This window comes from Pongo pygmaeus, chromosome 16, assembly GCF_028885625.2.
Source record: "Pongo pygmaeus isolate AG05252 chromosome 16, NHGRI_mPonPyg2-v2.0_pri, whole genome shotgun sequence".
In the NCBI taxonomy this organism is placed as follows: domain Eukaryota; kingdom Metazoa; phylum Chordata; class Mammalia; order Primates; family Hominidae; genus Pongo; species Pongo pygmaeus.
The window spans coordinates 88,587,431-89,017,234 of record NC_072389.2 but is presented as its reverse complement, the minus strand read 5'-3'; the positions used below and the strand labels follow the sequence as shown (position 1 = coordinate 89,017,234).

Sequence of the window (429,804 nt, the reverse complement as noted above, 5' to 3'; positions counted from 1 at the left end):
AGTTGGTTGAGTCCCCAATAACGTCCTCTTAGGCTCAGTGAACCAGCCCCTGGCCTTGCCTACAGTACACACTAGTCACATGCTTTGGCCCACTGGAGTCTACAGTCCTATTATGGGAAGGGGCAGGTATTATTTCCCATTTGAAAAGAAGGAGGCTCATTGACTGACTTACCTAGGATCAAACGACCACATACAGGCACACCTCAGAAATACTGTAGGTTCTGTTCCTGGCTACTTACTGCAATAAAGCAAATGTTGCAATAAAACAAGTCACACAAATTTTGGGGGTTTCCCAGTGTATAGAAAAGTTGTGTTTACACGTAGACACGAGGAGGGGAACAACACACACTGGGGCCTGTTGCTGGGGGAGGGGAGGAGGGAGAGCATCAGGAACATAGCTAATGCGTGTCGGGCTTAATACCTAGGTGATGGGTTGGTAGGTGCAGCAAATCACAGTGGCACAAATTTACCTATGTAACAAACCTGCACATCCTGCACATGTACCCTGGAACTTAAGAAGAGTTGTGTTTACACTATGCTGTAGTGTATTAAATGTGTAGGAGCATATGTCTTAAAAAGCAAAGTACACACCTTAATTTAAAATACTTTACTACTAAAAAATGCTAATGATTATCTGAGCCTTCAGCAAGTGGTAATATTTTTGCTGCTGGAAGTTCTTGATATTGATGGCCACTGACTGATCAGGGTGGGGTTGCTGAAGGTTGGGGTGTCTGTGACAATTTCTTAAAATAAGACAACACTGAAGTTTGCTGTATGGGTTGACTCTTCCTTTCACAAAAGATTTCTCTGTGACATGCAATGTTGCTTGATAGCATTTTACACACAGAACTTCTTTCAAAATTTGAGTCAGTCCTCTCATCCTACCACTGCTTTATCGATTAAGTTTATGTAATATTCTAAATCCTTTGTTGCCATTACAATAATGTTCACAGCATCTTCACCAAGAGTAGATTCTATCTCAAGAAATCATTTTCTTTGTTCAACTGTAAGAAGCAATTCCTCATCTATTCAAGCTTTTTTATGAGATTGCAGGAATTCAGTCACATCTTCAGTCTCCACTTCTAATTCTAGTTCTCCTGTTATTTCCACCACATCTGCAATTACTTTCTCCACTGAAGTCTTAAGCCCTTCAAAGTCATCCAAGAGGGTTGAAATCAACTTCTTCTAAACTCCTGTTAATGTTGATATTTTGACTTCCTCCCATGAATCACAAATGTTCTTAAAGGCATCTAGAATACTGAGTCCTTTCCAGAAGGTTTTCACTTTACTTTGCCCAGATCCATCAATAGAATCACTATCTATGGTAGCTGTAGCCTTACAAGATGTATTTCTTGAGGAATAGACTTGAAAATAGAAATTACTCCTTGATCCATAGGCTGAAGAATGGATGTTATGTTAGTAAGCATGAAAACAACATTCATCTCCTTGCATATCTCTATTAGAGCTCCTGGATGACAAGGTGCATTGCTAGCAGAGATATTGTGAAAGGAATCTTTTTCTCTGAACAGTAGATCTCAACAGTAGGCTTAAAATATTTAGTAAGCCATGCTATAAACAGACATACTGTCATCCAGGCTTTGTTCCATTTATAGAGCACAAGCAGAGCAGATTTAGCATCATTCTTAAGGACCCTAAAATTTTTGGAATGGTCAGTGCACATTGGCGTCAATTTAAAGTCACTAATTGTATTAATGCCTAACAGGGTAATCTGTCCTTTGAAGCTTTGAAGCCAGAGATTGACTTCTCTAACTAGGAAAGTCACAGATGACATCTTCCAATGTAAGGCTATAGTCTACATTGAAAATCTGTTGTTTAGTGTAGCCAACTTCATCAATAATCTTAGCTAGATCTTCTGGATAACTTACTTCTCCATCAGCACCTGCTGCTTCACCTTGCACATTTATGTTATGGAGGTGGCTTCTTAAACCTCATGAACCCACCCCTGCTAGCCTCAGACTTTTCTTAACGCAGCTTTCTCACCTCTCTCAACTCTGGATTAGGCTTTGGCTTCAGGTAATGCAGCTGGTTGATCATCAGACCACTCAAACTTTCTTCATATCAGCAAGAAATCTGCTTCACTTTCTTATTATTCATGTATTCACTGGAGCAACACTTTTAATTTCCGTCAAAGACTTTTCCTTTGCATTCACGACTTAGCTAACTGAGGCAAGAGGCCTAACTTTCAGCATACCCTGGCTTTCAATAAGCCTCCCTCACTAAGCTTAATCATTCCTAGCTTCTGATTTAGAGTGAGAGACCTGTGACTCTTCTTTCACTTGAACACTTAGAGGCCATTGTAGGGTTACTAATTGGCCTAATTTCAATATTGTTGTATCTCAGAAAATAGGGAAGCCTGAGGGGGGAATGGCCAGGCAGTGGAGCAGTCAAAACACACACAACATTTATCAGTCAGGTTCACCATCTTATATAGGCATTGTTTGTGGTGCCCCAAAACAGTTAAAATAGTAACATCAAAGATCACTGATCACAGATTAACATAACCGATATGATAATGAAAAAGTTTAATATATCGTAAGAATTACCAAAGTGTGACAGAGACAGAAAGCACATGCTGTTGGAAAAATAACGCCGATAAAAATAGGGTTACCGCAAACCTTCAAAGAGTTTACAGACCTTTCTAAAAATCACAATACCTGTGAAGTGCAATGAAAAGAGGTATCCCTGTTGTGGCAGAGGCAGAGTTTGAAATCAGATTGCTGTACCTCACTGCACACTTAAGTGTTCACCCAAGTCACTTGGAAAGGCACTGCTGATCACTGACTTTTTTAACAAATGCCCGGAAGCCAGACTGATCACCTAAATCAGGTAACCTAAGCCAGGTTTCCCAGTCTTCTGATTCCATGGTACATCACTAAATTCACAACAATATGTTTTCCCTCCAGCCAGCTACACGCACACACACACACACACACCCACCCACCCACCCCACTTCTCCAGAACAGTTGTACATTCAATGTCTGTAATCAAATAACGATAATAATAATGGCTAACTCTTGTGTGCTTACTATGTGCCAGGTGCTGTTCCAAACATTTTACCTGAATAAACCCATTTAATTCTCATTAACAATCCTCTGAGGCAGACCTTATGGCCGTTTTTCAGATAAGGGAACAGAGATGCCATAACACTGAGTAACTTGTCCACAGTCATACAGTTAATCAAGTGGCAGAGCTAGGATTCTAATCCAGTCTCCCTCCCATGCCCACAGTCTTTGCCTTTCTGCTTTACTACATCCCACAGTGTGTCTGTTCATGTATATTCACAAAACAGCCCTTTTCCATCCTCCATCAGCTTTCATTCTCTAGACGTCACATTAGGAATTTACCAAAGGGCATGAGAAATGCAGACTATTCTCAATGCCCATAATATGCTTAGCTGTCTTGTTTGGTTAATACATAGTAAGTGAAGTTTATTGGGAGCTATAGATTAAACTTTAATGATAACAACAAAAATGTTCAGCAATTTACATCGGATTACTGACATGGAATTGAAATGAGACTTGTGTCTGTTGACAGATAGCTGCCAAGGAGAAGATGCAAGGATCATGACCTGGCAGTGAGTGGAAATGGAAGTGTTTGTATGTACAGTGTTTCTTCCCTGGCTTGTGGCCTCAGCTATATAGGGCAGGATGTTGTCTCTACAGAGTCTGCATCCAGATAGTGTCTCACACATGCTCAGGGAAAAATTGGGCCAGTTGCAACATGGCAGTAGCCACTGTCTTCCCTTCACCCGGCTCTACCACTCCTAATTCCATTATACCCTTGCACATCACTTCTGGCATCGTCTCTCCTACTGGCCTCCTCTCCCTTCTGTTGGGCATGGACTGATGGTGCCCACAGGGCATTTCTCCTGAGGCAATGGAGACTTTGACACATCAAAGCGACACCATATTCTGTTGGAAAGTGCAGAACGCCCCTCCTGCTGCCTGCATTGCTTCCTGGAGATGGGATCCCAAAGCAAGTTTGCTTATCCTCTGCTATTTCCCCCAGACTAATAACAAATAATTCTATCAGTTCTGCCTTAAAAATGTCCTCAATATAGGTTTCAAGTGTGAGTCCAGATAGAAGCTAGACTAGAAAATGAATATGGGTGGTAGATACCACCAAACCTTAACCTTTCTCTCATAAGATTGTGCTACTGTTTCAATTATGTATTGCCACATAATGCTGTGTAAAACGCCACCCCCCAAACACTGACTTAACATATAATACATATTTACTCAGCTCACAAGTCTGCAAGTTGTTGATGTAGTCTGGGTAGCTCTTCAGGTCTCAGCTGGGCTCACTCACTGGACGAGGGGATAGTTGGCTGTTGGTTGGGGCTGCACAGGTCTGGAGGTTGGCTGGGGTGACTCAGTTCTGCTCCACATTCTCCCTCCAGCAGGCTAGCCTGGGCATGGTCTCATGGCGAAGGCAGAGCCACAAGAGCACAGGTGGAAAGGCCAAAATGCTTTCTCAAGTCCCTGTTTACATCCAGCCTGCTACCATCTCACAGGCTGGGCCCAGCATCGGAGTGGGAGGGTTTTTCAGCATTACATGGTAAAGGGTAAAGAAGTAGGGACTTTAATATATCGCAGTTCTGATATGAATAGGCATTAGCTATTCTTCTATCAAGCTTATTGCTCTGGTTTCCTCTTCCTTGAGGATATGTTCTTTTCTTCTGAGGTTCCTGTCCCTCAAACAAATAGGCTTTTTTTTTTTTTTTTTTTGTGAGATGGAGTTTTGATCTTGTCATCAAGGCTGGAGTACAATGGCACAGTCTTGGTTCACTGCAACCTCCACCTCCTGGGTTCAAGCAATTCTTCTGCCTCAGCCTCCCGAGTAGCTGGGATTACAGGTGCCCACCACCACACCCGGCTAATTTTTTGTATTTTAGTGGAGACGGGGTTTCACCATGTTGGCCAGGCTGGTCTCGAACTCCTGACCTCAGGTGATCCACCCGCCTCGGCCTCCCAAAGTGCTGGGATTACAGGCCAAATAGGCTCTTGACAGACACATCTTCCAACTCTACATATGTTGCCGGATGTGTTTGGCCCTCAGTATGGGCACTGCTTAGCTTCAAACTGGTATCTAATCTCTCACCTTTGCACCCCCTTCTTCAATTCTCCCCTCTTGTTTTGCTATACAGGCAAATAGATTGGGTCCTGGTAGACTCATCCAGTGTCTGTCCTTATGAGACTATGCCTGGCCCCAGTGTATAACTGGATTTCATTCGAATCTCCCCCTACGGCACTGAGCAGGGCTAGCTACAGATCTGACCAATGAGCAACACCAGGGTTCAGCTCAAGGGGCTGATAGGGAGAGTGTGATCCTTCTTGACGCAGGTGAAAGCACAAAAAGCAGGAAGCGGGGATAAAAACCTATTCATATGAGAAACAACAAGAGACGAGCTAACGGAGACAAATATTAACATCAAGGTGAGTTGCAGAGGGCAGAAGCAGGACCATTAAAGAGATGTCAGAGCATAGAGTCAGGGGACTGATTGAGGACAAGTACAATAAAGTGGGTCTAGTAGAAAGAAGCACTGGTGTTTTAAGATGCTGAATTACTGGGCCTTTGACATAAAGATTCCTCTCTGCTTCAGAGGTAAGCCAAGGGCAGGGGTCTAGGAATAAAATATCTGGGATATTAAGGCTCCCTGGGAGTCCAGGACTTTGAGACCAGGCTGGGCAACATTGTGAGATCCCATCCCTACAAAAAAGTTAAAAATTAGCCAGGCATGGTGGTGTGCAAGCAACAGTTGTTCTAACTTCTGGGATTGCTCTGGGACCAAGGAACCCTGGGAACCTTTGGACTTGGAGTGATTCAGGCCTGAAGTGTTCCTTTTAGGAGCCGCTTTTCATCTCCCACTCCACCTGAAGGAAGGATTTGTTATGTTCACTTCCACAAGAAGAGAGCACCAGGCCGGGCGCGGTGGCTTACGCCTGTAATCCTAGCACTTTGGGAGGCTGAGGTGGGTGGATTGTGAGGTCAGGAGTTCAAGACCAGCCTGGCCAAGATGGTGAAACCCCATCTCTACTAAAAATACAAAAATTAGCTGGGCATGGTGGCACACGCCTGTAATCCCAGCTACTTGGGAGGCTGAGGCAGCACATTGCCAGAGAAGCCGTGTTATTTACTTTATACGCGTTTTCTTGTTTAATGTTCCTACTAACACTGTAAGTCAGGTTGCAATGTTTCTATTTGCAGGTGAAGAAATTGAGGCTTAGAGATGTTAAGCAACTTGATGAATATCAGAACTGTGCTCTAAAGGCCGTGCTATTTCTGTACCACTTTATCTCTCTGTCATATTTACCTTTTTATAGTGTCTGTCCTGCATGTAACTTCTACTTTACCCACTGTAGAGGGAAACTATCAGCCACATTGTACATTGTGGCCCTACCCCACTGGCCACAGCTAATTGGACCAAGGACATGCAGCCAAACCAGAGAAGGCTAATCAAATTCTTCCCCAGGAATTTAGAATTTTCCATTTGTTGTTGTGGTTATATAATCATTCCAAGTTTGATTCCAGCATTTTTTCCCTCTGTTCTCTTTTACCTAACTACCTAAATTTCAATTTTATATTTTTTTATAGCTTATCTACTGTTATTTTTTATTTTAAGTCATTTTATTGGGATTTTATCCATTTTTTTCTCCTCTTTAGGTATATGTAATGACTAATTTTAGCCTTTATTTCTATCATTTAAAATTTATTTTTCTTAAATTTTAAACTTATTTCTGTTGGAATTAATTTTTGTTTGTTTGTTTGTTTGTTTTTTGAGATGGAGTCTTGCTCTGTCACCCAGGCTGGAGTGCAGTGGCATGATCTTGGCACACTGCAACCTCTGCTTCCTGGGTTCAAACGATTCTCCTGTCTCAGCCTCCCGAGTAGCTGGGATTACTGGCGCCCACCACCACACCCGGCTAATTTTTATATTTTTAGTAGGGACGGGGTTTCGCCATGTTGGCCAGGCTGGTTTTGAACTCCTGACCTCAGGTGATCTGCCCGTGTTGGCCTCCCAAAGTGCTGGGATTACAGGCATGAGCTATTGCACCCAACCAATATTTTGTTTTTAAACACTGTGTGACTTTCACTTTTTTTCTTACCATTAAGAGGTCCCAGATTTTTCTCCTAAAGAGCTCCATTACCACAAGACTCCTGCTTCTCCCCATCTGCCACTAACTCTATCCCGGAGCACAAGAAGTAACAATCTGATTCAGTGGTTCAGAGAGAACATCACGTGCCAACCAGTCATTTCCTCTCCTCTTCTTCTCTAGCTATAGAGCTCATGTTCTGAATCACTCCTGACCATGCCATGACTTTAGTGATAAAGATTCTGCTCTGTGGGTGAAGCCAGGGGTGGTCTGAAGCCTTTTATGACTGGGTGGGTAAGTCTGCCTGTTTCTGAGGTTCAGAACACAGAAGCCCTTTTGCCTAGAGATCTGAGTCACATTTTCCAGTATTGGCTTCTCCAGGAATAAGATGATATTTTAGTTTCCAGATTTCTTATCTTTTGCCCTACTTCTCAGTTGGTTCTTAATTGGGGCCTTGTTAAATGCTAACAACTGTCATGTTTGTGCAGAAACTTTGACAATGAAGTAGGAGGGAGTTCAGGGATTAGAGTAGCACTTGGTAGAGGCTCACAGTGGAACTAGGGCATGTGTTTTTGGACATTTGCATGTGGCACTTGTCTCTTTGTCTTTGACAGCTTTCTGTAATTTCCATTAAGGCCCACTTTGGAATAGCTTCTGTGTTCAGCTGTCAAACATGATACAAGTTGAGCAATTTTTACTCCCTCTATTGTGTTTTGTCAGTTAGGCCCATCAACCATTAGGGTATTTTTCTCTTCTGGATGATAAACAGTGATTTTCATCCAGGTCTAAGACAGGTTGATCCAGAAATATCATGACCTTTCTGTATCAGCATTCCCTCTGTGGCTCTAATTCTCCCACATACTAATTATACGTATCAGTCCTGAAGATGCAGATTATAGCTTTACCTATAGAAATGTGGTAGACTTTATTATCAGATAAAAAGAAAAGGGGCTGGGCGCGGTGGCTCACGCCTTGTAATCCCAGCACTTTGGGAGGCCGAGGAGGGCGGATCACGAGGTCAGCAGATAGAGACCATCCTGGCTAACATGGTGAAACCCCATCTCTACTAAAAATACAAAAAATTAGCCGGGCGTGGTGGCAGGCACCTGTAGTCCCAGCTACTCGGGAGGCTGAGGCAAGAGAATGGTGTGAACCCGGGAGGCAGAGCTTGCAGTGAGCCGAGATTGCGCCACTGCAGTCCAGACTAGGCAACAGAGCAAGACGCCATCTCAAAAAAAAAAAAAAAAAAAAAAAAAAAGGGATGTTCTACTTAACTAGTAAAAAGGCTGTATTTCATATGTCCTAGTGTTGGAAATTAGGGTGACCTAAAAATTATTCAAGGGTCTAAAGTAGAGACAGAAGCATTGCAGAATAGTTTAAATGGTTTAGATGAGTGGTTCTCAGATCTTCCTGTTCATTAGAATCTAGACAACTTTTTTTTATGGTATGTCTGGTCCTAACCCCTACATTTTGATTGAAGTTACTGGGGATAGGCTAGGGCCTTGGGCCTTGATATGTTTTTAAAGCCCCCCAAATGATCCTAAGGTACATCCATGATTGAGAAAAAGTCTTTAGATAAACAGAGAATGGTGCCTTAGGCAATACTGGGCGATAAAATAGGGAAGTACTGACTGTGAGTGTCTTGTTCCAATAAAGCCACCCCTCTTTTTCATCTGAGTTCTAAACAAACTGAGGCATAAAACAAGGGTTAGAACAAATGACAGTCAATATATGAGCTGAGCTGTAAAATGTTGTTATACTATGCTACTTAGGATGAGAGCCTATAGAATCTACTAAATGAACCCCAAAGTAATCAGATATACCTACCTATTCCAAAAATAGCTGAACTACCACAACCTCCTGCTACAGGGACAGAGCCTATAACATTGAGCTTACTACAGGGTTCAGGGCACTCAAACACACATTTTCTGCAGGCTGCCCAGCTTCTAAGTGGGAGAGGGGGCTATGATACACATGCCCAGTTTCTAAGCCAACTCACAGGTCAGGTAATTCCATCCACCTATCCAACTAGCCAGAAATGTTTAGAGAAAATCCCTCCTTATAGAAACTAGAAGAATGGGAAGAGGTATTTCTCTAATTCTAGAGAATGAAGATGAGGAACATATAACACTTCAGAGAAGACTCAAGTTTTCAGAGGCCAAAATATACCTATATGAAAGGGAAAAAAGAATATATATAAGACATATTCTTTATAACGGCTTTTTAAGTTTACATCAATGTGATAAAGCAAGAAAAACAATACATGGAGTAATGACTATAAAGCAAGAAATAGGCTGAGCGTGGTGGCTCACACCTGTAATCCCAGCACTTTGGGAAGCCAACGTAGGTGGATCACATGAGGTCAGGAGTCCGAGACCAGCCTGGCCAACATGGTGAAACCGTATTTCTACTAAAGATACAAAAATTAGCTATGCATGGTGGCAGGTGCCTGTAGTCCCAGCTACTCAGGAGGCTGAGGCAGGAGAATTGCTTGAACCTCGGAGGTGGAGAATACAGTGAACCGACATCACGCCATTCACTGCCCTCTACCCTGGGTGACAGAGCGAGACTCAGTCTCAAAAACAAAAACAAAACAAAACAAAAGCAAGAAATAAAACTGTGTTTATGTGCAGAAAGCAAGAGAGAATATGTAGAAAATCCCAAGAATCTGTAAAAAAAAAACAAACCAAAAACTAATAGAACTTATCAGCAAATTTACCAAGGTCATGGGATAGAAAGTCAACATACAAAAATCAATTATGTTTCTATGTACCAGGAACAATGATTAAATATAGCATTTAATATTAAAACTATAAAAAGCAGTGCCATTTACAATGCCTTCAGAAAGTACAAAATACTTATAAAGTATTTTAACAAAAGATATGCAAGACTTTTATACTGAAAACTACAAAACATTGTATGTAAAAAATAAAGACCTAAATAATGGAGATATACTATATATTGTTAAACTATCCATTCTTGCTAAATTGATATATACATTCAATGTAATTCAAATAAAAATCCCAACAGGGCTTTTTGTCAAAATTGACCAGCTTATTCTAAAATTATACAGAAATCCCAAAGTCCTAGAATAGCCAAAACAAAGAGAAGAACAGTTAGACAACTTACACTATCTGATGTGTAAAACAGAGTCATCAAATCAGTGTGGAATTAGCATTATGTTACATAGTTCAGTGGAACCAAAGAGTCTAGAAATAGACTTACATGTAAAAGCACAGTCAATTTATTTCCAACAAAGGTACTGAGATAATTCAGTGGGGAAATAAAAGTTGTTTTCTGCAAACTAAAAATAAACCTTGACCTTTACTTCACACCATACATAAAAATTATTTCAAAATGTATCATAGCCTAGGTGCAGTGGCTAATGTCTGTAAACCCAGCACTTTGGGAGTCCAAGGCAGGAGGATCACTTCAGGCCAGGAGTTCAAGACCAGGTTGGCCAATACAGTGAGATCCCATCCCTACAAAAAAGTTAAAAATTATCCAGGTATGGTGGCATGCACCTATAGTACTAGCTACTTAGGAGGCTCAGGTGGGAGGATCACTTGAGCCCAAGAGTTTGAGGCTGCAGTGAGCTATAATCACAACACTACACTCCAGCCTGGATGCCAGAGCAAGACTCTGTCTCAAATAAATAAATAAATAAATAAATAAAGTATCATAGACCTAGACATACAGGCTAAAACCTTAAAGCTTTTGGAAGAAAATATAGGTGATATGGTTTGGCTGTGTCCCCAGCCAAATCTCATGTTAAACTGTAGCTCCCATAATTTCCACATGTCATGGGAGGGACCCAGTGGGAGGTAATTGAATCATAGGGGTGGGTCTTTCCCGTGCTCTTCACATGAAGTAAATAAGTCTCACAAGATCTGATGGTTTTATAAAAAGAAGTTCCCCTGCACATGCTCTCTGGCCTGTCACCATGTAAGACATGACTTTGCTCCTGATTTGTGTTCCGCCATGATTGTGAGGCCTTCCCAGCCATGTGGAACTGTGAGTCAATTAAACCTCTTTCCTTTATAAATTGCCCAGTCTCAGGTATGTCTTTATTAGCATGTGAGAATGGACTAATACGATAGGAAAATATCTTCATAATTTCTTAGGCCATAAAAAGCACTAACCCCAAAAGAAAAAATTGATCAATTGGACTTCATTAAAATTAAACATTTCTGCTCCTCTAAAGAAAGATACATTAGAAAAATAAAAAGATAGACTGGAAAAAACATTCATAATACATATGTGACTATATTAGTCTGTTCTCATGCTGCTGTAAAGAACTGCCCAAGACTGGGTAATTTATAAAGGAAAGAGGTTTAATTGACTCACAGTTCCTGAGGGCTGGGGAGGCCTCAGGAAACTTACACTCATGGCAGAAGGGGAAGCAACATGTCCTTCTTCACATGGCTGCAGGAAGAACTATGAGCAAAGCGGGGGAAAACCCCTTATAAAAAGTCAGATCCTGTGAGAACTCACCATCATGAGACTAGCATGAGGGTAACTGCCTCCATGATTCAATTACCTCCTACCTGGTCCCTCCCAAGACATGTGGGCAGTATGGGAACTACAATTCAAGATGAGATTTAGGTGGGGTCATAGCCAAACCATACCATTCTGCCCCTGGCCGCCTCCCAAATCTCAAGTCTTTACAGCTCAAAACACAATCATGCCCTTCCAACAGTCCCCCAAAGTCTTAAGGCATTCCAGCATTAACTCAAAAGTCCAAGTCCAAAGTCTCATCTGAGACAAGGCAAGTCCCTTTCACCTATGATCCTGCAAAATAAAAAAACAAGTTAGTTACTTCCTAGTAACTAATGGGTATAGGCATTGGGTAAATACACCTGTTCCAAATGGGATAAATAGGCCAAAACAAAGGGGCTACAGGACCCATGCAAGTCCAAAATCCAACAGGGCAGTCATTAAACCTTAAAGTTCCAAAATGATCTCATTTGATTCCATGTCTCACATCCAAATCACACTGATGCAAGAGGTGGGCCCCCACAGCCTTGGGCAGCTCCATCCCTGTGGCTTTTCAGGGTATAGCACCCCTCCTGGCTACTTTCACAGTTGGCATTGAGTGTCTGCAGCTTTTCCAGGTGCATGGTGCAAGCTGTCAGTGGATTCTGGAGTCTGGAGAATGGTGGTCTTCTTCTCACAGTTCCACTAGGCAGTGCCTCAGTGGGGACTCTGTGTGGGGGCTCAAGCTCCACATTTCACTTCTGCCCTGCCCTAGCAGAGGTTCTCCATGAGAGCCCCATCCCTGCAGCATACTTCTGCCTGGACAGCCAGGGGTTTCCATACATCCTCTGAAATCTAGGTGGAGGTTCCCAAACCTCAACTCTTGACTTCTGTGCACCCCAGGCCCAACACCATGTATAAGCCACCAAGGGTTGGGGCTTGCACCCTCTGAAGCAACACCCTGAGCTGTACCTTGGCACCCTTTAGCCACAGCTGGAGCTGAAGCAGCTGGAACTCAGGGCATCACGTCCTGAGGCTGCATAGAGCTGGGGGGGCCCTGGGCCTAGCCCATGAAACCATTTCTCCCTCCTAGGCCTCTGGGCCTGTGATGGGCCTGTGGTGGGAGGGGCTGCCATGAAGGTCTCTGACATGCCCTGGAGACATTTTCCCCATTGTCTTGGTGATTAACATTCGGCTCCTTATTGCTTATACAAATTTCTGAAGGTGGCTTAAATTTCTCCCCAGAAAATGGATTTTTCTTTTCTATTGTGTTGTCAGGCTGCAAAGTTTCCAAACTTTTATGCTCTGCTTCCTCTTGAACGCTTTGCCACTTAGAAATTTCTTCCACTAGATACACTAAATCATCTCTCTGAAGTTCAAAGTTCCACAGATCTCTAGGGCAGGGGTAAAATGCCACCAGTCTCTTTGCTAAAGCATAGCAAGAATCACCTTTATTTCAGTGCCCAAAAAGTTCCTCATCTCCAAGACCACCTCAGCCTGGACTTCACTGTCCATATCACTATCAGCATTTTGGTCAAAGCCATTCAACAAGTCTCTAGGAAGTTCCAAACTTTCCCACATTTTCCTGTCATCTTCTGAACCCTCCAAACTGTTTCAACCTCTGCCTGTTACCCAGTTCCAAAATTGCTTCCACATTGTTTGGTATCTTTATAGAAGCACCCCACTCTCTGCAATGCAATTTAATGTATTAGTCTGTTCTCACACTGCTATAAAGAACTGCCTGAGACTGGATAATTTATAAAGGAAAGTGGTTTAGTTGACTCACATTTCCACAGGGCTGGCAAGGCCACAGGAAACTCACAATCATGGTGGAAGGGGAAGCAAACCTGTCCTTCAAATGGTGACAGGAAGGAGAAGTATGAGTGAAGGTGGGGGAAAAGCCCCTTATAAAACCATCAGGTCTTGTGAGAACTCAATGTCATAAGAAAAGCATGAGGGTAAGCACCCCCATGATTCAATTACCTCCCACTGGGTCCCATGACATGTAGGGATTATGGGAACTACAATTCAAGATGAGATTTGTGTGGGGACACAGACAAACCATATCAGTGACAATAGACTTCTGTACCAAATTTATACAGAATTCTCATAATAAGCAATTTAAAATGGTCAAAAGATTTGGAGAGACACTTCACAAAAGAAGATATAAATGTTCACTAAGCACATGAAAAAGTGTGCAACATCATTAATCATCATCAGAAAAATGCAAATTAAAATCACAAGTTAACCCTCACACCTACCAAAATGGCAAAAATGGAAAAGATTTACCATACCAAGTATTGGATAGGAAATGGAGTAACTGAAACTTTCATACACTGCTGGCAATGTAAAATGACACAATGTAAATGGATATGAAAAGGAAGATAGGAAAACCGATGCAAAATACTCAAAGCATTATTGGCAGTTTTAAGGTGATTTGGTATTATAGAAAATGCAAATATCACTCTGGGTTATGAGAGAACATAGTAAGAAATTAGTAGGATTAGGATGCTAAGCGATTGTAACTGAGTATCCCCATTTTCCTAAGAGAAACAGAATTAATGTTTTAAAAATTATTATTTTTCTTCTTTTCTCTTTCCTCCTTTTCCCCTGTTCCTCACTTCCTACTTATCTCTTTATAAATGCAAATATGACCCTTTACTGTCCCTTCATCAAACACTCCCTACAGGGCAAGTTATCTAATGATGTGCTTAGAAGCTCCAGAGTAGAAACCTCTTCCACCAGGAGATTGCCTCTAGAGACAACAGTCAACTTACAAACCATAGTATGCCCGCCATGAAACTCTCTCCCACCTGGAGAATATCTGGAGACAAGGGTCACCTTTACAATCTAGTTCTGCTGCAAAGGTGCCAGTTCAACCACCCAGTGGCACCAAAGCAAGTCATGGAGGCCCCCACCTGCTTGCCGTTTCCTCTGTAAGCCATTCATACCAAGTCCCCCCTTTAAAAGCCCCTGCTTTGTGCCTTAGAAGCAAGGTGTTTCCCTTAAGGCAGGAAGCCTGTATTTCTCCCCCTAACCTAGCTTTGGAATAAAAAGTTACTTTCTTTATACTAGATCTTACTCTTGCTAATTGGACTCTGCAAATGGTAAGCTACTGAACCTGTGTTTCCATTACAGGATGACTCAAACTAGAGGGGAGACAGGCAGGTCTGGGCTAGATGTGGGACTGAGAAAAACCTATGGCCTATGTATATTAGCAAGGATGAAAGTTAAGTTGCTGTAACAAGAAGGTTCAATAATATTCCTACTAAAAGATACAGAACTTCATTTTTCTCTCCTGATACAAGCAATCCAGATATGAGGGCTAAACTGCTTCATGTAGTCATTCAGGCTCTTAGGTTCCTTTCTTCTTACTATTCTCTAAGCTGTTATCATCATCTGCATGGTCAAAGTTGGGTTGCTGTCATATCAACATTTCAGCTAGGGAGAAGAGGAGCAAGTTTATGTACATTCAATGAATTATGCATCATATTTGGAAACAGAATCATCATTTCTACTCACAGTTCATTGGCAAGAACTTAGTTACATCACTACACCTAAATGCAAGTGAGTCTGGGAAATCTAGTCTTACTGGGAAAACAGGTAACCGGCTCAAACTCTATTTCTTTAGAAAAAAGGAATAACAGATTTTGGGGGGCCCCTTGCAGTCTCTGCCAGACTTTAGATAAAATTCAGAAAGAGAAAGGCAGACTGTCTCTACTGACTGAATAATGGAGGCTGTTGGCAGTCCTAGAACTTTTACTTTTGTAAATTTTACTTCTGTCTTTCTGTAGGTGACTCCACCAGGCTAAATTTGGAGAAATACATTGGAAACACAAATATGTTGAAATATGTATTTATCTGTGAACTGAGAGAAGATAGGGTTAGCCTATAGTTCAGAATAAGAGACAGATATATAGCTCATGCCTAGCTACATGCCTATAGTTTAGAATAAAGAATAGATGATATAGATAGATAGATAGATAGATAGATGACAGATAGATAGATAGATAGATGATAGATAGATAGATAGATAGATAGATAGATAGACAGATCAGATCAGAGCAGCCCCAAGGGAAATGCAAGGGCAATGGCCAAGATAGAGAGATAGACAGACTTGGGTTGATAAAATTTTAGAAACTCCAGGAAACCAAAGGCAACCAAACATGATTAGATGAGACCAGAGCCCTCTTGAGAGGTCAAATGATGACATTATTCACATTGTAAAGCCACAAGCTCTGCCACCAGGATTGCCTGCAACAGGAGAAAGCAGAATTTATAGAAATGGTTAAGACTCCCACTAAAAGAAAAAATATCCTGGTAAGAGTTATTCTGTCACCAGGACAATTGCAGGACAATTGGAACTCTGAACACAGGCAGGCCTGTAACCTTTAGTAGCGATACTCTCCAGAATCAGGGCAGTCAACTTTTGCTCCAAGAGCTGGTCAATAATCTGGGTCTACAGCTGTAGATATTGGTCTAGGGCTTCATCTAGCATGAGTAGATGCTGAACCTTCCACAAGATACCCAGGGAAAAGGTCACAGGTGGCATTTTTGCCTGGTTCCTGGCACTACTGGACAGTTTGACTTCCAACAAACTGTCAGAAAGAAAACTGCACTGTGTGCTCCTGCCTTAAGGCTCTCACAGTTTTACATCCAAAAGTTTGTTGTACAACTTTAATCAAATAATCTTTTTTTTTCAGTCTCTAGAAAGAGTCACGCAAATTTTATCTTTTTTGTAAAATATATCCATGACTTTTTTTTTTTTTTTTTGAGACAAAGTTTTACTCTTGTTGCCCAGGCTGGATGGAGTGCAGTGGTGCGATCTCGGCTCACTGCAAACTCCGCCTCCTGGGTTCAAGCGATTCTTCTGCCTCAGACTCCCGAGTAGCTGGGATTACTGGTGTGCACCACCATGCTTAGCTAATTTTTTGTACTTTTAGTAGAGATGGGGTTTCATCATGTTGGCCAGGCTGGTCTAGAACTCCTGACCTCAGGTGATCCACCCGCCTTAGCCTCCCAAAGTGCAGGGATTGTAGGCATTAGCCACCGCACCCAGCCAAAATATATCCATGACTTTTTAGATGTCAAAACAATTTTTAAAATTAAAATAGCTTTATTTTTCTAATTATAAAAGTAATACAGGCATATTTTAGAAAAATATGCATGTAAAATCATAAGAAGAAAGTGAAAATCACCTTTAATCCCACAACCTCAAAATAATTACTATTATCAACATTTTCATTATATTCTTCCAGTTTTGTCCTTGCATAATTATATCTATTTTATGTATTTATATATATATTCATTCACACAAATGAGACTTCCATATCAGAATTTTATCTTTCTATATTAATAACTGTAGACCTAAGTCTTATGGTTTATTGGCTACATGGTATTTTATTGTATGTCTATATCATAACTTATCTAACTAACCTCCTACTGTTACACATTTCCAGTTTTCTTACATTATAGCAAACCGGTAACAATCATCTATATATATAACTTCAATTATTTCCTTATGATACATTTCTAGAAATAGAAAAAAATGGGTCAAAATGACAAACATATTGAACTTAGATAAATTTAAATGTGTATATTAATTAACCTCTTCCATATTATACTTGAACTTCCTGATGGTTACATCAGTTTATATTTCTTATATCAATGTGTGGATATTCATTTGCTTCTAGTCTTATTAATTCTGGGTAAAAATAATTATTGAAATTTGTCCATCTGACAGGTAAAAAGATATACCCCTATTGTTTAATTTGCATTTCTTTGCTTACTAGTGACGTTGATCTTTTCATATAGTTATTGGCAATTTTTAGTTCTTACTATATTCGTTGCCTAATTTTCTATTAGCATTTACCTCTGATTAATGAGTTATGTATTACTATCTTTGGTCCCTTGTCTATTATGTGAATTTAAAATATATTCTCCAGTTTGCCAGTTGCCTTTGTGTGTGTGTGTGTGCACAGGTGTGTGTGTTGTTTGCCTGTTATACCAATATTTTAAAAATGCATATAATCAAATTGATCATTCATTTCCTTCCTATTTTCTTTATTTTATTTTATTTTATTATTATTATACTTTAAGTTTTAGGGTACGTGTGCACAACGTGCAGGTTAGTTACATATGTATACATGTGCCATGCTGGTGTACTGCACCCATTAGCTCGTCATTTAGCATTAGGTATATCTCCTAATGCTATCCCTCCCCTCTCCCCCCACCCCACAACAGTCCCCAGAGTGTGATGTTCCCGTTCCTGTGTCCATGTGTTCTCATTGTTCAATTCCCACCTATGAGTGAGAATATGCGGTGTTTGGTTTTTTGTTCTTGCGATAGTTTACTGAGAATGATGATTTCCAATTTCATCCATGTCCCTACAAAGGACATGAACCCATCATTTTTTATGGCTGCATAGTATTCCATGGTGTATATGTGCCACATTTTCTTAATCCAGCCTATCATCGTTGGACATTTGGGTTGGTTCCAAGTCTTTGCTATTGTGAATAGTGCCACAATAAGCATACGTGTGCATGTGTCTTTATAGCAGTACGATTTATAGTCCTTTGGGTATATACCCAGTAATGGGATGGCTGGGTCAAATGGTATTTCTAGTTCTAGATCCCTTCCTTTCTATTTTCTAGCATTATTCTCAACTCTAATATTATAAAATCAACTCTAATATTATAAAATCAGTGAAGCTTTCTACTTCACTTTTTTTCTTTTTGCACACTAATCCTTAACTCATTTGGAATTTATTTTATAGAAATGAAGGAAGTTGATATGCAACATTTCTCACTAAATATCTAGCCAATAATTTACACTTTTTTTCACTGAATTAAAATGTTACCTTTAACACACACTGATTTTTCAAATATATTTAGATATAATTGCTTACTCTTTCTGTTTCATTATGTATTTTTTCCTCCCATTCCCTTTATTATTAGTAGCATTGTTGCTTTGGTAATAACACAATACAAGATCTATTCTTTTAGCAATTTTAAGTGTGCAACACAATATTGTTAACTATAGGCACTACGCTACAGAGTAGATCTCCAGAACTTACTCATCTTGCATAACTGAAAGTTCGCAGACTTTAACCATCACCTCTCTAGTTCTCCCTTCCACAAGCCCCTGCCAATTACCATTCTACTCTCTGCTTTTATGAATTTGACTATTTTAGATTCTACATATAAGTGAGATCATATAGTATTTGTCTTTTGGTGTCTGGCTTATTTCACTTAACATAATGTTAAGTGAACATTAAGTTAACATAATCCACCCATAGATTTCCTTCTTTTTATGGCTGAATACTATTCCAGTATATGCCATATACCATAGTGTCCTTATCCATTCATCTGTTGATGGACATTTAGGTTGTTTCCATATCTTGGCTATTGTGCATAATGTTGTGATGAACCTGGGAGTGCAGGCATCTCTTTGACATACAGATTTCATATCCTTTGAATGGATATGAAATGGAATTGCTGAATCATATGAGTTTTATTTTTAATTTTGGAGGGAACTTCCATACTGTTTTCCATAGTGGCTGTACTAATTTACGTTCCCAATAAGAGTGTAAAAGAGTTCCTTTTTCTTCACATCCTTGTCAACTTTTGTTATCTCGTTTTTTGTTTTTTTTTTTAAGAGAGCTGTGGCATGATCATTATTTTTAATTGCACTGTCACTGCATAGCCATCCTAATAGGTGTGAGGTGATATCACATTGTGGTTTTGATTTGCATTCCTGATGATTAGTGTTGCTGAGCACCTTTTCTTGTACATTTTGGCCATTTGCATATCTTCTTTGGAAAAATGTCTATTCATGTCCTTTGCCCACTTAAAAATCAGATTATTTTTCTGCTTTTAAGTTATATGAATTCCTTATATATTTTAGGTGTTGACCCCTTATCCAATATATGGTTTGCAAGTATTTTCTCCCAAATCATATGTTTTTCATTTTTTTCTTTTGTGCAAATGTTTTTTAGTTTGATGTAATCTCACTTGTTTGTTTTTGCTTTTGTTATCTGTACTTTTGGTGTCATAGCCAAAAAATTCTTGCCAAGACCAATGTCAAGGAACTTTTTCCTATGTTTTCTTTCATGGTTTTAGATCTTACATTTAATTCTTTAATCTATTTTGAGTTGATTTTTATGTATAGTGTAAGATTAGGGTCCAATTTCATTCTTTTGCTTGTAGATGTACAGTTTTCTCAGCACCATTTGTTAAAGAGACTATCCTTTTCCCATTGTGTATTCTTGGTGCCCTTGTCAGAAATTAGTTGGCCATATATGTGTGGGTTTAATTCTGAATTCTCTATTTTGTTTCAGCTTTCTTCTTCTTACTGAAGATTTTTTGGCTATTTGGGGTCTTTTGTGGTTCCATATGAATTTTAGGAGTCTTTTTATATTTCTGTGAAAAATTCTATTGGAATTTTGATAGAGGTTGCACTGAATTTGTAGATCACTTTGGATAATACAGACATTTTAACAATATTGATTTTTCTAATCCATGAATATGGGTTATCTTTCCATTTATTTGTGTCGACTTTAATTTCTTTCATCAATGTTTTATAGTTTTCAGTGTAGAGATATTTCACCTCCTTAGTTAAATCTATGCCTAAGTATTTTATTCATTTTGATATTATTGCAAATGGAATTGTTTTCTTAATTTCTTTTTTTTGATAGATCATCAGTAGTGTATATTATGCAACTGATTTTTGTGTGTTGATTTTATATTTCTCTACTGAATTAATTTATTAGTTCTAACAGTGTGTGTAGTCTATGTATAAAATTATGTCATCAGCAAACAAAAACAATTTTACTTCTTATTTTCCAATTTAAATGTCTTTTATTTCTTTTTCTTGCCTAATTGCTTTGGCTGGGACTACCAGTACTATGTTAAATAGAAGTGGTGAGAGTGGGCATTCTTGTCTTCTTCCTGATCTTAGAGGAAAAGTTTTCAGCTTTTCACTGTTGAGTATAATGTTAGCTTTGGACTTATCATGTATGATTTTTATTACCATATATGATGTGGCACATTCTTTCTATACCTAATTTATTGAGAGTCTTTATCATTAAAGAATACTGAATTTTGTTAAAATTTTTCTGCATCTACTGAGATGATCATATGATTTTTATCCTTCAATATGTTGAGGCTGTGAGGGCTGTTAGGGTTCTCAGCTGCACCTCTGGGTCCAGTGGCCAGGGGCCAGGGCCAGTGGTGTGCACATGCTATGCTATGACAGCTGGCTGCAGGCACATCTATGACAGCCGAGGCCAGTTGCAGGCTCACCTCATGCACTGTGGCAAGAACTGGGGTAAGAGGAAGGGCCTGGGACCAACTATGAGTGCATAGATGGCAGGGTGGGCTGGCAGATTGCACATGCATAAGTGTAGCAGCCAAGTGCAAGCTGGTGAAAGGAGTTAGAGGCTGTCTGTATGTGTGTAGAAGGGTGCATCTGGGAGGCACACTGGATATGTATGTGCACGTACAGCTGCAAGGGCCAGCTATGGGTACAAACATAGTAATGAGGGAAGAAGCCAGGGGGCAGGGCCAACTGTTTATGCATGTACAGCTGTGGAGCCAGGGCTGACAACATGCAATAAACTGGCTGCAGTGGTTAGCCTAGGGTACACATGGCAATGGGATAGGGTCCTGTGCTGGGGGGCCTTGGAGCTGTTTGCAGGCACACATGTAGTAGCTGTGCTGTGTCCCAGAGCCAAATCACCCATGGAGGCAGCAGCTAGAGTGGTTCTGGGCACCTACAGAATGCAAAGGCCACTAGGGTGAGACCCTGGGCTAGGGGGATCATGGCAGGAGCAGCTCAGGTGGTTTCAGGGAGGAGTGATGGAGAGAGGTGGTGGGTCAAGCACCCAGAGACTGCCAAGGCTTTTGTGCTGGATATCCAGATGGAGCCACTGCAGCAGCAACAGTCTTGTGGCTCTAGGTGGCAGCTCAGGTGGCTTCACGGAGGTGAGAAGGAAAGGAGCGGTGGGTCAGCCATCCACAAACTGCCAAGACTGCTGGGCTTGGTCCCTTGGCCAGGGCAATTGCAGCAATATATGATATATCACATTGATTGATTTGCATATGTTGAACCATTCCACTTGATCATGGTGTATGATTCTTTTAATGGGCAGTTGAATTCAGTTTGCTCGGATTTTGTTGAGGATTTTTGCATCTGTATTAATTAGGAATATTGGCCCATGCTCTCCTTTTGTTGTAGTGTCCTTGGCTGGCTTCGGTAGCAAGGTAATGCTGGCCTCATTGAATGAGTTTGGATGTGTTCCTTCATTTTTAATATTTTAGAAGAGTTTGAGAAGAGTGGGAATTAATTCTTTAAAAATGATTGGTAACATTGAAACAATCTGGTCTCGGGCTTTTGTTTTTTTGGAAGTTTTTGATTACTGATAAAACCTATTTACTCATTACTGGTCTGTCTATATTTTCTCTTTCTTCATGGTTCATTCTTGGTAGGTGTATATTTCTAGGAATTTATCTATTTCTTTTAGGTTATCCAATTTGCTGTCATATAATTGTTCATCATAGTCTCTTATGATCCTTTGTATTTCTGTAATTTCAATAATAATGTCTCCTCCTTCATGTATAATTTTGTTTGGGTCGTCTCTTTCTTAACTTAGTTAAAGTTTGTCAATTTTGTTTATCTTTTCAAAAAACCAGCTTTTAGTTTTTTTCTTTGTGATTACCATGAGGTTTGCATAAAACATATTATAGTTATAATGGTCTATTTTAGTTGAAAACTTAACTTTGCACAGAAAATCCCTACACTTTTATTCCCCCAAATTTTATGTTATTAGAGTCACAATTTACAGCTTTTTACATTGTGTAACCATTAACAAATCACTGCATATTTTAATATTTTTGTCTTTTAACCTTATATTAGAGTTAAAAGTGATTTATGCACCACCATTACAATATTAGAATATTCTGAATTTGACTCTAAACTTACCCGTGAATTTTATACCTTTATATGTTTTCACAGTGCTGATTAGTGTCCTTTTGTCTCAACTTGAAGAGGTCTTTTTAACATTTCTTATAAAGCAGACCTATTTGTGATAAACTCTCTCAGCCTTTGCTTGTCTAAGAAAGTCTATCTCTTCTTCATTTTTGAAGGACAATTTTGCCAGGTGTAGTATTCTTGGTTTGCAGTTTTTTCTTTCAGCACTTTGAAAATACCATCCCACTGTCCCGACCTGCTGAGAATCTGCTTATCATCTTAATGGGGCGGGAGGCGGTTCTCTTCTATGTGATGTCACTTTTCTCTTGCTGCTTTCAAAATTCTCAGTTTGTCTTTGAATTTTGACAATCCGATCATAATGTGTCTCAGTGAAGATTTCCTGATGCTCAACTATTTGGGGTTCTTTGGGTCTCATAGATATGGATATTCATTTTCCTCTCCAGATTTGGAGGAAATTCTGTCATCTTTTTTTTTCTTTGGTGGGGGAAGATGGAGTCTCACTCTGTCACCCAGGCTGGAGTGCAGTGGCGCGATCTCAACTCACTGGAACCTCCGCCTCCTAGGTTCAAGCAATTCTCATGCCTCAGCCTCCCAAGTAGCTGGGACAACAGGTGTACACCACCATGCCCAGCTAATTTTTTGTATTTTAGTAGAGATGGAGTTTCATTGTGTTGCCCAGGCTGGTCTCAAACGCCTGAGCTCAGGCAATCTGCCCACCTTGGCCTCCCAAAGTGCTAGGATTACAGGCATGAGCCACCGCGCCCAGCCCCTTTTCTTTAAATAAGCTTTCCACTCCTTTCTTCTGCCCTGATCCTTCTAGAATTCCTGTAATGCACATATTGATTCACTTGATAATGCCCTATACATTCTGTCGGTTTTCCTAAGTCTATTTCTTTCTTTTTGTTCCTTGAACTGCATAATTTAAAATGATCTGTCCTAGAGTTTGCTGATTCTTTCTTCTGCTTGACTGAGTCTACTATTGAAGCTTTCTATTGAAATTTTCACACATTTTATTCCTAAGCTCCAGAATTTATGTTTGGTTCTTTTTTTATGATTCCTATCTTATTGTTGAACTTCTCATTTTGTTCATGTACTGTTTTCCTGATTTCATTTAGTTGTTTCTCTGTATACTTTTGTAGATCACTGGGCTTAAGATGATCATTTTCAATTTTTGTAAGGCAATTCATAGATCTACATTTCTCTGGGGTCAGCCACTGAAGCTTTATTTTGTTCCTTTGGTGGTATCATATTTCCTTGATTCTTCATATTCATTGAAGCTTTGCATTGCTATCTTTGCATTTGAAGAAGCAGTCATGTCTTCCAGTCTTTACTTCACCAGTGAGCCTGGCTAAAGATCTTGGGTGTCTCTTAGATCTTTTTTTTTATGGCTATACCCACACTGCTCCTCTTGTTCCCTCTTAGAGGACAAGCCTTAGGATGGTGTATCTTCTCTTGATCCTGCAGAACTACATTTTGTATTGAAATTCTCCTGTTTATTTTCCTTAGGGCAGTGTCCTGAAATATCAAGATTGTGGCGATTCACCCAAGCCAGTGAAATTGAGATGATTGCTAAAATCCACACCTGCTGTTGAGATCCTTGTGCTGTCTGTGAGAACTCATGCAGGTGGTGCACAGGGATGCATATGGTGCCATCCCATAGGGAGCTGCATGAGGTGCTCAGGAAGTGTGTTGGCTGGTTCAGGGGAGTCCTCGAGTGGGTCATCCTGGAGCGGTCTTGGGAGGGCTGCTTGATAGAGTTTATGTGTTAGTTCACAAGATCCATAACTGGCCGTTGAAAACTGTGTGCCAGTTGTTCTGCACTTCCTCCCCTTCTCCCGGCTTCTAGCGGTCCATAGACAATTCAGTCATGCTGATCCCCTCAGTGTTCTAGGCGGGGCAGATAGAAGTGGGCCTCCTAGGCAGCATTTTGCAAGGACGGGGAAGCCGAGCACTGACTTCATTCTCCCTTTCCCCTATGGAAGAAGTCATGGGCCAAGGGGGCCTCTCTTGGCATCAAGCTGTGCCACTTTGGGGGAGCAGTGATGCAGATAAAGTGAAACTGTTCTTATCCTTTTAAATGTGTTTATGCACAGATTCTTTGCTCCACCAGGGTGCTGGGACCTCAGCTAGGCTCTGGGGCTCCCATAAAGTTATTCTCATCTGTGGGCGGTTGCCAAACCCTGTATTCTGTTGGGGAATGAGAGCTGGAACCTCCTATTCTCCCATCTTGCTAACATCACTCTCTCAAGTCTTCTTAAAGCTGTCTTTTCACATTCTTCTCTGCAAAATCCCAGTTATCACAGCAACTGTTCCTCTGATCTTCTGATCTCTCAAACTCTACAAACTGCTTTCATCTGCCTGGCTGTTTCTCTTTTTTTCTGGTCTCCTAGATCCTTTCTTCTTTAGGTGATTTCATATATTTTTTAAGTAAGAAATTAATCTGATTCACTCTAATCCCAAGAGAAGAATCATGGCTGATTGAATAACTAAATAATCATTCTATCTTTAAAGGCAGAAGGAGAAAGCAATATTGCAAACCTGTATTAGTTACTCTCTCTATTTATATACTTGTTACATTATTTATTTCCAGAGTGCTCTCCCTACCTTCCTGGTAGAGTCAAAGAAGGACACTCACAGTGCACAGCTCTCTTCTGTCATCATGAGAGAGACACTGCTGCCAGAGCAATGACCAGGGCTGTATCTCATCAATCCTCCCTGAGTTGCAGTTCTAGGGATGATCATCTTCCCCAGTTTCCAGCATTCATATGGAATTTTTTAATCTTATCTATTTGATAATTTCAGTGGGGAATGGCTGGTTTGAGTAAAATGTTAATGCTGAGATCATCCTCTGGGATCAGAAGTCTCCACGTGACCTGAAATTTCATGTCAGTATCAGTTTTTTTAAAATTTCTTTTCCATTTTCCTTATTTAGGCTTTGCAGAACACTGGATAGTTTGTTCTCAATTTTCCTGGCCCCATATATGTATTTGGGGATACTTTTTTCATAAAGTCTTTTGATTTCTTTCTTAGTCTTTAAAAACAACAATAAAAATACACTGCTCTGGAACACATTTGATGAAACAGCATTTACCAATTTCATGGGAAATGCCGAGTAAGTCCCACTCTTGCTTTGATGGTTAACCAGAGACCCAGGCTCAGATTAAATATCAAATTTGCCTTGGAGGAATCAGGGGCTTCTGGATGTATCTTTAAAATTGAAGTTCACAATGGAAGAGCAAAAGAACAGAGCTGGGAAAACTTCCTTCAAGCCAGAGCCACTGAGCCATATGAGCAAATGGTGAAGACCCAGGCTGAAATCAAAAGTGGCTCACAATGATTGCATCTTGATTTTGGTTTCTGAGAAAGAGAAATAAACGTTGATATTGTCACTGTTTAGGGGGAATTATACACATATTACTTGCACATTATATAACATTTAGAAATTCCTTTCCTGGTAGACATATGAATAGATGACAGATGAAGGTAGCTAGCTATTTTTACCCACACCATGAACTTCCATGGTTTCATGCATCAACCATATGTGCTGATGAGTCATCAATATACATCTCCAGCCCAGGCATCTTCCTAGTTCTAGATCTAAAGGCATTTCCAATTCAAAATGCCCCAAGTGAAGCCATCATCTCTGTGTGCCCCCTCCTACCTAACACATGCCTTCTCCTATGTACCGTATATCAGTGAATGACACCAAGCTGCCCATTTCACATGTCAGAAATCAAGAAGTCAGCCTTAACTTGTCCTAGTGCCCTACTCTTTAAATCATTCACCACATCTTATCAATTCTACCTTTCTAGCAACTCTCAAATCCATCTATTTTCTTGTACTCCCACTGTATCTCATGCCAGCTTAGGCTATCATGAGCTCTTGCTTATATTACTAGAAACACAGCCAGAGTAATCATTCCAAAGGGCAAGTCTTATTATGTCATTGCTCTGCCAAATATTATCCTAAGCAACCCTTTGCTCTTAAAGTTTGAAACCCGATAGCATGGTATACGTGGCCTTCAAAACTTGGCCTCTGCCTACCTCTGTCTACTTATCTTTCTTTCTTTCTTTCTTTTTTTTTTTTTTTTTTTTTTGAGACAGAGTCTCGCTCTGTCGCCCAGGCTGGGGTGTAGTGGTGTGATCTTGGCTCTGCTTCCCCAGCTCAAGTGATTCTCATGTCTCAGCCTCCCAAGTAGCTGGGACTACAGGTGCATACCACCATGCCTGGCTAATTTTTGTATTTTTGTAGAGATGGGGTTTCATCATGTTGCCCAGGCTGGTCTCGAACTCCTGGACTCAAGTGATCTGCCTGCCTTGGCCTTCCAAAGTGCTGGGATTACAGGCATGAGCCACCGTGTCTGGCCTGTCTACTTACCTTTTGCCAATTCCATTTTCACTTTGTGATTCAAATGCATTAGTATAGACTAGGTTTATGCTGCAGTAACAAATAAAAATTTCAGATGCTTAACAGATAAAGTTAACGTCTTATGCATGTGAAATCTGGCATAGGTTGGCTGACTGCCCATGGTAGCTCTCCTTCATGGGGTGGTTCAGGGAGCCAGGATCCTTTGATCTTGTGGCTCTGCATGCCAACACACAGCCTCTGTGTTAACTGCCCAAGGGGAAGAGAGAGCCTGGAGAATCCACAGTGAGCTTTTCATTGCCTCAACCAGAAAGTGATACGGATCACTTCCATTTTTATTTTATTGGCTAGAATGACTCAATGGCTCTGCCTAACTGCAAGAGGACTGGGAATTGTAACTTTCCTAAAGCATCTGGGAAGGAGCCATACCAAAGAGATTTGGTGAACACTTTGCTTTGCCTCTGCCACACTAAACACAACGGTATGAATACCAGGAGGTGACAGTCACTGGGGCCCTGCTAGAATACCTGTAGATACCTGTAAATACTGGGGCCCTGTAGATATCCTACAATATTCCCTCAATTCCTTATTAGGCTGAAGGTGTGTGTACACAAACCCATATACGGGAACAATATGAAAGTGAGCAGATAGGATTTGTTCTAGAACAAATTCATTCTTTCCTAGACATACCCCAACTCCCAGCCATTTATTTTGCTTTATTTATTTTTTTTTGAGACAGGATTTTACTCCCATCACCCAGGCTGGAGTGCAATGGTGCAATCTTGGCTCACTGTAACCTCCGTCTCCCAGGCTCAAGCAATTCTCCTGCCTCTGCCTCCCAAGTAGTTGGGACTACAGGTGTGCACCACCACACCCAGCTAATTTTTTTTTTTTTTTTGTAAAGACAGGGTTTCGCCATGTTCCCCAGGCTGGTCTCAAACTCCTGAGCTCAAGTAATCCTTCAGCTTTGACCTCCCAAAGTTTTGGAATTACAGGTGTGAGCCACCGAGCCTGGCCCATTTATATTATTTTAAAACATGTATTTGGGATTGTAGATTGTTTTGACTGGAGAAAAATCACAGAAGGAGAATACAATTTATAATGATAAAATCCTGTGCTTGTACTTAAACTTTAGTTCTCAATTGAAATATTTTCCTAAGAAACGTCTAATACCCTCACAACTGAATTAGTTGCTGTTTTACCCAGTGCATTTATAGCTTCCTGCCCTTAAACCTCTGAGAACATTTATCACACTGTATCTCATTCGCTTCTGCAGGGCAGGTGCTATCTCTTGTCATGTCATTGTATTCCCAAGACTTTGCACATGTCTGACACAAGGTAGATTGTCAATAAATATATACGGCATTATACTGTGTTGAATTGAATTGTTCTTTAGGTCTAAAGCTGACCAGATGCAAATGGTGGGGTCTGAAGAAAGTTGGTTCTTCACTCATCCATAGAACATTTTTGCCGGAGTCTGGGAAAAGAAGGGATAGAAATGCTTAATTGGCTATCAAAACCCTCCCAAAGTTAATGTGTTTTGCAAAACTTAATACATAGAAATGTTTTTATTGAACTTATATTTGAAAAAATACTTTTCAAGTATTCCTTTGTGATGTTTCCAACCCAAATATTGCCAAGCGGAGAGCGTAAGGAACAAATAGGAAAGCAGACTAAACAGGCGAGTCTCATTTTGCGGTGCACAGGGAGTGACATGCAAGGCGGCACCAGAGAAAATGCTTTCGTGCGCGACTCTTCTTGCCGATTTGTCAGAAAACCGATATCACATTTTTAAACAATAACGGGTGCTGTCTTTAGAGGAATAAGGTTTCTTACTTTACACTCTGCTCTTTTGCTCCAATTAATTCTGGAATAAAATCCTGGTGATCTAGAGTTGTCAGAGATGATGTTCTAGATGTGAGTTTTTGGGTAAACCAAGGTGAATATCTACAGGAATATGTATAGCTTGGTTTTTGTTTTCCTTTTCTTCAATTTAACTCTTTTGCGTGTGAGTATTTTTCTAAAACATAACATGTACTTTCACACATTCATAAACAGAATCTAATGGACAAACGGGTTCATAACCTGGTTTCGCGAGTATGAACACAGTACTGTGCCTTCTTCTCAGGCTCCTCTGAGGTGAACTAAGCTGCACCAAACAATGGTGATTTTTGACTTTTTGGGTGCCTTTTATGTTTTTCTGTAGCACTTTTATCCTGTCAGTATGCCTCTTAGCAGGCATTCTGTCCCTTTCTAATTTTTGGCTTCTGATTTACTCTTGAAAATCAGATTAACAAACTTGTTAAAACTGTGTGCAAAGTAAGAATCAGTAGTCTTGAGTGAGACCTAAGTGTCTGCTAACATGCAATATGCTCAAATCTGTGACATTGGTTGGATGCTGAGAGGTGTTTTCTATTACTAACCTGGTTGTAGTGAAACTAGGAGAGGCCCCCAGGTTGAGTTCTAGATTTGCAAGGCATTGCTGTAATACACAAGCAAAGTAGAAAAACAACCTCACAAATTACACCAGAAGGAACTTTTTTTTGGGGGGGGGGGGATGGAGTCTCTCCCCGTCGCCCAGGCTGGAGTGCAGTGGCACGATCTTGGCTCACTGCAACCTCCACTTCCTGGGTTCAAGTGATTCATTCTCCTGCCTCAGCCTCCTGAGTAGCTGGGTTTACAGGCACCTGCCACCACACCTGGCTAATTTTTGTGTTTTTAGTAGAGATGGGGTTTCACCATGTTGGTCAGGCTGGTCTCGAACTCCTGACCTTGTGATCCGCCCGCCTCAGCCTCCCAAAGTGCTGGAATTATAGGTGTGAGCCACCATGCCTGGCCAAAACTTTCCAATTTTTACAGTTTCACAATATAAAGGAGAAAGTCGATGCTCAGAGAGGCAAAATGGCCTGCCTAGAAGCCCTCAATCTGTGGCCACGCCCACACTGGAACTGGATTTCCCAACTATAGTTCCAGTACTCTCTACACTTGCCTTGCACCTCTAAGGGGCAGATAAGGGTCTTGTGAAGGGCAGAGTGAGATGAGTCCCAAGGCACTAGCCAACCCATTCTCCCCAGAGTATTTGTGTTTTGCTCATGTTCCACAGTGGAATCTACCTAGAGATGGGCAGGTGTACACAACGCATGCTTATCAGCACCTTCCTAGCCCTGAAGGCCAGAGGGGAATTGGCCTCGGATTTGGGGTCTGGAGAGTTTGCTGGTCCTGGGAAGGCTCAACAATTCCCAACGCTATCCTTCACAGAACTTTAAGGGACTCTAGCTCCTCCTGCCCCACCCTAAAGACTGGGGACTTTCTAGAAAGATATCATTCAACACCACCTTCGCCCTCCTGACAGAGATTCTGATAGGCTCAGACCTCCAGTGCTGCAGCAGTACTAATTCCTAAGCTCCTGACTTGAAATCACAGACCTGGCACCTCTAAGACTCCTGAAGACCTGGGGATCTAAGTGCAGGCTGAGGGGAAAAACCAAAAGTGAGGCTCTGCCAAAGCACACAGAGCCCCTCACTCAGCAGAAACACTTCCTGTCACTATGCTTCCCTCCCAAGGGCTGTTCTTGCTTATGAGCAACTGGATGAAGACTTGAACAAATTTTATGAAGCAAATTTCTATTCAAAAGAAGGACCCACTCTGGTCAGAAAACCATCAGTGCTAGCTGAGCATATTTCCTGTGTGGGACTAGGGATACGTCCTGAAAACGAGGCATGGTAGATGCCGTTGGAGAGGATGCCCTGTCCAATTTCTTTACCAGCAGGCACACCTATCCCCAGCACATATTTGGTGCAGCAGCTAAAGGCTTACAGCTGATACATTCCTGGAGCATTGTCCTTGGCCACAGGGAGCCACCTTGGTGGTTATACCACCATATACCGCCACCCAGCTCCAGTGGAGGCAGTGACTTACCAGCACCCGGGTCAGCAGTTGGTCCTGGTGCTTCAAGTCAGGGCAAATCTATGGTGTGGTTTCTGTTCCAGGATCCCCGAGGATCACATGAAGGTTAGACTTGACCTCAGTCACAGCTTGCTCTAGTCTTGCCCCTTACCTATCCTGCTTCCCTCACTCCTTTATAGGTTTTTCCTGAAGAACACTCACTAGCTAATTTTGTGCCCCCAAGGCACCATGTTCACCTAACATCCAGATGTGTTCTTTTTTTTTTTTTTTTGAGATAGAGTCTCGTTCTATTGCCCAGGCTGGAGTGCAGTGGTGTGATCTCAGCTCACTACAACCTCCGCCTCCCAGTTCAAGTGATTCTCCTGCTTCAGCCTCCCGAGTAGCTGGGACTACATGTGCACACCACCATGTCTGGCTAATTTTTGTATTTTTTAGCAGAGATGGGGTTTCACCATGTTGGCCAGGCTGGGTTCAAACTCCTGACTTCAAATGATCCGCCCGCCTCGGCCTCCCAAAGTGTTGGGATTACAGACATAAGCCACTGCACCTGGCCCCAGATGTGTTATCTCTTAGTGGCCTTGGCTGAGAGTGTATCTTTGGTGTCTGCTGCAGTCAATGGTATCTTCTATTGAAGTACTTGCCTCCAAGTACTCTTTTTCTCCAAGCCTCCAACACAGCCTTCTTGAGTGCGCTTCCCAAGCCCACTTCACAACTCTGTAACCAGAAAGAGCATTTCTGTTTCAAGAACAAATTAAGGCTGGTGCCCGAATTGATATTCCTTGTCTCTAAGGGTAAAACCTAAACACACCCCAACACCACCATCATTAATAGTTCCTTTCCTGGTCTTCAATGTGTATCTCTCATGTGAATGTTGTACAGTGTGCTTGTTGGGTTGGGGTCAACAGGCAAAGCTGGGAGTGCGGGTGGGAATCTCTGAAATTCATCTAGGAAGAAGCAGGTCCTGAGACAGGTAGTGAAAACCAGGAAGCCAAGAAGATGGATCTTAGGGAGGAAATGGAACTCAGTTTCCTCGACCCTTCAGAGTCTAAATGCATTGCCATTGTCCCCAGGTGGTGGGTGTTCTCACAGGGAGGGAGTCCAGGAGGTAGGCAGGGAGGGGCCTGAACCTCCCCAGATAGTGATTGGGTAGGTGGCCACACTCAACAGCCAAATCAGCCAGATTAGCTGCTTTGGGGTTTATTCATTCCTGTTCTTCCCATTTTCTGATCTCCCACCACACCATGCCTTTGGCAATGTCTTATTTAAACATTTGGGCCAAGCCTCAGGTGAGGGAGTAAGGATGGGAGGGAAGTGTGGGTGAGTGATTGAGGGAAGAGATGACTGAGGGGTGGTGAGGCCATGATTCTGTGCACAACATCTGTGAAGTCCAGCTAGCACCCCCAGTGGAGGCTGTCCTCTGCAGCTCTTTGTTGTCCTAACTTTCAGTACCTTGGCCACTCACACAGGTTTGCTTGACCTGCTAGGGTTAACTGGAAGGCAGAAGTTCTATAAAGGTATTGGTGATGTTTTCTCTACTACTTTTTGCTACTGGAACACCTGCTCTTTGAGGGGGCTGGCCTCCTGCTAGATGGAACCTGTGGGAGAGAAAGGCTCAGTCCTGCTCTTAGTACTTGGTGTGGGGCACTACTTGGAGGCTGGCTCAGGAATCAGATTGCCCAAGGGAGATGAGACAGGAAGTCCTGCTGAGCCATTAATACCTTAAAGCAGAGCAGTGCATCTCAAATGTTCCCAGCAAAGTACCCCAACTCCAGAGGCATTCTCAGTGCCTTCTTGAGTTGCAGACACCAGGAGCTCTGCTTAATGCAGCCGCCACTGCACAAGCATAATATTTCTTTGAATTCTCCATTTCATCTTGCATATTCATGTGACTTATTTGCATTTGACTCCATGATATGGCGGGGCTGGTTTTAGAATATGAATGATGAGGAGTGGTATTGTCTAGTTGCTAAGAACATGTGGTATTTAAACCTTTCCACTTCAGTTTCCTCATTTGCAAAATGGGAATAAAAATAATATCTACCCCATAGGCTATTGCGATGACGGGATGACTCGGTACAAGCAAAGTATCTGGAACAGTGCCTGCCACATCCTAAGTGTTTTGAAATGTTAATGTGGCTATTCCTTTACTGATACTCTGATATGAGAAGCACAAAAAACCAGTTCTCATTATTTGCAGATTCCTTATTGTGAATTCAGCTACTGGGTAAAATTTGTCATCTCCGTTAAATTAAGTTTAGCCTAAAGCTGCCTTCTTACATATTTTAAGTTCGGCCTAAAGGTCTCTCTGTACACAGTGAACTGTAACCTAATGATGTGTAAACAGACTGTAACCTACTCTTGAAGCAGTCACAGTTTTGGCCAATCACAGGCGGTCAACTGTTCAAACCACGTTTAAATAAGGCAAATGCCGAGCTGTAACCAATCCAGCTGTTTCTGTACCTCATTTCCGTTTTCTGTCCATCATATTCAGTTTTCTGTCCATAAATATTATCTGACCATATGGAAGCCCCAGAGTTGCTCTGAATCTATTTTGTTTTGGGGCTGAGGGGGGCTGCCCAATTTTCAAATTGTTCTTTGCTTAATTCACCTCTGTTACATTTGTCTAAAGTTTTTATTTTAACACCTCATAATCAATAGCTGCAGCACTTTCAAAGTCATTGAACCAGTGCTGAATATTTTGAGTCTCTTGAGACACATGTTGGAAGCTAAGCTCCAACCAGTCAACCCTCTGTCTTCTTCCTTCAGCTTTCACACTGTAAATGAGTGGCCCAAAACTTCTCTTCATTGCCATGTTTTCACATTTTTTTGTCTTTTTTGTTGATGATTTTGCTGTTTAAAGCACCCCCCAGGCACAGTGCTGAAGTGAAGTCTAGCGTTCCTAAGTGGAAGAAGGCTGGGATGTGCGTTGCAGAGAAAATATATAAGTTAGATAAGCTTCATTCAGGCATGAGTTACAGCACTGTAGGCTGTGAGCTCAGTGTTCAGGAGTCAACAATAGATGTTAAGTAAGGCGTCTTTAAACAGAAACATGCATAAAATAAGGCAATGTGTTGACTGATTGACAAAAATATTGTGAGCTTGCAGGAACCCAACTCTATATTTCCCCTAGGAACAATGGCTCCATATTCACAAATTCGTTGTTCTGTGACTTTATAGACCACAACTACAGTGAATAAAGAGGATCGATTGTCCATAGATGAGTTAGTTCTAGTTTAGCCCAGCCCTTCCTACCCTTCACTGGCTACTCTTCCCTCCCGTCTCCACACTGACCTGTCCTCTGCTCACTTGCCACAAGTCCAGTCATTTTACATAGAGTGGAGAGACAGTCTTGAAGATCCTCTTCTTGGTCAGAGGAAGTCACCAGAGTAAGTAAGGGAAGAATGAGTGAGGAAAGCAGGCAGGGCCAACTGCTCTTGGCAAAGCTCTAACAGTAACTGGAACGCAGCAATCACAGAGAAGGCAGGACAACAACTTTAGGGGTGAACAGTCCAGGCTCTAGAGAGAGGCAGATAGGGGTTCCAGTCCTGGCTTCTCCACTCATGGTGGGCAAATTATCCTCCCAGCCTCAGATTTATCCTAGGTGAAATGGGATAATGCTTGAACTACTGCCGCTGTGAAGATCAGATAGACACAAATAGCTTGGTACTCGACAGACACCCAAGGAAATGATGACTGTGGTAGGACTTAGGTGGGGGCATAATGCAGGCTTTAAGATCAATCTCCTGGCCCTTGGCTTATCCTGCTGGGACTAGGACAAGGACAGGGACAAACATTTCCTTTTACTTCTCTTCAGCTCTAGAAGTACACAGGCAACACACCCCAGTCTCTTGTCCGCGACACTCTTCCCCCTAACCCCAAATCCCAGGTTTGGCACCTGTGGAGCTCTCAGTTCCCCAAGCCCGGCTCAGACAAGGGGGCGCCAGGTACCCAGTTAAGAAGCGCTCCTGCAAGATCCTCGTAGTCCCTGGCTGCCAAAGGTCCCAGGCCTCTGGGCGGTGAGCGCTCCACAGTCCACGGTCCCTTGTGTGGCGTCTATGCTGTGCGGAGGAGGCGCAGGCCCGGAGAGGGCCATTGGTCTCCACTATGGTCCTGCCTGGCCAGGAGTGCCTATGGCTCTTAGGCACGAGCCAGCGGTTCCGGGCAAACCTCTGTGTGGCTGCTGGGCCTCACTTTGCAGAGCTGGCGCCCGGGTCTGGGCGAGGTGGGTGGAGGCTATGGGAGGTGGGGCCGGGGGTGGGCTTGGGGGGAGCGACGGCATCCCTGCTTCGGCTCCGGCTGAGGCGGGGCGGCGAGGCTGGCTTGCGGCGCAGCGGCCGCCTTTCCCCAGCGCGCCTGCCGGCGGCGGCGGTGGCGGCGTCGGCAATCCCGGCTCTTGGCACAACGCCTGGCGGCCGGCCCAAGGCGAGGAGTGGCTTCCAGGAAGCGGGCGGAGGAGAGTTCCAGCCGAGTCTCGCCGTCGCCGCGGCCCCGCGCGCTCCGAGCGGCCCGGGCCCGGCCCCACACCGGGTCTCTTCGCGCCCCCGGCGCCTCCGGCTCAAGCCGAGGGCGCGGTGCCGGCGCGCAGGCTGACGGGCGCCTGGGCGCGCCGTGCACTTGCCGGGCGGTGCAGGTGGCGGCGCGCGCCCTCCGCCTCTGGGCCGGGGCCAGCGCAGCGCTCTGCGCGCCCGGAGGGGGCGGGAGAGGCGGGGCAGCCCCCGTCCCAGCCCCATTTAACTTCGCGGCGGCGGCGGCGACTGCGGCGCCGCGGGCTGGAGGCCGGCGTCGGGGAAGGTCTTGGTGCCGGATTCCGCACGAGGTGTTGACGGGCGGCTTCTGCCAGCTTCTTCCCAGCCCAGCGCGCGCCTAGCCCGCGCGGCCCCGGGGCTGCACGTCCCAGATACTTCTGCGGCGCAAGGTGGGTGCACCGAGCTCGGCGCAGGGCGGCCCCTCAGGGGTCGGGGGAAGGCGCTCCCCAGGGGGAGTAAGACTTGGAGCAGTGGCCTCTCTAAGCAAGTTGGGGGTCTCCAAGCAGAGTCGGGGCGTGCCACGCGGGCCCCAGGGGGCCTCAGGACTGGGATGCTCCTCACTGCTGGGCACCTCGGGTCGGGCGCGCTCCGTGGCGTCCCGGAAGGTTGAGGGAGAGTCTTTCGGGGGCAGTTCGCGGGCTGAGGGGCGTTCTTGATTATGGGGGAACTCCACAGGGTTGGAGTTTTTCAGGATTGGGAGTTACTAAGCAGAAACCTCGCGCGTCCGAAGGTCCGGCCGGTTGGCCACTGGGTAGCGAGCGCCCAGAACGCCGGAGGTTGAGGCGACGCGCGATCTTGGAAAGTGGGCGTGGGGGTGACCGGGACGCGGCGGAGGCACTGGAGGAGCGACTTCGAGGCAGCGGGTAGTCGGGGGAGTGTGCACTCGGAAGGCTGGTGCGAGCGGGCGAGGGTGGCGCAGAGTCCCAGGGCCCCGCACTGGCCGCCTCCCTTCAGCCAGGAGTCGCCGCCTCAGGTCGGAAACAGCAGCACATTTGCGGATCGCATTAGACCAGGCCCTTAATGCCTTCTCCAGATGGAGAGAAGCCACCGACCCGCCCCCGGACACCAGCTCCGCCAAGGCGCCCGCGAGGCGAAGCGGGAGTCGAGTGTGACCTCGGCTTTTCCAGTCTCAGCTCATACTGATTTCCCTGTAAATTGACAGGAAAAGTAAGGGAAAAAGTCCCCGCTTCCCTCCTGGTTTCAGCTGACCTCTGCTGGCTCGCCCTCACCTACTTTTAGGAGATTGTGTTAGGCTGGCTCAGGGGCTGTGTCCTCCAAACCTCCCTGAACTTAGCTCTCAGGGGTCTCTCTGGTTGTGGGTCCCGGACCTCGAGGGCGCATCTAGTGAGGAAAGCCTTGAACTATCAGAAGATCTGCGTTTCAGCCCTAAAAATGTCACTATCTTGCTTTGTGACCTTAGGCAGTTCCTTTCCCTCTCTGGGCGGCTTTGTTGTCTTATACTCATTTTTGCCGCGAGCAGCAGAAGCTGGCCGAAACCTTGGCTCTGTGCTGGCTTCCTGAGTCAAATGCCAATAGCGACACCCTGCTGCTGACAGATAGGCTGGGAGGTGGCTGGGGCAGGGATATCTCAGCTTCTGAAGAGCTGGAGGTATGAGTTGCCCACTGGAGACAGGTCCAGCCCTCGCCTGGCTTTGATGTGGACCTTCTAAAGGGAGCCCAGTTAGCCTGCACCCTGCAGTAGGCAGCCGCAACCTGGGCCAACACAAACCTTTCCAAAACAGTATCTGGGCTTCAGGGTCCCTCCATCTAATGGGTCTCTTAAGTCATGGTTTACTGCCATGGGGGCCAGAACTGGTTGGTAATGAACTCTTTCCTCGTTTGTAGGCTACAACTGAGACCTGGAGGAGACCAGACCCCATGGCTTCCTGGACGAGCCCCTGGTGGCTGCTGATAGGGATGGTCTTCATGCACTCTACCCTCCTGCAGGTAAGGTCATAGGGAGGGGAAGGGAAATGGTGGACATCCCTCTGTTTACTCAGAGGCATTATTGTAGACCACCTAAGATGTGGCATGATTAGTGTTAATCCTACACCAGAGAACCAAACTCTCTTTCCTATCTCCAGCCAATGGTATTTCTGGTTGGTTTAGTTGTAAGGATTATCCAGATCCCTTGGGTCCCCTCTGAATCCTGAGTAGGGCCTTAATAGCACTGTGGATACCATACACCGGTGATGACCTGGGGCTGTGATGGACCCTGTCATTTCAGACTAGAATGGCTATCTGCATGTGCCCAGTAGAGGCTGGATTGCTGGAGACCAGGAAACAGTTAATGGGCAGAGCCAGGTTCTGGCCCTAGCTAAGCTGCTAAATAAATATTCTGAGTTTACATCTATCATCACATATCCCACTGTTTTATCCCACAGTCCTCTCTTTAGACTTGTGCTGTCTTTTCCAACCAACTTGAGAGGACCCGGCTCATGAATTGCATCCTTATTTGCCTATAGGACAGACTCAAACAAAGGAATGAGGCTAGCATTGCCTAAGAGACAATAGGGAGTAATGGAGACAGTGGCAAAGTGCAGAACGCATGCTCCATCTATTAAGAGCAGCCTCTACTCAATTCCATCTGATCGTTGCTAAGTGGAGACACAAGCCCAGGATTTCCAGATCTTATTTATCAGGATAGCTGGATCATCTAGATTTCTTACAAAATTTCCCAGTTTTTAAAGTATTGAAAGGCAGATAAATGTGTTTGCAGCCTGGATTCAGCCAAGCAGTTTGCAGCCCCAGATCTGAAGGCAGGGCACATCTTAGTATTGTGTCCCAAGGGCTGCTGCTAGCTGCATACAGTGTCTTATGAATTAGAACAAGGCAATCCCTCCCTGCAGACATAGCTTCTCAAATACATGGCTTGGTGGCCTGTGTACCCTCAGGGTCTAGGAAGGGCTTAAATGTCTGTTAAATAAACATGCATCCATGAATGAAGATATATACCCTGGGATAAATTAATCAGACTTCTCTGCCTCTTGTTTCACTTTCTTGGACTCAGTGCCTCTAAAGCCTCTTTCGGCTCCAATGCCATGTGAATTCTGTGATGCACAAAGAACTGGTCAGCAAGGTACATCTTCTCCCCATTATCCCATTTTATCGATGCTATCCCATAATCATATTAATAGAGCTCTTTTGTTAGAACAAAAGTTAAGTCTTTTCAGGATGTTGTTAGGGTTCTCTGGCCAGCGAGATGACTGTTGAGGTAAAAGGGTGGAGACTTACGTTTCTGTCTCATCAGCGGATCTGAAACAGGCTTTGAGAGCTTCAGAGATTTGTTCCTGGTCAAATGGGGCTGAGGCTTCAAGGCACAGTGTTTCATTTTGCCTTCTTTCACCTTATAAAATTTAAATATGCTTTGAGGCAGTCTGTTGACCTTTGGCCAAGGGCAGTGTTTGCCCAGCTTGAATCACTCACTGACCTCTTTTGGATTTTTCCATATCTGTGTGCCTGTGGCAGTGCTGTTTCCATGTATCGAGGCAGTGTGCATAGAAGGTCATAAAAGGAGATTTCAGACCAGCAGTCTTCATCATTCGCGCCACCCACTGTTCGGATCCCAGCTCTACCACTTCATTACTGTGTCATGCAAACGTCTCTGCATCGCATCTCAGTTTTCACATCTATACAGAGGAGATAATATTAGTATAGACCTTAGAATTGTTTGGAAGAGGTAATCCATTGTGAAGTGGAAAAAAGTGAAAAACCAAACCAAACAGTGTCTGGCACGTAGTAAGTGTACAATAAATGTCAGCATTCTGCTGTTGCTGCTGCTTGTCAGCATTAGAAGCTTGAAGCAAGGGCAGTGCCTGTATTTTCTGGTGTAGAGCCTGTAGGGGGCACTCAAGAGGTATCAGCTGTGGAGGGCCTGATCTTCAGGGAGTGTGGGTGGGCGTGGCTAGGTCTGTCTCACCAGAGGCCCTGAGAAAAGGTTCTAATGAAGGGTGGTAGGTCAGCGCTGTGTCCCTGTCCATGGGTTGGACGCTCTGTTTTTTTCGTAGGGTCAGCCTGAGTTTGACTCAAAGCCGCCCTTTCTGAAGTTACCTTGTGATTTTGGTGTTTGGGTAGGGTTTAAGGTGTTCCCTAGCATCTACCCTTGCTTCGTATGTGCTGCCACCAGGTGGTTGTTAGAAAACTACTAGATGCGTGAGGCTGAGCTGTGAGGAGCAAGGGATGTGCCAACTAATTAATAACAAATAGAGTTACTTTTCTTTTCTTTTCTTTTCTTTTTTTTTTTTTTTGAAACATGATTTCATGCTGTTGCTCAGGCTAGAATGCAGTGGCATGATCTCGGCTCACTGCAACCTCTGTCTCCTGGGTTCAAGCAGTTCTTGTGCCTCAGCCTTTGAGTAGCTGGGACTACAGGTGCACGCTACCACATCCAGCTAATTTTTGTATTGTCAGTAGAGATGAGGTTTTGCCATGTTGGCCAAGCTGGTCTCGAACTCCTGACCTCAAGTGATCCGCCCACCTCAGCCTCCCAAGTAATCTCCGCAGTGCTGGGATTACAGATGTGAGCCACTGCGCCCGTCCACAAATATATTTTCTGTATTGAATCAGCTAAAATGTAAACTCTTGTATTCACTGCCCACAAATAATTGTGATAGATTGTAGAACAAGGTATGAGGCTGGCAGTTCCTTGTTTTTGTAACTCGTTCTTGACCATTCCTGGAGGAGCTCACTGTTCCCTTCATCCAGGCAGCTGGAGCGGCCTCCCTTCTTCCTGTCTCACAGGCCCTGGAAGCTTCCTGTTGCTCCAGGCTTCTCCTTAGGGATCTGATTTTCCCAGAGAAGACAGCAGCTGCTGTTCCTACTCTCTCTTCCAGCCTGGAGTATTTGAAAGCTTTTCAAACTTTATCCAGCCTGGAGTATTTGAGAGCTTTCCAAACTTTATCTAGCCTGGAGTATTTGAGAGCTTTCCAAACTTTATCCTGAACACCTTGAAGATGAGTCCTGTGTTGACTGTGCCCTGAATTACAACTTGCCCACCCCCCCTTTTTTTTCTCTTGCCCATGAGAAGAATAAACAACCTTATCTGTTCACTAATTTAATTGGCATAGGATGGCTTCCTAGCTCTCTGGCCAAGTGCCTTTAGAAACTGTTTTAACATTGGTCATGTGGCTTGCGATTATCTCTTTAAACAACCATGTCAAGATGGCTTCATGTGTATCTGAATGACCCTCCACCATGTTTTCCCCTCGGGAGGTGCTGTGCTGTTTAGATTCTCTGGCAGATTCTGTCCTCTCCCATTTCCTGTGACTCTGGATGGAATAGCCTTTTCAGAAGAATGACTTGATCTTTGACCGTCTCCACTGCCAAGTTCATAGATATCTACTGGAACAGATCCCTCGAGGCCACAGTTTTGAAAGGCAGGAGACATTTGGATGAAGAAGTCCTGGGGGGTCTTATAAGTCTGTGGTGACCTCCTCTGCAGGGAGGATTTTGAAAATTTCAAAACACAACTTGTAAAATAAGCAATATCTGGGTTGGCTCTGATCCTGTCCCCTGGGTCTTGTTGGTGCGTAAGTATAGGACAGAATTATTTAACTTTTTTTCCTGATCCTGAGGCTGGAGGCTAGTGTAGAAGGCTGATCTTGCAGAGGGCTTTGAGGTAGGGTGGGAATGGAAGTCCAGGTGGCCTTGGGTAGATGCCCTTTGAGCTCCTGTTGCCTTCATCATAATATTTGGTGGAGCTCCAGGCTGAGAGTGTGGATGTCCTTGGGATATGTGGTAGGTTGCCTAATGACCCCCAGATATGTCCATGTTCTAATCCCTGGAACTCATAAATGTTCCCTTACATGGCAAAAAGGACTTGGCAGATGTGATTAAGAGTATTGAATTGGGGAGACTATCCTGGATTATGCACAACAGTCCTTATAAGAGACCACAGGAGAGTCAGAGGCAGAGGAAGTAGAAGATGCTACCATGGAAGCCGGAGACTGGGAGAATGTAGCCAGGAGCTAATGCATGCCAGCAACCTCTAGAAGTTGGAAGAGATAAGGAATGGATTTTCTGCTCAAGTCTTCAGATGTAACTGGCTGTAGTGACACCTTGATTTTAGTCCTGTAAAAACGCATTTCAGATTTCTGACCTTTAGAACTGTAAAAGAATAAACTTGTGTTGTTTTAGGACCTAAATTTGTGGTAATTTGTTACAGCACCAAGAGGAAACTAATACAGGATGTCAAGGGTGGGCTTTGAGTCTTGACCTCCTTGCTGCCACCAATACAGGCATCCTTTCTCCACCTCCAGTAACCCAGGTGCAATCATAGGTGCTGAGAGAGGCTGGCAAAGTCACATAATTGACATGAGGACAAAAGAAGTGCCATTTGAGTGTTGGTGGCTTAGTCCAGGCCTCTTATTCACCTTCTACAACAATCTCACACTCCATGGCAATTTCACCATCCAAGTTCCCCCAATTACCCCTGCTATTGCTATCACCCTTGATCATGTCAATCATGGGCAGTGAGGATGGAATCCTAAGGAAGGCAGTCCTGGGTCAGGGTTCAGGGAACTTTCTCTGTGGGTAAATCAGCTCAAGGTAGCCCTGACTCTGACATGGCACATAATTCCTTTTAGGTCAGCCTAGATTTGGCTGGGTTTGGCCCCTTGACAAGTCATAATCTTGTGTCTGAGTGTTGCCCCATGCTGGGTGATCTGGGAGAGTTGGGGCCTCTGAAAGACACAGATTTATTGAGAAGTCTCATTTCAGTAAGGTATAAATATGGAGCCAATCACTGGTCCAGCCATGCCTTGTGAAATCGCCTTTTCCCATCCCTTGATGGGATGTTAGGAAGATCCAATTTTGGTTATTCAAAGTTCAGTTCATTTAAAGTTTTGATTCTCAACTTGATTTAAATCTCGTCTCCCTTTCCTCTAGTCTGGGGTTGACACGTGGCTTCAGGTACCTGAAGTTGCACAGGGCTCTTTTCCCTCTACCATGGAATGGTAAGGGTGTGGTGGGCACTGGTTCTGAGATACTTCTTCCTTTTATTTCTTCTGGATCCAGCTTTCCAAGGGTAGGAAACAAGGAAAGGGGAAGGGGATAAGGGCTATCAACTCTTTACTTAACTGGATACCTCTCTCTGGTAGTTGTCACTGCCGCTCCAGTTCTCCCCTCAACCCTTTGCCCTCTGGATAGCAAATGTGAGTTCTTTGGAGGGCTCCACAGGACACTTCCTGCAGCAGGTAGTCCAGCTTCAGCTTGCCACTTGCTGCCAGAGTCTTCTCACCTAGCAGGCAGCCTTATTGGATGGAGTGTTGGCTGGAGAGCTCAAACCCAGCTCCCTTTGGTGTAGTCTACCTGACCCATAGGAAATGCATGTTTCTTACTGTGCCAGACAGTGGGAAGACGGAATGCTCCAATGCTGCCTCCTCTCTCTGTCCTGCCAACTCCCTTCAGTTCTCCTTTCCTTGTTCTGATAGACCCAGGGAGAGATCAGCAGACCCACGGTCTAAGCAGATGTCCATCTGTAGAGTGGGCGGACATTCTCTCCTTGCAGCCGCCCCCAATCTCTATGAGTGTTTCTCGTTTTCTTCATTTTCATTTCTAATGGCTGTGTTCCATTGTACTTATGGATATACCATAACGGCATAAGTGGCATTATGTGTTATTTAAACCCATTATTTCTTTATTGAATATTTGGGTTGCTTCCTGGATGGTTTGTTCACTCGTGTTTACCATCAGACACCTGAAATGAACATCTTATGCTCACATCTTTGCTCACTTGTTTGAGTATTTCCTTAGAATAATCCTTTCTTAGTGTACTGTGCTTTGCTACACACTTGATACACATTGTGGCCTTCCCCGTTTCACCCTGTTTCAGTTCTGTGTAGAGCTTTTCCAGCACTCTGGGTTTTATGTTTTATGTCATAAATGTACTTCCCATGACCTTGTCCCCCAAGTGATTTTGGATCAATATTCTAGTCTGTGTTGATACTGGTGATGGAGTCTGAGCAGGAAGATCTTGGGTCATACTGGATGCAGACTCCACTTTATTACCAAGTTGCCCTGAAAATCTGCAAGACAGAGTTGTTGGCTAGATCCAGTGGGAATCTGGTGGGAGAATGAATGGGAGCTCTCTCCTTGTGTGTTGCCTGTGATCCCTGCACTCCTTATTCTCTTTCTACCTCTCTGACCTTTCCATCTCACTCTCCTTCTTTGGCTCCTCTCTGGCTTTTAAAAAATGCTCCTCAATTCCAGAGCTCTGCCTTTGTCCTCCACTCTCTCCCTCCACATGCTCTCCCAGGCAGCCTCCATCTTTCCAGGGGCTCCTGCCTGGGGGTTATCACGTGGAGACCCAGGTCTCATGATGATGTAGTCTCTCAAATGTAAACTTTTGAGGTTTTCTTCAAATAGAATTATATATACCGAAAAGATAAAAAGTTGTCCATTATTTTACATTAACTGTTAAATGTAAACATTAAAAATAAACACAATCTTCATAACTCTGTTTTGGCTTTTCTTGTTTCTTTCTTTTTCTTTTTTTTTTTTAACTCAAGGGCCCCTCCAAAATGGAAGAGGTTCAGCACCTCAGAGAGGCTTCTGTTTGCCTCTTCAATGAGCTGCAGACCAATATATCCATGAGCTACCGTGCACCAGAATGTTCCTTGGTGGTGTCAAGCACAAATGCTTCTCAAACCAAAGTCCTTACCTCTCACCACGCTCTCTCGCTGTGCCTAGATTCTCCATCACCCAGCCATTTGAGCCAGATCCTGGCATCACTGTAGATGCCTTCTTCTTTATTCCACCTGCCCTGTACCCATTCAGCCACTAACTCTCATTTGTCCCATCTCAGAAATGTCTTTTAAATGTTTCCTCCTCTCAGTTTCCATTGATGCTGTGTGTTTGAAGAGTAGGGACATGGCAGCATGGAGTATGAGAGAAGGATGAACAAAGATAGTCTGTGTCTGGGCACAGTGGCTCATGCCTGTGATCCGAGCACCTTGGGAGACCAAGGCAGGAGGATTAGTTGAGGCCAGAAGCTTGAGATCAGGTTGGAAAACATAGCAAGACCTCATTCCTACCAAAGATGTAAAAAATTAGCTGGTTATGATAGCTGTGCTTGTAGTCCCAGCTACTTGGGAGGCTGAGGTGGGAGGGTCGCTTAAGCCCAGGCAGTTTGTGGCTACCCTGGGAACGACCTTGAAGAGCATGTAAAGGACTTTACTCAGTTAGTAACATGGAGTTCTGTGGTTGCTAATCAGGAGGTGGTGGAGGCACCATTGTGACACCATTGGACCACTGGGGACACACTTCAGCAAAACATAATTGGGAGACCTCTTCCAGGCGGGCAATGATGAGACCTTAAACTCAGTTTTCAAGAGCAAACTGGGTGGAGAGTTAGCTGTAGACAAGAGGATATGAACGTGGGGATGATGTTCGAACCTGAAGGAGTGGAACTTGGTAAGTGATTACATGGGCTTGAGAGAGAGAGGGAGGAACCAAAATTCCTTCAGGTTCCGAACAAGTGTTAGGGACACATGAGGGTGGAAATTCACCCTGATCTTGGGAAATAATTGGTTACATTTGAAGGAGTAGTTTGGGAGACTACATGGAGTCTCACCTTCGGGGGGAAGGTGAGGCACTGAATAAAGGAAGTGTATACTACTCTTTGAGAGAGAAACAGGGTCATTAGAGAGGTTTTCCTTAGCAGAGTGTATTCAGTATATTCATACTCTAAAAGGAGAACAGCCAGGAGAAAGGGAGAGAATGAAGATAGAAGAGGAAAAAACCAATTACATGTAATTGTTTCATAACAGAAAAAACTTAGGCAGTGTTCCTCCATTGCATTACTAATGTATCTTAAAGCACCAAAGCTAACATCTTATGGAAACCACATTTCAAGGTTTATGATTGTGATTGCTTTCAGTTTATTTTTACAAAGATGCTAATTTCCATAAATAGCATGGAAGCATAAAGCAGTTTCCTCTCCAAGTATTTCATGCAATTACTTTCTGGAATTTGTCAGCACTGAACAGCTCCGGCCAACGTATGCTATAAATTATTGTGGTCAAATACTCAGAAATGCTTTTATTGTCCAAGCCTTCATTTACAAATAAACGGCATTTTATTTTGAAAATAATTTAAAAGCAGAAGAGTAACTATTTTACTAATAAAAGAATATTTACAGTATTAAAGGACTCTAAATTCTCTTTACTCTCTTTTGAAATTACCTTTTTTTAAAATTTAAAAACAGCACATATTCATTATAAAAATGTAGAAAACACAGGAAGGGACAATGATGAAAATAAGCATCACCTTTAATTCTACTAATTGTTAGGATTTTGTTGTATAGATTTCTGATATTCTTCTTAGAATATTAACAAATATGTATCTTTTAAAGAGTGACTATATTCCATTTTGATAACTATTTTAAAAAATTTAACATTATGAGGAATATTTTTTACATGTCATTAAATATTTTCCTATAATAATATTAAATGTATTCCTGCTGTTACATCATTTGGATGTGTCATGCTTTATTAACCAATTCTTCACTACTGAGCATTGAAATGTATTCAAAGAAATGTTTGTTAAGACATATAATTTTTGGGTCAAGAAGTTTGTGAAATTTTAAGACCTTTAATGTATACTACAAATTGTCTTTTAGAAAATTCCATTAATGTCTATGCTTACTTGGCAATAGTTGGCACTATAAAATTAAGGAAATTTTATTAGTAAGAGGTTATTAAAAATACTTTGGACCATTTGTATTACTGCTTTTTTGTGTATTGTCTCCTTAAGGCATTAGAAATGGAATAACAGGACTGGGCACAATGGCCACACCTGTACTCCCAGCACTTTAGGAGGCTGAGGTGGAAGGGTTGCTTGACCCCAGGAGTTCAAGACCAGTCTGCACAATATAGGGAGACCCCCAACCCTGCAACAGATAAAGATAAATTATCTGGGCATGGTGGTGTGTGTGCCTGTGGTGCCAGCTACTTGAGAGGCTGAAGCAAGAGGATCACTTGAATTCTGGAGGTTGAGGCTGCAGTGAGCTCTGATTGTGCCACTGCACTCCAGCCTGGGTGACAGAGCAAGACCCTGTCTCAAAAAAAAATAATAAATAAAAGAAATAGAAAAATAAATTTTCATCTTCATATGTATGCCCATTTTTCTATGAGAATCTTACTAATTTGTAAGTACTCCTCATATACAAAGGGTATTAATTTTTTATCTTATGTTGCAAATAATTTTCCCATTTTGTCATTTACATTTTATTTTTGTTTATGTTTTGGATATACTGCCATTAAAAAATTTTAAGTAGTCTACTCTAGAAGTCTCTTAATTTTTTAACTCTCTACTTTTGTCATGCTTAGAAGGAACTTCATGTTGTGAGAAAATATATGGATATCTATATTATCACCTAGTCTTATATTTCTTTTTAAATATTTAAATCTTTATTTTAGAATATATGTAGTCAGTTAATCTTTCAGTCTTTTCCTGTGCTGATTCATACTTTTAAAGTTATTGTACCTTTGTAATGTGTTGGTGTCCACTAAGGCAAGACCTCCCTTCATTATTACAGTTTTGACTAGTCCAGGTCTTTAAATTTTTGGTCACATTCCAGGAACAAAAAGTTCTCTTGTCTTAAATGGCATATGGTATAATGCAGGAGTAACAAAAGTTCCTTCTCTCAAAACTTTGTAAAACAAACAACAACAAAAAGAACAGTTTATCTCTAATGAAGCAAGGAAATGGTGCCGGCTTCCAAACACAAACTATGAAGGTTTTTTTTTTTGAGTACTGTGAAGTCTGGATGTAGGGGAGGGAGGATCCTGAAGACTGACCTGTGTTTCCTTGGATTCTGAGCAGGACAGAGATTTCTGTAAGGATGTCCTATGTAATAAAGTTTTGTAAGAACGGTGAAATTGGTGGCCCTGAGTGGGACTTGGAAAAAGCAGGTATTATCCCCAAAAAGGCCCAGTTTGACACCAAAAATGACAAGGTACATAAAATTGAAAGGGAACCCTTATTGACCAAAAATTGTATTGTCCACGTGTACAAAACAGCCTCCTACAGAGGGAGATTGGTGCAGATGAAATGGGATGAAGGGGTTGGTGGGTGGAAGAGCAACCCTTTCCATAACAAAGAGCCTGTAGGTTAGGAGCTCTCTTTTTTTTTTTTTATGGTTATTGCCTACTTTTTTTTTAAATTTTTTTTCTTTTTATTATTATTATTATTATTATTATTATTATTATTATACTTTAGGCTCTATGGTACATGTGCGCAACGTGCAGGTAAGTTACATATGTGTACATGTGCCATGCTGGTGCGCTTGAGATCCCTGATGACTTTTGAATGCTGAAAATGAAGAGAAGATAGGACTCCAGAGAAAAGAAAATAACATATTTAGTGATAGGATTAACCAAACACCAAAGCATGGTGGAAGTTAGGGACTACTCTATTCATTCTCTGTCTCATACCCCATGTCCTCTTTATGCTGCTCTTCAGCTAGAAACAACAAAAATAAGTGCCATGGAATAAGCAATTGGGAACATGCTAGACAAAATATGCACCCAACAAGATGAAATGTAAAAAACAAAAATATACAAATGGTGATAGAAAAATGATGACAAAGGAGGCCCAACATATGCATAGTTAATATTTTTGAAAAAGAACAGAAAATGTTCAACAATATAATTAAGGAAAACTCTTCTCACTCTTTTTCTTCAGGTCATTGTAAATATTGATTCTGTTTTTTTGGTATTGAATATTACTGAAGAGAAGTCTGTGGTCAATCTGATATTTTCTCTGGTTTTTTTTTCTCACTTTGACACTATACCTACATGATTTCTTCCTTATTCTGAAGTGTCATATCAGGATATGATATAAACAATTTTTATGTAAATTATTTTTTATCTGTGTGTGTGCGTTTGTGTTTCAGGAACTTTAAAAAATAGGGTCATCAAATATGTAATGTTTTCATTTTTATTTTTGCCATTCTTTTCCTAAGCTCACTTTTTCTGTTGTCTTGAAATGTTTCCTTTAAACTCGTATTTCTACCTGAGCTTTTAAAAAGGGAGATCAAGTTGTCCATAATATATTTTTGACTTTTTTTTTGAGTAGTTTATTTAGTAATACGTGTTCTTTGACTACATTTTGGTTTTGTTTCTTGCTATTTTTAAAAATTTGTGTGCATCAATCTTGTGAACATTCTGTTCTGATGGGTATTCTCTTCCTAATGGGGCTCTGCTCTGTGTGTCTCTCATTCTCCTTGGACCAAGAGACTAACCAGAACGTATTTTTTCTCTTGGTAATGATAGAGATACAAAAAACCCAAATGCACATGAGTCTTTTAAGCTTCTGCTTATGTCATTTCTGCTAACATCCCACTGGCCAAAGCAGCTCACACAGCTGAAGCCATAGTGAGGGAATAGGGAAGCATCCTTACCTAATATGAGGCCAGAGGGCAGAGCAAATTATACAGCCTTGTCCGATGTTATTAGGGCAGGGGAGTGCGCTCCTCCCATGGAGATTTTCTGTATCTCTGTGTGTTGGAGGAGTGAGTATTTATTTATTTTTTTTAGACAGAATCTTACTTGCCTGCCCAGGCTGGAGTGCAGTGGCGCAGTCTTGGCTCACTGCAACCTCCGCCTCCTGGGTTCAAGCAATTCTCCTGCCTTAGCCACCCCAGTAGCTGGGATTACAGTTGTGTGCCACTACACGTGGCTAATTTTTGTATTTTTAGTAGAGATGGGGTTTCACCATATTGGCCAGGCTGGTCTCGAACTCCTGACCTTGTGATCTGCCCACATCGGCCTCCCAAAGTACTGAGATTACAGGCGTGAGCCACTGCACCTGGCCAGGAGTGAGTTTTTTGTTTTGAGACGGAGTCTCACTCTGTCACCCAGGCTGGAGTGCTGTGGCGCGATCTCGGCTCACTGCAAGCTCCGCCTCCCGGGTTCACTCCATTCTCCTGCCTCAGCCTCCTGAGTAGCTGGGACTACAGGCATGCGCCACCACGCCCGGCTAATTTTTTTGTATTTTTAGTAGAGACGGGGGGTTTCACCGTGTTAGCCAGGATGGTCTCAATCTCCTGACCTCGTGATCGGCCTGCCTCGGCCTCCCAAAGTGCTGGGATTACAGGTGTGAGACACTGCGCCTGGCCAGGAGTGAGTATTTTTGAAAAATAATCTACTCTACTGTTGTGGCAGGCTTTTCTTTAAGGCCACCTAGTTCCAGAGAGCATGCTTTAATCACTGCACTCTCACAACCCTCGTAAATGAAATTATGACTTTGGGAGGAGTTGACACAAATCAGGTCTCCATGATCTGCCACAGCCTTACTTCATGAAATAGATGTTTATACAACATAGGGGCTCAGCATGGTGGCTCACGCTTGTAATCCCAGCACTTTGGGAGGCCAAGGTGGGCAGATCACCTGAGGTCGGGAGTTCGAGACCAGCCTGGCCAACATGGTGAAATCTCATCTCTACTAAAAATACAAAAATTAGCCAAGCTTGGTGGTGCACGCCTGTAGTCCCAGCTACTTGGGAGGCTGAGGCAGGAGAATTATTTGAACCTGGGAGGCAGAGGTTGCAGTGAGCTGAGATTGCACCACTGTACTCCAGCCTGGGTGACAGTGGGAGACTCTGTCTCCAAAAAAAAAAAAAGAAAAAAAAAAGAAAATGAAAGATGTTCATAAATTATAGGAAGAGGTTTTGATTCTTTATTTACTATCTCACTCATAATCCTAACCCTAACCCTAGACCGAAGTCTATAGCAGTAGAAATCCAGAAAATAATTCCTCTTAATCCCCTAGGTCAGTGGTGTTATTTGAATTTTTTGACTGTGACTCACAGGAAGAAATGCATTTTATATTATGACCACACACACACACACACACACACACACACACACACACACACACACACATATGCACACGTATGTTTTTCATATTACTTAAAAGTTTTGGGAAACAATACTTATCCTATTTGTTTTTCTTTTCCATGCTATTTCATTTCATTCTATTCCAATTGATTCCATGAAAAAATGGCTAAGACCTAATCAATTCATTTTATAATCCACTAATGGAATGTATTCACTGTGTGAAAAAATACTGCTCTGGTTAATAGACACCATTCTCTGTCTACCTGTGTGTGTATTGAGGTTGGTATCTGGTAACTGAGACACTTAGCACAACTGCCTGATTCTGGTCAACTGATGTCTATTGTAACTCTGCTCTCCTGGGATGGTATCTCCTGGGCTAAACCAACTAGTGCCAATGGTGTGCAGATAAAACTATAATTTCTAGCATGCTTAGTTATTAGCGTTCTTCAGAGCTATCTAGATGTTCATATTCTTTAACTCCTTTGACCTAGTAACATGAGGAATCATAGTAATAGGTTTCTGAATATTGAATCATCCTTGTGTTCCTGGCATTAACTGTACTTGGCCATGATATATTGTTTTTTTTTAATATTCAGCTGGATTTGGTTTGCAAATATTTTATTGAAAATTACTACATCTGTATTCATAAGAGATGTTGGTTTGTACTATATTTTTCAGGTTCTTATATCAAGATTTTCAGTAACCTCATAAAATACATTGGGTACTTTTCATAATTTTCCTTTCCTGGGTCTGTTTAAATTGCACAGAAATAACCTGTTCCTTGAAGGCTGGAAAGAACTTGCCAATAAAATAAAGAGGGCTCAGAACTTTTTGGGGGTAGTACTTCTTTGACGTCCTGTTTACTTTTTATACAATTGTTGGTGTGTTCGAGATTTCTCCAGATTCTTTAATCCAATTTGATCAATATAAAATACAAGAAGATAATTTGTATTTTCCTAGAAGCCTTCTGGACAGCAAAGGCAAATATTTTATACTATTTCAAAATATTTTCAAGTTATTTTGCAGTGATATTTTGATTTATTCTCTCTTCAGAGAATGTGGGTTTTATTTAGTCTCATTTTTTGAAATGTTTAAGGTGCTCAATTTTATGTGTGTCCCAAGGATATTTGATAGTTGGACATTTTGTAAATTTTCACAGGTTTTTGACAATAAATTATATTATCTGCATTGAAGAATATTGTTCTGCTGTCCCTGACTCTTCTTTACTAGTTCTCTCCCTCTGCTTTTCTACTCCCATACTAATTCCCCTTTAGCTCTAGTGGGGAGCAATCTAACTCTTGTTTTCTTGTCTCCTATTGATCTGTGTCCTCAGGAGCTCTGCCAACAAATGCTTGCCTAGCTGTTTTTGTAAGCAAAGATACTTCTCTCCTTAAGAGGAATAATGGGCGTAGCTGTTGGGTAAGATTAAATTCCGCTTTCCAATTTGCTGATTTTGCCTCTGGGTTTCTTTTTAGTTTTTACAATATTATCAATAAAGGATATTTAACGCCTTTGTGCAACAAGCATTTCTCTTTATTACTAAGTTGTACCATTAGTAGCCTGGGAGAGTGTCTTGCGACCTATGCTCACTCGCATTTGATGTCACTAATAAAATGTTAACTCCATAGAAGCCTGGACATTTTAAACGCTGTCACCCTTAAATCCAAATAGAAGTGACCACCCTGGGAATCAGAGTAGAGAATTCTGAGGGTTGGTATAGCTCATTTAGGAGTACATTTTAAGCTATGTTATAAAACGGATACTGTGAGTCTATAGTTTGTGAAAAGAGTGACCCATATATGTTAGAATGCAAAAATAAGGTGTCAGTGAAGCAGGGGTGTAAATCATAAGCAAAGCTTGCTGGTACTCCAGGGGGTCTGGAAGATAGGACTCAAAGTGTGTTTGGAAAGGAGAAAGCACTATTGGCATCTTTTGCTAAGGTGAAGGCAGGGCCTGTGAAGAGGCTCTTCCTGCCTGGATGGGTATTCTCTGTGAAGCTGAGGGATGACTGCCCATTTGCTGGGTGTGCAGATTGTAGATCGTAGCGGAAAGAAGCCAGCCTATTCATGTGAGGGACATGCCTGCCCTTCTGGAGGAAAGTTGCCCATTTGTTGGCAGTCATTTGTAGTCATTATTCCTCCAGTTAAGAGAGAAGAGAAAAGAGGTGTGGGATGGGCAGATGAAACAAGTCCAACGCCCTTTACTGTTCAACCCAAATTCCTTTCAAAGCAAACACTTCACACTTAGAATGCAGAGCCTCCTTTCCAAGGAACAAGGATAAATGGGACATTTGCAACATTGCTCCCCTGTGCCATGACTCTCCAAGGGAAACAGACCTTCCCAGAGCCCAGTCAGGCCTTTGCTGGGGGCCTGAGCAGCGGCCTTACTTCTTAGGACAGGCTTTGTGGGCTTGCATCTTGGAGGTAGACCGGTGGCTTTGAGCTGACCTGGGAGCTCTCCTTCCTGTCCCTGGGAGGTCCAGCATGTGGCAAGCATCATTGTTCACAGCTCCAGAGGCGGAGCACTATGCTGCACGCTCTGTAAACACTTTCTGGGATGCATTAGCAGCTTCCATTGTCAGAGCCAGGAAAGCATTTTGGTGCATGGAGCAAAGAAGGAATGCATGGAGTGGCAGGCGGCCATGATCTGGCGGGCTCTGTTCAGGCTGTGTTTGTGAGAGGGCTGTTCACCTAGGTGGTGCCTTCTATGCACCTGGCTGATGACTGCTGATGTCTGGTGGGTCCTTAGCAGTGTGCTTAGCAACCAGACACTTTAAAAGATAACAAAGCTTTTGGGGAGAGGGAGAGAAACCCAACCTACACCATGGAATGAACTAGCCACTGTTTATTATAGTGTTAATTGATAAAACGAATAGACAGGCACACATACATAATTGTACGACACAGAGAAACATAGATAATGTACTGATTGCTATCCTTAGTTTTTCCCCAGTAGAGCATTGGTGAGTCCCTAGAGTGTGACAGGCCAAGGTGGTGTCTCAGTCTTTGTTGGCATCATTGCTGGGTTTTTTTTCTATGCTGTCTGCTGACCCTCTCTGATGCCCTTCCCAGGACACAGAGTGCATTGAGTAAGCCTTGGTTCCCAAGATGCTTCATTGGCCAGCCCTGGGGTAGTGTCCTAGATGTTAACAGTTTTTTTCCACTCTAGGAATAACCAAGGGAAACTTGTCCTTCAAAAGACACATGGCACTCAGGACATAGGCATCTTTTTTAAGCTGTCATGTGGAAGTACTCACTGACCTCAGAGCTCTGTTTTGTAACATAGGATTAGCACATAATTCTGAGGTGCAATTAATGAATCCATTGACTAACAATCCCTGATAAGGTCGAGAAAGAAAGCTATCTTAAGAGAAACTAATATGAGACTAGGGTTGGCAGGAGAAGTGCAAGTGGAGTCCTCATCTGTATTCAGCATTTAGAATTCATGGCTTCTTTCCTGCTTTCTGTTTGTAAGGTTGTTGTATACTGAGGACTTTTAGCTTCTTTAATGTGAAATGTGTGGTTTGTAAATATTTTCTCCCAGTATGTAGCTTGATTCTTTTACCCTCTTACAGGCTTTTATTTTTATTTTTATGTTTTTTTTTGCAGAGGAAAAGTTATAAATTTTGGTGAAGTTCTATTTATCAAATTTTTTCACTTATAGATCATGGTTCTTGATGTCATGGCTAAGAATGCTTTGCCTACCCTAAGTCCTGAAGATTTTCTCCTATGTTTTCTTCTAAATATTTTATAGTTTTACATTTTCTATTTAAATTAATGATCCATTTTGAATTAATTTGTTCATACAGTGTGAGGTTCAGGTCACAACTTAGGTTATATAGTGTGAGGTTAAGGTCAAGACTCACTTTTGCCTATGATGTCCAATTGCACCATCGTCATTTCTTGAAAAGACATTCATCCTCCATTACATTACTTTTGCTCCTTTGTCAAAAATTAGTTGAGGGTATTTGTTTGGGTCTATTTTCAGATTCTTCATTTTGTTCCATTGATCTATGTATCTATCTGTCCTACAGTGTCACACTATCTTGATTACTGTAGCTTTATAGTAAGTCTTAAAGTAGAGTGATTCCTCTTTATTATTCTTTATCAAAATTATTTTAACTGTTCTAGATTCTTTACATTTCCATATAAGTTTTGCTTGTCTATATATGCACATATATATATACACACACATATATATACACATATATATACACACACACACACAAACATATATATATATATATATACAAAAAAAATCTTGCTGGAATTTTGATAGGAATTGTGTTAAACCTATAGGTCGGTTTTGGGGGAGGATAAACATTTTTACTGTGTTGAGTCTTCCCAATCCATGAATATGGTCTGTCTCTTCATTATGTAGCTGTTTCTTGACTTCTATCATAATGTTTTGTAAAATTCTGAACAATCCTTGTTGGATTTATAATTACATATTCTATATTTTTTTGGAGTGATGATAAATGGTGTTGGGTTTTTCATTTCATTACCCATCTGTTGGTTGCTAATACACAGAAATACAATTGATTTTTGTGTATTGATCTTGTATCTTGCAACCTTTCTGAAATCATATACTGGTTCTAGGAAGGGTTCTTTTTTAGATTTCTTGGGATTCTCTACATAGACAAAGGGATATAAGACCTAAAATTAACAACCAATACTATGTGCTGCCTTGATATCTGGTGAAACTAGAAGGTCCTTGAATGGCTTAATGTTAAGTTTCTCTCCCTAATCCATTCCCATGGATAAGGTCCATGGAAGAATTTTTTTAAAATCATGAATAGGTGTTTAATTATGTGAAATGCCCTTTTCCGCATCAGTTTATATGATCACGTGATTTATCTTTTTTTTTTTTTTAATGCTGTTGATTTGATGTATTACATTGATTTTCAGGTATTGAACCAGCCTTGCATCCCTGAAATAAACTCTGCTTGGTCATGGCCTATCATTCTTTTTATATATATTGCTGAATTCTATTTACTAATATTTTGTTGAGAATTTTTGCATCTAAATTCATGAGAGATATTCACATGCTGTTTTCTTTCTTTTTTTTTTTTGTCCTGTCATTGTCTGGTTTTAGTACTATCTTCATAAAATGAGTTGGAGAGTGTTCTCTCTTTTGTTTCCTGAAGAGACTGGTGTTCTTTACATGTTTGGTATAATTCTCCAGTGAAACTTGGATATTTCCTTTTTGACAGATTTTAAACTGTAAACTCAATTTCCTTAACAGTTATATAGTATTATTCAGATTATCTATTTTATATTGAGTGAATTTTGGTATTTTTTGTTTTTCAAGGAATGGGTCTATTTCAAATTGTTGAATTTTTCTGTGTAGAATTGTTTGTTGCATTTCCTTGTTATCCTTTTAATGGTTGCAGGATCTGTAGTGATACCCATTTCATTCCTGATATTTGAAGTTTGCATTTTTTCTTTTTTATTCTTTGTAATATTGCTTACTTTTTTCTTTGTCAGCTTATTGTTTTGTTGATCTTTAAAAAGAATTAGGTTTTTGTTTTATACATTTCCTCTGTTGTTTTTCTGTTTTCTATTTCAGTGATTTTTGCTCTTTATTATTTTCTTCCTTCTGGTCACTTTTTTTTTCCTTCTGTTTTCCATTTTCTTGGGGGTGGGATTAGATTATTGATTTGAGATCTTTTCTTTTTTTTCTAATGCAAGCATTTAGTGCTATAAATTTCTCTCTCTGTAACTGATTTTGCCATACCACAAAATTTGATATGTTTTACTTTCATTTTCATTCTTATTAAGCAATATTTTTAAGCTTTCCTTTGTGCTGTGTTCTCAATGTTTGTGTCCATCCACCTCCAAATTCATATGTTAAAATCCTACCCTCTGGCCAGGCGCGGTGGCTCACACCTGTAATCCTAGCACTTTGGGAGGCTGAGGCGGGCAGATCATGAGGTCAGGAGATGGAGACCATCCTGGCTAACATGGTGAAACCCCGTCTCTATTAAAAATACAAAAAATTAGCCGGGCGTGGTGGTGGGCGCCTGTAGTCCCAGCTACTTGGGAGGCTGAGGCAGGAGAATGGCGTGAACCCGGGAGGGGGAGCTTGCAGTGAGCAGAGATTGCGCCGCTGCACTCCAGCCTGGGCGACAGAGTGAGACTCCATCTCAACAACAACAACAACAATAAAATCCTACCCTCCAAGGTTATGGTATTAGGAAGTGGGAGGTGATCAACTCATGAGGGCAAGCCCTCCTGAATGAGATCAATGCCCTTATAAAATAGGCCAAAGGGAGCTTGTTTGCCCCTTCTTCCACGTGAAAACACAGTGAGAAGACACATCTATGAACCAGAGAGTAGGCCCTCACCAGATGGACTTGGTGTCACCATGTCTTGGACAATGTCACCATGACATTGCTGTCACCATGCTCTTGGACCTCCCACTCTCCAGAACTGTGAGAAATACATTTCTGTTTTTTTATAAGCTATCCAGTTTGTGATATTTTGTTAAAGCATCCCAAATGGACTAAGACATTTTGAGAATTTCTCCTTGACTCATGGATTATTTAGAAACATGTTATTTACTTTCCCAGTGTTTGGAAATTTTCCTGTTACCTTTCTGTTACTGATTTCTAGTTTTATTCCATTGTGGTCAAATAATAGATTCTGTCTGATTTTAATCCTTTTAAATTCACTGAAGTTTGTTTTGTGTCCAGTAATATGGTCTATTTTGGTGAATGTTCCATGGGCACTCTTGAAAAAAATGTGTATTCTGCTGTTGTTGGGTGGAGTGTTCTTTAGATGTCAATTAGATTTTGTTGGTTGATGGAGTTGTTTAGTTCTTCTATAATCTTGCTGATTTTCTATCTAGTTATTCAACCAATTGCTGAGAGAGAGGTGATGAAATCCTCAAGTATAGTTTCATTGAGTATAATTTTTCTTTCAGTTTTATCAGTTTTTGCTTCAAATATTTTGAAAATTTGTTGTTTGGTGCATACATATTTAGAATTCCTATGTCTTCTTGGTGGTAGAACTTTGCTGTATGTCCCCGATATTTCTTTACTCTGAAGTTTACTTTATCTAATATGAATGTAGCCATTTCTTTTAAAAATTACTGTGAAATATATTATTAGCATAGTATATGTGTTTTCTTTGTTTACTTTGAACCTGCCTACATTATCATGTTTGAGGTGAGTTTCTTATAGAGAGCATATAGTTGAGTCATGTTTTTAAAAAAATTCATTCTGCCCATCTCTATCTGGTATATCAGTGTATTTGCTGTAATTTGACTATTTACATGAAAAGTAATTAAACTAAATAATACTTAAATTTTCCAGTTTTAAACTTATTTTGTCTTTAGTCTCACTTTTTTTTATTCTGCTGTTTCCTTTTTCTTGCCTTCCCGTGGGTTACTTGAATTTTTTTTTTTAAGATTGGATGTTGATTTTTCTATGGGAGTTTTCACTTTCTCTCTCTCTCTCTCTGTCTGTCTCTTTCTCTTTCTCTCCCTCCCTCTCCCCTTCCTGCTTTATCTTATTAAAGTCTAATGATACCAACTTTACCACCTCACTTAGTGTAGAAACCTTACCTCTATTTGGGTCCCCTTATTCTTTACCGTTTTGAATATAGCTGTCTTAATATGTCCTCAATATAGTTTGAGCACCACATCAGATGACATAATTTTTGTTTCAGCTGTCAAATACATTTAAAAAACTCATAAGGAGAAGCATATTCTATTATCTTTACCCCTATTTTTACCCATTAATTGTTGTTTCTTCCTTCCAAGAGTTTTGAAGCCATCTTCTGTTATTTTATCCTTTCTTTTTGGAACACTTCTTTTATCTCTTCTTTAATGGTAGGCCTTCTGGTGACAAATTCTTAGTTTTGCTTCATTTGAGAATGTCTTGATTCTAGAAGGATATTTTTGCTGGATGTAGAATTGTAGGCTAAGAGTTCTGTCTCTTTTTTAGCACTTGAAACACGTTGTGCTACTGCCTTCTGTCTCTATGGTTTCAGATGAGAAATTTAATGTTATTCAAATTGTTTTTTTCCTGTAAGTAATGCATTGTTTCTCTCTAGCTGATTTTTAGATTTTTGTTTGTCCTTAGATTTGAAATGTTTAATAGTGATATATCTTCTTGTAGTTCTTTGGGTTTATGCTATTTAGAATTCAGATTATTGAATCTTTAGTTTTAGGCTTTTCCCCCAAATTGGGAAAATTTTAGCCATTATTTCTTCAAGTATTATTTTTTGGCAATATATATATTGTATATATAAAATATAAATTTATAAATTTATATATTTATATATTTTATATAATATAAAATATAATATATATTATATATAAATATATAAATATATAAAATATAAATATATTATGACCATGTTATTGGACACAAAACAAACTTCAGTGAATTTAAAAGGAAATATATATTTTATATATATATATTTCTTCTCCTTTTTGTTCTGTGATAGTGAAAGTATTATATCCTTTGTTATTCTCCCATAGGCCTCGGATGTTCTGTTTATTTTATTTTCAGTATATTTTCTTTCTGTTGTTCATATTAGGTAATTTCTCTTGATTTTTGTTGAAGTATACTGATCTGTCATCTCAGTGTGCTAAAAACCTCTATCCAGTGAGGTTTTAAAAATTTTTTAAATTTAAGATGTTGCATTTTCAGTTCTGTAATTTCTATTTGGGTTTTAAAACATATCTTCTATTTCTTTTATGAGATTTTCTATTTTTTGTTTGTTTCAAGAGTGCTCATAATTGCTCATAGAAACATTTTTAAGATGGCTGCTTTAACATCATTGGCAGATAATTTGAACATCTGAGTTCATTTCAGTGTAGGTATCTGTTGATTGTCTTTTCTCATTTAAGTTATTTTCCTAATTCGTAGTATAAAAAGTGATTTTTAAATTATATCCTAAACATTTTGAGTATTATGAGACTCTGGATCTTATTTGATTCAATTTAAATCTATCTTCTATTTCAGCAGAAAGTGATCTTGTTTAGATCTAGTGTGTAGGTCCCTGCCTCCTTTTGTAGGCCATAATTATAAGAGTTTAATTTTTAGTGCCCTGCAATGCTACTCTGGTCTGCTTCATTCACATGCAGTGGTATTCCACACAGTAATTCAGTTCTCAAACCTTTTGCATTGTTAATTCTGGTCAGTTTCATGTGTGAGTTGGTTAGGGGTCTGCCTAGAGCTTTATGTACAGTTTTAAGGATTTCCTTTTCTCCAGCTCCCTTCTCTCCAAGTTGTGCCTCCCCAGCCCCCACTCTATTTGTGAGGGAGAGGAGCACCACCTGCCACCACTGGGTAAGGGTGGAATTCCAGGCTTCTCACTTCATCTCAGCAGATATTGTCCTGCAGTGGGTAAGGGGAGTGTCACTCTGTGTTACCCATTATTACCAGGATTAAGGTGGGAGTCCAAAATCCTGACTTGGTCTTTGCTGACACCATGCCACCGTTGGTGGGAGGGTAGCATGTCCAAGAGTGTCCACTACCACTTATTAGGGTGTAGAAATTCAGACTTTTCACTCTTTGCGGGGCAGGAGTTGGGGAAGGCATCCATGGTGTTTGGCTGATGTAAGGGGGTTATTGTCAAAAAGATGTTTATTGTGCTGGGCTGTCTCCTAGTCCTTTGACTGGAGAGAGCAGGCTTTTCTTTTCCTTTTTGTCTCTGCTTGTTGGCATTTATGAGTTGCATTGTTCTCTAGCACATAGTCCAGAACATATGGAATGTGAAAGGAAAACCCAGTGAACCACTATATTGTTCCTTAAGTTCTGAGGTTCCTAGCCAGTCTTTTCTCTTCTTTTTACTTTTCAGAGGCTCTTCTTATGATTGTTTGTGTGATTATGTCCAGGGTGTTTAGTTGTATTTGAGTGATGGGCAAGCAGGACATGAGTGTACACCATTTTGTCCATAATCCAAGATTATTTTTTATAATCTTTGATAATTTCGATACTTTTACTAAGATATGACTAGGTCCTGATTTTTGATTGGCACACTTTAGTTTTTTTTTTTTTTTTTTGACTTAGGAATGTTTTCTTCTAGTATGTCTTTAAATATTTTTTCTTCTCTTTTAGTTTTTCTGTTCCCTTCTTTAAGAACATCAATTTTCCATATGTAGATATTGTACTCTTTAATCATCTTTTATAATTTTTGTGTTTTCCTTTTTATCCCTAATTCTCACACTGATCTGCTACTTAACTGACTCTTAATTTTCTGTAATGTAATTTCTGCTCTGTACCTTTTCTGGTGCTTTAAGACATTATTTCCTTTCATTATTTTTTTATACCAGCTCTTTTTTAAATTTCAAATTATTGTCTTAATAAGATATTGTTCATGGTATTATTCATGTCTTATTTTTCAAAGGTCATGTTTTCTTTAATTTCCTTAAGAGTTCAAAGCAAATGTTATCCAAAATTTAGTTTATTTTCTAGAATAAAATTTTAAGAAATTTTCTCTTACAGATTATGTTATTATTATTTTAATACTACAGATTCTCGTAGTTTTCAAGTTGGCTTTATTCCTGTTTACATATTCTTGAATAAGCATTTGCAATAGCCCTATCACTATTTGCAGTATTCCCCAAACTTGGGAGGCACACTTTTCCTTGGATCTGATACCAGCTAGAATAGGCTAGATCATGCTTCAGTAACAAATAATCAAAATATTTTAGTGACATAATACAGAAAGGATTTTTTCTTGTTCATTTACATATCTATCACATTTCTCCTCAGTGCTGTTGCCATCTGAAACGTTGCAGATTTCCATGTCAGAGGAGAATAGAAAATGTGGCAAATTGGGTGCTTGATCTTAAAGACTTCTGAATAGAGGTGACACGTCATTTATATTTTGTTAGTTAAAATAAGTCATGTGGACATACTCAACTTCAAAGGGGTGGGGTCATGCACTTCTATCATGGACCCAGGAGGAAAACTGAAAATATTTAGTGAGCAGCACTAATGGCTACCATAGATCTGCCATTGTTTGCTTTTGTGCCCTAGAAATTCATCTTTAAGATGATCAAGAATGGATTCGAGATTAATGTTAGGCAAATATTTGCCAGCCTAGACATATCAGTAGTTCTGGTTGACATTTCTCTGATTGGTTAGTGCCTGTGGATTAAATAGTTTGAATAGCACTCTAAAAGGGCTGGCTGTGGAAGCTGGGGTCATGGACAGCCCTAACTACAGACTCACTTTGGATGTGGTCCACTTGCTTTCCCAATTTCCGTAACTGCTGTCGGTGCATGGTAAGAGAAAGAGAGAGACCTCAAGTGAAGGTGTTCCCATCTCCCCTGTGCCCTGTCATGGTCTTCAGCTGCTAACCCTCCATATCAAGGATACTTCTAGAATTTTATTTATTTACTCCCCATAACATTGCTCCTCTTTTCCTAAGAATGGACATTTAAAAGTCTGTCCTTAGTGACTTCTTTTTTTATTTGATCCTACCTGTACTTGATCTAGCAAAAACACCTTAAAATTTGTGTCGTATAGTTGGCATTGTTTCCAATTTCAGAACTATTTTTGATATTCTCTTGTTCTGTTTTTCTTCGGTTGTTTTGGACAATTTCTGGATAGAAACGCTTGGGTATCTTAGTTACCTGAATGCTGGCGTCTTGACTCTGTGACCCTGGGAGAGGGCTCTTGGCTGTATGTAGCAGGCTTCTCTGTATTCTCTCTGGCATAATTTATGGTTGGCCAGTTGGCTTAGAGACTCAGGGATGGGATAAAGAGAACATCAGAGATCATGGAGCCTGAGACAGACCTGCCCAAGGTTAATAGGACAAGTGAGGGTCAGAACTAATAGCAGATCTACACCTATAGCTCACCAGATGTCTTGTTCTGGAAAACCTGTATGGTATCCAGACCAGAAGGTAGCAGGTAGGGAACTCTACTTGTCACACTACCTTAGATGCATTTACCTTTGCTCTTTCTCTGTCTTATGTCACTCTTTCACCATCCCATTCTTCTATTCCATCTCTTTTTATCCTTTTTCTCTGAGATATGTTAGGTCTGCCAGAAGAGCCTACCAATGTCACTCGTCCTTGCTGTTGGCACAAATGGCTGAGTAGACTGATGACTAGTATATTGGAAGAGGAACTAAGTTGGTGTCTCATGGGAGAACATTGGTGTTAAAGGGTAGGGAGATTCAGTGTTTGTTTATTGTACAAGGAAGCATGATAGTGCCGTAGTCTAAATAATACTAATTGGTGTTTCCCTTGGCTTGGCCTGAGTCACACTGTTTTCCTTAAATTTTCCATTAGAGAGCAGATGTCATCTAATGACCTTCCTACAAATGTTTGCTTTCTTAGAAGTGAGCTATGTTTATTTCTTCAGTTACAAAAATGTGTTGTTTATAACTCGTAAAGAAATGTGACTCTATTCAGATTTGCCTCTCGTCAACTTTTCTCCCTGGGTGATTACTCAGCCTATTGTCTGGTGGACTAAACTGCCTAGTGGTGAGAAAGACATCCCAGGCAGGCCATCAAAGCTTGCCTGATGTTTTTCAGAGGTTTAAGAGTACAAGGAAATTCACTTGGAAATATTTGGACTTTGGCCACAAATTCAATTTAAGGCATTGGCTCAACAAAACTGGTCATTCCTTTGAGCCAAGATGAAACTAGCATTAGTGGGGAGAGTGAAAGATGGTTGATACTTGCTCAGACCTTCTGTGTGCAGCCATCAAAATAGGTATTGCTGAGTTTTTACTTTGCCCTTGCATGTGGCTTGTTGTTTCCTCCAAATAGTGTGGCCGATTGTATATTCAGGCTGTAGTCAAACTGACCTTGCACTGCTCCACGCTTTCCTCTTCTTATTTTCCCCTCCTCTCAGTCCTTCCTCCCTGCCCCTCTGTTGTTAATCCTAGCTATCCTTCAACACTCAAGACAATCACAAAGTCTTTCCCAATCCTCCCACTGGCATACATCTCCCCGTTTTTGTATCCCACCATGTAATTATTTCTACACATGTCTTTTCTCCTTCGTTGGACTTCCCATTTGACTTTTCTTCCCCATTCCTTGAGGTCTATGTCTATTTTACCTTCGGGCCCCTCACACAATCTAGAGCAGATCCTGGGACATAATGAGGACTCATTTGAGCATATGGTATCTGTCTGGAAGAAGTCCACATCAAATTGAGGAGGTAAGTAGGCAACAGGACCTAAGTGACAGGGAACAGTTCCTGGCAGCCTTGTTGCATCTGGAATCCCTGTCCATCCAGTACTGTACCCAGCGCCTCCTTCACACCCTCATTCTCTAAGGTCAGTAGCGCTCCATTCCATGGCCCTTTCCACACTTGTCTCATACTTTCAAAACCTGAGCTTCTCATATAGGAGCTGCTATTGTTTTCTCATACAGCTGTGTTTTTCCCTAAGACATCCTAAAGATCTGGCTTAGCCTTTGACAGCCTGACACTTAATCATTTTGTTTTTGTTTTCTCATTCTGCTTTTAGTAAAAACATTTATGTTTTCTCCCTTGCATAATAGTATTTTAGGCCATACATATGTCCCCAGCTAAAAACTTCACGTTGGTATTCCAACCTTAGAGCTTCATAGTAGATTTGAAACTTGAAGCAAAGATTACTTGATTACAACCTATCAAGGATAACATTAATTTATCTTTTGAGCATCCTTGCTTATATCTCATAGATATTATAAGTTTTTGGAGATTTCTGCTTGGTTTCTTAATAATTAAATGGATTAAATAAGTAATACAGACACACACATTTACCACCTCCCAGTTTACAAAATAAAACTTTGTCAACACAAAACCCTAGACACATTTTCCTTTTTCTCTCCCTTTTGTCTTCAGAGGAAATGACCATTCTGAATTTTAAGTTTATAATTCGTTTCCTTTTCTTTATACTTTTGCTACATATTTCTAAACAAAATATACATTATTTTTTTTTTCTTTTTTTCTTTTATTATTATTATTATTATTATTATTATACTTTAGGTTTTATGGTACATGTGCGCAATGTGCAGGTAAGTTACATATGTATACATGTGCCATGCTGGTTTTGTACTTTTAAAACTTTATATAAATGGCTAGGACCTGAAGTTCCAGCCACTTGGGAGGCTGAGGGAGGAGGATCACTTGAGGCCAGGAGTTTGAGGCTGTAGTGTGCTATAGTTGTGCCTGTGAATAGCCACTGCACTCCAGCCTGGGTAACATAGCAAGACCCCATCTCTAGGGAAAAAAAAACCCAAAAAACCCACTTTATATAAGTACAATTATACTGTGAGTATTCTGTAACTTTCTTCAATTACTGGGCATTATGTTAGTGAGATTATTCATGTTGTTAAATATAGTTTTAATTCATTTATTTTCACTGTTGTGTAGTATCTCACTGTATAGAGACATCAGAATTCTTTATTTATTCTCTTGTTGTACATTTAGTTGTTTTCAATTTAGTTTTTTACAAACAATTCTATATATCTTCTTTATATACGTTCATTTTTCTAAGGTCTATACCTAGGAGTGGAATTGCTGGGGGAAATGATACGCCCATCTTGAGGTTTACTAGCTATTGGAAAAATTATTATGTAAAATATGGCAACAATGTGTAGTTTAACTGAACAATTAAGAATCCTTGTTGTATCATATTATCTTCCGTACTTGATATTGTCAGGCTTTTTCATTTTTGCCAGTTCATAGTTATAAAATGGTATCTCTTCAGTATTATAATTTATATTGCCCTGATTACTAGTGAAATACCCATCTTTTCATGTTTACTGGCGTTTGCCTTTCTACTTCTGTGAATTGCTTATTCTTTTGCCCTTAAGGGTTTTTTTTGTTTTTGTTTTTTCCTTCTTTTAGTTTATTTGTACACATCATTTATGTATTCTGGATACAAATTCTTTGTTGGTTATATACCTTTTCTCCGTCTTTGGCCTGTATTTTTTTATCTTTAATGGTGAACAAAAATGTTTATTTGTATTTATTGTAGTTTCTCTCTAGAAATATAAGCTCTTGGACAGCAGGGCTTTTGGTCTCTTTTGTTCGGTGACGTATCCTAGGTGCCTGGGGCGGTGTGTGACAACTGTCAGATGTTCAGAAATACTTGTTGAATTACTGAATGGAAGGATGGTTACTGATCTTGTCTCTTATAGTTTGCCTTTTTGTGTGTCTTTTTAAAGAAATCCCTTCTTTGATTTCGCAAAGATTTCCTCTTATATTTTCTTCTAAATGTTTAACTTCATTTATTTTTTGCCCAAAGGAAAATTATTTTATATCCTGTATGGCTCTGGGAAGAGGAAATGAATGAGTTTTCCAATGGGGTCTGCCACATTCTAACTGTGATATTAGACAGCTCTCTTTACCTCTAGAACCTCATTTCTTTCCCTCTTTTTCAAACGGAGATGGTATTAACTTCCTTGTGCAGGGTTGATGTGAGATTAATTTAGATAAACTATGCCAAGCATCTAGTAGGTAGATGCCTGGCATGTCATAGTCATTTAATAAGGTAGCTGTTTCTTCTTTCTCTTTTATCTTCCCTGAGGACAGCAAAATGAAAGTGAGGCCCCAGGAATATGAAACTGCCTTTCCCTATGACTTCCCTCGGTACGTGGAGAAACCCCGCGATGGGCTCTTTCCAGCCTCTTGCTGGCAGCTAGCTCGTCTTCCCTCCTCCTTCCTCCTGGTCTGGCCTCTTCTCCACAGCCTGGGTTTCTTCCCTGAGCCAAGTAGCAGACGCCTCTCTTTTACAACCTGTCACAGACCTCTGAGTAGATGCAGGCAAGCAGCTACACCATTTTTCCTTCTGAACACTTAAAGACGCTTTTCATCAAAACTGAGCTGTTTTTAAAGAAGGGTATAGACCAGTTTTCTCACAAGCAGCTTTGTGATTCATCTGCATTTCACTTACTCCTGAACATAACCAATCACATTGGTCAGTGTTTTACTGTGGGCAGCGACTTGCTGTGGGAGGGGACAAACAGATTTGTGGTATCGATGAGCTATCATCTAAGTGTCAGAAATAGATGTAGTCACACTTTGAATTATGCTTGAGTTGCAGCTGCTAAAAATGGAAGAAGCTTCATGTCTTGGGTTATGCACAACATTTCAGTTAGAACATTTGTGCTGTTTTATGGCTTCCTGCTCAGGAATCAAATGATTTAGTTGTTCAGTTTCATTGTGGGATTCTTCTGTGTTGTGTTCTTGCAGTAAGGTCTTTTCACAGTGGTTTGAGGTTGGTGGCAGAGCTAATAATTGATGTGTGGGTGGGATCCCTTCTTAGGTATGGAGTCTGCAATGCCATGAGGTCTTGATTATTCTTTTGTGAAGCCCCTTTAGGTATCATCTCCTTAGTCTTGAACCAAAGACTGCATCTTGGTGAGTAAAATGTATTGGAAACACTTGCCTGACTTAAATCAGTGCCTTTCCTTCTCCTCAGAACTTTTAGGGAAGTAACAACTACTCCAGGATCCTATATAGCAGCACTGTTCAATAAAAATGTAATGCAAACCACATATATAACTGTACATTTTCTAGTAGCTGTATTAAAATAAGCTAAAAGGGGGGTTCAGTGGCTCACACCTGTAATTCCAGTGCTTTGAGGGGCTGAGGTGGGAGGACAGCTTGAGTTGAGGAGTTCGAGATGAGCCTGGGCAACACAGCAGGACCCTGTGTCTACAAACAAACAAACAAACAAACAGTTAGCTGGCATGGTGGAGGTCTCTGTTGTCCTGGCTAGTTAGGAGGCTGAGGTGGGGGCGTCCCTTGAGCCCAGGAGTTTGAAGTTGCAGTGAGCTATGATTGTACCACTGCACTTCAGCCTGGGCCACAGAGTGAAACACTATCTCTAAAATAAAATAAAATAAAATTAAGTTGAAAGTAACAAGTGAAAATTAATTTTAGTAACATATTTCATTTAACTTAATATATCCAAATATTATTTCAACATGTAATCAATATGAAAATTCTAAATGAGATATTTTACATTACTTTTTGTCCTACTAAGTCTTTTGAAATCAAGTACTTATTTTACATTTTCAGCCCATCTCAATTCAGACTAGGTGCATTCAGAATGTGCGATAGCCACGTGTGTCTACTGGCTACTCTACTGAACAGTGCAGCTCTTAGGACTTCCTTGGAAGAGGTGGGATCAGTATATCTTGCCCTATCTTCTTCCTTCCATCACTCAGACCACAGCTAGCTGTGATGTCCTCTGTCCTCTTTTGCTTGTAAGGACATAACCCATGTAGAGTTTAATCTTTACATAGCCTACAGCTATCCCCCTCCCCGTTAACATACTAATAAGCTACATATGATTTCAAAATATCCTTCAATATTACTTCTTAGATTGTGTATGTGAAAGAATATGAAAGCAGCACACCTAGGGGGCCTAGCAGCCAGAAGGAGGAATAACAGGCCATATATCCAGAACAGACGGCTCTTATTGAAACAGTACTGATGGCGGGGATGGAGGAAAACTGGAACAGCCACCAACTAAGAAGAGTATGTAAGGGGATTCCACTACAGCCCAATGCCACTTTCTTAAACTAAAAATCAAATGAGATTTTCCAAGCAAAAATTCAGTGGATGAGTTGAAGGAAAGCCAAGTGGAGGAAATACCATCTAACACAGTGGAATACCACAAAGTGTAAAGCATGAGGGAAAAGCTAAGAGACTTGGAGAAGAGTTTTAGAAGCCTTAATGTTCAAACAATAGAAGCAGCAGGAGGAAAGGAATGGATGGAGAAGAGGCAATAACGAAACAACTGTTAGAAAGTTTCCTTGAATGAAGGAGGACTTGTATCTCAAAGGGTGCACTCTCTGGCTTACAGTCAGGACTGATGAGAAAAGACACATACTGAGACATGTACTTAATCTGTAAAATTTCTAACTTCTAAGGAGGAAGATGAAAAGATTTCTAGAGTTGCCACATTATATTATTTAAACTTTCCAGTTTTCAACCAAACGTTATGAGGCACACAATGAAACAGCAAAGTGTGGCCCATAACATGAAAAGAAAGCAGTAATAAAAACTGTCTTTTAGGAAGCCAGATGTTGGACGTATTAGACAGATACTTTAAATCAGCCATTACAAATATGTTCAAAAACTCCAGATGAAAGAAAAGTAACTCATAATGGGAAAACAATCTGATTGATAACAGACTCTTTTTTTTTTTTGCAATTCTTAATTCTAGAAAATAGTGAAATTATATATATTTATATATTTTTAACCTTTACGTTCTTTTATTCCTATGGAATTGTTTTAGGTGCATTGAGGGAGGATCTGTGTTTACTCATTTTCCTCCTTATTTATCTATTGAGCTGAAGAATTTGTTAAATAATTCACCACTTTCTCATTGATACAAAAAAAACTAGTGTTAAATATACACACGCATACACACACACACACACACGCGCCTGATTTAAAACAAACTTAATTAATTTTTTTTGAGACAAGGTCTTGCTCTGTCGCCAGGCTAGAGTGCAGTGACATGATCTTGGCTCACTGCAGCTTCCACCTCCTGGGCTCAGGCGATCCTCCCATCTCAGCCTCCCAGGTAGCTGGGACTACAGGTGTGTGCCACCACAGCAGGCTAATTTTTTTGTTTTTGTTTTTGCATTTTTTGTAGAAACGGGGTTTCACCATGTTGCCCAGGCTGGTCTCGAACTCCTGAGCTCAAGTGATCCACCCGTCTTGGCCTCCCAAGGTGTTGGGATTACAGGTGTGAGCCACTGCGCCTGGCCTAAAACTTATTTTATTATAAAATATATATACAAAAGAATTCATATAACGTGATGTTTAAAGGAAGATGGCCATATAAATTTGTGTAGTGCTCAACTGCACAATAATACGTAAGATGGCTCAGTAATAATGACATAGTGAACATGTAGGTACCTACCGTGGAGCTTAGGAAATGGGACATTATCAATACCTGTGAAGCTTCTTGTATGACTTTTCCTTACTCTCTCCTACTCTCGGCTCAGATGTAAGCACAGCAAAGGTGAATTTTGTTTTTATACTTCCTTATCTTTATAGTTTACCATTTGAGTATGTATCCCTAAATAATATATCATTTGTTGCTGTCACTGTTTTGGATTTTATACAAATGAAATCATACCTTGTCTATTCTGCTGAGTATTATAGTTTTAAATTTCATCTCTGTTGACCTGTGAAGCTGAGCTCACTCATTTTTACTGCTCTATTGTATTCCAGTGTATAAATACACCATGATTTATTGATTCATTCTACTGTTGATGGTTTATTTTTGTACAATGTTAGATTTATTTTGTCTATCTTTTATTTAGAAATTTGCCTTCATTTTAGAGTGACACTGATGAGTGATTTTTTTCTTTTATTATTCTTATTTGGTTTTGTTTTCAAAATCATAATAAACTTATAAGATGAATTATTGGGTGTTCCTTTCTTTTACTATTCTTTGAAAGAGTTTTTTTAAAAGATGAGAATTATTTATACTTTGAATGTTGTGTAGAGCACACGTTTTGTCGGGCACACCTCTAAAACCTTGTGGTTGTATTGTTTTCTTTATGGGAAGAATGTAAAAAACAGATTCCATTTCTTTATTGATTAAAGGACTACTGAGATTTTCCTCTTCTATTTGGAGTCAGTTTTGGTTAATTACATAGTTTGTCTGAAACTTTGCCACTTGTCCCGATATTTCAAATATATTAGGATAATTTTTTCTTGAGTTCTGAGATATGTTATTTTGTTCTGGTTCATTTTCCTCTCAATCCTCGTTGCCCCATCATTTGTCTCCTGGAATATTACGGTGGCCTCACTAGTTTCCCTCCCTTCTGTATCACTTACCCTCCCATCCATTCTTCATAATAATAATTTCACTTCTCTACTTAATATCTCTCCAGTGCTTCCTCAGGATGAACACGGACTTCATGGTCTGCCTTCTAGACCCCCTTCAGGGTCCAGCCCGTGCCTACCTCTCCAACTTCTCTTCTCCCAACTTCCCCCACGTTCCGGAATCCAGCTCTGCAGAGCTACACACCGTTCATGCATCTTGGACTGTTGCCCCCAGTCTCCTGTCCTTGCCTGTGTTGTTCATTATGCCCCTGTTGTTCTAGAAGGTCTGTTCCTCTGTCCTCTCCATTTTTCTGGCTAATTCCTACTTGTTCTTTACATCTCAGCTTTGTGGTCATTGCCTCTGTAATGCCATGTGTGACACTTATGCTTCTGTGCCCCCCTAGCACTCTGTTCTTCCCTGTCTTGGATAGTCCTTGTCACATAGCTTCAGAATTGCCTATTTGCTTGTCTGTTTCTCATTCCACACCCAATCCCAGACAGTGAGTTCCATGGGAGCATGGAGTGTCTTGTTCCATCTCTCATGGCTAGCACCAGACAAGACGCATGCTTGTACAGTACTAAGCCTTACATTAAAACCTTGCCTTTAGAACTTTGTGATTACAACAATCATAATATCATACATTTGTACAGCTTCTTACAGTTTAAAGAACACTATCATATACATTATTTTAGGAAACTGAAGCCTTGGGAGCACAAATATGCCTTGTCAAAATATGCAAGCTGCCTCCTCTCACCAGTAGCAGTGGGATGAAGAAATAAGCTAGTGTTCAATGTTGATTCTTTTATCGTGAAGTTATTCTACATTTTCCTTTTATCACTGAGCTAAGTGTAGCTCCATCTGAGGGCTCTTTGAGTCAGTGATGGGGCACTGTGCAGTTTTTCTCTCCCGCGCCTCCTTTTGATTTAAGAAAATGCAATGATTCTCATGACAAAGGATACCAGGGTTTTATTTTTTGACTGCTGGGTATTTTTCTCCTCAGGGAACTTTTTTTCTAAATTCACATCAATGGTATTACTTTGGTAATTAAAAAATATACAGTAGAGAGACAAAATTACTACACCTTCATCCTCCTGCCTGGCTTTCCTTCCGCTGTGGAGAATTTTGGAGTTCATCTAACATGATGCCCGCCTTTAGCAGTATGGAGAGTAAGACCTGGAGACCTGAAAGGTCGTATCAGGAGCCATATGGTCACTTTCTTGCAGAGGTGGGTTGGGCGCTTGGGCTCCCAACTGCAAGTCTGGCTCCCTTTCGAAATTTGAGCAGCCATCACCAATCTGTTATAACAGATGTCCAGTGTCTCCAAGTTTGTCTAGTTCGTGTGATTTTCCAAATATCTGCTACCAATGAGTCCAATGTTTATTCAAACCCAAAACCAAGTTACATTTTATTTTCTTCATTTATTTATTTGTTTTGAGATGGAGTTTCATTGTTGCCTAGGCTGGAGTGCAATGGTGCGATCTTGGCTCATTGCAACCTCCACCTCCCAGGTTCAAGCGATTCTCCTGCCTCAGCCTCCCGAGTAGCTGGGATTACAGGCGCCTGCCACCATGCCCAGCTAATTTTTGTATTTTTAGTAGAGACGGGTTTCACCACGTTGGTCATGCTGGTCTCGAACTCCTGACCTCAAGTGATCTGCCCGCTTTGGCCTCCCAAAGTGCTGGGATTACAGGTGTGAACCATGGCGCCCAGCCTCCAAGTGACATTTTGATGTCAAATAAATATAGAATGGTATGATGATGTTTTAAACAACCAAAAGAAAAGTATTCATAATTCCATATATTAAGAAATTTAAAGTATACCTTAAAATATGCCAACTTAAAGTCAGAAACCTATATCGCACCCAACACACCGCTTGGATCAGAGACTGTAGTTTGTGTTCTTCTTTTTTTTTTCTTTTAACAAAAGATAGTATGTTTGTAACAGTTTTTTTTTTCTTGCTGATTTATGACTCCAATATGGCTTTGTTACCATTGTATTGCAGGGGTTGATGTTAGCATCTTAATATTGTAAAAGCATCACCTTTTGTTTTTAAGAAGTCTTTAATATGTTCTGCTAACCCCCAAGGATTTTTTTTTTTTTTTGTGGTTTATAGAAATGAGAGTGATGCCATTTTATATACATTGAACAAAGACACCCTGACTCTAAATCTCTGTCTTCCTATCGTCTTGCTTGTTTAAGAGTTTTGAGGCTAGGCACGGTGGCTCACACCTGTAATCCCAGCACTTCGGGAGGCCGAGGTGGGTGGATCACGAGGTCAGGAGATCGAGACCATCCTAGCTAACACGGTGAAACCCTGTCTGTACTGAAAAATACAAAAAATTAGCTGGGCGTGGCGGCAGGCGCCTGTAGCCCCAGCTACTGGGGAGGCTGAGGCAGGAGAATGGCATGAACCCAAGAGGCGGAGTTTGCAGTGAGCTGAGATCGCGCCACTGCACTCCAGCCTGGGCGACAGAGCGAGACTCCATCTCAAAAAAGAAAAAAAAGAGTTTTGAAAGCCATGAGCATCCAAACAGCAAGTCTGGCAGCTCCACTGATGTGTTCGCACTGAACACTTCCTGCCCTGAAAAGCTTAGAAAAACAAACCAGCTTATGATGAATATAAATGTTTTTCGGAGTATGTGCAAACAGCACATTTCTGTCTTTTTCTTCTCTTGGAAGGCTGCATTTTGAAAGCCTGCATGATTTCAGCCACACAGACGAGCTGTTTCCTGAAAGAAATAAAGCTGTAGGGGTGAGAAAGACCTTGAATAAACATGAATATGTCCCCGACGTGTTTCTGGACTTTGTCAGGTTGGGTGGTGTCTCATTGCCAAATTGGGAAGAGCTGGTAGCGCTTTTTTTTCTTTCTTTCTTCTTTTTTATTTTTTTTGCTACTGAATTAACACAAATGCATGTGAGAATATACACAGATTTGTCTGATACTCAATAATGGTCTCTGAGGTTGGCAACAAGAACATCATATCTGCATAATTAATCAGTTGTTGACATGTGGATGTTTTCTGCATACGTTGGTTGCACTGGTGTTATAAGGTGTGAGCATTGTTGGGCTATGTCTCACTGGGCAGAAGCATGGCCAGGAGAACAGCCAGGGACAGCAGAATGGCAGAGGTCCCCACTGGTCCAGGAGGCAGGAGGTGCTTGGGGAGCAGCCATGCTCAGGCCTGGCCAGGCTGGAGCTGGAGGGCTGTGGAGGCAGAGAGGTACTTGGACCAAGGAGGAAAGGGTCACTCTACTGCCTTGGGTAGAGGCAGATGGACTCCAGAGTCCTGCAGGTCCCAGCCAGGTTCCTAGAGAGTGTAGACCCTTTGAAATCTCTAAGGAAGATGGCGAGATCCAACTTGGCAGTTTAGATAATCAGAAAAAAAAAAAGTGATTCTTTAAGGAACCTAGAACTACTCTGGTCTGCCCTGAACACTCTATTTAAAGCTGCAATTTATACCCCATCCCCAGCACTTTGGATTTCCTTTTCCCGTATGACATAGTATACAATTTACTTCTCTATTATGTTTATTTCTGCTTCCCCAAGTTAGAATATGAACTCCTTGGGAAAAGTGATTCTTGTCTGTTTTGTTGACTGTTGAACTCTCAGTATCAAAAACAGTACTTGGCACATAGTAGGTGCTTAATAAACATATGCTGAGTGATTGAATGGGCCCTGTGAACCCCAAGAATTAACCTAACACTCCATGCTTTTGAGATTCTCCCCCCGCAACCATTTGGGTAAAATAAAGTATTTATTTGTACTTAATTTAAAAGACAAAGATGCCTTTTCTCTGCCAGAGAGATAATGATGAGTGTTAGTGGTGAAGAGGCTGTGGGAAAATACGTGCTTCACTTGAGGATCAAAGTGCAGATTCCACTGCCTAGATGGGGCCCTGAGAGCATGTTCTTCTTCAACACGGAATTCCTGTCAGGGCCTGGAAGCGATTTTTGGGAAAGACCAAGATCCACCAGAAAACACCTCACTTCTGCACCGCGCTTTTTCTGGTGGCTCTCAAAAACAGCACTTCCTCTCACCAACAGTGACTCATGCCCCTCGAATAACAAATAACCAGCATTCTCTTCTCTCCTGAGTGCTTTGGTGGGAACGGTGTCACCCCTCACCGAGTGGCTAGACCAGGAGGAGGGGGAGGCTGGCGGAGAGTGAGGTAGGGAGTTTACAATTTATCAAGATTTGAGACAAACACCTCGTTTTTTTCTCTAGCAATGGAGCCCTGTTCATAGAATACTATTTTCAGTTTTTTTCCTGGGGAACTTTAAAGTAGACTTATTTCCATATGACATTTTGCTAATTGAGGCTGTTTCCAATAGGTCAGCTTACTTCAAGGTCTTGAAAAATGGACTCAAGTAAAATTTTTGGGGGGCGGGCTCTAGGGAAAGAGGATCTGCATTGTGTATATTGGCAGGGGAAGGCTTTCTTTCCGCTCCCCATTCGGAGGAATAGTCGAGTTTTTAAATAACCCCTTGTGAAATGTCAGCATGCTACTCAGCCAGAGCCTTTGGGCCTTCTGTGGTGCAGAGAATATTCAGACAGCAGGCATGCAGGCTCTGCGGGGAGAGGGCCAACCTGGGCTGGCTTTCCTAGGAAAGATGTTAGTTACTGAAGGTCTTCCATGTGTAAAGCCCAGTGCTGAGCACTAAAGAATGTTCAGATATGTAGAGAAGTCATACAACTCCATGTTTAGGTTTTCTCCTTTTGGAGAACTGAAAGGTGGAATGTGTTCTAGCAAGATCTTTTCACTGATTACTCTGGTCCCTGCTTGCCAATGCTAATTAGGGATGTGAGAGTCAGTGTGTGTGCTGTGTGGTGTATATGTATTTGGTGTATTTGTGGCGTGTGCATGCATGTAGTGTGTGGGGTGTGTGTGTGGTATGAGTGGTATGTGTGCATGTGTGGTGTGTGTGTGGGGGTATATTTGTGGTGTAGGTATGTATGTGTGTGTATGCATGTAGTATGTGATGTGCATGATATGTACATGATACATTTGTGGTGTGTGTATGTGTGTAGTGTGTGGTATATGTGTGTGTATGTGTGGTGTGTGATGTGTATGGATGGTGTGTGTGGGATATGTTTGGTGTGTTTGTGTGTATGTAGTGTGTGGTATGTGGTGTGTGCATTGTATGTGTTAGGTATGTAGTGTGTGGTGTGTGAGTACATCTGGTGTTTGGTGTATGTGTGGTATATTTGTGTGTGTGTGTATATAGTGTGTGGTGTGTGTGGGGGTATGTTTGTGGTGTTTGTGTATATGTGTAATGTGTGGTATGTGTGTATGTGCGTGTGTGTGGTATGTGGTGTATGTATGTAGTATGTTACATGTGTTTGTGTATGTGCGTTGTGTGTGTATGGTATGTTTGTGGTATGTATATGTATAATGTGTGGTTATGTTTTTGTGTATGTGTGTTTATGTAGTGTGTGGTATGTATTTTTTCTGTGTGTGTGGTATGTGTGCAGTGTGTGTGTGTGTGTGTGTGTGTGTGTGTGTGTGGTGGTGGGGTCTTTGAGAAGGGGAGGGAAGGAGAGAGAGGGAGAGAGAAAATTCCAGAGAAAATGCATGTTTTGTGGCAGAAGGAGGAGTGGTGCTATGAAAATTCCAGTTTGCTAAAGAGATTCTTCCTGTGATAGATTTAAACTCGGGGAAGAAGCCTGTGCATGTAAACAGCTCATTCTGAGTAAGGGAGGCACTCGCAAGGCCCTGCCCACCTCACTGACCTAGCAGGGGTGGAGAAGGGCCTGGGGCTCATATTTCTTTTGAAAATGTGACCCAGAGTGAAGCTGAAGTTCAAAACTACATGGTATTTTGGCTGAGGTGTATCCAGACTTTATTCAAATGTTAGGTCTTTCAAATGAACAATATTAGAAGAACATATAATTAATTGATGGTAAATAGAGAAAAAGAATCTTAAATCCCTAGAAACAATTTTTTTTTATCTTAGAAAAGAAATGTGAAAAGTCCTTTTCTTTTAACCCTCCCTTCCAATCCTGCCAAAGTAAATGTATTTTATATTTCATCAGGAAGGTTTTGGACACTTAAGACTGAAAAGTCTCATAATGACTGCATTCTACTTGAAAAACCAAAATGATCCGGAAGGTTTATTTTTTAACTTTTGTTTCAGGTTCAAGGAACCAAATGTACATCATGGTTTTTTTTGAAGAAAAATGTGTTTGGTGCATTGAGTTTAAGTACTGCTGGTTAACTTGACTTTCCCTCATGGGCCTTGGAAGCTACAAACTGTAAAGTCCCATGTGCCATCCAGGCCAGGGGGAACAGCCCCCTGAGGCCCCAGAGGAATACAGAGAATGTATCCCTTGCAGACTGTGGCTGGCGTTGAGCCTGGGGATTCTCCTGATTTGCCTGGAAGGTACACTTCCTGACTCATGGAATATTGACATTTAAAGGGACCTTTCACTTGTAGGAGTGATCCTAACTTCCCCTTCAAATACTAAAGTCTTCCTGGCCGCTCTTGGTTTGTCATCCAGGCTGGGGTGTGGTGACATGATCATGGCTCACTGCAGTGCGGCCTTCACCTCCTGCCCTCAAGTGATTCTCCTGCCTTGGCTTCCCTAAGTGCTGGGATTACAGGCATGAGTCACTGTGCCCTGCTTTGGTTGCTGTTAATAGAGACAGGCCTACCTGTGCATTAATATTCCTGACAGTGACCTTACATGGTGTCTGGCTAAGCGCTGGTGTCATGGGAAGAGTCCAGCAATAATGGCTCAGGGCTTTGTCTTCTTGGCATTTAGCCTTTGCCCAACCTGTTAAAATCTGTTGGAATCTCAGTTCTTCCATCTAGCATCTTACCTTCTTATGTTGTCTGTCAGTGTAGATTTGAAGCATCTGACAGTATATTCCTTGAATCCTTAGTGGCCAAGATGACGACATGGCAAATGAGGAACTATAATTGGGTAAATTTGCCATCAGCCTGGATAGGTAGAGGGCTCAGGCCTCAGCCCTATTCCTGTTCAGTGTTTGTAGCAGTGACAAGGATGCAGATTGTGAGCATGCCCCACAAATTTGGGCTGACGTGAAACAGGGGGAGAGTGCCGCCTATCCCGATAAATGGAGTCCAGATCTAAAACAGTCTTGAGATGCCAAATCTAAAGAGAAAGTGAATGGCAGGAAAGCCTGCAGTTGGGCTCTCAATCCAGAGTGCAGTGACATGGCTTAGCAACGGCATGTGGGAGAAAGACTAGGTCCCTTCACTGACCCCGGTTCTGTAGACGTTAGCGGTGTGATATTTGGCTGTGTTTGTGCTCTGGAGAGAGATGGGTGTGAGAGCTCACACCAGGTCAGGAGAAGTGTTCAGACTGGCTTGTTTAATTGCAATGGGAATCACATTGTGTTTGTTTTAACTGGTGACTGCTTAACTTTTGAGGCACATTGGATTCTGCTCTTGACTCTAGGAATACCCTCTTCTCCCCTGCTTCTCTCTCTTCCCATTATATCAATCTGAGAAATAGGAAAAAACAAAAAACAAAAAACTAAAGTGCTTTTTCATACTCTCTATTTTCCACTCAACACAGCACTAGTGTGGAGGTATTTCTGTACACAGCAAGCTATTCTTCACTGGACACCACTGGGTATCCTCTATTTCAATTCAATTCTGATACTATCTACTTAGAAGTAGCATCAGACCCCACAGGTTAAGGGCTCCATCCCACAAGACTGCCCCCTACTTCAGACGCCAGTATCAAGCAGTAGGTTGAGTATAAGTTATCATTTATACTTCTGACAAACAAGCTATAAATTGAGCCTCTCCTTGGGTTTGACTAATTTGCCAGAGCAGCTTGGAGAGCTAAATGAAACACTTTACTTAACATTTTCTAGCTTATAAAGGGATACAATAAAGGATAAAGATGAATGCCCAGATGAAGAGATACATAGGGTGAGGTCTGGAAGGAGGTCCCAAGTGCAGGAGTTGGGATGTGCCACCTCCAGGCACACAGATATGTTCACCAACTCAGAAACTCCCTGAACCCAATCCTTTTGAGTTTTCATGGAGGCTTCATTACCCAGGCATGGTTGATGACCTCATTGGCCATTGGTATCAGCTCAACTTTCAGCACCTCTCCCTTCACCAGAGGTTGGGGGTGAGGACTGAAAGTTCCAACCCTCTAATCACATGATTGGCTCCCCTGGCAACCAGCCCCCATCCTGAGGCTATCCAGGGGTCCACCAAGAGTCACCTCATTAGAACAAAAGATGCTTCTAGCACCCAGGAAATTCCAGGGAATTTAGGGGCTGAGTCAGATGCCCCTGTCACTCAGGAAATCACAAAGCCTTAGGAGCTCTGTGTCAGGAACTGCAGTCAAAGACCAAATAGTAGAACAAAAGATTCTCCTATGGCCCCTATTGCTCACAAAATTACAAGGATTTTAGGAGCTCTATGTCAAGAACCTTAGAGGCCACATATATATTTCTATTATATCATAATATCACAATCAAGCAGAACTTTCACCCAGCTTTCATAGTTATTCTTGACCCTTTGCAGTGTATAGATCAAGGTCTAGAATACTCAGCTCTTGTCCTTGAATAGCCATCCTGTATACACTTCCTCCTGCTCAAGTCAAATCCTTCAGCTGGATGGGGATGTGGAGACACAGCTGTATCCCCAAGTCTCATATTCATAGTCCCTGGAGGTGCTGTCTGGATTCCTCCTGACCTGGTCCCTGGTGACTCAGCAGCTGCGGACAGTGGCTGGTGGAGATGATGCATTTTGGCAGCTTCTCTCCTAGGCCTGGCTCAGTGCCCTGGGAAGATCGCACACTTCCTGATCCAGGCTTGTTCCTCCTGCTTTCCCTCCAACTTTTGCTACTTAAGGGCCCTGACCTCTTTGGTCACCCCATCTTGTGAGGGGCCACATGCCACTGAGTCTTCCTGATATTTAGGAAGTCAACTTCCATCTGGCCGGAAATGTCCAACGCATGTTTGGTATGATGCTTTCTTTCTGAAGCCGTGTGTGAACTCAGCCATTTCTCCTAAGGGAAGGCCCAATTTTTCTAAGAAAAACTGCACCATAACTACCCTTGTCAAAGTCAACGTTGACTTCCCTGTTGCTAGATCCAAGGGATACTTCTCTGGCCTCATCTTCCTCAATTTCTTAGCAGCATTCAAGACACTTGACTGTTCTCTTTGATGCTAAATCTTCCCATGACCTAATATAGGGTTTTTTCCTTTTTATTCTACTCTAATTGATGTTCATTTTTAGTCTCTTCTGCTTGCTCCTCCTCTTCTACTTAATTTCAAATATTAGAATTGAGGGTGTCAGGCAAAGCCCTCTTGCCTGCCAAACTCTTTCTCTAGGGAGTGGCTTTTCTGGTATAATGGATGTGAATATATGTAAATATACATACATACATACATACATACATACATATATACATACATACATATATACATACATACATACATTATGAAAATGTAAGTGATGACTTCCAAATCCCTATCTCCAGCGTCAGATTTCCTTTCTGAGCTCTGGACTTGCATATTGAATGGCAAACTCACGCTCTTTACATGGATGTTTTATGGACACCTCCAACTTAACATGACTCAAACAGAACTATTGACTATCCTCACCAACAAATCAGTTTCTTTCTCAGGGCTATCCATCCATTACAATTCCTTTACAGCCATTGCTCAAGCCAGAAACCCAGAAGTCACCTTTGATTCCTCCCTTTTCCTCCCTCATCAGAAAGCTTTGTTGGTTCTACTTCTAATCCATGCACCTCTCCCCTTCTCTACTGCCATCATCCCAGTCCAAGGAACCATCCCTTCTCACCTGAGTTAGTACCAACAGCCTTCCAACTAGTCTTTATGATTCCACTTTGCCTCCTTCTAGCTCAGTCTCCACAAAGCAGTCAGTGTTGTTTAAATACTCTTCTATTGTTGTCCGTCTCCTTACCATAAGGCTTTAAATGTCTTGGGTGGCTTTTCCCTTCCTTCTTTATCCATTTCGTGCCACTCTTACTTGTCTGCACTGAATCCAGCCACACTCTAGTTGTTCCAGTTGACTGACTTCCTTTCCACTTTGGAGCTTTTGTACTTGCTCTTCTTTTGCCAGTAATACTCATCCTTAGCTTTTTCCATAACTGGCTCCTCCTGTTTGAGGTATCATCTGAAATCTTATCTTCCTATGGATGCCTTTTTTGGCCATCTTATCTAAAATTGAACAGTCCTCTCCCAATATTATTCTCATATCACCTTGTTTATTTCCTTTAGAACTTAGAATGTTAGTTTTCTTATTTATGTATTCGTTTACTTATTTTACTATGTATCGCCACCTCTAGGATGTAACCTCCATGAAAATAGGAACCTGATCTTTGTTGTTCCTCATTGTATCTATCGCACTGAGAACTGTGCCAGGCATATACTAGGTGCTCAATAAATATGTGTTGAATGCATGGTCAACTAAATATAAGCATCACACTGGAAGGTCCACTATATGCGGGAAGCTGTTTTAAGGTGGCGATCTTTGACTGCTTCCACTCTGGTAAATGGATCTGTCCAGGTATTGGCACATGGCTGCTAACAGGTTCCAGCCCTGGTTGTAAGCCTGCGTCTGTTCCTCAAACTCACTGACCTCCTTTCTATTTTAGGGATTTTGCACTTGCTCTTTTTTTGTGTGCCAGGAATAGTCACTGTCAGATTTGGTGATTGGTAAGTCTCCTAACTCTCAGAGCTATAGTTTACTCATTTTTAAAATAAGGAGTTTGACTTAGATGACTTCTAAGATCTCTTTAGGTATTTAAAATGATGATTCTGGCTGGGTGCAGTGGCTCATTCCTGTAATCCCAGCACTTTGGGAGGCCAAGATGGGCAGGTCACCTGAGGTCAGGTGTTCGAGACCAGCCTGGCCAACATGGTGAAACCCCGTCTCTACTAAAAATACAAAAATTATCCAGGCATGGTGGTGGGCACCTGTAATCCCAGCTACTAGGAAGGCTGAGGCAGGAGAATTGCTTGAACCTGTGAGGCGGAGATTGCAGTGAGCTGAAACCACGTCACTCAATTCCAGCCTGGGTGACAGAGCAAGACTCCGTCTAAAAAAAATTAAAGTAAAAAAAAATAAGGTGATGATTGAAGCCAGTAAGAGCAATTAACAATAGTGGTGCTAAATCTCTCACATAAATGAAATTTAATAAGAAAATCTTTAAATTATTTTAACAGCCCAGTGCTATCTAAGCCATGTAGTCTAGTGGAGTTAACTCTTCTATATTCCTTGACAGAATGATGTTGATTTCCCTTTCTAAAACACAGTATTCAGAGGGATGTTTTGGCATAAACTGTAGTTCCTGCTGCAGTTTGAGAATGAGTCCATTGGAGCAGCAGAGGTGTCAGAGGAATATGTTTATTCCCTGCTCCTCCTGTTTGCAGAGAGCAATTTTCTTAGAGTAACACCTGTGGCCTCTTACTTTATTTCTGACTCATTTCTTCCCAAGCAGGGAGAGTGAGGTAGCCAGTCGGGGGTATAGTCACAGATCCATGTATTTTTGACTGGATGGGGCTGAGCACTGCAGATTCTGCCTCCTTTATTACTTTCCTCCTTGAAGCAATCAAGGCAGTGATCCTGGTAAACCCTCTGCCTCCTCAATCTTCCCTTGGACAGGCTCTCCCTGCAGGCGGGTGATAGTGTGATGGTAGCAAGTCCATTGGGTCATCATATCCCAGCCATATTCCCCCAAAGAGGGTGTCCTTTCTGACCCCCTCAGACTCCAACCATTGTGATTTATGTCCAGTGATTCAGATGCCAGGTAATATGGTTTGGTTCTGTGTCCCCACCCAAATCTCATCTTCAACTGTGCTCCCATAATTCCCACATGCTGTGGGAGAGACCCGGTGGGAGATAATTTGAATCATGGGGGAGGTTCCCCCATACTGTTCTCATGGCAGTGAATAAGTCTCACAAGATCTGATGGCTTTATCAATGGTTTCCACTTTTGCATCTCTTCATTTTCTCTTGCCGCCATCATGTAAGAAGTGCCTTTTGCCTCCTGCCATGATTCTGAGGCCTCCCCAGCCATGTGGAACTGTAAGTCCAATTAAACCTCTTTTTCTTCCCAGTCTCGGGTATGTCATTACCAGCAGCATGAAATTGGACTAATTCAGTAAATTGGCACCAGTAGAATGGGGTGCTGCTGAAAAGATACCTGAAAATATGGAAGCAACTTTGGAACTGGGTAACAAGCAGAGGTTGGAACAGTTTGGAGGGCTCAGAAGAAGACAGGAAAATGTGGGAAAGTTTGGAACTCCCTAGATACTTGTTGATTGCCTTTACCAAAATGCTGATAATGATATGAATGAAAAGGTCCAGGCTGAGGTGGTCTCAGATAGAGATGAGGAACTTCTTGGGAACTGGAGCAAAGGTGACTCTTGTTATGTTTTGGCAAAGAGACTGGTGGCATTTTGCCCCTGGCCTAGAGATTTGTGGAACTTTGAACTTGAGAGAGAAGATTTAGGGTACCCAGTGCAAGAAATTTCTAAGCAGCAAAGCATTCAAGAGGTGACTTGGATACTGTTAAAGGCATTCAGTTTAAAAAGGAAAACAGAACATAAAAGTTCAGAAAATTTGCAGCCTGACTGTGCAATAGAAAAGAAAAACTCATTTTCTGGGGAGAAATTCAAGCTGGCTGCAGAAATTTCCATGAGTAGTAAGGAGCCTAATGCTAATTCCCAGAACTATGGGGAAAATGTCTCCAGGGCATGTCAGAGACCTTCATGGCAGCCCCTCCCATTACAGGCCTGGAGGCCCAGGAGGAAGAAGTGGTTTTGTGGGCTGGGCCCTGGGTCCCTTTGCTTTGTGCAGCCTAGGGACCTGGTGCCCTGTGTCCCAGCTGCTCCAGCTATGGCTGAAAGGGGCCAATGTAGAGCTCGGGCTGTGGCTTCAGAGGGTGGAAGCCCGAAGTCTTGGCATCTTCCATGTGATGTTGAGCCTGCAACAGAAGTCAAGAATTGAGGTTTGGGAACCTCTGCCCAGATTTCAGAGGATGTATAGAAACACCTGAATGCCCAGGCAAAAGTTTGCTGCAGGGGCGGGGCCCTCATGAAGAACCTGTGCTATAGCAGTGCGGAAGGGAAATGTGGGGTCGGAGCTCCCATACAGAGTTCCTACTGGGGCACTGCCTAGTGGAGCTGTGAGAAGAGGGCTACTGTCCTCCAGACCCCAGAATGGTAGATCCACTGACAGCTTGGACCATGTTCCTCGAAGAGCCATAGACATTCAACGCTTGCCCATGAAAACAGCTGGGAGAGAGGCCATACCCTGAAAAGCCACAAGGGTGGAGCTGCCCAAGACCATGAGAGCCCACCTCTTGCCTCAGCGTGACCTGGATATGAGACCTGGAGTCAAAGGAGATCATTTTGGAGCTTTAAAATTTGACTGCCCCACTAGATTTTGGACTTGCATGTGCCCTGTAACCCCTTTGTTTTGGCCAATTTCTCCCATTTGGAATGGCTGTATTTACCCAATACCTATACCCTCATTGTATCTAGGAAGTAACTAGCTTGCTTTTGAATTTACAGGCTCATAGGCAGAAGTGACATGCCTTGTCTCAAATGAGACTTTGGACTATGGACTTTTTGGTTAATGCTGAAATTAGTTAAGACTTTGGGGGACTGTTGGGAAGGCATGATAGGTTTTGAAATGTGAGGACATGAGATTTGGAGGGGCTAGGGGTGGAATGATATGGTTTGGCTCTGTGTCCCCACTCAAATCTCATCTTGAATTGTACTCCTATAATTCCCATGTGTTGTGGGAGGGACCCGGTGGGAGATAATTTGAATCATGGGGGCAGTTTCCCCCATACTGTTCTCGTGATAGTGAATAAGTCTCACGAGATCTGATGGTTTTATCAGGGGTTTCCACTTTTGCATCCCTCTCATTTTCTCTTGTGGCCGTTATGTCAGAAGTGCCTTTCACCTCCTGCCATGATACTGAGGCCTCCCCAGCCATGTGGAACCCTAAGTCCAATTAAACCTCTTTTTCTTCCCAGTCTCGGGTATGTAGTTATCAGCAGCATGAAGACGGACTGGGGTATGAGCTTTCCATGAACTAAACACAGTCTACAATATACATGTTTATTTAAGCTTGGATTTTTAAACAAAGCATTATGAAGAAAAAGTCTCAAAGGAAATACACCAAAACAATTAAAAGTGGTTATTACAGGTTGAAAAGATTATGGGTGATTTTATTTTCTTCTGTGCTCATTTATATGTTCTAAAGTTTCTACAATGAAGTGCATTTTTGTTGTAGTATGGGAGAAAATTTTTGTTTCCCACTCCTTTGCCAAAAAAAAAAAAAAAAAAAAGAAAAAACGGAAGAAAGGAAGAAGAAAAGAAAATCCTAAAAACAATAGATGTGCAACAACAAGACAAAGTTAACTACTCTGTGGCTGAATTGCTGGAAGATGGGGAGCAGAGGTAGCGGGGAAGGGGAGAGAGGCAGGTGTCAGAGAATAAATGCCACGGCTGTCAATTTGATTTGGGCCACTGTGATATCCTGGCCTAACAGTGCCCTGACACACCTGGTGTGCCTCACCTTGGTCTTTGCCAAGGGAGGGCACTTCCCTTTTTGTTTCTTGGTACAGCTTTTAATGGTGGATTCTCCTGGAATGGCCTTCTTGGACTTTACTTGTCAGGGGGCCCTTACTGGAGCCTTATTTGTGACCAAATGATCTTGTTTTTCAGACCACAGCTGAGAAATCTCCTGGAGCCTATTTCCTTCCCGAGTTTGCACTCTCTCCTCAGGGAAGTTTTCTGGAAGACACAACAGGGGAGCAGTTCCTCACTTATCGCTATGATGACCAGGTAAGAACATTGGACAAGGATCTACCTTTGGCTTTGCTGTTTGCCAGTGGTCAGGAAACAGTGTCTCTAAAAGACCTTCAAAGTTAACTATATTTTCCTCTTTGCAATACAAGTACAACAGACCCTTGACACCCTCGAAGGATCCCAGAGCATCTGGATTGCCCATGTTTGCATATAATTTCCTATACAATGTGCAGTTCTTTCTCTGCATTTGCATAAAAGTCATTTTTTCTTATTTTCATCAGAAATATATGATGGATTTGTTCATCTTAGCTATCACCACATTGATGATTCAATTATGAAATTATCCAAAATTCTGTTTTCTGTTTACATGTTACTTCTTTGCCGTCAGCTTTTACTTCATTTCTTTTACCAGCACCAATGTTGCATGCTTTTTTTCCCCAAGATTACTTTTCAGAAAGGAAGGAACACAGTGTATATGCCTGTGTGTGCATATGTCTGTGAGTGTGTGTGTGTGTGTGTTGAAATCATTTTAGGAAGGCTAACTAGAGAAGAAGGCCTTGCTTGGCTGACATGTGTAAGCTGAGCACTGGAAGTTGTTATTCCCTTCCATCCTCAATTCACCTTGATGCCGTAATAGCATTTAAGATTATCCATCTTTGAAATCACTCACAACTTGGTGAAACAGAGAGTTTCAACTTTGCCTAATGCAAAGCTGGTAAAGCCTGAATTTATGGGGCAGTTGAGCAAACCAGGGTGGACTTTAAGATGATGTAGGGCCTGGGTGGATCTGGCAGACCTCAGCACCTATAGGGCCCAAGTGAAGGTGAGGAGCTGGGGCAAGATCAACTTCCCATGGTATATGATAGAGTGGAGGGAGATGGCCCAGTGACTGAGGCCAGCTGTGCTGTCCTCAACTGTATAGCCAAAGGCCAGTGCGTCCTGGTTTAATTTAGGTAAAGCCTAGTCAGGGTGCAAAAGACAGTACTCAAAAGGAACAGCTCTGAGAAATTCAGTCTGCCAACATGGGTAGATCCAAGATGTGACCACAGGGAGTAGGACCCAGTTCTGGGGGCTGGCTGGAGCTAGGCAGAGTGCTGGAGGTGGGCTGGGAGAAGGATTAAAGTCTTGCAGAGCGTCAGTGGCTGATGCAGGATGGAGATTAGAGCATAGAGGGCAGGTAGAGGAATCTGTTGCTCAGTCCTCTATCTCCCAGCTCAGGGGGAGACTCTGCACACTCTCCATCCTTGAGGCTGCTGCTCAGTGACCTACCCTTGGTGGGCTTAATTCCAGAGCTGGGACTGGGGTGAAGGTCAGGGCTGTGACCCACCAGACCCCTGTGGGCAGGAAGCCACACTGGTCATTGGGGCAGGAGTGGGATGAGACCAATTTCTTACTGAAAATGTCAACATTCAATCATATTTTCAAGTTACTTTAAAAGTGAGTGAGTGCATTACTAGTCATTGTGGGGAGCAGGGATGGGCTGGGAAATAATTCTATATTTGCATTGTAGAGCCCAAACATTTGGGCCTGGTTGCTAATAGGGGCTAAAACATCATTAAGTCACTTTCTGCCTTCCCCCTTCCCTTGATGGATTTTGAGAGGGTCTATAATTTATAGCTCCTTTTAATCCAGAAGTCAATAATCCAACAGGTTTTCATATGAGAACTTCAGAGGAACTAATTGAGAGGGCCATAAAGGATAAAAGCGGGTGTCTGGAAAATACCAAGCTATGCATTTTATAATTAAAGAGTGGTTAATGCCTTCTCGAGGTTCCACAGATACTTTATATTTAACATAATAACAATATAAAAGCTGGGAAAAGGGGAAAACAAGCCCCTTTAGTCTTTTCAAAAGGTCTAAAGCAGATCTGAAAAGTGTGTGGCATGCTGTGGAAATTTCATCGTAGGACATAGTGTTCCAGAAAGCCTCAGTGACTAGCATATGAAAACACTCTGTGTTGCCCCCACTGTGTATTTCTTTTAGGAGAAAGGAATAATTTGAGACTATAACAAGCCAATAATAGCACCCACTTTCCTCTACTAAAGGCACAGAAAATAGGCGCTGGGACTAAACTAGGTATATCTGTTGAATGAACCTCAGGAATTTAATCAGCTAGAGACTGTTAACCCACCACCCAAATCCTGATTCTCTTTCCTCTTTTTTCTTTTCTTTTTTATGAGATTGGGTCTTGTTCTGTCACCCAGGCTGGAGTGCAGAGGCATGATCACAGCTCACTGCAGCCTCAACCTCCCCACCCACACTTATGTGATCCTCCTGCCTCAGCCCCCGCCCCCCACCCCAAGTAGCTGGGACTATAGGCATTAGGCATGCACCACCACCCCTAGATAATTTTTTTTTCCTCTGTATTTTGTAGAAATGAGGTTTTGCTATGTTGACCAGGTTGGCCTCAAACTCCTGGGCTCAAGCGATCTACTCTCCTTGGCCTCCCAAAGTGTTGGGATATTACAGGTGTGAGCCACTGTGCCTGGCCAATCCTCTTTTTTCTTAATGCTGAACATGCTTCTCGGGCACTGGGGAAAGGATAAAACCAATCAAATACTATCAAACTTTAAAAAAATCCCCTGATCCTTCAGCATATGACAAAACATTAAGATCAATTAAGAACAAAGTCTCTAGAGTCAGACTGCTTTGGGTTTGAATTTGATTTGTCAGTTCTGCCATTTAATTTGCTGTTTTACTTTGGACAAGTTACTTTACTTCCCTGTCCCTTAATTTTCTCATCTGTGAAATGGAGATTTGGATGGTATCTACCTTATGTAGGCGTTGCAAGGACTTGAAGCAGATAATTCATATGTCTCCCTGCACGGGGCCTGGTACATATAAGCATTTAATTTAGCTATTGTTATTACTAAGAATGTTGTTTGCAAACACTCAATTCAAAGAATCTCAGATATGCTTATGCTAAAGGAAAGGAAGAAGTTTATTCTTACTTTACATTAGGAGATCTCATGCAATATTTTCAATTAATTTTTTATTGAGCTGTAACATATGTAAGTAAAACGCACACATATCTGAAGTATAGAGCTTGATGAATTTTTAAGTATTTTTACACCTGTGTAGTTGCTACCTAGATCAAGAAAATGAACATTTCTAGCACCCTAGGAGGCTCCTTGAACCTCTTTCCAATCAATATCCCGCATTCAAGAAGTAACCACCATTCAGAGTTTTATCAGTATTACAGATTCATTTTGCCTGCTTTTAATTTTATTTTTGATTTTATATAAATGGAATCATACACCACATACTCGTTTGTGTCTGGCTTCTTTCACACATCATTATGTCTGAGAGATTCAACCCAGTTGCTGGATCCAACATAATATAGGGTTTAATGTCTAGCAGCCAGTTGTACTCTTTGGAACAAATTGTCTCATGTTGGAACAAATTGCAGCATACTGGGTGGCATGCAGCATTGCTCTTGAACAGAAATTCCCAGGTTGTCCCTAAAAGGTTTTCAGAGCAGTCTCTCCAAAGATTTCATACCTGGGGAAATGGTGGGGACAGTTTTCCAGTGTAGCCTTTGTTATATGCCAGCAGCCACCGGCATTCCACAGCCAGAAATACGTACAGGGTCTGTGTGAGTGGCTGCCAGGGCAGAACCTGTGTCAGGTGGCATGGGTACCTACTTGTGGAATCTCCATATATATATGCCAGGGGTGCTGTCCTGCTGTCACAGTGGCCTGAAGCCAGAGTGACAAAGTACTTATGCAATTGAGGCTGCAGCCTAGTTTCTAATGCTGTTGGGTCAGATGTGGGTTTACTAGGATCTTCTTACCTATAAAGTACTCATTTGATAAAATGGGACGCAAATGGATGGTGTGTAGATATTTGCTGTCTTGGACGAACCTCACAGGACTTTTTAAAGTATTTTATCCTGGCCACATTTCATGAAGACCTTCAGGTCATTCTTCAAATGTCTCCTGGGTTAGATGCCTGGAAAACTAATAACCCTGAGGCCAGTAATGCATAGCTGTGATGTAGGCTGCATTTAATGGGAGGCTTTTATGCCATACGGAGGGCCGCGGCAGCTTCTAGTGAAGAAGGCGGTCTGAAGCCAACTGAGTAACAATGTGGTTTAGTGCAAACAGGTCTAGTCAGGCAGCCTGGTCTTGCTTCTACCACTAATCAGCTTATAATTTAACAGAACTATTTCACGTTTTGGACTTTGGATTCTTTATTTCTTTTAAAAAACAAAGTGACTGGATTTCATGATCTGAACTCTTTCCACTCTAAAATAGTCTGAAACTACAAATAGAATATTCCACGTTGCAGAGTGTTAATGGGATCATTCTGATTATTGAGGCAGTCTTGCCAGCAATTCGGTAAACTATTACTTAGAGAATTATACAGTTTTACAGCTGGTGGAGACTTTGACCCAAATGCCTCATTCTACAAGTCAAGAAAACAGAGACACCAAATGTACAAATGACTTACTCAAGGACACCCGTGGTTATTTGAAAAACTAAGACCATTACACTCTAAACCCAAGGCTCTCCTGCTCTGAGATATATCCAGGAGCTTCTCTCAGAAGAACCACCTAGAAAATTATCTCCTCTCCTAAAAATCCTGATTCCACTGTTTACAGTTAGTAGAGCTTTGGGGATCTTAATAGACCCCAGAGATTAAGATTAAGATGAATGGATGCCTTATCAGCTCATTCTCATCTCCTTCAGGAATTTGGAATTAGCTATGTGGAGAGCATTCATAAGCATATTTATTCCTTTCCAGTTTTTAATAGAAACCATAATTTTTTTTGAAGCTTGAGTGAAACATTAACTGAAATTAAAATGGCACTGACTTTCTATTGGATGGGCACATTCTTAGAATGAAGGTGTTCTAGCACTTGGTTGCATCAGGTACATGAAGTAGCTAGAATGTATTAGTTTGGGACGACTGGCTAAGAAGGCTGTGGTTTCAGTTACTAGCCAGCCTGTCTCTGGGGTAGATTCTTTGGTCATTCCTCATAGTGGTTTTGGAGTTTTGTCCTACAGAGGACCTGTTCATAGGCAAACAGCTGGATATTGGTCAGCTGCACATGGTTCTTTTCATCATTGAGTAAGTCAGTTTTTGGAGATCTGCTCTTTCTCTGCCTAGATCACCTTCTGGGAAAGGGGGATAGTGTGGTTGTTTTCCATCCTTACCTTGCTTCAACTCACTGAAGATTTAAACTTGGAGCTTTATTATGGACACCGATTTAAAAGCCTGTGACAAGCACAGTGTTTCTCAGTTAGAGGTCATTTATTTTTTAAGGAGTTAGGAAAAGTTGTCTTTTGCATAAATATTCTTTTATTTCTCTTTATTTTTAGCATTTGTTAGGCATGGCGGAAGGTGGAAGGTGTGTCCTCCCAGACTGGGTGGATTTGCTGTAATGTGCTTCCTCCTCACTGGCAGCCATCGTAGGATAAAGGACATTAAGCCCGAGCAGTAGGTGACTTAGAAATTGGGCCTCATGCACACTTTCCTATGTTTTATGAATTCTTTATGTGTGTACCTGTTAGTATTAATATAGGGTATTAAAATAATGCTGACCTTGCCACTTTTAGTCTACTAGGCACCAAAAGGCAGGAAAAAAGGTTAATACCTTGGATTCCAAGCATGTAGGACAAGTAGTGGGTTCTGATTTTCCTAAAATTAACCAAGGATAATCCCACTAATGCAAGCTTGAAGCCATTTAGAGGAGAACTACCTTGATCTCATGTTGGAGAGGTCCTTTTATACCTATTTATACCAGGCCATCCCTTCTCCCTTATAAACTTCCTGCTCCGCTGCCCTTGACTAATTTAGCATTTGCTGTGTCTCTTCCTGACCAGATTTAAGAGGATTCGAGATTTTTTTCCAGACTTAAAAATGCTTTTGCGTGTACTCTAATCTACCATTGCTTTCAGTGACCACTTGGTTTTCAAATTCTTACTGTCTCTTGCTGCTTTCTGCTACTCATTTTTAACCTTTAAAATCTAACTTCTTTTATGTCCTCCAACCTCCCTCCCCCCACCACCTTCAACAGGAATCCTTTTTAAGAATTTCAGTTACTTTCTTAAAGTCACACCTATATTCTGGTATGAATCAGCCTATATTTGTAAAAGTCTGTGTTGGTACAATTCCATGTTTGTAAAGTCCTAAGGCCTTAATGACATCATAGGTGAAGTCATAGTTGACTCTTCTCTTTCCTTCCTGGGATGTCATTGGCTGCCTATTTGTATGATTCCTTGTTTCAGTATGCCTCTCTAAATTGTATTTTCTTTACCGTTTCCATCCCCAGGGAGGCACAGGGCTGGATGTGCAGCCTTGGTAGCATCTGGAATTGTATTAATAGCATGTCAGAGTTGAAAGAAAGTATAGGATTCTGGCTTTTCAGGTGAGGAATCTGAGCCCCGGAGAGGAACAGTGTCTTGTCCAAGATCACACAGCCAGGCAGTAGCAAAGCCAAGTGCCCGTTCTTTGCCCTTAAGCTCAGTTAAGACATTTTTACATCTAATCTGTGGGCAGGAAAAGTATGAGAGAAATGTTTGAATGAATTTTTAATACTAATAATAACAATAATATATTAATAATGAAGTCTTTGTGTAGTCTTATTTCTAAACTTCTTTTAAATGCCTTTTTTCTTATACTATTATGATAAACATAATTTTCCTTTTCCTCGTTTAACTATTGATTTATGCATTCTTTCTAAAGAGGAGAAATCTATTTGCTGTGAGTACATCTTTCTCAAAGTAACTTCTTCCGAACTTTTCATGAATATCTTGGCCAGGAGTTTCAATGTGGTTAAACTATTGGCAGCCCTCAGAAATATCACTTGACGTTTCCAAGTTATTTATGTAATCGTTTTTAGTTGGAAAGTATATACCAACTTCTGAAACTTCTGGTAAAAGAAGACGGACATAGCCCATGGGTCTACTGGGTATTTTCATCTTCTTCACTGATCAAAATGAGCAACTTATATGTTCTCCACATAGGAGAGTTTCTGTGTTGTTTCTGGCCTGTGTGTATAATATTTTTAAGCAGCAAGCCATTTGAGTTTGAATAGTTCATTCCTTTGTTAGTGAGTAATCTCAGTCAAATGTAGTTATGCTGCTTAAATATTCCAAGATTTAGCGATCTAACAAGAAAGCAAGCTCATGGTCTGTTAAGAGAAGACAAGAACAAATTAATTGGAATAACTTGTACTGTGTTCCCAGTTCATGCGTGTAGCAAATGCATGAATATTGCACATGCAACTGTACATGCTGTTCTGATTGACTGTGTCACACATGAACTCTGAATTTCATTATCATTGAGCTTTTTCACAAATCATAAAAGCATAAAAGAACTGTGTGAGTAGAGATTTAATATCTAGCTTTTGAAGGACGCAGACATTTTCCTCTTTCAGTGTCATCTTCCTAGACTCATATTTGGGGTACTGGGTGATTTTTATCACTTATACCGTACGGGTTAAGGGGTGGGTATAGGGTGGGGATGTTCAAGACAGACCCAAATGGATGTTTCCTTAAAAGTCCCTCACTACACTTAAGAACACTGAGAGACAAGTTCTGTTCTGACAGGGCCCTTGCTGCTTACCGTCAGATCATCCTTTCTCTTTGAGATCAGATCAGTCCCTACTCACAGATCCTCAAAGCCTTCAAGTGCTTTGAGACAAGGTTGTTTTGAGCAACTCAGTTCTGTCACTCACAATCCCTGGATGAAAGAAAGCAAGTAGACTTTCCTCTCCACCATCTCCTCTCTTCAGTGGCCCTTTATGCCTTGCTTTTCTGTTCTTCCTCCTGTTTTATCCTTTGTTTATTGATTCCCCCTTCCCAGTGCTTTCTGTCATCCCCTCATGGTCAACAGGACCCCAAGTCCTGACTTCCAACTTTCTGCTGCAACTGAAAACTGGCCTTGGCCAGGCTCACTGCCTTCCTTGCAGGCCTCACCAGTGGAGGCTGCTCATACCTCACACCCCAAGCACTACATGGCTAAGGTGGGGGGTTGACCTTCTTTGAGTCCCTACTGCTACTTCCTGGCTAGTGCTCTTCCCTCATCTCAGTGCTCCTCCTTTTTGGAGGCTCATGTCATCTGTCTAAACCACTGATCAGAGCATTCACCAAAACCTTTATGACCTGATAATGATTTACTTCCTTCCAAGGTCCTGCCATGATCTGGGGAGTGTTCAAGAATTAACACTTGGAGCAATTTCTGTTGAGCCTCCTGTCCCTGGGGTCAGCAATGATAGCTCAGGGCAGTGACTGATGGCCCTTAAAATTGCCTGTTCCAAGAAACCATTTCAATTACATTTGTCATTCTGCAAGCTTCAATCTAACCCTGTCATTTCTGGATCTCTCTGGCTCCAGTGACCTTCACAGACCTTCCACTTCGGTCACCCATTCTAATTGTCCAAACTGGACCATGTTCAAACTACTCTGCCTTAGAAATATTAAATCCTGCAGCCTCTCTCTAATCTCAGACCCTTCTCCTTCACCTCCTCCTATGCATGCTCCTACTACATGCATTCCTTTTGATCTCTAAGAGACATCTAATTCTCTTATCTCTCTACTTCTCCCAGGTGATCAGCCACCTTTCAGCATCTCTAGGTTTCCTACCTGTGTGGCCTCTCCTATCAGTGTCATCCTTCACCTTCTATGCATGATTTTCCTGGCCCACTAGCCTAGTGGAACTTTCTGTTGGGTTCTCTACAACTTGGTGTCTTTCCCTGTCTTATACTCAGATGTCCTTCTGAGCTCTGCTAAAGAAGATCAATCAGCCATGAAATACAGCCTCATGTAGTGGGGGAACCCTCAATGTCACCTTTGGTCATCTCTAATTCTTTATTTTGACCGCATTCATCAACCCCCTTTTACTAAACATCTCTGGTACTGAATGTGTGTTTTTCTTAAATGAGTGCCAGATTTCTGTTCTGTTGTAGTCTGTCCTCCTCAGGCATAGTGAAGGGAGTAGATTTTATTGGCGTTTGTGATCTTGAGAAAATGCAGGAAACTGGGCTTGCAGGTTTGCTATAAGAATGGGGAGTAATGGCAGGTGGAGGACTGAATGGGAACATCTTTTTTTTTTCTCTCTCTTATTACAGCATAAAACAAAGACAGCTACAAAACAAAGGTAAGTTAATTTTCTGGCCAGCAAAGAAGGGCCATGCCAGGCAAGAAAAGACTTCGCCGATTCTCTGCAAGCTGAATTTTGAAGGACCGGATGTAGAAGCGTAATGGAATTTATTCCCTATCACAAGGGATTTGAGGCATTATGTTTTGATTGGCTTATTTGGAAATGTTTCCTTTTGTTTGGCCAATTCTAGCCTACGTCAAAAAAGTGTAGGCGCAGTTTGCAAAGAGGTTCCTGGTGGGTAAAGGCTCTATGGGGCTTGAGTCTCTCAGTGGACACCTTTGTCTGCTCATGCTTGGAGTTTTAACACTCTGGAGTGTATTTCTTGGTTCTGGACTTTGGGGAGCTGAGACATGTTGAGGGCTCTTCCAGATGATCGGGAAAATGGCACTGACATATGGATACCTGAGGCCAGGCAGATAAATATCTTGAAAGTATCTGTTGTGTTATTCTCTGTGTTTAGTTACCTTTGGTAATACTCTTAATCTGCTTTTTATGTACACCTTTTTAGGGTGGCCAACTGTCCTGGCTTTCCTGGCACTTAAACAGTCCCAATTTCCACCCCACCTTCCAGCTTGGACTTTAATGTCCACTCTTGGGCTGGAGTTCTCCAACAAAACTGGTAGCCTGAGATCAGGATCCTGCTAGCTGTTGTGCTTGGTGGGACATCCCAAGGGCAAGTGGGGGCACAGGTGTATAGCTGTTAGGGATGCCCACTGGAATACTCTGTCTGCGTTGCTGTCCAGCACATTTCTAGGCGAGGTGTTATTGATGAAGCTTGTATGTTTCCTTTCCCTTCATGTAGCTCTTCAACTGCAGCCTTTGCATAAATTGTCCTGTTTGCTTGGAACATCCCCTCTGCTTTGTATACACTGTTCCTCCCCCTGCCATCCCTGTCTAAGCCTTGTATATCTGTCAGCTCAGTTGTTACTTCCTCAAAGAAGTAAGGCCACCTTCACTTACACTTGCAGGTGAGATTAGGTCCACCTGCTTGCTTCCTAGGCCTCCTGCTTTCCTTTCTTTTTCTCTCTTCCTTCCTTCCTTCCCTCCCTCTCTCTTTCTCTCTTTTTCTTTCTCTCCTTCTTTTCCTTCCTTCCTTCCTTTCTTACTTTCTTTTCTTTCTTTCTTTTCTTTCTTTTTTCTTTCTCTCTCTCTCTCTCTCTCTCTCTTTCTCTCTCTCTCCCCCCCCCATCCGTCCTTCCTTCCTTCCTTCTCTTTCTCTCTCTCTCTTTCCTTCCTTCCATCCTTCCCATCTGTCCGTCCATCCGTCCGTGCTTCCTTCCTTCCTTCTTTCCTTTCTCATCCTGGAATTTTTTTTTTTTCTTATAGCATTTTGACCTCCTGGCCCACTGTAACCTTCATGGGTTGCAGTGGGAGGGAGGAGGGAGTGAGGAGGGAAGAGAAGGTGGGTGTGGTCAAACAGTGCACTCAGTTTGGATTTCTCATGCTAGTCTGGGTGACTTACTTATCCAAACAACAAACCCTGTGGGGATGCTGCATCATGAACTGTTTCAAGAAAACACAGTGCAGTATGTGAGGCTTGGAGCAATTTCTGCTGAGCCTCTTGTCACTGGGGTCAGCAGTGATAGCTCAGGACAGTGACTGATAGCCCTTAATATTGCCTCTTCCAGGAAACCATTTCAATTACGTTCATCATTCTGCACGTGCACACATGCATGATTACTTCGGACAGGTTTCTGTTTCTAAAAGCTAATAATACATGGCTACATACGTGAATACATTTGGATTATGTGGAAATTAACATATATAACATACACCTCCCTTCCCAGAGCTGGATTGAACGATTGGGTACTTTCTCCAAGTCTTCTCTCATCCCCTTTGAGATTCTCTTGTTAATTCCTTCTCCTCTGCACCCAGCACTGCACATTTCCTCCTCTGTCTTTTCCACCAGGCTTTGAGCCCCTAGGGGCAGGGACTATGTCTTCTCATCACTGTAGCTCCAGATTGTACTCTGCAGCTTGGCACATAGTAAATGCACAACGAGCATATGTTTGTTGAAGATTATATCCCTTGTCACAAACCTTACATGGGTCCTTGTTTCCTCCTCTGAAATAGGCCAACTGCTGACCGGTATTAAAGCCCCTGCACAGCTTGGCCCCGGGTTACCTGTCTTCCCTTATCCCCCATTTCTCTCTGTGTGCCCTGTGCTCTGGCCAGACTGGACTCCATGCCTTCCCTCTTCTGATATTTTCCTGTGCCAAGGGCGTGCAAAGCTCTTTATTGAATGTCTGTGTTTTCTGCGATGTCCAGCTTAGTGCCATCTCTTCCAGGTAGTTTTCAGTGAAGTCCTCAGCCTAACAGCGTTTCTTCCTGCTCTTTGAAATAGTCACTCATGTTTGCTTATGGCCCTAAGGATTCATCTGGGTTTGTAATTATTGACATGGATGTCTTATCCTGTTGGAGTCAGAACAATCTAGAGCAAGTCTTCATGACTTTTCTGCAATTCCCATGGACGTGGAATAGCTAGATCTACTTCCAGGAGTGACAAGACTTGAAGAAATTCTAATTGAATTTTTATTTCTGAGTTTGCTTTAAGAAATAAAATAAATTCTTAGGCCGGGCACGGTGGCTCATGCCTGTAATCTCAGCACTTTGGGAGGCCAAGGTGGGAGGTTCACCTGAGGTCAGGAGTTTGAGACCAGCCTGGCCAACATAGTGAAACCCTGTCTCTACTAAAAACACACACACACACACACACACACAAATTAGCTAGGCATGGTGGCAGGCGCCTGTAATCGCAGCTACTCAGGAGGTTGAGGTAGAATTACTTGAACATGGGAGGCGGAGGTTTGCAGTGAGCCGAGAGCGTGCCATTGCATTCCAGCCTGGGCAACAAGAGCAAAACTCCGTCTCAAAAAAAAAAAAAAAAAAAAAAAAAAAAAGAAAAGAAAGAAAGAAAATAAATTCTTAAAAAAGTTAATTATTCTTTGTGATAATAAAGAGCCTATCTTTATTTCTTCTCTCTGTGTGTGTGTGTGTTGTGTGTGTGTTTGTAATTATTTCTATTTTTCACTCTGTTCCTACAACTATGAGGAAGTAATAGTCTGTCTTCCAAATACTGTTAGTCCAAAGGCTTGTTTGGAGAATCAGACTGTTCTTTGTTTTGGACCCTGGCTGCTTGCTTCCAATTCTCAACTCTTTCCACGTGGCAGACCACCAACAAGGAATAATATTCCTAGTCCATTTGGATGAATCCTTCTCTTAATCCCTTCCCTCTGGGATTTAATGCTAACAGTGTTTTTAAAATTTACATTTCAAAATGATTGAGTAAATTTTTCTCTATAATTGGGAAAAGGCAAGATTTTTAACTAAGAATTTTGCTTTTGCATTAGGTTTACACTGCATTAATAAGACATACATTTATCAAATAGAGCTATGATATACTGTAAATATACATTAAATAAAGCTATGCTCTATTTAAAAACCTAATTCTGAACACATGGTTCTCATGAAAAATTATAATACCTTGAGTGGAGATTATCAACTCATCTGAGCTGATAATAGCAGTAGTTTAAAGGAGTAGTCATTCATTCCATCAATCCCTCAACAAATGTTGATTGACTCTCTGTAATGTGGCATCATGCTGGGTGTATGATACTGTGATGTGACATAGAATTGTATCCAAAGTAATTCCTGCAATTTCAATCTTGAAACTAAAGAAGAGGAGCTTTTTCTTTTTGAAGGCTAAGATTACAGTTGCCCTTTATTAAGCAACCTGCATGTATAAGAACTGTATGAGATATGCCATGTGCCTTATAATTACAGTTTACTCTTCTGCTCCTCTGTGTTTGCTTCAGCAGCACATATATTAAAATTAACAATACAGAGAAGATTAGCATGGCCTCTGTACAAGGATGGTATGAAATTTGTGATGAGTTTTAAAAAAGGCCAGTTAGTTGTAAGGGAAGGGAGAAAAGAAGGTGAGGGAGAAGCGACAGAAGCTAAGCTTCTCTGTATATACCTATCTTATACATTTACCTTTGGGATCATGCAACTATTTTATATATTTGTAAAGTAAAATTAGATTTTAAAAGAACAATCCCTAAGAATAAAAAATAAAATAATAAAAGCAAAAAAACCTATGATTCCCATTGGTGGTGGTAACCACATAGAGAAGAATTATTCTAATTGACTTTAATACACATGAATTTCACTGAAGGTCAGTATATCCAAGGATAAAATAACTAAAAATGAGATTTAAAACTTTTTGCAGTGACCTTATTGTTGATGGTAGCATTGGATTTGCTGTTATGAGACTGCTGTGTAGGTGATGTGAGACAAAGCAAATGAACAATACAAATGTGATCATTTGGTTTTTTATTCTGGTAATCTTGTAAATCCATATTCTTGATATGGGAAAAAGGAGACAGGGAAAAAAGATAGAAGAAATTAAGTGAAAACTCTATAGTCCTGAAATTGAATTGTAAGTATCTGTAAAAACTCCTGAGGTCTTTTATCTTAAACAAAACAAAACCAGGACATATTTTGCAGATCCCTTCACTGAAAAGACATAATAACAATGAGCAAATGGCCAACTTAATAGCAATGATCTAGCTAGCGCCCAGGTCATGGTCTTTCAACACCATGTCCCATTTAAAAGGAACCAGGATTCCATGGCAAAATTACTTATTCTGGGTCTGGAGGTAAAAATATGCAAAATTAGCCTGGAACATTATGTAGTTAACAGGTAGCAAGGAAGCTGTCAAGACTACTAGAGTCTCATCAGAAGGACTCAGGAATCAGCTTGTCAACAGTTTTATGAGCAGAAATTGGGACAATTTGAGGCCAGGTGTGGTGGCTCACACCTGCAATCCCAGAATTTTGAAATGCTGAGGCGGGCAGATCACTTGAGTTCAGGAGTTTGAGACCAGCCTGGCCAACATGGTGAAACCTCATCTCTACTAAAAATACAAAAATTAGCCAGGTGTGGTGGTGCGTGACTATATAATCCCAGCTACACAAGAATTGCTTGAACCCGGGAGGCAGAGGTTGCCGCGAGCTGAGATCCTGCCACTGCATTCTAGCCTGGGTGACAGAGTGAGACTCTGTCTCAAAAAAAAAAAAAGTTGGGACAAAATTTGAGCATCAATAAAAGCAAAAACTGCAAAGGACTTAAGCATGTCAACTATGTTTATATCCCTAAGTTAATAATAATACTAAAATGCATTAGTCAGTGTTGGCGGGTGCTCAGGAATCAACTCATTACATTGAAAACAAATAGAAGGAAAAAACCCAAATATTCATTCTGCCTTTTCTATATGAACGATATCACTGGATAACCAAACAGTAGATGAGGAGAATTTGTCTTTACAGAAATATTTCAGTCAATAAATAAAGAAGGGATGATAGAATGAGAATGTCATCATTTTGCAACCCTAATGAACTGATATATGCATTGAATATCCAAGCCAATAAAGTCGCAAAAAGAGAGACAGCCAAACAGTATACATCTCTTGATGGAAGAGTCCGGTACTACCCGTGTAGGATTCTTGCCTTCTATGGTGCTTCTCGACCTCCCCAAAATTGAGGCTCTAAATCTAACTACCCATTTATGAGAATTACAGTGTACAAGGAAACACATTAAACTAAATAATGGGTTTGCAACCACCAAAATCCAGACAGTGGGAAACTTTACAGGACAAACAATTCAGTTTCTTCAACAAATAAATTGCAAAGGAAAAAGAAAACTAGATACAGAACCAAAAAGATTAAGTGAGACTTAAAAGATATATCCACCAATTGCAATGCGTGGCCCTTGTTTGGATCTTTGTTTAAATGAACAAATAAACAGACAAAAAACCTACGACAACACTATTTATGACATTTATAAGAAAATTGGAAAATTACTATTTTGTTGTCAACTCCTAATTTCTAAGGCATGAAAATGGTATTGTGAATATGCTAAAAAGTATATTTTATGAATTCATATGAAAATATTTACTGATTAAGTGATGTTTTTTATAATGGGAGTGGGTGAGTAGTAGAATAAGATTGGACTTGGGTTGCTGATTGTGGGGCTGGCCTATGGGTACTTGGGGTTCATTAGACTTTTCTGTCTATCTTTATGTATGTTTGAAATCTTGCATAGTAAAAGGTAAAAGATAAAAGTAACAACAACAAAACAGCATCAACAAATCAAAAATGAAACTCAACTTTGCAGTGAATTGGATAGCATCATTCCATATTATTAGTAAGGAAGTTGTGGCTTGGAGGAGCTAACAGCCTCACCAGGACACAATCAGTCCATGGCAAAGCCAATTTCATACCTAGGTCTTTTTCAAGAGAAAAAATGTTTGGCCTGGTGCGGTGGCTTATACCTGTAATCCCAGTACTTTGGGAGGCCGAGGCGAGCAGATCACTTGAGGCTAGGAGCTTGAGACCAGCCTGACCAACATGGCAAAACCCCATCTCTACTAAAAATACAAAAATTGCTGGACGTGGTGGCTTATGCCTATAATCCCAGCTACTCAGGAGGCTGAGGCAGGAGAATCACTTGAGTCCGGGAGGCAGAGGTTGCAGTGAGCCGATATCATACCACAGCACTCCAGCCTGGGTGACAGAGAGAGACTCTGTCTCATTTTAAAAAATAAATAAATAAAGAGAGAAAACATGTTCACTTTTTTGCCATACTACATTGCATACCTAAAATTAAATAATGCAACTTCAAAAATATCAAATTCAGTAGAAAAAATTAATTAGCAGACAAGCATTTTACAATTAAACGTTTCTTCCACAGATATTTCTTAAATGTTTGGTCCCTGACCTCATTGCCACATTAAAATAAGATATATAATCATATTCAATTAAGTTCAAACTTATGTGTGCAATAATTTAAAGTTTAATTTATGAGTATTCCATGAGGCTTTGTAAAAGCATCCCCGTGATACTTCACACATTCTGACACCAGAACATATTTGAGAAGTATTGATTTAGTGGTTGGTGACAAAAGGTTTTTAGAATTTTCAGCACACACAAAGGTTAGAATGTGTCAGTGGGCATTACACTCTGAATAGCCATGTTAAGTACTAAAATATTTTAATGACAGAAAGTATGCCCTGCTGTTGGCGGTGAAACTGTGTTACCATTAGCATATTTTACAAGTTGAGTCTATTTTGTGTTCTAACTTGAAGCAGCTTTATTTCCTGCCCCATTACAGGATAGTGCTTTTATAATATAAAATAAATGTCCCCAATTCAACTCATTTTAAGACATGGATTTATAATGCCATGAACTTGGGGCAAACCTTTAAAATGTTTTAAAGCATATTTTTTCTTAGTTTTAAACCTTGAATTATTCCACTCATGGTTTTTATGTTAAAAAATATTTCATTAAACTTGCCAATTTTTATTGTAAAATACTTGAATAAGAAGTCTAAAAAATAAATGCACAAAGCATTTTGTTCTTCTCCGGGTTCAGATGATGAGTATGGGAAATCTTTTTTCTGTGCAGCTTAGTTAGCAATTTTTTATGTTTTTTTTTTTGTTATATTTTATTTAGAAGCAGCGTATATACTTTTTAAGTTAGCAAAATTGGCCCTACCTGGGATTGGAACAGTTTGGCAGAACTATAGGAAGTTACCCTGAAGTTCCATTTTCTCTGCCAGATGTGATTTTGCCACGACTTGGTATCTGTCTGTTAGGCCTAACTCTTGCCACATGGCACAGGAAACCTTATTTTAAACAACCAGAGTTCATCAGCAATCTTATTAAATATCTGGCATGTTTTATCATTCATGAGCATTGATTAGTGTTGGACCTCACAGTCACATTGTCCCATCTGCACACAGGGAGAACTCTGACGCTTCAGACTCAGAAGCCTCTTAGTAAAGGATTTGTGTGAGCAAAGTATCTTTCCCAGAGGGTCTCTGAGAGCCCCTTGTTTAACTCCTACTCAGTTATAATCCAATTCTACATAGATTAACATCTTTAAGGAAGTATAAGCAGTATATCACGGAGCCTAGTACATGTTCCGTAGTTTGAGAGAAGGGGACCTCCAATTCTCTAAACACTCTTAGATGTTGCCTTCTTCTGAAGTAGATTTACAACAAGAAACCTAGGAAACACAAGACACTAGCATATTTATGTGTTTTGTTTGTTTGTTTGTTTTTGGGATGAAGTCTTGCCCTGTTGCCCAAGCTGGAGTGCAGTGGCTCCATCTTGGCTCACTGCAACCTCTGCCTCCTGGGTTCAAGCGATTCTCCTACTTCAGCCTCCTGAGTAGCTGGGACTACAGGTGTGCACCACCATGCCCAGCTAATTTTTTTATTTTTAGTAGAGATGGGGTTTCACCATGTTGGCCAGGCTGGTCTCGAACTCCTGACCTCATGATCCGTCTGCCTTGGCCTCTCAAAGTGCTGGGATTACAGGCGTGAGCACCCAGCCACAGATTTATGTTTTTAAGAGGACATTGCCTTTATGAAACTGACTTAAACTCATGAGGCAGGACAGACTGAGATGAGCGAAGACGAAAAAAGATGAAAGGCATAGTTTCCAAATGAAATCGAGAGGCAGGAGGTGCTGGATTCAGCAGAGAATCAGATTAGTGAAAACAAATTCAGAAAAGTTCAGTTACAGAGGATAAGGACAGGGAAATAAAATCAACGAGGAGACTGTAGCTATGTTGGGCAGATCTCAGACATCCAATATAGTACTCACAAAAGAGAGAAGACATCAAACGGAAGAGAGGAAATTCAGTCAGTGCTATAAGACAGCTTTGATTTACTAAAAGCTTTTGTGAAAAAAATTCAAAGCTATCATTAAATATGTGTCAGTTGTAAGATGTATTGCATTTTGATTTCAAACAATGGAAAAAGATAGGAAGCAGCAAGTTAGAATTTAGGAAATGTAGAAACAGAAAAAATTATGATACAGAAATTGTTATAGGCCGTATCCTCTGAGCCTAAGTAATTCAAATAAACATTAAGTGAAGAGGTTTGAATCAAAACCTATAAACATTACAAATTTTAAAACACTCTTCTGAAGAAATTATTCATGCAAGAGGAAATGAAAAATATAATTACACATTATGTAGAAGATAACAAAAACAAGAGTATTCATTTCAGAAATTATCATGTAACTACAGTCTATACTGAGAGGACCTCACATTCTTTCAATAAATGTAAACATTTAATATATTCAGTAAGTGATATTGGAACAGTTGGTTAATTTAGAAAAAGTTAATTTAAATTGTTAACATATGTAATAGTAAATTCCAGATGGATTGAAGAGTTAAATAAAAAATTTAAGCATAAAAACATAAAAATACCATGAAAGTAAATACTTCTCAAATTTCTGATGGAGAAGCTTCAAATGAATGGAAAGTAAAATGTATTGATGGATTTAACTACATAGAAGGCTTAAAATGAATACTTGTTGAAAAACATTCAAATGAGAAGTTAAAGTAAGATAACATGTAATACAAGTTTTATAAAATACTGTGTAAAAGACTTTTCAAATAGACAAAAAAGAGATAGTAGATGAATAGGTAAAGGAAAATACTTTACAGTTCTAATAGAAAAGCAAGTTACTGGTTAATAATCATATGGAAAGATTCAACTTTATTTCTAATCAATGAAATATAAACCCAAGCAATGACTAAAAAGCACTCCCTCACCTCCAGCAATTACTTTCAAAAAAAGAAGTTTGCAAACCCAGTGCTAGTGATGGTGATGGGCAGAGATCAAGTTTATATTGTGCTGTTGAATACTGCTAAGTGCAGTGCTTTCGATAAGCAGTTTTGCAACATGTATTAAGAACCTCAGAAGTATCTTTAGTTTTTGACTCAGCAAATGTTGTTTCAGGGAATTTCCCAAGGGAATATTCTAAGTAAAAAGAATGCTTCCTGCAAAAATACATTGATATTATTATTTATAATACTTGACAACCATAAACAATCTAAATGTTAAACCATAAGGGAATGGCCAAGTAAATTATGGGATTTCTGAGATGGAATATTACTAATTTTTATTATGCTTATACTTTTGAAATAGCAGGAAATGCTAACATGATATCCTTAAGTTAAAAGATCATGTCACAGAATCACATAGCAAATCTATAATTTTATTTATATGTGAACAGAAAGATAAACCTCATGAAAAAGCAAAAATAACAGTGGTTATCACTGGGTTGTGGAATTAAGAGTGTTTTAAATTTTCTTTTAAATGTATTCTCCAGGCTTACTACAAATGAGCATATAATACGTTGATCATTAAAATATGATTAAAATATTCTTTCTAAATAGTGATGAAGAAACACTTGGGAGGGGATTAACAATAGTTAATTAACAAGATATTTTGAAGGTTGGTGGTGGCAATTTTAATACAAAGAAAGGATTTGGGGAGTGGACATCCAAGGCTCAATACTTGTTTAATAGTGTCCACTTTTTTCTACTCCTGGTTCTGATTTCCCTTCTTGTTTTTTTTTAATTTTTAAATTTTATTTATTCATTTATTTTTATTTTATTTTTTATTTTTTGAGACAGAGTCTCACTCTGTTGCCAGGCTGGAGTGCAATGGTGCAGTCTCGGCTCAGTGCAGTCTCTGCCTCTCGGGTTCAAGTGATTCTCCCGTCACAGCCTCCCGAGTAGCTGGGATTACAGGCACACACCACCACACACAGCTAATTTTTGTATTTTTAGTAGAGACAGAGATTTCACCATGTTGCCCAGGATGGTCTCGATCTCCTGACCTCTTGATCCGCCTGCCTCGGCCTCCCAAAGTGCTGGGGTTACAGGTGTGAGCCACCGTGCCCGGCCTATTCATTTATTTTTAACATTTGTGGGTACCTAGTAGGTGTATATATTTATGGGGTATGTGAGATATTTTGAATCAGGCATGGAATACACAATAATCAAATCAGGGTAAATGGGGTATCCATCACCTCAGGCATTTATCCTTTCTTTGTGTTCAATCAAATTATACTCTCAGTTATTTTAAAATGTATAGTAAATTATTGTTGACTGTAGTCACCCTGTTGTGCTACCAGATACTGGATCTTATTCATTTTATCTAACTATATTTTTGTACCCATTAGCCATCCCCGCTTCCCCCACCGCCACTATCCTTCCTAGCCACTGGTAACCACCATTCTACTGTGGATCTGCATGAGTTCAAATGTTTTAATTTTTTTTAGCTTCCACAAATAACTGAGAACATGTGAAGTTTGTCTTTCTGTACCTGGTTTATTTCACTTAACATAATGACCTCCAGTTTCATCCATGTCATTGCAAATGACAGAATCTCATTCTTTTTTTATGGCTGAAGAGTACTCCATCGTGTATATGCATCACATTTTTTTTTTAATCCATTCATCTGTTCATGGACCCTTATGTTGCTTCCAATTCTTAGCGATTGTGAATAGTGCTGCAAAAAACATGGGAGGGCAGATATCTCTTTGATATACTGATTTCCTTTCTTTTGGGTATATACCTAGGAGTGGGACTGCTGGAACATATGATAGTTCTAGTTTTAGTTTTTTGAGGAACCTCCATACTGTTCTCCATAGTGGTTGTGCTAATTTACATTCCCACCAACAGTGTATGAGGGTTCCTCTTTCTGCACATTCTTGCCATCATTCATTATTGCTTGTCCTTTGGATAAAAGTCATTTTAACTGGAGTGAGATGATATCTCATTGTAGTTTCGATTTACATTTCTCTGAAGATCAGTAATGCTGAGTACCTTTTCATATGCCTGTTTGGACTCAAGCAGTCCTCTCATCTCATCCTCTTGAGTAGGTGGGACCACAGGCTTTTTAACTTGATGTGATCCCACTTGTCTTCTTTTGCTTTGGTTGCCTGCACTTGTCGGGTATTACTCAAGAAATCTTTGCCCAGTCCAATGTCCTGGAGAATTTCCCCAGTGTTTTCTTTTAGTAGTTTCATAGTTTGAGGTCTTAGACTTAAGAATTTAATGCATTTTGATTTGAGTTTTGTGTATGGCAAGAGATGGGTATCTAGTTTTATTCTTCTGCATATGGACATCCAATATTCCCAGCATCATTTATTGAAGAGACTCTCCTTTCCCCAGTGTACGTTCTTGGCAGCTTTGTTGAAAATGAGTTCACTGTAGAAGTATGCATTTATATCTGGGTTCTCTATTCCTTTGGTCTATATGTCTGTTTTTTATGGCAGTACCATGATGTTTTGGTTACTACAGCTCTGTAGTATAATTTGAAGTCAGGTAATGTGATTCCTCCAGTTTTCTTATTTTGGTCAGGATAGCTTTGGCTATTCTGGGTCTTTTGTGGTTCCACATAAATTTTAGTATTATTTTTTCTCTTTCTGTGAAGAATGTCATTGATATTTTGATATGGATTGTATTTAATCTGTAGATGACTTTTGGTATTATGGACATTTTAACGATATTAAACAATATGTTTTTTATTTTTTGATTCTTCCAACCCATGAATATGGAATATCTTTTCATTTTTTTGGTGTGTCCTCTTCAATTTCTTCCATCAACATTTCGTAGTTTTCATTGTAGAAATCTTTCATTTCTTTGGTTAAGTTTATTTCTAGGTATTTTATTTGTAGGTATTGTGAATGGGACTGCTTTCTTGATTTCTTTTTCAGATAATTTGCTATTGGCATATGGAAATGCTACTGATTTTTGTATGCTGACTTTGTGTCCTGCAACTTTACTGGATTTGTCAGTTCTAATAGTTTTTTTGTGTGGTATCTTTAGTTTTTTCCAAGTATAAGATCATATCATCTGAAAACATGGATAATTTTACTTCTTCCTTTCCAATTTGGATGCCCTTTATTTATTTCTCTGTCTGATTGCTCTAGCTAGGAATTCCAGCACTATGTTGAATAACAGTGGTGAAACTGAGCATCCTTGTCTTGTTGCTGATCTTAGAGGAAAGGCTTGCAATTTTCCCTTATGCGGTATGATACCAGCTGTGGGTCTGTTATATATGGCTTTCATTATGTTGATGTGTGTTCCTTCTATATCTAGTTTTTTGAGTTTTATTTTTATCATGAAGGAATGTTGAATTTTATTAAATGCTTTTCCAGCGTCAATTGAAATGATCATATGGTTTTTGTCCTTCATTCTGTTGATATGATGTATCACATTGATTTGCATATGTTAAACCATCCTTGCATCCCTGGGATAAATCCCACTAGGTCATGATGAATAATCTTTCTAATTTATTGTTGATTTCAGTTTGATAGTATTTTGTTGAGGATTTTTGCATCAGTGTCAATCAGGGATATTGGCCTGTAGTTTTCTTTTTTCTTTTTTTTTGATGTGCCTTTGGTTTTAGTATCAGGGTAATACTGGCCTCAGAGAATGAATCTGGAAGTATTCACTCCTCGATTTTTGAGAATAGTTTGAGTAGGGTTAGTATTAGTTCTTGTTTAAATGTTTAGTAGAATTCAGTAGTGAAGCCATTGGGTCTTGGGCTTTTCTTTGTTAGGAGCCTTTTAATTATGGCTTCAATCACATTACTTGTTATTGGTCTGTTCAGGTCTTGAATTTCTTCCTGGTTCAATCTTGGTAGGTTGTATGTGTCTAGGAATTTATCCATTTTTTTTTCTAGATTTTTCAATGTATTGGTATATAGTTGCTGGTAATAGCCACTAATTATCCTTCAGATTTCTTTGGTGTCTCTTATAATGTCTCCTTTTTCATCTCTGATTTCGTTTGAGTCTTTTCTTTTTTCTTCTTATTCTGGCTAAGGGTTTGTTCATTTTGTTTATCTTTTCAAAAATCAACTTTTTGTTTCATTGATTTTTTTTGTATTTTTTGTGTTAATTTCATTTTTTTGTGCTCTGATGTTTATTATTTCATTTCTTCTGCTAATTTTGGGTTTTGTTTTCTCTTGTTTTTCTAGTTCTTTAAGATCCATCATTAGGTTGTTTATTTAGAGCTTTTCCAGTTTTTGTTTTGGTGTTTATTGCTGTAAATTTCTTAGTACTACTTTCGCTGTATTACATCAGTTTTGGTATGTTGTGTTTCCATTTTCATTTTTAATTTCCTTCTTAATTTCTTCATTGACCCACTGGTCATTCAGAAGCATATTGTTTAATTTCCATGTGTTTGCATAGTTTTCAAAATTCCTCTTGTTATTGATTTCTAGTTCCATTCCATTGTGGTCAGAGAAGATACTTGATATGATTTCAATTTAAATTTTTTTTAAAGACTTGTTTTTGGCCTAACATGTGGTCTGTCCTTGAGAACGAGCCATGTGTTGAGGAGAAGAAAGTGTATTCTGTAGCCATTTGATGAAATGTTCTGTAAATATCTGTTAGGTTCATTTGGTCTATAGTGCAGATTAAGTCCAGTGTTTCTTTGCTTATTTTCTTCTAGATGATCTATCCAATGCTGGAAGTGGGGTGCTGAAGTCTCCAGCTATTATTATATTGGAATCTGTGTCTCTCTTTAGCTATAATACTATTTGCTTTATTTATCTGTGTGATCTAGTGTTGGGTGCATACATATTTATAATTGTTATATCCTCTTGGTGTCTTGACCTCTTTATCATTATATAATGACTTTCTTTGTCTCTTTTTTATAGGTTTTGTCTTGAAATATATTTTGTTTACGTACAGCTATCCCTGCTCTTTCTTGGTTTCCATTGACATGGAATATCTTTTTTCATCCCTTTTTTTCAGTCTATGTGTGTCTTTATAGGTGCAGTGTGTTTTTCTAGGCAACACATCATCGAGTATTTTTTTTTTTTTTCATTTAGCCACTCTATGTCTTTTGATTGGACAGTTTAGTCCACTTACATTCAATGTTATTATTTATAAGTATGGACTTTTGCCATTTTGTTATTTGTTTTCTGGTCTTCTCCTCGTTCCCCCCGCCCCCTTCCTGTTTTCTTTCTAGTGAGGGTGATTTTCTCTGGTGGTATGTTATAATTTCTTGCTTTAATTTTTATATATCTGTTGTATGCTTTTTGATTTGAGGTTACCATGAGGCTTACAAATACTATCTGGTAACCCATTATTTTAAACTGATGACAACTTAACACTGATTGCATAAACAAACTAACAAGCAAAGAGAAAACCAATATAAATTCTACACTTAAACTACATCCTCCTGCTTTTAAACTTTTTGTTTCTATTTACATCTTATTATACTGTCTATGTCCTGAAAAGTTGTAGTTATTATTTTTGATAGGTTCATCTTTTAATCTTTCTACTCAAGATTTGAGTAGTTTATGTGCCACAATTACAGTGTTATAATATTCTGTGTTTTTCTGTGTAGCTGCTATTACTGGTGAGTTTTGTACCTTCAGATGATTTCTTATTGCTCATTAAAGTCTTTTTCTTTCAGGTTAAAGAATGCCCTTTAGCGTTTCTTGCAGAACAAGTCTGGTGTTGATGAAATCTCTCAGTTTTTGTTTGTCTGGGAAAGTCCTTATTTCTCCTTCATGTTTAAAGGGTGTTTTTGCTGGATATACTATTCTAGGATAAAGGGTTTTTTTTCTCCTTCAGCAGTTTACATATGTCATGTTACTCTCTCCTGGCCTGTAAATTTTCCACTGAGGAGTCTGCTGCCAGATGTATTGGGGCTCCATTGTATGCTGTCTCTTTCTCTTGCTGCCTTTAGGAACCTTTCTTTATTCTTAACCTTTGGGAGTTTGATTATTAAATGCTTTGTGGTAGTCTTCTTTGGGTTAAATCTGCTTTGTGTTCTATAAGCTTCTTGTACTTGAATATTGGTATTTTTTCTGTAGGTTTGGGAAATTCTCTGTTATTATCCTTTTGAGTAAACTTCCTACCCCAATCTTTCTCTCTACCTTCTCTTTAACACTAATAACTCTTAGATGTCCCCTGTTGAGGCTATTTTTTGATCCCATAGGCATATGTCATTATTTTTTATTTTTTTTCTTTGTCTCCTCTGACTGTGTATTTTCAAATAGCCTGTCTTCAGGCTCACTAATTCTTTCCTCTGCTTGATCATTTCTGCTGTTAAGAGATTCTGATGCATTCTTCTATTTGTCAATTGCATTTTTCAGCTCCAGAACTTCTGCTTGATTATTTTAAAATATGTCAATCTCTTTGTTAGTTTTATCTGATAGAATTCTGAATTCCTTCTCTGTGTTATTTTGGATTTCATTGAGCTTCCTCAAAACAGCTATTTTGAATTCTCTGTTTGAAAGGTCACATATCTCTGTCACTCCAGAATTGGTCACCGGTGCCTTATTTAGTTTGTTTGATAAGGTCATGTTTTCCTGGATGGTCTTGATGCTTGTGGATGTTTGTCAGTATCTGGGCATTGAAGAGTTGGATATTTATTGTAGCCTTCTCAGTTTGGGCTTGTTTGTACCCATCCTTATTGGGAAGGCTTTCTAAGTATTTGATGGGACTTGAGTATTGTGATCTAAGTCTTTGGTCACTGCAGCCATACTTGCTTTAATGGGCACCCCAAGCCCAATAACCCTGTGGCTCTAGCAGACTTGTAGAAGTACCACCTTGGCAAAATCCACTAGGTATAAAAACCATACCTCTATGGATCTCAGTTTGAAAAAGACCACTCAGCGTGATGATTCAGGGACAGAAATGTCAGAGAACAGGCAAGAAAGTGGAGTGCTATCTGACCTGAAGGGCCTATTTTTATCTTTAAGAGATGCATAACATCTAAAAACTGAAATTAAAAACCTGATGCTTAAGAAGAAACATGGAACATTATAGAAGGCACTGGATCACTCAAGAATATTGATTGCCCAGAGAAGGTGCTAGTGGATGAGGCCAGGAGCACTGACTTCCTAGGGTACACCAAACCAATGGATTTTACAGGTGGAGGAACTACAGGAATAAACTCTGCAGGGCTGAATCTGAAAGAAAATTCCAAACCTGGGATGGTGAACCAGTAAGGGCTAAAGCTAGAGGATCCTCCCTGGAGTGGTGCTAAGGTTGCTCTGCATGGAAAGAGGTAAAAAACGGAGGTCAGATGCTGGAATGGAGAATAGTGTAAAAGAAGCCAAGTACAGTTTCATACCAAAGCAAAACCAGCCTCAAGAACTCAAAAAGTATAATGGTTAGGAGCATTTAGAATCACAACAATTTTTTTTTTTGCTATTGAGTTGTGTGAATTTCTTATATTTTTTGGACATTAATCCTTTCTCAGATATATGGTTTGCAAATATTTTGCCCTAATATGTAGGTTGCCTTTTCATTCTGTTGATTGTTTTCTTTGCCATGAAGAAGCTTTTTAGTTTAATGAAGTCTCACTTGTTTATTTTCACTTTTGTTGCCTGAGGTTTTGGTGTCATATTTGAAAAATTCTTGCCAAGGCTAATATCAAAAAGCTTTCCCGTCTGTTTTCTTCTAAGAGTTTTATGGTGGTTTTAGGTCTTACATTTAAGTCTTTAAGGCATTTTGAGTTGATTTTTGGGTATGGTGTAAGATAAGGGTTCAATTTCATTCTTTCAAATATGGCTTTTCAGTTTTCCAAACACTATTTATTGAAGAGACTATCCTTTTCCCATTGTGTATTCTTGGCCCCCTTGTTGAAAATTAGTTGACCATATATGTGTGGGTTTATTTATGGACTCACTCTTTAGTTTCATTGGTTTATGTGTTTGTTTTTATGCTGGTACCATGCTGTTTTGATTACTATATCTTTGTAATACAATTTGAAATCAGGAAGTATAGTAGGAAGTGTGATGCTTCCAACTAACTGGATTAAAAAATGGGCAAATGACATTTCTCAAAAGAAGACATAGAAGTGGCCAGCAGGTATATAATAAGGTGCTCAGGATCACTAATCATCAGGAAAATGCAAATAAAAACCACAATGACAAAACATCTCATATCTATTAGGATGTCTGTTATCAAATAGACAAGAGATAATAGTGTTGGTGAGAGTGTGAAGAAAAGGAACTCTTATATGCTGTTGGTGGGAATGTAAATTAGTGCAGCTATTTTAGAAAACAGTATGGAGGTTCTTCAAAAGTTTAAAAATAGAATTACCATATAATCTAACACTCATGATTCTAGGTACGTATCCAAAGGAAATAAAATCGTTGTCTTTAAGAGATATCTGCACTCCCGTGTTCATTGCAGTGTTATACTCAATAGCCAAGATATGGCAATAACTTAAGTGTCCATTGATAGATGAATGGATAAAGAAAATGTGATATACTTACATATATATAACTATATTATTCTTTACAAATTATTATGAATATTATTCAGCCTTAAAAAAGAAGGAAATCCTGCCTTTTGCAACAACATGAATGGAACTGGAGGACATTATGCTAAGTGGAGTAAGCCAGACACAGAAATAAAAATACTGCATGATCTCACTTATACGTGAAATCTAAAGATTATATAGCAACAGAGAGTAGAACTATGGTTACCAGGGCCTGGAATGGAGAGGAGATGTTGGTTAAAGGGTACAAGTTGCAGTTATATAGGATAAATGACTATAGTTAATAATGCTGTATTATATACCGGAAATTTGCTATAAGAGTAAATTTCACCACACATACACAAAAGTAACCATGTGAGGAGATGGATATGTTAATTTGCTTGACTATAGTAATCATTTCACTATGTACATGTATATCAAAACATGTTGTACCTCTTACATATGTACAGCTTTTACTAAAAGAATCACAACAAACCCATTGCTTTGATAGTAATTGGTGTTCCCAAAAATGATTCTGAGTAGTCAGAAGGGGTTAAATTATTTTCTAGGTACCTTATTTCCAGACTGTAATGTGTGTTTTCCATTTAAAAAGAGTTAAGCTAAAAATAATACACTAAAGGGCATCCTTTATTACCTAAAAAATAACTAAGTGTCCTAATTCTGTCAGATAAGTGAGTCAACACTGTATGTTTTATCTGCCTAACAGATGCATCCTTTGTCAGTTCAAAACATACACGAGTAAAAGTGGGATTTAAAGGAACAGCTTGGAATGAATGGTATTTCTTAAAATTTTGATTTTCCCAGAAAATTCAATTCTGGTCAAATAATGATGGGCAATAATATACACCAGGGATATTGCTTTCACATTTATTAATGAATTTGGATTACAAGAAATACTCTAGAACTCTATTAGAAACTATATAAACAATGTTCAGCTCTGTCTTAACTAGTTGATTGCATTCCATAAAACCATTATTTTTATTCTGTTAACATTTCGTGGAAATGGAATTTATTGAATTTGCCTCATTTATGCTAGATTATCTTTCTACCTCATACACAGAGTTGAATTTTCATCAGAAAGTCACACATACCTGTTTATCTTTTTTTTGTGTTAAAGGGGTATGTTTCTTTAGAAACCACCAGCTTAGGATATGGTGTCATTCCGAATGTGATTCCTGTCAGACTACAGTGGGCACAGGTAATGGATATTGTCATAAATGACATTTGGTTCATTAGAATCTGTCAAAACGGGCTGGGTAAATTATGGCTGTTGGAAAGAGCACAATACTGCATTGTATTGGGGAAACACACTTGTAAGGAATTCCTGAGCTGGTATTTATTACAACCTGCCACATCATTTCCATTTTCTGCATTTCATTAAATTTACCGTCTGGCTGTAATCACAAGAGTGAAATGGAAAATGTAATGTAAAATATCTCCTTAAACCCTCCTAAACAAAAATGAACTGAATCATCCATTCAATCAAGACAAGTTGAACACCTACTATACACCAACCCTCTGCAATAAAGTGAGGAACAAGACAGTTTCTGTTTTCAACTAGGCCAGAGCCCAGCAGGGGAAATGAATGGACAAAACTAATCCTAATGTAATACTATCGTAGAGGTGTTGACAGAGACGATAGAAGTGGAGAGGAAGGTTCTCTTCCTGGGGGTGAGAGACTTAGTCATGGGTGTCTACAAATTAGGTACTGACCCTGTCGGGTAGAGACTGTGAGTCACAGTGATTGGAATTCTGGGGCTGGTGCTAAGTTAATTGTCCTTTGGCATTTTTGTGGGCTGCGCGCATTACATGGGTGGAATTTAATGTCATTTTAACTCACCAGAGAAAGTTTGTGGGTCTAGAGGTTTGGAAAATAACTCGCTCTGTAATATGCTGCATTTTAGTGCAAATCTTTCAAATGATCGCACCGTATTTACTAATCTTTGATGGAAGCTATCTCATTGTCTGAAGAAAATGGTGTTGATTAAATTTACAGGGAAATGACTTTATTTAAAAATCTCCTCTAGTTTGTTGACAGCACTTATGTTTCATAAAATAGGGGGCATGATCCTGAATTTCATATGAATAAAAAATTATTAATTTTGACATCTACTTTGAATGCCTTAGATAATTTATTTGGCTTAGTGCCCAGTAAAAGCATGGAAGTGACTTGGACATCAACCACAAAATGGCCCAGGGACCCCTTCCCACTGGATAGACATCTGGAGTGGCGTATAAGGAATAGACAATGCAGGCGGACATTTAATTAAAGATTGGTATTCAGACAGGAGGGAAGCGTGGTGAGTCTCTCAGCATAAACGGAATAGTGAGTCTCTGAGACAAAAGTTATTTTTTGTGTTTTATAATGATGCTTTGCAGCTTGAAACATTTTAACTATAAAATATAGACTATGAACTCATAATGGCATTAAGTCCAGATAGTAATTTTTATGGCAACAATTTATGATGTATTTTTGTGGGTTTTTTAAAGGGGAAAAGTCTTTAACATTTAACTTTTGCAATTTAAAAAATCCCTCTCTTGAGCCTTCAGAACCACAGTGAACACAAAAATTGTAAGGATTTTATTGAGTTACCTATTATGTGAATCTGGATTTGTAGACATTATTTCCATAGTTAATGACACTGGCAAGAATCATGATCTAAAACAAAAACATGTTAACTTTTTTGTTTTAAATTTTCATCCACGAGTTGTCACTGTGTTGCTATTGGCGTTACCAGGACACAGCTAGGAAAGCCAGGGTTGGAAGTGCGGGTTCCCTGTGTTTGCAGATGTTCATGTAGGAGTTCCTTGACCAAATAGCTGTAGCTATTCAGCATCCCAGCACTTGTGTGCCTGCTTTGTGATGAGCTGCCCTGCTCACTCACACCTGCCAGTTCAGGTATGGGTGTAGCCCTTTCTGGGAGGGGTGATGCTCAGCAAGTAGTCTTAAAGGCACAAAGGAATTAGAACATTTCTCTCCAAACCATAAACCGTTGTGGAGCCTAAGGAGAATGAATTTCCTTTTTAGACCCCAGAGGACATTATGCCCAGACTGCCCCCAGGGGTCACTCTCAACTTGGGAATGATTTTTGCAGATGGTGGAAGCATATATTCTCTGGATTCTCCTCTGCTAGTGGGGAGGGCTAGTGGGGAGGGCTGGGATTCTCATGTTTGATATGGCATCTTGAGATGGTCATCCAGCCTCTCTTTGAACACTGACAGAAAGTAGGGAATCTGAACCTCCAATACTAGTTTTCAGATATGATTATACTATTGTCTGAGCGCCACCTGTAGTTATAATAGTTCATCTAATGGATAGTAAAACTCTATCAGGCAGCCTCACTATGCAAATCTTATAGAATAAGAGTATTTATTTTTTAAAATTAAATCTAATATTAAACAAAGCAGTCTATCAGAAGAAAGAAAATTTAACCAGAAATCAAATAAACCAGAAGTAGGTGACAAAGAGAAGAATAAAAGTATCTGATAAAGCCAGGAATAAGACTAAAATAAAAATACACACCATAGAGCTCTCCATACTGACTACAGGGGCACAGATTTGATCTGAGCTTTCTAGCAGCCAACTGGGAGAGAGAAACAATCAGTTGCATAAGTCACAGGTTCATAAGATAATAAACTAACAGTGTTTCTCAGGAGCAACACAACTGTTCCTTATTTTAACAAGGAAAAAGTTACTGATTTCAGTAAGAAAGTAGCCTTAGCCCACAAAGATGAGGAACTTGACTTTGAAAAGGAAATATTTCAGTGTTGGGTCTCTTTAATCTTCTTACCAGATTCATAGCCTGAATAATTATTTTCCAGAAGCTGCTCCCATGAAGAATTTCCTTTTAAGTATTTATAAGGTTATCTTGGGGGATCAGTGGGTGATTTTTAATACACTAAAGCATACAATTTTTTGGCTTGTTTTGGTAATCTCTCTAACTTCAAGGTTTTTTGTTTTGTTTTGTTTTGGTTTTTGTTTTTGCCACTGAGCAATTTTTGTCAAGTCAGCTACCATCAGGATCAAACAGTACAGTAAACTGGGTTTGGATATCCATTAACTTCTGGTGACAAAAGAGGAAGCCCCACATTTAACACACGTAAAATAAAATTTTAAGGAGTTTTTGGCTAGAAAGAGGCTACCAATAAAGTTTGAAAATGCCCCAGTCTCTGCTACTTGAATCCAATTACATGACAGAAGAGATTTGGGGAAGATAAGCCTGCAGTGAAAACAAGGGAGAAATAATCCTGTTTGCTCTGCAGTAACCATTCTAAGGACAGGAGAAAAAAAAAGAAGTTGACTAAACTTAATATACTCAATATTGCCAAGATACCAATTAGCAACATAAGTACAAATTTTCCTCAGGTTCATCCAATATACCACCCTGTGTAATAAGCTAGTGTTCATAAACAGGGGAAAGTGGTTCTTCTATTCCTCAGCAGTCCTGGTGGGATTACACTGGATTTTTCTGTTAATTCTGGCCTTTAGCCCCTTTCCAATATTAACTGTGCCATGGAGTATAGAATATTCAATGATTAAATAATTATAATTTAAAAATTAGACCATGTCAAAGAAAATAAAATATTAGGCATTTTTAAGAATTTAAGACAAGACACGGACTTTGGATCAAGATGACAGCTAATAATTTTGCATCTACTTCATCGCATATGGCAAATCTCATGAAATGACCTCAAAGTTGTATAAAGAACAATATCTCTGTGATAGCCCTGGAAAAGAAGACAAAGTTGTACCAACAAACTAAAAACTCTGGGAAATTCCTAATGGTTAAAAAGTGGGCAGTTTATATACATGGATAAATAGGATTATAGGAAACTAGCCCACATATATTCAGAAGGAATTCTGTGGTGGAAGCCATTCTGAGAAGTCCCAAGGACTGAATCAGCAATTAAAAAGGAAGTGAGGGGAGAGAAATTGGCATGTGGCCCTGTTGGAGCTGAGCAGTGCATGACAATTGTATTCTTTCCTAGGTAGGTACTGGGTAAGTGGAACACAAGGGCCAGAGAATAATTCATGCTCCAGGTAGCCAGAGACCTCTAGGAGAGATGGGAAGCCCCCAATCTAGAAGATGCATTACCAACATATTCTACCAGACCATAGTCCTCCCACTTCTCCAAGACCACCACAGGCTATAGTAAACAGTTTTGTCAAACAAACGGATACTTAAGTACAAAGAGAAGAAGACAACCAAGACACAATACCCACCCTGGAAGAGGAGGACCAAACATAACAGAAGAGTTAACACCCAGAGAAACAGAGCTACCAAAGGAAACAGAAGAATATTTTAAAGTATAGCTGATTACTATCCTTAGGTAATGTTGAGGAAACTATTACATTATGGAAAAGAAACAATTAGATATTTTGTACACTATAAATTTGATCCTGAAATCATAGATTGGCTGATAAGCAGAATGGAAATAGGTATAGGTCATGTTAGTGAATTGGAAAATTCAGCACAGTGTAAAAAGGCTTAGAAATGGGAAGTGTGGGGGAAAATAGAGAAAATTCTAAGATATATCTAGGAGTAGAAAGATGATACAAGGGAATAGAATAGAAGGAAGACTATAGTTGATATGGTTAGGCTTTGTGTCTCTTCCCAAATCTCATCCTGAATTGTAATCCCCAGGTGTTGAAGGAGGAATCTGGTGGGAGGTGATTGGATCAGGGGAGCGGTTTCCCCCATGCTGGTCTCATGATAGTGAGTTCTCACGAGATCTGATGGTTTTATTAGTGTTTGGCAAGTTCCTCCTTTGCTCACTCTTCTCTCTCGCCTGCCGCCACATATGACATGCCTGCTTCTCTTTCTGCCATGCTTATAAGTTTCCTGAGACCTCCTCAGCCATGCAGAACTATGAGTCAATTAAAACTCTTCTCTTTATAAGTTGCCCAGTCTTGGGCAGTTCTTTATAGCAGTGTGAGAATGGAATAATACAATAACCAAACAATTGAAGAAAACCTTGCAGACCTGGAGAAATACACAAATCTTCAGATGAAAAGAGTCCAGAGAGTATCAATTGGGATGAAAACACAAACATATGCATACCCCGATAGATTGTGTTAAAATTTAAGAATGTTAAGAATTAGGAGAAATATCCAGAAAACACTCATGTTACAAAAAGCAAATTATTCTCTTTTGTTTATGACAATAGAATTGGTGTCAGACTTTCTGCTAGTAATACTTTGTATTAGAAGACAGAGACACTATTAAGGCCTGAGAAAAATGAATTTTAATTTATAATACTGAACTCACCTACACTGGCTGTGTTTCAACTATGAGAGTAAAATAAAAATATCTGTTCAAGTACTACAAGATTATTACCCAAGACTGTCTCCGAAATAATTAATCCAGAGTATACCTAGCAAAGCAATAATAACAACAAAAACAAGAATCTAACAAGAGGAAAACATGAGGTGCAAGAAAGATGGATGAACAAAGAAACTGGTAAAACTTGGAGTTAAGTTCAATTTTAAATTTAGAAAAAAATGGACCAGGTAATATGTCAGATAGTTCAAAATTCAGAATGTATAAAGGAATATTTATAAATCTTTCTCACCCACTTTCCCCAATCAGTAGGTTTCTCCTCAGAGGAAGCCAATGTTATTAATTCTTGGGTCTCCTTTTAGAGATATTTTATGTGTATATAAGCAAATTAGCATCTATATGCATGTATGTCACTTACACTTTTTAAATTAGATGGCAGTATACCATATTTTGAACCTTCTAAAATTCTGTGAAGATTTGTCAAGGCTCTGTTTCTTTTGTTTGTTTGTGGCAAGGATATAGATACTTATTACTCTAGACACAGAGAAGAAATTTGTTTAATTTATTTAATTATAAAGTTGTTAAGTTTTATTAAATATGTATGTTAGAAGAATGAAATAAGAGGCCAGGCATGGTGGCTCATGCCTTTAATCCCAGCACTTTGGGAGGCTGAGGTGGGTGGATCACTTGAGGTCAGGAGTTTGAGACCAGCCTGGCCAACATGGTGAAACCCCATCTCTATTAAAAATACAAAAAGATTAGCCAGGCATGGTGGCAGGCACTTGTAATCCCAGCTACTTGGGAGGCCGAGGCAAGAGAATCTCTTGAACCTAGGAGGTGGAGGTTCCACTGGGCCGAGATTCTGCCACTGCATTCCAGCCTGGGTGATGGAGCGAGACTACGTATCAAAAACCAAAAAAAAGAAGAATGAAATCAGTTATTATTTCCAGTCTACAAGAAAAAAATAAAATAAAATGAAATAAAGAAAATATGATCATTTCAACAAAATGCAGGATTAAAAAACAAGAAACCAGACAAAAAATGTGATAAAAGGAAAACAAAATAAAATAGCAGAAAAATCTAAATACCCCAAATTACAGTAAATGTATATGAGTTAAATATCTTCATAAACCTGTAGACTCTGAGATATGTTTAAAAAACAATAGCTAAATGCTTTTTATAAGGGGATACATAAAATCATGCAGAAGGATGGAAAATAAATGGATGGTAAAACATGGATCATGCAAATGTAAACTAAAAGAAAGATTATATAGCAATATTAGTATTAGAAAAATAGAATTTAGGGCCAAAGATATTAATCTGGATAAAAGATTCTTGCATTTCTTACAGGTTGAGCACCCTGAAACTTTTTGTACATTGACATGATGCCACAATGGAAAATTCCATACCTGATGTCATGTGAACGGTCACAGTTAAAACACAGTCAAAACTTTGTTTTATTCACAAAATTATTTAAAATAGTGTAAAAAATTACATTCAGCCTATGTTTATATGATGTATATGAAACATAAATGAATTTCATGTTTAGAATTGGGTGCCATCCCCAAGATATCTTTTTATGTATATGAAACTATTTCAAAATCCAAAAAAAATCTGAAATCCAAAATAGTTCTGGTCCCAAGCATTCTGGATAAGGGATACTCAACCTGTACTATTAAAAAATAGTCATGGATTGCATCTCCCCTGCACTTCTTGGTAGTCTGTTAGTGGGAGATCCTTGTCACCATCCCTTCACCTCCTCCAGTGCCAAGGAGCCCTGCAAGTCCCCATCATGCATGAGTACATCTCCATCCACATTTGCTGGGCTGGTGTCCAGATTGGCAATGCCTGCTGGGAGTTCTACTGCCTGGAACACAGCATCCAGCCTGATGACCAGATACCAGTGACAAGACCAGTGGGAGAGAGGACGCATCCTTCAACACCTTCTTCAGTGAGATAGGTACTGGCAAGCATGAGCCCAGGGCAGTGTTTGTAGACCTGGAACCCATGGCTATTGACAGAGTTCACACTGACACCTATTGCCAGTTCTTGAACCCTGAGCATTGCATCACAGGTAAGGAATAGCTATGCCAGTAACTATGCCGGTGGCCACTACACCATTGGCAAGGAGATCATTGACCTCGTCTTGGACTGAATTTGCAAGCTGGCTGACCAGTGCACAGGGCTTTAGGGTTTCTTGATTTTCCACAGATAATACATGCTCATTTTAGACACTCGTGGAACACTTACAAATATTGATTGGGTATTAGTACACAAAAAACTCAATAAATCCCAAAAAGCAGAAATCATGTGGTTTATTTTCTCCAAACTTAGTGCAATAAAATTATACATTTACCACGAAAAAGTACTCAAATCACACCAAATCTATCCATTTGGAATTTAAAAACACCTTTTTTTGGGTTGATGAGGAATCCAAATTAAAATTACCAATTATTTGGAAATGAAAGATGTAAGAGAACTGCATATCAAAACTCATTGGATTTTGCTAAAGCAGTATTAAGAGAAAACTTTATGACCTTAAAGACAGGGAAAATTGAAAATAAAAATAAACACATTCAACTAAAAAGTATAAAAGACAGCAAAATAACACAAAGGGAAATAAAGATAAGAATAAAAAAGATGCAATAGAGTAACAGCCACAAAACCACAGTATACCTCATCAGTATAGCAAAAAGCTCTTCCTTTGAGAAGACCAATACAGTATAACATCTTTTGACAAGTCTGACACAAATAATAAAAAGACACAAATAAATATCAGACTAATTCTATAGATTCACATGATATAAAAAGGATTCTAAATTATGAGCAGTTACTTTGTATAAATTTATAACAATTGAATAATTAGATAGAATGAATACTTCTAAATAAAATCTAAATTCCTAAAAAATACAGAAAAACTGTATAAACCAATATATGTAGAAAAAGTTGAAAAGGCAGACAGCTGTTTATTCCTTAGAAAGACACCAGGCCAACATATTTTCTTATGTGAATTCTAACAAGCATTTAAGAGGACATGTATTTCCTATGTAATATTAGCTTTTCTGGAACATAGAAAGAGATAGAAAGCTTTCCAGGAGACTGGTGTAAATACGAATACTGAAACATCAAAGATAGCACAGAAAAATAAAATTATACTCCAGTCTCATGGACCAAATACTAAAACTCTAAATATACATTAATAGATAGCAATAAGTTAATATTATATTAATTATAATACACTAAATATTATATTAATAAATATTAATAGATGGAATCCCACAGGGTGTTTTTTTCTTTTTAGGTTACTGCATCTTCACCAAGTGTGGTTTTTTTCCTAGGAATGAAAGAATGGTTTAAACTTCAGTCATTAACATTAAAAAGTCAGTCATTAACAGATTGTGGAATTATCTCAACAGCTGTCGTGAAGGCATGTGATGAAATTCAACATAGAACACTACTAAATTTTTTTAATGCTTGAGGACTATAAGGAAAAAGTTTCCTAATGAATATCATCCACTAACACCATACTTAGTATTGAAACATTTCATTGAAATGAGGAAAGACATATGAAATTATAAGAAATAAGTGGTATTAAGACTGTAAAGGAGGATACAAAACTGTAATTATTTGAAGAAATTATGATCAATCTAAACATTTAAGGAAACCAACTCAAAAACCATTGGAACTATAAGGTGAGATCAGCAAGGTGGATATAGATCAGAATATATTTGGCTGGGTATGGTGGCTCATGCCTGTAATCCCAGCACTTTGGGAGGCTGAAGCGAGAGGATCACTTCCATCTAGGAGTTTGAGACCAGCCTGGGCAACATAGCTGGACTCCTTATCTACAAAAAATAATCAAAAATTAGCTAGACTACTTGGGAGGCTGACGTGGGAGGATCGCTTGAGTTTGAGGCTGCAGTGAGCCATGATCATGCCACTGCATTCAGCTTGGATGACAGAGTGAGACCCTGTCTCGAAATATGTATATATTCAATACAGTTAGTATAATAAATGTATATTGAACCTTCTGCTTTCTAAGTAGAAACTATGTCTTCTTTTAAAAAACCCTTGGGAAAGTTCAAAAAAAATTACTATATATTAATTCACAAGGAAAAGTCAGTAAATTTCTCATATAGGAGATATATACTACAATTTTATCTTAATGCAAAAAAGTTAGAAATGTGTAACCAAAGTAGCAATTAAATAAATCTAGCCACTTGTAAATTGAAATAAACCTGTCTCCTAAGCCAACAGTATTGAATCAAAGGAAAAATAAAATGTGTGATTATAAATTATTCAGAAAACCATGAAAATGAAAAATTTTCAAACAGCTTTATGTTAAACCTTGGCTTAAGTTGACTACAGCCTAAGCTTTAATTGGAGAAAACTTCCTATTAAAGAATGAATAGAAATGAACTAAACTTCCAACTTATGACATTAGAAAAACAAAGTATACCTAAAGGAATTCAGAAGAAAAAAATTAATATAAACAAAAGCAGAAATTCAGTTAATTAGAAGAGTTAAAGCTTTCAGAAGGCTAAATTTAAACCTAGTCATTTGGGAACAACAGTAACAAAATGGACAAACTTCTAATTAGTTCTACCAAGAAAGAAATGAGGAAATACAGGTTCACAAAATTAGGAATGACCAAGTGGAATAAAAGATAAAAATAATGAAGTAATTTTTGGACAGCATGGTTTTGTAGTTTGTAATCATTTGTGCTTTTCTTGTCTGGAAGCTAGTAAGATTAGTTCTAAATCTTTCTGTTTCAGAAATTTTGCCTGACTGTGTTTATGGGAGAGTTTCTTTCCAGTGATTTTGCCTAAAATGGGGTCACCTTCTTCGGTCTGTGTTTGTAGATCTGACTTCAGCTTGGAAAAGTTTCTCACTATTACAATTGGAAACACTGGCTATGTATTATAATGAAAATTGTTCTTTGATCTCCACATCTGTTATTTTCTCTCTCATTGTTTTAATTTCATTATACTTTCCATCAGCATTTGCAGAGAAGCTTTAATATTTGCCCGTTTCTGTGTGATTCAGATTTTTGAATTTTCTGTTCTGTTATTGCTTATATCTAGTACTTACATTCCTGTGGTATTGTAACTGCCCCTACCTCCTAACTTTACTACACTAGCTCCCTCTTGGCAAGAGTCTGTGACCTCATCATTCCATTTTTATCCCTTCTATCATTCTGTCCATTTGCCTTGCATTTAAAAGAGCAAAATCAGGAACCTGTCTAACATTTACTTTTTCTGATTTGAATAAATGCTTTAAAAAGTGTGCTTTTCCTTGCCTTTTGAGGAGTATACCATTTTGTTTTCCCTGCACAAAAGCATCAAGGTTTGTTACAAGTTTGACATTTTTGACTGTCTGATTTCTCTGCCAGCCATGGCTGGGGAGGGGAGGCAAGTAGCCACAGGGTAGAAGAGTAACTAGAGTCTAACACTGTGCCCAAAGATATGAGAACAGACAACAGTTGTATGAGGAGATTGGATGAAGATATTTAAAGGGCTGTATTTCAATCTAGTGTAATAATGGATGTTTATACCAATAATGGAGTCAACAAGAAAAGATTTCCTTAACTCATCTATCTTTTTAATTTTTAATTTTTTTTTTTTTTGAGATGACATCTGTTGCCCAGGCGGAGTGCAGTGGTGTAATCTCGGCTCACTGCAAGCTCTGCCTCTTGGGTTCACGCCTTTCTCCTGCCTCAGCCTCCTGAGTAGCTGAGACTACAGGTGCGTGCCACCACTCCCAGCTAATTTTTTGTATTTTTAGTAGAGATGGGGTTTCACTGTGCTAGCCAGGCTGGTCTCGATCTCCTGACCTCGTGATCTGCCCGCCTCGGCCTCTCAAAGTGCTGGGATTACAGATGTGAGCCACTGCGCCTGGCCATATCTTTATTATTTTAGAAAGAGGCAAATTTTCTTCATGTGGGAAGTTCATTTATATAGCATACATAATTCTAATAGTTCCAGAAAAAGCAGGGCTTTGCTATATAGAGGAAGATTAAAACCACGCACATGACTTAATATTTGCCAAAGACACCAAAAAATATTTTTGTTCTAATTTACATACTTCAGATTCCATGATTTTCTCATTCTCACTCTGTGTCCAGTAGAATTTTCTATCTCCATTAGCTAAAATGAGCAAGAATTGCCATATGGACACTCAAGTACATGTTGTCTCTGAGCATTAATTTTCTTTAAAAAATTAATTAATTTTAATTGGCAAAAATTGTATATATTCATCACGTACAACATGATGTTTTGAAATATGCATACACTGTGGACTGGCAAAGCTAATTAGCATATGTATTACTTCACATACTTATCATTGTTTTTATGGTGGGAACACTTAAAATCTCTTATCAATTTTCAAGTATCCAATACATCATTATTAAGTATAGTTACCTGTGTTGTACCATAGAGCTCTTGAATTTATTTTACCTATCTAACTTAAATTTTGTATCCTTTGGCCAAATCTCCCTACTACCCTCCTCACAAATGAGCATTAATTTTCAGTCAGTGGTTTGTCAGCAGGACTGTCGTGTTTGGGGTGTCTTACATATGCCTTTCTGGAGAAGCCATTTGTGTAATGTCAAAAGAGTGTGTTTGTTTATTATATTGATAGGGACAGAAAGCAGGGAAATTCTGGGCATAAGAGGGCGGGTCCCTGGCGAAGTCCCCACCCTCAAGCCTGGAACCGCAGCCCAAAGTGAGAACATGCATTCCTGTTTTCCTCCTCGAATGTTTGCCTTTTCCAAAACCACCCATGGCCTGCCCTGCCCCACATCCTGGGCCCCTAAAAACCCCAGGCTCAGCTGGCAGAGAGCAGAGAAGAGGAGAAGCAGCTGGATGTCAGAGAGAAGCAGCTTGACTTCGGATGGACGGCTTGACGACGTTGCTTCAGAGAGGAGTCCAGATGGGGAAGTATCACCTTCCTGCTCCATCCCCTTTCCAGCTCCCTTTCCTGACGAGAGACGCTTTCATCGGCAATGAAATCCTCTGTATTCACCACTCCAGCTCATTCATGCAACCTGGTTTTTCCTGGATGCCGGACAAGAGCTTGGGTGTCATTTGTGCGGATGCTAAAGGCTGTCATGCTGACCCTCTGTCCTCACTAGTGGAGGGCAACCACCTCACATGAAAAGGCAGAGAGCCCACTGAGTGGCTTAACACTTAAGCTGGCAAAGCTAAAAGAGCACGGACTGTAACACTCCTTCTGGGGCTTCAGGGGTCATAGGTACTTCCTCCTAGATGCTGCTGTAGAGTCTGAGTGGAGTATTTCTCCTGCCAGCACCAAAAGGCACTTGCCCTGGCTCCTTTACCTGCTCACCTTTGTGCTTCCTTCCATGAGGGGTTGAGCGCAATAGGTTCCAGAGAGTGCAGTCCACCCCTGCCAGCACCCAAGCGACTGGCTAGTTCTAGCACCCATGCACTCAAGTTCCCACTCGAGAAGGGGTCAAAGAAAATTTTCTGTTTGAAGATGAAGCTATCTACATTAATTCAATGAAGCGAAAAGTACATAGAGTGACACTTGGTTTATCTAGTGCCATTGGGCAAAATGTGTTATGAATAAATGCAATCTCATAACTGCCTGTTGTCATGGAAAGAGGCTGTCTTTGGAACCAGACAAAGCTGTGTCAGGTACGTTATCAAGTGACTTTCACATAATGTCGTCTTTAATTCCACAACAACCCTCTATCAGTTATTAGTGTCAGCTGCAAGGAACATAATGCCATACCAAAGGCTATTTTAACAAATAGGCCTGGGACAGTGACTTAATGATGCTCTCAAAATCCAGGCTCCTTTCCTTCTGTTCTTTGTACTCAGTGGGTTGGCTGTTCCTCTTATGGTTGCAAAATGGCAGTGCAGCTTCAAGCACCACATTGAAGTCCAAGGAAGAAAGAAGGAGAGAAGAGGTATAGAATTGCCTATGTCCCTTGGTCTTATTAATCAAGAATGCAATGTTTGCCCAGAAGCACCAACAGAAAATGACCAGTTTTCCCATCCTCCCTTGCAGTCTGAGTGGCCATGTGAACCAGTTCTGGTCAATGACACATAACTGGTTCACATGGCCACTCAGACTGCAAGGGAGGCTGGGAAAGTGTGAACACTGTAGTCTTGTTGACTTATGATTCACCACCTGGGATTCTGTTAGCAAAAAAGAAAGGAGGGTGTGGATATTGGGTGTTAACTATTAGTGTCTGTCACAAATCCTCTATTTGCTTTATCTATGAAAATGTTCGTATTTAAATACATAACTGGATCAAAATCACCAGCTCTTGAATGACAGAGTTAATACATCAACTGCGGTCTATTGCTCATGTTCCTGATGAGTTTGCAGTTAACTGGGAACCTTTTGGGTAATGTTAATGATATTTACAATGATAGTTACATGATGAAGCTAGTCTGTTGTGAAAACAGTATACTTCAGGTGGGAAGTAGTTTCTGATTTTTTAAAAAGTGAAGTCAGCCAGGCATGGTGGCTCACACCTGTAATCCCAGTGCTTTAGGAGGCTGAAGCGAGAGGATTGCTTGAGCCCAGGAGTTGAGGCTGCAGTGAGCCATGATTGTACCACTGTACTCCAGCCTGAGTGACAAAGTGAGACCTTGTCTCTTAAAAAAAATGAAATTTTCTTACTTATCAAACTGATGGAATAAATACTTTTCAGTTTGTACTAATGTAAGGCAATAATGTAATATATGGCAATAATATAAGGCAAAGCTTTGCTATGGATTTTCTATGGGGAGTGCGAAGAAAAGGATTAGAACTTAGAACTTTCATATACTTTACCTCTATGTGGACATCGAGAAAAATGCCAAGACTAAGAGAAGTGATGGGTTAGATGGGGTTTAAGAGAAGGCTGCCCAGATGATATGGTGTGGGTGTCACTTGGAAATTAGGTTAGATAAGGAAGTGTTGGGCTGCCCTCTTGCTGCAAGTCTCTGAAATCCTAGTTAGCCGAGAGCCAGTTCTGGCCATTTCTGAGGTTTGCTGCCTCCCTGATCCTACACTTACATCCTGTTCCTGTTTTGCTTTCCTCTGCTGCTCATCTTTCACTTTCTCTTTCCTCACTTGGAAAGAGTGTTGAAACAACGTTTCATTATTTGGCACCCCAAGGCAGTAGTAGTGTCCCCACTTTGGTCAGTTTCTGCTCTGGCAGGAGAAATGGTTTCAGTAAGTTTTTCCATTTCCTATTTGTTAGATTTCCTCTCAGGTACCCGTCCAGATCTGTCCACAAGTGTGAGAGAAGGCTTGGACGCTGTTCCTCTCACCATTTCAGAGCAGTAGTGGAAGTGACCGTGTGCCCTGGCTGAAGGACATTCTCCAAGGTCAGCTTTTAAGTGTTCCCCTGGAGAACGAGAGGATTTACCTTTCCTTTTCAGACCATGTTCACTGTCGTGAAATTCAAAATTTGGCCCTAACTGTTCATCATAGGTCCTTGTTTACTTTTTGTTTACTTCGTAAGAGTGGCTGTGATCCAGTTTTGTTTTAATTAAGACAAACCGATGTCTCCCAAACATCCATTGCTCTCTGTGAGAAAGAAACAAAAGGAACAGTTTTGCTTGGCTGTTTAAGGATGGAGAAGCGGATCTTATTTCAGAACATGGGTCATCCTAGATGGACGAGGGCAGCTCAGGGTGGAGCAGCCATGAGATCTGGCAGGTCCAGACTCCCTGGCACCAGAGTGGCAGCTCTCAGCAAGTGTCTGCTTGGCGTCTCCTGCAGTCTTGTTGGCATGGAAGAGAGACCTTGTACAACATTCCTCATATGTCATTCCCCTTAAAGAAAACATTTCTTCTCCTTTCTGTCTTCACCTCCAATCCCATGTTTGAGAATACAAATCAAACTTATTCTCGTTCATTCTAAAGGGAGTAGCACATCAAAAGGACACTGCTCCTTTCTTCAGTGCCTCTTACAAGGAGCCTGTGGGGATAGCAGCACTCTGCCCTTAGGGAACTATAGTCTAGCAGGGAAAGAAGAATGACATATTAGTTGAAATGGATTGTCAGTTCAAGATTGGTTACATCTTCATTATCAACATTGTCATCCTTCATTGATCACTCACTGTGTAGCAGTGTCATGATGCTAGTTCTTAGGGATACAGAGTAGGCAGGCTGGGCATGGTGGCTCATGCCCTGTAATCCCTAAACTCTGGGAGGCCAAGGTGGGAGGATTCCTTGAGCTCAGGAGTTTGAGACTAGCCTGGGAAACATGGCGAAACCCTGTCTTCACAAAAAAAATACACAAAAAGTAGCCAGGCATGGTGGTATGCACTTGTAGTCCCAGCTAGTTGGAGGCTGAAGTGGGAGAATCACTTTACTCTGGGTGGTCAAGGCTGCAACGAACTGAGATTGTGCCAATGCACAACAGCGTGGGTGACAGAGCAAGACCCTATCTCAAAAAAAAAAAAAAAAAAATACCACACACACAAAGAAGCAAGGAAGGGAAGAAAAGAAAGAAGAAAGAAACACAGCATGCATTTGTGACTTCACATACCTAAGAAGGAATTATTGGTATGAGGTGGTTCATATTAATGTAAAATAAGTGAACTGATCTATATGTGCCACAGGACTTGTAAAGAGGAGTGGCCTGGGGAGTAGACCTTGAAAGAGAGTGGGAGCCGGTATTTGGGGGCTGGGAGTGTCACATGCTGGGTTTTCCAGGGAGCAGACTCGGAGAGGAGTTTAACATGCAAGATGGTTACTTGGGAGTTTCCTTGGGATTGACACTTATGGAAGGAAGAGAATGAAGCAGGATGAGCAGCGGGAGGTGTCAAACTGAAATGCAGACCCAAAGAAAGCCTTGGCACACCCCACAAGAAACTCTGGAACAAGAATAGCATTTAGAGTTGTCCTAAGTTGGACTGAGCTGGCCAGGCCTTTAGACCCCTGCTTTGGTGAGTCACTGAATGTGTCCACAGGTGTGAGAGAAGGACTGGATGCTGTGCCTCTCTCAGTGTTGCAGGGCAGTAGTGGAAGTGACTCTGGCTGAAGGACATTCTCCAAGGTTAGCTTTTAATTTTTCCCTGGCCAGGGATGTGACCCTCAGAGAGATGCCTTCCTGCAACTAAGTCAACCGCCGAAAAGACTGATGGCTAAAGGCTGTTTGATAGTACACTCTTGCAGCTAAGGCAACAAGAGCTTTATTGATGGGGATTCTGGGCAGCTGTCAACATGTCACCATAGGAAGAATGGCATAAGCAAATGCATGCAGAACAGTTCTGATGAGCTGTGATGGACAGAACAATTGGACTGCAGTGGCTGTTACATTTGGAAGTGCGGCAGGATGTGACGTTACAGTGTTGATAGGACGCAGGTGGAGGGTCCTGACTGCCCAGCTAAGGACTCTGAACTTTGTCCTGTGGACATTAGGAAAACACTAGATGGTCTGAGCAGTGGGGAGGTGTTACTAAGGTGTGAAATTATGTTTTAAAGGGATACATCTGGCCTAGATGTAGAGGATGAATAGTAGTGGCAGGAGGTCCAAGGCAGGAAGATGGCCATAGACTAGTAATTAATGAAAGCAAATAGGATGGGTCTTGGAAAGAGTCCTGGGTTGCAAGGTGAAATAACTGAGTTCTCATTCAAGCTCTTTGTCATTGACTTGACTGTGTAGGTCTTCCTCTTGGACCTCAATTTTGCCATCTGTAAAAATGATAAGCTCAGAAGTCCCTTTCCAGATGTAACACTTTGTGGTTCTACCTTAAAGTGATCTGTTCGTTTGTGTTCCTTCAACTGTGTGCTCATTGAAAGATGTTGAAGACTAGTGTAGTGTGAAACCAGACTTCTGGAAACTTTATTTTGGATATTTGTTTATTAACTGATTCCTCCACTCTTACGGCCTTGTAAATCTCCGTATTTACACACAAAATTTGAAGCCAATAGATTATGGATTCAAGCTGAACCAGAGTCATGTATTAGCTATTACAAGCCTAAGGATTTTGTTTCTTAATCAATTACAGTATATCTGGTAACTCAACACAGCTACTTAGAATACAGAATTAGCTTTCCGTATTGCACAGGGATGGAATGTCTTCACCTAAGCTTCTACTTAAATAGTAATGAAAACAGGATTAACACTGGCAGTAAAGAAATGAACCAGTTTGAGCCCATACTTGTTGAGGACTTAAGTAAATTATATTTCTTTTTCCCTTGTAAGTTTTGCATCATAGCTTGGTGTCGTGCCCATAACCAGCAGATAATTTAGGGAAAAACAAAAATAAGATAACAAATGAAAAAGATAAATTCACTGATCAGAACTCTGGTCCCCTTCTTTTTCAAAATGGTTCACAGACAGATTTTTGCATGGAGGAGACTTTTTTATTGAGACGGAGTGTTGCACTGTTGCCAGGCTAGAATGCAGTGGCATGATCTCGGCTCTCTGCAACCTCCGCCTCCTGGGTTCAAGCGATTCTCCTGCCTCAGCCTCCCAAATAGCTGGGACTACAGGCACGTGCCACCACGCCCAGCTAATTTTTGTATTTTCAGTAGAGACGGGGTTTCACCATGTTGGCTAGGATGGTCTCAATCTCTTGACCTCGTGATCCGCCTGCCTCAGCCTCCCAAAGTGCTGGCATTACAGGCATGAGCCACTGCGCCTGGCTGGGGGAGACATTTTAATTCATTGATTCATTGACTCAAAACAAGACTTTTCCTTCATTTATTACTGAAAGTATTAACTCTATGCATTTGTTTGTTCATTAACTAAATTATTAATTCATGCATTCATTTAGTACATATTATTAAGTCCCTCTTGTATGTCAGGTACAATGCTAATTGCTAGAGACACACTGGTAGGTAAAACAAGATCAAATCCCAAATTTTATGGAGCTTGTAGTCTAGTTCGAGATGGACATTAATCCGTTAGTCACATGGTTCATTCTGTAATTACAGACTGAAGTCAGGTAAGGCTTCTCTGAGGAAAATTGAGCTGAAATTTGAAGAATGAAAACTCAGTGGACTAAGTTAACAATGTGAGGATGAATTGTAGCTTTGAGTCAATGATGAATATAATTTCAACATTATTAAAATTTTGGCATTTTATATTATTATGGAGAAAAAGAAAAACCAGTATACTGACTTAACCAAGTGTTGGAGGTCATTTTCTAGGTTAGAAGCAGAGCCCAAATTAATAGTGACCTGGAAATTAAGTCTCAAATGATAGGGGGATGGACATAATTCTTCATAGAGCCTTGTTGCCTACTCTGGATCAACAATATTTGGAAGCTCATGGTCCAAGTAAGTCAAGCATAAGAGGTGCAACACCAAATACAAATCTGTGGGTGTTGGTGCTTTTTTTCTGATGTAAATTTTTTCCAATGTGTTTGTGTCCTTTCCAAGAAGGTGGGCAGCTGTGCCAGGAAATTCGATGTATATGGTATGGAGATATGGTGACTGGAATGAACAGAAAACTGCATATAGAAACCTTAACCCTTTGATGCAGCATCTTTAATAAATGCAGAGGAGATACTGCAGAGGTGACATCCTCTTTATGGCATTACTTTCATCTTGACTCACTACCTGCTCCTCATTCATCCCCTAACCCCAGGTGTGAAAAAATTTCCCACAGTGTTCAAGTGAGGAGTAAAAAGTTTTCCACCCAAAGAGAATCCACCAACAATAGTTTGGGGGGCAAATACCAGCCTAGAATAGATTGCTGTTTGACAAGGAGTAAAAATCAATAGTACCGTGAGAAATGTGAAAAGATTCTGCATCGTAACAACAACCTATGCCCTAAAGCGGTAAAGAGAGAATTTATAGAAGGCAATTTATTATGAGAAACAATACATTTTAAATACCATTTGCTTTGGCTACTGATGCAATTGAAGAAAATATTAAGTGTTATGAAAACAAAATGAAAAGAGAATGAAGAGCAAAATTGGCTCTGTGGAAAATCAAATCAGTGGTATAGAAGACAAAAGTGCTAAAAAGAGAAGATGCTCTGTTTGGTTTATATTCATTCTTCTGTTATTTGTAGTTTATTCCTTTATCATTTTCACATTTTTTGGTATAGCCTTAGCATTTTCTTTATTTTTTGATACTTTGCTGTAATAGACCAAAATTGCTTAAATTTATTCTCTATGGTGATTTTGAAAGTTTGAATTCTATTTAAAAAAAATCCCATACTGGATATTACTAAAATTTATAAAATATATGATTAAATCTAATAAATGATTAATTTAATGTGTAGTTCTATTTTACATCCATATGTAAAGTGAATGTGCATGTATGTTTATGCATACACACACACACACATACACACACGCACAAATTTTCTTTCCCAAGAAAGTCTTTGGCTTTACTTTCAACTTTGTGACCTTATTTCCAAATTACTTATATCTTTCTAATGTCTATTATAACTTTCTGTAATTATGGAAATTTCCTATATTTGCAATATCTAATACAGTAACCAGTAGTCACATGTGCATAACAAGTGCTTGAAATGTGGCAAGTGTAAATTTAAGGTCATATTAAGAAAATAGAAAACAATATAACTTAGATGACACAGCTCTATAGAAGTTACTGTATTTCTTTGATAACTCTATTTACAACCCACTGAAGTTTACACAAACATTTCTTCTCTTTTCCTCTGCCAAAATTATAGAGACTGCTCATATGCTCGCCTTTAGGTTTGTTCAACTCTCTCATCCATCAAAATTCAGCTCAATTGACACCTTCCCTGAGAATTATGCCCTGACTTCACAGGCTGAGGAGTCATTGTCCTTCCTTGTTCTTTCAGTGTGTATTGCCTGCTTGCAATCATGAGTTTTCGTTTATCTTCCAGTGAGATTAACCTTTTTGAGGGCAGCTACTAAATAGGGCTTGGTGAATGCTGTTGAGTCAGTAAGTGACATCTAACTTTGCTTAACCTGCAAAACCCTGGCTACCTTTCTGAAGACTTGATGGTCTGAATGGTTAGGGTTCTGAACCATGCAGCAGTCATCTACGTGAGGCCGTTATTACCTAACCAGGAACACTCACCTACCATTTTTAGTCAAGGAATTGGGATTTTGCTGTCAGCTTTTCAACTTTTTTGTGCTACTGATCTCAGGTGTGCAGAATTCTCTGTCGCAGTTTTCTCTTTTCACCTAGGGCAACACAACCCCTGCAGGTGGTCCAGAGCATGCAGACCACCAACCAATCCCAGAAGGAGAGGTATGAGATAGAAACAATGCACTGGCTTCTTTCATTAGTTACTTTGGTAGCTGTCAAATAATATTTCTTGTGGGAGTTTATTTAAAGCCTATGCCCCTAAAATGTGGTCTGGGTAATATTCTTGATGAGTCATTGGCACAACCCTGTGTTTTTCTATGTGAAATGGCTAACCATGGATGGAAGTAAATCACTAAGAAAAGTCGAAAAAGAATTTTTTTAAACACTTGATATCATTAAACTTGAAAAACTGTGCTTATTTTTTTTTCTTGGAAAGAGAAGCCCACTGTAGATTGTCAAATATAAATGCTTTGATTATGGTTTGGGGTATGTTGAAATTAAGAGCTTTGTATGGTTATCTTGTGGTTGTAAATGGAGAGCAAGAAAATATATAAAGTGATCTATAGGAACCTGCTTGGAAGGGATGAAAAACATTACATCCATGTAGAGTACTATTTTCCTCTAATGTGATAAACCAAAGTGAAGTAGTTTGCATTGTTATAACTTTATCTGAAGGTTGAAGATTTTAATAACGTGGTTGTCATAATGATTTAGAAAGGATTTTTATCTTCATAAGTCATCATGAGAGTAAAGAGGTTTGGTTGTGTGGACACACGTCCTCTAGAAAGAACAGGTTTCTCCACCTCACCACTGTTGACGTTTTAGGTCAGATAATTCTTTGTGGTGGGGACTGTCCTGGGCACTGTATGTCAGGCCTCCACCCATTAATGCCAGTAGCACCTCCCTCTACTCAGTTGCAACAACCATAAATGTCTCCAGGCATCTCAAAATGTTCCCTGGGGGGCAAAACTGTCTGACAGAAAAGCACCATTCTAGAACATTTGTTGAAATATGTGAGGCTGTAAGTTAATAATCTGTAGCATCTGACTGCAGGCCTTGTTCGATCTGCCTTGGGATGCCCTGAGGCAGTTTCCATAAATATTGCTCGCAGGAATGCCAGCCACCAAGACAGGCTTCTTGGCAAGCATTCACTGGAGAGACCTGGATTTGGGCCTTAGGTTTTGAAGGCACAGCGAGATGACTTCTTTACACCCAGGTTGGATTGATTTATTTGTCAGAATAATTAACATTTTAAAAATGTTAGATGTTGTTTTAAAAATCCAGCAGTTTGGAAGAGGTACAAAGAAAACTACAAAGCACCCTACATCCTAATTTCTAGAAATAACTAGTGTTCATATGTGGTAAATAGCATTCTAAGCATTTTCATACACATACACAAATAGGGTTTTGGATAAGATAAATACATAGACATAGTGCTATAGAAATGCCATTACATGATGCATGCCATTTTAAATTAAAAATATTTAGTTTTATGTGAATTTAATAGATGATAAGGAAATGAAATAAAACTGAAGGATTTGCTAAATTGAGATGAATGTTTGATCACAGCAGAATAAATTATTTCCTTAAAGATACCTCTAAGTATATCACAAAAGGTGAGGAGATTGGCGTTACTATGTTTTAAAATTTCATATTTAAATTTTAGTAAATGGTACTTGATTTCCCTACAACTTTCTTCCATTCACCTTCCAGAGTTATATTAGTTATGTTATTATGTATGCTAATTTCATATCGTATATGTTCCACACCCTAATTTTCCTGTTATTTATTCGAAGTTTAATGTTTAAATGGATTAAATGCTCACCACCATTCCTTTTACAGGACTTTTATAATCCTGTTGTAAAAATTTTGAATCATTTCCTAGCTGGTTGGATTTCATCATCAACTTTTTAAAGAAAGGCTGTATTTACTGAGTTTTTCCATTTTTTTTTTTTTAACATTTGAACACCTTGGTGTTGCTTGTACTCTTTTAAAAAATTATTGTGGTAAAATACATATTGTTTAACATTTACCATTGTAACCATTTTTAAGTGTACAGTTTAGTGGCATCAAGTACATTCACATTGTTGTGCAACCATCACCACCATCCATTTTTAGAACTTTATTTCCTCTTGCAAAACTGAACCTACTGTACCCATTAAATAATAACCCCCTATTCTCTCCTCCCCCAGTCCCTGACAACTACCATTCTACTTTCTGTCTCTGAATTTGACTACCCTAGGCACTTCATAAGTGGAATCATACAATATATATCCTTTTGTGTCTGTCTTATTTCACTTAGCATAATGTCTTTAAAGTTCATCCATGTTGTAGCCTGTGCCCGAATTTCATTCTTTTCTGAAGCTAAATAATATTCCACTGCATGTATATACTATATTTTGCTTCTCTACTTATTTGTCAGTGGACATTTGGGTTGTCTTCTCCTTTAAGATTTTATGAATACAGCTGTTATAACAGAGTGGTACAAACATTTGTTTGAGTCCCTGCTTTCAATTTTTTTTTTTTTTTAGACATTCTTACTCTGTTGCCCAGGCTGGAGTGCAGTGGCATGATCTCAGCTCACTACAACCTCCACCTTCCGCCTTCCAGGTTCAAGTGATTCTTGTGCCTCAGCCTCCTGAGTAGCTGGGACTACAGGCACCTGCCACCACATCTGGCTAATTTTTGTATTTCTAGTGGAGACAGGGTTTTGCCATGTTGGCCAGGCTGCTCTCGAACTCCTGACCTCAGGTGATTCACCTGCCTTGGCCTCCCAAAGTGCTGGGATTACAGGCGTGAGCCACTGCATCTGGCCCCCTGCTTTGAATACTTTTGGGTATATACACAGCAGTGGAATTGCTGGATCATATGATAATACATCAGACTTTTTGAGGAACTACCGTAATGTTTTCCATAGTGGCTGTACCATTTTACATTCCCACCAGCAATGAACACATGTTCTAATTTCTTCACATCCTCACTGTATTAGTCTGTTTTCACACTGCTGAAAAAGACATACCCAAAACTGGGTAATTTATAAAGGAAAGAGGCTTAATTGGCTCACAGTTCCACATGTCTGGGGAGGCCTCATACTCATGGCAGAAGACAAAGGAAGAGCAAAGGGACATCTTACATGGTGGCCGGCAAAGAGATTATTTGTGCAGGGGAACTCCCTTTTATAAAACCATCAGATGTTGTGAGACTTATTCACTATAATGAGAACAGCAAAAGAAAGACTAGCCCTCATTATTAAATTACCTCCCACTAGGTCCCTCCAATGACACATGGGAATTATGGGAGCTGCAATTTGAGATTTGGGTGGGGACACAGCCAAACCATATCATTTCGCCCCTGCCCCCCAAATCTCATGTCCTCACATTTCAAAACCAATCATGCCTTCCCAACAGTCCCCCAAGTCTTAACTCATTTCAGCATTAACTCAAAAGTCTACAGTCTAAAGTCTCATCTGAGACAAGGCAAGTCACTTCTGCCTATGAGCCTGTAAAATCAAAAGCAAGTTAGTTACTCCCAAGATACAACGGGGGTACAGGAATTGGGTAAATACACCATTCCAAATAGGAGGAATTGGCCCAAACAAAGGGGCTACAGGGCCCATACATGTCTGAAATCCAGTGGGGCAGTCAAATCTTAAAGCCCCAAAATGATCTCCTTTGACTCCATCTCTCACATCCAGGTCACGCTGATGCAAGAGGTGGGCTCCCATGGTCTTGGGCAGCTCTGTCCCTGTGGCTTTGCAGGGTATAGCCCCTCTCCTGGCTGCTTTCACAGGCTGGCATTGAGTGTTTGCAGCTTTTCCAGGCACACGGTGCAGGCGGTCAATAGATCTACCATTCTGGAGTCTGGAAGAAGGTGGCCCTCTTCTCACAGCTCCACTAGGCAGTGCCCCAGTGGTGACTCTGTGTGGGACCCGCACCCCAAATTTCCCTTCTTCACGGACCTAGCAGAGGTTCTCCATGAGGGCTCCGCCCCTGCCGCAAACTTTTGCATGGACATCCAGGTATTTCCATACATCCTCTGAAATCTAGGTGGAGGTTCCCAAAGCTCAATTCTTGACTTCTGTGCACCCACAGGCTCAACACCACATGGTAGTTGCCAAGGCTTGGGGCTTTCACCCTCTGAAGCCATGGCCCGAGTTGTACCTTGGCCCCTTTTAGCCACAGCTGGAGTGGCTGAGATGCAAGGCACCAAGTCCCTAGGCTGCACACAGCAGGGGGGCCCTGGGCCCTGGCCCATGAAACCATGTGTTCCTCCTATGCCTCTGGGCCTGTGATGGGAGGTGCAGCTGCAAAGGTCTCTGACATGCCCTGAAGACATTTTCTCCATTGTCTTGGTGATTAACATTTGGCTCCTTGTTGCTTATGCAAATTTCTGCAGCTGGCTTGAATTTTTCCTCAGAAAATGGGTTTTTCTTTTCTATCACATCTCAGGCTGCAAATTTTCTGAACTTTTATGCTCTGTTTTCATTTTAAAACTGAATGCTTTTAACAGCACCCAAGTAACCTCTTGAATGCTTTGCTGCTTAGAAATTTCTTCCACCGGATACCCTGAATCATCTCCCTCAAGTTCAAAGTTCCACAAATCTCTAGGGCAGGTAAAAAATGATGCCAGTCTCTTTGCTAAGGCATAGCAAAAGTCACTTTGCTGTAGTTCCCAACAAGTTCCTCATCTCTATCTGAGACCATGTCAGCCTAGATTTCATTGTCCATATCATTATCGGCATTTTGGTCAAAGCCATTCAACAAGTCTCTAGGAAGTTCCAAACTTTCCTATCTTCTTCTGAGCCCTCCAAACTGTTCCATTCTCTGCCTATTACTCAGTTCCAAAGTTGCATCCACATTTTCAGGTATCTTTACAGCAGCACCCCACTCTACCAGTACCAATTTACTGTATTAGTCCGTTTTCATGCTGCTGATAAAGCCATACCTGAGACTGGGTAATTTATAAATAAAAAAGGTTTAATTGACTCACAGTTCCACATGGCTGGGGAGGCCTTACAATCCAGGTGGAAGAGGAAGGAAGAGCAAAGGGACATCTTACATGGTGGCAGGCAAAGAGAGAATGTGTGCAGGGAAACTCCCCTTTATAAAACTGTCAGATGTTGTGAGACTTATTCACTGTCATGAGAAGAGCCCAAGAAAGACCTGCCCTCATGATTAAATTACCTTCCACCAGTTCCCTCCCACAACACATGGGAATTATGGGAGTTACAATTCAAGATTTGGATGGGGACACAGCCAAACCATATCACTCACTAACAGTTAACTTTTTTCCTGTTTGTTTTGTAATAGTCATCCTAATGGGTATGAAGTGGTATCTCCTTTACATTTCCCTAATGGGTATAAAGTGGTATTTCATTTGCATTTCCCTAATGATTAGTGATATTGAACACCTTTTCATCTGCTTATTGACCATTTATATATCTTCTTTGGATAAATATCTATTCATGTCTTTTGCCCAATTTTTAACTGGGCTATTTCTTTTTTTTGTTGCTGAATTGTAAGAGTTCATTATATATTCTGGATATTAACCCCTTGTCGGATATATTATTTTCAAATATTTTTCCCATTCTGTGGATTACCTTTTCACTCTGTTAATAATGTCCTCTCATGCACAAAGGTTTTAATATTGATGAGGTGCTTTTATTCTTGAATAGGGCTTAGGTAGTTGTAATATTCTTGGGTGATTTTTTTCTTGTGGGATTTTGTAGGCACTGCTTCCTTGTGTTCTGGCATTAGATGTTGCTGTGGAGAAGGAAGACCTTTCCCTTTGCAGGTCACTTGCTTTCACTGCTTGAACGTCTCAGAAATTCTTCTGATCCACATCTTTCCTTTTTTTGTTTTAATTAGAAAAATAGAGAAATAGAAAAGTTCAGAGACTAGTATAATAAACTCCTGTGTACCCACACCCAGAAGTAACTCATGTTAATACTTTATCATTTTTGAATGACATTTTTTTTTTGAGATGGAGTCTTGCTCTGTCGCCCAGGCTGGAGTGCAGTGACTCGACCTCCACTCACTGTAAGCTCTGCTTCCTGGGTTCACGCCATTCTCCTGCCTCAGCCTCCCGAGTAGCTGGGACTACAGGTGCCCACCACCATGCCCAGCTAATTTTTTGTATTTTTAGTAGAGACGGGGTTTCACCATGTTAGCTGGGATGGTATTGGTCTCCTGACCTCATGATCTGCCTGCCTTGGCCTCCCAAAGTGCTGGGATTACAGGCGTGAGCCACTACGCCTGGCCAACAGTATTTTTTTAAATCAATGTTTTGACATGCACATAGTTTAGTAAGTTTCTTGGGTTGGGTTCTGAGAAGAAGACCTGAGATGAAGATTCGTATCCAAGTGATTTATTCCAGTGGAACCCAAAAAGGAAGTGAGAGAAGTGGAAGACAGGAAGGAGCACAGCAAAGTTGGGATTTGGGGTGAATCTCAGCCATTGCCTATCCAGTGGCAGCTCTGGAGGGTAAATTACTCAGAAGAGTTTGTCCTGCCTTAGGGCAGCTTGGCCTACATCTAAATTTTGAAATATATTAACATAAAGATGTTTTTCATCCTCTTACCATTTTAGGGCCTACAGAATCTGCAGTGATATTCCACATTTCATTCCTAAAATTGATTTTTAGTGACTTTTCTCTCTTATTCTTTCATAGTCTTGCCAAGGAATTTAATTTTATTAATCTTTTTTAATTTGTTGATCCTCTTGCTTATATTTTTGTTTTCCATTTCATAATTGCCGTTCTCATCCTTATTATTTTCTTTCTTCTACTTTCTTTGGGTTGTATGTGTTGTCATTTTTCTATGTCTTGAAATAGTTTAAGATCATTGATTTTTTCATCTTTCTTCTTTTCAAATATGTGCATTTAAAACTACAGATCCCCTTCCAAGCATAGCTTTAGCTGCTTTACTCAAGTTTTGGTATGTAATATATTCATCTTCATTCATTAGGAGTATTTTCTAATTTTCATTGTGATTAATTTTTAACCTATGGAATGTGTTTGGACATTTTCTAGTTTTAAACTTGCTTTTTTGCTTTGTTGTCAGAGAAAAACCTTGTATTATTTCAATCTTTGAATTTTTGAGACTTTTCTATGTGGCTCAGATCATGATAAATGTTTATAAACATTTCATAAATACAAAAAACATATATTCTGAGATGGTTAGTTGTAGCTTTCTATACAGTTACATAGTTTCAATTTGTAATTTAATTGTTTCCATATTCTATATCATTACTTATTTTTTTCACCTGCTCGATAAGTTAATGATAGTTGTGTTAAAACCTCCCACCATCATTATGGATTTTTCTATTTCTTCTTACAGTTCTGTCAGTTTTTGCTTTATATATTTTGTGGTTATGTTGTTAGGTACTTCCACTTTTAGAATTTGTTCCATCCTAGTGAAATCAAACTTCCAACAGTATGTAGCATCTCTGTCTTAAAGTCTACTTTGTCTAATTAGTGTGACTAAGCCAGATTTATTTTGGTTAGTAGTCTTATGGTAAGTATTTTTTTCAATCTTTTATTTTTAATCTTTCTGTTCATTATATTTAAGGAAAGTCTCTTTTAAACAGAATATAACTGAGTTTTTAAATGTTATCCTGACAGTCTGTATTTTAATTGTGATTTATTCTATTTGGGTTTAATGTAATTGATATATGTGCATTTAAATCTTCCATTTTACTATGAGCTTTTAAAATTTATCCATCTGCCTACATTCCTTTTTCTCTCCATTTTTGCCTTCTTTTGGATTGAGTGAATGTGTTTTCTTATTATATCTTTTCCTATATACATTAATTTGGAAGTCATACACTCTTTTCCGTTTTTTTTAGTGGTAACTCTAGAGCTTAAAACATCTATCCTTGACTTCTCAAAGTCGAATATTAATTGATTCTTTTATCTTCTTCACGGATGATACAAGAACCTGAGGATACTTTAAGGCCATTTATCTTTCTTCTGACTCATAGGCTGTCATTGTCAGGTATGTTAATTCCATATAAATATTTAAAACTCCGCAATCCATTATAGTTCCTGTTTTACACGTTGCTTTTCTTTTAATTTACCTGCGTTTACCATTCTTATTTTTGCTCTTCATTTCTTTCATCATCTCCAAGCTTCCTTTAATCTTAAAAACACCATTTAATATTTTCTTTAAGACTGGTCTGCTGAAGATGAATTCTCTTTTGTCTGACAATCTCTTTCTTTTACTTTAATTTCCTGGAGGACATTTTTGCTTTTGTAGTTGTCCTCAACGGCATGGTTGATCTGTATTATCTAGCCCACCATTCCTCTCCATCAGACTTTTAAATTTGGCAACCTACAGTTATCTCTTTTTAATCTTACCTGATGTTGTGTTATATATGCTTCATGATGACTAACCCAAGAGCATAGATAATATCCTATTAAATCTTCCATCATGTAAAGTATCTTTATGTTTAAGAATTTATTTTTAACAAAAATAAAGTCAGTATGAAACAAAGCTCTCATTGTATTTGAATGTTGTATGTCTCTTGCTGCAATCTGAGAGGACCTGGTTATGATTCTTAGAAAAGAAAAGAACAAGCTACTTGCCTAGTAGGTATAAACACTGATTGCATTAATAGGGAAAAATAACCTAGATATTGTCAGGCATGATATTGGTTTGTATGGGGGTTGTCACTGGAGATGTGGCCCATGTGATTCCTCAGATGGTCTCCTGCAGGGCCCATGGTTTCTTGTGTGTTAGTGCTGGCATAGGTACATTCCAGAATATGATTCTTTTTTTTTTTTGAGATGGAGTCTCGCTCTGTCACCAGGCTGGAGTGCAGTGGTGTGATCTTGGCTCACTGCACCCTCCACCTCCTGGGTTCAAGTGATTCTCCTGCCTCAGCCTGCTGAGTAGCTGGGACTACTGGTGTGAGCCCCTGCACCTAGTCAGAATATGATTCTTAAATACACTAATACCTTATGTCTGAAATACTGCAAAGTCCACATGTGGAAAGGGAGTAGAGTTTAGACACTGGGCATCATGGAATGACTTATATTCTGCTTCTATGGACACACTCTGATCTTAGCATGCAGTAAAGACAACTATCTTAGTCAATTTGTGCTGCTATAATGAAATACTTGAGACTGGGTAATTTGTACAGAACAAAAATGTATTCTCTCATGTTCTGGAAGCTGGGAAGTCTGAGTTCAAGGCACCGGCAGGTTTGGTGTCTGGTGAGGGCTGTTCTCTCTCCTTCCAAGATGGTGCCTTGTTGCCATGTCCTCTAGAGGGCATGAATGGTATGTCCTCACTCAGTGGGAGGGCAGAAGAGAGGGAACTAACTCTCTCAAGCTCCTTATAAGGGCCCCTAAGGGCTCCACCCTCATAACTTAATCACCTCCTAAAGGCCCCACCTCTTAATACTATCACATTGGTGATCAACTTGCAACATAAAAATTTCCAGGGACACATTCAGACTATAGCAAAAACCAAATGCGCTTTGTTTTATTTTTCAGCTACATGTTGTATGTATGTTTCTTACTTCTGGAAAATAATGCCATTCTATAGCAATACTGTGAAGAATCTTATATCAGTTATAAATACACATGTCTTTTGATTTACTTCTTTTTTTTTTTTGAGATGGAGTCTCACTCTGTCACCCAGGCTGGAGTGCAGTGATGCAGTCTCGGCTCACTGCAGCCTCTGTCTCCCAGGTTCAAGCGATTCTCATGCCTCAGCCTCCTGAGTAACTGGGACTACAAGTGCACACCATTACATTTGACTAATTTTTGTATTTTTTTTAGTAGAGATGGGGTTTCACCATGTTGGCCAGGCTGGTCTCAAACTCTTGACCTCCAGTGATCCACCCACCTCAGCCCCATGAAGTGCTGGGATTACAGGCATGAGCCACCACACCCGGACTTGATTTACTTTCAAGCTGACAGTCATTTGTCACCAACAAGCCCCCAGTTTGATCTACAGAGGCCAGGAAGATAATACGAATCCTCACAGTGGCTGGATGGGGACTGGGCATATTAGAGGTCACATGCCCTTTAAAAATCGGATGGCCACACTTAGTTTTAATTATTGCCATGCTGTGATGTGAATTTTATTTTATTTTCCTGAGAAGTCAGAAATCTAGATTTTTTTTTTTTTTTTTTGAGACAGGGTCTCACTCTAGGCCTCAGAAATCTATATTTTTATGTGAAATCTTCGTATATTTAAACCTTAACAAATAATTCTTTTTTTTTTTTTGAGACAGACTCTCGCTCTGTCACCCAGGCTGGAGTGCAATGGCGCGATCTCGGCTCACTGCAAGCTCTGCCTCCCGGGTTCACGCCATTCTCCGGCCTCAGCCTCCCGAGTAAGTGGGACTACAGGTGCCCACCACCACGCCTGGCTAATTTTTTTGTATATTTAGTAGAGACGGGGTTTCACCATGTTAGCCAGGATGATCTCAATCTCCTGACCTCATGATCCGCCCACCTTGGCCTCCCAAAGTGCTGGGATTACAGGCATGAGCCACCGCACCCGGCCTAAGAAATAATTCTTTTTAGGGGCTTGTTTGGCAGAATATACAATCATTATTAAATAACTCAGACCTGCAGGCCAGATTCCTCCCAGAGACCAACAGCTTGCCCCCTTTTATCTTAACCATTATCAGGTAAACTGCTCTCATTCTGTACACACAGGTGCTGAGAATCCTACCTCAAGGGTGGGCTTGAGGATGCTTGGGAAGCCTGAGTGAAATTGGCATTTGCCACAAATCATTTAATACAGAAGCCTGGGAGTCATCCTAACATCTCCTTTCTTCTTGCATCTGGTCAGCTGCCAGCTCCTATTGATTTTAGCACCTTTGAACTTTGCATCTATGCTCTCCTCCTCCAGACACTGGTAAATCTAGTCTAAGCTCTTGTCTCTTGCATGTCAGTGGCCTTCTAGCTATGCTCTCTGATGTGAGGCGTTGCTCCTCAATCCTTACCCACACTCCTCAATCCTTACCCACACTCCTGCCAGAGTAAGTTTTCCAAAATACAATCTGCCTAAGTCACTCCTCTGCTTAAAAATATTCCAGTGAGTCAATAAATTACTGTGCTGGAAAGCTTCTCTTTGCCCTCCAGATCCACTCCCCACCCTTCCCTGCCCCGCGCTCCACCCAATGGGAAGCTGACCTGCATGGACAGCATCAGTGGTCTCCCTTGCTCTCTGGCTCCTGGTTGGGTTTGGCCAATAACGAGCACTGCAGGGCGGCTGGAGAGAGGGAGGACAGAAGTGTGTTTGTTTACTTCCCCAGCTCTCTCTTTGTGGGTTGCTGTGGGTTCTGATTCTCAACCGAAGGCCTTAGCTCCTCTCAGGCAGCCCTGTATACACAGCCCCTGCCTGCCCTTGCCCCATCTAGCGTGCAGGGCCAAGGCAGATAATGAGAATCGTCAGATCCACAGAATCTGGCTGGCACCAGCCCCAGGGTGCTGCACCAGGCTTCATGGTTTCCCTGTACCCTGTCCACTACCTTGGTAAATAGCGTGTTTTTAAAATGCTTTCCAAGCAGGATGGCAAGTGTGTTAGTGTCTGAAATAATGAAAAATGTTGTGTGCTCAGCATATGGGATATGTGGTGCTAGCAGGAGCCACCAGAGATGAAGCTGGACAAAGGGTAGGATAGGGCACAAACAGCCTAGAGGGGCAGAATGTGTGTCCTGAGGAATTAGTGAAGGGCTTTAAAGGTGGTAAAATAATTAGGAGCACATTGACTAGGAAAGTGTCAACCAAGTCCTAGAGGCCATCAACTGTCAGGATAGTGAGTTTTGGAGCTGCAGAAGGTAGAATGGACTGGAGAAGGGAGACGTAAAACACAGAGGTATGGAGCATTTCTCGACAGTATCTAGCACACAGCTTTAGATATATGGGTGTTTAATATATCCTGGTCAGACTGAATTGTTGAGTCTGTGTGACAGCTTGAGTGACATTTTAATGCCGTTTACCCAATTCATATTTTAAAATCTCTTTTGTTAAAGACCTCAAGGTAGTATTAACCTGAAAGAATGTATTTACTGTTAACTAAATCTGGGTCGTTTGAGATCCCCTTAAATAACCTTTGTGGTAACATTGGAATGAACATTTATTTGATGTCTGGGAAGTAATATCCCAGTGGAACTCATTTTATTTTGGGTTGTTTTTAATATGGAGCTGTTAATATAGCATTTCCAATAAGTGACCTTATACGTGAAATCTGTGTTTAATTACTAACGTTTTAGCAAGACTAGTAGAACTGTACTATTCGTTATAAGTCATAGATTTAAGAACTTGTCAGGAAAATATTTTATGATTTGATTTATGCCTGGGGATCCAAGAAAGGCAAGCAGTACTTGAGTCTTTATGAGATGGTGAACATACTTATTCCTACAATATTTTTGGCTTTTACCAGCCCTATTATATAATGAGTAAACAATATCTTTTTTGGAATTTTTCATCCAAAATATTCCCTAGCTAGAGCTTTACTTAGGAAAATATGATTTCCTAAGAGATCTTTAAGCCTGATAATTTGAACCAAACAACACAAAGTGCATACTGCTTCTTTGGAAGTGTTTTCATAGCTTTCCTTTTAGTGTTTTCCTTTTCCCTTTAAAAAAAAAAAAAGAACTTTTATTGGGTGTTTTATTGTGCAAACTATACATGTTTGTCGTATAACATTAGAAATTATAGATGATCATAAAAGAAGAAAGTAAAAAGTGTTTGTAATTCCATCGCAATTAGAAAACAGAGGTGAGCACAAAATAAGGACTCACATGTATCCTATCATATGGAAGAAGGTGATAGGGATACCTGAGGTGCTGCCCATGCTTCCAGCAGGGTTGGTATGTTCAGCGGAAAGTCTATCCCAGCTCTCCTAACCAAGGTACAAATTGCTCCTGTTTCAGGGTCTCCTTCCCCTGGGCCCCTTGTGTCTGTTGCTCTTGACAACCAAGGATTGCCATTGCCTCACCACAGCCCTTGTCCCTCTCACCTGATGCTCATTGATTTGTGAGCTACTTGAGGGCCAGATCCACACTTGTATTCCCAGGGCACTGAGCACAGAGCCTTGAACTTAGCAAGCTCTTGGTACAGTTTGTGTGAGAAAATGAACAAATGCATGTGAGTTCATGAACATCAGTCAGGAATGCGAATTCCTCATGAAAGAACCTAGATAAAATGAAATACTTTTGAAAAGCAGAAGTGTAGCTCTGCTTGCAATATAGAGGGGGAGAAAAGTAAACGACTTCATAGAGATATCGAAAGAATGTTGTGGTCAAGCAGATCCCAGCAGCAGATGTATTTGATCCAAGAGGCGAAATGCTAACTGTGAGTGATGATAGCTGGGCTGCTGTATTTGACTGGATTCCTGGTCGTGAAAGGAAGTGGAGCATCAGTGGGGAAAACACACAGATGTCCATAAGGAAAATGCAGGCTTTGTCTGGGGTAAGACAGAAAGGGCTTCTGCCAGGGCCCCTTCTTTAAGAAGAAAATAACTTTTATTGGATGTTTTATTGTAAAATTATACATGTTCATTGTATCACATTAGAAATTATAGATGGTGGCTGGGCGTAGTGGTTCATGCCTGTAATCGCAGCACTTTGGGAGGCCTAGGCGGGCGGATCACCTGAGGTCAGGAGTTCAAGACCAGCATGGCCAACATGGTGAAACCCTGTCTTTACGGAAATACAAAAATTGGCCGGACGTGGTGGCGAGTGCCTGTAATCCCAGCTACTTGAGAGGCTGAGGTGGGAGAATCGCTTGAACCCAGGAGGCAGAGGTTGCAGTGAGCCAAGATTGTGCCACTGCACTCCAGCCTGGGTAACAGAGTAAGACTTCGTCTCAAAAAGAAAAATAAACGAAATTATAGATGAGCCTTGGACACACATGGTTCTCAAAGCCACAGTTGTTCACCTGCAAAATGGGGACGGTGATATCTATCTTAAAGGGCTTGTTGAGAAGGTTAGAGAGAAGGTGGGAAAAGTACTGGCAGGCAGTACTCACGCTGTGCATTAGTAATGATTAACAGTGCTTGCATTATGTAGGACAAGGTTGTTCAGGTCTTCTTCCATGCTCTGCCTCAGATTCTGGCCCCAGACAGGGTCACAGAGTGACATGATATTGATTGAAGCACACTTGGATTGGGTCCAAATAACAACTGACCATATAAAATAATAACAACATGGAATTTAAATGATTACTTGAGACAACCTAAAGAGATGTTTGAACAGGGGGAATTGGGAGAAGCTATACTCAACTGACAAACACAGACATTCACCTGGGTTACAATCAGGCCAAAGAGCCAGCTGATATCAGTCAGCTGTATTTTATTGTCATTAACCTTCAGAGCGGGGGTTAACCAATGTGGAGCTGCTACATACCTCTTCTCTCAGGAGGTTTACCACCACCGTGCTGCCCAAGAATACAGGTTCCACCCTGCCGGATCCAGTTCCTTCTGATGGCTGATTTCTTCCCTCCCCACAAACCTTTCTGCCTCCTGACATTTGATGACGGTAATTGGTATTATTTCATATTTTTGTTGTAACATTAAACTGTGTTCACAGATTCCAAGTCTGATTAGTTGGCTGCTTACTTGGCATTATGGTCGGCTTACTAGTTTAAAAAGCAGAAATATGCATTAATGGAATGCTGTAAGATTAGAGAGCTATGTCCCGCACGTTTATCAGGGACTTGGGTGAAGACACAGAAGCTGCAGAGCTGAGCACAGTGGCTCGTAGATAGGGTGACAGGATCAGGGTTCAAACAGATCTCAACAGGCTGGTATTCTGGGCCAAAACCAACAAGAGGAAATTCAGTAGTGATGAATGTTAAGTCTTGCATAAGTACAAATGGGAGAGAGCTGGCTCTCCCATCATTGTTTTGAAAAAGACATTATTTTTGAAGAGGAAAAACAATTGCTTACCCTTATTGAGATACTCACCACCTGCATGCGTGGAGATGCTGCCTGTACTTTATATGTGTTATTTTATTTAAATCTTGTTTGGGTAAAGATTATCATCTCTATTTCATAGATGAGTTTTACAAAGTTTAAGAAACTCAGAGTCAAACAGCTTTTAACTATTATGTGATGCTGTCTCCAGAGCAGATTCCAACAAATGGGCTGGCTGAAAAACGAAGGAATGGAGGGAGGGAGAGAAGAAGGAAACTTAGGTTTTATCTGAAGAAACCTGGATCATAGGTGCAATGTATAGTCTGTGTTCTTAGATTCAGTGTTGTATTCTGGACACTACATTTTAAGACTTAAAATGTGCAAATTTCGATGTGTGCCAAGAGAGAACATAGTTGCAAAGGATCTGGGAACGTAGAAGAAACTAGGAGGCTTTCAGAAAGCTTGAGAAGGGCTCTTCTGTAGAAGAGGATCAAGGCTCTGTCCACTGCTCTAGAGGCTTGGAAGCTCCAGGGAAGCAGGTTCTGTTTCACTGCAAGGAAGACGATGCAAACGTACGTTTTCAGCAATGGCCCAGGTGGCGCTTCATTCTGCTTCAGTGGAGTTATTTCTGAATGTCTGTGTTATCATTACGCTGCTAGGATGAAAGGGAAGAAAGCAGAACTGGGTGGAAATCTGGGATATTATTGCTATTACTCTCCAGAGAAATAATACATTAAAAAGGCAGAAGGGCTGGCTGCTGGAGATGGCATTGGGGTTTCAAAACAAAATCCAACCATCTTCCTGGCTGGGGAGAGGAGACAAACTCAAGGACCCCTCTTGAGGTGCCATTCATGCTCTACTTTCTTAGAGGGAAAATATCTTACCTATCCAATCAGAGAAGCCAAATGCTTGCCCTTATAACATGCCTATTTTAGTTATTTTAGAATCAAGATTCTTTTTTTTTTTTTTTTGTAAGTTAAGGTAGAGAAGTTATGGAAAGAAACCTGATTCGAACTATGAAGTGAACAGATGGAATAGTGGGAATAAAAGCAAATTAAAACAGTATTGCAAAAACTCTCAACTTTCATTTAAAAATATATATGATGATGTTTTTCAACTTTTCACATTCAATCTTTTGGTATATCAAGTGACAAAATGAAAAATCAATTTCAGCTGTGTATATTTTAAACATTTACCTAAATGATTTGGACTTACCCAACCTAAAAGTCCAGATGAATGTATTAAACTGCTTATTGTATATTTTGTGAATTAAAACTTTATTTTTTTATTATGTTATAGACAGGACACAGTTATGTTTGATGACGTTTACTATAGAAAATTGAACTGAACAGTGGTCTAATTAGAACAGTAAATAGTATGGGTTTAATTATCCCCTATTCCTGATGACAGATTTGATCAGTCACCAGATATTTATCCTTTCCTTTCACTTGACTGTTACTGAAATATTGCCTCTAGTAGGACTGCTTACTGTGCTATAAATAGGTAGCTTGGCAAGAAGCCATAAAGCCCATTGACCGGTGAGACTTGAGTGAAAATTATTGGAAAACCCCCTCTTTGCTTCCAGTCATTATTTCTTCATTTCACTTTTGAAGGTCTTTTCCACAGATCCCTCTTTTAATTTAATTTTTTTTTTTTTTTTGGTTAGATGAGGTAACTTGCCTAAGGGCTTAAGGAAACCTGTGCAATATCTAGTTGAGTCACATGCTGCAGTTTATTAGTATGTCACAGTTTCTTTCATAAACTTTGCTGTTCTCCAGCTTAGAACTTACCTATTAAATTCTGTCTGTCTTGAACTTTTCTGTACACCAAGAATATGTGGTTTTTGTTTGTTTGCTTCCTTGTTTTTAATTAAGGTATGGTGTGTTTTATTAAGAAAAGACTACAAAATGCAGAGAAACAGCAACAACAACAAAAATATGTTAAAGTCACCCAAATCCCTCACATGTAGAGGTAGCAATGGTAACATTTTAATTAACCTCTCACTCCTCTCCCTATGCATGTACAAAGTTTACATGTATGAAAAATGATATAGGTTTAATATGATTATCTAATGATTGTCTTTTTCCCCACCCCAATATTTTTTAAATAGAAATTTCAAAAACCATGAAAGTTCAAATAGTAATAAAACTGGCATTTAACAATTTATCATATTCTGGGGGGGACTAAGGAAAATTAAACATTCAGTTGAAGTTCATTTCCTGTCTTTTCCCAACAACATTCGTTCCTAGTCCTACTTCCTCCATTCTTAGAGCTAATTTGGTATGTTTCCAGCCTATATACCTCCAGCCTACATACGCGTTCTTTTACTGGTATATTTTGCATATATACGCCTATGCCTATAGCTTTATCTGTAGAGAAGAGATAGAAAATGATATATGTGTTTTTATTTTAATGTAATTAAACCTATCAGTCTTTTCCTTTATAATTTCTACTTTTATTGCTATATCTAGGATAGTCTTTCCTATACAACTATTGGTATAGGTATATCCAAGATTAATCTATTAATCTATAATATTTCTAATATTTTATGGTTTCAGTATTTTAACATACATTTCTAATAGATCTGGAATTTATTTTGGTATATTCTATGAAGAAGTTACCTATGATTTTTAAAAACACAAAACATGCTGGGCACGGTGGCTCATGCCTGTAATCCGAGGACTTTGGGAGGCTGAGGCGGGCGGATCACGAGATCAGGTGATCGAGACTGTCCTGGCTAACATGGTGAAACCCCATCTCTACTAAAAATACAAAAAATTAGCTGGGTGTGGTGGCAGGCACCTGTAGTCCCAGCTACTTGGGAGGCTGGGCCAGGAGAACTGCTTGAACCCACCCGGGAGACGGAGGTGGCAGTGAGCTGAGATCACATTACTGCACTCCAGCCTGGGTGACAAAGTGAGCCTCCATCTCAAAAACAAAACAAAACAAAACAAACAAAAAGCCCACAAAACATTTGTCACATTGATTTGTGGTGCTATACTGTGTCCTATTCTTGATGTATTTCTGGACTCTTTTTTTTTTCATTTTAATTCGTCCATTTGTTTATTGCTGTGCCAATTCTCTAGTCTTAATTGAGACAATTTCCCTCTCATTTTACTTCTTTTAGAGTTCTTTTAATTGTGTTTAAAAAAACTCGTAACACGAGATCTACCCTTTTAATGAATTTAGAAGCATATAGTACAGTATTGGTAATTATAAGTACAATGTTGAAAAGTGGATCTCTAGAACTTTTTAATTTTGCATGGTTGAAACTTTATACCCATTGGACAGTAACTCTTCATTTCCTCATCACCCCAGTCCCTGGCAACCACTATTGTACTTTCTGCTTCAATGAGTCGGTCTATGTTAGATACCTCATATAGATGGAACCATGCAGTATTTGTCTTTTGTGACTGGCTTGTTTCACATAGCCTAATGTCCTCAAGATTCATCCATATTGTGGCATGTGATAGGCTTTCCTTCTTTTTAATGGCTCCATAGCATTTCATTGTGTGTATACCACATGTTGTTTATCCATTCATCTGTTGATGGACATTTGGGTTGCTTCCATGTCTTGGCTATTGCAAACAATGGGTGTGCAGATATCTCTTTGAGATCCTGATTTCAATTCTTTTGGATAAATACCAAGAAGTTGGATTGCTGGATCATATAGTAATTCTATAGTAATTCTATCTTCCTTCACAATTTTTTAGCTTTTTTTTTTTTTTTTTTTTTGAGACAGAGTCTCGCTCTGTCACCCAGCCTGGAGTGCAGTGGCACGATCTCAGCTGTCACCTCTGCCTCCCAGGTTCAAGCAATACTGGTGCCTCAGCCTCCCGAGTACCTGGGACTACAGGCATGTGACACCATGCCCAGCTAGTTTTTTTGTATTTTAGTAGAGATGGGGTTTTGCCATGTTGCCCAGGCTGGTCTCGAACTCCTGAGCTCAGGAAATCTACCCACCTCGACCTCCCAAAGTGCTAGGATTATAGACATGAGCCACCACGCCCGGCCTCCCTTGGCTCTTATAGGTATTTATGCCACTAGATGAACTTTAGAATCATTTGTTTTGTTTCAAAAAATTTTTCTTTGGGGATTTTGATGGGACTTTCTGTAAACTTACAGATAAACTTGGAGAGAAGTAGCATTTTACAGTATTGAGTCTACTCATTCAGGACTATGGTTGTTTCTTCATTTATTCAAGTATATTTTAGACCCCTTAGTAAAGTTTTGTAACTTAATAATGAGCTTTATTTCTTTTCAGGTCTATACCTATATCTATCTATGTACTTTTTACTTGTAATTCCCCTTCTTCTCTGTAGTATTCTGAATTAAGTCAATGGTAGAAAGTCTAGGAGACCAGTTAAACCAAGGTGTACTCATAATTGACTCTTCCCTATTTTCTTGGATTCAAAACCTTTATAACTTGGCCAACTATCTTCATATGACTTTGTTTTCTAGGAATGGAGGTCCTCTCAGGAGGTTCCACAAATCCTTATGCAAGGTTTCTTGGGAGTTACCGCCAGTCTGCCTGACACACAAGCAAGTCAGAATTTCACCCATGAGCACTTCTTTTTTTTTTTTTTTTTTTTTTTTTTCTGAGACAGAGTCTTGCTCTGCTGCCCAGGCTGGAGTGCAGTGGCGCAATCTTGGCTTACTTCAACCTCTGCCTCCCGGGTTCAAGTGATTCTCCTGCTTTAGCCTCCTGAGTAGCTGGGATTACAGGCACGCACCATCACACCCGGCTAATTTTTGTATTTTTAGTAGATGGGGTTTAGGCTCAAGCAGGGTCCCTGCTATGTAAGTTAGAAAACAGAATAATGTAATTGATATTTAGCCAATTTATTTAAATTTAGGAATGATAAAATTTCAGATATGATACAGAGCTTAAAAGCCATCTCGACAAAACCTTAAGGTGGAAAGGCATGCGTGTGTCAACTGATTTTCATATAAACCTGTCTTTTTTTAATGCAGTCATTCCAAAGCAAAACATTTTTGGGTAACATTGGTCTTTGTGAAGAGTTAGAAGATGACTCTGGATTTGGGAGGCTGAGGCAGGCAGATCACCTGAGGTTAGGAGTTCAAGACCAACCTGGCCAACATGGCAAAACCCTGTCTCTACTAAAAATACAAAAGTTAGTCAGGTATGGTGGTGGGCGCCTGTAATCCCAGCTACTCAGGAGGCTGAGGCAGGAGAATTGCTTGAACCCAGGAGGTGGAGGTTGCAGCGAGCCGAGATTGCGCCATTGCACTCCTGGGCAATAAGATCGAAACTCTGTCTCAATTAAAAAAAAAAAGGTGACTCTGGAATAACTGGGGAAGATTTGGGATATTTCTACCACATTTGCCTATAATTTATTGTGGTTTTTTTGTTTGTTTGTTTCTTTGCTTTTTAACATCTAGACCTCAAGAAACACTCGTTCAGATGAAGACAAAGATGGCAACTGGGATGCTTGGGGCGACTGGAGTGACTGCTCCCGGACCTGTGGGGGAGGAGCGTCATATTCTCTGCGGAGATGTTTGACTGGAAGGTCAGTGGTGGCTTCACTTGCTCCTGCATTTGGAATGTGCCAGTGCCTCTGGATGGGTGGAGAGGAGAGATAACTTTATTTGGCTTTGGAATGTACTGTGATGATGGTGTAACATTTGCTTTGTCTAAATGTTAGTCAACCTAGGTTAACATATTTAAGCAGCAATGGTCCCGTTTTCGTGGGTGTGGCCATGTTGCACACAGGACCCAGGAGCACTGGACACTTTGGGCTTTGAGGAAAGGAAATCCTGGCACTTTAAGTCACTGGCTTAAAGTTGTCAAGAGTTGGAGCAAGAGGTCAAGTCTTCTGAGTTCTGCCCTTGGGTTGCTGCAACTTAATCCAGTTCTTGTTCATCTATTCTGAGCAACCCATTGATTAGGAACATGATGCAAGTTCTGTTTTCACATTTTAGATATGTTTATGTTAAATAATATTTGCAAAAATGTAAAATCAGCTTATTTTTAAAAATCTGTAGATTTGTAATAAGCCTGTGCTTATCATTGTTTTTGAGACACTTCAAGGTAATTCTTTATGGGACAGTTTAATTCCCAGTCAAAGATTTTGCATCAGCTCTTAGGTAAGAGAGAGCCCCAGATTGATGGAATCTGACGTGCTAGTCTTGTACAAAAGAAGATTCCAAGATTATATCAGTCATCTTCAGATTTGGGATATTGTTAGGCAAAAGAGTAAATTGGCCTTTGCCGATTAGCTTCAAGATACAGAGTAGAAATGCAGGGAGAGCATATTTTGGCTGGAGTTTGGATTTCGTTGAGGTCGCTGTTCTACCATACATTAAACAGTGACCAAGTATGTCCTCCAGTTTCCTTGAGACAATGCAGAGCAGGGCAGATGAGAGATTGTACATGTGGCCTTTGAGAAGAAAGAATCACTGGTCTACTCCAGGAAGGCCTGGGAAGGTTGCTGGAGGTACTGTAGTAGCATTCCCCCAGGGTGAGTTCTAACGCAGAGCATGGAAGCTTCAGTAAAGCATTGGAGAACTAAATCCAGGGATTATTCTTGCAAAGAGAAAGTGTTATGCCTGCTTCCCCATATTTCCACCTTGGTGAGCAGATATAGGCCCTGGTATTCTGTGTCATGCTCTGTGGAAGAATGATGGGGTATCATGTTGTATTGGGATATATTTATTCTGCCAAGGAGGCTGCAATAGGTGAGCTACACCCCGTGGGCAAGGGGAGGAGGCTTTTTTTTTTTTGGAGACGGAGTCTCACTCTTGCCCAGACTGGAGTGCAGTGGCAGGATCTGGGCTTACTGAAACCTCCACCTCCCAGGTTCATGCAATTCTCCTGCCTCAGCCTCCCAAGTAGCTGGGATTACAGGTGCCTGCAACCATGCCTGGCTAATTTTTGTATTTTTAATAGAGACGGGGTTTCACCATATTGGGCAGGCTGGTCTTGAACTCCTGACCTGAATGATCCATCTGCCTCGGCCTCCCAAAGTGCTGGGATTACAGGCGTGAGCCACCATGCCCGGCCAGGGGGCTTCTTATGTCAAGGGTGAGTTCTTTCCCACTGCTGGCCAGCCACATGGGGGAGAAGTTTCCAGCCTGGAAATGAGTGGGGAAGGGAGAATTTTGGCATCTCTTTCTAAACTTCAAGTCTGAGAAGTCTGAATAATTTGCAATTAGTGGTAGGGTTAGAGTGGGAAAGGAGTGGGATTTATTTGCATTGGTCTTTTTTTTTGTTTTTTCCTAGTACATACTTGCATTTGTTAAAGAGAATTTAGAGGAATATATTAAAGACCATGAATAACCACTTTCATCCTATTGTCATACAACTAAAATGTTCACATATTTATTTATTATTTGGTTCATTTTTAAAATTTCTTTGATTTTGCTTGGAACGTAATTTTGCCAAGTGATATATCTCCAGAAGGCTGAAGGTAGGGAAGAGCAGTTGCTTAACTTCTTCCATCTTTTCTACTCGTACTCAGAAGGGGAGACTTGGGCAAGAGGAGAGGAAAGGGAGGCAGGAGAGTTCTTGGCTTTATTGTTGAGAGCAGGTATTGGTGTTCTCTGTTTGGCAAGTGTCTTAAGCTGACTGTTGTGAGCACTTTGATGGATTTTCTGAGAAATTGCCTTTGCCCTCCCAAATTCCTTGGGATTTCTTGCCTCCAATTCCCTTGAAATGTGCTATTCACAACACTTTGGCTTGGTAATATTGCTCTTTCCTCAGCTTTGAGACTGCTAGACATGCCTCCAGCTTCTCCCTATTTACATGTGCTAACCCCTCTGTGGCCATCTTGGTAAGTTCCTAAGACAACCACATGCTGGCACTCATGCACGTGCCCACATCTGGTTCACAGGAAACCCTCATGTAAACTTTGCTAAACAAACTCTTCAAGTCCAGGGAGCCAGTGCTGCAACACCTACTCTGCTTACATGGGCTGCTGCAGCTGTTCTCTCAGCCCTTAAATTTCTGAGGTGTGAATTAAACACCAACCAACTGTTGGTGACACATATTGAACTCTTCAAGTGGTATCCTTAAAATTTCTTCCTCTTGATTTGGGGTTAGCAGACTGAAGCGCTCATCCCTTCTCCTTGATGGTGCAGAATGAGAGGTAGGCTCACAGCATACCTTTCTCAATGAAATCCTCTGAAGTTCTTCCTGTAAGTCTCTGGCTCCAGATCCTTTTAATTCCCTTGATGTGGGTAAGGAGTTTAACTCCAGTGAATTAAGCTAACACATATCCTGCCTTCAGGGTTCTTATATCTAAGGAGACAAACAATAAACAAGTAAACAATCAAATTATATATAATTTAAAAATTGTGTCACTGACCAGGCACAGTGGCTCACGCCTGTAATCCCAGCATTTGGGGAGGCTGAGGCGTGTGGATCACCTGAGATCAGGAGTTCGAGACCAGCCTGACCAACATGGAGAAAGCCCATCTCTACTAAAAATACAAAATTAGCTGGACATGGTGGCACATGCCTGTAATTCCAGCTACTCAGGAGGCTGAGGCAGGAGAATTGCTTGAACTCGGGAGGTGGAGGTTTCAGTGAGCTGAGATTGCGCCATTGCACTCCAGTCTGGGCAATAAGGGTGAAACTCCATCTCAAAAAAAAAAAAAATTGTGTTAAGAAAATCCATAAAATGGTCAGGGAAGCCCTCTGTGCTAGGGCATGTTTATGCTGAGATATTACTGCTAAGAAGAAATCAATTATGTGATGGAAAGGGTTATGAGACCAAAAAAGTTCAGATAGTGGGAGCAGCATATGTAAATATCCTGAAGCAGGAAATGAAAACAGCCTTTTATGCCTGGAGAACAATTAGATGAGAGTGAACAGAATGGGCAGTCCCCTGCTGACTGCCACTGCAGACAGAGCCTTAGTGGGCACAGAGTCAGCCAGCATCCCACCCTGGGCTAACACTGTGCAGAGAACAGTGGATCCTGCCCCACCCTGAGCAACCACTCCTACTTGTGGGGCACACAGAAGGCACTCAGACCTGCCTCTGCCAGTGCCCCGCCCCTGAGCCAACACTACCTCCAGCATGACTGAACACACAGTCACCAACAGGGGCCTCCTGCCCACCCCCAGCTGCGCTGCCTCCGCCACTGTGGTGAATGCCTACAGAGAGGCAGGACCCCTAGCACCTGGTAGCACTCCACCGTAGCTGCCACTACCACTGCTGCTGATATGTACAAATGAGGATGGATCCCGCTGTCATCGTGCTATGAAATGCTTTGGCTGACATCAGCCATCAGAGTGTGATGACCGGCAGTTCAAAAACATTTTGGCCCCTGCAGTGCAGTGGATTCCTAACATCAAGGAGCCAGAGAACAAAGTTGGGGTCCAATACAAGTACCCCAGAATTAGGACATCCAGTCCAGGTATTGGGAGCTGAGTGTTGGCCCCCTAAAATCTTTCATAAATGAAGCCAGTTGGCTGAATCCACCTTATACTAGAATCAAGCCCTCAAGGTCATTAAAAAAATAGGATAAAAGAAACAACATTATTCAAAAAGTCAGCAACCTCAAGGATTAAAGGAAGATAAGCCCACAAAGATGAGAAAGAATCAGCACAAGAACCCTGACAACTCAAAAAGCCAGAGCGCCTTCTTTCCAACAGATGACCACCTTGCCTCTCCAGCAAGTGTTCTGGACCAGGTTGAGATGGATGAAGTGACAGAAACAGAGTTCAGAATATGGACAGAAATGAAGATCCTTGAGCTATAGCAGTATGTTGAAACCCAGTCCAAGGAAGCTGAAAACCATTATAAAACAATACTGGAACTGGCAGACCAAATAGCCAATATAGAAGAGTATGTAACTGAACTGAGAGAGCTGAAAAACACCGTACAAGAATTTCATAATGCAATCACAAGTATTAATAGCAGAACAGACCAAGTGGAGGAAAGAATCTAAGAGCTTGAAGACTGGCTTTCTGAAATAAGACAGTCAGACAAGAATAGAGAAAAAAGAATGAAAGGAATGAACAAAACTTCTGAGAAATATGAGATTATGTAAAGAGACCAAATCTATGACTTACTGATGTCCCTGAAAAAGAGGGGGATAATGGAACCAACTTGGAAAACATATTTCAGGATATCATCCATGAGAACTTCATGGATGAAGCCAACTAGCTAGACAGGCCAACATTCAAATTCAGGAAATGCAGAGAACCCCAGTAAAATACTTCTCAAGAAGATCATCCCAAGAGACATAGCCATTAGGTCCTCCAAGGTTGAAACGAGAAAAAATGTTAAAGACAGATAGAAAGGTCAGGTCACCTACAAAGGGAAGTCCATTGACTAACACCAGACTTCTCAGCTGAAACCTTACAAGCAAGAAGAGATTCTGGGCCAGTATTCAACATTCTTAAAATAAATTCCAACCCAGAATTTCATATCCAGCCAAATTAAGCTTCATAAGTGAATGATAAATATGATCCTTTTCAGACAAGCAAATGCTGAGATAATTTGTTACCATCAGATCTGCCTTATAAGAGCACCTGAAGGAAGCACTAAATATGGAAAGACCATTACCAGCCACTACAAAAACATACTGAAGAACACAGACCAGTGACACTATAAAGCAACCACATAAACAAGTCTGTAAAACAACCAGCTAACATCACAATGACAGGATCAAATCCACACATATCAATACTAACTTTGAATGTAAGTGGGCTAAATGCCCCAATTAAAAGACACAGAGTTGCAAGCTGGATAAAGAACCAAGACCCATTGGTATGCTTGTCTTCAAGAGACCCATCTCACATGCAGTGACATACATAGGCTCAAATAAAGGGATGGAGAAAAATCTACCAAAAAAAATGGAAAACAGAAAAAAAGCAGAGGTTGCAATCCTAGTTTCACACAAAACAGACTTTAAACCAGAAAAATTTAAAAAGACGAAGGGTATTACTTAATGGTAAAGGGTTCAATTCAACAAGAAGACTGAACTATCCTAAATATATATGCACCCAACACAGCAGCACCCAGATTCATAAAGCAAGTTCTTAGAGACCTTCAAAGAGATTTAGACTCCCTCACAGTAATAATAAAAGACTTTAACACCCCACTGACAATACTAGACAGATCATCAAGACAGAAAATTAACAAAGATATTCAGGACCTGAACTCAGCACTGGATCAAATGAACCTGATAGACATCTACAGAACTCTCTACCCCAAAACAACAGAATACACATTCTTCTCATCACCACATGGCACTTACTCTAAAATTGATCACACAATTGAAAGTAAAACACTCCTCAGCAAATGTAAAAGAACTGAAATCATAAAAAACAATCTCAGCTGGGTACAGTGGCTCATGCCTGTAATCCCAGAGCTTTGGGAGGCCGAGGTGGGAGGATCATGAGGTCAGGAGATCGAGACCATCCTGGCTAACACGATGAAACGCTGTCTCTACTAAAAATACAAAAAATTAGCCGGGCGTGGTGGCAAGTGCCTGTAGTCCCAGCTACTCTGGAGGCTGAGGCAGGAGAATGACGTGAACCTGGGAGGCAGAGCTTGCAGTGAGCCGGGATCGCACCACTGCACTGCAGCCTGGGCGACAGAGCAAGACTCCATCTCAAACAAAAAAAAAAAACCAAAAAAATCTCTCAGACCACAGCACAATCAAATTAGAAAACAAGACTAAAAAAATCACTTAAAACCATACAATCACATGGAAATTGAATAACTTGCTTCTGAATGACTTTGGGGTAAATAATGAATTTAGGGTAGAAATCAAGAAGTTATTTGAAACTAATGAGAACAAAGATACAACATGCCAGAATTTCTGGGACACAGCTAAGGCAATGTTAAGAGGGAAATTTATAGCACTAAATGCCCACATCAAAAAGTTAGAAAGATCCCAATTTAACAATGTAACATCACAACTAAAAGAACTAGAGAACCAAGAGCAAACCAATCCCAAAGCTAGCAGAGACAAGAAATAAATCAGAGCTGAACTGAAGGAGATTGAGAGACAAAAAACCATTCAAAAGATCAATGAGCCAGGTGTGGTGGCTCACGCCTGTAATCCTAGCGCTTTGGGAGGCTGAGGCAGGTGGATCCCCTGAGGTCAGGAATTCAAGACCAGCCTGACCAACATGGTGAAACCCTGTCTCTATTAAAAATACAAAAATTAGCTGGCCATGGTGGCAGGCACCTGTAATCCCAGCTACTTGGGAGGCTGAGGCAGGAGAATCACTTGAATCCAGGAGGCAGAGGTTGCAGTGAGCCAAGATCCTGCCATTGCACTGCAGCCTGGCCGACAAGAGTGAAACTCCATTAAAAAAAAAAAAACTTCTCAATAAAGTAGGTATTCAAGGAATATACATCAAAATAATAAGAGCCATCTATGACAAACCCACAGTCAACATCATACCGAATGGGTGAAAGCTGGAAGCATTCCCCTTGAAAACCAGCACAAGACAAGGATGCCCTCTCTCACTACTCCTATTCAACATAGTGCTGGAAATTTTGGATGAGGCAATCAGACAAGAGAAAGAAATAAAGACCATTTAAATAGGAAGAGAGGAAGTTAAACTATCCCTGTTGGCAGATGACATATCCTATATCTGGAAAACCCCATAGTCTCAGTCCAAAAGCTCCCTAAGCTGATAACTTCAGCAAAGTCTCAGGATACAAAATCAATGTGCAAAAATCATTAACATTCTTATACACCAACAGTCAAGCCAAGAGCCAAATCAGGAACACAGTCCCATTGACAGTTGTCACACACACAAAATAAAATACCTGGGAATACAGCTAACCAGGGAGGTAGAATATTTCTACAAGGATAACTACAAAACACCACTTGATGAAATCAGAGGTGACACAAGCAAATGGAATAACATCCTATGCTCATGGATAGAAAGATTCAATATTGTTAAAATGGCCATACTGCCCAAAGCGATTTATAGATTCAATGCTATTTCTATTCAAGTAACATTGAAATTCTTTACAGAACTAGAAAAAAAAACTATTTTAACATCCATATGGAACCAAAAAACAGCCTGAATAGCCAAGGCAATCCTAAACAAAAAGAACGAAGCCAGAGGCATCATGCCGCCTGACTTACAACTATACTTCAGGGCACTTCAGTGCTACAGTAACCAAAACATCATGATACTGGTGCAAAGACAGACACATAAACTAATGGAACAAAATAGAGAACATAGAAATAAGGCCACACACCTACAACTTCTGATCTCGACAAACCTGACAAAAAACAAGCAATGGAGAAAGGATTTCTTATCCAATAATTGGTGCTGGGATAAATGGGTAGCGATATGCAGAAGATTGAAACTGGATCAATTCTATACATTGTATACAAAAATTAACTCAAGATGGATTAAAGACTTAAATGTAAAACCCAATACTATACAAACCCTGGAAGACAATACCATTATGGACATTGGAATGGGCAAAGATTACATACTGAAGACACCAAAAGCAGTTGCAATAAAAGCAAAAATTGAAAAATGAGATCTAATTAAACCAGTAAGTTTCTGCACAGCAAAGGAAACTATCGATAGAGTGAACAGACAGCCTATAGAATGGGAGAAAAATTTTGCAAACTATGTATCTGACAAAGGAACTTAAATTTACAAGAAAAAAACAAACAACTCCATTAAAAAGTGGGCAAAGGACATGAACAGACATTTTTCAAGAGAAGACATGTGGCCAAAAGTCATACAAAAAAAAAGCTCATAATTGATCATTAGAGAAATAAAAATCAAAACCACAATGCAATAACATGTCACACCATTCAGACTGCCTGTTACTAAAAAGTCAATAAGTAACAGATGCTGGTGAGATTGTGGAGAAAAAGGAACATTTATACACTGTTGGTGGGAGTGTAAATTAGTTCAACCTTTGTGGAAGACAGTGTAGTGACTGTTCAGAGACCTAAAAACAGAAATAACCATTAGACCCAAAAATCCCATTACTGGGTATATATGCAAAGTAATATAAATCATTTGATTATAAAGACACTTGCATGTATGTGTTCATTGCAGCACTATTCACAATAGCAAAGACATGGAATCAACCTAAATTCCCATCACTTGTAGACTGGGGTCAGGCGTGGTGGCTCATGCCTGTAATCCCAACACTTTGGGAGGCTGAGGTGGTTGGATCACTTGAGGTCAGGAGTTCCAGACCAGCCTGGCCAACATGGTGAAACCACATCTCTACTAAAAATACAAAAGTTAGCCGGGCATGGTGGCGGGTGCCTGTAATTCCAGCTACTCAGGAGGCTCAAGCAGGAGAATCTCTTGAACACGGGAGGTGGAGGTTGCAGTGAGTGGAGATCGTGCCACTGTACTCCAGCCTTGGCGACAGAGTGAGACTCCTCCTCCTCAAAAAAAAAAAAATTGTAAACTGGATAAAGAAAATGTGGTACATATGCACCTGGAATACTATGCAGCCATAAAAAATGAGATCATGTCTTATGCAGGAACATGGATGAAGCTGGAGGCCATTATCTTTAGCAAACCAATGCAGGAACAGAAAACCAAATACCACATGTTATCACTTAAAAGTGGAAGCTAAACTATGAGAACACATGGACACATACAGGGGAACAACATTCACTGGGACATATTGGAGGGTGGAAGGTGAGAGGAGGTAGAGGATCAGGAAAAATAACTAATGAGTACTAGACTTAATACTTGGGTGACAAAATAATCTGTCCAACAAACCCCCATGAGAAAAGTTTACCTATATAACAAGCCTGCACATGTACCTCTGAACTTAAAATAAAAGTTAAATTATAAAAGAAAGAGCAATGGGTAGTGCATATTATATATATATACACATATATATGTATATATATATATACACATATATATGTGTATATATATATACATATATGTATATATATATATACACACACACTTTTATATATATATATACTGTTTTATATATATATACTGTTTTATAGATATGTATATATATACTGTTTAGCGCAATATGTTTTCTGGAGTTTAAATGTATGTAGAACTTTAAAAACATAAAAACAATAATATAAAATTCAGAAGAGAGTAAAATTAATTTAAAGTGTTCAAATGTCCTTGAATTGTTCAGAAAAATGTAAAATAGACAATTTACCTCAACTTTTAAAAGTCTGGGATGCACATTAAATTTCTAAGGTTACCATTAAAAGCAAAATAAAACAATGTATAACTATTCAGATATCACAAGGGCAAATAGAATCATGCTAAAATACTTGATTGATCCAAAAGGGTTCAAGAAAGGAGAGAAAAAAGAACATAGTGCAATTGTGACAAATTGTAAAACGGTAGATTTGAACCCCAGAATACATATTTTACATTAGATGTAAATGGACTAATTACTTCGGTTAAAAGACAAAAGATTGTTAGACTATAAGACAAAATTTTTGTGGTTTACTAGAGTCAAACCTTAAATACAAGGATACCGAAAGACTGAAAATAAAAGCATGGAAAAAAGCTATAATGTGAACCAAAATGAAAAGAAAACTGGTGTACCTGTACTAATATCAGACAAAGTAGAATTTAAAGGAAGGAGCATTAGCAGAAATAGAGGAATCATGAAAATATAATATATTAAAACATGGGGATACATCTAAATTCACCCTTATACGGAAGTTTAATAGCCCTGAATACTCATATTAGAAAAGAAAAATTGGTTGAAAAAAAACAGTGGTGCAAGCTGCCATTTAAGAAGTTAAAAAAAAAAAGGAAGAGCAAATTTTAAAAGTATCTGCATATATACTCTGTGTGTGTGTGTGTGTGTGTGTGTGTGTGTGTGTGTCTCCACATTCCTTTACTTCAAATATCAGGGATCTGGATTAGAGTCAAAGTTTGATCAAGTCCCTTGTTAATTCAGTTATGGCTGCCTGTGGGAAAAATGCCCTTCTTCTGCCTAAAGAGTTGCTGCTTTAGACCTATTGCAGCTTTATGTTATTATGGAGACTGAATAGGAAGCTGCAGTTGAAGGCATTCACAAGAAGAAACATTGCCTTTGTGTCAATGAATCTCGTTTTTTATTATTTTGTGGCTTTCCTTCATTTGGAGATAGTTTCTGGAGTGTCTGCATTTTATTTCATCTCTCCAGAATACCCTATCCCATGTAGGCACTGAGTGTTTTACAGGGACCCTCATTGAGTGAGACCTTATGTGCCCTTACACTTTTGTCTTAGACTAACTGCCCCCATGCCATTGATTGGCAGGAATTGGCTATATCATCTGTCACTCTAATGTAGTGGGAATTGGTGGATTCTCCTGTGGATCTCTTTTTTACTTCAAAGGCAGACTTCTCCTTTATGTACAGTGAATAGTTTATGTACTCTCTTTTAATTCAGTCTTGCTTATCCTGTGTATAGCAATAATCACCTAAAGTTTCTGCCTTGTGTGTAACTTCTGTGAATTTCCGGGTACGATACAGAGTTATTCACTTATTAACATACTATCATTTCAATGGGAATTTGTAAGGGGGAAGTTCAATATATATGCTCAGATTACCATCTCTATTTAAAATCTTTCCTCCTCTCTCCATTTTCCTTAATTTTTCCCTGAAATTTTACCTCTGCTAATTTGGAAATTATACACATATCTCATTTTTTATTTTACTGATGATTAAATATATACTTAAAAACCACATTTTAATAATTATTTTATAACTATCTCTGTCATTAGTAATTTCTTTTGATTTCTCCTTATGTAAAATGATGACTACTTAGGCTTTTTTTTTCTTTATTCCCATTTCTTGAGTTTATTATTAGAATTTGGGATTTTATCTTCAGTTTATTGGCAGTTTTTTTCTTTATATCTTTTCTTTCATAGTAATAAATCAAAGCATGGTTGAAAATTGTGTGTGTGTACACATTATTGCAACACTCATTGTCTATCTTAATTGTGTGTGTGTGTGCACACAAGCAGCATTATTTCAATACTGATTGTCAATTGCTGCTTTGAGTCCCCATTTCTTCCTTTGAGCGTTCAGTTCTTCAGGTTGAATGATAGCTTTGTTGGCAGAGATATATTTTGAGCTGTGCTTCTGGAATTTTAGTGTGCATATGAATCACCTAGGGATCTTGTTAAAATATAAACTTTGATTCAGTAGATCTGGAATGAGGCCCAAGAGCTTTCATTTCCAACAGATTCCCAGGTGATGTCAGTGCTGCCTGTCCATGGACCACACTTCAAGCAGCAAAATTTTATAGACTTTTTAATTTCAGGAAAAAGTTGTAGGTCTTATACTTTATGAGTTCTTATATATCTGAAAATGACTTTTTCTTGCTTTCACACATAAACAGTGAATGGCTTATTTGAGTATAAAATTCCTAAGATACAACCTTTTCCTTTTAAGACTTGGTAGTTCCTTTTCCATAAAACTTAGTATACGGTGTTGCTTATAGACCTCCCAGGCCAGCTGGTTTTTTTGTAGATAACCTATTTTTTAGATAACCTGTCTGCCCATAGGAGTCTTTATTTTTTCCCTTAAGTTCAAGAGTTTTACAAGGCCATGTCTAGCTGTCAGTGTCATAATATTTACTTTACCCTGGCACATGGTGACCAACATTTTGGTACAGATTTAGATCCTTCTCTATGATAGGAAGATTTTTCTTCTATTATATTATTCACTGTTGGTTCTTACCCATTTGCTCTGGCTTTTTCTTCATGAATAACAGTAACTTCTGTCTGTCTTTCACATTTATCATGTTCTCTTTAATTACTTTCCTCTTTTTTTTTCTTTTTCTGTGCACGTAGGGGTGATTTTCAAGCTGTCACTTGAACTTTTTTTCTTTTTTTGAGACAGTGTCGCTCTGTCACCCAGGCTTGAGTGCAGTGGTGCGATCTGAGCTCACTGCAACCTCTGCCTCCTAGATTCAAGTGATTCTTCTGCCTCAGCCTCCCACGTAACTGCAGTTACAGACGTGTGCCACCACACCTGGCTGATTTTTGTTTTTAGTAGAGATGGGGTTTCACCATGTTGGCCAGGCTGGTCTCAAGCTCCTGACTTCAAGTGATCTGCCCACCTAAGCCTCCCAGAGTGCTGGGATTACAGGTGTGCACCACCACACCCACCTAATTTTTGTATTTTTAGCAGAGATGGGGTTTCACCATGTTGACCAGGCTGGTCTCAAATTCCTGACCTCGAGTGATCCACAGTCCTCAGACTTCCAAAGTGTTGGGATTACAAGTGTGAGCCACCACGCCTGGTTTGAACTTTTTTTCTGATCTATTAACTTCTAGTGGAGTTCTTTGTTTATTTTTATGGGTACATAGGTGTATATATTTATGTGAGATATTTTGATGCAGTAATACAATGCATAATAATCACAGCAGGGTAAATGGGGTATTCGTCCCTTTAAGGATTTATCACTTCTTTGTGTTATATACATTCCAATTATACTCTTTTAGTTATTTTAAAATGTACAATAAATGGTTGTTGACTGTAATCACCCTATTGTACTATCAAATACTAGATCTTATTCATTCTATTGAACTATATTTTTGTACCCAACCTAGTGATGTTTTAAATACTGCTATGGCATTATTTATTACCTAATATTCTTTCCTTCACTTCAAACCTGCCCCTTTTATGTGTCTGTTGTTTTAACCACCTGCGTCTTATCCTGTATTTTTTTGTCTATTTTTAGTGTGATGTCTGGCTAATTCCTACTTATTCTTCAAGGTCATGCTCTTTTAGGGAGCCTATCTTGACTGGTTAAACTTTGGTCTTCCTGTTTTGTGCTTCCTTGCATCCATTATAGTACTAAAATTGTTGGCAAATTAGGACTTCTTTTTGAGAAGGGAGAATGACTTCATCATTCCAAGATCTGACATAGTTTCTCACATGTGATGAGGACCCAGATAGCATTTATTGAAGGAAAAAATAAATGAGTGTGTGCTCACTATCGCCTTGCATCTTTTGCCAATGCTCTTCTTTCCGCCTAAATCATCCTTTTCTCCTTGTTCTGGTTGACACATGATTGATCATAAAAATGCCTTTTGAGTCCTCATTTCTTCCTTTTGCATTCATTGGCAATTCTCACTCTTTACTAGGACAGGGGCGACTCTTCTAGTGTTTCCGTAGGATCTCATGAATACCGTTCTGAGAGTGTTTATTCCACTGTATTGTTTTATTTTTCTGTTTCCACAATTGAGACAAAATTTTAGGTGGCATAGATGGTGTAATTCATCTCCTTATGCTGTGCCCACATTATTATTGATGTATGGTATAAATTGAATACACTTTATTCCATAAATTAATAGAGAAATGAAGTAATGAATTTCTGGGTTGATAAAAAAACTGCATGACTATAGTGTGGGTCTGTGGGATAGGTAAGGATGGGTAATTCTATGAAGAATATTGAAAGCTATTATGGGGAGTATGGACTTTTAACAAATATTTAAAAACATCATTTTTTTCAACAATGTACAGGTGTATAGTTTAAAGAGCCAAATGACTCATGTAGGCTTGAGGTGAAAAACAACAGCCTCTTGATTCCCTTCCTCTCATTTCCTCACCCACCAGGAGCAACTGCTGTTAACAATTCTATCTGATTCTCTTGGTGTTTTATCCACATTTCTAAATAACATGTTTATGTTGCTGCTTCTTGATCTTTCAGTTGTAGGCAGTACTCATTCGAGTCATACTATAGAAAATGAAGATTTAACAATTTTTCACACCTCCTGCTCCTTTCTCTCTCCCCCTCCCCCTCCTCTTTCTCCTTTCTCAACCTCTCCCTCCAGTCTGTCTTCCAGTCCCATACCCCAGAGTTTTATATAACTTTGACTGGGCCAATATGCAGTGTTTAAATTATTATGAAGGTATATTATTATTAATGTCTTTGTTAAAATATTATGAACGTATATTATTATAATAAAGACAGTATTAAATTATATCTCTATACTATTCACAGCTATGTCATGTAATATACTGCAATTATTTTTCCTTTCCTGAGTTTTTTTTCCACTAGAGTCAATAATTACCTTGCTTTTTTATTTGCTTGTTTTCTTAGTTTTTACATGCTTATCACTAATTCAGAAAAATGTCATCATTCTAATTTTCACTTCACTAATTTCATTCACTTTTCTAATTTTCATTCACTTTAATTTTCTTTTAGATCCTTCTTCTGGAGAATTCTTAATCTTTAGCTGAGCTACTTGCTGTCTAACAAGAAATTCAGGAGGCTTCTTGGAATCTCATTTTTCTGTCATCCTGGGAGGGTCATTTACCTTTTTCCTGTGTTAGATCTCCTGTTTCCTAATCACCTTCCTTCTTCCTCCTCATTTTTATGGATACATTCTCCAGAAGCTTCCTGTTTATCTGGAAGGATCTTTATTTTCTTCTCAAACTTGAATGATGATTTTTCCATGTATATAGTTATGTAGAAATGATTTTCCCTCAGAAATTTGAAGGCTTTGCTCCATATTCTAACATCAAGTAGTGTTACTGAGAAATCTAAAGGCATCTGGATTTCCTGCTCTTTGTTCCTCCTCTCTGGATGCATGTAGAAACATACATTTTCCCCCAGTGTTCTGAAATTTCCTAACGTTATGCCTTGGTGTGGGTCTATTTTCATTTGTTGTATTGGACACTCAGAGCATCCTTCACTATAAAAACTCATTCTCTTCTTTCCTGAAATATTTCCTTGATGATTTCTTCTATTCATTTTCCTCTATTTTCTTTTCTTTCTTTCTTTCTTTTTTTTTTTTTTTTTTTTTTTTTTTGAGATGGAGTCTTGCTCTCGTCACCCACGCTGGAGTGCAGTGGCTTGATCTCGGCTCACTGCAGCCTCCGCCTCCTGGGTTGAAGCAACTGTCCTGCCTCAGCCTGCCAAGTAGCTGTGACTACAGGCACGTGCCACCATGCCTGGCTAATTTTTGTATTTTTTAGTAGAGATGGGGTTTCACCATGTTGGCCAGGCTGGTCTTGAACTCCTGACCTCAGGTGATCTGCCCGCCTCAGCCTCCCAAAGTGTTGGGATTACAGGTGTGAGCCACTGCACCCAGCTGTGTTCCTCTATTTTCTTATGTTGAAACTCCCATTATTCAGATATTAGATCTTCCAGTTTTCTCTTTGTTCATTTGCCCTGCCTTCCAGGAGATTTATCTAAATTTATTTTTTCACTCTCTTTACTATTTTATCTCTTTCTATACATATATTTTTTCCTGAGTTATTTTTTGTTCCTTGAATTTTTAGGAATAGAATTCTGTCCCTGATTCCCAGATGCAGTATCTTCTGTTTCATCTCTGAGAGTATGAATAGACATTTGGGAGGAACATTTTCTTCACCTTGCATAGTCTCAGTTCCTCCCAAATTGCTGTTTTCTTTAAAAAAATTTTTTTTTGTCATTGTATTTAAGGTTAGAGGTCTTTCTAAGATTTCTGGTGATCCTTGTTTGTTTATTCAAGTTTAAGGAAAGGAGCTATGAGCTTAACCTGAGGGAGATGTGGCCAGTACATCTCATTGCCTGATGATGTCTTTAGGTATTCTATTTTGAAATGCTTTGATTTCCCAGAGAAGGCCCTTCTGAGTCCAATATTTTAGGAACCAAGTGAGGCAGAAAGCTGGGATCTCAGCATTAAATACATTAATTTGTATTTAATCCCTGTTTTCAGTAGAGTACTCTTGCCCTTAATTGTACCCAGTTATCTCTTGGTCCAGAAGATTGCTGTTTTACCCTCTTTAGATAATAACACACAGTCATGCCAAAGTAAGGGAGGTCAGATGGAAGTTTAATCTCTTTTTAAACAGACTTTCAATCAGTCTTACTGTTTGACCTCAACTTTATCCTGCTTTCAAAAGTATCTGATTTACCACTTCTGAAGTCTTTTGTGAGTTCTGCAGAGCTAATTGAGTTGCTTCTAGGAATTCCCCACTGCCATCTTAGGATTTACCTTTTTTTGGGGCTGAGAAATCAAAAGATATCCTTAATATGAAATAAGTAATTTAAGTAACACCATAATTATTATGGAAAATTGAATTTATAATATAAAAACTCTCTCCCCTCAATCCTAAGGCCTAGATGATTTCACTGGCAAATTCTACCAAGCATTTAAAGGAGAATTTACGCCAATTCCTTATAATTTCTTCCAGAAAACAGAAGAGAAGGAATACTTTCCAATTCATTTGATGAATCTAGTATGACTTGGATACCAAACCATACAAAGACTATACAAAGAAGAAAACAACAAACCAATATATCTCATGGATATAGAAGTAAAAATTATTAATACAATCCTGTCAAAAGTATTAAGAAATATATAGAAGGAATTATACAGCATAACCAAATGGGGTTTGTTAGAGGAATGTAAGGCTGTTTTAGTATTTGAAAGTCAATCAATGTAATCCAGCTAATTAATAGACTAAGGAAGAAAAAATATATAGGATCTTATCAATTGATACAGAAAAAATATTTGACAAAGTCACCAATTCATGAAGAACTCTCAGAAAAATAGAAACATATCAACTTGATAAAAAATTTAAGATCCTTTAACTAATATTGTATATTATAATTGATGATGAAAGACTGAATGCTTTCCCCCTAAGGTATAGAATAAGATAGGGGTATCTGTCTCACCACTCTTACCATAGGAGAAGAAAAACAAAACTGTCTTTGTTTGCAGATGACATTTTTGTCTACGTAGAAAATCCCAAGGAATCTACAAGGTAACTTCTAAAACTAAAAAGTGAGTCCGGCAAGGTCCTGGATACAAAATAAAAATACAGAAATTGATTGTATTTCTCTTACTAGTGATGAGCCCATAGATAACAAAATTTAAAAATACAATGCCATTAATAATCATCAAAAAAGTTAAATGCTAAGGTGTAAATCTAACAGAACATGTATAGGACTTGTATGCCTAATACTGCAACGTGCTAATGAAAGAGAAACCCTAATAAAATACCTAGGAATACATTTAGCCAAGGAGGTGAAAGATCTCTACAATGAAAGCTATAAAACACCGGTGAAAGAAATGGAAGAAGACACAAATAAATGGAACAATATTCCACATTCATAGATTGGAAAAAATAATATTAAAATGTTGGTACTACCCAAAGTGATCTACAGATTCAGTGTAATCTCCATCAAAATCTCAATGACATTCTTCACAGAAATAGAAAAAACAATCCTAAAATTTGTATAGAACCATAAAAGACCCCAAATAAATTAAGCAATCTTGATCAAAAAGAACAAATCTGGAGGCATTATACTACCTGACTTCAAAATATGCTACAAAGCTGTAGTAAGCAAAACACAATGGCAATGGCATAAAAACAGACAAGCTGTCCGATGGAACAGAATACAGAGCGCCGAAATAAGTCCATACATTTACAGCCAACTGATTTTTTACAAAGGTGTCAAGAACACGGGGAAAGGACAGTAGTCTCTTCAATAAATGGTGTTGGGAAAACTAGATAACCACATGAAGAAGAATGAAATTATTTTATACCATATAGAAAAGTCAACTAAGGCCGGGCGCAGTGGCTCACGCCTGTAATCCCAACACTTTGGGAGGCCAAGGCGGGCAGATCACGAGGTCAGGAGATCGAGACCATCCTGGCTAATATGGTGAAACCCCGTCTCTACTAAAAAATTTACAAGAAATTAGCTGGGCATGGTGGTGGGCCCCTGTAGTCCCAGCTACTTGGGAGGCTGAGGCAGGAGAATGGCAAGAACATGGGAGGCGGAGCTTACAGTGAGCTGAGATGTGCTACTGCACTCCAGCCTGGGCGACAGAGTGAGACTCTGTCTCAAAAAAAAAAAAAAGAAAAAAGAAAAAGAAAAACCAACTAAAAATAGATTAAAGATTAAAATGTAAGAAATTTAACATCCAGAAGAAACGTAGGAGAAAAGCTCTATGACATTTGTCTGGGAAATGATTATTTTACACATGACCCCAAAAACACAGAAAAATGTGGACAAATGGGATTACATCAGACTAAAATGCTTCTGTACAACAAAGGAAACAATCAACAGAGTAAAGAGATAACCTACAGAATGGGAGAAAGTATTTGCAAGCTATACATCTGCCATGGGATTAATATCCAAAATATATGACAAACTCAGTAGCAAGAAAAAAAATAACCTGATTAAAAAATGGGCAAAGGACCCAAATAGACATTTCTTAAAATATATACAATGGCCAAAAGATACATGAAAAAATGCTCAACATCAGTAATTATCAGGGAAATGCAACCTAAACCACAATGAGATATAATCTCACACCTATTAGGATGACTATTAAAAAGACAAAAGACAACAAGTATTGGGAAGGATGCAGAGAAAAGGGAACCCTTGCACCCTGTTGGCTAGAATGTAAATTGGTACAGCTGCTATGAAAAACAGCATAAGGTTCCTCAAGATATTAAAAATAGAGATATCAGTTGGGCTTATGCCTGTAATCCCAGCACTTTGGGAGGCTGAGGTGGGTGGAGCAGCTGAGGTCAGGAGTTTGAGACCAGCCTGGCCAACATGGCAAAACCCTGTCTCTACTAAAGATACAAAATTAGCCAGGCATGGTGGTGCATGCCTGTAATCCCAGCTACTCAGGAGGCTGAGGCAGGAGAATCGCTTGAACCTGGGAGGCAGAGGTTGCAGTGAGTCGAGACTGTGTCACTGCACACCATGCACACCAGCCTGGGCAGCAGAATGAGACTCTGTCTCAAAAAAAAAAAAAAAAAAGATATTATGTGATCCAGCAGTCTCACTACTGGATATATATCCAAAGGAAATGAAATCAAGATATCAAAGAGATATCTGCACTTCCATGTTTGTTGCAGTGTTTTCACAATAGCCAAGATATGGAAACAACTAAGTGTCTATCAGTGAATGAATGGATAAAGAAAATGGTATATATATTGTGCATATATTATATGCACAATATATATTATGTGCATATATTATATGCACAATATATATTATATGCACAATATAATGCTATTCAGCCATGAAAAATGAAGGAAGTCCTATTATTCGTGGCAATGTGGATGAACATGGAAGACAGTATTTAAGTGATGTAAGTTAGGCACAGGAAGGCAAATACATAATCTCACTCATATGTAGACGCTAAAAAAGTTGATCTCATAGAAAAAGAGAGTAGAAAGGCAGTTGCTAGGGGTTAGGGTGGTTGAGGAGGGGAGTTGGGGACATGTTGGTGGAAGGATACAAAATTTCAGTTAGGTAAGAGGAATAAGTTTAACAGATGTATTGTGCAACAGTGTCATTATAGTTAATATATTGTATTATTGAAAATTGCTGAGACTCGATGTTAAGTATTATCACCAAAAAAAAAAAACTCTGTGAGATAATGGATACGTTAGTTTGATTTAGTCATTCCACAATGTATAGATACTTTAAAACATCACATATTGTACACGATAAATACATACAATTTTATCTGTTGGTATTTTGTTGTTGTTGTTGTTGTTTGAGACAAAGTCTCGCTTTGTTGCCCAGGCTGGAGTGCAGTGGTGCGATCTCTGCTCACTGCAACCTCTGCCTCCCAGGTTCAAGTGATTCTCCTGCCTCTACCTCCCGAGTAGCTGGGATTACAGGCATGCGCCACTATGCCGGGCTAATTTTTGTACTTTTAGTAGAGATGGGGTTTCACCATGTTGGAGAGGCTGGTCTTGAATTCCTGACCTCAAGTGATCTGCCTGCCTCGGCCTCCCAAAGTGCTGGGATTATGGGTGTGTATCTGTTGAGTTTTAAAAGATATTTTAAAGAATCGAGTGGGAGGAATCAGCTTACTTAATATCAAGATTTACTATATGGCTGCAGTAATGAGAGCAGTGGTATTGGCAGAGAAATAAACAAATGAGATCAACGGGAGAAAATATTTGAAAATCACCTAACAAAGGACTAGTATCTCTATTAAGAACTCTCAAATATCAACAATTAAAAATCAAACATTCTAATTAGAAAATGAACAAAGGACACGAATGGATATTTTACCCAAGAGAATACATAGATGGCAAATAAGCACACAAAAATATGTTCAACACTACTGGCTATTAAGGAAATGCAAATTAAAACTGCAGTAAGATATCATTACCTACCTATCAGAATAGCTTTCAAAAAGTTCACAACATGAAATACTGGCAAGGATGCAGAGAAAGAGTGTTACTCATACATTGGTTCTGAGAATGTAAAATGATATAGCCATTCTGGAAAATAGGCAGTTTCTTTTAAAAAATAAACATGCAACTACCATACAACTCAGCAATTGCACTCCTGGGCATTTTTCTCGATAAATGAAGACTTAGGTTCACAATACAACCTGTACATGAATGTTTATGCCAGTTTTACTCACAGTGGCCAAAAGGTGGAAACAATCCCAACGCCCTTTAGTGGGTGAATCATTAAACAAATGGTGTTACATCCATATCAGGGAATGCTACACAGCAGTAAATGGAAATGAACCATTGATAAACACAACAATCTGGATGAATCTCCAGAGAATTACAATGAAGTTACAAAAAGCCAATATCTAAAGCTTACATACTGTATTTCACTTATGTAATATTCTTGAAATGACAGCAATTATAGAAATGGAGAATAGTAGTTTCCAGGTGTTAAGGAAGAGGATAGCGTGGGAGGGGAGGAGATGCAGCTATAAAAGGCAACTTGCAGGATTCTTGTGATGATAGAAATGTTCTGTACATTACCTGTATTAATATCAGTCTCCTACTTGTATTCTTGTAGTAGAGTTTTGCAAGATGTTACCTTTGAGGGATCCATGGGGTCTCTTTTTATTATTTTCCTACAAATACATGTGATTTACAATTATTATTATTATTATTTGAGATGGAGTCTCGCTCCGTTGTCCAGGCTTGAGTGCAGTGGCACAATCTCGGCTCACTGCAACCTCTGCCTCCTGGATTCAAGCAATTCTCCCACCTCAGCCTCCCAAGTAGCTGGGATTACAGGTGCACGCCACCATGCCTGGCTAATTTTTTGTATTTTTAGTGGAGACTGGATGTCACCATGTTGGCCAGGCTGGTCTCGAACTCCTGACCTCAAGTGATCCACCTGCCTTGTCCTCCCAAAGTGCTGGGATTACAGGTGTGAACCACCATGCCCAGCCGATTTACAATTATTTTAAATAGAAGATTTAGTTTAATTAAAAAAAAACTACAAATGCCAGGCAAAATAGGACATACATTTAAAACAACAACAACAGCAACAACAACAACAACAACAAAACTAAAGTTGAACCTACAAGAAATTAAGGGAAATCCATGGGGCCAAAAAGCAAAGAGTAAACTGAATGCCAAACTAGTAAGTGCATAACTGATTCTGTACCTGCCCTGGTGATGGAGATGGGATTTGATCATCTCAAAAACTCAGGCTGTTGAGTTTTAATTCCTTCATAATCACAGATCAAGTCTTGAGTGTATGCGAGTTCACACCATGGGAACTGCAACCCTAAGATAAAGGCAAGACCCTTGAGGTCCAGACACTTAACAGAAGGACTAGGGGAAAAATGTCCACACACCAGCATAGGGAATTTAAATATCTTAGTCTTAATTCCATATGAAAAAAAAATTCCACGTTGGAACAATGGACCTGTTCTCTCAAAATTTGGAAGTGCATGTGTATTGGCCTATACATACTATATATATTACATTGAATACATATATCCTATATGATTGTGGAAACATATAGGTGGGAAATTAATATGAAAAGTGATCTTGTAGCCTGTGATATCCTTAAGGTATGGCAGCAATGAAAGATCTGAGACTCAGGCCACCAACCGGCTGCATAGGATTCCTGTCAATAGAGCCCTGCTAATGACAAACTTGCAATCTTAAAATATGTAACACACAAGGAAATACTTGCGAGATGTAAGCACCAGCAGGCACAGCATTGATGATATAAGAGAGAAAAGCCATACAATTATCTATATTGATGCAAAAGTAGCAGTTAATAAAATGAATACTTATTCTCAATTGAAAAATATTAGCAAACTAGGAATAAAGGTATACTCTCTTAATGTGCAGTAGATAATCTTGATAGTAAAAATGTTACCACATTCTCCTTAACTTTAGGTGTGAGATAAGAATGCCCACTGTCATTGTTTGTATTCATTATTGTATTTGAGGTTCTAGTCAGTGCAGTAAGGCTAGAAAAAAAATGAAATAGAAGGATAACTCTCATTATTCAGAGACTACTAAATTGTGCAGATAGAAAAATCCAAGAGTACTTGTACATAAAATAATAAAACTAATAAAATAATTCAATAAAGATTACTGGAAGCAAATTAATACACAAATGACTGTGCTCCTACACAGTACCAAAAACTAAGTAGAAAGCAAAATTTCAAAAGGCAGTACTAGCAAAATACATGGTATGTTGTAATAAATTCAATAAAAAATATTTAAGACCTTTATGGAAGATTTAGACGCTTACCTAAATAAAAGGAGAGATATAATATGTTCATAGATAGGAAATCTCAACAACATAAACATGCCAGTTTTCCCCATGTTAATCTATAAGCATAATTTCAATTCTGAGTATCATATAGGAGTGCAAAGAAATGAAAATAATTTTGAAAAAGAACAAAATAGGGGACTTGCCTGGACAATTGAAATGTTTCTTTTAACTATACTAATGGCATAGGCAGGAATAGCAAGTGTGGCAAAATTGAGAGCCCAGAAACAGATATATGCGTATGTGGAAGTTTGGTATATATTGAAAGTGGCCCTGTAAATCAGTACAGGAAAGAGGGATAGTCAATACATGGTGCTCAGATATGATTATTGATAGTCAAAGGAAAACATTAGAACATATCAATTCATGTAAAGAATAAATTCCAAGTGCATTAATCTCTACTTGTGAAAAGCAATGTCTGGAAACATTTAGAAAGAAATATAGAAGAATATCTTTGTGATTTCTAGAGAGTGAAATATTCCCTAACTAAGATACAAAAAGTTTGAGTTACAAAGGAAAATACGGATAAATTCAAGCATAATAAAAAATATACATCTGTATCACAACAGTATAAACCTAAGGAAAAGCCATAGAGTGGAATAAAATCTTGACAATGAATATAACCCATAAATAACTAGTATTTGAAATATTAAGTAACTTTTACTTACCAATAAAATAGAAGCAAAAAGAGCCTAGTAGAAAAGTGGGCAAAGAATATGAACAGGAAATTCATAGAAGGTGAATCTGCATAGTAAAAAACAAATGAGAATAATAATTTCACTGACAAAAGACTGCAAAAGTATATGAAATGAGGCTGGGTGTGGTGGCTTACACCTGTAATCCCAGCACTTTGGGAGGCTGTGATGGGCGGATCACTTGAGGTCAGGAGTTTCAGACCAGCATGACGAAACCCCATTTCTAAAAATACGAAAATTAGCCTGGCGTGGTAGCACATGCCTGTAATCCCAGCTACTCGGAAGCTGAGACATAAGAATCGCTTGAGCCCAGGAGGCAGAGGTAGCAGTGAGCCGAGATTGCACCACTGCACTCCAGCCTGGGTGAGAGAGCAAAACTCTGTCTACCCCAAAAAGAAAAAAAAAAGAATATGAAATGACATATTTCACATTCTTCATATTGGGAAAAAAAGTTTTAAAATGTCAAATATTGACCTAGATGTATAAAAATAAGAACCTTCCTGTACTGGTAATGAGGGTGAAAATTGGTATGTCCGTGTTAGACAGCAATTTGTCAATATCTGGTAATAGTGATGCTGTAAACACCCAGAAGAGAACAACCCCGCTCAGGTGTATATCCCAGAGAAATGTGTAAATATGCCTAATATGGTGATATAAGATTGCTCATTGCAGAACTGTGGGTGCAGTTTAAAATTTGAAACCAACTTCCAGATGAAGATTTGGAACAATCTTCATCAACATTTAGGAAAATTGATCAATGGAGATTAAAGAGAATTGATAAATAAATTTTGGTATATTTATAAATGGGATTCCTACAGATCTCTAGACGTGAATGAATTAGAGTTACATCTGTTAACATGGATATTCTCAAAAACAGTTTTCAGAGAAAGAAAAAAAAACTGCAGAAGGTTTTTTGTACAATATGATTCCATGTACTCAAGTTACCTCTCCTATTTCTGATGTAGTATTTGCTTAACCTTTTCATTTCTTAGGACTAATATAGCATTCTTTAGTCTATCTCTACACAAACCTTAGCCTCCATTCTGAAAGTTGCTTGTAGGCCTGAGAATCTCCAAATTTGCCTGCTCCCTGAGCTCATCTAATTTAAACAGGTATCTCAGGGTAGAAAACATCCTAAATCAAATGTGTATGTATGTATTTGTGCATATATGTGCATAAATTGAGACAATAATAGTTTTGTGGTGTTTCAGAAGTAAGACAAGTGCATGTCATTGCATGTGCTCTCCCAGCTTCGTTCCTGGCATGGGGTCAGGCCTGTGGCACACCCACTTTTTCCATGTCTAAGAAACAGGGACAGGCTGGGCGCGGTGCCTCATGCCTGTAATCCCAGCACTTTGGGAGGCCGAGGTGGGCGGATCACAAGGTCAGGAGTTTGAGACCAGCCTGACCAACATGGTGAAATCCCGTCTCTACTAAAAATACAAAAATTAGCCGGGCGTGGTAGTGCATGCCTGTAATCCCAGCTACTCAGGAGGCTGAGGCAGGAGAATCGCTTGAAACTGGGAGGCGGAGGTTGCAGTGAGCCGAGATCGCACCATTGCACTCCAGCCTGAGCGACGGAGTGGGACTGCGTCTCAAAAAAAAAAAAAAAAAAAAGGACAATAACACCACTTTTTGGCTATAATGAAATTAGATTAATTGAAAAGCATGGTAGCAGGTTCTTTAATAATTCACTCATTCCTGCTCCCCACATTTTAGGCAGCTGCAAACCTTAATCATTCCTGACCCGTTCCCATATTAAGAACTTTCACTGTCATTTTGGAAGTACTCTGAGATTTTTAAGACAGAAACCTACTTCCCTTGGAACGCTTATCAGGTCTCTTTATCCTTGAACTGCCTTAGAGACTTATTAAGTCTTCATAAATATTGAATGCTTGTGGTCAGTTTTTCTTGGAAGAGGAATATGGAGGTGATTACATATAAAACCAAACTGAAAGCCATCCCAAAGCTTTAGAAAGCATTTCAGTGCCTTCCCTTTTTATCAGTGTGCTCCTTCAAATTCATGATTTAGGGCATTCATGATTTAGGAAAATAGAAAATGTAGCTATTTTCCTCATATATTTCTTGAGGATAAAGTTATTTCAGAATTTGATTACTTTAAATAGTTCTTTCGCACTGCACACCATATGCCAGCCAGAATGTCTCTTTCTCTTGCAGAAGTGTGTAACTTGATATTCTAGTTAAGTGCCAATCATGGGAAACACAGGTTTAAGTTAACTACTATTTTAAAAATTAATATATTTTTATTCTTCAAAACACATACTTCTCAGGCTTTATGATACCATTATTTGAGTCAATATATCATCAAATGAATATAATAAATTATAGTGCTATGAACTCCAGGGAAATTTTATTAATGTTTTTAATATATCCTCATGTGGAATCAACATATGTTTTTTATATATTCATAAATTTATGACTTCAAAACTCTTCAATACAGGGTGTTACAAATGTTGTAATGGATAGAAAATACATAATTGTGAAATGATGTTCTTGAATTTTCAAATACTCCTGATAACCATTAGCTCTTGCATATGCTAATTACAATGAAATTAAAAACTTGTAAGTAATGTTTCTGCAGCTTAGTTGCTTTGGCCCAAAGGAATTATTCCAGAATAAGCTGGCAGGTTCCTGCTTGGGGAATTAGGATTCCAATGTCCTTAACTTTAAAATAACTTGCATTTCATTTTATGCCTGTTTCATAAAGTAGTCATTCATTTTCATACTAAATTGTAACCAAAGCAAGCCACATCAGTAGAGGTCAGTCACTGGATTTACTGTGTATTAGGTTGTACAAAGTAAAATAGAATGTTAAAAATGGTTGCCAGGTGGTTGGGTTTAAAAATAAAAACCTTGCTACTGACTTATAAAGGAAACCGAGAAGTAATCTCCCTGAATCTTTATGTCCATATCCTGGTACATAGTAGGTTCACCATCAGACATTGTTGAAGGAAGAATGAGTCCAAAATGGTGCATTATGTTTTGAAAATTCGTGACGTAAAATGCTCTCTTTTTCACATCACCATGCTGCAATTGTAGTGGGATTTGTAGTAGAGTTGTACATACTTTTTAGGTTATATTTTCAGGCTCAACACTCAAGATGCAAATCAGTGACTCCTGGAAACTCAGCTTACAATTAGGACACAGCAGGTGGCAATGGAGTGTAGACCATTGCTATACACATGGTCTACACTGAAGGCCTGAGACACAGCCATAAGATACCTTTGATATATTCTTTCCTTACCTTTTAGTTTAAGTTTCTTTTAACAAGAACAGTTTTTAATATAAATAGCTAAAATTAAGCAACTACTAAAAATGCATCTGAAAAATTATTTCTGAAAATGTTTAAAGAAAATGCCATTTTTATTAAGTTTCAACAATTTTTGTATTCCAGTATTCCCATCAATTCAAATATATTTTTTTAAACTGTGACTCTCTAATTTGCTTGTTCCCTTGAAATTAGCATCAAAAGCTTTTTACAGCTGCAAGTCAGCATGGTACAAAAGGCTTTTTGGTTATCACTTCCCTAATCTGTTAGCAACTTCCCTCAACTGGGGCTTTTCCAAAATAAGAGAGTAATTTCAGTTACTTCTTCACTTTTCCTATTATTTATTTTCTTCTTTTCTTCATACATAAAAAGCAAAGTGAAGTAGGCCGTGTAAGTGAATGACCTTATCCATAGGTATAGCTGTTGTTTCCCAGTAGAATGGAGTCATTTCCCCTTGATCAAGAGAAAGACTTTTCTACACCAATATATTTTTTTCTACCAGCCTCCCGGTTTGGTGCTGCTTGAATGTTTAAAATTTGATGTACTCTTAGCAAGATTTTAATAAATTTAAGAATCAAATACCTATAACAAAATTTTAAAAACAGAAATATGCAGTGTTACAAAATATTAAGACACAGCCAACCCATTGTGATAATCTGGGAAGATGTTCTGAACCACAAATCAAGAAAGCACATCTACCTAAATATGATTTAACTACAAATTAGGTAACGCTTTTGGAGGCAGCTATAATGCTGTTCTTTTCACTCCAAAATGTCCTTCTCCCAAAGCCTTCTAAATCTAATTAGGGATTGTACCACCTCAAAAACACAAGATGTGAGGAGACAAGGGGTACAAGTTGCAGTTGGAACAGAAAGTTTAAGGTGACGATGATATGAAATGGAAATGGAGGAGGGAGAGTTTGAGAAAAACTGCAAAGGAAAAAGAGTGGAAGTTAATGTTAAAAATGTACTGGACACAATAAAATGCAAAATAACCACTACAGAAAATTAAAATCAGTAGTGTGGAGGAATATCTGTAGAAGATTTCTTATAAGCACAAGAAAATGTCAACGAAATGAGATATATAAGATGGAACAATGAAGAAATAATAGATGCAGAGAGAGGGAGCTCCAGCCTCAGAATTATAGGCATTTATGGAAGAAGAGCAGTAATCAAAATCATAATCTGAGAATAATCAGCAGCATTGTAAATAAAGACTTTGAGTATTCCATTCAAAGAGGCTCACCATTTTCAGTAAAGACTGATGAAACACACTACTGGATACATCCTGATTATAACTTAACTTTTATATCAAATACTAACACAACAAAACAAAAGTAGTATAAGCTTTCAGGCAGAAACATAAAACACACAAGCAAAGGAATAATCAGATTTCTCCTCTGCCAGGTCTCAATGTCAAGGGTCAATGAAGTGTGTTTACAGCTTTGAGGAAAAAGAAGTAATACCATATCATGCAGCATTGCCTTTCCTGTATGAAATGCAAAGATTTAATCATATGCCAGCCATGCATCCAACTAATTAAATAATACTTAGCTAGCCAAGAGTTAAAAACTCATACATGAAAAATTCATATTATGAAAGGACTAGGATTTGTTTTAAAATACTTCTAAATATGTATTGTATGTAAGGACAAAAATGAAAACCTAAAGATGTTTACCTAATAATTTTTATATAAAAAAGAATGGACTCAGAAATCCCACTTCTAGATATTTACCCAAGAGAACTGAAAAATTTTGTTAACATAAAACCTGCGTGTGAATGTTTATAGCATTTTTTCATACTTACCCAAAACTAAAAACAAGTATCTAGCTGGTGAATGAATAAACAAACAGTTGTACATATGTGCAATAGAATGCCAGTCAGCAATTAAAAAGGTGCAAACTATAGATACCTGCAACCACAAGAATGATTTTCAAATATATTATGCTAAAAAGAATTAGTCTTAAAAAGCTACATATGGTGTGATTCCTTTTGTGTAACATTTTGGAAATGGCAAATTGTAGGGACAAAACCAACCAGTGTTTGCCAGGAGCTGAGGGTGGGGGAAGAGGCTGACTATACAGGGGCAACCTGAGAGCATTTTTGGGGTGATGGAACTGTTCCAAATATTGGTTGTGGTAGTGGTTACACAATTGTATGGGTTTGTCAAAACTCTTAAAATCGTATACATCCCAAATAGAATTTTAATATATGTCAGTTTTTAAGTAGGGAAAAAGAGAAGCGATGTAATCACGAAAGGTAATGTCGGCATAGCAATGTGAACATACTTAAACACTGAACCACACACTTAAAAGTGGTTAGGATGGTAAATTTTATGTTATGTGTATTTTGTCACAATTTTAAAAAATTTAAATTCAAAGCTACCAAAATAATGTTTGTATAATGGACTATGATGTAATCATTAAAATAATTTTTCCAAAGAATTATCAATGAAATGAGAAAATGCTTATAATATTAGATTAAAACAAATACTGGGATGAATTGACAGTATGATTTTCAATCCTGTAAATGGCAGAAACAATGGAGGATTAAATGACAAAAGAATAAAGTTCTTGGTGATAGGATTTTGAGTGACTACCTCTATACTTCTTGGCACATTACTAGTTTCCACTTATTCCTTTTGTAATCAAGAAAAATGGAAGCATCAGAAAGCATATGCAATGAGTTTTACATTGCTGACTCTATCAATCATTTCATAAAGGCTCATATTTAAATCATACTGGCAAAAAAATGACCTATCCACTTTAAAATTATTTTTGTTCCCATGGAAATAAATATTTTAATAACAATTAAAATAGTATCTATTGACTTTTAATTCAAAATGATTATTTAAGCCTGTGTTTAGCTTTCCTGGCTCCAAATTTGCCATTGAATTCACCAGGAAAACATAAAGGGAAAAAATATGTAACTCCATTGAAAAATTGGGAAAAGTGCCATGAAGAGATCAGATATTTTTAAGGAGTTTATGTAAAATATAGACAGACAAGCACTGGACTGAGGAAAGTACCCATTGGATGGAATTACAGACTCCCAAAGGAAAACTCTGCCTGGAAAATGAGTGGCAGGGTCGTAGAGCTAGTGGCTGTAGGGGAAGATAGGTTATGTGGTGGTCATCCCTGGAAAATTCTCAAACTTACCAGTATTAGCATCCCAAGAATGCTGTTCCAACATGACTTGGTAGAATCCCATTTGGTAAGGTCAATGGTTGAAATAAAATAGGCTGACTGCAGTAGCTCACACCTGTAATCCCAGCACTTTGGGAGGCTGGAGCAGGTGGATTGCTTGAGGCCAGGAGTGTGAAACCAGCCTAGCCAACATGGTGTAACCCCGTCTCCACTAAAAATACAAAAATTAGCCAGGCACGGGGGTGTGTGCCTGCAATCCCAGCTACTCTGGAGGCTGAGGCTGGAGAATTGCTTGAACCTGGGAGACGGAGGTTGCAGTGAGCCGAGATCAAGCCATTGCACTCCAGCCTGGGCGACAGAGTGAGACTCTGTCTCAAAACAAAGGAAGCATTACTTCAAGCAAATTTCTAACAGAGACTGTTGTACTAATTAAAGGAAGACAGCGAGTGCCCTGCTAACCTGAGTTGCTTCAGTAAGGGAAGAGAAGTGTCCTAATGGAGACATGCTACACAAATGCTTCTACATGTAGCTTTTCCCTTTTCATTATAGAAAAGAATACACATATTCACACATGAGACACACACATATTGTACATTAATCGTAGTGGTTATATGGACCCTTGGGTAAGAATTGCATGTGAGTACTACTATTAACTAAAGAATTCATTCTTTATTTAATATGACACTTCCACAAGACTTTTTGGCCCCCAATCCTTGAAAATTAGTTTCTTAGAATTAAACTTTGAATCTTTGGGGTAATGTGCACTAGTAAAAGTTTTACAGGGAACCAATGCCTTGTATTTGCTTTTTTTTTTTTTTTAATGCTTGCCTCTTCTATGAAATCATTATTTCTTCTTTCTTCTTTCTTTTTTCCTTTAGGAATTGTGAAGGGCAGAACATTCGGTACAAGACATGCAGCAATGATGTAAGTCCTAAAATAAGATTATTTTATCCAATACAATATGTTCTTGTTTTAAGTTACAATATTCTAATGTGTACTCTAAAACTAATGGTCTCTTAATACCCTTTGTGGAAAACTTAAGTGTTTCTTTAATTAACAACAGATTTTGTGTATCAAATATCTTCCATTTATACTACCTTTTAAGGCCATATCACATTCATGATCTAATTTGGTAAGTATTTAATAATTTCTAAAGTCGTAGAAATAATATCTGCAAGCTCCTTCAAAGTTCAGAATGCTTTTATGTTCATTATCTTACCTGACTTTCACCCTGTCTCTGGGCAGGTGAGGTGTGGCTATTTCTCTTTTGCGAGTGAGAGGACTGAGGCTGAGCGAGGTAAAATTATTTTCTGAAGGTCACATAGGAAGAGTAGACTTACTTGAACTGGTCTGTTGTTATTTCTACCTCAGTGTCATGGAATACTATAGGTGACCCATCAGCAAATCACACAGAAATATACAAAACCCTACTCTTATTTTACATCAGTCAACACTAAAAATAAAAATTCAAATATCTTGCTTTAGAAATTTGAAAATAAGGCCAGGCGCATTGGCTCATGCCTGTAATCCTAGCGCTTTGGGAGGCCAAGGCAGGTGGATCACTTTAGGTTAAAAGTTCGAGACCAACCTGGCCAATGTGGTGAAACCCCATCTCTACTAAAAATACAAACTTAGCTGGGCTTGGTGATGTGTGCCTGTAGTCCCAGCTACTTTGGAGGCTGAGGAAGGAGAATTGCTTGAACCCAGGAGGTGAAGGTTGCAGTGAGCCAAGATCGCGCCACTGCACTCCAGCCTGGGCGACAGAGTGAGACTCTGTCTTAAAAAAAAAAAAAAAAAAAAAAAAGAAAGAAAGAAAAAATAAACACCAGAAAGAATCCATTCTATTTTCCATTCAAAACATTTCCTGGTTATCAGTAAGAGGCTAACTAGAGGTACTTGGCACTTGCCTCCTCATACACAAAAAGACCAAAACAACAAATAAACAACTACAATTAGACTAGAGTGTCTGAGGGAGAGCACTGGAGTATAGCAAGGGAATAGCAGAATGCCTGTGGCACACAGTAACTCAAGATAGTAGCATAGGGGGGAGGGCGAAGTACTCTGCCTCTACTACTCCATCTCCCCTGTAAGGTAAGCAGGGACCCCCCAGTAGCCCCTATTACCACTGCAGACACATGTAGTCCTTGCTACAGGAGAATGCAGCAGTCCTCACAGGCCCTGAGCCCAGTTTGGGGGAGCTGCCTGGAGTTCCCACAGCTGCATTGCTTCACAGTAGGAGCTCACATTGTGCACTGCCCACCTCCCATGACCCAGGCTGCTATGGCACAGTGCCACCTTGAAACTGGAGCCACTGCTAGAGTGTGCTCTACTCTGGGGAACAGTAACCACTGATCTTTCCATCCCTGAAGCTCCACTGTCATTCTTACATGCTCACACAGATGACTGCAGCACCACAACCCCAGCTATTTAGAACCTAGGCCCAGTGAAATGGTGGTGACTCTTGCATCCAAGTCCACATGGCACCCTTCCCTGCAAGGAACAGGTCCTGCACAGTTGTGCATGTACCTCCAGCTTAAGAACCAGCCTGGTGGCCCTTTCTCTGGCAAAGCTGTACCACTACTGCCCTAAACTCCTGCAGCCTAGGCCATTGAGGCACTCACAGATATTACTACATGGATTACAGCTGATGAAACTGTATGGAGACCCAACTACTGTGTCCACCCAGAACCAATGTGAATTGACACTACGCAACTGACACCCTAGGACACATCTTTAGGAAAAAGTCTTTCCTTATAAAAGCTACTCTGTAAAATTGGAAGTAAAAACGGATTCAGCAGATGCACAGATATCAAAGTAGATACACAAGCCTGGGTGTGGTGGCTCATGCCTGTAATCCCAGCACTTTGGGAGGCTGGGGTGGGCAGGTAACTTGAAGTCAGGAGTTTAAGACAAGCCTGGCCAACATGGTAAAACCCTGTCTCTACGAAAAATACAAAAATCAGCCAGGTGTGGTGGCACACACCTGTAATCCCAGCTACTTGGGAGGTGAGGCAGGAGAATCGCTTGAACCTGAGAGGTGGAGGTTGCAGTGAGCTGAGATCACACCACTGCACTGCAGCCTGGGTGACAGAACCAGATTCCATCTCAAACAAGCAAAAACAAAACAAAGCAGATATACAAGAAACTTGAGAAAGCAAAGAAACATGACACCTTCAAAGGAATATAATTCTTCAGTAACAAACTCCAAAGAAAAGGAAACTTACAAAATGCCTGAAAAAGAATTCAAAGTAGTGATCTTAGGGAAACTTGTGAGATACAGAAGAATACAGATAAAAAATTTAATGAAATCATTTGAATTTACAATAGCTGTATTTACAGTAGCTACAAAAAAGTAAGATACTCAGGAATAAATTTAACCAAGAAGGTAAAAGATCTTTACATTAAAAATTATAAAACATTAATGGCCAGGCATGGTGGCTCATGCCTGTAATCCCAGAACTTCGGGAGGTTGAGGCAGGTGGATCACGAGGTCAGGAATTCAAGACCAGCCTGGCCAACATAGTGAAACCCCATCTCTACTAAAAATACAAAAAATTAGCTGAGTGTGGTGGCGGGCACTTGTAATCCCAGCTACTTGGGAGGCTGAGGCAGGAGAATCACTCGAACCCGGGAGGTGGGGGTTGCAGTGAGCTGAGATTGCACCATTGCACTCCAGCCTGAGCGACAGTGCGAGACTCCATCTCAATAAATAAATTAATTAAATAAAACATTAATGAAATAAAGAGAATGCAAAAAGAAGTGTTCATGGATTGAAAAAATTCATATTGTTAAAATGTCCTTACTATCCAAAGTGATATACAGATTTAATACAATCCCTATTAAAATTCTAGTGACATTCGTCACAGAAAAAAAGAAATCCTAAAACTTGTATAGAATCATAAAAAGACTCGGAACACCCAAAGAAATCTTGATTAAAAACAAACACACAAAAATCAAAACTGGAGGCATCACACTACCTGACTTCAAAATATACGACAAAGTGATAGTAACTAAAACAGCATGGCATTGGTGTAAAACTACACATAGATCAAAGGTACAGAATAGAAAGTCCAAAAATAAGTCCACATATCTACAGCCAACTGATTTTCAAAAAGGGTGCCAAGAATACACACTAGGGAAAGGACAGGGTCTTCAATAAATGGTGCTGGGAAAATTGGATATCTATATGCAGAAGAATAAAACTGGACCCCTATCTCTCACCATGTACAAAATCCAACTAAAAATGAAGTAAAGACTTAAATATAAGACTTGAAAATATGAAACTGATAGGAGAAAACAGAGGAAATACTTCATGACATTGGACTGGGTAAGGATTTTTAAAATATGACCTCAAAAGCACAGACAATAAAAGCAAAAATAGACAAATGGGATTATATTAAACTAAAAAGTTTATGTACATCAAAGGAAACAATCAAGAGTAAAGAGACAACCTATAGAATGGGAGAAAATATTTGCAAACTAGACAGCTGGACAAGGAAATAATATCTAGAATATATAAGGAATTCAAACAACTCAATAGCAAAAAAAACCCAAAACAAATAATTTGATTTAAAAATGGGCAAAAGGCCTTAATGGACATTTCTCAATAAAAGACATAAATACCAACCCAGGTGTATGAAAAAATGCTTAACATCACTAATCATCAGAGAAATACAAATCAAAACCACTATATCACCTCATTCCACTTAAAATGATTATTATCACAAAGACAAAAGACACAAGTGTTTCTGAGGATGTGGAGAAAAGGGAACCCTTATATGCTATTAGTGGGAATGTAAATTAGTTCAGCATTTGTGGAAAATAGTATGGAGTTCCTCAAAACTTTAAAATAGAACTACCATATGATCCAGCAATCCCATTGCTGATTATATATTCAGAGGAAATGAAATCAGTATATCACAGAGACATCCTCACTCACTTGTTTATTGTAGCACTATTCACAATAGCCAAGGTGTGGAATCAAGTGTCCAACAATGAATGAATGGATAAAGAAAATGTGGTATATATACACAATGAAATACTATGCAGCCATAAAAAGAAGGAAATGTTGTCATTTGTGACATGGATGAATCTAGAGGATATTATATTAAGTGAAATAATCCAGGCACAGAAAGACAAATACCACATAATCTCATTCATATGTGGAATCCAAAAAAAAAAAAAACTTGATATCATAAAAGTAGGCAATAGAACAGTGGTTACCAGAGACTGGGGAGGGCATGGGGCAGGTGGCAGGTAGAGATTGGGAGAGGTTAGTCAAGAAAGTTACGACTAGGAAGGAAGGATGATTTTTGGTGTCCTATTGTACAGTGGAGTAACTATAGTAAACAGCAAGACATTGTATGTTTCAATTTAGCCAGAAGAGAGGATCTCGAATGTTCCCACCACAAAGAAATGATAAATTTTTGAGGTGGTGAACATGCTAATTACCCTAATTTGTTCATTATATAATGTATACATGTATTGAAACATCATGTTGTACCCCATAAATATGTGTAATTTGTGGAGCCCTAAGGAGTTGAAAGAAAACTGAAAAATGGGCTTAGCTGGTAGAAACAGAAATAGGGGGTAGAGAGGAACAAATGTTCTGAGAAATAGGGTCAACTGCAAATGGCTCACTAGCACCCAAGCATCCTGTTACAAGTATCCAAATCACAGCCCACCTGCACCAAGCATCCTGCCTGCAAACATTCAGCCCAAGTAGCAGACCTAAAAAACTCCCTTCCAGTCCCTGCCTCTTTGTAGACAGCAGACAGCCTTCCCTCTGCTGTATTGCCCATTGCTCGCTGGCAGAGTATCTCCCCTTTTCTTTAATAAATCTGCCTTTCCAGACTCGTTACTGTCTTGGTAAATTCCTTTACTATGTGTCAGCCCCAGGCAATCACTAACCATGACATTTTATGTGTTTATTAAAAGTTTTAAAAACATTTCCCTCATTGGTGGTATAGACCTAAATTAAAATGACAGGAATTAAAAGGAGATTCTGAAAATCTGGAGATCTCATTTTAAATGAGATTGATTTATTTTTATCCACTTTTCTCAATTGGCTGTAACTAATTTATTTTAAAAGATAAATTACTGGGGCTTTGTCTGTCTTTCTCCCTTTTCTGTCCCAAGCCAGTGTGAGACATCAGTCCTGGGTAAGGGTTTCTAATCTACGGATCAAGCTTTTTCTTGGTGGGTAGGCGCCCAAGTTCTATGGGAGTAGAAAGCCGGCAGTCTTTAGCAACACCTTTTGACTGAGAACTCAAGCCATATTTGCAGTCCATTTCTATCAGCGATGAAGCTGACATTTCTATCTGTATCTCTCCACTGGTTCCAAACTTGAATGGGAAAAAATGGATGCTTATTTACTGGGACACTCAAACTCAAATATCTCTTAGCCAGAAGTAACCAGATTTTTATCAACCGAGTCCTCGGAGGGATTTTGGAGCACTATGCAACTGCTTGGCATCTCTGGTGATTTGAATTGAATCACACTTGATGTTGAGCGACACACCTGCTTGTGAATGCTGAATTAACTGAGCTGGAAGTCCAGATGGGGCATGTAGGAGGGAGAGAGAGAGAGGGACTGAACACAAAGGCACGTATGTCAATGCCAACGTAGTCTAGCCTTCCTTTTAAACAAGCATGTGGGTGTATTAGCAACCTCAGAGTTTTATCCATGAGGCTTTTAGATCTACCACCTTTTTCATGGGTGCATTAGTTGTTTTTATTGCTGCAGTAACATATTACTATAAATATAGTGGCTTAAAACAAGACAAATGTATTATCTTACAGTTCTGAAGGCCCAAAGTCTGACACAGGTCTTACTGGGCTAAAATTAACATATAGGCGGGGCTACGTCATTCTGGAGGCCTAGGGAAAAATTAATTTCCTTTTTTTCCCAGCTTCTAGAGGCCACCCACATTCCTTGGCTTGTGATTCCTTCTTCAGTCTTCAAAGCCAGCAATGTTGCATCTGTTTGAACACTTTTCTTTTTCTTTTTTTTTTCTTTTGAGAGTGAGTCTCACTCTATCACCCAGGCTGGAGTGCAGTGGCACGATCTCAGCTCACTGCAACCTCTGCCTCCCGGGTTCAAGCAATTCTCCTGCCTCAGCCTCCTGAGCAGCTGGGATTACAGATGCTAACCAGAATGCCCAGCTAATTTTTGCATTTTTAGTAGAAACAGGGTTTCATCATATTGGCCAGGCTGGTCTCGAACTCATGACCTCAAGTGATCTGCCCGCTTCGGCCTCCCAAAGTGCTGGGATTACAGGCATGAGGCACCGCACCCGGCCTGAACATTTTTCTGTAGTCATATCTTCCTGTGACCACAGCTGGTCATTGCTCTCCCACCTGGATAATCCTAGATGATTTCTCTGTCTCGTGGTCTCTAACTTTAGTTATATGTGCAAAGATCCCTTTGCCATGTAAGGTAACATAGTCGCAGGTTCCAGGGGTTAGGTCATGGACATCTTGTGGGCCAAGGTGGTGCATTATTTTGCCCAACACAATGGGATAGCTAAAGTTTTCTTTGGTCTGACAATTTCCTTGTAGTCATTCAAGAACAAATTTCAAAACAGTATGATTTCCAGCAATAATTTGTGAAACTATTTAAAACAATTCATTTTAAACCCCAGATCAAGGTGTTACATTTTGGGATATCATTCTAGAGTTTCTCTGTGTGTGTATCACTCTGCTCTAGCTAATTCCAAAAAGGAACCTATTATCAACGCAAGTGTTAGAGTATTATGCCACATAGTACAGACATAAAATGTAATCTGCTAAAATTATGCACATGAGGTGCAATGGTTAGGACTTTGCTATACTCGAGTGAAAATATGATGCCCCTGAAGCTCTCTGGGCCTTGGGGGTTACCTGTGGTCTTTAATTTACGGTCCCTCTGGGAGAATGTGGCAGAAATTTTTCTTGGCTGGTAAGAAATAGATGCTTGGGGTAGGGTAGGAAGGAGGTGGAGAAGCAAATGCTGCCCTTTTTAGTTCTCAGAGTTGGAATCTTTAGAGAGTCCTAAGAGAGGTTTCAGAAGAATGTAGCATCAGTTGCTATGCTTGTCATTGCAAACTCAGAATTTCCAACAAAATTCCTTATTTGGAAAATAAGGGAAGGTTGTGGCAGTGGAAGTGTCCAGAGCATCCCTTTGTCTCCACGTGCCACAGTATCTGCAGCTGTGCATGCCCAAGCTGTGTTGCAAACCAGAGGTGCATAAATGCAGCCCCAGCTTCAGTGTTGATAATCTGTAAGAGTCCATTCCTGCACAGGAGAGATTATGCAAGTATATTCCTGAATACACTATAGAAACATTGCAAACATGTTGAGTGCCATAAGTGGATGTAACCACAATGAACTTGGAGTATGAATATGGTTATATCTTTTTTTCCATATAATTAATTGAACTGCTTCCTGCTTTATTAATTGGAGGCTCAAAATATCCACCTCACCATAGCAGGAGTGGGGACCAGTCTGCAACCCACCCCACCTCAAGTGGAGAGAGGACCAAGTTCTGATGAGCATCCCCCTGCTGTTACTTCTCCCTGCCTTCTCACTGCCATTCAATGCCTTACTGAAGACTGGCCACACTAGTTCAGTGGTTAGTGGAGTTCATGTTACCTGGAAATGGGGATGGTCATTCACTCTTTTGAAGGAAGTTGCCTTTAGTGATTTTAAGATGAGGAGTTCTTTTGACGGAGACTTGCCCCCGATTCAAACATGCCTACACCTATACTTCCAGGACTGTAAAAGCCCTGTATTAAGGGACGGCAGGGTCTTTTCATTCCCATCCAAGAGATGTCATCATCAATGGCCAAACTCAGTCTCTATCAGAGTAGTCTGCTGTATGGAGAAGGAGGTGTTTCTGTCAGTGAGCCTTGGAAATCTAACACTGGATCATATTCCAGAGATTGCTAAAAGTTCTATTTCTCCATGGGAATGCCTGAAGGCTCAGGCTCTCAGCCTTAAGACCATGGGTTGTTGTCTATATGTGTTGACTTCCTCACACTTAACTGAAATAATAATAATAATAGCTCATACTTATTAAGTACTTCCTGAATGCTAGGCATTATTCTAAGTGCCATTTCATGAATAAATTAATGTAATCCTCACACTAACCCTGAGAAGTATGTGCTATTTTTATTTCCATATTTACAGAGGAGATTTAAGTAAGCTGCCCAAGGTCACAGAACTGAATTTAACCTCACACAGTCAGGTTTTGGTAGTGCACTCCTAACAACTCTACTACACTATACAAGAGTATGGAAAGGCTGTAACGTTTGTCAGATAATAAAATGATGCTGCAGACAGCAGTAGCTAAAGCATGGTGGCTTTTAGCAACACATGAGCACAAGAATTGCTGTGGTATTGGAGGGACATTATACTTCCAGATACCATTGTAGAAAATCTAACTCTGGAACAGTAGGTCAGACCTTCTAAATAATTGGTTGGCAAGGGCCAGAGATCAGAGAAGAGCAGGGAATTAACTGAAAGAGACGCAACTGAAGGGAGTCAGAGAAAGGAAATCCTCCATGGCTACTGGTTTTCTACTACTCCAGCAGCCTGGGGTGGATCCCTAGCATAGGGGAGGATTCGACTTAATGAGGACAGACTCTGACAGTTGCATTTCAGAATTCTGCCCACCTCAGCAGAAGACACTAAAGAAAAAAAAAAATTCAGGCACTCAAGAAAAGATCAAATGTTTTTTGTTATGAAGTCTAGTTGTAACAGGGACATGCATTCACAGCACATAGATGAAGATGAAGAAATTCCACTCCTGGTGTGCAGGAGATCATGCCTCAAATGGCAGGAGCGGGAGGCATATCCAGGCCACGAGGACCACACCACCGTCCCTGAGAATTCAGACTTTGGTTCAGTGGCTCTCCTTGGGTTCACTCTGTCAGGGGAGATGGGGATTTGGGCTTTGGGCCTGAAAAATTCTGGAACAGAACATGCCTGGGTACAGTGCCATGGCTCCTGGGTGACTGCTGTCTTCAGACATAACCTGCTGATCAGCACTTAGCATATATCCTTATAGCCAGAGACTGGCCCCTGAGCCCTAGATAAAGAATTATCTTTATCAGGGGTATTTTGGAGCAAATGGAGAATTCCTAAGAGAAGTCATGCATGTCAGCAGGGAGGTCTAATACCTGAATTCACTGATGAGTCATGTTTTTATACCAGGGTTTATAGGATTAAAGGCAGTGCTGGAAGAGGCAAAGGGAAAATAATTTTAAGATAAGTATATCATAATTTGGTAAGGATGTTTTTGTAGCATGAACACATTTTCCTATGAGCACAGAGGGAGGCCTGGTGTACTTGCAGAGGGGGCTCCCAGGCCTCCTTCTTGACTTTACGGAAGGGACATTTGATGTGACCATTGCAGGATCCCTCATACCATGGATCCTATGAATGGCTAGAATCTGACAATTTTCCATTCAGTATTTCTCTTGAAGATGTTCTTTTCTTTTCCTTGTCGTTACTCCTACTCTGGGCAAGAGTCACCCCCTCTCGTGTCTGTCTCCAGACCTCCAGGCCATCTTGCAATTCTACTGTTCCTAAAATGCCATCTTTTATATTTTAGTCCCCTCCGTGGATCCTTATTGGTTTTAAATCTCCTCGCTCGCATTCAAGGACCTTCTTATCTTCAGGTTAGATTTATCTCTTATTTAAACTCCCAACTTTCACCCTTTCTGGACAAGGCTGCACACTGCTCCTTATAGATAACGAATTTATTTCTGCTGTTTCTCTTTTGTTATGTCATTTCCCGAATCTTGTCCTGTTTACATCACACCATCCTTTAAATCCATCTGAGATTTCACTTTTCCACAATTCCTTATTTGCCAACTCTAGCTTACAGTGGCCACCAACAATTTATTTTTATGCTAGAAATGTTGTCATTTGTTATATGAAAGAATCACAAAATTTAGCTCATAGTACAACTTGGATGTGAAGTTAAAATAAAATTTTAAAATTTGCTTGTAGCAACAATATTATTTCTCCTGAGTCCCTGCTTGCTGGTTATTGGGAGAGGGGATTGGGAGGGGGATTGCCTAAATGTCTGATCCACATGAAAGCTTGGTCCAGTCCTATTATATAAGTAATCTCAGGTAATGGCCTGTCTCTCTGGCATAAAAATACTCAGTTTATTAGATAATCTTTCATTCCTGGCTTCTATACATAAGTTGCCCCCAGGTTTTACATATCCCCATGGTTTTAGGAGGGGAAGGAGACCTTGTTTTCAAGATGGTTTGGGAAATGGGTGCCTTTTGTCATTTGTTGGCTGTGGCAGCCGCCTCCTTCTTCCTTTCTCTTCCTTCACCTCTTCTCCATCCTCCTCTTGTCTCTTCCTCCTATCCTTCTCCTCTTTCTTCTTTTCTGAGCTTCCCAGACTGGCTACCTGCACTGACTGACACTTCCTTTTTTTACTTCTATCAGGTTAAGTCAAGTCTTGCTGATATGGAATCTATTCTTATTAACTTCGTCTAATCGATTGTACAATTTAACTCTTGGATAACAATTCTGTGTCCTTCATTGCATTCCTACTTAAAGTCTACAAATACCAGTGATAACACTTGTTCAGTGTGTTTCATGCATGTAGAAGCTACATCTCCAAAAAGATAACAAGCTGATTGAATGACAGTGGTGGATTATATTTTTTGTGTGTGTTCTCCCTAGCACGTGACCTAGGGCAAAGCCCATCAAGTATATTTCATAAATAAGTGTTGTCTTCAACTTAACTGATATGAAAAAAATGCTTCTCAGGGAAAGGAAAGCAGAAGAATGTTTGGCATTTTGCTCCCTAAATGTCAAATAGACTGTTAAGACACAAGAATCCCTAGCTTGTCTTGAGCTGGGACATGGGACCTAGCTGAGCCAGATTAGGCAAGCTTAGTGTTGACACTGGAAGAATGTGAAATGAATGAAAGCATTTAATGTAAGTAGTCAGTGTCCCCCACGTTTACTAGAAAGCAGTATTCTATAATAGAGTGCTTGTTACTTTGAGAATCAGTCTTGGCTTTGTCATATCCTAGTGTGTGTCTTTGGACTAGTGGCTAAAAACTTTCCAAGTCACAGTTTTCTCCATTTATAGAGTGAGGGTAATAATCCTGACCTACCTAGTTCAAAGGGTGGTGGTAAAAAGAGAATGTCAGTGATTACCCCTGGGAAACTAACAAGCATGATCCGGATATCAGGCTGCCTTAATCAGATAGCATCATATGCTAAGAACAGAAGTCCACTTAGATTAGCTCAGGACAAAGGGGATTCACTGGATGGATATGTAGGTTTTTAAGAGAATTTAAGCATAAGCAGGCCTTGAGGGCCTGGAGCCAGAAATCAGAAAATGAGGAACACAGGTTACTTATTCCTATTTAAATGCATAGTTTACTGTCTTTCCTCCTCCTTTCTTGCCGAATTCATTCTTCTTTGCTGTGGGAACTGGCTTGCTTCACTTCAACATGAATCTTATAAAAGAAATGGCCAGTCCAACCCCCGATTGATATGAGTTCTTAGCACACTTAGCTCCAGCTCTTTTGTTGCAATTCCAAATTTCTGGGAAAGATTGACCTGGTGTGGACCAGATGTTTCCCTCTGGATAGTCAGCTGTGGCCAAGGGGGCTGGTCACATGTACAAATCTGGCCACCCTGAGGCTGACATCCTAAGGTGTCTTCCACTAATTAACTCTTGTTAATTTTGTGAAACTTCATTGGTTTATGGAATTTAAGGGAGTCAAGGGTCAGCCAGCCAGCACATTCAGTCCCTAGAGAATGCTTGCCATTGAGCCTAATGCAAAGAAGTTGCTTGCATCCTGCTCTCTTAGACACTTTCCTCTGGTTGGTTTCAAAGAGTGAGATACAGAGAAAACTAGCCGTGGCTGGAGGAAGAGGAGGTGATGTAATTTTGTAACTGATGATCCTTCCTATGGCCAGATGGAGGATACAGTCCTCATTTCAACAGAGAAAAGTCATCTGGCTTGGCACAATGGTTCATGCTTGTAATCCCAGCACTTTGGGAGGCCAAGGCAGGCAGATTGCCTGAGCCTAGGAGTTTGAGACCAGCGTGGGCAACAAGGCAAAACTGTCTCTACAAAAAATTAGCTGGGGGTAGTGGCACGTGCCTGTAGTCCCAGCTACCTGGGAGGCTGAGGTGGGAGGATCACCTGAGCTCTGGAGGTCGAGGCTGCAGTGAGCTGTGATCATGCCACTGCTTTCCATCCTGGGTGACAGAGTAAGAACATGACTAAAGAAAAAGTCATCCAGTTTTAGTGTTCTTCAGTTTGACTTGCTTCTATGAGTGTAACCTGGTTTAATTTTGCTAAGACAACAAAAATATGGATGCAATATAGGATTTTGGAATGTTTCACGGCAAAATAATACAACTAATCTCAGAAGAATGTTTGTTAATTATATTCTGTTTATTCCCTATCTACTTCCAAAAAGGATTTAAGGAAGTTTATAAAGGCCAAAAGTGTGAACAATAAAATACAAACGTCAAGTAGCAAAAAGAGGAAAATCGTATTTAAAAATCCTGGCTGATAATTTATCAATATCTATTTGTGGAAAAAAATAAAGTTAGATTTCTAACTTAAACCATTCATCTAAATAAATTCCAAATATAACAAATAGTTAAATATGACTGCTAATCTATAAAGGAACTAGGAAAATACATTTAAGTATTTATCTGTTCTCAGAGCAGAGTGGGAAAGCATTTCTAAGCCCATTAATAAAGAAAGAAACCTTAACGGGATATATTAATAGAGCTGACTACATGAAAATGTAAAACTTTTTGACTTTACAAAGTACCAAAAACAAAATGAAATGGGGAAAATATTTCCAACAGAAATGACAGAGTTGATAATTTCACTATGAATTTTAATAGTTTCATCTGCTGAAAATAACAAAAAGACAAAAATGCCAATGGATAAAGGATATAAAACAAGACATTTTTGAAGAATTAATACAAAAAGCAAATATACATGAAAACATATTAAACAATAAAAAGAAAATGCGAGCTGGATTACTGGCTCACACCTGTAATCCCAACATTCTGGGAGGCTGAGGTGGGTGAATCACTTGAGGTCAGAAGTTTGAGACCAGCCTGGCCAACATGGTGAAACCCCATCTCTATTAAAAATACAAAAAAAATTAGCTGGGCATGGTGGCAGGCACCTATAATCCCAGCTACTCGAGAGGCTGAGACAGGAGAATCACTTGAACCTGGGAGGTCCAGCCTAGGTGACAAAGCAAGACTCTATTTCAAAAAGAAAATGCAAATGAAAACAATGAAGTTATATTTTATACTTCTGATTGGAAAAAAAAACTAGAAAATTATAATGGAGGGCAATTTTGCAATATTTTGAACAGTCTATAAAATGTGCATAACCTTGGACTCAGAAATTTTATTTCCAGAAAGAAGTCCTTGGTAAATAATCAAGATTTGTGTGAAGATTTAGGTACAAAAGATCTATGTTATTTATTCTTTCGTTGAGTAGAAACTATTTTCCAAAGTTTTTAGAATGAATATTTATTACCTTTATAATACAAAAAATGAACTAAAATACTTTATGGTGTGTGTGTGTTTTTTTTTTTTTTGCGACAGAGTCTCGCTCTGTCACTCAGGCTGGAGTGCAGTGGCACAGTCTTGGCTCACTGCAGCCTCCACCTCCCAGGTTCAAGCAATTCTCCTGCCTCAGCCTCATGAATAGCTGGGACTACAGGCATGCGCCACCACATCCAGCTAATTCTTGTATTTTTCTCAGAGACGGGGTTTCACCATTTTGGCCAGGCTGGTCTGGAGCTCCTGACCTCAGGTGATCCGCCCGCCTCAGCCACCCAAAGTGCTGGGATTACAGACGTGAGCCACCGCGCCTGGCGGCTATATTGCTTTTTTGTATCTGTTTTCTTTAATTACGAAGTTTGCATATCAAAAGCAGATTTTTGATGAGTAAAGTAATACTTTTCTCAACTAGTATCTTGCTTTGGAAATATCTGGTGGGCGGAATCAGTAATTTAGTAAAAAGACCAATGAGTCATCAATATTTGTACAAACACTTTTTATTATGAGAGCAACTGAAGGCATTTACTTAGAATTTATTTGCTTTTGTTGTAGACAGAATTTGAACAAGCTATGTTTTCTGCCATCCATCCTACAGCCAGTTGAAGGCAGGTACTTGGTACCAGTGAAGATATGGGAGGGAGCCTGACAGGGGAGGAAAGACAGATGAATTAAAAACAACAATGACAGGCTGGGCACTGTGGCTCACGCCTTTAATCCCAGCACTTTGGGAGGCCGACACAGGTGGATCATGAGGTCGGAGAGCCAGACCATCCTGGCCAACATGGTGAAACCCCATCTCTACTAAAAATACAAAAATCAGCTGGGCGTGGTGTTGTGCGCCTGTAGTCCCAGCTACTCAGGGGGGCTGAGGCAGGAGAATCACTTGAACCTGGGAGGCAGAGATTGCAGTGAGCCGAGCCACTGCACTCCAGCCTGGCAACAGAGCGACACTCCGTCTCAAAAAATAAAAATAATAAAAATAAATAAAAATAAAAAAAAAATGACCAAGAAACAACCACAAGTGCTCACAGAGCACAGCAGTTTTGGGCTAATAATCCTTCACATTGAAATGGCTCCTGAAGGCATGGATAACAATTAAATTTTGATGAAGACCTTGAATCCTTGAATCACCTGGAAAAATTAAAAGCATTTGGTTTCCCTTGTTTTGAAAGGAAGGAGATTAGATAATGCATTTGAAAATTTATATTCAAGATGGTTAAAATAGGGCAAAGTTTGGCATTTAAGTCTTGTAAGCGCTAATTATCTGGAAAAAATACCTGGGTGGGTGAGTGATCAGAATAATGAGATAATGTCCTGTATAAATAATTATTGCAGCGATCTCTGTGGAATTTCATAGCATACATTCAACTTTGAATCAAAAAAAAAAAAAAAAAAAGGGAATTAGGTGACTCCCAGAGAGAGGCAAGTGGGGTGTGGTCTCATGAGATTCTGGTGAACTGATTTCATCTTCTGTTGGCCTCTCTCACTGGGTGATGTTCATGTGGCCTTCTCCCTCTGCCCCCAGGACTGCCCTCCAGATGCAGAAGATTTCAGAGCCCAGCAGTGCTCAGCCTACAATGATGTCCAGTATCAGGGGCGTTACTATGAGTGGCTTCCACGATATAATGATCCTGCTGCCCCGTGTGCACTCAAGTGTCATGCACGAGGACAAAATTTGGTGGTGGAGCTGGCACCTAAGGTACTGGATGGAACTCGTTGCAACACGGACTCCTTGGACATGTGTATCAGTGGCATCTGTCAGGTAAGCACACTTGTCTCCCAAGCCCCTGCTTCGGGGATGTGCCACGCCTACTGTCAATAAACAGAACCCTTCTGTATTTTTGTTCATGCAGATGAAAATATTGCTATTGGCCAGGTACGGTGGCTTACACCTATAATCCCAGTTTTGTATTTTTGTACACCAAAGTGATACAAATTGTATTTGTATCCCAATTTTGTATTTTTGGTACAGATGAGGTTTCATTATGTTGGCCAGGCTGATCTCAAACTCCCTGACCTCAGCTGATTTGCCTGCCTCAGCCTCTCAAAGTGCTGGGATTACAGGCATGAGCCACCGCGCCCGGCCATAGATTAGTGATTCTGTAACTTGAACAAGCATCAGAGTCACCTGGAGGGCTTGTGATAACAGAGTGTTGGGCTCATCCCCCGGAGTTTTCTGATTCAGTACGTAAAAGGGATGGGGCCCAAAGATTTGCATTTCTAACAAGTTCCCTGGAGATACTGAAGCTGTGGGTCTGGGGAATACACTTTGAGAACCACTGTTTTGGAAGAGTAATACTGGAGAGTCTCTTATTAAATTAAGCTTTCTTACTAAAATTAATTCATTGTTTTGGATCTTTGGGCACAATGATTTATTTACTGAAAACTAACATGAATGCATTCCAGCAGATTTTTCAGAGTGGTCTCTGCAGAGCTGTGACAAATGTGACTGAGACATAAACCCCAGTGGCTTTTAATGAGTGTTAAGGATTCAAGGCACTTTAGTCTGGGTATGGTGGCTCACCATGTAATCCCAGCACTTTGGTAGGCCGAGGTGGGTGGATCACTTGAGGTCAGGAGATCAAGACCAGCCTGGCAACATGGTGAAACCCATCTCCACTAAAAATACAAAAATTAGCTGGGTGTGATGGTGTGTGCCTGTAATTCCAGCTACTAGGGAGGCTGAGGCAGGAGAATCACTTGAACCCAGGAGGTGGAGGTTGCAGTGAGCCAAGATCACGCCACTGCACTCCAGCCTGGGTGACAGAGCGAGACTGTCTCAAAAAGAAAAAAAAAAAATTAAAAAGACACTATGACAGGTTGTGAGACAGGAATGGCAGGGAAATTATAGGATTCTGCATCTATTCTTTTGACTTCTGAAAAATATTTTTAAAAAATAATGAATGTATCTAGTATTTCACCTACCCTATTCTGCTCATAACAAAAACAGTAGTAACAACAGCAGATGAGCAACCTGACCACCTACTAAGTGTGGGGCACTACCAGGAGCTTCAGACTTAAAGTGCTCAAAGGTGAACCTTCGTCCTGCTTTTCAAACTAACTTCAACTTTGTTCATCCCTTTATCTAGAAAATGGCTTCTAGTTGCTTATCCCAAAACTTTGACATCATTCTTGCTTTTCTTTCAACGCACACATTTGATCCATTGCCATGTCGTGTCAATTTTCCCTCCAAAGATTACTTTTAATTTAGCATATCTTTCCATCTTTAGTGCCTTTCTTGTAGACTAAGTCCTTATTAGCTAATCTAAACTGCATTAACAGCTTTCTGTTCTGTTCTCCCAGCTCCCACCATGATTCTCTCCATTCTGTTCTTCATACAGCAGCCAAAGTGATTATGTTAAAAGATAATTCAGAGCTTGTCATTCTTGCATTCCCCAAAGCCCTTCAATGGCTTGTCCTTGCATTAGTGATGAAATTGAGGATTCTTGTCTGTCTCCTTTAGGCTCTTCCTACACTATCCACCTCCCTGCCCTTTTAAAACAGACTCAATTTCTTTCTTCTTCTTCTTTTTTTTTTTTAAGAGACAGGGTCTCATCTGTCACCCAGGTTGGAATACAGCAACATGATCATGCCTCATTGCAGACTCATCCTCCTGGGCTCAATTGATCCTCCTGCCTCAGCCTCTCACGTAGCTGGGACTACAGGCATGTGCCATCACACTCAGCCAGTTTTTTGTTTGATTTTTGTAGAGATGGGGGTCTCGCTATGTTGCTCAGGCTGGCCTTGAGCCTCCCAAAATACTGGCATTATAGGCATGAGCCACCATACCTGGCCTGACTCCATTTTTTAGAGCAATTTTAGATTCACAGCAAAATTTAGTGGAAGGTGGAATTTTCCCATAGGACCCCCCTGCTTCCTTAAATGCACAGCCTCCCCTGCTATCAACATTCCCCACTAAAGTTGTACAGTTATTACAGTTGATGTACCTACATTGACACATCATAATCACCCAAAGTTCATAGTTTACATCCGTGCTCACTCTTGGTATTGTAAATTCTATGAGTTTGGACAAATGTATAATGACACGTATCCACTATTATAGTATAATGCAGAGTAGTTTCACTGACCTAAAAATCCTCTATGCTTTGCTCTTTCATCCCTCTCTCCTCGCTAACCCCTGGCAGCCATGGATCTTTTTACCGTCTCCATAGTTTTGCCTTTTTCGGAATGTCATAGAGTTGGAGTCATATAGTATGTAGCCTTTTCGGATTGGATTCTTTCGTGTAGTAATATATTATACATTTAAGTTTCCTCAGTGTCTTTTCATGGCTTGATAGCTCATTTCCTTTTTTTTAATTTAAAAAATTTAAGATAAAAAATTAATTAATGGAATGCTTCACAAATTTGCATGTCATCCTGGCACAGGGGCCATGCTAATCATCTCTATATCATTCCAGTTTTAATATATGTGCTGCCAAAGCGAGCACAATAGCTCATTTCCTTTTAACACTGAATAATATTCCATTGTCTGGATGTACCACAGTTTATTTATCCATTCACCTACTGAAGGACACTTTGGTTGCTTTCTACTTTTGGCAACCAAAAGTAGACTTTTGACAAAAAGTCAAAGCTTACCATGTAATTCTTCCATTTTATAAACTGTCTATTTTTCCCCTTTATTGCCATCAGTTAAGTTTTGGGCTCTTTGACCAAATGATAATAGTAATCCTTCTCAGTGGGATTGTGCTTTTGTTTTCCAAGTTCTTGACAATGATCATGCATTGCTTTTATAATTAAAATGAATTGTTATTAAAAGCAATTTAGGTTGGGCGCATTGGCTTCTGCCTATAATCACAACACTTTGGGAGGCCAAGACAGGAGGATTCCTTAAGCCTAGGAGTTTGAGACCAGCCTGGGCAACATGGGGAAACCTCGTTTCTACAAAAACTTTTTAAAAATTAGCTGGGTGTGTTGGCGCAAGCCTATGGTCCTAGCTACTTGCTACTCAGGAACCTGAGGCAAGAGATTCGCTTGAGTCCAGATGGTCGAGGCTGCACTGAACTATGATTGTACCACTGTACTCCAGCCTATGATAGGGCGAGACCCTGTTTCTAAAAAATATAAATAAATAAAAGAAATTTAGTCTGGCCTCCAGGAGCGCTCTCTGGATAAGGTGATGTTTGGACACTAAGGTTTTGAAAAGTTGAGTAAAAGTTAGATAAACCAAGGTGAGGAAGAGAATGACAAGCAGAAGGGACAGGAATGTAACAGCAGGTGCAGATGTGTTTAAGGGTCCAGGAGTACATTCTGTAGATTTGAGGTGAGAATACCCATGGAATAGTGCTAGGAGATGAGGCTACCAGTGGAGGTGGGAAACCAATCATTAACTTATTCTGAAAGTTGAGAGAGGAGCTGTTTCATAATTTTATAAAGAATTTGGGCTTGTCTTTAGAAAGGTCATTTCAGTGGCAAAGTGGCAGATTATTTGCAGAGGACAGGATCTAGCCAAACAGTAGAAGGTCAAGTATGGGATAACAAGAGCTTAAAATAAGGCAAGAGGTAGGATGAATTAAATGGAGACAAATTCTAAAGATTAAGGATGCATTTTTTTTTGAGATAGGGTCTTGCTCTGTTGTCCCAGGCTGGAGTGTAATGGTGTGGTTACAGCTCACTATATCCTTGAGCTCCTGGGCTCAAGTAATCCTCCCAATTTAGTCTGCACTCCACCCCCAAGTAGCTGGGACTACGGGAATGTTCCACCATGCTAGGATAATTTTTATTTTTTACATTTTTTGTAGAGATCAGGTCTCACTATGTTGTCCAGGCTGATCTCCAACTCCTGGCTTCAAGCAACCTTCCTACCTTGGCCCCCCACAACACTGGGGTTATAGACATGAGCCACTGAGCCTGGCCCTGGAAACAGATTTTTTTTTTTTTTTAATCAAACCATGCTTTATAGCATAGGTACAATTTTTTATTTCTTTTTTTATAGTACTTTTTTAAAAATTATACTTTAAGTTCTAGGGTACATGTGCACAACATGCAGGTTTGTTACGTATATATACATGCGCCATGTTGGCATGCTGCACCGATTAACTCGTCATTTACATTAGGTATACCTCCTAATGCTATCCCTCCCCACTCCCCCACCCCACAACAGGCCCTGGTGTGTGATGTTCCCCTTCCTGTGTCCAAGTGTTCTCATTGTTCAATTCCCACCTATGAGTGAGAACACACAGTGTTTGTTTTTTTGTCCTTATGATAGTTTGCTGAGAATGATGGTTTCCAGCTTCATCCATGTACCTACAAAGGACATGATCACATCCTTTTTTATGGCTGCATAGTATTCCATGGTGTATATGTGCCACATTTTCTTAATCCAGTCTATCATTGATGGACATTTGGGTTGGTTCCAAGTCTTTGCTTTTGTGAATAGTGCCACAATAAACATACGTGTGCATGCGTCTTTATAGCAGCCTGATTTATAATCCTTTGGGTATATACCCAGTAATAGAATGGCTGGGTCAAATGGTATTTCTAGTTCTAGATCCTTGAGGAATCGCCACACTGTCTTCCACAATGGCTGAACCAGTTTACAGTCCCACCAACAGTGTAAAAGTGTTCCTGTTTCTCCACATCCTCTCCATCACCTGTTGTTTCCTGACTTTTTAATGATCGCCATTCTAACTGGTATGAGATGGTATCTCATTGTGGTTTTGATTTGCATTTCTCTGATGGCCAGTGATGAGCATTTTTTCATGTGTCTGTTGGCTGCATAAATGTCTTCTTTTGAGAAGTGTCTGTTCATATCTTTTGCCCACTTTTTGATTGGGTTGTTTGTTTTTTTCTTGTAAGTTTGTTTGAGTTCTTTGTAGATTCTGGGTATTAGCCCTTTGTCAGATGAGTAGATTGCAAAAATTTTCTCCCATTCTGTAGGTTGCCTGTTCACTCTGATGGTAGTTTCTTTTGCTGTGCAGAAGCTCTTTAGTTTAATTAGATCCCATTTGTCAATTTTGGCTTTTGTTGCCATTGCTTTTGGTGTTTTAGACATGAAGTCCTTGCCCATGCTTATGTCCTGAATGGTATTGCCCAGGTTTTCTTCTAGGGTTTTTATGGTTTTAGGTCTAACGTTTAAGTCTTTAATCCATCTCTAATTAATTTTTGGATAAGGTGTAAGGAAGGGATCCAGTTTCAGTTTTCTACATATGGCTAGCCAGTTTTCCCAGCACCATTTATTCAATAGGGAATCCTTTCCCCATTTCTTGTTTTTGTCAGGTTTGTCAAAGATCAGATGGTTGTAGATGTGTGGTATTATTTCTGAGGGCTCTGTTCTGTTCCATTGGTCTATATCTGTGTTTTGGTACCAGTACCATGCTTCTTTGGTTACTGTAGCCTTGTAGTATAGTTTGAAGTCAAGTAGCTTGATGCCTCCAGCTTTGTTCTTTTGGCTTAGGATTGACTTGGCAATGCAGGCTCTTTTTTGGTTCCATATGAAATTTAAAGTAGTTTTTCCAATTCTGTGAAGAAAGTCATTGGTAGCTTGATGGCGTGGCATTGAATCTATAAATTACCTTGGGCAGTATGGCCATTTTCACGATATTGATTCTTCCTATCCATGAGCATGGAATGTTTTTCCATTTGTTGTGTCCTCTTTTATTTCGTTGAGCAGTGGTTTGTAGTTCTCCTTGAAGAGGTCCTTCACATCCCTTGTAAGTAGGATTCCTAGGTATTTTATTCTCTTTGAAGCACTTGTGAATGGGAGTTCACTCATGATTTGGCTCTCTGTTAGTCTGTTATTGGTGTATAAGAATGCTTGTGATTTTTTGCACATTGATTTTGTATCCTGAGACTTTGCTGAAGTTGCCTATCAGCTTAAGGAGATTTTGGGCTGAGACAATGGGGTTTTCTAAATATACAATCATGTCATCTGCAAACAGGGACAATTTGACTTCCTCGTTTCCTAATCGAATACCCTTTATTTCTTTCTCCTGCATGATTCCTCTGGCCAGAACTTCCAACACCATGTTGAATAGGAGTGGTGAGAGAGGGCATCCCTGTCTTGTGCCAGTTTTCAAAGGGAATGCTTCCAGTTTTTGCCCATTCAGTATGATATTGGCTGTGGGTTTGTCATAGATAGCTCTTATTACTTTGAGATACGTCCCATCAATACCTAATTTATTGAGAGTTTTTAACATGAAGGGTTGTTGAATTTTGTCAAAGGCCTTTTCTGCATCTATTGAGATAATCATGTGGTTTTTGTCTTTGGTTCTGTTTATATGCTGGATTACGTTTATTGATTTGCGTATGTTGAACCAGCCTTGCATCCCAGGGATGAAGCCCACTTGATCATGGTGGATAAGCTTTTTGATGTGCTGCTGGATTCGGTTTGCCAGTATTTTATTGAGCATTTTTGCATCGATGTTCATCAGGGCTATTGGTCTAAAATTCTCTTATTTTGTTGTGTCTCTGCCTGGCTTTGGTGTCAGGATGATGCTGGCCTCATAAAATGAGTTAGGGAAGATTCCCTCTTTTTCTATTGATTGGAATAGTTTCAGAAGGAATGGTACCAGCTTCTCCTTGTACCTCTGGTAGAATTCGGCTGTGAATCTGTCTGGTCGTGGACTTTTTTTGGTTGGTAAGCTATTAATTATTGCCTCAATTTCAGAGCCTGTTATTGGTCTATTCAGGGATTCAGCTTTTTCCTTGTTTAGTCTTGGGAGGGTGTATGTGTCGAGGAATTTATCCATTTCTTCTAGATTTTCTAGTTTATTTGCGTAGAGGTGTTTATAGTATTCTCTGATGGTAGTTTGTATTTCTGTGGGATCGGTGGTGATATCCCCTTTATCATTTTTTATGGCGCCTATTTGATTCTTCTCTCTTCTTTATTTGTCTTGCTAGCAGTCTATCAATTTTGTTGATCTTTTCAAATAGACAGCTCCTGGATTCATTGATTTTTGAAGGGTTTTTTGTGTCTCTATTTCCTTCAGTTCTGCTCTGATTTTAGTTATTTCTTGCCTTCTGCTAGCTTTTGAATGTGTTTGCTCTTGCTTCTCTAGTTCTTTTAATTGTGATGTTAGGGTGTCAATTTTAGATCTTTCCTGCTTTCTGTTGTGGGCATTTAGTGCTATAAATTTCCCTCTACACACTGCTTTAAATGTGTCCCAGAGATTCTGGTATGTTGTGTCTTTGTTCTCGTTGGTTTCAAAGAACATCTTTATTTCTGCCTGCATTTCGTCATGTACCCAGTAGTCATTCAGGAAGCAGGTTGTTCAGTTTCCATGTAGTTGAGCGGTTTTGAGTGAGTTTCTTAATCTTGAGTTCTAGTTTGATTGCACTGTGGTCTGAGAGACAGTTTGTTATAATTTCTGTTCTTTTACATTTGCTGAGGAGTGCTTTACTTCCAACTATGTGGTCAATTTTGGAATAAGTGCAATATGGTGCTGAGAAGAATGTATATTCTGTTGATTTGGGGTGGAGAGGAAACAGATCTTTTATGGCTGGATGTTTGGTTGGATGTGGGGAACGAGAGAATGATATTTAGATTTCTGATATCATGGTTAAGTAGATAGATAGTGAGACCATTCATCAAGACAAAATATTGGGTGAGAACCAGCGGCATGGGGCAAGGGTGATGAGCTGGGTGTGCCTGTGAATATCTAAGTTGATATATGAATTTAGAGGTTAGGAGAGAAATCTAGACTAGAAATATACATCTGGGGCTGGCACATGGTTAAATCTAATGATCTAATGTCATTGGCGACTGAGTAAGAAGGACAGGTTATACTCTCAAGTACAGAGTCCTGGTGCCCATAATTGAAGGAACAAGCACAGGGAGAGGTGCCCCTGATGGGGACTGAACAGAATAGCTTTCTATATAGTAGCGAGACCATGAAAAACAGAAGATAAGGGTGGGTGAGCATTTAAGAAGTCAGGTTAGCAGTGGCACATACTTCAGAGAAGTCAAGAGCAGTAAGAACTGAAATCCACCCACTTCATTTTGACTAAAGATCACTGGCAACAGCTGGCGCAGCCTCAGTGCTGATGTTGGACTAGGCGCTGGCAGGGGATGCAGGATGTATTAGTTTCCTGTGGCAGCTGTGACGAATTACCACAAATTTGGTGGCTTAAAACAACAGAAGTTTATTCTCTCACACTTCTAGACGCCAGAAGTTTAAAATCAGGGTATCAGCAGGGTTGGTTCTTGGCTGGAGGCTCTGAGGGAGAATCCATTCCTTGCCTCTCTTCCAGCTTCTGGTGCTGGAATTTGGGCTTGTCTTTAGAAAGAGCCCATTTGCAGGAGCCCAGACTGGGAGCAGCAGGTGGGCAGGATGGAGGGAAAAGAGGAGGGTGGGTGACTTTAAAACGTAAGCTTCATTAACTTTCTGGTAAATCCATGAATGAACAACAATATATGTTGCCAAGTGGGTGGGTGGGTGGAGTATTGATTTAGACGTAGAAATATACAACTAATGAAGTAAAGTTTGGGCTAATCAAAAGAGTTGATAGGCAGAAACAAAGGGGACAGATTTTTGTGCCAATGATTTTTGGTGTTCCTTGCTTGTGGAAGCATCACTCTAATCTCTGCCTTCATCTGCACCTTACCTCCTCTTGTCTATCTCTATGTTTTCCCCTCCTTTCGTAAGGACACCTTCATATTATTTCATCTCAACATCCTTAATTACATTTGCAAAGATGTTTTTCCACATATGGTCACATTCACAGGATCTGGGTGCCATGTCTTTTTTTGGGGGGAGTGCACAATTCAACCCACTACACATGGTTAGGAATGAATAGGCTGAAATGAGTAGGGATGTTGAGCATAAACCCACCTTTCAAAAAGTATGAATCAGAAGAATAGAGGGAAAGATACAACTACAGCCAGAGGGGATGTCAGGTCCAGGAAGAATGTCTTCAAGATCAGAGATACTTGGAAAAGCACTGGAGCAGATGCAGTTTTTAGGGTACCTGAAGCATATATAATTAGAAGGGCCCTCTTTATTTATTAATTTTTAAGACAGTCTCTCGCACCCAGGCTGGAGTGCAGTGGTGCTATCATGGCTCATTGCAGCCTTGACCTCCTGGGCTCAAGTGATTCTCCCATCTCAACCTCTGGAGTAGCTGGGACCACATGTGTGCCACCACTGGCTAATTTATGGCAGATTCTTACATAGAAATCCTTCCCAGTTGCAGCCCAGCTTCCCCTCCCCACCTCAAATACTTCAGTTCCCCGCAACTCTAAGCATTTGTGGGAGCCCAGACTGGGAACAGCAGGTGGGCAAGACAGAGGGAAAAAGAGAGAGTGGTTGACCCTGAAACTTAGGCTTCATTAACTTCATGGTAAATCCATGAATGAGCAAGGATATATGTTGCCAGGCAGGTGGGAGTGGAGTATTGACTGAGAGGTAGAAATATACAAGGAATGCAGTGAAGTTCCTGGGCTCTTCAAAGGAGCTGACAACAGAAACAAAGGAGACAGATTGCTCTTGGACAAGGAGGAGGGACACCTTTTCCTTTGAGGCAGGTAGGAAGTGGGAAATATGGGCCACTGATCAGTTTGGTATGGGAATGGACAGGAAGGTGAGATAGTGTTTGATGGCCTCAATTGAGTGAAATATAAAGCAAAGGCATCTAATCAGAATGAGGGGGCAGGATTTTGAGGAGGAATGAGAAATTTGAAGATGCTCTGAGGAAAATGGAGATGACAAAATATGGTTAGAGAACAGTGCCTTATGCAACTAGAGGGAGTAGAAAACCATTGCCTTTGGCATAGTTGGTGTGTGAAGCTAAGGTCACTTTGCCTTTGGGTCAAGGTCATGGACCTGCTTGGTGGCTTCCTGTGATGGATAGCTGTGATCAGGACTGTGTAGACTTCAGATTTAGAGAGAACTGCATTCAGATTTGATTTCTGCAACTAATTAACTGAAGACCACTTGGCAAGTCCCTTACCATCTTTCCTTTTCATCAGGTAAAAAGGAGGTATTATCCTCCTTGTAGGTCCTGTTTTGAATTCATTCTTCCACAAACCAACATTCTAAGTGCCCAGCACAATAGCTGACACACAAGAGGCCTGCAGTCAACATGAGCTCCCCTTCCCGCGTTTACCGTTCTGCTCACTACTCACCACCCCCTGTTCTTATTAATGGTCTAAGTTCAGTTGCTTAGTTGACTCCAGGAGTTTCCAGGGTTTAAAGGGGCTTGCAGGATAAAGGTGGTTTCAGTATGAATTAGTGCATTTTAAATGAGTGCTTCTAATCACGTTTTTGTGATTCTACTGAGTAAGCCAGTTCTTTGGGTGTTGAGGAGTGATACCCTGGTTGCTGAAAGCTGGATGCTCTTTTGGCTAGGTGATTTGAATTAAATAATTATATGTTCTTCCTCAGAAGTGACTCAGACACTTCTTGGTAGAATTCAGTATCTTTCCTTCAACAGGATAATGTTCACATAAATTTCCTTTCTTGTGCCACGTGGCCATGGGCATCAGTTAGGCAGATTCAGTTTCTGGTGAGGGCCTACTTCCTGCTTCCTGGTGATTCTTTCTGCTTGCCCCAGAATCACTGATGTGAGCCATAATGACTACTTGGCATAGACTACACATAAGTCTTGTAAATGTCTGTATAGTTTTCTCATTTAAATGAACATGTCACAGTGCTCTTGGGAACAACTTTCCATTAGCCTGAGCACAGCAGACAGCCTGAGACAGTGGTGCTCACTGAATGAAATTTGCTTCTACTTTGGAGGTCTGATTTGTATTAGAGGCACGACCTGGTTGGTACCAGCTCTGCAGACCAAGTTTGATTTGTCATTCATGTTTATTGAATTCCTTGATAGCTGTGCAGATGAAGAAACCACTTAGAATTTAGAATAAAAATAAAAATAATAGCAACTAACACTGGGTGCTTAGCCCAGGTATCAGGCATTGTGGAAGCCCTTTACTGTTAGCTCATCATAATCCTATCAAGTAGGTACAGTATTTATTCCCCACTTTGTTGATAAGGAAACTAGAAATTGAAGAGGCTAAGTAAATTGCCCAAATTGTAGAGTATCTTAGTCAGTTTGGGCAGCTGTCACTAGCTACCATAGACTGGGTGGCATATTAACAACAGAAATTTATTTTTTACAGTTCTAGAGGCTGGGAAGTCCAAAATCAAAGTGCTGGCAGATTCGGTGTCTGGTGAGGGTCTGCTTCCTGCCTCCTGGTTCATAGAGGCTGTGTCCTCACATGGCAGAAGGGATGAGGGAGGTATCCAGGGTATTTTTTATAAGGATACTAATCCTATTCATGAGGGCTCCACCCTGATGACCTAATCACCCCCAAAATGTTTCACCTCCTAATACCATCAACTTGAGGGTTAGGTCTCTGCATATGAATTTTGGGTGTGGACACATTCAGTCTATAGCACATAGCTAGGAAGTGGTAGAGCTGGAATTTGAACCCAGGCAACCTAATTCCAGAATCCAATTCCTTAATTATTGGGCTATACTGATGATACTTTTTGTATTGGTACAAGTGTAGCTGAAGTTTGTAACTGAAAATGAGATATAATTCGGTAAAGAACAGTCAGTTCAACAGATGATTCATGCTTAGATGGCTTAGTACAGGGATTAAAACTCAAATGTCTACATACTGCCCCAGAGAGAAACTGCCCGGATGTAGTCACATTGGCTGGTGACTGTAGTGGTGAACTGGAGGATACATGCTCATTGTGAAGGGAGCAACTATGTATAAACATGTCGGAAGTTTTGTTTTGTTTTTGTTTTTGTCAAGAGAAGCCGGAAAACTGGATTTGAATGTGAAACTTCCAGTTTTAAAAATCATCTTCCTGTTAATAACCGTGCTTTATCCATTAATGGTTAAATTATAGTCCTGTATAGTATAGGCTGGGTTTTCCTGCAGTAACCAACAACACCCAAAGCTCAGTAGCTTAAAACAATTAAAGGTTACTTCTTGCTGATGCTACTTGCCCAACAGTGGTCGACAGGAGCCTCAGCTCTTAGAACGTCTCGGAGACTCAGGCTGAGGTAGGCTTTATTTGGACACATTTTTTACATAATAACTGCAATAGTGCAAGGGGAACATGAGACTCAGACACTGACCCTTAAATCTTCTTATAGAAGTGACACAGATCAATCACTTAGACTCATATTTCATTGGCCAAAGTTAGTTAATACCACACCTAACTTCAAAGCGGGTGGAGAAGTGTAGACCTTCTGTGGGCTGAAAGAAGCAAAATATTTTTGAGTATCCCCACTGACTACCACAGCTCCATATACTCTGATTTTTAAGGCAGAAATGTCAGATTTTTCCCCCAAGTTAGATTCCAATTTGCAGAGATTTCAAACAGTTGATTTAAAAAAAAATTGTTTTGTTCTTGAATGATTAAATTTGACTGCTCTGAAAAATTCATATTTTGCTTCATTTGGACTAGTGCCACTTATTTAAGTATTATCATCTTTTAGCTGATTAGGAAATCATATGCAGGAACTGTGAAATAATTTTTAGCTGAAGTGATGATTTATAGATGAATATTTATTCCAAAAAGCACTACTCATATATTTTAAATATTTGTTTATGTCATCCACTATCTTGTGTAACTTGTCTCATTAACTACACTGTAAGGTAAGAATCTTACGTTATTAATTTATACTCTGTAGTGTCTGGCAGTATAGAAAATGGTTATTTAATAGATGTTAATAAATTTTATTGATATATCTGTCAATTAGTAGTTAATAAATCACTATAATTAGAGATCATGACTTCAGATGATGTCATAGAAGTTGGAAACACTTCAGGCTATTTTTTAGAAGTTGCTTATTGTTGGGCCATGCGCAGTGGCTCACGCCTGTAATCCCAGCAGTTTGGGAGGCCAAGGCAGGCAGATCACGAGATCAGGAGATGGAGACCATCCTGGCTAACACAATGAAACCCTGTCTCTACTAAAAATACAAAAAATTAGCCGGGCGTGGTGGTGGGCGCCTGTAGTCCCAGCTACTCGGGAGGCTGAGGCAGGAAAGTGGCATGAACCCAGGAGGCAGAGCTTGCAGTGAGCTGAGATCGCACCACTGCACTCCAGCCTGGGCGACAGAGCGAGACTCTGTCTCAAAACAAAACAAAACAAAACAAAACAAAAGTTGCTTATTGTTGATTATGATGCGATATGAAAGCCAAAATTCAGTAGCCCCTCAATTTCAAAGGCATTTCTGGCTTATTCCTTATGAATCACAAGGCAAGACTTTCTTTTCAAATATCATTTTTCTGTGATGTGTTCACGTGCTTTATTTTGCTATAATATTTGGATGAATTGTAACTTAAAAAAAATTATGAAGCAAATATCAGTGCTCAGGGAGGTATTCAATTGCCCGAGATCTTGCAAGGCCTTAAACACTCTTCAAAACAAGCCCCTCCTAGCTCCTAAGCCCACGCCCTTCCTGGATGACCAGATAGAGAGTGATTCTTATTCTCATGAAATGCAGAGTGCTCAGGGACATGAATGTGTGAGGACAGAGTTTGGCCCAGGAGCAGTGTTTCTATAATTTAATAGTGGTATTACTCCCCTTGGAGAAAGTTGCATGAACACAAGTTACTCATTGATTGAATCTTGACCATGCAAGTGTGTTTCCAAAATCAATCACTCTTAAGTTGTTCCACATGTAGTTGTAAATATTAATTTAATGGCCTGTGTAACTGGGCTTTTATTGTTGTCTATCTGCTGATACTTAAGGTAGAGGAAGTTGTAATGCAGTGTTAAGATTCTGAGTCAGATAACTTGGGTTTTAAAACCATTACCAACATTATATACTAGCTGTGTAATATTGGCAAATCATTTACTCAGTAATGTTTAGATTCCTTATTTATAAAATAGAGTTAAAGGTATCACCTACATCATAAAATTGCTCTGAAGATTAAATGAAATAATGTGTACAATATTCATGGCATAATGCCAGGTACATGCTAAGTATTCAATACAAATCAGCAGTTATTAATATTGTATTACTATCTTTATAAAATCATATAATCAGGATTAAAGGATCTCAAAAGTCACTGGATTAAGCTACTCATCCAATAATTTAATCCCCCCTATAATTTTTCCACCAAGAGATCTCCTAGACTATGATTGAATACTTATTATTAGATAACTCTGACTTTTCAAACTTTCTCATATTGAACCAAATTATGCTTAAACCTGTAGCTTTCACCATTTGGAAATACACAGAACAAAAGTAGACCCTTTCCTCATGATAGCTCTTCGTGAATTTGGAACTATCTCTAATCATAAGCTATTCTCTAGACTCCCTTGAAACCTACTACCTCTCCCTGAAATTTTCACTTGATCTTTCTCTTTCCCTTCAACACCAAAAAGTTGGAAAGAATAGTGTGTAAATCATTGTCTCAGCTTCCTCTAGTTTCCTTTCTTCTTCAACAGCTTGGATGTAGAGTCTGATTCAACACCTCTCCAAGCTGAAGCATGAGGGCTACCCGGGAGTCAAAATCAGATGAAAAACAGAGAGAAATAATAACATTGGCCCTCTTTTATTGAATCCTTTATAGTGTTTGAATCATTATACTAAGAATTTTACATATATTTTTTCATTGAATCCTCACTAGGCCCTATGTGAAGTATATATTGGTATTATTATCTCTATTTTACTGTTGAGGAAAACGAATCTCTGAGAGTTTGAATTTTTCAACATCCTGCAGCTTAAAAGGGTGGTGAGTGGATCCAGGTTTGTACGTGGGTGTTTTCTTCCTCCAAAGTCCCTGCACTTAAACACCAGGTTTATAAATAAAATTAGATGAATATGGGAAGGAAGGAAGAGATAAACCATCAGATCAGTTGATATTATTGTCGTTTACACATTATGTAAAATATATGCTTAAGGAATAAAAAAGAAATATAAGACATGACCTTTTTTCTCATATAAGGAAGCTTATAATCTAGCAAATACACACACATATGTACACATGAAAAATGACAAGAGAAGGAAGGATAGCAGTATAAACATATTTTATATGAGACATCTCTCCTTTTAATTCTTTTTTATATTTTAAAAATTGTTTATAAATATGTAGATATAATGACAGAGGTGGAGATACATAGGCATAGGTACAGCTAATGATAAAGACAAGGAGATATAAAGATATAGATAAAGACTATAGACAGATACTAATATAGGGATATAGATATTTAGAGATAGAAGTAAAAACAGAAAAAAATGATATTTAAAGTAAAACTATGAACCAGAAGGTTATACATCAAATTTAGGACAGTGGTTGTTTTGGGGAGGAAATGAGAGAATAGGACAAGTGTAGGGCTGGGGAGAGAGGAAACATCTGTAATGTTCTGTTTATTTTATATACATAAAAATACATGGGCTGGGCAGTGTGGTACATGCCTGTAATCCCAGCACTTTGGAAGGCCAAGGCAGGAGGATCACTTGAGCCCAGGAATTCAAGACCAGCCTGGGCAACATAGGGAGACCCTGTCTTTACATCAAATTTTAAAAAGCTGGGTGTTGAGGCACAGGCCTGTGACTAAACCTCCCAGGCTCAAGTGATCCCAGCTACTTGGGAGGCTGAGGTGAGAGGATCACTTGAGCCCAGGAGGTTGAAGCTGCAGTGAGCCACGATCCCACTATTGCACTCCAACCTGGGCAACAGAGTGAGATCTTGTCTCGAAAAAAAAAAAAAAGACAGAAATCTGAATAAAAATATAAATAGAAAAGAGAGGGGTATGGAGGGACAGCTTCAAATCTTAATATTTCAGCCTTGCATTAGAATCATATAAATGATACTATCCTGTAAGACATTATATTATTTAGATTTATAAAACTATGTTCTCATAAAAGAGAGCCAAACTGTAAATTTAAGGATTACATCACAACTAAGCTTCCTGAAATGAAGGGAGCTCCCCCTCCCCTGGCTTTGGGCACCACTGACCGCCATGCTTCTGTTGGCAGGCTGTGGGCTGCGATCGGCAACTGGGAAGCAATGCCAAGGAGGACAACTGTGGAGTCTGTGCCGGCGATGGCTCCACCTGCAGGCTTGTACGGGGACAATCGAAGTCACACGTTTCTCCTGAAAAAAGTAGGTTTTAAACCCAATACGTTATTACCATCATACAAGATGTATTTTAGACCGTCTATTGCTAGAATAACATTTTCTGAATGTTAAGCTTCTTTAGTTGGAAGTAGCTTTTGTACCAATTTTCTAAAAGTGAAATTTCTTTCAAAAAGTGTGTATCTAACTTTTGTTCCCATTATATCTTCGAAGAGGACCTGTTTCTTTGAACCTTTGCCAATGCAGGATATTACTGTTTTAAAAAAATATATTTGCCAGTTTTTCAGTTAAATCATGAAATAATAATTTATTTGTCTTCCTTTGACTGCCAACAAGGTAGAAAATATTGTCATGTACCTATTGACCACTTATACTTTGTAATTTCTCAGTTAGGTATTGAAGCCATTTATCAATTTTCCTATTTGGATGTAGATCTTTTCCTCATTGTTGAGAGCTTTTAATATATCACCAATACTAACATGTTTTCTGTCATACCTATTTCAAATATGGTTCCAGTTTGTTAATTGACTTCCAATTTTGTGTAATTAGAGTTTCTAAGTTTCTAAGTATTATGTATTTGGAAATTTCCATCTTTTCATTTTAATAATATCTGTCCGTTAAAACATCCTTTAGTTTGGGGAATCAGTAAACTTTTTCTGTAAAGGGACAGATAATAAATATTTTAGGCTTTGTTGGCCATATAGTCTCAACTACTCAACACAGCTGTTGCAGTGTAAAAGCACACACAGACACCTGTAAATAGATCAGCATGGCTACATTCCAATGAAACTTTATTTACAAATATAGCCTGAAGGCTGAATTTGGCCCTTAGGTTTGTTAACCGCTCCTTTAAAGGAAACAAAAATTATTCATGTATGTTTTCTGCCAGTACTTTTATGGTTTTGTTTTTCTTTATAGTAATTCTTTCTGAATACCCCCTTGTTGGTGGTATTCAGTTATAAATGTAGGTGAGTTCAGCCAAAGATTTGATTTTAAATCTTTTATTCATTTGAATTTAGTTTGTTGTAACTTGTAAAGTCAGCATCTTACTTATTTTCCCAAATGGGGAAAGCATTACAGGAGGGGTGGAGGGTTTTTCAGGCAGAGGAAACACAAAGTTCATGGCATGACACTGGAGAAGAGCCTGGGTTTTTTGAGGAACTCCTAATATGTTGTTCAGGCCTGACTGTACATTGAATAGGGTAGAAGATAAGACAGAATGGCATTTAGAGTCAAAGCCTTCATTAGTGTGTTTTATTTTTCAGATTAAGTGGAGCCATCAAAGCAATTTAGGCAGTGGAGTGATATGGTTAGGTTAGTGTTTTAGTAAAATAATTCTGGTGGTGTGTGGAGGCTGGATTACCTGTCAGATGAGCTTGGAAGCAGGGAGTCCAAATAGGAAGTGTCTTTCAAACTATTCAAGAGTGTTTAAAATCATGAGGCCTTGATCTAGGGTAGCATGGCAGGAAACGTAGAGGAAGGGACAGGTGGAGAGATCTTTAGCATGTAGAATGAACAGAGTTTGGTAATTCTTTGAATGACAGCTATAAGAGAAAAGAAGCAGCTAGAATGGCCCAAATTTTCCATCTTGTGCAGCTGGGTGGGCATGTTTGCTATTCATTTGGGTAAGGAATTCATGAAGAGGAGACACATATCAAAGGTGAGACTCCACCTCCCTGAATTTTATTCTCTCCAAAATTTTCACCCCATAAGTATCCGATACCTAAGTATCTTTCTGATGCCTGCAAACAGATGTTGGTTATGTTTTGTTTGTCGTTGGAGGGTTTATCTGAAACATGTTAGTTTATCATGGCTGATAGCAAAACCCCTTGTTGGTGGTATTCAGTTATAAATGTAGGTGAGTTCATCCAAAGAGAGTATGTAGAATATAAGAGGAAGCCAATAATTGCATCCTGAGGAAAAGCTGAAATCAAAGCATTTAGCCAGGGAAGAAGTTTAAGGGAATCCAACTGAGAAGGAATGAATAGAGTAAGTAGGTAAGTGCAGAACTTAGCAAGAGCAGTACCATGGACCCCAAAGGAATAAGTAATTTCAAAAATGAGATGGAGGTGGCCAGCAATGTTAAATGCTTTTATGAGTTCAACTGGAATAAGGGCCCAAAAGTTTGTCTTTGGCAATTTGAAGGTCATTTGTGATGTGAACAAGAGTGATTTTGATGAACTTCAGGCTGAAATCAAAGCTTGATTGCAATGGATTGATAAGTGAAGAGAATGTATAGAGGGAAGGATTTGCTCAGGACAAGAGGAGGAGAACAGACCAACACCCTATCAACAACTGGATAGCTCTACAGGGTTGGTTGGAGAACACCGTGAGGTGTTCCAGCCTATTGTCTTTATTTGGCTCTTCATTAGGGGATAGAGTTGGCCACTAGGAGTGAGGGCTCAGAGACTTGAGCCTGTTCCCATGAAAGAAAGAAGGAACCAACAACAACAGTACAAAGATAGAGAAGTAGCTGAAAGGGCCTAGCTGAGATTGGAAACCATGAATTCATGGAGGTTCCAATTTTTGGACTTCATGAAGGAGGTGGCTTTGAATGGTGGTATACCAATGAGGAATGTATTCTACTGGAAATCACAGAAAACTCAACTTAGAAACATTGGAGTTTATAAATCTTTTCTAACAAAAAGCCTGGAGTAGGCAGCTAAGGCTGGGGATGCTGTTTTACTGTGTCTTTCAGGAACCAGGCACCTTTCTCTCTTCTTCACATCCTTAGAGGGTGGCTTTTGCCTAAGTGGCTGCAAAGTCATTATTGGACATTGAGATGTTACATCCACATCCCAGATAATAAGGGAGAACATAGTGTGAAAAGCATTTTTTTAAATACTGTGTTCTTTATCCAGGAAAGGATATTCTCCCCAGGGAATTTTGCTTCATTGACCAGAATTATGGTGTGTGACACCCTGGCTTCCAGGAGGCAGGAAACCAAGTAGTTAGCATTCTATCTATTCTGCTATTACTAATGTTGATCAAATGCTTTGTAATTCCCAAAGTTCTCTTCAGACTTATCATTTAATTCTACCAGCATTCTTACATTATAATTTGGATAATGTCCGGCCTATTTTACAGATGAGGAAACTAAGGATGAGAAATGTTAAGAAACATCTCCCATAATTAATTATGAAGGAAATATTGGGAAGTGGTTAAGAAATTGGGGTCTGGAGCCAGCCTTCCAGGGTTAAGTCCTGGGTCTGTTGCTTATGAGCTGTGCAGAGTTATTTAAGTTATTTCACTTCTATGGGTATCTTGGATCTCTAATTTTAAATTGGTAATAACAACAGTACTGCCTTTGTAGAGCTGTTGTCAGGATTTAAAAGATCAACCCATGTTGAGAACTCCAAATAGTGTAGTAACTAGAGAGTACTCAGTAAATGCTAGCTGCGTTTTTGTTAAAAATATTACTCACTGGGATACTAAAGGATGTCACACTGATACGGGAGGAGGGGGCAGGAAATTGAAGGGTGGGGTCCCTGGCTAGGGCTCTGCCCTTAAGCCTGTGCCCACTGGCCTGGGTGAGGACAGGGACTCTGTTTTCACACCCAAATGTTGCATTTTCCAAGACCACTCTGGCCTGCCATGCCCCCCATTCTGTGTCTATAAAAACCCCAAGACCCTAGCAGTCATACACACAAGTGACTGGATGTTGAGAGGAACACACTGGCAGAAGAACACACAGATGCCGACAGGCCATTGACAGTGGAACGACACAGACGCAGGGGGAAATTTGGCCGAGGGTGGGTGGACGAGATCCCAGCTGCTAAGCGACCCGACTCCAGGGGAAGACCACCTTCCCACTCCATCCCCCTTCTGCCTCCCCATCCCCCTTTTGCCTTCCCATCCATCTACTGAGTGCTACCTCTATCATTCAGTAAAACCTTGCACTCATTCTCCAAGCCCATGGTCCTGGAAAAAAATGGATCACACATGGGCTTGGAGAATGAGTGCAAAGGTTTATTGAATGGTGGAGGTAGCTCTCAGCAGATGGCTGGGGAGGCAGAAGGGGGATGGAGTGGCAAGGGATACAGAAAGCCCTGCGATACAGAAAGCCCTCTGTCCTTGAGATAAGGCAGAGGCTCTAACTGAGCTGATTAACACAAGCCACCTGCGGACAGCTAAGCTGAAAGAGCACACTGTAACACACGCTGGAACTTTGGGAGCTGTAAACACTCAACTCTAGACGCTGCCTTGGGGTTGGAGCCCCAAGCTCCCCATAACCTGCCCGTCTGCATGCTCCCCCCTAGGGGCTTGAGCTGCTGGGCACGGAAGAAGTGAGCCACTCCTCCTGTTGCATGCCCTGAGAGGGGGATAAGGGAACTTTGCCCCTTTCAATACCTCTTATATACTTTAAGTATAAATGTGGGTATTTGTAAACATATTTGAAAGTCAACAATCAGTCCGTCTGGGGATTGATTTTAAGAGAGCTACTGCTTGGTATGGAGGAAAATGTTGAAAGTGTGAAAACAGAGTGATTGTAGGACAAACCAAAGTTTTAGGACTCAGATCAGTGAACACAGTTTGAAGAGACAGGCTATACTGAGAAGTGTTCATCCAGGAAGGTATGTGGATGAGGGGAGTAAGGAAGAAAGACAATAGCCAGATCAGGGTGTAATGGAAGTACGTAGAGTTAGTGTTGGCCTTAGAAAGTTTGGAAATCTCATCAGAAAATACCTCGTTTTGTCAGGGTCCAAGAAAGATTAGAACTTGAGATAATTCTAATTGAACCAGGGTAAATGCCAAATGAAATTGTGCCAAGGGCAGTCTTATTTGGAGAAGTGTGCAGAAGAGGTACTGAAATGCAAGGTAGTTCATTATTCTCCCTCTCTCTGTCTCTTGATTTTCAGCTTTTGGATTACATATGCTTCTGAGAATCTATTAAAAGTTATGCATTTTCTTTCCAGGAAAATGCATGTGTATTTATAAGCCCCACATATGCCATTCTGATTTTTTGTGGGGTTCTCAGACCCCTGATGCCTGTTTAGGACATTCCAGGTTAAGAACCCCTAAAATGTCCTTTTTAAAAAAAATCAATTTCTACATAGAAAGGGGAACTGGAGGGCACAGATCCTTCAGTGCAGGGCATGAGTGACATGGTATAAGCCAGAAACATCCCACAGGATGCTGGCATGTTATCAGGTTATGTATGCATGTGCTTGAGCTGAGGCTAAAGGTAGCAAAGATTCCTGCCTGCGTGAAAACATAGTCCTTCACCATCTTGATTCTAATTATGGCCCCATCATGTCTCTTACAGCTCTGAAACTGACCAGCTGAAGCTGTTTTTGGCTGGGATTTTTCCCTAGGCCATATGGAAGCACTTCCCTATAATCATGCTTTGTGTGAAAGAAATGTGGGAAATGAAGCCATGTCTCCCCCTGAGTGTGCATCACTGGAGCCTGCAGAATCCACGCAGCTCCTGCCTCCACACCTTGCCAAGAATTCATTCCAATCTTCCCTGGGACTCACCCTGAGTCAGGACATGGCAATGAGATGCTGTTGGCACAGCCCTGCACTGGAGAAAGTGCACAAGGCTGCACACAGGATATCATTTCCATCACGCAGTGAGGCAGACACAAGGTGTAAGAGCCTGGAGCCAAAACCTTTGCTATGAAAAAATCAGAAATTTATCCAGATACAACACAGATTTCCTGTTCAGAGGGAGGACGAGAGAGAAGGAACTGACAACCAACATAAACAGCTTTGGATATTGGAAAAGGAAACTAGAGGCCACTCAGGTATTAAAGAGAGAAAGCTCTAACAACAACAACAAACATATCTGTTTAGAGAGTCTTGACTTGGCATTTAGAAACTTAGTTGTATTTCTAGGTTTGTTCCTTATTTTGGTCTTGTCCACCTCAGGGCACACATGTGTGAGGCAAATAAACAAGATTGGCTTGTCTATTCTAAGCTTTTTGTCCATTTTTACATGGTGGCAGCCAAGCCTATTGATACAGTGATACCTAAGGCCAACTGGGAACACCAGCATTTTGCTCAAGTTTTGACAGTATGAAAATAAACACACACTCTTCTAATGCATTCTTTGATACAAATAGGATCCTGGGCTAGGTGGATCATGGGGCTGCCTCACAGGGTAATTCTTAAGATTTTTTCCCTTTATCCACTGTTCATTTCTCCTTTGACTGTCACTTCCAAAAACCATTTACAAATTTAACTTATTCCATAACAAGGAAGATTGTATAGGATATAAAGGGTCTGCTAACATGCTAACATGGATTGGTTTTCATTCTCCTGTCTTCCCACATCATCTCTTTCTACCTCCACATTCGTCTTTCTAGGGTGAGATTCTGGCTGGTCATACTCTTCTATCAGAACTGTGATTGAGAAAGGAGTATTCAAACCAAAGACCCTGTTCCTTTTAATGGAATTAAAAGTTGCCCCCTCCTCCTTTTAATTCAGCAAGGGAGAGTGTGGCCTGGAAGGAAGACTCTGTGACTAGAAATAAAGACTCCTGGGTTTTAGTCCTTGCCTAGCTCTTTTGCATGTTTTTGTTTGTCTTCTGGCCCTGTGCATGAAGAGAGATAATGGAAAAATAGCATGTAGACTGTGTTGCGAAGGAATGTCATAGATTGTATTTTACATGGAGAAGCAGACAGACTGTGAACTCCCTGGCCTCTTCATGAATCGCCTTACACCTATGATAAAATCCGCATCCCTCTCCAAAGCCTTTAAAGCCTGTATCATCTGATCCCTGTGTTACATCATGTGCTGCCATCTGCCCCTCATTCCCTAATCTCCAGTTATACTGGCTTTCTGGGAGATTCCAGAGTGTCAGGTGCCCATTTCCCCCATGGGCCTTTGCACCAACCCATCCCCGAACCTGGAACCTGTGTCTCCCTGCTCTTCAACGTAGTTACCTCTTTCTCAACCTTGAGCACAAGTGTCGCCTCCTCAGAGAGGCTTTCTTTGACCACTCTACGTAAAGTAGGCCCTTCTCTTTTCTGTTTAGTTCTTGCTTAGCCTTTAGAGAAAGAAGTGGTTGTTTCATTTATTTGTTTAATTTGCCTCTCCCACTAGTAAGCTTTGCAAGAGCAGGCGCCATGTCTATGGTGTTCACCATTTTATTCCTAGTGCTAGTGCAGTACTGAACACATCATAGGAGCTCAGTTAATGTTGAACAAATGAATACATGGCCTTCGCTGGAGATGATTCTGCTTCCTGTTATGATTTCAGTGGGACTAAATGATATTGTGCATTAGAACTGGACTGGAAGCCAAAGACTGGGGTAATAACCTCAGTTTGGCCTCTAACAATCTATCTTCTTAGGCAAGATGCTTCACTTACTGGGACCTCAATTTTTTCATCTGCACAGTGAGCATGGAAAATTTATAAGACCTCTTCTAGCTCTGAAAATCTATTAAGTGTATGTGTAATTTGTTCGTTGTTTAAAAAAAATAGATCTTAGGATTGAGTGGAGTTTAGAGAAAGAAGTCCTAGGAACTTATATGAAGCAATTTTCCAAACTTTTAATAAAGGGCTTGACAGTGATGTCTTGTCTTTATTCTTAAAGGGCCCAGGAAATTTTAGATACACCACAAGAATGAGTTGGTGTGAAGTTTCCTCTTATCTCCCATGAACTGCTACTTGGTTGCCTTTTAACATGTTATTGTCACAACCTGCAAGAGGGAGGTTTAGTTTTTGCACTGACCCCCTCATTGGTATGTGAGCTCCTCAAGAACCTCATGCACCTGGCCCAGTACCTGGCACCCAGTATGTTTCCAGTAAAGGTATGTTGACTTGACCTACACAGAATTGAAGAGCCCACTTAGACCAGCATCCCTATGGCAGCAGTCCTTGAGGAATGTGAATTAAAATCAGAAGCAGCTTATTGATAGCCAAGCACTGCAACACCCGGGGTCACCCAGGAGACCTGACACCTGCTGACCAGCTGAGAGCACTGGGATTATTAGTAAAAATACTTATTGGGAAAATAATAATAATAGTGGCCCCCAGAGTTTGTATGCTTACACTGTGCTATGTATTTGTCATGTATGACATTATTTATTCTTAACATAACCCTACAAGGTTACAAGGTAGATACTACTATACCCTTCCCATTTAACAAATGGAGAAATAGGCTCAGTGAAATTAAGCACCTTGGTCAAGGTCTCACAAATGGTGAGTGCTCAAGATGGTTCTGACCTCAGAGTTCATGTGCTTAACCACCCTCCCAAAGTGTCTTCCAAGGACAGCTAGATGAGCATGAGACGAGAGGTGCACCGAGGCTTAGAGTGGTGGGACAGGGAACAAAGATAGCACAGAAATGGAGCCAGAGGGGAGCAAAGGCTGCCTCAGCCAACCTACCCCTTGTTTCCCCTTGGCAGAGCCCAGCCAGCTTCATGGTTCCTAACCCAGGGTGCACATCAGGAGCACTTGGGGAACTTGTCCCATGTTCTAATCCTCAGGCCCCACCCTAGAATTTTGAGGGGTAAATCTGGGCAATTGTAGGTTGCCAAACTTCCCAGGTGGCCAGTGGCGCATGCCTTTGGTTAACGCCTCTGCTTTTCAGTGTCTGATGCCCCACTACAGAGTCAGAAGGCAGATGACTGTTTTATCCTCACCGGCCTCCTGATTTCTTAGAGGCAGTATAAAGGGCAGAAAATGAGAGTTACACTATGATGCTCAAGAACATCTGGACAGATATTTGTTATTAGATGCTGTGTGACATAGTCCCATCTCCTGCGTGCTGTTCCAAAGCTAGCCCTGCCAGTGAGCACAGAAGCATACATTATTAGTCAGTCTGCTTGTTACCATGGTCTTTTGAGGTAAAGGCAATTTAGGCCAGTAAATAAACATACCTCAGGTTGGGAGCAGATGTTTCTACATAGGAGATGAGGGCTGAAGATGCTCATTTGCAGATTCAGCAATCAGAGACTTTAGTAATGTGGCCTAACAGCTCAAGGCATGTGAGTCAGTTTTCAGTTTGCAGCCGATTGTTCTCAACAAGGCAAAGCTCTGCTGTGTTCCTTCCTTCTTTTGTAAAAAATTTGCTGTTAATTTCCTACATTTGCTTTTTCTACTTTTGCTTACTGGCATACTGCATTTTTCTCACCCCCATTTGCAAAGTAGTGTATAGACAGTCCTCCAGCTGCAGAATCAGTGTTGCTACCCATTGACTTTTCCTTTTTTCGCCTTCCAAAATCCTCCACTGCTCCTACAGAATGACAGATGAGCTTGAAGCAAACCTTACTATCCTACTTTTGAAAAATTGTGCAGACCCTGTTCTGTATAATACCATGCTAGGTAACTCCTTTTTTTTTTTTTTTTTTTTTTTTGAGATGGAGTTTTGCTCTTGTTGCCCAGGCTGGAGTGCAGTGGTGCAATCTCAGTTCACTGCAGCCTCCAACTCCTGGGTTCAAGTGATTCTCCTGCCTCAGCCTCCTGAATAGCTGGGATTACAGTCACGCGCCACCATGCCCAGCTAATTTTGTATTTTTAGTAGAGATGGAGTTTCACCATGTTGGTCAGGCTGGTCTTGAACTCCTGACCTCAGGTGATCCACTTGCATCAGCCTCCCAAAGTGCTGGGATTACAGGCGTGAGCCACCATGCCCTGCCTCAGTAACTCTTTTTAGTCTAAGTGATGACAAATAGTTATGGGTGTGTGAGGGCATTAGCAAACACTTTTTTTTTTCAGTTTACAAAATGTTTTCACAACATTATCTCATTTTAAAAAATGCATTCCTTAAAAATAAAACCTATGTTTTTTGCAATTTTCTATAGGGTTCAAATTATTAGCATTAGCATGTATTTAAAAACTTTTCTTATTTTTAAAAAAAACTACTTTATGCCTTGGGAATGGTGTGTGTGTGTGTGTGTGTGTGTGTTTGAATCTAAATAGCAGAAGGAGAAAATAAATGCAGGTTCTAGAAATGTAACATGAAAAATACTCTACAGAAAATTTTGTTCAGAAAAAAACCCCGACCAACTGAAAAAACACACACCAAAAAAACAAAACAAAACAAAACAAAAATAGAAAAGTGGGGGTGAGGTTGTCAAAGTGAGAGTCACTAAGACATCCTTTTCCTTGTTTTACCTTGGAATGTTTATATTTAGGTTGATGTAGTTCTGGTTGAACTTTATAGTGAAAATAAATGGTCTGATATAAATTACAGTGCTTCTGGGCTGAAACTGATGTTTATTGATTAGTTAATATTGTGTGGACAATTTATTTCCTGTACATCTTGCTACTTAGCAAAGCTGTGATATCCAGCAGGAAATGAGACATAGAAAAAATATGATGGAACAGCTGGACTTGAGCATTTATGTGTGGGAGGGAAAGTCAGTGAATCTTAGGTCAGTCCAGTGATTGCAAAATCAAACAAGTGAAACCCATAAAATGAAACTCTGTGTGATGAGTGAATTTGAGTTTATACAGCGTCACTTGGTCTCATAGTAGAAGGATTTAAAAGTGTAGTTTTGGATCCTTACCCTGGTTCTAATGCTTAGGAACACTGATCTTGGGCAAGTCACTTTAACCTTGTAAAATTTTAATTGTCTTAATTGTAGAAATGAGTTTTCATTAGAATGAATGAGGTAATTTATCTCGTTCCTTAGCATGTTGCCTGGTGGCAGAGTAAGTGCTCAACATGGTTTTAATAATAACTTATACTTACCCAACCCCTAACTGGCACCAGGTTCTTTTCTAAGCCCTTTGCATATATTACCTCATTGAACACTCATAACAACCCATTGGAACAGATATTCCTATTCCAAGAGATTATCAAGAATCTCTTACCACCAAATTTCAATAAGACAGTTTTGGAATAATTCCAAACAATGAATGTGATCAGCAGGAACCAGTTACCACCATCAACAACAAACCTAGGTGTCCCAGAGATGAGCCTACTGTTAGCGACACCATAGGATGGGATGGAGAGGAAGCCTTTTCTCTCCATCTTATATGTTTTCTTTTTTAAATTAGACATGGTCGCCTAGGCTGAATGCAATAGCATAATCATGGCTCACTGCAGCCTCGACCTCCTGGATTCAAGGGATCCTCCTGCCTCAGCCTCTTAAGTAGCTGGCACTACAGGCATGTACCACCACACCTGGCTAATTTTTAAATTTTTTGTTGAGACAAGGTCTCACTATGTTGCCCAAGCTGATCTCAAACTGCTAACCTCAAGTGATCTCCTACCTTAACCTCCCAAAGTCCTGGGATTACAGGCATGAGCCACCACGCCCAGCCACCGTCCGATATGTTTTCAATAATTGGCTTATAGACCATTAGAAACTATAGGATTTCAAAGCAGGCTTAGAATCAGACCTGCTTGGCAATGCCATCTGCATTCTTCTGATAGGAGGTTTCAGACAGTCTGTACTGAGCTTGTGCTGAACCACAAGCAGCAGTCTGCTCTTTCTTACTGTACTTACAATTGCTTCCTCTCTTTATCATCGCCTCCAGCCCCAGGTCTACCTCCAGACCAAGGGGGGCCTTTACCAGGAGGCCATTTGTCTGTGGTTTGTGAATGGCCCATTCTGAAGGGTAAGATAAAGAAAGCATGGGTAATAGTCTTTGTATCAGTACAAGTAGGATTTCAAGCAAAAATACAAAATGAGTACTTTGTTGATAATCAAAAAACAAATAGTTTAAAGAATTTGTGAACCAAATGCCATTACATCAAAATATGTAAAGAAAAATCCCCTGTAGTTAGATGAAATTGAAATCAGTAAAACTTCTGCGAGACTTTAATACATTGAAGTGACTGAAAATTACATAAAGAATCTGTGCAATATAATTGCTAATGTTACATTAATAGGTAACAGAGCATTGCATGGTGAGGAAATATACCTTCTTTTCAAACATTTATGCACCATAATACAAAAACTGATTCTATGCAAGGCTCCAAGGAAGATCAGAAAAAAAAAAATCCAAGTAAAACAGAAACCATCAGAACAGACCTCGCCCTGCAGCTGCACCCATCCATTCCCTGCTTCCTCCCGCTACAGAGGCACAAATGTCTGTCTTCCTTTCCAAGACTAATTAATGCCTCCATCTGCGTTCTGCATTCCAGCTCCTCTGTGTCCTCAGAGAACTCACTCCACCCATCATCCCCTCTCTTTCCTTTATCTTCTTTCACTCTCTCTTTCCTATCAGTGTTAATATGGCCAGCGGCTCTCTTCCCATCTTAAATAAAAGTATAATTTAAAAATGTCTGTGTATTTGTGTGTATATACATGTGTGTATATACATATGTGTGTATATGTATGTTTATATATGTGTATGTATATGGGTGTATAATATTTATATATAAAAATATTTTTAAATTATATATATATATAGAACACTCTTTTAAACGTAATCACGTCTCCAGCTACCGCCCTAATCTTTCACCTACTCTTTACTGCCAAGTCTTGAAAAAACTGTTTACACTTTTGCTGTCTCTAATTTTTCATCATCATGTATTCCTCAGATCACAGCTTCCTGTGCCAGCTACTTGATTGAAACTGCTTTGGCAAAGCACATTAACAGTCTCTTTACTGCTCATCCAAAAGGCACTTTTAAGCCCTCATCTGCAGAGCACTTGGTACTCCTGGCTCCTGCCTTCTTAAAATCCTTGGCCTCACAGGATTCTCACTTCGTTTCTGGTCAGACCTAGAACTGGGCCGCCTCTTGCAGGACAGTGAAGAAATGCTGAAAAGTTTGTGACTATGGACCAGTCCTCCCTTTCTGCCCTTTCTGACTTGAGTTCTCCCTCTCTATATCCTGCACCCGTGCTGCTCAAAATGTGGCTGACAGTCTAGCAGTATCAGCATCACCTGAGAGGCTGCTGCTGGTCGGGCACTTTCTTGGGCTCCACCCTAAACTGCTGGATCTGAATTTCTATGGGTGGAGCAGGTGTCTGTGTTTTAACAAGTTTTCTAGATGATTCATATTTAGGAAAAATGTTTGGGAAGTACTGCCTTATCAGCGTATCACAGAGACTTCTACAAATGTATCAAACTTTAGTGGAGGGTTACAGAAATGAAAGGGAATTCCAGTTTAGGAGATGATCCTTATAGGATGCTCCTTGTTCCTAGCTTTGCCTGGGTGCTTGGCAGTGTGCTTTCTCTCCAAGAGTTATATAGTAGGCAGCTCCACCCAGAAGAACATTTTCCTCAAGTTTGAGCCTTTTTGGCTAAAATCAACTGCCAGCGGGTTTGATTTGCAAGGTTTCACTAAAGTGTATAATTATCAATGGGACAATGGTTGGAATATACACATATATGTACACACACCCCAAGACAAATGCCTCCCCAAGATACCACAGCCTATATTCACAAAGATTTTGCAAGAGAGCCCAACCAATCCGCCCAAATAGGTTTTCTTCAGTTCAGTAAAGCTTTCTAATTTATATGTATTTTCAAAACAATTTTTATTACATATATAATATGCTGTATATTTGTTGTAAAAAAATCCAGAATATCCAGGCAAGGAAATTGACAAACATGTCATGTATTCAGTCACACTGCCAAGAGATTACACCTGTTATCATATTAGTGTGTATCCTGCCCGGGGTGAGGTGAAGTGGTTGAGGATGCATAATATATATTGATAATTTATATTGTAAAATTAAGACGTACTTTTTATAAAACTTATAAAAACTTCAAATGGCACAGAAGGATATAAAATGGAAAGTAAAAGTCACCCTCTACCATCCACAAACTCCTAACCAGTTCCACTTTTTAGAGGTCTAAACAGGATGAACGGTTGCTTCTATTAAGATATTTCCTATGGATGTGTATGTGTGCACCTTTCCATATAAACATGTATGCTTTTGAGAAGTATACAGAATTGATCATTAGGTATAAATTTTTTTACAATTTCTTTTTATTCAGTGAGGTTTTTTTGCCTATCCGTTCTCATAATTTGGCTTGTTTTTTTTTTGTTTTTGAGATGGAGTCTTGCTTTGTCGCCCAGGCTGGTGTTCAATGGTATGGTCTCGGCTCACTGCGACCCCTGCCTCCTGGGTTCAAGCAATTCTCGTGCCTCAACCTCCTGAGTAGCTGGGATTGTAGGTGCCAGCCACCATGCCTGGATAATTTTTGTATTTTTTAGTAGAAACAGGGTTTTACCATGTTGGCCAGGCTGGTCTTGAACTCCTGACCTCAGGTGATCCACCCACCTTAGCCTCCCAAAGTGCTAGGATTACAGGCATGAGCCACCACGCACAGCTGGTTGTGCCCATTTTTTAAAAGTTCATTCCACCATATTCCATCTTTTCTCTAGCCATTGCAAATGGGGCATTTTCTTCCATTATTTTTCTAAATGATTATTGTTGGTATTTCTAAAATCTAATAATTTTTTAATATTAATTTCTTCTTGATTTCTAATGCTTAGACTATTTTTTCTTGACTAATTACCTTGGCTAATCTTTTAAAAACTCTTAAGTCATATGGTGCTAACTGGTATCCCATCATTTCCCCAATTAAACAGCAGTGTTTCTAATGTTTAAGCATTAAGCATATTAATCACGACTTGCATTTGTAAATGATGTTACAAACATTTACTTTATTTTATATACAGAATTTTTATCAGGAATAATGACTGAATTTTACTAAATGCTGGAAACTTATTTGAGGTAATCAAACTTTTCTACTTTGTCTATTAATATGGTAAATTACATTAGTAGGTTTCCTAAATTTGAGCAACACTAGCATTTGTTGGGTAAACTTCATTTGTATATAGTGCATAATTCAAATTTATGATTAAATTTTCTTTTCAAATATTTTACTTAGGAATTTGGTATCAAATAGATGTTAGTGACATTGGAATGTAGTTTTATCCCCAAAATTGTACTGTGTAAAATTTTCAAGCATACATAAAAGTTGATAAAATAACACAATTAACTACTGTACATTTTTTCAACTAGATTCAATAATTACTTATATTTTGCTACATTGGTTCATTATCCCTATCTGTCACTCTATATCTATCTATCTATCTATCTATCTATCTATCTATCTATCTATCTAATTCCTCCATCCAACTAGCTAGCTGACCCTTGTTAATTTACAGACATCACAACACTCACTTCTAAGTATTAATACTTTAGCATGACTCTTCTAAAAATAAGGATCTTCTTTATAACATCGTCTCACTAGTACACCTAAAAAATTATAATTTCTAAATATTATCTAATATCCAATCTATGTTAAAATTTCTCTTTTTATAGTTGTTTTTCCCCTTGAACTGGTCAAGCCTCACTTATTGCATTTAGTTTTTCTATCTCTTTAGTCTTTTTTTTTTTAGTGCACTTATTTTTTCGTGGTATTGACTTTGTAAAGAGTTCATTCCAGTTGTATTGTAGCATGTCCCATATTCTGGATTTGTCTGATCATTTTCCATTTAATTTGTTGATCTCCCTCACGTAATTCCTGTGAATCGATCAGTAAGGTCTTCGGTTTAATTAGAATTGGATTGAACATTTGTGGCAGCAGCACATCAAAAGTGATGCGTGATTTATGTTGCGTCATATCAGGAAGTTGATGATGTCAGCTTGATCCAGTATTACTCACACAGGTGGTGAACTACGCATACTCTTTTGTATAGATCCGTGTTTCCCTGTAAGAAATCTGCAGAGTGATGCCTTGACAAGGTGTAAATATTCTGTCTTGCAACATTCTTTCACACCGTGGCTTTAGTGTACATTGATGATCCTTGCCTGAAACAGTATTTAACACAGAGAGTTGCAAACGGTTATTTTCTAATTCTTTCATTCCTTCTTCACTCATTCTTCTGTTTTTAAAAAAAGGTTTCTGTTTCTGAATTTCTCACTCTGTATTCAGAGATTTTTATTTATTTAATGTTTTATATATTACTGACAATATTCTTTTTGGGTTTCAAATTGTCCAAAATGTAGCCAGTGGGAGCACTTTAAACTGTCTTCTTTTGTCATAATTCCATTGAATTTTAGACATTGCCTTGGTTTCTAGAGCAACAGGTGTTCCAAGCCCACCTTGAATTTTCCCTACTCCGGACCTGGCATTACCTGGTTTTTCATGGAGAGTTGGTTATTTTTAGTGGGCTGTGTGTGTGTGTGTGTGTGTGTGTGTGTGTGTGTGTGTGTCTGTGTCTGTGTCTGTGTGTGTGTGTGTGCTTATGTGTCTATGTTGGGTTATACCTTCAACACTCAGCCAAGGTAGTTGACAACTTTGTTCTAGCCTTTACTTCCTGCTTCCTCAGAGTCTGTAGGTTAGCCATAGATGACAGCTTAGGACCTTCTCAGGTTGTTTCTGGGCATGCACAAAGCTCTGGCATATGCAGAGCCCCACATAGACATGCGGTCTTCTAGATTTTCAGGAATATGTTGGAATTTTTCAAAGCTACCTGTGGACATCTCATTCCCAGCTTTTTGGTTAGCTTATGTTTTCCCCAATTGTTTGTTATCCACCACCTCATGCAACCTCAATGTTAAACAAGTATCTCTGATTGTTTTGGACAAATGCCTCCTGGGGAAAAGCTGTTTACACTGGGCAAACTCCCAGTTAGATAAACCAAAGACAGCTTTGTGAGTGAAGTCTTCCAGGGAACCACTACACAGGTCAAATAATAATTGGGAATTGGGCATTGAAGGAGCTCCAAACCCATTCTACCCCTGCAGAGTCTGCCAGGCTGCTGGTTAGCACTGTGATTATGGGGTGTTGTTTTCAAGGTTACCATGGAGGTGGAGAATGGGGAGAGATGGAAATAGGCAGCTTAGCATGCCACAAAGCTCACTGTTCTTACTGAGCACTTTTCTTTGATAATTACTGCTCAGATTGTTGCAAGCCTTTGGTTAATTTCCAGAGTTTTAAAAATGTTGGTTCTGACCATTTTTGCTGGTGTTTTTACTGATTTTATGGAGGAGAGGATTTTTCAGAAGTCTTTATCACTTTTGCTTGTTTGTTCAAATTAGTCTCTACAAAAAATTAAAAAATTAGCCAGGCATGCTGGCATGCAACTGTAGCCCCAGCTACTCAGGTGGCTGAGTTGGGAGGATCGCTTGAGCCCAGGAGGTAGAGGCTGCAGTGAGCCTAGATCAGGCCACTGCACTCCAGCCTGGGTGACAGAGTGAGACCCTGTCTCAAAAAACAAAAACAAAACAAAACAAAAGAAAAACAACAAAGCATGATGAATGCATTAATCTTTTCCTTACCAGTTTTCAAAACGATGAGCTGTTTGCTAGCATCCTTAAAATGACTGATGTTGTAGTATGCGTCATTTCCTTTCCTTTCCTTTTTTTTTTTGCCCGAAACAAGCTGTCACTGTGTTACCCAGGCTGGAGTGCAATGGGTTGATCATAGTTCACTGCAGCCTCAACCTCCTGGGCTCAAGTGATCCTCCCACCCCAGACTTCCAAGTAGCTGGGATTACAGGCACACACCACCATACCCACATTAAAAAAAAATTATAAAATTTCTTGGTAGTGACCGGGTTTCCCTATGTTGCCCCGACTAGTCTTGAACTCCTGGGCTCAAGCCATCCTCTCGCCTTGGCCTCCCAAACTGCTAAGACTACAGATGTGAGCCACCATGACTGGCCCCCTCCTTTTTTTAAAAAAAGCTAAATAATAATCCATTGTAGGTATATACCAAAAAATATCTGTGAGAAGCATGATTTCCAGTAGGTAATTGTCTAGGCCAAGGATCATGAATTTTTTCTGTGAAAGGCCAGATAGCACAGTAAATATTTTAGGTTTATTGAGCTGTATAATCTTCATTACCATGACTCAATTCTGCATTTGTAGAACAAAAACAGCCTTATCCATTCATCCACAGATAGATACTTAGGTTGTTTCTTCCTTTTGTCTATTGGGAATAATGCTGCCATGATCATGAATGTACCAATATCTGTTTGTGTCCCTGCTTTCAATTCTTTCAATTCCACCTAGAGGTGGAATTGCTGGATCATATGGTAATTCTATGTTTAATATCTTGAGGACTTGCCATACTATTTTCCATGGTAGTTGTACCATTTAACATTTTCACCACCAGTTCACAAGGGTTCTTTTTGCCACATCCTCACCAATACTTGTTATTTTCTGCTTGTTTTGTTTTTTTTTTTTTGTATAATTCTCATCCTAATGGGTGTGAAGTGGTACCTGATTGTGGTTTTGATTTTCAATTCCCTAATAATTATTGATATTGAGCATTTTCATGTGCTTATTGGCCATTAGTATAGCTGTTTTGGAGAAATCCAAGTCCTTTTGTCCTTTTTATTGAATGAGTTGTTTTTTGTTGTTGTTGAGTTACAAGTATTCTTTATATATTCTAGATAATAACCCCTTTCCAAGATGTGATTTGCAAATGTTTCCCCCCATTCTGTGGGTTGCCTCTTCACTCTGTTCATAGTGTCCTTTTGTGCACAAAGGTTTGATTTTGATTTGGTCAAATTTAGTCTTTTTTCATGTGTTTCCTGTGCTTTTAGTGTCATATCCAAGATACCACTGCCCTATTTTTTAACCTTCCTTTTTTAAAGTCTTCAATGTATATATTGGCAGGCTTTCCACGTCAGGTCATATAGCTTCTTATCATTACTTTTATCAGTTGTAGAGTATTCCTTAGTATGGATGTTCTTGTTTATGTAATCTTTCCACATTGATGGACATTTAGGTATGGTTCAGTCTTTCCTTTTACATGTATACATGTTAAAAACAAACAAAAAATCTGGAATGGACATTCATCAAAGTGTTAGAAGTGATTATCTCTGGGCAATAGGATTAGAAAAAGATTTATTTTGTATTTTTGTTTATCTGCATTTTCTGATTTTTAATAACAAACAGGTATTTCTATTTAATAAAAACTTGCAAACTAGTCAATCAATATATTGATATCCTTTGCTTCACTAATTTCACTCTGGAGAGTTTATCCAAAAAAAATTGTTTTGCGTAAGTTAGACAAAAACATCTGCTTGAAGTAATTCGTATCATTGATAATGTTCTAGTTTCATTTAGAAACAGAGAATGTTCAGATAGGGGACTAGTGAGACAAAATATCGTATATGAGCTTAGATTATTACGTGAACACAAAAATTAAATTATCAGAGTATGTAGCAGTGTGAAAAAACATCTCTGAGGACCAGGATTTCTAGTAGGTAATTGTCTAGTCCAAGGATCATGAAATTTTTCTGTGAAAAGTCAGATAGTACAATAAATATTTTAGCCTTATTGAGCCATATGGTCTTCATTACTACAACTGAGTTCTACCTTGAAAAGCATAAACAGCCTTAAATGAATGAATGAAGAGGTGTGGCTAGATTTGGCCCAGGGGCCACGGTTTGCAGACCCTCATCAAAGCACGTGGATTGGTCCATGAGAGTAAAGGCAATTGAGGTAGGCAGTGCATCTACTTTAAACGTTTCTTTAATGTTATTTAAGGGTGTATTTAAATGAAATTATGTAATATTCATCTGCTTTACACATAGTTGGTGATTTCCAAACATTTATTTATTTTTTTCTTGAGACAGAGTCTCACTCTGTTGCCCAGTGGCACGTTCTCAGCTCACTGCAGACTACACCTCCTGGGTTCCAGCAATTCTCCTGCCTCAGCCTCCTGGGTAGCTGGGACTACAGGCACACGCCATCACACCTGGTTAATTTTTGTATTTTTAGTAGAGATGGGGTTTCACCATTTTGGCCAGGCTGGTCTCGAACTCCTGACCTCAAGTGATCTGCCCGCCTTGGCCTCCCAAAGTGCTAGGATTACAGAAATGAAATATAGTTAAGAATATTTTGCAGATGCCCCCAGTTTTGATTGACTTGCTCATTTTCATGGGCCTTTAGTGTACTGGTTTTATTGCAGTTGTGTTCTGTTCTTTCCCAGGAGAAGAAAATGTAATCGCTGTTCCTTTGGGAAGTCGCAGTGTGAGAATTACAGTGAAAGGACCTGCCCACCTCTGTAAGTAGAATTTAATCTTAACATTTTTTAATATCCTGAAAGTTTAGTTAGCCAAAAAAAAACAAAAAACCCACAAACCAAACCAACAAGCAAAAAAACTTTCTCTAAGTTAATGGGTAATGTTACCGAGCTTGCATCCACTTACTTGGCACAGCAAAGCTAAACACTGACATTAGGATTTGCAGCCAGAAACAGTGAGGCATTTATTGCAGAGCACCAAGCAAGGAGAATCAAACAGCTCATGCTTAAGACCTGAACTCCCTGATGTCTTACATGTAAGGATTTTTAAAGACAGGGAGATCGAAGTTATAGGGAAAGTCACAAATTAATACATGGAGGCTATGTACTGGTTTGACCTGAAAAGGTGGAATATCTTGAAGTGGGGGCTTACAGACCATAGGTAGATTCAAATATTTTCTGATTTGCAATTGGTTAAGAAAGGGAAGTTTTGCCTAAAGACTTGGAATCAGCAGAAAAGAATGTTAGATCTGGCCCTTGGGTGTGATCTCCTCCAGGTGCCTCAGGAAGAAATGTAGGACAAAGAAAGGCAGTCAGAGTTTAGCCTCAGTTCCCTCTTAACCGGAGGTCTCTGTGCCAGTGGATCCGTTTGGTAGGGATCTAGATTTCCTGAAAAACTACTCAGGGACATATGTTAAAATGTTAACTTTAGTTTCTATAGGGAACCATACATCCTGTGACTCTAACTTTTTCTGGCTATTGTTTTAATCCACTATTACCTTGTTGCTTGTGAAGTTGCTCATTACTTCTCAAGGCTAGCTAGGTGCCTGGAATTTCTCTTGAAGGAATTCAGATTTTCCCTTATTTCCATTCTTGGGGGTGGTGGTACCCTGTTGGGTACCCCCAATTATTCTGTAGTGGGCAAAATAGTCTATATAACAAGGGAAATTATCTGTATTGTACCCTGAATTTTTCTGTTCTCATACCCCAATGGGAAATTTACCTGTTTAAGATTAATCCCCTCATGGGAGAATAAAAACCAAATTTTATGTCAAATAAACTATTTTTGTATAGGATGGCTGGGTGTGGTTCATTACAGGCTCACGCCTGTAATGCCAGCTCTTTGAGAGGCTATGGCAAGAGGATCACTTGAGTCTAGGAGTTTGAGACAAGCCTGGGCAGCACAGGAAGACCCCATCTCTGCAAAAAATTTTTAAAAAAATTAGCTAGGCATAGTGGCGCACGCCTGTAGTCCAAGCTACTCAAGAGGCTGAGGTAGTCCAAGGAGTAGCTTGGCTACTACAGGCGTGCAGCCCAAGCTACTCCTTGAGCCTAGGAGTTCAAGGTTGCAGTGAGCTCTGATTGCACCACTGCAATCTTCCACTCCAGCCTGAGTGACACAGGAAGACCATGTCTCTAAAATAATAATAGTATATGGAGAGTAAAGTAAGATTTGGGAATGTTGTGGAGATTTCAGCAAAGTGGGACAAAAAAACCAAAACAAAACAAAATTTAAAATACAAAACCTTATCAGTGAATATGGCTGATCAGAACAAGCCTTGCTGCTAGCACATCACAGCTTCCCATCTAGGGGTCCCTGAAGGCTGACACTGGTTTCCCAGAATACTGTGAGTTTGAAATAATAAATAGATGATTGTGATGGTTTCACTCTGGGAATACACTGAAACCGTTAAATTATGCATTTTAAAAGGGCAAAGTTTATGGCATGCAAATTATATATGGAAAAGATGCTTAAAAAACAAAAAAATGCAGCAGATGGTCTTGATAATCTCATGATATTAAAGTCCATTCCCCAAAATTCAGCTCCAAAACTAGTTTTATAAATTGTAAAAACAGAATAAGTAAGCAGTAAACAGAATAAGTAAAGGTGAGGGAGGTGGAGCCAAGATGGCCTAATAGGAACAGCTCCAGTCTACAGCTCCCAGCGTGAGCGACGCAGAAGATAGGTGATTTCTGCATTTCCAAATGAGGTACTGGGTTCATCTCTCTGGGGAGTGTCGGAAAGTGGGTGCAGGACAGTGGGTGCAGCACACTGAGCGTGAGCCAAAGCAGGGCGAGGCATCGCGTCACCCGGGAAGCTCAAGGGGTCAGGGAATTCCCTTTCCTAGTCAAAGAAAGGGGTGACAGACGGCACCTGGAAAATCGGGTCACTCCCACCCTAATACTGCGTTTTTCCAACGGTCTTAGCAAACGGCACACCAGGAGATTATATCCCGTGCCTGGCTCGGAGGGTCCTACGCCCACAGAGCCTCGCTCATTGCTAGCACAGCAGTCTGAGATCAAGCTGCAAGGTGGCAGCGAGGCTGAGGGAGGGGCGCCCGCCATTGCTGAGGTTTGCCTCTGTAGACACCACCTACTCCACCTAGGGGCGCCTGCCTGCCTCTGCAGACTCCACATCTGGGGGCAGGGCACAGCCAAACAAAAGGCAGCAGAATCCTCTGCAGACTTAAATGTCCCTGTCTGACAGCTTTGAAGAGAGTAGTGGTTCTCCCAGCACGCAGCTGGAGATCGGAGAACGGACAGACTGCCTCCTCAAGTGGGTCCCTGACCCCCGAGTAGGCTAACTGGGAGGCACCCCCAGTAGGGGCAGACTGACACCTCACACGGCCGGGTACCCCTCTGAGACAAAACTTCCAGAGGGACGATCAGGCAGCAACATTTGCTGTTCACTGGTATCCTCTGTTCTGCAGCCTCCACTGCTGATACCCAGGCAAACAGGGTCTGGAGTGGACCGCCAGCAAACTCCAACAGACCTGCAGCTGAGGGTCCTGACTGTTAGAAGGAAAACTAACAAACAGAAAGGACATCCACACCAAAACCCCATCTGTACGTCACCATCATCAAAGACCAAAGGTAGATAAAACCACAAAGATGGGGAAAAAACAGAGGAGAAAAACTGGAAACTGTAAAAATCAGAGCGCCTCTCCTCCTCCAAAGGAATGCAGCTCCTCACCAGCAACGGAACAAAGCTGAATGGAGAATGACTTTGACGAGTTGAGCGAAGAAGGCTTCAGAAGATCAAACTACTCCAAGCTAAAGGAGGAAGTCCGAACCCATGGCAAAGAAGTTAAAAACCTTGAAAAAAAATTAGACGAATGGCTAACTAGAATAACCAATGCAGAGAAGTCCTTAAAGGACCTGATGGAGCTGAAAACCAAGGCACGAGAACTTGACGAATGCACAAGCCTCAGTAGCCAATTCGATCCACTGGAAGAAAGCATATCAGTGATGGAAGATCAAATGAATGAAATGAAGTGAGAAGAGAAGTTTAGAGAAAAAAGAATAAAAAGAAACAAACAAAGCATCCAAGAAATATGGGACTATGTGAAAAGACCAAATCTACGTCTGATTGGTGTACCTGAAAGTGACAGGGAGAATGGAACCAAGTTGGAAAACACTCTGCAGGATATTATCCGGGAGAACTTACCAAATCTAGCAAGGCAGGCCAACATTCAAATTCAGGAAATACAGAGAACGCCACAAAGATACTCCTCGAGAAGAGCAACTCCAAGACACATAATTGTCAGATTCACCAAAGTTGAAATGAAGGAAAAATTGTTAAAGGCAGCCAGAGAGAAAGGTCGGGTTACCCACAAAGGGAAGCCCATCAGACTAACAGCAGATCTCTTGGCAGAAACTCTACAAGCCAGAATAGAGTGGGGGCCAATATTCAACATTCTTAAAGGAAAGAATTTTCAACCCAGAATTTCATATCCAGCCAAACTAAGCTTCATAAGTGAAGGAGAAATAAAATCCTTTACAGACAAGCAAATGCTGAGAGATTTTGTCACCACCAGGCCTGCCTTACAAGAGCTCCTGAAGGAAGCACTCAACATGGAAAGGAACAACCGGTACCAGCCACTGCAAAAACATGCCAAATTGTAAAGACCATCGAGACTAGGAAGAAACTGCATCAACTAATGGGCAAAAGAAGCAGCTAACATCATAATGATAGGATCAAATTCACACATAACAATATTAACCTTAAATGTAAATGGGCTAAATGCTCCAATTAAAAGACACAGACTGGCAAATTGGATAAAGAGTCAAGACCCATCAGTGTGCTATATTCGGGAAACCCATCTCATGTGCACAGACACACATAGGCTCAAAATAAAGGGATGGAGGAAGATCCACCAAGCAAATGGGAAACAAAAAAAAGCAGGGGTTGCAATCCTAGTCTCTGATAAAACAGACTTTAAACCAGCAAAGATCAAAAGAGACAAAGAAGGCCATTACATAATGGTAAAGGGATCAATTCAACAAGAAGAACTAACTATCCTAAATATATATGCACCCAATACAGGAGCACCCAGATTCATAAAGCAAGTCCTGAGTGACCTACAAAGAGACTTAGACTCCCACACAATAATAATGGGAGACTTTAACACCCCACTGTCAACATTAGACAGATCAACGAGACAGAAAGTTAACAAGGATACCTAGGAATTGAACTCAGCTCTGCACCAAGCAGACCTCATAGACATCTACAGAACTCTCCACCCAAAATCAACAGAATATACATTCTTTTCAGCACCACACTACACCTATCCCAAAACTGACCACATAGTTGGAAGCAAAGCACTCCTCAGCAAATGTAAAATAACAGAAATTATAACAAACTGTCTTTCGGACCACAGTGTGATCAAACTAGAACTCAGGATTAAGAAACTCACTCAAAACCACTCAACTACATGGAAACTGAACAGTCTGCTCCTGAATGACTACTGGGTACATAACGAAATGAAGGCAGAAATAAAGATATTCTTTGAAACCAACGAGAACAAAGACACAACATACCAGAATCTCTGGGACACATTCAAAGCAGTGTGTAGAGGGAAATTTATAGCACTAAATGCCCACAAGAGAAAGCAGGAAAGATCTAAAATTGACACCCTAACATCACAATTAAAAGAACTAGAGAAGCAAGAGCAAACACATTCAAAAGCTAGCAGAAGGCAAGAAATAACTAAGATCAGAGCAGAACTGAAGGAAATAGAGACACAAAAAACCCTTCAAAAAAATCAATGAATCCTGGAGCTGGTTTTTTGAAAAGATCAACAAAATTGATAGACTGCTAGCAAGATTAATAAAGAAGAAGAGAGAGAAGAATCAAATAGACGCAATAAAAAATGACAAAGGGGATATCACCACAGATCCCACAGAAATACAGACTACCATCAGAGAATACTATAAACACCTCTACACAAATAAACTAGAAAATCTAGAAGAAATGGATAAATTCCTGGACACATACACCCTCCCAAGACTAAACCAGGAAGAAGTTGAATCTCTGAATAGACCAATAACAGGCTCTGAAATTGAGGCAATAATTAATAGCCTACCAACCAAAAAAAGTCCATGACCAGATGGATTCACAGCTGAATTCTACCAGAAGTACAAGGAGGAGCTGGTACCATTCCTTCTGAAACTATTCCAATCAATAGAAAAAGAGGGAATCTTCCCTAACTCATTTTATGAGGCCAGCATCATCCTGATATCAAAGCCTGGCAGAGACACAACAAAATAAGAGAATTTTAGACCAATATCCCTGATGAACATCAATGCAAAAATCCTCAATAAAATACTGGCAAACCGAATCCAGCAGCACATCAAAAAGCTTATCCACCATGATCAAGTGGGCTTCATCCCTGGGATGCAAGGCTGGTTCAACATACGCAAATCAATAAACGTAATCCAGCATATAAACCAAAGACAAAAATCATATGATTATCTCAATAGATGCAGAAAAGGCCTTTGACAAAATTCAACAATACTTCATGCTAAAAACTCTCAATAAATTAGGTATTGATGGGATGTATCTCAAGGTAATAAGAGCTATCTATGACAAACCCACAGCCAATATCATACTGAATGGGCAAAAACTGGAAGCATTCCCTTTGAAAACTGGCACAAGACAGGGATGCCCTCTCTCGCCACTTCTATTCAACATAGTGTTGGAAGTTCTGGCCAGGGCAATCATGAAGGAGAAAGAAATAAAGGTTATTCCATTAGGAAAAGAGGAAGTCATTGTCCCTGTTTGCAGATGACATGATTGTGTATCTAGAAAACCCCATCGTCTCAGCCCAAAATCTCCTTAAGCTGATAGGCAACTTCAGCAAAGTCTCAGGATACAAAATCATGTGCAAAAATCACAAGCATTCGTATACACCAATAACAGACTAACAGAGAGCCAAATCATGAGTGAACTCCCATTCACAATTGCTTCAAAGAGAATAAAATACCTAGGAATCCAACTTACAAGGGACATGAAGCACCTCTTCAAGGAGAGCTACAAACCACTGCTCAATGAAATAAAAGAGGATAGAAACAAATGGAAAATCATTCCATGCTCATGGGTAGGAAGAATCAATATCGTGAAAATGGCCATACTGCCGAAGGTAATTTATAGATTCAATGCCATCCCCGTCAAGCTACCAATGAATTTCTTCATAGAATTGGAAAAAACTACTTTAAAGTTCATATGGAACCAAAAAAGAGCCCACATTGCCAAGTCAATCCTAAGCGAAAAGAACAAAGCTGGAGGCATCACACTACCTGACTTCAAACTATACTACAAGGCTACAGTAACCAAAACAGCATGGTACTGGTACCAAAACACAGATATAGACCAATGGAACAGAACAGAGCCCTCAGAAATAATGCCACGTATCTACAACCATCTGATCTTTGACAAACCTGAGAAAAACAATAAATGGGGAAAGGATTCCCTATTGAATAAATGGTGCTGGGAAAACTGGCTAGCCATATGTAGAAAGCTGAAACTGGATCCCTTCCTTACGCCTTATACAAAAATTAATTCAAGATGGATTAAAGACTTAAATGTTAGACCTAAAACCATAAAAACCCTAGAAGAAAACCTGGGCAATACCATTCAGGACATAGGCATGGGCAAGGACTTCATGTCTAAAACAGCAAAAGCAATGGCAGCAAAAGCCAAAATTAACAAATGGGATCTAATTAAACTAAAGAGCTTCTGCACAGCAAAAGAAACTACCATCAGAGTGAACAGGCTACCTACAGAATGGGAGAAAATTTTTGCATCCTACTCATCTGACAAAGGGCTAATATCCAGAATCTACAAAGAACTCAAACAAATTTACAAGAAAAAAACAACCCCATCAAAAAGTGGGCAAAGGATATGAACAGACACTTCTCAAAAGAAGACATTTTATGCAGCCAAAAGACAAATGAAAAAATGCTCATCATCACTGGCCTTCAGAGAAATGGAATCAAAACCACAATGAGATACCATCTCACACCAGTTAGAATGGCGATCATTAAAAAGTCAGGAAACACCAGGTGCTGGAGAGGATGTGGAGAAATTGGAACACTTTTACACTGTTGGTGGGACTGTAAACTAGTTCAACCATTGTGGAAATCAGTGGGGCAATTCCTCAGGGATCTAGAACTAGAAATACCATTTGACCCAGCCATTCTATTACTGGGTATATACCCAAAGGATTATAAATCATGCTGCCATAAAGACACTTGCACACATATGTTTATTGTGGCACTATTCACAATAGCAAAGACTTGAAACCAACCCAAATGTCCAACAATGATACACTGGATTAAGAAAATGTGGCACATATACACCATGGAATACTATGCAGCCATAAAAAAGGATGAGTTCATGTCCTTTGTAGGGGCATGAATGAAGCTGGAAACCATCATTCTGAGCAAACTATCGCAAGGACAAAAAAACACTGCGTGTTCTCACTCATAGGTGGGAATTGAACAGTGAGAACACATGAACACAGGAAGGTGAACATCACACACTGGGGCCTGTTGTGGGGTGGGGGGAGTGGGGAGGGATAGCATTAGGAGTTATACCTAATGTTAAATGACGAGTTAATGGGTACAGCACACCAACATGGCACATGTGTACATATGTAACTAACCTGCACGTTGTGTACATGTACCCTAAAACTTAAAGTATAATAAAAAAAAGAATAAGTAAAGGTGAACACTTTGAGGCAAAAATTCGTTTATGTGTATATGTTCTGGCATATTCAACATAACTTTATATTCAAGACTGGCACTCATCCAAGAATAGGGCTCAAAAATGTTCCCATTTCTCCAAGAGTGACAAATCTGTTGCTTGGACTATTTCCCTTTCTGAACAATCTCACAATTGGCAGTAGAAGTATTTCTGAAAGTTATCCTTCTTTGCTGATGAATAAAACTGGCTTCATTTACAAAGGACTTAGTTAACATTTCTGAATATCTAAATATAGAAGTGGTTTTATTTTCTGGATTTATGCAACTTTTTTCTTAATTTTTATTTGTAAAAGAGATACTTCTGAAATGAAGCTTATTTTGCAGTAATACTTCATTCTTTTAACATCCATATTAACTATAACTATCCAAAAGACTGCATTACTAAGAACTGAAAATACCCAGAAACATTAATGTCAGTCTCTTTGCTGTGGAGTGAATTTTAATTACAGAATATCCATCTTACATACTGCCTAGAGGTGTTTGTTTAGACCCTGAATTTCCAGTCCTGTCCCAAGCCTGGCCACAGCATTATGGGGAGCACACAGCCCCAAATTTTCCAGGAGTGCATCCCTTCAAAAATGGAAACAATAAGCAGATCCCTGCAAAACAGATTTTATTGTAGCAAAACCTTAGCATTAAATGTGTTTGACTAGCAATAAACTTAAGAAGCCAAGAGGTCATAAACCAAAAACCTCCAATTCAATTGGAAGAATATTTTCCCTTTAAGCCCTATCTGAGGACCATATATAGAGATGTATAAATATAAGCATGGATACAGTACAAATGACCAATCAAAGGAAATTGACATGAATGAAATTAGCATATACTATAGAAATACAGCTCTACTGTACATATAAGTTTGATGTATTTATAACTATGTTAGCCATGCTAAACACTCATTCCACATTTACCTGACAGTACTTTCATGGCCTTTAGAATTTAGGGAGACCTCTTGGGGATGGTTACCATGACCCTGCCTTTTTTGAAAGAAGCCTGAACTTCTCAATGCACATCCTTCAACTAGAAGCAATTAGAAGCATTCTTCATTTTCTAGGCATAATTTCTTTTACAAATAACTAGTAGTGGATTAAAATATTTAAAGGCATCACTAGAGACCTGAGTTGTGAAGATTTTGGGATACAAGAAAGTCTTGATTTCTAATTTTTACTCTTTTTGAGACTACCTATCATATCTTCCTCAACACTTCCCTCCCTCCCCTCAATATTATGTCTGGAGAGGAAAAAGAAGCTGGGCCATGGGCAGCAGGAAAGAAGGCTCACACTCTCTTCCCTTAATTCTGGTGGGGATGTTTATAGGCTTCCTGGGGTCTCCTACACACTAACCACCTTGCTGCAGAAACAACAAAGGGTCAGTGAAACCTCTGAGAACCGAAGGGCTTGTGCATGCAGCTCTCACTAGCCATGAATCACACATTGTAAACAACATGGGGCTACAGTAAATATAGGGAAATGGTGGAAATTAATAAAAACTTAAAGGTATCCATAAGTCAATACATCATCTGAATTGTTGATTGAAACACCACAAACTCCTTTTTTTGTCATTTATTTTTAAGAGGCAGCAGCACAAAGGAGAAGCAAGTTTGCCACCAATAAAAATGACAACTTTTAAAGAACTGCATCGGCCTCCACCTTGCTGTGGATTTGGCACAATGGCTTTGTTAATCCAGATTATCAGAATAGTTTGCATCCATAAACTCTACCTTCACCAAATCACTTCACCAGTCTTTCTTCACCCACCTTTGACTCTGCTTACCCATTTACACAATTGAGGTCAAAACACCTGCTTTCTGCCTCCTAGATAGGCAATCAGTGTTTGTGCTTTAGAGAACTGGAAGCCTTTTGAAATACTCAAATTAAAACTATTTTACAATAAGCGTACCATTTAGTGGAGAAGCAGAGTGGTTTGGGTAATTTATGTGAACTTGAAAATTGTTTTTGCTACTTGTGTTTTTATATCCGTGTCACTGAGACTCTTAGACACTGTTAAAATAGTGGCTAGATTCTGTATTAAAAACAAAGTATCAAAACCAAGTTAACAAAAATGCTGGCCTATGGTTTCCCTATGGATATCATAGCAACTGGTCCTCCCTTCCTCCCAGATCACCTTCCCAGATTTTTACACTCCCTGCCCCAATTCTGCGTCCCAATCTGCAACTTGGAACGCTGTGGTCCAGAAGGTTAACACAATGGTAAAGCAATTACTACCCCAACACAGCCACGGAATCCATTGCATGCTACTTGAATTTAATCAAGTCATTTCAGGCTAAATCAGTGTCTAGAAACTTGTATTTTGCATGCTTTCTGTGAGGATGTGTTATGTTCCACTTCATTTTGCGTCTTGATATTGCCTTAATGCTCTTAATGCTCATCGTTTTTTTTTTCTCATTGACTTTAGAGACATCCACTGTAGGGCCCACTTACTATCTCCAGTTCCCCATTTCATTTTTACTGACAACTCACTTTATAACACTCAGTTTTATATCTTCATTGGAACTAGGAAATGAATTTAATCTCACACTTTCCAAAAATCTATTGCAGTCATGGAGATCAGGGCCAAAGTGGTTGGGGTTTTGTATGCCTGAAAGTAGCCAGCATTATTCTTCGACCGCTAATGACTCCTCCAGATCAAGTAGCTCATGTCCAGCCTTTGAATTTTCCCAGAAAAGTTCCCAGCCTGCCTGTCAGGGATAATCAGGGATGTCTCCTAATGCCTGTTATGCAGTCTGTCCAGGGCACTTGAATTCCTGCAGCTGCTCCAGTGACAGAGAAAAATCCAGCAAATGAAAACAACCAAAGCCCAGCAGGCTATGGATGGAAGCTCCCTAATGCCGGACGATTTTGTCGCATTTTATCAGCTTTCCATTTTTGACACTCAACGGAGTTTTGTTTCTTCTGTGTTCTTTGTTTGAGAGTGTTAAAAACTGGTATGATATCATTGAATCAAGTGTGGGTTTCAGAATAGATTTGGACCTGAGAGATTGTCTGCTCTGACTCCTCATTTTAGGTATGAGGCAATGAAAACCCAAGGCAGAAAGTTAGAGAAAAATACGGGGCCAGAAACGCAGGTGCCCCACAACCTAGCTGTATATACATTTTTTATTGCCTCTCTCAACATGAAAACAGATCTACTAAGTATGGTGACACTTAGAAAATAAAAGAAAGAAAAGAAAGAGGGAGGAAAGACAGAAATTTAAATAAAGTAGAAATGCTTTTTTGTTTAAACTGTGATAAGCAAACATTTTTTTCTGTAGGAAATCTTAAAAGCACTTTTGTTCATGTGAAAGCAAATTCGAATAAAGGGGTTACATGCACAAGGGAGGTCTTTGTGGCAATGGAGTGGTTCTGTATTTTGATTGTGGTGGTGGGTGATAAAATGGCATTGAACCATATGCACATATTGTACCAGTGTCAATTTCCTGGTTTTGATATTCAACTATACTTTTCTAACATGTAAGCATTAGACAAAAGGGAATGAAGGTTACAAAGGACCTCTCTATACTATTTTTGCAACTTCCTGTTAATCTAGAATTGTTTCAAAATCAAAAGTTTTGTTTGATAAAAAGCAAATTTGAAATTTGCTGTGATTTTTGTCTGAAAGAGTAGGCATAAGATCTTTTGAACAAGTAATAAAATGAGTGAACATAGCTTTACTTTGAGTATTAGCTAAATCATGAAAACATAAAGAAAGAAAAGTTTTCTCTTTCCCCTTATGCTAGAAATGGCTCCAAAGAATTGAGTAGAACTATTTGGGCCTGCCACCCTTGTTAGCTCCTTTTTTATGGGCAATTAAAAATCTGATATATCTATTCCACCAATATCAATTAATGTTTGTAAACTGAGTGGCTATTTTGACATTGTTTTGATATCATATACTGACATTGTACTTGCTAAAATGTCTTTTGTAATAAAATACCTTTACGATTTTTTTTTATTTGAATCGTATATTTTAATTTTAGTTATTGAATCAAAAACACTTCAAGGAAGCAAAGGAGAACACAGCTTTAACAGCCCCGGCGTCTTTGTCGTAGAAAACACAACAGTGGAATTTCAGAGGGGCTCCGAGAGGCAAACTTTTAAGATTCCAGGACCTCTGATGGCTGATTTCATCTTCAAGGTAGGATGATCGTCTTCATAAACTTCATGTACCTGAATCCCAGAACATCTTGATTTTTAAAACAATAAGTTTGTTTAGCAAGAGGTCATCAATCATTGTTTTTTATAGAGAGCAGCATGTGTCATCAATATTTCCATCTTGGCAGTCCATTCTTAAAAATTGTTCAGCACTCTTAAATTTCTGCTCCTAACCCTAACAGTTAAAAAACCAACTTCACTTTTATGGGGGAAGGATTGATTTTGTATTTATAATCTCTGGTTGCTTTGTTCGGTTTGTTTGTTGGTTTAAGAAACAGGGTCTCCCTGTATTGCTCAGGCTGGTGCAGTGGCTATGCACAGCTGCAATCACAGCCTTGAACTAATGGGCCCAAGTGATCCTTCTTCCTCAACCTCCCGAGTAGCTGTGTTCAGTTTTAGATAGAGTTTGGTGAAAATGGCCGATGGTTAAATGCACCATATCCTAAACCAGTATTGTGCCGCTGCTTGTCTTCTTGCAAAGGAGAGCAGAGACAACAGGGGCTCGTTCCTTATCCTCCTTTAAGATAGTTATCCTTAAGGCATCTTTACTTCAACCTTCAGCCCTTAGAACATGCAGTCTTGCACTGAGCTGATTCAAGATCAGGATTTGCTTCCCCAGATGTTCTATGACAGATACTTGTCACAAGATACCTTCAGAAGCACTCTTATTCTCTGGAACCATGAGCCTGTGTCCCTTCTCTGGATACTGCTGGGGCATCTTCCCTCATTCAGGGGACACAAAGTATAGTGGCCAATATATTTCCAAGGTTCCAGTTTGAAACTCTTCTGATAAATTTGAAAATGCCTAAGAAATGAAAAAGATAGTTCAGTGTGTGGTTTTGCCGTATCCTGTTTCAGAAACCCATTCCAAAATGTAAATGGAAGCTAGAAAATAGCCCCAACTACCAGTTATATTTTTCTGTATGAAAAAAAAAACCCTTTAGCTTTAAAAAGCTGTCTATGTTCTACATATTAATTTGTCACGGAGTGTTTCACTGAGACATCAGTTGTGTCAGCAGAGGAACATGCATGGAGGTAGATGAGAGTTGCTAACTCATCCCAATCCCTAAGACACAAATTCAGCCTGCAGTGGGACCGGCCAAGCGTTGGCCTGCACAGTGTATTGTTTTGTTTCTGAAACTTTGGATTTCGAATAAACAACGCTTAAAAATCAAGAGATTTTTACATCAAAAGATCAGGGTTTTTTTTTTTTTTTCTGCTTCTCTGTAAAAATGGGAAGAGCTTGCATTTTACAATAGCAGTAAGTGACTATAACTGGGGAACAGCTGCCTTCCAGTCTTGGGTCTGCCGTGGTCCACACCACTATGTATTGTGTCCCTAACACTGAAGGTATAAGTGGTTGATTGCCATTCATCCTGATCCGGGCATTTATATCATCTGCCTAGCCTCCACAGACATTTATGTTTCTGACTTCTGTGTCATATCCTTAAAGCATTGATCCAATAGTCTTCTTAGACGGTCATATTATGAAAGGTTTTAGGGAAGCCATAATTACTTTTTTTTAAACTCTCTCTCTGGTCTATTGTTATGGCATAAATTCTATGCTTTCCTTGCCCTCCTTAGGGCCTTCCTATTGATTCTCAAGTGGAAAATATACAACACACACACACACACACACACACACACACACACAGAGTTTTTGTTCTGTTTTAATTACTACTCAGAGAATCTGTATTCTTCTCAAGTCAACTTGGAGGTCCTTGAGTGAATAGGAGACATTAATACAATGATGAAATAAGGAAAGTACCCACAAAGATTAGTATTTCAAGATATTGTTTGGTTACAGTATCAGCATCAGTAGATCTTAACAATATATTGTTTATTGATACCATTTATAAAAACACACATAAACTGCATATTTCTATGAGTTTGTATGTACACACACATATATGTATACGTATATTTTTAAAAATAATTTGGAAGGAGACATTTCAAAATGGAAACACTGAAAACAACAGTGACTGTTTTAGAGGGGATAACATTTTGTAATACCTAATTCTTAAAATAATGTTTAAAAGGAAGAATGTGGCTGGGCATGGTGGCTCATGCCTGTAATCCCAGCACTTAGGGAGGCCAAGGCAGGTGCATCACCTGAGGTCAGGAGTTCAAGACCAGCCTGTCCAACATGACGAAACCCCATCTCTACTAAAAATACAAAAATAGCCGGGCGTGGTGGCACGCACTTGTAATCCCAGCTACTCAGGGGGCTGAGGCAGGAGAATTACTTGAACCCAGGAGGCAGAGGTTGCAGTGAGCCAAGATCGCACCACTGCATTCCAGCCTGGACAACAGAGCAAGACTCCATTTAAAAAAAATAATAATTAAAAAATAATAATAAAAAGTAAATGGAAGAATGAATTCACATATCACATGCATAATTAAAAATTACTTTACACCTTCTTGCCCAAATTATGTACTCACCTCTTAATAGAGTATATTTAAAAAAATGTGTGTGTGTGTATGTGTGTGTGTGTGTGTGTGAGACGGAGTCTCACTCTGTCACCCAGGATGGAGTGCAGTGGCATGATCTCGGCTCACTGCAACCTCCTCCTGAGTAGCTGGGATTACAGGCGTGCACCACCACACCTGGCTAATTTTTTTTAATTTTTATTTTTAGTAGGGATGGGGTTTCACCATGTTGGTCAGGCTGGTCTTGAACTCCTGATCTCAAATGATCCACCTGCCTTGGTCTCCCAAAGAGCTGGGATTACAGACGTAAGCCACCACACCCGGCCAATAGAGTACATTTTAACAGCGTGTTTGGTGTACACTGTCTGCATTCATATTCAGTCCTCTATGTTCCTGTCTCTGAGTTCTGGCTCTCTCAGATGTAATAAACAGTTCTGGACTTTGACTTCAACTCCTGGAAAGCTTTTGATCTCTCTAGACTGAAAAGGTGTTTTGAAAAATATGTTTATTGAAGAGGGTGTTACATACAACTGTCTGACTCATGCATAAATAGAGCCTCATTTTCATACCTACAGCAATTGTCTCTCATGGATGTGGTGTACTTAGTGGGGGAGAATGTGGCAAAATTGGAGACACTTATGATGAAGTAAGAATGGCTCTGATGTTGTTTTTTTCCTGACTTGGGAGCTTGTCCAAATAATGTGGGTTTCTAGGAAGTATCCTTTTCCATCAGTTCCTTTTTTTTTTGGTTCCAAACATTGTAGTATTTCCCAGCCTGTGTTGTTGCTAAGATAAGGAACTCTTTGCTTCCATTCATCTCTTCCTGGCCCATCACACAATCAAGTAATGGCTGTACTTTGAGTGGGAGGTTAAAAGTGCCTGTGAGGTCACTGATGACAGTCAGCCCTATGTCTCTGTGTTTCATTGTATCTCTTTCCATTCCAGTCAACCAACAGAAACTAGTCTATAAATGGAAGACCTGGCTTCCACCTGAGAGAGGATGAGGCAGTGACTACCGGCCCTGCATATTCAGTGCTAATTTAGCACAGCCATGGGTGCACTGAGCCAGGTGGAGGCACACGCTTTGCTACAGTTCATGTAGTAGACCTTATTTCATGGGCTTTTGATACTGTACTGTTGAACACTGCTGTATTCTTACATAAAGAGTAAAATATGTAGACATCAATGGGATGTTAGGTTGTCTTATAGGTATTGTTGCTCAGATTTTGCAGCTTAGCATCTCACTGTACCAATGAGAAAAAAATTTCTTTTTTCTACTCTTTAAGAAGCTATATTTTCATGGTTGGACCATTCTTGAAAATTGCACATTTCCTTCTTCCAGTGGATTTCTCATTGTATATGCTTGTTTTCCTCAATAACCTGTTTCCCTTTTTTCATTTTTTTTTTTTATTTGTATGTAGCTACAGGGCCTCACTATGTTGCCCAGTCTGGTCTTGACTTCGTGGCCTCAAGCAATCCTCCTGCCTCAGCCTCCCAAATTGCTGGGATTACAGGTGTGAGCCACCATGCCCAGCCCTCAATGACCTGTTTTTCATGGATGACCTTTGTCATAGCACTAAGGGGTATTTTGCATTAGGGCTCTGCTTCTTCAATATGCACATGTTGCCACCAGGAAGCGGTAGTGAGTCTTGGCTAAGTACAGTAGTTGATACCATTTGCTTCATTGATTGACAGCGAGATAGACACTATTCATTCAGTGAGAATTTACTGAATATTTGCATCTATGAGTGGATGTTTGTGAATATCAATTTTAAGGATATTCCCATGAGGATATCTAAAAAAATTAAATTAAGTGACTTTGATAAAGACATCTCTTTCCATGGTTAATTTTTAACTACTGTTGGTAGCTTTCCTCATCTTTTAAAATATATATATATCTTCAGGGAGAAAAAAAAGTTTCTCTTCTTTGGGCTCTGAAACCTTCCTTTTTCAGCCAGTTGTCTTCTTAGGGATTCATTTTTTTTCCACTCTGATATTTTGTGTTTCTTCAGGAAAATATTTTCTGATTGCTTTTCTGCTAGTCCTCAGTTGTACAATCTCTATCTTCAGTTTCCTCAGCTCTAGATATCTTTTATGCTGTCAACCCATGAGCCTCTTTTCTTTCTGGGGAGTTATGATAGCATATTTAACTTATGTGGGGACAAGAGGATTTGAAACTGCCTGTCTTCGTTCTCTCAAAGAACATGTTGCAGGCTTGCGATGCAGTGCAGATGGTGGCTAAATTTATACATTCACAGGTGTTTCAAAACTCAGCAAGACACAGTTTTAGAGTCAGTGCCTGTATTAGTTTCCTGAGACTGTTGTTACTGAGTACCACAACTGAGTGGCCTAAACAACTGAATTTATTGTCCCACAGTTCTGGAGCCCGAAAGTCCAAAATCAGGGTGTTGGCAGGATCAGTTTCTTCTGAGGGCTGTGAGGGAGAAGCTGTCATATGCCTCTCGCCTCAATTCTCAGAGTTCGGGCATCATCTTCCCTTTTTGCATGTCTCCCTCTGGGTCCAAATTTCTCAATTTCTCCCATGCCTTTTTATTTTTTATTTTTATTTTTTTTGAGACAGAGACTTACTATGTCACCCAGGCTGAAATGCAGTGGCACAATCTCAGCTCACTGCAACCTCTGCTTCCCGGGTTCAAGCAACTCTTCTGCCTCAGCCTCCTGAGTAGCTGAGACTACATGCACATGCCACCACGCTGGGCTAATTTTTGTATTTTTAGCAGAGACGGGGTTTCGCCATGTTGGCCAGGCTGGTCTTGAACTCCTAGGCTCAAGCTATCCGCCCATCTCTGCCTCCCAAAGTACTGGAGTTACAGGCATGAGCCACCACACCTGGCCAGACCAAATTTCCCCTTTTTATAAGGACACCACTCATACTGGTTTAAGTCCTCCCAGTTACCTTACCTTAACTACATTGGCAAAGACTGTATTTCCAAATAAGATAGTATTCTGAGATACTGTGGGCTAGGCTTTCAACATGTTGTTTTGGGGGCACACAATTCAACCCATAACAGTGCCAGCAGAAAAGAAAATTTACCTGTTTCCTCATGCCTCTCAATCATTGGGATTCTGTCTCATCCTAAGCATTTGTCATTCATTCCAAAGGCAGAAACTTTTAGAATATTGCATATTTTACTGTAATGTGGTCTGTTGAGGGAAATTTCTTGGTTAAAGCAATGCATATACTGCTTTAGTAATTACCAGAATTCACAGCTAAGATATATGTATAAATGTAGACATACTATGAATAGTTTTATATAAAAATCTATTTCATAAATTTTGGAAATTCTTTTGAGGTGGCCAAGTCAAATAGTTGAATTTGAATTCATTTTTATACCATTGGTTTTTTTGTTTGTTTGTTTTTGAGATAGGGTCTTGCTCTGTCACCCAGGCGAAGTACAGGCTGCAAGTAATCCTCTGGCCTCAGCCTCCCAACTACCTGGGACTACAGGCACACAACCCCACAGCCAGCTAATTTTCAATTTTTTTGTAGAGACAGAGTCTCACTATGTTACCCAGGCTGGCCTTGAACTCCTGAGCTCAAGCAGCCCTCCTGCCTCAGCCTCCTAAGGAGCCGGGATTAGAGGTGTGAGCCACCATGCCTGGCCACGTACTTTTATTATAAAACTCATTTTCCTCATCAAACAGTGGTAATACACTTTCGCAAATGTTAATGTGCATTTCTCTTTTGCCATTCTCTGTACTTCACCATCTCCTTTGTCAGCAGAACTGTTCGCCCTGCGGACTTGACAGCAGTGGTATGGCAGGTGAGTGATTAGCAGGAGTGCAGGAGAAAGCATTCATGTTCATCTTTTCATTATTAAAGTAGGGTTATTATTATTTTTAGCTTAGTGTTTTGTTTTGAAAGCCACCCTTAGTGAAGAGAGATGAAGATTTTCCAAATTGATTTAGTCCCCATAACATTTCCAGGGCCAAGCCTGGGGTCCTAACCCATAACACATCTTCTATAACATGGAGAGGATGCTCCTTTCTCCGGTAAGGCTGCGCCTCGGTCTAGTGTCCTCAGGAGGATGTGCACCACAGGGCATGTCCAGCCAGGTTGTGGAAAGCCTTCTCCCTCTCCCGGCGCCAGGACAAAGAAAGCGGGCAGCGAGCCATGTTTCATGATGGTGGTCGCTCTCCAGGGCAGGGAGGCTTTCAGGGAAAGCCAAAAGCAGAAAAGGAGCTTTTGCTCACTTCCCAGGCAGAGCTCCCAGAGGAAAAGCGCCTCACAGGGATTCCACCTCCATCAGCAGCAACCCAGAGAAGCCGCATGAGAGTGAAGGTGGAATTAGTGCCCTGAAATGTTCAGTCACAGGTTGAGTCTCCCCGGAGTCTCCTTCAGTTCCTGAGTGGTAATGGAAGACATCTAGAAAATTTAATGTACTCCTGACTGGCCAGGGGGTGACATGGTGCTGGCAAAATGATCCTTTAGCGGAGAGGTGTAGGTAGAGAGACTGTGGGTCCTATTTTGTTCAGAAAAGGCCCAGTTTGTGCCTGTTACCCCTGCTTAATTGTTAGTAGCTCCTCCTTTCACTCTCAGAGACATCCTGGCATGAACAATAAAGCCGATGGTCTACCTAGGTGCAGAGCTCTAAAGCCAGCCAAGGATTGGATAGGGGTCCCAGCCACACCACCGAGAACGTGCAGCAAGACAAGAATGACAGTGTTGAGGGACTAGGGAAATGATAGTGTGCCCACTGGCAGCAATTAGGGCCCATTTGAGGATATCATGCATGGATTTGAGTCAGTTGCTGTATATTTGCCCTGCACTGAAAGTAAAAGGCACTGGTCCAGGTGTCATATGTGGACAAGACGATGTGATCTCCGGAAGCCCAGTAGGCCTTTTTCTTTCTTGTGGACCTTCTCAGCAAGGAAACCTCAGAAACTCCACAGTAGACCTTTTACCACCTCTCATCGACAAGAATTGGGTCACGTGCCCACTCTATACCATCCACTGCTGTGTTCATCTGGGTCCTCTAAGAATCAAATGCCAAGGCAGGATGAGAAGTGCAAGGAATTTATTCAGGAAATGCCTGTGAGAAAAATTAGGGAGAGAAAGCAGGGTAATGCTGAGAGAGCCGTCAGATTGCACTGAAAATCTGACCGTGAGTGAAGGAGAGAGGGAAGGAAGGAAGGTGGGATGCAAGCATCTTAAATGCAGTAGGTTCTAGGAGAATTCAGCAAAGCTGGAGAGGAAACCCTGAGCCAATGTCATTCATCATAGGACTCCAGTGTCTCCCAAGAATGGCTCTGCCTTCAGTACCCTTGCTGTGCTTAGTCACTGGCTAGGAGCATCCCATGGGAAGCTTGACCCAGAACTGGGGCTGTTGGCCAGTGACACCCTTTGCAGTTGTGTATCTGAGCAGAACACTCATGGGTCCTGCCACTAGCAAGGTAAATGTGACCACGGTGATTCACGTAGAACAATCAGGATGTGCAGTGGCTCACGCCTGTAATCCCAGCACTTTGGGAGGCTGAGGCAGGCAGATCACGAGATCAGGAGCTCAAGACCATCCTGGCCAACATGGTGAAACCCCATCGCTACTAAAAATACAAAAATTAGCTGGGCATGGTGGCAGGTGCCTGTAATCCCAGCTACTTGGGAGGCTGAGGCAGGAGAATCACTTGGACCCGGGAGGCGGAGGTTGCAGTGAGCCGAGATTGCACAACCGCACTCTGGCCGGGTGACAGAGCGAGACTCCATCCAAAAAAAAAAGAACAATCAGGCTGTATGTGTAAGACACAGTAAGACACAGGAGGGAGGAATGAATGCACATGAACAAAATTGAGTGTCTGTAGAATGGAAAGGAGAAATGGATGCTGGTAGGCAAAGAAATGTGTCTACTACGCTAAGGATTTCTCTTTCTGTAACACATCTGGCTTAATGCCTTTTCTCTCTTTTTTTTCTTTTCTTATTTTTCCTTTCGGTGGTAATGGAGAAGACTTAGAAACCATTTATGTTTCTCTTAGGCTTATTATTTTAGCCAATTTTGAAATTTACATTTTTCTAGAGAAGTATCCAATTCATCTCATTTTTCAAACTTAGCTCTTCAAATGTAATCATGGTATTCCCTTATTGTTAAAAACAATCTCCTCTTTACGTATAACAATGTCTCTTTCATTCCTAAACTCGTTTATTTGTTCCTTGCGTAATTGTTGTTTTGTTCAGACCATCCAAACATTGTCTCTGAGACATCTAACAACTAGATTTTTGTTTTGTTCATTAACTCAGAGTTTTTTTTACATTTCTATTTATATAAATTTTTATTTATTTCTTTTATCTTTGTCTAGGTTTATTTTGGTGTTATATTTTCAGCTGCTAGAGCTGAATTCTTAATTCATTCTATTTTCATTTTTTTCTCCATTAAATGTATTTAGGGCTATCAGTTTCTCTATACAGAAGTTCTCAATTTTACTGTAATGTAGTTTATCAGTCTTTAACTTTACACTTAGTGCTGTTTGTATCCTGGTTGAGAAATCTGCCTCATCCAGAATCATGAAGAAATTCTTTTTGTTGTTTGTTTGTGGGTTTTTTTGTTTTTGTTTTGTTTTGTTTTGAAATGCAGTCTTGCTCTGTTGCCCAGGCTGGGGTTCAGTGGCACAATCATGACTCACTGCAGCTTTGACCTCCTGGGCTCAAGTGATTCTCTCACCTCAGCCTTCCAAGTAGTTGGGACTACATGTGCACACCACCATGCCTGGCTATTTATTTATTTGAGTCTCGCTCTGTCACCCAGACTGGAGTGCAGTGGCATGATCTCACCTCACTGCAACCTCCACCTCCTGGATGCAAGCTATTCTCCTGCCTCAGCCTCCTGGGTAACTGGGATTACAGGTGTATGTCACCACACCCAGCAAGTTTTTTGTATTTTTAGTAAAGACAGGGTTTCACCCTATTGGCCAGGCTGGTCTTGAACTCCTGACCTCAAGTGATCCACCCACCTCAGCCTCCCAAACTGCTGGGATTGCAGGTGTGAGCCACTGCGCCCCGCCAAATTAAACAAAAAAATTTTTTTTTGTAGTAACAGGATCCAGCTGTGTTGCCCAGGCTGGTCTCAAACTCCTGAGCTCAAGCGATTCTCCCACCTTGGTCTCCCAAAGTCCTGGGAATACATGCCCAGCCCCTAAGATATTCTTCTATGTTTGTGTTTGGAAGGCTTAATAGTTTTCCTTTCACACCAAAGGCTGTAATCCATCTAGAAATTATTTTGTATATATTGTCAGGTATAATAGGATCAATATTTTTTCTATATGACTGTTTAATTGACCTAGAGCCATTAGGTGAAGAATGATCCATTGCCTATTTCTCTGAAGTCTGGTAATAACAATGTATTTATGGACCCTACTTTGTTTCATTGATCTGTTTGTTTATTTGTGCCAATACCATTGTGATATATCTACTGTAGCATTAAAATAAGTCTTGATATCTGGAAGTGTAAGTTTCAGCTTTGTTCTTGCAGATTATCTTTGCTTTTCTTGACACTGCATTTTTATATCATTGAAATCAGCTTCTCTGTTTTTAAAAATCTGCTGGATTTTGATTGGAATTGCATTGGATCTGTATGTCAATTTAAGGAAAATTGACATTTTCCAATAGTAAGTCTTTCAATTCATAAATATGGCATATCCATACATTTTTTAGTTATTTTAAAATTTCTCTCAATAATGTTCATAATTTTTATTCTGTGTCTTTAATATCTTTTATTAAATTTATTTTCAGGTGTTGGTTATTTTGATGTTACTATAAATGGTATTTTTTTCAGTTTCTATTTGTTTCTGGGGTGTGGAAATATTGATTTTTGTGTATTGACATTATATTCTTACTATATTCATGTATTAATACTAATAGCTTGTGAATTCTTTTGGATTGTATACATACACAATTGTGACATCTGCAAATAATGAAGATGGCAGCTGTCCTTGTTATGCATCTCACTTCAGGAGCAAAGTTCCCTATAATTTACCATTATATGTGATGTTTACTATAAAATTTTATATAGATATTTTATTTGGTGAAATAATTTTTTTCTTTTTCTAGTTTGCTTCATTATGTACAAGCATAGAGCTTTATCAAATGCATTTTCTGCATCTTTAGAGATGATCACATGGTTTTCTCCTTTTTCCTTTTTAATGTAATAAATGACATTGATTTTTCAGCTGTTAAACCAACTGTATCTTCCTGTGATAAACCAACTCAGTCATTATTCTTTTCGATTAGAATTTATTGTTAGTTGCCGGGAGTGTTGGCTCACCCCTGTAATCCCAGCACTTTCGGAGGCTGAGGCAGGCGGATCACGAGGTCAGGAGATTGAGACCAGCCTGGCTAACACGTGAAACTCTGTCTGTACTAAAATACAAAAAATTAGCCGGGTGTGGTGGCACGCACCTGTAGTCCCAGCTACTTGGGAGGCTGAGGCAGAAGAATCACTTCAACCTGAAAGGTGGAGGTTGCAGTGGGCCAAGATTGCGCCGCTGTACTCCAGCCTGGGTGACAGAGTGAGACTCCATTTAAAAAAAAATAGAATTTATTGTTAATATTAATTATTTTATCGTTTGTTAAAAGGTGTATCCTTTTATATGTCACTGGATGTGATTTTAAATTATTTTACTTAAGGTTTTTGTTGTTGTTTTGGTACCTATGTGCAGGAAAGGGTTTGCTTGTTTGTTTGTTTTCTTGGAATGCCTTTTTCAGGTCTTGGCATTTTATTCTGCTTTTATAAAACAAGTTTAGAAGTGTTTCCTCTTATTCTCTGCAATAGTTTGCAAACGTTTGATGCCTTTTTTTTTTTTCTTTAAAAGTTTGGCAGTGTGCACCAGGAAATATTTAGAATTATGCATTTAATGTCTTTGAAAGATACAGATTCTTTAGATTTTCTTATTTCTTATGTCTGTTTTGTTTCAATGAATTTGTCTATTTCAACTAACTTTTAAAAAGTTATTGGCATACTTTTCATAGCATCCTCTTATTATTTTTTCACTTTCTGAACAACCTGTAGTATGTCCTCTTTCTCATTCCTGATATTGACTATTTGTGCCTACTCTTTTCTCCTTGCTCAGTCACATCAGAGGGTTATCAATTTTATTAGACATTTCACAGAAACAACTTTTGGATTCATAACTGTTTTACTCTAGTTTTCTTTCCATATCATTAATGTCTGCTCCTATCTTTATTATGTCCACTCTTACTTCTTCAGATCCCATAGGCTGTTTTTTTCCTAAACTTCTTGAGGTGCATTATGAAATCATTAATTTTCATCCTTTCTCCCTAAAACATATACATTTAAGTCTATAAATTTCTCTCAATGCATGCCTTATATTTAATTTAATAATTTTGATATGAAATGTTTTCCTTCATCACTCAGTTAAATTACTTTGTAAGTTTCATAATTATATATTCTTTGACTTGTAGATTATTTAGAAGTATAACATCCAACCATGAGGGAATTTTCCAGTAATCTTTTTAAAATTTATTTTTATAGCTTAATTCTACTGTGGTCAAAGAACATACTCCGTATTATTTCAATATTTCAAAATTTGTGAAACTTGCTTTGTGGCTCAGAATATAACAAAGTTTGGGAGAATGTGATGTGAGTCTTCTGTTGTTGGATACAATGTTCTATGTATGTCAATTAGGTCATGTTTAGTGATTGTGTTATTCAAAATTATAACCTTCTTGATTTTTGTCTGCTTATTCTATCATGAGGGATGTGCTAAAACTACCCCGTGACTGTGCATTGTGCCTTATATATTTTGAGGCTAGGTTGTTAGGTATGTTCACATTTAGAATTGTCGCATCTTCCTAGTGAATTGACCCTTCTGTTATTATAAAACGTTTCTTTCAGCACTTTGAGGATATCTCCCCACTGTCTTCTGACTTCAGTTTATTCGTGGAGAAGTCAGCTATCAGTCTTCTTTTTGTTCCTTAGAAAGTAATTTGTCCTTTTTCTTCATCTGCTTTTAAGTGTGTTCCCTTTGTTTTGGGTTTTCATCAATTGGACTATGGTGTAATTAGTGCCTTTCTTCAGCTTGAGGTCCAGGTGTCTCATGAATCTGTGGCTTGAGATCCACCATCAGTTTTGACAGATTCTCATTTATTATGTTTTCACATTAACTTCTGTCCCAAGCTCTTTGTTATGTATTTCTGGGACTGTAATTATACCTTTTTACCTGTATCCAATTTGTCTAATTTCCACTTTCTCTCTATCTGTCATTTTACTGATCCTTTGCTCAGGTGTGTCTAATTCAGGGATCAGCAGATTACGACCAGCATGCCATCACTGTTTTTGTAAATAAAGTTTTATCAGAACAGCCACCCCTATCTGTTTACACATTGTCAGTGGCTACTTTTGCACTATAGTAGCAGAATTGAATAGTTGCAACAGAAACCATGTAGCCTGAAAACCTAAAATGTTTACTATCTGGCTCTTTATAAAATACTTGCCAAAGTCTATTTTAATCCACTTTTAAGTTCGTCCATTGAGATATTGATTTAAATTATTGCATCTTTTATTCCTAGAATTTCCATTTTAGTTATAGCTTGTTTCCAGTGAAATTCCCCACCTTATAATTTGATTTCTTGAACATTTTAATCTCGTTCCAAGTGCTCTGAAAAACAGAGCCGGAGGCAAAGTGTTCCAATACTTATGTTATTATCATATAAGGTGTTGCTAGGCCCCTCCTGCGGGGAAACAAGACTGAAGCCAAGGCCAGGGTTGCAGGAGGTAGTAATGGTGTACTTAAGTTTTTATATTTTCATCAGTTAATACCAATATCTGGATTTCCTGTCATTATGTTTATAATGCCTATTTTTTTCGCTTTTTTGGGTTGTCATTAAATTTTGTTTTTTCTATTCTTGGTTACTTTTAAAGTTTGTGCTGTATATTATAGAAAAAAGGTTGTGGATAATTTGAGATTATAGCAGATTTATTGATACTCTGTTAAAATCCCCTTTAAAAATTATTATCGGATTATTTTTGCTTCTAGATCTTCAGTCTAACACTCTTCCAACTGGATTATTTTAGCTGTCTTATTTTTGCTTCTAGAAGACAGCTAGGTTAACAACCAGTGATCTTTATCCAACAAGGAATTGAAATAACTTGAACCAGGGCTTTATTCCCTTTGAAGGTTGTCGTGTTTCCAGTTTACTTTATTCCTATGATAGAACTTTCTAGGGTCCTGGGTTGGGAACCTGGGGTGTTTACCAACACCTGACACCTTGGAAGGCCTTGAGCTCTAGTGTTCGCTTTCCACTACGTGAGGCTGATGACAGATCTGTCCAGTTTCTCAGCTGCTCAGCCACCACTTGCAGACTGGAAAATGCCTTGAGCAAAAAGGTAGAGCCAAATGTCAAGCCAAATTTGCTCTCATTTCTGAGTTTCTTTTGTGTCTGTGATCTTAGTCCTGCAAATCCTCACTAGCATGGTAGTTTTCTGATGCGCTAAAATACACTAAAAATATTTTCTGGGCCGGGCGCGGTGGCTCACACCTGTCATCCCAGCACTTTGGGAGGCTGAGGCAGGTGGATCACCTGCTGTCAGGAGTTCGAGACCAGCCTAGCCGACATGGAGAAACTGCATCTCTACTAAAAATACAAAAATTAGCCAGGCATGGTAGCGTGCGCCTGTAATCCCAGCTACTCAGGAGGCTGAGGCAAGAGAATCCCTTAAACCTGGGAGGCGAAGGTTGCAGTGAGCTGAGATCGCGCCACTGTTCTCCAGCCTGAGTAACAGAGCGAGACTCCCTCTCAAAAAAAAAAAAAAAAAAAAAAAAAAAAAAAGGCCAGGCGCAATGGCTCAAGCCTGTAATCCCAGCACTTTGGGAAGCCGACGCGGGTGGATCATGAGGTCAGGAGATCAAGACCATCCTGGCTAACATAGTGGAACCCTATCTCTACTAAAAAAAATACAAAAAATTAGCTGGGCATGGTGGCGGGCACCTGTAGTCTCAGCTACTTGGGAGGCTGAGGCAGGAGAATGGCGTGAACCCGGGAGGCAGAGCTTGTAGAGAGCCAAGATTGTGCCACTGCACTCCAGTCTGGGCGACAGAGCGAGACTCTGTCAAAAAAAAAAAAAAAGAAAAAGAAAAAGGAAAATTTTAGGCAGCATTTTTATTTATTCTCACTGGGGAGATTCATCAGAAACAAGCAGTCCTGCCACAGCCAGAAATAAAGCTCCTTAGCAGTGTATCCTATCTCTGTAATACCTGTGCTGTCTCCACTCTGTTACCATAACCCTGCCTCTCCTTCCCTACACACACATCTTGTGTCTGGAATTTTTATGTCATTTTGTAATTAAATACATAAAACCACTATTTTAAAATCAATCCTTGTTTAGATTCTCTCGTAAGCTTTACTGATTTATTTAATCATTATTGCTTCTTGAATCTCACTACTTCTGTATTTATATTAGTTCTTAGGTATATTCTTTAGTAGTTTTTTTTCTTTTTTTCCAGTGAATATCTCTAAGTATTAAAGTTTCAGAATCATTTTGTGTCAGAAAATATATTTATTTCATTGATTAATGATTGGCCATTTGATTATAGGTGAATAACTGATAACTGATTACTGATTAATAACTTGGTTATAGAATTCTAGATCCAATATTCTTGTCCCTCATCACTCTGAGGACTTGACTTTGTTTTCTCGAATCCAATATTGCTTGTGAGAAATGTGATGTTAATCTGATTTTTCACATTTTTCTAGGTAATCATATTTTTGTTTATGATAACTTTTAGGATTTTTCCTTATGCTTTTTGTTTTATTTTTTAAAATGTCTAGAACTCACTGAGCATTTTGAAACAGAGACTTCTGTCTTTCTTAAAATCTAGGAAATTCTAAGCAATTATATCATTAAATATTGTCTCTTCATCATTCTATTTGTCTATTATCTCTATTTTTTAAAGAAATATAGCAGATTTATTGATATTCTTTATTAAAATTCCCTTTAAAAATTAAACTGTATTATTTTGATAAGCTGTTTCTTCCACTAAATATAGCATTTCTCATATGAATTATCTTCTATAATACTACTTTTATTTATTTTATTTTATTTTATTTTATTTTATTTTATTTTTTGAGGTGCAGTCTCACTCTGTTGCCCAGGCTGGAGTGCAATGGTGCGATCTCGGCTCATTGCAACCTCCGCCTCCCGGGTTCAAGTGATTCTCCTGCCTCAGCTTCCTGAGTAGCTGGGATTACAGGCACGTGCCACCACACCCAGCTAATTTTTGTATTTTAGTGGAGCCAGGGTTTCACCACATTGGCCAGGCTGGTCTCGAGCTCCTGACCTCAAAGGACCTGCCTGCCTCAGCTTCCCGAAGTGCTGGGATTACAGGCATCAGCCACCACGCCTGGCCTACCATATTTATTTTTATTGTTAAAATGTTTTATCCCAATTTTATTTCTTGTTGTTTTTTTTTTTCCAATTGCATTTTTTTAGAGATTTTTCTTTTTCATGTTTTTTTGAGACAGAGTCTTGCTTTGTTTCCCAGACTGGAGTGCAGTGGCGTGATCATGGCTCACTGTAGCCTCAAACTCCTGGACTCGAGGTGTCTTCCTGCCTCAGCATCCCCAGCAGCTATAGCTGGGACTACAGGTGCCTGCCACCACACCTGGCTAATTTTAAACTTTTTCTTCTGGAGAGATAGGATCTCGCTATGTTGACCTGACTGATTTCAAACTTCTGGCCTGAAGTGATCCTCCTGCCTTGAACTCCCAGAGTGCTAGGATTACAGGTGTGAGCCACGGTGCGTGGCCTGGTTTTTCTAACACATTAATTTTTTCTTTTCTTTTTTCTTTTACTTTTTTTTTTTTAGGTGGAGTTTCGCTCTTGTTGCCCTGGCTGGGGTGCAATGGTGCAATCTCAGCTCACTGCAACCTCCGCCTCCCGGGTTCGAGCTATTCTTCTGCCTCCTGAGTAGCTGGGACTACAGGCACATGCCACCACACCCAGCTAATTTTTGTATTTTTTAGTAGAGACCAGGTTTTGCCATGTTGGCCAGACTGGTCTCAAACTCCTGACCTCAGATGATCTACCCACCTCGGCCTCCCAAAGTGCTGGGATTATAGGCGTGAGCCACTGTGCCTGGCCACATTAATCTTTTCTTAGCATTTTTAATTGACAAAAATTGTATATATTTATAGTGTATAACATGATATTTTGAAATATGTATATATTGTGGAATGGCTAAATGGAACTAATTAACATATATATTACCTCATTGGTGCCCTATTTCCTTTTTTTTTTTTTTTTTTTTTTTTTTTTGAGACAGTGGTTCAAGAGATTCTCCCACCTCAGCCTCCTGAGTAGCTGGGACTACAGGCATGTGGCACCATGCTGGGCTAATTTTTGTATTTTTAATAGAGATGGGGTTTCACCATGTTGGCAAGGCTGGTCTCGAACTCCTGACCTCAAGTGATCTACCTGCCTTGGCCTCCCAAAGTGCTGAGATTACAGGTGTGAGCCACCGTGCCTGGCCCCCATTTCCTTTTAATTAGATACTAGACTGTTTAAACACCATATATTTGTACACTTAAGTTGAGTTCTTGCAGTTGTGCTTCTAGAAGAATTTTTCAGAAGGATGTGCTTAAATATATTATTATTAAAAATGTAAGAGTCTCCACTATGTGCTATATTGTGAGCAAACCCAAATCAATTCTCAATCTTTGTTGTCAAGAAAATTAAAATCAAATGTTTCAGGAAGAAAAACAGTATGAAATGAACAAACAAAAAAGTCTACCTACATTTTTTGTGAATCCATTCACAGGCATGGAATTATCTGGAAAAATGACCCCAGGGAGATTTGCAGAAGATCACCTGAGCCCCCATTTATGACAAATCTTAATGAAATGTCATCACATCTTAAACTTATTGGACTCTTGCCCCGTAGTTTTTCTAATGGATGGGTGGTTGTCTACATACATGAAGACCATTTATCTTATTCTGAAAGGTGTGGAAAGCACTAGCTCCTTGTTTGCACGTGTGTTCTCACAGTTCTCTTTGTCCAGACCAGGTACACTGCAGCCAAAGACAGCGTGGTTCAGTTCTTCTTTTACCAGCCCATCAGTCATCAGTGGAGACAAACTGACTTCTTTCCCTGCACTGTGACGTGTGGAGGAGGTGAGGCCCAGACTTTGTTCATGAATATTTAGAGCTCAGAGTTAGATAAATTACACATTTACATTTTTGAAGCTGATTTTAAAATTGGTGTGGTGATTAGAGATGTCTCATCACACAGCACCTTACTTAGCAGCCTGAATGCAATCGTGTTAATGAAGAAGATGCATTTGCCTTTATTCTTGAAGACAGGTGCAAAACTGAATTTGGAAAACACCTTTTACTTTTAGCAAAAAAAAGAAAAAAAACTGTAAAAAAATTTGTTTGCATGTGTTACTGCATTTCTCTTCTTGATTGCCCTTAAAGTATGTATTATTTTTAATTTTCTATGAAAAATCTGAGAAGCAGAAAGATGGAGTGACTTGCCCAGCCTGGTTGAGTCAATGGGTGTGTTGGTTCTAACGTTAGATTTACAACTTTTCTGTCCTCAGGTGCAAGACTATATAAGCTTATTAAAAAGAGAAAGGGTCCCTACTAAGTGTTAAGGGGAAAGCCCTGCTTATTGTCTGCTTAGTTCAAGGTCTTTTTTTTTTTTTTTTTTTTTGAGACAGAGTCTTGCTCTGTCGCCCAGGCTGGAGTGCCGTGGCCAAATCTCGGCTCACTGCAACCTCCGCCTCCCAGGTTTAAGCGATTCTCGTGCCTCAGCCTCCTGAGTAGCTGGGATTACAGGTGTCTGCCACCATGCCTGGCTAATTTTTGTATTTTTAGTAAAGACAGGTTTCACCATGTTGGCCAGGCTGGTCTCGAACTCCCAACCTCAAGTGATCTACCTACCTTGGCCTCCCAAAGTGCTGGGATTACAGGCGTGAGCCACTGCGCCTGGCCTTTTTCAAGGTTTTCATAGTCGGTTGAGGAAGGTTTGGGGACAAGTGTAATCCAGAGCTCCACACACACGCTACAAAAGCAGCATCTTTCATGCTCCGGTGGAAGATAATTGTCCATTTGATATGGAGAACTGGTAACTCTCTGGAGCAAATGAGGAGGCAACTAGAGCTACTGTCAAAATAATTCTTTTTTTCTGAACTGACCTTTTAAATCAAAGAATAAATGCATGCAACCCAGGAACCATGACCTACTAGAATAGGGATTTAGTTGAAGCTTCCCCTTAGAGTACCAGGCAGTGGTACTAGGTGTTTACCATGTGTCAAGCCATAGGTTAGATGCTCATAATCACATTTATTCTTCAAGAAACCCCTAAGGAAGGTCTCTTTTATTCCTGTCTTATGCATGAACAAACTGACATTTAGAAAGTGTAAAGAGCACACAGTAGTATGTTGTTCAGCTAGTAAACTGTGCAGCTAGGATCTGATGCCAGGTCTGCTTGATATCAGAGTCATGCTCTAAATGACTTTGCCCTTTGCCTCCCCTAAACCTCCTACTACACCTGGGACCAGATCAGGGTATGCTGACTCAGGTATGGTCTTGTTTGAAGAGATAGAATAAATCCTTCTCCAGCCCGGGCTAGCTCCACATCTTTTCAATCCTTGAAGCCTACGGCGTATCAATTTACTTAGAGTCAGAAACTGGCCTTTCTCCTTTAAACTACAGGTATATGAAGGAGGGCTCTTCAGTCAGTGCCAGCTTGCTGTGAATATGCAGGCAGATGTCTCTCTTCTGGAACTTAGGCTCCCCCTGAAACAACAGGGCAGGCACTTTTATGGGAAGCACTGGGCAGCCCAGGCCCAAGAAAAAGTTTACGTCCCTGGAAATGGAAGAGAAGACTGAATAGTGCCACAGAAAGAAAGTACAAGTGAATCTCCCCAGTTCTCCAGCTAGTTCCTCCCAGGGCCAGGGTTGAGGCAATAGACCACGTGATGATGATCCTGCAGCCGGTGATTCTCACAGTGGGCTTCCTGGACCTGCAGCATCAGCATCTCCTGGGAACTAACTAGACATGTAGATTCTCAGGCCCCACCACAGACCTACTGAGTCAGAAACCCCAGAGTGTGGCTCATCCTCCAGGAGATGATGGTACACACTCCACTTTGAGAACCATCGCCTCTTTAAGCCAGTGTCTTTGGATCGCAGCTGGAGCCATATTGCCATCACTATTTTTGCCATATCTGTGTTATTCCTGCACTGTTATTTACTAAAGGATTTTTCTTTAAGGGAGCATTTATTCAACTTAAATAAACATATTCACAAAAAGAATTTAATAGTATTGCTATAAGTGGAAATCTATCCCTTGTCACAAATAGAGCACAATCACAAAATTAATAGTGAAAACAAACCAGTGGAGTAAGTCATCTTCAAGTTTCTACCAGCTCTGACATTCATTCAGTTTATTTTCAATTCCTCCTGAATTTTCTTGAATGTTATAAGCATTTTTATGAGGCAAAGGTTCCTTTACATCTTTGAGTCACTTATGACTCTTTGGGTACTCTTACTCTGCAGAAAAACAAACATCTCTCTCTCTTTTTTGTTTGTTTGTTTGTTTTAGAGGCAGGTCTCACTAAGTTGCCCAGGCTAGACTCAAACTCCTGGGCTCAAGCGATCCTCCAGCCTCAGCTTCCCAAGTAGCTGGAACTACAGGCATGTGCCACCATGCCTGGCTAATTTTTAAAATATTTTGTAGGGGTGGCATCTCACTATGTTGCCCAGGCTGGTCTCCAACTGGTGGGCCCAAGCCATCCTCCCACCCCAGCCTCTCAAGTAGCTGGGAGTGCAGGCATGTGCCACCATGCCTGGCTCAAACATCTATTTTTTTTTAATTTTATTTCTTTGTTCTTACACATAGTCATTCAGAGAGACATTCACATTTGGATCCATAAGATAAAAGACACTTTCTACTCCAGAGGAGACATTTTATAGTGGGATTCAGCTTAGTCCAGTTGATTAAATTCTTGGGAAGCAAATAGGTGTTTCTCATACTTGGGTGCCCATGGAAAGACATAGTCCTGCTGGAACTATAAATGTGCATGAGCACTTAGCAGTGAGATTGTCTCCAAAGATAGCAGTGGATGTAAGAGCAGAAGGGAGATTTTAGGCTGCTTTTGGGGTGCCTGCCATTTTCTGTACACTGGCAGAGTTTCAGTACATTTGTTCAAGATATAGAAAGGCAATCTGCCTGATTTCTTTTGCTTTTTGCTATCTCTAAACTGTGATAAAACAAAAGAGGAAAATTAATTGTCTCTCCCCAAATTATAAACACCTGTATATGCCCTGTTTTCATTTAGAAGTCTATTTCTGTTTAGAACAAAGATTTTTCTGACTCAAGGAGCTGTAATCTCATTTTGTACTTGTTTTGGGGAAAATAAAACACACACATAAAACCCACAAGGAAAGCATTACCAAAATTTAATTATATTAGTAATCAAATCTGTGTGATGTGTGTGAATGGAATTTCAGAGTTTTTTGGATAATTAAGAAAATTAGTTCATCGGTCTCTAAGGTACCGGGGGTACTTGAATGGACTTTCCTAGTCCCGTCTGTAATCGTCGATGTGAGACACTTGAGATCAATCTGCAGAAAGTACCTAGATTGCCATTGCCATCTGATATCGTTGACTTTCTGGCAGATATTGGCACCCAAGTAACATTTTATTGACTCCATTTGGATTTTCATTCTTGCGGTTTCGACCTTGCTTTTTATAATGCATACCAGTCCGTCCTTCTGCACTCAGCTTACATCCAAGCCATGTCTTGTAGAAAGCTGTCTAGTGGTTTATAAAATCAGATTCCTCTTGACAATCAGGACTTTAAATGTATTTTTAGACCTTTAGACCAACTGGCAGAGGCAGAGTGCTTGGCTTTGGGTATTTTTTCTTTCGTAAAGAGCTCATTCTAGTTTTGAAAAATTACCTTTTTTTTTGAAAAAGTTTAACTTAACAAGACACTTATGTAGTGACAGGAAACTTGGAATCAGATCTTTCAGGAAACAGAAGCATCATTTTGTGACTTGCTTTTTAAATTTATAGCACTCATCTATTTGCAATGTTCACTTTCCTCAGAAACTCTACAAATTAGATTTAATAGAATCAGGAATAAGTCTTCATTCCTTCCGTTTGAGGGCTTGTGAGACGAGGGCGGGGGAGTGACATAGGGGGATGGATTTTGTTCCTTTTTGTATAGACAATGCTTAATTCCCCATTTGGAAAGCTTATTGGTATTGCAGGTGCCTGTGGCATCCCAGGGGAGCAGAGGAGTGAAATGTGGTACTGTGTATGCAAATCATAAAATGTTATGAAAGAAATATTCAACCCAGCAACCACCCAGCACAAGGGTTGTTCTCAAAAACATGATGTTGAATGAAAAAAGTGGAAAACGGAACAAGATTTAAAACACATTATCATTTATTAGGTTAAAAACAGATACACAAAAAAACAACATTACATAAGACAGTTGCATATTTAAGGACATATCAACAACAAGTCAAAATAGGTGTGTTGCGGGGATTGGAATGTGAGTGTCAATAAGGGAAGAAGAGAGATTATGCAGAAATGAGAGAAGGGCCTTGCACAGTGCCATGGTGACAATGAGGAGAAAAGACAATGAGCCGAGGAGAATGAATAACTCACCTGCACCTGGGCTGGAAACAGTTCTTAAGAGGAGACTATTGTAATTTTTTAGTTCGAAGTGCTGAGAATACCACAGTCGGTACTAATTGTGGTTCTCAATTTTGGCCACGCATTTTAGTCATCTGAGAAGAACCTGAGAATCTTTTTTAAAAGGTGCTGTTTTCCTGGATCCCGGCCACAGGACTTCTGACTTAATTGGACCATGAAGGAACCTGGGCATTAGAGTATATTAAAAGCTCCCATGTGGTTCTGTTATAGAGTCAGGGTTGAGAACCACTGAGTTAAGTTTCTTAAAGAGGAAAAAGTGTGTGGCAAGTGATAACTCTGCCAAGTAAAAATGAAACGGATGCAATATTCAGACTTTCCTTTTCTAACACTTTAGGTTATCAGCTCAATTCTGCTGAATGTGTGGATATCCGCTTGAAGAGAGTAGTTCCTGACCATTATTGTCACTACTACCCTGAAAATGTAAAACCAAAACCAAAACTGAAGGAATGCAGCATGGATCCCTGCCCATCAAGGTTTGTGTCATTGTCCACACCCTTTTTACTTCAAAAAGAAACAAATCAGCTTCAACTGAGACTGATCAATCTTTGCAGGGCAATACATTTCCGTTTCCTGACTTTGTCTACTGGGGGCAGGTGCCCACATTCACATTTGTAACTATGGTGCATAGGAATTAGGACACATTCATTAGTAATGGAAGTCTAGCTTTCTCTTGTCGTGGGCTATGTGTTCCTAAGTTTTTTTATAATGAACCTTTTTGAACATCTCCTGCTCTCTTCATCCAAGTAAAATGTCTAGTCCATCTGCCAATCATAAATATCTTTCACTCACCATTTTAGCTTTTAAACTGGGTCACCCATTATCATGTTTTGGCTTTTGAAGTATTCATATTAAATTCAGTATGAATAATGCATTGTGCAAGGAAGTAAAAAGTTTTAATGCCAAAGCAAAAAAAGCTATGTGTAAACTATCCTATTGCATAATTTAGTACCTGCTGACTTGGATTGCCTGGGGAAGTTTCCTGGCTTACTACAATACCTTAAAATAACAGAACAATATCAAGTCCCAGAATCCTCCAGATATCTGCCAGCTGGCTTAGGAAGAAGTGTGCAAGTGGAAAAGGAAGCGTTCTCAGTGGATTTCATTTCCTGTTACTAAACTGCCCATTTCCTGTAAGCCTGGTTGAACGTAATTATTAATAGAGACCTTTCAAAGGACAAATTCTGTGAAATAAAGTGATTTTCTGAAGATCCTACAAATACAACAGTGTGTTAATATCACTAATATATTAAGAGAGTAATGATTATAAAAAGGAATAAATTTATCGAAATTGCATGGTACTTTTTTCCTTTGATTAATATACTGCTAGTTTAGTTTTCTATATTTTCAAATAGAACTGGGGAATTTGTGTCGTAGATGTTCTTGACAACTAAAGAGATGGTGGCTGAATTTTTGGGAATGGTTGATAACACTTGATATTTTTAGTTTTCAGTTTGGAAGAGCTCTGTCTCTTGGGATGTGAAATATTATATTCATCAATTAATGAATGTGTTAATTTATTATAGAAGTGATATTCTCACAATGATTTCATTTGTAGTGATGGATTTAAAGAGATAATGCCCTATGACCACTTCCAACCTCTTCCTCGGTGAGTTATATGTTTCCTTTTCCTTTTTGCAATTTAAGTAGTTTGCAAGGAACTGTAGCATCTGTAGCAGTAGCCTAAAATGTACGAGAGTTAGATATTAAATACTTTATAGAGCTAAGGGAAAACAGACTTCTACTCAATAATAGGAAAAATCTTTCTAAGAATTAGGTGGAATAGACTGCCTCAAAAGATGATGTTTCCCATCGCTAGAGCTGTCAAGCGTATCTTGGACAACTGAGTATTATAGCAGGAGCTCAAGTGTTGCAATTAATCAGAAATTTTAATCCCCTTTTATACCAAGATGAGTAGTATGGTCCTTCCTGACTCTGAGGTTCTGTGATTCTCTAATAATATTGTCCATTAGTATTTTACAGTTTAGAGGCAGTTTGAAGATGTAGCCACACTGTATGTTTTAATTGATTTAATTTTCACAATGGTCTTATGAAGGGTAAATAGGGAAGGTATATTATTCCCAGTTGACAAAAACCCCAGATGTGAGGAGCTAAGTACCTTGTGACAAGAATTTGTGTGTGGCAGTTAAGAATAAAGTCTTGGCCGGGCATGGTGGCACATGCCTGTAATCCCAGCACTTTGGGAAGTTAAGGCGGGCGGATTACTTGAGGTCAGGAGTTCAAGACCAGCCTGGCCAACATGGTGAAACCCCATTTCTACTAAAACGTACAAAAATTAGCCAGGCGTGGTGGCAGGTGCCTGTAATCCCAGCTACATGGGAGGCTGAAGCAGGAGAATAGCTTGAACCCAGGAGGCAGAGGTTGCAGTGAGCCAAGATCTTGCCACTGCACTCCAGCCTGGGTGACAGAAAGAGACTCCATCTTAAAAAAATAAATAAATTAATTAAAATTTTAAAAAAGCTGGGCACGGTGGCTCATGCTTGTAATCCCAGCACTTTGGGATGCCGAGGCAGGCAGATCACGAGGTCAGGAGTTCTGGATTAGCCTGGCCAACATTGTGAAACCCTGTCTATACTAAAAATACAAAAATTAGCCAGGCGTGATGGTGCATGCCTGTAATCCCAGCTACTAGGGAGGCTGCGGCAGGAGAATTGCTTGAACCCAGGAGGCAGAGGTTGCAGTGAGCCAAGATTGCACCATTGCACTTCAGCCTGGGTGACAGAGCGAGACTCTGTCTCAAAAAAAAAAAGTGTAAAGTCTTATGACTCCCAGTCCCAGGCTCATTCAGCTGAACCACAACTGATACCTTAAGGCCATACTTTTTGCCACCATCTTTGCAAACTTCAAACAAACAACAAATAAATAATATAATTTTATTTGTTTGCTTTTGAGCTGGGAACATAATCCTTGGACTGCATGTTCCGTATCCTGTGGAGGAGGGATTCAGAGACGGAGCTTTGTGTGTGTAGAGGAATCCATGCACGGAGAGATATTGCAGGTGGAAGAATGGAAGTGCATGTACGCACCAAAACCCAAGGTTATGCAAACTTGTAATCTGTTTGATTGCCCCAAGTGGATTGCCATGGAGTGGTCTCAGGTAAGATTTGAGAATATGCCACTTTTAATTAATTCTCGTATTTTAAGGGATATTTTCTATATGCCCACCGTGGTGCTAGACAGCATGGAGACAAAAAAAAGTGGTAAAAGAGCATGGTTCCTACTCCAAAGAACTTAGGAAGACAGTTGGAGGACGAGGTAAGAAAGATCACAAGCATCATGGTAGGTAAGAATAATTAATATTAAGGACATTAACAATAATATTTCCATACAATTTTCAGCATAATTAATATTAAGTACTGTAAAGAACAAATCTGTAAAGAACAAATGTTGAAGCAGAGTCAATCAGGAAGTATTTGTTGCCCTTGTGGTGCCTAATCCATCTTTGAATAATTTAAACAAGCAAGAATTAAAATTTAAATTGTTTAAATTCTTTGAAGAATGTAAGCAAGCAAGAACCTGAGAAACATCACTGGGTTAGGGCTAGTGTTAGGGAGATGGCCAAACAGAGATGGCTGAGCAAAGGCAGTAATGACAAGAAGTGACTCAAAGTTGAAGATGTGAAGAGGTGACCCATGTTATAAGAATTGGGAGATTAAATTGGAAATGCTGACACGACATGAAAGTGTGTGTCCTTGATCCAGTAGCTACTAAGAACCTTCACAATTTTTGTGAAGACATAATTTATTTTAAGTAATTGAGGCAAGATAGCCTAACATTGGGAAAGACCAGAGGCGGGCAGCCTATTTAGAAATCATCCGTGGGGTCAAGTTGTGTGAAAAAAGAAAAGAGAAGAAGGAAAACACCCCAGAGGTATAACAAGGTTCATGTCAAATTAGCGTAGTTTTCACTTTCTAAAGAGATGACTGAGTAAGCCTCCAGAACAAATAAAATGCAGCTGGATTAGTCAAAGATGAAAAATGCAGACATTGGTATTTAATAATTTAATCTTAATCCTTTAATTTTCTAGACAGTGAGATGTAGTTGACTCAAGTTTCTCCAGCTTTCTTAAGTGATTTCCACACACTTAGTTCATCATATACGTGCATTAATATACCTATTCATGTATTTATTCAGTGGGTCAGCTACCGTGCTAACAAGTATATACAACTTGCTCCTACCACCCAAAAGCTTAGAATCTAGTTGCACAGACATGCATGCAAACAAAGTTGTGATACAGTATTGTATTGTGCATGAGTAGTGTCATGTGCCCAGTACTTCAGAGGCACAAGGTAGAATGATTCACTCCACCTGAAGGTGTCAGGAAAGCTTCAGAAAGGAGGTAGCACTTGAACCTGAAGGACAAGTGAATGTCAGGTAAAGACCATAGCAATCTTTTTCTGATATCCCCAGACTAAACATCATCACCCTGTAAGAACTTTATTCAAACTTGCTAGGGAAGAAGTTACCAATTAATTTTTGGTCACATACTCCCTAAAAAGAAGATTAGAGAATTACGTATTTCTTCATATATATTTAAGTTGACATCTGAAATTTCCTATCACAAGTTTAAATAATTACAAAGAATATCATTTCAACATGTTGTGAATGTTGACATTTTAAAATAAGAGTGTTGCAGCATTCAAAAAAATCTGTCTAGTGGAATTTAAATGCCATGATAATTTCTGTCTTTGCCATCTTTCGTTTAAAAAATACAGGGGCGAGCTCTTCTTTAACAATTTGGATGTTGTGCATATTTCTCCCTTTGAACTCACATTTGCAATCTTCTCTCCCCACAGAATTTTATTCTAATATAATGTATTTTTATGCTTTAAAGTCTTTTTTAATTACACTATTCTACTTCTCTCCAAGAAAATACATATGATCATTGAAATTAATTTATTTTACTTTCCTGTGGCCATAAGGCCCTAAATATTTAAAATATTCCTCTGAATTGAGTTAATTTTAATACACAGTCAAAATAACATATATATATTTCAAAGTTTGGTAAATAAGAATAACGCATAAAATTATTTTCATTTGAATACACACTTAGTTCATCATGTACGTGCACTAATATATCTTGATAGAAGATAAGTGGAACTTAAAAAATAGTCCATATATTCATCATCAGAATGAGCCATGTGTTCAGCAATGATTTTATTGTTAATTTTTACTATTGGTTTCTTATTTTGTTTTGTTTGGCTTTGCATGTATACACTGGGAAAGCTTGTTCACATAAATCAATAGACCGGGATGGAAGGATTTTATTTTAGCAAGGTCGATGTGTTCCTTGAACTCCTGAGTTATGTGCCAGAATTCATGTGATGGTCTAGCATCAAAAATTATTTTTAAGGGTCTTTCTGCTGGCAATTTAAGTCCTCTTTCTATTTTGTTGAAAGCAAAGAATATCATCTCAGCTGCAAAAGGATTTGTTATCGAGACATCAGGGACTTTCACTTTTTCAGCCCCCAATCAACATTATTTCTACAACTGCAGAGCTTGTTTTCAGCTCTCATAAGTCCTAGCCATATGTTTTATGTTGGCTTTAGAGCTTTTATATCACCCTCCATCCCCATAAATATCATGACTTTATCATTATGTATATTATCAGAATAGAGGATGTTAACTAGCTCTTCTCATTCACCATACTTCACCCTTAATAATACTTTTCACTTTTTTCAAAAATTAAATATATTCTCAGTGATGAGGATTTTCCATCATCGAGGACACATGCAGCTCCACAGAGGAGTTCTGGAACTGTTGTAAACACTGACAGTGCCATTGGGGGAAGTGTCCGGCTTCCCAGAAGGGTGGTTTAAAAGGAGAGGGTACTCCTTTGGATTAACCAGTTGTAGTACAGTTATATCTTGTACTGTTTTCTTTCTCTTTGGGTGAATTTTTTTTCTTTCTTGGCTAAAACAGCCACTCAATATTATATATATCTCAAATTGATAAATTTGGGGGTAGGTGAGTCAATTTTCCAAAAACAGGGTAATCTCAAGCTTCACTGAACTCATTAAAGTATTTGTTCAGTGGTTTCAAGAGTGGCATCATGAACTAGAGAGATTTCCCAATATTCTGCCTGACGTGTGTACACTGAGAAAAGCCTCCATATCCTTGAAACATATCTTTGAAACTTGTCCCTAGCAATACCCAGGTACAAAGTGCTTAGGGGGTCAGAAAATAATTTTCAAGCTCCTTAAAGCGGTAGCTTGGCCATGGCTTTGGCAATAGATGGCTCTGGGAGGAAATTCCACTCTGCCTGTTAGGAACTGTGTGACCTTGAGCAAGATCCTTAGATGGTGGGTGGTTTGCTTATCTGTTCAATAAGCCTGAAGCTACTGACCTGGAAGTGGGTCAGGAGGATTCATGAGATAACAAATGAAGGAGGTGCCTGTCCCATAGCAGGTAACCAAAGGCAACCAAGAACTCTCAGCCCCTTCCTGGGGTGGATCCAGAATTAGTGGGGTCTGAAGTTTGTACAGATTGGAGAGGACTCCTCAAAAACAAGAATATAAAACACAAATATTAAGTATTGAAGAGAATGTTTATTCAGAATCAAAAAGGAAATTATAAGAAATTACAAATTTTAGAAAGCTGACAACAACCACATTGTGAACTCTGGACTTGATAATATTTAATAATGATATATTAAACCATGTATTAGTTATGTTAATAATGATGTGTTAATATGGGTTCATCAGTTGGAACAATGGCACCACACTAAGGCAAGATGTTAATAATAGGGAAAATCATGGGGGAAAAAGGGGTGAAGGGGAAGATTGGGGCTCTCTGTACTGTCTGTTCAATATTTCTGTAAACCCAATATGGTCCTCAAAAAATATAGTCTATCAATTTTTTTGAATGCATACATATATATACTCCCCAACATGCAGATTATATTAGTCCATTCTCACACTGCTATAAAGATACTACCAGAGACTGGTTAATTTATAAATGAAAGAGGTTTAATTGACTCACAGTTCCACATGTCTGGGGAGGCCTCAGGAAACTTACAATGATGGTGGAGGGTGAAGTAGAAGCAAGTACCTTCTTCACAAGGCAGCGGGAGAGGCAGAGAAACCATGAAGAGGGAAGAGCCCTTTATAAAACCATCAGATCTTATGAGAACTCACTCACTATCATGAGACCAGCATGGAGAAAACTGCCCCCATGATCCAATCACCCTCTACCAGGTCCCTCCCACGACAAGTGGGGATTATGGGGATTACAATTCAAGATGAGATTTGGATGGGGACACAGAGCCAAATCATAACAGATAAATTTGAAAAGCTATTCTAGATTTTTATATGACATGAAAACATTCCACTCATAGGCAAGAGTAACTTTCAAATCATAAACAAATAATCCAAGAAAAAAATGCTGACAACACAAACTTCACAAAAATTCAGGAAAAAAAATCATAATGTTTTTATTAACTTTAACTGCAGGCAATTATATGTGTATCGGGATACATCTGTAGTATTTTTTTCTATAGTATTTGGCTGAATACTCTTTGGTGGCCTCGTTATATGACAGCAGTTTTGCAAGACTGACTTCTATAGACTAGAAAAATAATCCTCTGGCATAATTCATTAGAATTTTATTATATTTTTATTGACAGTTCAGAAAGGTTTCATTCATCTTCAAAAATTATTTTGGGCAGGGTCATGTAAACATTTAATCAAACTTGAGAAAACGTAACAAGTTTCTTTGATATTTTGAGCAGTAAGATTTCAGGGCATTTTTAATTTTCTTGAACTATGATCTCACCTTAAATACTTTTTAAATTGAGAAGTGGAACAAGGTTTTACAAAAGAGGGGCCCTGAAATACAAGCATCACAGAAAGTTAGCCTCTGTACCCTTCCTTACATAATATTTGTCTAAAAGTCTTTTGTGTTTAATATTTATGTAGTTCAATGGCTCTCCTTTGCATATGATAAAATAATGCCTTTGTGGTTCTCTTAAAAGAAATGCATTGGCTTCTCTTTTCTTCTTTGAAGTGCACAGTGACTTGTGGCCGAGGGTTACGGTACCGGGTTGTTCTGTGTATTAACCACCGTGGAGAGCATGTTGGGGGCTGCAATCCACAACTGAAGCTACACATCAAAGAAGAATGTGTCATTCCCATCCCGTGTTATAAACCCAAAGGTAAGTCTGTGGTGCACTGTAAATTCAAATCAAATGGTATTTTCCAGCTCCCATTCCAATATTGTAGCATTTCCCTTTCAACTTACTACTTTCTTATAAAAATTGTTTTATTGACAGATTGCAATAGACCTTCCCATCCAGATAAAGAAGTTAGATATATGTGAATTATTCATCTGGAGGGAAAACTGAGCTCCTGTTGATTCAGTACAGATGGAGTAGCTCCTATCTATCTAGTTTTATACTAACATTTCTTGGTGGACATAAAAAAATTAAATACAGTCCCTCCCTTGAAGAAAAAGAAGAAGAATGGCGGGGGGGAGATTAAAAAAGGAGGGGAAGGAAAAGTAGAAGGAGGACGAGAAAGAAGAGCAAGAAACAGAGGAAGAAGTAGAGGAGGAGGAGGAAATTATTCTTTTCCCAAGATTCTCATTCTTCTTTATAGCTACCTCTCCACTGGAGTGTAAGATTTTTGCGGGAGGAATGATGTCATCTTTATCATGTGTACTAATGCATGGAATGAATGAAAACTTCCAGTTCCCAGTGGAGATCTATGGATGCATTTATAATCTCTCCAGTAGTTCACATTTGTTCCACATGAAAGAGCAGAAATGGGTAGCATCCAGGGATAGGAGGATTTGGCATCATCTCTCTGATATATGATCTTCTCTGTACATAATTATTTCCATGTTCTTTAATGTTAACCATCCTCATGAAAAGTATCTTCCATCTTGAAATGGGAGAAAATATTATTCCCAACTATTAGTAAGAAAGACTCATCCTTAGTACTTGAGAGAGGATGGTAAAACTCTCTTTTGTTATTTTTGGGTTCATTATTCATACAAATAGCCTCATAATTAGCCATTCAATAAATATTTTTGAGTATGTCTGTCTTGCAGAAAAATCACTAGTTGCCATGACAGATACAAACATTGACTACATAACTCTATCAGTGAAGTCTTTTTTCCTTCCTTCTGCATTTATGATACTTTCATAGCCACTTTCATAGTGTCCATAGTTTCCTTGAAGCACCCTAAAGTTATTTTTATTTCTCACTTCATAGATAGATTATTCCTTTCTTCACATCAAGGAGGCTTCAAAGGAAGAAAGGGGCAACAGTTTGTTCTTCCATGTCAGATGTAATTGGTAATCATCTCCCTCAACAACTACAACAACAGTAAAAGTTTGAGTAAACTATAACACAGACTCTTTCATCACCCCCAACTTTCTTAACTTTCATGTTATTTGCCTTTCTCTATTAATTTTTGCATTCCATGGGCAAAAATAAAATGTGACCAAAGATAGCAAGCTGATATGGTTGAAGTAAGAGCTTCAATGTATGAACAACAGAAATTGGTATTGATTTATAAAAGGCATTTTTATGTTAACTTTGACAGCATATTCAACTGTATCACATGATCATTTTGGCTGCATTTTAATGATGTATTAATTTTTTAAAAATACAGCAGAAATGTTTAATTCATTCCAGCAGCCACCTAATGTATTGTACTAATGAACTCAACTTGCATTTGAAAAACATGACTTCTTTATAAATGAAATCTTCAGCCAATATGATCACCTATCCAACTCCTTAATGATTAATAGTAATTAGGCTCATTGTTTATGTTCTCTTTTTCTTAGAAAAAAGTCCAGTGGAAGCGAAATTGCCTTGGCTGAAACAAGCACAAGAACTAGAAGAGACCAGAATAGCAACAGAAGAACCAACGTGAGTCCAGGACCTTTTGTGGGAATAATCAGGGCACAGCCAGTTAACATGATATATGTAATTTTTGTACTCATTGGAGTACAGTGATACATTTAATATCCAAATGACCTGGATTTACAGACTCTAGAGAGCTTAGCTGGCTAGAATTTTTCTTTATTTCACAATTCAGCAGTCCTCCTTTGGCAGTTTCTCTGAGCAGCACAGAAAAGAACAGTGTTACTTAACTCAAAGCAGATCCAGTGGTCTGCTACACTTAAGAGATTGGGGATAATTTCTAGGTTTTAACGCATGTGATTTGACCATGAACCATCATAGTATCATACAAATAAACCAATCATTCCATGGGTAAGTCATGGTCAATCTCTATAAAATCAATTAAGTTGAAATGCATTAGTCGCCTGAGTGATCACAGGGAAATGGAAAGAACAAGGTACTAAGAGTATTGGAGCTTAGAACCACCCCTGCTAACTACATGACCTTAGACAAGTCTAATTTTTCTGTGTCTTATTCTCCTTACCTATAAAAGGAGCAGGTTGGGCTTGATTTCTCCAGGGTTCATTCCAACTCAAAAATCCAATGGCTACCATCTCTCATGTGATTTGGTGGATCTGGATTGTAACAGTGCCAATGGAAATTAAGAATCAAGAGGAAATCAAAGAAGCATTCTGGAGGCAGTTATATAGGGACAAAAAGAGAGCAAGAAATCAAAGGTGCTCTGAGATTTCTAGTCCAGGAATCTCTAAGAACAACAGTACCGTTGATAGACTTGAGTAATTGAACAGAACAGCTGATTCCATGTCAAACATGTTAAGTCTTTGGTGCTGACAGGCTATCTATGAAGAGAGAAATTCCCAGAGCATCAGAGGAAAAGGGGTCTCAGCAGTAATCTGGCCACTTTCCCTCTCGGAGCAGGCATTTCTTCTTCAACACCTTCAGCAATGGGCAGAGTTCACTGCATTAAGAGACACCTCATTCTTGTGTTGAGCAACCCAAGTTATTTGCAAGATCTTTTTCTTCTGATGAGATGGAATAGATCTCCTAATTTGTGTTCTCTGAAGCAGAAAAAAAAATCCATCTATGCCCCATCCCATGTGACAAGTTTTCACAAATATGAAGAAAGCTGCCATGGATCCCGAGAGCTTTGTCTTTCCCAAGTTCATCATTCTTAGCCTTTTCAGCAGTCTTCATGCACTGTTGTTTTTAGATCCCTTCCCAACCTCCTGTGCTTTTCAGAACCCACTCTCATTTGTCAATCTCCCTTTTAACTGTGGTCCAGCCCAGTGGTGAGCCCCAGGGCAGTGTGGGTTACTTCTCTTTGAGAAGGCACATGTGGCAAAGTGATGTGGGCCAACATAACTGGCACATCACACTCATGACAGGCACAGACTTCTCCACGTGGACCACTGTCAGTGCTGGCTATGACCACAGAAGAAACTGTGGACCATGTGAGGGTGAATGGCTTCACAGTATTTGAGTAAAAAGAGAAGAGTGTTGGGCTCCTGACAGAAGCTTGGAGATTTAGAGGAAGAGGGGGAATCAAAAGAGGAAGATGGTGAGGGAGTAAAGTAGTGAAGAGAGGGAGGAGTAAGACCCAGGAAAGCTTATTATTCCAGAGACCAAAGGAGGGAGGAGTTTAAGGAGGCAAGGAGGCAAGCAGCAAATGGATTCAAATCTCACAGAAAGACAAGGAAAATCCATGAGGAAAAAGAAAAGGCTGCTTTGATTAACAAGAAAGGCTTTTTCAGTGAATTTTAGAGTAGTAACATGCAAAGGATAGAGAATAAAACATTGTGGATATTTCAGAAATAAATTTCCAAAAAAGAAGAAAATGGAGCAATGGGTATTTAAGTACTAAAGAAGGAGCAAAGATTGGTAGTCAAACTGATGGAAAAGTGTATATGTATGTGTTTATTGTTTTTCATTTTGAAGTTAGGGCAATCTTAAATTAAAAAGATATGGTTTTGCACAAGTCAGTTAGTATCTGTAGACCTTCCAACTGTACAAGGAAGGCATTAGGCTAAATGCTGCTGGAACCTTCTCACATCTCTGATCACCTACAATCCTGTAAGGGAAGGAGTCTATAGAAAGAAAAGGGTTTGAGGCACTTGAGAGAGAGTGTGTAGTTGTCACAGAAAGAAGGTCACAGAGTCCTCTGTCTAGAATGATGGGTCCTACCAAGATCTTTTGTTTTCAAAACACAGTTAGATGACAGTTGATAATGCTTCTGTATGTCCTCTTTTGGTGAATAGGATTGCAGTCCGTCCAGTTCCCCAAACTAGAAGCGTGGATTCTTTCTTGGCTCCTTTTCATTCTTCTCTGATGTGTAATTAGCCACTGAGTCATGCCAACTATATTTACTAAAATCTTTCTTGGTTCCAGCTCCTCCTTTCCATCCAAACTACCATCCTTGTACAGGTCCTGAAATCAGTTCCCAGGACACCTACAACAGCTTTCTAATTTGCTCCTGAATTGCTTCCCTCAAATCCACCCCTACACAACACAGCCACCAGAGTAGTCTTTCTAGGTAGGGCACAAGTCTAATTCTTTTCGTTTTTTTGAAACAGAGTCTCACTCTGTTGCCCAGGCTGGAGTGCAGTGGTGTGATCTCAGCTCACTGCAACCTCTGCCTTCCGGGTTCAAGCGATTCTCCTGCCTCAGCCTCCTGAGTAGCTGGGATTACAGGCATGTGCCACCACGTCAGGCTAATTTTTTGTATTTTTAGTAGAGATGGGTTTTCACCATGTTAGCCAGGATGGTCTCAATCTCCTGAGCTCGTGATCCACCCGCCTCGGCCCCACAAAGTGCTGGGATTACAGGTGTGAGCCACCACACCTGGCCAAGTCTAATTCTTTCTTTGCAATGTTCAGAATATCTAAATGTCTCCCCATCACTCAAAGATTTATGTGGGTTTGTATGCCCAACGGGACTTGGCAAGGTATTACTTTTCCTGGTCCCCAGCCTCATGTCTGGCCACCTTCTTTTCTTTGCCTTGAGTGGGATGCTCCAGCCACACTGACTTGCGGGCTGTTTCTTGCCCACAGCAAGCTGCCTCTTGCCTCCTCTTTAATCACACTCCCCTCTTAATTGGAAGCGGGCCCACCTGTTAAGTCTTTTTCTGTAACTTTCTTTTTAATCATAGGAAATTGCAAACCTATGTAAAAGAGGAGAAAACAGTGTAATGAACCCCCATGTCATGTTCATAACCCAGTATCAACAATTATCAACCCAGGGCCACTCCTATTTCATGGAAACCATCACCACTGCCACTACCCCCTGATTGTTTTTGAAGCAAACACAGACAGCACAGCATTTCATTCATAATTATGTATCTCAAAAAGAAGTCTTTAAAAAAATAATCAAAATACCATTTTTGAAATGCTATCCTCAATACTTCTATGAGAATCACCCGTGGTGCTTTTTAAAATGTGGTGATTTCTGGGCCCCACTGAGTCAGATACAGTGGGAGTGGGGCTCCATCACCAACATTTTCTTTTTCTTTCGGCTGCCAGATCTTTTTTTTTTATCGTGGTGAGAGATACACAACACAAAACTTACCATTTTAACCATTTTAAAGTGTACAGTTCAGTGGCATTAAGCACATTCATATTGTTGTGCACCCATCACCACCTCCCATCTCTCGAATTTTCTCATCACCCCCAACATAAGCTCTGTTCACCTTTAGCAATAACTCCCTACTCCCTCCCACTAGACTCTAGTAACCTCTATTCTACTTTCTGTCTCTCTTTCATTCACCAGCATTTTAAACAAACACCCAGGTAACTTTGGCAGGGGAGTGGGCATATCCAAGTTTGGGAACCACTGGATCAGATAGTCCCTAAGGTCCTTTTAAAGTTCAGAAAATACTGTTTACTTTATTGAATTAGAAAAGGGGGATATCAGCCGGGCACGGTGGCTCACGCTTGTAATCCCAGCACTTTGGGAGGCTGAGGTGGGTGTATCACTTGAACTCAGGAGTTCGAGACCAGGCTGGCCAACATGGTAAAACCCTGTCTCTATTAAAAATACAAAAATTAGCCGGGTGTGGTGGCACACGCCTGTAGTTCCAGCTACTCAGGAGGCTAAGGCAGGAAAATTGCTTGAGCTTGGGGAGGCAGAGGTTGCAGTGAGCTGAGATCCTGCTACTGCTCTCTAGCCTGGGTGACAGAGCGAGACTCCGCATCAAAAAAAAAAAAAAAAAAGAAAGAAAGAAAGAAAAGGAGGATATCATAGAAGCTACAGTGAGGTTCAGGCCCCATATTCATTCCAAGCCTGCCTTTTCTGTCAGCCCCACCTGACTTTGCTAGGGGTTTCTTCCTCCGTATTCACAGAGCAAAGCCAAAAGCTTCTTTACTCCTGAAGGACACCACCCTTTCTTCCCCCGTGTTGAAGACTGAGCAGACAGCACCTGTTCCCTGGCCCAAGCAGCTGCCTCTTCCCACCTTCCGCCATCTCTCCCTCTGTGGTCACTCTGCAATTTTCCTTCATAATTCACACTGCCTGGCAGTTTCTGGCCTGGTCCTGGCCATCTAGTGTGAAGTTTATAGTTTCCTGCCACCACTTCTGACTCTATTCATTCCCTCGATTTCCAAACAAAACCGCAACATATCTCAGCTTCCAGTGCATCCTTTTATTACCACTGTCTTTTGTGGTTTGGGGATGCTTGCTTGTTGACAATGAAGGAGAGGATGAACGCAGCTGTATTTTACATCCCTCCAGTAGAGCCTGCCAAGCCAGCCTGAAGGAGATAAATATTTCTGCCTCTGTGGTTTACCGTGGCTCGAGCTCTGAATTTACATAGGGAGCGGATGTTCAAAAGGCTTTTTTGCTTTTTTTTAAAATAGGAAAATAAAAATTATAGTGTATAAATCTAAGCCAAGGGAACTGCAGTACTGACCTTCTTAGCTTTCAGCTGTGGAATGTGTTGACAGTTGATATGGTTCATTGGTTCATGGTTGTTTTAAAAATTCCTCCCTGGAGCCTCTTCTTTTGTTTCTATGGGATTCTTAACACTTCAGCAAACTTGTTGCCCTCACTGTCGTTTTTCATATACAAAAACTAAGGAAATAGGATGGACTTAGTTAGCACACCTTGTATGTTTCCTTCACTGCTGTCTTAACTTCTCCATTTGTGGAGATTGTATTTGCTAAAGTCAAATTAGGTGACATTTCAGGAATCTGTTTTTCTAACAACAACAGTGATAACAACAACTAATATTGAGGAGTGCTTTGTGCCAGACCTTGTTCTGAGTGTTCTACGTGGATTAAGTTGTTTAATGCTCACAACAACCCTTTGAGGAGGTGCTATTCTTATTTTCATTTTGGGGCTGAGGAAACAGAGGCTTAGAAACATAAAGGAATTGTTTTGGAGATATTAAGTGGTGGACAGTGATTCTATGGCACGTAAGACTAGAAAGAGCTGCAGTTTCGTGTCAGATGTCCTGAATTCAAGTCTCACCCATCCTTGGGTTTATCTAATGGAGTAGACAGAGAAGTGAGTGACTGCATGATGGTATTGTAAGGTTGCAATGCATTATAATTACATTGTGGTGTTATTTGGGATCAGGGATGGTTTCCGGAAATAGATGGTCCTACAATGTCAGAAGAGCAGCATGTCAGGTATTTGGAATAGAGGCTTGTGTGTAGGCTCACTGGCCCATGTAGGCCACGCAGGTTGCTGAGGCGGTCTGAGGTGGGTGAGGGGCCAGGGGCATGGGCCCGGGGAGCAGTAATGGCAGCAAGGATGCAGCTGGAGGAGCCAGCAAGTCTTGAGGGTCTTCCATGGTTCACTAAAGAGCTTCGACTTTATCAGGAGGCTGTGGGAGCTATGTAAGGATTTTAACCAGAGAAGTGACATAATCTCAATTACATTTTTGAAAGATCCCTCTGGTGGTCTGCAGTTTGTTTCCAGTTATTCACAATGATAAATAAAACTGCAGCGAATTCCAAATTGCACATCTCTAATTGTCTCATTGGACATATTTTCTGGTGTGGAATTTCTGGGCCAGGGACAGGCATTTAATTTCTATTGTCAAATTTCCTTTTAGAGAGAAATCAGTGCTGGCTTCTCTCGCCAGCAGCGGTACTCCAGCTTGCCTTTTTCCCCATACGTTCATCAAAATCAGGAGATTATCTTTTTTTTTAATGTTATTTTGTAGTTTTTTTTTATGGTTCATGTTTTGCACTTAACTTTGATCCATGGGAAATTTACTTTCACATGTAATATGTAATCTCAATCTAACAATTTTTTCCAAGTAATTAACCAACTGCCTTAGCACTATCTGTTGAGTAAACTACCCACTTTGGTTTTAAAATGACATCATTGTACAAATAATACTCCAGTGCCAGTACCATATTATTTGAATTACTGTGTCTTTTAAATACTTTTTTCTATTAAACTGTGCAAGTACTGTGTAATTGTTATTCCTTTTAAAAATGTTCTTGATTGTTCTCACCTAACCTTACATAAAACTTTAGAGTTGTATTGTCTGTTTCCAACTTCTCCCCCAAAAAAAATTGCTTCAGCTGTTTGGCTCAGAACTGCATTTTTTCTAAATTAATTAGGGGAGAATAAACATCTTTATAATTTTGAGTCTTCCCATTCAGGGGCATGTGGTCTCTCCATTTATTCAGGTTTTTAGGCTTAGAATCCCCTGAGTATTTTATACCTCAGTTTTCCTCATCTGTAAAATCAGGAAAATAATGATACTTATTCATAAGGTCATGGTGAGAATTATATTAAATAATACATGTAATATGCTTAGCATAGTGCCTGGCAGCTAACAGTAAGTGTGGCTGAATTCTGGGAAAACTGTTAATTTTAGTATATGTATCTATATATATAGTGCAACACACACACACACACACACACACACACACACACTCTCAGAGTTATGGGCTACTTTATTGAACTATTTTGGTTTTTTCCAAAAATTTTCAGTTAATTTTAGTACTTTTCATAGCTGTGTCATTTTCAAATACGATAATTTTGTCTATTATGTTTATTCTTCCCTAATATTTATACCTGCTTTTTTGCTCTTCCACTATATTTTCATTTGTATTTTTATTATCTCATTTTGTTTATTCTTTTACTTTTTACATATCTGAAGTCATTCTGTATTATTTTTATTATCTATAGGTTTTAAAATTACCAGCTGGGTGCAGTGGCAGGCACCTGTAGTCCCAGCTATTGGGGAGGCTGAGGTGAGAGGCTCACTTAGTTGAGCCCAACAGTTCAAGGCTGCATTGAGCCGTGATCACACCACTGCACTCCAGCCTGGGTGACAGAGCAAGACCCTGTCTCTGAAAAATAAAAAATAAAAAAAATAAAAAAGAGAGAGAGAGTCTATTTTTAAAAGGAACGTTTAATCCATTTAAATAGATTTTTTATTACTGATAGTTCTGGTCTCCATTTTAAATGTTTCCTTGTTTCTGATGTTTTCCTACATGATCTATATGAACTTGATTTGTTTTCTATAATAGCAGGAGATTTATCTACTATAATTTCATTTTTTAACACACTCAAACCTATATAATTTTTATTATAAACATCTAGAATGGTGCCATTTCTGCTGATTTCTCCAGGTTTAAAATGAGTAAATTGGCATTGTTTTGTTGTTGTTGTTGTTGATTTTTTGCTTTGAGACAGAGTCTCGCTCTGTCACCCAGGCTGGAGTGCAGTGATGTGATCTCAGCTCACTCCAACACCACCTCCCGGCTTCAAGCAATTCTGCCTCAGCCTCCCTAGTAGCTAGAACTGCAGGCATGCACCACCACACCTGGCTAATTTTTTTTTGTATTTTTAGTAGAGATAGGGTTTCACCATGTGGCCAGGCTGGTCTCAAACTCCTGACCTCAAGTGATCTGCCCACCTTGGCCTCCCAAAGTGCTGGGATTACAGGTGTGAGCCACCACACCCTGCCAGATTTCATTCTTTTTAATGGCTGAATAGTATTCCATTGTGTATATAGACTATATTTTCTTTATCTATATATCTGTAGGTGAGAACTTAGGTTGATTTCGTATCTTTACTGTTGTGAATAGTGCTTTGATAAACATACAAATGCAGATATATTTTTGATATAATGATTTATTTTCCTATGAGTAAATAGCCAGTAGTGGAATTGCTGGATCAAACAGCAGTTTTATTTTTTAAGTCTTTGAGAAATCTCCATGGAGGTTGTCCTAATTTACCTTCCTACTGACAGTGTTTAAGTGTCCCAAGATATGTTTTTCTTTCACTAATACATGCTGCCTTCTTCTCTTATGCTGAAGAATGATTTTAGCAGTTGGATATTTGTGTTTTGTTTTCTTATTCTGGAATTAGAAAAATAAATTATCTAAAAGAGCATTGTCAAATTGTCTTTGGATTCATATGCTGTCATCTTGGATGATCTTTAACTGCTTCTGTATCCTCTGATACAGGTGAGGCCGTGTAGAATAATGCTAGCAGCTGTTGTATACCCTTTGATTACTTCTCTGTACCTCAGTTTTCTCATCTGTAAAGTGGGCATAATAATATTTCCTGATAGGGTTGTTGTTATAAGAAAATGATACAATTTGTTTGAAGCACTGAAGACAGTGTCTCACAGGAATAATAATGCAATGAATGTCTGATGTTACTATTTTGATTTTATTGTACTTATTGAGCTTTTAACTCAGACATCATTACATTTAATCCTCACCCAATCCCATTAGGTAGGTAATATTATTGTTCTTATTTTACAGAAAATTATTACCTTTGTATTTGAATAACAGTTTTACTGGACATAATATTCATAGGACTCCGATTCTCTCTCTCTCTCAAAACTCTTACTCTATCTTTTCCTGGTTTTGAATGTTGTGTGCATCTGAGGTACCCCTGTCTTTGTGTTCCTATAGGAGACTTGCTTTTTGTGCCTAAACACCTAGACAATTCTTTCTTCATGCTCAAAGTTTTGTTAGCCAGGTGTATTCATTTTCCATAGCTGCTAAGACCACAAACTTTGCGGTGTAAAACAACGCAAATGTATTATCCCACAGTTCAGTGGGTCAGAAGCCCAGTAAATTCAGCTAATGTCTCTGTTCCAGTTCCTAGTAGGCCAGGATCAAGGTGTCTGTCAGTCTGAAGTCTTCTTTGGCAAGAGTCTGCTTCCAGGCTCATTTGAATAATTGGCAGAATTCAGTTCCATGCATTTGTAGAACTGAGATCTTCATTTCCTTGCTGGCTGTGGGCTGAGAGATTGTTCTCAATTTCTAGAGGCCACCTGCATTCCTTGGCTTATGGTCTCATCCATCTGTGAGCCAGCAACAGTGGGTAAATTCCTCTTACATTTCAAATCCCTCTCGCTTATTAGTCTACTTACATTTCTGACTCCAGCCAGAGTGATATCCTTGTTTTTATGGATGTCTGTGATTAGATTAAGCCCACCAAAGTAACCTGGGATTATCTTCCCATCTCGAGGTCACACCTGTAAATTCCCTTTTGCTGTGTATGGTAATGTATTCACACATTCTAGGGATTAGGGCATGGGAGTACTTGCAGGGGTAAGGAGCCATTATTCTGCCTACAATTCTAGGTTTTTATATTCATCGTTTTTATTACTTTTTCCTGGAAGACAGTGTACCTTTTCAGGATGTGTTTCAGTCACTTTTTTCATATTTTATTTCTGAGCACCTTTTCTGTTTCATGCGTTGGAATCTCTACATGAAGAATCCAGTTATCTTCAATATTGGATTACCTAGGTTCTCTTTAACTTAATCCCTTAAAATTGTGCTTTAGAAAATCAATTTTATAGAGACGTAGTTTACATACAATAAACTGTGTCTATTTAAAGTGCACCATCAATGAGTGTTTTTTTTTTTCTTTCTTTTTTTGAGGTGGAGTCTCACTCTGTTGCCCAGGCTGGAGTGCAGTGGTGTGATCTCAGCTCACTGCAACCTCCGCCTTCTGGGTTCAAGTGATTCTCCTGCCTCAGCCTCCTGAGTAGCTGGGATTACAGGCATGCACCACCATGCCTGGCTAATTTTTTGTATTTTTAGTAGAGACAGGATCTCACCATGTTGGCCAGCCTAGTCTTGAACTCCTGACCTCAGGTTATCCACCCACCTCGGCCTCCCAAAGTGCTGGGATTATAGGCATGAGCCACCATGCCCGCTGATGAGTTTTGACAGTTGTATGTACCCCTCAAACCCCAGTCCCATTCAAGATGCAGAACATTTCCATCCCTACAAAAGTTTTCTTTGCAGCTTCTCTTTCTGTCTCTCTCAACACTGCATTCACTTCCAAGTCTGGCCTCTGTGTCATTAATTTGATCTTCAGCCATGTTTCTTCTGTTTTTTCCTAGTTCTGAATTACTTGTTAGACTTGTGACAATAGTGTTATTATGTTTCAGAGTTGGTTTCCATTTTCCATTTTACTCTGTTGTTTTATCGTCTCATCTCGAAGCTCGCACATTGGTGAAATGATATTCTTTTTAAGTTCTTCCATGTGCAAAGATGTAGGTAACACAGCCTGTTCCTCTGGTTGTGTTTTGCGCAGACATGGCTCTTTGAATGTATTCCTTTCTTTCTTTAAAAAAAAAAAATTGGTGAGGGAAGACAAGATTCAGAATTGTATGAACACTATAATATCTTTAATTTAAATAAAAAATAATACATAGAAGGAAATCATGCTGGATTATGTGTAATTATTTTTTAGTTGCTGTGGGTTTATTTTTTTTTTAACCTTTAAGTCACTTCTTGTTACTTTGGATGGAACTAACATTTACTTTTTAAGAGGACTTTTAAGAAGATCATTGAAAACCAACTTGAAATATACAGAAAAACTAGGAGGACATTGAGTATAACCATTATTTTCCCTGCTGGGAGTTTAGGTGAACCTTTTTTTTTTTTTGAGATGGAGTCTCACTCTGTTACCCAGGCTGGAGTGCAGTGGCACAATCTTGGCTCACTGCAACCTTCACCTCCTTGGTTCAGGCGATTCTCCTGCCTCAGCCTCCCAAGTAGCTGGGATTACAGGCATGTACCACCATGACTGGCTAATTTTTTTTTTTTTTTTTTTTTTTTTTAAAGTAGAGATGGAGTTTCACCATGTTGGCCAGGCTAGTCTCGAACTCCTGACCTCAGGTGATTCGCCCGCCTCAGCCTCCCAAAGTGCTGGGATTACCGGCATGAGCCACCGCGCCTGGCCGAGGTGAACCTTCTTACCTCATCTCCTCTTGAGATTCTCAATCACCAAGATATAGAAGTCCAATTTGAATGAAAATATCTACTTCCCATTAAAACAAAATCCCAATTTTTAGTTTTTTATTACCAAGGAGAAAAGAGAGAAAAAATTAATGACCATAAGGTAAAATATGCACATGCTTAGAAACTTCAAACCTTTTAAAAATATAAAGTAAAAACCTCCCTCTTTACACACTCTAGTTCCTGACACTTTCAATTGCTTCCAGAGGAGAGAAATTATACATAAACCAGCATACATACAAACATGCTACATATGGGGCAGTTCATATACTATGATCTCTTTTTTCTAAAATCAAAAAATAGTATATAGGTATATATAGATAGTGTATGTTATAGACTGTGTGGATGTAGCATATATGTATAAGGTATTTATTTCATTTAACAGTCTTCAAGAGAAGACTGTTATCAATTCATACCTAAACCCATGTCCTTTTAAATGAGTACATGTTATTACACTGTAGGGATTCCTCGTCTTTAACCAGTCTCCTTTCCAATTCTACCGTGAGAGTAGCAGAGAAAGAAAAGACACATCAAATATTAACTCCAGCATTGCCCCATACTGGGGAGTTGAGCAAGCCCTCACATGGAGTCTGAGAATTAGAGAGAAGGGTTCCCCACTAACAATTTTCAACACAACGAACAACATGTTTTGTGTTGATTGATGTTTCTTTGCAGGACATGTATATAGTAATGGCATTTCATTCTGCTGATTGGGGGTGTGCTTTTTTGGACAACTATATTTAAGTCTTGCCTGGGGAAAGAAGGTTGGATGACTCTGTGAGAACCTTACAACCCTGTCTTTCTGAGGTTAGAAATATTAAGCTTTGGAACTGCGTCTTAAACAAACATCTTAGCAGTGTTTTCTCAAGTTATTTAGTAGAACATAATCCCGTGGATAAGGGTCTATATTCACTTAAGTTTATGAAATGATGCACATAATATTTCTCTCAAGCATTTGTAATATGCATTTGTATTTCATAGTCTTTGGAAAAGTTTTGCAGTGAATAAATCTGTTGAACATTATTGAGCCCTAAGTTTTCAAAACTTATTCTATTACTTAACTCTTTCTCCTCTATCACTTATTAATATCTCAAGATACAAAGTGTTTTTTCAGAGTATCTTAAATATATCTTTCCCTACAGAATCTGGTTTTCAAAATTCTGTGCAGGGGTCCAGTAAAGGACCAGATAGTAAATATTTTAGGCGTTGTAGGCCAAATGGTTTCTATTGCAAATATTCAGTTCTGTTGTAGCACAAAAGCCATAGACAATAGGTGGAAAAATGAGTGTGGTTATATTCCAGTAAAACTTTAGTTATGCACAGTAAAATTTAATTTTATGTAATTTTCACATGTCACAAAATATCTTTTTTTCTCCCAACAATTTAAAAATGTAAAAATGATTCTCAGCTGGTGGGCTGTACCAAAGATAGGTGGGCCAGATTTGACCTGCTAGTCATAGTTTGATGACCTTAGATTTAGTAGATAATAATTCAGAATAAGAATTAAATGCTTTGTTCAGCAAGATTGTGCAATATTTCTTTTGTTTTTTTTTTTTTGTTTGTTTGTTTTTTTTTTTTTTCAGTGACTCAGAACATTTATTATTTCTTTTGTTTTAAAGAAGATCCAGAAGCTTCGTGCACTTGTAGATTAAACATAAAAGAATATTAAGGCTTCATCCACTCTGTAAAAAGTATCTAAGATACCCTAAAATTTAGCTCCTAAACTTGAGACAGTTTAATACTACTCTGCCCATTACAGAGGATAAGCTCAATACTAATTTACTGAATAAATATTGGTGAAAATCTCCATATTATAAAAGAAATTAGATTAGAAATGATCTCCGTATGATGGTTTATTTATTATGAAATCTTAAAGAAAACCTTTGTAATTTTTGCAAAGACCATAGCACACATTCGAATTATAAAATGGACGTAAAAGTAGAATATATGTTTAGTGAATTACTCTTTCTGTTGCTAGTAAGATTTGAACGTTTGTTAACTGCATTATTGACCATCAACAAAAGTATAAAATTCCAAATGTGTGGAATTCCACCGAGTGAAGCTGGTTATTTTTGCCTTCGTTGAATGTGTCACTCCTCCTTTTCTGGCCTATATTTAATGACCCTCAGTGTCCGTTTCTGGTGGCTCCCTGGTTTTCCCTAGGTTCATTCCAGAACCGTGGTCAGCCTGCAGTACCACGTGTGGGCCGGGTGTGCAGGTCCGCGAGGTGAAGTGCCGTGTGCTCCTCACATTCACGCAGACTGAGACTGAGCTGCCCGAGGAAGAGTGTGAAGGCCCCAAGCTGCCCACCGAACGGCCCTGCCTCCTGGAAGCATGTGATGAGAGCCCGGCCTCCCGAGAGCTGGACATCCCTCTCCCTGAGGACAGTGAGACGACTTACGACTGGGAGTACGCTGGGTTCACCCCTTGCACAGCAACATGTTTGGGAGGTATTTGAACCTTTGCTTAAGGGACAGTTATGTTGTGTGTTGCTAGTGGTTTGAGAAATTACTCAATCAGGTAAGCCAAATATGCAAATTAGCAAAAGTCTAAAGGAGGTGAAGTCATTCAAATAACTGAAAATGATACTTTTTCTTCTTTTTCTTTCTTTTTTTTTTTTGTAGTGATTATTTTAGAAAGGTAAAGGAGAGTGGGACTATATACTAACAAAAAAAGTATGTTTCTTTGCCTAAGAATCTGCATAACTGAGATGGTTCATATGAAATAAATAGGAAAATGCATAATGGATAAGTTAAGGCAATCTTGTTCATAAATCAGTCTTATAGATTGAGGTAGCCTGGAATCGCAATATCTGATGCAACTCTAGATCAGAGTTTGTCCTCAGAAAATATTGGGTCCATATCTGCACATTGGGCCAGCACCTAGGGGGACAAACTAATCACCATGATTTATGTTTGTGTACATAGAGGGTGACATACACAGCCAGGAAACCCTGTTAGGATTAGAAAGTGGTTGTATAGCCAGGTGACCCCTTTGGGGTGAGAAGTTGGCCCCCTGATGATTTATACAATCTAGGATCCAAAAGGGAGTGAAGGAGTGGTTAGCAGGAGTCCAGATAGCCACTCTTGAGGGCTCTGTTGAAAGTAAAAAGATAGAAATAACAAATAAGAAAACTATATCTTTTACTCACATGAAGGAAACTGGGTCTGACCAGGAATCCAGAGCCCCTGTCACCCCGTCCCCTCGTCCTTTGACCCCTGACTGTGCCTTCCAGCCAGCTGCTATGTAAAGAGCTTGGTGCCTGAATGTGCTCTGCTCTTGATCCAGCCAATGGTGGGAAAAACACAAGGAGCTGCTGTCTTAGAGCTCTTGGCTCAAGATCATGCTTTACTCCTCCCAACAGTCTTGAGCCCATTACCTGAAACTCCCTATCAAGTTGTGGAGCTCATGGCCCATTCATTGTGCCTGAACCCCTCACTCTTGAGCCTGAATTCTCAATCCTTGTCATTCAGTCTCTATGTCTTGATTGTGTCTGTTTTTCTCTTTCCTGTCTAATTCAACTTCTACACCTGCCTATCCTTGCCACTTTTTGTATAACATTGCTAGCCTGGCAGTAAACCCAGCTAAAGTGGCATGTGCCTTACCCCCAGGCTGCCCCTAAACTACTGCCTTGCAGACAGAGTTGCACATGTGGACTTTAGGTGTCTTAGCTGCCTCTGGACTCTTTCTCCCCTTACTTGCTTCTGTCTGATTGCTAAAAGTCCATGCCATCTAGCTAGGAGTTTAGCCTCTCTGGTTTACTTGAACCTTAAACATCTGCTGCATCTCTTCCCTCCACAGCACATTGTCTGGGTTGCCCCCCACACTGCCTTGTGTCTGTTCTTGCCCAAGCCAAACTCCTGCCCGCTCTTGAGTTCAGAACCCTGGACACATTTTTGTTTGTTTGTTTGTTTGTTTTGTGTGTGTGGTTTTTTTATGTCTTGGAAACCTTAACTCTAACATGCCCTTGGCAATTTGGGAACTGGTGCTTTCTCTTGACGAGTTTGGGGAAACCCTCTAGAGATAGCCACGGAGATGCAAAGATGATCCCCTATTCAATCACAATAGTACATGCCTGGAACTTTCTACTGTATGACTACAAAATGCCAGCTGTCTCCATTGCTTCTGAGTCACCACATTGCTGCAGTCTCACTAGAGACTTGGAGGTGTGTCTTTCATTAGGAGAGCAGAAGCAAGTCCAGCTGTTGCTTGCACACCCCAACATCTACCTTGTAATCTCAAGCTTTTAAGTGCTGTTGGTAGAATCCCTGTTTCATCTTCTTCTCCTGACTGGCAGGATCCCCTCAAATTGGGAAAGCATAGCATGCTGGGTACTTGGAACTCAGCAGACCAATCAGAGTTGCCCAAAGAGAGATGACCAGGTGAATTCTAATTCAGCTGAAAGAGACTGCTGTCAGATCTCATTTTTGGAGCCTTTTACTAAAATACTAGAATCTACCTTGTGTTCCCAGTACCCACTGAGATGGCCCTAGATTCCACCTCCAGGATGGCTGAACTTGTGTGATAAATTTCTCTCTTTTTTTTTTTTTTTCAGTAACAGCTTTATGGAGAGAGAATGCGCACACTGTACAATTTATGCATTTAAAGTATACAATGTAGTGGTTTCTAGTTACAAAGTTGTGCAGCCATTAACATAATCAATTTCAGAACACTTGCCCAAAGAAACACTGTATCCTTAAGCAATCATACCCCATTTTCCCTCAAATTCTAACCCCTGGAAACCACTACTCTCTATTATGGACATTGCATATAATGGAATTATGTAATATGTAGTCCTCTGTGACTGCCATCTTTCACTTAGCATAGTGTTTTCAAGGTTCATCTATGTTTTAGCATGTTTCAGTACTTCATTCCTTTTTATGGCCAAGTGGTATTCCATTATATGGATATACAACATTTTGCCCATTCATCGGCTGATAGAAATTTGAGTTGTTTGCATGTTTAGGGTATTGAGAATAGTGCTGCTGTGAACATTCATGTATATGATTTTATATGGACATACGCTTTTATTTGTCTTGGCTATATACCTTGGAGTAGATAGAATTACCTTTGAATCCATTTAAAACATACAAGTTTTTTGACACTTGACTAATTGAGTTTGATTATCCTTAGTGGCACTGTGCACCTTTTGCCCTGCTATGAGAAGAGAAACTGCCTTGCATCTGTCAGAAATGCAATGCAGTATTCAGGTGGGTGATATTAAGGTGCCCATTTGCTTTATGATATACTCTTGTGTATCAGGAACACATTTTACAAATTTTAGAAAAGCTCAAGTTGGTAGCCTTTTACTACTCAGGTAAACAGCAATTTAGCCTTATAAGGGTATATTTTATCGTTTAATCCTGGAATAATAATATTGAAATGAACCTTGGACACCTACTAACCCAAATTTTATAGCTGAGGAAGCTGAGACTCAGAGTCCATCATAAAGCCAAAAATAGAAAATGAATAACTTGATTCTCATTACTTAGCTGAACTATAAGTACGTAAGTTCAGCTTCTTAGCTTCTTAGCTTTACAAAAAGTAATATTTTTAATTTCTTGGGTTAAAAAGTAATATTTTTAATTTGTTGGGTTAAAAAAGTTATTTTTAATTAACTTGAGATTAAAGTTCCTTATAATAAATAACTAAATCCTATGAAACTGAAGAGCTAAGGCATTAAACCAAAATCCTTTATAAAGGCTGGGATGGAAATTGTGGGTGAGGTGACTCATGCCTGTAATTCCAGAACTTTGGGAGGCTGAGGCAGGGGGATCTCTTGAGGCCAGGAGTTCGAGATCAATCTGAGCAACATAGCAAGACCCAGTCTTTAGAAAAAAAATGAAATAAAATAAAGTAAAGGCTGGGAATTGGGTACCTGCTCTGTGTTAGACTCCATGGTTCTTCACCAAGTTCTGCACTAAATCTTCAGGGATATAAAATAAATAGAACATATTCTTTGCCTTGATGGAGCACAGCTTTTGGTTGTTTTGGTTTGACTGTCCCAATCACACTGCTTATAGTCAGTGGTACTTGCCTCTGTGATCTATTTCAGTGTGGTTCAGTAAGTTCAGCTTCCATAAGTCCACTAATGTGTGAGTTATGAATGTGGGCTTTTAGCCTTCACCCTGGATAGCAGAGAGGGTAAGTCTGCAATGACTGACAACCACAATAAAATAAAATTTACACAGGCATATATTTATTTCTTCAACATTCTTATTTCTGCTGGAAAAGTAATATACAAATTACAAGTTTCTGAAAAGATAAATTTTGGTCACATTCTGATGTTCTGTATACTTATATTTTCTAACCTATCTTCACATCATACAGGAAATAAGAATAAATCCATTTGTTGTAATTACTGATGCTTAAGATCCTTGCATAAGTCTCTTTTCACATTGGAGTAGCAACAGAGAATTCTTTTTTAATTCCTAAAATCATGAAGAATCCAGACACCAATCTCCAGCTTCCAAAGTGTGTGTATGTATGTATGTGTGTATGTACTCATGCAGCAGTATCTGTGTGTGTATATACATCATGTGTGTGCACACACATACTCATGTACATCCTGGAAGATATGCCTACCTTTTTAGTACCCTCTGGTAAGGTTTTATAATTTATTACATCATAAACATTCCTTACCGAAGTTCTTCTTTTATATTTTATATTGTTTATTGTTTTTATGACCTCATTTTTTTACCTTTATGTTTTCCAACAACACAGGCTAGGAGTATATATGTGGACATTTGAGACCTGGCCCCATTATGAACCCCAGCTCTGCAACTGTCTTTGTGCCATTTGTTTAAATTTGTAGAGTTGTGGTTTATTTTGCTAAAATGATAGGAGTCATACCTACCTCATTAGGCTTAATGAAATAATTAAATGTGATTATTAAATAAGGTGATGTTCAAAGAATGTTTAATCACAGTGTGTGGTACATTGTATGTAATAAATGTTAGTGGGATGACTATTTTATAATATAATAATAGAGCATTCCTCTTATATTTGAATGCTATTGATTATTTCTCCTTTTAAAAATCTGACTAAATTGTTGAACACCTTAATACTTCTAATCATTTTTCAGCTTATTTTTGTGAGTTTTCTAAGTAAATGATCATCTGCTATCAATGATGATTTTATCTTTCCTTTTCCAATAGTTATTTAAGTGTCACATTTTATTGGCTTGTCTAGAATTCCAGGAACAATTGTAAATAATGTGGATAATGCCAACCTTGTCTTGGTCCTGGCAGTAGTAGAAATCTCTTTATTGTTTCATTTTAAAACAATGTTCTACAAATATTTATTGTATGTTTCTATGTGCCAGGCACTGGCCTAGGTGATAGTGACTCAGTAGTTCCTAGCTTTGGAACTGAACTCTAATAGGGAAAATGCATTCATCACATAATCATACTCACACATATATAGAATTACCACTGGTTACAGCAATTGCAAAAGAAGTATATGGTGCTATGAAAAGGGGCATTTGACCTAATTACACTTGAATTTAAATCTAAAAGGTGAGGCATTAGCTAAACAAAAGGGGGTTTGGAGGGGGTGGCACACAGATAATTTCCAGCAGAAAGAGCATATGCAAAGGCCAGCAGAAGGGTGCATGGTACATTCCAGGAATGGAAGAAGCCAGGCACAGTTGAAGTACTGAGAATGAGACAGGGTTTAGTGTGGCATGCTGCTAGACAGGAAGGCAGAGGCCAGACAATTATGGCCTTACAGGCTATGTTGATTTGAGTCTGTCCCAAGATCAATGGGAAGTCATTCAAGTAATTAAAGTGGGAGTTATGTGACCAAATTTTTATTCATTGCAAAAAGGTTAGTCCAGCTGTATTGTAGAGAATGGATTGGAAAGGATAAGGATGTTGTGAGAGCGATCACATAGGAAGCTATTGCTTATTCCAGACAAGAGCTTAGACCGGATTGGTGACCATGGTAGAGATGGAGTATGGTGGATGACTATGAGAGACGTGTAGGAGATAAAAGGATCTGTCAGTGGAGTGGATAAGCAGGAGTGTGATGGCAAGTCTGAGTCCTAAGACTATTTTCTGAGATGGTGAGTGCTAAATGTTGGTGAGGGAACCCATGAGTTCATTTGTGGACATAATGCTTTTAAGATGCCTCTCGACTTCCAAGTGGAGATGCTTAGTCAGTTGGATGTGTGCGTCTGAAGTGAAGAGGAGCGGTCTGAACTGGAATGGTACATTTATGTATCATCTGTGTATCCAAGGATTGAAGCCGGGGCATGGACAAGAATTTTCAGGAGAATACCTATGAGGAGTGCAGAGGGTCTAGGACTAAGTCTTGAGGAAATTCAACATTCAGTGTCTGGGTGGAGGACACTAAGCCGCAAAGGTCTATGAGAAGAGATCAGCGAGATATGATAAAAACAGAAGTCTGTGGTGTGGTGGAAACCAAGGTCAGCTGTGTTGCGTGCCATGCAGAGGCGGAGAGGTGAGCGTTCAGCATTGGTACTGGGTTCAGCAATGTGAAGCCACTGGGGACTTAAGGAAAGGTCATTTCAGTGGAGGAGCAGAGATGGAAACCAGATTTGAAAGGGTTGAGGAAAGAATGATAAGTGACAGAGTGGAGGTGAATAGAGGAGATTTTTTTTTTTTTTTTGAGATGGAATCTGGCTCTGTCGCCCAGGCTGGAGTGCAGTGGCACGATGTCGGCTCACTGCAAGCTCCGCCTCCCGGGTTCACGCCATTTTCCTGCCTCAGCCTCCCGAATAGCTGGGACTGCAGGCGCCTGCCACCGCGCCCGGCTAATTTTTTTGTATTTTTAGTAGAGACGGGGTTTCACTGTGTTAGCCAGGATGGTCTCGATCTCCTGACCTCGTGATCCGCCCGCCTCGGCCTCCCAAAGTGTAGAGGAGATTTTTTTGGCAGCAAAAATTGGCCACGTTAAAGAAAACAGACAGGAGGAGATGACTAAGATGGCCTTGCGGGTTGAGGCAGATCTGTGTGAGTGTGGGTGAAGGGTGGTGTTTAATTTAATGTCGGAGACCCTTGGGTACATTTAAAAGGCAACAAGAAAGCTCTAGAATGAAAGTGAAAGGCAAAGCAATAAGTTTTCTAAGAAGATTGAAGGGGATGAAACTCCAAGCACAGTCATGGAGATTGGTCTTAAATCATTGGAAGGGCAGCTTCTAATTGTAATAAGCAGGGAAAAGGCTAGTGAGGATATGAGAGTAGGTAGGTTTGTATGCTTATAAAAGGAAGTTCCCATCTTGTTGTTTCTGTGCTTTTGTGCATATGAATATTTGCTGAAAGTGATTGGTAGGTGAATGACAGATGTTTGAGTTAATGAGGTAATTTTATTATATACTGCTGATTATAATATGCTATTATTTAATTTAAGATATGTATGTATGTATGAATGATACTGATGCATGTAAATGCACTCTATTTTACATAGTGGAGTACAAGAATTCCTTTCTACAAATGGTAACATGGGAACAAAGATTGCATTGGCCCACTATGGGCTCATTTGAGCATACTCCCAATAGAGATGTGTTCCCGATATGGTACATTAGCAACTGCCATTTTGTTTTCTCCAGATCCCTTCAAATCATGACAGGCCTCGAGCTGTATTTTCTTCCAGCTCCTCTTGACATAATTGGTCACTTCCGCTCAGGCTCCAGTGGTTTATGATGCCCTTCGTAAGGCCAAATGGCTTTCAACAATCCTTAATCTTTACCAGCTGTCTCCTCAATTGGTTCCTAAAAAGAACTCACCTATTTGAAGTGCCACAAAACTTGCATTTTAACACTAAACAGGATACCTTTGGATGCATAACATATTATGCTTCACTCTTTTTCATTACTTGGGACTTTACAGTAGTACCCTAGCTAGTTCAGTCAAACTAGCTAATCAGCAGAAAGAGAAAAAAATTAACTGTTCTTTCCAAATATGATCCTAGGCCTGTGTATATGTGTGTATTTTGGAAACAAAGAACATCGTTATATATAATATAGCATTATACATGCCCACACTGTATGAAGCAGACCTCTTTTTTCCTCGTATAGGTTTAGGTATCATCAGGTTTTGGTAGTTTTGTGAGATGAACTGGCATTTTCTATACCTTTAAATAATTTTAAATAGTTTATATCATAGAAATCATCTGTTTAAAATGTTTGAAAGTGCTAGTTCCTACAACTGTCTAAATCTTGTCCTGTTTTTGGGATTGAGGGGGAGCATCATTGCTCCATCTTTAACATTATTTTCAAGTTTCCCCCCACTTATTGTTATATTCAATCCAAGTTCTTATAATAATTTTTAAATAATACATAATTTAGATTCACTTGGGAAAAAAACCATCCATTTCATGAGGATACTGAAATTTATTTTCTAGAGTTGTTCATCGAGTCTGAAGTGGCTGTAAGCCTCCCTGTTCTCCCTTTTCCTGCCACAAATAATGTGTAATTTATTTACTCTTTGGCCTAGGACTTTATACAAATTCTAATATGTGGAGTTGGGGAGTTTAATTGTTTATTACTTACTTATGTTGGACTATATTATAGTCCGAGAATGTTACCTGCATAATTTATGACTTTTGAAACTTACTGCAGTTTCCTAGACTAATAGAGGACCCATTTTTGTTAATGTTCCATGGATGCTTCAAGAAAGCATATTGTATCTATTTCTAGGGCCCAAGACTACTTGATTTTTAAAGCAACATAATTTTCTTACACAAATTATTTTTTCCTTATTTATTTTACAGCTTGGCATATTAAATACTGAGTGGCACATAAAAGGCTCTGACTATGGATTTTAAAAAATCTCTCCTGGTATTCTTACACTGTGTGTGTATGTGTGTGTTATGTTATTTGACATGTTGAAGTAGTCAAGACTGTTGTTTGCAAATGGCAGAAACCCAACCAAGCAAAAAGAGCATGTCAGCTTATGTATTGGCTCTGCTTCTTCTCTTGGAGTCTGTGTTTTTGCCCTTTAAACATTAATTTATTTCTTGATGAAGGATAAAAAATATGTATATATTTTGAGACAGAGTCTTTCTCTGTGCCCAGGCTGGACTGCAGTGGTACAATCATAGCTTGCTGTAGCCCCAGCCTCCTGGGCTGAAGTGATCCTCTCACCCCAGCCCCCTGAGTAGCTGGGACTATAGGCACACCCACCACACCCAGCTAATTTTTGTATTTTTTTGTAGAGATGGGGTCTCACTATGTTGCCACAAGCTACGTATGTTTTTCTTTTTCTAAAAAAAAAGGCACTTTCATGATAACACTGCAAAAGTCAAATGTGAAGTAAGGGATGTTGCCTCATGCTACAAAAGGAATTTACTGAAAAAATGTTGCTGACGTTTCAACACTTGATGTATTATGTTCTAAATTCATAGCTGTAATTATTACCTAAATTTTGTTATAAGATGAGGTAAACTTATTTTTATAATTTTTCCTTTTTTAACTTTAATTTTTGAAAGTAAATGCTTAATCAAATCTTTTAAGGTGAGAAGTGTCAAAGTAACATTATAGGACCAGTGTATGGGATGGGAGATATTTTGTGGCCATTTTTCAAAATATACCCTACCTCAATAAGTATCCTAAATCATCTATTAAACTTATAAATTATTTTCAGTAAACTTGCTTTAAGACAGAAAAGTGTGTCATGAGTGTTGTACAATTCCATCCAGAATGGGTTATAATGGGGCTTTAAGGCCCACTTATTCAGAAAATGTTCCAAAATAGTCTCTGTAATAAAAATTTCTAAAGAATTTCTATTATAAATTAAAATATATTTGAAAGTTAACTAGATTTTTCTCAGATTTAAAAAAAATGAAACATACTAGAAAATGAACACTTAAACCTCTACAAGGTAACTACATTTTGATATTTGCAAATAAAACCTAGAGTTATTAAGTTGTAGCAATCTCTCCTTATATCTCACTTTAGCCAATGTTTATTTTAAAAGTTCATAGAAGATACATGCAGATTTAATACTGCATCCTGCCATGGCAGGGAACGTAAAATTACAACTGAAGACAGCAGGAGAAAATTTATTAGAAAGAACTGAACATCACAAATATATATTTTAGAAGTATTTTTGGCCAATACTACATCCTGTAAAATACTGTAAAATGGTTGAATTGAAACATGGCATTTGGAAAAAGAACCACAACCTTGTAACATAATGGAATGCACATTCTTGCATGAAAATGAATGCATTTGCATATTTCAAATAACATAGTTGCTATTACAGTTTGTATGTGACTTTTTAATCAAAAGTTTGATTTACATCTTGTTCCATCTGATTTTCCAATAATTTTTTTTGTCCCAGAGGACAAAGAATACTGGTTGAGAACATAGGCTTTGGGGTCAGACAGACCTGTCTGGCCCCAAAGGGAAAATATGCCTGTGAAAGTTCATATTTTCACAAGGAGCAGTCTTGTACTTTTTGGCTGTATTGCATTTTAGAATCCCTAGAGTATGTACAAAAGAAAGATCACTGAATTAGGAGGCAGGGAATTTAATTTTTAGGCTTGAATCAACCACATTTTTGCTGTCTTAGTTTCTCTCTAGACCTCAGTTTCCTTATTATTAAATTAATAAAATGGAGGTAATAATACTATTCTTTTGACCTCACTGATTATTGTGAAAGCACTTTGTACACTTTCCAAATAGGAGGTATTGTTATTGTTTTTCCTAGCAATAGAAATGTTACAAATTACAGTCATAGCAAACAGGAACTCAAATCATAATTAAAATTTTGAGGAGTTGTGTATCTGCCAGATTTAGCACATATGCAGTGATACAGAGAAAATGTTATTCTTTAGTAGCTGATTCAAAAATTCCTCTTAAGGAAACTATTGTGACTGTTTGGAAGGAACAGCTTGATGGCTTATTTGGGGGGAACTCCTAGCTTTGAGTACATTTGGAATGCAGATAAGTCCAAGGGTGGATGGGGAGTTGGGATGCTCTTGAATGTTTCAAGGCGAGTAGATTTGGGAGAGAGGGAGTAAAGGTACTGAATTTAGAAGGTGAATAAGGGAATATCATAAACTGGGAGACTTTGGATAATGCAAAGTTGTTTGTTCCCAGGTGTACCCTGAAATGCAGCCTGCAGCCCTATGATAGTCAAAAGGGCAGTGTGACCTAAGACTCTGTTTTCTTTTTTCCACAATAAATTATTCCATGTCATTTGCATTTTTTCCTCTTTCCAACCTGCAGGCCATCAAGAAGCCATAGCAGTGTGCTTACACATCCAGACCCAGCAGACAGTCAATGACAGCTTGTGTGATATGGTCCACCGTCCTCCAGCCATGAGCCAGGCCTGTAACACAGAGCCCTGTCCCCCCAGGTATGTGCTGTCTTGTGTTCCTGGTATATACCATGTCCGGGTGGTAACACCCTCCCTGCAGAGAAACCCATCTAAGTGCAGACTTGTGGCTTCACTCAAGATAGATGTGCTAAGCCTGCTTCAGAGCTCTCTTCTCTGCTCAAGTTATGCTCCAGCTAGATTCTTGCCTAGGTGCTCAGATGCAGCCATGTTGAACAGGAATGCTCTTGAGGGTGACTGTTGTTTGCATCGAACACGAATGAACATAAACTGGCCTGCTACCCACAAAACCATGAGATCAGTGGATTTGTTCTCTTTCTCCTCGCTGTTTCCTCCAGGGCACTTCTTCCCTTAATATCCCATCAGAAAGCACAGGATTTGCATTAGAGTTAACATTGGTACACAGTAGGTGCTTAATCCATATTTGTTGAGTGACTGTGTAATCTCCTATTTGATATCTAGCACTCATACTGATGTGTTATTACCTTCCCATTGACTTGCCTTGGATCTCAGATTGTGGGGTATAATATTATAAACCCCAGTGAGTAGGTGAGGGTGATCTTCTTGATCTCTTTGGCTGATAGGTTTACCTTAAAAGTTAATCTGCTTCCTTGCTTAAGTCCTGGTAAGATCCTGAGGAATTTTATCAGAAGAGAAGTAGGTTGTTCTCATGTTCCTGTGTCCCTGGTGCTGCTGGCTACAGAGGGTGATAACTGAACATCATTGGTTTCTCACACAAGACCTTTCTGAATATAGCCCCCAGTCTTTTCCTTCCTCTCTCCTTTTCCTTTATTATCTTGTGACCCCTCTTCTGCGAGAAGAATTAGTTGCCAGAAATGTTGAGCCCATTCCCAGTCACCTCCTGCCTCTCCTACCTCTTAGTCGTTTGCCCCGCTAATGAAATCCTTTCATTTGCTAAAGCAAGTTCTGCTATGTTTAGGACTCTCAGTGATTGAGGGAGGTTATTGTATCCTCCTGCCATATTAGTCTAAGGATAAGTGTATTTTATGTTTGTTCAGAAAATAAGTTGTGCTTCTGGAATTCTCTTGACCCTTCTGATTTTAATTCCATGCAATCTGTTGGCTATGATGTTTCTCCTGCCTTGATGGCATAAGGGTGGTGAAGGTGGGGATCAATATGTTAGGTCCCCCTAGAAATCAGGCCCTCCACATCCTGGAGATGGGCACCCCTTCCTTGAGAGTCTTGTTCTCCAGCCCGCACAGTCTCAGGAGGAGGCCAGTGTGTGCCTCATCCTTGGTGAAATCACACTTGCCATGTAATGGGCACAGTGTTTTGTATCCATTACCATATTTCTCACTTCCATTGAGACCTACAGAAGTACTGGGAACTTGTTGGCTTATGTTAGAGCCATCTGGCTGTGTGTGGTTGAGGTGATGCAGTAGAGGCCTGTAGACTTACCTTGGTGAGCAAAGCAAGGCCCGGAAACAGCATTGGGAAATCTGTTTCTCTGCCACCTCCCACTCCCACCCCCAGGTTTACAGCATTCCAGAGTAATCCACGCTAGAATGCAGATTGCAGAAGAGACAATAAAGGAGGGGTTTTAGGAAGGTTTGATGTAACTAGGAGTCAAGACATCTACTTTGTCAAGTATGTCCAGACTTTTCCAAGAATAGCAAATATATTGGAGCAATGTTGAGTATATATTCACTTGGAATGACCCTTTTATCTTTAGAGAAATAGCACTTGTGTAATGGCACATAGTAATCCGAATTATTTATCTATGTTTCTCAGTTTTTTCTGTTCTAATATTGGAACCACTGAATTAGATACTGTTGGAAAAGCTGGGGTTTCTGTTTTCCTCCCCTGCTACATCCCTTCCCTGAGGCAGTGAAGATGGAAACAGATAACCACCTTCCTGAACAGGAGCAAGGCACAGGGGAAAATACAGGGAGGGGGCAAAACATAGTTATATTTCTCAACATATTTCCCCATGACATTGGAATCATGTACTATATCATTTTGTAAACTGTTTTCTTAAATTTGATCTGGGGATGGGGCACGAGGTGGATGTTAAATAAACAGCATCTCAAGAGCAAGAATACTATGAGGACCTAAAATAAATTGATGGGGCAGGGAAACCGGGGAGGTTGGTGCAGGTCATTCCTGAGGAAGTTATTTAAGACGTAAACACAGGCAGGAATCTGCCAAGAGAGGTGTAGAGGAATGAGTGTTCTGGGCAGAGGGAACAGTATGTGCAAAGGCCCCAAGGAAAGAAAGAGCTCAGTGTGCTCAAGGAACTGGAGAGAAAGGAAATCAGTGTGTCATCAGATGAGATAGGAATGGGCAAGGGCCACGGTAAGCACTTGGACTTCATCCAGAGAGTCATTGGGAAGCCATTGGAGGGTTTGAGCAATGAAGTAGTACATCAGATTTACATTTTAAAAAGATTACTCAAACACAGAAATGGGGAGAACAAAATGGAGACAATTAGATCAATTATAAATCTTTTAAGAAAATTATTTAAAACTAGGGATCCAGCCCACCACAATTCCATTTGAGCATCCTCGATTTAAAGCCTGCCTCCATGTGAATCTGCAAATATCATCGTTTCCTTTTTATTGTTTATATGACACTAACAACTTTATTTTTTTTTTTTTGAGACGGAATTTCGCTCTTGTTGCCCAGGCTGGAGTGCAATGGCACAATCTTATGGCTCACTGCAACTTCCGCCTCCTGGGTTCAAGCGATTCGCCTGCCTCAGCCTCCCGAGTAGCTGGGGTTACAGGTGCCTGCCACCATGCCCAGATAATTTTTTGTATTTTTAGTAGAGATGGGGTTTCACCATGTTGGCTAGGCTGGTCTCAAACTCCTGACCTCAGGTGATCCACCTGCCTCGGCCTCCCAAAATGCTGGGATTACAGGCATAAGCCACCCCACCCGGCCACCAACAACATTCTTTATCAAAATAGTTGAATCCCTTTCTATATTTGTAGCCATGAATATCAGTGCACCTCTACTATCTTTTGAAAAATGCTCAGTGTCTCCTTCAGGAATACTGCTTTCCCAACCATGGCCCCGATGCTCCAGTATTTTGCAGAGCAGCTTTAAGAGTTCTACAATCCATAAATCCTTTTCTTCCTTTCTTTCTTTTTTTTTTTTTTTTTTTTTTTGAGATGGAGTCTCACTCTGTTGCCCAGGCTGGAGTGCAACGGCACAGTCTCGGCCCACTGCAGCCTCTGCCTCCTGGGTTCAAGTGATTCTCCTGCCTGAGCTTCCTGAGTAGCTGAGACTACAGGCATATGCCACCACACCCAGCTAATTTTTCTGTTTTTCACAGAGATGGGATTTTGCCACGTTGGCCAGGCTGATCTCAAACTGACCTCAAGTGATTCGCCTGCCTCAGCCTCCGAAAGTGCTGGGATTACAGACGTGAGCCACCGCACCTGGCCCATAAATCCTTTTCTATGTACTGTTTTATTTAAAACAGTGGATGAACCTGTTCACAACTTATGCCTGCACTATATCAGGTGTTTTGCTGTGCAAAAATTTGAAAATCACTGCCCTAAGTCTCTTTTTGGTGAAAAGTAGCTAGTACTATTCTTATTAATAGCCTCACATTCTTTCAGAAATGTGCTAATAAATATATAAATAAAGGCTCTTGTTTTCGTATATGAAAACTGAAATTTAGGATTTTTGGGTAATTGGTGACTTCTCCATGAGCATACACTAAATAAATTGCATACTACAACATAAAGCCCAAACATGGAGCATTTCTCATGAGATGTCATCTAGTCCAAATTCTGCCGTTTCTGGATGGCCAAATGGAGGCTGTGGGAGCCCACATATCATGCTACTAGTAGAGCTGGTCTCCTGATTTCCAGTCCCTCCACTCGCCATCCCCTTTGTCTACTCTAGCCAGTACTCTCTTTCTAGAAAGATGACTACAAAAAAAAAATGGTTTCAAATTTGCACAGACTTAAAATTGTGACTACAATTTGGCTAAGTGTGTGTTTTTTTTTTGTTTTTTTTTTTTTGAGATAGGGTCTCTCTCTGTTGCTCAGGCTAGAGTGCAGTGGTATGATCACAGTTCACTGCAGCCTTGAACTCCTGGGGTTAAGTGATCTTCCTGCCTCAGCCTCCCAAGTTGCTGGGATTACAGGAATGAGCCATGTGCATCACTACTTTTTAAAAATTTTTAAGTGTTTTTAGAGATTAGGTTTTTCTCTGTCATCTAAGCTGGAGTGCAGTCGTGCAGTCATGGCTCACTACAGCCTTGACCTCCTGGGCTCAAGATATCCTCTCATCTCAGCCTGCCAAGCCCCTAGGATTATAGGCATGAGTGACCACGCCCAGCTAGGTATGATATATTGCTAGCCATTAACAAAGAAGAGTAAAAAGAAGAAAATACAACCCAATACGTTGGGGTATATTTTATTTCTAGATTTAAATCTTACTGCAGATTGACATAAAGCTAGTCTTCATCAGAGTTCTGTCCTGTTTCTAGCCAAGTAACAACTAAAACAGAGAAAATGAAAATGATAACAACATGAAAGGCACTTCAAATGAGAATGATTTGCATATCACAGGATGAAAAGAGAGGCCCTAAGAACATTGATGAAACTCTCAGTTTTATTTTTGTGGAAATAACTGTTACACTCTTGCTCTGGAAGTGAAGGTAGCCATAATGTGTCATCATATAATTTTTTCAGAAAAGAAAGCCAAAATATGAAACAATTTACAATTCATTCTCTGCCATTCTAAGAATTAGTGCATAAAGTTGGCGTTACAACCACAATTATGTTCAAGATAAGATAACTTGATTTTATAATTTTTAATTTAAATTTTCAAGACTAAAACATTTTCCTCCACTTTATCATGAAACCTGAATTTCTTTTTTGAGTGGAATCACATAAAGTGGCCTTTTATGGTTTTAGTTCTCTGATAATATGAACTTGAGATTCTTGACCATTTACTTTTCAATACTTGATGAATTTGTCCTAATAATGTGTAACTGCCACTGCCTTAATTCAGATATGTTTTACCTGAACTGTTTCAAAAGTTTCTAAATGAACTCTTGCCTCTCTTGTTTCCTGCTCTGATCCATGTGCACACACATGACTATGAAAGATCTTTATCTTTCTAAGTTGCAAAATGACTGTGTGTGCCTCTGCATGAAACCTTCAACAACACTCCTTTATCTATGGATTAAAATCCACATTCTCTACTTTGGCATGTGTTTCTTTTCCTGGGGCTGCAATAACAAAGCACCAGAAACGGAGTGGCTTAAAGAACAGAAATTTATCGTCTCCCAGATCTGGAGACCAGAAGTCCAAAATTAAGGTGTCCGCGGTGTCGATTCTTTCTTAGAGCTGTGAGGGAGCCTCTGTTCCATGGCTTTCTCCTGGCAGGTAACCTCTGGCATTCTTTGGCTTGTGAATGGCATTGTCCCTGTGATTTCATATTGTTTTCCTTCTCTGTGTCTTTGTGTCCACAGTTCTCCTTTACATAAGGACATCACTTATATTGGAGTAGGGCCTACTCTAATGACCTCCACTCGATCATCTGCAAAGAACTTATTTCCAAATAAGGTCACAGTCACAAGTACTGGGGGTTATAACTTCCACATCTTTTGTGGGAAGGCAATTCAACCCACAACAGCATATAAATGCCTTTGTGACCCTGGATCCAACTCTTAAACCACATCTCCTGTCACCTCTACCACATACACACACACACACGCACACACACACACGCACACGCACACACACACAGAGACAGGCAGAGACAGAGAGACAGAGACAGACAGACACACACACACACACACAGTCAGGCTCACCCTAAGGAACTTGCTCAGCAGCCACAGCAAATTATGCACCATGACCCACACTGCTGCTCATTCATGCCATTTGGACCTTTGCACACACTATGCCCTCTGCCTCTTAGAGACCTTTGTTACTATGACATTAGTTAATTCTCTCCCATAAAAGTAATCATTGGCTCACATCTCACTGGTAAAATGAAGTTCAACAGAATGTGAGATAGGATCCTAACCTGAGACACTTGATAGCAAGGAACTCTCAAAAGTCAAAAGAAAATTGGAAATGGATCAGGGACATGGGATAGAGCCCCGGTTCCACGTCTCTCAAGGAATTTCAGGTGAGTTCCTTAGCTCTCTGGACCCTGTTTCTTAATATGAATAATGAAGAAAGGTGGTGGCCTTTATGATCACCGAGGTCCCCTAAGCTCCAATCTTTCATTTTTGAGTAGTGCTTTCAGGTTGCATTTTTCACTCATATCTTAAAATTATGTCTAGTCCTTTTGTAACACTCCTTATGTCCACACATGAGTAGTATGAAGTGCTTGGGGTTTTAGTTTTAAGGATGACAGCCTTAGTTTGACCTGCCCAGGAGGTCAAGGCAGGGTTGAGTTTAGTTTGCAATGCTCTTTCATTGCCCACCAAACCAGAACAAGATTTAGCAACAAATCTAGAAATCTAGAAATTGTGTCTTAAATTTACTGAAGAAAGCTTACTGGTTTATTCATGCATCAGCCTGTGTACAGTATCCCCTTTCTCTCATCACTGTGCCTCAGTGAGAGTTCTTACACATTCTCTTCCTCAGCAATCTCTTGCCCACAGAGCTTCCAAGCTAGGAATAATAGAGCAGACAACATGTCTTGGCCACTTTGCAAAATTAAGAGTCTGTTTTTATGTGAAAGGAAATACTATTCCTCATTTCAAAGTTGCAAATTTAATAAACTTTTCAAAGGTTGAGAGTTATATTGGAAAAAAACCAGCAGAGACAAAGGTTTGATGCCAAAATAAAGGTAAGTTTACAAAAATGTTTTAGGCTCTAGAAACTAGTGGTGTAGGAATAACAGGAACAGGGTGTTGCATAATATTTTCCATACAAATATTTACTGACTCCAAGGGCAATAGCAGTAAAATATCACCCCAGGGTGAAACTTACCACTGAGATTGGGTTGGACAGCCAGTGGATCTTTATTTACCCAAAGGCAAATGTATTTGATGTATTAGCCTGGGCTCTCCAAGGTGGGGTGTTGGATGTTTATTTGCTTTTATGGGGTTACTCCCCCTGATCTATCCTATAACTGCTGAGTGCCTGCTATTTATGGAGTTTGCTTTTTCCAGGAGAGAGCCAGCAGCTTGTAGAAACATGCTGGGTTACATAATGGTCCCACTAGTCTGAGGAGAGCCTTCTTCTCTAACAGGATTCAACACTGCTAGGGAAGAAAGGAGGAAAGCAAGAGGCAATAGTGATGTGTTTCTGTACCAGCTTGTTATCTATTTCTTAATATAAAAAACAATTCTTTATTGAGTTCATTGTCTGTGAATAAGAAATTGTTGCCCATTTCTTAAATAAAAACAGCTCCATCTCCAGTTCCTAGTGACTCTAATTGATTTATCTAGCTATACACTTGCTCAAAAGATGATCATCCTGAAGTCACATCAATAAACTTACAAATTTTGACTGAATTGTTTTAATCATGAAACAGAAGACTTCTAATTATTTAGCTATATATTCCAATTGTCATCCAAATATGACCCATGTATCTACTTTCGGTGACTTCACTCACATTCAAAACTTCTGGAATTTAGATATTATCAATTATAGTCTAAGTAATTGATAGACTTCCAATTAAGATGGTGTTGTAACATCATATTCTGTTCCAAATACAGATCAATGGTAGATGCAGTATAAAAGAGGGCCTATCAAAGACACAAGTAAGAAAACAACTACCTAGGCTAGGAAAGGAATGGAAACATGAGGTGGTGAATGGAGCTGCACTTGTGGTTATTTCGAGCTTGAGGTCCCAAAGCAATTGTAGCAAATGACAGTTCAGTTTCTAAGATAAAAGAAAAATAGTTGATGATTTGGGGAAAGAGAAGAAAATTAAGAAATATGGAAGTAACGTCAGAGAATCAAGATATGAAGTAAACTGTTTACTAAAACTTAAGAAAAAAATATCCACTCCTAGTATCAAGAGAAACAAGTGAAAATAAATCCCCACATAGATATGAAATAGTGAAACTACAGAAAATCAGGGATGATAAGAAAATCTTAAAAGCTACCACTCATGAAAAACAGATTAACTACAAACAACTTATCAACAACTGGAGTTTCTGGAAGACAAAGGAATAATATCTTCAGAATACTGAGGGAAAATCATGATCACCATAGAGCTAAACTTGCTGAACTATTATTTCAAGTATGTGACTGTATACATCAATTTCTAACCATATGATGGACTTGATATCCTTAAAGGCTTTTTGCTAAATACCTCTAAAATACTGGGTAAAATATGTAAAACATATCTTGAAATGCAGAACTAAGCTTGTAAGAAAGTAAGAGAAATTCTCAGAAGCCAAAAACAGGCTGAAGCATTGCCTTAGTGGGGACAGTTGTCAGTCTCAGTAACCTACACTTTTTGGATTTAAGATCTCTTGCCTGATAGACAAGTCCTTAGACCTTCAGAAGGTAAGGAATAGAATGGAGATTCCCCATACAAAGGCAGGGTCTACCTCAATGGAAAGGCAAATTCAAAAAATGAAATCCATCCTGTAAAGAGAGATTGCAAGGAGAACTGTCTGTCTCAGGTCTGCCTCTGAATGGAAGGAATCAGAAAGGCTCCCCCTGAGAATCTAAAGAGCTACAAGTAGCCCTTTATGTAGGAGTAGGGTTTATATTCACTCTATGTGATCCAAAAAATTAATTCATACTGGTCTTGATAGAGGTGATGTAAATCCTGTGAGGAGGAATGTATCTTCTACCCAAACCTTAAAATTCCCACAAAGACATAATGAGCATTAGCTCATAATCAAAATTTTTTAAAAACACATGAAGAAACAATGTGTGAGAGTCAGTGGGGGAAAAAACAGAATCAGATACACAGAGCATCATAAATTGGAATTATCAGGTACAGAATATAAATGTATTTATTTTAAATATTTATATATATAAAACAGGAAATTAAAAATCTATGCTATGAACAATAAACTATCAAAAATACTTGGAAGATTGTTTAGAAGAACAGATTATCACATTGAACCATCTGAAACTTTCTATTTGGTCAAAAATGGTCAAATATTGGCAGTTTATATGGTTCAGCTAAGAGAATATCTAGAAGTTAAAAATATAGTGATTGAAATTTAAAAGTTATGTGCTGGAGTAAACAGGTAAAATGGAAGAGAAAGCTGAAAAAATTACCCAGAATAAAGCATGGAGAATACATAAAATATGTAAAATATCCACAAAAGGTAGATACAGAGGAAATATTGAGAAAGTTTATCATATATAAAAATGGAGTTTCAAAAAGAAAACAGGAGGTGGCATTTTTCCCCTGCCCTACAGGTCTGTGGAACTTTAAACCTGAGGGGGTGATATAGGGTATATCACCCTATATCAGAAGAAATTTCTAAGAAGCAAAGCATTCAAGAGGTGACTTGGGTGCTCTAAAAAGCATTTGGTTTTATGCATTCACAAAGAGATGATTTGGAATTGCAACTTATGTTTAAAAGGGAAGCAAAACATAAAAGTTTAGAAAATTTGCAGCCTGACAATGCAATAGAAAAGAAAAACCCATTTTCTGAGGAGAAATTCAAGCCTGCTGCAAAAATTTGTATAAGTAACAAGGAGCCAAATGTTAATTGCCAAGACAATGGGGGAAATGTCTCCAGGGCACATCAGAGGTTTTCATGGCAGCCCGTCCCATCACAGGCCCAGAGGCCTAGGAGGAAAAGTTGGTTTCATGCGCTAGTCCCAGGGCCTTTGCTGCTTTGTGCAGTTTCAGAACTTGGTGCCCTGCATCCCAGCCGTGGCTAAAAGGAGCCAACATACAGCTCAGGCCATTGCTTCAGAGGGTGCAAGCCCCAAGCCTTGGTGGCTTCCACGTGGTGTTGGGCCTGCAGGTGCACAGAAGTCAAAAATTGAGGTTTGGGAGCCTCTGCCTAGATTTCAGAGGATGTCCAGGCAGACGTTTGCTGCAAGGGTGGAGCCCTCATGGAGAACCTCTGCTAGGGCAATACAGAAGGGAAATGTGGGGTCAGAACCCCTACACAGAGTCCCCACTGGGACACTGCCTAGTGGAGCTGTGAGAAGAGGGCCACTATCCTCCAGACCCCAGAATGGTAGACCCACTGACAGCTTGCACTGTGTTCCTGGAAAAGCTGCAGACAACACCAGCCCATGAAAGCAGCTGGGAGGGGGGCTGTACCCTGCAAAGCCACAAGGGCAGAGCTTTCCAAGACCATGGGAGCCCACCTCTTGCATCAGTGTGACCTGTATGCGAGACATGAAGTCAAAAGGAGATCATTTCAGAGCTTTCAGATTTTACTGCCCAGCTAAATTTTAGACTTGCATGGGGCCTGCAGCCCCTTCGTTTGGGCCAATTTCTCCCATTTGGAATGGATGTATTTACACAATGCCTGTACCCCCATTATATCTAGGAAGTAACTAACTTGATTTTGATTTTACAGGCTTATAGGTAGAAGGGACTTGCCTTGTCTCAGATGAGACTTTGGACTTGGACTTTTAGGTCAATGCTGGAATGAATTAAAGCTTTGGGGACTGTGGGAAGGCATGATTGGTTTTGAAATGTGAAATGGACATGAGATTTGTGAGAGGGGTTGAAATGATATGGTTAGGCTTTGTGTCTTCACCCAAATCTCATCTGAAATTGTAATCCCCATAATCCCCATGTGTCAAGGGAGAGACGAGGTGGAAATAATTGAATGCAGTAATGAAAATTAAATCTCCTTCCTCCAGAACTTAATAAGTAAAATAATTCATCCAAAAATACCCCCAAAAGTATGCTAAGAAAAGAGAGTCACATCAACAAATGATTGGATAAAGAAAATGTACACAATGGAATACTATTCAGTCATAAAAAGAATGAAACATGTCTTCTGCAGCAACATGGATGGAACTGGAGGCCATTATCTTAAGTGAAATAACTCAGAAGTGGAAAGTCAAATTTCACATGTTCTCACTTACAGGTGGGAGCTAAATAATGTGAACCCATGAACATAGAGTGTAGAATAGAATTTGGAGAGTCAGACAGGTGGGAGGAGGGTAAGGGATGAGAAATTACCTAATGGGTACAATGTACATTATTCTGGTATTGGTTTCAGGGAAAGTCCAGACTTTATCACTTTACAATATATCCATGTAACAAAACTGCACTTGTACCCCTTACATTTCTATAAATTCAATTTTGAAAAAGAAGAGAGAATCATATTAAATTCTCCCACTTTTTAAGTAAAAAAATAGCAGTAATACCCAGTGGTGACAGATTCAGAAAGAAGTTAGGAAATGTTCTTGTAGGTAAGCGTCTGTCATTCTGATGGATCATGATTAGTGCATTCACTTGTGATTCCTTTGCCTTTAAAAAAGAATGATATTAAAAGAAAAAATAAGTGCCTTATACTGTGAAAAATGATAAAAAGGACTTCATGATTCTAAAAAGAAAAAACAGACTTATCAAACAGATAATAACAGGGAATATTTCAGAATTAATGAAAAAATATGAAACCTATGAAACCTAAGAATCGAGAGTCACAGCAAATCCCAAGCAGGGAAAAAAAAAATACACACTCAGATACATTGTTGTTAAACTTTAGAACTGTAAAGACAAAGAAAATCTCAAAGTCAGAGATATAGAAAAGATCCAGGAGAGGAACAATAACAAAAACTGACATTTTTCCTCATGAGAGATAATGAAGCATTATCTTCAAATGACTCAGAAAAAAAATCACTGTCAGCCTAGAATTGTATACGTATTAAAACAACATTTTAAAGATGAAATAGGGATATTTTCAAATTGTAATAGTATCTCCTTATGCAGCAGGTGTCAACAAAGTAGTCTTATAGTAAGGTTATACAACAGTTAAATGAGTTAATACATATACTTTAAAAAGAGCTTGGCACATCGTAGGTAATCAATAAATATTTACTAATATTATGTTAAGTATTCTAGGTGAACCAAACCAGGAAATTGCACTACCAGCAAATTTTCACTAAAGACAATTTTAAAGAATTTATTCATTAAGCAGGAAAATGATCCTAGAAGGAAGGTCTGAGATATAAGAATGAATGATGACCGAAGTATTTTGTAAAGATGTTTAATCTAAAAAAGTTTATTGACTATGGAAACCAATAACAGTTTCTGATTTATCCATTTGAAAAAAGAAATATTGTCCAACAAAGCCTTGTAAAACTCAGAGAGGTTGATTAATTAAAGTGCTTTAGGCCCTTATACGATTTGTTAAGATGGAAATGATTTTGGTTAAGTCTAGAGTTGTTAAATAGGGCCTTTAAAATTCTAAGGGTAGACCTAAAAATAAAATATAACAGAGGGGAAAACAGAATAAAAAGTATAACAAGCAAAATAAATGCTCACAAAAACACAGGAAATAATTAGAATGAGAAGAATGGAAAAGTCAGGAAAAACAGAATTCTTAACAATAGTAACAGATGAAAGTAGTTCAAGATAGCTGAGAAATCCTTTCATCTTGGTCAATAAAAGGATAGACATACTGAACAACTCTAGACTTTTGTTATAAACATTTATAGTTATGCTATGAAAACCCTGGAAGATAACCTAGGAAATAACATTCTATACATAGGCTCTGGCAAAGATTTCATGACAAAGATGCCAAAAGCAATTGCGACAAAAACAAAAATTGACAAATGAGACATAATTAAACTAAAGAGCTTCTGCACAGCAAAAGAAACTATCAACAGAGTAAATAGACAACCTACAGAATCAGAGAAAATATTAGCAAACTATGCATCCAATGAAAGCTTAATATCTAGACTCTGTAAGAAACAAATTCAGCAAAAAAACAACAATCCCTTTAAAAAGTGGGCAAATGATGTGAACGGACACTTTCCAAAAGAAGACCTCCATGTGGCCAACAAGCATATGAAAACATGCTCTACATCACTCATCACTAGAGAAATGCAAATCAAAACAATAGCGAGATACCATCTCTCACCAGTCAGATGGCTATTATTAAAAAGTCAAAAAATTACAGATGCTGGTGAGGTTGCAGAGAAAGGAGAACATTTATACGCTGCTGGTGGGAATGTAAATTAATTCAGCTATTGTGGAAAGCAGTGTGGCAATTTCTCAAAGAACTTAAAAAAATTACCGTTTGACCCAGCAATTTCATTATTGGATATATATCCCAAGAATTATAAATCATTCTACCATAAAGACACATGCACACATATGTTCACCACAGCACTATTCACAATAGCAAAGGCATGAAATCAACGTAAATGCGCATCAACGGTAGACTGGATTTAAAAACATGTGGTACATATGCACCATGGAATATTATGCAGCCATAGAAAAAGAATGAGATCATGTCCTTTGCAGCAACATAAATGGAGCTAGAGATCATTACCCTAAGTAAACTAATGCAGGAACAGAAAACCAAATACCACATGTTCTCACTTATAAGTAGAAGGTAAATATTGAGAATACATCAACACAAAGAAGGGAACAACAGACATCAGGGTCTACTTCAGGGTGGAAGGTTGGAGAAGGGAGAGGATTGAAAAAGTACCTACCAGGTACTATGCTTATTTATATGGGTGATGAAATAATCTGTACACCAAATCCCCGTGACATGCAATTTACCTATATAACAAACCTGCACATGTACCTAAAATAAAATTTTTTAAAATTATCATTACGTATGTTAAAAGTCAAGGATCAGTGCTAAATGAATAGAAATACTAATTTATATATTGATTTTGTCTTTTTGCATGTTAATTGAATGTAAAATTTCTAGAATTCAAAAATAATCTAAAACTTGTATCACCTTATATCTGTAATCAGGGTTCCTAGGTACAAGCAGTATAAACTAATTGTGCTTAACTTGAGCTAATAATAAACTTACTAGAAAGATACTAAGTGGTCCACAAAAATAATAGGCTGGAGAACTAAGTTTATAAATTTTTCAGGAGCCAAGGGAGATTAAATTGAAAGAAAACACAAAGTCATACCAGAGTCATGTCTGGTTAGATATTTCTGGACACTTGTGGCCATTACCATCACTAGACTTTTTACAATGATGCACTCACCACCAATGCCTGGTCCCATATACCACTTCCACTCAGTGGTGGGCCACTGCTGGTCACATCTAACTATATGACTTTGCAGATAGATAATGTCCCCTTTACAATAAGCAGCTTGTCACATGGTCATCTGATGGGTCATGGTCAGGCGTTCCACCATGGTCAGGTGTTTAGTATCTAAAAACGCCTAGAACTAGGCTAGAGCTATTTTATAGGAGGAGCATTGCTACTCTTTAAAAGGGTAGATTTTATGTTATGTAAACTGTATCTCAATAAAGCTGTCATTTAAAAAAAGCATTTCACAGCTAAGACATTTAATTTTTTGTTATGGTTACATTTTCTTTAGGGTGCAAATTTTTTCTCTGGAGTTGGCAATTTCCTTACTTTTTTTTGTTTGCCTAATTTCAATGATCCCATCATTAACTTATTCTCAAAATCTCTATCAGAGTTTATTCTCTCAGTACATTCAAACATATATTTTGTTTTATATTACATATTCTGTTTCATAACTTAGTGCTTTAGCACTGTGTGTTTACATTGATTTCTGGTCAACTGAGATGTTTCGTTCGTATGGGGGAATGTCTTACCCTTATGTCTGTCTTTAACTAGTATTGCTATTTTTTGTAACAAAGGGGTGCTCAATTAGATATTTTGCTCTATTCTTCAGCCCTCTCTCACCTTCCCACCCCCAAGCCCTTGCTTTTTTGGATGTGCTAATTCAAATTAAAAATGTTTTTTATCATGAATATCTGTTAAAATTTACAAATGTTTTTCTGTCTCTATTGAAATGATTATATGAATTTTTTCCTATAGTTTGCTATGTCATAGACACTGATTGATTTTCCAAGGTTGAACCAATTTTGCCTTCCTGGAATAAACCCAGATTGGTCACCATGTAACATTATTTTTCACTTTATCACTTGATTGCTAATATTTTATTTAGGATTTTTAAATCTGTTTATGAGTGACATTGGCTTAAATGAGTTGGGAACTTTTCCTTCTTATATTTTTTAGAGAGTTTATATAAGGTTGGAATTGTTTATGCCTTAAATGTTTAGTAGAATTTCACCAAGGAAGCCATCTGACATGGAGTTTATTTTTTAAATACTTTAAATTACAAATTTAACTTAATAGATATAATACTTCCAATTTCTCTTCACTTGTATGTTAGTTTTGATAAGTTGGTTTTTGTAGGAATTTTTTCAGTTCATTTTCAAATTTATTGACATAATGTTTTTCATTACTTACTGTACTTTTTTTATGCCAAAAATGTCCCCCCTTAAATTCCTGATTTTATAATGTGTGCCTTCTCTCTTTTTTCTTCATATTTTATCAATAATTTATTAATCTTATTAGTCTTTTGAAGGACCAACTTTTTTTTTTTAAAGACAGAGTCTTCCTCTGTCACCCAGGCTGGAGTGCAGTGGCCTGATCTCGGCTCACTGAAAGCTCCGCCTCCTGGGTTCAAGCAGTTCTCATGCCTCAGCCTACCAAGTAGCTGGGATTACAAGCGTGCACCACCACACCCAGCAAATTTTTGTTTTCAGTGGCGATGGGGTTTCACCATGTTGGCCAGGCTGGTCTTGAACTCCTGACCTCAGGTGACCCACCCACCTCAGCCTCCCAAAGTGATGGGATTACAGGCATGAGCCACTGCACCCAGCCAGGACCAACTTTTTGTTTCATTTTCTAATTCGTTCATTTTATTCTCATGTTTATTGTTTCCTTTCTTCTACTTTTTTTGGGATGTAATTGCTATTCTTTTTTTAACCTCTTGAAGTGGTTACTTAGATTATTATTGTCAAACTTTTTAAATATATCATTTAAGGCTATTGATTTTCTTCTAATCATGGCTTTAGCTAAATTCCACAAATTTTGACATTTGATATTTCTATTAATGTGCATTTAAAAATACTATTTACTTTCCCTTGTGATTTCTTCTTTGGCCCATGGGCAATTTAGAAGATTACAGCATAATTTCTAAGTATTTGGGGTTTATCTAATTTAGTTCCACTGTGGTCAGAAAATATACTGAATTAGTCACCTCACACTGCCATAACAAAATACCATAAGGGCGGCTTCAAAGCGGAACTTTATTTTGTCACAGTCTGGAGGCTGGAAAGTCCAAGACTAAAGGGTTCAGTTTTTGGTAAGGGCTCTCTTCCTGACTTTCAGACAGCAGATGTCTTGCTGTGTCCTCACATGGTGGAGAGAGAGCAAGCTCCCTAGTGTTTCTTTTTACAAAGGCACTAATCCCATCATGAGGGCCCCACCCTCATGTCCCCATCTAACCCTAATTACCTCTCAAAGGTCCTATCTCCAAATGCCATCATGCTGGGGTTTAGGGCAGCATTTGAATTTGTTGGTGACACAAACCTTCCGACCACATCACAGACCCTGTATTGTTTTAATCTGTTGATTACTTTGCTTCTTTTTTACTTAGAATTTATACTTTCATTTAGGATTTAGGATATATAACCACATGCAAAAGTTTGCTTTATATATATTTGTCAGCTTTTGTGTTCAGATTTTTTCTAGCTTTTTTACTTAGAATTTATACTTTCATTTAGGATTTAGGATATATAACCACATGCAAAAGTTTGCTTTATATATATTTGTCAGCTTTTGTGTTCAGATTTTTTCTAGCTTTTATAATATGCACATATAATATAATATGCTAGCTTTATAATAGCTTTATAATATGCACAAAATAAAATATTTTCATCTTCTTATTTTGGAACATTTAAGATAATATGGGAATTCACCTGTTTCTTGAAAATTTGTAGGACTTGACCACAAAACTCGTGAGGTCCAGTCCCTTTCTTGAATGGAACTTTTGTAATTCCTTAGAAAATTATCTATTTACCCATATTTTCAAATATATTATTAAATCTCCCATATTCTTATTAATGTCTGCCTTGTTAATATGCTAAGGGTTTAGCAAAGTATTTTAAAGATTTTAAATTTTTTAATTTTTTTCATCCATTTTTCCTATACTTCATAGCTCATGCTTTTTACAAGTTTATGTTTTATATTTAATCTCCATACTTGTATGATTATATCTTCATTGTGAAATTTTTCCTTCATAAATAAAACTTTTATTCTTTTGTCCTATTTGCATTAAATACTATTTTTCATTTTCTTTTTATTTATACAAGTAGGAGATGTTTATAATAGAAAATTAGAAAAGAGAAAAACTGAGAATCATTTTTAGATTCAATACTAATTGATTTTTTCAGAGAAATAATATTTTTTCCAATATGAGTGCTTATTTTAATAAAAATCAGAGAAAAAATCAGCAAGAATAAAGAAAATAAAAATTCTATAGTTAGATATCATCACTGGTAACATTTTAATGAATAATTATTCAGACTTTTTTCTGCATGCATTTATAAATGCGTAAAAAATAGGATTATACTCTACAAATTATTTTATGACCTGCTTTTCTTTTCTATTAAAAATATATCATGATTGTATTTCTATGTTAATAACTATACATCTGCTTTATTATTTTAATGGCTGCTAGCATTGTGCTGTATGAATGGACAATTATTTTCTGCTCTGTTGTCAAACGTTTATATGATCTCCTTCCATTTTGTAAAATGTAATTCAATTTAATTTTTGTGTGTGTGCTATTACACACTACCCTGGAGCCAGCATCCTTTTATGAACATTTTAAACATTTAAAAATGGTTTCCTCATGATGTGTCTCCACAGTAACTAGTGAAGAATTCGTGTTTGCTAATTAAATATCCACAAATTAAAATAACCATAATGTGTAATTTTTCAGCCATTAGATGGGCAGAGACTTTTCTCAATGATATTCTCCAATGTGGTTAGGGGTGTGGGCAACTAGGTGCTCTCAAATGCTTCTGATGGGAGTGTAAATTGGGAGAATCTTCCTTGAAGGCAACTTGGAAATATGTGTTGAAAGCGGCTGCCCTGGTTTTTCGTTTTTACAGATGTTTTATGAGAAAATCTGATTTTTTCCAAGATCTTATTGGAAAGGAATCACATTATATATATGTTGTAAATCCAATCCTAACATAAAAGAATTTTCTTAGGGATATTCCAAATAATGAAGCCAGGTGCCCTGAGGATTTCCTGAAGTGTGCTTTTAAACATTTAAAATTTCTTTTGACACCTATATAAATCATCATTGCCTTGGGGCTCCATTCAAAACAAAACCAGGATTTTATTTTTGATATATAGTGGTAGGACAGGATGGGAACAGATCTGCTTTTTACTCTGGACTTTCCCAAATGGGAAAGATCTTTAAACACTTTCCTGACATTTCTTGCCTTTAAATACTATATTTCTGTGTTTTAATTGTGTATATTGATGGAGATGCTGTGACTGTAGAATCTGTATACAGGGTGTGAAGTCTGGAAGCCCAGAGGAGAACTTCATGTTGTTCATGCTCTGATGGTTGCACACTGGTTTATTGGACTGTTCAACTTTCCCCACTTGTTTTCTGTTTTAGGTGGCATGTGGGCTCTTGGGGGCCCTGCTCAGCTACCTGTGGAGTTGGAATTCAGACCCGAGATGTGTACTGCCTGCACCCAGGGGAGACCCCTGCCCCTCCTGAGGAGTGCCGAGATGAAAAGCCCCATGCTTTACAAGCATGCAATCAGTTTGACTGCCCTCCTGGCTGGCACATCGAAGAATGGCAGCAGGTAGGGCAGACTGGCCACTCCAGGGCCCTCTGTGATTATGATTGTAAGAGGCCCTGCACTGCACTAACATAGAGTGGGCCAAGCCTGCCGCCTCACCCCCTCTTGTCTTCTTAGTGTTCCAGGACTTGTGGCGGGGGAACTCAGAATAGAAGAGTCACCTGTCGGCAGCTGCTAACGGATGGCAGCTTTTTGAATCTCTCAGATGAATTGTGCCAAGGACCCAAGGCATCGTCTCACAAGTCCTGTGCCAGGACAGACTGTCCTCCACATTTAGCTGTGGGAGACTGGTCGAAGGTAAGGGCCAGGCTTAACTTTACAGTCCCTTCTTTTCTGCCCCTCCTTTGTTTCAGCTTCTAAATATTTCCACAAGATCAGGCTGGAACTACTGTGAGATGAGTAAGGGTCCTAGGGGGCCACATTTAAGGAGGTGCTCACTCGCTCTCAGGGTTGTGCACGTTCCGTGGTCCAGGCCTGCACACAATGATTCATTTCCAGTTTTAATCAATATTATTCAAAGTGTTCTCATCATCGTTCTCCCAAACCAGTCCCTTCTTTTGGAACTACCAGGATCATAGTATCCCAGGATAAACTCAAAATCACTTTGGTTCCTCTCTTCCTTGTGTCCTCCCATGTGGAATCATTCATTAAGCCCTGTCATTCCAACATTGTGAACATCTTCCATGCCTTAACTTCCTCTATGTTCTGTAATTTATGCTGTTAATTTTACCCTTCATCATGGCAAGCTTGAATTAGTGCAGTGAGTAGAATTCTAGCAGATCGTTTCAGTGCTGGCACGGCTTGACCCAGTCTAGTAATGAAGCCTTATTTTTCAGGTGGGGGAAATTAAATCCCAATAGCTGAAGTAAGCTGCCTAAGCTCCACAGCTGGAAAAGTAGCAGAATCCACTTGTTTTGACTTTATTCCAAGAGTTCTTTCTGTTATGTTACACTGCCCACTTGATCTTTCTGTATTACTCTCCCATCTCCAGACTAGCTAACATCCCATAGTGTTCCCATCACTGTCCATCAAGTCTCCAGCTTGTTCAGAATCTTCCACAAGTCTGATTGCTTGCAAAATCAAGTACAGTAGTCCCCGTTTATTCACAGGGAATACAGTCCAAGACCCCAGTGGATTCCTGAAACTGTGGATCATACTGAATTTTATATATCCTATGGTTTTTTTAATCTGATAACTGAGAAGACTACTTAAGTGACTAATAGGCAGGTAGCATGGATGGAATGATTCATGCCCTGAGCAGATGGAGCGAGATGGTGAGAGATTTCATCACACTACTCAGAACGTCATGCAAACTAAAACTTACAAATTGTTTGTTTCTGGAATGTTCTATTTAATATTTTTGGACCACAGTTAACTGTGGAAAGTGAAACCATGGATAAGAAGGGACTATTGTATATGTTCCCCAGAACAGCTGGTAGGGCCTTTCTTGCACTCATGGCTCTCTTACTCCAGAGTCCTTATTCTTCTTCCAGTCCTTTGCTCCAGTCTTGCTGCATCCTTAACATCTGCAAGCTGAGATTTTTAGCACAGATTCCAAAACAGATAATTAGTTATGTTATCAGTGTCTTGTAATCTCCAGTCACTGCTAACTGGTATGTATCTTCTTGGAGTGGAGACCCAACCCCAACATCAGAAATAACCTCAAGAAATAAGGAAGGACAGTGAGTGACATTCACAAGCTGCTCTGAGTCCTAGGTTCAGTGCCAGGCATAGTCATGACCTGCTCCTCTCATCTCATCCTACAATAGCCCCAGAAGCAGACATTGTCTCCCTTTTTATTGATAAGAAAAACAGAGGTTCATTCAGATTAAGTAACTTGCCCAAGGACAGAGATAGATTCAAACTCAGGCCTGTGTGACCCAAAATTATTATACATGGTATACACTCCTGTCTTTTATGCAAGAGAAAAGGCTTTTGAGCCCAAGAGACCCATGCTGGTACCCCAGCTCTAAAGCCTAAATCTGGGTGGCCTTGTTAAATACACCTAACCTCTCTGAGCCTCCGTTTACTTTCGCTAAATGCAATGGCTCTTGTGAGGATAACATAAGATATTTGACATGGCAATGTCTAGTAGAGTAGGCTCTTCCCATTGCCCTTGAGAGAAGGTCCATATTTCTGGCTGTAGGTTGGATTAACAGTATTTCTGTACATATATCCAGATTGGGATTTTTCTCCAGATTGGGATTTTTCCTGTTTTAACTGTGTAGTTTTGTTAAGTGCTAGTATTTTAAAACTGTCTTAACTGAGAACCTACAGGTCATTATCCTCAATCAAGGCCACTGAAGGTCTACATAAACTTTCCCCGAAACCTCAGAAGAAGCCCAAAGAAAGAGATGAACCCATCTCCCCAGGGTCTGCAGAGCAGGAGTTGCCCTAGGATCCAGCCACCAATACCCACTTCCTCTATCCAACTCACAAGCAGCTGGAGACAGTGCCAGTGGCCACAGCTCTCCCCAGAAAGTTGCCATACTATAGGTCAATGACTTGAGGGACAGGAGTCCCTCCTGCAGTCAGGTCCTAAACAAAGAGAAAGGACTGATCCAGGTGAGACCACCACCAAAGGAGGGTGGGAAGGACAGGTAGAAGATCTGTCTGGAGAGCTTTGTGTGCAAAAGTGGGTTTGCTTAATTTTCCTCCTACTTGCACAAGGAACAATAGATGGCCCAAGGGAGAATCATTCTTTTGGGAATTCCTTTGAGACTAGGTCAGGCAGTGGGGGCTGGGCAAAGGTGTTAGAGAGGTGGGTAGCCTGGGTGGGCTACTGGGTAGGCAGTATTTATTCCATCACCCAGCTAAGCCCCAAGAGTGAAGTCTTACCTTGCCCCATTGTCAGGAGAGATGAAGGTTCCAGTTACTGTTTCCATAAAGTTAGTGACAGAAGGAAGGGCCACAATTTTGTGGGGAGAATCTTGGCATTGTGATGTGTGATTCTCCTTGCTACACTTAGTGTGGCTCAAGGACTAGTCAAATTGACATGAGCAGGGAACTTATAAGAAATGAGGAATCTCAAGTCCCACCCAGACCTAAGGAATCAGAGTCTGCATTTCAACAAGATCCCTGGGTGTTGTAATGATACACTTGCAGTGTGAGAAGTGTTTCCTTACCTGCCTCTCATTCTTGTTTGGGTGAGTTAGCTCTTACATGTGTCCAAGGTAGGAATGGCCCTGGGTAGTGACTTCTTTGATCAAGTGCTGCCCTAGCCTAAAGGGAGGAGGCAAGAAAAGGGAAAAACAGCAAAGGGGCAGATGTTGAGGAGGAGAAACCAGACAGCTTGTTTCTGGATGCAGCGAGGGAGCACCTAGAACCACTGCCAAGCTCTAAAATACCCCACTTTGCTTCTGTCCTTGCTTCTTTCCTCTAAGAACAAACAGGCCTTCACAGTTCTATCCTGCCTGGTGGAACAAATGGTTGTCACTGGCGTCTTAGAGTGGTGGCTAGTGGTGACATCACCACTTTCCTCCGTGTCCGCTCTCTCAGTGAACAACTGAATTTACAGTTGCCAGTTGCGTATCACTAAAGTAACACCATTGCACATCTATGTGGGCCCGCTTGTGTGTCTTTGCTCTTGTGGATCTCAAATCCTTGGTCCAACTGTAAGCTTTCCTCTTCTGTGAAGTTTTCAACTTCCTAAAATCACCCAGCATTTCCCACTTTTAAATCACAGTGACCCTAATTTTTATTGTTTTGCAATGGTAGCTATTTCCTGAGCATCCACATGGTCTTCCCATCTGGTTTATATTGTCCTTGAGGCCAGTGGCCATGGGATTGCCAACAGGTCCTCCAGTTGTTCAGAGCTCTAAGCAAGTAAATACTATTCCTCAACAGTCTTTGCAAAGTCAGGGAAAATCCAAAGTGGTGTTGAAATAGTGATCTTTAGAAGAGCTCAGGTCTGCTAACACAGGAGAGGCAGATCATTCACTGGAGGGGTTTTTGTTGAGACAAAGAAAAGAAGGAAACTTAAGAGGAGGCTACCCATGTGAGCTGGTTTGGACTGGAGGCTATTTAGTTTCATAGGCAACCATTCATCAGGGCAAAGAGCAAGCTCTTCTATGCTCCAAGAGGTCAGCCCAAACTCAAACAAGACACTCTGGCTTCCAGTCATGACCTCACATCCAGGAAGCCCCTATCTGGGAGGAAGAGCAAGTGTACACACACACAAGAAAACAGAGGCAGCCTCAGCCTGTGACACCAAAAGCCATTGTTGAGGCTTGAGCGCAGTCAGGCACACAACCTGTTGCACAGAAATTTGAGTTTTCTACTGGATGGAGCTTTCTCCTGTTAGTTAAAATTTCCTCTCATCAGCGTTGCTTTTTTTTTTTTTTTTTTTTTTTTTGGCAGAGACTCTGACACCAAATTGCCACCCTTCTTAAAGCTTCCTGCCAAACTAGTCCTTCTGCCATGGGATGGCTCACTTGGGGGCAGCTATCCATTTTGTGGTTCTGGATAAGGTCCTTCCACGTTGAAATTGGCCACTAACCCTGAACACAGAAAGGCTGAGCAGCCACGCCAGAATTTCTATTCTTCATGGAGCCAGGCCTCTGGCTTGCAGCCAGAATCTTCCTCTTCCCCGACACTAGCTCTATTCATGACATGTTTAAGGTCTGTCCATTCATTGGCTTATGAGTTTGCCTTGGTTCCTTAGATCTGGACCAAGCCTTAGGCAGAAAGGAGCCTTCAGTTCTTACACTGCTTTTGAAGTTATAAGAAAGGAGCATTGACTCATATCAGGCAATCTTCCCAAATGGTGAATTTCTGTGATCCACATACCCCTTGTAGCCTGTTTTATGTCCCACCTCTTGGCTGAAATAGCCTCCTTTATTTTCTGTACTTTGATGGAACATTTGATTATTTTGTTTATCTTCACCTTTTTCCTTCATCATGTTTCTTGGTGTTTTTATTTTTTCTACTTATCTGACTATGTCTTTTCTGTTGGCTTCTCTTCTTCCAAATCTCAAAAAGCCCAATATTTGATCCTTTGATTTCCATTGCTACACTTTTCCACTGTGGTAGATTCTATGTCCTGAATTCTTTAACTTCCATGGGTGATTTTCAATCTCCAGAAAGTCTCTAACCTTCTAACCATGTCTCCAGCTCTCCATCTAGTTTATATCCTCATCGTGGGAAAGCAAAGGGACAGCCTCTTCACTCTCTCCCAACCAGTTCTCCCCACTTCCTGTCTCTGTCCATGTACCACTGTCTTCCAACACTTATGATCATCTCTGAGTTCTTCACCTCCTATATTGTTATTCGTATCTGCCAACTCTTCAGCTCTTGAACTATTAACATATCTAATATGCTAAGTAAAAAGGAAACTATCTCTATAACTGAAAAATGTTATAAAGAACAACCCAAGATATCTCCAGGATACATGGATTTTAAAATATGGTATTCCCCGATTTTCCACAGAACTATTAATTACAACTCATGAAGGAAGTAGTGTGTTGAAGTCAGTTCTTACTGGCCAGTAAGAATCACTTATGATCTCATCCCAACTAGTGCTCGGTCACATTGGGTTGATAGCTGGAAATCAGCCATGATGAGAGTATTTACACCACAGAAACTGGCAAAACAATCATGGCTATTTCCTCCAAGAACATGTTTTGAAACATTTACCAGCACACAAGTGCACAAAAGCTTATTTACCCACACACACACACACACACACACACACAATCTTAGGAATGAAACACTTTCAGCTTATCGATGGTGCTTAGGATGGAAGTGCCCTCAAGAAGTTCCCATCTCTGAGCTCTTTGATACAAAGTCTAAGAAACTTGGTTGGGCTTCCTGAAGACATTTTTTTATCTTTATCTTCATAACTGGTGTTTCTTGGGGCCAGGAAATATCAGACCTCTGGGTGAAGATACATTCTATGAATCATTATCCTACAGAGTTAATTTGGTCTTGATCGAAGGTTGTTGATCTAAATGCATTAACTGTATGTTCAGATATTCTTTCTGTGAATAAAAGACTAGTTCAGCTCTTAAGGTTTATTATAAAACTCTTCTTTTACTCATTTTTATTATGTGGTATTAATTATGAGTTTTTTATTATGAATCACTATGCAGATAACAATTCTTTTTGAATTTTTTTATGTTGAATTTTTGTGGGTATATAGTAAGTATATATTTTTATGGGGTACATGAGATACTTTGAAACAGTTATGCAATGTGTAAGAATCACAAAATGGAGAATGAGGTATCCATCCCCTCAAGCATTTATCCTTTGTATAATAAACAATCCAAATTATATTATTTTAATTATTTTTAAAAATACAATTGAATTGTTTTTGGATATAGTCTCCCTGTTGTGCTAGCAAATACTAGGTCTTACTCATTCTTTCTAACTATTTTTTTGTACTCATTAACCATCCCCACATCCCTGCCCGACTACCCTACCCAGCCTCTGATAACCATCCTTCTACTCTCTATCTCCATGAGTTCAATTGTTTTAATTTTTAGCTCCCACAAATAAGTGAGAACATGTGTGTTTGTCTTTCTGTGCCTGGCTTATTTAACTTAACATAATGACCTTCAGTTCCATCCATGTTGTTGCAGATGATAGGATCTCATTCTTTTTTATGGCTGAATAGTACTCCATTGTGTATATGTACCACATTTTCTTTATCCATTAGTCTGCTGACGGACACTTAGGTTGTTTCCGTATCTTGGCTATTGTGAATACGGCTGCAGTATGCATGGGATTATAGATAGCTCTTTAGTATCTGATTTTCCTTTCTTTTTGTTATATACCTAGGAGTGAGATTTCTAGATCATATGGTAGCTCTATTTTTAGTTTTTTGAGGAACCTCCAAACTCTTCTCCATAGTAGTTGTTTTAATTAACATTCCCACCAACAATGTACAAGGGTTCCCTTTTCTCCACATCCCCGCCAACATTTGTTATTGCCTGTCTTTTTGATAACAGCCATTTTAACTGGAGTGAGATGATATCTCATTGTAGTTCTGATTCGCATTTCTCTGGTGATCATTGATGTTGATCACCTTGTCATATGCCTGCTTGCCCTTTGTTTGTCTTCTTTGAGAAATGTCTATTCAGATCTTTTCCCATTTTTAAACTGGATTATTAGATTTTTTTTTCCTATAGAGTTGTTTGAGCCCCTTATATGTTCTGGTTCTTAAACCTTTGTCAGATGGGTAATCTTCAAATATTTTCTCCCATTCTGTGGGTTGTGTCCACTTTGTTGATTGTTTTATTTGCTGTGTAGAAGCTTTTTAACTTGATGTGATCCCATTTGTCCATTTTTACTTTGCCTGTGCTCGTGGGGTATTAATCAAGAAATATTTGCCCAGAGCAATGTCCTGGAAAGTTTCCCCAACGTTTTCTTGTAGCAGTTTCTTAGTTGAGGTCTTAGACTTAAGGCTTTAATCCATTTTGATTTGATTTTTGTATATAGTAAGAGAGAGGGGTCTAGTTTTACTCTTCCGCATATGGATATCCAGTTTTCCCAGCATCATTTATTGAAGAGATTGTCCTTTCCCCAATGTATGATCTTGGCACCATTGTCAAAAATGAGTTCACTGTAGATCTATCGATTTATCTCTGGGATCTCTACTCTGTTCCATTGGTCTATGTGTCTGTTTTTATACCAGTACTATGCTGTTTTGGTTCCTATTATCTCTGTAGTATAATTTGAAGTCAGATAATGTGATTCCTCCAGTTTTGTTCTTTTTGGTCAGGATAGCTTGGGCTATTCTGGGTCTTTTGTAGTTCCTTATAAAGTTTAGGGGTTTTTTATTTCTGTGAAAAATGTCATTGATATTTTGATAGGGATTGCATTGAATCTGTAGATCGCTTTGGGTGGTATGGACATCGCAACAGTATTGATCCTTCCAATCCATGAACATGGAATATCTTTCAATTTTTTATAGTCCTCTTCAATTTCTTCCATCAATGTTTTATGGTTTTTATTATAGAGATCTCTCACTTCTTTGGTTAAGTTGATTACTTGGTATTTCATTTTATTTGTAGCTGTTGTAAATGGGACTACTTTCTTGATTTTTTTGATTGTTCGCTGTTGGCTTATAGAAATGCTACTGATATTTGTATGTTAATTTTGTATCCTGCAACTTTACTGAATTTGTTTATCAGTTCTAATAGTTTTTTGGTGGAGTCTTTAGGTTTTTCCAAATGTAAGATCATGTCATCTGGGAACAAAGATAATTTGACTTTTTCGTTTCCAATTTGGATGCCCTTTATTTCTTTTTTTTTTTTTTTTTTTTTTTTTGCCTGATCGCTCTAGCTAGGACTACTAGTACTATGTTGAATAACAGTGGCGAAAGTCAGCTTCCTTGTCTTTTTCCAGATATTACAGGAAAAGCCTTCAGTTTTTCCCCATTCAGTATGATACTAGCTGTGGGTCTGTCATACATGGCTTTCATTGTGTTGAGGTGTGTTTCTTCTATACTCCTTTTTTTTAGGATTTTTGTCATGAAGAGATGTTAAATTTTATCACATGCTTGTTTGGCATTAATTAAAATGATCATATGGTTTTGTTCTTCATTCTGTTGATATGATGTATTACATTGATGGATTTGCATGTGTTAAGCCATCCTTGCATCCCTGGGATAAATCCCACTTGGTCATGATGAATGATCTTTTAATGTGTTGTTGAAATCACTATGCTAATATTTTGTTGAGAATTTTTGCATCAGTGTTCATCAGGCCCTGTAGTTTTCTTTTTCTCTTTTTGATGTGTTTTTGTCTGGTTTTGGTATCAGGTTAATACTGGCCTGATAGAATGAGTTTGGAAGTATTCTATCCTCCACTATCTTTCAGAATAGTTCGAGTAAGATTGGTCTTAATTCTTTAAATGTTGGTAGACAACATCAGTGAAGTCATTAGGTCTCAGGCTTTTCTTTGCTGGGAGACATTTTATTATGGCTTTGATCTTGTTAACTTGTTGTTGGTCTGTTCAGGTTTTGGATTTTTTCATGGTTCAATCTGGGTAGGTTGTATGTGTCTAGGAATTTAGCCATTTCTTCTAAATTTTCTTATTTATTGATATGTAATTGCTCATGGTAGCCACTAATGATCCTTTGAATTTTGCAGTACTGCATTAGACATTGCAGTTCTAATGTCTTCTTTTCCATCTCTGATTTAATTTATTGGGGTGTTCTCTCTTGTTTTCTTAGTCTGGCAAGAGGTTTGTCGATTTTATTTATGTTTTCAAAAAACCAACTTTTTGGTTCATTGATCGTTTGTATCGTATTTCTTCTACTAATTTTGGGTTTGTTTTGCTCTTGATTTTCTAGCTAAGATGTATTGTTAGGTTGTTTACTTGAAGTTTTTCTTCTTTTTTGATGTAGGCATTTATAGCTATAAATGTCCCTCTTAGTGTTGCTTTCACTGTATCTCATAGGTTTTGGTATGTTGTGCTTCCATTATCATTTGTTTTAAGAAAATTTTCAATTTCCTTCTTAATTTCTTTATTGACCCACTTGTCATTCAGGAGCATATTGTTTAATTTCCGTGTATTTATACATTTTCCAAAATTTCTCTGGTTATTGATTTCTAATTTCATTCCATTTTGGTCAGAAAAGGTGCTTGATGTCATTTCAGTTTTTTGAGTGTTTTAAGACTTCTGTAGGGCCGAACATATGGTCTATTTTTGATAATAATACATGTGCTGAAGAGAAGAATGTGTATTCTGCAGCCATTGAATGGAATGTTCTGTATCTATTGCCCTATAGTGTAGATTAAATTGGATGGTTCTTTGTTGTTTTTCTGTCTGGAAGATCTGTCCAGTGTTTAAAGTGGGATGTTGAAGTCTCAAGCTATTATTGTATTGAGGTCTATATCTCTATATGGCTTTAATAATACTTGTTTTATATATCTGAGTGCTCCAGTGTTTAGTACATATATGTTTAAAATTGTTATATCCCTCTGGGCATGGTAGCAAGCACCTGTAATCCCAGCTACTTGGGAGGCTGAGGCGGGAGAATCACTTGAACCTGGAAGGTGGTGGTTGTAGTGAGCCAAGATTGTGCCACTGCACTCCAGCCTGGGCGACAGAGTGAGACTCCACCTCAAAAAAAGAAAAAAACATTGTTATATCCCCTTGCTGAATTGACCCCTCTATAAATTAAATAATGACATTCTTTGCCTGTTCTTACAGTTTTTGCCTTGAAATCTATTTTGTCTGATATAAGTATAGCGCTACTGCTGTTTTTGGCATTCCATTGGCATGGAACATCTAACTCCATCCCTTTATTTTCAGTCTGTGTATCTTTACAGGTGAAATTTGCTTCTTGTAGGTAGGCAGCAGATCAATGGCTCTTGTTTTTTCATCCATTCAGCCTTTCTATGCCTTTTGATTGGAGAGTTTTGTCCATTTACATTAAGTGTTACTATTGATAAGTAGGGACTTTCTCCTGCCATTTTGTTACTTGTTTTCTGTTTGTTTTGCAGTCTTCTCTTTCTTCTTTCTTTCCTTCCTGTTTTCCTTTTAGTACAGGTAATTTTTTTTTTGGTGGTATGACTTAATTTCTTGCTTTTTATTTTTTGTGTATCCATTGTATGGTTTTTGATTTGAGATTACCATGAGGCTTGCACGTACTATCTTATATCCCATTATATTAAACTGATGACAACTTAACACATTGTGTAAACAAACACACAAAAAGAAAACTAATGAAAACTCTACACTTTTATTTTGTCCTCTCACTTATTAACTTTTTGTTTCTCTTTATGTTTTATTGTACTATCCTGGCTTGAAAGTTGTTGTATTTATTATTTTTTGATTGGTTCATCATTTAGACTTTCTAGTTAAGATTAGTTTTGACACCACAATCACAGTGTTATAATATTCCATGACTTTCTGTATACTTACTATTACCAGTGAGTTTTGTACCTTCAGATGATTTATTCTTGCTTATTAATATCCTTTTATTTCAGACTGAAGAGCTCCCTTTAGCATTTCTTATAGGACAGGTCTGGTGTTAATAAAATCCCTCAGCTTTTGTTCGTCTGGGAAGACCTTTATTTCTCCTTAATGCTTGAAGGATATTTTCACTGGATATACTATTCTAGGGTAAAAGTTTTGTTCCTTCAGCACTTTAAATATGTCATGCCACTCTCTCCTGGCCTGTAAGGTTTCCACTGAAAAGCCTGTTGCCAGACTTATTAGAACCCCATTGCGTGTTATTTGTTTCTTTTCTCTTTTTGCTTTTATGGTATTTACCCTTGACCTTTGGGAGTTTGACTATTAAATTCCTTGAGGTAGTCCTCTTTGCACTAAGTATGCTTGGTGTTATATAACCTTCTTGCACTTGAATGTTAATATCTTTATCTAGGTTTGGGAAGTTCTCCGATATCCCTTTGAATAATTTTTCTACCCCTATCTCTTTCTCTACCTCCTCTTTAAGACTAATAACTCTTAGATTTGCCCCTTTGGGATTATTTTCTAAATCTTGTAGGCATGCTTCATTATTTTTTATTCTTTTTTCTTTTGTCTCCTCTAACTGTATTTTCAAATACACTGTTTTCAGGCTCACCAATTCTTTCTTCTGGTTGATCAATTCTGCTGCCAAGAGACTCTGATACATTCTTCAGTATGTCAATTGTATTTTTTAAATCTAGAATTTCTGCTTGATTTTAAAAATTAATCTCTTTGTTAAATTTATCTGATAGAATTCTGAATTCCTTTTCAGTATTGTCTTGAATTTGTTTGAGTTTCCTCAAAACGGCTATTTTGAATTCTCTGTCATGTATCTCTGTCACTCCAGGATTGGTCCCTGGTGCCTGATGTAGTTCATTTGGTGAAGTCATGTTTTCCTGTAGATGTCCTTTGGTGTCTGGGCATTGAAGAATTATATATTTATTGTAGTCTTCACAATATGGGCTTTACAATCTATGCCTGTCCTTCTTGGGAAAGCTTTCCAAGTATTCAAAGGGACTTGGGCCCCAAGCCCAGTAACACTGTACTGCATGCACACTCATAGAGATATCACCTTGGTGGTCTTAGATAAGATCCAGAAGCATTCTCCGGATTACCAGGAAGAGACTCTTGTTCTCTTCCTTTACTTTCTCCCAAACAAACAGCATCTCTCTGCCTCTGTCTCTGTCTCTGTCCCTGTCTCTCTCTCTCTCTGTCTCTGTCTCTCTCTCTCTGCTGAGCCACCTGGAGCTGGGATTGGGGTGATGCAAGCACCCCTATGGCCACCAACACTGGAACTGCCCTGGGTCAGACCTGAAGCCAGAATAGCACTGAGTTTCACCCAAGACCCACTGCAACCACTATCTGGTTACTGCCTATGTTCACTCAAGGCCCTAGGGCTACAGTCAGCAAGAGTTGAAGCCATCCAGGCTTATGTCCTTCCCTTCAGGCTTGTGTCCTTCCCTTCAGGGAGGCAAGTTCTTTCAGGCCTTGGGCATGTCCAGAGATACTTTCTGAGAGCCAGGGATTTAAGTCAAAAACCTTAGAAATCTACCTGGTATTCTATTACCCTGTGGCTAAGCTGCCACTGAAATCATACAACAAAATCCTTCCCCCTCTTCCCTCCCCTTTCCACAGGCAGAGGAGCTCTCCCCATGGCCATCATCATCAGCAGTCCATAGAGAGTTCTGCCAGGCTACCATTGCTGATCACTTAATGCCTAGGGGCTCTTTAGCCAGCTTGTGAATGCTGCCAAACCTGGGATTCACCCTTCAGGGTAGTAGGCTCCCACCTCTGGCCCAGGGAAGGTGCAGAAATGCTGCCCAAAAGCCTAGGCCTGAACTCAGGGACCCCTGAAGCCCACTAGGTACTCTATCCACTGTGCTGAGCTGTTACCCGAAGCTAGCATGTCTCAAAGTCTCATCCAAGGCCCATGGCATACTACCTGGATATCACTTTTGGTTATTCAGGGCCCAAGAGCTCTTTAGTTAGCAGATAATTAATCCTGCCAGGACTTGGTCTTTCTCTTCAAGGCAGCGGGTTCCCTTCTGGCCCAGGGTGTGTCTAGAAATGTCACCCAGGAGCTAGGACCTGGCATGGGGGCTTCACGACTCTGCCCAGTGCCCTATCTGTGACTGAGCTTGTATCCAAGATGCAAGACAAAGTACAAAGTCCTCTTGACTGGTCTCTCTCCTCTCCTCAAGCAGAAGGAAGGAGTCGCTTTCGTTGCTACAAGCTGTGCTGCTTGGGGTTGAGGGAGGGGTAGTGCAAGTACTTCCCCAGCTGCCCCATCTGGTGTGTCACTAGGTCACACACTGCCCCAGTCCACTGGCTCTAACCCCAGAACACCATCAGACTTGCCTAAGAATCTGAGTCCTTCCTAGACTGCCTTTCAAGTTTACTTAGGACCCCACAGCACCTTAGCCCATGGTGGTGAGACAGCTGAAACTCAGGCTCCGGCCACTGGAATAGGCACTTCCCCTCTGGCTAGGGCTGGTCCAAATACTGCCTCTGTGGGTGTCAACTGAGTTCAACACGGTTTCATTTCCCACTGTGACAGGGCAGCACTGAGTTCAATGAAAAGTCCCCCAGTTGCTGTGCTCTCCCTCCCTGAAGTGCACAGATTCTCTCTCCGTACCATGCAGCCACTGCCCGGGAATGGGGAAGGGGTGGTGTTGGTGATTTAAGACTGTCTTTTCTGCCTTCTTCAGTGCCTCCTTCAGTGATATGAAATTAAAAACAGGTACTGTGATGGCTCACCCAATTTTTAGTTCTTACGAAGGTGCTTTTTTGTTTGCAGATAAATTGTTTAAATTTAGTTTTCCTGTGGTAGTGGGAGTGGGGGGATGATCAATGTAGCCTTCTATTCTGCCATCTTGCTCTGCCCTTCTTGCTAAGCACTCTTCTAATGGAATAATAGTGTCTTTTTAGACTGAATCTGACAGTTTACTCTTATATTTTGACCCATCCAAAATATGCCCAGTGGATTCAAATTCATGTAGTTCTATCTGTTCCATGTGTTTTAAATTATATACACACACCGCACAGGCGTACACACACATGCATAACCTAAATACACTTTATTTTCCTGACCCAAAGTAACTGCCAGAGGGGAAGACCCATTTCTGCACATGTTTGTATCCCACTTGGTGCTTGGTAAACACTTTTTGGCTGAAGTATAGAGATTTATAAAAGCTTCTTCTACTCTGAATAGGCCTATTTCCATAGCCTTACAAACTCACTCATTTAATCAACATTTACTGAGCCTTGCTATGTTGATTACCGTAGGCACCAGGAATCAGAGACAACTAAGAATAGTTTTCAGTGAGCTCACAGTTTAATAAGGCAGGCAGAAGAAATGATGTTTACAACCATGTAAAAAATGCCCAATAAAGGTGTTCTGTCTACAGAGCTATGTGAAAATTGAAGGGAAACGTCTAAGTCTGCCTGGGTCCCTGGAAAGTGTTGCATAAGATGCAGCTTTGGAATTGCTTCTTAAGAGATGAGTGCAAACTGTGTGGAAATGAGACAGAGGGGTGTTCTAGGAGTGACAAGAGTGTATATAAAGGCACAGATTTGGGAGAGTTTATCAGTCTTGTGTGGCTTGAGAACAGGATGCGCTGAGTAAGTGCTGGTAGGTGAGATGGAAAGGAGAGATTACAGCTGGATTGTGAAGGCTTTGGGGTATTGGATTTATCCCTACAGTCATTGAGAGCATGTTGGAAGGTGTTTGAATGGGGAAGTAAAATGTAAGGTTTTAGAGATATAATTCTGGCTGCAGTATGGATAAGGTATTAGAGGAAGAAGGAATTGAAGCTTGAAAAACCTTGTTAGATGGTGATTGGAATAAAGTCAACGAGAGAGAATGAAGAAGCAGTTGGGATAGAGAGTAGTAAGTGGTTTTGAACAATATGTAGGAGATTTAACTGACATATTTGGCAATTGAATTGACAGGACATGAGCAAAAAAGAGGAATGTTTTATATTTTTGTCCTGGGAAGCTAACGAATGGGATGACATTAATTTTAAAATTAATTAGAAAGAAGAAGCATATTCAGAAAGTGACTTGAAAGGGAGAGAAAAATGGCTTATTTTAGACATACATGTAGTTTGAGAGTCTATAAAGGTATCAGTAAAGAATTACAGCTCAGAAAAGATCTGCATTAAAGTTAGAATTGTGTGAATCATCAACACATATGTGGTAGCTGAAACCATGGAAGATGACTACCATGATATCTAAAAGTATATTATTGACAGTAGTCCCTTTAAAAATTATTTGAAGGCTTCTAGTGAAGCAAAATCATGATAGTAGCATAGTTACTATTCCCAAATCCCTCATTAAAAAACAAAAAGCAGAGCAATTAGGAATGCAGAAGGAAAGAAAAAACAACAGAGGTAATTTTAACAAAAGTAATATAAGTAGGTGAGGCGAAACCACACAGTGCAGACACTGTTCAGAAATGGCAGAATTAGCAGCTGGGCAGCGATAAAAAAGAGGAGAGACAAGGCCAAGAGTTGTGGAACACAGATGTCAGGAATAAATAGCATGACAAGAAAATGATCCTACTCTGAGTAGAACCCTCAGCAAATAGGTCTGAGACCGATCAGCCAAATTGAGGAAAGACTCCAGAGTGTGATTGGTTCCAGAGTGTGAGTGGGTACAAGAAAGATCGTGCAGAACCACTAAAGGGCTTAAGAAGTGCCCAAGAAAAGTTGTCAGAATTATAATCCAAGTGGAGAAGGAACACAAGAGGTAAAGGAAAGAGATGTTCAGATCCTTGGGAGTTGGAGAATCCAGAGATACAAATCCCAGAATTGTGGCCAAATTGTTGCATATAATACTTCTTTTTAACACCAGAGGAGGAAGCTCTTAACAGTGAAGATAGCTATCCTGAAATATTCCCTCCTGCTTACACTCTCCTTCCCTAAAAGTACAGAAAACAATCTAATTCATTTAATAAGAACATCTGCAAACCTCCAAAAAGATACAGTAAGATAAAAGTATCAATAGCATACCAACTTAATGAAAATTTGGCCTTTAAACAGATGAAAATATACTCAGTGTTACAAAATGAGCTAAGAGAAACAAAAATAAAACTGTAGAAACAAATCAGAAATAGAAAATTCAAGAAACGAGATGAATAAATAACAGGAGAATGTAAAATGATAGCTGACGGTTTAGAAAAGAATTTTCAAAACTAAGGGTAAATTTCTCAGAATGTAGACTAAACACTAGAAGAAACTCAAGAATGACTGGGCAGAGAAAGTGTAATAAGCAAAATAAAAGGAGGGAAATGACAAGAATCAAAGAGAAATAAAAAAAGATTCAAGTGCAAATAATATATATAAAAGACAAGGAAATAAAATTCAATGAACATAGAGTCCCAGGAAAAGAAAACCACCAAAAATCATAACAGAACAAAACTATAAATGACTCAAATTGCCATATTGAAAGGGCACTCTATATACCTGGGAAAACTGACCCAGAATGGTCAATATCAAGACATACTCAGCTGGGCGCAGTGGCTCACACCCATAATCCCAACACTTTGGGAGGCCAAGGTGGGTGGATCACTTGAGGCCAGGAGTTCAAGACCAGCCTGGCCAACATGGTGAAACCCTGTCTGTACTAAAAAAAAAACAAAAATTAGCCGGGCTTAGTGGCACACTCCTGTAATCTCAGTTACTCGGGAGGCTGAGGCAGGAGAATCACTTGAACCCAGAAGGCAGAGTTTGCAATGAGCTGAGATTGTGCCAACAGAGCAAGAATCCATCTCAAAAAAAGGACATATTCTACTAAAAGATAAAAATATATTTGTGTATCTATGCAAAAGAATCAAGTCACTTATTAGGGAAAGAAAATCAAACTGACGCTAGACTTCTCAACAATACCACTTCATACTAGAAAACAGTGGAGCAACATATTTAAGATACTGAAGGAAAGAAAGTGTGAGCCAAAGATTTTATATCCTGCCAAACTGACTTTCAAGTTTAAAGGCCACAGGCAAATAGTTTTGAAGATGCAAGAACTCAATGTATATTGTTCCCTTGAGCAATTCCTGAGGAATCCACCAGATGTCTATAGAAGAAACCATGAGAAGCTTTGGCATAAAGTTGCTGCTTTGTGAATGATAATTAATGGCACTGATTATGACATCTCCTCTCTCTGTGAGTTGTGGACATTCTCTGATGGCGTGCTCACTTTAACTTAGCAGACACACAGTCACGGAAGACTTTGCTCCAGAAAAAATGGTTTACAAACCATCCTTCCATTCAGGATGGGGAGAAAAAGTCAAATATGTATCATTAGAAATGTCTTGTGAGTAGCAATTGGCAGTTATTTAACCACTTTTATATGAACAAAAGTAACTCACATAGCAGTTTAATAAAAAGCTGACATTCATTTTTATTATGTGAGAAACTGCTAGAGGATGTTTTGACTTGTTAAAACAGTGATAATGTGGTAATGGTAATTTAAAAATATTTATTCAAAAGCTTACAAAAAGCTTTTGTCTATACTGAAAAATAATAATAATTAGGGCTTTCTGTTAAAAGATGTCACTAAAGGCATTTTTTTAAAATTCCATTTTCCTCCTTTGAAACCCAACAAAAAACCCACTAAAAGAATGAAAGAGAAGGAACACTGTGTCTTCAGTGAACAATGAAATGGCCACAATCCCAAACTATAAATTATGAAACACACCTGCCAAAGACCATAAAATCTGGACCAGAATGAGGGGGAAGGCTGAGAGCTGACAAATATTTCCTCAGGTGCCGAGCAGGATATAGATTTCCCTAGGAGTAAATGTGGCAGTCCTGAAAGGCCTATTCTAGTTCTTTGATGACAGAGACTAGATCCTGGATCACGAAGTACCTCGGAAAAAAAACTGAGGATGTCCCTTGCAGAACCATGATGGGAGACAGAGCTGAGGGAGAAGGCATATTTTTATGCCTCCTTGCCAAGGAAGGCTGCCAGAGATGAAGTGGTATGAAGGAAGGGGGCGGGGGAGGGGCAGCAATTGCTGGATTATTATACAGTAAGCCAGTTATTTAAGAGGCTCTTTTATTTGTCTCATCAACTATTCAAATTCCAAAATCTGAAGGGAGATGTGGGTAGAGGAAATAAGAGATTTGGTGACAGAATGTTGAAGACAACAAATGGATGTAAAGTTTCCTAGCGCGTTTCTCCCACCTGTGTTACTCACAAACAGCCAGCTGTATTCAAAGCACCAGCATAATATCTCTGCACCAAAACTAGGGGGAAAAATCAAAAGGGAGGGAGGAAGTCATGGGATGGGGAATGGAGCATAAAGCAAGAGTCACATGGATAACATAACAAAGATTTTCCCCAGAGAAAAGTTGAGACAGATAGGTTCTATACTTCCAAGGAAGTTATAGTCTTGATGTCTAGGGAAAAAGTGGCTTTAAAGTGAGGTTTGAGTTCAAAAAAGAGACTATAAGACAACAGAAGGAGATGGAAAGACAACTGGAACAGTCAGGAAAAAAGAGAAAAATTTTTAAATGGCAGATAGAAAAATAGCAAACACAAAACTTACATTACAAGCAACAACTTAAGAAAATAAAGGAAATGACTGGAAATAAAGAGAGATGGAATACAGACTGGAATAAGTCATATAAAATTATATGGAAAAGAACAAAGATGTAAAATTGGTTTTTAGTGGCCATAAGGGATATGGAAGACAGACAAAGGAGATCAAACATAAGCACAATTGGTATTTGTTGAGAAGAACAAAACACATGGAACAGAAAAGTATTCAGAGACAAAATAAGGGGAATTAATTCCCTTTAATAAAATCTTTTATCTGCAAGTCATAATAGCACAGCATGCGCCACTAAGCCTGTGTAAGATGCTGAACCTCATGGATAAAGCAAAACCCCCTTTGAACAGAAAGTCAAGCAAATAAACTAAAAATTCTCATCTTCATAGGAGCATTCAATGCAAGAGGACAATGGAGCAGGATCTACACAATTCTAAAGAAAAGCAAGCATGACTCAAGGATTTCCTCTTCATCCTGTGTTCTTCATGTAGAGAGACAACAGAGAGGCAGTCAGAGAATACTGTCTGATAAGCCCTTGAAAAAGCTGTAGGGCCAAGATGAGATACAGAGATGACTCAAAACAGAGAATCCAGGAATGCATAGATCCTGGTAAAAAAGGTGGGAGATGAGTAATGAATTCATTTGTGTAGGATTAAGACGAATCAACTAACAATTATATTATAGAACATAACATAAATATCAGAAATCTTGACATTATCTAAATAATAAAATGAAAACTAATTAAAATTTGGAGAGATGAGGTAGATGATATAGTTTGGCTGTGTCCCCACCCAAATCTCATCTTGAATTGTAGCTCCCATAATTCCCATGTGTTGTGGGAGGGACCCGGTTGGAGATAATTGAATCATGGGGGCAGTTTCCCTCATACTGTTCTCGTGGTGGTAAATGAGTCTCACGAGATCTGATGATTTTATAAGGGGTTTCCCTTTTCGCTTGGCTCTCATTCTCTCTTGCCTGCTGCCATTTAAGACATCCCTTTGCCCTTCCTTCATCTTCTGCCATGATTGTGAGGCTTCCCCAGCCACGTGGAACTGAGTCTATTAAACCTCTTTCCTTTATAACTTACCCAGTCTTGGGTATGTCTTTATTAACAACATGAGATTGGACTAATACAGTAGAGGAAATGTAAGTGTGCTTATTTCCTCATCCTTCTTAGTAGCAAGTCAATAAATATTCTCCTAAGTCAAATTGTCATTAAAAATAACTATCCAAATCTCTTTTTGGTTTATTTAATCTTCTTTATTAACTTTAGAGTGTTCTTTTGGGAATTAATCATGGTTTAAAAAATATCAAACATTCAATAACTCTAATTTTACTTTAATGTCTTTTTTTCTAATATACCTAATAAAATTGCATTAAATTTTTAAGTTGAAATTGCATGTATACACACTGATTATCACTATTGATGTTACTTTATATATGGCAGTTTGGGTGATTTTTTAAAAACTTTCCTTTTTATACATTTGTATTTCTTGGATACTTGGTAATGAGTATTGTAAAATCAAAATCAGCCATGGCTGGCAAGATGGCCAAATAGAAACAGCTCTGGTCTGCAGCTCCCAGTGAGATCAACACAGAAGGTGGATGATTTCTGTATGTCCAACAGAGGTACTGGCTCATCTCATTGAGACTGGTTAGACAGTGGGTGCAGCCCATGGAGGGCCAGCTGAAGCAGGGTGGGGCATCTCCTTACCTGGGAAGTGCAAGAGGTCAGGGAACTCCCTCACCTAGCCAAGGGAAGCCATGAAGGACTGTGCTGTGAGGAATGGTGCACTCCAGCCCAGGTACTACACTTTTCCCATGGTCTTTACAACCCACAAACCAGGAGATTCCCTCGGGTGCCTACACCACCAGGGCCCGTGGGTTTCAAGCACAAAACTGGACAGCCATTTGGGCAGACATCAAGCTAGCTGCAGGAGGTTTTTTTCATACCTCAGTGGTGCCTGGAACACCAGTGAGACAGAACTGTTCACTCCCCTGGAAAGGGGGCTGAAGCCAGGGACCCAAGTGGTCTAGCTCAGCAGATCCCACCCCCACAGAGCCCAGCAAGCTAAGATCCACTGGCTTGAAATTCTCACTGCCAGCACAGCAGTGCGAAGTTGACCTGGGATACTCCAGCTCGGTGGGGGGAGGGGCGTCCACCATTACTGAGGCTTGAGTAGGCGGCTTTCCCTCACAGTGTAAACAAAGCCTCTGGGAAGTTCAAACTGGGCGGAGCCCACCACAGCTTGGCAAAGCCACTGTAGCCAGACTGCTTCTCTAGATTCCTCCCTTCTGGGCAGGGCATCTCTGAAAGAAAGGCAGCAGCCCAGGCTTATAGATAAAACTCCCATCTCCCTGGGACAGAGCACCTGGGGGAAGGGGCAGGTGTGGGCGCAGCTTCAGCAGACTTAAATGTTCCTGCCTGCTGGCTCTGAAGAGAGCAGCAGATCTCCCAGCACAGTGCTCAAGCTCTGCTAAGGGATAGACTGCCTCCTCAAGTGGGTCCCTGACCCCTGCGCCTCCTGATGGGGAGACACCTCTCAGTAGGGGCCGACAGACACTTCCTACAGGAGAGTTCTGGCTGGCATCTGGCAGGTGCCCCTCTGGGACGAAGCTTCCAGAGGAAGGAACAGGCAGCAATCTTTGCTGTTCTACAGCATCTGCTGGTGATACTCAGGCAAACCAGGCCTGGAGTGGATATCCAGCAAACTCCAGCAAACTCCAGCAGACCTGCAGCAGAGGAGCCTGACTATTAGAAGGAAAATTAACAAACAGAAAGGAATAACATCGACATCAACAAAAAGGGTGTCTACACAGAAACCCCAGAAACCCCACCTGAAGGTCATCAAAAGACCATCAAAGACCAGAGGTAGATAAATTCATGAAGATGTGGAAAAACCAGCACAAAAAGGCTGAAAATTCCAAAAACCAGAACGCCTCTTCACCTGCAAAGGGTCACAACTTCTTGCCAACAAGGGAACAAAACTGGACAGAGAATGAATTGAACGAGTTGACAGAAGTAGGCTTCAGAAGGTCAGTAATAACAAACTCCTCCAAGTTAAAGGAGCATGTTCTAACCCAATGCAAGGAAGCTAAGAACCTTGAAAAAGGGTTAGAGGAATTGCTAACTAGAATAACCAGTTTAGAGAAGAACAAAAATGACCTAATGGAGCTGAAAAAAACAGCACGAGAACTTCATGAAGCATACACAAGTATCAATAGCCAAATTGCTCAAGCAGAACAAGGATATCAGAGATTGAAGATGAACTTAATGAAATAAGCGTGAAGACAAGATTAGAGAAAAAAGAATGAAAAGGAACAAACAAAGCCTCCAAGAAATATAGGACTATGTGAAAAGACCAAACCTACGTTTGTTTGGTGTACCTGAAAGTGAGGGGAGAATGGAACCAAGTTGGAAAACACTCTTCAGGATATTATCAAGGATAACTTCTCCAACATAGCAAGAAAGGCCAACATTCAAATTCAGGAAATACAGAGAATACCACAAAGATACTCCTCTAGAAGAACAACCCCAAGACACATAATCATCAGATTCACCATGGTTGAAATAAAGGAAAAAATGTTAAGGGCAGCCAGAGAGAAAGATTGGGTTACCCACAAAGGGAAGCCCATCAGACTAACAGTGGATCTCTCTGCAGAAACCCTACAAGCTGGAAGAGAATGGGGCCAATATTCAACATTCTTAAAGAAAAGAATTTTCAACCCAGAATTTCATATCCAGCCAACCTAAGCTTCATAAGCAAAGGAGAAATAAAATCCTTTACAGACAAGCAAATATTGAGAGATTTTTGTCACCACCAGACCTGCCTTACAAGAGCTCCTGAAGGAAGCACTAAACATGGAAAGGAACAACTGGTACCAGCCACTGCAAAAACATACCAAATTGTAAAGACTGTCAACGCTATGAAGAAACTGCATCAACTAACAGTCAAAATAACCAGCTAGCACCATCATGACAGGATTAAATTCACACATAACAATATTAACCTTAAATGTAAATGGGCTAAATGCCCCAATTAAAAGACACAGACTGGCAAATTGGATCAAGAGTTAAGACCCATAGGTGTGCTGTATTCAGGAGACCCATCTCACATGCAAAGACACACATAAGCTCAAAACAAAGGGATGGAGGAATATTTACCAAGCAAATGGAAAGCAAAAAAAAAAAGAGCAGGGGTTGCAATCCTAGTCTCTGATAAAACAGACTTTAAACCAACAAAGATCAAAAGAGACAAAGAATGGTATTACATAATGGTAAAGAGATCAATGCAACAAGAAGAGCTGACTGTCCTAAATATACATGCACCCAATACAGGAGCACCCAGATTCATAAAGCAAGTTCTTAGAGACCTACAAAGAGACTTGGACTCCCACACAATAATAGTGGGAGACTTTAACACCCTACTGTCAACATTAGACAGATCAACAGACAGAAAATTAACAAGGATATTCAGGACTTGAACTCAGCTCTGGACCAAGTGGACCTAATAGACATCTACAGAACTCTTCACCCCAAATCAACAGAATATACATTCTTCTCAGCACCATATCGCACTTATTCTGAAATTGACCACATACTTGGAAGTAAAACACTCCTCAGCAAATACAAAAGAGTGGAAATTTTAACAAACAGTCTCTCAGACCACAGTGCAATCAAATTAGAACTCATGATTAAGACACTCACTCAAAACTGCACAACTACATGGAAACTGAAGAACCTGCTCCTGAATGACTACTGGGTAAATAACAAAATTAAGGCAGAAATAAATACGTTATTTGAAACCAATAAGAACAAAGACACAATGTACCAGAATCTCTGGGACACAGCTAAAGCAGTGTTTAGAGAGAAATTTATAGCACTAAATGGCCATAGGAGAAAGCAGAAAAGATCTAAAATTGACACCCTAACATCACAATTAAAAGAACTAGAGAAGTAAGTGCAAACAAATTGAAAAGCTAGCAGAAGACAAGAAATAACTAAGATCAGAGCAGAACTGAGAGAGATAGAGACACGAAAAACTCTTCAAAAATATCAGTGAATCCCGGAGCTGGTTTTTTGAAAAGATTCGCAAAATAGATAGACAGCTAGCCAGACTAATAAAGAAGAAAAGAGAGAACAATCAAATAGACACAATAAAAAATGATAAAATCACCATTGATCCCACAGAAATACAAACTGTCATCAGAGAATACTATAAACATCTTTACGCAAATAAACTAGAAAATTTAGAAGAAATGGATAAATTCCTGGACACATACACCCTCCCAAGACTAAACCAGGAAGAAGTCAAATTCCTGAATAGACCAATAACAAGTTCTGAAATTGAGACAGTAATTAATAGCCTACCAACACAAAAAGCCCAGGATCAGACAGATTCACAGCTGAATTCCACCAGAGGTACAAAGAGGAGCTGGTACCATTCCTTCTGAAACTATTCCAAACAAAAGAAAAAGAGGGACTTCTCCCTAACTCATTTTATGAGGCCAGCATCATCCTGATACCAAAACCTGGCAGAAACACAACAAAAAAAGAAAATTTCAGCCCAATATCCCTGATGAACATCGATGCGAAAATCTTCAATAAAATACTGACAAACTGAATCCAGCAGCACATCAAAAAGATTATCCACCACGATCAAGTCGGCTTCCTCCCTGGGATGCAAGGCTGGTTCAACATATGCAAATCAATAAACATAATCCATCACATAAACAGAACCAATGACAAAAACCACATAATTATCTCAGTAGATGCAGAAAAGGCCTTTGATAAAATTCAACACCCCTTCATGCTAAAAACTCCAATAAACTAGGTATTGATGAAATGTATCTCAAAATAATAAGAGCTATTTATGACAAACCCACAGCCAATATACTGAATGGGCAAAAGCTGGAAGCATTCCCTTTGAAAACCGGCACAGGACAAGGATGCCATCTCTCACCACTCTTATTTAACATAGTATTGGAAATTCTGGCCAGGGCAACCAGGCAAGAGAAAGTAATAAATGGTATTCAAATAGGAAGAGAGGAAGTCAAATTGTCTCTGTTTGCAGATGACATAATTATATATTTAGAAAACCCCATCGTCTCAGCCCAAAATCTCCTTATGCTGATAAGCAACTTCAGCAAAGTCTCAGGATACAAAACCAATGTGCAAAAATCACAAGCATTCCTATACACCAATAATAGACAAACAGAGAGCCAAATCATGAGTGAACTCCCATTCACAATTGCTACAAAGGGAATAAAGTACCTAGGAATACAACTTACAAACCACTGCTCAAGGAAATAAGAGAGGACACAAACAAATGGAAAAACATTCCATGTTCATGGATAGGAAGAATCAAGATTGTGAAAATGGCCATATTGCCCAAAGTAATTTAAAGATTCAATGGTATCTCCATCAAGCTACCTTTGAATTTCTTCACAGAATTGAAAAAAACTACTTTAAATTTCATATGGAACCAAAAAAGAGCCTGTATAGCCAAGAAAATCCTAAGCAAAAAGAACAAAGCTGGAGGCATCATGCTACCTGACTTCAAACTATACTACAAGGCTACAGTAATCAAAACAGTATGGTACTGGTACCAAAACAGATATATAGACCAATGGAACAGAACAGAGGCCTCAGAAATCATGCCACACATCTACAACCATCTGATCTTTGACAAACATGACAGAAACAAGCAATGGGAAAAGGATTCGCTATTTAATAAATAGTATTGGGAAAACTGGCTATCCATATGCAGAAAACTGAAACTGGACCCCTTCTTACACCTTATACAAAAATTAACTCAAGATGTATTAAAGACTTAAACATAAGACCTAAAACCATAAAAGCCCTATAAGAAAAATTAGGCAGTGCCATTCAGGACATAGGCATGGGCAAAGACTTCATGACTAAAATACCAAAAACAATGGCAACAAAAGCCAAAATTGACAAATGGGATCTAATTAAACTGAAGAGCTTCTGCACAGCAAAAGAAACTATCATCAGACTAACAGGCAACCTACAGAATGGGAGAAAAATTTTGCAATCTATCCATCTGTCAAAGGGCTAATATCCAGAATCTACAAGGAACTGAAACAAATTTACAAGAAAAAACCCCATCAAAAAGTGGGCGAAGGATATGAACAGATACTTCTCAAAAGGAGACATTTATGCGGCCAACAAACATATGAAAAAAAGCTCATTAGAGAAATGCAAATCAAAACCACAATGAGATACCATCTCACACCAGTTAGAATGGCGATCATTAAAAAGCCAGGAAACAACAGATGCTGGAGAGGATATGGAGAAATAAATAGGAATGCTTTTACACTGTTGGTGGGAGTGTAAATTAGTTCAACCATTGTGGAAGACAGTGTGGCAATTCCTCAAGGATCTAGAACCAGAAATACCATTTGATCCAGCAATCCCATAACTGGGTATATACCCAAAGGATTGGAAATCATTCTACTATGACACATGCACATGTATGTTTATTGCAGCACTGTTCACAATAGCAAAGACTTGGAACCAGCCCAAATGCCCATCAATAATAGACTGGATAAAGAAAATGTGGAACAGCATGGAGTACTATGCAGCCATAAAAAAGGATGAGTTCATGTCCTTTGTCGGGACATGGATGAAACTGGAGACCATCATTCTCAGCAAACTAACACAGGAACAGAAAACCAAACACTGCACGTTCTCGCTGTTAAGTGGGAGTTGAACAATGAGAACACATGGACACAGGAAGGGGAACATCACACACTGGGGCCTGTCAGGGGGTGGGGGGCTAGGGGAGGGATAGCATTAGAAGAAATACCTAATGTAGATGGCGGGTTGATGGGTGCAGCAAAACACCATGGCACATGTGGACCTATATAACAAACCTGCACATTCTACACATGTATCCCAGAACTTAAAGTATAATAATTTAAAAAAGGCCAGCCGTGGTTTCTCACGCCTGTAATCCCAGCACTTTGGGAGGCCGAGGCAGGTGGATCATGAGGTCAGGAGTTTGAGACCAGCCTGGCCAAGATGATAAAACCCCGTCTCTACTAAAAATACAAAAAGTAGCTGGGTGCAGTGGTGGGCGCCTGTAATCCCAGCTGCTTGGGAGGCTGAGGCAGGAGAATCGCTTGAATCTGAGAGGCAGAGGTTGCAGTGAGCTGAGATCATGCCACTGCACTCTAGCCTGGGTGACAGAGCAAGAATCCATCTCAAAAAACAAACAAACAAACAATGGACATGCCCATAGGCAGATGAATGGATAAAGAAAATATGGTACTGTATATACATACAATGAAATATTTTACAGCCTTAAAAATGTAGGAAACCCTGCCATTTGTTGCAAGATGGATGAACCTAGAGGACATTATGCTAAGTGAAATAAGCCAGTTAGGGAAAAACAAATGTTGTATGATTCCATTACATAAGGTATCTAAAATTGTCAAACTCATAGAAGCAGAGAGTACAATAGTGGTTTCCCCATACTGGGGGAATGGGGAAAATGGGGAGTTGTTAAATGGTTATAAAGTTTCAATTATACTAGCTGAATAAGTTCTAGAGATCTGCGGTAAAACATAGAGCCTATAGGCACAGTTAACAATAGATAGTGTGCAATTCAAAATTTATTAAGAAGGTAGATCTTATGTGAAGTGTTCTAGTCATAAATAAACAAAACAAAACAAACAGGCAACAAAAAACAAAAGGGAACTTCGGAAGGTGTTGGATATGTCTGTTACTCCGATTGTGGTAATGGTATCATATGGTGTTTGCATTAAGCCCAAACCCATCAACATTGTACACATTAGACATGTGTAGTTCTTTGTATATCAGTTATACCTCAATAAAACTATTAAAAGGGTCAAATTTTAAAAATGAAAATAAAAAATGAATGGCTAAAAAATAAATTAGATATTAATTGCAATGCCAAAAAAATCCCACAATAATAAATTACTGGAAATTACTATCTCCAAAAGAAAGAGTGAGATGGAGGGAGGGGGAGGGCAGTAGAGAGGACATGACTGAAGGAAAAAGAGAAAGAAAGAAAGGAAGAGAAGGGAGGGGAGGGAAGGGGAGGAGAGGAGGAAGAAACTCTCCATGACATAAAAGATGTTCAAGCCTAGGAAATGGCTTTCTTCTTGGCACATCTGTACTGAAAATTTCCTCTTGTTTCACCCTTGGAGACTTTGCTGTTGTTGGCTGGGTCTGCCTGCTCACGCTCCATTTGACTCTGTTGCACAACTCTCATTTCAGTGTTCTGTCAGTTGTGGTGCTGGAATCCAGAGAAGAAAGCAGGTGTGTCAAAGGCTGACAGCCAAAGGTCGGCGCGTCCCCCTCAGTGAGATGATGTGCAGGGATCTACCAGGGCTCCCTCTTGTAAGATCTTGCCAGATGCCTGAGTGCAGTAGTAAGTATGCGGTGTCCATGCTTCACCAAGATATGCTGATTCTGTTCATTTTGTCCCGATGTCTTTATTTTCCATACGTCAACAGATTTCTAATCTGTGGGTAAGGCAACTCAAGCTGAACTCAGTATTGTTTTCGGCAGCGATCGGTAGAACGTGGAAGACCAAGATATAGTTCTAAGAAAAGTCTGTTTTAAGAAATGTCCGCCCACTTAACAAATGCATCTTTTAGGCTTCCTCATTTGGATTTATGTCCTCTACTTTACCATAATTTCTTCTGCTTAGAGTTCAAGAGTGTTCCCTGTAGAAGTTAAGCCGAAATACCTCCTGGTTCACTTTGCTAGGAATGCATTTGGACTTAATTAAAAGTAGAAGAGCTACGTATTTTTAAGCATTCAAGTATTTTTTCTTGTGTATAATCTAAAATTGGCAAGGATAAAAACACGAAAGAACTTTGATTTAAAAATGGCAGTTTGTACACCTCAATTAATTATGAATAATGAGCTTACTATAAAGAGTTCATATTATGGCTTCATTATAGCCAAAGCTAATATGCATGTAGCATTCATCTGTATTTTCAGTGTACATGATAGAATATATGTTTACACATGAATATGTATGTTTCATATAAGAGTTATGTGGGCCGGGCGCAGTGGCTCACGCCTGTAATCCTAGCACTTTGAGAGGCTGAGGTGGGTGGATCCTGAGGTCAGGAGATCAAGACCATCCTGGCTAACACGGTTAAACCCCGTCTCTACTAAAAATACAAAAAATTAGCCGGGCATGGTGGCACACTCCTGTAGTCCCAGCTACTCGAGAGGCTGAGGCAGGAGAATCTCTTGAACCTGGGAGGCGGAGGTTGCAGTGAGCCGAGATCGCACCATTGCACTCCAGCCTGGGCGACAGAGTGTGAGACTGTCTCAAAAAAAAAAAAAGAAAGAAAGAAAAAAAGAGTTATGTGTTAAAACATGTAAGCTGAGGGCGGCCATGACAGCAATTGAAAAGCAGGCAGCAGAGTGGTGGTGAGGAAGTTGGGAAGGGAGGTAGGGAACAGGCATAGTGGAAATAACAGCTTTGGAGTTCACTTACCACTTTTTCACTATCTTTAATTACTCACCTGTAAAATAACATTTATTATATCAGTTACCCTCCTGAACTTTTGGTAAGGAAAAAAATTAAAAATGAGCTATTCTTATTTTAATGCTGCTTAGGAGAGGAAAACATATATATATATATATATATATATATGTCTTATATATATGTTATATATGTTTTATATATATATGTTATATATGTATGATATATAACATATATATAAAACTTCAATTTACCAACACGTTTCCTGGAGAAACTCACAAAACAAAATAAGACAAATAATTAAGTTTTTTTTTAAGTAGTGACATTTATTGAGCAATTACTATGTGGAGTTCTTTGCATGCATTATCTCATTTAGTCCCCTGAACAACATTGTGAGGCAGATACTATCTCCATTTGGAGATGAGAAACCCAAGACATAGAAAAGGCATGAGACTTGCCTAAGACTCCCTGGCTGCCAGCTGACCTGCTTGACCACAAGTCTGTCTGATTCGTTAGCCCACGTTTTTAGCTTCCTCTCTATGCTGATTCATGGACAACATTAACATTTTTTTCCTGAGAAACACATTTCCAAAATCTTGAGTCCAAAAACTTAAGATTCCAAGTTGTAAAGTCTCCTGGAATTCAGGAGTGTCTGTAACATATGGCGTACTATCATGCTTCGTTCAAGTTGCCTCTCTATCTGATTTTTATTAATTGCGGATGGTTGCATAGCAGTGTGGCTAGACTGTAAAAACTGCCTTAGAGGAGAGTGAAATTAAAGTGATACTGGCAGCTTCCTCTAAAATAATAACAGAATAGCATGTGGAAATACATTGTGGTTATTAGGGCATCCAATGTGGTACAAGATGAAATTATAAATTATTTTGGCATGCATTGAGGAGCAGAGAAAATTACAAGTTGTAGGGAGAAGAAAAAAAGACAGTAATATTTTTTCTTTACTCCACCCCACTCCTGCCTGCCAAACATGTAGGTCATGAAGGTAGACAAGAGACAGGAACGCATGCTCCCAGCACAGCCAACGCACCCTGAGTTGGGCCCCCACTTCAGCTATAGCCTCGCCTCACTCCATAATCTTTGATCACTAGCCCTTGCTTGCTGAAATTTAGGTTCTGCTTCTACACTTTCACATAGCATCCTCTTCACCACCATATGACAGAGCAAGAGATGAGGTTGGCATTCTCTTATCCTCTCTACACCATTTCCCTGCTGTCTTCACATACTTAGCATGTAGATTGCCCCGTCTCATACCTTCAAAGGCCGTGTGCAGACCCTACAAGTCACTCTTCACCCTTCTTCAGGACACACCACCACCAGGACCATGATTTCTCTCCAACATTTCCTAACATACAAGACAACCAATATCTGTGATGATGACCTTTCTAACACCTGATATCCCAATTACCCAACCTCATCAATTCCACTGACCCCATCACCTTGGCATGGTAACCCCTTAGACTTCCTCACTACTTGGCACTCAGAATTAGCTTCTTGTTCTGCCTTACCCTCAACTCACTCCTGCTTATTTAGTTAGTGCCTCACCATGACCTCTGGTTCTTCCATATCTCCTTATTATCCCCAGTTTCTGCTCTTGCACTAGAAACCTTAGCCGGCATTCCTTAGGTCTCCAGTTAACCAACTCTATTGCCAAATCTTTATACCTTTCATTAACCTCCTGTACTGACTCTTGCTCAGCTTCAACCCTGGTATTACCTTTCAAGTGATTTGTTTGTTGGTGGGTTGGTTCCCTAGCCTGAGCCACTAGAATTTCCTAAAGAAAATAATATCACCATGCTAGTTTGACATGTTTCATATTTATGCTATTTTAGAGGGGCAATAATGGCTTTGTGCCCTATTTTCTAAGAATGCCCTAGAAATTCACCATAGCAACTATTTCGTAACTACTGTACTGACCCATTTCTCTATCAATGAACTTGTCTTTCATTCCATTAGGAATATCAAGACTAAAGTGGCATAATGTCGTGATTTTCCTCTCTGTTTCATCTCAAATCTAACCCCGCTCCTCCTCAGATTAGAAATGTATGATCTACTCCATCCATTATGGAAGGGGGTCCGTAGACAAGAAAATCAGGCCCGGTAGTGCTGTGAACTTTATTTTCTACCAAGGTTTCAATTCTAGAAAATGTGTCCTAATCGGTGCCTTGGGTTTAAGTAAAACCCATCCTCTTTGGAGGGGTGATTTTTCTTGGCTCTGACCATTTTGGTGTGCAGCAGGTCCAAGTCAGGTGGGAAGGATGTCTTCTGCTCCCCCTAGAGGCCAACGGCACACCCTATAGTCCAATGACACCCACCACCTGCTTCTCCCCAAACAATCCCTGCACAGTCCCCTTGTTCAAATTCTTCCCGTCCCCGTATCTAGTGACTGAAGTTCTTCCTGCTCCTGAAGGGTCAACACAAACCCTACCTTCCCCAGTAAGCTTCCTCAGTCACACTTAATATGACATTGTGGTTAAGCTAACTAACTTGAGTTCAAATCCTAGTTCTTCCAATACCTCATCATGTGACACCGAACAAGTTATTTAATCTGTGTGGGTCTCAGTTTTCTCATCTGTAAAATGAGAATAGTCTTTATACCTACCTCACGGGACCGTTCTGAGAATCATGAATTAATACCTATAAAGTGCTTCGAATCAATGCCAGGCACACGCTAAAAGCTCAAAAATATTGATTATTTTTAAGGTCTTTTTATCTCATTTCTATTATAGGTTTAACACAGGATAAAATGTAATAAGTAAGTTGTGCTGTATATTCTGGCCTATTAGGGTATGAGCTTGTACGGGGTAGGTACACAGCACCTCTGGATGTTCTGTTTTGTCTTTTTCTATGTAATCCCCCAACATGTTTATCAGAATGAATTGTATTCATAGACATTCTTTTTAAATATGTTAGATGTGGTTCATTCTCAAAGTGCTGTTAGAAATCTACCTATCTTGGTTTCCAATCAGGCATATGAAGAAAAGAAGGATAACAGAAATATGTAGTGTTTGATTTTAGATTTTTAAAATTATGACTTTTAGGGTTCCTGAGCTTTGGTAAGGAAGAATTTTTATTTTTCCCCAAAGTACTGAGATCAGGATGGATTAGGGAAGAGGAGCCCAGGCATGTCCTATTTTATTGAAATGTCAAGAAAAATATGCCTCAGCCCCTTCCCAGGGGTATCTCAAATCTACTCTCATCTCTCCTGCCTGTGGTCTCTCTCCTTGTACCGGCACACAGCCTGCGTATTTTTTTTTTTTTTTTTTTTTTTTTTTTGAGACGGAGTCTCGCTCTCGCCCAGGCTGGAGTGCAGTGGTGCGATCTCAGCTCACTGCAAGCTCCGCCTCCCAGGTTCACGCCATTCTTCTGCCTCAGCCTCCGGAGTAGGTGGGACTACAGGCACCTGCTACCATGCCCGGCTAGTTTTTTGGTATTTTTAGTAGAGATGGGGTTTCACCATGTTATCCAGGATGGTCTCAATCTCCTGACCTTGTGATCCGCCCGCCTTGGCCTCCCAAAGTGCTGGGATTACAGGCGTGAACCACCGCTCCTGGCCAGCCTGCGTCTTTAGTTCTCCAGCCTCCTACACACCTCTTGGACTTTACCATTAGAATATGGTCTCCCCTGCTCTAACTCCTCCTCTAGCTTTGCTAGTTCTGGCTGCTTCCAGTAACACCCATCCCTGCTTGTCATAGCTGCAGTCGTAGAGACCCAGCCAGGCAAAGGCCTACCGCACCAGCACCCTCGGGCTGGCGGCACTTCCTGCAGGGTCCCAGGACATACGTGTTACTTTTTCTTTGACTCATTCATTGCCTTAATTCATTCAACAAACAGAAGGCAGTGGTCAGTGACACTGGGTGGGCAGAGGTCAGGAAGAAATTCACCCAGGAGGAACTCTTGAGCAGACTTCTGAATGACATGTCTGTTCATCCGGCCCACAGGTGGGTGGATACAGAAGAATGTGAGGAAGGAGAGCAGTGTGGATAAAAGTAGGGGGTGTCAAATGGAGTGGTAAGTTTGGGGGAACTTCAGCAGATTCCATAGGACTAGAACATAGGTTCAAGAGAGAGCTTTCAAAGTTAGCTATAGAGACTCTTGAACTCCATGTGAAGGAGTTAAAATTGTATCCAAGAAGGAATGACTTGGTCAGGTTTTATTTTAGTTCATTTACTCTAAGAGCTATATAGATATATTGGGTAAATATGAGAGTAAGGCTGGGAGTCTAGTGAAGGGGATATGGCAATATCTTCGTGAGAGAGCATGAGAGTAGAAGCAATGGGAATGAATTCTAACGATGTTTCACATGTGTCATCTAAATTCCTGATTCCTGATGAGAGTTGGGAGCTATAGGACAGAGACAGTGGTGGGTTTGTGAATGTTGAACAGCTGGCTTCGGTAGTAGGGTGGTGAGTGGGGAGAGGTAGCTATCATTTGTTGTGGTCGCCTATTTCCATAGTGTAAATACTCCCATCGTAGCTGGTTTCCAGCTACCAATGTGACGTCATCGAATGCAGAGTTGGGAATAGTTGCTAGCAGTCTCACTGACTTGTGATTCAGGGAGAGGCAGGGCCAGCACACCACTGGACAGGAGGAAATCTAGATCAGTGGTCTACAGCCATTTTGGCACCAGGGACCAGTTTCATGGAAGACAGTTTTTCCACAGACCAGTCGTGGGGGATGGTTTCGGGATGATTCTAGCACATTACATGTATTGTGTACTTTCTTTATATTATTATTACATTGTAATGTGTAATGAAATAGTTATATAACTCACCATGATGTAGAATCAGTGAGAGTCCTGAGCTTGTTTTCCTGCAACTAGATGGTCCCATCTGGGGATGATGAGAGACAGTGACACATCATTAGTCATTAGATTCTCATAAGGAGCCCGCAACCTAGATCCCTCACATGCACAGTTCACAATAGGGTTTGTGCTCCTATGAGAATCTTTTTTTTTTTCATTTATTGGACTCATATTATGCTACTAAATTTTTTTTTTAATTATACTTTAAGTTTTATGGTACATGTGCACAACGTACAGGTTAGTTACATATGTATACATGTGCCATGCCGGTGTGCTACACCCATTAACTCGTCATTTAGCATTAGGTATATCTCCTAAAGCTATCCCTCCCCCCTCCCTCCACCCCACAACAGTCCCTAGAGTGTGATGTTCCCCTTCCTGTGTCCATGTGTTCTCATTGTTCAATTCCCACCTATGGGTGAGAATATGTGGTGTTTGGTTTTTTGTTCTTGAGATAGTTTACTAATGCTGCCCACTCATCTGACAGGAGGTGGAGTTCAGGCAGTAATGGCAGTGATGGGGAACGGCTGTAAATACAGATGAAGCTTCGCTCACTGGCCTCACTCACCTCCTTCTGTGAGGCCTGATTCCTACCAGGGGGTTCGGGGGTTGGGGACCCATGATCTAGATGATTCCCTAGTTTCTGGCTTGAGTAAATTGGCAGAAGTTGATGCCATTAACTTGGGGAATATAAGAAGAGGAGAATAATTGGGATGGGATAGGGTAGGGGGCATATAACGTGTTTAGATCAGGGGTCCCCAACCCCAAAGCCATGGACGAATACTGGTCCATAGCCTGTTGGGAACTGAGCTGCACAATAGGAGGTGAGCAGCGGGCAAGCAGGTGTTACCACCTGAGCTCTGCCTCCTGTCAGATCAGCAGTGGCATTAGCTTCTCATGGGAACACAAACCCTATTGTGAACTGCGCATGTGAGGGATCTAGGTTGCAGCTCCTTATGAAAATCTAATGCCTGATGATCTGAGGTGGAAGAGTTTCATCCCAAAACCATCTAGCCCCCAATCCCCACCCCCACAACTGGTTTGTGGAAAAACTGTTTTCCATGAAACCAGTACCTGGTGCCAGAAAGGTTGGGGACTGCTGGTTTAGATTATGATCATTTAAACTTGAGGGACCTGGAAGAGATTTCCAGTAATAAGTGGATCATTAGGTCTGAAGTTCCAGAAAGAGATCTAGGCTAGACAGATAAACTTGAAGGCATTAACCTAGAGTTGTTAGTTAAAACTACAAAATCATCCAAGGAAAAGCATAGAGCAAGAGAGAAAGTGGCCATGCATTGGCACCTGAGGGGTAGAAACAGCCAGCTGGGTACTGGCAATGGGTGGTCAGAAAGGACCAGAAAAAAAAAGGTAAAAAAAAAAAAAACTTAGGGAGGAGAGACTTCTTCATGAAGTGAGTGATTAAAGGTACCAAATGCCCTAAGATGGTCAAGTAAGGATACTGAAGAGAAGGCATTGAATTTGTCACTAGGGGATCCTTGGTTGTCTCTTCCAAGTAACATTTAATGTGGTGTTGGGAGCAGAAGCCAGACTGAAGTTGGTGGAAGAGTAACACAGAAGCAACCTGAATTTACTGTAGCTGGGTCTCCATGGGCCTCAGGGGCCTCCACTGCTCATTTTGGAATCCACCCACAGCATCCCTGGTGGCCTCCTCTCAGCCTGCTGTGTTCAGAGAAGCCTGAAGAGAATCCAGAGTATCTGCCCAGGTTCTTGGTACAGCTTCAAATGAGCTTCTCAGATCTTTACTCCTATTGGGAGGAGTGGAAACGAGCACCAGCCCAGCAGCCATATTCAGGGCTGGTTCCTGAGAGGCCAGGGTTCCAGCAGGGTAATAGGAAGGTATTGATGCTGTGTCATGGCCAGAGCAAATGCTGCCAAGACCATGCAGAAATATCCAGCCAGATGGCTTGTGGTAGAAACTTGGCATGGCACCAGGACTTGAAGCCATGCCAGGGATATGACTGGAGTAAAGGCAGGACCCAGCAAGCAAGGAGCTGAGGTCATTGCCATAGATGGCCTTGGGCACCCAGAACTGGCCTTGACTGGGTGTGGCAGGCTGACACAAAGACCCAGAGAGAGGACTTACAGAAGAAAGCTCGTTTCATTTTCTAGAATGTGGCATTTCTCACATTTAGCACAGTGGGAGAGGTGGAGGGATGGGTTGATGCTCTTGCACAGCCCAGCAGCCCCTTCAGGAGGGTGCTGCAGTAGGTACCTGGCCACTGTCTGCAGAGTGCATGATGCCCCTGCCTAATGAGGCTTGGCCAGTGTTGCTGTTTTGGGGCATTTCCAGGTGAGAGAGGAAGGTCACCCCAAACCAGACCAGTTTCTTGCCCAAGAACTATGTTCGATGATGCCACGTTCCAGGCACTGCTCTCAAAGAACTCACAGGAGCCCCAAGAGAGGAAGTGGCTCAAACTGTGGAACCTGGCAGCCTGGCAGAGCCCATGAATTCTGATCTCTAGCTGGAATCCCCGTTTACTCCCCAGGCACACCTGCCAGTCAAAATGCCCCATACCCCAGTGTGAGCAATGGCCAAAGCAGGGTTGGGAAAGGGACCATCTGGGGCCACAAGGCCTGCCTTCCAGTAAATGGGCATGCAGCCACAGGGAGCAGCTGGGCTTCTCCTGTGTTCACCCCACCATTTGGGCAGGCTCTTCACCAAGGCTACGCCCTGCCCACCACCTGAGGCTTCATGGCCTACCTTAAAAGGAGTCAGAATCCCATCAACTTTAAGCCCCAAGCTCAGCTGAGGGACATGTGGTACTAGTGGAACTGAGCATCACTAGAACCCACCTTCCTGCTGGTCCCAGGGCACCAGGATGCTTTGTGGGCCTCATGTTAGTCTCAGGTCATCCCCAGCTTGAGCTGTTTAGCCAGATGTTCCCCCATGTGTGCTTCCACACCATCCCAGTGAGAGCAAGAACATTGAAGCTTCCACCCGATCTGTAGCAGCCACTGCTACCTTGAAACACTCGATCTCCACACATTCCTCAGTTGTATTAATTCAAAAGTTTGACTGAACACAGTTTATGCTCTGCTTGCAAAGAGTGAGTTACAAAACCATCCATGTGCACATCCATCTTTTATATTGTCCACCACTGAAAGGCCCATAGCCAGACAGTGTCCACCTGGATCTTTTTAAATAATGATAGTTACATGGGTAGGCATACCCTGCCTTGTTACAATAGGCTACTTCTAAGTATTCATAACATGCAATCCGATTAGTAAAAATAGAAGCAGATGAGTAATAAAAAAAGGAGAACAAACAACGTTAATATGTGATTGTGTCTTGAATTTTATATTCCTTTTACATGTAGGCACTAATTTGGCTCCACACTTGCTTTAACAGCCATCTTGAAAAAGGCAACCTTGCCAGTTACAGTTTAGGAAATGAGCTAATTACTCAGAGTAAAGTGTAATGATTCCTGATGCTAAAACCAGAAAGAAATCCTCCCGTGATCCTCTTGCAGAAGACACTGGATATTGTGAAGACGAGAATGTGCTCACAGACAACACAGATGCTGCTTCCTATTTTCCCTTCCCTCTTGACCAGCAGCTTCCTGTGAAATTGTCTTTCAGTGAAAGAAACTGGGTCAGGAATACCTTTCTCTGCTGCTTTGGCTTAATTCAGGTACACGCTGGGGTAATGGTCTCTCAAACTTTGCTGCACATTTCAGTCAACTGGGGAACTTTAAAAAATTCTGATGCCCTGGCTGCACCCCATAAGTCAGAATTTCTGGGGATGGGACCCAGGATACTGAGATTAGTGAATACTAACAATAACAGGTGATTCTAACAAATAGCAAAGTTTGAGAGCCATTTTTTTAGAGCATCTATGGTCAGAGTTGATATTGAACCTGCACATACCAGTATGTCCATACTGGTTCTTAAAATATGGTCAGAAAAAAAAGAATTAGTAAACAGCCTCTGCCTGAACCCCATGAGCATTTCTCACCTGCTCAGGCCACTCTGCCAGTAACCGCCTGACTTGTCCATAATCGAACAGCTATGGGGTTAACACTTCATACCATAGTAGGCCTCCAAGACCCTATTCCAGTGCTATAGCCAGACACATTCTGTTGATTGAGCCCTTGCTGTGAAGATTTAGTATTTTGAACACCATCTATATTATCTATAGTAATGGATTGACTATAAATTTACCAGGGAGTCTTCCATACATTTTTTTCACCTTCTGATTGTTGAACAATAGAAAGTTCAAAATTGTATTCTAGCCAGATAAGGGGAAATTTACATGCCTTAACTGGCTGGGGCCATTTGACATACTTTGTAGATACTCTGTCTCCCAAAAAGTAAAAGTATGTATGTGGCAGTTCATCCGGCTCCACTTAGAGATGATGTGACAGAGCATTTTCAAGCAGAACTGTGGACCCATCCTGAGATCAATAGACCTGACCTACCAATTGCATCTGTATGGAATTTGTATACAAACAAATTATGTATGTCCTTCACCAAGAACATTCTCTACCACAGAAATTATGGGTTCACCTCCATTGTTTCCCTGAACCTGTTGACACCACGAAACCCCAATAGGCAGCCAGACTTCAAAGGGCTCATGAGGCATGCAAGAAGACTTCAGTTATTCTCAGTTCTCAGGGTACCAGTAAACACACTGTAGCCAGTGCCAAGGGCCTGAGAAGGCTATGAAAGAGGAATCTCAATCTGCTGCTTCTCCCAGCGTGTGCTACAACAAGGAGGACCTGTAACTGGGGTCCCCCAAGGTAAATTAGGTCCCAATTTCATGACCTTCTAAATCCAGCAGTATTCTTGATGTTAGTCCAGTATCTCTTCTGCACTCACTAGTGCTTCCAAGCCCTCCATCCTACACTCCACAATCTGCTCAGGAACCTAAATACATCATCAAAGAGGATCCAGACTTCCACCCATATCACCGTCCTTCTCCCACGCCTACCTCAGAATCGCCCCAGAACACATCGAGCCTTCTCTCAGGTGAAACAAGGGAGAGAAATGCTTCTCTTGGGGACAGGATCTGAGAAGTATTGTCTTTGGGCCTAGCCCATTAAGAGGAGCCAATGCCCAGGAACAAGTCAAAGCCAACCCCATCTCTGTTCCCTCTCAGTCTGCCCTGCTGTGCATTGGCTGCACCTGCCCTTGTCACCAGATCAGTGGTGACAGCAGTTATATGTGAGAGCTCATTATGTGCCCGCTACTGTGCTGTGCACTTGATATAAACAATCTGACTTAATTTTTACTTCCCTCCCAATGAAAGCACTAATATTATTCACATTTCACAGGTGAGAAAACTGAGGCTGAGAGAGATGAAAGAATTTGTCCAAGTGGCAGGGCTAAGATTCAAACTCAGGCTTATCTGGCTTCAAACTGCCTATGCCACCTGTTCGTTTTTGATCACGGCTCCCCATTGCTTCTTCAGACCCCCATGCTAGTTTAATCGACATATTTGGGTTATATTTTGCAGCTGGCCAACCTCAGCCTCCTTTCAGACCCTTCAAATACATTTGCTCACATTCCCACTCTCACTTCCTCCCTCAGATTTGGTGTACCCATGGCTCTAAGCCAGAGGGTCTCTCTGCCAGATAGTAGAGACCTGACATATCAGACCCTTATTGATGGAAACGTACCCAGAGGCTGGGTAATTACGGAGCCATTATATGAGCATGGCCTCGAACAAATATTCCTCAAATCTAGAAATAACTATTCCCTACATTTCACCAAATCATTTAACCTCATGCCTCCCCAAACCAGGGTTTTGTCAAATAACTTACACATTTTCATGCAACTCATTCACAGTTGCATTCTTTGCCACTAAAGTACTAGATAGTTGTGAAATTTACCCCAATCTGTGGATGTATAATGTTATTCATGGTTTTATTCTTGAATGTTTTAAAATAGTAAAAAAGGCACATTTGTTAGCCTGTATCAGCCTTGAAAGATTACTGTCAAAAAGTCTGTATTTTTGAGATGTTTCTTTGTATTTTCTTTTCTTCCTTTTTTTTCTGGGAGAAATCAAATCAGAGATGAAGACAAAACTTGGTGAGCAGGGTCCTCAGATCCTCAGTGTCCAGAGAGTCTACATTCAGACAAGGGAAGAGAAGCGTATTAACCTGACCATTGGTAGCAGAGCCTATTTGCTGCCCAACACATCCGTGATTATTAAGTGCCCAGTGCGACGGTTCCAGAAATCTCTGATCCAGTGGGAGAAGGATGGCCGTTGCCTGCAGAACTCCAAACGGCTTGGCATCACCAAGTCAGGCTCACTAAAAATCCACAGTCTTGCTGCCCCCGACATCGGCGTGTACCGGTGCATTGCAGGCTCTGCACAGGAAACAGTTGTGCTCAAGCTCATTGGTACTGACAACCGGCTCATCGCACGCCCAGCCCTCAGGGAGCCTATGAGGGAATATCCTGGGATGGACCACAACGAAGCCAATAGTTTGGGAGTCACGTGGCATAAAATGAGGCAAATGTGGAATAACAAAAATGACCTTTATCTGGATGATGACCACATTAGTAACCAGCCTTTTTTGAGAGCTCTGTTAGGCCACTGCAGCAATTCTGCAGGAAGCACCAACTCCTGGGAGTTGAAGAATAAGCAGTTTGAAGCAGCAGTTAAACAAGGAGCATATAGCATGGATACAGCCCAGTTTGATGAGCTGATAAGAAACATGAGTCAGCTCATGGAAACTGGAGAGGTCAGCGATGATCTTGCATCCCAGCTGATATATCAGCTGGTGGCGGAATTAGCCAAGGCACAGCCAACACATGTGCAGTGGCGGGGCATCCAGGAAGAGACACCTCCTGCTGCTCAGCTCAGGGGGGAAACAGGAAGTGTGTCCCAAAGCTCGAATGCAAAAAACTCAGGCAAGCTGACATTCAAGCCGAAAGGACCTGTTCTCATGAGGCAAAGCCAACCTCCCTCAATTTCATTTAATAAAACGATAAATTCCAGGATTGGAAATACAGTATACATTACAAAAAGGACAGAGGTCATCAATATACTGTGTGACCTTATTACCCCCAGTGAGGCCACATATACATGGACCAAGGATGGAACCTTATTACAGCCCTCAGTAAAGTAAGTAAAATAAGAATGCAGTATTCATTTTTGCACTACCTTCTTAATGGCTATTCCAGTTTTCTTGAAAACATTTTCAAATTCCTCTCCTAAGCATGTGTTTCCAGTAGGATTCTTTAGGAAAGAAACTAAAAAATGTTAGGATGTGTTTTTCACATATGCATTGGAATTTTTAAATTCAACCGCCGTATCATCCCAATCGCTGTCATAGAGGTGTGATATGACTGGATCCAGCAAGAATAAGTTTAAGCGTGTATACACTCCCACTTTAATCAGCACTTAGCATTTAAAAATAAAACCAATATAAGGCCATTTTAAAAGTAAGCTTACTAATAGTAATCCTACATTATGTTGGAACTGCAAATCAGAATTTACAGAGCTCTTCCATATCTAGGAGATGTGGTATCTCATTTGAGCTCACATCAGCCCCAGGAGATGGGCAGGGCAGGGGTTAACCTTTCTGATGAAGTCATTGAGAAGCAGAATCCCATGACTACTTCATGGCCAATCAGAACCAAGGGCTGTATCTCTTGAATACCCACCAGTGGTATTTGAGTATCACACAAATATGTAGCCCTGTCAAAAGCTTGGGTATCTGAAGTAGTTTTCTATTATCATGCAATTTTCAAATGTCATACAATCCAAAAATAAGAATCAAAGTGTTTTGAGATGTTCAAAACACAATATTAAGTCATATATTATTCTGATCTCTATGCCAGTGTAAAAATGTCACATTTCCTTTATTTTACATAGCAGACACTAATTTACTTTTGCATTCTTTATTGCCTTCAAATCTTGCTGTTTGTATACAAAGGACTATAGACATTGTGCCTTCTTTTGATTCACATTTAAGAGCTTCAGCTGTACCTTATCTGCCTTTAGAGATCGTTAAGAGACACAAATAACACAGCAGATGTGAAACTGTTTTGCATATCACAAGGTACTTTCAAAATGCAAGTTTTAGCATGTCCTTTGTGCATTGAACCTCATATGTGAAACATCGGAAAAAACTTAGGTAAAATTCAGTTTTTTAAAATAATAAACTATTAGGCTATATCTTAAAAAGGTAGAAAAAATCTGATTTTTGAATTTTTAATGCTAGAACTCTGAACACAAGAGTACAATGAAATTTTAGAAGTAGAATAAACCTTAAAACATAGCAGTTCTCAGAGCTTTTGGTTTTAGACTCTTTAAAATTTAAAAATGATTGAGGAGCCTAAAGAGCTTTTGTAAACGTGAGTTGTATCTATTGCTGTTTACCTCACTAGACATTAAAACCAAGAAACATTGAAAATATCTCTATTAATCTATTTAGAAAAAATAATGGGCCCATAACATGTTCACACAAATAACGTATTTTTTGAAAACCATCCCCCCGCCACCAAAATTACTGATAACAGTGGAATTGCTTTCCGTCTTTGCAGATCTCTTTAATGTCTGGTATAATAAAAGAAGACAGCTGGATTCTTTTTCCACATCTGTTGTGAAATGTTGTTTTAGTTAAAGTATATGGAGAAAATAAATGTGTGTTATACAAATGTGTTAGCTGGAAGAGAAAGAATATTTTAATACCTTTTCAGATAATTGTGGATACTCTTTAATTCTACACTAAAACTAGACAAAGGGTCATTTCTCAAAGGTTAGTTGAAATGTGCAATCTGAAACTATATTAATGAAATGTTGGTACTCTGTTTAATGAAATCTGCTGTTTTTTTCTTACATTTTGAATAGACTTTTTACCCATACAAGATTTTGTAACACCATACATTGGTCATTTGGAAAATATTGGCTCACTGAGTGATACAGACCTTCCAAATGTTGGTACATTTCATTATGCAATGTAAAAAAAAATACACATTTAAAAAAATCACCATGTATCTCATAAAAAAAGTCTTTACGTTTTGAGAAGCTGTCAGACTTACAGTGGTGGATACCAGTTTTCCAAAATTCTAATTTTCACATCAAAGCTTTTTCATCATTGGCAACAAATGCTGTCAGTTGTGTCATTGAATTGGCCAGCTCATTTAAAAAATATATATATATCTACCAAATACCCAACTTTAAATCATAGTGTGGACTTTTTTGTCATAGTTTATTGGTCATTCTTTCAAGTAAAAATCATATTCCATGAAAGAAGCCACCAGTTCTTCAGCATGCAGTGGAAGTGCTTTGTGTGTACTTCCCATTGTGTCATATGGGCTATGAAAAACGTATGGACCCAAGGGTCAAGATTTAGTAAGATTAATACCTTTTACTACTTCATTAAAGACGTTCTTTTTTTTTTTCTTTTCTTTTCTTTATTGAGACAGTCTCGCTTTGTCACCCAGGCTGGAGTGCAGTGGTGGCATCTCAGCTTACTGCAACCTCTGCCTCCTCGTTTCAAGTGATTCTCCTGCTTCAGCCTCCCAAGTAACTGGGATTACAGGTGCACACCACCACCCCCAGCCAATTTTTTGTATTTTTAGTAGAGATAGGGTTTCACCATGTTGGCCAGGTTGGTCTTGAACTCCTGACCTCAAGTGATCCACCCACCTCGGCCTCCCAAAGTGCTGGGATTACAGGCATAAGTCACCGTGCCCAGCTATTAAGGACATTCTTAAGGGAAACTGGCATTTTTTTTTCTCTGCAAGTAAAACATAGTAGTCAAGAATACAGTGATTGCTAGTACATTTCAATATCACTGTCTTGGTTCATGCTAAGGTGCCAGCAGTCTTACCAACACTGCCTTTGCACTCTCAGTGCAAAGGTCAATACCGTTTTTAAAAAGGCTAATTAATGGCTTCATATTATTACAAAACTAGCTTTGACTTCATAGACTTCTGGGGGGTTCATGGACTACACTTTGAAGACTGCTAACTTGGTTCAATAATCCATTTTATAAATTATAAGGAAAGAGAGGCTGACAAGGTTGAAGTGGTCTGTTGACCTATAGCCATATAAGTACTACAATGATATAGAGGAGCCTGGTCAGTTTAAATAAATATTTGTTGAATTGAGTTCATTTTAAATAGATTGACTTGATGGAATGGAGTTAACATAAGTTTATCAGGCTGAGATCCCTGGAGCTTGTATAAAGAAGTTTTGACATGGTACATCCTCCTCAGATGTGTTTCTGCATCCTTTAAGGATCAACCATTCAAAACAGAAGCAATTTCATATGTCTAATAAAAGGTTTTGTTTTTAATTTTTAGGATAATAAGATCCATTTTCATTTCTATTTTTCCTCCAAAACCTACCCAATTAATTTGTTCAATTTATGTTTAATTCCCTTTACATAACAGATGTTCTCATCTTTAAATATACTTTCTGAATCTTACAAATCTTTTCAGTTGAAGTAATTGAGAAATGGAATTAGGTTCATGAAGGCCTCTATTCAATGAGAGAAACTGTGTAGGCATGGAGTACTGTTCGGATGCCAATTGAGTAAGAAATCTCAACTAGGAAGAGATGTTTGTGGGTGGATCAATTAGAGATGGTGCCTATAGAAAGATCAACTTTGTTATTACTTCAAGTTAAGAGTAAAATTACGCAGCAGAGGCCAAGGTCATATCTGTTACAGAATTCAACCTGGTGGTTTTCCAGCCCAAGGACAGATCCAGGCTAGGTACCCAGTGGCCCCACCTGTCATGTAAGGTTCATGCATGCTCAGCTATTTCTGATCTCAATGATTTCTCACTGGACTGTTACACTGAAACCTACAAAACAAAGGCATCATTTGAGAATTCCTAAATCATACAAACATATATATGAAATAATTTAAGAAAATGATTTCGTGTGTTTATTTTTCATGTGTAGTCACTGGTTAGACTTTTGCTTTTAACCAACTATTTCTCCTCCATCAGGATTTGACAGTGAAAATCTTGCCTTACTAACAGCGAGGTCTGCCATACTCTTGTTGCTCTGAGACACTTTCGCTGTTTTGAATTCTGCCTGCTTTTGTATATTTCTTACGTGTGCTGCAGCAGGGCTTGTATGCTCTTGGTACTATTGCTCTGTGCCATTATTTCGTACTATTATAATCATTCGTACATTTAGTCATCAAAGATTTTTGAGAACTTGCTATATAAAAGTCTAAGCAGTGAAAATGCACAGCTGTGAATAAGATTTGGTTCCTGCCCTTGAAAAGATCACAGTCTAGTGGGAAGAAATAGATATTTCATCAAATAAATATATGAACCAGAGAAGAAGGAGCCCAGAGGAGACGGAAGATAACTCTAGGAGTATTGGGGAAAACTTTACAGGAGAAATTACATTTGATCCAGGACTCAGTGGGCGGGTCTGAGTTTGCCAGAAAGGAGGAAAGGCATTTCAAATGAACTGAACAACATATGCAAAAGCTGACAGTAATGAAAGATCATGGAATGTTCTGGAAACAGTTAAGGTTCATTATGACTGAAGCATAGAGCGAACGACATGAAGTGACAGGAAATAAAGAAGTGGCACAGTTCATCTCATGATGAAACATACAGTATTTAGAGGGCAGAATAGTCCATATTGCTAAGATCTATAAAGTGAGATGGGGCAGGGGAAAAATAGTATATAAACCACTGATCTGGGTGATTTAGAAGCAGATTCAAATTATTAAGAATAAAATAAAATAAAAGCAGAACAAGCACTCTTCCCTTCGTAACAAAGGTTCTTCTCACCTTTAGATATATTTTCTGAATCTCTGAATAATTATCTAATTGGTTAGGCTACACCTGACCAACTCTGATTCTCAAAGTGGTATTTACACACAGGATTTTAGGAATATCAGTAATTGGGAAACCATAATGAACTCATGCAGGTTAGCCCTAATTCTTAACAGCATGGTCCAAATCCAGTGTATGCCACAGACTTAGTATGATTACCTCAATCGACTTCTTCATACAGGAATAATGAGACCATAATCCATTGCAAAGCAGCCTTAGCCAAAGCCCAATCACTTCCAGCATGAAAATCCAAACTGAAAATCCACACCTGCAGTTTGTTAGGAAGGATTCGGGCAGAAAATGAGTGTTTGACATCCAGCAAATGAATAGGTTTGCTAGGTTGTCTTTTTTTAAAATGTGGCAGATTAAGCATTGAGTTCACCAGAAAAGTCTTTTCTCATGTAAAGTGGGATGGGAAGACTGGATCTCTAAGCACTGTTCAGGTCTAACGTTGCTGTTAACCTATGGCAAGAGGAAGCACTCCACCCTCCTGGCCTATATAGTTCTCTGCTTATAGGCAGGATGCTTGATAAAATTATCCTTTGTGAGCTTTGCCAGCCCAAAGCCTGTAATGGTGTAGTCTTCTCTCTCTGCAACTCACTGTAGCCCTAGGTCAGTTAAATTGTTATATGAATGTGTCCTCTTTCTAACTGTTCTACAGAATAATTTTGGATGGAACTGGGAAGATACAGATACAGAATCCTACAAGGAAAGAACAAGGCATATATGAATGTTCTGTAGCTAATCATCTTGGTTCATATGTGGAAAGTTCTTCTGTGCTGTATGCAGGTAATGCCCACTGTTGAAATCTAGAATGCCTGGTTCTTTATTTTTTATTTTTATTTATTTATTTTTTTTTTTGAGACGGAGTCTCGCTCTGTCGCCCAGGCTGGAGTGCAGTGGCACGATCTCAGCTCACTGTAAGCTCCGCCTCCTGGGTTCACGCCATTCTCCTGCCTCAGCCTCCCTCCCGAGTAGTTGGGACTACAGGCGTCCGCCATCGCGCCTGGCTAATTTTTTGTATTTTTAGTAGAGACGGGGTTTCACCATGTTAGCCAGGATGGTATCGATCTCCTGACCTCGTGATCCACCTTCCTTGGCCTCCCAAAGTGCTGGGATTACAGGCGTGAGCCACCACGCCTGGCCGTTTATTTGTTTTTAACATTAAATTCTAGAGCAGCAGTTCTCATTAGCAGCCGTCAGAATCATCTGGAGTGCCTGTTAAAACACAGATTGCTGGACTCCACCCCCAGAGGTTCTGGCTCAGTAGGTTTGGGATAGAGTCTGAGAATCAGCATTTTCAACACGTGCCCAGGTTATGCCAATGCTGCTGGTCTGAGGACCACACTGAAAACAGCTGCTGAGGAACTCACTTTCTAAGAATCAGGAAATAATGAGATGGGGTTTAATTGGCAGTGTTGATATTAATGAACTTTGCATTTTTTAAAGTTCCATCAGTCAACAAAAAAAGAATAATTATCTTTTATAGATTGCAATTACCTCCCAGTGGCATACCTGCCAATCCTGAGAAACACCTCCAGGAAGTTGTAACTGTAAAGTAGTGTGAGTCTTCCTAGGAGGTGGACAATGTCCTTTGGATATTAAAATATGCTTTTATTATAAAGAAACATTTTTAGGTGCTAAAGTTGCAGGCAAAGCTACATTTGGCAAGCTCATGTTCTAGAATAAAAATAAAACAAGAGGCCAAAGTGGGTGGTTCTTGCCTGTAATCTCAGCACTTTGGGAGGCTGAGGCAGGAGAATCACTTGAGGCCAGGGGTTTAAGACCTGCCTGGACAGCAAAGAAAGATCTTGTCGCTACAAAAAAAATTTTTTTTAATTAGCCAGGAGTGGTGGTGCATGCCTATAGTCCCAGCTAACTCAGGAGGCGGAGGCAGGAAGGTCTCTTGAGCCCAGGACTTCAAGGCTACAGTGAGCTGTGATCATGCCACTGCACTAAAGCCTTGGCAACAGAGTGAGACCCTTTCACTAAAAAAAAATTAAAATCAAAAATAAATAATAAAACAAGAGAGCCATGCTCCACCTCCCTACTCTGGTTTCTGATATCTGTGGCTCAAATGGACTAAAGTGAGTAGAGAGAGACAATATCAGGAATTCAGGGATTAGAACCTAGCATTTAGTCATTGTTGAGCTTTGTGGCAGGTACTTCACATCTACAAATTGAGGAGGTTGGACTAGCTTTGTTTTTTTGTTTTTTTTTTTTTTTGAGACAGAGTCTCACTCTGTCCTCCAGGCTGGAGTGCGGGGTGGTATGACCTCACCTCACTGCAACCTCCGCTTCCTGGGTTCAAGCAACTCTCCTGCCTCAGCCTCCTGAGTAGCTGGGAGGATTACAGGCAAGCACAACCATGCCCTGCACATTTTTGTATTTTTAGCAGAGACGGGGTTTTGCCATGTTGGTCAGGCTGGTCTCAAACTCCTGACCTCAGGTGATCCACCCACCTTGGCCTCCCAAAGTGCTGTGATTACAGGCATGAGACACCATGCCCGGCTGGACTAGTTGATTTTTTTTTTTTTTTTTTTTTTTGGAAACAGAGTCTTTCTCTGTTGCCTAGACTGGAGTGCAGTGGTGCGATCTCAGCTCACTGCAACCTCCACCTCCCGGGCTCAAGCGATTCGCCTGCCTTAGCTTCATGAGTAGCTGGGATTACAGATGTATGCCACCATACTCAGCTAATTTTTTTGTATTTGTTTTTAGTAGAGACACAGTTTCACCATGTTGGCCAGGCTGCTCTTGAACTCCTAACCTCAAATGATCTGCCTGCCTCGGCCTCCCAAAGGGCTGGGATTACAGGTGTGAGCCACCGTGCCCAGCCCAGACTAGTTAATTTTAAATGGTCCTTGAATCTGTATGGCTTGAAAATTCTTCTGAGTCCCTTCCCTGGCTGCCTTCCCAAGGCAGGGCCTTCAGGCCTTGGTTTTCTGTGCCTTGATCCTTCGGGCTTGTTCTGTCCTATGAACAACAGCTCCTTTCCTGAAAGCATTAGTTCCAAGGTTCTGGAACTCCTGTGGGAGAATGGGAGCCCCCCTTGCAACTGTCAAGTCTCCCTTAAGCCCATCCCAGAAAAACCCACATTCCTGGTAGAGCTGCTTTGAGGTCCTCAGGAGCCAAAGGATTTGCTGTGAAAACCAAAGTCCTCTCCCAGCCAAAGGGTTCCTATCTTTTCATTTCTCTGGATAGCTTTCCACTGTCCCAGGCACTCCAGGAGAGAAGGGAACATTTGGACCCTCAAACATGATCCTTCCTAGATTATCTTCCCCCAGAATACGTGGTTACCAATATCAATTCTTTCATGCACTAACTGTGCATAGGTGATAAAACAAGTTCAGGGAGCATGATCTCTCCCTTCAGGAGCTCTCATAGTACTAATGTCGGAGTAGGGAAACCAACCATTGCAACAGTGCTAAGGTAAGAGAATGCTCTGTCAAACGTCCTCTCTGGGATGTTGCTTCCCTGACCCTCACATGCTACTGAGAGACTACTGGGTAACTAGTCCCTTATCTCAATACCCACACCCCTGCATAGTAATGGTGTCTCCCACAGGTCTATGAGCTCCTTGAGGACAAGAGAGTGTGTTTTCCAACTTAGTACTGCCATTGTCTACCTCAGGCACAAAGTATGCTTCCTGAGTGAGTGAATAAATTAATCTGGTAACTAAATATCGAAATCCAAAGAAAATAAACATTTTAAAATGGACGTTTGATTCTTTATGACCTTGTTTGTATTATTTTTGCATGCAAATTTTATACATGTATTTGCTTCATATTAATTAAATGTTAACTTTGCATTTTTCTTGCAGACAGTTCTGATCCACTTGTAATAACCTCATATGGTCTCATAAAGTGGGAAGTCAGACATTTTCTCTCTTGAGACTTTCTGCAGTGTAGAGATGTAAATAATGTTTTAAATAGGTCTCCTTGCAATTGATAGTCTTTAAATAGTCTTTTCTATTTTTGATTGAAATGAGTTTATTTCAGTAGGGTCAGAAAGGGCCTCTTTGAACCACACGTTGGGTGAGAGAACTGCAGTTGGAAGAGATCTTCTAACTCAATCATTTTTTTAGTGGGATTCAAACTGAAGTCCAGAGAGGGAAGATTTTGCCCAAGCACACATACAGCTTATTAGAAGAGGCTCAGCAAGAATCGTGGCCTCCTACCTGTCTCATCTTTCTCCAGTACAGCTTTAAATGAGCTCTGAACCGTGGTTACATCCTGGCATCCATATGTCAGCCTGGCTGTGGCACCATATTCAGAAAAACTTTATAAGAATTAGGTACCACATTTATATTGAAAATGCCTGTGTACATCTCCTTCTGCACCATTACACTTTGCGCTTATCGAAAGAGGAGACACTTCTCATCTTGTACCCAGGTGCAGACCACAGAGTGGACACTTGGTAAATGTTTACATTGGAAAAGACCTCTTATTACGCTGGGCCCAATGAGGGACAACAGAATGGATCAGGACCTTCTGTCCTGTCTTCATCAGCACCCTCCCAGTATCTCACATCCCTCCTTCCAGAAAGAGTCAGGTGGTCCCAAGCCCCAGTGTGTTTTGGCCCTGCATTAATTCATTCATGGCTGCACTGCAGAGACATCATTCCTGCTCTGCCTGTCTTCTTTGCTTCTTATGAGCTTCTGAATTCCTTTTTTTTTTCAAATTATCGAAGAGGAATTTATCCTCAATTTTAGTTATAAAACCAAAATATCCTCATAGTCTATACATATTGTTGTTGCAATGTACCTTTGAATTCATCAAACCATCTATCCATTCATCCATCTGTCCATATGTCCACTGAGCACCTCCAGGTATGTATGTGCACGTCCCCATGGTGCACATTGAGGGATACAGAGAGAACCAGGACTCCACTCTTGCCCTCAAAGGGCTCAACAAAGCTTACCAAATGCAATATGTTTTACCAAAGAGCAAAAGCCTGAACCTGACATAGTTTCCTGCTCCCTTTGAATTCAGAGGCACCTGTCATCTTGTCTGTTGAAAGAAATATCACCAAACCGGAGCACAACCATCTGTCTGTTGTGGTTGGAGGCATCGTGGAGGCAGCCCTTGGAGCAAACGTGACAATCCGATGTCCTGTAAAAGGTAAGTGTGGTCATTTCAGTGGGAGGGTGTGTGGCCATCCCAATGTTGCCAGGAGACACCAGCTGGCATTTTGGTATTCGAGACCTCAGCCTGATAGGCTTAAAAAACAGATTTTCCAGCACACTGACAGTGGATCTAACTCTCAAGGGTGAGCTCATACTGGCTCATGAGACAGATGTATAAAACAGAATGCCAAGTTACTTGTTTCCAGTGTGGACTGTGACTGCCATGCACACTGGAATGTTCATATTGGCAAGACCAGAACACTCTGTCCCTATGGGCAGATCTACAAAAGAGGCCAACTTTTAGTCAGAGGGTTTAGTCAACTTTTGGTGAATACAAAGTCAGAGGAAGGGATTTGTGGGAGATTGTAAGACATGTCCTCCAGATAGACAAAAGCTACACTTGGCAAAGCCAGATTGGGGAGCTAGAATGTCTACGTCCCCTGGCCTAGGCTGTCTTCTGGGTTGTCCCTGGGTAAGTGTCAGCAGCCTGTGCCTCAGTGGCTCTTTCTCCTGTGTTTACAACTGCAGACAAACCTCCTTTCTAATATTCACACTCTTTCTTTAACAGAATTGACACTTTCAGTCTGACCTTGCCTTAACCTAGGGCCATCCTGTCTCATTAAGCCATGGATTCTTAAGTCTTCATCTGGGCCCATGCATCTCTGAACTGTAGATAAATAGTATATGCTGCATATACATGTGCATTTTACAGGGGCCAGGAGAGGTGAGAGTGAGGGGGTTTGTGAATAGCTTTTTATTGCTTCCTTAGAGAAACTTATGAACTCCTCCAAATTGAGATATACTCTTTTAAGATGACTTTGTGTATGCCTTTGATTTACTCTGAATTGACTTAACTCTCCAGACAACTGTATTTCCCTAGCTTCCAAGTTCTACTTAGATACCTGTAGTTGCAGCCCCCCAAGATGAGTCTTTCCTAGGCTGTCACCCTGATAGCCTAGGGTGACAGAGGAGCTTTTGCTGCTGCTCTTAGAAATGCAGTGAGGGTGCATGTAATGAGGGATCCCAGGACACACTTATCCAGCTTTCAGGCTCTCCCTCCACTGTCATGATCAGTTACTTGCCATGTTTCCAAAGCTGCACCTTTGGCTCTACAAACAGTGGAAATTTGCTAACTCCCAAGATACTGTTTTTCACCCCTTAGAAATCCCTGCAGTGTTTGGCCTATGCAGACTTTTGAAAAATTGCTCCAGGCTCCCAACTGACTCCACCCACAAATATGTGAGTTTTCTGGCAAAATACACCCACCATTACAGAAAGGGCCGGCATTCTCTGGCCATAGCAAGGAGAAAAGCAGAACGGAACTCTGCAGATGCCAAGCCACAGATGTCTAAAGTTCTACAGCCCTACACCTGCAGAGGATTCTGAAAAATAGATCTGACTTCTATTAAGAGAAACCTCAACTTTCAACATGACTTCTAAATTTTTCACTTCCACAATACTTGAAAATCAGGCTTTCAGGGAGATGAGCCATTAAAAGGATTGGAGTGCATTATTTGCTTTCGGAAGTCAAAGACTGGATTAGGTGGAAACTGCAAGTAAAACCTCCAGCAAAGACCATTAAACTCATCTAGTTTTATTCTCATCCAGGCCCAGTCAGACATGGGCTGTCTCTCACCCTCCCCGGCCCCACTGCCCTCCTGCCCTGTGCTGTGGGGCCATGGGTCTGAAGCACTGCTGCCTAGATGGAGCTCAGCACTGGGAGTACTCATCTCCCTCCTTCCTCCCTCACCTTTCAGCTCTTACTAGGAATTGTCCCATTTGGCCTTTCTTTACCTGGCAGTCTTCCCCCATGGACTCAGACCCCAGAACTCCTGATGAATTCTTTCCTTTTAAAAATAAACCTGCCTCCAAATGCACCACAATCATTTTGAGTTATTTGCCATTTTAAACAAACCTGTAGTGAACTTACAGTGTTTTCTTATGGGCAGAAGCCATATCTAATGGAGTTTTCTAGGGAAATTCATCTTTTTTAAGACAGATGGTGAAGTTGATGAAGGGTCAGAAAACTTGAGTTTTACAGACAGTCTTGTCACTAGCTAGTGTATAACCATAGGTGAGTCATATATCTTTCTTCCCTCATCTCTAAAGCAGGGAATATATTATATTAATAGAAGAAGGGACTGTGGTTATCATCCAATTCAGTTTTTCATCTTATAGATGAGTACATTAAAACATAATTTACAAAATTGAACTCTGCTTTACAAATTACATTTTTATATTGCAAATTGGGATTTCTGTAAATCAGTGGCATATATAATTTTTTTATTTTTTTAGTTGCCTTAGAATATTTCCCACTAATTATAATGAACTTATTTTTATAGACCCCAAAACACATATTCATAGCTTCTAGAGAAGTTCATCTTTTTTTATAGCCAAACATGTTTTGTCAACCCATGTGGTATAGATATCAATATGGATTATCCCTAGTCACTCTTAGAGATATTTCTGATAACTATATTAAATAACAGAACCTAAAAGTCCGCATATTTGCCTATTTCTAAAGGTTAAAACTTCTAACTTGCGAGAGTTATTTGCCTTGCTCTTTAAAAAAAAGTTTTTTTCTGTCCATTTGGGTGGGAGTAATTTAAAGTGCACCTTTTTTGCCACCTTCTGGTAAGAAAGAAAAGTTCGTCTGGGGAAAATGACCAGAAAATATCAGTTGCTGCATGTTTTATTTTCTTTCAGATTAATGCATAGTAAGAACATTACTTATCCTGTAATTTTCTGTTATGTATTATGTGTTGTTTATGTTATTCCTTAAGCTCGAGATGCAGCTGACATGAGTCCCTTCTCTGAAGTGTTTTCTTGTGTATCATGCTCCTCTTTAGTCTATAAGGAACTCTCTTGGCCCACACATGGGAATGGATTTGAGCTAGATGGTGATTCCCAATTGAAGGGCACTGGCAAAGCCATCAATGGCCCAGCCCCAAGCTTAGAAAATTTCTTAAACACAAGTTGCACTGGACAACTGCTTCTTAGAGCAAACTCAAACTGCCTGGAAAGATTAGAGATGCTTCTAAACTAAAACTAAGCTAAAGAATAAAAACATCTTTGAATGCTATTAGAGGACACTGGTGTACATCTCCTTTAGGAGGAAAAATTCTACAACTGTGGATGGCACCTGACATCCCACCAGGCAGCTGGGTACATGTAGGTTATACAAAAGACTCTTAAACAATAAATGCAGAAGCAAATAAATCAAGTTTAACACATTCCCAAATGAATCTAGTCATGTGGATGACTAAAGGAGAGTTTTTCCCAGGAATGCAAATTTTTTAACACTTAAAAATATCTACTTTAAACAGATCATCACAGGTTGAATCCTCTCTGGAAGGATGTTTTTGTTGGTTTGTTTCTGTTTTTTTGTTTTTTCTTTTTTTTTTTTTTTTTTTGACACACAACCTCACTCTGTTGCCCAGGTTGGAGGGCAGTGGTGTGATCTCAGCTCACTGCAATCTCTGCCTCTCAGGTTCAAACGATTCTCCTACCTCAGCCTCCCAAATAGCTGGGATTACAGGTACAAGCCACCATGCCTGGCTATTTTTTTTTTTTTTTTTTTTTTTTGCATTTTTAGTAGAGACGGGGTTTCACCATGTTGCCCAGGCTGGTCTCGAACTCCTGACCTCAAGTAATCCACCCACCTCAGCCTCCCAAAGTGTTGGGATTACAGGCACGAGCCACGGCATCCGGCCCTGGAAGGAGTTTTTGTGTAGTATATTAGTTTTCAACATATGTGGAAGGGAGGAAGCAAGCAGGATTAGACAGAGGACAAAGGAGAACTGTGATGCAGGCCCACAAAGGCTCACCAAGCCCCCTTGAAACATATGTGACTCATTAGAGTTTCCTCAGGCTGACCCACAGTGGCCAGGCCTTCATGCCCCTGCCTGCTGCAGTCACTGGTTGTGGGCCTCTCTGGAAGGGGCATATGTGCTCTTGGGTGGGTGGAGACAGATTGTGAAGGGACTAACAACCAGAGGCTACCAGGAGCAGAGACATCGAGTTCCTCCTTGAAGGTTGATTTGGGTGGAGCATCTCCATCTCTACCACAGAGATTTAAGGAGATAAAATTTAGGATCGTCTTAATAGAGGTAGACAAAGCATTTGATAAACTTCAACACAAAAATGATATGAAAACCTCTTGGCAAACCAGTAATAGAAGGGATAATCCCTACCTTGATTTGCCTGTCAGAAACCTATTGTAAGCATCATATTCACTTTAATGGTGAGACTCAAACAGTCCCATTAAAGTCAGGAAAAAAACATACGATGCCCTTTATCACTACATCTGTTCAACACTGTGTTAGCACTAGCCAGTGCAATAAGATAAAATAAATAGAAAAATTAGAACTAGAAAATTAGAAACCAAGACTAGATAACTAGAAAAATTATAGAAAACTAGAAATATAAAAACTAGAAAATAACTAGAAAAATTTGTTCTTATTTATAGATAATATAATTATCCTCATTTAAAAGCAAAGCAAATGAACAAAGTTTTGGATCTCTACATTCAGAATAATTTCAATAAAAAAAGCAATCCTGTAGGGATTGCTAGAACAAACTGATCCTATAATTAATATGAAAACGCATATGGCTGAGAATAGCTCAAACATTTTTTAAGAATAACAAGGTGGGTGAGATTTGCTCTATCAAATATAAAGACTTAGCATAAAGCTTGAGGGCTTACAGCAGTGTAAGAGGGATAGACAAATAAATGGAATAGAATGTGGAGCCCACAGCAGATTCAAGCATGCAGTATATGGAAACTAAAATTTAATAGCAGTAGAGTTAAAAACCAATAAAGGACAGACTATTAAGTAAATTATTACAGGATAATTGTTTATAAATATAAAAAACTCAACCAAAAATAAATTCTAACTGATTTAAGTGCCTAAAATATGAACATATTTTTAAAAATCATAAAATATAAGAGATGTCTTTATGACTTTGGAATGGAAAAGATACAAAAAATACAAGTCATAAAGTAAAACGTCTATTATATAGTGATGATGAGGTTGCACAACTCTGTGAATATATTAGAACCACAGAGTTATACTTTTAAAGGGTGAATTTTTTGGTATATGAGTTATATTTCAATAAGCTGTTATAAAAAACATTGACACACTTTGTTGTTAAGATATAAAAGTTCTGATCCCTGAAAGACATTGTCAATAAATTTAAAAGTCAAGCCACATTTCTGGCAGAAAATATTTGTTATATAGTACCAGAATATAGAAATAGCTTCTCTGAGTCAATACAAATAACAAACCACTCAATATAAAAATGAGCAGTCCGGGCACGGTGGCTCACGCCTGTAATCTCAGCACTTTGGGAGGCTGAGGCAGGTGGATCATGAGGTCAGGAAATCGAGACCATCCTGGCTAACATGGTGAAACCCTGTCTCTACTAAAAATACAAAAAATTAGCTGGGCGTGGTGGTGGGTGCCTGCAGTCCTAGCTACTTGGGAGGCTGAGGCAGGAGAATGGCATGAACCCAGGAGGAGGAGGTTGCAGTGAGCAGAGATTGCACCACTGCACTCCAGCCTGGGCAACAGAGTGAGACTCTGCCTCAAAATAAAATAAAATAAAAAGCAAAAGATATGAACAGGCAATTGTCAGAAAGTGAAACCCTAATGGCCAATAATGGCATATGAAAATGTTCTCATTTCCACACTGGTAAGGAAAATGTCCTCACTGCTAAGGAAATTAAAATAGAAGTGAGATTCCATTTCATATCTATTGGGCAAAACTTAAAGAATTTGGCACTACCAAGGGTTGGCAAGAACATGGAGAAATAGGACATCATACACTGCTGGTCACAGTGTATATGTAATGAACCAATTTAGAGAACAATTTTGTAAAATCTGATCAAGTCAAAGATGCTCAAACCAGACATTTCACTTGTGGATATAGCCCTGTTTTTGCAAAGAGACAGTTTCACCAGTGCATTGTAACATTGTTTGTAATAGCAGAGAGAGAGAAGGATACATACCAATGTCAGGATTGTTGGTACTCCTGGGAGAGAAAAGAAGAAAAGTTTGGAGATAGAACTTTAGCTCTAGCTGTAATCTTTTATTGCTTAAAAAAGGTCTGAAGTGGCTGGGCACAGTGGCTCACACCTGTAATCCCAGCACTTTGGGAAGTCGAGGCAGGTGGATCACCTGAGGTCAGAAGTTTGAGACCAGCCTGGCCAATATGATGAAACCCTGTCTCTACTAAAAATACAAAAAATTAGCCAGATGTGGTGGCACATGCCTGTAGTCCCAGCTACTCGGGAGGCTGAGGCAGGAGAATCACTTGAACCTGAGAGGCAGAGGTTGCAGTGAGCTGAGATTGTGCCATTGCACTCCAGCCCGGGCAACAAGAATAAGACTCCATCTCAAAAAAAAAAAAAAAAAAAAAGCAAATATTAATGTCCATTAATTTTGAAGCAAATATAGCAACTATTAATGTCCATTAATTTTGGAGAATGGACTTTTTTTTTGACATGTGGTTATCAGTTATATTGTTTTGTTGTTGTTGTTGTTCTCCTCCTAGCCCTGTTTCCTGTAAGACCTTGGACCTATCACATAGTTCCCTTGCTCCTTGGTTTTCAGTTATAAAATGAGGAATTATGATGGGATGAACAGGAAGACTGTTTCCAGTCCTGAAATTCTGTCTTGGACTGTTGGTCCTTTGCAGGAATCTGGGACAAAATAAACGTAAATGTAGAAAAAGTGCTTGAACTAAGATACCTGGCCAGTCAGGACTTAGAACTGAGTGCCAAGAGTCCTCACCTAATATTGGGAGGGAATCCAGGGAAAAAAAAAAAAAAAAAACTCTCTCAAAATACGTAGACACAATGTCCTTTACAAAGGAGTTCTTGGAGCTGCAATATCAGCCCATGAAAAATCCGGTTACCTATATGATGACTTGAAAACTATAGTTGTAGTAAAAAGAAAGGAACTAAATAGACTGGGCGCACAGTGGCTGACGCCTGTAATCCCAGCACTTCGGGAAGCCAAGGTGGGCGGATCACCTGAGGTCAGGGGTTGACCAGCCTGGCCAACATGGTAAAACTGCGTCTCCACTAAAAATACAAAAATTAGCCGGGCATAGTGGTGCATGCCTGTAATCCCAGTTACTCGGGAGGCTGAGGTACAAGAATTGCTTGAACTCGAGAGGCGGAGGTTGCAGTGAGCCGAGATAGTGCCACTGCACTCCAGCCTGGGCGACAGAGCGAGACTCCATTTCGAAAAAAGGAAAAAAAGAAAGAAAGGAATCAAATAATGTAAGAGTCTGTAAATCAATGAAACCAGAATTTGATAAATTTGAAAAAGCCTCTTACTTATGTAAAAGCTAATGTTGAAGGTAAAACAAGTTCACTGGGTGAAAGTAAGTAGAAAGGATACTTTGAGGGGATTTGAACAGCCTTAGATGGAAATGACTCAGGTCTTGTTCATGTCCTCATGGCCTCAGAACGCACAGCTCTTTCTGGATGTCTGGATGCCAGCCACAGCCCTGTGTTTACCAGCCTTGATCAGGCCCCTTCTTGCCTCCAAAAAGGGATGAAGAATAAACAGGGAAAGAGATTTTCCCTGAGATAACTAGGTAAGATCTTACTGAAATAAAATCTTGAGAATTAAATATGGAAGGACCTTAGGAATCCATGAGTTCAGCCCTGTTTTGCACACAAGGTCCCCAGAGAAGAGGCTTGACCAAAGTAACAGGCCTAGACAATGGCAAGGCCAAGTTCCAAACCCAGTTTCTGCCTCTGAAGCTAGCGCCCTTTCTGTTCTGAATGCTGCTTTTATGTATTTTCTTGTCTCATAAAAAGTAACACATCTCATTATAAAATATTTGGAAAGCATAGCAAAGTATCATGAGGCAAAAAAAATTCCCATAATCCTGTCAAAGACACAACCATTATTTCTATTTTGTTATATTCCTGTAACCCTTTCTCTATATCTAAGTCATGGAATTTTCTCATGTTATTAAAAATTCATAAATATCATTTAATGGCCGCACCAGTGTATCATTGTGTGAATGTAGCATAATTAAACCCTTCTCTTGTTTTTGGGAGCTTAAACTATTTGTACTTCTTTACAGTTCCATACAGCAGTGTAAGAAACCTTCTTATGCATATAACTTTTTGTGTCATTTGGATTATTTTTTTAAAAAAGAGTAACAGGAATGGAATTGTTAGGTCACAGGACATTCAACATTTTTGTAACTACATAGGGCATTAAAATTAAAATGTCTAGAACTCTAAATATATTATCGCCAAATTGCCAGCTAGGAAGTCTGAATCTAGTAGTGGGGTAGTTTTAAACCCTACCTGCCCCCTGTCATTGTTCTGCTGCTCATTGATAGGAGAGAATGAGAAAAGGTAGGTAGAAGTTACAGTTTCCTGATTAATCCCACACAGTGCATGCACAAACAGGTGATGGGAAGTGAGCATCTCACTGGGTCAAAGCAGGGCACTTGGTTTTCCAAGAGGTATGTGGAGGCAAGGAGGCCCTTTCATATCTGTGGGAGGATGGTCAGTTTCAGAAGAAACATATCACATAAACTTAAAAGGATTTTCTTAATCAGGGGATTTTTTTAAGGGATAAAATGCTGTGGAATATACCTAAGAATTTTATTGATGTCTAGGTGAATTATTAACTTTCTTTACTGGGTTTAACAATTACCCTTTCAGGGGAGGATCTTGAGAAAATATTTGTGGTGCAGCAGGATTGTGTGGTTAAATTCCTAAACATGGTCTCATTGCTCTGACAATTATTTTCCCCTATCAGCTGCTAGTTTATATTATATAGGGTGGAATTTAATGGTAGTGATTCTCATATGTCTTTAAGTCATAAATCCCTTTGGCCAAAAAAAAAAAAGAACTATCTCTCCAGAAAAATGTATTTACCCACCAATTTTTGCATATACTTTTCAGAAGACTTAAAAAGAAATCTAAGATTATCTGCTTGCTCTTGTTTTATGAACTGGACATTTTGGTGCTTTTGACTATATTTATTTTCCCTGATCTGTGGTTTTTGAAATATATCCTCTCTTCTATACTGTTATCTCTTTTTAAAATTCATATGCAATCTTTGAAATAGCTAAAATTGTCATTTTAAAATGTATATTTAAAATGTCTTTCCCTACTCAAAAAGGCTCCCCCTTCCCCTTTTTTCCTTCCTCTGTCTATGATACAGAAATCTTCCCACTATCCTCCTCTCTTAACCCTATGTTCAGTCAAACAGCCAGTCATAGATGGTTGGAGATTCCATCCATCTTTTCTTCCCTTCAACAAGCATTCACTAAGCATTTACTAAGCCCAATCTAGTTCCTTAGCATGCAGAGATGAATACAATCTGGTTTCTGCAGCTATGTAGACAAAGGAATTATGATATGATGTCATACTGCAAAAATAGAAGTGTTTGTGAAATGTATCAGACACATTAAGGAGAGACTAATTAAGGCTTCTAACTAAGGAGTCAGAAAAGGTTTATTAAAAAGATGAATTGCAACCAGCCCACTTGTAACAAAAAGGAAGGGCATTTTAATCAAAACAGCATATATGCAAAAGCATAGAAACATGAAAGCACCCTGCCTACTTGCAACATCACAAGCAGATCTGTGTGACTTAAAGCAGAGGATGTGAATGGGAGTGGGAAGAGGTAGGTTTGGAAGTGTAAGTGTGGACCAGAACGTGAAGGGCTTTAATGTCATGCTGAAACCGATGGACTTCATTTTATGGCCGAGAGGAGACAAGAAACATTTTGAGCAGGGTAATGGTGTGAACCAATCTGTATTTCAAAATGGATGAAAAATTAGAGGAGAAAGAAGTTGCAGAAAGCCGTAAATTGAACGCAACTAAATTGCGTCAGTGGTCATTGATTGGATTATTGGACCCCAAAAAGCCTGCCAGTCACTCAAGATATTAAACTGACATTACATGTATCTGATTTATCCAGGAGTGAGCAGACATATCTGGCATTTAGCAATGGATGTGTCATTCATTGAGGGTGTGAGACACAGGTGTCCCTAGGCTAGGGCTAGGGTGTTGGCAAGTGGAATCATGCATGGAGGGCAGCCATATTGCAAAGAGCTGAGGAGTATGTGCTAATAGGCAGCATGTCAATAAATAACATGTTGGAAAACCATCAAAGCTCATCATCAAAAATAACAATAACTTGAGCACCTAATGTGTGTTGGCTTCAACAGCATACAAAGTGGATATTATCTTTGTTTTGCAGATAAGGAAGCAAACTCAGATACACACAGTTACTTGTCTTTGTTTATATACCTAATGAGTGTGTATACCAAGATTTAAACCCAATTCTGTGTGACTCCAAAGGAGCTAGACAGAGAATGAAACTGTGTTTGAGACAGCAGAATAGGCACCACGCAGGAGGTCTGACCAGAGAGAAGACTGTCAAAGCGAGGTGTGAGGCAGAACCTAGGAAGTGCTGCAGGCTGGTGACAGAGTGTCATAGGCTTAGGGGTGGGCAACAGGCTCAACCTCCAGGGCCCAACCTCACCTGAGGACTGCCCCATGGTATGAGATCCAGGGAGAGTACACTGGGAGCCTGGCCTCTTGCCGGGCCACAAGATGCCAGCCAGTATCAGGCCAAAGGTTGGCCCATTGTGCTCAGCCAGGCACATGACCTTGACACTTGCTTCTCCATCACTGCAGCAGTGGGAAAGAATGTGGCAAATTATGCACTGTCTGGTAGTGACTATGGACTCCCTCACCTCACCCTTAATATACTTGCCCCAAATCTCTTTGGACTTGTATTTGGATTATTGATTTAGCAGATTAAAAAGACTCATTTATAAAACAATTATCTGTTCTTTAAAGATTCACTGAAGCTCTATTTTGAGTGCTTCTTGAAAAAATGATTTTCTTTGCATCTTTTATCAATCTCAATTTCTTATGTGGTAAAAACATGGGTCTGTATACAATCAAGAAGTAGAAAGAAATCTAGAATAAGGTAGCTGGATATGCAATACAAAAAAACAGGAGGGGCTCTTCAAACACCTATCAAATTTCAGACTTCATTGCAAAAAACCTTGAGCTTAGGCTTATGGGTCTGCATGTATTGAGTGTCGCCATGTCTTGAAGCATTCAAGTACAGACTTGGTGGTCCAGTCCTATTGTTAACAACGCTGCTTTCATCCCCAAAATCTATACCCCACCCCTGTATTCAGTGCCACCAGTACATTTCTCTGTCCTGAAAACTCCACAGACACTCAGCCCCATGTTAATGTTTACCCTATCACATGGTAACAACAGACTGACCCATAAGGCCCCACGTACTGTCATCATGTAGTTCCACATTGTGTGCCCACCCATTCCCTATCCTCCAAACAACCACGCACCTTTCTTCCATGCACCATCATTAGACCAATGGCTAAACCAATGGTTTTCAGACTATAGATTCCATGGAGCCTTGTCAAGGACCCAGCCTTCCCCTTCTACCCTACCTATTCCCCGTCCCCCAACATATAACTCAACCAAAAGACCTCTATGCTTTGCAATGTTATGAATCGGACTTTCTTATAAAAAATTGTTTAAGAACTAGTTCTGCTACTACTACTACTACTACTAATAATAATGTTTGAAAGTCATGGATTCCTGTGACCATGGCAGATTCCTACTGCCAAAAGAACATATGAACACTCCATAATGATACCTTATTTCACATTTCAACTCCATAATCTCTCTTTTTTCTTTCTTCTTTTTTTTCTTAGAGACAGTGCTTCATTTTTGCCCAAGCTGGAGTGCAGTGGCATGATCATAGCTCACTGCAGCCTCAAACTCCTGTGCTCAAGCGATCCTCCTGCCTTAGCCCTTTGAGACTACAGCCATGCACCACCACAACTAATTTTTTTTTTCTTGTAGAGACAGAGGTCTCACTGTGCTGCCAAGGCTGGTTTAGAACTCCTGGCCTCAAGCAACCTCCTACCTCGGCCTCCCAAAGTGCTGAGATTACAGGTGGGAGCCATGGTGCCTGGCCTCCCATTGTTTCTTGGTTACCATATTTCTGATATTAAGACTCATTTAGCTCCCCTAAGTTTTAACATTAATAAAATGGTCCTGGCTTGGTCCTGTTGAGCCTGTGAGATGGTGCACTAGACACCGGCACAATCCACAGGGCAGGAGCCTTGTGTCCTCCTCTGCTCTTGGACTGAAGCTCTTTCCTCAGTGATCTTCTGAAGTCCAGGCTTCTAAAGAACTGAGTTGCTTCAATTCCATGTGTCTCTGAGGGGCACCTCCTGGCTGGCCTGTGTTCTCTTGGCTCCTTGTATTGGTGTCACAGCAGGAGCCAGAGTGGCTAGTCCGGAGTTTCCCAAACCTGTATGAGATTTGATAGCAATTGGGAAGCTTTTCATACCAGGCAGTAAAAGTGAAGGGTTTTGAATGCCCTGTACCACTCAAATCTACTTATACTGTAAGAAATGCCTTTGCTTGCTCTCTGCCCTCCAGGACTCTCTGCTTTTGGCTCTGTGTGCTGAGACCCCCAGGCAGCAGCAGAGAGCACAGGACAAGTGTGCAGCATGGAACAGCATCCATTATAAAACACAGGGAACCATCAGAAGCCCCTGAATGACCCACTAGTTCATTCTGGCTGCTATGACCTAACTATGCCTTCACAGCAAGACAGAGAGGCCCACAGCACCCACACAGGGTGGGGACTGAGGGAAAGGGAATTTTGTTGGAATTCAACCCCTAGAAATAAGAAAGCATGCAAGCTTCTGAGTACAGTCTGAGAAAACCATGCAGGACCTTGTTAATGGAAGAAAAACACTCCTTTATGGGAAGAGCCCCATAGGACCTGTGTAGAATTTTGGCCTCTCTAGTAACATCCCAACTTATATAACCCTGTTTTTTTTTCTTTTCATTCATTTATTTCCCCTAGTTATTAATTCAATACCCAGTTATTCATTTTGATGACTGACGCATACTACAGTCAGGTCATTTTATTATTTTGGTTAATGTCAGTTCAGGCCTGGACACCACAACATCTCCCCAGCCCTGCCCTGAGAGATTCTGATTTAATTCATCAGCAGTATGTCCTGAGAACCAAGGATTTTTAAAGCTTCGCCAGAAGATTCTAATGTACAGCCAAGGTTAAGAACCACTGATTTAGCCAGTAAATGGGGCCAAAGAGGTCCCTGGAAATTATCTCAAATATCCTCTCAAAATGAGAGACTCTTCCTCAGGAATTAGTGGGTAACCAGAGGTCAACTAGAACCAGGAGTAAACCAGGAGTGAACCAGGAGTGAGTAATCAGGAGTAAACTAGAATTAACCAGGAGTGAGTAACCAGGAGTAAACTCAAACTAGGAGTGAACCAGGAGTGGGTAACTGGGAGTGAACTAGAAGCAGGGGCTAAATGGTAGAACCCAGCTCCATGCTCTGGGCTCATGCTGAAGGTAGAATCAGGCATGCCAACAATTGATGCCTCAGTGTCCAAAGGTTCACACAGGAGAAATCAGCTGTCAGTGTCCAAGAGGATCAAGGAAGTGATTTTGAGATGGGTCTTTAAGAATGAGGAGAAATGTTCCAGGTGGTGAAAGGGAATAGCAAATGATCTGTAATGGAGAGAACAGCACGTAAAACATAGCTTTACAGCCAGTGTGGTGTGTTTGGAGAACAGTGCAGTTCCTGGGCTGGAGGATAGCTGTTCTTAGCAGTGACTCCCCTAAATTGAAAAGGCTTTTGTGCTTTTCTCCTCCAAGAACAGGAAAAGCTATAGAGCTAGGAAAACTGACTCTTACTCCCTACCATTCCTGAGGAGAAAAGACCCCCCAGAAATAGAGCGAGAGGTGCAGCTCAGAAGAACCAAAGGCAAGAGTCAGTGGTTTGAGGAAAGAGGAAATGGAGTCCTGGGGAATCAACATGGCCTTGAGATGTCACCCCAAGACACCAGCAGCCCACACATAGTCCTCTGGGGTTTTGCTGGTGACAGCAGTGGAATCCACTTGGAGATTTTGGTGCATGATCTCCAAATAACTAATATTTTTAACTGGCTAATAGCTATTTGTTCATCTACATCCCAATGTTATATTGATAGATTACCAGAATTGCTGATTATCAGGAAGGGCCTCAGGAATGTCCATGGTTCTCCCTTTTGAGCTGTTGTTTAGGAGTTCCTCCTGTCCCCTTTACTGGAATCAGTAGTTTATACCACTTGCATAGCTCCAGCATGTATCGTTATGCTTGATTTGCACCAACTCTTGACTTTCTTCTTCTTCAAGGAACTGCTGAAGGTTTTTGGTTTTGATATAATAATTTTCACTGGCACTTTCTAGCCTATAAATAAGACCCTGGAGGACAATATCCAGCAGTGAACTGTGTGGTGCTCATGAGATATGTCTGGTAGCGTTAAGGAACTGCCCAGGCTCGCACAAAGCAGAAGCCCAGGGTACGTGAGAGATCAGAATGAACACACCAGGAAGAGGACTTGTTGACACCCTTCTCCATGTCAGAAGAAACACAGTTCAAAAACTTTTAGGGAAAGACTTTTAATGATGGAGTTGGGTATAGATACTATGACCCAGATGATTTCTAAATCCTCAAAAATCAAATTGATTGGGGAACAGATTATGTCAATCTAAACGTGAATTTACTAGAGAAAAGAAAGTACTTAACCAGCTATTCAAGAGAATTCTGTAAATAGTAAAAGCCAGAGCCCTCTATTTGGAGACACTTCTGGATATGGCATCAATGATGGGTAGTCCGTTGTATCCAAAAAGCATACATAACGTATTTTTCAAAAAGAACAAAAGGGTATGCAGTTAACTCAGAAGAGGAACGTTCCTTACAAAATTTACTATGCTGCACAGATTGGCCCTGCAGTTAAGAAGAGTGCATTCATTATTCTAGTAGCTTTGAGATACTTTCTCTGACACTGAACCCTTGAACTCTTATTTCTTTCTTTCATTTATTAGTGATGACTCCCTTTGTCTATCCTGTGTTTGATTTGCCTTTTATAAATTGGCAACATCATTTCTTCATGATTCCCCAAAGGTAACTGATGGTAGCTTAAATCTTCATTTGTCGTATATGAAAATTAATGCAGAATTCTGAGTGAGTTTTGAGTAGCTGGAAGAAACAAACATGAGAAAAAAATATAGGTATAATATATATTTATTTAAAGATCCAGCATTTCAGGGCAATCTGAATAGGCCAGGGATTTATAGTGTGGAATATTTCATGGGCCTCTCAAGGATGAAGGAAATTTGTTTTTAAACACTGACTAGTTTAAAGACACCCCCGAGGTGCAAACATTTTGCAACACATGTTTCACAGCCCCTCAGGCTCTGAACTTTTTTCCACAACATTTGTCTTCCAAAACAATTTCAGCATTGTGGAAACAGAATGTTGAATATTTCAGAGCAGCAAGTCTTGGGGGAAATAGCCTGTCTTTAAGGTTAGATAAATAAGTTTAAACTATTTCTGACATTTTATAGGTGTTGCAACAGAGCAAATGTGTTATTTTGAAACACCATAAAGAGCAGTGGTAGGAAGAAATCTGTGTGAATTTCCTCTGGCCTGTTCAGTTCTTTGAAAATGTTTACATGTGTAACGATGCTTCTAGGTGCTGAACAGACCTGTGGGGTAGGAGAGGGAGCTGGAGTTCACTATGGGACTTACGGAGTTTGAGGCGCCTGTGGGACATGTTGTACCAATGGGAGATGTCCAGGAGTCTTGAATTCAAGGGAGAGATTAAGACTGGATAGGTAGATGTGGGAGTTTTCAGCAAAGGAATTATCATTATATTTCCCAAAGTAGATGAAATGGCCCCTGGGACAGTGCGTAGTGAGAAGGAAGGACTTGGTCCTGTACTCTGGTGTGGTCCTGTGCTCTTCATTTCAAACTTCCTATTTCTGACATTTTCTTTTGGAATGTAACTTTGTCAGTTTGTTCTGAGAAGCTTGTGCTGGCATGGCTGTTTGGCCATCTTGGTTGTTTTCATACCTTAGTTTTTCGTCTAGACTCCCATGGTTACAGGGAACAGAGAACTATCTCGAACTGCCTTACGAAAAAATGGAGAAACTATTGGCTAATAAAACTGAAAAGTCCTGGAGTGTAGACACTCTGGACATAATTTTAGACACATCTGGATTCAGGAACTTAAATGATTTAATCAAGAATCCACCCCTTAGCCAGGCACAATGGTGCATACCTATAGTTCCAGTTATTCAGGAGGCTGAGATGGGAGGATCCCTTGAGCCCAGAAGTTTGAGGCTTCTGTATGCTATGATCATGCCTGTTCATAGCCACTGCACTCCAGCCCAATGAGACCCCATCACTAAAAAAAAAAAAAAAAAAAAAAAATCCATCTCTCTCTGGCTCTGTTTTTTTTCTGTGTTTTGAGGTGGTTGGTCGGCAAGGGTTGAGGGAAGACCATGTATGTTAGCAGATCATAAAACATCATAAGCAGTTTATTTTTTGTTCTAAGTGAGATGGAAGCCATTAGAGGATTCTAAACAAAGGAGTGTCATGATCTGAGCTACCTTTTAGAAGAAACACTATGGCTATTGTGTTGAAAATAGACTGTAAAAAATCAGAGAGTAAAAGGAAGGCAAGGGTGGAAATAGGGAGATGAGATAAGTATTCCAGGTGAGCAAAGCCATCCCTAAATTCCCTGCCCTGGACTCCACTTCCCTCTCCAGCTATCGCCTCAGTTCTTGATTTCCGTTTATAGCAAAGTGCCTCAAGAGTAGTTTATACTTGCTGTCTTCAATTTCAGTTCTCTTCATTCTCTCTTGAATCCACTCCAACCAAACATTCTCCATACCATTACCTTCATAGCTATTGTCAAGGTCACCAACAGCTTACCATGTAAGTGTGAATTGCTAACTTCAGTGGTCAGGTTTGTTTGTTTGTTTTTTGAGACAGATTCTCACTCTGTTGCCCAGGCTGGAGTGCAGTGGTATGATCTTGGCTCACTGCAACCTCCACCTCCCGGGTTCAAGCAATTCTCCTGCCTCAGCCTCCCAAGAAGCTGGGATTACAGGCTAAATGTTTTTTGTAGTTTTAGTAGAGACAGGGTTTCACCATGTTACCCAGGTTGGCCTCGAATTCCTGACTGCAGGTGATCTGCCCGCCTCAGCCTCCCAAAATGCTGAGATTACAGGTGTGAGCCACCGCACCAGGCCCCGTGGTGAGTTCTTAGGCCTTACCTTACTTGCTCATTTGACTACAATAGCATTGGACAATTGTTACTCCCTCCTTCTCTGCTTTGAGGAAACCACTTTGTTTTCTACCTACCATAGTATCTGTTCCTTTGTAGCCTCCTTTGTCCCACCTCTTGTCCCTGATCTCTAAGTTGAACTACCCCAGGCCTCAGTCCTCAGACGTTTTCTCTTCTCTACATATACTCTCTCCCTGTTGATCCCATACATGCACAAGGACTCAAATATGACATCTATATGCTGGAAACTGTTAAATTTATATTTTCAGCACAGACCTTTCCCCTAAACTCTAGATTAACATATCCACATGCCTGCTCAGCGTCTCTCCGTGGATATGTAATGGTTATTTCAAACCTAACATGTTCAAAACTACTCTCCTGAGTTCTGCTCCCAAACTTACTTCTCTCATAGTGTCCCTCATCTCAGTGAATGACAAGGCAGTTATTTAATTTGCTTGAGCCACAAATCCTGGAGTCATTTTTTACTTGCTTTCCTCTCTCACACTACCCCACCCCCATGAAATTTTGTCTGCTCTGCCGTCAGAATAGGCCCAGAATCTGACCATCTCTTACCACATTCATTGCTACTGCACTGGTCCAAGTCACCATCATCTCTAGGCTGGATTATCTTGACAGGTTCCTCATTGGTCTCCCTGCCTCTGCCCTTGCCCCCTGCAATCAACACAGCCATCAAAGCAGTCCTTTAGAAACACAAGTCAGCTCATGCCATTCTTCAAAATCTTTGGAATAGAAACCAAAGCCTTACAATGACCTATCAGGCTATGACCTGAGCCCCACCTGCCACTTCTCTGACCTTGTCACCTACTGCTCTTTCCCTGGCTTACATCCCTGCAGCCACATGCTCTTTTGTTTTCCTCCAAAATTGGAGGAATCTATCCTGGACCAGTCTGATGAAGCCTATGGTACTACTTCTGAAATAATATTTTCAAAGGTATAAAATAAAATATACTGCATTTAAAGAAAACCGATTATAATAAAAATATAGGTATCAAAATATTAATAAACCAAATAGGTGATCGAATAATATATGTACTTCATTACTAATGCATTAAATTCAAAATCTAGCATTGGGTCCAATAGTCACTTCCAATTTTTGAAGTAGTGTTGGCATAAAAAATATTTTGAGAGATCTGGTCACACTTGTAATATGATATGAAAATATCTGTGACTTCCATTGGTGAGAGAGTTAAAGATACTGCTACCTTGGTCTGTGGCTTTCATTCATAATTGATAGAAGTGCTACATTTTAACTAGAGTTGGTGAAAAGGTCACCGACTCCTGAATCCTATCTGTGGATCCACGTGAGTCTCATGGTCCCCAGGTTGAGAACCCTGTTTCAGGGCCAAGGTACTTGCTGTTCCCTCTGCCGGAAATGCTCTTCCTGGAGATCTCCACACAGCTTGTTTAGCCTGGCTGAAGGCCTCTGGTAAACCTTGTTTCAATGTAGAATTGACAACACTGCTTACCAGCTTCTTACTGTGGAGGAATAATGAATAAGCCAATGTATCTGAAATTGTTTAGGGTCTTTCACTGTAAGAGGCTTTATGTCTTGAGAAAACCTCACTAATTTGGACTAATTGTAAGAGGCAAGTCTGAATTAATAAACATCCCTGAATTATAAAATGTTTTCAAGTCTATGAATTGCTTTTTTTAAATTTATTTTTTATTATTATTATACTTTAAGTTTTAGGGTACATGTGCACAATGTGCAGGTTAGTTACATATGTATACATGTGCCATGCTGGTGTGCTGTACCCATTAACTCGCCATTTAGCATTAGGTATATCTCCTAATGCTATCCCTCCCCCCTCCCCCCACCCCACAACAGTCCCCAGAGTGTGATGTTCCCCTTCCTGTGTCCATGTGTTCTCATTGTTCAATTCCCATCTATGAGTGAGAACATGCGGTGTTTGGTGTTTTGTCCTTGCGATAGTTTACTGAGAATGATGATTTCCAGTTTCATCCATGTCCCTACAAAGGACATGAACTCATCATTTTTTATGGCTGCATAGTATTCCATGGTGTGTATGTGCCACATTTTCTTAATCCAGTCTATCATTGTTGGACATTTGGGTTGGTTCCAAGTCTTTGCTATTGTCAATAGTGCTGCAATAAACATACGTGTGCATGTGTCTTTATAGCAGCATGATTTATAGTCCTTTGGGTATATACCCAGTAATGGGATGGCTGGTTCAAATGGTATTTCTAGTTCTAGATCCCTGAGGAATCACCACACTGATTTCCACAATGGTTGAACTAGTTTACAGTCCCACCAACAGTGTAAAAGTGTTCCTATTTCTCCACATCCTCTCCAGCACCTGTTGTTTCCTGACTTTTTAATGATTGCCATTCTAACTGGTGTGAGATGGTATCTCACTGTGGTTTTGATTTGCATTTCTCTGATGGCCAGTGATGGTGAGCATTTTTTCATGTGTCTTTCGGCTGCATAAATGTCTTCTTTTGAGAAGTGTCTGTTCATATCCTTTGCCCACTTTTTGATGGGGTTGTTTGTTTTCTTCTTGTAAATTTGTTTGAGTTCATTGTAGATTCTGGATATTAGCCTTTTGTCTGATGAGTAGGTTGCGAAAATTTTCTCCCATATTGTAGGTTGCCTGTTCACTCTGATGGTAGTTTCTTTTGCTGTGCAGAAGCTCTTTAGTTTAATTAGATCCTATTTGTCAATTTTGGCTTTTGTTGCCATTGCTTTTGGTGTTTTAGACATGAAGTCCTTGCCCATGCCTATGCCCTGAATGGTAATGCCTAGGTTTTCTTCTAGGGTTTTTATGGTTTTAGGTCTAATGTTTAAGTCTTTAATCCATCTTGAATTAATTTTTGTATAAGGTGTAAGGAAGGGATCCAGTTTCAGCTTTTTACATATGGTTAGCCAGTTTTCCCAGCACCATTTATTAAATAGGGAATCCTTTCCCCATTGCTTGTTTTTCTCAGGTTTGTCAAAGATCAGATAGTTGTAGATATGCGGCATTATTTCTGATGGCTGTGTTCTGTTCCGTTGATCTATATCTCTGTTTTGGTACCAGTACCATGCTGTTTTGGTTACTGTAGCCTTGTAGTATAGTTTGAAGTCAGGTAGCGTGATGCCTCCAGCTTTGTTCTTTTGGCTTAGGATTGACTTGGCGATGTATGAACTGCTTTTAGAAATGTGCAGTCATTTAAGCGAGAATTACTTAGGGTCTTAAAGGAAACCACTTTAATTTATAAATATCGATTTATACTCACATAACAATTGTGTATATGTTGTGGAGGCCAGTGAAGTATTTGAAGGAATTTCTGAAATGATTTGCACTTTTGCCCTCAAATATGTAAGGAGATTTTTTCTCTTCCTAGCTAGTATAACCCTTCTCTAAACTAACATAGATTCCAAAATAATAGTGTCTGAGTTTATGGGGATTTTACTATACAGTCAGTGCTTTATTATCTTCGCTACTTGGAAGAGAGCGTTGGCATGAATAACCAAAAAAGTCACGCTGATGTATCTTTGGGATAGAATATGGTTTTCTTCTAGTAAATGTCTTCCCTAGTTTATTCATTTATGCATTCAGCAAACATTCACACATCTAATCTTTGCCAGGCCTATACTCATGATCTACTGTGGAGAACTGAGATTAATGCAGTAATAATGCTATAAAAGAATTCTGGTCATAGAGAGTGAATAATAAGAGTGAATTAAATAATATAAGAAAGAATAGATAGATGAATGAATGAATTGATCTCACACATATCTTAGAGCTAAAAGGGACCCCAAGAGAAAATTTAACAAGAAGTTAAATCAAAGATGTTTCTGAGCTCTATTATTAACTTTTTAAAAGTTGGGGATAGGTGATCCAGGTAATACATTCAATCAAAAAACAAGGCACTATACCATGAAAAGTCTGACTCTTGCTCCTGTTCCCATGCTTTCCCACATCTGCACTCTATGTTCCTCCTTGCAGGTATCTTCCCTATCTTTCTCTCCAGTCTACATGAGATACAGCTTCTGTGCTCCAGTGGCATCCAGTAGTTTACCTTTATTGCAGACTCTTATCTCTTTGTATTGCAATTGGCTTTTTTTATGCATGGGCCTACTCTAGATTAAGGTACATGAGGAACTTAGTTCACCATTATATCCTTAGCATTGCCACAGAGTCTTACATAGAGTAGGCACTCCATAAACATTTTTCAAGTGAATGAAATAATGGCAATAGTTGTATTGCATTCTAAAACATAAGATATGTAGCCAAAGCTGTACTCAGAATAAAATTAATAGCTTTAAATGATTTACTTTAAAATAAGCAAATTAAATGTTAAACTCAAAGACTGAGAAATTTTCTTGTAGGCTAGAAATAGAAGGAAATTTATATACCAAAAAAAGCATCATGCTTAAGAAAGAAACATTAGTAATATTCCCATTAAAGATGGAAACAAGACAAATATGCCTGCTGTCTTAGACCACTGGGGCTGCTATAAGAAAAATGCTATAGACTGAGTGGCTTATAAACAACAGAAAATTTATTTCTTACAGTTCTGGAGGATGGGAAGTCCAAGATTAAGCTTTTCATGTTGAAGGAGGTCCAAGATCAAGATGTGGTGGGGAGGGACACAAATATTCAGTCTAACGTACCTGCTATAGTGGTTATTATTCAGCATTGTTCTGGAGACACTAATACAATAAGACAAGAAAAAGAAATCAGAAGTATACATATTGGAAAGGAAGAGAAAATTGTCATTATGTGCAAATGATATAATTATTTACCTTAAAAAACAAGAAAATCAATTAGAAAAACTATTCAAAATAATAAAGTTCAGTAAGATGACTAGAAACAAGATAAATATGCAGATGCTTATAGCTTTCCTAAGTGTTGGCAATAAACAACTACAAAATACATTTTTAAAAATCTTGTTTACTGCAACAACAAAAAACTATAACATGCATAGGAATAAATATATTAAGAGATGTATAACATCTACCTATATTGTGGTTAAGAAAGGTTCTGAATCAAATTGTATTGGTATAAATCTCAGCTCCAACGTTTAATAGGTGTGACCTTTCAGAAAGCTTAAACTTTCTGTATGTGTATATGTGTAGAAGAAAATGCTAAAAAAGATATATGCACATGTGATTAGCATTCCTTCAGCTACTTAGGGCTAGCCTAGTTTTTATAACAAAATTTAAAACAAATCTCTCGGTGTATTGGTTTTCTATTGCTGCTGTAACAAATTAACACAAACTTAGAAGCTTAAAACAATACCCATATATTATGTCATCTATGTTGTGTAGGTCATCTTTGCACAGAATTGCTGAACTGAGTGTTACACTTAAGAGTATCTAAGGCCAAGATCAAGGTGGTGACATGGCTGCATTCCTTTCTGGAGGCTCTGGGAATAAATCTGCTTCCAAGCTTCTTTAGGTTATTGGCTGAATCCCTTATCATTTTAGAACTGAAGTTCCCATTTTCTTGATAGCTGTCAGCTGAATGCCACTCTCAGCTTTTAGAGGCCACCTGCACTCCCCAGCGCAGGGCCCTTTTATCTTTTAAACTAGCAATGGTGGGTTATGTTGCTCTCACACTTTGAATCTCTCTGAACTCTTCTTCTGCCTCATCTCTCCTACTTTCTCTTTCGCCATATGTTCCTGATAGCTTCTTTCCTTCTCTTCTGATTTTAAGGACTTATAGAATTACAATGGGCCCACCCAGATGTCTCCCCATTTTAAGGCCGACTGATTAGTAACCTTAATTACATCTGCAAATTCCTTCACACCAGTGCCTAGATTGACATTTGATTGAGTAATCAAAGGATGAGAATCTTGGGGCAATGTCTTTAGAATTCTGCCTACCATACTTGGATCATACAAAGCCACAGGATTAAGGACAAAAAGCCCCAAGGGCAACCATCTCAGACTCCAATTTTAAAAACTTCAAATAGTATATCTGAACATAATGAAGTTCCTACTCTTCTTTCAGATTCCTTTTACAGACGACACAGTTGAAATCTAAAGTGCTTTGCCCAAGGCTACAGAACTAATAACTTTTGAGAAGGAGAACAAAGCCTTACCCCAACCCAGCTAAGATAGTGCTCCCCCTATGCATTTCCACCTCCTCTTTGAATAGAAATTTAGTCTTTTTTTTCACCTTGAGTTTTCAGGCAATACTTCAGTGCCAATATCAGTCTTAGGTTTCTACAAGTAAACTTAAGCATTTCTAGATCAACAGTTTCCTCCAAAGCCACACAATGACTTCCTTAAGAGACCTGAATAATCAGCTTGATGTAATGGACAGAACTGGACCTGAAATCAAAAGGCTTACCAGGTTCCTCAATTGTGAGATACAGCTAACAATGACTGCCTCCCAGGAAACAGGAATAACAATGAGAACTCAAGTATCACCATGTTCATGAAGCATGCATTTTGCCTATTGTAAGGTGTGTTGCACATGTCATGATAATAGTGGTGGCATCTTTTTTTTTAAGTCAGAAAGCCATACCATGGCTTCTCCATTCTCACTAGCCAGAGCACTGCAAGAGGAGAAAACATCCCCCAAAACAGTTGCCTAAAGCAATCTTGGCATCATCTGAAGCTATTCCCGCTCTTAAGAACCAGATGAGGTCAGGTGCAGTGGGAGGCTGAGGCGGAGGATCGCTTGAGCCCAGGAGTTCAAGACCACCCTGAGGAACATGGTGAAACCCTGTCTTTACAAAAATTACAAAAATTAGCTGGGTGTGATGGCTTGCACCTGTAGTCCCAGCTACTTGGAGGCTGAGGAAGGGAGCGTCACTTGAGCCCAGGAGGTTGCAGTGAGCCAAGATTGTGCCACTGCACTCCAGCCTAGGTGACAGAGGGAGCCTCCATCTCAAAAAGAAAAAAAAAGAAAAAAGGAAGAAGAAGAACCAAATGAAATTTCTCTATTCCTCTGAATCTTAAATTCCAAAGCCCAGCAAAATGCTAAGACTTCTCAAGACTTGGGGAAAGAAATTCTTTCAATTCCTCATGTTCCCCTCTGTGTCCAGGCTCCTGCAATGTTGCTTACAGTCCCTGCATCTCACTGCATTGACCCAGAATTGAAACTCAGCACTTACTTTTGCTCCCTGAAGTTATCCTCTTTTACAAAGAATTAATGAACTCTGTTTCCCTGGATGTTGTATATTCTTCCTGAGGGAGGAATGTTTCATTGCATATGCACAGCAAACAACTTAAAGACCTCTAGGAGATATTTATGTTTTCCAGAGACTTCCTTGTGACAACCTACCCCTGGGAATTTCTCACTGTGTCTCTGCCTCCACATTCCCCCAGCTTCACCAACTCCCTCTTTCCAACCACACTCCCACTACCCTACCCACCTTCAAAATTCTCTCCCTTCCCAATACAGAGCAATCCTACTCTCCTTGGTTTCCATTCCATAACTTATATGTGTAAACCAGTCACATGCCCCGTAGACCAAAGCCCTTTGCTTTAAGAGGATCCTCCATCTGCCATAGAATAGCTTGAGAAATAGAAATAGCCATTTTTCCTATTATATATGATTAAACCCATATGCTGACTTATGGTCAAAACAGTGAATGGTATTTGTCAAGTGGTTCTGTGGCCCTGTTCTTAAAGGAATTGCCTTTGTCATATTTGTTTTTGTTCCAAAGGTGTCCCTCAGCCTAATATAACTTGGTTGAAGAGAGGAGGATCTCTGAGTGGCAATGTTTCCTTGCTTTTCAATGGATCCCTGTTGTTGCAGAATGTTTCCCTTGAAAATGAAGGAACCTACGTCTGCACAGCTACCAATGCTCTCGGAAAGGCAGTGGCAATGTCTGCACTCCACTTGCTGGGTAAGTGTCAAATTCTTATTGCTCCTTAAGTGCCTCCTGTAATATGCACAAAGTAGGCCCCAGTTTTGTTGATTTTGGAGTTGAGGAGTGAACAAGATGGACATCAGATGGTTTTAACCATTGCTACCACTGCCTGCTTAGAAACGAGCACTAAATTCTAACACCCTATTTTACCACCCTGTATTCCCAGCACCTAACACAGATGTTAGTGTTTGTGTGTGTGATTTTTTTTTTAAACAGAGTCTCGCTCTGTCACCAGGCTGGAGTGCAGTGGCACGATCTCGGCTCACTGCAACCTCCGCCTCCTAGGTTCAAGTGATTCTCCTGCCTCAGCCTATTAAGTAGCTGGGACTATAGGCGCGCACCACCACGCCCAGCTAATTTTTGTATTTTTAGTAGAGACAGGGTTTCACCATGTTGGCCAGGATGGTCTCAATCTCTTGACCTCGTGATCTTGGCCTCCCAAAGTGCTGGGGTTACAGGCATGAACCACCGCGCCCAGCCAGATGTTAGTGTTAAGTAATGGTTTCATGAAGGAATGAAATTGAACCATTGGCAAAATTAGTATAAGAGTATAGAGTCCATTGCTAAACCAAGAGGAGAAAACATGAAAGAGATTTCTCCAAAGCTTTTCTTGTGGGCAGTTAGAGGAGCCCAGAGATATAAAGAGACAGGGGGTGCCAATGCAGGGAGTTGGAATAGCTGTCACGCACAAAGCATTTTGATGCGCATTAATTCTTGTGATACTTATGATAGCACAGTGTTGTGGGTGGTATTTTTAAATCTCATTATATTTATGAGGAGCCTTGGGCTCATAAAGAGTTTGGACTAGTGCCCAAATATGTGTAGTCTGCTCTTTTGGTGCTCTCCCTGCTACCCCTCATGGACTGTTAGTACTAACAAAGGCAGTGGTGTGCCACCATGTGGCTCTTTCCAAAAAGCCTCTGTGTGATCTTCCAAAATCTTGGAATGGAAGAGTTGCAACAGATTGGCTACGCTAACCCTGTCTGGTTCTTGAATGATTTATCCATGCTCCCTGAGAAACCCCAGCCTTGTTTCTTTCTTCTGCCCATCTCCACTCATGAATCTGCATGCTTGTCTCACTCCTACGTGGCATACCGCTTCTCTCAGGAATCCCCTCAAGCCAAGCAGCTCATGACTTTGGTAACTTGATGGAGAGATCAAATCATGGCATTCCTCCACCATCCTCTGCTCTTATGTGCAAGCTTCACAACCTTCCTAAAAGCCCATACTCCTCACCATGCAAGCCTAGGGAACACTGCCCATTCTCTTGCTCCCAGCATTCCTCTTGAGAGGCAGAGCTCTATCCAACCAATCTGCTTCCTCCAGTCCCTTTTGGAATTCTGTTGAATACATTTTTTTTCATCTTGCAATTAGGCTAGAAACCCTGGAAACATGCAGAGATGCCACATGCTAGCACAGTGAGTAACTCTAAACTCCTATAACACCCCACACATCCATATTCACACACACCTCCCAGACCTGTGGTCATGAGCTTGAGTATCCAGGAGCACAGTATTATTATAGAGGACTCATTTCCTAATAGCTGTCTTTAAGAACACCCAAGCTGGACCAATAATTAGATAATGTCTAACTGGTAAAAAGTGCTACTTTTTTTTTCCTCAGAACGAAGATGGCCAGAGAGTAGAATCATATTTCCGCAAGGACATAAAAAGTACGTTCTCCAGGCAACCAACACTAGAACCGACAGCAATGACCCAACAGGAGAACCCCTGCCTCAAGGTCTGGGATTTTGACCTTTTCAGATTTGCTATGTGTGAGGCATGTGTAAGGAAAAGGATTTAGCTAAAAGACCATCTGTGTTTTTCACTTTGCAATATGTAAAATTATTTCTAGGCATTTGGCCAGCCTTTTTCTTGACCCTCAGTCTTTAGTGGTTCAACTTATTCTTTCCATATTGAAACACTTTTTAGAAAAATCCACTCCTGAGGAAGCCTACAGAGCTCATATCTCAAATGTGCACCATTATTTGTGATAATATAGATATTGATTTCCAGTTTCAAAACTATTGCCAATTTGGTAAATATTAATAGATATTAATAGTCTGCTATGAGTATTGGAATTGATTTTTTAATTGTTCTTTTTTCAAGACATAGTTTTCCATGCACACCAACTTTGTTATGCATCAGTGCTTAATCAGGAGAAGCTAATCGAAGGATTACAAGCTTGTAAAACTGCAGAAGGCCAAGGGATCAAGGTAGAGTTAAGAAAATCAGAAATGCTAGAATCACAGGAAACCATTACTGGTTATCTCAGCTCCTTGTAGCTCAAAAATGGGTAAATCACAGAAGGACACAAAGAAACTCTTTTTTAAATTATTTTTTTATTTTATTTTATTTATTTTGTTTATTTATTTGTTTATTTTGAGACAGAATCTCGCTCTGCTGCCCAGGCTGGAGTGCAGTGGCGTGATCTCAGCTCACTGCAAGCTCCGCCTCTCAGGTTCATGCCATTCTCCTGCCTCAGCCTCCCAAGTGGCTGGGACTACAGGCGCCCGCCACCACGCCTGGCTAATTTTTTGTATTTTTAGTGGAGACGAGGTTTCACCATGTTAGCCAGGATGATCTCGATCTCCTGACCTCGTGATCCGCCCACCTCAGCCTCCCAAAGTGCTAGGATTACAGGCGCGAGCCACTGCGCCCGGCCACAAAGAAACTCCTTTTAAACCTCATGTTGTACTCTGTCTATTTTATAGGAACAATAATGGCCACGTCATTTTCACCTTTTAAATCTTGAGCAATGCCTCTCATTTGCATAATGTATCATGCAGAATATAACTCTACCGGTAGGGATTTTAAGAAATGTAGTTTCTAGGCTTTCACCTCCTGAGACGCAAGCGAGAGCACAGAAGGGGAAAATAGTGTTGAGCTGCCAATCAGCAATCCATCACGTTACTTATGACACCATTCTCTTATGGTATTTGTATGATACATTTCTTCTCCTCTTTTAGACATAATACTAACATTATTGTATACCCAAATATCCATTCATTGGACATTCAACAAATATTTGCCCAGTGCTTACTCTTCCCAGGTCTGGGGATGCAGATGACCTCCTCCTTGAGAAGCTCACAGTCTGAAGAGGGAGGCAGTCATGTAAACAGATACTGTAAAGCACTGTGACAAGTTCCATAATAAAAAGATGACCAAAGTACAATGGTAGCACTGAGGAAGGGGCCCCACCTCTCTCTAGAGAAGTCAACTGAGTTTTCATGTAGGTCATTATGTTTGTTCTGGGAAGAGGAAGGAGGAAATTCCAGTCAGAGAAACCATGGTGTGTTGCATGTGACATGGAACATGAAGACCAAAAGAACTGCCTAAAATAAATTAATGAAAAACAAAAAGGATATGGGTGAGGCTGAAGCTATTGGTGAAGGTGAAGCCTTTGGAATAGTCAAACTCTTGGTTTATTGGGACTACTTGCATTGTTCTGCCACCTCCTACATGCACACACACAAACACATACCCAAATATACAATCACACACACACACATTGTGGAATGTCCCAGCCCTTCAAAGGATCCTTAGCTTAGCATTTCAAAGAGACTACTTTATTAATTTAACAAATATTGGTTGCATGGCTAATATTTCACATACCCTGTCCTAGTGTTGAACAGGGTAGTGTTTATGGTCTTGACATTCCAGTAGGAAAGATGCACAAGAAACCAGTAAACAAATAAGTATTTAAGATATTTCTCAGTAGTAAGGGCTATGAGATACACAGTGATAGGAGGAAGCCACTTTAGTGAAGACAGTCGGGATGGGCCTTCTAAGAGGTTATATTTGAGCCCAGACCTAACGGATGAGGTGAAACCATTTGTGCAGAAAAATGAGAAAGAAGTGAAGACCATAAAATTGGAATAAGGTTAATGTGGCCTCAGAATGGAAATAAGATTCATATGACTAGGGTACAGTTGAGGGAGAGGGAGAGGGATATGAGATGAGGTTGGAGAGTGGCTGAGAACCAAATCATTCAGAGCTTTGAGGTCCAAGGTAAAGACTCAAGAGTTTACTCCTAAAACATGGGAGGTCATTGAGGAGTCTTATATGGTAGTGATATGGCATGATCTGCTTTTCAAATGCATTTGTGTCAAAAAGCACTAAGTAGAAAACAAAAACAAGTTATCAAATTGGACGGACCGCATCAAAATTTTAAAGATCTCCTCATCAAAGACACCAATAAGAATAATGAATACATAAGCCATAGACTGGGAAAAATATTGGCAGAACATATGTCTGATGAAGAACTTATGTCTAGAATATATAAAGAACTCCTACAAGTTAACAATGAATATCTCCTACCACACACACACACACACACACACACACACACACAGTGGGCAACAGACTTGAACAGACATTTCACAAAAGATGATATATAGATGGCATCAGGGAAATGGAAATTAAAACCTCAGTGACATACAATTTCATACCCAGTAGAGTAGCTAAAAACAAAAAGACTGACAATGCCAAATTTTGGCAAGAGTATGAAGCAACTGAAACTCTCATGCATTGCTTAGTGTGTAAAATGTTTAGACCACTTTGGAAGACTATTTAGCAGCTCCTAAAATAGTTAAGCACACACCTACCCTCGACCTAGCAGTTTCACTCACAGGTATTTACCTGAAAAAAAAATGTTCACAAAAAGCTTTGTTCACAAATGTTCAACTTATTGATAATAGTCATTGACAGGAGAATAGATTAAAAACTATGGTATATTTATACAATGGGAACATTATTCAGCAATAGAAGAAATGAAATGAACTGCTGACATGCACAATGATATGAGTGAATCTCAAAAACATTATGCTAAGCAACGTAAGAAACCAAAGGCCGGGCGCAGTGGCTCACGCCTGTAATCCCAGCACTTCAGGAGGCTGAAGAGGGTGGATCACGAGGTCAGGGGTTTGAGACCAGCCTGGCCAACATGATGAAACCCCATCTCTACTGAAAATACAAAAATTAGCCGGGCGCGGTGGTGCACACCTGTAATCCCAGCTTCTTGGGAGGCTGAGGCAGGAGAATCGCTTGAACCTGGGGAGGCAGAGGCTGCACTGAGCCGAGATCATGCCACCGCACTCCAGCCTGGGTGACAGAGTGAGACTCTGTCTCAAAAAAAAAAAAGAAACCAAATACACAAGAGTACGTATTATATGAAGTCCAAGAATAAGTAAAACTAATGTATACTGATAGAAATGGACAAACTGCTGCCTGGGAGGGGAGAGCAATCGATTGGAAAGAGGCAAGAGGGGGATGATGAAAATATTACATCCCTTGCTTTGGATCATGGTTACGTAAGTGCTTACAATTGTGAAACCTTGTAAAACTGCACACCTGAGATATAATCACTTTATTGTATATGAATTATACCTCAATAAAAAAAACCACACATTTTAAAAGAAATGCACATGTCCTGCCTTGAACTGCCAAGGTATCTTTGTGAAATGTGGCATAATAGAGTCAGACACACTTGGGATCCAGTCCAGCTAACAGGTGACAGACCTCGGGCAAGTTACTCAGTTTCATTCAGTTTCTGCCTCTGCAAATAAAAATATCAACTTCACAAGATGATCTTGAAAATTAAATGAAAAATTGATTATAAAGTGTCTAACTCAGTACCTGTCACCTGGGAGGTTCTCAGTAAACATATCTACTTTTAAAAAATTATTTTTAAATAAACTGTAATCCTGAGTGTCCAACTAAAAATATATTTTACATTTTTGCTTTGCAAATGATGCCATGTGCAATTTAAAACGAACTTCAAAAATCAGAAGGAAAAACTGGAAAACAAGTGAAAGAAATCACTCTGCTATGTGAGAGAGCCTACGGACACAGCTGGTAGCTATTAATTATTTGCGATTATTACAGGAAAATCTGGCACCTTCTGTGATCACACACAAATCCATCATCATCATGTCCTACCTCATCTTTTGCTGAGTGTCAGCAGGGAAGGGAAAGGCTGTTTGGAATAGGGACTAAAATTTTTAAAAAGCTGGGATTACTGGAGGTGGTCGGCTTCTACTCTTGTAAAGGAAACTCCTACATTTATCTCTTCAGATGTCTCTGTGACAAATTATTTATGCAGTTACAGGATCAATCTGAAGTTTAGATTAAGAATTAATGGAAAAATAGGAACAGAACTCAAATGCATCTTTAACCTTACTGCTTAATCCCTAGTCCCTGTTCCTCCTGCTAAATCATCTTTCGTTTCTCTGCCTGATCCGCTTTTGAGAAATTGAACCCGTTAGGGCATCCCCTAGAGAGGCCCTCCTCTCTTGTCCTGTTGGCTGTGGTTAGAGAACGCTGAGGAGGCAGCCCACTGCTGAGAGTGCCTCCTCTCTCTCTGGGATTTTTCTGGCAGACCCAGCTGGCTGATGATAGTCCCTCTCCAGGCTGTGGTCCAAGGACCCCATTCTGGCCGCCATTCTCACCAGTTATTACAGTAAATTAGTTGAGGGAAAAGAAGATTTAGAGGACTCCCTTGCACTATGAGATGGCTTTCTCTCCATATGCTACTTAAAGAACCAGACTTAAAGAACCAAAAAACATCTCATGGTGGTTTTTGGCCATGTCCTCTCCAGCTCGTCATCATTTCTCTTTTGGGGCTGTCATGATATTTTGTTTTCTTTCCGCAGAGCCTTTTTGGGAGCCTGGTAACTGGTCACATTGTTCTGCCACCTGTGGTCATTTGGGAGCCCGCATTCAGAGACCCCAGTGTGTGATGGCCAATGGGCAGGAAGTGAGTGAGGCCCTGTGTGATCACCTCCAGAAGCCACTGGCTGGGTTTGAGCCCTGTAACATCCAGGACTGCCCAGCGAGGTAAGTGAAGTCACTCTTTGTATCTCATCAACACCAAGTTTTTGTTTGTTTTGAAAGGTGCAGTAATTTGGACACAATAATTCAATAGCTAAGTTTTTTTTTATCACTTACTGTATACTAGGCATCCTGCTAAGTGCCTTACATGGATCACAGTGGCCTGTGAGGTAGATGTTGTTAATTTTCTGTTTCATAGATGGGGAAACTCCCCTAGGCCATACAGTTATAAGGACCAGAATTCAAATTGAGATAGTCTGATTTTAGAGCCCCTGCTCTCAATCACTACCCAAACCTGCTTCCTGCACACACAGTCCTATCAGTTCTTTAAGACTTTAGTGAGGCTAATTTCTTGGGTTTACTTAGGAGATAATTCAGTGGGCCAGAATCACCAGAGGCACTAGTTAAAAACACAGTTCTCTAGACTTGACCCTGGAGGTAAAACCATTAATAAGCTTTCTAAGCAATAGGTAATACAAATCAGTAATTTTTAAATGTCCAAAATCAAATTCATGGCCTCCAGCAAACTTACTCCATCCCCAGTATTTCAGATCTTGATGACTACATCCTAGACGCCCCTCTTTCTCTCACTTCCATCCATTCTTGTCCATTTCCACTGTTACCACTAAAGTCCAAGCCGTCATTGTTTCTTACATGGACTACTCCAGGAGTCTCCTGGTTCTTATTTCCCTCCCTGGAGTACTTTGTCCACTCTCTAAGAATAAAGATATTTGAAACAAATTCATCATGATGGTTCTCTTAGTTTCATTAGGTTTCTACCTCTGCAAATAAAAATATCGACTTCAAAAGATGATCTTGAAAATTAAATGAAAAATTGATTATAAAGTGTCTAACTCAGTACCTGTCACGTGGGAGGTTCTCAGTAAACATATCTACTTTTAAAAAATTATTTTTAAATAAACTGTAATCCTGAGTGTCCAACTAAAAATATATTTTACATTTTTGCTTTGCAAATGATGCCATGTGCAATTTACACATTTATTTTAGGACAAAGGCCAAAATTCCCAGCACTGGGATTGTGACTATCTTGTACATCTTTTTACCTCATGTTTGAAATAGTGCCTAGCAATAGTAGGTGCTCAGTAAATATTTGCTGACTGACTGAGTAAATGAGTGGAAGAATTGAAGTCCCTTCATATTTGGGCCTTGGGCTATCTCTTTTATTGCTTGTCTCTCCCACACTGGTTATTTGATCTCCTTCCATGCTGGTCTTTTTTTGGTCCCTTAGATATACTATTGTGTTTCCTGACTCCGAGGCTTTGCACATACTTCTCCCTCTGCCTAGGACACTGTCCCCTCTCTCTTTACTTAATCATTTCTGTTCATCTATATATACCTCAATACATGTTCAGGGAAACCATCCCTGAACTTGGCCCTCCAAAGTAAATCACGCCTTATGCTGTATGATTTTTATATGTCCTTATCATTCTTCATAATTCTTACCACAGTTGTCTGTTTTGCTCTCCCACTAGACCGTAAATTCTACGGGGAGTAAATCCGCAGGTGTTTTGCTCAATAATTTATTCCTAGCACTTAGCACAATGTCTGCTCCATCATATACTCCCTATAAATATTTATGAACTCATAAATGAATGATTACAACACAGACCCTAGCAGATAGTTGACCAAATAGTACCAAAATCCATAGTAAAAACAATTAACAAATAAAAAAGCATTTGTTGAGTACAAACCAATGAAGAAGATACTAACATCTTACTGATGAGAAACTGGAGAAATGTTTAATGTTATATAGCTCACTGCCCTTGGGCAGATGTCCACACTAGATCCAGTCTCTAAGAGTGCCTTGGAGGAGAGTGGGAGGCAGGGTCACAGTGTAAAGCAAAATAGGTGTCTTTGGACATGTTCTTAGGAGGGCTATCAATATTGCAGGCACCCTAACCGATAGGTCTTCCAGTACCCTTTGTAATTCTCAAAAGGGAGATCTCATGTTAAGGTCATCTGTCAGAAAGCAGCAAACTCATGCTTCAGTAACTTGGAGTAACATGATTGAGAAAGCTGTTTTATGGCATTTCTTGATTTTCAAAACGTGGAGAGAATCCACATTGGGAAATATGTCAGCAGTCTTGTTTCTCAAATATTCTAAAATCTTTGCACACTCCTAGGATAAATAGTCCCACACTTTCATACCTAGCAGAGACCATAGAGATCATCTAATCCCAGATCCCTCTACATCAAGGCTTCTCATCATTTCTGTGCTGAGGCTCCCTCTGGTGGTTTGGAGAAGCCTGTGGCTACCGTCTCAGAGCAAGGTTTTTAAATATGTAAAATAAAATACATTTGATTACAATGGAAACCAATTATATTGAAGTTCATTTAGTGAAATATTTTTAAAGATCTGATATATTGCCGGGTGCGGTGGCTCACGCCAGTAATCTTAGCACTTTGGGAGGCCAAGGCGGGCGGATCACGAGGTCAGGAGATCAAGAACATCTTGGCTAACATGGTGAAACCCCATCTCTACTAAAAATACAAAAAAATTAGCCAGCCATGGTGGTGGACGCCTGTAGTCCCACCTACTCGGGAGGCTGAGGCAGGAGAATGATGTGAACCCGGGAGGCAACGGTTGCAGCGAGCCGAGATCACACCACTGCACTCAGCCTGGGCGACAGAATGAGACTCCGTCTCAAAACAAACAAACAAACAAAAAAGATCTGATATAGATGTACTTCTCTATCAACACAAAAAATAACAAGATATAGTTGTGCTTTAATTTTAATATGGTGATGAATATAAATGATATTTTGAGATACTTGTCGTAATGTGTAAATAGCTATGATTTCTATTGGTAACAAAATCACAGGTATTATTAATGCTACTGTACTTGTGGCCTATGTTTCTATAATTGAAGGAAATATTAAATTTCAGTTAGAGCTTAGTGACAATGAAGACGGAATTCTTTTTCCATCCAAGTATGTGGTTTCCTTGGATAACCGTGGACATCAGGTTAGAAACCCCTGCTCTGCAGTCTCGCAACAGCATCTTTGTCCCAACAGACAAAGCACTCAATATCTCAAAGGTGTCCAGCTCCAAGTTCAGTCTCCTATAATCATTAAAGCATGAACTTTAGAGTCAGATAAATCTAGAATCCAATCCCAGCTCTGCTGGCAGGTTAGTCATGTGGTCATAGCTAAGTTATTCAATTCAGTGGACATCAGTTTCTTTTCTACAAGAATGGGAATAACATGAGAATTATACAAGCTAACATGTAAGTATCTTGCAGGGTGAACAACACTTAGATGCTGGAAATATATTTTCTTCATTTTAGTTTCAGTGAGTTGAACTCCACCTTTTGGAAATTTCCTCCTAAATTTGCCCCAGCTTTACCCTCTAGGGCCACACAAGTAACAGCTCATCATAAACCTGAAGACAGCTGTACCCCATTCCTAAAGTAGTCATCTCTACATGATGACACTGTTGCTCCCGAGTTAAAGAAGGTCTGAGAAAAAGGCTGGGAGTCATCTATGCTGCTTCCCATTCCCATAGCGACATGTGACAGCCTAAGACAGCCGTGGTGTTGGGATCAGCTTTTTCCTTTGATGAGACGCCCCCTCTAAGGTCTGGCATACCAGTCCTTACTAAAGTCCTGTAGTTTTTGTTCCTAGGTGGTTCACAAGTGTGTGGTCACAGTGCTCTGTGTCTTGTGGTGAAGGATACCACAGTCGGCAGGTGACGTGCAAGCGGACAAAAGCCAATGGAACTGTGCAGGTGGTGTCTCCAAGAGCATGTGCCCCTAAAGACCGGCCTCTGGGAAGAAAACCATGTTTTGGTTATCCATGTGTTCAGTGGGAACCAGGGAACCAGGTAAAGCTAACACATCTAGTGTGTGGACAGCACTATCTGTCCACACAGATAGTGTGATAATAATCACAAGGTGATATTAATCACCTTGTTTCCAATAAACTACTTTTGGGGCAGGGGGGCAGGAATCTGACTGGTCTCTGAAATGAATGTATGTCTTTGACCTCAAGGTTTACATTTAGAAATCATAGTATCTCTGTCTTCCAGTACAAAAGTGAACCAAGTTTGGGTTCTTTGAATGCAGTGATGCCATAACAGAAGCTCCAAGGTAGACCAGTTTAGGGCAGTAAGAATAAAAGCAGCCTTCAGGAAAATGAGGCGGGGAACATTAGTGGTATCTGCACAAAAGCCTCAGAATCTTCATCCCAAATGCCACCTTTAATAATGTTATAATAAAAATACTTAGGAAAAAGTTTAATGTGTAGGAACCCATAAATAAAAATATAACACCTTATTGAAACACATAAAAGTTGAGCAAATAAAAGACTTATTATACTCCTGAATGGAAAATCTCAGTACTATGAAGATGTCGATTTCCTTAAATGAATATATGCATGTAATACAATTCCTATTAACATCATAGTAGAACTTTTTTTGTGGAATTAAAGATAATTCTGGCATTCACATGGGAGATAATATGACAATAAAGACATAAATTTTTATTTTAAAAAAGTATTGGAGGTATAGAGAGACTTTCCTCATCCTATGTCAGAGCATGATGCAAAACTGTCATGAGTAAAATAGTACAGCATTAGTGCGGAAGAGACACAGGTTATGATGTATAATCAGAGCTCAGAAACGGACCAGATTGACTTTAACATTTAAAGGCAGTTAATCATAGGAGAAAACATTGTTTTAAAAATAAAAGATATAAAACTACAAAATATTTTTCAAGAAACTAAAGAAGATCTAAATAAATGGAAAGCTGTAAGACTTATTATTACTAGTAACACAATACTCTCGAAATTTATCTACAAATTCAATGTGATCACTATCAAAATTTCATCTGGTTTCTTTGCAGACGTTGACAGTCTGATCCTAAAATTCATGTGGAAATAGAAGAGACACAGAATAACCAAAACAATTTTGAAAAGGAACAAAGTTGCTGGACTCAGACTTCCTGATTTCAAAACTTACCAAAAAGCTATAGTAATCAAGATAGTATGGTACTGACACAGGATGGACATATAGATCAATGAAATTGAATTGAGTCCAGAGATAAACCCATATATATATATATAAAATCAACTGATTTTCTGTAAGGTTGAGAAACCATTCAATGGGGGAAGAATAGTCTTTTAAACAAGTGATGCAGGACAACCAAAAAAGGAAGTTGGACCCTTTACACCACATACGAAAAAATAAAATGAATCAGAGAACTAAATTTAAGAGCTCAATCTATAAAACTATTGGAAAAAAATATAGGTGTAAATTTTCATGGCTTGGATTAGGAAATGGCTTCTTAGATATAACAACAAAAGCATAAGCAACAACAACAAAAATAGATAAATTGGACTGCATCAAAATTAAAAACTTTTGTGCTGCAAAGGAAACCATCAAGAAAGTAAACAGACAACCTAGAGAATGGGAGAAAATGCTTAAAAACTGCATGTCAAAAAGGAGCTTATCTCTAAAATATGTAAAGAATACTTACAACTCAATAATAAAAACACAAATAAACTATTAGCAAGATATACAAATGGCCAATAAGCACATGAAGAGATGCTTTCCATTAGTCATTAAAAAATGCAAGTCAAAACCACAATAAGATACAATTTTTGGCTCACTGGGATGGCATTAGTCAAAGAGATAGTGACAAATGTTGGTGAGGATGTGGAGAAATTGGAACCTTCATGCTGCTGATGGGAATGTAAAATGGTACAGACACTTTAGAAAACGCCCTAGCAGTTCCTCAAAATGTTAGATTAGATCTATTATATGACCCAGAAATTCCACCCCTAGGTATGTATCCGAAAGAAATGAAACATTCAGGATCTACATCCTAGGGCAAAAAAATACAAATAAGAAATGGAGGCCAGGCGCGGTGGCTAACACCTGTAATCCCAGCACTATGGGAGGCCAAGGCGGGCGGATCATGAGGTCATCCTGGCTAACACGGTGAAACCCCATCTCTACTAAAAGTACAAAAAATTAGCCAGTCGTGGTGGCGTGCGCCTGTAGTCCCAGCTGCTCAGGAGGCTGAGGCAGGAGAATGGCGTGAACCCGGGAGGCAGGGCTCACAGTGAGCTGAGACCATGCCACTGCACTCCAGCCTGGGCAACAGAGCGAGATTCCATCTCAAAAAAGAAAAAGAAATGGAACATATGTCCACACAAAAACTTGTACATGAATATTTGTTGAAGAATTATTAATAATAACCACAATGTCATTAAGTAGAAACAACCCAAATAACAACACCCCATAATAATAAAAAAGGGAAACAACTGGTGAGTAGATGTGCTGTGGTATGCTTGCACAATTGAATATTTGACCATCAAAAGGAATGAAGGACTGATATATGCTACAATAGGGCTAAACCTTGAAAACATTATGGTAATTGAAGGAAGACAGATGCAAAGGACCACTCTGCATGGTACCATTTATACAAAGTGTTCAGAACAGGGAAATTTGTAGAGACAAAAGGTAGACTAATGGTTGCCGAGGCCTGGGGAAAGAAGCAATCGGAGGAATTAGGAGTGACTGTTAAAGGTATGGGGTTTCTTTTGGGGATGATGATCATGTTCTAAAATTGATTATGGTAAAGGTTATACAACTCTAAATTCCGTTAACATTTGATGGCAAATTGCATAGTTTGTAAATTGTATCTCAATAAAGTGGTTAGCCAAAAACAGAAAAAAGGCAGTATAAGACAAATTGGCTAGCTAATGTAAGAAAAATAAAATCAGAGCACAGACTCAGAACATACACCAAAATAAATTCTAACTTGATTAAAGAGCTAAGTGTAAAAGTAAGTAAATGCAAGTAGAACTATTATGTCAGTAAAGACCTTTTTAAGCATAAAATAAATTATAAGGACAAATTAATAGGCATTATTATAAATAAGTAAAAATTTTAAGAACTGAATGTCAAAATTTTAAAATTTTTTTCCTGTAATTGAACTCACCTTAGAACAAAAGTCTTCATTTTTGCTCACGGCAGAAAAACCAAAACTTGGCAGACATTTATGGTTTTAAGCATAGTCATTTCCGGACTTAAGCCCAATTGATTCAAGATTTGCCCTGTCATTTTTTTCCTTCTCCCCAGAGGTGGTCTAAGTTTTGTGGGAGAAAGGAGGGTGATATGGTTAGGCTTTGTGTCCCCACCCAGATCTCATCTTGAATTATAATCCCCATAATCCTCAAAATCCCCACATGTCAAGGGAGAGACCAGGTGGAGGTAATTGAGTCATGGGGGCAGTCTCCCCCATGCTGTTCTTGTGATAGTGAGTGAGTTCTCACAAGATCTGATGGTTTTATAAGGGGCTTTTCCCCCTTCGGCACTTCTCCTTCCTGCTGCCTTGTGAAGAAAGTGCCTTGCTTCCTCTTTGCCTTCCATCATGATTTTAAGTTTCCTGAGGACTCCTCAGCCATGCAGATATGTGAGTCAATTAAACCTCTTTCCTTTGTAAATTACTCAGTCTCAGGTATTTCTTTATAGAAGTGTAAAAATGAACTAATATAGTAAATTGGTACAGCAGAGAGAGGGATGCTGCTATAAAGATACCCAAAAATGTGGAAGCGACTTTGGAACTGAGTAACAGGCACAGATTGGAACAGTTTGGAGGGCTCAGAAGAAGACAGGAAGATTTGGGAAAGTTTGGAACTTCCTAGAGACCTGTTGAAGGGTTTTGACCAAAATGCTGATAGTGGTATGGACAATAAAGTCCAGGCTGAGATGGTCTCAGGTGGAGATGAGGAACTTCTTGGGAACTAGAGCAAAGGTGACTCTTGCTATGCTTTAGCAAAGAGAATGGAGGCATTTTGCCCCTGTCCTAGAGATATGTGGAATGTTGAACTTGAGAGAGATGATTTAGGGTATCTGGTGGCAGAAATTTCTAAGCAGCAAAGCATTCAAGATGTGACTTGGATGCTCTTAAAAGCATTCAGTTTTATGCATTCACAAAGAGATGACTTGGAATTGGAACTTATGTTTGAAAGGGAAGCAGAGCATAAAAGTTTGGAAAATTTGCAGCCTGAGGATGCAATGGAAAAGAAAAACCCATTTTCTGAGGAGAAATTCAAGCTGGCTGCAGAAATTTGCATAAGGAATGAGGAGCAAAATGCCAAGACAATGGGGAAAATGTCTCCAGGTCACGTCAGTGGTCTTCACAGCAGCCCCTCCCATCACATACCCTGAGGCATAGGAGAAAAAAGTGGTTTCCTGGGCTGAGCCCAGGAACTTGCTGCTTTGTGCAGTCCGAGCACTTGGTGCCCTGTGTCTCAGCCATGGCTAAAAGGAACCAACATACAACTCAGGCCATTGCTTCAGAGGGTGCAAGCCCCAACCCTTGGCAGCTTACGCATGGTGTTGGGCCTGCAGGTGCACAGAAGTCAAAAACTGAGGTTTGAGAACCTCTGCCTAGATTTCAGAGGAATGTGTGGAAAAGCCTAGATGTCCAGACAGAAGTTTGCCACAGGGGTAGGGCCCTCATAAAGAACCTCTGTTACAGAAGTGCAGAAGGGAAATGTGGGGTTGGAGCCTCCACACAGAGTCCCCACTGGGGCATTGCCTAGTGGAGCTGTGAGAAGAGGACCACTGTCCTCCTGACCCCAGAATGGTAGATCTACTGACAGCTTGTGCTGTGTGCCTGGAAAAGCCAGTCACTTAACACCAGCCCATGAAAGCAGCCGGGAGTGAGGACTGTACCCTGCAAAGCCACAGAGGAGGAGCTGCCTAAGGCCATGGGAGCCCACCTCTTGCATCAGCATGACGGAAGACATGGGGTCACGTCTGGATGTGAGACATGGGGTCAAAGGAGATCATATCGGAACTTTAAGATTTGACTGCCCCATTGGATTTTGGCCTTGTATGGGGCCTATAGTCCCATTATTTTGGCCAACTTCTCCCATTTGGAATGGGTGTATTTACCCACTGCCTGTACCTCCACTGTATCTAGGAAGTAACTAATTTACTTTTGATGTTACAGCCTCATAGGCAGAAGAGACTTGCCTTATTTCAGATGAGACTTTGGACTTGGACTTTTGGGTTAATGCTGGAATGAATTAAGACTTTGGGGGACTGTTGGGAAGGCATGAATGCTTTTGAAATGTGAAAGGAACATGAGATTTGGGAGGGGCCATGGGCAGAATGATATGGTTAGGCTTTTTGTCCTCACCCAAATCTCGTCTTGAATTTTAATCCCCACAATCCTCACATGTCAAGGGAGAGACAAGGTGGAGGCAGTTGGATCATGGCGACAGTTTCCCTCATGCTGTTCTCATGATAGTGAGTGAGTTCTCACAAGATCTGATTGTTTTATAAAGGGGCTCTTCTCCCTTCACTTGGCACTCACTTCTCCTCCCTGCCGCTTGTGAAGAAGGTGCCTTGCTTCCCCTTCACCTTCTGACATGATTGTAAGTCTTCTGAGCTTCCCCAGCCATGCTGAACTGTGAGTCAATTAAACCTCTTTCCTTTGTAAATTACCCAGTCTCGGGTATGTCTTTAGAGCAGTGTGAAAACGGACTAATACAGAGGGGATGGTAAGCTTAGGCAGTTTCTTCCTGACTCTGAAAAAGAGGTGTCTGGTCCACAGAGCTGTACCCTAATCCTCTTTAACTTCCCCCTGGGGACAGTTGGTTACAGTCCCCTTGTAATAGGTCTTCAGCTATCCTGCCTCAGTACATGATCTTAGTACACACAGCATGCATGAGCTTGTAGGCTTTACACTGCATTGTGCTTTTTTGTTCCAGTGTCCTGGACGTTGCATGGGCCGTGCTGTGAGGATGCAGCAGCGTCACACAGCTTGTCAACACAACAGCTCTGACTCCAACTGTGATGACAGAAGGAGGTAGGGGCCCCACCCCAGAGCAGCACACATTCTCTCCTGACTCAGGACAATGATTATAACTGCCTGAAAATGGGATCCTTTCTAGTTTCTACCAACTCTCATAATTGACAGTTTTCAATTATGATTTATTTAGTGTCACCTTCAATAGTATATATTATACTGAAATACTAGTTAATGTGCACTATTTATAATTACAAATTATTTGGATGTTAAACAATAAAGGGACAACACTCTGTGGTAAAAGGGCGAAAAGGATATCATTGAGAAAAGGCAGATACTTCTCCCTCTATATACTAAGTTAATCAAGCCTAATAATATTCCATTTAGGCTTACAGATTAAATCTTCTTAATGCTTTTAATGAACTACTTTATTTCTCTTTAGAAAATGTTTTGATTAGGATATTGTCACAGTGGTTAGCAGATAGTAAAATAAACTTTAATCTTGTTGAGGAGGTTAAAAGTGGAGTTTGCTTTTCTCGTTTTATAAAAGTCTGAGCTGGTAGATGGTTTAGGGATAGAAGAGCTTTGTTCATTGGGTCATCCAGAGATCCAGATGCCCTCCATCTGGCAGCTCTACCATCCAAGAGAACAGCACCCCAGCCAGCAGAAAGTGGGGAGAGAGCCTAGAAGGCACACTAATCAGGGGCTTGGGAGTTCTATTATATCACTCACTTATTGTGTGACCCTGGACTGCCTAGCCACCTAATCTGCAAAGTGGGATATTATCATCCATGTGAACTTATGTTTAGAAAGTTTTAATGATTTAGCTTAGTGTGAAACACGAGGCAGCCTGGGTCATGGAAGATGCTCAATATCTAGCTATTTCTTCCTTTTCCATGTCCTGAGTCTTGCTGGAGAAAATGAGATGACCTTGACAATTGGCTGGGTTACCATTTTGAGCCTTCAGTAAGGTTTGGCAATGTAGAGTCAGTTGCATTTCCTATTCCCCACAAAGTGATTTCAAGCCAAAACCATTCTCCTCAAATGGAAAATGTTTGGAACGGCTGCTCTCATTCTCAACAGACAACCTAAGTTTCCTATTTTCCTGAGAAGATACAGACCACACACAGATTGATATGCATCGTCCCGGATGCTTTACTTTGCATTCACAAAGATATATTTAAAACGCAAATACATACATGGTCACATACATATTTTTCTGAAACTTGCTTTTTCTACCTAAGAATATATTATAGATGATTCCCATCAAGTAAAGATTAACTTTATTCTTTTTAATTTTGTACTTAATATTCTATTCTATTCTACTCAATATTCTGTCTAAATTTTGTACTTAATATTCTGTTGGATATTTTGTACTTAATATCCAATGTTGGACATTGGATAGTTTCAAACTTTTTGCTATTATAAAGGAAGCTTCAGTAAATATCCTGGAACATATATCTTTGTACACAAAGGGTAATATTTTTATAGGGTAGATTTTAGATAATGGAATTGAATTGGTAGGAATGCTCATTTTGATACTACCAAATTGCCATCAAAATTTCTATACCAGCAATATGTGAGAGTTGCCCCCTTTTCATCAACATGATATAGGTTTGCAGTCTTTTAAAATTTTTGCCAATCTGATGGATGAAAATTTATCTCATTGTAATGTGTACTTTCCTGATTACTTTTTTATATGATTTTTTATTCTTCATATTTTTTTCTTGAACTCATCTTCATTTTTTCTTTTCTGCCACCATTACCCTTGGCCAAACCACCATCATATCTCACCTGGTATACTGTCACAGCTGTCCAACTGGTCCCCCTTCATCCATCCATGCTCCTTTCCAACCCAGTCTCCACAGTACAGCCAGAGTGAGTTTTCCCAGATGCAAATCTGATCCTACCACCACCACAACCCAGCTCCCTGCTAGACTAAAATTACTTTAGAGGCTTTACTTGCTCTTAGGAAGATGGACCAAATCCTCAATGTGCCCTATAAAATACCACATGCTTGCCTGGGCATGGTGGCTCACACTTGTAATCCCAGTACTTTGGAAGGCTGAGGCAGGCAGATCACTTGAAGTCAGGAGTTCGAGACCAGCCTGGCCAACATGGTGAAACCCCATCTCTATTAAAAATACAAAATTAGCTGGGCATGGTTGCACATGCCTGTGATCCCAGCTACTTGGGAGGCTGAGGCAGGAGAATTGCTTGAACCTGGGAGGTGGAGGCTGCAGTGAGCCAAGATCACGCCACTGTACTCCAGCCTGGGCAACAGAGCAAGACTCTATCTCAAAAAAAAAAAAAAAAAAAAAAAAAACCACACGCTCAAGTCCTACTTTTCTTCACAACCTCATCCGTTATCTCACGCTGTCTCACTCTTCATGTTCCAGCCACACTGTCCTTCTGTCAGTTTCTCAGATATGTCACATACTTTCCAATCAAAGGTAGCAAAAAATAAGAGGCAGAAAATATAATACAGAAGATAAAGAGTGTAGAAGGATCTATCAAGAGGCTCAAAATCTGATTAAATTGGGTTTTAGACCAAGAGATATGAAAGTGAAATTAAAGGGTAGACTTTTTTTTAATAATGGAAGAAAAATCCTAGAGCTGGGGGTGAGTCAGAGTGGCAGGGAGTCAAGTTACCATTCATTTTCTCTTTTATTTCTGTTTCCTCCAGGATTGGCTGCTCTGTTTTTATAACCTGGTGCTTTTCTTTCATGGTGTTAATATTTTTTCCTCAGATATCTGGTGGTTTATGGATGAGGGATGAAGTTGGTTAGTATAGAAAGCTGTCGAGGGTTTCTTCTGCTGTGTTTTAGCCCCCTTTTTCCCACAGACCTCTTCTGCTGGATTGGTTTATGACCATGGGCTCTCTATAGGTAGGTGAGATGTTAGATCTCACTTTTGAGTGGGTGGACAGGGAGCAATGGAGACCCCTCATTTGCCATAGTAGGGCCTCAGGAAATGTTAGATAGTATTGTAGAAGGAGTAGCATTAGTGGCGTGGGTGGAGGATCAGTGGTGGGCAGGCTGTCTGCTAGTGTTTACCATATGCCCTGGGAAGGTTTTGGGAGCTGTGGCTTCCATTGAAAAGTTATAGAGGGAATGGGAATTGTCAGGGTGGAGCTAGCCCAGACTTATGGCAAGGTGACAACATGGGGACCTACAGAATGCTGAGGACACAGAAAGTTGGTTTCTCAAAATGGTGATTTCTAACTTCTGAAATCAGAATCACCTAGGAAATTTCTGTAAAATAGAGATTCTTGGGCCTCACCTCAGCAGTGAATCAGAACCTTCATGAGATTGCCTGGCCATCTACAGCATTTTAAAGCTGTTTGCTTCTGCCTGCTTTGAATAACCAGGCAGGCTTGGGATCTACTGCCCTCAGAATCAGCAGTTCCATCTGGCTGATAGTGAAAGGAGTTACTTGAGGCAGAAGTGGAGCCAGACTGAATAGAAGTGAGAAATTGAAAAAAGCTAGTAGAAACAGGGTTCCTTTAAGATTTCTGCTGCCATTTCTGCACTCATGCTTCATGTAGAAAACACATGAACCCCAGTTATATGCATAGTGCAGGTGCCCAGACTGCATTCACCTGGCTCAGGTGTCCCTGTCCTGAGTCTTGTCCCTGGCCAGGAGGAAGTTATGCCCTCTACTGGACAGACCTTGCTTTTTATTTATTATTATTTTTTCTACTGTATCCTTAGTGACCAGCCTCTAAGCTTTCCTGGGCTTCAGCTTCTGTGTTGGTCCATAGCTCCCTGTGCCTCTCTCATTCTTTGTATTTAGAAAGCTCAGTAGTCCTGTCTTTGACTTCCCACTGGCCCTGCCTTTCATTGGAGCAAAAGGGGCTGTTTTACAATCCTTTGGGCTGGAAACAAAAGTCAACTTGGAATGATTTATGCAAAGAGGGTGAGGGATTTATTAATAAGACAAGACCACCCAATACTTGTGCACAATAATTTGGTATTCTTTTAAATATATTATTTGAATATTTGTTCAAGTTTCTTCAATGGAAAGCTGATCTCTGTATAGGGATGGTTGAGGAGTACTCAGTCTCTTCTCTGTTGTTCAAAGTGACTCAGTTTTTGGTCCCTAAGATTCATACCCACTGGGGAAAACAAAAGCAGCTAACAGGACACCCACCTCTTCCATAAACCGTATAAACAGTTTGGTGGGACAGCACTGTGTTAAGTAAACCCTTTGATAGAGTCTCCCCCTACTGGCTAATCATAGGATTACTTCCAACTACGTGCAATACTGTCAGAGTTCTTGGATATCACAAATTTCTCCATTTTATTACATTTCCCGTAAAACACTCCTTATGGATTTGTGTGCCCTGATAAAGAACGTTTAATAGGACAACAAAAATATCTCATAGAATCCAAAGGGAGAACAGGGAGCATGCAGTCAGACCTCAGGAAGGACTACAACTAAGAAATGGGAAGTCATTGTTTTTTTTCTCTTCTCTCATCTCTGCAGTTCTGTGTGTTTCTGCTTCATTCTTTGCTTTTTATGAAAACTGGTTTTTTTCTATATTTCTGGCCGATGTGGAAGAATATAGTCACCTAATACTCCACGCTTCAGGTTTGCATGCCTGGTTCTAGCAACCTCCAAATCCTAAGAGAAATATATTTCTTCAACCAGCTCAAGTTAGGGCCCTCTTCCAGTCATCTTTGGAACTGGAAGACACTCTCAAGCAGTGCAAATATGTCTTCAGGAGCCCTGCCTTAGGGAACAAGGGCAGATACCCCAAAGTGGGCCCACTAAGTTTGGCTCTATCCTCTTTAGCATATGTCTTTTCAAAAATCAGAGAGTATTAACTTTCCATCCTGTTTTAAAAGGCAAGGAAATCAGAGATACATTCTTATTCTCATATGGTCTTCAGTAGTTTCTGACTGCAAGTCTTGGTGTGACCTAAATGTAAAAAAGAGTACTTCTTTTAGCAGACAAGATTGCTCACATATGAAGTCATACACCACAGTATGTTTTGAGTGCTTACAAACAGAAAATTGAAGTCTCGTTAACGAATTTGAGGTGGCTTATTGTAGATCATTCTAGTAAATAATTCTCTTCCTTGCCAAGATTGATTTCTTCCAGCTAGTCAGGATGTGTGTGCCTTGACTTGGTGTTGGAAGTCAGTGGAAACATATGATTTGCTTGCCATGCCCTCTTCATCAGAGCACATCTAAGCAGGTGCACTCTGCCCCGGGTGGTGGAGAATGTTGTCACTGTCGTTCTAGCCTATATGGCATAAAAGCAGAGGAATATCTTGGTCTTAGACTCTCCATCCAACCTTTAATACATAGTATGGAGTAAGGTAAAAAGGCTTGGTCCCAGCAAAAAGTTACACCCTGCCTCTCCTATTTTTTGTTTTTCTGTTTTGTTTTTCACTTCAGACCTACCTTAAGAAGGAACTGCACATCAGGGGCCTGTGATGTGTGTTGGCATGCAGGCCCTTGGAAGCCCTGTACAGCAGCCTGTGGCAGGGGTTTCCAGTCTCGGAAAGTCGACTGTATCCACACAAGGAGTTGCAAACCTGTGGCCGAGAGACACTGTGTACAGAAAAAGAAACCAATTTCCTGGCGGCACTGTCTTGGGCCTTCCTGTGATAGTACGTACACCTCCCAGGTATCTCCACTGCCCCAGAGGCCTTGATGGCATCAGATCCTGATGCTACCATCACTGCACCAGAGACTACTAGTGATTACCTCATCAGTGTCCCAACTGAGGGGTTATTCAGAATGGATTTGGTAGCTTGGGACATCAGGGGATGAACTCCTTTAGGTGGGTGCAGCTCCATGTTCTCTAGAGAAAAAGCAGTTGGATTAGTAGCATGCCAGCATCATTGGTTACTGCCTTTCTGACAAGCACTGGCAGTCTCTCCACACACTTCTCTTCTGCCTGGTAGTCTTACGTGCTAAGACAAAAATTCCATGGATGGGCTTGGGTATGTATGCTGATGTCCTGAAATTACATGTAAAAATTGTAGGTTTATTTTTCTAGGGAGCAGGTGTGTAGCTTTCATAAGTTTTTCAAGGAGTCCATGACCCTGCAAAAGTTAAGCATTGCTGCTCTGAGAACTCAAAGGAGCAGCATGGGCGAGAGGGACTGGGAGGGCCCAGAGAGCAGCGAGAGGTCACTTGGCTGAGCTGAAACGGAGTCCAATGCACTTCTGACTCTTGTGCAAAACAATGGCCCTGACCCAAAGCTGGTTTCTTCACCTCACTCTGTGATCTCAATTTATGGCTTTTCATAAAGTCAAATAATTTTTAATTAGGTCTCTAATAAGCTATATGTTATAGATTTTTTTTCTTTTTTGCAGGAGACTGCACAGACACAACTCACTACTGTATGTTTGTAAAACATCTTAATTTGTGTTCTCTAGACCTCTACAAACAAAGGTGCTGCCAGTCATGTCAAGAGGGATAAACCTTTGGAGGGGTCATGATGCTGCTGTGAAGATAAAAGTAGAATATAAAAGCAATTTCCCCATGTCGCTGACTCAAAAACATGTATTTCTTAAAAGACCAGATTCTATGGATCAAACAGAGGTTGATGCAAAAACACCACTGTTAAGATGTAAAGTGAAATTTTCCCATGGTAGTTTTATATTCCAATTTTTAAAAATGATGTATTCAAGGATGAACAAAAATACTATAGCATGCATGCCACTGCACTTGGGACCTTATCATGTCAGTTGAATCAAGAAATCACCAAGATTATGAGCGCATCATCACATGCTGCCTCTTTCCTGTGATTTGTAGACTAGCAGAGTGGTACATCCTAAAAACCTGGGAAACACAGCAACTGATGACTTCCTCTTCTCTCAAGTTGCAGGTTTTCAACAGTTTTATAAGGTATGCGCATTTTAGAAGCTCTGGCCAGTAGTTGTTAAGATGTTGAGATTAATGGCATTTTCATAGATCCTCGGTTTAGTCTGTGAAAAAGAAACCATCTCTCTGGATAGGCTATCACACTGACTGACCCAAGCGTTCATGGAAGCGTGGCATCTTGTCCTTGCTTTTAGAACACCCAAGAAAGAAAACACAGAGTAGATATTGCCGCCATTGGTACAACGACAGAAATCTATGATCAAATGAGGCATCTTGGAAGTCAAAGAAGAGGGAAAGTTAACCTTTTCTACTGATTTTGTAGTATATTCAGAGCTTTCTTTTAAGAGCTGTGAATGAAACTTTTTCTAAGCACTATTCTATTGCACACAAACAGAAAACCAAAGCCTTATTAGACCTAATTTATGCATAAAGTAGTATTCCTGAGGATTTTATTTTGGAAAATTTATAAGAAAGTAATCCAAATAAGAAACACGATAGTTGAAAATAATTTTTATAGTAAATAATTGTTTTGGGCTGATTTTTCGGTAAATCCAAAGTGACTTAGGTTAGAAGTTACACTAAGGACCAGGGGTTGGAGTCAGAATTTAGTTTAAGATTTGGGGAAAAGGGTAAGGGTTAGTTTCAGTTTTAGGATTAGAGCTAGAATTGGGTTAGGTGAGAAAGGAAGTTAAGGTTAAGGCTAGAGGTGGCTTTAAGGGTTAGGGTTAGGACCAGGTTCAGTCAGGGTTGGACTGGGTTTAGATTGGGGCCAGTGCTGGTGTTAGTGATAGTGTCAGGATGGAGGTTAGGTTTGGAGTAAGTGTTGTTGCTGAAGTGAGTTCAGGCCAGCATTAAATTGTAAGTTCTGAAGGTGATTTGGTTATGGGGTCTTTCCCCTGTATGCTACCAGTTGTGTCTTTAGATGGCACACAAGTCCAAATAAGTGGTCATACTTCTTTATTCAGGGTCTCAGCTGCCTGTACACCTGCTGCCTACATCTTCTTGGCAACAAAGTTACCTGCCGCAGGCTGTGCTGAGCCTAGTTCCTGGTCAGTAATAACTGAACAGTGCATTTTGGCTTTGGATGTGTCTGTGGACAAGCTTGCTGAGTTTCTCTACCATATTCTGAGCGCACGGTCTCTTTTGTTCTAACTTCAGCTTCACTGACACTGGGATGAGCACTACTGTATGTGGAGGCTTTGGTGATTGGGAATGGATGGGAGACAGTGAGGAGGACACACCAGCCCATGAGTTGTTAATCATCAATCACATTTGATTGTTGAAGGTTATTAAATTAAAAGAAAGATCATTTGTAACATACTCTTTGTATATATTTATTATATGAAAGGTGCAATATTTTATTTTGTACAGTATGTAATAAAGACATGGGACATATATTTTTCTTATTAACAAAATTTCATATTAAATTGCTTCACTTTGTATTTAAAGTTAAAAGTTACTATTTTTCATTTGCTATTGTACTTTCATTGTTGTCATTCAATTGACATTCCTGTGTACTGTATTTTACTACTGTTTTTATAACATGAGAGTTAATGTTTCTGTTTCATGATCCTTATGTAATTCAGAAATAAATTTACTTTGATTATTCAGTGGCATCCTTATAAATGTAGGCAGCTTATGTGTGTTATTTTTTGGTAGCCTTGGGTCTTGTCACCGTGGTTGCGCCTTCGTCAATCTAAGAGCCACCCCAGTGAGTTTGATTCCCTGGACTGTCCTTCAGAGTGTGGATTACAAGACTCAGAGCAGATCTCACAAAGGTTCACTCTAATGCCCTCATTTTACTCATTTACATATTGTGAATCACATTTAAAAGAATCTCAAGAGCAGCAGAAGAAAGAAGTCCCAAACAGACAACCTGAAACAGGTATTGAAGTAAGTGGTAGTTGGAAGAGCAAGCGGTACTAATAGCCTTTTAATTTTTTAAAGACTTTTTTTAGAGCAGTTTTAATTTCACAACAAAATTGATTGGAAGGTACAAAGATTTCCCATATATGCCTCATGTCCCAACACATATATAACATCCCCCATTATCAGCATCCCCCACCAGAATGGTACATTTGTTACAATTGATGAACCTCCATTGACACATCGTCATAGTCCAAAGTCCATAGTTTACAAGAGCTGGTATAAATCCCACTTAGTCATGGTGTATAATTCATTTTATAAATTGTTAGATTGAACTTGCTAATGTTTGTTGAGTATTTTTGCATTTGTTTTCATGAGAGATTGGTCTGTAGTTTCCTTCCTTCCTTTTTCATGAGAGGCCCTGCCCTGCCCTGCCCTGCCCTGCCCTGCCCCGCCCCTCCCCGCCCCTCTCAGCAAGCCTCCCTCTATTGCATTGCCCTGCCCTGCCTCACCTCTCTCAGCAAGCCTCCCTCTATTGCCCAGGCTGGAGTGCAGTGGTGCGATCTCAGCGCACTGCAACCTCTGTCTCCTGGGTTCAAGCATTTCTCCTGTCTCAGCCTCCTGAGTAGCTGGGATTACAGGCCCGCGCCACCAAGCCGGCTAATTTTTGTATTTTTAGTAGAGACAGGGTTTCACCATATTGGTCAGGCTGGTCTCAAACTCCTGACCTCAGGTGATCCACCCGCCTCTGCCTCCCAAAGTGCTGGGATTACAGGCATGAGCCACCATGCCAGGCCAGTTTTCTTTTCTTGTAACGTTTTGTCTGGGTTTGGTATTAGGGTGATACTGGCCTCATAGAATGAGTTAGGAAATATTAGCTCTGCTTCTGTCCTCAAGAGATTGTAGAGAATTGCTATTTCTTTCTTAAATGTTTGGTAGAATTAACCAGTGAACCTGTCTTGGCCTAGTGCTTTCTGGTTTTGAAGATTATCAATTATTGATTCAATTTATTTAATAGAAATAGGCCTATTTGGATTGTCTGTTTCTTTTTGTGTGAGTTTTGGCACATTGTTTCTTTGTATGAAATTTGACAGATTGTGTCAAGGAATTGGTCTATTTCTTCTAGGTTATAAAATTGTAGGCAGAGTTCTTCATGATATTCCTCTATTATCCTTTTAATTCTCATAGTATTTGTAGTGATATCTCCTCTTTCATTTCTCATATTAGTAATTTGTATCCTTTCTGGTTTTTTTTTCTTAGCTTTGCTGGAGACTTACTGAGTTTATTGATTTTTTTCAAAGAACCAGTGTTTATTTCATTTCATTTCTTCTGTTGATTCCTTATTTTCAATTTCATTGATTTCGGCTCTAATTATTTCTTTTCTTTGTCTTACTTTGGATTTATTTTATTTATTTATTTATTTATTTATTTAGGAGACAGATTCTCATTCTGTCACCCAGGCTGGAGTGCAGTGGTGTGATCTTGGCTCACTGCAACCTCCTCCTCCCAGGTTCAAGCAATTCTAGTGCCTCCACCTCCCGAGTAGCCAGGACTATGGGTATGCACCACCAAGTCTGGCTAACTTTTTGTATTTTTAGTAGAGACAGGGTTTTGCCATGTTGCGCAGGCTAGTCTTGAACTCCTGAGCTCAGGCAATCTGCCCACCTCAGCCTCCCAATTACAGGCATGACCCACCGTGCTTTACTTTGGTTTTTTTGTTTTTTTTTTTTTTGAGATGGAGTCTTGCCCTGTCACCCAGGCTGGAGTGCAGTGGCTCCATCTCGGCTCACTGCAACCTCTGCCTCCTGGCTTCAAGCGATTCTCCTGCCTCAGCCTTCTGAGTAGCTGGGACTACAAGCATGCACCACCACGCCCGGCTAATTTTTGTATTTTTAGTAGAGACAGGGTTTCATCATGTTGGCCAGGCTGCTCTCAAACTGCTGACCTCATGTGATCCACCCCACTCGGCCTCCCAAAGTGCTGGGATTGCAAGCGTGAGCCACGGCACCTGACCTACTTTGGATTTAATTTGCTCTTCTTTTCTATTTTCTTCAGGTGTAAACTTAGAATACTGATTTAAGATCTGTCTTCTTTCCTAATATATGTATTTAATGCCTTATATTTCCCCATAGCACTGTTTTTACTGTATCTCACAAATTTTGATAAATTGTGTTTCCATTTTCATTTGGTTCAAAATATTTTTAAATTTCTCTTGAGATTTTCTGACCCACATGTAACTTAGAAATATGTTGTTTAATCTCCACGTATTTTGAGATTTTCCAGTTACCTTTCTGTTATTGATTTATAATTTAATTCCACCATGGCCTGAGAGCAGACATTGTATGATTTCTAGTCTTTTAAATGTGTTAAAGTGAAGAAGAGGGTGGAGCCAAGATGGCCGAATAGGAACAGCTCCAGTCTACAGCTCCCAGCATGAGCAACACAGAAGACGGGTGATTTCTGCATTTCCAACTGAGGTACCGGGTTCATCTCTCTGGGGAGTGTCAGAAAGTGGGTGCAGGACAGTGGGTGCACTGCACCGAGCCTGAGCCAAAGTAGGGGGAGGCATTGCGTCACCCGGGAAGTGCAAGGGGTCAGGGAATTCCCTTTCCTAGTCAAAGAAAGGGGTGACAGATGGCACCTGGAAAATCAGGTCACTCCCACCCTAATACTGTGCTTTTCCAATGGTCTTAGCAAACGGCACACCAGGAGATTATATCCCGCGCCTGGCTCGGAGGGTCCTACGCCCCCGGAGCCTCGCTCATTGCTAGCACAGCAGTCTGAGGTCAAACTGCAAGGTGGCAGTGAGGCTGAGGGAGGGGTGCCAACCATTGCCGAGGCTTGAGTAGATAAACAAAGCGGCCAGGAAGCCCACCGCAGCTCAAGGAGGCCTGCGTGCCTCTGTAGACTCCACCTCTGGGGGCAGGGCACAGCCAAACAAAAGGCAGCAGAATCCTCTGCAGACTTAAATGTCCCTGTCTGACAGCTTTGAAGAGCGTAGTGGTTCTCCCAGCACGCAGCTAGGGATCGGAGAACGGGCAGACTGCCTCCTCAAGTGGGTCCCTGACCCCCGAGTAGCCTAACTGGGAGGCACCCCCCAGTAGGGGCAGACTGACACCTCACACGGCCGGGTACTCCTCTGAGACAAAACTTCCAGAGGAACGATAAGGCAGCAACATCTGCTGTTCACCAATATCTGCTGTTCTGCAGCCTCCGCTGCTGATACCCAGGCAAACAGGGTCTGGAGTGGACCTCCAGCAAACTCCAACAGACCTGCAGCTGAGGGTTCTGACTGTTAGAAGGAAAACTAACAAACAGAAAGGACATCCACACCAAAACCCCATCTGTACGTCACCATCATCAAAGACCAAAGGTAGATAAAACCACAAAGATGGGGAAAAAACAGAGCAGAAAAACCGGAAACTCTAAAAATCAGAGCGCCTCTCCTCCTCCAAAGGAACGCAGCTCCTCACCAGCAACGGAACAAAGCTGGATGGAGAATGACGAGTTGAGAGAGGAAGGCTTCAGATGATCAAACTACTCCGAGCTAAAGGAGGAAGTCCGAACCCATGGCAAAGAAGTTAAAAACCTTGAAAAAATTCAACAACGCTTCACGCTAAAAACTCGCAATAAATTAGGTATTGATGGGATGTATCTCAAAATAATAAGAGTTATCTATGACAAACCCACAGCCAATATCATACTGAATGGGCAAAAACTGGAAGCATTCCCTTTGAAAACTGGCACAAGACAGGGATGCCCTCTCTCACCACTCCTATTCAACATAGTGTTGGAAGTTCTGGCCAGGGCAATCAGGCAGGAGAAGGAAATAAAGGGTATTCAATTAGGAAAAGAGGAAGTCAAATTGTCCCTGTTTGCAGATAACATGATTGTATCTAGAAAACCCCATCATCTCAGCCCAAAATCTCCTTAAGCCGATAGGCAACTTCAGCAAAGTCTCAGGATACAAAATCAATGTGAAAATCAGAAACATTCTTATACACCAAGAACAGACAGCCAAATCATGAGTGAACTCCCATTCACAATTGCTTCAAAGAGAATAAAATACCTAGGAATCCAACTTACAAGGGATGTGAAGTACCTCTTCAAGGAGAACAACAAACCACTGCTTAACGAAATAAAAGAGGACACAACAAATGGAAGAACATCCCATGCTCATGGGTAGGAAGAATCAATATCGTGAAAATGGCCATACTGCCCAAGGTAATTTATAGTTTCAGTGCCATCCCCATCAAGCTACCAATGACTTTCTTCACAGAATTGGAAAAAACTACTTTAAAGTTCATATGGAACCAAAAAAGAGCCCACATTGCCAAGTCAATCCTAAGTGAAAAGAACAAAGCTGGAGGCATCACGCTACCTGACTTCAAACTATACTACAAGGCTACAGTAACCAAAACAGCATGGTACTGGTACCAAAACAGAGATATAGACCAATGGAACAGAACAGAGCCCTCAGAAATAACACCGCATATCTACAACTATCTGATCTTTGACAAACCTGAGAAAAACAAGCAATGGGGAAAGGATTCCCTATTTAATAAATGGTGCTGGGAAAACTGGCTAGCCATATGTAGAAAGCTGAAACTGGATCCCTTCCTTACACCTTATACAAAAATTAATTCAAGATGGATTAAAGACTTAAACATTAGACCTAAAACCATAAAAACCCTAGAAGAAAACCTAGGCAATACCATTCAGGACATAGGCATGGGCAAGGACTTCATGTCTACAACACCAAAAGCAATGGCAACAAAAGCCAAAATTGACAAATGGGATCTAATTAAACTAAAGAGCTTCTGCACAGCAAAAGAAACTACCATCAGAGTGAACAGGCAACCTATAGAATGGGAGAAAATTTTTGCAATCTACTTATCTGACAAAGGGCTAATATCCAGAATCTACAATGAACTCAAACAAATTTACAAGAAAAAAACAAACAGCCCCATCAAAAAGTGGGCGAAGGACATGAACAGACACTTCTCAAAAGAAGACATTTATGCAGCCAAAAGACACATGAAAAAATGCTCATCATCACTGGTCATCAGAGAAATGCAAATCAA

General features: G+C 39.9%; 1 protein-coding gene, 1 non-coding gene and 1 pseudogene across 11 annotated transcripts; 2 read left to right on the top strand and 1 right to left on the bottom strand.

Annotated features, from left to right (window-relative positions):
- The first annotated feature begins 35,573 nt into the window (after positions 1 to 35,573).
- ADAMTSL3 (ADAMTS like 3) lies at positions 35,574 to 424,460 on the top strand. 10 transcript variants are annotated; one of them, XR_010123993.1, is made up of 32 exons: positions 35,602 to 35,766; positions 37,223 to 37,324; positions 84,683 to 84,802; positions 133,386 to 133,448; positions 153,568 to 153,695; positions 184,609 to 184,654; positions 199,825 to 200,061; positions 216,216 to 216,342; positions 236,130 to 236,204; positions 248,185 to 248,342; positions 265,815 to 265,926; positions 270,822 to 270,960; positions 272,043 to 272,093; positions 273,398 to 273,602; positions 278,510 to 278,657; positions 280,296 to 280,380; positions 293,766 to 294,052; positions 304,798 to 304,927; positions 323,456 to 323,648; positions 323,763 to 323,942; positions 351,389 to 351,542; positions 363,457 to 364,528; positions 369,881 to 370,008; positions 374,211 to 374,339; positions 399,189 to 399,371; positions 401,019 to 401,135; positions 406,048 to 406,231; positions 409,870 to 410,068; positions 415,975 to 416,072; positions 421,418 to 421,632; positions 422,344 to 422,878; positions 424,013 to 424,460. XR_010123993.1 is itself a non-coding variant. In XM_063652828.1 (31 exons), exons 2-31 carry the CDS (start codon positions 37,256 to 37,258, stop codon positions 422,448 to 422,450), a joined length of 5,139 nt encoding a protein of 1,712 aa, XP_063508898.1. In that variant the 5' UTR covers positions 35,602 to 35,766; positions 37,223 to 37,255; the 3' UTR covers positions 422,451 to 424,460. The 10 variants fall into 10 exon arrangements, 8 of the variants coding, with proteins under 8 accessions (XP_054307659.1, XP_054307660.1, XP_063508903.1 ...); XM_063652828.1 differs by having other exon boundaries at positions 422,344 to 424,460; XM_063652829.1 differs by having other exon boundaries at positions 421,418 to 421,649; positions 422,407 to 424,460.
- Positions 97,677 to 97,772, top strand: LOC129014758 (U6 spliceosomal RNA; annotated as a pseudogene).
- On the bottom strand, positions 202,641 to 202,747 carry LOC129014962 (U6 spliceosomal RNA). Its single transcript, XR_008494474.1, has one exon. It is a non-coding gene; the product is annotated as a U6 spliceosomal RNA (small nuclear RNA).
- Positions 424,461 to 429,804: the final 5,344 nt, after the last annotated feature.

Excerpts from the sequence above, each read along its gene's own strand:
- ADAMTSL3 (XM_063652828.1), top strand. The coding sequence starts at position 37,256 with ATGGCTTCCTGGACGAGCCCCTGGTGGCTGCTGATAGGGATGGTCTTC. Across the intron at positions 184,655-199,824 it reads ACAAGACATGCAGCAATGAT|GACTGCCCTCCAGATGCAGA; the intron begins GTAAGTCCTAAA and ends CTCTGCCCCCAG. Across the intron at positions 304,928-323,455 it reads ACAGAGCCCTGTCCCCCCAG|GTGGCATGTGGGCTCTTGGG; the intron begins GTATGTGCTGTC and ends TTTCTGTTTTAG.